The 551,245-nt window shown below is 40.2% G+C and overlaps 5 protein-coding genes, 1 long non-coding RNA gene and 2 pseudogenes across 13 annotated transcripts; 3 read left to right on the forward strand and 5 right to left on the reverse strand.

Moving 5' to 3' along the window:
• Positions 1-487: 487 nt before the first annotated feature.
• ATG5 (autophagy related 5) lies at positions 488-122,406 on the reverse strand. Of its 2 annotated transcripts, none has more exons than XM_025863308.2 (8): positions 122,143-122,406; positions 113,840-114,005; positions 105,446-105,573; positions 96,882-96,960; positions 77,321-77,483; positions 52,075-52,169; positions 17,748-17,865; positions 488-1,266 (listed from the first exon to the last, which is right to left on the reverse strand). In XM_025863308.2, the coding sequence occupies exons 2-8, from the start codon at positions 113,945-113,947 to the stop codon at positions 1,130-1,132; spliced, it is 828 nt and encodes a 275-aa protein (XP_025719093.1). In that variant the 5' UTR covers positions 113,948-114,005; positions 122,143-122,406; the 3' UTR covers positions 488-1,129. The 2 variants fall into 2 exon arrangements, with proteins under 2 accessions (XP_025719093.1, XP_025719102.1); XM_025863317.2 differs by having other exon boundaries at positions 122,138-122,406.
• LOC141372944 (cytochrome c oxidase subunit 1-like) lies at positions 92,518-95,376 on the reverse strand (annotated as a pseudogene).
• A 28,212-nt stretch (positions 122,407-150,618) lies between the features above and the next one.
• CRYBG1 (crystallin beta-gamma domain containing 1) lies at positions 150,619-352,632 on the forward strand. 2 transcript variants are annotated; one of them, XM_073893718.1, is made up of 22 exons: positions 150,619-150,806; positions 240,497-240,635; positions 302,965-304,550; positions 308,980-311,308; positions 313,253-313,300; positions 313,386-313,504; positions 315,146-315,311; positions 317,965-318,104; positions 324,556-324,682; positions 327,207-327,242; positions 328,018-328,172; positions 329,128-329,254; positions 329,345-329,490; positions 336,081-336,207; positions 336,412-336,444; positions 337,373-337,485; positions 339,027-339,156; positions 341,809-341,948; positions 343,644-343,767; positions 344,178-344,336; positions 345,958-346,120; positions 351,597-352,632. In XM_073893718.1, exons 1-22 carry the CDS (start codon positions 150,634-150,636, stop codon positions 351,638-351,640), a joined length of 6,324 nt encoding a protein of 2,107 aa, XP_073749819.1. In that variant the 5' UTR covers positions 150,619-150,633; the 3' UTR covers positions 351,641-352,632. The 2 variants fall into 2 exon arrangements, with proteins under 2 accessions (XP_073749819.1, XP_025719114.2); XM_025863329.2 differs by lacking the exon at positions 351,597-352,632 and adding an exon at positions 348,692-350,216.
• On the reverse strand, positions 264,635-265,966 carry LOC112814773 (methylmalonic aciduria and homocystinuria type D homolog, mitochondrial-like). The gene has a single exon (XM_025860466.2). The coding sequence runs from the start codon at positions 265,827-265,829 to the stop codon at positions 264,939-264,941; it is 891 nt and encodes a 296-aa protein (XP_025716251.1). The 5' UTR covers positions 265,830-265,966; the 3' UTR covers positions 264,635-264,938.
• Positions 346,794-394,955, reverse strand: RTN4IP1 (reticulon 4 interacting protein 1). Of its 2 annotated transcripts, XM_025863362.2 has the most exons (9): positions 394,176-394,955; positions 388,048-388,199; positions 387,207-387,275; positions 386,184-386,308; positions 374,013-374,061; positions 367,589-367,725; positions 363,304-363,487; positions 359,633-359,725; positions 346,794-351,650 (listed from the first exon to the last, which is right to left on the reverse strand). In XM_025863362.2, the coding sequence occupies exons 1-9, from the start codon at positions 394,456-394,458 to the stop codon at positions 351,543-351,545; spliced, it is 1,200 nt and encodes a 399-aa protein (XP_025719147.1). In that variant the 5' UTR covers positions 394,459-394,955; the 3' UTR covers positions 346,794-351,542. The 2 variants fall into 2 exon arrangements, with proteins under 2 accessions (XP_025719147.1, XP_073749824.1); XM_073893723.1 differs by lacking the exon at positions 387,207-387,275.
• Positions 394,954-427,156, forward strand: QRSL1 (glutaminyl-tRNA amidotransferase subunit QRSL1). 5 transcript variants are annotated; one of them, XM_025863350.2, is made up of 11 exons: positions 394,954-395,078; positions 402,723-402,882; positions 403,198-403,296; positions 404,318-404,414; positions 408,345-408,521; positions 411,596-411,771; positions 411,861-411,973; positions 413,928-414,120; positions 414,669-414,786; positions 421,284-421,489; positions 424,873-427,156. In XM_025863350.2, the coding sequence occupies exons 1-11, from the start codon at positions 395,055-395,057 to the stop codon at positions 425,001-425,003; spliced, it is 1,494 nt and encodes a 497-aa protein (XP_025719135.1). In that variant the 5' UTR covers positions 394,954-395,054; the 3' UTR covers positions 425,004-427,156. The 5 variants fall into 5 exon arrangements, with proteins under 5 accessions (XP_025719135.1, XP_025719128.1, XP_073749820.1 ...); XM_025863343.1 differs by lacking the exon at positions 424,873-427,156 and adding an exon at positions 424,000-424,577; XM_073893719.1 differs by lacking the exon at positions 424,873-427,156 and adding an exon at positions 423,980-424,149.
• An 81,237-nt stretch (positions 427,157-508,393) lies between these two features.
• Positions 508,394-508,996, forward strand: LOC141372895 (transcription factor BTF3 pseudogene; annotated as a pseudogene).
• A 19,097-nt stretch (positions 508,997-528,093) lies between these two features.
• On the reverse strand, positions 528,094-538,684 carry LOC141372896 (uncharacterized). Its single transcript, XR_012378417.1, has 4 exons — positions 538,540-538,684; positions 538,027-538,121; positions 530,812-531,195; positions 528,094-528,405 (listed from the first exon to the last, which is right to left on the reverse strand). It is a non-coding gene; the product is annotated as an uncharacterized lncRNA (long non-coding RNA).
• Positions 538,685-551,245: the final 12,561 nt, after the last annotated feature.

Raw genomic sequence — 551,245 nt, forward strand, 5'->3', positions numbered from 1 at the left:
TGGTAATAAAGTGCAGCAAAAATATCCTTATACTGAGTAAGAACTCCAGGAACCTCTGAATATTTTTGGTAAAGTTGAGGAAAAGCTACTACAGTCAGGAGATTGGTAATCTTTAGACTTCAAAGACTGGCTGCCTGGGGCCATAGTGAAATATCAGACTTGAAGCCAAAGAAAACCACTAGCTTAGAAAGGACTGGATTTTCCCAAAAAAGCAAAATTATCTTATACAGATGCTTAGCATACTATGATTTGACAGGTTTACAGTGATAAAACAGCAAAGATAAATGATAACATTCATACCTTTAGCTTGTAAAGAACACAGACTTAAAAATTGGCAGCAAGAAATTCTACGACAGCTCCTGAGACAAGTTATCCTACGTCCTCCATCTACTCCATGTCAATGACGACCCACCTGAATGGTAACACAGAGTAAAAACAGTGATCTAGTGTATGTGAGTCAGAAAGTACTGGAAAAGTGACAAAATCGTATGTTATTAAATGACAAAACATATTTAGAGGCTTTATTTAAAAATCTCTCACTGTTCATTATCAAAGTTACAAGATTGTTTGCATACCAATAGACAGACTGTAAACATAGGAAATTTTCATTAAGGAAAGATGGGTTTACTGTAATTGGATCTTTTACAAAAAATTGCTGCAAGTTATTGATAACAGAATTTCTCTTTTACTTTCTTAAGTCTAATTCTCTAGAAAATTAAACCAATGTTTCCACTCCCTCGAGCTCAAGTTCAATCATGGTCACCTTAGGAAATACCCCTGTTTATTTGTTAATCAGAAATACAAATCAAGTGGCACATATTTCCATTTTCTTCTTAGGCCAAAGGTTTCAGCTTCATTATATTTTACAAGAAAACAGAAGACTTGCAGTGGTCCTGTGAAGTCTTTCATGTCGCAGCTGAGGTTTAATGACGGCAGTGGAGGAAAGCAGTGGTGATGCAAAGTAAGACCAGCCCAAGTGCCCTTATCTGACATGGAATCATCTTCCTGTTTGGCTTGTAGTAGTGTTTCTGGTCAGGTTGCCTCCACCAAACCTGATTGAAGCAGAAGGGTGACATGCTCTGGTAAATCCTGTTTAAGGGTGATTCCGTTCAGGCACAGAGTTGATCCTTCAGTCTGTTGGTTGTGGGATGATACTAATATGAAGAAAATTATCTGGGTAGCTCAGATGTTCACTCAGCCACTGCAGAGGTGTTTCCAACATTGGCTCAATTCCATGAATCATCACTTGATTCTTTTTTTCTCCATCTATTCCAAGAAAGAAATCCAACAGTAATGAGGAAGGGTCAAGACAGAAGAAAAAATAATCTGTTGCCTTTTGAGAATCCTCCGTGAGGTAAATGGGTTTAACAGCTTTAACAGGTTAAACCTGGTCTGTCTCCTGAGCAGGAAATGTGGACATGGAGAAAGTTCAAATGTTGCAATATGTATCAGCCAAAACAGAAACCTGAGGGTTGCAATGAATTCTGATAAAAATTCTGTTGCCATATGTGAAAGTATTCATTCTTTCTTAATTACTGTGCTTACCTAAGATTGACGTTAATGAAACTATAGTGGAGAAAACAGCCCATTGTACCCACTGACCAAAATTTATTTTAGTTACACATTAAAAACTGTACTATATGGTTATTAAATATGACAGGTATATGAAGTAGGTCAACACATATTTAAAATATTTAAAATAGAAATATGACTAGAAATCATCAAAAATAAGATCAGTGTTTAGGAAGATGTTTAATGAAACAGATGGGAGCTGTAGGTTAATTTTCAATCAAGTTGTTCAAATATATATCAGAAAGTTTTAAGAGACACGGAGTTACAGTTCTAATGAGAAGGAACTAAGTCTGACTCAGGATTCCTGTTTTAGAGTCACGAAAACTGATTGATTTCTGTTAACACCCATTTGCTAATTAAAAGAGTGCTGCAATTCACATTTTTCTTTCAAATTCAAATTTTACTACAGATTTAAGGTGAATTGTATGTCTTTTATGATTCTGATATGATGTACTAACAATTTTTACAGTAAACAGCAGTTCCCTCTTAACCATTTCTTTGGTTGTTATAAGAAAACAAAGAAAGCAAAACCAAATTCCTTTTCTGAAAGCAAAACAGAACCTTCAAGAAACTTTGTGTCACTCCTCCAGCACACTTCTTGGTTTGTCTCTCTTAATCTCTCCAAAATACAATGTCTAAACTTCTCAGCTTCCTGGAGACAAGTAAGGAAACAGAGCTCATGGAACTGTACAAGAGGGAAATACCCTCCTTCCCCCCTTTCTTCTCTGTTCGTCCCTCGTGCTCTAATGCCCAGGCAAGATGGGCTGATGAGGTATGGTGAAAATGGCGTGGCTGGCACCTGAAACAAGAGACCCTTTTAAAGAAGTATTTAAACTCCCCCTTAGAGGCAGCACAAGTCCTGGGAGGTGACAGTCAATAGACTGACAATAAGAGAAGATACAGAGAATTGATAAAATGATGCCAAATATACAAAGCTAATAAACACACTCTCAATCCCAAACATGAGAAGTCCCAAAACAAATCCCTGAATCACTGCTGTACTTTAAAACCATTCTGGAAAAAGACATGGCCTCCTAATACTTCTCCCCTAAAAAAATGCTTTCAGGTTTTGATTTTTCTGACAATCTTTGTTGTATCTACACATACTTTTTACACAGCTGCGATCACAGTGCTAATACAATGACTAATTTTCATAATGATGGGAATCATCTATAAATAAAAGATTAAGCAATATACAGAAGACTATAGAAAGCATGGTATTCGTACTCTGAGAATATTTTAAATTGTTGGTATTCAAATGGGTGAACCCTCAGCTATCTGGAATGATTCATTCTTTGTTAAGTTCTAGATTGCCAAGGTTTCACTGCATTAAATCTTTCTTAGAATATTTGAAAACACTTCCGGTATAGTTCTCTTCATATTCTTATGTATATTTCTTTGAAATATTTTAATATTCTCAGAATCTTCCTCCTACTTAGCACTGAGTCAAAAAATGAAAGAGCAGTGGTATAAGAGTTCCTTATCTGTAAAATTTTTCCTTAAGCCAGAGCTACCTTTGGATACTCTGAAATAGAGTATAAGAAACAAGTCTCAACTCAAGATCCAAAATATTGTTCCTAAAGCAATATTTAAATGTGAGAGCAAATACAGTATGGCATACAATCCACTCATACATAGTGTGTTTGAAAGTCAAAAGACCAACGCTGTTACAAAAGGATCGATGGGAGTCTGAGTTGTACAATATAAGGTGGAGAACATAAGCACTATTCAAATACCTTGTAAAACAAACCTAACAAATCATGTTATCAGAGACCTGAACAGGCAGCACTGATTCTCTGGTTTAAATTGGGGCCACTTCTAATATGTAACATAAAAGTGTCACTAAACTCAGATGACTATGGAAATGCATCTAGGACTGTCATATTCCCCAACACAACAGTTTAAGATCTTAAATATATATTTTGTCACTGCCTACATTTATCCAAATACTTCACTGTGTATATTTATCTTTCTTGTTTTCAAACTTGCCCCATTAACACAACTGCCACCAGAGGAATACTTAGAATGGAATAGCAGTTCCCTTGAACTCTAAGTTTCCCTCTTATCCATCACTATATCCCCAGTGCCTAGCATGGTGCCCAACACCTAGTAATCAGTCAATGTTTTTAGAGCTTGGATAATCTTGTTGCTGGTAGAAAACACCACCAGAAGACATGACCAAACTGTGCAGAGAAGAGTTTCTGATGGCTGGCACTACTAAGTAGAAGAGCTCTACCTATAAAGACTGTTTTGGTTATTAAAATAGTAAAAAGTCAAAATGTTTCCAGATAAGCCAAGAAGTATATATGCTATCACCTGAACTCATGCTACCATAAAGAACAACAGAGCATGACTAGACATTTTGGTGACAACAGAACAGAATGAAGCAGTGAAGAACTGGCAAGATGTTTCTTGTTTTCCTAAGAGTAGAAAGGAAACACTTGATGATATTGTTAAAGTAAATCATGTTTTTGGTAAATATGTTTTTGTGTTTCAGAATGGGAATCTAGAATTTAATACTTGGGAATTAGAAATATATCACTACAAATCAAATGACTCAGGAGAAGAATGTTATACCAAACCTCACCCACTTAGATTTTTTTAAAAAGGTAGCATGATGCTTTAAAAGTAGGCAAACATTTGAGACAGTAATCAAGTGAACTAGTTCTATATGAAATTCTCTCATACAGAGCACTTTTGGGGAGTAACTCTGATTTTGATATAATTTCAAACTCCTGGAAAAGTTGCAAGAGTAGTACAAGGAATTCCCCTTCACCCAGATTGATCAACGGCTTACATTTTGCCCCATTTGTCTTATCATTCTCTATGTATACAATTATTTTCTGAATCATATGAGAGTAAATTAGAAATATTGAGCCCTTTCCCCCTAAATGTTAGTGTGTACTTGCTAATAATATTCTTTTACATAACATAGTACAGTCATCAAAATAAAAAAATTAACCGATATAATACTACTGTGTAACCATTTCAAATTTTATCAACTATCCCAATTATTTCTCTCACCTAGCTAGGATCCAGTCCAGGAATCACACATGCATTTAATAGTAGATAGTTTTTGCTTTTCTTAACCTTGACAACTTTGAAAAGCACATGTCATTATTTTGTAAAATGTCCACGTAGCAATTTTTAAACCTAATTATTTTAATTCATCTTGTAAATATAAGGATCATCATTCATAAATACTTTGGGTTTATAAATTAAGGAAAGCACAGAAAAATAAAATCAGAGACACTATTGTCATTAGGTAGAGGAGGAATTCAACTTACTCTAAGAGTTAGATATTAAATCCAAGAAAATCATGTATCAACGCAAAGAATATAATAAAATTTCACTTCTGGGGCACCTTGGTGGCTCAATCATTAAGTGTCTGCCTTTGGCTCAGGTCATGATCCCAGGGTCCTGGGATCGTGCCCCACATTGGGCTCCCCGCTCAGCGGGAAGCCTGCTTCTCCCTCTCCCACTCCCCCTGCTTGTGTTCCCTTTCTCGCTTGTCTCTCTCTCTGTCAAATAAATAAATAAAATCTAAAAAAAAAATTCATTTCTTATATTTATCTTACTTATAAATCTAAGGATTCTAAAAGAAGATAAAAATGTAAATATATCACATAATTTTGTATTATCACCAACAGCCTAACAAAAACAAACCCAATTCTTAACTAGCATCTACTTTAAAGTGAACATTTTTAGAGCTGTGTGACATTTTAAGAAAAATATATTCAGACAGGTGCTGGTTGTATGATTAGAACGGTAAAGAATTACATATGGAAGTAAAAAGAAAATCTGCATTAGCCACACAAATCATTAATGAAAATTATGAACTTAAAACAATGGTAACTTATGTATATATACAAAATGATGCCTATATATAGGTGTGTGTATATACAAAATATACACTATGACTATAATGATATACATAATATAAATGAGACATGAGGGCACCTGGGAGGCTCAGTCGGTTGAGCATCCAACTCTTGATTTTGGCTCAGGTCATGATCTCAGAGTCGTGAGACTGAGCCTCGGGTGTCAAGCTCCATGCTGGGGGTGTGGAGCCTCCTTGGGATTCTCTCTCTCCCCCCACCCCCTGTCAAAATAAATGAAATTTAAAAAATAAAAAGATTAAAAAATAATAAAAAGATTTAAAATATATATATAAATGAGCCAGAAAGGAACAAGGGCCAATTCTGCACTGTTGGTTAACAAGGTGCTACTGGAAGATGAATTGGGAGGCAGGCAAACTGAATTCCCCTTCTGGTAATGAAGGACTCTTGAGTAGGCCTCAGATCTCTTTCAGGGTGTCTCCTTATATATAAAATGAAGAAGTCTGTGTAGATCCATGGTTTGCAAATCTGACTGATGATCAGAATCATTTGGGAAATTTAAAAAAATACATAAGCTGGGCCCCTCTCCAAACCTTCTGAATCAAACTCTGGGATAAATGTTCCCTTAAATAAATCTTATGATAATAAGGGTGTAGAATTTGCCCTTAAATAAAATCTTATGCAGAAACCCGGTATATAATACAGGGGAGGGTGGGGCAGCTTTGGCTGATGTAGGATTGCGCATCTCCCAAATCCTGCTGCTTGCTGACTTACAACCCATGGTTAATTCCTGATACGACTCCATGGGTCAGTTTGTAAACCATGCTCTAGAATAGAGGATCACTAACATGTCTTACAGTTCTAGTATGAGTCTTTTATGCTTAAACAGCAAAATATTTCAGAGTTCAAACTAGCATAATTCACTAGTTTTGAATTCTTAGGCAAATCATTTAATCTTCTGAGTCTCAGCTTCCTCCTCTCATAGTGTGGATAAAGAATTCCAATCTCCAGGGTTGCATGGAGATTGAGATATCCAAGTAGAGCACTTAGCACATAGCCTAACACAAGGCTTGGACCCAGTAGGAACCCAGTGAAATTACTGACTTTCTTCCCCACTCCTCCCTCCTGCTCACTCCCCTAAAACACAAGAGTGTTGAAAATCTTACAGAGTAAGTAAAGACAAAAGACTAGTTTTTAAAAGATCATGGTTTAGTAACAAAAAGTAAACACTCATTGTAACTCTTTTCCTGTAATACGAAGTTATGGGAATAAGGTAATTCTTTCAGTACTAAGAGGTATCAAAAGATATATAAAAACCATGGATTCAATTACATGATTAGCACGCAAAGGGCTGTGAGAATTTGGCCTAATGTTAATATACACTCTGAATTATTCAGTCCATTATGCAGTCCCATACATTTTATGATGTGCTAAAAAAAAAAAAAAAGAAAGATTACAACAAAAACCCGAACACTCAATTATTATGCAAACAACAGAATGAATGACAGTTTAAAAAATTCCTTAAGCACTGTAAACCCTCTGAATTAAATTAGTAGTGCTCTCAACATGTATATTTAGTAAAGCATATCACTGACAAATCAAATGAGCCCTACTGTGTTACTGTTATGTTATTTAATAGACTTCAGGTAACATTTTTATTTTTTAAGAGGCAAAAATTCAGGTGGGGGGAAAAAACTTTACAAAAAAATCTGTTATATATCTAAAAATATATCATTATTTGAGAAATGACAATATGAGAGGAATCTCTGCCTTTTAGAGATTTCTATTAGCAATGGCTCAAATCTTCCCCATCTCGATCTGCATTTTAGTCCTTATATTTTGGTCAATTTTCTGTAAGGAGTATGACCTAAATGTCTTTAAAAATAGGTTAGCTGAGATTCTAGAGAGATCCATGGGTTTCATTTTTACTTTTAACTAGTATACTAAATATGTATATCTCCTTGAATTTAAAGGAAGCTAAAGAAATGGATGTTATATCCTCAAAGGTAAATGCTTTAATCAGAAAATTTCAGTTTAATTTTCTTAGCTCCTACTTGTGAACATGGAATAGTAGAAATCTAAGGCTAAATGCTGTAACCATTATGTTTAGCTTCGTGGTTTCACATTTGTATTTTATAATTCAGCAAAAAACAACTTGATTTATCTTGGAATGTGTGATGCTGAAGATAAAACTTTGGAAAAATACTTAATACTTCTGAAAAAGTTTTAAACAAATGAAGAGATGAGCTTTTGGATTACCACTAGTCTGAACAATTGTGTTCTGTCTGACAAATTCTTTAACCTCTGATATGTTCATTAGTAAACGCCAACTAATTGAACCCATCGACATGAAAAACCACAGGCAGAAATCTGAAGTGCATACATCATGCTGAAGGATTTTGACTCAGCCTCAGCAGTAATAGTCAGTGAGGTCAGGTCAAAGAGGGTTAAACCAAGCCAGGATATAGCCAAAGGAATACATCAAACGCTGATTTTAAAAGGGCAATTAATCTTAGACAGAAATGCTTCCTGGGGAATGAGATCTCAATCTTAAGAGCACACTACATGATGTAGTAGTAAAAATGAACATATACAAGCTTACAGAGCTTTTATCCTATGATCACAAACAGAAGGAGAGTGCTGTTTATCAGAGAAATATAAACCCATTTAAAAATACTTACATTAACTTCTTCCGGATCTATACTCACTTAGCAGTACAGGTCTTAATGAACATATAATATCACAGTTAATATATGCCACATATCTCCTTCCATGTGTAATTTTTATATTTTATATATTTTAAAAATTATTTCTGCCCCAAACAGTCCCAGAACATTCTTAACAAGATTTTCAAAACATGTCCATGTTAATTTTTTCATGGACTTCTGCTTATAATCCATAAACCAAACTTTAAACAAAAATAAATTTGCTAGATAATTAAAAGAAAAGTGCATTAACTTAAGAGACTGTTAAGACCATCTTAAACTGATTAAAAGCCTCCTGGTAATTAGATAAAAATTTGATAAAAGTTAGAAATTTAAACTTATTCTTTTAAACTCAAAAAACAAAACAAAACTTTGAAAATATAGGTTCAAATGTTTTTGATCTGCTTTCATAAAATGACCCAGTATAATTCTAGTTGAGTGTAACAGGGACCATTAATATTTGTCAAGTATGAATTACAAGATAGTTCATTGTTTTATTTAAAATGTAAGCAATAATTACACTGTTTATATATGGTTCAAGTAAGGTCTCACAAGACTGTTTTAATGAAGAGATGACTAGCTTTTAATCACCTGCATGTGTTATTGTTATGGGAATTTTATTTTCTAGTGTTAAAGATGAAATTGTGCAAGTGTCTACACCCACTTTTTAAAAAGTCAGGTTAATTCATTTAACTTCTTGAGATTTAGATAAAGAACAATAATTGAGAGGAAATCAGAGGCATCTTCTTTTTTTTTTTTTTTTAAAGATTTTATCTATTTATTTGACAGAGAGAGAGAGACACAGCGAGAGAGGGAACACGAGCAGGGGAGCAGGAGAGGGAGAAGCAGGCTGCCCGCCGAGCAGGGAGCCCGATGTGGGGCTCAATCCCAGGACCCTGGGATCGTGACCTGAGCCGAAGGCAGACGCTTAACGGCTGAGCCACCCAGGCGCCCCCAGAGGCATCTTCTGACAGGTACAGTAATCTCATCTCCACTCAGGGAGAATAAGGAAAATTAAGTTTATTATTTCTTTGACTTCAGAAAAGATATATGTAATGGACTAAGTCATTAACAGATTCTGTATCACCAAGATGCGTCCATACTGTCCATGTGGTGGGAAAAGCACAAAGATGGAGGGAGAGTAAAACAGTCAAGGCAAAGAATTTCCCTCATTTCAGTTTAGAATTTGATGGCAGAAAAGAAACTGTACCTATCAAGCTTAAATTGAGCCTAACAAATTGCTTCTGTCCAAACTTGAGTACAGATTTTTGCCCACGAGGGCTGTATTTAAAAGAGCTTCTTGAACTCCCATTGTGAATGCACTACGTCACTCTTTCACATAAAATCTGCATCCAGTGAGGGAGAGAGAACAATGAAGAGCAGGGAATGTCAGGACAAGACTGAAGGGGCTAGTGACCAGTGACCCAGGCCCACAGACGAGACCAGACTCACAGTATCTCAGCAGAGCTATGAATGAGTCTTCAATGATTACTTGTGATTCGCTGAAACTTCGAATAAATGTGGGAACTACTGCTTAGGGTCTTCAATGAAAAACTTTCACCAACAGCAACACTTTCAGACCCCCTTACCTTTAGATTTTTACATTAAATATATTTTAACAAGTGCATGATAATTGAGCTGGCTGCAATGAATAAGTAGATGCCCTAGCTTCTTTCTTGCCAGAGCCAGATTTCGAGCATATTCTAATCATTTATTAAAAAAAAAAAAGTAAAAATCAGTGGCAGAGAACTCTTGCCATAATCTGATATATAAGCAGTTACAATGTCAGTTTACATTTAAAGTTCATCATAAATTTATACCTTCTGTGCATACATCAAATATCAAGTACCTGTCTTTGCAGAATGGGATTATCAAGAAACAAGAAAAAACTGCTTCTAACTCTACTTTGTAAATTTCTTATGCGTACAGTTATTTGGAAAAAGAAATTTAAAAAACTGCAGGAAAAAGATGTTAACTGTAAAACCCTGGAAAAATATGATTATGAAATCTCACTTCAACAAATTCATTGTTTAAGCCCTATAACCATCCTATGAGGCTGGTAGCAGGATCTATCATCCGTATTTTACAAAATAAGAAACCTGGATCCATTAAAAAAAAAAGAAAGAAAGAAAAAACAAACAACTAAATGACCTTCCAAATCAGTGTGAAGGTAAAAGGGATATTACAATGAAAACAAATTCTAAATGAGTGAAAAAAGAAGTACTGAAATTGTAAAACCTATTATTCTTACTCCTAAACCCTCGTTCTGATGAAGTTTGGGGGTTTGTAGGTTTTAGGTTTCTGTGGCATGAATTTGAGAACTGAAATACCACCTCTTTTGGAGGGGGTCAACATCAGCATGCCGACGGAAGTGACTACTGCTGGCTCAAGCCTCAAATCACAAGGTATCAATCAACCAGCTTTAATTCTAACACTCAAAGGGTCTGCCTCATATGAATAACATGAGATTTTGATGTTTCTTTTCTCTAACTGCTCTATATCTGAAAAAAATTATAACATCAAACAGTGAATTCAGTTTATAAACATCCTAATCTTAGGTTACAGAGCAAAGGAGAAAAAACGGTGAATGCACCATCTTCCTTTACTTTTTGTAAAAAACTATTTTGCTGTTTCTCATAAAAATAAAGCAATATAACTTTTTAAAGATTTTATTTATTTGAGAGAGAGTATGAGCAGGGGGAGTGGCAGAGGGAGAGGGAGAAGCAGACTCCCCACTCAGCAGGGAGTCGGAAGTGGGGGTCTGATCCCAGGACCTGGGGATCATGATTGAGCCAAAGGCAGACACTTAACCTTAACCGACTAAGCCACCCAGACACCCCTAAAGCAATATAATTTTTAAGTTAGACTACCTAAATGGGGTATAATTACCCCTAACCCTAGTTGTTAACATTATCTTCCAATGTACTAACCAAGCAAACAGTCAATCACTTAGCTCCTCAGTGCTTTTCCCACATTTCTGATGTCACTGAAAATTTTCTTCACATTTATGGGAAAGAAGCAGAAAAATGTGGCTAGTCCCTCAGTAAACAGAGTAGGGAAATTTTAGACGAGCATTTTTGACCAGGTATTACCTCTAGCAACCAGCCCCAGGTAGCTGGTGAAGGATTCTACTTCTGTGGTGCTCCTGCAGTATATCTGACCTGGTCTCTCCTTCTCATCTAATTTCTGCTCATCTTTTAAGACAGCTCAGTCTTCGCTACCTCATCCAGAATAGATAAGAGCAATTCCAGGTGCTTCCTAATATTCTTTGCATATCTCCATTCCTGCACACACCACACCTGGGCAGCTTTCTGCCCATTCCAACTGTACCAAAGTTTCATAAAGGCAGGAACTACATCTCATACCTCTTACTGTCTCCAGTGCCAGAAGTCAGTATGACGTAAAGGAAATGACTGACAAAGAATAAAATCCACAACATCAAATGGAAACCAAAAGTTAAATGGTAGTCGGGAAGGGTCTCAAGGAGTAAATAAATTCCCAGGAAGCAGAGCAGAGATGGAAATGCAAAGAGCAAAGCGGTTACAGGATTGTACTTGTTGGTAAGAGAGATGCCGGGAAACTTCACTGATTTGCCACAGAATGTAAGCCTTTCCCTACACATACACTCTGTCTGTACAATAGCATATATGAATTCAGGTTTGAACCAGCCCAACTGTGACAGAGGACTGATCACCTGGAACCCTGATATAAACTTATCAAAGTGAAAATGGATATTTTTATTCTCGTAAGCCTAACTTCCTAGGTTCTTATATATTACATTAGAAAACTGGGGAATAAAATACGATTGGGCAAAAGCTTATCGCTGTTCTGTATTCTCTAAAGTAAAAGAATAAAAGCTATGTTTTAAAATTTCTGTTATTACTTTTTTGTAAGTTGTTTTTAATGAACAAAGCAAGAAGTATTTCACTTCAGGTCTGGTACAGAAGCTTAGCTCTGAGTCATTTTAACTACAGCTGACACCACAAAAAAAATTTACCTGAGCTCACCTTGGTTATTTCCTGTTACCTCTAATTTGGCTAACTCCTCTAGCCACTTACAAAACAAAACAAAAAAAGGAACACACAAAGCAGCTCATCATTAGTTACCCCACGAGAACAATGACCTAAGCACATCTTCATAAATATCAGTACATTCTACTTTCATAGGATGAAATAAGGCAAAATTCCTTCATGCATGAATCACTTGTTGTAAGGAGTAGTAGACAATGGTGCCCCATAACATTTATGAAGTACTTTCTCTTTTTATCATGTGCTGACAGCCACTTCTTATCCACACACACCCAATCTTAAAGTCTTTCGCTTTCAACTTAAGTCGGGCGCAGGTGTTTCAAAATGCTTCACATTTGACAATACCACAGGTGTACTGAACCAGACGGTAAACAGTTCTTTACTGAAAAAGTGACTTGATGTTTTGGATACCCCCACAGATCCTGAAATGACAGTTATTTTCCAATATGAGGTTACAAAAGGAAGAGGCAAATAAAAGTTTTTCCAAAGATAAGATACTGGTGTTAGAAATGTGGCCTCCTCTGGTATGAAAGGTCCTATCAAAAGTACCTCAAAAGTATAGGTGCTATTTCTATCATTTCAACGAAGCATGTGTATAGTATGTGTGTACTCTAATCAATGTAAGCATGTGACAGCTGGGAAAAGTCTGTCACAAAGATATCCACTGATAGCATCTGAAATTGCCTAAAAGGCAGATCTGTGGATTACAGTTGTGAGTGGCTACCTCACTGGCCCTGTTCAAAAAAAATGTAAGGGAAATCACACTGTGCAGGTTGGGCAGGCTACACAGTTAGGACAGCTCAAGAGCCTTTAAAAGAATAAAATGCTTCACACATTTGTGTGCCATTACTGTGCAGGACCACGCTAATCTTGTATGTAGAGTTGTGATCTGGGTGTAGGAATGGCAAACGAGCACAAACGTACATTCTGACAGAGTGCGCCAGCTCAAAGCACATGACTGCTTTTCATTTTCATGTCTGAATGTCATAGCCACCATTTTATAAGTTCAACAAGAAAGTGGCCAGAATTACATACAGAAACAAACAAAAGAACAAAATGGACAAAACAACAGTAGAAGTTCAGGTTCCTAAGATCATACCAGTAAATACTATAGGAGAGAACAGCATGAAGGCAAGATCAGGTACTAAAACATAAATCATAGAATAAAGAGTTAGGAAAAAGCAAACATTTCAGAATGTTATTTTAAAGTAAACAAAAAAGTTAAAAGGTTGAAAAAGTGAAAATGAAAACAAATGGAAGCACGCTATAGCAAAAAAACCCCACTAAACCAGGAGATGGAGATTTGAGTTCTAAACCTAGTTCTGCAACTAAGAAGCTTAGCTAGACCTTAGCTACTCATCTAAGAAATCAAGAGACTGAACTAAATTAACTTTAAGGCTTTATAATTAAAGATTCTTTAAAGATGTCAAATACAAAATTAACACCCAACCAATTTCTTCCTGTTCTCTAGTAAATTTCCCTTCATCACTGTGTCTTTGTTAATTTTGCTGCTGTCTGGGGCATACATCATTACAGAACAGTCTTCTTCCAAGGGTTTGAGTTTCTTTGTGATGTTCTCACTCAGTAGGCAAGGACCTTTTTTTTTTTTAAAGATTTTATTTATTTGATAGAGAAAGAGAGAGAGAGCACACAAAAGCAGGGGGAGCAGCAGACAGAGGGGGGAGGAGAAGCAGGCTGCCTGCTCCCAATGCAGGGCTTGATCCCAGGACCCCAGGACCAAGAACTGAGCTGAAGGCAGACACTTAACGACTGAGCCACTGAGGCACCCCAGGCAAGGATCTTATAAAGAAGTAAATTTTAAATGACATAAAGTTTTTCAAAGTAGACTGTCAAAAAATATCTAAGAAAAGAACAGTAAAGGGGCATCTGGGTGGCTCAGTCAGTTAACTGTCTTGACTCTTGATTTCAGGTCAAGTCATGATCTCCTGGGTCCTGCGTCAGGCTCCATGCTGGGTGTGGGGCCTGCTTAAGATTCTCTCTCCCTCTGCCTCTCCCTGCTTCACTCTCTAAAAAGAAAGAACAGTAAGGTAGCCATTTCAATATAAACTTAAATTTCAATTGCTTTTTTTTTTTAACTGAAGTAGAGTTAACATATGAGTTTCAGGTGTACAACACAGTGATTCAACATTTATGTACATTATGAAATGATCACCACCGTAAGTCTAGGTACCATCTGTCACCATATAATTTCAATTACTCTTAGTTGATAAAAGTATTCTAAAAAAGAATGAAAAATACAGTACAGAGAAATGAGTAACTGAAAGCCAATGCTTGCAGATGGGACAGGTATGAAGTATATAAGTCCCATTTCTGTTAACAATAAAAATGATTAATACCTTAATTATATTTCAAATGGAAAAACTAATTTATATTCCCAAATCCTCAAGAATGTGGCAAAACAGACATTAAACAGATTTAAAAAGAAAACAAAAAACCAATCCTTATAGCATAGAGAAAATCAAATGGAATGGTAAGATTATTCCTGAATCAATAAAAGTTACTGGGAGTTTCTCAGTGAAAATTTCTGTAACCTTAGTTCAAAAATAAAAGTTTACTTAAAGAGCTCTATAAGGAGATACAAGAAAATGGCAATACTGGTTGTCCCTGGAGAGGGAAACTGAATTAGGGTTTGGTAGATATAGGTAGGATGAGAGACTTTTCAATAAATTCCTTTATGTACTTTCTGATTTTGAAACTAAATAAACATTTTTATATTATTTAACTGAAGATAATACATAAAAAACTTTAATAGGGCCTCATGAAAATGAAATACTTTTACTTTTCAAAAGAAAATTAAGACATGTCATAGACTAGTAGAAAATAATTGCAAATCATATGTCTGATAAAGACTTGTATCCTGGGATGCCTGGCTGGCTCAGTCGAAAGAGCAAGTGAATTTTAATCTCAGGGTTGTGAGTTCGAGCTTCATGCTGGGTACAGAGATTACTTAAATAAATAAGACTTAAAAAGAAAAAAATACTTGTATCCAGAATTGACAAATAACTCTCAAAACTCAGTAGTAAGATGAAAACTCCATGAAAAAATGAGAAAGGCATCTGAACAGACATTTCACCAAATATATCCACAAATAATAATAAGCACATGAAAATATACCAACATGTTTAGTCATTAAGGAAATAAAAAATAAAACCAAGAGATACCACTAGACAACCACTAGGAAGGCTATAATAAAACAAAAAATATGTTGCCAAGGATGCAAAGCTGGTAGGACAGTAAAATGATGCAGCCACTTGGCCAAAATTTAGCAGTTTCTTGAAAAATTAAACACAAACCTACCATATGACCTAGCAATTCCATTCCCGGGAATCTACTCAAGAAAAATGTAAACGTATGTCCACACAAAAACCTGTATGCAAATGTTCACAGCAGCATTATACATAAAAGTGAAAAGCTGAAACAATCCAAATACCCATCAGTCAGTGAATGAATAAACAAAATATGATATATATACCCAACCAAATACTATTCAGTAATAAAAAGGAACAAACTACTGACACATGCTACAATATGGATGAAACCCAAAAACATTACACTAAGTGAAAAGAACCAGTTGCAATTTCATACGATTGCATTTATGCAAGACACCCAGAAGGAGTACATTACGGGGACAGCAAGCAGACCAGCAGTTGTCTACAACTGGCAGTAGGGGCAGAGATGAGCTGCAAACAAGCACAAGGGAATTTCTGAAGTGATAGAAACGTTTTAAAACTATATTATGGTGATAGCTGCACAACTTACAAATTTATTAAAACTAAAAACTGAAGTGCAAAAAACTATTTAACTGAAATTCTTACTGAAAACTAAAATTACACAGCAATAAATATAGTATTCTAATCAACTTAATACTAACTGTGCCAGATTCAACAATCCTAAATAGTGTTTCAGGTAATGACACAAGGGAAGAATTCAGTACGTGAAATACTGAGTAAACATTTTTACCCTAGCACAAGAGATATGAGGATGTGTAAGACACCATCAAAACCCTTGCCTATGGAGTGTAGTAGAGCACGTGATGACAAATGATACAGTAAGACCGTACACAGTGATATTTATAACCTCCTAAACCAATGAAACTTTTTAATTTCAACAATTTTGAGTAGCAGTCAATGATCTTTTTCATCAATCCCTTATGGTACTGGTTCTGATGGTATCTTAGATGCCCCCCTTCACTCCTCCTATTGAGCATTTGTGCACTTTAGAAGAGCTAGATACAGGAATGTCAAGAAAGGCAAAGCAAATCTGATTAAGGGAAATAGTTATAGTCATAGACCAAATGACCTATTTTGAGTTCCATATTCTTTGTTTAGTGATTTAGGCTGAAATATCAACATTCCCCTAGTCTCACTTTGTTTCCAATTGTGGCTATTAGGCAAACTATTTCTTTAGACACTAACATGCTTCTTGAACTGTGTGATATAGTTAATTAGTTAGGTAAGTAATAATACAATTACCCCAACTTAGAATATGTTAATAAGAAACATACCATTATCTACTGAAGTTATATTGTTATAATAATATTATTTATTATGCCTTACCTCTTTCTATAAAGGACAAAGTAGCAAGTTTAAAAATTTCTCTACATAATAAATACAAGTCTGTACAACATGTTAACAAATATAGTAGCATTCCACTGAAATTTCCCTAATAGCTTGGTAACCAACAGAACTATGATTGCAAGTCATTCAGTAACAAGGTGATCAAATTATGGTACATTGATATGAAGGACCATAGTGCTGCTATTTAAAAAACAGCTTTAAAGAATTCTTAATGACTAAACCTATGCTCATGTTGTTAGGTGAAAGATGCAGCAGGACATACAATTTTATAAACACATATACAACCCTCTCAAACAGTCAAGTGTCCAAATGCATGTGTGTGTCAATTGTGTTCTCTATGAGTTAGGGGACGATAGCATTTTTCTTCTTTTATTGTTTTTCCATTTTCTTTGTCTTCCTTATATTGCAATTAGGAAAATAGAATCCAGCTATTTTTATATTTTTCCTTTGCCTACAGGAAATTTACTTTAACCTAAGCTACAAAATGAGGACTATGAAATAGGATAAGTTCTTAATTGCACATATGAAATGTCAATGCCTAAGCGAGCAATGCTGAAACATTAGGAAGTGGCAGAAAATTCAAATAAAATATTTATCCGTTATTCAGTATTTTGAACTTTAAAATATTAACCAAAGGGAAGAAAATTTTTTAACCATCTCTTATTCCTTTAGAATGAGGAGACACAATGCAAAATGTAAAATAGTATTTACCAGAACTGAACCCACAAACGAAAGACCCAGGACACCAGAGATATGGTTAAGAGAGTAATTAAAAAGCAGTATTATTTTATTTTGCCAAAGAGAGTCAATTCCTTAGTGTCAATAATTTATAAAATAATAAATTAAATATTAAGTGTTTGTTTCAAAAGATTGTTCCCTACGAGATAATGAAAATATTTTCCTCAAGTAACCAGTAAATGTTATTTATAAATGCAGAATGCTTATGTTATACCTCAGTAACAAAGAGAAATGAAAGAAATGTTTTCATGTTGCTGACTATATTACCTTCAGGAGCAATTGCAGAAGGACAAACTTCTTTGAGGAGATCGCCTAGTGTATGCAATTGTCCATCTGCAGCCACAGGACGAAAAAGCTTCTGAATGAAAGGTCGTTCGGTTGTTGTCTATTTGAAAAATGAAAAAAGAATTCAAACAATTAAGTCTTTGTTGCTGTGAATTACAAATCAATAGATCAGAAATTTAAAGCTGGCATGAGACGCCTTCTGATACAGTGTAATCAGAAGCATACAATATCACAAATGTGGTAATATTACCAAAAATGCTTAACATAAAATCAAGTAAATCTAATCACGAGGAAGCAATCAGACAAATCCAAAACGTGTGACACTAAAGACAACCGGCCAAAAAAGAAAAGGAGAGAAAAGAAAACACAAGACAACTGGCTTCAACTCTTCAGATAAGTCAAAGGCAGAACAAAACAATACAAAAAGATTAAAAAGGATTGGTGAGATAGAACAACTAAATACAAAAATAAATCTTGACTGAATACTGGGTTGGAGGGGAAAATCAGCTATAAAAGACATTTTTAGAATAACTGAGGAAATGCAGAATGAACATTAGATAATATTACCGAATTAACATCAAATTCTTAATGGTTTTAAGGACAATATCCTTTAAGAAATTCACGCTTACATATTTAGGGATGAGGAGTATGCTGTCTGAAACATACCTTCAAATGGTTGAGAGAGAGTGCGCACAAGCGCACATGAGCACAAATGTGGGAAAATATTAACTACTGGATAATCTAGGTGAACGGTATACAGTCTTAGTTGTTTTATTATTTTAATTTTTCTATACATTTGAAAATTTTTAAGAATTTTTTTCTCATAGAGAACTGATGGTTGCTAGAGGGGAGGAAAGTGGGGGAATGGAAAAAGTGGGTGAAGGGGACTGGGAAATACAGCCTTCCAGTTATGGAATTAATAAGTCACAAGGATAAAAGGTACAGCATAGGGAGTATAGTCAATAGTACTGTAATAGCGTTGTGTGGGGACAAATGGTAACTACATTTGTGGTGAGCATAGCATAATGTATAGAGCTGTCAAATCATTACGTTGTGCACCTGAAATTAATGTTAATGGTATATTATCAATTATACTTCCATTTAAAAAATTAAAAAGAAAAATCAGACTCCAAAAAATTTTCAAAATACCAGATATGGCATTTCCCCTGACAACTGTTATTAGCACTATGTCATAATTTACTCCTAATAATTTCAATGTATTGCCCACTTTTAAAATTCAGATTTATAGGAGCATGACGGCAATGAGGAAAGCCTCAGGACACACAGTGCAGAGGCCCTGGAATCGGCCAGCGTACGAATAGCACTATCATTTATGCACTCTATGATTCCGCATCCAGTTTCTTTGGAAAATTGGGACATTCTGTATCTCTTAAGTTTGTTGTGGAAAAGAGTGAAGAACTATGCCAAGCACACAGAAAGACAGAGACATACAGAGAGAGAGAATGAATACGCTAATGTTAAGGATAATAAACACCCTGCCTCCAACTGTTATTTTATCTTAAGATGTTAAGTTTTCAGAAATATTTTAAGTTTCCAGGGATGAAAAATCATAAAAACATACAAGAAGAGAACAATGCCTTATATTTTATAAGTAAATATATTTTATAAGTAAATATATTTACATATAGTATTTACATATAGCATTTAAAAAAATTTACATATTTTTAATATATTTTCATATAGTGCTTTATGAGAAAATGATTTCAAATACCTAACCATTAGGGACAAGTTCGCTTGTTTTTTAATTACAGAGTGTAGCTCAATTTCTTCAATGTAACTATTACAGATTTGGTATAAAAAATCTGTTTTTAAGTATGGACATAAACTAAAATAAAAGAAAAACAGACATGATACAAGACAGTGAGCTACCTTTCCCAGCTTTTTTTTTTTTTTTTCTTTTTAAGTAGGCCCACAATGGAGCACCCACACTGGAGCCTAACACCAGGCTCAAACTCATGACCCTGAGCTGAGACCAAGACCTGAACCGAGATCAAGAGTTGGACGCTTAAACGACTGAGCCACCCAGGCACTCCTACCTTTCCCAGCTTTATGCTGTGTATTGAGTGGATACATAAATAAATGTTAAAAATTGTATTCCAGTAATAGTTAAGTATCTGTGGTAAGTACGTAAAAAAGCCTTAATACTTGATAAAATCTTGACTTAATACGCATTGAATATAAAGCAATTCATTTCACTAATTGAACTCTTTATGGATTTTTTTTTTAAAAAGTATGACTGATAACCTTCAATTTAGGAAGTTCATACCTTTTACACAAGATGAAACTAAGAACGATGTGATGCACAATCAAGGATTAACTATGTGAAGATAATAAGGGTTAGGGGAGTTCAGAGAAGAAATAAATGAATAGAGGACTATAGTAATAATTTAAAATAGCCACCACCCACTTAGGGCTTTCTATCTTCCAGGCAATGAAGAGGCTTTTAAGACTTTTTAGCAAAGGAAGTGACGTGATGAAAGAGGCTTTTTCTGAAGGCTAATGGAAAGCAGCACTGCATACGATGACTTGGTTAAGAGGTACCATCAGGAAGACGGGTGAGGGGCTGTCTGAATAATGCAAGCCTATGTGATGACAACTGGGGCTGGGTCAGAGGAAAAGGAGGGTCAGGACCATACCCCCAATTAAAAAAATAAAGTTAAAATGTATCATCCGTAGTCTGATCTGAAAACACTAAGATTTTCAACAAAGTCAGAAAAACTTTTCAGATTTATTCACCCCCTACTTAGTGACAAAACTGTGAGGTGAAGGCTATAATAATACATACTAAACAACCTGAAAACAACAGGCTAAAAAGGCCCCAAGTGGGCTTAGTTAGATATTAAAAAAGAGAAAGTTCCTCCACTCCCATTCCTAGAAAAATGGCCTATAATTTCCCTGTAGCTCTCTTTTATCTACTCTCCCAAATCTGAGTAGTAATAATAAAGGTATAACTTCAACAACCTTTATGACGATGTTATTTGCTTGGGTGAAGGAGAAAAGGCCATGTACTACTAATATATTCTAAGTGAGTTCTGTAGAATAGTAACCAAGAAAACTCTCATTAAAGTGCTGCTTCTCATGTAACAAAAACCTTATTGTAAAAGAAAAATTACCCAAAATACCTCAATCAAAAATGTAATAGGCATCTTCTATTTAATATTTATCAGACCTTTATATTCTTATTCTTTAAAATTTAGTATTCTAGAAAAGAGCAGTTAAGTGTCTGAGTAAGTTACACCAAAGATTATGAAAACTACTCAATTTTGGGAGTTACTGCCCCTTAAAACAAAAGCCCTTCACATATAGATCATGCCTTCAAGTACCGTACAGAGGTTTGGAAGGGCAATGGGAATGAAGGGTAGATTCATACAAATTTCTTGGCAGATCTCGTTAAACCTAAGCTGAAGTTCAGCAGAGAAGATTAAATTATGCTGGAAGTATCTAAAAGCAATCTTCATCTTGAATATAGCAAGAATTTTAAAGATAGAAAAAACTCCACAAACATGAATTCTGCAAACTTTGATTTAGTATACATGAAACTGGACAATGCTAACACTATCCATGTAATCTGAATCTTAGCCTGACAGACAAGAAAGCTGCTCTAACAGTAATAAAATACAATATTTACTTAATCTAGCCATTTATTTGTAAATATGCAAACTATTTTCAGTGACTTCCAAGCAGTATTGCTCTCATAAGAAATATGACTTCAAAAAGTCATCTTTGAAACTGCCCTTATTACTTTAACACATATGTTACTCATTTCTTAAATATACCAAATAGAATATAAAATTGGGGTGCTACTGGCTGGCTGCCCCTCCTCCTCTACTCATGTACCTCCACCAATGAAACAATAACTTTTCCTATATGGGAACGTTATGTGGTTGATTTGCCTTGGAGATACACCGAACAGAGGCAAAGGAATCAAATTTATAAAAATGATAAATTTGTAGAAGTTTACTGAATCTTATATATTTTCTTAAAGTGGACAATTCAAGAGTTACACTCAAATTCTTAGGATGTGTGTTACAACTATAGTGTAAACTGTAGGCTAATCATATTACTAATCTTGTATCTAAGAAACAAGAGAAAGAGAAAAGGTTTATTTCCAACATGGCCAAGCAGGTTAACCAAACAGGTTAACATTAAAACTGATAAAACAAGAAATGCTGACTTATTATGTTAGGCTGAAAGATAAGATAATGTATGGACGTTAAGAGTAACAGGCACAATGGATATATCATTAAGACCAAGGTTGATTTTTATGAGTTACATAAAGTACATACTGCAACAAAAACGCAAGGCAATTGTTGAAGAGTACAGGCTTTGGAGACAGAAAGAACTGGCTTTAAGTCCAGGTTCTGTCATTTATTATAGAACCAGTGGCACAGTTACCTAACTTTCCTGAGCCTCAGGAATAATTATATGTATGTACACATATATGCATGGCATAAATGGACCTAATATCTACATTGTAGAGTTTTTGAAGTAATAAAATATAAACATAGTGCAATCATGGTACATATTATTACCTAAATACACATCCTAAAACATGTCAACAGTTTTAGTTTTATCCCAATTTAGCAAACTTAAGTTTATTCAAATCTTATTTTCTCTTAAGTTCACTTGTCTGGATGCTAAATCAGGAAATTTAGCTTAAAGGAAATATTGATACACTGGACCGCATGAAAATAATAATAAAAAAAAAACCCTTTTGTTCTGTAAAAGATCCTATGAAGATGATGAAAAGACAAGCCACAGACTGGGAGAGAATATCTGTAACCACATTTCCAAAAAAGTTCTTATATCTAGAACACATAAAGAACTCTAAAATGCAACAGTAAAAAAAAGCAAAGAATTCAATTAGAAAATGGGCAAAAGACAGACATTTCACAAAGAGGATATATAGATGGCCAAAAAAGCACATGAAAAGATGTTTGACACATCATTAGCCATTAAGGAAATGCAAATTGCAATACCCCAATGCATTACTACACACCTACAAGAATGTCTAAAATAAAATGCTGGTGAGCTTGTGGAGACACTAGATCACTCCTACATTGCTGGTGAAAATGTAAAATGGCAAAGGCCCCTCTGGAAAAGAGTATGGTAGTTTCTTACAAAACTAAACATGTATCTACCATGTGACTCAGCAATTGTACACCTGAGTATTCCCAGAGAAATGCAAACTTATGTCCTCAAAAAGCTCATACATAAATGTTCATAGCAACTTTACTTGTAATACCCCCAAACTGGAAACAATCCAATATCCTTCAGAAGGTGAATGGTTAAACTACCTATGGTATATCTGTACCATGGAATTCTACTCAGCAATAATAATAATAATAATAATAATAAGAGTAATATCCTATTAATATATGGAATTAACTTGTATGGAACTCGAGGGAGTTGTGCTGCATGGAAAGAGCCAATGTCAAGCATACATACTGTATGATTCCATTTACATAACATTAGTAAAATAATAAAATTTTAGAAATGAGAACAAATTGGTGACTGTCAGAGGTTAGGGAGAGGAAGAAGTGAAGTAGGTGGCTGCGGCTATAAAAGGGTAGCCCAGGGGCGCCTGGGTGGCTCAGTCGTTAAGCATCTCCCTTCGGCTCGGGTCATGATCCCAGAGTCCTGGGATTGAGCCCCATATTGGGCCCCCTGCTCAGTGGGGAGCCTGCTTCTGCTCCTCCGCCACACCCCCACCCATATGCACGCGCGCGTGTGCATGCCGTCTTAAATAAATAAAATCTTTAAAAAAAAAAAAAGGGTAGCCCGAGGAATGTTTGTGTTGGAACAAAATTAATGAAATATGAAAAAGGTTTGTGGGTTGTATCAATGTCAGTTTCCTGGTTATGATATCATACTATATATAGTTATACAAGATGTCAAGAATGGAGGAAACTGGGTGAAGGGTACAAATATCTTTCTGTATTATTTCTTAAAATTGCACGTGAAGATTATACATGTTAAAATGATGTAAAACATTTAGAACAAAGCCTAGCACATAGTAAACGCTCAGTAAGTGCTGTTAATGTTCTCATTAAATGTGACTTGACACTCAACAGAAATTTACTAAACACAAATATGTATTTTGTATTGAGTCATAATACAAAACATGCAGGATTATAAGATACACTAATCTCACAGCCATTCTGTCACTACATAGCATTACCAATAATTTTATTGTTTTGGCCATATATATTGTATCAACATATAATATGAATTAGAAATGTCGGTTTTATCAAAAATGACAATTTACAGCTAGAGGGGTACATATCTGGCTCACTGACCATGGAGTGAGACCATGGAGTCAATGATCATAAAGAGGAGGAAGAATCCCATCAGACAGTAAAAGGAGATTCTATTCACTGAAACAAAGTGAGATTAAAAGTTATGAAAGAGAAAAACAAAAATTCAGCAAGGATACAACCTAAAAGATGCTCAGTAGGTGCATGATGATTCACTGGGTTGTGAACCTTAAAAATGGCCTTAATTAAAAGGCAGGAAGGCGGGGAGGAATATAGGGTTGGGGGTCTCCCACTGAAACAGCGGGCAGAACCTGATGACAAGAGACCTGGTTGTTATACAAGTTGGAAGAATCAAGGGCACCTGCATGGCTCAGTCGGTTAAGTGTCTGACTCTTGATTTTGGCTCAGGTTGTGATCTCAGGGTCCTGAGACTGAGCCCTGTGTTGGGCTCCTCGCTCAGTGGGACATCTGCTCGAGATTCTCTTTCCCTCTCCCTCTGCCCCTTCCCCCACTCATGCTCTCTCTCTCTCTCTCTAAAATAAATAATCTTAAAAAAAAAAAGTGCTTGGACAGAATCATCCTAGAAGTAGTATCCAGGTTCAGGATCTCCAACCACTGACCTCAATCACTGTAAACTGATCATTTGCTCCAGTGAGCCTTAGATGGGTATTCTTAAACAAGTATTTTATTTATACTTTATATATGTTGCATTTTCCCAGGTGTAACAACAAGTTTCTATGTCATCAGTTACTTTGTGTGTATACTTTGTAAGTTCTCTGAAATAGAATGGTTAATGATTCACTACATTTATAATTTATTTGATTTATAAGAGTTCTATAAGTATAGCAGAGGGTTTCATGTGTTAGATTTGTAGGTATTTTTTAAAAGTCAGCTATACTGAACTATAACAAATTAGCAAAGTCTATGTGTTGATTAATAAAGAATGTAATCTGATTTGTTTCATTAGCTATATATGTAGTTCTATGTCTTACAGAAGAACTGAATCTGAAGGATAAATTAGACAAATAGAAGTAAAACAGATTGCTCTCATTTATATATAAAAATTACTATATTTATAACCAGCATAAATTAAACTGAGAGACATTATAAAAACTAGATTTTACAATTTACAACTCTAACATAATGCAAATAACTCTAAGTATGTCATCCACGCACAAAAGCTACCTCCAATATCAAAAAGCTCACCAACAAAATCAGTGTACCTTCATTTGACATACAATTTTAAAATATGAACTAAATTTAATAATTTGAAAAGCTTTACATGATAAGTAGTGAAAGTTTCATTGTTACCAACGTGGTAACAATGATGAAGACCAATATAACTTTTCTTACAGATCCTGAGGTAAAACAACAACAAAAAACCAAATCCACAATATAATACTTCACAGATTCACACAAGTCACTGATACTCCATTAACAGTAGTGACAGGCATTACAAAGATATAAAGATAAATAAATAACGATGAAAAATACTGTATTTCCTGCCTATGTTTAAAAAAAAGAATGCTTATAACAAAAGCATGTATATAGTGACAAGAAAAACTATTAACACATATGCAGTTTGAATAAAATTATCACAATAGCAGTACCCATGTACAGGACCTCTGACTAATGACATTTACTGAGTACTTACTAGGGCATTGCTGTCGGTAGGAACAAAGTGAATAAAGTACACAGTGTTAAATGATAACAGAAATATGTACAAAGTGCTACGAGAGAAAATTTAAAAGCCTGAGCACAAAATTTAACTGCACTTTTTGGGCAGCTAGAGCAAAAACAAAAATAAAAACGAAAACGAAAACGCTATAACTGGTTCTTTGATTTCCATCTTCTAAGAGTGGAAGATATATACCAGCATGTACAAAGGAAAATATGCTAAATATGGTAGAATGTAAGGTATGAAAACAGTAGGGAGTTTCAAAAGAGGATGAAAACAAAGGAGGGAATATAAAAGGTTCTGAAGCTTCCAATTTGAAATACATATATATATTTTTTAAGATTTTATTTATTTGACAGAGAAAGACACAGTGAGAGACGGAACACAAGCAGGGGGAGAGGGAGAGGGAGAAGCAGGCTTCCCGCCAAGCAGGGAGCCCGATGCGGGGCTGGATCCCAGGACCCTGGGATCATGACCTGAGCCGAAGGCAGACGCTTAACGACTGAGCCACCCAGGCGCCCCTGAAATACATAATATTTTTTTAAAGAGAGAAAGCGATAAAGCTATTTCAGGCAGAGTGCAGCATCAATCCTTTCTTTCACATGTCCCCTCCTCACTAAAGGATTCAGAGAGCAGCTGCCGTATATTGATACCTGTGAGAAATGAGTGAATGGGGGGACAAAAGTGGGCTAAGAGCTTAGCATCTAGAGCTTGGAATTCCAAAGGTAGTGAAAATAACAAAGCCTTGGTGGAGTACCAACTCACAACATGACTGATTGTATACCTTGGGCAAATCACATCAACCTTTGCGAGTCTGTTTCTGAATTTGAAAAATGGCAATAATATGTATCTTTGAATGACTGCCGTGATAATTAAATAAGATGAGATAACATAAAACACCTACTGCAACAGGTGCTTAACAAGAATTGATTTTCATTCCTCCCTTTTAAACCACTGGTAACTGTGGAACCAACGAAAGGTAACATTAGTCCTCACAGAATCAGTAAGAGAGAAAATGAAAAATAATTGGTATTCAAGCATCAGTTCCCTTTGAAGTCTTGTTAATTAGAATAAATATGTGGCAGAAAGAAAAAGAAAACAGGGGTTTACACAGGATATGCTGCCAGATATTACCAACAATGACACATGATACGTGCTTCAAACTGTCACATGCATATTTGGCCTAAGATATATTCATGCATGTCAAATTTTGTATCACAAGCTTTACAAAAGAAGCCTCATATTAAAATTAGCTTAAGAATATACACAATTATAATACCTCATTAAGTAAAAAGAACAGACCATTTTCAAGTGAATGCTTTTAGACCTTTACAGTAAACAGTCCTTTTGGTGGTGGGAAGTAGGGTGGGGGGTGGGGGCAAGGAGAGGAGCTGGCTTGGGGGGCATGGGGGAGAATTCTGTGCTACTTAATCAGACTACTTTTATCCTCTATGTAGGGACGTAGAAGACTTGAAAATAAGCACTTTCTGTAGTTAGGATACCAGAGTCTGAAGTCCACTTTTAATATTCCCAACAACACTAAAAAATAATAATTAACATTTGAAAAGCTGTCATTATTACAGTCAGGGACACTTACTCCTCAAAGCAGTAGTATCTTAACTGAGACTATGATTAAATGAAAGCACTCATCAGAATTATATCCATACATCTGGTTTGAAGTTTGTGTTTTGTGTTATTTAAATTGTTATATTTATTATAATTCTGTCTAGACGATGCCAAGTATATTTTGTCACATAAATGGTTAAGGCAAATTTTCTTCAAATATAAGCAACAGTTTGTGTCTTCCTCATATCCATTCACTGAATAAAGTATGTTACAGGGAAGCACTATTTCCCTCTTACTCAAGATTGAGATCAATTTAATGCTACGTAAGAGTCGATTTATTTATTTATTTTTAAAGATTTTATTTATTTGACAGAGAGAGACACAGCGAGAGAGGGAACACAAGCAGGGGGGAGCGGGAGAGGGAGAAGCAGGCTTCCTGCCAAGCAAGGAGCCCAATGCAGGGCTCATTCCCAGGACCCTGGGATCATGACCTGAGCCAAAGGCAGACTCTTAACAACTGAGCCACCCAGGCACCCCTAAGAGTTGATTTATAAAATAAGTTATGGCTTTTAAATTTTTTATATGAAATTATCAGTAGAGTGGCCAAATGAGAAGCTTCCTTCATGAAAGTGCTAGGATTGATGTTTTTAGTAATAATTATCTTACTTCTAAGGTTTCTTCCAAAAGATTTCAAAACATACCAAGGGAATCATAGTTTAAATTTCATGATCTATAAGAGCTTTAAAATATCTTTGCTAATTTTATCCAAAGCCACACTAAAAAGGTGCATACAAGAGTGATGCAATTAATAAACTGTTTTCTACTGAAGAATAAAAGGGCACTTTTGTATACAGACTATTTCTATCTTTATGGTATACATAAAATAATTAGGCAGCACTCTTAATTTGTGTAAAGAAAGAAATCAAAGTAGCAAGAAAAAACGTCTGAGTAAAAGAGGTTGTACTGACCACAGAACTGAAATTCTGTTCTCTTGATGCTCAGTCAAGTATCTCATCCATCAGAAAAGTGCTTCTAACACTGGGGTAGAAGCTAGTGAAGCTCTACAAAGATCCTTAGTCCTCTTAGCATGGTCTGTGGGTTTTACCATGACTGCTAAATAAAATTTATAATAAAATGTGGGACGTGGATAACTATGTTTCTGACACAAATAATTTTAAAAATTCATCTCACTGAAGTATCATCAAAAGTAGTTTTCGTAGGAGTGCCTGGCTGGCTCAGTCAGTACAGCATATGACTCTTGATCTTGGGGTCATGAATTCAAGCCCCACAATGGGTACAGAGTTTACTTAAAAAGAAAAAAAAGCAGATTTCATAAATTCTGGTGATTTTCTTTTTAGAAGTAGCAAATGAAAACAAGTGACAAATATTTCACACATCTCCCTACTGAAGTAATCTGGTGATTAACAAATTCAAAAAACATAGCACTTGACTACTCTGACGAATAAATGAAAAAAAGCAATGTAGTAAAGCTATAAAACTCTTAGAAGAAAACACAGGAGGAAATCTTTATGGCCTTGAATTATGCAATAGTTTCTTAGATAGGACAACCCAACAGCACAAATGACCAAAGGAAAAGTAAGCTAGCCTTCATCAAAATGAAAAATCTCCGGGCGCCTGGGTGGCTCAGTCGTTAAGCGTCTGCCTTCGGCTCAGGTCATGATCCCAGGGTCCTGGGATCGAGTCCCACATGGGGCTCCCTGCTCAGCAGGAACCCTGCTTCTCCCTCTCCCACTCCCCCTGCTTGTGTTCCTGCTCTCGCTGTCTCTCTCTGTCAAATAAGTAAATAAAATCTTTAAAAAAAAAAAATGAAAAATCTCCATACTTCAAAGACATCATCAAGAAAATGAAAAGAAAACCACAGTATGGGAGAAAATATCTGCAAATCATGTATCTGATAAAGGATTCATAACCAGAATAAAGAAAGAAACTCTTGGAATCAATAGCAAAAAGACAACCGATTAAAAAATGAGCAAAGAATTTGAAGGTATTTCTCCTAAGATGACATACAAATGACCAGTAAGCTCATGAAAAGATGTTTAACATCATTAGTAATTAGGGAAGTGCAAATCAAAACCAAAAATATATATCCCTTCATACCCGTTAAGGCAGTTATACTTAAAATGATAGAAAATAACTGGTGTTGGCAAGGATGTGGACACACACAAATGGGAACCACTGAACGTTGTTGGTGAGAACGTAAAATGGTTCAGATGCTTTGGAAAACAGTCCGGCAGTTCCTCAAAAGATTAAACACAGAATTACCACATAACCCAGCAATTCTACTCCTAAGTATCTACCCAAGAGAAATGAAAATATATTGTCCACACAAAAACTTGTACATTAATGTTCATAGCAGCAGTTATTCATAAAGCCAAAAGGCAGAAACAATCCAAATGTCTATCAATTGGTGAATGGATAAACAAAATACAATTTTTTTCAGGCAATGCAATATTAGTTGGCCATAAAAAGGAATGTACTGAAGCATTCGACAACACTGATGAACCATGGAAATATAATGCAAGTAAAAGAAGCCAGACACAAAAAGCCATATATTGTAAGATTCCATTTACACAAAATGTTCAGAACAGGCAAACAGAGACAGAAAGTAGTTCAGTGGTTGCCATGAGCTGGAGAAAAGGAAGAATGAGGAGTGATGCTAAGTGGTATAGGGTTTCTTTTTGGGATGATAAAAATGTTCTAGAATTATATAGTAGTGATGGTTGCACCAACTCTCTGAATATTCTAAAAATAAATGAATAGTACACTTTAAAAGGGGAAAGATGGTATCAAACTTATACCTCAATAAAGCTGTTATGAAAAAGAAAATAACGTAAAAAGACCTCATATGGATTGTGAGAGGAATCCTTCTGGGGTGAAGCCCAGATTCATCATAGTTTGATTTACAAGTATTTACAAGTATTCATCATACCATATGTTTATTTCATGATTTTTAAAAAAATGGTAATTATATTTCCTCTCAAAATTAAAAAAAATTTTTAAAGGAGGTCAGGAGCCCCCAGACGATAAGGATCAGAGAAATATTCCCACCCTCATTAATTAAAAAAAAAATTACAGGTTTTTCTTTAAAAAGCTGTAGAGCAATGGCAATTTTAAAGTTGTCCATGGAAATTTAAATAACTTTGCCTTAAATGTTCACCAAAACTCATTTAAAATTTATGTTCTGATACTTAAAGCCAAAAGGTTCTGAAATATAAAAATGCTAGTTAAAAGGGGGTAAAGTTTACTGAAATAGATACAGAATTTAGTAATAAGGGGTTATATAAAATAGAAGTAGTCTATCTTACCACAGTGTCTGGATCATAAAAAATGTCCTTACTGATAAACTGCTACCCAGATTGTAGACTCATATGTCTACTGTTTCTGAGCTTTTTCAGAAACCTCTCTACCAGTCAGGGTAGCAAAGGAACTGCTCATCTTCCTTCGTCCTTCCTTACTAGCTTGGAACCCCTGATTGCCATCCACACTGCTATGACCTGAATGTGGGGGAGGGACTCTGCAGTAAGAAGGAACTCTTCCTCTTGCAAATTCTTGACTTAGAATCTAGAATGGTGGGGCACCTGGGTGGCTCAGTTGGTTGAGCATGGGACTCTTGGTTTCGGCCTGGGTCATGATCTCAGGGTCAAAAGATAGGACTCTGTGCTCAGTGGGGAGTCAGCTTGGGATTCTTTCCCTCTTCCTCCCCCACCTCCCCTGCATACAAGCCCCCATCTCCCCCAAAAATGTGAAATTCTGGGAATATAAAATGTATAGAGAACTGTCTATAGAATCCAAAGTAGGCTGATGTATTCCAAGAGTATTTTATTTCAAGATAGTAAATAATCCAATACCCCCAATTCAGCAAGTAAAATTACAGGTTTCTTTTTCATAATGGGAGTTTTAAAACAGCACAAACATTTATTTAGTACATTGAAGTGGTGATTTTTAAACAGGGTTCTAAGAGGCTCATACACATCAAAGATGAATTCTTGTGTAATTTAGGTGAGTTTATCTGAGACATGGAAAGGAGACTGTGGTGAGGGGAGGCAAGAGGCATTCTGCTTCAAGGAATTCACTAGCAAAAGAGAATATGCTGTGGGTAACAGCTACAATCACTGTACTTAACTCTGAAGCCCTCTGAGGAACCAGGTCTTAAAAAATGATAAACTTGGCTGGCCTCATGAATATGTATTAGCCAAACTACAAAATGAATGAGAGCACGATATTCCAACTTAAAAATACAGTGCTTTATTTATGTAGTTTTATTTCCTCTTCCAAAAGCATCATCATTATTCCCCAGAATTATAAATTATAATTAAAGGAAACCCTCCTTATTACACAGAATATGGATTTCAATAATATTTAATATGGGCAATGTTAAAACACTCCACAGTAACAAAACTATTCATTGGTATATGATATGACTTAGGAAGTCATGGAAGTCAAAAAATTTGTAAACTTTACAGTGATATGTTAGGGGGAAAAGCAAATTTGTTAGTTCTACTCCATTAAGGATTCCTCAGGCAATGCAGAAACTGAGTTCAAGTTATACTTTGATGTGTACACCCTTTTGAAAGCTACTCTGCCCTGTTTTATACGAAGCATCCGTAGCTAAGATGAACACCTAGGGAAGAGTATGGATGCTGCATTACATAAGCAGACGTCAGAACTGACCCAAGCTGATTCTAAGTTACTTTAAACATGGACAGAGTCAGAAATTAGCTGTGGCTTACTTCTTAGAAGTAAGAGATAATTACCCTCATTGTGATGAAAAGGATTTTCAACAGAAGCTAATAGAGGTATTCTTCCTATAGCAAAGCTCTGCTTTTAAAAATAAACTTCAAAACTTTAATTAAAATGGGAAATGCTTTACTACACGTAAAACACTTCTCAGTTTAGTGAGGCAGAGAAAAGGAAGGACTCTGTAAAGGAGGAAAGGTGGGACAGAAAGGTGAAGAACAAGAAAAGGGAAGGAGGAGAAGGGAAGGAGGAGAAGAAAAGGGAAAGGAAGAGCAGAAGGACAGAGGAACCTACCGAAACGTATTTCTCTCAAATTTTAAACTAGCAGGAGAAATTCTTTCCTTTAATACACATGAAAAGTTCCTCTTATATATGCTTTGAAAAATCCAGACAAATAAAATGTTAAGAATCTTATTACATTAGATTTCTGAGTCTTCAGTTTTGAAAGCATGCTATTTCTTAATTAATATGTTAACTGTCTACACTGCAAATGGAATTTCCATTAACAACGATGTTTTAAAGACAAGTTTAATATAGCGTAAAACATGGTTAAATTAAGTTCAATAATAAGTAACATATATTGGGCGCCCGGGTGGCTCAGTTGGTTAAGTGACTGCCTTCGGCTCAGGTCATGATCCTGGAAGTCCCGGGATCGAGTCCCGCATCAGGCTCCCTGCTCAGTGGGGCGTCTGCTTCTCCCTCTGACCCTTCCCCCTCTCATGTGCTCTCTCTCTCTCAAATAAATAAATAAAATCTTTAAAAAAAAAAAGGTAACATATATTAGTGTGACTTCTCAAAGTTTTATGCACATTAACTTAGCCATGTCTCTAATATACAAATCACTTAATAATCATGTGAAATCCTCAGCTTTTTAATTCATATCCTTTCACAACTACTACAATTTTAATTTATGTTGTGTACAAAATTGTGTCACAACATATGCATGTAGATAGGTGACTTTTTAAAACGATTTTGTTTATTTGAAAGAGACAGAGAACGAGCAGGGGAGGGGCAGAGAGAGAGAGAGGGAGAATCAGACTTCCCGCTGAGCAGGGAGCCCGATGAGGGACTCAATCCCAGGACCCTGGGATCATGACCTGAGCAAGAGAGATGCTTAACCAACTGAGCCACTCAGGCGTCCCAACAGGTGACTTTCATGAAAAGATCACAGCCAAGGTATATCTATGGCTTATCAAATATGGTTTCTAAATGTAGACTCAATTCTGTTGAGCTCATGATCAGCTATATCATTCCAGTATAGAGACCTTTCCCTCCTACCTGCTCCCTGCAAATACACTCAAACAGTGGCTTGCTGAACAAGCACTTAATTTCCTTTAAATTTTTAGCCTTTTTAGAAGCAGACCTGTGAAAGATACATCCTGTTTAAGACAAGATATATTTTATAAAATGCCTCCAAAGCATCAAAGTAAGATAATACATACAACTGATTGTTTATACTTGATCATATTTCTTAACTGAGAATTAACATTTCAATTTATCACAATCAATCCTGTAAAAGAAGTAACTTGCCTAAGGATTTAAGGAGTTTCAAATATGTATACATCAATATCTATATCTATATGTAATATCTATATAATCAATACACATACCAATATACCTATATAGGTTTTTCTGAATGTATATTATCTCCTTAGTACTTACTACTATAAACAATATGCATGGATAACAAAGATTATATAACCCCCAATAAAACCTTGAAAATTAAAAACAAAACAAAAGAAAAGTAAATATGACCCAACAACTAAGATATATACCTCATCAAAGACTATGATACCACGAAATGAAATGTCAAACAAAATTTGCCAGGCCCAGGGCAGACATAAAGAAGAGGAGCTTAGTCTTGCATTTTTCCTCACTGGTTTTTCCTTCTAATATTCCTAAGTATTCATCCTATTTGTTACCTACTTGAAATTATTAGTAAGTAGTTATTTTAAAAGTATGAATAATTAAACCAAAAGCAACTGTCATATTTACCCAAAAGAAGGAACCACTACTAAGAATCAAAGCCTAGTAATTCTGTTCTTAAGAGACAGGTGTTGTGTGTTCTGGCATGTTATATGAAAATCATTTATGAGAAGAACAGAAAAAAAAATCAGAAGGTAGTTTTCACTATTGGAATAGATACGTGATTAAGCAAATTTTTTTACACTGTAGAATTATCAACAGCTTAAATGACCACCCTACGGGGCATCATTTCTGGATGCTGGCATTCTCTGAGATGGAAGGAAAAGAGACTGAATGAAAAATGTGATAGTCACACAAAGAAACCAATTTGGGTCGCTGATCTTTTTCAAATACTAAGTTAAATGAACATTATTTGGGACTAAGTTCAGGCTTGCAACTGCCAAGACCCTCTTAGGTCAGCAGTAATTTGGGACGCTAAAACCCATGTCAGGGCAAGTTAGGGAAAGATGGGAAGACAAGTCAATCATTAAAGCAGCAGTAAGACTCTGGCTGACCATCCTAAAGTATAGGTAATGTCTGGCATCTATTACCAAGGTTGACAATTTCTCCAAGAAACTCAAACATTAACTGTAATCTGAGGTGCCTTAATAAATACAAAATAATAATCAAGGAGTTGACTTGATATAAAAGTATTTTCTTAAAAGAGTTATGTATGAAAATCATAGCTTGTGATATAAATACTACTGAACTTAGGTATGAAAAAGCTCTATTTTCATTTTAGCCAATAATTGTAACTTTTTAAGCCATCTCACATTTAACCCAAGCTTTTGTCAAATTTCAAACTTACCAACTGGCCAAATTTCAAACTCACTAAACTAACTTATTTTTACTAAATCTACTTACATTCTTAAAGAGGTATTAAGGACAGGTGAAATTATCAAAAGCAGAGAACAAGTTATATACCAGAAAGTGACAATAAGGCTAATTTTTATAACATTATCATAAAAACACTAAGCATTGTATTACAACCAAAAATTTCTTTGTGGAAGAAGCTAAAAAAATCATTTTTAGGGGAATAATTAAGACCATCTTATCGCAATCCATCTCTCTTTTAAAATGATGTATTTAATATTTTGGCTTTTAAAATTATCCATACTACTACACGCTTAAGCATGGAGAATAAAGTTCATTCTATTCCTAAATTTGAGAGTTCAGGTTTTAATAAATTTCACTAATTTCACTAAAAATTGCTTAATTAGTAATTAGAAAAAGAACATTCTATAAATAAAAGAGAAGGAAGACCACACAATTTTAGCTATCTGTTTCAATCACTTCACACTAAAGGATGTTTTTACTTTCTGTCCATGCATTTTTCTCTTTTAGAAGAAAAAAAGGACTAAAGGCAGGAAACAACCAAAAGGGTGGAGTAATAAGCAGCCTGATGTGCGTAAAAACTGGAAAACAGTCTCAAATGGAAAGTTACAGCAGAACAGAGTAAGAAAATAAAAGAAATGAATTTAACATTTATCACAGGGAACAGTGATTAAGAGTCTGGGCTCTGGAGCCGGGCTACCTGAATTCAAATCCCAGCTCTTCCACTTACTGAGTGACCTGGAGCAAGTTTCAGTAACCCAGCTTTATCTCAGTTACCTCATCTACACAACAGGGACAGCACCAGCACATACCCCAGAGGACTGCAGTAAGAACTCAATGAATTAAAAAGGTAAAATATTTAAAATAGTATCTGGCACATAGTACTCAGGAGATGTCAGCTATTACTGTTATTTGTCTACAGTTTAATTACCACCAATATTTTTTAATCTTGAAAGTATTAAATGAAACAATGACCTAGCTCAGTGCAACAAATTAATATTTAGAAAATGCTGACTTTACTTACTAATAACTTTAGTAGCTTGGGATAACAACAATTTTGCATATCTTAATTTCTCTAGCAGTAAATTAGGGACATTTGCTACCAGATTATCTGTGTAAAAAATTAATAAATAAAGTAAAATTTTAAAAAGCTCAAATAAATACCATTTGCTCTCTCATCCAATGCTTTAAAAATAAAACAGCAAACCATGTGCATCAAAAAGTTCCCATTCCTATAAATGACAATTGTTTTAAAATATATCCACCAAATAAGCTTATAATTTATAGTTGCTTTCATTTTTCAAAAATCACATTGGAAGCAATTTAAGTCTAAGATGATCTGAAGAGTAGTAGCTAGCTTATTTAGCAAGGGCAATCAAAACTTGCTGTGTTGGGCTGCCCCCTACAGGCCTCAATTCACCAATTTCTTTTAAAAGGTGTGTAAGTAGAGAATATCATTTGAGTTTTAACATTAAGAATATTAATACTAAAGGAAAGTATTATGTCTCCATTCATTTATTCATTCATTAATTCTAGCAGGAAACAGTTTCTGAGAAACATCTGTAAAGATACAGTGAGAAATTAAACAATTCCTTGTCCTTCAAGAATTCAAAGGTTACTGCTTACAGAGAAACTACATAGATTTCGAGGGATCCACAGTGAAGTATTGCAAAATGACTTAAGAAATGTCTATGTTATATCACAATGCTGTGTACAGAAAAAGAACTAGGTTCTTAACCATTAAATTTAGATACATGGATTTTGTAGAAATTTGGGGAAGAAAGTAAAGACTGAAGAGTTTTCTAAAGTTTATTTTTTAAACTCCTATCTCTGCCATCAAATATCCATTTGAACTTTGGGTAAGAGTTTTGCGCAAGCTGTCTTATTTCTAAAATTAGAGGTTTGAATTAGATGATTCCTAAGCCTTCTGTTGGCTCTAATATTCTGTAATTGCATTTGTCATAATAGTAGAAGGAAAAAAAATTTTTTAGAAGGATGTTTTAAAACAAAGTTGAGAGAAAGAAAAAATAATTTCTATATGATACGAAGGGTTGAAACACATATAGAGAAATCAAGAAAGACTTCTTGGGGGCGCCTGGGTGGCTCAGTTGGTTAGGCGACTGCCTTCAGCTCAGGTCATGATCCTGGAGTCCCGGGATCAAGTCCCGCATCGGGCTCCCTGCTCGGCAGGGAGTCTGCTTCTCCCTCTGACCCTCTCCCCTCTCATGCTCTCTCTCTCTCTTTCTCTCTCTCAAAATAAATAAATAAATAAAATCTTTTAAAAAAAAGAGAGAGAAAGAAAGACTTCTTGGGGGAGATGACATTGAATTGAGTTTAGAAGCACTCTGGGAATAAGGCCAATTCCCAGGACGAGCGAACAGAGTAAGAAAATAAAACATCAAGCATGTTTTGAGGAACAACATGTGATACTATTTGGTTGGAGTTTAGCTATGTTTTACGAAAATCAAAGTAACAGGAACTAGAAGTTAGTGAAAATGGCCAGAAGGTAATAAATGCAAATGGTTCTGGTACATTACAATGTACAATTCTAGAAATGGATCAAAAGTGATTCCAAGGTATTGAGTCTAGGACCTTGAATGAAAGTGGTAAAAAAAGAGGGAACTGAAACAAAAAGAGGTTATATGAGTATTCGGTAGTGAGGAGAAACAGACTTTGGGGGCCACGTAGAGCCTCACAGAGAAGATCATGCTAAGACCAGAAATACACTGATAAATGGAATGAGATATTTGTCAGGTATGTCACACCAATCATAAAAATAAGAGAACACGGGAGGCATGGCAAGCCATCATCATTGCTGATAATTCACAGCAAAACTAATGACTTACACCAATAACATAATAACAGCAAATAATATGCAAATTACTATGTATCAAGAATACTGTATTAAAAGTAATACATTTAATCTTCACAACAACTCTGAGATTGTTATCCCTATTTTACAGATAATAAAACTGAGGTCCAGAGATGTGAGATGAACTCCCCAAATCACACAGCTGAGATATAAACTTAATAAAACTGCCTAACTGAAAATTCTCCATCTTAATGTTACAGATTCAATTCTTTCAAAGTTATTTATCAGAAAATCTATGTGGGAAATTGCCGAAATAATAAAAAATGTACATCTTTACAAAAAATAATCTATCATTTATAGCAATATTCATGCTCAAGCAATATACTGGGTTAAAATTTTTTATTTAGAAATAATTAGGAAGAATAGATCTCTTTTAAAAAATAAACCTTAGAAAACTCTTCAGTCTTTACTCTCTTCCCCAAATTACTTTCCCAAATTTCTACAAAATCTACCTATCTAAATTTAATGGTTATGAAAGGGCACCTGGGTGGCTCAGTCAGTTAAGTGTCTGACTCTTGATTTTGGCTCAGGTCATGATCTCAGGGGAGCAAGCCCCACGTGGGGCTCCGGGATCTGTGCTCAGCGCAGAGACTGCTTCCTCTCCCTCTCCCTCTGCCACACCCCGCCCTCTCTCTAAAAAAAAAAAAAAAAAAAAAAAAAAAATCATTAAAAAAATCATTATGAAGTGGTCATGTCCACAATAATGGTAGAATAAGGATCTCAAATATCATCTTCTCCATAAAAGTAACAAGAACACTGACAAAAACTGTCAAAAATCCGAACAGATCTCTAACAAATAAGAGAATGAATTAGTAATTTTAAAATCTTCCCACAAAGAAACACACAGGACATATGGCTTCAAGGGTGATTTCCACCAATTATTTAAAGATTTAACACCAATCCTTCAAAATCTCTTCCAAAAACTTGAAGAGGGAACACTTCCAAACTCATTCTATGAGGCCAGTATTACCCTGACATCAAAACCAAAGACATTACAATGTAAGAATACTAGAGACTAATAATCCTTATGAATATAAAATTCTCAACAAAATTCTCTATATTCTAAGAATATAGAATTCTCTACAAAATTCTCAACAAAAACTAGCAAACCAAATCCAGTTACATATGTTATATACCATGACCAAATGGGATTTATCTCAGGAATATGAGGGTGGTTCAACAAAGAAACTAGATATAGAAAAAATATTTGACAAAAATCCAACCCTTTAATGATAAAAATACTCAACAAAACAGGAAAAGTAGGGAACTCAATCTTTTAAAGGGCACCTAAGAGAAACTTACAGGCTAACATCATACTGCAAGTGAAAGACTGTAAGCTTTCCCCAAGATCAAGAATAAGACAAGGATGTTCAGTTTTGCCATTTCTATTTTGACACTATACTGGGAATTCTAGTCAGGGAAATCAGGCAAGAAAAATAAAGAGCTTTCAAATTGGAAAGGAAGAAGTAAAACTATCTCTTTTTGTAGTGACATGATCTCCTAACAAAGAACATTCTAAGGAATCAGAAAAAACTATTATAGGTAATAAACAAGTTCAATGAGGCTGCAGGATATAAGATCAATATACAAAAGTCAATATTATTGGGGCGCCTGAGTGGCTCAGTCAGTTAAGCATCCAACTCTTAATTTTGGCTCAGGTCATGATCTCATGGTAGTGGGACTGAGCCCCGTGTCGGGCTCCCCGCTTGGCAGGGAGTCTGCTTGTCCCTCTCCCTCTGCTCCTTCCCCAACTTGAACTCTTTCTCTCAAATAAATGCATAAATAAAATCTTCAAAAAAATCACTATTTTACATACACTAACAACGAATAATCTAAAAATGATAAAAAAACAACTGGATCAAAAGATACCTAAGGAATAAATTTAACAAAAGAAGTATGAAATTTATATACTGTAAACTACAAAACCTTGTTGAAACAAACTGAAGACCTAAATAAATGGAAAGAAGTCCTGTGTTCAAGGATTGAGAGATTTAATATTGTTTTTAAGACAGCAATACCCCACAAATTGATCTACATATTCACTACAATTCCTACCAAAGTCCCACATTCCTTTCTTGCAGAAAATGATGAGCTGATCCTAGAATTCATACGGAAATGTAAAAGATCCAGGACGGCCAAAATAATTTTGAAAAACTGAACAAAGAGGACTCATGTTTCTCAATTTCAAAACTTACTACACAACTACAGAATTCAAGACAGCGTGGTAATGGCACAGATTAGATAATCAGTGGAACAGAAAGGAGTCTACATATAAAAAACCATACATTTGTGGACAATTCATTTTCAACAAGAGTGCCAAGATAATCCAACGAGGGAAAGAGAATTCTTTTCAACAAATCATGCTGGAAGAACCAGAACATCCATGTACAAAAGAATGAAGTTGGACCCCTTATCCCATACTATGTACCAACATTAATTCAAAATGGATCAAAGATCTAAATGAAGGAACTAAAACTATAACACTTTAGAAGAAAACATAGGAAGAAATCTTCTTGAAGATTTCTACAGGAAATCACCTTGTATTAGGCAATGGTTTCTTAGATATACAACATAAAAGCATCAGAAACCAAAGAAAAAATGAACTGGATTTCATCAAAATTAAAACCTTTTGTGTTTCAAAATACTGCCAAGAAAGTAAAAAGACAATCCACAGAATGGAAGAAAATACCTGTAAAGCACATATCTAGTAAAGGTCTAGTATCCAGAATATATAAAGAACTCTAATAAATCAACAATGAAAAAACAACCTAATTTAAAAATGAGCCAAGGATTATTAATTCTATTTTATTATGTTATGTTAGTGACCATATATTACATCATTAGTTTTTGACGTAGTGTTCCATGATTGTTTGCGTGTAACACCCAGTGCTCCATGCAGTACGTGCCCTCTTTAATACCCATCACCAGGCTAACCTATCCCCCCACCCCCCTCCCCTCTAGAACCCTCAGTTTGTTTCTCAGAGTCCATAGTCTCATGGTTCGTCTCCCCCTCCGATTCCCCCCACTTCATTTTTCCCTTCCTACTATCTTTTTTTTTTAACTATAACGTATTATTTGTTTCAGAGGTACAGGTCTGCGATTCATCAGTCTTATACAATTCACAATGCTCACCATAGCACATACTTTCCCCAGTGTCCATCACCCAGCTACCCCCTCCCTCCCACCCCCCACCACTCCAGCAAACCTCAGTTTGTTTCCTGAGATTAAGAGTCTTTCATGGTTTGTCTCCCTCTCTGGTTTCATTTTGTTTCATTTTTTTCCTCCCTTCCCCTATGATCCTCTGTACTGTTTCTTAAATTCCTCCTATCAGTGAGATCATATGATACTTGTCTTTCTCTGACTTATTTCGCTTAGCATAATACCCTCTAGTTCCAGCCACGCTGTTGCAAATGGCAAGATTTCATTGTTTCTGATGGCTGCATAATATTCCATTGTATATACATATCACATCAATTTTTACTTTCTTCCTTTTCTTGCTTCTTTCTGTTTGCCCTGTAGCCCCCTTCTCCCATCATGTAGTAGTGCAGAGGGTTAACCCACAGTTCATTTTTGACAATCTCAGCAATCCTGTCAGCCTCTGGGAGGCTGTGGTTTGAGAACCAGCTGAAGAAGCTGTGGTTGGTGTCCTGGTTCCTGTGCCTACGGGCCTGGGGTTCCTGGCCCCGGTGCCAGCAGATTGGAGTGGAGTGAGACACCAGCCGGCCGGAGCAGTTGTGCTGGAACTCCTTGACAATCACCATGTTGTGAAGTAGGGGTTTGTCTGGAAGTACAGCTTCATCTTGTAGCCCATGGAGATATGTCTGAGATCCTGTACCTGGAGATTGGTCAAGTAACGGAAAATGTCTTCATCGCGTCGGTTGGCTCTTTCCATAGTTCGGCTATTATGGACATTGCTGCTATAAACATTGGGTGCATATACCCCTTCAGATCACTACATTTGTATCTCTGGGGTAAATACAAATGCTGGGCTGTAGGGTAGCTCTATTTTCAACTTTTTGAGGAAGCTCCATACCGTTTTCCAGGGTGGCTGCACCAGCTTGCATTCCCAAAAAAGTACAGGAGGGTTCCCCTTTCTCCGCATCCTTGCCAACATCTGTTGCTTCCTGACTTATTTTAGCCGTTCTGACTGGTGTGAGGTGGTATCTCATTGTGGTTTTGATTTATATTTCCCTGATGCCGAGTGATGTTGAGCACTTTTTCATGCGTCTGTTGGCCATTTGGATGTCTTCTTTGGAGAAATGTCTGTTCATGTCTTCTGCCCATTTCTTGGTTGGATGATTTGTTCTTTGGGTGTTGAGGTTGATAAGTTCTTTATAGATTTTTGGATATGAGCCCTTTATCTGATATGTCATTTGCAAATATCTTCTCCCATTCTGTCGGTTGTCTTTTGGTTTTGTTGACTGTTTTTGCTGTGCAAAAGCTTTTTATCTTGATGAAGTCCCAATAGTTCATTTTTGCCTTTAGAGACGTGTCTAGCAAGAATTTGCTGCGGCCAAGGTCAGAGAGGTTACTGTCTGTGTTCTCCTTTAGGATTTTGACGGATTCCTGTCTCACATTTAGGTCTTTCATCCATTTTGAGTCTATCCATTTCTAATTTAAAAATCTAAAAGGAAATTCATTTGATCTGATAAAGGCTATGTATCATTCTAAATGATGAAATATATTTTTTAAAGATTTTATTTATTTGGGAGAGAGAGACAGTGAGAGAGAGCACAAGCGGGTAAGAGAGGGAGAAGCAGGCTCTCCGCAAGCAGGGAGCCCGATGCGAGGCTTGATCCCAGGACCCAGGGATCATGACTTGAGCCGAAGGTGGACACTTAATCGACTAAACCACCCAGGCCCCTCCAAATGATGAAATATTAAAACCATATCAATGAATACCAGAAACCAAGCAGAAATGTCTGCTAGGACCATTATTGTTCAATAGTGTCTTAGCAATTTCAATACTAGCAATACAATGAATCAAGAAAAACAAATGGTTGATAGAAAACAATGGGAAGAGGTGTTTTTTGTTTTTGCTTTTTTTGGCTGATGCCATAAAACAATATGTAGAAATGGAAATGAAAGAAAGAAAGGTAACACCTACAAAACACCTAAAATAAAAAGAAAAGTACAGGGCCTATTTGAAGACTTAAAAAACATAAGGTTAATTCTACCAAAATTAAAAATAGAAATTTAATGTATTTCCACTTATAAATGAACAAGAGGCTATGAGGAGTTGATAAAATTATTTTAAAAGTCATGTGAAAAAAATTAATGACAAAATAAACATGAAAAGTATTAAAAAAAAAAAGGTAAGGGGTGAATTTCCCCATCAGGTATCAGAGGACTAAGTAAAATCAAATAAAAATAATATGGACTTAAGAATAAACAAATATACCAATGGAACAAAATAGGGAATCTAAAAATAGATCCCAGGAGTCAAAATATTTTAATGTAAAGCAGAGGTGGCATTTTTATCTAGTAGGAAAAGGACAGTTTATATCAGGAGTCAATACACTATGGCCTGCAAGCCAAATTGTGCCCTTCCCCTGCTTTTGTAAATAAAGTTTTACTGGAACACAGCCATGTCCATCATCTGCAAATTGTCTGTGGCTGCTTTCAAGCTACAGAGTTATACAGGTGCAACAGAGACCATCAGGCCTGCAAAGTAGAAAATATTTACTATCTGGCTCTTGAAAATTTACCAGACCCTAGTTTATTTAATAAATGATCTTATTACAATAAGCCAGCAGATGGAAGGGAAAAAAGATGCACCTCTATATTTCACACAGTACATAAAAATAAATTCTAGATGAATTAAAGATATACATATATAAAAAAACATCTATCTTACAAGAGAAGCTAGGTCAGATAATGATGTACACAACCTGCAGATGTATAGGGAGGGGCTACTTAACAAAAAAATACATGTACTACTAATTTAAAAAAAGATATGACTGGCTATCTTTCATCTAAAAATATTATCAAAAACAAACAAAAACCAAAAAACAAAACAGTGAGTGCTGGTGATGATATAGAGAAATTAGAACTCTTGTGCACTATTAGTAGAAATGTAAAATGGAGCAGCTGCTATGGAAAACAGTATCCTGTTTGGATGGCAGCTCCTCAAAACTTAAAAAACAGAAGTAACCATATGATCCAGCAATTCCACTTCTGAGTATATACCCAAAAGTAAAGAAAGCAGAGTCTCAAAGAGACCGGTACACCTATTGTGATGGTAAATTTTCTGTGTCAATTTGGTTGGGCTGTGGTGCCCAGATAAATACAGTTAAATATATATTATAAATTACTCAGTATTTCTTTTTGAAATGACTGAAAAACAAAATTAAAGGCAATAATATTCAGTTTACCACCCATTATGTCCCTGTTCTTTTTCTCTGGCCTCTTCTGCTATATGTTACTGCAAGATATCAACTAAAATGGAAAACATTGGAAGAAAAGAATCTCAATTTCTCACCCAAACTGCCACAACCCTGGAGGAGGAGGAACCCTAACAAACACCACCATGATGTGCCACACATTTCTATTGTTCTCACTTTTCAAAATTCATAAATCAGCATTTCTGAAAACAATCTAAAATTCTGACTCCTTTTTCAGTCTAGGAAGTGCCAAGTTAATCTCTGACATCATTTAACTGATAAACAACTTCCAAAAACAACTAAGAATCATGTTAACTTTCTTAGAAAACAAGTACTATTTATCAGCTTCAAACTAAAACTAATACCGTTAGGTTGTTTCTAAGAGGATTCTCTGAATTTATTTATAACCTCTAGACTAACATACAGAACAAAGTAGATGATTAAGTAATCTTTATTGAATAAATACGAACGGACATTCAGATTATTAAAAATCTTAAGAGGATAAAAAGAAAACTTAATATGGTCTAACCCTTTCATTTGCAACCTTATTTTCCCCCAACTCTGGGCTCAAGACTTACTATGTCCCCTCTGCCTACAAAGCTCTTCTCATCACTCTTTGCCTTCCTTAATTCCACCCATCCATCAACTCTTCAAGAGACATTACACTTCATCAACAAAGCCTTCTTTGCCCTCCCAAACTAGATCAAATTCTCCTTAGAGGATTTAGGCTTCTGTTGTATTATATACCTCTGCTTCACAGCACCAATCATTCATTCTGGTGATTTTACATTTGTTTGTATACTTACCTGATTAGTTTCTTTCCACCTTTGAACTACAAGCTCTATATAAAGGGTGATGTATAATATTAATCAACATTTGTATCTCCCATACATAGCACAGAGCATGGGATGCAAATATCTATGAGTCAATGAACTAGTTGAATGAATGAATGAATAAAATAAACTTTTCTTCCACGAAGTATACTGGCAGCATAACATTTATGAATCCATTGCTTCTTGAAAGACACAATAAAATGGGTCCAATTTTCACTCTACAACCTAAATACCAATGCCTGAGGACTTCACTGTCACTTTACAAATCTTTTTAACAGATATCCTCATTAACCACCATCTGTTTACATGTGCTATTCTAAATAACATTTAGGTTACATTTCTGAAACACTCTCTGCCATCAACCTCATCTCTAGAATACCAGCTAATATGAAGCACCTGGATTTCAGGAACACAGACCCGAAACCCATACACCAAACTAAACTGTTATGTAAATGACAGAAATGACACATTTTGGTCTATAATTGATCTCTAGACTACTTTTGTACCTATTTTACTTGTACCACTAAAAAGTCTGTCACTAGATTATAGTCATTTTGAGCCCATACAAACTACAGATGAAAAACAACTGAAGTTTTCCAACAATCTGAACACAAGGCAGCCTTTAGAGAGTCTTGCCAGTTAGAGGTCTTCTAGGTTTCTGTCAATTTATTTGGTCAAGGTGGACTTCACTTGATAAGTATGTCCTGAAAATTCTGTAAACTTAATTATACTTTTTAAGTCTCACCTAGGTCTGATTTCTGGTTCTTTCATATTTCATTTGTGTGCTCCTGAGTCAATAACTTAAAATCCCTCAGCTTCAGCCTCCTCACAGGTAAAATCAGACAATGATCCCTACTTCATATCATGGTTCCGAGGCTTCAAAAGATGTAGTGGGCCTGACTCAAGGATGCTCAGTGCCCCTTCCTTTTCATACCCCTTGCTACACAGGAATTTTATTATGATTCTGCAAAGAAAAATATTTTAGTAAAAGTGGTGTCTTTCATTTATCTTAACAGACCTAGATTTTCAGGTTCTGCTTAAATTTATTATTAATTTAAGGTCTCAAATAGCACAGAGATTTATATCTAGTATGTTCAAGAAATGAAAGGTTCAGATTCATCAAAATATTGCATAAGTAAAAGCTACACTGAATGGAATATCTTAACCATACAAACGAATCTGCTATAAAGGAGTCAGCAACAGAAACCATGTGCATTACCCTTTAGACCATATAATTATAAGAAAACAAAGCAGAGCCCATCTTTCTTTGGTCAAGACATGAATGAAGATTCAAAAATACAAAACAGAGAAATGGAAAAAGCCAAGAATGGCAAAAGAAAGGAAATAGGCAAAAACTAAAACTCCTAAATTTTTATATTCACTTATATACCTTACTCCTAAAATTTTAATCAAATTCAAGTAAGAACCTAGCTGGAAAGGCATAAAGCTAACAGGAAAGTTGGCTCCTCCTGTTTGAGGAAAAACTACCAACTTCTTGGCACAGGAAAGATCAGGCAGCAAGCTCTTTCCTAACAGAGTCCCCACCTGGCAGACATGTTTTGTCAAGCACATTTTAAGAATTCTCTAGCTTCCCACTTTCAATCTAATTATAGAACTTCATAAAACCATTTTTTCTCTCTCACACACACATTCTCTTCCTTTTCCCTCCCCCCTCACATTCTCTCTCTAAATCCTTCTCTGTTGTGATACCACAATGAGAGGTATGAATACATCTGACAATTTTTCCCTGAACATAATGATAAATATTAAAGAACACCTCCACTCTGTACATCTGTACATCTGCACCATGATTCTAACAATAATAACCCCTACACAATAAGTAACGATAGTATAATATACTTTCCCTATAGGAGCTTAAAATATTCACAGTATAAAAACCATAGTAAAGTATATATGCCAGAACCTGCCTATCCAAGTAAGTACTAGGAGGTATATAGTTCAGAAAAGTTTTGAAATTCCTCTTTGGGGAATGTCTTTAGAGTTTGTGTTATATTTTATTGCACAAATAAGCTATTTTGCTAGGATCCGGGAATGCATTATAGTACTTTACTATGGAACTCATGGTACAACAGAATAGCTCCAAATCAACTACTGATGACAGATGGAATGATTTAATGAATTAACAAATACTCACAAATGCCTATTACATGTCAGGCTCTTTTCTAGACCCTGGACAGACAGCATGAACAAAACAATTACCCTGTCTTCATGAAAAAGATAAACCACCTTCATTTTTAGAAGTGATTAAAAGTCATAAAGCACTGTAAAGGAAATGTTTGTTGTAAAAACAATACATTTGCTCTGAAGTCAGGAGTTTAAAAAAATAAGAGTGTCACCGATAGAATTATATAAACCTGTAATATGGCTTCTTTGAAGAAAAACTTTAACCAGATATATGAATTCACTCAGTCATGCCCCTTTCATTTTATGGATGAGGAAACAAAGGCCCAGCCAGTCTGAGTAACCTGCTGTGGATGCACAGCTTGTCAGTGTCAGACCTCCCACAGAGTTGTGGAGGCCCTCCCTTCTAGTTCAGTGCTCTTTCTAGGAAACACAACTTTTTTTTCAAGGACAAGTGCTTTAGCCTTTATGTCTCCAACATTTTCCAACCTTCTGAGCTCAATGAAGTTTACATGTAGTCACAAACTGTTGAACTAGGAAACAGAAGCAGAAAAAGGTCAAAACAATTTTCTACTAAGTGAATAAAACAAAATTGTGACATTGACACTATCGTGCACTGCTTTTTCAACCCTTCCAACACTTCTAGCTCTTTTTCACTTTCTCCTGCTCTTCTCCCTTCATTTTAATTTTATTTTTTTCAAGATTTATTTATTTGAGAGAGAGAAAAAGAGAACACACATGCATGGTGGGGGGGGGGAGAGGGAGAGAGAGAATCCAGAGCAGACTCCCTGCTGAGAATGGAGCCCAAGAAACAGGGCTGGATCCCAGGACCCTGGGATCACGACCTGAGCTAAAATCAAGAGTCAAGACGCTTAACCGACTGAGCCACCCAGGTGCCCCTTGGTTAATTTTAAAAGTGTTTTGTTTTCTTAACTACTACAGTAGCACTATCCTTTAAAGTCACCATACATTTAAATCCAAGGAAAACTGCTAGCTTTTTCAGTTTGGGATTATTTTTTTTGTTTTATTTTATTATGTTATGTTAGTCACCATACAATACATCATTAGTTTTTGATGTCGTGATCCACGATCCATTGTTTTTGTATATCAGCCAGTGCTCCATGCAGTACGTGCCCTCCTTGATACCCATCACCGGGCTAACCCATCCCCCCAACCCCTCAGTTTGGGATTATTTAACTATAAAGTCTATTTTTAAGCTTTAACATTATATGATCTTCGGTGACTTTTTTTTTTTGGATCTTTGGTTTTTCATACCCTATTAATTTAATACTTCAAATTAAGTAATTATGAAGTACTCACAGTATATGAAAGACTGTGCTAAATCCCACTAGATTTTTTTTTCTTTAATACAGCCTTGCCTTAAAAGATACCACTAGCATTTTGAGGGTATTATTGCATTCTGGATGCAGGCTATATCAAGACCTATCTAACTTGGGCAAAGTGCCTGCATCGGTCTAGATTGAAAGGGTGACTTTCAAACTGTCAAGCCCCAGGAGGAGTGGGGTCAAGCCAGCTGAGCCAATCCCGCTTGTCCGCACCCAACCTCCCCCTCTAAGCTTGGCCCTAAAGTGGGCTGCTGCTTAAAAACCATTTCTGAGGGGCGCCTGGCTGGCTCAGTCAGTAGAACATGCAACTCTTGACCTCAAGGTCACGAGTTCAAGCGTCACAATGGGCATAGAGCTTACTTAGAAAAAAATTTTTTTTTTATTTTTAAAATCCACTCAGAAAACTTAAGGACTACTCTGAAATTCTATAACCTGTTATTGTTTTTAATATGTACTTCAACCACCAATATCCACATCAGTGATGGTGAAGAAGTAGACTCTCTCTACGGGGTTTATGGACTACATGAAGAATCCTACTCACTGTAGGTATTATACTTAGTCCATAAAACCTGGCTCCATTTTGGCTTTTCTCTATGGAATAACTAAAAGCATACCACTAGTGAATCTAGCTCTGTAAAAGTTTCTCTTACAGAATGCCTAGGTGGTCAGTACAGAGGCATCTAATGTGAGATATTTCTTCTCTCATACAACTAGGCTTCCTGCCATCTTTCTTTCTCACATCATTTTATGCAACTATAGGAACCATTCTATTTGCCCACTGTCAAAAAGAACAGTTTTCCAAAACTGTTGCACCCCTCTTTTCAGCAGATGGCTTTATTACTCGCTACAAGGAAAGACTGATGCTTTCCCACATGAGTAGCAACAATTTTTCCCCTCCTATTCCTTAACAGTTCTCTGCAAACCTCTCGTCTGTTGGGTTAACCTTCACTGTTAATCCCGATCCCCAAATGCTTTGCTCCACCAGTTACCTTCCTTCTTATTTGATAAACACATTCTTCCAAAAAAAATCCTAAAAGTCTTTTCAGTCCTAGCCTTCCCATGCCTGAGGAAGTTTAGCTTTCCCTAATAAACTAGCAGGTTTTCTCCTTATGTATAATGAAAAAAAAAATGTTACCACATTTCTTCTCCCTTGCTCTGGCTACAAGAATACTTGGGGTCAAATCTGCAGGTCAATTTTAATAAATCTGAGTATCTCACTCATTCACAGCTTATGTAATTTCATGCTGAGTTTCCGTTTTTTATTTTCAGTAGTTTTGATTTTAAATTCTTTTCTATTTTGTGATTATAAATTCTTGTAAATTACATCAGATGTTTCATGATATGTAGCTCTGACTTTAAATTTTGTTTTCTCATTATTTGTGTTAATTGCCTCAGATTCTTCATAATACAAGACTATGTATAAATAAATCAGCTGTGGTATTTCCAAACCCACTGCATAATATCTGTGATTAACAAAGACTTGTGGAATTAAAAAAAGGAAGCAGAGAAGTGTGGCTAATTAGATCATCTGGTCTTATTCCAACAGGAATTTTTCTCATTTTATTTCTATTGTACATATTATGAATCCATGATTTAAAAACAATCTAGGGGTGCCTGTGTGGCTCAGTCAGTTAAGTATCTGTCTTCAGCTCGGGTCACGATCCTGGAGTTTCAGGATCGAGCCCCGCGTCTGGCTCCCTGCTCAGCAGGGAGTCTGCTTCTCCCTCTGCCCCTCACCCCGCTCGTGCTCTCTTTCTCTCTCTCTCTAAAATATATATATATATATATACATATATATATGTATATATATATATATAAAATCTTAAAAATAGTCTACCATTATGTTAATGAAATCAATAAAAAGATACCTTATTTAAATCAGAAACACTTTTCATTCTTTGAGTATACTGGGATTTTTGTTTACTTACTTTTAATTAAACAGTTTTCCTCTTTAATACAGTTATACGATTGATGCCTCTATAAAAGATTTAAAAAATTGGGGCCCCTGGGTGGCTCAGTCGTTAAGCGGCTGCCTTTGGCTCAGGTCATGATCCCAGGGTCCCGGGATCAAGTCCCACGTGGGGCTCCCTGCTCAGCAGGGAGCCTGCTTCTCCCTCTCCCTCTACCTGCCACTCTGCCTACTTGTGCTCTCTCTCTGTTGAATAAATAAATAAAATCTTTAAAAAAAAAGATTTAAAAAAAATTACTATAGAGTCACTATGAGTAAAGACTGTGGGACACTGAAAATGGCTACAAGGGGAACTTATGACACCATCTCTCTGAGTTTGAATGGAAGTTCTGCTTGATTAGAGCCCATGCCTGTAATATTATGTTTCCAATTTCTATTCTCAACTGCTTTTTCTCTGGAGATAGTTGGTAACTTACTTTCTGGAATACCATTCACTCAACAAATATTTACAAAGTATTTGCTATATGCAAAGCACCTAGAAATTTTATTTTATTTTAAGATTTTATTTATTTATTTGACAGAGAGAGACACAGCTAGAGAGGGAACACAAGCAGGGGGAGTGGGAGAGGGAGAAGCAGGCTTCCCGCGGAGCAGGGAGCCTGATGCGGGGCTCGATCCCAGGACCCTGGGATCATGATCTGTGCCAAAGGTAGACACTTAACGACTGAGCCACCCAGGCACCCTGCACCTAGAAATTTTAAAGTACTCTACAGAAACAGGAGTTTCTTCACCCGCATAAAAGTGTGCTATAAGGAGATTCTACTTACCTATTTTGTTGTACAACACTAAAGACTCACCATTTAAAACAAATACATCAATTCCCCTCATTTGTGGTAGCTACGTTTTACAAAGTCACTGCAAACACTGAATTAGCAAATGCTGAGCCACTGTTCCTGGAGCAAATATAGGGTTGGGTTACTGTGTGTTTCTGGTCACAAAATGTTCTTCAACCGACCAATACATAACCTTGTTTTATGTGTGTTTCTTTCTCTTTTAATTTATTTATTATGAGAAAGAGAGAGATAGCGCACACATGGGGGGGTGCAGAGGGTGAGGGAGAGAGAGAATCTTAAGCAGGCTCCACGCTCAGCACGAAGCAGGACCAGGGCTTGATCTCACAACCCTGAGATCATGACCTGAGCCAATCAAGAGTCAGATGTTCAAGCGACAGAGTGACCCAGGTGTCCCATATGTGCATTTCTTTTTAAAGATGGCACTTCAGCACTACTCTTGGGAACCATTTTAAACAACAAAATCATCAATAAAAAGCACAAAAATGTAAAAAGCATAGCACTAAACAGGGAAAAGAAACTTGTTTATAGCAGGAAAACAGAAACAAGAAGGTACGGCATTGCTGAATATGGGTGAATCAAATTTTCTGTAGCTTTGCATATGTCCATGAGAGCGCTGCTGAGTACTGACTCTGGCTTACAAATAAATTTTAGAAAGCAAGCAAATCTGCAAATAAAGAATCCGCAAATAATGAGGATCAACTGAATATGAGTCAAATATTTCAGTGTAGTCTCTGACTTGTTTATCACCAAAAGATAAGCTCTGGAAAGAAAGCCCTGACAAATACCCTTCAGTTACTATGCAAATTTAAAGAGTTTTGGACTATACTACTTCAAGAAGTAAGATGTCTGAGGCATTCACAAGTTGGTATTGTTAAAAATGTTACTTCCTACCTGATATATTCTAAAAGGGATATAACGAAATCCATTTTCTTCTGCAGGATATTCCATGAGTTTCCGGTTGATGGCCCAAAACTGGTCAAATCTGTCTGTAATGATAAATTATTTGTTATTAAAAATGAACATTATAATTTAAAACCTCACATGAAGAAATGAAAGTTGTTAAACATCCTCTTAGAAGTTTCTGGAAAAGCATCATTTATATATATTTTATTTTTTCAAGATTTTATTCACTTATTTGACAGAGAGACACAGCGAGAGAGGGAACACAAGCAGGGAGTGGGAGAGGGAGAAGCAGGGAGTGGGAGAGGGAGAAGCAGGCTTCCCACCGAACAGGGAGCCCGATGTGGGGTTCGATCCCAGGACCCTGGGATCATGACCTGAGCCGAAGGCAGATGCTTAATGACTGAGCCACCCAGGTGCCCCTTATATATTATTTTTTTAAACTTATCTTTCCATAACTAAACATAAAGCAAAATATAAAATAAATTTTTCTACATTATTGCTTCCTCTTCCTAGATATTTGCATAGACATTTCATCTCATAAGAGAAACCCTGAACAGATGACTACTTGTGTCATCAGGGCAAAAAATCAAATAGGGCTGAATGTCTAGATTCCCTATCCTATTGCTACTGTCTAAATCTTAACCAGAACTTATTTAAAGAAACAAAATCAAAACACCAAACACAATAAACATTAAACAGTAAAAAAGACAAAATTACAGGAAAGGGTTTGAAGGAAATGTGGAACTGACACTTAAGCATTAACTGTTGATTGCAGCTTAATCTCAGTGATTAAATAACTCCTTTTTAAGTTTTTCAGGCTCAATTTAAAAAAAACCACTTTATTCAGATATAATTCACATATCATAAAATTCACCCTTTTACTTTTTAAATTCACCCTTTTAAAGTGTACAACTCAGTGTTTTTTAGCATATTCAGAGCTGAACAACCACTGGCAGCATCTAGTATCAGAACATTTTCATCCTCCCAAAAAGAAACCCATACCCATTAATAGTTACCCACCTTTTCCTCTCTTCCTAACCCCCTAGAAATCACTAATCTTTATTCCAGACATTTTGTATAAATGGAATATGGTATGTGACTTTTGTATCTGCTTTTTTTCCCCCCAGCTTGTTTTCAAGGTCCATTCAAGTTGTAGCATGTCTCAGATTTCATTCATTTTTATGGACAAATAATATTTCATTGTATGGAGATAAATTTTTTCGTTTTGTTTACCCATTCATCAGTTCATGGAAATTTGGGTTGTTTCTACTTTTTGGCCATTATGAATAATGCTACTATAAACATTCACATATAAGCTTTTGTACTGGATGTGTATCTTCAATTTTCTTGGGTATAAACCTAGGAGTGGAAATACTGATTTATATGGTATCTGTTCAACTGCCATATGGTAACTATGTTTTCAGAAACTGCCAAACTGTTTTCCAAAGAGGCTGCATCACTTTACATTCCCACCAGCAATGTATGAAAGGTTCCAATTTGTCCACATCCATGTCTACGCTTGTTATTGCATATCTTTTTTTTTTTTTTTAAGATTTACTTATTTAAGAAAGAGCATGCACAAGTGGGGGCCGTGGTGGGGAGGAAAAGAGAAAGAGAGGGGGAGAATCCTCAAGCAGACTCCCCACCAAGCGCAGAGATCAACATGAGGCTTGACCCCAGGACCCCAAGATCAGGACCTGAGCCAAAAATCAAGAGTCGGCGGCTTCACTGACTGTGCCACCCAAGTGTCTCCCCACCCTTTTATTAGAGTCACACTAGTGGGTCTGAAATGTTATCTCCTTATTTTTTTTTTTTAAAGACATATTTATTTGAGAGACAGCGAGCAAGCACACAAGAGTGGGGCTAGGGGCAGAGAATCTCCAGCAGACTCTGCGCTGAACATGAAGCCCCAGGAGAGGCTCAACTCAAGACCCTGAGATCATGACCTGAGCCGAAATCAAAAGTAGTTGGATGCCCAACTGACTGAACCACCCACGCACCTCTCTCCTTATGGTTTTGACTTATATTCCTCTAATGAGTAATTATGCTGAACATCTTTTCATTTGTTTACTGACCATTTATATATTTATTTTGGAGAAATGTCTATCAAATTCTTTGTCCCCTTTCTAAGTGGATTGTCTTTTTTACTGTTGAGTTGTGAGATTTTTTTTTTTTAATGTATTCTGGCTATAAGCCTCTTACTGATAAATCTAGGCAAATATTTTTTCCTATTCTGTTGTTTTTTAAGTAACTCCTTTTTGACTTACCCAGAATCCTACCTTAAAATTACTTTTTACACTCAGAAATTTATCTCAGAGTCAAATCTCTGTAAAGCACATGAATAGCACCAGAATTTCAGATCAGCTTGGTATTAAAGCACATTCTCCACTATTAGACTCGTCTCAATCCAAATTATAGCCAATGTGTTGATACAGTTTAGGTCACTATAATTATATAAAAGAACAAAGTTTAATTGTTTTTTTTTCTTCTATCCCTGTCCTAGAAGACTGTGACAGTCTCTAGGCCTTCTCTATTCTCATTTTCAACTTCAATCTGGAAGTTCATACTGTATCAACAACTGGTAGGATAGGTAACTCAGAATCCAGGTAGTCTAATGTAATTTCACAGATGACAATGAAGGCCTAGGTTGTTATGAGTTTCATGAAGAAGTAAGACCAGACTCTCAGTCTTCTGATTCAAAGCCCACAACCGTTTCAACAGTTGCAACCACAAAACTTCATCTTAATGCTAAGAGTAGCTCCTTTAACCACAGTCCTTTCATATATGAATCGAATATTCTTTCAATGCTTTTTAAAAAGTATCTATCATCAACTATCAAGCAAGAGTGTGACAGCTAAATAAAAATGATTCTTCATGATAACCTGAAATTTTACTCACTGCCTCATCATCAAATCTCTAGCACCTACCAAAGTTCATGCATAACATATGCTCTTAAAGCAAAGAACAAACAAGAAAATACTACATATATAACCTCTTTGTGAAAACATTTTGGGTTCCAATCCTAGGTATGCAACTAAATAGCTAGGTGACTAGAAACAAATCAATTGAAAACTAATTCACTTATAGATGAAATAAAGAAGTTCAATTAAATAGTTTCTAATACCTGTTCCAAAAACAAAACTTTATAATTATCTAAGACACCCTCTTTTATTAAAATAGCATTTGCTAAAAACCACAAGCAAACCTTTATTACAAGAGAAATCTAGATAGTTTTTAACAGAGTACTTTTTAATAAACAACAGTGGTTCTTAACTAGGAGAGACTTGTGCTCACCGGTAGGTCTGGAGACATTTTTGGCTGTCACAACTGTTTATGTGATACTAGTATCTTGTGAGCAGAGGCCAGGGGTGCTGCTAAACATACTACAATGCACAGGACAGTTCCCCACAACCAAGAATTATCTGACCCAAAACGTCAGTGAGAAGGAAAGCAAACACAAACAATAAAAAGTACAGAAAGGCAATTAGTCAAAAGTTTTTACATATCTATATGGCAAAAAAAAAATAAACTGGAAAAAGGAACATTATTGTGCCCATTATCATTTAATGACTCTAAGCTTCAAAATGATCCTTTAACATGTCCTGCCCTAACAGACACAACTGATGCATTCCTTTTCTTTCTGTGCAGGTGCCCACACGCGTGAGTGGGGGGACGGGGGGGAGCAGAGGGAGAGAAAGATCTTAAGTAGGCTCCATCAACGCAGGGCTCAATCTCATGACCCTGACATCATGACCTGAGCCAAAACCAAGAGTCAGATGCTTAACCAACTGAGCCACTGAGGTGCCCCTGAAGCATTTCTATTCTTACAACCACATTAAATTTTCTCAGTAGAGGGCTAAAAGGACACTGCAAGGAGAAAGAGCTTCCTGCTTGCATAGGCACACTGAAGACCCCTAGACCCTGTCAGTCCCTGATTTCCTCAGGAGGCCCACAGGGTGGCTTACTTGCCACTTCCCATACAACTGCCACTCCCTCTGCATGCCCAGACCACTTGTTGCTAGTGGCCTGCACTCCAGTTGTCCTGACTGCCCAGTGACTGCAGACCAGCTCCAGTCTGGGTAGAAGAGTGAATTTCTCTACTAATCCAGTGGATTGAACTATATCTCCTCCCACAAGTTCTAAATCCAGTCTTGGCTAGAGGATTCTTATAAGTGTGACTTTCCTCCCTTCGCCCTAGAGTACCATATGCAGTTTTCTTATATCTTATAGTCACTCTTTCATCAGAGTTAATAATTCTTCATATGGAATTTACCCTGTTTAACCTTCTGTGTGATTTCTACCTCCTGACTAGACCCAATATGATACAACTATGTTTAAAAGACATAATAAAAGATATGTATTAATTAATAGTAGCTTTCACTCTTCTTATAAAACTGTTATGTTCTCATATAAAATAGGTATTTCCTCAATAATACTAAAGACATTCCAGCCAAGAATAATCTAGCTTTTATAAGTCAATGTTATTAACAAGAAAGACACAAGTAGAAGGAGGAAAGCAGTCCTGAGATTGAGTGTATAACCAATCCACTCTTTCACACTGAATTCTGTAATATCAGTATTTCTTCTAACCCCTAGTCAATAACTAAAATAAAATTAGAGTTAGGATGCATTACTACCTTCCTACATATTGATGAATCAAGAACATACTGACTTGTTACCAAGCAATACTTTGAATATAACTATGCTATTAGTTATTATAATTAAGTCATAAAAATTATTTATCAGTCATAAAGGCAACCTACAAGTAAAAGAAGCATAATGGTCTTTAGCTGTTCATTTTTTAAACTATAATTATAAGTAAATATACATCAATTTCAAGAACTTTCACATTAACTTAGTTCTAAATCTAAAACAAAACAACTAAGTAGGAGAAAATTAAAACTATTGGTCACTTAGTTTATTCAAAGAACTGGAGAAGGGAAGATAACTTACATCCTTCTTGCCAGAGCTATTAACAATATGACTAATAATTTGGTTTCTGTTTTTTAAACTTAGCTTATTCATTTAGGAAGGCTACAAAATTAAGAATCACACAACTGAAGGACTGCCTTATAGAAAGTGAATCTATTTTTGTAATAAAGATATTAAAAATAGAATTCCTCAAGATCCTGGTGGTCACCAACTTCTCTCTCTCATTGCTGAATTAAGCTTCTATATTGGTCTTAGAAATTTTTAAAAATTCGGGAAAAAAACATTTTTAAAAATCAGAATCTCCCGAAGAAGCTTTTAAAGTTTTCTTTGTTCCTCACATGGAAAAAACTGCAAGAAAAAAGCAGCAATTTTAAACAATGTATCTGTTCTTTCACTTAAGCTTTATGAGTGGCAAACTCAAGGCAAAATAAATTTTAACATTCTAATGTCACAAACAATACATGTGTCTAAAAGCTCCCCAGGAGACATGGAGGACATCTAAGGGACTACAGGGACTGCTATTTAGCTTCAGTTCGGCAATGTGGCATTGCTGTCTGGGACCCTCAAACTATAGGAAAGGAGGCAGCCTCCACATGCATGCTCTACCCACTTCCTAGTCTTTCAACATCTGTGATGTAAAAAAAAACATATTTACAGCATCCCAAATCAGTGTCAGCACATAAAACATAGACTTTAAGCTTTTCTTTGAAGAGAAAAGCAAATAGTTGAAAATCACAGCTTCAGAAAATTTTGCATTTATCAACAGTATTATTCGAATCAGTACTACAATTGACCTTGTAATATATATAGTGTTTTGACCAGAGGCTTTCAAAATACGTAACAGAAAGTATATAAACCTATTTGAATTAATTTCTTCATATGTAATATGTAAACATCTTTGTAAAGCAAAACAAACAAAAAAAAATGAGTAACTTGGTAGGTTGCCATACACAGGTGCGTTAAATAGGCGACCTGTATCTTCAAACTCATTTGCCTTCTAAGTCAAGTCAAATTAAGAGAATCCTAGGTTAACAGGGTGTTTAGCTGAACCATGGCAGGGAGCATTCTCTCTGTGGCAACACATCCACTGGTGCTTGGATGCTGCTCAACAAACTACACCCACGTGTTTCTATGAGCCCTTCTCTTTGAGGTTTAAAGTTACTGAGCTATATCAGTGGGGGAGGCCCTAACCAAAGCAAAGAAGCCTTGGGAAAGCTTCAGGGCCCCTGAGAATTCATCATGAAGGTAGAAGAAGGCAAGACCAGAGGGCTGGCTGAGAGGAGTGCTACTCCTGAAGAAGGCTCATCCCAAACATAAACATTCATCTTGGCAGGAGGATTGTCCTCTGGGGAATTTGTTGTTTGAATGAATCAAAAGAGTAATAAAACCTGGATCTCAGGAAAATTTCAATGTGGGCTACCAATTGTCTCATAATAAACTGAGCGATGACATTTACTCCTTTGCCCTACAATAGAAGTGCTACCATCTGGAAAACCAACATTAAGGAAAGTAATCAATATAAATACATATTTAGGGTATAATTTATTCTCTCTGTATTCACTGCCACAACTTTTCAAAAGCACTGTCAGCTTTCACGGAACCACTGAGACAACCTAATTGGACTCTGTCCTTCCACTTGTATCCCTGCTCAGAACATTCAGAATGGTCTTATAAAACGTAAATCAAATTGTATCATTAATGAGTGATTTTCCACACATGTTTCTAATGGGCCCTAAGGAATAATGCTCTGTGATGTACTTTAACAATATGGTTTTAGAAGTACTAGAATCATTACTTAAAAATCCACTGCACTCACTTCCTTATTGCCTGCAACGGGGGAGGACTGCTCCCTGCCCGAACTGCATATGAACAACCAAAATGTCTTTCCCTCTCACCGTCTGGAAACGCAGGTGCTTCTGAAGTCCTCTGAGATCTCACTGCCCATCAATCTGTTTACTTCCTAAGCTCCAAGTCATATGATTTTTCGTTTCTGTCCCTAGAAAACACCAAACTTGTTCCCATATCATAGCTTGGAATCCTCACTTTTCTTATCTTCACAAAGCTGCTGCTTTCTGATCATTCAAGTCCCAATAGAAGTAGCACCACATCCTCAGAGAAGATCCCATCAATTCAAAGTGAGGCATTGTTCTATTTTCTATCTAGACATTTTTGAAATTGAATTTTGAAATTACCCAACTCACGTGTCTAATTATTTCTTGTCGCTCTCCCCCAACTAAATATAGTTCCATGAGGGCAAGGCCTTTGTCTTCAGTCCTAGAAAGTTCCTGGCACAAAGTAGATGCTCAATCAATGTTTAAGCGACTAAATAACGATATGACTGACTGGTTTAGGGAAATGCAGAACAAAAAGAAGGAATTCCAAACGTAGCATGGTATGGTGGGAAAAACAGACACTCTGGAGCCACACTGCCTTGGTCTGCTTCCTAGCTTTGCCATTTAATAGCCGCCGGAGTTTGAGCAATAGACTTTTAAACTTTGTGTCCCAATTTCCTATAAATGGAACTGCCTGTAAAATGAAGATATTAATAGTACATATTCATAAAGTCATTGGAAGAAATAAATTAGTTAATACATGCAAAATACAACAGTGTCTGGCACAAAGTAAGAATTACATAAGTGATCTCAGGCTGCCTCAGAGTCAACAAAAGAAGACACTGAGCTTCCAGATTCAGCAACAAGGTAGTGAACTGTCAAAACCAGTATGGGAAAGTGGTTCTGCCAAAACCTCATCATCACAAGACTGCTGGAGCGTTCAGTCTGGCTCAGGGCCAGAGAGCTTGCACCACTCACATCAAATTCTGTGTGAATGCTGCCTCCTGGAGTTATGCAACTGAGTGGCCTTTGTTAACCAGGTGGGAAGACTGAGAGCCATAATACAATCCAGCATCCCCTTCTGCTTCCTCCAGCCATTTCAATTACCATATAAACCCTATCTTCTCATGCTGTGGAAACAATATAGTTACATTTACCTTCCATCAATTTCGATTGCATTAATCTCCAGAAATGGGGAAATGAAATGGTGAAATGGTGGTGGGGGCAGGAATGGTGGCAAGAACACCTAGGTCAACATCTGAGGCCTCAAGTCTTGGCAGGCTCATCTGAGTTCTACCTCTACTATCTTTAAGATCTAATAACAATTCCTTCTCAACCCCTCCCTCTCCTAACATGTCTTAAAATATTACAAGAGAGGGGATAAGCATGGTGGGAAAAAAAAAATGAGGTTTCTTGTTGATCTGGGAAGATGAGAGGCTCAAAACTGTTATACTTTACAACACAGGTCTATAAACAGAGCCAGTAAAAACTGGTTACTTCATAAATGGTTTAAAAAACATTGCTGGAAACTTAAAGAAAACTAATCTTACCTGGAATTTGAAAAAGCAGACTGTAAATTTTAATTTCAACATCACAATAAACCATAACTGCAAGTTATAACATCTCTAATGTATTCCAACAGTCAATCCCAGTAATTGACTTTATTTTTATGTAGACAGAATTCAATAACTGTATCCCAGCCAATTAAGAAAAGTTTATTTCAAATTGGGCCAGTAATTACATAAAAGGGCCTCAAAATTAAAAAATGTCACGATGCTAAAAAAACAACTATTCTATGTGCTCATGTTAAAATTAAAAAAAAAGAGAGAATGATCTTCAATTATAATTAAGTCTTCATTTAATCTAAAAGACAATCTTTAAAGTAGCTTGTTTCCCAAATAGAGATTTACAGAGCTGTAGCACCGTGGTAGACCAAGACTAATTAACTAAATGCTTCCCTGTGTAAATCACCTATAGATTTATAACCAGTAATCTGATTTATTACCTTTCAAAGCTACTATAAATTGAGAAAATGTTTTTCCTCTTAAGACTAAATTACAGTTTATTACTTTCCTAAAAGTCAGAGGGCCAGAAACAAATTCAACAAGTAATCAAGCTCATTTGCACTTCAGAGAGCCCACCAGAATTCTAAGACAAAAACAAAAATCTATTTTAATTTTTGAAAGAAAAAAAAAGATAGTCCATTACAGTCACTGTATCTTTGCAATGTTTACTATGCAGGATATTCTGTCTTTATTCTAATACAAACCTTGCATGCTTTTGATGAGAAAATCCCATTAATACTGACAAATAACAAAAGCTTTAGAAACGGGGCAGGGGGGAGGATGGGGGAGGCACCAGTGGTCAGGAGACACCATGTGCAGTGCAACATTCCTCAGCTTTAGCTGCTCACTTGGATCACCTGAAGAGTTTACAAAAAGACAAACGTCAGGGACCCACTCCAGACCAATTACTTCAGATGCCCTGGCAACTGTACTTTTTAAGAAACTTCCAGATGATTCTAATATGTAGCCAGAGTTAATAACCCCCATATGTAATGGAAAACACAACCATTTTTTTTTTAAAGATTTAACTTATTTATTTGACAGAATGAGACACAGCGAGAGAGGGAACACAAGCAGGAGTAGTGGGAGAGAGAGAAGCAGGCTTCCGCCGAGCAGGGAGCCCCATGCGGGGCTCGATCCCAGGACCCTGGGATCATGACCTGAGCCGAAGGCAGATGCTTAACGACTGAGCCACCCAGGCGCCCCAAACACAACCATTTTAAAATCAGAGATCTAAGTTCAAATCCTTGTCCCATCTTTTACTAGCTCTGTGAGCTCACTTCCTTGTTTTCAAAGTTGATAATGTTTAATTCATGTGATAAATTACTGAGACAACACATATAAAAATATCCAGGCCTAGGACATCACAAGACTTTAGTAAATGTAATATAATTCCTGATAAATTCTCTTCTATTTCAAATCCATCTAACCTCTCCATGGTAAGTACATGAAAAATATCTCCCTTTAAAAAAGTTCCCCATTGCAAATGGTTCATACTATGAATCTCCAGTTTAATTTTAGGGAAGGAAGAGGAAAGAAAGGGTAAAACAGTTGACAGAAGGAATGGTGTGCTCAAGCAACTTTTTACTTTGTAGGATCTGCATAGAGTTAAATCTATCAAACTATCTGCTCCGTTTTATGTACCTAATTAAGTACTGGGAGCTGTAGAGAATTTTAAATTAAAACAAAATAAAACAAGTACACAATAGGTTCTTTCCTTCACTTAATATGTAGCTGGAGAAGCCAGACTGACATACATAAAATTATCACAATTTCTAATCGGTATGATTTGTCTTTTATCTTGCACTGGCAGTGAGTGCTTAATGGTTCAAGGCCTCTCCACCCCACCCCCATCTCTTCAAATGGCAGATAACCAAGTGATAGATGCTTAAGTAAAAAGCATGTTAGAAGTAAGGCTGGTAACGAAGTGGTATTAAACAAATACACTGAAGTGAAGCTAGAGTGAAAAGTTGTGGGTTCTGATTATAGTAAAACCTCGGAGCTGGGTTTTATTAGTAATAACATATTTGTACAGAATTTAGCTATTTTTAAAACCCTATATGGGTTTCATATTGTTTGATTTTCACAGCAACTTACTGGATAGTTATCCTCATTTTACACAGGAGGAAACAGAGGTTCAAAGCAGGTAAATTATTTACCTGACATCATCGGGCCAGTTGTATCAGGGATACAATACCATAATACCATATTATGGGAAACTTTCAATTTTATTTCTATGAATAAAAACACTGCTTGCTTGGTAAAACTCCAAGTCAGTTCAATAACCTATAATTAACAGGAATCTGGGAAACTAATAATGAATGGAACGTTCATATTTTCAAAACTCCAGAGTTCTGGACTTCAAAATTCACGGTAGTGTCAGGTATAATAGTTTAACAAATCTTGTCTCCTTTCACAGTTGCAGATGACGAAACTGAACACTTAGCAGTGGGTACTGCAAAAACAAATACTATTTGCCTCAGCACGTTCATCTAAGGCACAATTTTTCAATGAGAACAAGGAGAGATGCACTGTGATAACCAATGGAAAACATCACTTAGGAACTACCTCCCAAAAGAAGACAACAATGATGACTGAAACTGGAAAATTCAATCATAGTTCAATTTTTAGCTAAAAGGATTATTCAGGTGGCATTTACTGCAAAATTAATTTATTTAAACTCATTACCAAAACAAGGTTGATTCTTAAAATTATATACATACCTCAAAAAATAGGGCCCACCCAACATTTTATGTATTACATTTTATTATTTCCTATAATGAGTTTATTTTGGACTAAATAGTATTATTTTAAATGTATTCAGTAGCTTTTAGAGATAAGTGATATACACAATGTATCCTACAAGGCAAAAAAAATTTAATCAGAATTTCTAAGAATCCTAAGGGTCAAACTGAGAATATTACTAATACCTGAAATTATTCTACCAGTGTTTCTCAACTTACTGATTTATAAATCAAGTATCTAAATCCCACAGAGTATTCTTTTTAGTGTAATAACACCTAAAATAAGTTATTATAAACATATTGGTAACAAAATTTCTAAATGTAAAGCCTTTCCCTTTAACTCAATAAGGCTATGGAATGGTCTTCTTTCTCTTCCTACTTCCTAGATATTAGATTTCCACTGACTGTCCTCTCTTCCATCCCTTCCTTTTATTTTCAGTGGACAAATATCAATACTTTTTATCTTGTAAAAAATATGTAAAAGATGCTTTCATAGAGTTTTACAATCCTACATAAAAGTAATTTCACCTTCAAATACCTGGAAAGTCAATGCAGGTTAATACCATAATACCTGTAGGAAAAAAACCCAGGTAGTATATTTAAAACCAAGAAGCTAGCTTAAGAAAAAGAGCCACAAAATCTTGGACGTTTAGCTTTCAGTGTGGCTTATAGTAATTTAAAATGAAGTCTTTTTGCCTAAATCTTTTGTGAAATTAACTGCAATTAAAAATGCTGTTGGGGATATTTTATTGATATCTCCACTGGGAAAGAAAAAAGAAACGATATCAAAAAAAGGATAGCTTGGATCCTAAAGGGACCCTGTGGCAAGTAATGCTTCTTAGGTAGAAAGCCACTTTGAAGATAATAATCAAGACGTGACTGAACACACTGCATCTTAGATGAAAAAATTTATTTTGCACTCGGTTTTTTATAAGCGATTTCTTTTCTAGTTTTGGGTTAAAATCTTGCAACTCTCTGAATGCTAATCAAAACACTGGCATAGTTTAATAGTATTTAAATGTGATTTTCACATAGAAGAATTTCTGAATCTTTTACAGTTTCTAAAGTGATAAAAGAGAAGAGACATGCCATGAATAATAAGAAATTAGCACTGCTATAGAGCCATACTCACTTCTTTGGTTCAAGAAAGGACTAAATCATTAATGCACAGAATTCTGACATCCAAAACTCATTACCACAGCCACTAATCAAAACTGGTCTGCACAGGCAGAGACGGAGTAAACAGAATGTCATAGGGATGGGGGTAGGAGTGTGGGGGAGAAGGGGCTTCAAACTCTGAAATCTTCAATAAAATAATTTCTAGGTCTTTGTTAAAAAGTGCATGAAAGAGGTATCTGGGAATAGGTAACACATTGGACGGCATTAATTACAAATTGTTCAACTAAAATGTAAATATCTGGCCATTCAGACCCTAAAAAGATAATGAAGGAATGGGTTGGAGACTAGGTCAAATTAAATGAGAGGTAAGAGAAAGGGAAAAAAGTGCTAAGATATGCAGAACTACAAGTGCCTCACAGAGAGCTGGAGAGGGAGACGGAAGGAAGCAAAAGAGGGAAAAGGAAAAATATAGAAGACACATGTTACTTGAAAAATGTAAGCACAGTTAGTCTCACTGAAATGACAGCATGCTATTGATTCATTCGTCATTTAATAGTCACTACAGCAAATATAAAATAATTGCCATCCAGAAATAATTATGGCTAAGTGCTACAATAAGAAGTTCACATGGCTAGGTTTCCAGATAAGAAGGGTTAGCTGGTTAAAATAACTCTAATTCATTTATATGCCAAACCCCTTTTGTTCCAAATACACCCTAAATGAGTCCCTGTAACAATCGAACATCCAAGCTCAAGGGTTGTGCCGGCGAAACAGATGAGAATCTTCCTAAATGGGCTGGCCCAGCCGACAGACCTTCAAACATATGTTGCAAGGCTGCTCTGATGACAACGATAATTCATGTAAAGTGCCAAGCACAGAAACTGGGTATCCAATTAGTGGTCACTGCTACTCTAGAGGAGAAGCTGTATTATCCATTAACTCTATTATCACTTCTCTCTAGAGCAGTGGTTCTCAAATGGGTCAATTTTGTCCCTGGGGGGATATTTTGCAATGTCTGAGATATTTTTTAATGTCTTGATAGAGAGTGCGGAGCAGTGTGCTACTGGCATCTACTGAGTGGATAGAAAGACCAGGAATGCTGCCAAACACCCCACAATGCATAAGGTAGCTCCCTCCCTGCCACTGCCCCAACACCAAAGAATTATCCACTCCAAAATATCTATACTGCTAAGGTTGAGAAATCCCGCTCCAGAAAACTAAAGTTTTCAAAATTTAGTGCATCACAATTACTTGGAGGGCTTGTGGAACGAACCATAGGTTGCTCAGACCTTTTGCTGGGACCCCAGAGTTTCTGATTCAATTGGTCTAGGGTACATTTCTAATCAGTACCTAGGTCATGCTGATACTTCTGACCCAACTGTCTACACTTTGAGAACTAGTACTCTTAAGAAAAGTGATGAGGAGCTAATGGACAAAACAAAACAAAAATATTAGGAAAGTGGGCGCCTGGGTGGCTCAGTTGGTTAAGCGACTGCCTTCGGCTCAGGTCATGATCCCGGAGTCCCAGGATCGAGTCCCACATCGGGCTCCCTGCTCAGTAAGGGAGCCTGCTTCTCCCTCTGACCCTCCCCCCTCTCATGTACTCTCTCTCTCTCTCATTCTCTCTCTCTCAAATAAATAAATAAATAAATCTTTAAAAAAAAATATTAGGAAAGTAAGTACTTCTGGGGTTTTCTGTTCTCTTAAATCATGACTTTCTTAAGTTTCCAAAACAAAATATTTACTTAAAAACAAATTAAGTTAAACTACATATGCATATATACCTGCGTGTGTGTAATTTTCATTTTTTAAGAGGAATTGTGCTATAAATTTAAATAGTAATGACAGGCCATGACTCCAACAGTGAAAATCATTTATGAGACAGATGTTTGTTTGCATTTCCTCTATATAGTGGAAGAAAAGCTTCTTTTAAAAAAAAAAGACTTTATTTATTTTTTGACAGAGAGACAGTGAGAGAGGGAACACAAGCAGGGGAGTGGGAGAGAGAGAAGCAGGCTTCCCGCTGAGCAGGGAGCCCAATGCGGGGCTCAACCCCAGGACCCTGGGACCATGACCTGAGCTGAAGGCAGACACGGAACGACTGAGCCACCCAGGCACCCCTGGAAGAAAGGCTTCTTAAACCTTCCCACACCTACCTTATAGGAAAAAAATGACAGTATGTTAAGAGGTGTAAATTTTAAGAAAGTTTTTTAACTGGATCAAATATAAATACAAGATATGATAAAGCAGTCATTTTACTGTAGATGGTTTGAAATTAAAAGGACATTACAAACTAAATCTTTGTGTTCCTGTAACGCTAAAAATTCACTGAAAGCATTTTCAATTATTAACCAACCTAGTTATACAGATTTATACATATATCAACTGTATCTCATATGCAAAATATATTCCTACCACTGGTGAACTCTGGGGTATACAACCATTCACTGTTATTAATGGACTTTTTCCAATAAACTTATGTTAGGATAATGTGTAGCATATTATGAAATAACTGTCTAAATGTTTTCACCAAGTTTTACTAACCATGATGTTCACTGCCAAGTCTACCCAAAGACTGTAAGAGGCTATGATCCAAATTATTACCAAATTTACTTATTCATTTAAATCATGTAATTTCATGAGGTCTTTCTGCAGAAGTCTAACAAAGTATCTGTATAACTTTATATTAAAACGCAAATACATAAACTTTTCAGATTTCCATCATTATTTTTAATTACAGAAAGCAGAACACGGAGACTGATTTAAAAGATGTAATATAATAGAGTAAAATGCCTGTCTGTTCCACAGTAAAACTTAATTGAATGCTCAAGCAGGTTACAAATTTGCTTTAAGCAACTTTCTCACAAAGCTGTAGATTCTTGAATGCCACACACACACAGCTTTATACTGAACTTATTCACCTTCCCGTATTGCAGGCAAAATAATGGAAATGACTAACTCAGCTGTGTGCAGAAAGGAAAGCACAAAATGGCTAGCGGATATAAAGAACTGCCAAACATTAGGAATATATGGAATTGCTCCATATTTCACTGCCTTACATCACTGGGAACATTAACTGTCATATCCTTAAGGATGAAATAATGAAGACAGTACTTATGAAAGTAAACGAGTATGAAATTAGAAGCTGCAGCTTTCAAATTTATTAAGCCATCTCCATCTACTGACACACACTCGCAATACTTAACTCTAGCAATACCTAACGCAATATATCTCTACATCAACGTCTCAGAGACATCTCAAACTTTCAGCCTCAAAGTTGACCTTCTCAACAGCTTTGTTCCCCAACCCAAACCTATTCTCCATCTAGTTATTTCATATCACAGTATAAAGCACCACTATCTATCTAACTGTCCCTTTTTTTCACCCTAACCTTATAGTCAATCTAGTGATAGATTCTGTCCATTCTACCTCCAGAACAAATCCCAAATTTAATGACTTTTCTCCATCTCTAACCACTGTCCCCCTAGAGGCCACCATCATCTTACACCTGGACCTACTGCTATAGCCTCTTCACTTCTAATCTTGGCTCCTTCTTCACATATTTTTGCATCTTATTGCTCTCCTGCTTAAAAGTTCTCCAAAGGCTTCCCACTGCACCTAACATCTGAATTATTTTCGTTGGCCTATACAAGGCCCTACATCATCTAGCTCCTTCCTATCTCTCCAATCTCATCTCATGTCACCCTTCCCTCTTGGTCACTATTTTCCACAGTGGCCTTCTTTCGGTTCCCTAAAACATACCAAACTCTTTGTTGCCTCATGTCCTTGAAACACGTTATTCCCTGAAATGGTTGGTTCTCTCTCATCCTTAAGATTTCAGGTTAAATATTATCTCTTCAAAGAGGTCTTCCCTAACCACCTTAATATAAATAGGTCCAATCTCTCCTTCTATCTATTCTTAACACTTTTTGTTTATTGCTTTCAGAATAGTGTAAAATCAACTGCCAAAAGGATGCTTTGTGTCCCAGGAGACTTATGGAAAGAACTAGATATAAAAAAAAGTGTCATTTTTGCTACACAGAATGTTTAAAAAAAAAAAAAGCGAAACTATAAAGTAGAGGGAAAATACGACAAGAAGACTAGAGAAGGGGTATCCCAGGAAGAAAAAAACCTTACATTATCTGTAACTTCAAAAAGCTGTAATAGGGTTAGATTCTTCAAAACTGCCTAGCATTCTCCCACTTCAGGGCTTTACCCTTGCTGTTCCCCTCCTAGGAAGGTATTAACCCTAGATAAATGCATAGTGCTGTTTTGGATCTTTATTTAATGTCACAAAATCAGTGAGACCCTCCGTGACCATTCTATTTAAAATAGTAATGCCCTATCCCAATACAGCTCTTTCTCATCTTTCCCTGCTTTACTTTTCTCCCATAGCACTTACTACCATATGACACATTAAAAATATTTTACATGTATATACATATATATACACAGATAAGAAACACACACACACACACACACACACACACCTTATCTATTCTCCCCCACAATTTTGGTTGTATAAGGGTAGGAATTTCAGTCTGTTCTGTTCACTGCTTTATCTCCAGCATAGACTCCGTAACACTAACTGAATGAATTCAATGAATTAACATTAAAATGATACCCATAAAACATGGACCAAGTTATAGCAGGAATGTGACAGTTAATATTACGGGTCAACTTGGCTGGCAATGGAGTGCCCAGATTAATTATTTCTGGGTGTGACTTTGAGAGTGTTTCCAGATGAAATTAGTAATTGAATAGGTGAACTTTCAGTAGACTGCCCACCTTGATGTGGGTGGGCATCGCCTAATCAGTTGAGGACCTGAACAGAACAAATGGAAGGGGAAGAAGGAATTCACTCTTTTCCTGCCCCACTGATTGAGCTGAGATAACTCATTTCATCTTCTCATGCCACTGGACTGGGATTTATACTACTAGCTCCCCTGGTTCTCAGGACTTCTAACTCAGATTGAATCACATGACTGGCTTTCTTGGGGGATTTCCAGCTTGTAGAGGGCAAATCATGGGACTTCTAAGATTCCATAATCATATGAGCCAATTCCCCATAATAAATCTCCTTTTATGTATATATTCTTAAAATTGGTTCTATTTCTCTGGAGAACCCTAATACAAGGAACATGTAAAGAGTAGCAGGAAGGCCAACACCAAGCCTAAGACGAGGCTTATAATAGTAAGGAAAACAAAACGAGCTTCATAAACTACGTGTGGCAAGGAAAGAACACATGGAAAAAATTATTGGGGAAGACAGTATCATATTAAGAGACAGAGAAAAAGCTCAACTATTGGACTTCTGTTTAGCTTCCATCTTCTCTAACACAGAATGATCTTCAAAGAAGAAAAGTGAAAAAATGTAGCAGAAGTGACAACAGTGCCTCTATAGGCTCAGAAATAATAGCAGCTACTCTGCTTTTGTAGTATGCTGCTTTAAGTTAATGCAAGTCTTCAGATAAAAGGGAATTACTTCAGAAGACATTAAAAGAACTAAAAGGATTACAAAACACCAATAATCTTATGAAACAATGGCAAATAGGAGAGGTGCTTGAGGTCAGGAGACAGGAAAACGTTTCAACTTAAAAATATGAGTGTATGTTATCAACTAGTAAGCCTGATGTCAATCCCAAGCAAAATTTTATGTTTTTCACCATTCAGAAAGTAAAACAGTATTATCAGAAATCAGCAGACATTTTAAAATATGTATGGCATCAAAGTGACCTACAATTCCTTTTGTAACAGTATTAAGGAGGGGTGCCTGGCTGGCTCAGTTGGTGGAGGGTAAGACTCTTGATCCTCTCTTGATCTTGGGGTTGTGGGTTCAAGCCCCACCCACGTTGGGTGCAGAGATTACTTAAAAATAAAATCTTAAAAAAAAATTTTTTTTAAGATTTTATTTATTTGACAGAGAGAGACAGTGAGAGAGGGAACACAAGTAGCGGGAGTGAGAGAGGGAGAAGCAGACTTCCCGCTGAGCAGGGAGCCCGATGCCAGGCTCGATCCCAGGACCCTGGGATCATGACCTGAGCTGAAGGCAGGCGCTTAATGACTGAGCCACCCAGGTGCCCTTAAAAAATTTTTTTATTTGTATTAAGGGACTGGGCATTAAAAAGTGATATCGTAAATGTAACAATACAGCACAGATCTACTTCTGGATAGTATGTGTAAGCTGCAAAAGAGTAGTTAGGCGCACTCAATAGTTTCCGCAACATCTGGGAATCAACTTTGACAGTTCTCATCTATTACCTGTCACAATCAACCAAATACTCAGTCTTAACAGTTCTATATCTCAAATATAAGCCACCACTTATAAACAATTGCCATGCCTCACCTAACCACTGGAATGGACTCCTAGTGCTCTTTTAATTCCATGTTTGCTCTCTTCGAATTCATTAACCATACTGCATCCAAAGAGATGCCTTTAAAAAGAAAATCTGATTCTGTCATATTCTTGCTTAAAATCTTTCAATGGTCCCCTATCTATCCCACCTCAATTCCTGGGGATTAAGTTCAATATCATTAAAATAGCCTTTAAAGCCCGGAATACACAGGGTCTCACTCTAATTTGCACTGCCAGGCCTAATTCGGACCATTTGCTACTTTCCACTCAATCTTGATCACCATGTTCTTGTCAAAATGGTTTCCTCTAAGCTCTCAGCTTTTTTTTTTTTTAAGATTTTATTTATTCATTTGAGACACAGAGATACAGAGAGAGAGCATGAGCAGGGGGAGAGGCAGAGGGAGAGGGAGAAAGAGGTCCCCGCTGAGCAAGGAGCCCAATGCGGGGCTGGGATCATGACCTGAGCCGAAGGCAGAACTTAACCATCTAAGCCACCCAGCTGCCCTGCTCTCAGCTTTTTTCTGCTTTTCTGCCTAACCCAGGTCATTCCCTGTGCCTGGAACACTTTCATCACGACCACCCTGCTCTCTATTCCTTCCTCCTTCCTCTACAACTCAAGCTATAAATGTAATAATTATTTAGAGGCTGTTTAATGTCTGGCTCCCCTAGATACAGAGCTGAGTCTTAAAGTCTCTTCTCTCTCTGTTTTAGTACTCTTTCTATGACACCACACATTTCTGGTAAGTTACCTTCCACCTAAGTCCTGCTTCAAAGGGACAGGGAGAGGGAGAGAGAAAAAGGGAGAGGGAAGAAGAGAAAATGGAAAAGGAAAGAGAGGGGGAGGGAAGGGGAAGGGAGAAAGAGGAAGCAGGGGAAGAGAGAAATTATCATCCGTAATTCTTCTTCCAAGAAGTCCTTCAGAATCCGTTGAAAACATCTAATCATCAGAATGAGGTATATGGGATGAATGCAAGTCTCGGGAAGTCTTACCACATTCAGTTTATAAGGAACTCCAGCTTACAGAGGAAAGTGATTTGCCAGACCACACAACTGATATGAGATAAATATCAGGTCCTTCTCAGACCAACAGATTGTCAGTGCAATACTTAATCTACTATATGTACCTGATAAAAACAAAGCAATGCAATTATAACCCAACTGTCTCTATCATAGAAGCCTCCAAAGAGCTAAAAACCATTGCAATTGTCTTTTACATCACCTAGCAAACAAAAGTATTTTCAAAATATTATGACTTGTTATAGAAATCACCCTTCACTACTCACTTTCCTCTTAAAAACCAGTTTTAGGTTAAAACCAAATAACTGACTGATGTAAATTTTCAACAAATTTGGCAGTCAAAACTTAGATTTATTTGAAGGACTATGGAATTTACTTAATGCTATCTTTTCTTTTTTAGTATACTCAAAAAACCAAGGCTGAAAACTAAGTCATATATTATGTTAAAAATATTTTTTAGAGATTTATTCAAATCTCTAGCTTATAAGAAAAACAGCTTGACATTTAATAGAAAAGAGCCTGCACATGTAGTGACAACAGCCTCATAAATAATAAACATGTTACTTTCTTTTCTTTTTTGTGGTCATTAACTTTTTTTCACAGGGAGGTTAAATACTTTTATATCTAAAATGAAAACCCATAAAAAACACTGAAAGGCACAGTGTGTCTTAAATGAGTTTTCTTGGTTTCAAAAGTTTTTCTTATTTCTCTTTCACACAGATCTGAAAAATTAAAATTAGCATTTGAAAGTATTCAAAAACTGTTTAAAATCGTTGTTTAGTTGTTATGAGCTACAGGTGCAGTTCTGAATGAAATAAATTTACCATCTGCTATGCCTCAAGTTTGACCAGTTTACAAACCAAAAGGTGAAATATCTTTGTCTTTACAAATTAATAGGACCTTCTTTTGGATTTTCGTAAATAAATTCAAACAAAACACTTCCTCTATTTTATAGCAGTATTAAACTATGTATAAAAGCCTGTTAATATTATTCCCTTACAGTATTAAAAAGGAATAAAATAGTCATTCAGTTAGTATTCATTTTAGCTGCTCTATGCCTAAGACTGGACTAGGTGCCAGGGATTCAAAAATGTATAATACACTCTATGTGGTGCCTGGGTGACTCAGTCATTAAGCGTCTGCCTTTGGCTCAGGTCATGATCCCAGGGTCCTGGGATAGAGCCCCGCATCGGGCCCCCTGCTCGGCAGGAAGCCTGCTTCTCCCTCTCCCACTCCCCCTGCTTGTGTTCCTGCTCTCGCTGTCTCTGTCAAATAAATAAATAAAATCTTTAAAAAAAATTTTTTTTAATTTTTTAAAAAACCAAAAATGTACAATACACTCTAACCAGGAAAAATTATATTCTAGCAGAATTACATAAACCATAACTACACCAGTGTGTGATAAAATATGAGAGCAAAATGCATATAAATGGACAAGGAGGCATGACAGCATGAAAACATGGATAATTCTGCCTCCATGCCACCATAAGCTCCATGAAGACAGGGTGCATGTCTGTTTTGTCACTGCTGGATGATCACTAACTCCTAGCAGAGTGTCAGGTTCATGTTAGATGGTCTACAAATATTTGTTGGCTAAAAAAAATTTTAAAAAGAAGGCTTCACAGAGCAGTTAACAACAGAGATGAGCATTAAAACCTAAGTAAGACCTAGACAAAAAGAAAGAAAGGGCATTTTAGGAGCACCTGGGTGGCTCAGTCGTTAAGCGTCTGCCTTCGGCTCAGGTCATGATCCCGGGGTCCTGGGATCGAGTCCCGCATCGGGCTCCCCGCTCGGCGGGAAGCCTGCTTCTCCCTCTCCCACTCCCCCTGCTTGTGTTCCTGCTTTTGCTGTGTCTCTCTCTGTCAAATAAATAAAATCTTAAAAAAAAAAAAAAGGCATTTTAATTAGAAGGAAGTACTACACCCACCTTTCACCAATTTACTTTAATGTAGGTAACATTCAGCCTTTTATCCCAAAATATATTTTCTCAAGATTTTATTTATTTATTTTTGTGGGCGTGTGTGTGAGAATATATGAGCGAGTGCACGAGTGAGCGGGGAGCAAGAGGAAAAGCACAGTCCCCACGGAGCAGGGAGCCCGACGCGGGACTCAATCCCAGGACTCTGGGATCATGGCCTCAGCCGAAGGCAGACGCTTAAAACCAACTGAGCCACCCAGGCGCCCCCAAAATATATTTTCTACCAACATTTACCTAGCTAAAAATTTCCTAAATGGGTATTTTAGTTTTTTAAAAGCAGAATAAATAAACTACCAATGTCTCCAGTAGCCACAGGATACTATACAGGAGATTTTGAGTGTAAGCTCAATCATTACCAATACAAGCAAGACCAAACATAATCAGCTAAAAAAAAAAAAATCTATAGCTAAAAATAAAAATTGAATAAAGTACATTTTATCCACATACCATTTTAAGTCAGATTTAATGAAACTCAGTTTGAAAATTTAAAAAAATTTTTTAATGTAATAAAATTTAACTTAGCAATGCTAACTTTAAAACAGTTATATATCCAAGAAAGAACAGGAAGTAGGACAAAAATAGGAAAAAAGGAATATTACGCCAAAAAATAGCAATGAAGGCAGTTATTAGATTAAGTCCGATACGTTAAGTTATACCCAGTTCTGAATGTGACATTTTAAGTCATGCATTAGGTCAATGATAAATACGAGCTGTTGGTCTGGTCAACCTTCTATGAGCTGCCAAATGTTTTCTAAAAGGGTCAGAGAGAGTAAATATTCTAGGCTGTGGGCCACATGATCTCTAGCAGAACTATTTAACTCAGCTGTTGTAGCATGAAAGCAGTCCCAGACAATACACAAATAAATGGGTGTGAAAGGGTTCTAATAAATTATTTACAGAAACAGGTGGCTGGCCCATGACCACAGTTTGCCAACCCCTGTTCTAGGGTCTCAAAGTGACTTCTCAACAATTCTTTTTATCGAGATAGCTTTACCTCCTTTCACACACTTTCACATAAGCTGTATTAGTGTTTCGTTTAAGCCTCCACCTATAAAAGAACATAACAGATACTCTCTTGTTTCACATATAAAGGAACTGAAGCTCAAAGGGATTGAGTGAGTTGCCCTATGGAGCTGCTAGGAGAGCTGAGACTAAACAACTTTTTTTCCCCCAAGATTTATTTATTTATTTGAGAGAGAGAGAGAGAGCATGAGCAAGAAGGGCAGAGGGAGAGGGAGAGAGAATCTCAAGATCACAACCTGAGCTGAAACCAAGTCAGATGCTTAACCGACTGCGCCACCCAGGTGTCCCTAAACAACTCTTAACTACCACCCACCACGCCCAAGCCTCCAATGCCCCAAGTGAAATATTTTAATCATTTTTAGAATCCTCTGCTGAATCCCAGAGCTCCCTGTAGCAGACTCACCACATTCACAATAGATTTCAAGAATACCTACTTAAATACCCATTAAAATTATTTCCTTCAATTCTGAAGCCAAATTATTCTCAGATCCCTGCTTTCTTGCTAAGATTTGGCCTTCTTCCATTTAGGTTATCTTCTTATTCACAAGTCTCCTAAAATTTCAGTTCATCTTCAAACAGCCAGCAAGAAAAAGGAAAAAGTACACCTTCTTAAAGGGTCGTAAACTCTTTTAATTATTTAATAGGAATTTGTATACTCAGTAAGGTAGAAGAAGCAAGAGGCCTGCCTTTACAGAGCTTGCAATCTAACCAGACATACAAATATAAAACTAAGGAGCAACTCCATGTAATTCAAATCTAAGAGACTTAAAAGAAATGAGAAAATTTAGAGTACAGTGTCATAAAATATGTACCTTTTACATTACTGAAGTCTCAAATAATGCCGTTTTGCATAATGAAACTTTAACAAATACTAACTAACCACAAACACCTCTTTGATATGGTAATAATATAGTCCAAAAGATAAAGATGCATCATTTTTTAAAATTATGTTGTTGTTTTTTTTCTGGGAGGGTTTGGGGGAGAAGGTGGGTCTTCTACTTTATTCTAGTTATTGCCGTGAAAGTTCAGCTTATATTGGACTAATTTTTTATCCAAAAACAACTACAAAAGATGGATAAAACATAAGCAGTCCTTGCTTTATACAGTTGTACAGGACTGGAAAAGTGATCATGAAACCACACAAAGTGATCTTAATAACCAATGGTGTGATCTTTAAAAATTGTCCCAACATTAAAAACTGTTATAAATGTATAAGAAAATGAATAAAGTAAATAAAACTAATGTATTTAGTACACTGTAATTTAAAACATTAGAAATGCTGAGAATGCAAGCGCTTTATTTATTGCTCTGTAAAAACTTTAAGTACGGTTTCAATCGTGCTTGCTTTCATGATACATACCCTACAAGGAAGCATCTTTCCTAAACCTTGCCGAACTGTCATATTCTTTTCTAAGTCAGGATCAACTTCCAAACATGTTAAAATTTGCACTTCCGATGTCATGAAATATCTCTGAGAGATCCTTTAATGCTAAGTTTTTTGCCAGCATCACTTTTTCTGGGATAAATTCATCCTTTTTGTTACAACCGCCTACCTCATTTATGTGGAAAAGTTCACCTTCATTAAGTTCCCATGGCTGCATATCTAGTCTCTCAAAAGGCGGCAGTGTCAACATTCCCACAGTCAGTTGTTTCTTCTATAATTCCATTATTCCAGTAAAATGCCGCTGTCAGCATTATTACTTTTTGTTTCTTTGCCATACTTTCATCTTTCTTGGCCAATTCCCTCTTTCAATTATGTACTTTTATAAAATGTTATGTGGACTTATCACTGAAGACAAGGAGGCAATACAACCACATGCTTTGCTGTCTGTGGGTAAACTAAATAACAGATGAGTAATGATGATTAACTGATAGACACTGAAAGAAGTGATGTGACTGGTCTTTAATCATGATGCATATCTGTTGTTAAATGACTCATGGACTAAAGAGCTAGCAATACAGTTTGTACTTTATGTAATTTCAGTTAATATACGGTAGCAAGTGAAATTTGAACCATACTGTTAAGGACCTGGTATTATTTAACTAAAGCATGTTACCTGAAATTCATGCATACCGGACCCATGTAAAACAATGGCTACCTGTATTAAGACAACTGTGTTGAAGGCATTGAAAGACAATCAATGCAGGCAAGATTAAGGAGCTATGATCTCTAAAAGATGGAGAATACAGAGGTGAGCTGCAGATTCCTCTCAGCTTTTCCCTTGAGTGTATCTTCTAAATCCCAGCCAGGAGAGACAGGATCCAAGTACAAAGCAAGTCTTACTATTCTGAGAAAGCAGGGGTTGGAGTTTGTGCCCTACCCAAGGGGAGGTACTTTGGTACACACACAAGGTACTCAGCTGTAATTCCAGAAAGATCATGACTAAGCAATAAGGGCACTTTCTCCAGAAGCTAAACACAGGAAGTTTATACCGTCTGATGTTCTGGGCAAAGCAACTCTAATGCTAAAAAACCCATAAAGAGAAGGATGTTGGAAGAGTACAATATAAGGGATGATTAAAGGCAGCTTCTTTGCAAAATTTTGTGTGTAGAGGCTGGAATTTAAACTTGTACCACCAATTCCAAGATGTACCAATTACTCACAGGATTATAGTTATTTCATACTTTATAAAGTGGTGACTAGTCAGAAGTTAAACTGTTATATTTACCATTTTGTAATCCCATCCAGAGCTGCTTATGATCTTTTTTCTGCATTTCATTGATTACTTGACTTTTATGCTTTAATGCATCAGCTTCTTTCACACAAGACATAAAATGAGCTTCAATTGCATCCTTAGATGGACAGTGCAGAAGGTCCTTTTCTGGAAAACTCTACCAAAGGGAAAAAAATACACACATAAAACAGGTACACATATTAGAAAATTAGCTTCTTAAAGAACTGTATCTCCCCCAATTATCCAATATTTTTAGCAAACCATCTGTTAACTTCCCAGTAAAGAGGTTAAAGTACAATTCCAAATAGTTTTTAAATTTGAAGTTAAAAATCTTTTTTTTTAAGATTTTATTTATTTATTTGAGAGAGAGAGAATGAGAGAGAGAGAGCGCACATGAGAGGGGGGAGGGTCAGAGGGAGAAGCAGACTCGTGATCTGCAGGATCATGACCTGAGCTGAAGGCAGTCGCTTAACCAACTGAGCCACCCAGGCATCCCTGAAGTTAAAAATCTTTAGCTACCTGGCATATTTTGTACTTTTTCCAAATAATCCTTACATAATATGATATGTATTTAAAACAACATAAAAGAAAAAAAACGAAGGATATGAAAGAGTAATAACTTTAAAAATAGCTTTTTGACTTGGCCATTTAGCGCTGACAAGAATGTGGAAGAGAACTGACATACACCGCTAGTAAGGATGTTAAAACAGGACAACCACTTTGGAAAACAGTTTGATAGTTTTTTTAAAAAAGGTAAACATATACCTACCATCAGATCCAGTCATTCTACAACTAGGTAATTACCTAAGAGAAACAAAAACATCTATCCACACAAAGACTTGTGTGTGAATATCCACTGTGGCTTTATCTGTAACAGCCAAAAACCAGGAAACATCCTAAATGTCAACAGGTAAATGAATACATAAATTGTAGTATAAACTTATCAAAGTGTACGTTTTAATATGTATAGTTTCCTGTAACAGCTTAATAAAGCTGTTAAAACATAGCTTTTAAGGTCAAATAGCTAAATTTACATCTTATACCTACACTGAATCTTTTAGGCAGTTGAGACAACGATCACTGGACAGATAAGCAGTTATGTAAATGAGATGACTAATGCAATTTTCCCTGAAAAAAGATAGTAAGAGCCAACACTAACTGAACACTCATTGCGTGACAGACATTGCACTAATGCTTTTTATATGGACAATGTAATTTCATCTTCCTAACAATCCTTAAGGTAAAAGCATTGTTATTGCTATTTCACAGATAAGACAATTAATTAACTAATTAATTAAAAAGCTCAGAGAGCAGATAGAGTCCTATGTGGTCAAGCTAGGATTATTCTGACTCAAGAGTCCCACTCTTAACTACTACGCAATACCATTTCCTCCATAAGACCTAAATACTTAAGATAATTATATTCGAACACTATTTTACCAAAAAGTCACGGTTCTGTAAGTCCTTTGGTAAAAACTGAGACAAATAATATGGCAGAAAAAAGCACTTAGTTATAGCCTATTTGGACACTATTAACAGACAACACTAAATTACCCAAGTAATGGAAAGCTCCAGAATGGCTAGGAAACTTAAGTACATGCCGTCCTACCAAAAGAAAAGGCACTTGATTACCTACTGCTATTTCCTAAAGTATATTTTGTAGATGCAAATAATCAGTCATACCTCCTGTTTTAATAGAGTCTGATCTCATAGATGTGCTGAGTAAAAAGGTAAGCCACTATTTAACTACCCACTGGTCACAGCTGCTGGGGGGGAGGGGGAGAAGAGCTGAGACAATCAAATTGGGTACAAAGGGATTCTAAATTCATGGTGCTCTTGAACTAAAAATCCATAAAGAAGGAAGGTAGATGTTTTCAGACATAGGCACACAAGGGTAAAGAATATGAGAAAATATAAAGTCTGTAAAACTGAAAAGGCAAAAGGAGAGTATGAGAGAGAGAAAGGCAAAACTAAAAGATGGGAGAAGATATGGATGGCAGAGAGAGGGTTCCTGCCTTAATCAACTTTACAATACAAAAGTTGTATTTGCTTTGCTTAGCTAGATTGAAGGGATTTGTCCTGACTTCCTGACCAGGATAAACAATAACATGTATATCATATCAACTCTATTATATTCAAATGGGTTAGCGTTATAATTATTATTTCTATTTAGGAAAACTTTAACTTGGTTATACTTAATCTCTAAATTTAGAATGGCTTTTCTAGATATTGTACAGTTCTCTATGTTGCTAATTTAATTGTCCATTTTGGTTATGTGTGAGTAGCAAAAAATATGAAAGTTCATATTCCAAAGAAAATATTATTTTCATGTAGTTTGAATTTATGACCTATTTAAGCTTATGTACTGTTTGAATTTCTTAAACTGTATACAATCTGATTATGAAAAAAAGGAGTTAGGGTGTCTCAAAACAGTGGTTTGAGAAATCAGGGGGGAAAAGCCCACCATTTTCTCGTGTTGCTTCAGCACAGGTTGCTATTCCCCTCAATGACTCCTATAATCAGAGAAGGTACCGAAGTCTTGCTTTTCCCAGATTTCCACTGTTTTGCAGGCTTCTAAACTTGACCAGTGGGGACACCCATAATTGATAGCTGACAATTACAAACAACTAGTCTTAATTGCAAATGAGGGGTCTATCAAGAGAGTACACATATTTGTATACATACGCTTCAACAGAATATTCTACCTCTCTATCTAGGAGGAAAGTGAACTATTTAATGAAATGAACTCAAAGGAAATATGAGAGCAGTAACTGAAAGAGGAAATATCTATGTAGGCAGGCACAGCAACTGAATTAATCGTGGCAATGAATAAAGTGACAGATGTCTCAGTCAAAGCCCCCTCAGCTCCTACTTATGAGATGTTCCTCCTTCCATGATTAGGTTGGGGTGGGGGTAGGAAATCTTTTTTCAAAAGCTTCACAGTAAGATTCCAGAAAGACTTTTGATTCATTACATTTCTAGTATCTTCTTACATACATTAGCAGTTGTATTTAAGTGCATATCTTTTCAGTACAAATTTCTGCAAATAAAGGTAGCGAGTTTGACACCATGTTTATTTGCTTTCATGAATCTTCCAAGTCAGAATGCCTGATAAACTAATCTAACTTCACTTTTACAGAAGTAATCTGGAAAGTACCATTTACTTAGATATTATTACCAGTGTCCTTTAATGAAAATATTAATCCAGACAGTCTGATTAGAGATAAATGAACAGTACTACACTGAAACTACTTACAAGTGGAAAAAAAAAAAGCCTTTCAATTTATTGATAATATTGCAAGCTTGGCACCAAAAGCAAAGACAACAAAAGCAAAAAAGCAAAAAAACAAACCAAGTAGGACAACAACAAACTAAAAAGTTTGTGCAAGCAAAGAAAACCATTAACAAAGTGAAAAAGCAACCTACCATAGAGGAGAAAATACTTGCAAATCATGTATCTAGTAAAGGGGTAATATCCAAAATATATAATGAACTCATACAAGTAATAAACAAAAACCAAACCTCCAATTAAAAAAATAGGCAGAAGATCTGAACAGAGATTTTTTTCCAAAGAAGACATACATATGACAAACAAGCACATGATGCTCAACATCACTCATCCTCAGAGAAATGCAAATCAAAACCACACTGAGATATCACTTCACACCTATTAGAATGGCTATTATCAAAAGGTAAGAAATAACAAATGTTGATGAGGATGTAGAGAAAAAGGAACCCTTTGTACTGATGGAATATAAACTGATGCAGCCACTATGGAAAACAGATTGGAGGTTTCTCAAAAACTTAAAACATTAAATAACATATAATCCAGCAATTCCACTTCTACATATTCATCCAAAGAAAAAATCACTATCTCAGAAAGATATATGCACTCCCATGTTCATTGCACCATTATTTACAGTAGCCAGGACATGGAGACAACCTGTCCACTGATGGATGAATGGATAAAGAAGATGCAGTATATGTATAGAATGAAGTATTATTCAGCCATCAAAAAGGACAAGATCTCAACATCTGTGACAACATGGATGGACCCTGAGGCATTATCTAAGTGAAATAAGTCAGAATGATCTCACTTATATGTGGAATCTAAAAGGGGTAAAAATAAAGCTCATAGATATAGAGAATAAACTGATAGTTGGCTGGGGGTAGAGAGTAGGGCAAAAAGGATGAAGGCGATCAAAAGGTATAAACTTCCAGTTATGAAATAAATACGTCATGTGGATGTAACGTACAGCTTGATGACTATAGTTAATAATACCATACTGCGTATTTGAAAGTTGCCAAGAGTAAATCTTAAAAATTCTCATGACAAGAAAAAAAACGTTGTAACTATGGATGGTGATGTTAACTAGTGATCTTTTTGCAATATATACAAATATCAAATTGTTACATTGCACACTTAAAATATAATGCTGTATGTCAATTATACCTCAAAATAATACTGCAAGTCCTATAAAGAGAGCAAAACAAAAATTTCCCATATATCCATTAAGAATCTAATATCCCATTAAAAAATGCAGGAGTTGCTAATATAGTGTTATGGACTCAATGTCTGTGTCCCTCTAACATTTTCATGTTAAAGCCCTAATCCTCAGTGTGGCTGTATTTGGAGATGGACCCTTAAGGAATCAACTAAGGTTAAATGAGTTCATATGGGTGGGACCCTGATCCAAACAGGATTAGTGTCCTTATAAGAAAAGACAGCTGAGCGCTCACTCTCTCTGTCTCTCTCCACACAAAGGAGAAAAGGACATATAAAGACACAAAGAGAAGGCAACCATCTGCACACCAGGAAGACAACCCTCACCAGAAACTGAACCCTGCTGGACCCTGACCTTGGGTTTTCCAGCCTTGTGAACTGTGAGAAAATAAATTTCTCTTGTTTTTAAGCCATCCAGTCTGTGATATTTTGTTATGGCAAAATAAACAAATTAACATACAGAGCAATGTTATTTTATTTGATTGTTGAGTCACCACCTCTAATAGCAGACTCAGCATTCTGACAGGGAAAATACAAGGCCATAGTTTAAAGGCTTACTTTTATAAAATCTTAAAATTTCTTTCCAAGATCACTTTCGTGTGTGTGCATGTGGGTGGGGATGGAAAGGGAGGAGATTTTTCAAATATATCACCTAAGATATAATTTTCAGGATGAGAGAAGAATATGCCATGAAAGTTAATGGAATCAATGCTAAAATCAGCATAAAAATTTGTTAAATTTTCTTGATTCTCTTAAATCTTTTTTTTTTTTAAGATTTTATGTTTAAGTAATCTCCACACCCAAAATGGGGCTCAAATTCACAACTCCAACATCAAGAGTTGCACAACTCCAAGAGCCAGCCCCAATTTTCTTAAATCTTCTAATTTTACCAAGATCCACTCTACAAAGTTACATTCAACCAATCATTTGCTTCCCTCCTGGTACAATCTAAGGAATATCTCCCATCCTGTTTGCTAGATCCCATTTTGTGCATCTCTGAAACCCAGGTTCAATTAATTATTCCTATTTCTTTCTACAATTATCTGTAACCATGTTCTTTCTAATTACTGTTTCTCATCAGCTGTTCCTAAAAATAAAACGAGCACCCGAAGAAAAACAAAAAAACTTCCTTCAATCTCAACTTCCTTCTGGCTCCAGTCCTCTCTCTTCTCCCCTTCAGAGCCAGCCTTTAAGGTGACCAAGCCGGAAGTCACCTCTTACCCACGCAATCTGTCTGCTACCCTCACCACTCTTATAAACTGCTGTCTTGAAGGTCAACAATGATACTTTCAGTCTTTGCTTTAAGTCCTCACCAAGCATCTAACACCTTTAAATATACTCCTTGAAGCAGTCATCCTCGTCTGTGACACCACATTTATTTTTCTCTTCTTTTCTCATTCTCATTTGCAAAAGCCTATTCTGGTGCCATTCCTTAAAGGTTCTGGTTGGTTTGTTTGTTTTTTAAGATTTTATTTATTTGACGGGAGGAGGGGGGAGGAGGAACAGAGGGTGAGGGACAGAATCTCCAGCAGACTCCATGCAAGGGCGAGCCTGACATAGGGCTTGATCTCACAACCCTGAGATCACAATCTGAGCTGAAACCAAGAGTCGGATGCTTAACTGACTGAGCCACCCAGGCGCCCCAAATGTTGGTATTTTTCAAATTTCTAGTCTAGCACCTCCTTGCTTTTTTTCATTCCACATACTCACCGTCATAAGCTTACCTACTTCCACATCATTTACAGACTAATAAGTCTCAATATCTGTCTCCAGCCAAAATCCTTCTCATGACTAGGACCCATACATTCATTAATCTAGAAGATATGGTATTAGGCATAAGAAACCTCAACAAATCCCAAAGTAAAGAAGTAAGTTTCCCCCCCTTGACTCCTCCTCCCCATCTCCTACATTCAAATTCAAGCAAGTTCTATTGAGTCCACATCCTAAATAGATCTGAATCCATTCACGTTCAACATTCCCAGCTGCTTTCCTAGTACAAACTAACAACTATCTGACATTTCTGAAAAACCTTACAGCTGGGTCCCTTGCCCCAAATCTTAACCCCTTTAATTCATTTTTCACATTTGGAGTCACAGGGATCTTCCTAAAATGCAAATCAGATCTTCTCACTCAGCTGCTCTGCTATTTTATAATAAAACCAAACTTCATCCAAAGTCTTCAAGATTCTACATGACTTACATCTTCTGCTAACCTCTTCATCATAATCTCCTGCTCCCACTTCACATATTCCATTTTCTTTCCCTCGTCCCACACACATTCTCTGCTCCAACGATCTTGATTATCTGTCACCTGCTCAAACATTCTTTCAGCCATACTCTCTCATTTCTGTGCCTCTGCACAAAATACCTCCTTTGTCTAGAGCACTCCTTCTCTTTGCCTATCACTTGACTACTTACACAACTACCCCAAAATATCCTCCTCCATCTTCAGGTTCAGTTTCGACATCACTTCCTCCAGGAAATTTCTTACTTCCCAAGTGTAGGTTAAGTTCACAAAGTTCATATACTTGACTCTATAATATCATTTATATTCTTAGGTCATACTACTCTTACACTCCACAAGGCAGAGACCATGACTGTTCTCACCTGTGCTTTCTCAATAAACTTTCACTGAGATACAATTCACACAGTGAAATGCAGAAATTTTAAGTGTACAGTTAAATAAATCAATACCACGTTAAGTGTCAGCCCAAACAAGATATAAAATATTACCATCACATCCAAAAAGTTCTTTGGTGCCCTTTACAATCAGTTCCCTCATTTTGACCCACCCAGCTGATCTGATTTGTATCACAATATTAGTTTTGCCTGTAATATAATCACAAATAGAATCATATAGTACTGTGTAATCTAGCATCTTTTACTTATTAGCATAATGCTTTTGAAATTCATCTATGTTACTGCATGTATAAATAGTTCCCTTTTGCTGCTCAGTACTATATACCATTGGATTGATAAACCAGTCTGTTCACCCAAAAACATCTTAGTAGACATTAAGATGTGCTAACATACACATATTATATGAATATATATTTATGAATAGTGTGTATACACACACACACACACACACATTTATGTATATATTTAAACTGTTCAAGTTTTTTGGATTTGTTCCAAAGGAAATCATATATTAGGGAACAGTTTGAGCAATGTGAATTTCATATTTACTTTTGTAAATGCTGTCCACAAGAAATACTAAATGAACATAGAAATCGCACCCAGCTAAACTGAGCCACAAAATACACAAAACACACACCTCAGCAATAGACCTGCTACCTCAATTCATGTTATAAGCTATACTCACCCACATTCGATGCCACAATTTTGTCTGATTTAGTAACTTTCCTTTCACCACAATAACTGACAAGCTGCAATCCCTTCCAATCCTCATCTCTACAAGCAAACTTACAGTCTTTTCAAAATAAAGCTCCAAACTTATTGTAGTATTTCTGTATTTAACCATTTAACCTATGTAAAACTGTGCTTTTATTAGGTTCCTATCTTTTTTGTCACTAATAAAGTTTTTGATTTTGTGCCCTTAATGCATTTTCCCCGTAAGTCCTGTGATTTTTAACAGCACCTTGTTATTTAGGAATATCTATTTTGCACTAGAGCAAAACTACCCATAGAAGTGGTAGGAAGAGACATCTTTGCCTTTTTCCTGATCTTAGGGTGAAATATTCAATAAACCACCATTTAGCATGATTTTAGCTGTAGACTTTTCATATTTACTCTGTCAAGTCGAGGAGATTCTCTTCTATTCCTAAGTTTGCTAAGAGTTTTGGAGACAAATGGGTACTGAATTCTGTCAAAAGCTTTTCTGGTAAGGACCTATGTGATTGTGATTTTTTTCTACTTTTTTCTGTAAATGTGCTGAATTACATCAATTCATTGATATGTGAAAGTTGAATCACCCTTATATTCCTGGGACAATCTCAACCCGGTTGTGGTGTACTACCCTTTATTGAAGATTCAATTTGTTAGTATTTTCTTGAGAGTATCTGCATTTATGTTCATGAGGGATATTGGGCTGTATTTTTTCTTCCTTTAATATCCATTACACGTTCTTGTATCAGTTACTCTGGCCTCTTAAACAAACTGGGAATATTCCCTCCTCTTCTATTTTCTGAAAAAAGTCTGTGAAGATTAGTACTATTTATTCCTTACATATTTGATAGAATTCACCAATGAAACTTGGTGAATTTCACTTTGTGAGGAATTTTTAATTACAAATCCAACTTCTTCATACATTTACAGACTATTCATATCTATTTATTGTGTCAGTTTTACTAAACGGTATTTTCGCTGAGTATGTCCATTTGTCAAATTTGCAGGCATAAAGTTGTTCATTTTATTTCCTACTATCCTTTTAATGGCTGTGGGATCCGTAGTAATACCCCATTTTTTGTTCCTGATATCAGTAAGTTGTATTTTCCTACTACAGAAAGTTTTTAAATCCCTCTAAGCACAGCTTTATGTGAGGCCCACAAAATTTAATTCTCTTGTGTTTCCATTATCATTTAGTTTGAAATATTTTTAAACTTCCCTTGTGATTTCTTCTTTGACCCACAGTTAACTGAGGATTCAGGACCCCATCCTTTAGACAAATGTGGTCATACATTTTATTTATACAGACACTATAAACCCTTCTTTAAAATTATATTATTCTTCCTTTTAATAGTCATTTGCTTTAAAAAAAAAGTTAAAGGGGGTAATCTCTTATATTTATCATTTATTTACCATTTCTAGCGTTCTTCACTCCTGTCTGTAGCTTCTTTCAGTGTTTAAGGTATCACTGCATTGTATTTTGATCTCTCATAAGACAGCAGCCATCATTCATCATCACTTATTGTTCTCTTTGATGTCATGTTTCTTTCTTTGTATAGATTTTCTATATTGGCTTTCACCAGTCTGATTATGATATGCCTGTGGGTTTTACTATATATTAACTTGCTTTGAATTTCCTGAGCTTCTTCAACACACAGACTGTTTTCTCCCCCAAATATGAAAAATTATTAACCATTATTTCTTTTAACTTGAGATATAATTCAGACACAATTCACTTAAATTTACCATTTAAAAAAGTACATTTCAGTAGTTTTTAGTATATTCACAAGGTATACTAGAATCACCACTATCAAATTACATAACTCCAGAAAAAAACCTCATATTTATAAGCAGTCACACTAATTTACTTTCTGTCTATAGATTTTGCATATTCTGGACATTTCATATAAATGAGTCACAGTATGCATACAATATGCAGCCTTTTGTGTCTTCCTTCTTTTACATATCATGACATTTCAAGGTTCATCTATGCTATAGCATGTTATCAGTACTTCATTCCTTTTCATGGCCAAATTATATTATTGACCCTCAAACAAGTGGTTAGGGGTGCCAACCCACATCTCTCCCCATGCAGTTTAAAATCTGCATATAACTTTTGACTCCCCCCAAATTTAACTACTAATAACCTGTTGACTGGAAGCCTTACCAATAACATAAGCAATCGATCACATATTTTGTATGTTATATGTCTTATACACTGTATTTTATAACAGAGTAAGCTACAGAATAGAAGATATTAAGGAAAAGAAAATATTACAGTACTGTACTGTATTTATAAAAAAAAATCCGTATATAAGTGGACCCACGCAGTTCAAATCCATGTTGTTCAAGGGCCAACTATATTCTGTTATATGAATATACATTTTCTTTATCCATTGCTCTGTCGATGAGCACTGGGGGTTGCTTCCACTTTTTGGCTATTATGACTAATGTTGCTATGAATATCCCAGTACAAGTTTTTAGGTGGACACGTGTCTTCAATTCTCTGGGGTATGCAACTATGACTGGAATTGGTGGGTCATACAGCAAGTCTATGTTTAACTGAGGAATTGCCAGACTGTTCTCCAAAGCAGTGCCTCATTTTACATTTCTAATAGTAACATGTAACATAGGAGAGTACCAACTAATCCACACTCTAACACCTGTTATTATCCAACTTTCTGATTATAGCTATCTTAGCGGGTTGAAGGGCTAACTCAATGGAGTTTACCAACTATTCTGAGCATCATTTCATATGCTTGCTGGCCATTTATATATCTACTTTGGAGAAATGTCTACTCAAATACTTTGCCCACTTTTTCTTTTTTTTTTTACCTTGCCCATTTTTAATTGGGTTATTTACCTTTTTATTACTGAATTCTAGGAGTTCTTTATATATTCTGGATACTGGACTCTTCTTAGATGTATGATTATACAAATATTTTCTCTTATGGGTTGTCTTTTCACTCCCTTCAAAGCACAAGTTTTTCATTTTGATCAAGTCCAATTTACCTGTTTTTCTTTTTCTTTGGTTATTTGTGCTTTAAGTGTTATACCTAAGAAATCACTGCCTAATCCAACATCACAAAACTCATTTTTTTCCTAAGAGTTTTAAAATTTTAGTTTTTACATTTAGGTGTCTGATCCATTTCTACTTATTTTTTTATAGAGGTCACTTTCATTCTTTTACATGTGGGTATCCAGTTGTCATAGCACGATCCAGTTGTCATAGCACGATTCTTTCCCTCACTGAACTGTCTTGGCACCCATATAGAAAATCAACTGCCCAAATATGTATGTGTTTTTATCTTGATTCTCACTTCTACTCCATTGATTTATGTCTGTCCTTATGCCAATATCACGGAGTTTGGGTTACTGTAGCTGTGAAACCAAAAAATGGGAGTCTAATCATTATTTTTTAAAAACATTTTTCTGAATCATCCCCTCTTTCCTCTCCTTCTAGGACTCTTAAGTACATGAATTTAAGACTGCTTGACATTATCCTAGAGGCCATCAGGACTGTCCCCATCCACCACCAGCATCAATTTTCTTCTCTCAATTCTTCGTATTGGATAATTTCTACGGATCTGACTTCAAGTTCACAGAATCTTTCTTGTGCCATCTCCAATTCACCATTAAGCCTATCCAGTGAATTTTTCATTTCAGATATTCTTCTTCTTAGTTCTACAATTTTGTAATCTTATTTTAAGTCACTGATTTAATAGTTGCTTTAATTCATTTTTCCTAATTCCAAATGTGGGTTATCTCCAGGTCAGTTTCTATCAACAGCATTTTTTCCCTTTGATATGGTTCAAGTTTTCCTGCTTATCTGCATGTATAGTAAATATTGGTTGTATGCTGGACGTTGTAAATATGGTGTGAGGATTCTAGATTACACTGTCTTTCTTGATGAGTTTTGTTCTGCCTAGTTCCTCTCCTTGATCCCAAGAAGGCCTAATTTTAGGCTTTATTAGAGCAGATCCAGAGCAATCCTTACTCTTAAATAGGAGTTGACAAATGTTTTCTGTAAAAGGCTCAGTAGGCCAGATTTAGCACAGACGATAATTTACTAATCCTGCTCTGAGATATAATTCTTAATCCTATAGCACGGTCTTTCTGGTCTCAGATAAATGTTTAGTATGTTAACTAGGTCTGTCTCTACCATGGATGGACTAGAATCCAACATCTCCAGGTATAATGTGGCTTGTCCCACTCTAACATGCATTCTCTTATCTGACCTTAAGGAGTATTGCCTATGAATGTGCAGCCCAATTCTCAGTAAAGGACTTTTGGGAAACTCATACTTATGCTTTTCTGAAATGCTGCCTAGCAAATTCCAGCTGCTTCAGTAGCCCAGAACTCCAATCTCTGCATCCTTAACTCAGCAGGACTTCCCTGCTCTGCTTGAGTTCCACTCCCCACAACACAGTCAGGAAACTGCCCTGAAACACAGAGATGGGCTAAATGTGGTGCTCACCTTGTTTGTTCTCTTTCTCTCTAATGTCCAGTGCCTGAAAAGAGCTCTACTTCATATATTTTGTCCAGTTTTATAGCTGTTTATGGCTGGAGGAAAAATCCAATCCAATTACTCTGTCATAGCTGAAAAGCAGATGTTAACCTCAATAAATATTTGATGAATAAATTAATGACTAAACAAACCATATTTCATAAAGTTTTAAGTATGCATGACCCTCCATCCTCTCCACCTCCTTCACACCTTTCTATAATCCCTTCCCATGGGCTATAGGCAGGATCTTGATTTGCATTTAACCAAAAGAATACAGCAAAGGCTATGGGATCTTACTCCTGTGATTAAGTGACACTATATAAAACTCCAATCTTGCCAAAAGACTAGCTCTAGAGACTTTTTGTTGACTGAATGAAATAAGCTGCCATACTGGGAAAGTCCACATGGCAAGGAACTTCATGCAGTCTTTAGGTGCTGCATGCAGTCTCTAGTTGACAGTCAACAGAAGAAAGGGCCTTCAGTCCTACAATCACAAGGAAATGAATTCTGCCAGCAATATAAGTGAGCTCAGAAGATTCTCAGTCTCCAGGCAAGAATGTATCTCAGCCAACACCACAATTACAGTGAGGCCCTAAGCAGAAGATCCACAGAAATTGTGAGATAATAAATTTGTGTTATTTTAAGTTGTTACATTTGTGGTGATCTGTTACCCAGAAACAGAAAACTAATATAATACACTACTGATAGATACTACAAAACAACTACCAATATTTAGAGCTGGCAAGTACATGCAGCAGAAGCATGGGAATGACCATGAAGTGCACTCAAGAACAAGGAAAGCTACCTCAGACCTATGTCTTCAACACATAGTAAAAAAAGCAGAAATATAGTAAATTACCTCAGGAAGACACAGTGGCTCTTGGCCTAGCAAGAAAGAACAAGACCATCAGAAAAGGGGTGTGGGCGGTTATACAAATATATTTAAAGAACAGTCAGAACCAGTGGTAGTGCCTTCCAAACACTGTAGGAAAGACAGAGAATACCTTGGTCCAAAACCTAATTCTGTCTAGTCACAATCATTCAGCAGTGTTTTGCACAGAAGCACTTACCTTAATGCTGACCCTCTTTTATCTAGCAAATGTGAGCTCTACCACTAATAATCACTATCAAAATTTAAAATTAAAATCTATGCTCTTATCAAAACCAAAATACACCAATTTAGCACCATGTTATCAGGAGAGAAAGAAAGAAAAACACCAAGGTATAGTATTGTTGACTTTGTTTACTCATTAAACTTTACTTAGAATATGTAGTAGAACTCGGCATTTTAAAGAACCAACTATGTTCACCTGATGCTACTAAATTTTTGAATCACGTAACAAACTTCTCTTTTTAAAAATTCCACACACTGTAAGCAACTTTTTGATTATAATGCAGCTTTGTAAGCCGCATACCCATAGGAATAATGTAAATATTAGAGGAAAAAAACAGAGAAAGAAAAAGTCAAAATAGCAAAATGTTAGCAACTGGCAAATCCAGGTGAAAGGTATGTGGATGTTCACTAGACAACTCTCAACTTTTCAAATACAGATTTAAATTTTTTAAAATAAAAAAGTGAAAAACTTTTCTGAATCATCCCCTTGATAATTTTCTCAGTAAACTAATGAAGTTTAGGGATCATAAATGTTCTTGAAGCGAATTAGAAAAGACTGAAGAAGTTACCATTTTCACTTGTTTTGGTAAATGGACAAAGCAAAGTAAATATCCAAACCTACGTTTTAAAGCAGTAAACACTTTACAATTATGTAATGTTTCTCTCTCAGAATTTCAAAAATAATATAAAAATTTCTAAAAACATTATTTTCTGAATCATCCTTTCAACCTTTTGGTTCTTTACACAATATTAACTTTTAAATCTGCACTGTTTTCCAAACTCTTTATTATTTAACACGTGGCCTGCTGAACCAATAACATTGCATTACCTGTGAACTTGTTAAAAATACAGAATCTCAACAGCCAAACTATGAAAGCAGCCCATGTGTCCATCGATAGATGAATGGATAAAGAAAAAATTACATATATATATACATACATATATATATATATATAATGAAATATTATTTAACCATAAAAAAGAATGAAATCTTGCCATTGGCAACAACATGGATAGAGCTAGAGAGTATAACACTAAGCAAAATAAGCCAGAGAAAAACAAATACCATATGATTTCACTGATATGTGGAATTTAAGAAACCAAACAAGCAAAGGAAAAGAAAGAGACAAACCAAGAAACAGACTGTTAGCTACAGAGTACAAACAGATGGTTACCAGAGCTGAGAAGGCTGGGGGGATGGGGAAAATATAGAGGACAGGTATTAAAGAGTACACTTATCATGATGAAAATCATAAATATTTATATATTCATAGCTTCAGGATCACTGATGACCCACAGTCTTTATAGTGAGGGAAGGATTATTAATTTCATCTATTATATAATGAAATTGTAGTGATGGTAAAACAAGATTAGGTAGTGGCTAGTAGAATAGTTCAACCTGTTTCTACCTCTTGTATATCTCTTGTACTTGTGTGTTAGGTGAGCTGTTAACATTAATGAAATCATGTAAATCACTAAGGAGCTAATGAACAATCATTACTGTATGATCATGGAGTGTAAAAGTTCTTCCACAATAGGTGATGTTGCATCTTGGAAACCTAGCTGGAATGGATATGTCACCAAGATATAAAGTGTTTGGACCTATAATTTCACTTTGACAAAGTTATATAATTTTTACTAATACCTCACTAATTGAGAAAGACATAGTAGTTGATACTGGCTTGGCACCAGCTGGAGTAGGTTTGATTCCTTCCCTTCTTATTTTACATTTATGTAAGAAGATTCTTCAAATGTATGATATGGGGGGGGCATCCATGTAGTCATTTGAGACAAGTAGTTGTTAATTCTACTATTGTTATTTGTGGCTTAGGTGCAAATTCCTCTCAAATTATGAAAATAATATTACTGCTATTAATGAAATGAATGAACCTATGGTGGATGAGATGGTATTTCATGTTGTATACACATCTGCATAATCAGAATCAGCTGGTGGCATTCTTGAAAAGTCAAGAAAGTGTGACGGGAAGAAAGTTATGTTAACACCTTTGTGTTTGTGAAATGAATTTTTGCTCAGGTTGAGTTAAATGTATAGCCTGAAAAAAATGGGAGCCGGTGAACAAATTCTCCTATACTGGTAAATAATGCTTCTATCAATAAGATATAATGAAATTATGCTACTACATAATATGCATCATGGAAACAAAGCCCAAGGATCAATTAGCTAGAAGTTAAGTCCTGTCAGGCCTCCTACTGTAAATAAGAAAATAAAACACAAGGCTCAGAGTATGGCTGGCGATCATTTAATATTTCCTCCATGGAGGGTTGTTGGTCAACTAAATACTTTTACTCTTATGGGAATGGCAATCATTATGGCAGCTGATATAAAACATGCTCATTGTCGACATCTATGCCAACTGTGAATGTATGATGAACTTGTGCAATAAAGTCTAAAAAACCAATGGAAAAAAATAAAAATAAATTTAAAAAATAAAAATACAGAACCTCTGCCCTCAGCTCAAACCTACGGAATCAGAGTCAAAATCTGTACCTTAACAAGACACAAAGGTAATTTGTATGCACACTAAAGTTTGAAGAACACCGCTTGAGACATTAAAATTCATTTACTATAAACATTATATATCTATTCAAATGATAAGCAGCAAAGTCCGTTAAAAATTAGAGAAAATATCTGAAAGCTATTTAACAGGTATTCTTCCCCAAGAATTCAGTCTGAACCATAAAATGATCAAATGTGTGTGCGTGGCAGAAGCAGAGAGGGGTCTCTTGGAGAGTTTATTATTGCATAAAACCTAATCAAATCAACCAATACCTTTGAAAGCAACTGTAAAACAAATAAATTCCAAGCTGTCTGGTTAAAATACAGATATCATCTGACATACTCAATATCATAAAAGATAAAATACATACTGACACATCAACTGACATAAAGTCGTTACTTGATAAACTCAATCTGCTGATAAACTATTATCTAGAAACTAAAGACAAAACAAAACCCTGCTTCCTCACTCTAAAAGCATTTGCTTTTCCCAGTGCAAATGTCTTACTCAGTTTCATTATAATCAATCAAAAGTCATAAAGTAGTACAACAGAAATGGGCCTAAATTAATCAGTATAAGCCATCAATTAAACACTTGGGGATAACCTTTGAGGAAAGCTAAGTCTTATAACCCTAAATAAAGGGAACTTAGTATACAGAAAGAAATCTGGGCAATAATTTTCCCCCATTATGGGCCAGGGGCAGAAAGTGTAAGAACAGCTGATAGAAATACACTGGTGGCTTGAGCAAATTTAACACCCCCTCTATAATACCCTTATTAGCTCTAAGATTCTGCTTTCTATTTGATTTCTCTAATAAACTTCCCATCTGGGAAGAAAATGGTGACCTACCAAAGACCTCAAAGAGTGATTCATTTAAAAATACCAAGAATATACCCATTACATGTAACACAAAAATAATATTTTCTGTGAAAAATAACTATTTTCTAGAACAACAATAAAACCTTAGGGAGAATACTGACACCGTTTTACAGTTTTGCAAATATCTTTAATGTTTGGCTTTGTGGAAAACAGATTAATTATTTGCTTCTACATTCAATGCTCTATAATGTTGTTTTGGTTGACTTATACAAGAAGTCATGGGGCTTATAAAATATAAATATATAAATTATAAAATATAAAATATAATATAAAATATAAAATTATAAAATATACAGGCTTATAAAAATATGTGCTGGAAAAAGGAGTAGCATTTTAACAGACTTCGGATTTGTGGATAATCCTTTTTGATACTACACGAGATTCAGTAAGTATAGTTTATAACATTAATGTAGAATCTGAAAGCTTATCAACAAACATTTTGATCTCTGTTACATAAAAATCCCTAATTTGACCTTGCATTTTGAATAGTTCTTTTTCACATGCATTATTTTGTAACATCATGCACTGACCATTTGGAAAATATTTGTTTACTGAATGAATGCAGATCTTCTTTAAACATTGACATATTTCATTACATAAAATTTCTTAAAAATTAGATCTGTTAAAATGACAAAAAATCTCAACAGAAAACTGTTTTAAGAATAATAAAGCTGTCAAGGTCATGGTAGCAGATATGTCTTCCAAAATTCTAATTTTTGTTTAAAAGTTCACATTTTATCAACTGGCAACAAATACTGTTGTCCTTACAGTGAGAGATTCACTTCATTTATTTTAAGAAACTGTCTTACAAATATCTAAGTCTGATAACCACACTTTATCATTCTTTCAAATAAAAAAATGGTGTTTTATGAAAAAAGTGGCTTGTTGAGCTTGCTCTCAAACAAGGGCATAAGTGCTTTTCCTTAAAAACACCATCATATTTGACATACAGAAGTGCTTTGTATGTACTCTCCATTTCAACACACAGATTAAAAAAACATGTACTTAAGAGTTAGGATTAATAATAATCGATAATTTGTACTGCTTCATCCAGAACAGTCTTAAGTGAAACTGATACTCTTTCTACTGCAAGTGTGTGGCAGTGAAGAATACAATAACCACCTGCAAAGTGTGGTACACTGCCCTGCTTTGTGCTGTGGTGCCCGCAGTTTTACCCATCATCTCTTTTGCAGATCAGTACAAATGTAAACACAGAGGAAAGGGCAAATAGCATCTTAATATTATTATGGAAACAGATTTGACCTCATGGATTCTTTCCAAGATCTTTGGGTACACCTATGGGTCCACAGACTGCTTTGAGAACCACTACACTAAAACAATCAAAATAATTCTAAGCCTTTCCTACCATTATTACATTGCACTGACTCACTCAGTCAGTAATTACAGAGGGCTTGGTATGTAGTGCCAGGTAGGTACCGTAAAGTGTCTCAGTGTTTGAGTGTCTTTGTGTCATTCACTCATGTATCCCAAGCATCTAGAATAGTGCCTGGCTGGCACACAGCAGGCTTCTGGTATTTGTTGAATAAATACATAAATGGGTAGCTATGATATATTTTAACCTAGATTCCAAAGTCTTAGAGTGCATCCCTCACACACAAATAATCTAATTACGGGAATTATTTTTCAACATAATGGGGAAGACTAATGTGCTAGGCAATACAGAACCTCTACGTTCATTATGGAGTAGTTTTATCTTTATACCATTCTAAACAAATTATTATATATACAGGCAGTCTTTGCTTTGCATGGTATCATGGTAACTTAAAGTCATGCATATCAGAACCATATCCTCACTCTGGTTCTGTGGTAACTAGTACTGTGCAAAGCATATTAGTGCAAATGAGAGGAAAATAAATGCCAATGACCCATACACTCAATTTTAGTAAAATGGAAAGGAAAGCATCTTAGGAAGAATGGGTGAGCAGCCTTTGGGCAATGACTCCGAATGAGTGCCCCTTACAGGAAAGCAAATTAGATACCTAAAATGACTTTTCAAACTGCTAACATGCTTCCCCTCGCACAGTCCAACGCCCTTTGAGAATTACTGCCTAGTGATCAACTAAAAGAAGTATTACAATCCTTCAATGGTATTTGTGAATTGCTTGGGGAGCAGGGGTTGAAGAATCAAGGTGGTTAAGGGGAAAGACCACTTTATAAAATATTAAGACAAAATTAAGTTACAATAAATCTGGACTGGTCTTAAAAACTACAGGAATTAAAACTTCTCAAAACACACTCAGATCAAGTCTTTGTGGAGTTCTGTCTCCAAACACTTCTCACAATTCAATCAAAATAACCTAGAGGTACTCAACAGCATTAAGTTGTAGCCCTCTCTACTCCCATGCCCACATCTAAACTCAGGATTTTGTTCTTCCTGTTTGAGATTTTTTTAATGAATATAAATATTCCAAAATATTACAAATTTTAAACAGTGTATTCAGCTCCAACAAATAGGCATTCATACATTAAATGTTTAAATGGCTCTGCCAAGAGTTAGCAATAAATAGAAAGATATATGGATGAACACTAGTGGCAGCTTAGCCACTAAAAAATGTCATGGGAGAAGCAATAAACAACTTCACTTAAAAAAAAAAAATTCTAGTCTAAGCCTACTTGCTAAATACCACAAGTGGGAGAAATGGGAAATGCTATTTAAACTATACCTTAAAATGTACTGTGATGTTCCAAGGAAGAGCTGAACTTGATGCAAGAAGATCAAACAGCAAACCAATTGGATAATGCCTAAAAATGAAAGAGTACGTTTTAAGAAAGATTATTTTAAAGTTATAACTACAACTCCAAAATAAATTTCAGCACATACTGTAACATCAAATATCAGGGGGCTTTAACCACAACTCACAGAATGATAACACTTTACACAGTTACTTGCCCAAGCTAATATGGTATAGTTTCCAGGTATCAGTTTTCTTCTAAGCATTTCATTCACTGAAGCCTCAAAATACATAATGGGATTGTGCTAAAGCATCTTTTATCAGCCATGACCACTGTTATATCACAGTAATGCAGTATCTGATTATCATCCCAGTATTCACATTGGACAGTTTATTAAAGCTTATTTAAATATATTTTTTTATTTTTAAAACTTAAAATATTAGAAAATTTTAAGAACTAAGAAAAGCACCTTTAAAAAGCATGCAATCATCTATTTTGTGGTTTTTACTATTAACGCTATAGAAAGTGAGTCTTTATACATGTGCATACATATGTAAATATAGATTAGGCTTATCCTTTACAAAACACTATAACCTGCTTTTTCCATATAACATGTCGACATTTTCCAAAGTCACTGAATATTTTTCTGCAACCTCAGACTAAAGCTTTTTACAAAAACAAATTTTGGACTTCCTAATTTCCAAATATAACCATTACTTACAGTGAAGCAAATTATTTAGCAATAATACAAACCTTGCAGATTTCAACAAACAAATCTTATTTTTTAAATCATCCTTTTAAAGAATCTAAAGTGGCTTCAATAATGAAAGAGAATTAAACAATACTTCCAACAAAGGCAAAAAGAGGACTACTTGCTGTCATGTACAGTCCTGTTCTTTATATGTTAGTGATTTATTCCTAGATTTAGAAGCTGAAAAATTTGGAAATACATCTAATTCCCCTCAAAATGAATGACCCAAAACACTACCTAACAAAGATTCAAATATTGACTAATGTTAGTTATGTTTGTTTACATCTACATAATACAATTGGTGAAAAGTCATCAATCACTACAGATCATGTTATTTAGAAACAATTTAGAATGAATGCCTTGCTACTAAAATAAAAGTGGGTAGTTTTAGTCGTATATGTGTTGTATCTCTTAATAACCCTTAAACTTCTCTATTTGAAAGTCAGCATCTAACACGAATCTTTCATAACCAAATATGAATATTGAAGGAAATTTTGGACTATCTAAATAATAGAATGTTTCCTTCAGAAACATTTCAGACCCAGAAAAAAACCCTGGTCTGTCAAAAACTAAAATAAAAATAATTTGAGGAACAAAATACTGCATTACAGAAAAGTTATAGATTCTATCCAATTCTGATCCTTCCCTCTGAACTTCTTAAAATTGTACAAGCTCTAAATAATGCCTTGTATTTTTACAAAACAGACCTTAGTTAGTCCTCATTCTATTCCAGGAATTCTACTTCATCATTCTAGGAGTTATTTCATCATTATTTATCAATTATTCTCAACTGTGCTTAAAAAAAAAAAGACTAAAATAGTAACAATTTGGAAGAATAATGGCATGCCTAGAAGGATGATACAATAATCCATCCTTCCATTTTCTCATTGTTTCACCTAGAATATTATATCATATTTCAAGGAAGTATAAAATAAGGATGCACACCCCATCTTTGGAGTCTGCTTTTATCTATCATTAATACAGCTGAAAATTCAAAAAGTCTAATTTTCCATGCATAATGGGAAAGAGAGGAAAATTGACAAGGGAAAATGTTACACAATTATTACATAAATCAGAAGGTTTTTACAGAGAAAGCAGTACTTTGGACTTTAATGACAGTGGCAAAATTGATCATTTAAGTGAAATCTCAGACTATGGGTCATTAGATGATATTCTAGGTGAATTTTACAGAATTCAAAAACTAATGAATGAACAATATATTTCTAAAAACATGGCATTCTTAATCCACTTAGTCATTCAACGGCAAGAATTTCATCATACAATATTTTATGACAAGAACCGAACCATTTTGTTAAAAAGATGTGTGATAGTATTTTTTCAACTTTTATGCCATTTGTGCACTGCAATTTACCTGAGAGTAAGTGAGCAAGAGCTAAAGGCAGATTTGCACCAAAGACAACTAGAAGGAATTATATGATGTAGAAATGAACAAGTATTGACTGATCATTCTAATTGGTGTTTACTAATGGAAACAAGTATTTTACAACAAAATCATGATCTGTCAAAGGTTTAAAAATTTCTTTAACCATTGCTGTTAAGCACAAGAAGCGCCAAAAGTCACAATAAGCTAGAACCTCATAGAGGTCTATTTGAATGTATGACAACTAATGAGTAGTTAGTTGCATTCGGAAGACATGGCCCATTTCTGGTGTCTATACCCTCAAAACCAGGAAAATATGGAGCATAAATCTGAATTTGCTGTATCTAAATGCTTTTTAAAATTTCTAATAAAGTTGTCATACATTCTTTTATTTTTCTCTAAGTTATTTATAAAATAACTTACATATATATATTTTTAAAGTTCACTGGTCTCAGATGGTAAATGATGACTCTTTTTCCCAATATACTAAAGATTAGGATGAAATTTAAATATTATGGTTGCTAATACTTACCTTTAATTATAAATGTATGTAAAGTATCAACATAAAAGCATTCTAAATATAACTAATAATTACCCTGTAATAATCTTTAAAAATAAAACTGCAGCAGAGAGAGCTATTTACTTCCTTCTATTATCAAAGTCTACATGTATAGCTTATATGTGGCTCAATGCAGATGTTTATGTCTGAATGATTTTGATGCAAGGATACTAACTCCAAACAAATATACTATCTGAATTAACTGGTTCCAAGACTGCTTATTTCTGATGAGTCTATTAATATGCAAGAAAATCTGTAACAGAAAACAACTGGCAAGAATTAAAGGGACTGAATTTCTCTTACACTATAATCTAATTTACATCAAGGGTTTCAAAAGTACTAATTTGTATAACTCCTCTAAACAGATATTCTACATAGTTTTGTCAGGAGGCTCCTAACCCACAACACAGAAACCACATAAGCCATAACTGTAAGTAAATCATAATGTAACCATTTATCTGTTATGTTGCTACTCCAGCCAATCTAACCTAAATTTAATAGAAAAGGAAGTGGTGAGGATATGAACCTGGAATAAATCCCAGAAGAGGGCCCAACTAGTAAAGGTTCAATCTACACTGCCCGATAAAAATTAACTGTACCAGAATAGTGTTAGGTCTATTTTCACACTTTACTCATTTTCTTTCTCTTCCTTACATTGCTCTAGTCTTTTCTAAATTCAATTCTCAAAATGAGTAATATTTTCATTTTTCTTTGCATAAGGTGTTTCTTCTTCACCCTTTCATTACTGCTAAAATACATACACACATACTGGCCACGTAGAGCAATAACGGATATGTTCCTAAGTCAGCCAAGGGTGCTCTCAGTAGTCTAAACATCTGCAGTCAGATAGCAAACAGTATTCTAACATCAGCATTGAAAGAAAGCTTCCCCATACACTAGAGAGACAAACGTCCTACTCCATTTCACTGAAATACATGCATCCTATTCATAAGTCTACTAGTGATTCACTGGAAACAGGATTATATTTCATTGAGTGAAAAAGGGTACAAATTGGGGCACCTGGGTAGCTCAGTCAGTTAAGCACTGGACTCTTGATCTCAGCTCAGGTTTTGATCTCAGGGTTACAAGTTCAAGCCCCATGTTAAAAAAAAAAGGGGGGGGAGGGGGTGCAACTCAATGTACACCAAAGTAATTTAAGGTTTACAATCAATTTTGCCTTGCTTTACCTATGGAACTAACACAAACAACTGTAAAATTAGTACTGTTTCACAGCTTTCTAACCCTATTCTTAGGCATGAAAAAGTACAAAAACAGCCAAGGGGATACTACCTGTCTCAAATGCTAAGTAAATCACGTTGCAAAATTCAAGTTTACAGAATTTATAAAATTTTAGAAATTCACCTTAGAAAAAAAAGAATCTGTAAGAGAAAAGAGCCTGCACAGTATTTATAATTAAGAGGTTATTTCATTAAAATTTATTAAGATTTTATTTATTTATTTAGTTATTTATTTGAGAGAGAGAGAGAGAAACAGCATGAGAGGGGAGAGGGTCAGAGGGAGAAGCAGGCTCCCGGCTGAGCCAGGAGCCTGGTGTGGGACTCAATCCCAGGACTCTGGGATCATGACCTGAAGCGAAGGCAGTCGCTTAACCAACTGAGCCACCCAGGCGCCCTGAAATTTAATTTTGAAACCAGATAGATACAGTATTAAATCCTGGGTCATGCTGTTATGTCTATGTTTAAGATCAACATCAGTGCTTGCTGTTTTTTTTTTTAATTCAAAAGGTAGTTTCAACTTCCTACTTTCAACAATCAGTCCTGAAAATAAGTCAGTTTACACAAAATAATAACATTCTATTAGAGACACTTGCTTTTATAATTGACAAAAAGAAAAGCTTTTTCTAAAATTTATACTGAAGGCCTAAGATCTAATCAATATTAGGGTATACAAACAAAGTGTTCTTTAGAAGAACCAGGAACTGTTCTCTCAAAATAATTCTAATATAAAAGTAACAAATACAAACTTTAAACACTTGATTTACAGTAAAAAGAACCTTCACCTTTTAAAATGCAATGTTAGAGCACCCTCTGCTGACTAATCAACTCAAATCACTCTTAACAAAAAAAAAAAAAAAGAAAGAAATCCTTGCATTTGAGTTAGATCAGCCCTTTTTGCCAAGCAATTTTTAAAACTTAAGGACACAAAGGACTGTAGAGGATAAAATGGTAATCAAATAAAGCCTCCTCAGATTCTCTCTACAAATCAATAATATATTTAGTATTCATTATGTGTATACCACTGTTCTTAAATATCTTCCTATTCTAATATGGATAAATAACATAAGCAATTTAGAGAACCTACAGAATTGAAGAAAACAACAACTAACAAATAGAGTATCAGCAGATATGGTGGAAAGAGCCCTGAGCTGAGACTCAAAATCTGGTCCTACTCACTCATTTGAACAAGTTATTTTATTTAATTTGGCCTCATTTTCTCAATAAAAGAAGGAATTAATTTAGATTCATTCACCCACTGAACATTTACTTAGCACCTCTTATGTACTACTGCTTAAAGTACAAAAGCCCATGCTCAAGTATCTCATGTAGATATTTAAACAATTATAATAATAAATACGAACAGCAGGAGTTACAGAGTAAGAAGTAGTATCAATTTATGCTCTTTCTACCTTCTTTTATGAATTATCTAAACTGGTGTTTGATTTCCTTTCTCACTTGAATTTATTTAAAACTCCAAAGAATCAAGTATAAGAAAGATGTTATCACCCTACTCAAATAAATGCTCCTCTACTCTTTAAGACACCTGCATGGTCTCGAAAGTCCAAGTCCTATAAAACTTCAGTGGTAGCTGCTTCCCTACAATGATTATCCTATCATATGAAGTCCACTGCTCAATGCCGTATGGCTACTGATAGTCTATGACTCCTTTAACACAGGAAGAGGACTTCTTTAACGTAGGAGAAAACTGCTATAGTTGGAAGCAAAAAAAGGAAAGATTAAGACTTAGCCCAGAGGTCCTGGATTATATTCATGCCTCTGGAAGCTATTCCTTCCTCAAATGTATGGAGTACCTAACAATATGGTAATTAGTCCCCCCTTATATAAGGGGGATATGTTCCAAGACTGCCCTAAGGATGCCTGAAACCACAGATAGTACCAAAGTCTACATATACTACACTGTCTCCTATACATAAAGACCTATGATAAAGTTTCATTTATAAATTAGGCACAGTAAGAGATTAAGAACAATAACTTATAATAGAACAATTATAACAAAAAGATAAAAAAGTTACGTGAATGTGGTCTCTCTTTCTCAAAATATCTTACTGTACTACACTCACCCTTCTTGTGCCTTCTTGTGATAGTGTGAGATGATAAAATGCCTATGTGATGAGATGAAGTGAGGTGAACAACATAAGCACTGTGAATCGGTGTTAGGCTACTACTGCCAACCCTCTGACAATATGTCAGAGAAGGATCACCTGCTTCCAGACTGTGGCTGACTGAGGGTAAATGAAACTACAAAAAGCAAAACCACAGATAAAGGGGGACTACTGTACCAAAGGAAAAGTTTTATCAAAGCCATTAAACACAATGAGCTTATAGCAAGACATAACTATGAAAGTGACATCATGCATAAAAAGTTAACACCCCAAAACCTAAAGCGAAGATACGTGAATACAATTACTTTCACATAAGCGCTCTAAAAAGAAAAATAATTTTAATTTTTTGCTCTTTAATAAAAGATTCTCAGAAGAGATAATACTGACAAAGTAAGAACCCATGATATATTTAAGCCAAAATCATTACTCTGTGGTAACAGAGAGAAATAGGTCCAAACATTATTTACCGATATATAATACAAACTTACAGAATACAAGTCATGTCAAATACAAAACAACCCACCATACAGGATGGATTAAAACAGCATCTGAAGAATGAGGACTGAGCACTCATTTACTTATAAAAGTTAAATTGAGGTTTCCCATCTTTTCCAGAGTTTCTCAATTGGGGGTGGTTTTGTACCCCTCCATCCCAGGACATCTGGCAGCATTTTTTATAAGCACAACTAGAGGGAATGCTACTACCTCTAGTAGGCAGAGGCCAAGGCTGCTGCTTAAAGTCCTACAATGTAGGTCTGGGTGGCTCAGTCGTCAAGCGTCTGCCTTCAGCTCAGGTCATGATCCCAGGGTCCTGGGATCGAGCCCCACATCGGGCTCCCTGCTCGGCGGAAGGCCTGCTTCTCCCTCTCCCTCTGCCCCTGCTTGTGTTCCTGCTCTCGCTCTCTCTCTCTCTGTCAAATAAATAAATAAAATCTTTAAAAAAAAAAAAAAAGTCCTACAATGTACAGGGTAACCCTCCCACAACAAAGAATTACCTAGGTCAAATGTCAATAAAGCCCTTTAAGAAGCCCTACTTTACACTGATAAAATGGAAAAGCCTAGTGTCAGTCACATGAATTCTTAACAATGTGTATATAATACACATAGAGCAATACAATTTCAATATCCAACTATAACACAGACAAGACTGTCAAGAATATAGATATATCCTATTGCTACTCACCCACAATCTCTCCCCCTCCTTCCTTTCCCTCTACTCTCCTGATCCTTGCTCCTCTTATACTTCTTTTAAGCCACCTTCCCATTCCAAAACCTCCCATTCTTCTGAGAAATAAAAAGAAACAGAAAACATTGACTTATCTATGCTGCCTGAGGTCTAGAACTATTCAAGAGTTATAAGTCTGATATATGTGATCATGAAGCTTGTCAATACTGTTTTTATTTAAAAATGAATGCTATAAAGAACTCTGTCATCCTTTCCCAGAACTGCCTCAAAAGGTTGGAGATGTGACCTATAACTCAATACAAAGTCCCCTTGTTTCCAAAATCAATACAAAATATCACTTTGTGTATTTCTAAACTGTTATGAAAATCTACTCAATTGTGGGAATTCATCAACATGAGGTGAGTTCCAAGAGTTCACTCCTTATTTCTAAGTAATGCTTATATTCAAGTCAGCTGCACTTATTAAACATCTATTAGCTTCCTTTTTTATGAGCCTCTTTTAAAACTCTTCATTATAATACTCCAGATTTAGAAAGCAAGCCCACCTCTAACCTACTTATATTGTTCATATTTAAGTCTTGACTTTTTCATTCAACTACATTCACATAGCAGCATTTCGACACCTACATTCCAGCATACCTTGAACCATTTTTTATATTCTTCTCTGTAATTTCTCCAGTTTCATTAAATATTTTTGGAAGCACAATTTTCAAAACTCTCAGTAACAGAGGAAATACAAAAATACATCATCTGTACATGGATAAGCCCACATTTAGGATTTATTTTCAATATGTTTCTTGAGAATGATATAATATCAAAATTATTTTTCACATAAAAAGGAAATCAATATATTTTAAATACTAAGCCAAGGCTAGATAAAATATGTGCATATGGCACTATATGTGGAAATCAGTTTGAAAGATGCCATTTTAGGTAATTATGTGTATATAAAGATCTGTTACAAAAATTTTGGAGATAGAAACAAAATTGCATAGTGTCACAGAGTGACTTATTCATTAGGGAGTCTTAAATATGTCTGGAAAAAAAAACCCATAACCAAATACACTATTATTATGCCACTGAAAAATCTATTGTTGAAAATATATACAAATTTGTCCAGTCTCTCATGCATCCAAAAGAAGGCAGAAATATCTTCAATAAAATATTTAAACAATAGTTTAAAATTCACTGTATTATATGAACTAGACTAGTGATTTATTTCTTTATATAACTTTTTAAAAATTGCCTCAGGGCACTATACCTTCATAAAGCTAGCATATATACTCAATGCTTAATAATGCAGAAAAATTCACTCACCATTTCAGTGGTGTGCCTTCATATTCAAACCATATCTCACTAATGTCTTCTTGTCTCATAACCTTCTGAAAGTGCTTTTTCACTTTGTCAGTTACCAACGTCAAATAACTTACTCTTGGCAAAAGCAACTGAAATGAAAATTTGTAAAACCGTATTTATTTACTATTTTTTCAAAAAAATATATACTAAATAGGTCTTTGAATTTTAAGGAAAAACAGCCATGTTCTTTGCATTATTTTGAGTATTCCACACAAAGTCAACTGCTTTTTATAGCAAAAAAGGGCTAAAGGTTAAGACGTTTTAAATTTCTTATGAGGTCATTACTTTAAGTAGGGCTTATAGCATAAGTACCTAGAATAAACAACACAATCTACATACAATCTTTCTGTAATACTTTTCTCCAAATAAAAATACAAATGTAATCAGATGTCATGCTATTTAGGATACTTATTACTTCTATCAAATTCAACTTAAAAACCAGTATAATTCACCTGAATTAATTAAACTGTTCTGAGAAAATAATCGACTCAGTCCTAAGATACATCTTATCAATCAGGACTTCTCAATTGGTCCATCATGTTTTGACAATCTACTATGTATTCGCTTAATCGCAATGAAGAACACCAAGACAAAGATATAATCTGTCCCCTTCCATATGAGGCTAAAAAAAAGGTAAAAAAAATTCATAAAAAGTACTTACAAAAATACTTCACTGCAGCAACAGAAAAGACTTTAAAGATCAAACAGAAATTTTCATTTGATGAACAATAGGGGCCCACTACAATACAACGAATAAAAGGATGGCACAATGAGAAACAGTATTTGAGGAATATTCTAGTAGTGGTAGATATAAAGAACGTAAGATTATAAACTGGAAATCTGTTAAGGAAATATTACATGAAGGGATGGGCATGAAGGAATGGAAAAATGAGAAAGGTTTGGAAATCAGTCAGAACAGATTCTGGTTATTACTAATCAAGAAATTGAAGGAAAGAAGTTAAAGATGACTGACTATTGAGCCACACATTTAAATCTTTAAAGGGCAATAAGGCACAAGTTTAAGGTATGATGCTGGTAGATTGGTGATCTGCCACTGTTCAGGAACTCCCTCAATCCTGTCTTTATGAAGCCTGGGCCTACTTGGACTTTGGAGAGAAAAGTCGGGGAGGGAATGATGGGCTAGGTAAAGCCTCAACTGGCATAGTTATGAAGGTCATCATTGTTTCTCCCCCACCAAAGATATCCAGAAAGAAAACATAAGACAGCATTTAAGAAAACTGGTTAGAATTTTATAAAGAACACATATGAGTGGATAAAAGGAGGAAAGTGGCAAAAATTCATGTTTTCCCGGAGATACTCTAGCCATTTCTTGCTTTTCTAAGCTTCTGTCTTTTGCTGGTAAAACTGTTTTATTACTCTGAGGTGCTTTTGAGAGGCTAATTATGCATCATTTTCAGGCTGTTTATTCAAAATTATTATGTCTTTTGGTCAGCAAATCAAGTAGAATTACGGGGCTGGGGAATACATACAAAGAGAAATATTCTGGATAAAGGAACTAACTGAAGATCAAGTAACAGGCCCCAAACTAGGCAAGAGAACATGACGGTGGTCCTGGGGACAACAGGGTACAGGGGGTGGGAGGTAGCTGGCATGCTCCAGTGTGGAACAGAACATACTTACTAATACTAGAAACAAGCTTTTGAATAGCAATGTGGATTCAATGTAACATAAGTTCCTCTTTTATAAGGAAACAAGCAGAATGTGGATTAGGGAAGAAGAGAAAAGGGAAACTAATACAGTGTATAAGAAAAAGCACTAGTTGATTCACAGGCAATATTATCACCTCTAGTTTACATGCAGTTTAAATGACTTGCCAAAATCATATTCTATTAAATAAATGGCAAAGAAATGATTCATTAAAATCAGAAATGACAGAATCAAATATACATGTAACATGGACATCTCTAAGAAATTAAAACAGCATGATTAGTCAACCATTTTTTTAAAATAAATAAGTACAGAGTTGACCCTTGAACAACGTGGTAATTAGGGGTGCTAACCCCCACACAGTTCAAAATCTTCACGTATAACTTTTGACTCCCCAAAAACCTAACTACTAAAAGTCTACTGTTGACTAGAAGCCTTACCAATAACATAAACAGTCAATTAACAGATATTTTGTATGTTATATGTATTTTATACTGTAGTCTTACAATAAAGTAAGATAAAGAAAATGTTATTAAGAAAATCATAAGGAGGGGCGCCTAGGGGATCAGTTGTTAAGCGGCTGCCTTTGGCTCGGGTCATGATCCAAGGGTCCTGGGATCGAGCCCCACATTGGGCTCCATGCTCAGTGGGAAGCCTGCTTCTCCCTCTCCCACTCCCCTTGCTTGTGTTCCCTCTCTCGCTGTGTCTCTCTCTGTCAAATAATAAAATCTTAAAAAAAAAAAAAAAAAGAAAATCGTAAGAAAATACATTTTCAGTACTAAACTGTAAAAAAAAAAAAAAAAAATCAGCATATAAGTGGACCCACACAATTCAAACCTGTGTTGAGTCAACTGTAATCTATTAGTCTAGTAAATTCTATACTAGTAGGTCCAGAACTTTTAACTTAAAATGTCTGCTGGGCATTAAATAGGATTCTATTCTATAGAGCGTATTAACCTACTAACCTATAGAGATAATAAAAAAAGAGGACAGACACAGCAGGACTGACAAGCATGGGTATCAGCTACTGATTTTGGGGTGTTATACTACATGCGTAGGGTTCAAAGTTGCTGAAAAGTCCACAAATGATTTTCACGAAATAAAAACTTCTTCACAATAAGGAATGAGGAACATTAAAATGTCAGCTCCATTAAGATGGGGATTTTTGTTGGTTTTGTTCACTGCTACATTCCAAATGCTCAAAATAGTGTCTGAATGAATGACAGATCCCAAAGATTAAGTGACCAAAAGCCAAAAATGATAATTAATAAAAGCACAGAATCTACACTGAAATGTACTTGAAATCTTCTGTTCTAAATTAGCCTGTTGAAGTAATTTGTAAATAAGATAAATATCTACAGTAGCATTAAGAAGTAACACTAAGATTTGAGAATGACTATATTATAGATAAACTTATCTAATAAATAAGTAAAAATGAAAAAAAAAATAAGAGTAAAACGACCTCATCCTGTCTTCCATATCCAGATAGTACCACTCACTGATTTTCTTAGGTGTATCTCATTGGTTTACTTTCTTTAATTATGGTAAAATATATCTAGCATAAAATTTGCCATTTTTAAGTGTATACTTCATTGACATTAAATACATTCACACTGTTGTACAACCATCACCACTACCCATCTTTGGAATTTTTCATCATCCCAAGTTCAAATTCTGTACCAATTAATCAGTAACTCCTCCAATTCTTCTCCTCCACAGGCCTTTGGACTATTCTAGGTACCTCACACAAGTGGAATCATGAAATACTTGTCCTTTTGTGTCTGGCTTATTTCACTTCCATTAATGTCTTTGAGGTTAAGTTCTTTTAATATGAAAAGGGTTAAACCCCTCTGGGGAAACTTGTCAGCTACATGGAATCTTTTGTTCTCTCATTCTTGATTTAGCACTATCAAGTATTCGGTGAGTACTACACACACGATTTTTTTTTTCTATACAGCTTGTAAGGAATACATGTTTTATACAGCTGTATAGATTACTTATGGTTCTGAAAAATGTAGCTGTAATATTTGTTTATACCGAATCCTAATTTTTCCAACTATTTTCAATTCTAAAATTAGGGATTTCTTCACCTAGAACAAAAATAGAATTAAAATATACTAGAATTCTGTTCCATTTCAATGTGTGAGGCATCACACCAGGCAATGAAGATAGAGCACTGAATGAGATAAGAGTTCTTGCTCTCACAGAGCTAACAGGCTAGAAAGATAGTAAAAACAAAATTACAAATGTGATGAGTACAAGGAGAAAGTAAAGAATGTTACAAGAGCAAGTAGCAAAGGAATTTAACCTCATCTAAGGGCTTAGGGAAAGCCTGGACAGGAAGTCTATGGTAAGGCAACAGCCAGGAGGTAAAGAGGAATGAACCAAACATGGGTGTTGTGGATGTCGGGTTGTGAGCAGGGATGGGAGATCCTGCTGCTCATTCCAGACAGAGGAAACTGCAAGACAGCATGGAATGAATACAGAAACAAAGACTGGCACAAGGAGGAACCATAAGAAGTTGAAAATGAGAGGAATGAAGAGGGTTGAGGCAGAATAGTACTGAAGAAGCAAGGGATCAGATCATGGAGAACACTATAAACTACACGAAGGATTCTAAAGATGATGAAAGGCTACTAAAGGTTTTAAGGAGGCAGGTGACAGGATCAGGTATGTGTTTTGAAAAGATGACTCCAACCACAAACTGAAAATGGAAAGAGGGCAAGAATGAAACCAGGGAAATTACTTAGTACTATGAAATCCCATCAGTTTTTAAATGGTGGTCTAAACTAGGCTATAGCAATGGGTATGGAAGAACTGGGTAAGTTTCAAAGATATTTGAGATATAAAATCAGATGGACTAAGTTACTGACTGAATGCCTGGGATATGGGAGAAGGAAGCAACAAGGACGAGTTCTTTCTTAATTACTGGTAAGAGTCATTAATTAACTGGGTCTACTTGCAAAAACAGGAAGGGATTACAGCAGATGACCAGTCTATCTGGAGGTAACAATGATGTGTCCAGTTTCAAAACACTCAGTGTGATATCCAGCAGGAAGACACATAGGTCTGGGGTTCAGGAGAAAAATCTTGGGAGTTGTCAAAATAAATACAAAGAGTTTTATCTCAACAAAGAGATAAAAATGGATGATAACTCCAGGGGAAAGTGAAGGGGGGGGCAAAGCCCCAAGGAATGCCAACATTGAGGAACAAGCAAAAGGAAAGAGATCTGGCAAAGGAGACCAAAACCCCCCCTCAGAAAGGTAGAAGCAAAACCAGAATTATGAGGCATCGCAGAGCAAGAGCGAACACTGCCACAAAATGGAGAAAATAGCCAACAACAACATCAAAACACCACTGAGAGATCAAGCAAATGAAAATTCAAAAACAGACTCAAGGTTTGACCAAAAAAAAGATGTCATTGGTGACTTCAGCAAAAACAGCTCTGTGGCAGTAGTGTGTAACTGTGATTCCAGTAAAGTAAGTGGGAAGTGGGAAGGAGATAACGAGCAGAGACAACCTTTTTTATAAGTCTGGCCATGAAGGGAAAGCAAGAGGGTGAAGAAGAGATGGGGTCAACAGATGATTGTTTTAGGGTAGGAAGGCTTAAAATAATATAAATGCTGCAAAAAAGGAGCTGGTAGGCAGAAGCTGAAAGTAAAAGAAAGAGAGAAGGCAGGGGTGGAGGTAGGAGAATATCAGAAACCACCAGCTTCCTGAGGAAAACCGTGGATGGGATCCAGAGCACAGAGAGAAGGTTGGGCCTTGCCAAGGAGGAAGGACACCTCTTCCATTAAAACAAGAGAGAAGTCAGTATGTGTGAGTGCAGATATGTTTAGAAGACTTGGTGGCAGAAGGTTAAGGAAACAGAAAGCAGGAAGTAAGGTTACCTGTTAAGAATGAAAAATAAGGTCAGGGCTCAAAGAAATACTCTTAGAGAAGAAGAACAGAGACACTTGACTAAGGAAACATAAAAGGACTGCAGTGTAATGTTTAGGGTCCACTCAGATTTATGATCATGTGCATGACTGAGTGATTTCTTCTTGTAACAAGTCACAAAGTATGAATGTAAATTAGTATGTTTTTACATTAGATAATCTAAATGAAAGGCAACAGTTTAAATGAATGTAAGAAAAACAACAGAAACTGAAAGACTGCCTAGTTTCTAACAATTTTTCTTCCTAATATTCCCTGCAGAGTAAGATATAATGCTCTGACATAGATATGGGATGTAGGCTGAAAGGAGATTTATGCGGAGGCAATCAAATGCAGAAATAAACAGGAATATATTTAACATTAATATTCTTTTCCATTGGAAACAGACTCTTTGAATAATTTAATTTATAAATTTGGTATGAGTAAATATTTTTAAATCTAGTTTCTAAGAAATAAGGAATAAGTGCTATAAAAAGTAAACTACAGGGGCGCCTGGCTGGCTTAATCAGTAGAGCTTGTGACTCTTGATCTCAGGGTCATGAGTTCAAGCCCCACGTTGGGTGTAGAGATTATTTGAAAATAAAATCTTTAAAAAAAAAAAAAAGCAAACTACATTTTCATTCACCTATCCTTTCTACACATCCACCTGAACATGACTGGACTTTGCAGGCCATGGTGATAATCCTGTTAATCACCTCACTTGAGCTTTGAGAATGTCTGGAAAAGAGGTTTACTGGCGCCTAGGCTCTGATATTTTTACCTCATTTCATCCAGAATCTTTACAATATTATTATTATAAACTGTGTAATTTACAACCAAGACACACGTAAACTAAAACCAGATTGGCACTACCATTCTCACCTATAATTCTAAGACTAACCACTGCTGTTTATGTTTATTTTCTTCCTGCATGTAGTAACTTATACTTATGTACTTATGTATGTGAAGAGCAAAATCTAGGTGATGCCACATGGTTTTAAACTGTAGTTTTTGTTTAATATTTATTATATGCCTGTCACCTGATATTTTTCCAAAAACATAATCATAATTACTGTAAGAGTTTCTTTTGGGTGAAAAATGAGGGAAAAATATTATTTTAAAAAAATTATCAATTAGACAAAATAACTTTCTTCGTTCTATAGATATCCCCAATACTTGCTGCCATTTTCAATTCAATTAGAGACAGCTAGAAAACAACTTACACTCCACTCTCACAACAATCTTTTTATATTTAACAAATTCATACATAAAGAAGGAAAAAAAGAAGTAAAGAAGGCTCTTTACTTGGATTAACTGCAGGAAGCTGTCAAACATCATATTCTGACTTAAAAGTAAACAGACTTAAATTACATATTTCTCATATCTGCCACTTTGACCAACTAGACACATACATTCCTTTGTTTAGATACGATCAGAAAGGCACCAGAGGTTAAAAGTTTTAATTAAAATAACAGAAACTAGTTTGGAAACAAAACATAAGTGATATCCTAACACATATTACAGAAGAAGCAAAAAACAAAAAAAACAAAAACATCTACCAAGTGAAATTCTTCTAAAAATAAACTGTGACCACATTTTGTTTTTAACTATGGAAATTTTTCTAAAGGCAGAAAAGAAAACTGCTGAGATTTCCCAAAGTTAAAACGACTCAAAAGTATATATTCAGTTATGATAACCTGAGTATTAGTAACAAAAGACTGTCCAATTTCTCTGAAATTATTTTCAGTAAGAAAACCCAAAGAGACCATTTAAAACAAAATCTCAACATGAATGTATGAGGCTTTCATGCACTGAGTGTCTACCACTTGCATGACCTATGCCAGATGCTGAGGATACACAGAGTAAAATGAAACTGTTCCTGTACCCAAAAAGTGAGTGTATGGGGCTCCTTAAGTAGCTTCCTCCACCAGTCTGACTTCTCATGGCTGGAGCAGGCTGAGGAGCAGTGCTACCCCTCAAACAGACAAGGGAGAAAGCAAAGGGCAAGCTTTATTAAAGTGAAACAAGAAAGTCCAACACCACAAATAAATTTCCACTTCTCCAGATATTCCTAGGTAAACAATATTATGTGTACCTGAGACAAAACTAAAATAATGACAACTGAGAATGTCTTTGTCTATTAGGACCTATTCAGTAAAAAGGCAGGATACTACTATTTCTGACTGACAGATGCTTAAGTTTGGGTTATATATGCACTTAGAAAAGGAAAAAAAGCAGGCTAAAATCAGAAGATATTTGATACTGTTTTCTAAAACAGATGACACTAATTCAAACCTACAAGTTTACATACAGCAATTTGTTATATTTTGTATACTACATATCAGTTTATCAACATATGAAAACACACACATTCATATGTTCATTGAGCTATAAAAACAATTTGGTAAATAGTTGCTTGGAACCACTTACCTACAGAAGAATCAAATCTGAGCCTATCATTTTCAAAATTGCTCCTATAGCACATAACTTATAATTCCATTATCACATATTATATATGTATGTATTCATGAGAAAAAGAAAGTCAAGACAGTCCCATAATCAACATGTCAACAGTTTTTTCCCTCTGGGTGGTAGGATTAGAGGTAATTTTTATTTCCTTCCTTTTACTGATCTGTGTTTTCTAATTTTTTTCTGTAATAACAAGTATTAATTGTATATAAAATGTTGGGTAACAGCCTCCAGGTTCTTAGACCTTCATTTACAAAAACGGACAAAGTCAGATATTCCATTTTTCATCATCAACATACTTACATAATATGGTTCTGCCTCCCGTTCAGTTATCTCATCCTGATACAGGGTGAAACAAGTTGGAATTCGTCCAAACCACACATCTCGAAGCACATCTTTGTCATCTGTCATTCTTCCAATGGTTAAAGCAGTGCATATAGGCTAAATTCTTTTTTCACCCAAAGCCAAACTGAAAATAAAATGAAGAGCATTAGTCAGATCCTTGCAAGGATAAATGAACACGCTCTAAAACAAAGAAAGATTATATGAAAAATGAATGCCACAACAATCATTCATTTCAAAAAAATGTGTGATCAGCATTCTTTAGAATGAATGAAAAATCAGTACAATAAATTCTAAATGCAGAGCTATTATTTATTTAAAAGGATCATACAAGTAAGTAATTCAAAATTACGTGTGCTAACTTAACTTATGCAACTAATAACCCACAGCCAAAGTGAAGCTATATTTGTATCATTCTCTCAAGCCCCAGGAGAGTCTATTGCTCATCTAAAGGGAAGTCTTCCTATATCCTTATGGTCCCTTAGAGGCCAACTCCAAACTATCATACCCACAATTACACCTGCCCCATCTAATCCATTCAACCTCTCCTACTCCATCTAGATAGTTTGCTCTTGCTTGAAAAAAAAAAATGCACACACACACACACACACATCCTGGTGTACAGACTTTGTATAGACCTATTTCCATCCTAAATTTCTAAATTTCATCCTGTCCATGGTTTGATTCCACCAATATTTCCAATCTTATTTACTATACTTCTTTTAATAAACCCTCTAGCAAAACTGGCAATTTAAATACCTTGCTCTCTGTCCTACCATCCCCCGTGACTAATATGCTCATCTCTCACCTGTTCAAATCCTACCCACTCTGCAAACCCAGCTCCCAATCCTCTGCCACCATGAGTAGTAGTAAATGCTTCTACTCTGAACTTAAAATATTCTCTATACCACAAATTTGGCACTAAATCTGCAAACTGAAATATTCTGGGTATAACAGAAGAATATGGCTTTTGGCCTCTGCAATATCCAATTGTCTTCCAGCACTAATATTCCACAACTAGGTAACAATGCAATATACAGTATGAGTAAATGCAGAAATAAACACTGTCAGTACCTGGATACTAAGATTCAATATCCTTCTACTCATATATTTCTTTATGTATATATATTTTTTCTTTATAGGCTAGCATATCCTATGAAAACATTTTAAATAACCATATCAGTTTAGCCAAATACCAATTACTAACACTGAATTATTCAAAGAGCTTTTCTCTCTTTTCTCATCCACTGACCAATGCCAAGTGCATCAGGACTGCCATTAATTAGCCAAAGATTAAAAAAAAAAACAAATAGAGTTCTGAATTTTGTATCACTATACTTAAATGCACCTTGGAGGTCAACTGGATGCAATAGGATCTACAGGTAAATAAACTGAAAGAGATGAAAAAATCTGTCCAACACTACAAGAGCACTAAGTAACAGTGAAACCAGGATAAACATTACAAGACCACTAAAGTAACAGTGAAACCAGGATAACAAATCTGGTCACTGAGTTACTGAACTGAGTCTAGTGCTCTTTATAGCATATTACAGTGTTTTAATTTTTATTAAAGCATATCCATAAAAGTCACCATTTTAAGCAAATGATACAAACAGTCACACTTCATATAATTCCACCCTGATACACTTCAAATTCAAACAACACATTGAGTTTCTCTGCAGTGAATTCCCAAGTTTACATATCACACAAAATTAACTCACTGAAAATAGAAAAGACCTCACTACTTACAGATTACATTAATACTGTTCTTTATGAATAAATTTACTGATGACAGGAAATAATGAAATCTAAGTTATGGCAAATAAGTAAACCTAAAGTTGAATCCAATACAGAGGTGGTAAGCAGTGGTTTCTGTAATTATAATACACCCAATTAACCATTAGCTACAACTAAGATTCCTCTGTCGCTCACAAAGAAAAAAAACTTGAGGCAAAGAGCTCCTTTCCTAAGAGATTTTAAGAACATTGAAATACAATGTTAAAGCTGAAAGTCACTATCAATATTGTCACACTGGATAATTTTTCTGCCTCAGAAAAAAATAGGTAGACAATATAATTCAAAAGAAAATTAAAAATTAAAGTGGGTATGGCCACATTTTAAAATAAAGTCCATTTCTACAAGTTCTTTCCTTCTCTCCAACCACTGTCCTCTCAAGAAGGAATAATCATCCGATTTGTCAGAGTCCAGGACACTAATTGAGCCTTGTTTATTAACAAGCAGGGGTTACCCTAAATAAAAATATCACGGATTTGGGTATGGCTCCATTCTCTCCCCTCTACTCTGCCAGATGACAATACCTGACTCCCATGCTATTTCTTTCCATGGCATTTTCTTCTGCTTCTTCCTTTCACGTGTCAGAAACAGTAAGAAGTGTCCAATGTCTTCCTTTTCTCTTTGTTTCTGGGAGTCTCTCCCCAACAGTGATAGAAGTATGGACTTATCTTTTACTGGTTTTATACCTAAAATCCCACTGCAGAACTTTGGTAAACTGGGCTGGAACTTAAGACTTTACTGAAGTTCGAAGGTAGGATTTTAGGTACAAAACTGGTGAAAGATAAATCAGTACCTTATTACCCATATACCACCGTTTCTTATGTATACATTCCTTGCAGGGAAGATCTGACTGAACCAAGGCAGCTGAAGGCGTCATGTGGTAGTCAATACAAATTTTACAAAACAGCAGAAATTCCTAAACAGATTTATGAAAACTTCAAACAAGGCTACTAATTGAGTCAAAATACACAGACCCAAATTTATAGCATCATAAAATGTTAGTTTTTCAATATTAATAAATATTCACATATAATGAATTATGTAAGAAAGCATGCAAATGCACTTAACTCAAAAATGTGCCAAAAAACTGATACATGGATAAAACTAAAAGATGTATTAAATTATCTTTTTTAAAACAGAAGCAGAAAAACAAAATTTAACTCCTGAGAGGCACTACAATGTGGGGGTTCAAAATACAGAATATGGAGCCAGACTGCCTGGATTCAAAACCTAGTTTTATCACTCTGTGACCTCAAGTAAGTCAATTAACTTCTCATATCTTAGTTTTCTCATCTGTAAAATGTGAATAACAGCACTACCCCATAAAATAGATAAAATTAATACATGTAAAGCACTTAGGGCAATGCCTATAATATAGTATTATAAAGTGTCTACTATAATTTACAGAACCAATAAGCATGTCTCAAAATTGAACACTGGGAGACGTCTGGGCGGCACAGTCAGTTGGGCATCCGACTCTTGGTTTTGGCTCAATCCTGATCTCAGGGTCCTAAGACTGAGTGCCACATCCAGCTCCTCACTCAGGGCAGAGTCTGCTTGATATTCTCTCTCCCTCTCCCGCTGCCCTTCCCACTCACGCTCTCTCTCTCTCTCTCTCATAAATAAATCTTTAAAAAAAAAACTGAACACTGCTATTAACACTCAATATAAAGTCAATCAATATTTGATCATTTGCTATGCCCAGCTGTGTGGCAGAGGCTGAGGATATTCAAGATGATGATGGTAGTGACAATAACAACTTTTTAAAAACCTCAGGCATTGTCCAGAAGATATTATCTCCCAATCTACTAAACATACCATAAACTTTCATATCTTTTCCATGGCTTTGCTCATGCTGGTGGTTCCTTACCCTAAAGCAGCCTTGCCTACCTTGTCTTCTGACTTAAAACATCCTTTAGGACCCAGCTCAAGATAGCCTTTCTTTTATGCATACCTCAGGTGAAACCTTTCTTTTCTCACTGCACTTCTACTTTTACAACACTTATAAACTTACAGTAAAGATTTTTTTATCTCTGATTTCAGATCTCATATTTTTTCATTTATGTCATACGGTTGCCAGCATCCCTTCCAACTCCAAAATGTCCATGGTTATAATTAAATGCTATTTTATGAAAGCTTTCATAAGGGAGGAGGGTGGAAAGGAAGAAGAAAAATATTACTATCCCCTATAGTGTTCAGAGGGGAATTTAAAAGATATGGAACTTGAAGAATGTGTAGAATATAAAAGAATGAGTATATGCAGAATGGGTAGAATATTCACTAGGTAAAATATGGAATAAAGACAACAAATATTCCAAGCAGGGCAAAATAGCATCAATAAAGGCAGAAAGTGTGCAGGAGCATGTGCGTGTCAATTTTTTAGGAAACTGAGTTGGGAAAAGTAGCAGATAATGAAAGAGCTGATATTGTGACATGTTTTAATATCACCTGGGATCCCGGCCAAGTCACTTTACTACAATGTCCTTACCTATGAAATTCATCAGGCTGTTCTGGCAAAAAAAAAAATCTATAGAATATTTGACATGGTACTGGACACGTAGTAAGTGCTGAGAAATAAAAGCAATTATTATTTCTTTACTGTCAAATCTGTAAATGTAAAGTGAGAACTAGATCATGAAGCATACCAAACAGAAGACTGTGCGTTCTCAATTTCATCCAACAAGCCTACAAAGCCTGTAAGGTTTTCTAACAGTGAGATTAAAACTACCTAGTAGCAGTGCACAAAAGGAGATCCCAAGTCAGAGAGAGGGTAGCCAGGAAGCAATTTCAACACTAAGGCATATAATAATGAGTGCCTGACCTAGACTGGTAGCAGTGGATAGATGAGAGACAGATATGAGGTCTTTCCAAGGAAGAATGAACAGAAGTTAATGGAAAACTGGCTGAGGGATAAAGAACAAGAACAGGGAAGATTTAAATGCCGACAGCAGGCAATACAGACAGAAGGTTAAGGGGTTTTGAAATCAGACTGACATGGGTTTAAACCCAGACTTCCACCTGTGAGCTGTGTCCTAGTATCCTGACATCTTTGAACCTTGTATTTGTGAACTGAAGATAATTCTAATTTCACAAGGCTGTTGGGTGTTTGGCACCTGGTGACCACTCAATAAATGATATATGTATTTAATACATGATTTCCTCACGCCTCCATGACCTGTCTCCTTAAACACCCGTGTCCTCTTATTTTTGGCCAATTCTTAATCCTCTTTTAAGAGTCAGCTTAACATCAGCTTCTTGGGAAGCTTTCCACTAAGCAATCTCCAATCTAATTACTTCTATAAGATTGCATGTTATAACCATGTATTGCAGTTATGTTTATCTTATCTGTCTCTTGCCCATCCCCACAATGAACTGAGTTCACTGACAGCCGAAGCAGAATCGTATTTACTTTGTATCCTCAGTATTAGCATAATTAGCACTTAGCAGGCTCTGTAATTTTTGTTAAACAATTGGAAAAATGTATAAAATATATATACTGAAAAGTTATACTAGCTACTTAAGAAACTTTTCTGCCTAAACTCTTCTCCAAATCAGTATAATCACACTTTAAATTCAGCAAATTTCATTATTTTGCAAGAATATTTTCCCCTCTCACAGATACACTACACTTTCATCACCATGCGTCCAATTAGAAGGCAATATTTTTCAAGCACAGACATCACAACCCATGATGCAGTCTACTAGAAGTAAGCTCGTGGAAGACAGGGCTATTTCCTGACTGCTGCATTCTCTTCAACTAATTCAAGGCCTGGAACAACGCAAGTTCCCAGCCAATAACATTTAGCAAACAGCACAGGAAGTATAATAAAAATATAATGCACAATTACTAGTCTCTTTCACACTACAAACCAAGAAAGACTAACCTATTACTTGAAGCTATTCTGCTGACAAAATCCCCAACTACCTAGAAATTACTTAAAATATCAAATAACTACTGGGAGTAAATTTGAAAACATTTAAAAATACTCTATGCTGGCTGGTCTCCTTTTAAATTCATGAACACTAACCTCAAAAGTAGGCCCTGAGTACTGGCCAACGTTCCTACATTTCCGGAGTCCATTTATTCTCCCACTGTCCTAGATCATCATTTCGTGTCTCCTCTCTCCTCTAATTTTCGCATCTCCTTCCTCACTCTCTCACAGCTAATGAACTAGCGTTCTATTTCCTTCTATCCTGTTACTAAGGATGAGTGGTTATCAACAGGGGGTTTAATGAACAGCCCAACCCCCATCCTGGAGGAATAGCTCCTCAATCTCTCCAACCTCCTGCCAATCTTGAAGTGCACCAGGACTCAGTCCTTGAACCACACCTTTGGAGATCTCTCACGGCTTTTAAATATTATTTACACATTAACAATTCCCACATTTATATCTTCAGCCCAAACTTCTCTTCTTAGCTCCAATTTCATAGATACTATGCAATATTGACATTTCATTTGAAAATCCAGCATGTGCAAACAGAAAATGATTTCAGACCTTCCTCCCTCATCTCCCTATTATTCTGTGGTCTTCCCCAAATCATAAAGTGGTAACTGTTCTCTAGTTGCTAAGCCATAAATCTTGGAGTCATCCTTGACCCTTCATACCTACTGCTTTAGCTTAGACACAAGTCCAGAATCTGGCCATTTCTCACCATCATCACTATTATCACACTGATCCACGTCACCTTGACTGGATCAAGGCCTGGATAAATGGCCTACTAAGTGGTCTCATTATTTCTGCCCTTGCTAGAGACAAACATAGCAATCAGAAAGATCCTTCTAAACACCAGTCAGATCAGTTTACTCCTTTACTCAAACCCTACCATCTCATTCAAAGTAAAAACTAAAGTCCTTACAAAGTCCTATAAGGCTGTATATGACCCGCCGCATTCTGACCTGATTATCTACTTCTCCTCCTTTTTGCTCACTCAGCTCCAGCCAAACTAGCTGGTACGCTCCTGTCTCAGGGACTTTGTGGTAGATCTAATGGCTCATTCCACTACATCCACATGAAATCCTTCTTTATCACTTTTAGGTCTCTACTCAAATATCATCTTTTCTAAAGCCACCACTGCAATTTCCTATGCAGGCCACTGACATTCCTTGTTACCCTTCACGACTTTATTCTTTCTCTCTATCACCTTTCACTACCTGACATATTTTTAAATTAATTTTTTAAATCTTTTTTTTTTAAAAAGATCTTATTTATTCATTTGACAGAGAGAGACACAGCGAGAGAGGGAACACAAGCAGGGGGAGTGAGAGAGGGAGAAGCAGGCTTCCCACTGAGCAGGGAGCCCGAGGCAGGGCTCGATTCCAGGACCCTGGGATCATGACCTGAGCCACCCAGGCGCTCCTTAAATTAATTTTTATATTAATGTCTTCCCCTCCCACCCTCAAAGTGAACTACATGATGGCAAGAATTTTTACTGTTTTGTTCACTATTTTTATATTTACTTTTTGTTCAGTGCCTGGCACATAACAGGCACTCAATATTTGTTAAATAAAGCAAACCTACACTTGAGTATGTACATTATTCTAAATAGTCATAGTCATATGGTACCATTCTGCTCATTTCCCCCAGTTTTAACCAGCATATCTCTGAAGATCAGAGCACATACTCAAATCTAGCATAAAACTCTAAAATTCCCCTCAACTACCCTCAGCCCAATATCTTTAACTTTCAAATTTAAAATTTAACCAACAAATCCATGTATGGAAATCACAAACAATTAAGTTCAAATGCAAGTACCAAGGCTCAAAAGACTTTGAGATTTATCACGTGGATTCTGGAAGGCCTTGGAAGTTCAGAGATGTCTGATAGTCTCTTGAGTTCTGATTGTTGCTGAAGACATGCTGTGCCTCACCACCCCTGAGGAAAATCTAGAACCAATCCAATTTCCCTACGTTCCTCCAGTTTCAGGTATGATTTGAAAATAATCCAAAGTATAAAGGATGTGAAACTTCTTTGCCAACAGAAAATGACTTCGTTAGCACTAAATATTATTATTAAAATGAGAATGAATGCCGTAGAGAAAAGAAATTGGAGGAAACACCCACTAAATTCGGACAGAACCGAACTGCCTGTGAAATAATTACAATTTAAATAACTGTTCCACGAAAAATGCACGTCTTGAACTAAACTCTAGAGCCTGCGATAAGACGCTAGGCTTCCTACTTTAGTACGGAACTGACATACTCCCGGAGAGAGATCACACAGGGTCCATACACCCTCCGGCCTGCCCAAGGTCCTCGGCGGAGGCGTCTGGCCAACTCCACCTCCCCTGGAGGAACCACCTTCACCCGCCACCGCCGCCCGGGGGAGCGCTCCTCTAGCCGGCCACTCGCCCCTCCCTCTTACCACACCTACCTGGCACCTCCCCAACTCTTCTCCTCCAGGCATTTCCCCACACTAGGAAAACGGGGAGACGGAGATACACATACACATACACAGTCGCACACACCCTACCAGAAACGCCAGCTCCTTCTCCGGCTTCCCGCACCGGTGAAGACACTCGGATCCCGGGCTCTAGCAGGGCGGAGGGGCAGGGTGCTCGTCCCGCAGAGACGCGCGAGCCCTGAATCCCGAGAGCCCGCGCAGCCGCAGAAGTCAGCGGCGCGGAGGTCGGAGCCGAGCCCTGCTGCACTTCCGCCCTCCGGTATCCTGCCAATACAACCCGCAGCGCCGCGGGGCCTTGGAAGCCCACAGCAAGTCCAGTCACCCTCGGCGCTCGGAGATGACGTCACGGGAACCCACGTGGTCCGCACTCCACCCTCCGCTTTCCGTCCAACCCCGCGAGGAGGCCCGAGCCGCGCTGGAGCATGCGCAGACAGAGCGGAGCGCATGACTAGGTGGTCAAACCCCTGGCAAGTTTACAGCTAATACCCTTTTAGAGGAGTCTCGCGCCTTTGGCGTTGTCGTTGGTGTTCGGGAAGGCTAATGTAAGCTCTGTCAGAGTAGAGAGTTTTTAAAAATACTGAGACGCTGCCCCATAGAGCTTGACCGCAGCCTCTCTTACCTGGCTTCACAGAATCATAATAATAAAATACTGGTTTTCAAAGTGTTTTCTTTTCTCATTTGATCTTCTCAACTTTGTCAGACCCACAGCAGGGATTAATAGCCGTATTTAACAGAAGAAGACTACACATGAGTAGTGAAGCCCTCTCATTCAACCAATAGGGCATACATACCTTTATGTTTGTGAAAATAAGAGCAATTAAAAAACTTACTCCTAAAGAGTGTTTGAATTTGATCTATCCATAAGTCTTACCTGGACATTTAACATCTTTCTCTTAATTATGCATGACATACAACATAATTCCATACGTGCTAGGTAAATACTGTGCGGAGACTCAAAATAGGTTCCTGATCATTGGAAAATTTAGATAAATCCTAGTAGTAGCTACAGGATTCTCTTAAAAAGACGAATCTTCTTGGAGATCGACTAGTCCAATGATTTTCAAATGATGAGTCACAACCCATTGGTGGCTTATCAAATCAAGTTAATGGATCATGACTGTCATTTTTTTTTAAACGAAATAAAGTAAAAAATATTGGCATCCTTCACATGTTAAGGATAAATATTGTTTCCTGAAATTTCTACTTCAGAATGCATGTGGATAGGAATGTGAAATATATTTCTTGGTATGAATAGCAGTCCAAAAAGTTTGAAAGCCATAGTCTGGTCCACTCCACCTACTCAGTATCCCCAATAGTCGGCCATTAGCCTCTGTAAAAAAGCTCTTGGAATTAAGATGCCCCACTGTAGGAACCAGACTAACATCCTCTTGGACGAATTGACCATGATGACCACTCTGTGACTTGAAGCCTTCTTGAGCACATCCTCCACACATACATTCTTTCTTTTTGTTTAACCATACTATACTCCTCAGCCTCTAGGGTTATAAAAGCAGGTCTTACAAGAGGTGGGGTCTTGCAGCCACCCAAGACACACTTCTGCCAGTAAGTCCCCTTAATAAATCATTTCTCATCAAGCTGGACTTATGGCCTTTTCCTTTGGGCTTATGACTCCTTCAGCCTTTGGAGGTCATTTGCCTATACCTGCCTTTCACAGAACACCTACCTTCCCCATGGTAGCCAAAACTATATGGAATTCACTTGGAAATACATCCAAAATGTTAGATGCTTTTATGGGTGGATAGAGGAATGGGTAGATAGATAAATATGTGATAATGCATAAAATGTTAATAATAGAATCTAGGTGGTAGTATACAGGCATTCACTATAAGATTCTTTCAACTTTGCTATATGTTTGAAAAATAAAATAATAATAATAAAATGTCGGGGGAAAACTATGGAGAACCTAATAGGAAGAAAGTTATTACATCGAGCTAAAATCCAGCTTCCTGTAACTTTTAAGAATTGACCCTATTTTCTTTCCTTCTCCCCTTGTCCTTTCCCAACCTTGTGACTATGATGTACAATAGAAATATCTAACCCCTATTCTAATAGACGGCACTTGAGATATGAAAAAATAGCTCTCATGCTCCATAACTCACTTGGGGCTAACGACTGTCAGTTCTTTCAACCATTCTTCACATGACATACCTCTCCTCTGGATATGGTCCAGTTATCAGTGTCCCTATTAAATAGTTGTACTCTTTCTCATCTCATGATTATGCTCCTTGAGCAAAAATTTGGAAATAAGAGGGGTTCTATATTCGTTCTCTGTCATTTCCATTTGTCAAGATTATGTCTTATCTCTCAGTGGCCCTATATCTTTCAAATTTTTGTTCTATGAAGATAACTTTTAAAGAGGTCTTTTTGACCTTACCATTTCCCCCAAGCCTCAACTCGTTCCGGGTTACTCTCAGGCAGCCATTTGAATTATGTGAACTTGCATATAAAGTCCTCTAAAATTCTGGATTCAAAGGAGAGACTCCAGACAAGTCTCTGATAATAACATGCTTTCTTTTCTTCTCATCATTAATAGTCTGCACTTATAAAGCCTGGTTTTTATTTTTGCATGCCTCACAAGTTGTAAGACTCAAAGCTGTGGGATCACAACTTTCTTTGCTCTAAATTTACTTAACTTTGCTTTCCTAAACTCTTAAGGTGTCTCTACTATCCCCGTGAACTCTACCATGACATTACTTCCTGACCCAAAGGTCCCGTCTACTGACTTCTGTCTCCAACCTGCTAGTTTCAGAGGATGAATTAGTTACGCCAAATATAATTCTTCCACTTCAGCTCTGACTGTGCTCCAACCATGTAACCTGTCTCCCCAAATGCCCTCACTTCTGGTTTCTTTCTTCAGTCGATGGACATACTCAAGTGTGCTCTCATCCTATTAAAATCCGTCATCACTCTTTACTTAAATTATTAGGATAGCCTCCAACAGGTCTCCCTGACTCCAGCCTTGCTCCATCTATATTTGACCTTGATTTCAACCAGAGTGGATTATAGTCACCCCCACTTATCCACAGAGGATACATTTCGAGACTCCCCACTGTGGATGCCTGGAACCACAGATAGTACCAAACCCATATATGCGCTATATTTTTTCCTACACATACATACCTATGATAAAGTTTCATTTACAAATTAGGCACAGTGAGAGATTAATAACAATAACTAATAAGAAAATAGAACAATTATAACAATATACTATAATAAAAGTTTTGTGAATGTGGTCTCTCTCAAAATATTGTAGTGCACTCACCCATCTGGTAAGGATGTGAAATGATGGAACGCCCACGTGATGCGATGAAGTGAGGTGAATGACACAGGCGATGCGCTGAATTATTAGGATCTGTTGACCTTCTGACAATATATTGGAAGGAGAATCATCTGCTTCCAGACCTCAACTGACCGCTAGTAACCGAAACTGCAAAAAGTGAAACCACGGATAAGGGAGCACTACCTTATGCATGCACTCTAACCATGTCACTCTGATACTTAGAACCTTTTGGTGATTCCTTCTGGGCAAATCGCCAGTTTCTTTGTGTGATCAATTGGTTCCTTCCCTCCTTTCCCAGTTCTCCTTGTTTTGCACTTCAAACTCTAATAGCGTCAAACACTTTGCAGTTCTGTGCACCCAGGCTATGTCAGGCCTCTGTGCTTTTGATCCCTCTCCTGCTGCCTGAAATTCTACCCTTCACCAGACACTTCTTCCCTAAACATTATCCCCCATGTCCCTTCTACCCCATTTGGCATACGCCACTCATCACCCAAGATTTAGTTCAGGTGTTAGAAAGTTTTCCCAGATCCACCCAATTTGTGTTAGGTGCTCCTCATAGTTTCCTCAGTCTTTTTTTGAATCCTCAGTGCCAGCGCAATGCTGGGCATTCAGTAAATGTGTGTTGAAATAAACTAAGCTGAACATGAGTTTTCTTCCATGATTCCTATCACTCTCTCCTTAGGAACTAAATTCTTCCTCATAGCTTGGAGTTTAAGCAGAGAGCAGTGATTTCTGTTATTACTTTACCGATTTCAAAATTAACAGCAATGAAAGTTGAAAGTGATCAAGGTAAACAGTAAGGGTCTCCACCACTACCGCATCCTATCTCGGGCCTGTTTGCCTATCTGTGTGGGGAACACGTCGTTGCTGCATGCTCTCTAGTGTATCCCCAGAACACAGCCATATTTCTGTTCTTCTGTTTTTCTATCCTTACTCAAATGACTCCTCTCAAAGGATGCTAGAATGAAAACTCCTAGAAAGCAGGAATGAGTTCTTACCTGTGAAAGCCTGCAAACCAGTTCCAGGGGCTGGAACTGGATGACTGGGATGATGCTGGAATGTGCTCTCACCTACTTTGGCATACACACCATAACAGTAGGTATGTGCTAAGTTAAGCTTCAATTCTAATTGCCCAAACTGAGAGTTCCATGCTCCAGAGGTGGTCAGGTACCAATATCAGAAAGACCATACTCCAGAAGCAGCTATCACAAGGACGTCTGTTAGCACTGTGTTGATCCACACCACATGGTTTCATAGCATAGTGAATGTCAGAGATGGGTTTTTATTTTTGACTTGCTCAAAAGTATGATAAGTGTCAGAAATTTAGAAATGGGATCTCATTTATGAAATTAGCAGTACTTAAAATAGGTAGACTGACTAAAATATTTTAGAGATTCTTGCCAGTCTTGCATGAACAGAGTGTAGAAATCCATGAAGCCTGCAGCTTGATCCCTAACTTTTCTTATGTCTTCTATAAAAGTTCTAGAATTCAGCCTCTGGAATAGTGTATCATATCTGCCTTAAGAGAACATTTCTTGCAAGGGGATATGAGAGCATCTTCAAAGGGCAGAGAGTTGGGGTATCATCAGTCTTGTAGAGAAGATTATATGAACTGTTTTGTTTAATAAATGTCTGCATGTACATAGAAATTTGGTCTAAGACTGGCTTCCATTATAATCTCACATCCGGATTATGGGAAAGTAATTAATCCTTATCCATCTCAGTTTCTTTAGTGGCTATGGTTATCTATGGAGAAAACCTAAGAGTTATACATGATCAAATTAGTCTTGGTCAGTTAACAAGAGTGGCAGATATATTCTCTTTGTCCCTTAAAATGTTTTTAAAACTTAAAAAAAATTAATGGTAACAGTTTTCACAAAGCAATTTGGATTTCTGGAATCTGATAATTGCTTGAAAGTTGGGAGATATATATATATATATATATCCATACCACATGGTTTGATAGCATAGTGAATGTCAGAAATGGGTTTTTATTTTTGATATATATATATATATTTATCTATATATATCTGTATATGCTTTTTTTCCTCTCATGCAGTGGAAGAATATTTGGGGGATCCAAATATTATTTCAAGACTTCCAGTGATCAACAATCATAGGAATTCCATTTGTATCTACTTAATTGGCTTTCTAAAATCTATCCAGGAGCTGGATAGATAGACGCTTATAACTTTAATGATAGCCTTTCATGCACTGTGTTAAGTCTCCATTCATTCAACTATTTCTTAAGCCTACATTGTTATATGCTTGGTAAAATGAAAATTACTCTTAAGCAACATCAAAGGAACCCCCAAATTTAAATACCTGCATGAATATGTATTTTAAGATCACAATTTGAGACAGTTTTCTTATGAGTACCATGTCAACTATAAGTACTATATATAATTCTATCACCACAACAGATAAAATGTAGGTTTCTATTGAAAATACTGTGTTATAAGACTATATGATTCTGATTACTCAAAACACTCTACCTACTTGTCTATATAGATGGAGTCTGCAAGAGTGAATTAAAGCAATATGCCAAATAATCTTTGGAGAATATATGTGTACATTCATAATTCTTACATATTAGTGCTCTAATTTTTCATCCCATAAACTAGTATTATCCTTAAAAAATCTCTGAGTTAGATTACTTGTCTCTTCCCATATGAAACATTTTTTTAAAGATTTATTTATTTATTTGAGAGAGGGAGCAGCCGGGAGGGGCAGAGAGAGAGGGAGAGAGAAATTCCAAGCAGACTCTGTGTGGAGCGTGGAACCCCACATGGTGTTCCATCTCAAGACTCTGAGATCACAACCTGAGCCAAAACCAAGAGTCGATGGCCCAGTTGACTGTGCCACCCAAGCGCCCCCCCCATATGAAACAATTTGTATAAAAAGTTCTTATTAATAACTGGGACAAATAAATCAAGCAGTTTTTTAACTTTGAGTTTTCAACGAGTACAGAAGGAAAAATAGTCTGGGAAGTGTATAACTTAAGGGAAAGTAAAAAAAAAAAGGCACAGTCTGATTCTTGAAACAGTAAAATCCTTGCAATAACACATTGTTGTCACCAGGTGTCACAATCAACCTGATGTAAAGCTCAGAGCTCCTTAGCCTCCAGGGCCAGTCAAGGGCAATGCCCTCAATGATGTTACAGTGTTTCTCAATAGGAAACTTCTGGTTAGCTCAAGAGATCTTGTGAAATCCTAAAAACATTCTCACAACAAACTTATTTTCATTTGAAAAAAAAAAAAACACCACCTTCTAAACCTTGTCAGTGCTAACGAGATCTCTTTCATGTCTGTTCCCTCTCCTTCATACTCTATTTGTTCTTGGATCATAAGCTAGTGTAGACTAGCACAGTCACAGACGAAAGCTCTCAAATCCTATATCCTACATCTATTGCCTGTGTGGCCACAGACAAAATATTTAACCAGCACTAGCTGCATAATTTGCAATGTCCAGTGCAAAATGAAAATGAGGTCCCCTTGTTTAAAAAAAAGAATTATAGGGGCGCCTGGGTGGCTCAGTCGGTTGAGCATCTGCCTTCAGCTCAGGTCATGATCCCAGGGTCCTGGGATCGAGTCCCTCATCGTGCTCCCTGCTCAGCGGGAAGCTTGCTTCTCCCTCTTTCGCTCCCCTTGCTTATGACCTCTCTCTCTGTCATATAAATAAATAAAATCTTAAAAAAAAAGAATTAAAAGGTAGCAACAGCAGGTGGTTAAACCAAGGAATGTGCAGTTGCAGAGGTCACACGATCAAGAACCTGGCTCTTAGCTCTTATGTAATCTCTCCAACCTTCCACTTCTCCATTTTCCTTGCGGTGAAATGAGGGTAATGATAGCACCCGCCCCAGATTGATTGTGAAGATTAAGTAGGATGATGTACATAAAACATTTACTACAGTGCTTGGCACATAGTGAGCTCTCAATAGATGGGAGCTGCTGTTTTTGTGTCCTTCGTCAGACTTCGTGCCTCCCTTCCTCCTTGGCCAGTCCATTTCACAATCTGCTGCCAGAGCCATCTTCTTCAGCACCATTCTAATTATGCCCCTGCCTGTTTTTTACAAAAAAAACAAATCCTTGCTGCCGTCAGATTTTTCTCAGTCTAACCCTAATCCAGCTTTCCAGCTTCATCACCTCTCTGGCTCCCTGGTCTCTCTCTGACCTCCCTGTGCCTTTGCTTACCCAACTTTAAAGAGTAGCTAACATATCTTTTTTAATTAATTGACTTTGTTTTTTAGAGGAGTTTTAGGTTCATAGCAAAACTGGACAGGAAATCCAGAGAGTTCCTATATATGTATATATTACCTGTCTACACGCACACACACACACACACACACAATCTGTTCCTTACGGATGGATAGCCTGCACTCCAATGATACATTTGTTATAACAGATGAACCCACATTGACACGTCATTCTCACCTAAAGCCCATAGTTCACATTATGGGGTTGTTTATCCTATAGTTTTGGCCAAATTTATAATTACATATGTCTACCATTACAGTGTCATACAGAGTGGTTTCACTGTCCTAAAAATACTCTGTGCTCCACCTATTCACCCTCCTGCCTCCCTTTTCCCTGGCAACCACTGGGCCTTTTGTCTCCATAATTTTTCCTTTTCCAGAATGTCATATAGTTGAAATCATAAAGCATGTAGCCTTTTCAGATTGGCTTCTTTCATTTAATAATATGCAGTTAAGTTTCCTTTGAGTCTTTTCAGGTGCAGTGTTTTTTAAAATAAAATTTTAAATGTAAGTCCCATTTAACTACACAGAGCTGAATATTCAGATGATTTCTCCTTTTTACTTTAAAATGTACTTAAAACTTAAAACAGATATATCAACAACTATTGTGCTGGGGACCTTTCTGTGGGATCATTTGCCCACATACATTAATTGTGAGATTTGCCATCCCAGAAATGGTATGTTCCTAAAGACTCTCTGAATTTTAGGGACAAGCAGTATGGTTTAAAATACCTAAGGTCTTTTTTTTTTTTAAATGAAGGTATTCAGGTTTACCTCAAGAAAAAAAGTTTGTTGTGGATTAAGTGCTGAATTTTTTTTGAGCAGCTCATTTTATAAATCATTACATTTTTTTAAAGATCTTTTATTAATTGGGACACCTGGGTGGCTCAGTCATTAAGCGTCTGCCTTCGGCTCTGGTCATGGGGATTGAGTCCCACATCAGGCTCCTTGCTCCGTAGGGTGTCTGCTTCTCCCTCTGCCTGCCGCCCCCACTGCTTGTGTTCTCTCTCTCTCTCTCTGACATATAAATAAAATCTTTTTAAAAAGATTTTTATTAATTTATTTGACAGAGAGAGCAGGAGCGGGGGGAGGTGCAGGCAGAGGCAGAGGGAGAAGCAGGCTTCCCGCTGAGCAGGGAACCCAATGTAGGGCTCGATCCCAGGACCCTGGGATCATGACCGGAGCTGAAGGCAGACACTTAACAAACTGAGCCACCCAGATGCCCCCTATAATCATTAACTTTTGGCATTCACCTCCCAAATCTGATGGCACAGCCAGCCTATACCTTCCTCCTTTATCTTTCTCTGTTGGCCATATCACTACCACACACAAGCCATCATTTACTTCTCATGTTTTTCTAAATCTAAAACGGAAATATTCTCTATCCTTCAGAGTTTCTAAGATCCATCTATTACCTTGGGATTTAAAGACTGGCATGGTTTAAGAGTCTGAAAGAGAAGAGAAAAGCACAGGTATTTCGGGAAAGGAATAAAGAATGATCAAAACCAGGGACAAACCAATCATGTCATGCTGGGGTGTTGTGAGCCTATTTTATCCTGCAAATGTAAGACACTGTATGACAGGAAGTTAAAAACATCAGCACGTATCCACTATTTGGTTAGTTAGTTGAGACAAATTGAGCATACTATGAGCTGGGCACAATTCTATAACATTTTTCTAATATTCTAACCAGAGTCTCAAGGCTCATACAATTTGGAGGTTCCCTTTGAAAGCACACATACTCATGAATAATTTACAGATACAAAATCAGATGACTTCCGAAAGGGCTCATGCAAGTGCAGGACTCTGAAAGTTTAGCTTCACAGTAAATCATCTCTGTGTCTAAATATTGAGAGACTACAGTTCAGAAGTAGCCTTCAGGGAACTTGACACTTGCCCTGTCTCAGGAATCCAAGACTGCTTCTGGCTCACGATCTAAACTTCTCCTTAGAAAAACTGTTCATCTCGGTTGGATTGCCATTAGAGCAAAGGGCAAAGTTAAACAGGAATCTCTCATGTTCTGTCTGCCACACATTTCCATATACCCTTGATGCATCCTTATTCTATTTGCAGCCTTATCCTAGGCAGATCTTCTAACATTCTTTTCATCCACTAACCATAACACGAAATTTCTATATTCCTGAAAGACAGATTCAAATAAAGTATCATTTTCTCTCCTCCACCAACGCTTTCCCAGCAATTTATAGAATGATTAGTGTTCTCACAGGACAATGTGTTCATTCATTTAGTAGGCTTTTATGTGCACAGCTGTGCAAAGTACTCAGGATACTAAGATGCATCAGAAATAATCTCTTCCCTCAAAGAACTCCCATTCCAGTGTGGCTGAGAACTGAAAGTAAACAAATGGCCACAACAGTCCCTAACAGGCTGTAACAGAACTATTTACAACTGTCACTGGGACCTAGCTTCAAGAACAAACCAGTAGCAACGTATAAAAGGAATCTTGGAGTATAAATAGGATACAACAGGGACACAAGGGAGGAAAGGACTTTAAAGCCAGGGTCTCATCACCAAAAAGTCCAAGGTTCAAATTCAGGGGTTTGAAAAATTTGTATGGGAAAATAATTACATCTTAATTTTCACTAACCTCCTCCCTTTGAAATTTAGAATTGCCTTCAATTATAAATACAGGCCACAAACTGGAGTAGTATTAGCAATACTTGTAACTTGTTACTGATGGAAACATATAGTCAACTGACACTGCAGTTGACTCGTATTCTCGTTCACATGTATCACTGCTTCACAATTACAGTTTTAGATCCACTGTAAGACTGTATTATTTATTGCATTAATAAAGAAACATACTATAAACAAACTTGCATTTTGGATATTTGGATAATTTTACATGAATATAATCGGGTCTCTTTGTAATAATACATATGTTTGTGCATTTATTTTTATTTATTTTTTTAAGATCTTTTATTTATTTATTTGACAGAGACACGATGAGAGAGGGAACACAAGCAGGGGGAGTGGGAGAGGGAGAAGCAGGCCTCCTGCCAAGCAGGGAGCCCGATGCGGGTCTCGATCCCAGGACCCTGGGACCATGACCTGAGCCGAAGGCAGACGCTTAACGACTGAGCCACCCAGGCACCCCTGTTTGTGCGTTTAAAAACATTTTTTCTGAGAAAGATTCCATAGACTTCACCAGACTAAGGGATTTACTGCAAAAATAAGAATAAATAAATAAGGTTGAGAACCCATGTTCTAAGCAAAGGAAACAGAATATGCAGCAAGTGTAAATGAGGAGGACTTGTTCAAGAATTCTATCACCAGTGCTGTCTTTTCTTCCTCCTGATTCTAAATTCTTTCTACTTCTCTCCTCTTACTCACGTATTGACACTACCCTGGCTTCGGGCCCCCTATCTGGCCCTCCTCCAATCCATTTCCCACACTTCCGCCAGAATGTTCTATATCAAATGCTACAGGGAAGGAAAAATTCTTCCTCTGCCCTTTCAGGTCTTCCAGGGGGACTAAAATTTACATGAGGAAAATTAACAGAAGAAAAAACCCAAAGTCTTATTATGTAGGCACTGAGGCTCAATAAAATGAAATTGAGACCCAAAGAAATGACCAAGCGGGCAGTTTTCCCACTTTTTAGACAAAGAGGCAACAAACTCATGAGGAACTGACGGGATAAAGAAAACAGGTGTTTGGGAGTTTCAGTTAGTAAGAATTCTAACTAGAGTTTGGGCTGAGGTCATAGATTAGCAAAAAAGTAACAAGGTTTGTTTCTGTAGCTTTCTCCACTTTAAAGCTCCTATCTCTGGTGATAAGGGTATCTTTTTACTTCTTAGTACAGAGAGCAAATACTTTATATGGAAGATTTCCTGCTTTTGAGGCCGAGCAGAGGAGAATCTGAGTGTCCTTGCACTGGTTGCCTCCCAAGTAACTTCAATTCAAAATAATCAATATGCTCTTGTGGCACATTTTGGGTGGCCTGCCGTTGGCCCCTACCATGTTAATATTGTGCCACTGCTATTCAGGTTGAAGGGGATAAAGAGAGTCCAACCTGCTTGACCTTTATCTTTTGTCTTTCTACAGTCCCCAAGGCAACGTGAAACCAGTAGGATCCCTGAGACAGGTCTGAAAACCCCTGGCCTGAAAGAATAGTTCAATACCTCTCCATCTTCATCTCCTACTGTTAAGGTCCTGGGCTCTGTCCTCCAGCCTCACTGAAACACTTTCCACTCTTCAAAAACGTACTTCCCTCTTTTGTCTCTGGGGCTACAAGCAAGCTATTTCCTCTGCCTGGGACTCTACTCACTGCTCCTTTTTCCTGGTTAATTCTGACTTATTTGTTAGGTGTCTCGTCTTCTGGGAAGTCCTGTCTACTCCCCCAGGAATGGCTGGAGTACACGCCCTATGTGCTGCCCCAACATTCTGTGTTTACCTTCATTTTATCATTAAATGTTAATAGGCTTTTCACTGGTCTGTGTTTCACAAAATACTTCACTCTCTTCTCTGGTTGGCGCTGAGCCTTTATTTGCTGTTCAATTCCGCACAAGTGCCTGACAGGGAGTGGACTTTCGGAGGCCCACTATTTACTGGTGAGATGGATAAGTGAATGAAGCCAAAATTGTTGTGGGAGGTTTATCGGGAGAAGACTTGGAAACCAAGATGAGGAATTTGGATTTTATCCTCTGGACCAGGATTTTTCAAATTGTAAGTTATGATCTATTGGTAGATTATGAGGTCAATTTAGTGGTCTGCAGTACTTGTTTTGTGTGGAGTAGATTTTATAGAACAGAATACAATAGCATAAAGTAGAAGATATCAGAGTGCATCACAAGTAACAAGGGTAAATTTTTCTCATGAAACTTCTACTGCAGATATGCGTATTATGCATATACATGCCTCTCCTATATAAGTATGTGTGCATTCTGCTGTGATGTAGTTTCTTTCTTCCCGTGGGTCACCTCAGGAGGGTTCTCAAGCTGCTGCTGTAACCTCGGGGGAGCCATTGAAGGATCTCAATTAAGGACGTGATATGATCAGAGTTGTGGTTTTGGAAGCTTCCTCAGACCATAACATGAAAGATATTTTGACAGAGATGACTCTAGAGGTAATGGGATCAAATGAAAAGCTACTACAGTCAACTAAGAAATGATAAAGATAGCAGCGGTGGGCTGGGAAGGAGAAATAGTTACTGATTAGATGGAGAGTGTGGAGGGGGGGTTTAGTTAATGTTCATGCCAAGATGGCATACAAAACGGAGCTGGCCTGTGAAGAATCCTTGTGGAAATTTCTGGTAACATCTAAAGCAATCTAGAGTTTGAGAGAGAAGTCCAGACTGAAGGCGTTTTCTTAGGGAATCATTTATCACTTGTGTTAGTCTGGATCCTCCCAGAAGCAGATACCAATATGGTATTAAACTTACAAAGACGTCATTAGGAGAATCCTTGTGATAGAAAATGGGGAGGGGCACTAGGAGGGGCTGGGAGAGCCATCAGTCAGCTAGTGCAGCCCAAGGAAGGTGCAGCAAGGAATGTTGAAGAATCCTCAAGCCAGTCATCTATCAGAGAAGCAGGTGTCTCCCAGGATTAGGACTGCCGTAGAGCCTGGGCCATGCTCCTTCATTGGCCTTGGCCACGAGCAGCATGTGGGAAACGTGGATTTCTGAGTCCACCCTGGGCCCTTGGTCAACCGTTTTCCCTCACACCTAAAGGTTTTGAGGGGTATTCTTCTGGCCACTGCACTTTATTGAACAGATACTGTTGTTTAATGCATATACATCAGTATAAATACAAGTCCAATTTTGTAAACCGCCCTTCTCAATCAAGAAGTTCTGGGGCTGCCTGCATGGCTCAGTCGGTTAAGCATCCAACTCTTGGCTTTGGCTCAGGTCATGATCTCATGGGTCATGAGATCAAGCCCTGAGTTGGCTCTGTGTTCAGCGGGTAGTATGCTTGAGAGTCTCTCCCTCTCCCACTGTCTCTCCCCCCCTACTCGCGGATACTCTCTCTCTCTCTCTCAAATAAATATATAAATCTTGAAAAAAAAATTACGAATGGCAGTCAGTAACTTTGCCTCTCCTGGTGATGATTTCAGACCCCTCCTCCTTCCTTTTAGATTTCTCTTTCATTCCTGGCACTCATTTACTGGATATATAGGAATTAACAGTTAAACCTGTTCATCATGAATTCCTCCTGCTTTGCTTTTGGTTGACATTGTTTTGTGAGCGAATACTTTCTCCTCTACTTATCTTTGGGCAACTCTCTTCTGCTACTACTCCTTGCCCACATATTTCTAGACTAGGTCAAATTCCTATCCTGTCCTTCTGCATTGAGGCATAATCTTCTCCTTTGGGTATGGAGTCGTCGGGGGAAGAAGGGAAGACTAAGGAGAGGCACGGCATGATGTTAAGAATCCCAGGCCCGTTGAAACCCTAACCCCCAGGACCCGGGAATGTAACATTATTTGGAGATAAGGTCTTTAGAGGAATGATTAAGTTAAAATGAGTTCTTGAGGGTGAGCCTTAATCCACTATGACTGATATCCTTATGAGTAGAGAAGGTGAGGACACAGACACACAGATGACACGTGAGGACACAGGAAGAAGGCAGCTAGGAGAGGCCTCAGATGGAACTGACCTGCTGACACCTTGATCTTGAAAAAAACCAACAAATGAAAAAACAAAAACTGGAAATCCCAGCCCTACCACCAATTAGCAGTGTAACCAAAGGCAAGTTATTTAACTTTCCCAAGCTTCAGTCCTCTCACCTGCAAAACAGGGATAACAATAAGGATAACAAATAATCCTACCCGATAGGATTGCTGTAAGAAGTAAGTGGGTTATAGATACAGCACATGTAACACATAGCACAGTGCCTGGCATATGGTAAGCACTCAATAAAGATTAACTATAATGATTATTATTAATAATCTCATTGCTTTTACCTCCCTGCTATTAGATTCTCTCACCTGCTTTTTTAAAAACGTTTTCTATTTTTTAAGTAATCTCTACACCCAATGTGGGGCTCAAACTCATAACTCTGAGATCAAGAGTTGTACGCTCCGCCCACTGAGCCAGGCGGGTGCCCTTCTCTCACCTGTTTTCATGTCAATTAATTAATTAATTAAAGCTTTCCTAAAATAGTTCCTATTCACCAAATCTCACATAGAATAGCTACCATTTTGGGGGCAACCATTTAGGGTGATTTTATTGTCTGTGTAACTTGCAGATGGCAGAAAACTCAACCAAGACAGAAATATATTGTTTTTCACGTTAGAAATCTAGAGGTAAGTAGCTAGGGCTGGAGTAGTGGTCCATGATGGCATCATTGTTCCAGGATGCTCCTTTCTTCCTGCCCTACCATCCTTTGGGCCATAAGATGGATTTGGCTTCTTTGGCACAACATCCACATCCAAGGAAATGAACAGGATGGAATCCTGAGACTTTTTCCTCTTAAAGATTTACTATTTCATTTAAGAAGGCGAACCCACCCCAGGGGCATCCACCTATATCCCACTGGCCAAATGGTGTCAAATGGATACTCCCAGCTGGAAGAGAGACTGGAATATCAAGTATTTTTAGTTGGGTACATTTCTCACCTCAGATATGAGCAGGTTAATGTTTTAAAGAAGGGGAAATGGATATTGGGGTGGACAACTAGCCATGTCTGCTACATGACCTCACTTATTTTTACTTTTTTAAAAAAAGATTTATTTATTTATTTATTTATTTATTTAGTGTGAGGGGGAGGGGCAAAGGAAGAGGGAGAGAGAGAAGCTCAAGTGGACTCCACCCTGAGTGCAGAGCCCAGCGCAGGGCTTGATCGCATGAGTCTGAGATCATGACCTGAGTTGAAATCAAGTCAGATGCTTAACTGACTGAGCCACCCGGGTGCCCCGTCACTTAGTTCTACTTTTTAAAATGACAATCTAGGGTGCCTGGCTGGCTCAGTCAGAGGAGCGTGTGACTCTCGATCTTGGGGTCATGAGTTCGAGCCCGATGTTGGGGGCAGAGATTACTTAAAAATAAAATCTTAAAAAAATGACCATCTGTTTCAGATCTGATACTATGAACTTGAATCTAGAATTCAATAATTTAGGTAATGGATACATTATAGCCAATGTTAATTCAGTAGGAGGAACATCAATGACACTGACCTTTGCATTGAATTGACTGATACATTTAGTCAGAACAATTAGCTCACATTGATATGGATTGCTCTGGATACTAAATATAAAAACTCATGGGCTAACTTGTCTCATGTATAAATTACCCACAACTATCAAGTTAAGCAGTATTTAAATCTGGTTCCTTAAACATTTAAACTACTTTTATTATGCTATTACCACAGTGTATAAAATTATAATCCATGTTCTGAGTAGGGAAACAAACCTACACAGCCCACTGCTTATGTATTATCTACAGTTCACTCACCTGCTTCAAATCCTTTTTCAGAACATGGCAAATATGAATTAAAAATCCAGAAATATATAGTTCATACAAGTTAGTAAGCATTACAAATGGGAAGAATTATTATTTTCATTTCTTCATATAATAATTAAGTCCTCTCTTGCAACGTCCTTACTCATCTGAAAGAATTATGTAATGATCTCAATTTACTATGGAAGGGCAGTGCTTAACCTTTGTGGTATGTAGATCTATCATGTCTTAGTTGCAGGATGGCACCTCATCCAAGCAATTTGGATGTTTCAATAAATAAGGTATTTAGGTTATTTAGGCCATGCTAGGAAGAAAGGAGGAGTAATAGTGGACTAAGGTGCAGCCAAGGAATAGGACAAAATAAAATGTATTTGTTTTATTCATTAGATTAGTAAGCTAATGATAAAATAATAATTAAAAACTTATATCAAAGCAGCAACTTCTTTATTTTGTCCTCAAATCATTGAATATTTATTAGTCTTCTGTGTTAAGCTATGCGTTAAACTCCTAAAGGATATTTGGGTTCCCACAAAGCACTTAACAGTGCCCTAGCCATGCTTATGGATTGACTGAGGATGCATATATTAAAAAGCCCAGTGTTAACTCCCAATTTCCAGTAAATTCTCTTTATAGTCAAAATGAATAATCTGAATTAAGGCCACTAGCTTAAAGGTATAACTAAAAAGTTGGGTGACCTTTTCAAACATCATGGAATATAAAATATGTTGTCCTTCCTCAAAGTTGAAACTCCGGAAGGCAACATATTTGTTGAACAATAATGAAATTACTCAGAACATCAACAAGACTCTTTTCCAATTACCTTTAAACCCAGTTAAAGAAATGCACAAGGAAAACACTTCACATTACTTTATAAAGAAGTATTTTTACAGCTAATTTTTATACCCCCCTCCCCCCAAAAAACCCCAAACTATTTGGATCATCTACTTTATTCACCATTTTTTGGCTTTAGATCACTCTTGTCTGTGTTTTTTTTTTTTTTAAAGAACTGTCCTTTAAGAATAAATTTGCTGTCATCAAATGTACTGAAACAAACATGACATGATCATTCCAATACATTAAAACTCCATATTGAGAACTTCTAAACTATGTACTCAGGCTTTATTTATGTAGTGAGGACCGTCTATAATTAACTAACAAACTACGCTCTCTAGGCATTCTTAAGTTTGTTCAAGCATTAATATTAATAATATATACTAATGAAGGGGAGAATTTTCAGCATGTGTCTCCTAGGACTCAAAGTTGGCTAATGGCAGTGACGTTTGTAATAATAGTATTACCAGACTCCATAGAGGTTTGATTGAATGTAGACTGCAGAATAACTAAATTTTGTGACTACAAGCAAACATATAAGTACAAAGACACGTGCTGAATACAGATATATAATTAGCTCAAAGAAACATATTTGGCTTTACATTGTGCAATGGAAATATTGGTCTACTCCTAGTGTTAAAAGCTTCCTTGGTAAAATATAAAAGGTTTAAAGGCAATTGCAAAAGAGTGTTGTTGATGCTCTGAGTAATTACACTATTGTTTGACAAGTGTGCAGCCTTCTGGAGTTTCAACTTTGAGGAAGGACAATGTATTTTATAGTCCATGTTTCAAGGATTGTTAGCTTATGTATTTCTAAAACAGACTAGGTTTTAGTGGTTAACTAATTAATTCGTTGTTTCCTACAGCTTGAGGTTGACTTCATGGAAGAGTGATAAAGTGGATCTGACCCTCTGGCTGGCCTCTGGCTTCCGCTGCTTTTTCAGTTCTGCAACTTCTGGTAGCAAGGGTTTTGGAAATCAGGAAGACCAGAGCAGAACCAGGGTCTAGCTATAGCTATCATCGTGTCAGAACGCTAAATAAAACCATAATGCAGATAATCATTTTATCTGTGAAACTTGATGGTAAGCTACATGAGGACAAGAACGATCTGGGTCTGATATGTCAGGCAGGCACCAACTCCCAAATTTTATCCTAGGATATTTCTAGATACAAGTGACTAATGGGAGTCCTCAGTTGTGAAGTAAAGTTAAAACTCAGACACAACGAGTATTTATGACCATATTAATGAACTCAAAACGTATTTAGTCTTGTGTAAAAAGAAAGCGTAATTTGACATAAAATTTATCTTGCAATTCATTTATTGTATTCTTAGTATATTTTAAAGGTTCACATTAATTTCCTCTTCTTGTCACAGCTCTATGGTCATTTCATTGTGTAACAAAATGGAAAATACAATGCTGAACAAATGGAGTACCACAAATTTATAATGGCATGCTGAGTACTTGAACCATGAGATTTAGAGTCAGGCAGACCTTGGATGGAATCCAAGCTCTGCCACCTACTGTGTAACCCTGCCTAAATTACTCAATTGCACTTAGCTTCAGTTTTTCGTCCCCCCCAAAATAAGAATGGTAAATATGAATGCCTAAAAAAGTAGTTAGGAGGATTAAATAATATGTGTAAAAGGGACATAACAGGATTTTTAGGGCAAGGGAACTATTCTACATCATGATCATGACAGTAGTTACACAACTATGTGCAGTTGTTAAAATTCATACAACTATACACAAAAAGGTATGACTTTTACTAAACATCAAGTATGCTTCAATAAATCTGACTTTAAAAAATAAAATAATAAAATTTTAAAATGCATGTATTCAGCACAGTGTTTGACAATGAGGAAGTGCATAGTAAATGTTTGTTCTATGGGGCTATGTCAAAATTATGAAAAATTAATTCCTCCATTGTCACAGAAATAAGTTATCTCCATAGTTACTAGGTTTTTACATCTTGGTGTACTGAACTGGAGATCAAATCCAATATTCCCTGTATTCCTCTTCTGCTTTGTAAATGTCAAAGGAAATTACAAAAGGAATGGTGAAATTGAACAATTGAATATTTTCAATTAACAAGGATCTTGTACACTCCCACTAAGAGCCTTCGATGGCATGCAGAGAAACATAAAAGAGATACAGGTGTTTCCCCAGCTTGAACACTTGATATATTCCCCAAATATTTTTGGGGGAAATATGTATGTGGCAAGGACTTGCTAGATTCTGGGAATACATTTGGCGTTAGAAGGAAACTCTACCCCTGTGAAACAGTCTCAGGGGAAAAATGGACTTTAACCCAAGAATTACCCAAATAAATACCAAGTCACAGAAATAAATGTAAAAGGACACCTGACTTGGAAACATTCGTTCACACAGAAGAATAGCTGGTTGAAATTCAGCAGAGATGAAGAGTAAACCAAGAGTTTTCTTTCTGTGGTACAAGGAATGCGACGGGAACATGAAAGGTGTAATCCAAGGGCCAGGGAACTTCTTTCTGAGAGGGCTTCAGAACATGTGTTCTATGGACAACTGGAGATATTTAATATGGGCTTATATTAGATGACAGTATTATATCAATGAAATTTTCTAAGTGTGGTAATTATATTGTGGTTATGTAGAAGATTATCCCTGTACCTGGGAGACACACGTTGAAGTATTTATGGGTGAAGTACCTTGATGTCGGCATACTATTTTCAAATAATTCAACAAAGCTAATGTTGAATTACAGATAAGAGAAACAGAGAGAAAATAAAAGTGGTAAATTTTGAATAATTGGGGAGCCAGAATGAAAGGTATATGGGTGTCCATTGTATTTTTCTCTCTCCTTCCTTCCCCCGCCTTCTGTATGCTTCCATTTCCCATCTCTGCTTCCATTTCCCATCTCTGTTCCTTTGTGCTATTTTTGTCCTATCTTTTACTTTTAAATATGTCATAAACTTCTTAGCACATCATTATGATTTTTACTCTAAACAGTCAACTTTCTTTTAAAATTTTTTTAAGTGAGAAAAAAGGCTTTTGTAAGGTACCTATACATTTATCATTTCCAGTATTTTTTCATTCTTTCATACAGATCCAAGTTCTGTCTGGTATCATTTTCCTTCAGCTGAAGAACTTCTTTTAATATTTTTCTTTTTCATAGTGCAGGTCTATGGGTGATGCATTCTCTGAGTTTGTTTCTCTAAATGTATCTTCACTTTCAAAATATATTTTCACGGGATAAAAAATCCTAGGTGGACTTTCTTTTTCTTTCTGCACTTTAAAGACATTCTGTTGTCTTCTGACTTGCCTGGCCGTCTGCAAACAAATTGTATTCACTTCTATCTCTATTCCCCATGCACAATGTATTGTGTTTTTGTTACTGTTGTTTTCTTGACTGCATTTAAATATTCCTATTTATCCCTGGTTTTCAGAAAATTTATTATGATGTGGCTTTCTTTGTGCTTATTCCATTTGAGATTCTCTCAGCGTCCTGGATCTGTGGATTTATAATTCATTAAATTTGGGAAAATGTTGCCATTGTTTCTTCAGATTTTTTTCTCCATTTCCCCCCACCTCACCCCTCTCTTCTAGAACTCCAGTTACACCTTCACAGACCACTTGGTATCGCCCCACAGTTCACCAAGGCTTTTTTTTCCTCCTCCTTCCTCTCTACCTCCTTTTCTCCCTTCCATCCTTCCTTCCTTCTTTTATCTTTCATTTATACAGAAACTATCTGGAGAGTTTCTATTGCTATCTCTTCAGGTTCTCTGATTAGTTCCTCTGTGGCGAATCATCTGCTGTTAATCACATCCAGTGGGTTTTTTGTTGTTGTTGTTTATTTTTTTCATTTTAGATATGCATTTTTTTTTATTCTTGTCTAGATTTTCCTTTTCTTTCATTGTGTTCATGTTTTCCTTTAAATCCTTGGGCGTATTTGTAATAATTGTTTCAAGTCCTTGTCTATTACATCCATCATCTCTGTCATTTCTGGATGAGTTTCTATTGACTGAATTTCCCCCCACTTATTTACCTATTTCTTTATCTGTCTAGTAATTTTTACTGCATATGGAGCACTGTAAATCGCAAATTTAGCAAATTTAGCACTAAATTTGTTTTAATTGAAGTATAGTTGTCATACAATATTATATTAGTTTCAGGTGTACAACGTAGTGATTTGACAATTATATATATTACAAAGTGCTCGCCAAGATAAGTGTAGTTAACATCTATCACCATACAAAGTTATTACAAAATTATTGGCTGTATTCCCTATACTGTACTTTTCATCCCCATGATTTATTTATTTTATAACTTGATTCCATCACCTACTTTGTCCATCCCCCCTTCCCTTTCTCCTCTGGCAACCCTCAGTTTGTTTTCTGTATTTATGAATCTGTTTCTGTTTTGCTTGCTTGTTTGTTTTTTAAAATTGTTTTGTTTTTTAAATTCCACATATAAGTGAAATCATATGGTCATTTGTCTTTCTCTGACTTATTTCACTTAGCATAATACCTTCTAGGTCCAGCCATGTTCTCATGAATAACAAGATTTCATTCCTTTTTATGAGTAAGTAATAGTCCAGTGTGTATATATATGGCACATATTCTTTATCCATTCATCTATCAGTGGAAACTTGGGTTGCTTCCATATCTTGGCCATTGTAAATAGTGCTCCAATAAACATACAGGTGTATATATCTTTTTAAATTAGCGTTTTCATTTTCTTCAGGTAAATACCCAAAAGTGGAATTGCTGGACTCTATGGTATTTGTATTTTTAATTTTTTGAGGAATTTCTGTATTTTTTCCATAGTGGCTACACCAATCTACATTCCCACCAACACAGTGCATGAAGTTTCCCTTTTCTGTTGATTGCTAAATTTTGTTTTCCTCCTCCAAAGAGTTTCAGGTTGTTTTTCTGGGCTGTGGCTAAGTTACTTATGGATCAGTCTTCCTGCAAAGAGTGTTGGGCTTTGTCCTGTTAAGTTATTTGTGGATCAGTGTGATGCTTTTAGGCTTGTTTTTAAGCTTCTTTTTTTAAGAGTGGATTTTCAGTAGACTTTGCTTTGAGTGAGGTTAGCCCTTCTACTAAGGTGTAGCTCTTCTACCAGCTCTGTTGAATACCTGGGTATTCAATGCGGACTCATTACTCTGGCTGGTTGGAATTTGAGCATCTCCCAGTCTTGTGTGAGCTCTGGAAATCATTCAGCTGACCGGTTGTTACTTGCTTTTTGCCCGCTTTGTGGAGTTTCATCTTGTACATGCACAGTTTGATATTCAGCAACAAATTCAAGGGATTCCCGAAGCATATTTCTTGATTTTTTTTTTTTCTGTGCAGCACCTTCTACAATTCTCTGCTCCAAAAAAACCCAGCCACTTTAGCCTCCTTAAAATTCAACCTCTGCCCCTCAACTAAGTAAAACTGTTTGCACCTCTTAGGAATACCACCTTCTGATGCCTTCCAGAAAGCGCCTCCATGCAGAAAGCAAGGGCAATTGTAATGCTTACTTCATTTGTTTTCCTCTTCTCGTAGATCATAGTCCTGCCCTAGCCATTGCCCCAGTATCTGTGAACAATTTTTTTTTTCATTTATTTTGTTCTGGTGCCTAGTTGTTCATGGTGAAGGGTCAGTTCTGTTCAAGTTACTCCATTGTGGTCAGAAGCAGAATTTCCTTCATTGTTCCATTTTGAGACTCTTCTGTCTTTTTGACATTTTTCAAAGTAAAACATTTTGGTGGGGAGGGGGGGAGCACGTAGCCAAGGATGGAGGATCCCAATAGCTGAAATTCTCAGTTGGGTGGTTTTGGTATCTAGACCTTGGCTGACCCCCATGTCTGAAGGTTCCAGGCCACAGGAAGAGACCCCAAGTTCAAAAGGGACTGAAAGTAAACTCAGATCCTCCAGGATCTCAGTTTCTCTAGTCACTCAGTCCTTCTGGAACTGAGTGATGGGGAGAAGGCAAGAAGAATTGGTTCCTGGCTTTACTGCATCCCTGTTATACCACATGATAGTAACCGTTTTACAAACATAGAAACAGCTTTACAAATGGTGGTGGCAGGTTCTCAGGCAAGCCCACCAAGTCAGCACTATTAACAGGAGAATTATGGTCTATGGCCTTGCATTGCAAATAAGGTATTTGGGCTCCATCATATGTCAAATTAACTCCTGTGGGCTAGTCTATGAAGTGGCCCTCTAAATAAATCTGTTTCTGAGACAATGTGTTCCAAATTTCAAAGAATTAACTTACAAAGTATAGCTAATTTGTACTTGGAGATTTCAAGAATATGACTTGACCTAAATAGCAGTTGAAGAGAGCAGATTTTAATCCTCTAGTATCTGAATCACTTTCTATTATCTATTTCTGCCTAACAAACTGCCTCAAAATTTAGTGGCTTAATTGAACACTATCTTTCTAATATAGTACAAGTGTACTATAAAGATGGTTGTGCTGTTAAGGCCAGTTTGAGGATTTCCTGTTCCATCTATTTAAATGATTTTTAAGTAGATTTTAATTCATGTAATTCAGGTAAACACTTTGCAACTGCTTTGGGCTAAGGTGCATTTTCTTATTAAGTAGTTTGAATACAATTGAATTTTTATGTAGTAGTTCAGGATTTTCCCCTTGCTTCCATTCATTGTGCATCTCTGAGGTTAAAATAGCATGGTGTTTGCAACTGAGTTGGCTGTTTATTGACTTAATGCCAGATCACTGGTTTTTGTTTGTTTTTTCTGTTTTTTTGGATTTTCTCCAACAAATATTTTGGGACCAAAAAACTAATGGCTTAAAACAACACCATTTAGTTGGCTCATGATTCTGCTGGGCAGTTCTGGTCTGGGACAACCTCCACTGATCTCTGCTAGACTCTCATCTGTCAGGGACCAGTTGGTGATTTAACTGGGGGCTGGCTAGTCCCAGATGGTCTCGCTCACATTTGTGTTGGTTATCTATCTGTTGACTGGGGCTGATGGGAGTCACTTGGCCACATATCTCTCATCATCTAGCAGGCTACTTTAGGCACGTTCATACGGCAGGAAGATTCCAAGAGAAGCAAGGAGGAAAGCCCAGTGTGCAAGCTCTTTTCAAGTACTGCTTGCATTACTTGTGCTAATGTTTCATTTGCCAAAGTAAGTCACGGCCAACACAGATTTAGGGAGTGAGAAAATAGACTCTGCTTCTTTATGGAAAGAGTGGAGAATTGTGGGCGTTTTTACAATCTACCATAATGTCAACTTAAATTCAGACAGAAAGTGTAACAAACAGCCAGAGAAAGAAAAAAAGTCACTTTAGGTTAGAGGAGTTGGCCCCTTGGAGGATGAGGAGAGATTGGAAGTGGACTTCAGATTGCTGGATGGAGGGAGAGGAGGGCAAAGGGCATTATAAGAGAGAGGACTCTACCTCTGTCTATCTATTAAAACCTTAAAGATAGAAATCACATGACCTTGCCAAGGGGCTACACTCTGTGCCAGATATCCTCCTACCTCTTAATGTTAGCATTACTCAAAGTTTTGTCCTTGCTCCTCCTTTATTCTTATCCTACACATTTGCCTTGGGTGATCTTATTCAATTTCATGGCATCAACTCCCACCTATTCAATGATGTGTAGCTCTGACCTATGACCTCCATAACCGTATTTTTCAATGAATTCTTAGAAATCGCTGCTTATACAGCCTCCAAGTACTTTAGCCTCAGTATGTTCAAAGCCAAATTTATTTTCATGACCTAGTCTTTCTCCTGTTTTGCTGTTTTTAGTTACTGGTTTCACCTCCATCCTTTTACCTAACCTGGAAACCTAATTTCACAGTCATCCTTGATGGCTCCTCCTTCCTCATTCACCACAAGTCCTAGTGATTCCATTTCCTACGTGTATTTTGTATCCATACCCTCCTCTAGACTCCTACCCATTGCTTTGGCCTGGGCTCCCATTGCTCTCCCCTGACCTCTGGCAGCGACCTCTTAATGGGTCTACCTCAAATAGCTTCACCCTACTAGTTTCTCCCTACTCCACTCCATTCAGGATACACTCTATAAAACCCAAGTTTGTTTATTTCACTCCACTACTTAAAACTGTAATCTCAGTCCCTGTTGCCTACAAAGCTAATTCCTTAAAAGCATGGCTTACGAAGCATTTAGCAATCTGGCCCCACCTGATTTTACCATCATCATTTCCTGCCGCTCTGCCCTACCCCGTCCTTCTCTCTAGCCTCACTTAGCTTCTCACTATTCCCCACCAACAATGCATGCATGCCCTTTCACAATCCTGGGACTTGGCCCATGTTGTTTACTCTTCCTGGATTACCAGCCCTCTCTTCTCCATCTGGCAAATTCTTATTCATCAGCACAGCTCATAAACCCGTCACCTCCTTGCTGATGACTTCCCGGAGCCATACAGAGTTAGTCACTTCTGTGTTCTCGCAGCCTTTTGCTCTTTCCTTTGGCAGTGGCCATCTTTCATGCTTTTGGGGGCCTAGATTATTTTATGTGCTATGGGGTGTGCTATGTTTGGCAAGTTTTTAGCCACATGAATTCCATCTCTCTGAAGTAAAACCCAGAAAACTTATTATTTCCCTTGCAGCTAGGAAGCTGTTAAATGATCCAGGCTCCCCCCATCAGATGTGCCTTCATAAAACTCTTCCTTTAGAAGGGAGCCGTATGTGTGTAAGTGGGGTGAGGTGGGGGGCTGATCTTCTATCAAGAGTAACTAGAACAGGCCTTTGATTCTTGGGGTGACAGTAGCAGGATTGCCTGTGTGAAGCCCCTCATGTGGAGAGGTGAGAATGGTATTGCCAGACCAGCTCTCTGGGGTGGTTGGGCATGTTTAGGTTTCAGAGTCTGGGTCTCTGGCTCTGTGGGATATTCTATGAGCCACCTAAATGCTGTGATAAATTAATTTACTGCTCAAACAAGTCTAAGTAGATCTGTTTTTGCAATGACTGAAAACCAGCGTACCACCTTGGTTAGAACACTTATCGAGTTTTATTGGACAAGTTGTAAATTATTTAACCAAGTTGTATTTAGGTGCCTGTTTCCCTCATTAGATTCATCACAAGTGCTCTATGTTATGCTTTTATGCATAGCTCTGATTTCTTATATAATTCATCTAAAAATATATATTGAGTGCCATGCACTGTGCTAGTCATTGGGGATATAATTGTCAAAAAGACACATGTGATCTTTGCAGTTACAAAGTGTGCAGTCTAAAATATCTATGCCTGAAAGAGTCTAGGTATTCAATGAAGTTAGTATACCAATTTATTTAATTATTTCAATTAATGAACAATTTATGTCTTAAAAATATAAAAATAAATGAGAAATGTCCTTAAGTTTCTCTCGGGCTAATATGGGACACAGGTATGTAAATAAATAACACCCATGCCATGTGAACAGTGTGGTAACTGAAATATGTTCCAGATTCACTGGTGGCTCAAAGGTGGGGGCGGCTTGAGGAATTCTGCTCGGAGGAGTCAAAATGAAAGAATGAATTTCCAAACTTGTAAATATTTGAGTAAATGTGCATAAAACTTCCTCTTTCCCTTTCCCCCCTTCCCCCTTTGTTTCTCTTCTCCTTTCTTCCGCTTCCCTTCTCTTCCCCATTCCTTGCTATTCCCCTTACCCTTTAAGGGTCAACTCAAGGGCCATTTTTGTAGTAAATCTTTACTAACTGCTCCTCTTCCTCCCTCCCAAACTCCCAAGCTGAGGTAGTAATGTTCCCAAACTCCCCTAATGCTTTGCACATTCCTCTACTAATTCTCTTCCCTTTTGATGTATATCACCAACGTATCTGTCAGTCACGCCCAACCCCTGCCAAGTCAGGGCTGGGCACATAATCAGCATACAACAAATTCAACAGATGTTTCTTGAGGAAAACATAAATTAAAATTGCAGTAAAAAAATAAAATTGTAATGAGATACCACTATATACATCCTCATCAGAATGGCCAAAATAAAAAGGATTGATAATGTCAAGTATTGGTAACAATGTAGAAAAATTGGAGATTTCAAACATAGCTGACACAACCATTTTGGGAAATTACTTGGCAAAATTTACTGAAGCTGAACATATGTATACGCTATTACCCAGAGATTGAAGTCTTGGGTATATATCCAAAAGAAATAAATGCTTATGTCTAAGAAAGTTCGTATCAGCTTGGTTCATAACAAACAACCTAAATGCCCAACCACAGATGGGATAAATTAACTGTGGTGTATTCATATCACAGAATAGAACACAATATTTTTTATTCAAAACGAAAAACTGCTACATGCAACAAGATGGATGATTCTTATAGACTAAGATTGAGCAAAAGAAACTGGATACAAGAAAAGTACATATTGTGAATCCACTTATATGAACTTCCATAAGAGGCAAATTTAATCTCTGGTGATAAAGTTCAGACTAATGGTTTATCTTTTACCGAAGGGAGGGTAAGGCACTAGAAGGGGACAGAAGAGAGACTTCTGAAGTTTGGGAAATACTCTGTATTTTATAATGGTATATTTAAAAGCCACACACAGAAGGATTTTCTGGGACAATGTTAACTGCCCTTCATTAAAACCATTTTATACCCCCAAGTGCATAAATGTTTAAATATGTAAACATTTGAGTTATATACTTATGATCTGTGCATTTGATTTACTGTATGTAGGTTATACCTGATAACAATATAAATATTTAAAAATTAAATAAAAATAAAAGTTCCTTAAATGAATGAGTGAATGAGTTGGGTCTTTAAAGAGAAAAGAAGGTATTACAGTGTAAGAGGGACTTGAACTGCATTTAATTTTTAAGCAGCAGTGCTTGGCTCTTGAGCTCTTTATACTCTAATAATGCCCCAAATAATTGCTCCTGTGCTTCCTTTGCTTTAAATATTAGTTGCCTTTGCTATTTAATCACAACTGTGAGGTTAAGGAAAGAAAGTCATTAACAGTAAAGCAGATAATGAGAACCTCGTGGGACTGGCACTTAATTCATGGTGAGGGATCTATTAAGCCCTTTGGGAACAGGGGAATATGCCTAAATCTCTTCTGGTTTTTATCCTTATGCACTTTATGAGATGCAAATACAAATTAATTATTTAGACTCTTGAAGGGAGAGGAGAGGAGTTGGCACGCGTGTTTACAAAAAGGAACGGAAGCCACCCAGCGTGTGACATTGCCCAAGCCACCCAAAGGCCAGAGTGGAATAATCCTAATTGCCGGGTTGCCCCGCCACGGGATGCGCCTCTCCCATCCTTCTTCAGGCGGGGCTCCTGGGTAAGTCACTCATTCTGCCAGCCTGACACAGGCCAACAAGTGGCCAACAACTCCGCAGGCGACGGATGGCACCTTCACCTGAGGCGCTGTCGAAATCCGACCCAGCTCTGGCTCCCAGCCCGGAGGCGGCGGTGCAGCGTCAGGAGACGCAGTTCCGAGGGCGTCCAGAAGGCGTCGCTGCCCCGCGGCCGCCGCACGTACCCAGACCCGGGCCCGGGGGCGTGTCGGCTCTACCTGCGGCGCCGGGCGCGCACGCCTCACCTGGGCTCGCGCCTGGTGCCTCCCTCGCCGCGTGGGGGCGCTGCGCCACGGCCAGGCAGTCGCCTGCGCCCAGAGGGCTCGAGCTCCTCTGCTGCTCGCGCTCCGGCTCTGTCCTCGTCCTCTAACCCTCCGCCGTCCCCCGCACCCGCGACGAGGGGGCGGGGTCCGACGGCGCGCTGGAAAGGCGGGCGAGCTGGCGCCCAGGTATGTTCTTCCACAAGGGCCGGGCGGCGGCGGAGGAGGCGGACAAGAAGATGCCACTGTCGCCGCCACCTCAGGGCGACCACGCGGAGTCCAGTCCGTCCAGGACCCCCAAGAAACACACCCCTTTCCACATCTGGCGCTCCAAGAAGAAGCAGCAGCCTCTGCCGTCTGACTGTGGGGTGTTCGTTCCGCACCCGCCCCCGGAGCCCCTCTGCGAGGCCAGGTAAGCTCCTCGCCCGAGCCCTCGAGTCTCCCCTTCCCTCCCCTCATCTATCCCCAGCTCTGCTGACCCCGAATCCTCTCCACCGTCCGCGGTCCGCCGCGCTCGACCGCACTCGGAGGAGGGGAAGGGCCCAGGGCGCGTTTCCCCCCGCGCAGGAGTGTTACCAGGGTCCAGAGGGCACAGACTTGGCCCCTGCGGGTTCCTCGTGGTCTCGGGTTCCTTGTGGCATCTGGCTCAGGCCAAGCACCAGCGAGAGGAACGTGTGCCCACCCATGTGGCTTTTACTTTGACTGGCAAAGACTTTAGGCAAAAGTTGTATCTACACCAACCTGCTAAGGAGAGCAGGAGGGTAGTGAAGGATTATTGCCATAATGAATGATAGGAACGCTACCTTGGAATTATACAGTACTTTGGACAATGGTGCCTTTATTGTGAAGATCTCCACTCTTACAGATCTCCACTGACCTCACAGGATCCGCAAGGAGGGGGAAGTGGCAGGGATGGTTACCCCCATTTTACGGGGGGAGAACCTGAAACCAAAAGGTGAATGGCTTGTCCCCATTGGAACCAGTGTCAGAACTAGGCAACACTAGGCAGCCCCTAGTTATTAAGAATGTGATTGCCATTGTGCTTTTTAAATTTTTATCAAAACTTCGTATTACTCAGTTATACTAGCTGAACAGATACATTCATTGAACAATAATCAGTTTAAAGTACCCATCTATTTATGTGGTTTGGAAGTATAAAATATTTTTAATGAAAGGGAGTTGGCAATATCCAGTAATTCCTGCTGTACGTATTTTTAAAATACACCCTTATGAACTCTGAGGCCCAGAATAAAATAGTGGAAAATTTGCATTTTAGATATATTTTCCTTTTATTTCTAAAAGAGTCTTAATTCTGCAATATATTTGCATTTACTTAGTAAAATTTTATTGGGCATCTTCACTAAGTGTTGGGATATAAAAAACAATGAACATGGTCTCTGTAATCAAAGAATTCTTAGTTTCCCGTGGAGACCAAAAAGTAAAGAGCGGGATGAATCCTACAGTAGATGTTAGCCCAGAGGTGGGGATCCAGGAAGGCTTCCTGGAGGAGGAAGGCTGAAGTAGTTTAGTCAGAAAAGGGGAGGAGCAATGACTTCCAGGTTGAGATTGCACTATGAGCATCACCAACACTGGGAAGAGCATGGCACTTCCTGAGAAACACAAGTGGTTCAGGATGGTCCGAGTATGTTTGAGGGGATGGAAGAGGAATGCTACGAAAGAAGGCATTTTTTTTCTCATATTTTTATCATCCATGGTAATAATTGGTCATAATAGAACATACTTTTATCTATTCAAAGACTTAACTGTGCTTAATCACCAATTGAAATTTCCTTTTTAAAAAAGATTTATCCATTTATTTTATTATTTATTTTCCATTTATTTTAGAGAGAGAGAGGGAGAGAGCATGAGTGGGGGAAAGGGTAGAGGGACAGGGAGAGAAGCAGACTCCCCAATGAGTGTGGAACCCGCCCTCACGGGGCTCCATTCCCACCACCCCAAGACGTATTGACGCTTAACTGACTGAGACACCCAGGTGTCCCCAATTGAAATTTCTTTTAAAAAATGTTACTTAATAATGATGTACTCTTCACTGAAGTATTTTTCCTATTACCTCTGTAAATATTTTAAACACTTCCTTGATGGGTTTTTTTTTTTATCCGACATACCCCCATCATTTCCTGTCTATCAAAACGTAATCATACACAGTTATAGACAATGTATTCAAATCCAAGTAAATTTTAGACTAAAACTTAAAATAGGAACTTTTGCTTCTCTCCTCAAGTATCTTGTATTTTTGTTCAGTCTTGAAGCACTCTTCTTTCCTTCGGAACCGTGATGAACTTTGTACTAACAAGTGTTCTGAAAACTAAGCATACTGGTCTGTCTTTGGGATGTTTTCCTAGTTAGATCATCTTCCTAAATATTTTGTTTACTTCTGAGACAGCGTACCTGTTTCTAGTCTAAAGAGCGTGGCTAAAGCACAGTTAGGTTTCTGGTCCACCTTGACCAGTGTGGCTCTCTTGAACCGTCTGACTGTGTCCATTCACTTCTGTCCGGGACTTGAGGTGGTGGAAGGAGGCAAGATGTGCCGCGCTCGCTGTGGTCTTTGTCTCTGTGTGAGGAGCGGACCCGTCGGGTGGCCACATGTTTTTGCTGGGCATATACCATTAATACTATGGGGTTTTAGAGCAAACAAAAGATGAATTTATATCCTGGCTGTGTGACCTTGGGCAAGTTACTTCACCTTTCTGAGTCTCCGTTTCTTCATTTCAAAAATGGGGAAAACAGTAATATTGACTCTGTAGAGCTGTTGTATCAAATGATAGTTTATTGCTTTAAATGTAAAACTTTTATCAGACTTCTGGGCACAAAGTAGAAACCCAGTAAATGTAAAATCATCGTCATTATCATCATCATCATTGTAAATGCCAAGATCTAATGGAAGAAATAGAAAGAAATAGGGTTGGATGGGGGGGGGGATGCTTCTCTTCCTGGAAGAGCTTACCACTCCAATGATGGTTTAAAGTTTACTGAGGTCAGATTTCTGTATTCTGCAAATATTTGCAGCTTTCAGTGTAGATGTTCTAAAAATCAATGAGGGTCATTTTCTTTCCTTATGTAAAATAATTTGAACACTGGCTGCCTCTCTTCCTAAAATTCACCCTTACGATTTTTTTCAGCTTGGTCTTGGTAAACGTGTTAATATGTTATTTTTCATAGAAAGAGAGCTGTTGCCCTCCTCGGCAGCCAGTCTCCTGTGTAGTCCATTAATCTCTTGCCACCAGGGGGCCCAGGGGAGAGGACACAGTTTGGGCATTGGGAGCTGTGGCCTGACTTGCCTTAGTAGCCAATAGTGGCAATTATTTATGATGTTTTGAATTATACTCCATTTTTTATTTTTTATTTTTTTAAAGATTTTATTTATTTATTTGACAGAAAGAGACACAGTGAGAGAGGGAACACAAGCAGGGGCAGAGGGAGAGGGAGAAGCAGGCTTCCCGCCAAGCAGGGAGCCTGATGCGGGGCTCGATCATGACCTGAGCCAAAGGCAGACGCTTAACCGACTGAGCCACCCAGGCGCCCCATACTCCATTTTTTAAACAGTTTATTCAGAGGAGAGATTCTCTATCTGGGTTTAAATCCCTGTTCATCTACTTACCGTAACAGCCATGTCATCCTGGGCAAGTTATTAACCTTTTGTGCTTCAGTTTTCTCATCCATAAAAGGGGCATAATAAGAGTTGTTACAAAAATAAACAAGTTAACGCACGTCGAATGCTCAGAACAGTGACTGGCATATTGTCAGTGCTAGTAAGTGGGAGGTTGTTTCCCTTTTTTCTCACTAGTATCTTGCCTACACCTCCTTTTTAGTAGTAATTTTATGTGTTTATTTTCTGCTATATGATGGAAATGGTGCTTCCTTTTATATATTCCCTTATGGAGCTCTTAACTAAAGGTCAGTGCAGTGAAGTGAAAATGATTACCCTCAAACTAAACTGAATCCCAAACCTAGAAAGCAAGCATTAGTGTTCTCTGCCAGAGAGCCAAACCCAAGTGGTGGGGAGCCTTGTAATACTCGGAAAATCTGCAGACCTCATTTCCTTTGGTGGAAAAATGCAGCCAGTGCCGGAGGGCAGAGTATCCTCACTGGGTGGGCAGAGACCTACCTTCAAGTCAGGGTTTGCAGGCTCAAGTTTCTGCCCTGTACACAGTCCTGTTTTTCTGTACTGCAGTGGACCTTTCCCTTCTCTCAAAGGAAAAGAACTTACTCCCTGTGTATATCACTAGAATGTTGTGAGGATAAACTTTTTCCTTCAGAAAAAGAACAGTTGTTTAAAATGTTATTTGAAAGCATTCTGGATCTGTAGAGTGTTAGTCTTTATGACTTAAAATTGGTTCTAGTTTTCAGTCTTGTGTGGCTGGTTTAGTGTTTAGGACTCTGAACAGGTTGAATTATTTTCTAACATAAAGGACATAGCTAGATAAGTCTAGTTTGGTTTTATCTAATGTTACATCTAAGCCGGTTAACACTGGGTTATTTTTCTTACTTATCTTTTGTCAAAGGCAAGAGTTTGAAATTTTAGGTTTTATTTCACCACTGATAAACCGGGAATTTAAACTTGAGCTCTGTCGTTTACTAGCCATGAGCTTCTTGGGAGGTTACTTCAGTTTAATGATCTGACACCCACCTCTAAGCATTGTTTTTGAGACTTATATATTTAAAACAACCAGCATCGTGCCTGGAAGAGAACAGATGCCCAATAAATAGGAGTTCTGACATCAGGCCGCAGTGAAAAAGGCACAGACGGTGGTGTTGGACACACTCAGTTTCAAATCTGCCTCCACCATTTGATCCAAGTTTCCTTAAGCCTTGACTTCCTCCCCCCCCGTAGAAGGGAGACGCGGCACTCCCCTCACGGGGCTCTAGGAGGATTAGATGTCACACGCAAAACACATGGTGCCGAGCCTCGCCCAAAGCCGGTGCTGGAGAGATGAAAGGTGAGGGAGGCAGGAGGGACAGGGACCGTGACACCTGCGGTTCCTGTCTTCATAGCAGTGGTGACGGCTTGAATAGATACACTTTTACATTGTAAGTGGAGTCAAGCCACTTCAGGAGCCCAGAAGTTGTAACCAGGTCTGTCAAGCCCTGAAATACCTTAGAGTATCTGGATGTGCCTGTTCATCTATTGAAGGGTGGCCCTTTATGCATTCAGTGACTTAAAAGTCTTAATATGTAGGACTGAGGAAGCGGAAGTTCAGCTTTCTACTTGAAGCTAGAGGAGTTTCTTCTGAAGTGATTTTGGAGTCTGAGTTCGGTGTAGGCTATTCTTTGCTGCTTCTCTCTGTCATTGTATCACTACTCACCCCCTCTTTCTACACTTTCGGTCATGATCTTCTTAGTCCATATGCAAGTGATGTACACGCTCTTGGAGACGTTTAGAACTTCTGGGCTTGGGTTCGCTTCTTTTTTCTTCTTCTTTTTAAAAAAGATTTATCTATTCATTTGGGAGAGAGAGAGAGTGCACACACGAGGGGGGGGGGGGGGGGGAGGGGAGGGGCAAAGGGAGAGGGAGAGAGAGTCCCTAGCAGACTCTGGGCTGAGCACAGAGCCCAATGCGGGGCTTGATCTCACAGCCCCAAGATCACAACCCGAGGGCACCCAGGTGCCCCTTCTTTTTTCTTCTTTAGCTTTTAATTATAAATTTTATTTGTAAGGATGAGACAGTAAATCACAGCTTTACTATTTGCCTATGATTAAAGCAATGCAGCAAAGATATTAGATATTGAAATTCACTTTCTAACTCCCAATATTCATTCAAAATGTCCATCTTACTATGAATATTGAAAAGACTTACCTGTCTTAAAGTTTGAGTTCACCTAGTGGGTCAGTTGTGTTTCAGGAATGTCCATGCAGAAAAAAATTATTTATTAAAAAAAATTGTTTCTGGTAAGACCATTTGAATCTTAAATTGTATATTTCTGTTTATCTTGAAAACTTTATCAAATAATTGCTTAATCTATATTTCATGTTGTACTTACTGTACAGAAGATTTTAGAGATCTAGTTCATGAAAAGCAATGCAATCTGACCTGTAGAATCATTTTTCTAGGATTAATAATAGATTATTCTATGGCACAAATTCCTTTCTGGATGTTCTTATTGAAATGTTTATCAGTCCAATTCTAGAGAAGTTTCTTATGATCAACAAACAGAGAGCCCTTATTCTGTATTAGGCACTGGGAAATAGAACAATAAAATCAGAGATGATCCCCGCTCCTAAGGAATTTGCACACTAGTGGAGTGTGGAGCATACAGCTGAAAATGAAGAAAGTAGCATATGATGCATGAAGTGCAGAAATAGAAGACTTGATGAAATGTATTGAGGTCAGAAGAAGGATTATCTTGAGGAAGCAGAAGTTTTTTTGTGATGAAGAAGTTTTACTCATATTGAATAATTAATGAGAAATTTTGTTCTCTGATATGAAGATGATCAAAGGTTCCAAACCTTCTTGAGGTTATAATCATCTTAAATTATATCCAGTGCCCATGGAAACTTTTATCTTTGCAGTAGCATTTAAGTCAAAGAGAATCATGTATTTGGGATTATGCCTAAATAATTTTCTGCTGTTCCTTAAAGTATCTAGAGCCTGAGACCGTAATATTTCAGCTCTTCTGTCATATTTTGACACCTATGAAGAAAGACTGGGCTTGGAATGTGACATACTCATTTGAAAACCTTAGCTGAAATTCTAAGTAAACATGATGTTGACATTCTAAAATTATAGACTGAAAATAAGTGGTTCTTAACATTCTTTAAATAGATTTACAAATCCAGAGAGCTAACTTGATGTCTACTCAATCTTTGTCAGAGATTCTGGAGTCTCTTTCAAGGAGAGTCCAGCATTGCCTATCTTCTCAAAGCAAGGTGTTCTTCCTTAAAAACAACTTATCTTTATTTTCATACCAAATTGCCAGGCACATCCCACAGGTCTCTTTGCATGCATTCACTTCAGAAAAATGAATTCTCAGCTTTTACCTAGAATAGATTTGAAATGTGAATTCAATACCTTGTTCCAAAGCAAGTTTTCAAGACAAAGTATGTATGAATGTCTGATATTTGTGGGATTTGGTAAGAAAAACAAGTCAGTTGGGTTTCATTAGCTCATTTGTAGTTCCCTTAAAATATAGCTGCATTGGGTTGACTCAAATGGCTCATCAAAATCCCTCTAAGGATTCAGATTTATGAGAAATCTTCATTCTAGAGAATGAGCACTTGCTTAGTGCTGTCTTTACAGCACTGAGCATCTCCTGGATGGGCATGTTCAGTGGAAATGAAGCAGTGACAGAGACCCTTCATCACAAGGGAGCATTTTGACAAAGTGCCATGAGACCCCAAGGACATACAAGTGACTCAGAGAATCCAAAGTCCATTGTGGTGTCCCCAGTTTCTCTCATCAACAAGTTATAGACAAGATGAGCGCAGGCTAAACCTGTAGCTAACTCAGAAAAATGAAACACAGAGTTAACAAGTGCCTTTTGTTTTTTACCTTCCCATGATGGCAGTTAAACAAGTAAAAGTAAGTCGCTGTTAAGCTTGGCAAAATATTCTGTGGTAAAGAAAGTTGGCGGTTGTCCGTATTTATTATTGTCATGTACCATTTCAAACCACCAATCCTAACTGAGTCTCATTTATTAGAAATTAGGGTTATGGTATCCTGAAATTAATATCAACAGCTTGTATAAGAGATTTGGCCAACAGGTACATAAAGACACCACATGTAATACACCTATTTTTTTTCAAATTAGTTAATAAGGAGTGGCATAAGCTCCCAATAGTTCTTTGGGTTCTCTAGTTGGATAGTTCTTTATCTTGTGATTGGGGTCAAGAGACAAAATAACATATGCTAAATAAGATAAGGAATGAGAGGAAGCATTTAGTTTATAATAATAACTTCAGACCACGTCTGTGAAAACATTATCTTCCATTAAGATTTGACGGAAAGATGCAGTTTATTTAATATACACAGTATATATCAGACACTGTTCTAAGCGCTTTACAAATATTAACTCACTGCAATTAATTCATAACATCCCTTGGAGGTAGGTACGTACTATTATTATTCCCATTTTGAGAAAAAATGAGGCACACTGGGGTATGGTAATTTAGCCAATGTTACAGAGCTCATAAGGTCGGGGCTGGGATTCTCTACCTTGTGGTCTTGAGTCTTGCAGTTAATCACTACAAATTGAAATCCCTGTGGTTAATGCTGCCTTCTTTATATTCCCACAATGAGTATATTTAGGTCTTCAGTTTCACAATGAGAAATTATAACATATATAGGAAATCAAGTTAATTTTTGGTACTAGACAATTTTTGTGTTAAGTAGTGGAGAGAAAAATATGTAAATTCATAGAAATATAAATACATTAAAATTTTAGAAGAAAAAACTATTTTAAAGAGAAATTCTAAAGTGTATGTAATGCAAAAGTAATGTGTCTAGATCCTGTATTTGGGGCTTCTGCCCAACCTTTGTCAGGAAACAACATAACCAAGATGTAGGCCTAGTTTGTATACCCTCCTTCCTCTCCCAAAGTCTTGGCACAGGCAGTCAAATGGAAGACGGGTGGCCCTCAGACTTTGCAGTTGCTACCCAGGCTCAGTGGGGATATCAGAATTCTTCAAGCAGAGCTGCTAGGAGCAGTTCTAACTTTAGGTCTCTAGAAGTCCTGCTGCTTGAATCATTTGGTTTTAGTTCCTGATTTATCATTGACGAGTCCCTGACATTGAATATATGTTTTACCTTATGTTGGCTTTACACTTCAAGAATTATAAACTATTGCTGATTTTTTAGCCCACTTGAGGCTCATAATGGCTCTATGCAATAAGCCCATGCCCTCATTTTATAGGTGAGGAGACTGAAGTTCCAAGAATGCCATGCGGATGAAGGAAGTGGGACTAAAACAGGTTTTCTGATTTCAGAGCAGCTGTTCTTTTTGGTTCTCTTGGATTATAGACTGTGCCTCCCTGCTCCTGGCCTAGACCCACCTTTGACAGGAGCCCAGCTGATTCATCTAACTTCCTGGTGACTATTCTCCCGGAAATCTTCCCCCCGTTTCATAAGCCAACAACTATGAGATTGTCTGATCGCAAGATTGAGTTACTAGCTATTTAGCCACTGTATACACTATAGTCTGGTTACTGACATATTGAATGCTTTCAGAGTTTCTGCTATAACTAGTATTTTATCTACTACCCCCCCAAAAAAAACCAAAACCAAAAAACAAAAACCAAAAACACCCCACTAAAAATAACTGAATTCATGTTTTCAAAAATTTTTTTAGATTTTATTTAATTTTATTTAAATTCAATTAATTAACATACAGTGTATTATTAGTTTCAGAGATCAAAAAATTGTTAAACTTGCACAGCCATATTTTATAATGACAAAATGTCAATTTGAAATTATAGGGTCTATCCATATTGTACTCATGCAAGAACTCCCTTTACAGGGCTTGAAGTAATGCTGCTGCTATGACATGTAATGTACTTTATTTATAACTTGTCATTTAAATATTTTGATAATACTGACAGATTCATAAATATCCTATGAAAGTATAGCTTGATTATTTTTGCATCTGCTGTTTGGAAAAGATATGACAGTCTACGGCCATACCACCCTGAACACGCCTGATCTCGTCTGAGAAAGACATGACAGTCGAAGCAAACTGTTGACATTCATGTGGAAATACAGTACCTCCTTTATCATGACTCCCATGTGCAAACCTAAGAACTGGCCTGGCCCTTTTCAAGCCTGTGCAGTGGAGGCTCCCCCAGGCATCACCAGCCCTTCTTGGCTCTACCACCTTGCAGATGTTGGCTTGCTCTTCCACTGTGTAGCTCCCACGAACTAAGAGGTTGTTATTGTCTGCAAAACAAGACAATGTAGTTGCTTCAAAGGTGGGATTACAAAACTCTTCTCTTTTAATATTAGCTCCCCAAAACAATTTTGTCTGGAAGAGATTTGATTATTGATTAGGAGTCCTTCATTGGAGCATATCTTGGATTGAAACAAGAGGCATTTGTATTCCTATATGTGTCAGTAAACATGTTTAAACAAGCTAGTCACTAGATTTTGGATTTTTTCAAGATAAAAGTAAAGTATGACTGAATATCTGGCATTTGCTCAATTTTTTACTTTTACCAATTGGGATTTTGTGATTGTCCTAATTTCACCATGTGAGAAGTTTCAAGTACTTTGAAATCTTAGTAGCCGGTACATTGCTGGCAATTAATTGTACACTTCCTTGTTATTTCACTTTTATTAAAAGCTTTTTTTTATACCCATAAGGGGACAACAAGCCCCAGATCTAGGTGATAACTGCCGAAGATGCATTAAGGCTTTGGGTCCTTCATCATCATGTGGTTTCTTCCTTCAGAAAAGCCCCTCAGGAATTTATGCATCAACTTCCTTGCTCAGGACAGGTTTCCTGGTTGCTTTTCTCTGTATGAAAACAGACCCTGATTACAAACCCACAAATTTACAAAGCTTGATGTTAAACAAAGAGGAGTACCAATTTTTATCTTAGTGTCACTCAGTAAATGATCAACAAACAGCAAAAGTGACAGCCAATTGGGTTTAGGCATGTTTTGTTTTTCAGGGGCAAAGAGGAGGGCATGTTTTCTGAGGAAAGTGGATCTGGCATGGGGGAATGGGCAAGGAGAATTCTTTTCAGCCTCCTAATTCCCCACCTCTCCTGTCAGTTGAGTAAACACAAGAAAACCTTTGTCAAGAATAAAAAGGACAAAGGGCACTAATGAACTGAGTACCTATTATGTGACAGTTACTTTCATATTCAGTGCATCTCATTTAATCTTCATAATAGCTCTGCTTGGTAGGTAATTTTTCTCCCATATTTACAACTGAGAAAACTGAGTCTGATAGTGTTCGTAAATGCCAGAGCAGTATTTGAAACCAGGTCTTTCCAATTCCAAAGCTGGTAATATTTTCTCCAAACCATGAGAAAACTAAGGCTTCCTGAATGAGTAGTTGATAGAGGGTGTGTGTGTGTGTGTGTGTGTGTGTGTGTGTGTGTGTGGGTGCGTGCGTGCGTGCGTATGGTAGGTAGTTAGCTAAAGAATGGAAGTATCCAATACAAATGTAGTTATCCACTTGCTCTCAGAGCTATCATCCTTTCAAAAACCAGGAAAGAAGGGCGCCTGGGTGGCTCAGTCAGTTAAAGGTCTGACACTTGATTTCAGCTCAGGTCATGATCTGAGGGTTGTGAGACGGAGCCCTGCCTCAGGCTCTGCACCGCTGAGCATGGAGTCTGCTTAGGATTCTATCTCTTCCTCTCCCTCTGCCCCTCCCCCCCCACTCTCTCTCTTGCACATACACACATACACACACTCTCTCTCTCAAAACAAAAACAAACAAACAAACAAACAAAAACAGGAAAGAAGCATTCTCCTTGAAATGCTTGCCCCACTGTAGAGAAGGGGAGTATCCGAGAATGAAGAATTCATATGTGTTGGGAAGTCAGTGGGCACCCTTGTTTTCCTGGGAACTCTTGACTTGAGATAATTCTGCCAAGAATCAGTGACTCAATCCCTGAAGTGTTAACTAAACTTGTTGCTCCTGATTTCCAATCTATTCTACAAGCCAGAGTTTTACTACCTGTTGCTGGCATGATTCACAGAGTATGTAAAGAAATCTAAGGCGAAAATGTTGAGGGGGCGCCTGGGTGGTTCAGTCGTTAAGTGTCTGTCTTCGGCTCAGGTCATGATCCCAGGGTCCTGGGATCGAGCCCCAAGTCAGGCTCCCTGCTCCGTGAGAAGCCTACTTCTCCCTCTCCCACTCCCCCTGCTTGTGTTCCTGCTCTCTTTATCTCTCTCTGTCAAATAAATAAAATCTTGTTAAAAAAAAATGTTGAGGATTTTTTCACTCTTCATAGAAGTTAATCACAGCCCTAAAAGAGGGAAGAAATTGCTGGTGACCCAAACTCCAAATTTATAGGAGATACTGTTGGCTTGAAAGACGTAGATCTACAAAGTTTGAAGTAAAAGGATTATGAAAATCCTTTAAATACCCTTTGTCTTTTAGGAAATAGTAAGTTTGTTGTTAGTGCCCATTTCTCTGAAAATTGAATATTATTTTAACTTTTATGTATTTGAGGGATCTAAAAAATTATATTTAAGAAAGCTCATTAATTTCTATGAGTATTATTAAATGCACAGAATTAACTCACAGTAGGTCATAAAAGAGGGTAAGTTTCTTTTCCATTTTGCTAGACTAAAAACATGCTCTGGCATAAATTATGATAGTCATGAGTACTGCTCAATTTCTAGAGTACAGCTGAAAATTGACTACTTTATCTTAAACCACAGTTCTGCTTATTGTAGGCTTTCTCTAATTTTAAAAACAATTATTCAGTGATAATGGCAATTGAAACATCAGGTTTGCTTCTTTCATTCATGACTCAGGTAACATAGCAGATGTTACCTCTCTCAAAAGCAGTCTTGATGTATGTCTTTAGCGACTGTTTTTCAACCTCAGGAAGGTAAGTAAATGTGAGTGTGAAACTGCACCAATGTAATTAATTTATTAAACAAACACTCTGGACACCTGCTGTGTGGGAGGCCGTGTGGTGTGGCCTGGCAAACCAGTTCAGGCTCTCTTGTTGGGAACTGAGTCCCACTTTCCTGTCTTTTAGAGAAGCTGCAATGTTCACCATTAAAATAATAAAAAGTTTCCACACTTACTGTTATAATAAGAAAGAAGAGAAAATATTCAAAGAGGTACAAGAAGGAGGCTGAGAGATACAGGGGGCTCAACCTCACAGGGGTTGGAGAATTTATAATCCTTCACAGCTCTCAATACTATCACGGATACACTGGCTAGGGTATGTAAAATCTCTATGTTGATGGTTATATTTATATTTGTACACACACACACATTCTAACACTAAAGTACTTTATTTATACAGATGGCCTCCTATTCACAATGAATGGTTCACTTATGATTTTCTGACTTATGATTTTTCAGTTTTACTATGGTGTGAAAGTAATGTGCATTCAGTAGGAACTGTATTTCAGATTTTGAATTTGGATCTTTTCTGGGCTAGCAGTATGCGGTGTGATATCAGCATCTCTCATGATGCTGGGCAGCTGTAGTCCCCCAGTCAGCCACGTGCTCACAACCCATACACTTACAACCATTCCAGACACATAGAGCCATTCTGTTTTTCACTTTCAGCACAGTATTCCATAAATTACATGACACATTCAAAACTTGATTATAAAATAGGCTTTCTATTGTTAGATGATTTTGGTTAACGTAAGTGTTCTGAGCATGTTTAAGGTAGTCTAGGCTAAGTCGTGATGTTCGGTAGGTTAGGTTTATTAAATGCATTTCTGATACGATATTTTCAACTCATGATGGGTTTATCAGGATGTGGCCCCATCATAAACTGAGGAAGATCTGAATCTGTATTCTGTGCTAGATGACCTACTTGTTAAAGTAAGCATGTGTTTACAACATCAGCAAAGCAGGGATGAGAGAGAGAAAAAATCCAAAATATGCCTGGGGATTAATGCCATTTCAAGATATTTAAATTTTGTTTTAAGATTTAGAATTGTTCTTATTTTAAATGATATATGGGGGGAGACATAATCTTTTTAGTGGTTAGAGTGATTATTATACAGATCTCTCTATATATCTCTATATACCTTGTTTAAACAGCTGCTGGGGGAAATGAGAAAGTATGATATGAAATATGGAAAGTAATAAAGAAACGTGCCCAATTTATTATCGTGTTCCTCACATGAGTTGGATTTCAGGCCCCAAAGTACCACTTTACCTTCCCTGAAGAGGTTTGATTCGTTGATGCCACTTTTATTTTTATTTTATTTTTTTAAATTTTTAAAGATTTATTTATTTTAGAGAGAGAGAGAGAGAGTGCGCGAGTGGGGGTGGGGTGGGTAGGAAGAGGCAGAGGGAGAGAAAGAATCTCCAGCAGACTCCCCACTGAGTGAGGGGCCCAGCATGGGGCTGGATCCCACAACCCTGAGATCACGACCTGAGCCAAAATCAAGAGTCAGACGCTTAACCAACTGAGCCACCCAGGCTCCCCTGATGCCACTTTTAAAATGTCCTGTCCAGTTCTAAGGAAGTGCTCAGAACAGTGAACATTCTGAGGCACTGTTCTTTTATAACTGACATTCTCATTTTATTGATTGATGTAGTAGTCTACAACTGCCTTAGCTATTTTGGCAGCTTTAACATATAGTTATAATAATCCATAATCTCACTATCTGTGAATAACATTATTAACATTCTGTTCTTTTTCTGTGCATATTTTCATACAAATTAGCCCTAAAGATGATATCACAAAGACAGCAATTTAGATGCCTTTTGTCTCCTGCTTTAGTTTTCACTTAGCATTATCATTAGCATTTTCTCACCTCATTAAAGTATGTAAAATGCCCCTCTTAATGGACATTTAGGTTCTTCCTGATTTTTCACTATTATAAATACTACTTCAGTGAACAGCCTGTGGGCAACCTCAGCCTCTTGATATTCTCTATCTGCCCTTTCAGATCCACTCTTCACCCTCCTCTGTGCTCCTTTGAACTGTACTTAGAAACTGCATGAACCATGCTCTCTTGCCGTCTGGTTTCCAATTTGGTTCAGGCAATGGGAGGCCTTAGAGAAGAGGACAGGAGCAGGAGTTTACATGGGAGTGTGGTGGAGGTTTCCTTCTGCCATTGAAGGCTACAGCCTCTGATGGGTGGACTTCTACAGCTCAGATCTTGCCAGTTCCAACCTCTTGCCTCTGCATTCAGGGGTGGTAGGCTTCCTGCTGTTGAGAGCCCAGACTGCTCCATTATTCCTACTGATGTCCCCTCGCCTGCCCACATCTTGTAAACTGTCAATTCTTTAAACACTTCTGGGTCATCTCTTTGGTGTGTGCCGTCTGTTTCCTGCTGGGATTCTGACTGACTGACATCATCTAAATCTAAGGGGTATGCTCTTTGTATTTTATTTTGTGTTTGAGTTTTTATACTGCAGGAGTTTAAAGACCATTCAGTATTGGGTAGGGGAGTTAAGTTAGGTCAGGTCTGAGCTGGTATTAGTGAATAATGGCCATAGATTGGATTAAAGTACTCTCATAGAGATATACATAAATTTCTGTTGGGAACAGAGGGAAGGGAGCAATAAACTCTTTCCGTGCAGCTGTGCAAGACACCTGTACTTCAAAGATAAGGAGGATACCTTAGCTGCCAAACGTTTACAGTTTGGTTTCATTTGAATATTATTGGTTCAATTGTTTCATTGCTCTTTTCATTGTGGCGAACCCCTTGTCCTGTTCTTGGCAGTTTGCATATTCGTATGTACAATCCTCAATATCCATTTATATATATTCCTCACTTACACATTTGCTGAGAACCTCTTCCTTATAGAAAGCACGATCAGGATTTTGTGAGCTGAATGGATACTACCATGTTTGGGGCATTCCTCCATATGTGAGTGATAACTTTTCCTTAGTATTTAAATGAAAAATAAAAATCATATAGCAAATACTTAACTTCATTCACTTCTGCTTCAGTTCCAGATATCAAAGTCTATAATTTTCCAGAATAAATGCCAAAGCAGTCAAAGCAACTAGGGGTTGTTAACACTTCACAGGTCATTTAAATCAAATGATAATGTTTTCTACGTTTACTAGGTCATCACTGACAGGATCTCTGACTGATAGAGTATTGAGGCTTATCCAAGGACTCACTGGATTGCTTAAAAGGCCTAGCCCTTGTTTTGTTTTTAAGTAAATTTTATCTATCTTTGGAAATGTTTTTGTTGATCTGATATTCAGATTATATTTTATGCTCTTAAAAATGTGAATTATTATGAGTGTATTCTACTGCAGGTATAAAATGAGGATAATTCACTTAAAATTCAACATATAAAATTCTCACCATTTACCAATGACCAGTGATAGCAGAAAAGAAAAAAACAAAAACCTATTGGCAATAGAAATGAGAGAGCTTGGGTTTTAATTCTGGATTTCTCAGTTACAAATTAGGTGACTTTGGGCAAATCATCAAGCTCTTTGTGTCTCAGGGTACTGATCAACAAAATGGGGATGATACCAACCTGCCTGGCCCCCTACCAAGCTGTTGAGAGGCTCCTTTGAAACAATGTGAAAGAGCAGTGAGAACCATGAGTCTATAGGTAGTGTGAGCTCCATCACCCCTTGACTCATCTCTGGCTCTCACTGCTTCTTTTCTGAAAGCCTGGTACATACTTTTCTCTCTTCCAGTGCTCTTTTCAGAAGTGAGTAGCTACATGGCAATATTTGCTTTTCCCCATCTTTTCTCCACCTTAATCTCCTCTCTGTGTATTCCTCCTTATCTCCAGAGTTCTGGTCGGAAGCTGGTCTGGGGCCTCCTCATCCATGTCCCTGCACAAAGCAATGGTTGAAGAGGGGGACTCTGTGGGTCTTGTTGCTGCTGGTCTGCATCACTCCCTCTTTCTTGGCTTTCTCCCCCACGTGCCTGAGTTCTCTGCTACGTTAAATGCCTGTGGGAATTGTTTAGCTGGATAGACACACCCATATTTCCTCCCCGCCACTGCCACCAGGTTGCCTTCCTCTTACAGATGCAACTTATTTCACAGAAGAAGCTCATGTGGGTTTCCCAGAGAATTCAGGGAGGTAGTTAGGTTTGATTGTCTCCATTTTGCAGGTTAAGCAATTGAGGCATTAGGTTGTTTAATGAGAGTCAGGACAATATCCCAGGACTCCCGAATTTTAGCCAATGCTCTTTCTGTTATAATGCCACAATACAGAATAGATAGAAATCGAAAAAAAAATGTTTTGTAGCTTTCCTGGTTTATTGCAATGTCCTTTCTTCTTCTTCCCTTTTTAAAATTTAACTTAGGTAATGTTAATGACATAAAATGACACTGAAGTAGAAGAGGAAATTGAGAAATATTTGATTAGTAGAGTAAGATACTGATACATTCTAGTTAAAGATCACACTACTATGAATATTAAAATTTGAATGTAACATTTCTAAGAAAATTCTATATGTAGAAAACAGTGGATTTTTGCTAGTGACAAATGGCCATCTGTTGAATTCCCAAATTTGACTCTTACCTATTTTAAGTTTTTTTGAAAGACAGTTGTCTCTAGGGCATTTCAATGTTTGGAGCATGATAACCAAAGATACTGTCCTGACTTGTACGACTTTGGTGGAGCAAAACCCCAGTATTTGTTACCCACCAGACACCTTTCCCATCAGAGCTACTCATGTTCAGGTCCTAACATGCACACACCTTTCAGTTTTATTTCTGAGGTGGAAATTTGAGTAGCATTGAACACAATGTATTTAGGAAATTTAAATATTGAACAATTTAAAAATATCTCTAGAGTAATTTCCTGTTGGAACTTGTGATTTGAAAAGGTCTCTGATTAAATTCTCAAGAGATTCTGGTGCCCCAAAGCCAAGGCTTGGGCATGGGACAGGAACCCTGACTAGCTGCAATCTAAGCTCCCTGAGGCATCAAAGCTTGATGATGGATCAGAGGGCTGAGGGACTAGCCACCTGTCTTCATGGTTTATTAACACAGAGAGGAGCATGTGAGCAGGTGATGTAGCTGTTTCTCTTGTAGCCTCATAACCTTTGGGATTTTTGTACCAATAATGTAGATGACTTCAGAAAAGAATGTTGATAATAATCATTTGGGGGAAGAACTAAACCAGAAATCTGAAGACTTGAATGTCTACTTATTATCTGTGTTAACTCAGTAAAATCACTTGACCTCCCTGGGGCTTAGATTCCTCATTTATAGTAGGAGGGGCGAATTTGGACTTCAATCATAAGATTTGTTCTTGTTGAAGTCCTCCAAATCACAAATTTGAGTTTATAAATTTTCTAGCAAAGTTGGTTAAGATGTAAGTACAATAAACAGTAATGTCTAATGCATATGGAAACTGAATTAGTTCTAATGCTAAGTAGTTCTTTCCACCCTTTTCAATGGGAGTGTCTATTGGTGAAAAGTAGAAAGGCATCAAAGTCATGAGGTAGGTTGGCAAAGTTAGAGTTTTTAAACCCCCTCTTAGTAGAAATCTTGTACCACTTGAACAATTGCAAAAGAGAAAAGAAGAAAACTGTAGGAGTTATTTAGTTTAGACATGTAACCCGAAGACATAGACATATAAATGCTGTTTTGAGGAATCTCTTAAGATAAATACATGTGTCTTTATGTTTGATCATCATATTACTAATTCAGCTTAGGATCATAAAATTTAAACTGAAATATGTGCAGACACTCCTATTTTCCTAATGAGGAAAATTTAGGGGGAAAAAAAGATGTAGAAAAGGATGTCTGCCTTCTATGTAGTCATAATGTAGCTTTGATTTAATAAAATAGCATACTGGTTTCTTTACGGGTTTGAAACAGTGTCTTCAGCCATGAGCTTGTGGCCAAAATATCTAAATTCTCCTTGTTCAGCCATTTTCTGATTGTGTTACCTTAGGTGAATCATTTCACCTCTTTGGAACTCAGTTCCCCTCAAATATGAAAAATGAACCAGTGGAAGGGTGAAATGATATTTATTAGTCTCTTTCCAGATTTTATATTCTATTTGACTAGAGATTCTAACTTGCTACTGGGGAGGTTGAAGGACATTAACAAATGTTATATCCAGTAGTTATGCATCAGCTAATCCTAAATGTTAAAAACCACATCCAGTGTGGGGCACCAGGCTGGCTCAGTCAGTAGAACATGCAACTCTTGATCTCAGGGTTGTGAGTTCAAGCCCCATGTTGGGGGTAAAGCTGACTTTAAAAAACAAACAAACAAAGCACATCCAGTGAAAGACTGTTTTGGGAGATGACACCCCATGAGACAGTGTCTTAGGTGGGCTGTCCCAGAAGCAGACTCTATGACAAGAATTCAAGTACAGATGGAATTCAGGAAATACTTATAGGGAGTGAGGAAGGGGAAGCAGGGAAGGGAAGGGAATCCAGCCAGTAAAGGGGCTAATTCTCATGCCAGTTTCCACTGTGATCAAATGGAGATTAGTCCCCATGGGAAATTCTGAACATCACTGTAGGAGTCAGAGCTATGCCATCCCTTGGGGAGAGGAATAGGGGTAGTGTTAGAACTCTTAGTTCTGTCAGTCATGGGTTGAGGGCTGCTCCTCTAGGCTACTGTTGCCCTGGCATTTCCTGCCTCAACGATGTAGGTTCCTCCTGGCCAGAAAGCCCCCCATGGTTGGAAGTTCAGCAGTCCTAGGCTGCAGTGTCCTGAGTGGGGGTGGGCATTGTAGTGCTTGTATGATCTGACTACAGCATACAGCGGAGCAGTACATCCAAACTACTGCACCGTGGTGCACCGACTAAAGGTACATATACATTCACTTTGAGAAGGCAACACCACTAAGGGACCCTGAAGCAGTGCCCTGGAAAGCCAGGAGAAGTCTTCAGCTGCAGCAACTTGCTGTCTATCTCTAAACACAGTGGCATATAGCAGCCAGGGAGGGGCAGGCTCCGGAGTGCCTAATGGCCTTAGCTCTGGGAGGCAGGCCATGGACATTGCAAAAAGGCATGTTGACAGTCCATGTGCAGTGAGTGTAGTCAAAATTGCAGGCTTAATTGCTGGCCACATCTAGGGCATAGCACTTTAAAAGGAGTAGCATCCATGAGGACTTTTGTGTTTGTGATGCAAAGGTGACACTCTAGGAGGATTATGATTGTATTTTGTAGAAACTCTTCTTTTTACAGAGAAAACAAATTCTCTGATATGTTTTAAAAACATGTTAGCAGATGCAGAATTTTCTATCAGTGTCTCTGTAGAATCAGACCAGCTGTCAACGACATCCTTGACATATTTAAAATGTCTGAGATTTGAAATAGAATGTTTGGTGTGAGCACCGAAGTTTTGTTCTTTCAGGATCACCCAAGGTTTTGTGCAAACTCTGTTTCTAGGTGAAGTTGGCTTCTAAGGATCAATCTGTCTATGTATTGCTATTTATACAGTGTAAAGTATGTATTAGAAATATAACTTTACGTTTAATATTTTATAATTTAGACTTTATTTTTAATATTTATGCCACAATTAAAAGCTTAGTGTTTAGAAATGGTTGTTGTACTGCTGGTATACGGAAGCTAGCAGAAGACTTTTGATAATCTGAATGCTTGTGATTATTATTAAAAAGGTGTTATTAACAATATTATACAATATTAACAATAATATGACCTGGTGAATCATTGTTCTTGAGTTGGCCACATTGCAAAAGACAATTATGGTTAAGGCACCATGACTATATTGCTATTAAGTAATCCACTTACTACCAAATTATTGATATCCAGGGAGGCTAATGGGAAATCCTGCAATCATTTTCTTTTGCCTCCATGTCCATGAAAGGCAGATGGACTCTTTTTGGGGAAAGGATGTTGAAAATTCAACTTGACCTAATCATGGAACAAAAATTTTGTGGACCTTTAAAAGAAGAGGTCTAGTGTTTCTCAAAATGTGTTGCTTAGATATCCTAATCAAAATCACCTGGAGAAAAAAACAGATTCCTCTCCCAACCTACAGAAATGGAAATTTGGTAGGTTTTGAGTAGGACCTAGAAATCTGTATTTTAACCAACCTCTTTTTAAAGTCATTAATTGAGAACCACAGGTATAGCCCTGGGGATTAGGATTCAGAAATCTCAAGAGGGTCTTCCCAAAGGCATCTAGCCACCTGGTGGCCAAGCTGGGGTGAAACGCAGGTCTCTTGAGTTTAAAGTTCTTTTCTTTACATTGTATTTATAATTTCTGTAAATATTTGAACCCCATATCCCAAATGTATCCTTTGCATAAGTAATGATAAGTAATCATTTACTACAGAACCAAATATAGCCGATGTGTAAAGTCTTGAACCTTTGTTTACGTAAATATGTAAATGAAATTTGTATGGACTAGAATAATAAGAATAGTTTTGGAAGGCTGAGCATTACGTCCTAAAAAAATACATGCAACACAGCAGATGAAAAGTTCTGGTATGAATGGACTTCTAACAAGTCTCTGATATAAATGTATCTTACAATTTGTCACACATATTTTTCCTCTGATCACTTCTTCATTTCCACATCTATTGCTCCTATCTAGCAAGTTCGCCACAGATAACTTCCTCCTGCAGTTCTTCATATTCAGACTCCTACGTGTTCCAACCAGTGAAGCCACTGCTTAGAGCCAGGTAGTTGGATGACTGCCTGAGCTAGTGAGTTGACATGATTAGTACTTGGGACTTAGTAAAGCCATAATTGTGGTTCTCGTTTCTGCTTGTGGCCAGTCAGCTTTACATGAAGTAAAAAAGGTATTTCCTTGTTCATCAACAGCACTTCTAACAAGGCAGGTCTTCCTGAAGACATGCAGTCCTGGCCATGCAGGAACCAGGTGAGAGCCAGTGGGTAGCTCAGCTCAGCACACACATCACCTCTAGGAGGAGGCAACCTACAGAGCACTTTGTCTAAGAAGGGAAATAGCAGTTTAAACTCTGACCTGAAACAAGTCTGCAGAGACTCTTCTGTGACCCACTGGCCCTTCAGGAGCTGCCACAGGACACCGGGGCCCTCCTTAGAGAAGACAGTGAGGACAGGGTTGACTTTGACCTTGATTAAAGTAAAAATAGAATTTGGAAACAGTTCTATTTTTGTCTCCTCTCTTCCCTTTCCTTCTTATCCTTGTAACTGTATCTTAATCCAGCAAGGATTTTAGGGGGCTTGCCAGGGGATATAAGATATGCCAAAGTAGTGCAATTTGCAAATATAGTAAAACAACCAAGAAAAAACAAAGTTGGAACCCAAGAAATGAGAGATAAGGCTAAACCTGCTGATCATAATGACCTACCTACTAGTATGACTGCATCTCAAATCTGGCACTAACTTTTCTAATGCTCTCAGTAAAATAAGAAATGGTCTCAATTACTCAGTTCAGTCTTTAAGATAATCAGAGACCTATCAGGAGGGTTATAATGTTTCTTTGTACTCAGATCAGAATTTTCTCTGGGGCACCTTTATAAAGAGAACTCTATGATCTAAGGAACAATGTTTGACAATTTCTTAAAATAGACTAAACAACAAATTTCTTGGGGGTGTTTTTTTATAGCTCCTAATATTGACCTGGGATATAATTTAGTTAAGGCTATTCTTCAGGGGGCCAGAACGATGCAATCTAGAAATTGAATGCAAGTTAATAAAATGGCAATATGAAGTTGTAGGGATTTAAAGTACTTGTTGAACTGTCAAAATTTCCACAAACAGTGAGATTAATTATCATTGGAATTGCAAAGATCTTTGAACTGTAAATGGAAAAAAATGTTTTGATGTAAATACGAGGGAGAAGTGAAGAAGGAAAAAAGGCTGAGGAAGACAAACTCGTAACCTGCTTCTCATGGGGAAGAGAGATGGGAGAGGTTCCCCTTCCTTCATGGGGCCTGGAGCATAGGATGGCTGTACCATCCCCATTGTAACAGCTGACTCCTACAGGTGCCCTCCCTCCTCTCCTGCCTGGCCCTCATTATTAGCAACCCCTTCTACTCTGAAAAGATCCTTGTTTGGATGATAAGTTCTAAGGTCACCCCACCATGAACCTCACTCTTCACTGTGACTGCTTTTCCTAAGTTTAAACTCAAGCTCTTGTTGCCATGTTGGTAGAATGGTAAATTACATGCACTTCTTTCCTGCATATATTGAAAAACTTCCCTAGAAGTCTGAAAATCACTTTGTGGATATTCTTTCTATCTCCATCTTTGCACCTCCAAATATTTCTGGGTCCTGAACTATCTTGGGGTTAATGCAAGAGCGTTGTGTCTTCCTGCCCTGCACTTAAATGTAAAGAAGGAAGGGGAGATTGAGATTTTTCCACCTGCCCCTTCCCTCCAGCCCAGCCCAGGACCTAAGTATTCTTCATGAACTTTGGGTGATTGTTTAATTGAATTGCTTCCCTCTAGGTCTATTATTAGCCATTCAGGAGCAAAGGCTCTTATGGTTTAAAACTATGTTGAATATATAATTTTATATGTATTTATTTATAGGTATTAATCTTATATGTATTTATTTATAGGTATGAAAAAGTTTCATTTTGAGCACTAGCCTCTTAAAAAGGGGGAATATACTTTAATTCTATAGTAGAATAGTCATTTGTGGTGTCAACCATCAGTGTGCAGAGAAAAGTACCATCTGATATATGGCCTTGTGAATTATGCTTTTCACTCTATAGTTCAGACTGGCAAGTTTATTTCTCAAGTAATTTCTTTTTATGTATTCTCCTGACAATCAGAATAAGATGCTACCATATAAGAAACAGTATTTGGTTATAGGCGACTTGTAAAAATACTAGCTTTATACCATAGAGGTGGCTAGTTAAGAGAAAAAATCAGTGCTCTTGACCTGACAGTTTTACCCATTTTTAAAAACACAGAATTCTTTATTATGATAGCTAGGAATATTTAGTACTACTAAACTTTTTTTTTAAAGATTTTATTTATTTATTTGACAGAGAGAGACACAGTGAGAGAAGGAACACAAGCATGGGGAGTGGGAGAGGGAGGAGCAGGCTTCCTGCCGAGCAAGGAGCCTGATGTGGGGCTCGATCCCAGGACCCCAGGATCATGACCTGAGCCGAAGGCAGACGCTTAACGACTGAGCCACCCAGGCGCCCCAGTACTACTAAACTTTTAAGAAAGAAAATACCTAAGCTGAAAAGTAAACACTGGCATAAAATTGGTACCGATTTCATCAATTTCTAAATTGCCAGAGTTTAGTTTGTGTTTCTGCTCACCTATTTATCCTGGCTTAGTACTGAAGTTGCACTTGGAAATGAAATTCCTTTCCCCAAGTCTTCCTTCATAGTTTCATCTGTAACTTTTATAATTTAAAAAATCTTTTCCATTTTTTAGGTAAAAATTTACTTTTTGCTGTACGATTCATATGTGTTTGATTACTATGGAAGGAAAAATAGCCTCATAGGCTTACTGGCTATTTGTGTTTCTTCTTTTGTGGAATGTCCATTGCCCATTTTAATATTGGTGTGTTTGTGTTTTCTTATTGATTTGTTAGAGTTCTGGAATAAAATTAAAGTGGGCAGAGGGTGTTAATTGGCAATATGCTTTTTCTTAGGAAGGTAAATTGCTTCAAAATTTAAAGCATTCTGGTAGAAGAGAAATTTCATTTTTTTAAGTTTGTCTCCTGAAGTCATATTTTAGAAAATAGTAATTATTTACCTCTGTTTCAGAAGTATGAGTTTTCTTTCTTCTTCTTCTGATTTTTAGATTTATTTATTTATTTGAGAGAGCTAGCACGCAGGGAGGGGCAGAGGGAGAGGGACAGAAGCAGGCTTCCCACTGAACGTGAAGCCAGATGCGGTACGAGATCTCACAAACCTGAGATAACGACCTGAGCCAAAATCAAGAGCCCAGCGCTTAACTGACTGAGCTTAAGGTGCCCCAGAAGTGAGTTTTCTCTCTTGAGCAGGAATTTGAAGCAAGTTTATGCAACATATGTTAGCTGGATATTTTTTGTGTGTGAAAGAGATGGTTGAGACTTTTCTGACATTTACTTTTCGAATATATATAACAAAAGCATCTTTTATCCCTTTTATATTTTTACATAATTGTCTAGTCTAGTTAACTCCTATAATGAGAGGTAAGTTTCTGTTGTATTGTGATATTTTGGCTTTTTTCAGCTGCTATTACTTGTCATTAATGTTAATATTGACTATTTTATAATAGCTATGAAAATAATTTAGGTGCTCATTCTTTTGTCAGAAGATACATTTTTGAGTAAACCTTTGAGCAAATTGTTATTTTATGTCTGCAGTTGATTTAAATTGAAATTAATCCTTGGGTCTAGGTAAATAGTTTAATTAATTTTATCCATGAAGCTGGTTATTATTCAAGGACAAATAGCATTAAGATGAATCACCTATAAGATAGACCTGTAAAGAAAATATGTTCTGCTCACACCTAACAAAGAACAAATGTTCTACTGTTTGGAAATGCTAGGTTTTGGGGACTTGGTAACACACCAGAAAATATTATTATATTAGTATTATAGAAATTATCATAGGTTCTTTGGTGCCTCCTTATTAAATCACAGTCTGATCTTCTCTCCTTTCCCCCTGCACCCCTTGTCTGTCCTCCTTCACCTCCCTTTCTTCTTTCCTTCTGTCCTTTCTAATGGTGGTATAGCTTACACAGAGCAGAGTACAAAAATAGTAGGTACACAGCTCAATTATTTTTTATATATGTATACACGCATGTGACCGTAACCCAGATAATACAGAATACTGTCACCCCAGAAAGCTTTCTTGTCACTGTCCTTATCACCTCCCCATCATAAAAATAACTACTATTCTGACCTATGTTTCATTATGGGCTAATGTTATTGTTTATATCTTCCCATCATTGGAATCATATGGTATATATCTGGCTTCTTTCACACAATATTATGTCTGTGAGAGTCATCCATATTTTGCTAAGCAGTAATTTGTTGTGTAATATTCTATTATACAACTGTGTCATAGTTTATTTTATTCATTCTATTGTCACCGGTCCTTTGGATTGTTTCCAGTTTCTCACTATTATGAATAAAGTTTCTATGAATATCATTTTGGTGAACATAAATATGTACTCATTTCTGTTGGGTATACACAAAATTTGAATTGCTGGGACATATGGCAAACATATGCGTCATTTAGTGGATACTTCCAAATTATTTTCCAAAGTGACTGTGCCCATTTATACTCCCATCAGCAGTGTTACAAGTCCAGTTGCTCATCAGTCCTTCTAAATTTAGTAATTCTTGTGTGCCCTGGTGGTTAATAGTGTATCTCATTGTGGTTTGAATTTATCTCTCCCTAATAACTAGTGATGTTGAACACCTTTTCATAAACTTATTGGCTATTTGATACCCCTTTTTGGTGAAGTGACTGTTTAAATATTTTACCCATTTTAGAAAATGGTCTTTCTTCTTTACAAATTATTGATTTATACACATTCTTATATATATATATTCTTTATAATATAAAGAATGCACATGTGTATGTACAAATATGATATAAATATATATGTGATTTCTCAGTTTGTAGCTTCTCTATTCTCTTGATAGTGTCTTTTATTTTTTTAATTTTTTAAAAGATTTATTTATTTATTTGAGAGAAAGAGCGTGCAGGGGTGGGGGGGAGAGGGGCATAGGGAGAGAATCTCAAGCAGACTCCCCGCTGAGCATGGACTGCCCCCCGCACCCCCCCTGACATGGGGCTTGATCTTACGACCCATGAGATCATGACCTTAGCTGAAATCAGGAGTCGGATGCCTAACTGCTTAACTGATTGAGCCACTTAGGCACTCCTTGATAGTATCTTTTAAACTACAGAATTTCTCAATTTTAAAAAGGTCTAATAATTTATCAATCTTTTCTTCTATAGTTCTTTTATGTTCCTCTTTTGGAAATCTTTGCCCATGATGTAATAGACATTTAATAAATAAATATATATATTTTTTAGAGAGAGAGAGAGCATGTGTGGGGGGGCAGCAGGGCAGAAGGAGGGAGAGAGATAATCTTAAGTAGGCTCCATGCCCAGCGTGGAGCCTGACGTGGGGCTGGATCCCACAACTCTGAGATCATGACTTGAGCTGAAATCAAGAGTCAGACGCTTAACCAACTGAGCCACCCAGGTGCCCCAGACATTTAATAAATATTTAATAGATGAATGAGCTATGGGAACGTGTTGTCCACACTTTACAAGTAGTATTTCACAGTGCCATTTAGTTCTGTCTGTAGTGTGGTAGCTATGTTATGTATATTTTCTCTCCAGTCTTCCTTCATGGAAGGAAACTAAGTTCTGTAATGTACTGATTGCCATTTCCCTCCAACTCCATGCCACTGCTGTATGGGAATGTCTCTTGCCTGTGTCAGAAGGTTGGAAAACTGACAAGTCTGGGTAAAGTGCTGTGTGTTAACGTGCAGCTGAAAAAGAGCCAGTGCTTCTTTCTGCAACATTGATGAGTCACCGCTGTCTACCTGGCTCCTGACTGAGCAGTCAGTACCTTCCACATGTAAGCACTCCGTACTTGGGTGTCTCCTGAAAATGTCACCTTTCCTCTCTTTTTTTATCCAGACTTTTCCAGAAACACCTCTACTAGGAACTTCTGTCCAATCTCTGCTGAAATGTTAGAGATAATGGAGGTTTCCCACACATTATTGTCGAGAACTCAAAATAAAGGACTCCATGGTCAGATGAGCTAGGACTAACAATACCCCAGCTCTGTGGTCTGGGAGAACCAACAAGATGAAAACAATGAGATGTGGGGGAACTGGTTGTAAGCTGCAAACCAGAAAGGATCCTGTTTTATTCATTGCTCCAATCCCCAGTGCTGAGGGTGACAAGATCACCTAAGCCAGCCCAGTTTTGAGAGTGAGGAGCTGTTTGTACAATTTTGCCCGTACAACAGGCATAAACTGTACTCGCAGGCAAAGGGGGATGTATATGGTCATCCGACCCCTACCCAGTCTATCAGAGGAGCTCAGTGAGGAGTTCCAAGAGGAGGGGGAGGAAGAGAATACAGATGAGCTGAGGACATTTTCCCAAAGTCACCCTCTCATTTGTTTAAAACTTCATGTTTGCCTTTGAATTTCTGCTCACATCTGCTGCTCTTGACTTTTTCACTAGTCTCCCCAACACTTCTTTAAGATAAAAGAGCCTCACATCCTAATCTTGCTTCTTTTTCCATTTAAAAAATACAGACCTTTATCTGTTGTTTTCATCATTCCAGTTTTACCTCAATTCCCCCCTGGCCTGATTGATAATTAAGAAATCTAAAAAGAGATCTTCCAGTCATGTGTGATAGTGTAAAGGAAAGCATGAGAATTATAAACACAAAATTCAGTACCTCTGGAGATGGAGGGAGAGAGGGGGACACAATCAGGGATGGGACACAAGGGAGCTTCAAATATTTGGGTAAAATTCTATTAAGCTGAGTTGGTAAGAAGACAGGTGTTGGTTTTACTATGATATTATAAAGTGCACATGGACATAATGTTGCCTATTGCATGTATGATATGCTTCATAATATTAATAAGTAAGCAAAAATTAAAAAAAAAATACTTTTGCATGGGTGACTGCCCGAGGCTGACTTAGATTCAAATGCTGGCTCACTATTCAGATGCTGTGACTTTGGGCAAATGATTAAGCTTGTGTGTGCTTACGCTTCCTCATGTGTGAAATGAGGATGGAAGCAAAGACCGCACAAGACAGTGTGTGTAAGAGTCTCCATTGCAGCACCTTTCCAGGGGGGGGTTAGCCCCACACAGCACTTGTCTTTCCTCATTGCTTTCCTGCTATCCAGCCATCACTCACTCTCTTTTCTCTATCTTCAGATACAAAATATTCTTTTTAAAATTTTTCTCTCCCATTGCCCTCTGTTTCTAGTTGAAGATAAACTTTGGAGAATGGGGAAGAAATTGGAGGTTTTGCCCCCAATTTTAAAATTTATAAAGACATCCCCCCAGTAAAAGATCCTGTTATTTTCACCTCTGTCTCTAGCTTCTTCAACAATCTTTTTATATCACCCTTCTCAGAAACAAAACAAAACAAACGCCATTATATTTCATGCAATGAACAAACAACAGAGTTTTTACTGGGGAGGGGGGAGACTTTCCCAGGAAACCCAGGCCCCTCAAAAGAAAAATTTTTAGAATATGAATTTTGCACCTTTGTGCCCAATTATTCTGGAAGATAACCATTTATATTTATGAATCATCAGAGCCTGGGAGAATTGGCGAAAAATCAGCTGGCAAAAATCTCTTTTAGGCTATAATTGATATGAAATTAACAAAATGATGCAGCGCAGTTAAGATAGATCTGGACTGTATTTCTCAAATGAACATTGAAGACAGAGTTACCCATAACTCCTTGCTACTCAAAGTGTAGTCTGCGGGTCAGCAGCTTGAACATCTGTTTGAAAATGCAGGGTCTTGGGCTTCACACAGCCTTCCTACTCAGAACCATACACCAAGTAATTTCTATTGGCACATATTTTCATGGCACAGTTGGTAGAATTGGTAGCTACCATTACAGCAGATGAGGCACGTCCCTTGGTACTTTCTCCCAATAGTCTGCTTTCTGTGGAAGTTTTCTCAAGTGCTGATTAGCTCACCTGTGAAGTTGATACTCCCCAAGCTTGACTGTGATTTTGATGACGGTGGAAATGAGGAAGGGGAGGAGCAGATGATGAGTCTCTGTGCACTGTCATCCACAGACTGCATGCCAGCTGCCTCCAATCTGGACAGCGGGCATGGTTCTCTTCACTCCTGCTTTGGAAAATCCAAGGAGGAAGTGAAGGACAGTTTTCCCCTCTTCACCATGGGACTAGAAGGGGAGGGAGCCCTGACTCATTTTAAAATCAAATTTTATTCTAAAGTCAGTTGAATGCATACACAAAAATGTGTACATGTTCATGGCGTTATTTATAATTGCGAAAAAGTGGAAAAACCCCCAATGTCCATCAACTGATGCATGGGTAAATAAAAGGTGATATATCCACACAATAGAATATTATTACTCGGTTGTAAGAAGGAATGAAGCACCAATACATGCTGCCGCAGAATGAACCCTGAAAATATGCTAAGTGAAAGAAAACCACGTATTTTATAATTCCATTTATGTGAAATGTCCAGACTAGGCAAATCTATAGAGGTAGAAAGCGGGTTAGTGGTTGCTTAGGGCTGAGGGGAAAGGGAACAGGAGTAACTGCTAATGGGGATGGAGTTCCCTTGGGGAGTAGTGAAAATGTTTGAAAATTGACTGTGGTGATGGTCGTACAACTCGGTGAATATACCCAACCCATTAAATTATAACACTTTAAAAAGGTGAATTGTACTATATGGGAATTACATCTCATTAGAACTATTAGAAAAGATCAATTTAAAAAATTCTATTTTTGGGCACCTGGGTGGCTCAGTCATTAAGCGGCTGCTTTCGGCTCAGGTCATGACCCCAGGGTCCTGGGATCAAGCCCGGAATCGGGCTCCCTGCTCAGCGGGGAACCTGCTTCCTCCCTCTGACCCGCCTCCGGCCCCTCCCACCCCCGCTTGTGCTCTCTCTCACTCACTCTCTCTCAAATAAATGAATAAAATCTTAAAAAAAAAAAAAAGAATTCTATTTTTGAATTCCATGTTGTGATCATCAAGTGACTGCCATTTTGGCCACATGAAGTGAGGGAAGAGTGAAAAGAAATAAATACACAATGGTTTTGATGGCTGATAGAAACTATGCTGACGCCAACAGACAGATCCCCCTGGGTTCTGCCAGGATACTGCCCTGCTTCATTCTTGCATGCCAGATTCCCAGCATTAGAGGCAGGCCCGCTGACTAGACCACAAAGGTGGTTTCCAGAAACTCACTATTACAATGTGTGTGTCTATGTTTCCTGAGAAGAAAACGAAAGCAAAGGAGCTAAGCTTTCGGGAAACCCTGAGCAGCTGTGAGTGTTCAGGCTGGTTCGTCGTACTAGCTCATCACCAGCCTAGAAGGCACAGGGAGGAACCCTGATGGAATGGGATTTCGTCCGGGCACATTTATGTGGCCTTGGGAGCTATGAGGGGGAATGGGAATGCCTCAGGAGCTGGAACACACCTGGGTCCTCACCTGTTTGTTTGGTGTATCATTCTTTCCTTTACTCCTCAAGCCTGCTGCTCCCCTTCACGTACATGAAATAGTAAAAGAGGAAACCTACCTCCTTCTCCTGAAAAAGGCAATGCCATGAAAATGGGGATCTACTGTTCCTTGATAGAATATTTTTCATTGTCTAACCTCTCTCATCTCAGGATAACACAAGGCAAAGAATCGGAAATACACGGGGAAAGGGCACGGGACAAAGAAGAAAGGGCCTAGGGAGACCAGATGGAAGGAATGGTATCTTGAAATATTGAAATTAGATCACGCACAATGCACTGGTAAGGTTACTTTTCCCCCTGTAAGACAAAGTAGAAAGATGAATGTAAAGGGATAATGTCAGTGAGAGCTTCCACAAATAAGTCACCATTGTGCCAAAGGGCAGCTCTGCTAAGGCCCATCGGGATTGTTAGTAATTTGAAAGAGCAATAAATTAAGTGCAGCTTGTTTTTGTGTTGTTTTGTTGTTGCTCACCAGAAATGTGTCCTTCTCTTTTAGCATACAGGCATTATTTGAATGCTATCCCAATGTCTCTCGAGCTATGCTAAATGAGTCTAACACACACACACACACACACACATATTTATGTTGTGCATTTAGTGGTTGGAATAATTGTGTAACAATCTGCTTCATCGCTCTTGGGATTCCTATTATATCAATTCTTAGATACTTCACAGGTGGTATTTTATATACAAAAGAAAGAAAAAGATTTTGCTGGTACTATATAGCAAGGATTTCATAGACTTGAGAATGTTCAAACTCTAACATGTTTTTGTTTCTACAGTTTCATCTTTGTCCATTTTATTAACTGAAGAGAATTATTGTGCCTCACATTCATAATGATTATCCTGAATTAATTTTTTAAGGTTTTATTTATTCATTTATTTAAGTAATCTCTGTACCCAACATGGGCCTCGAACTCATGACCCCAAGAACAAGAGTCACATGTTCTTCTGACTGAGCCAGCCAGGTGCCCCTGGTTATCCTGAGTTATTGAGAAAAGGCTAAATTATCCTTTTTGAGAAGGCAGTAAAAGTTTATAGAACACTTTCTTTTAAAAGAAAGATTTTCTTTTAAAATATTTACAGTATAGGGCACCTGGATGGCTCAGTTGGTTAAGTGTCCGACTCTTGGTTTTGGCTCAGGTCACGATCTCATGGGTTATGAGATGGAGCTCCTTGCTGGGCCCACACTCAGCAGGAAGCCTGCTTGAGATTCTCTCCCTCTCTCTCTCCCTTTGCCCCTCCTCCCACTCAAGTACCCTCTCTCTCTCTAAAAATAAATAAATCTTTAAAAAAATTTACAATATAAAATAAAATATTGACAGTATAAAATATTTTAATACTTACAGAACTAAAAACCTGTTTTTTTTTAAGTTTTTATTCAAATTCCAGTTGGTTAACATAGTATAATATTAGTTGCAGGTGTACAATATAGAGATTCAACACTTCCATACAACAACTGGTGTTCATCACAAGTATACTCCTTAATCCCCATCACCTATTTCCCCCACCCCCCTGCCACCTCCCTCTAGTAACCATCAGTTTGTTCTCAGTAGTTAAGTCTGTTTTTTGGTTGTCTCTCTCTCTCTCTTTTTTTTCTTTTGCTTATATGTTTCATTTCTTAAATTCCACATATGAGTGAAATCCTATGGTATTTGTCTTTCTCTGACAGATTTATTTCACTTAGCATAATACGTTCTAGGTCCATCCATGTTGTTGCAAATGGCAAGATTTCATTCTTTTTTATGACTGAATTATATTCCATTTTTTATAGGTACCACATCTTCCTTATCCATTCTTCAACTGTTGAACACTTGAGGTTTTTCCATAATATGGCTATTGTAGATAATGCTGCTATAAACATAGGGGTGTATGTATCCCCTTGAATTAGTATTTTTGTATCCTTTGGGTAAATACCTGGTAGTGCAATTGCTGGGTCATAGGGTAGTTCTATTTTTAACTTTCTGAGAGTGGCTGCACCAGTTTGCATTCCCACCAACAGTGCAAGAGGCCTTCCCCTTTCTCTACAACCTTGTCAACACCTGTTGTTTCTTGTGTTGTTGATTTTAGCCATTCTAACAGGTTACCTGTTTTTTAAAAATTGTTTTAAAAAGAGCTATGCAGAATAATTCTAGCCCTGAAAACTCTGACTAGCTGAGGTTTCTATAGTATTTATGAAAACTGAGTATTGTAATTGACATTCCTTTATATGCTGAGCACTAGTGGACAATAGGTACCCCATCCCTCCATTTTTTTTTTTTAATCATTGACTAGCTTGCTTATGTTTACTGCTAGGACTTCTATCATACTATATAGTAATTTAGTGACTGAATTTTTTGTTTAAGCCACATCTACAATTTTTAGGTTTCAGAGCAGCAAAGTCTCTATACTAAAATCTTGTTTGTTCACAGGTATTGTTTTAGTTCTAGAATACGCTGATAGTTTCTAAATTGTCGATGTTGGGCCAGCTCCTCAGAGTTCTGAGAGGGAGACCAGCAGAGCTGTGGTCATTTGTCTAGAAGGCAAGGCCTGGTGACACGGAATGATGCTGCCTGGGGAGTGCAGGAAAAATGGCTGAAGTGCTCTCTAAAGCCCCTTGAATCAGGGCAGGTAGAACCCACCTGTGGGCATCTGTGCAGCCTTATCATTAGGATATTATAACACTAACACACCAGTGAGTAAGCAGATGCTGTCCAGAGCCCTCTGGGTGTTCCTCCTGCACCCCACTCCCTTGACCTTCCCTGAATTGGCACAGCAGGGGGACCTCCAGTGCCTGAGCCCTGCAAGGATTGGCAGGAATTACATGGTGCTCAGTCCTTAACTGGGCTAAATGTTTTGACTATTACCACTACTCTCAGACCTAAAGATTTATCGTTCTCTGTTGACTACCTACTTATTCCATTTGTGTATAATAAAGCTGTATCTCTTTACATTGCTTCTCCTTTCCCTCTTTTTTGTCTTTTCTTGCCTGACGGATATTTGATTACTGATGTATAGTACTTTTTTCAGAAATTGAATAGAAGGGTAGCTGGTCAATATTGGGTTTTAGAACTACCTGGAATAGTCTCTAATCCATACAAATAAAATTTATCCAGGCCACAAAGCCTTAGATACACTGATTCAGCTTCCCTGACACCATATTTTGTTGGCATCTCTGAACACAGCTTGTTAATAAGTGTCTTATTAGGTTAAACATGGTTTAACCTTCTCTTTGTCCTCTTTACTGTCATGTTTTCTGCAGATTCTGAAGGAAAGTTTCCCATTTCTTTCTACCTTATGCATATAAAACAGTGTTTCATGGGGTTTTGTTACCCATTAAGCGTTTACTAAATATCTATGTTTTCTGTGTCATGTCCATTTTCATTTATCACAGATAATTGAAAACGTTTTTTTCTTTCAAACTTCCAAACTTCCTTTATGTACTTATAAGATTGTCTTAAAGTTGTTATCAAGGGATTTTTTGAGAAGCTAAATTCTAGGAAAACTGAACGTCAGAGCGCGGCATTGTTAAGCACCCTATCTAGCAAAAAGAAATAAACTGATTTTAAGTTATTTCCAAAATTTAAGCTTGTTTTTGAAAGCAAAGCAGTTTCTAAACAAGTTAAGTTTGTTTCATAATAGTGCATCCAAATGAACCATGTAATTTTCTATGGTTCGTCTCCCCCTCCAATTTACTCCCCTTCATTCTTCCCCTCCTGCTATCTTCTTGTTTTTTTTTCTTAGCATATATTGCATTATTTAAAACACAGAGTATCTTAATAGCAACAGTGTGTTACATACACACAGCAAGAATTGATACCAATCACATTTTGAAGTGTTCTTTCTGAAAATATTTACACTTCAAAGAAAAAAGTGCAGAAGCACTTGAGATCTAAGACCTTAAATATAGCTCAGTGTATACCTGATAATTTATAAAGAGCAATTGAGGAAAAAGGAATTATCTATATCAACTTCTGAAAGGGTAAACCTAAAAAGTTTCTGTCCTTGAATTATTCTTGCTATAGATATTAAAAAATTATTACTTATTATTATATCATAGTTTTAAGAGAGCTTTAAATATGGGATCTCCTTTGAAATTATGGGTATGTTGTGAAGTTCCAAAGAGTCCTAATACACATCCATGTCTTTCTTTAGAACTGTTATTTATTTATTTATTTTGAAGAGAGAGAGGGAGAGAGCCCAGCACAGAACCTGACTCAGGGCTTGATCTAATGACCCTGAGATCATGACCTGAGCCGAAATCAAGAGTCGGATGCTTAACCGACTGAGTCACCCAGATGCCCCAATACAGATATGTTTTAAGACTGCCCCCATCCAGTCCTTTTCCCTTCCTCTTTTTCTAGCTGTTACTATTAAAGTGAAATCAGTGTGTATCCTTTCCACTCATGTTTTAATGCTTTTATTGCATGAGTATGTGCCTATTAGTGGTATATATTATTGTTTTAAATTTTTTAAGTTTACAGAAATAGTATATTGCTTTTATCTATCCTTTTACAACCTGCTTTTTAAAATACTCAATATTATAGTTTTTGAGATTTATCTCTGATGATATAAGAAGGTCTGGTCCCTTTAACTACAATAGAGATTTACATTTTATGCAATACCATACTTTATTAATCCAATCCCTTATTAATGGACATTTCGTTTTTTCAGTTTTTCTAATTTTTCACCATGTGAAAATACCACCCTATTTGGGTGTGAATACTGAATGAACTCATAAATTCAGTGGGAAGTAAAGAGCATATCACAATCCTTCTGTATTTAAACATCAAGTAATTACAATATTATCATCTGTGTGTGTTTGACTTAACCAACTTCTAGCAAAGGAGAATTCTACAACTTTGCCAGAATATGCAATTTCAGTTCCAGCATTTCAAGAGAGACCCGTTTATCCTCTTTCACAAGTTTAACACCCAAGTCAGGAAAACCAGCACCTAAAATCTCCAGCATGCCACTCCTTGGCATGGGTCAGTGGAAAGGTCAAGTTTAAGAGGTTGCCTCTTGACCAAATGTGCAAACAAAGTGGCAGTGAGCACCCTTGTCTAGACTTGCTGGGTAATAGAATATGTGAATTTTTAACCTTACCAGAAAGTATGAAATTCTTCTCCAATGTAGATTTTTCAAAAGGTATGAGTTCCCACCTTTCACATCCTCACCAACATTTGGTATTATCCATCCAACTCTTAAATTTTTGCTCATCTGATGGATGCAAAATGTTATCAGAAGATAGTTGTTGGGTTTTTTATTTAAAATTTTTTACTTGGGAATATTTTCAAACTTATGGAAAAGTGGAAAAATAGTACAAAGGACTTTCAGATACCCTTTATCCAGATTCACCAATTGTTAACATTTTGCCTTTTATTTATCTTTCTCTCTGTATATATTTTTCTGAATCACTTCAGATTAAGCTGTGTGCAGTATGTGCCCTTATGCCCAAATAGTTCAATGTCTATATTCTAAGAATAAGAACATCTCTTATATTAATCAAGTATAATGATCCACTTTAGGAAAATGAACTGGACTTTTATCTAATCTACCACCCATAATTTTTTCCACTGACTAATCATGTCCTTTATATCATTTTTCTCCCCCGTCCAGGATCCATTCCAAGACCATGTGTAACATTTGTGGTCACATCTTTAGTCTCCTTTAATCTTGATCAGTTCCTCAGCCTTTCTTTATTTTAAAGAATACAGTCGTCATGTTTTAATAGAATGTTCTTCATTTTGAGTTTTAATGTACTTTAATCTATATTTTCCTGATGAGTAGTAATGTTGAGATCTTTTACTATGTGTATGGGTTATATAAACTTCCTCTTCTGTGAATTAATTATTTTTTGCCCATTTTTCTTGTGTTGTCCTTATGAAGTTCTTTCCATATTCTGAATACTAATCCTTTACTTGTTATATGTACTATAAATAGCTCTTCTCCAACTGTGCCATTTTTGTTGTTATTGCTTAACTTTTTTTTGAATTGTTTTTTTATTAACTTTTTAATGATTATGTAATGTAGAAGTTTAAAATTTTTTGTTAAAGTATAATTAACATACAGTGTTATATTAATTTCTGATGTACAACATAATGATTCAACAATTCTATACACTTCTCAGGATTCACTGAAGTTTACATTTTTTTAAAGATTTATTTATTTTAGAGAGAGGGAGTGAGTGGGGGAGGGGCAGAGAGAGAGGGAAAGAATCTCAAGCAGACTCCCTGCTGAGCACGGAGCCCATCACAGGGCTCCATCCCAGGACCCTGAGATCATGATCTGAGCCAAAATCAAGAGTTGGGCACATAACCAACTGAGCCATCCAGGCACCCCTGAAATTTACATTTTCAAATGTAATAACATTTATCAATATCTCCCTGTGACGTTTCTTTTTAGTCTTCCGCAAAATTGCATGGGCTATTTTTGGCCTTTTCCTCTTCCATTATAAATTTAGGATCAACCTTGTAAATTTGTTGAAAAGATCTAATGGCATCTCTATTAGAAAAGTAGTGGATTTATAGACTAATTGGGAGGAAAATTGACCTCTTTATGATGTGAATTATTTTCGTCCATAATTATATCTCTTCATTATCTTAGGTCTTGACTCATGTCCTTTAGGAAAGAATATAATTTTACTCTTGAAGAACCTGACCATTTTTCTTTGAATACCATGGTATGTTTAGTTTTTTGTTGTTGTGAATAGGATTTGATTTTTTTACATTTTCTAATTATAATTTTTGGTATATAGAAATACTACTGATTGTTATACATTGATCTTAATGTAGCAACCTTGATAAACTCTCTTATTTCTAATAGTTTGTAGATTGCCTTGGATTTTCTTAGATAATCATCTAGTCTATACATAATGATAATTGTGTTTCTTTCATTCTAGTGTTTATACTACATTTCTTGTTCGTATCTTTTGCACTGGCTAGAAACTCCAGTTCACTGATATATAGATACAGTGACAGAAGGTATGATTGTCTTTTTCTTAGCTTTAAAGAGACTGTTTCTAACATTCCACTATTATTTAATGCTCACTGTATGCCTTTTGTAGATACTCTTATTTAGGAAAGAACTCCAACCCCATCAAGAATTACAAAAATTAATAAGACTGCAAAAGAGACACATGCCAGCTGATTGTCTTGCCATAATTCTATGGATGCCAGAAGTAGATAATGACACTCAGTGGATCAGAACAAGACAGTTTATTATTCACAGCAGAGCAGACAGCATGAGCATATGGTAACACCAGCTCTCTTGACCCTAAGTCCCATGGTGTGATGTGGTGGCCCAGTGTGCCACAACTAGGGGATCCAAGGCTAGGGGCTCAGCACCTGTCATATCAAGCAATAAGCAAGGCAGTCCTCCTCCCTGGCAGGATGAGTGGTTACACCATAGTCATGTTATAATTGCCTTGACCTATTTAATTGTCTATGTAACTAGCTACAGAAATGGCTCAAGGGCAGGCTAGTTAAAGCCTTCAGAGTTGACATACTCTGAAAGGACACTTGGATGCTTGGAAAGATGCTTGGAACCCATGGCAGACTGCCTCTCCCAACAAGAATCTCTTTATTTGGTTTGCTAGAGGATTTTGACATGAATGGCTATTGAATTTTATCAAGGGATTTTTCTGTATATACTGAGGAAACCATGTAGTTTTTCTCCATTGTTACCCTCCTATGTTATATTAACAATAATATTAATTGTCTAATGTTAAATCAGATTCCTGGGATAACTTCTTCTTGGTGAAGATATATATATTTTTACACATTGAACAATTCATTTTGCTAATATTTTATTTAGCATTTTTGTAACTATACCTTTAGTTGAGATCAGCCCATAGTTTTCTTTTACTTTATAACCCATTTCTGCTCTGGATATCAAGGATATGTGAGAATCATAAAGTTAATTGGTGCGCTTTCCTTCTTTCTCCATTCTTTGGAACAGTTTATAGAAGAGGGGTTATATGATGAAGGTTACCTAAAACTTTAGTAAAGGTTACTTAATGTAAAAATATTAGGGCCTAGTAACTTCTGAGTAGTCTTTGGAGTACTGTTTAAATTTCCTTAACTTACTAGGACTTTAATCAGTGTGTCTGTTTCATCTTGAGTGAATTTTGGTAATTTATATATTTTTAGAACATTTTCCACTCTCTTGAAATTTCCAAATGTATTGGTGTAATATTTTTCATGGTTTAAAAACCCATTTCTGTTTGTGTAGCTAGGTTTTGTCTTTATTCCTAATGTTTTTAGTTTTCTTTTTCCTCTCAACTATTTCTTTGTTTTCTATTTCCTTGATATTTGACTTATCTTTATAGTCACTTTCGTCCCATTTGTTTGAGTTTATGCTATTCTTTTTCTAGCTTCTTGAGTGAACGCTTAGTTAATTAATTTTTGGTCTTTCATTTTTTTTCTAATATATACATTTAAAGCCATAAATTATCTTTAGCTTTATACCTTTAATTTGTTATATAGTATTTTCATTGTTGTTCAGTTGTGTTTTACAATTTCAGTTGTGATATCTTCTGGAACCCATGAGTAATATAGAGGTGAGATTATAAATTTTCAAAGATATAGCATTTTGTTTTGTTTTGTTTTCTCTAAGTAGTGGTTTTGCTTTTGCTCTCCCTGCAGGAATCTTATCTATTCAAGACTAATTTTTATATTAGTTCCTTAGCTTGTGATTATTGCATTACAAAGGTACTGTAATTTCAGACCCCGTATCTGTACAGATCATAGGCTTTGGTATTTTGTTTTTCATGGGGGGCTTTTGTCTCTATCCTGAGCCCTGGACTCATGGCAAGCTTCCTTGTTACTTCCCTGGGCCACTGGAGACTGTTACTACTTCCATTTTCATGGAGGAGGTATCCTATCCATGAATACAGCTTTATGACAGGGTCTCATTTCCAGCTCTCTGCCGTGCATGGTCCCACGGCTATGTCTCTTGTCTCCTCAGAGTCATTAAAGCCCTATTCTCTGGATATTATAGCTTATTTCTGGATCTGCTATCCACTAGATGCCAGGATGCCAGCATGGACATTTACTGCTTTTGGTTTGAGTTCTTCCTTTATTTCTGATCTCAAGGCACTTCTTTTTCTTTCTTTTGTGCTCTTTTGAATTTTAATCTATTAAATTTTATCTCACATTTCTATGAGTTTATAGTGAAAAGGTGTCAATCTTTGATTAGCCCCCCAGCATCCTTTCCAAACAGAATTTTGACCCCTCTTCAGTGCAAGCATTGAATGAATGAACTAGATTTAGTGGAAAGCAACAGCACATCACAATTCTTCCATATTTAAACATCAAGTTAGCTACAGTATTATCATCTATGTGTATGACTTCACCACCTCTAGCAAAGGAAGTTTCTGTAACTTCTGTGGGAATATATAATTTCATTTCTAGCATCTCTACCAGAACATTTATCCTCTTTGACAACTTTAGTACCAGAGTCAGAAAAACCAGCACCTAAAATCTCTGATATACTACTCTTAGCATGGGTGAGTGGAAAGGTCAGGTTTAATGGTATTGCCTCTTGACCACATGTGCAGATTGTGGACTTACTAATACCCTGTTCTGCCAGAAAAACAAGACTGCAGACAAACGCCCACTATTTGAACACTGACATTTTTGACTGATTGCATCATGGTATGCAAAGGTATCCACACTAAAGTTGCTGTGGTATTACGTGAAGTCAAAGCATTTAAAAGCTATGTTTTTCCAAATGACTTTTATCTTGATTCATTTAAATATGCGTGTGACTATAGATTCAAAGAAGACTTGGAATCAGTGGTTTAGAAATCGCCTCAAATAAGACAAACATCAAATTAGAGTTTAGGAGCTCTAAGTGTTTGGGTACTTTAAATGAGCTCAATTCAATTATGCAACATAATCCTTTTATAATGTTCAGCTTTGAGTTCCTGATCTCTGATAAAGGAGAGGGTGTGACCAAAACACAGAGTTCAGGAGTTAGGGCATTATGCCCAGACCCATGGCTTGGGGTCAGTGGAAGGCTACAGCCATACCTGCCCCTATGAAATCAGTGGGGTGTATCACCACTAAGTCCTTGACCACCACTAATCTCTGTAGCTGGAACATTTTTCTGACAGAGAATTAACTAGAGATAAACTGTGATGGTCATCTACTCCCTGTATAATTCCGGGAAACCCTATGTTTTTAACCCTTTTCTGACGTAAACATGGGAATTTGAGCCACTGTATCTCTGTGTCAATCTCTGAAGCCTATAGGTATTGACCATATCTATATCAAATTTATATGGCCCCACATTTTCTAGCATTTAGCATCATCATGAGAAGTACGTATCTGGCAGTTTATCAGTAAGTGCCAAAATTCTAAGTCTCATTAAACTATCATACACAATTGTTTTTCATTTTCTTCTCCAGGAAGTTTTGAAGTACAATGCATAGCTAGAACCTTTACCCATCTTCTCTACTTTTAAAGGTTGTCAGGCATGTGAAAGTGAGAAAACAGTATAACAACAATAACAATCCAACAAACCAACAACCAGTGGATTCAGAAGCCATTTCAGCAGTTGATGGCAAAAATCTATCTCCTATAAAATATACAGGAAGTACATTCTTTTGAATACTGAAATGTCACTAAACATTCAAAAACTCTGTTGAGTGGCTTTTTTTCTGGCCTCTAAGCTGTCCTGAACTCTTACTCATTCATTTTCCTAGCCTACTTCTCAATTGGAGAAGCTGGAATGCTATGTCAGAGTGCTACTTCTTCCATGAAATATCTTCCTGGTTTTCTCAAGGCAAAAGTGACCCCTTCCTTCTTGTTTCATGTTTTTTGAATCCCTCTGTCACAAATCCTATCATGCTTTTTTGCATGTGTCTGTTTACATGCCTGGTTCTGGCAGAGTATAAGCTTCTTAAAGACTAGTGCCACCCATTTTCCCTCGCACCTAGCATGATATGTAGCACATTGGACATATCCCATAAAGATTTACTGAATGAATAAATGAAGAGTAGGAGTTCATCTTAGTGTTTTCTCACCTGGGTTCTATTACAAACTATGGTTCACCTTTCATTAAACCTTCTCAGTGAGGAAGTTTTCCCTGAGAAGCAGTTTATTTTGCACAGTATAGAAGTATAGAAGTATACAGTATAGAAGCATCCAACAAGTATATATGCATACATAAAATACCCAATTTCATTCCAAGTGGAGTCTCTGCATTTAAAAAAATAATCAAAGAAGTCTGATGAGTCACCTTAGCACTTCCTGTGAAAATCTCTTCACCTCAGAAAAGCCTTTTGGTCAGCACTTTGACAATTTTGTGTGTAGAAAATCCTGACATGAGTCAGTAGATCAAACATTGTAGTCAATTTTCATAATCTGCTTAAAGGGAATTTCAGTTTTTTGCCCTTTGTCTAAGTTGCAACTTGTCACATGCTTTAGTTTGCCCTTCTAATTTTCTAGACCAAAAAAGAACTCATCACTATCTTACAACCTGTTTGGTGCTCTTGTTGCATATCAATCATTAAATATCAATAACTTAAAAAATTAAGTTCTTGTCTTTGTTAGAAAGTTTTGAACTTGCTGAGAGCACCGGCTTGAATAACTTTTTAGATGTAAAATATAGACATGGGAAAAATTTTAAAGACCATCTGGGCCCAAGGAAGTAAGCTTTAAGTATTCTCTTATGGCTTAGAGGGAATTTTCTGTGTGATAAATTCAGCTTGGGTTTTCCAGGTCTGTCCTTTAAGATGCAATATTAATTAAATATGTACCTGCACATTATAACAACAGATGTTACCAGATCTTACTTGAGGCAATGCCCTTTTTCTTTCATTTTTTATTTTAGTGTAATTGTGCCTGTGTTTTCTCCATCTCTTATTTTCTTTACTGGGTCCTAGCAATGGATGGGGAAATACTCCAGAATAGGAATAGAAACAGGTGCAGCAGGAGAAGCTTGATCACAAGTGAGGGCAGAATATTTTTAGGTAGTCATGGAAAGATTTGCCTTGGTGTTGGAAGAAAGTGAATGACTTAGCAGAGCCCTTTAAAAGTAGTCTCTATAAATATGCAATAAATATGGAACACAGAATAAACACTGGTAAGTGTCAGGCAGAACCAGAAGTGGATATAGAAAAATGAATATGCTACAATTCCTGCCTTTGTGGACCTCATAATCTAGTGGGATAGATAGACAGACACTGAGCAACTATCTGCAATGCCATGTGAAAATTATAATACCTGTAGTGTTTATGAGTACACAGGGGGACATGATCAGTTTTTTGAGGGAAAGTCAAGGGTTTCACAAGGGAAACATGTGAGCTAAATCTCTACTGGGTAGAGAAGGGTGATGGGAAGAGCATTTGAAGCAGAGAAAACAATGTGACCAGCGTAAATGCGTGGTGTTCTGGGAGCTACCTTTCTTGCTAGCTAATTGAGATATGGATCCGTGGCCTACCAGGCACTGCCTTTCCTCCTCCAAGCTCCTAGATCATCTAATGACCCTCTGGTTGTAATTAGGTTTCAGGTAAAAAAGGGGTGTGAAGGATCCTTTTTTCTTTATATTAAATGTAAAATTGTAAGGATCCTCTAACCTCTTTTCCACCTACAGAGCAAATAATAGAGCTGGCTTCATTTGTAACAAGTGACCCTGGTAAATGCTTTGGACTTGACCTGTATTTTATATGTGCTATCTACTATGAAGAGAATTTAGCCTCCAGTTTGCTTTCCTTTAATAGGAAATTAGGTTCTGAGAATTTTTCAGTCCTATTTTCTATCACTAATGATATCATTATTCTCTTGTCTTCTGAATAAGTCTTTGAAACTCACTCAGGATCTTTCAGTGAATGGTGGGGACATGTTAGGGAAGGTGACTCTGGTGCCCTTGATCTGGGGCCTGAGGAAGAAGTGATCTCTAGCTCAACAGTATGTGGGATGGGGGTGGGGGAGGAGGGGGAGAAGACTGGGAGCCCTGTGATGACCACACCCACGGTAGCAAGGAGCAGGCTGCATCCAAGTCCTGGCATGTAAGCTCTGTGAGGGCGGGGAAGTGCTCTGTGCTCTCTCATGCGCCTAGAACATTGTCTGACACGTGACAGGTTCTGAGCCGAAAAATGTTGAAAGAGGAATTGAAAAGATCCCATTTTGCTGGGGCATGGGGAGCAAGGGACTGCATGGAACAAAGTGATTCTGAGAGCTGTTAGGACCCGTAGCTCGCCTTGAAGATAGTGGGCTTTGTCCCTGGTAGTGGGACACCATTAAAGGATTTTAAGCTTGTTGAATCACTATGTTGTATACCTAAATCTTACATTGTATGTCAACTATACTTCAATAATAAAACTTAAAAAAAAACAGCTAACAAAAGGATTTTATTTGATTTGATTTGTTTTGGAGATTTTATTTATTTGAGAGAGCAAGAGAGAACAAGCAGGGGGAGTGGCAGAGGGAGATGGAGAAGCAGGCTCCTTGTAGGATGCAGAGCTCCATCCCAGGACCCTGAGATCATGACCCAAGCCAAAGGCAGATGCCCAACCGACTGAGCCACCCAGGCACCCCCCCCAAAAAAAAGGATTTTTAGCAAGGGGATGACATGACAGGATTTGCTCTACTGCGTAGAGCAGAGCTTTCCAACTCTTTGATCATGACCGACAGTGAGAAACACATTTTGCGTTGTAGCCTAATAAAACACACATACACACACACACACAAATAATTTTTTGTGAACAGTGCTTAACCTTATCAAGTGTAATGTGATACATTATTTTCTGTTCATTTTTTAAAAAGTAGTGGTCAAAAATCAGTATAACTCATGGGTCATAAGTACAGTTTGAAAAACTCTCCTGTGGGGAATGGATACTCTGATGATGAAGGTTACGGGCATAAAATTAAAGAAACAGAAAACAACTTCAGGTAATCTAAAAAAGGTCACAACATGCGAGCTTAAAAACAACATGCAAAACGGAAATCTGGAGAGAGGCTAGTTCCTGGGGAAGTTATAACAGAGTGTCAAATGTGGGAGGGAGTTCAGAAGTTACAGAATCCCAGATGAAAAGCATCAAAGTCAAGTCAGCCTGCTTCAGGGCACGTGAGGTCCTACTGGAGGACTAGTGCCAGGATTTCTCCCCCACCTGTGATCTTTCCATGATTCCCTTCACCCTCCCCATCAGGACTTCTCACGGGTGTGAGGTACTGTGATGTCATCCCCAGATTATAAGTCTGGAAGCCTTGAGGGGGTTCTGTGACTTGCGGCGAGGTGAGATGCCTGTGGGGAGAACAGTGCAGGGCCGGACTACAGGCCTCTTTATGTCTGGTCTGGAGATCTCCCTATCACACCAGTGCTCCACACATATGCAGGAAGGAGGAAGCCGACTTACAAAGTGACAGGCAGCATTTTGACAGGCATACGTCTCCCTGCAGGACTGGAAGAGTTCTGCTGCTAATACTATCTAATCAGTCTGGATTAAAATTTTAAATTGAGGTGTATGAATGGCCTCCTTGAAATGTAGGAGCATCATGGTTCATCTATTTCAGAAAAAGAAAGATTACATCTGAACATCCAAATCTTAGTCGCATCATATCTTCATTGATATCTTGGCTCAAAAAGTGGGAGAGCAAATCAGGAAACATATTCATCATAAAAATGCTTATTGGTGAAAACCCCTGGGAGATTGATCTTAATCGTAAGAATCAGGAAGATGAAAGATAAAATGTGGTTAATAAATAATATATATAAATTAGAAAGCATTTGTGGATGTGGATGTGAAATAATAAAATCAGTTTGAAATACATTTTCTACTGTGTTTCTAGAGCAAATTGACTTTTGGAACTGTCACAGGGCACTTTGGGCCATAACAAAATATTCCACTACTATTGACCTACTTTGGGGAATTGTTTCTGAAATGAGCTTGTCTGCAGCACAGGTTGATTTCCATGGGAGTCCTGTGTGTGCCCGGCCGTGGCAGTGAACCCAAGAGGCAGTGTCGCATTTGCCTACAGGCTTCCTTAGGACTCAATAATTTTGATGTTAGTGTAGTTTCTTCACACAGAGCTCCTGCCACCACATATCTGTATCTACACAGGCTTAGGGTCTTCAGGTATAAATTGGTTTTGAATGATTTTTTTCACCCTAAGTTTTCTTCACATCTTGTCTCCAGGTAAAATTCTTCTAGTCCTTGTTCACAGATGAGCCAGTTTTCAGCACTTGCACCTGCGTGGGCTCAGTTAAACTTCCTCACTGTGAGCACAGGGGCCTTCATACCCACCCTGGTGCCGGCATTAAAGATTCAGTTGTAAAGAGAGTATTTTGGCCCTAATACCCCCCCTTCCCCTACACCAGGCAGCTTCATACTGCTTAGGCTGATGGTTTGAGTTTCCTCTTCCTTTTAGATACCTTAAAATTCTCTCTCTTTTGAGAATAATTATGTATGTTAAATAATTTATTATAGTTTATCCAGACTTTCTATGTATTTAGAATAGGAGGAGAGTGGCTTCTTAATCATCTCAACTAAAGTCCTATTACTTTACAATTTGATTTTGTTAGAAAAAAAAAGGGTGATACTAGATTATTGTTTTTTTTATTTTATTATGTTATGTTAATCACCATATATTACATCATTAGTTTTTGTTGTAGTGTTCCATGATTCATTGTTTGCGTATAACACCCAGTGCTCCATTCAGTACGTGCCCTCCTTAATACCCATCACCAGCCTACCCCATCCCCCCACCCCCCTCCCCTCTAGAACCCTCAGTTTGTTTCTTAGAGTCCATAGTCTCTCATGGTTAGTCTTAGATTATTGTTTTATCCCACATGTTTATGGATCACTGTGGATTGTTACCAAAGGGTGTGTTGGTCCTTTTTGCTAGGTTATAGTGTCGAGAATAGTTTGCTACTGACAGGAACTAAGGAACTTACACCCTGTTCTTATGATTAGGGATATCTGTGTTTGTTTACATTGGCCTAACATAAGTTGGGAAATGTTAGAGCAAAGAAAATAAGACAAACGTTATTATCCCCTATTTTCACCTTCAACTCTGAACCTGATGAGGCTCCAAACTTCAGTGCTTCTTGTGTGTGGCAGAGTTCTTACCAGTGGACACGTGAAGCCAGCAAAGCTGAAGAAGTGCCTTATATCTGTCCACCTAAGGATATTTTGGACCTTTTGTATCACTCATGACTTTTTCAGTTGTAAGTACAGTAATCCAGCTCAAATTCTAAAAAACAAAACAAAACCAAAAAGAACTTTACTGATTCACACACTTGAAAAGCCCAAGGTTGCTCTGGCCATAAGAATGGCTGGGTCCAGAGGCTGAAGTCATACACCCTCACCCGGCTCTGTTTTCCTCTGTGAGGGCAACATTCACAGGTAACTATGCTCCCACTCTCTGCCATGAAGTGGCCCCCCTTTGGCCTTGGGCTTACATCACCTACCAGCGAAAAGAGAACCCCTGTTGTCCACTTGTTCCAACAAAAGGTTTGGGCTTGTGTCTCACTGACCAGGTTTGGGTTATGCATCCATGCTTGTGAAGTCAGTATGTTCCATCCTCCTGGTGGTCATGCCTGTGATGAGGGCTGGGCTCTGGGTCGGTCCCAGCAGAGCCACACAGTCAGAGTGGGGTAGGGGTGATTCCCCCAAGAGTCATTAATGTGCCATAACTGGGAGAAAAAAAAAAAGAAAGAAAGAAGCAGATGAAATTCTGGGCCAGCAAAAATAAAACAGATGCCCACTATAGACGGAGCAGATCTTCTTCATGGAAAGAACAAGAATTGTTAAAGGATTCAACTTGATCAAAACTTAGCTTCACTCCATCACAAGAGCCCTATTTTTAAGCATTGTGAAAGTTCATATGGCAAAAGAAAGAAGCCACACTCAATCAGAAAGACCGTGGTGACGCTGTGTGGTCATAAGATTTACAGGCTGGGTTGGGGTTTGTTGCAGAGAAAGAAAACTATACCCAAGTCTCTGTCATATTAACTCCAGAATTGCTGGTATTTCCTCTAATTTTTAAAAGCAGATTTGGGAGAAATTGGCAATTATCTCATTTCCTTTAGCATCCAACTGAATGAAATTGTTGCTATCTCTTAGTACAACCAGCTCCTGGTTTTCTTCCATCCTGAGTGTATTCTTTCACCTGATAAGAATCTGTTTTGTGAGCTCCTTTTGGATACTTCAAAGAGTTACATTGTCTTTGAAATAGGGAAACGTGACTTTTCTATACAACACTTCAAATGGAAGTGAATCTTGACCTCCTGTGCTTCAGTGGAACTCCTTCAAGTCTTATCAACATACCTAGTTTTCGCTCCTTTGTTGAGAAAAAAACTCTGCAAACCATGATGGATCCCTGATATCTACACTGGCATGGATTGCCACCATGGGCCTGGCCAAAGACAGGCTTTTTGCTACCACTATTTGCTCTTCCAGAAACAGACCCAGAATGGCCTCATCTTTGAGAAGTTTTTCCCCAGAACTGAGAGCAGAATATCAAGTCTTTCTCTACTACACAGAAGGCCACTGGCTCTGGAAGCCAAGTTTGAAGTGCTTAATTGACTTTCTTCAAAGTTCCACTTTCTTTTGAGAGAAATATAAGGAAAAGTCCACTCTCAGAGCAAGTTGACTGGGAGCAGTAAATGTTTGGCTTGGCTTAACTTGATGTGTATCAATCATGCGAACCTTGTTATTCAAAACCCTGCAGGCAATGTTAAGGATGCTGTGAGTGGAGCAGAGAGAAATATGGTTGAGATTAGCTACCAGTTCCAAGCTGCCTCTCTGGAAGAAGAACTTGGAGGCACGCAATGATATGTACTTTCCAGGATTGGACATGGATTTGAGGCAGGCTTTCACTTTCTCTGCAGGCAAAGATCACCTAGAAACACTACTGAATTCTTAAAGAGTACTTTTCAACCCACATGATTTACACATCGAAAGTGGATTTATAATCTCTTCCTTTATAATAGAAGGAACATCAGTGACAGAGACCTGGCCAAAGCTGACCTCATCAACTGGAGAACTAAAGAAAGAATGCAAATCCATTCAACTGGCTGATTTTTGAAGAAACCCTGATCTTTTTCCACATAAATTTGCCTTTAATTTGGGAAAGTGAGAGATAAGAGCTCTGATTCTACCTCTTCCTCCAACCTGTATGAATCCAGGTTTTCTGCTGTGATTACCATTAATACGCAAACCCAAAACTGATAGAATGTCAAAGACCATCTCATGCTTTCAAGTCAAATAACATCAAGCTTCTCATTAAGATGTTTGTTTATACATTTTAGATGTATTTAATTGCTTTCAGGAAATAGCCTTTACTTTTTTGCATAAAAAGCAGATGACATAATTCTGCATAAAAAATTTTTAAAAATCTGTTTATATATGAGCACTCTCCAGGGCTCTTTCTCCAGCTCTGCCCTCAAGGGTTGGGGGGAGGGATTGAAGGAAGAGGGGCAAAAATCCTTCTATTTTGCTTTCCATTTGACTGTCCTCTCTTAGCCTTTATATATGGCAGGCATTCAGATGCTGGCTGTTTCTCCCTTGGGGTGTTTTGTGGATTGCTTGGGGACCCCAACAGGTGTTTTGACTCTGCATCATTCCCTGATATAGACAATGACGTGGTTCCTCTCTTAGGATCCCTTCTCTGATCTCTGCCCAGAGTTTACCCCATGGCCTTTTATTGCCAAGTTCTCCTTGCCAGAACAGGCAGGCCTCCCATGCTCCCTTCCTTGTCCTCACTGTTAGAGGGACTCCAGTTCCTCAGTTTTCAGAGTTCTCCCCACAAGAAGCCAGCAGTGCCCTCTGGGTCCATGCACCTGTCCTAACTGCAGGGCATACTGGCCAGACCCTCCCAAGAATACTTCTCCCATAGACCCATGGCAGCTCCAGGGCCCACATTCCATAGCGCAATAAACATTTATCAGAGGAGGAAGTACTGTTTTTCCTTCTTGCAAGGCACTCCTAATTTCTGATTTTGGTTTTCTTGGGGCTTCGCTTACTTGGTTTGCTGCAGTAGTGGGAAGAAGCCCTGTCTCCCCCACCCCCGATGAGGGACTGGAAGGACACCCAAGCATAAGCTTTATCTTGGTGGTATCCTTCAGTCTCCACTCAGATTTCTAGTCTTGTTTTGTATAAGCCTGAGGTAAAAGACGGGGGTTGATAGTTGCTAGACTGGTTCTGCTGTGTTTTAGTAAGTCTGGCTCAGGTTTTTCTGATACCTTTCTTCAGAATGTGTTGCCTATTGTTCTCAAATGTGGGACTTCAACTGGAATTTTGAGAAAAGGAGGAAAATTGTAAATATTTGAATAAATGAATGTTTATCTCAGAGTGATTTAGAAAATCAAAAAGCTTCAACCATCAAGTAAGTCCTTCAATCAAGGATTTATGAAACTAATTATGGTATTCATTAAACACATGATTTTGTGGACACAGAAGATACTCATGATACACTTAAATAAATTAAAAAGAACTATATGTATAGTCTGATCTCAATTTGGTTAAAAAACATGTTTGTGTGTGTGTGTGTATGTGTATATGCATGTGAACTGAAAAATCTTTATAATGGTTATCTCTCAGTGTGGCATTATGGGGACTTCCATTTCCAACTTATTTCTGTGTTTCTTTTTTTTTTTTCTTTCAGCTTTATTGATATAATTGACATACAGCATTGTATAAGTTTGAGGTCTACAGCATAATGACTTACAACATTGTGAAATGATTTCCCCAATAAATTTAGTTAACATCCAGCATCTCATATAGATACTAAAGGAAAAAAAAAGTGTTTTTTCCTTGTGATGAGAACTTTTAGGATCTACTCTCTTAGCAACTTTCAAATATGCCTTAGAGTAGTGTTAACTACCGCAACTGCTATTGTGTTGTAGGTTACATCTCCAGTACTTATTTATCTCATAACTGGAAGCTTGTACCTTTTGACCACCTGCTTCCAAGTCCCCCTCCTCCCCTCTCCCACCCCCTTGCCTCCAGTAACCACAAATCTGATCTCTTTTTCTATGAGTTTCGTTTTTTCTCTGTTTTTAGATTCCATATATACTGTGTTTCTTGAATTGTTTTATATTAAGTATGTTTTACTTTAACAGAGAAAAAAGCAATAACGAAATTTACATTTTAAAAAAATGATTAAAAAATTTTTTAACATAAAAAAATATTTTAAGAAAGGGCTGCAAGCTGGCCACTGAGACGTTGAAGTGTGAGGAAGAGAATGCTGCAACAGAGTGGGAACTGGGGCGAGTTAGGAGAGGCGTCTGGGTGTAAAACACTCCACTCGCTCTCGGGGTCATGCAAGTGGCCTCCAAGTGGCTGCCTTCTCTCAGTCTGCGCACAGATGCCTCTCTTGCCTCACCGTGGTTCTAGCCCTGAATGTTGGAAAGAAATCCCAAAGAACAAAATGTGGGAGGTATTGCTCTATCCCTCAGACCAGCACATAGGGGCATGTACGGCTCCTGAAGTCTCATTTCTGCAAAGATAATCAAAGGCTCTTAGCCTCTTTCTGCTGTTTTATCTTCCATCAGTGATGGAGGGATGAAGTGGAGGTCTTATCAGTTCTTTACCATTAACAACTCAAATTCAGTTCTAAATTCCTTTCCCAAATCCACTTTTGTTTCATCCTGCACAGCCTCACTTCCAGTGGATGGCTATTTTTCCAACCTGTTAACTGCCATGGGGACCAGATGTTGGCGATGGGCTGGGTCCTTGATGATGGCTTCAGTGGACATTTATTACATGTATACAATAAGCATAGGACTATGAAAGCAATAAAGAACTATGAGAATTAGCATTAGCTCTTCCAAGGTTTAAAGTGACAAGATGGTCACACTGGAAATTTCAGCACAGAAATGTTACTCAGCTAGCTCAAAAGATGGCTTTCAGCAAGCTCAACTCTGACTTATTACCAACAATCCCAAGGCAGGAAAAAAATTCTCTGAGCAGTAAATATAGCTGTTTTGAAGTTTCTAGTCCTTTTTTCTGTACAGGATGCTAAAGCCATCCTTAAAGACAGACCATATCATTTTAGTGTTGTGTCTCCAAAGACGCTGATCTAAAAAACTTTGCTCTCTGATTTGCCCTTTACTTCTAAGTCTAACAGATCAGAAACCTTTAACATCAGCTCATAACAAGAGATGAGACCATACAGACATCTTCCCAGCCAGCTCAGACTGAATAGTGTAATAATTTTGTACATTTCAATATGATTCCAAATACTAAAGGAAAAGGTGAATTACATTCAGCATATTTTGAGGGCAAAGAAGCATGTACTTCATCTGGCAAAAATTAGTCAAAATAGTTTTTTTTTTAAGATTTTATTTATTTATTTGACAGAGAGAGAGACAGTGAGAAAGGGAACACAAGCAGAGGGAATGGGAGAGGGAGAAGCAGGCTTCCCGCTGAGCAGGGAGCCCAATGCGGGGCTTGATCCCAGGACCCTGGGACCATGACCTCAGCTGAAGGTAGACGCTTAATGACTGAGCCACCCAGGCACCCCCAAAACGGTTATGTTTTTGATAAGCGTCCATTTTCTAGTACTTTCGCTTATGGGGAAAGCCTCCTTTGCTGATAATGCCAAGTACCAGAGGGGTTAGGGTGAGAGTAGGACATGCCAACAGAGCAGCAAGGAGTTAGAACCACAGACGTGCAAAAAGGGGCGATTTCTGAGGAGGCTTCCTGGAGTTGTGGGAAGGCTTCAAAAGCGGAGAGAGTCCACAGAGCCAGGAAAGCAGGAGTAAAGTGGGCTGGGAGGCCAGGGAAGGTGAGCAGAGAGATGATTGTGGCTACTCAGGCCTCAGGGTATAAGATCTCCGATCTGGGAGGCAACAATGCCGCTGTGGAAACAAAGACTTGTATATCAGCATGCCAATGGAGGGAGAATGGTTACAAGTTAGTAGTTGACTGGATATAGGTAATGGGAGCGTAGAGGGGTAGAAAATGATTTCAGGGTTTCAAGCTTGAGCAATGAAATTCCCCTTGCCATGTCCTGAATGGAGCCAGATGTAAAATCATTTTTGGCAGTGGTGGAGATGGGGTGGTGGAAGCCAAACTTCGTGATCCGCGATGAGTTCAAGACGGCCGACGCCCACACCTGTGTTCCGCAGTAGGCTGGCCCCTGATTGCCATTAGGACCACTGGAGCTAAGGCGGAGAGGGGAGGGCCGCTAGCCTTCCTGAGGGGCCCTCTGCAGCAGAGGGCTAACCACAGGATGGCATTTGGACTCTACCTCAGATGTGATTCAACGGCTTGTGCTATTTGTCTATGGACTTGGATCTCAAAATTTCCTTGGTTTGGGGTTCTACTTTCACCTTGACACCCTAGATTCAGCTTTCTTTCAGTATTCTGGGCCTTGATGTCAGTTTATGTTGTTTTCTGATATTTCCTTATTAGAACTAGTAACTCCCTCCGGTATTTCCACTGCAGCCTCTACATACATACTTCCGCTGTGGCCCCACAGCCCTTTCTGCACTTAGTCTCCTTTAGCCTTTTTTTTTTTTTTTTAAAGATTTTATTTATTTATTTGAGAGAGAGAGAGAACGAGAGATAGAAAGCACGAGAGGGAAGAGGGTCAGAGGGAGAAGCAGACTCCCTGCTGAGCAGGAAGCCCGATGTGGGACTCGATCCCGGGACTCCAGGATCATGACCTGAGCCGAAGGCAGTCGCTTAACCAACTGAGCCACTCAGGCGCCCCTCCTTTAGCCTTTTGATGGTGCGCTTCTGAGGACAGGAACCATGGTTTTGAATCTCTAGTGTCCAGTCTACTTCCTGGCAGCAGAAGATTTCAGTAAATGTTTGTCACATGACAGAATGGCTGAATGGCATCTGACTTAAGTGTATACCCTGTTCCCGTGTTCACTGTTCATCTCTCCATACCCACTTCTCAGAGGGGGTCCTGCAGGGCAACTCGGGACAGGGAGAAGGCAAAGCATATCAGTGAGTGGAGAATGAATAAGAGGAAGCCAGAGGGCCTTGAGGAACTCATTTTGGAGGTGGGAAGTAGAAGCGGGGCGAGAGCCTGAAAATCAGAGTTTATCAGCAGAAGAGGCCTGGGAGCTGGACCCACAGGAAAGAATCTTGAGGATGAAGTCAAAAAGTGCAGTGAATTCAGGAAGAATAAAGACTGAGCAAAGACATTGAATCTAATGATTAAGAGCTCATTGGAAACACTTGGGAGTTGGATAGAGTGATAGGGCCCAAAGTTGACTAGTAAGAGGCTAGAGTGTGAATAGGTCTGAGGAAATGAGGCAATAAGTATAAATGATGCATTTTACAAGTTTGGTGATGAAAGGAAGACAAGGAGGACTTTGAAGTGTATTAGTCAGGTTCTTCTGCTTTTGGTAGGGAAGGAAAATACAACCCAAGAAGACTGCTGACTGACACATTTTTAATCCCATTCTTTTTAATTAAATTTCTTCCTCTTAAAAATATCATGTTCTTGGGGTGCCTGGGTGGCTCAGTCAGTTAAGCGTCCGACTCTTGATTTCAGCTCAGGTCATGCTCTCAGGGTTGTAAGATCAAGCCCCACATTGGACTCTGCCCTGAGCATGGAGCCTGCTCAAGATTCTCTCCCTCCCTCACCTTCTGCCCCTCCTATTCCCTCTCTATAAATAAATTAATTAATTAACTAATTAAAACATGTTCTTATTTGTCAAATTGTATAAATGCAGGAAGGTGAAAAGAAAAAAAATTTTTCAGGGATAATCATTGAATCATTCTCAGCATTTTGGTAGGTTTTATTTTCCAGCTGTGTCCCCTATGCATATTGTGTCTTATATTTTTGAAAAAATATTGGAATGATTCTGTATGTACATGTGTGCGTATATGTTTTGCATATATGTATAAATTACAATGCTCTTCATTTTTAAAAATTTTCTTATTGTTATGTTAATAACCATACATTACATCATTAGTTTTTGATGTAGTGTTCCATGATTCATTGTTTGTGTATAACACCCAGTGCTCCATGCATAGCATGCCCTCTTTAATACCCATCACCAGGCTAACCCATCCTCCCAACCCCCTCCCCTCTAGAACCGTAAGTTTGTTTTTCAGAGTCCATTGTCTCTCATGGTTCATCTCCCCCTCCGATTACCCCCCCTTCATTCTTCCCCTCCTGCTATCTTCTTCTTTTTTTTTTTTTTTAACATATATTGCATTATTTATTTCAGAGGTACAGGTCTGTGATTCAACAGTCTTGTACAATTCACAGTGCTCACCATAGCACATACCCTCCCCAGTGTCTATCACCCAGCCACCCCATCCCTCCCACCCCCCCAGCAACCCTCAATTTGTTTCCTGAGATTAAGAATTCCTCATATCAGTGAGATCATATGATACATGTCTTTCTCTGATTGACTTATTTCACTCAGCATAACACTCTCTAGTTCCATCCATGTCATTGCAAATGGCAAGATCTCATTCCTTTTGATGGCTGCATAATATTCCATTGTGTATATATCTATCTATCTATATATATATATATACATATATATATATACCACCTCTTCTTTATCCATTCATCTGTTGATGGACATCTTGGCTCTTTCCACAGTTTGGCTATTGTGGACATTGTTGCTATAAACATCGGGGTACACGTACCCCTTCGGATCCCTACATTTGTATCTTTGGGGTAAATATCCAGTAGTGCAATTGCTGGATCATATGGTAGCTCTATTTTCAACTTTTTGAGGAACCTCCATACTGTTTTCCAGAGTGGCTGCACCAGCTTGCATTCCCACCAACAGCGTAGGAGGGTTCCCCTTTCTCCACATCCCCGCCAACATTTATCGTTTCCTGACTTGTTAATTTTAGCCATTCTGACTGGTGTGAGGTGGTATCTCCCTGAGGTTTTGATTTGGATTTCCCTGATGCCGAGCGATGTCGAGCACTTTTTCATGTGTCTGTTGGCCATTTGGATGTCTTCTTTGGAAAAATGTGTGTTCATGTCTTCTGCCCGTTTCTTGATTGGATTATTTGTTCTTTGGGTGTTGAGTTTGATAAGTTCTTTATAGATTTTAAGTTCTTTATCTGATATGTCACTTACAAATATCTTCTCCCATTCTGTCTGTTGTCTTTTGGTTTTGTTGACTGTTTCTTTTGCTGTGCAAAAGCTTTTTATCTTGATGAAGTCCCAATAGTTCATTTTCACCCTTGCGTCCCTTGCCTTTGGCGATGTTTCTACGAAGAAGTTGCTGCAGCTGAGGTCGAAGAGGTTGCTGCCTGTGTTCTCCTTTAGGATTTTGATGGACTCTTGTCTCACATTTAGGTCTTTCAACCATTTTGAGTCTATTTTTGTGAGTGGTGTAGGAAATGGTCCAGTTTTATTCTTCTGCATGTGGCTGTCCAATTTTCCCAACACCATTTGTTGAAGAGACTGTCTTTTTTCCATTGGGCATTCTTTCCTGCTTTGTCAAAGATGAGTTGACCATAGAGTTGAGGGTCCAGTTGAGGCTCTCTATTCTGTTCCATTGATCTATGTGTCTGTTTTTGTGCCAGTACCATACTGTCTTGTTGATGACAGCTTTGTAATAGAGCTGGAAGTCCGGAATTGTGATGCCACCAACTCTGCTTTTCTTTTTCAACATTCCTCTGGCTATTCCTCTGGGGTCTTTTCTGGTTCCATACAAATTTTAGGATTATTTGTTCCATTTCTTTGAAAAAAGTGGATGGTATTTTGCTGGGGATTGCATTGAATGTGTAGATTGCTCTAGGTAGCATTGACATCTTCACAATGTTTGTTCTTCCAGTCCATGAGCATGGAACGTTTTTCCATTTCTTTGTGTCTTCCTCAATTTCTTCTGTCTTGTTGTTGGTGTATAGAAATGCAACTGATTTCTGTGCATTGATTTTATATCCTGCCACTATACTGAATTCCTGTATGAGTTCTAGCAGTTTTGGAGTGGAGTCTTTTGGGTTTTCCACATAAAGTATCATATCATCTGCAAACAGTGAGAGTTTGACTTCTTCTTTGCCGATTCGGATGGCTTTTATTTCTTTTTGTTGTCTGATTGCTGTGGCTAGGACTTCTAATACTATGTTGAATAGCAGTGGTGATAGTGGACATTCCTGCCACATTCCTGACCTTAGGGGGAAAGCTCTCAGTTTTTCCCCATTGAGAATGATATTCGCTGTAGGTTTTTCATAGATGGCTTTTATGATATTGAGGTAGGTACCCTCTCTCCCTATATTCTGAAGAGTTTTGATCAAGAAAGAATGCTGTACTTTGTCAAATGCTTTTTCTGCATCTATTGAGAGGATCATATGATTCTTGTTCTTTCTTTTGTTAATGTATTGTATCACATTGATTGATTTTGCGGATGTTGAACCAACCTTGCAGCCCAGGAATAAATCCCACTTCATCGTGTTGAATAATCCTTTTAATGTACTGTTGGATCCTATTGGCTAGTATTTTGGTGAGAATTTTTGCATCCATGTTCATCAAGGATATTGGTCTGTAATTATCCTTTTTGAGGGGTCTTTGTCTGGTTTTGGGATCAAGGTAATGTTGGCCTCATAAAAAGAGTTTGGAAGTTTTCCTTCCATTTCTATTTTTTGGAACAGTTTCAGAAGAATAGATATTAATTCTTCTATAAATGTTTGGTAGAATTCCCCTGGGGAGCCATCTGGCCCTGGGCTTTTGTTTGTTAGGAGATTTTTGATGACTGCTTCAATTTCCTTAGTGGTTATGGGTCTGTTCAGGTTTTCTATTTCTTCCTGGTTCAGTTTTGGTAGTTGATACATCTCTAGGAATGCATCCATTTCTTCCAGACTATCTAATTTGCTGGCATATAGTTGCTCATAATATGTTCTTATAATTGTTTGTATTTCTTTGGTGTTGGTTGTGATCACTCCTCTTTCATTCATGATTTTGTTGATTTGGGTCATTTCTCTTTTCTTTTTGATAAGTCTGGCCAGGGGTTTATCAATCTTGTTAATTCTTTCAAAGAACCAGCTCCTAGTTTCATTGATCTGTTCTACTGTTCTTTGGGTTTCTATTTCATTGATTTCTGCTCTGATCTTTATTATTTCTCTTCTCCTGCTGGGTTTAGGCTTTATTTGCTGTTTTTTCTCTAGCTCCTTTAGGTGTAGGTTTAGGTTGTGTATTTGAAACCTTTCTTGTTTCTTGAGAAAGGCTTGTATTGCTGTATACTTTCCTCTTAGGACTGCCTTTGCTGCATCCCAAAGATTTTGAACAGTTGTGTTTTCATTTTCATTGGTTTCCATGAATTTTTTTAATTCTTCCTTAATTTCCTGGTTGACCCATTCATTCTTTAGTAGGATGCTCTTTAGCCTCCATATATTTGAGTTCTTTCCAACTTTCCTCTTGTGATTGAGTTCTAGTTTCAAAGCATGGTGGTCTGAAAATATGCAGGGAATGATCCCAATCTTTTGGTACCGGTTGAGACCTGATTTGTGACCTAGGATGTGATCTATTCTGGAGAATGTTCCATGGGCACTAGAGAAGAATGTGTATTCTGTTGCTTTGGGATGGAATGTTCTGAATACGTCTGTGAAGTCCATTTGGTCCAGTGTGTCATTTAAAGTCTTTATTTCCTTGTTGATCTTTTGCTTAGATGATCTGTCCTTTTCAGTGAAGGGGATGTTAAAGTCCCCCACTATTATTGTATTGTTGTCAATGTGTTTCTTTGCTTTTGTTATTAATTGGCTTATATAATTGGCTGCTCCCATGTTAGGGGCATAGATATTTACAATTGTTAGATCTTCTTGTTGGATAGACACTTTAAGTAGGATATATTGTCCTTCCTCATTTCTTATTACAGTCTTTGGTTTAAAATCTAATTTGTCCGATATAAGGATTGCCACCCCAGCTTTCTTTTGGTGTCCATTAGCATGGTAAATGGTTTTCCACCCCCTCACTTTCAATGTGGGGGTGTCTTTGGGTCTAAAATGAGTCTCTTGCAGACAGCATATCGATGGTTCTTGTTTTTTAATCCAATCTGATAGCCTGTGTCTTTTGATTGGGGCATTTAGCCCATTTACATTCAGGGTAACTATTGAAAGATATGAATTTAGTGCCATTGTATTGCCTGTAAGGTGACTGTTACTGTGTGTTGTCTCTGTTCCTTTCTGGTCTATGTTGCTTTTAGGCTCTCTTAGCTTAGAGGACCCCTTCCATTATTTCTTGTCGGGCTGGTTTCGGGCTTGCAAATTCCTTTAGTTTTTGTTTGTCCTGGAAGCTTTTTATCTCTCCTTCAATTTTCAATGAGAGCCTAGCTGGATATAGTATTCTTGGCTGCATATTTTTCTCGTTTAGTACTCTGAAGATATCATGCCGGTCCTTTCTGGTCTGCCAGGTCTCTGTGGATAGGTCTATTGCCAATCTAATGTTTCTACCATTGTAGGTTACAGACCTCTTGTCCCGAGCGGCTTTCAGGATTTTCTCTTTGTCTCTGAGACTCGTAAGTTTTACTATTAGATGTCGGGGTGTTGACCTATTTTTATTGATTTTGAGAGGGGTTCTCTGTGCCTCCTGGATTTTGATGCCTGTTTCCTTCCCCAAATTAGGGAAGTTCTCTGCTATAATTTGCTCCAATATACCTTCTGCCCCTCTCTCTCTCTTTCTTCTTTTTCTGGGATCCCAGTTATTCTAATGTTTTGTCTTATGTTATCACTTATCTCTCGAATTCTGCCCTCGTGATCCAGTAGTTGTTTATCTCTCTTTTTCTCAGCTTCTTTATTTTCCATCATTTGGTCTTCTATATCACTGATTCTCTCTTCTGCCTCATTTATCCTAGCAGTTAGTGCCCCCATTTTTGATTGCACCTCATTAATAGCCTTTTTGATTTCAACTTGGTTAGATTTTAGTTCTTTCATTTCTCGAGAAAGGGTTTCTCTAATAACTTCCATGCTTTTTTCAAGCCCAGCTAGTATCTTTAAAATCATGATTCTGAACTCTAGGTCTGACATTGTACTAATGTCCGTATTGAGTAGGTCCCAGGCAGTCGGTACTACCTCTTGTTCTTTTTGTTGAGGTGATTTTTTCCATCTTGTCATTTTGTCCAGAGGAGACTAGATGAATGAGAGAACAAAATGCTAACAGGGTTGCTCTCCATTTTTCACTTAAAATATATTATGAAAATTTTCCACATGATTATTTCTCAAAAGAAAAGTTAACAGCAAATTATTTCATTTTGTGCAGAACAGACATATGACAGTTGCCTGGCAATGAAATATACTGGTCAACTTCCGTTTGAATTGATTGGCTGTCTGTTTTAATTAGTGAGTGTCTAACTGGTTGTTAAATAATTTGAATATTATCCCTGACTGTATGAGTAAATTATGTCTACTTGTATATGATGAAATATAATAGCTTAACCAAATCCAAATTTAAAAAAAAAATCATAGAACTTTGCTTATTTCAGTATGATACCCGTTTCTCTTATTTCAAACTGTGATATGACTTGAGAAAATTGATATCTCATATTTCATATATTTTTTTAAAGATTTTATTTATTTGACAGAGAGAGACACAGGGAGAGAGGGAACACAAGCAGGGGGAGTGGGAGAGGGAGAAGCAGGCCTCCCGCTGAACAGGGAGCCCAATGCGGGGCTTGATCCCAGGACCCTGGGATCATGACCTGAGCCGAAGGCAGATGCTTAACGAGTGAGCCACTGAGGCACCCCTCGTATTTCATATTTTTAAGAAGTTAGGTAGATTTTATATAAATATCTTCATGGCTTGGCCCTTAATTAGGTGTCCTATCAACATTATTTTTATTAGTGTTTCAAACTGTATTTTTCTGAATTCAAAATTGTAGTAGCCTTTTAAAAATAATTCTCCTGGGGCACCTGGGTGGCTCAGTTGGTTAAACGTCTGCCTTTGGCTCAGGTCATGATACCAGAGTCCTGGGATAGAGCTCTGCATTGGGCTCCCTGCTCAGCAGGGAGTCTGCTTCTCCCTCTGCCCCTCACCCCACTCTCATGCTGTCTCTCACTCTCTCTCAAATAAATAAAATCTTAAATAAATAAGTAAATAATAAAAATAATTCTTCTGTTTCCAGATAATCATGCTCCTTGGGGTGCCTGGGTGGTTCAGTAGGTTAAGTGTCCAACTATTGATTTTGGCTCAGGTCATGATCTCAGGGTGATGAGATCCAGCCCCACTTCAGAGCCCACTTAAGATTCCTTCTTGCTCTTCTGATGTATTCCACTTCTTTCCTACCTTGCCCTCCTTTTTAAAATAATATAGAAGTTTGGAATTCCCTTAGAAGCACAATTCCTTATTAAAAGGATATGTTAACTATTATTTGGGAAACATGGGCAAATAAAATTCTTCAGATGGCAAGAATTTTGTAGCTAGATTTTTGTTTTGTTTTGTTTCAATCCTCCTTCTACCCCTGTAATGGGACAATTCATGCATGTCTTCATTTACTGTCTATTCCATAATGTTTGTTATAGAAACTTCAGATGATAAAAGATGGCCTCAAGTAGTTCTTTTCAAGTAATTGGACCAAATCAACAGCTAGATAAGGAAGTGATAATACTATCAACAAGCACAGGAATTAGGTGCCTAAAACTAATGCCACTCACAATATTCCCCGTTTCAGGAGCTTCATTTCACAAAGTGATGTCGCAGTGGTAAGGGAGGTGAAGAGCAGGTGCTTTTGAAAGGCCTTCAGAAGTGGATGGTGGCTAGCATACTCTAGAGTGAGTTGTTCCTGTAACTAAGCTCAAAACAAACTTTTGGAGGCTACTAGACCCCCACCTGGTGCAGTTCTTGGTGTGTGAAAGAATGCTCTGAACTGCCCCCAAGACCTTCCCCTGTAGTCTCTGCAACTTGGGTGCATCATCAGGAAAATGCCCCCAAACTCTCTCTGGGGTGCCCCTCAGAGCATATCCTGGATTTCCCCCGAGGACATTACCTTTCCCGAATGCCTCTTGGGTATTGGATATCTGCTCTCTCTCAGTTCTACCTCTCACTGGGGGAGGAGGTGTTCTCCTGCTCTCTTTGCTCTTTCCACACCATCGCTCTGCCTGCTTCCTCAGCCCCATGGAGGCACACGCCCCTCCTTGCCAGTCCTCCTGCTTGCCCCCACTCAGCCGGTGCAGATCCAAACACCTGGGTCATCTTCTCCTTTGCTGGCACTATTCCCAGCATGGCTCTGGGCGACTTCAGTATCTATGTGGATGGCTCATCCCGGCACCATGTCTCTCAATTTGCTGTCCTTGTCACCTCCATCATGCTCCCTGTCACTCCCTAGGCCTTGTTATTACCAGCAATTTCACCACCTCCAAAACCTCAGTTTATCCCACACCCTGACCTTCAGCTTCAACCCCCTTCTACCATCCCACCTCACTCCCTCCAGTGTAGAGTTTTGGTCTATTATAATCACTCCTTTGCCTACAACCCCAGACACTTTCCTCTAGGCCCATTATATTTACCTGAGAAAGCCCCAATGCTGACAAAATGCAGTTCCCTAACTAAATACGTTTTCTAACTGAGAGCAACTGGAGAAAAATTCACAGCTGTGCTGATTGCTTTCAGTTCATGAGGACATATGCTGCATAGGCCCTGGCGCTGACCCAGCAAGCCTGTTCCTTCCATCCTTCGTTCTCCTGTATCATCGCCACTGCCCAGATCTTCAAACCCCACTCCCCCTCAGCTGGTAACCTTGCTTCTCATTTGAAGAAAGGAGAACCAGTCACGGAGAAATCCCACACCCTCCTACCACCAATTTATCTTCATTTGTACCCATATCCTTAACTTTTCTCCTATTACTATGGATGTCATACTCCTGTCTAAAGCAAGCCTTCCCCCTGGGCTCTTAATCCCATCCCTTCTTAGGGGGATTTTCAAGGATTTTTGCTCCAGGACCCACTTCTCTCCCTCTCTCTATTGCATCATTCCTATCTGCATGCAAACATACTATAATACTGTCTATCTTAAAAATACATACACTTTCTGTAACCCTATATCCCCTCTCATTTCTCTGATCCCCTTCAACAGAAAGACCCCATAAAAGAGTTTATATTTGCTGTCTCTACTTCCTTTTCTCCCATTTTCTTTCCCCTGAAGCCCACTCCAATCAGACTCCTCTGAAACACTGTGAGGCTCTTGGTCTCCAAGAGGTACCTAATTAATACCACACGATTTTCTTGCATGGATTCTGTACAGATTAGGAGATCTCAGGCCTCCCCCCTTGGGCAGAGAGCCTCCCCTTGCAGAAGTGGAGAATACTTGCTCCCTGTAAGCAACCAGCTCCCAAGAGGAGGAGGAATGAACCAAGCATGCCCAGTTAATTCTGCCCCAATTAGAGAGGTCACTCTCTCCACAGAGGTGGAGTGAGGAAAGGAGTGCAGAGGCACCAGGAGTCCCACTAACTGAATTCCTTCCACATGGGACGAAACATCAGATTTAGGGGCTACCATGCTGCCAAATTCAACAATCAAATTGTAGACCTCCTTTGACTCAAATTATCAGCATCCTTTTGCACAACTCCAGGCTTCCTTCCTATTTTCATTGGACTCTTGGGACACTAAACTCTCCTCATTTTTCTTCTTTCTTCATAGAACCTCTTTTCGCCTCTTTAGCTGGTTACTCCCCCTCTTCCCAATGTTGGAGGTTACTCTTCCTCTTCTAAATGTTGGAGGGCCTGAAGGCTCAACACTTGGATCCCTTTTCCCTCCCTGCATTCACTTTCTAGGTGTGCTATCTGGTCTCACATCTTCAAAGCATGTGTATGCCGATGACTCCCACATTTATGTCTCTAACATCCGCCTCCCTCCTGCATCCCAAGCTTGTATGTCCAACAGCCTCCTCAGCATCTTCACATGAATGTCTATTGTGCCATTGTAACATAGCAGGTACAAACCTACCTCTTGATTAGCTACCCCCCCCAAAACCTGCTCCTTCCCTAGTGTGCCCCTAATAACCCCATAATTCTTCTTCCTACTTTGGGTTTAATTTGTTCTTCTTTTTCTAGTTCCTTAAGGTGTAAAGTTGTTTATTTGTGATTTCTTTTTCTTAATGTAAGCATTTATTGCTATAAACTTACATCTTAGAACTGCTCTTGCTGTGTCCCATAACTTTTGGTATGTTTTGTTTCCATTTTTGTTAGTCTCAAGATAATGTTTGGTTTCCCTTTTGATTTCTTCTTTGACCCATTGATTATTTAGGAGTGTGTTGTTCAATTCACACTTGTGAATTTTTCTGTTTTCCTCCTGTTATTGATTTCTAGTTTCATACCAGTGTGGACAGAGAAGATACTTTGTATTATTTCAACCTTCTCACATTTGCTGAAGCTTGTTTTGTGACCTAAAATGTTCTATCCTAGAGGATGTTCTGTTTACACTTAAAAAGAATGTGTATTCTGAGAAAGACAAATATCATTATGATTTCACTTATATGTGGAATTTAAGAAACAAAACAGATGAACATAGGGGAAGGGGAGGAAAAATAAAATAAAATGAAAACAGAAGAAGACAAACCATAAGAGACTCTAGGAAACAAACTGAGGGTTGCTGGAGGGGAGGGGGTTGGGAGGATGGGGTAACTGGGTGATGAGCATTAAGGAGGACACTTGATATAATGAGCAGTGGATGTTCTATGCAACTGATGAATCACTAAATTCTACCTCTGAAACTAATACAGTATATGTTAGCTGAATTGAATTTAAATAATTTCTTTTTTTAAAAAAGAATGTGTATTCTGCTACTGTTAGGTGGAATGTTCTACATCTGTCTGTTAGGTCCATTTGGTCTAAGATATAGTTCAAGTCCAGTGTTTCTTTATTGGTTTTCTGTCTGGATGATCTATCCATTGTTGGAAGTGGGACACTAAAGTCCCTATTACTGTATTTTTGTATATTTCTCCCTTCAGATCTATTAGTATTTGCTTAATATATTTAGGTACTCTGATGTCATCACTTTATCTTCTTACTCCACTTCATTTTCTTTGTGGAATTTATCAATACTTGGGGTAATAATTGATATCAGCTGGTTTTTGTGCTTCTCCTATGCCTCTCATTCAAAACATAAGCTTCCTGAGAATATTTTATTCATTGTAGTAAGTCACTCAAAATTATTTTTGTAGAATGAATTAATGAGTATTGAATGGGGAACATATATTATAAATTGATCAGGTCTGAAAATTAAATGTCTACACTATTCTGGTTTTTGATGTGCCTGTTTAAACAAACAACATGACATATGATAATATTACAGTGTATTGTCTTTGGAAAGCTGAAAGTAGAACACTCATGTAATATATAGTGCAATGTTCTTATAAGATAGGAGACCTTATAATAATTAAAATTTGTAATAAGCTTTGCAGTTTACAAAGTGCTTTCACAAATACCATCTCATGTAAATCTTACAACAACTCTGTAGCATGTCATATCATTATCCTTATTTTACAGGTCAGTAATTTAAATATCCATCAGATTAAGTGTCTTGCTCAAGGTGATACAGTTAGATGTGGCAGAGATGGCATTTTAATTAAGGTCCTCTGATACCAAATCAGATTTTCCTTTTACTCTAAGGATGTAAGGTCACACAAATGTTTGGCATAAAGCAAGCCTATCAGCCCTTCAGTTCATTATCTTTCCCACACATCAAGCATCATCCTAAATTCTTGTGCAATCTGGCAAAGCTGAGAGGCTATGAAGATTCTTTGTGGAAGTAACAGATCAGGTGTTTTGAGGTATTGTGGCTTCTCCAACTTTTTATCAGATAAACAAGAGTATCCTTTTCCTTGATCTTTTGAAAAAGGAAGTTGCTTATTGAGGCGCTAGAAGCAGCCCAGCCTAGCCATTCACTCGGATTTAGAACAACTCTTTTAGGGGAGTTTCACCGTGTTTTAGACTTTGAAGTAGAAACCCGTTTTGTAGAGCTGTCAGAGTTGATAACCTGGAAAATTAACACTTTGACAAAATTATGTTCCCTTCCTTTTCTTCCATGTTCTGGCTCTGGGTGCAATATATCACCATCTACAGCCTTGCTAATCGAGGGTATTCAGTATGTGCCCTCTCTGAATAATAAAAGGACGGCCTGTATTTGTATGGGGGAGAGTATGTGTGTTTGAAAGAAGGGAAAAACAGATGGGGATGGGAAGGGCCAGCTAAACTAGAGAGAAAATCAAATGCCAGAAATCACAGGAGGCCTGGCCAGGATAAATCGACCGAATCAGAGAATTGTGCCTCAGTTCTCCCTTTTATATAACAAACAACCTTGTAGGAAATATAAGATAACCTAACAAAAGGATGGATGTCCATACTGTATATGAGAACTTTTCCTATATCCTACCAGAATTATATAGCATGAATCTGACCAAATCCCATAGTTGTAATGCAAAAGGATGCTAAACTGCATGCAAAATACTTTGAGTCACTTATTTAAGACAAAATATGGTTTTATTTTTAGCTGTTATTACTGTGGGACACATTCCTTCTGAACATAAAAGTATCCAAATAATGAAATTATTTTACAGTTAAAGGTGGAGGCTATTGAGTACATTAAGTAGTTAAATAATTTTCGAGTCAGGCTGGCCGGGTTCAGAGCCCAGCCCCACAACTTCCCAGCTGTGTAACTTTTGGCAAATTGCTCAATCTCTTTGAGACTCAGTTTCCTCATCTATATAAAATGCAGTAATAACACCTTTCCCACAGGTTTATTGTAAGGACTAAATGAGAAAATAGATGTAAAACACTTAGCACAGTGCTTGGGATATAGCAATCACCCAATGAAAAATAGTTATTGCTATTAAACTACAATTATTTCAAGTGCTTAGTACTGCTGGGTTGATTCTCTATTTGTCTTCTCCTGCTGCTCTATTCATTTAAAATAAGATAAAAATCACTATATATATAATAAATGTTTATAATATATTCTATAACATATATATTACTGTTTAAAAAAAAACAACCCTCCCTGAATCTATCATTTCTAAAATGTATCTATTCAAATTTCAGTCTTCACCTAATAAATTTTTTGAACAACTGAGCTTTCTGTGGATGATTACTGTAAGAAATCACAAACCATACCATTTTTTTAAAAAATAGATTTGAACAGAAGGCTATGTGATATTAGCTTGTTTCAGTTATTGATTGTTGCATAACAGCTATTCTGGCCTAAACAATCATGTTCTTGCTCCTGATGACTGGAATTTGGACAGGACATGTAGGATCAGCTTGTCTCCACTCTGGGATATCTACTGAAGCTGAACCTTCTAAGGCGGCTTCTTCAGTCACATGCCCAATAGCTCAGCAAAAACAGCTGAGCGCTGGCAGGAACAGTTCTCCTGGGGCCTATGTCCAGGGTGTCAGTTCTTGCTGTTGGTCAGGTTCCAAGGTCATCACCTGCATCCCCTCCCCAGGTGGCCTCTCCCCCAGGGAAGCTGCCCCTCTTATGAGGCAGCTCAAAAGGAGAAAAGAACCCCACCCCTGGATGTGAGGAACAGCATGTGGTCCCATGAGAAGAGAAATTGCTGGGGCTACCTTTGGAGACTAGTTCCTAAAGCCTCCTAAGAATGTGTGCATCCAGCCCTCGGCCAGTTAGTCTCCTGATCTCTGCTGTGGAATAAACCTCCCCCGAATGGCCTACAAACCTTCTGCAGTGACATATAAACACATTCCTGGGTGGACACTAATCTTTAATTCAATCCAGATACTTTCTCCACAGTCTTTTTAAACTGAAAATACACAGATTCCAAACCATCTTGGAAATTACATCTGAGGCAGACTCTAAAAGGAGGGGATTATAGACCCAGATGGGCAAACAAATTGCCCATTTTGGTCAAAGAAATACAACAACCTGATAAAGGGCATTGAGTTCTATTTTATGGACTTTATCTTCCCACCTGTTGGGTGGGCATATTACACCAAGATATATGCAGAAAGGGCCACACTGCTTTGCAGTTTGTTATATTTTTGGTTTTGAGCACGTGACATATTTTGTCATGGGGCTTGTCCTGTGAAGGTGCCCAGACTTACTTGGAATGTTTCTATAGTCTGCAGCACCCACTGTACTGAGGCTTGGCTGGGTCCCTGGGCATTCCGTCAGGGCCCAGAGCTGCTGTCGCTACACTCTGGACTCACGGAACCGGATGTTTTCAGTGGGCACACATGACATGATAAATTTGCCACCCACAGGGTTGTACGGACATGGAAGGGTTTCTTTACCTTGTTCGCTGGGGCATCAATTACATCACAAGTGCCCTGGTTTATAGGCAACATTGCTATAAATACTGATTATGTTCTTTTTTTTATGTTATATTAATCACCATACATTACATCATTAGTTTTTGATGTAGTGTTCCATGATTCATTGTTCGCGTATAACACCCAATGCTCCATTCAATACGTGCCCTCTTTAATACCCATCACCAGGCTAACCCATCCCCCCTCCCTTCTAGAACCCTCAGTTTGTTTCTCAGAGTCCATAGTCTCATGGTTCATCTCCCCCTCCGATTTCCCCCTCTTCATTTTTCCCTTCCTACTATCTTTTTTTTTTTAACATATAAAGTACTATTTGTTTCAGAGGTACAGGTCTGTGATTCATCAGTCTTACACAATTCAGACTGCTCACCATAGCACATACCCTCCCCAGTGTCTATCACCCAGCCACCCCATCCCTCCCACCCCCCACCATTCCAGCAACACTCAGTTTGTTTCCTGAGATTAAGAATTCCTCATATCAGTGAGATCATATTATACATGTCTTTCTCTGATTGCTTATTTCGTGTAGCATAATACCCTCCAGTTCCATCCATGTCGTTGCAAATGGCAAAATTTCAGGGGTTTTTTGATGGCTGCATAACATTCCATTGTATATATATATACTACATCTTCTTTATCCATTTATCTGTTGATGGGCATCTTGGCTCTTTTCGCAGTTTGGATATTGTGGACATTGCTGCTATAAACATCGGGGTGCACGTACCACTTCAGATCACTACATTGGTATCTTTGGGGTAAATACCCAGTAATGCAATTGCTGGGTCATACGGTAGCTCTCTTTTCAACTTTTGAGGAACCTCCATATTGTTTTCTAGAGTGGCTGCACCAGCTTGCATTCCCACTAACAGTGTAGGAGGGTTCCCCTTTCTCTGCATCCTCGCCAACATCTGTTGTTTCCTGACTTAATTTTAGCCATTCTGACTGGTGTGAGGTGGTATCTCATTGAGGTTTTGATTTGGATTTTCCTGATGCCGAGTGATGTTGAGCACTTTTTCATGTGTCTGTTGGCCATTTGGATGTCTTCTTTGGAATAGTGTCTGTTCATGTCTTCTGCCCATTTCTTGATTGGATTATTTGTTCTTTGGGTGTTGAGTTTGATGAGTTCTTTATAGATTTTGGATACTAGCCCTTTATCTGATATGTCATTTGCAAATATCTTCTTCCATTCTGTTGGTTGTCTTTTGGTTTTGTTCACTGTTTCCTTTGCTGTGCAAAAGCTTTTTATCTTGATGAAGTCCCAATAGTTCATTTTTGCCCTTGTTTCCCTTGCCTTTGGAGATGTTTCTAGGAAGAAGTTGCTGTGGCTAAGGTTGAAGAGGTTGCTGCCTTTGTTTTCCTCTAGGATTTTGATGGATTCCTGTCTCACATTGGGGTCTTTCATCCATTTTGAGTCTATTTTTGTGTGTGGTGTAAGGAAATGGTCCAGTTTCATTCTTCTGCATGTGGCTGTCCAATTTTCCCAACACCATTTGTTGAAGAGACTGTCTTTTTTCCATTGGACGTTCTTTCCTGCTTTGTTGAAGATGAGTTGACCATAGAGTTGAGGGTCCATTTTGGGCTCTCTATTCTGTTCCATTGATCTGTGTGTCTGTTTTTGTGCCAGTACCATACTGTCTTGATGATGACAGCTTTGTAATAGAGCTGAAAGTCTGGAATTGTGATGCCGCCAACTTTGCTTTTCTTTCTGAACATTCCTCTGGCTACTTGGGGTCTTTTCTGGTTCCATACAAATTTTAGGATTATTTGTTCCATTTCTTTGAAAAATGTTGATGGTATTTTGATAGGGATTGCATTAAATGTGTAGATTGCTCTAGGTAGCATTGACATTTTCACAATATTTGTTCTTCCAATCCATGAGCATGGAACGTTTTTCCATTTCTTTGTGTCTTCCTCAATTTCTTTCATGAGTATTTTATAGTTTTCTGAGTACAGATCCTTTGCCTCTTTGGTTAGATTTATTCCTAGGTATCTTATGGTTTTGGGTGCAATTGTAAATGGGATCGACTCCTTAATTTCTCTTTCTTCTGTCTTGTTGTTGGTGTATAGAAATGCCACTGATTTCTGTGCATTGATTTTATATCCTGCCACTTTACTGAATTCCTGTATGAGTTCTAGCAGTTCTGGGGTGGAGCCTTTTGGGTTTTCCGTGTAAAGTATCATATCATCTGCAAAGAATGAGAGTTTGACTTCTTTGCCGATTCGGATGGCTTTTATTTCTTTTTGTTGGCTGATTGCTGTGGCTAGGACTTCTAGTACATCCCTGCTGTGTTCCTGACCTTAGGAGGAAGCTCTTAGTTTTCCCCATTGAGAATGATATTCGCTGTGGGTTTTTCATAGATGGCTTTTATAATACTGAAGTATGTACCTTCTATCCCTACACTCTGAAGAGTTTTAATCAAGAAAGGACTCTGTACTTCGTCAAATGCTTTTTCTGCATCTATTGAGAGGATCATATGGTTCTTGTTCTTTCTTTTATTAATTTATTGTATCATATTGATTGATTTGTGGATGTTGAACCAACCTTGCAGCCCAGGAATAAATCCCACTTGGTCGTAGTGAATAATCCTTTTAATGTACTGTTGGATCCTATTGGCTAGTATTTTGGTGAGAATTTTTGCATCCGTGTTCATCAGGGATATTGGTCTGTAATTCTCCTATTTGATGGGGTCTTTGTCTGATTTTGGGATCAAGGTAATGCTGGCCTCATAAAATGAGTTTGGAAGTTTTCCTTCCATTTCTATTTTTTGGAACAGTTTCAAAAGAATAGGTATTAATTCTTCTTTAAATGTTTAGTGGAATTCCCCTGGGAAGCCATCTTGCCCTGGGCTCTTTGTTGGTAGATTTTTGATAACTGCTTCAATTTCCTTAGTGGTTATGGGTCTGTTCAAGTTTTCTATTTCTTTCTGGTTCAGTTTTGGTAGTTTATACATCTCTAGGAATGCATCCATTTCTTCCAGATTATCTAATTTGGGGCATATAGTTGCTCATAATATGTTCTTATAATTGTTTGTATGGTTTGGTGTTGGTTGTGATCTCACCCCTTTCATTCATGATTTGATTTATTTGAGTCCTTTCTCTTTTCTTTTTGATAAGTCTGGCCAGGGGTTTATCAGTCTTATTAATTCTTTCAAAGAACCAGCTCCTTGTTTCGTTGATCTGTTCTACTGTTCTTTTGGTTTCTATTTCATTGATTTCTGCTCTGATCTTTGCTATTTCTCTTCTCCTGCTGGGTTTAGGTTTTATTTGCTCTTCTTTCTCCAGCTCCTTTAGGCGTAGGTTTAGGTTGTGTATTTGAGACCTTTCTTGTTTCTTGAGAAAGGCTTGTATTGCTATATACTTTCCTCTTAGGACTGCTTTTGCTGCATTCCAAAGATTTTGAACAGTTTTGCTTTCATTTTCATTTGTTTCCATGAATTTTTTAAAATTCTTCTTTAATTCCCTGGTTGACCCATTCATTCTTTAGTAGGATGCTCTTTAGCCTCCATATATTTGAGTTCTTTCCAACTTTCCTCTTGTGATTGAGTTCTAGTTTCAAAGCATGGTGGTCTGAAAATATGCAGGGAATGATCCCAGTCTTTTGGTACTGATTGAGACCTGATTTGTGACCTAGGATGTGATCTATTCTGGAGAATGTTCCATGGGCACTAGAGAAGAATGTGTATTCTGTTGCTTTGGGATGGAATGTTCTGAATATGTCTGTGAAGTCCATTAGGTCCAGTGTGTCATTTAAAGTCTTTATTTCCTTGTTGATCTTTTGCTTAGATGATCTGTCCATTTCAGTCAGGGGGGTGTGTTAAAGTCCCCCACTATTATTGTATTGTTGTCAATGTGTTTCTTTGCTTTTGTTATTAATTGGCTTATATAATTGGCTGCTCCCATGTTAGGGGCATAGAAATTTACAATTGTTAGATCTTCTTGTTGGATAGGCCCTTTAAGTAGGATATAGTGCCCTTCCTCATCTCTTATTATAGTCTTTGGTTTAAAATCTAATTTGTCTGATATAAGGATTGCCACCCCAGCTTTCATTAGCATGGTAAATGGTTTTCCACCCCCTCACTTTCAATGTGGGGGTGTCTTTGGGTCTAAAATGAGTTTCTTGCAGACAGCATATCGATGGTTCTTGTTTTTTAATCCAATCTGATAGCCTGTGTCTTTTGATTGGGGCATTTAGCCCATTTACATTCAGGGTAACTATTGAAAGATATGAATTTAGTGCCATTGTATTGCCTGTAAGGTGACTGTTACTGTATGTTGTCTCTGTTCCTTTCTGGTCAGTGTTACTTTTAGGCTCTCTCCTTGCTTAGAGGACCCTTTTCAATATTTCTTGTAGAACTGGTTTCGTGTTTGCAAATTCTTTTAGTTTTTGTTTGTCCTGGAAGCTTTTTATCTCTCCTATTTTCAATGACAGCCTAGCTGGATATAGTATTCTTGGCTTCATATTTTTCTTGTTTAGTACTCTGAAGATATCATGCCAGTCCTTTCTGGTCTGCCAGGTCTCTGTGGATATGTCTGTTGCCAACCTAATGTTTCCACCATTGTAGGTTACAGACCTCTTGTCCCGAGCTGCTTTCAGGATTTTCTCTTTGTCTCTGAGACTTGTAAGTTTTACTATTAGATGTCAGGGTGTTGACCTATTTTTATTGATTTTGAGAGGGGTTCTCTGTGCCTCCTGGATTTTGATGACTGTTTCCTTCCCCAAATTAGGGAAGTTCTCTGCTATAATTTGCTCCAATATACCTTCTGCCCCCCTCTCTCTCTCTTTCTTCTTCTTCTGGGATCCCAATTATTCTAATAGTGTTTTGTCTTATGTTATCACTTATCTCTTGAATTCTGCCCTCGTGATCCAGTAGTTGTTTATCTCTCTTTTTCTCAGCTTCTTTATTCTCCATCATTTGGTCTTGTTTATCACTAATTCTCTCTTCTGCCTCATTTATCCTAGTAGTTAGTGCCCCCATTTTTTATTGCCCCTCATTAATAGCCTTTTTGATTTCAACTTGGTTAGATTTTAGCTCTTTTATTTCTCCAGAAAGGGTTGCTCTAGTATCCTCCGTGCCTTCTTCAAGCCCAGCTAGTATCTTTATAATCATCATTCTGAACTCTAGTTCTGACATCTTACTAATGTCCATATTGATTAGGTCCCTGGCAGTCGATACTGCCTCTTGTTCTTTTTTTTTTGAGGTGATTTTTCTGTCTTGTAATTTTGTCCAGAGGAGAATAGATGAATGAGAGAACAAAATGCTAACAGGGTAACAACGACCCCAGAAAAATATACACTAAACTAATCAGAAGAGACTGAAACTGGGGGGAAAGAAATGGAAAGAAAGAAAAGAGAAAAAGAAAGGAAAAAAAAATATGATCAAATATGATCAGGCTGGTGAACAGATCAGTGCCACACACTAGATTTTGGGCATATTTTGGTCGGTTAGAAGAAACTGCCTCCCAAAATTTTAAAGAAAGAAAAACTTAGATATGTACAAAAATAAGGGTAAATATGATGAAGGGATGGAGTATGACTGTAAAGATGAAAATTACAAAAGATTTTATAAAAGGAACTGATAAGATAAGAAGTTAGTTGAAAAAAGAAAGAGAAATTAAAAAAAAACAAAAATAAAAAAAGAAGAGGGAAAGAATGTGATCAGGCAGGAGACTAGAACAAAGCCATACACTAGAGATTTATGGTATATTTTGGTCTGTTAGAAGAAAGTGTATCCCAAAATTTTAAAGAGAGAACAACATATATATACCAAAAATAGGGTTAACTACAATGAAGGGATAGAATATGACTCTAAAAATGAAAAATAAAAAAGATTTTTTAAAAAGGGATTGATAAGATGTTGGTTGATAAAGGGAAAAAAATTCAAAAAAAATAGAAAAAAAAATAAGAAAATTTTAAAAATTAACTTTGAAAGACTAACAAATCATGGGGAAAAAGCCATGAATTCTCTCTCCTCTTTGCAGAAATAAGAGGACTCTTACTTTAAACTTACAAGTCAAGTTTGCTGTGAGGATTAAAGATACACATCAGAAGCACTACTTTTCAAATGACAATACGTGACACAAATGTAAAGATTGTTGCTACCGTTCACCTCTCTGGTAAAAGTAGCAAGGAGACTCAAAGCTGTCTGGAAGCCTAAACTGGTCTGAGAAGCTTGAGCTCTGGTTCCCCAACACTTCAGGAGTTTTGTTGTTGACAAGTTCTGGGGGTTTTTAGTCCTCCTGGTGTAAAGGTTGTGTTGTTTCCTGGTACCCACACATGATCTCAGTCATTTCAATCTTTGACTACTGTCACTATGGCCACAGAGTGGAATGCTCAAGAGCAGCTTTTAGGGCTGACAGTTTTTATAGTGTAGAGAAAAGTCTCTGATTTGTTTGATAGTTATATTGTGTCCTGAGCTAGATCTAATTCATAGTCCATTTCAAGCACAGATGGCTTTTAAAAACTAGAAACAGCAATATGTAAGTAGTGGCAGAGGTAAGCATATTCATTTTCTATTGCTGTGTAATAAAATACCCCCAAATTCAGGGGGCTTAAAACAATCAATGTTTATCATTCTCAGTTTAAGCAGGTCAGGAATTCAGGGGCAGCTTAGCTGGGTGGCTCTAGCTCAGGGTCTCTGTTAGGTGGCAGTCAAGCTGTTGACCAGGGCTGCAGTCAGAAAAAGGGTTGACTGGGGCTAGAAGAGCCATTTTCAAACTTACTCTTGTGGCTGTTGTCAGGAGGCCTTGGGTCCTCCCTGGTGACTGGTAGAATTTCATTGCCATGTGGACCTCTCTACAGGATGACACCAAAGATGGCTTTCCCCAGAGCAAGTGATGAGAGAGAGACAGAAAGACAGAGAAGCCACAGAGTTATGACCTAGTCTTGGAAGTGAGATATCATTTGTGTGTGAGAGGCAAATATACAAAGGTGTATATACCAGTATATACAAGGAGGAGAGGATAATGGGAAATGTCCTAGAGGATGTTCTCTTCATCCTTGCCTACTGCTTTATTTCTTTAAAATAAGATAAAAAGGGGTGCCTGGGTGGCTCAGTTGGTTAAGTGTCTGCCTTCGGCTCAGGTCATGATCCGAGGGTCCTGGGATTGAGTTCCATGGCAGGCTATCTGCTCAGCGGGGAGTCTGCTTCTCCCTTTCCCTCTGCTCTTCCCCCCCGCTTATGCTGGCTCTCTCTCTTTCAAATAAATAAATAAACTCTTTAAAAAATAAATAATTAAGATAAATAGAAAATATATATATTTTAGTAGTCAAGAAAATTAAATAAACCAAACAATTATTCAGATTTAGACCTATATAAGGTTATGGGTGAATTTTTCCTGTCTTTGAATTTATCCAGACTTGGGTAAACCTGAGCTTCTGTTATAATTATCTGATGATATCTATTAGAGTTTTAGGAGTGCTTATTATTTTTCTATGATAGTTATAAAAGTACAAAAAGAAGACACCCTGCCAGGGGCGCCTGGGTGGCTCATTCGGTTGGACGTCTGCCTTCGGCTCAGGTCATGATCCTCAGGATCCTGGGATCCAGCACCATGTCAGGCTCCCTGCTCAGTGGGGAGTCCGCTTCTCCCTCTCCCTCTCTCTCTGTCTCTCCCTTCCTGTCATGCTTTCTTTCTCAAATGAATAAATAAAATCTTGAAAAAAAAAGACACCCTGCCAAACAAGCCTGTAGGAATTTATAATCCTCAAAATAGGGGTCAGCAAATTTTGTCTGTAAAGGGCAGATAGGTAAGTATTTTAGGTACTGCCAACCATCCAGTCTCTGTTGCAGCTGTTTAGTTCTGCCATTGTAGCACTAAAGCAGCCATAGAGACTTGCATATTACAGTTACAATGTGGTTGTTCCAATAAAACTTTATTTATAAAAACAAGTTGTGGGGCCAGATTTGGCCTAGAGGCTGTAGCTAGTTAACCCCCGATCTAAAAAGAAAACTATAGAATACTAAATCAGAAGCTTTTATCTAGAATCAGTGTAAAAGATAAAAGATTTACTTTTCTCTACCAGTTTCATTTTATGGGTTTACTGATTTGTTCTATAAAATGTATATAGGGGGCGCCTGGGTGGCTCAGTTGGTTAAGCGGCTCAGGTCATGATCCCGGAGTCCCGGGATCGAGTCCCACATCGGGCTCCCTGCTCGGCAGGGAGTCTGCTCCTCCCTCTGACCCTGTTCCCTCTCGTGCTATCTCTCATTCTCTCTCTCTCAAATAAATAAATAAAATCTTTAAAAAAAAATAAAAAAAAATAAAATGTGTATAGGTAATAAAAAGGAGCTACAGGAGGTATAAAAAGATACAGAACACTGAATAATGAAACAGAGAATGGAATCAGGATACCCTTTAGTTATTTGCACCCTATCCCCCTGTTGAAGTGGAATACATGATTTTGAAATCATGCTGAGTAGAAACAAGACAAAATCATCCTCTTGTCAACTTCTGTGCTCTCCCATCCCCCACCCCAATCTAGCTGCCGCTCCTGCAAAATTACCTTTCAATGATTGCTGTTTAATTCTCTGACAGACGTCAAAACAGATGTTGATTGCCTTAAACAGAGTGAAGTTCCCTGCAAGTATTTTTTTTCCTTGAAAATTTTTAAATTTTTAAAACAAGTGGTATCTTGGAAAACATCCAAGAAAAAATTGTGACTCTCATGAGATAATTGACAATAACCTGGGGTGTTCCAAAATCTAGGTTGGGAATTATTGGCCTAAGGAATTGGGAAAATTCTGTGCACAGGTAAAATCTGTGCATTAATATTTTATCAGATTAGGTTAAAAGGTCTGTTCCATCCTCTGGGTTTTACCTTCTGCTACTGCCACTCAAAATCCTTATTATTTAGACTTCCCTGAGGAGCCTATTAGGAGTTTTACAACTTTTTTGTTAATTTTTTTTCATTATAAGAAAATGTATAACAGTTTAGTGGAAAATACAGAAAAGAATATAAATTATTCATAATCCAACTAGCCAGAAATGACCACTATTAAGATTTTATCTATTTCCGGGCACCTGGGTGGCTCAGTTGGTTGAGCGACTGCCTTCAGCTCGGGTCATGATTCTGGAGTCCCGGGATCGAGTCCCGCATCGGGCTCCCTGCTCAGCGGGGAGTCTGCTTCTCCCTCTGACCCTCTTCCCTCTCGTGCTATCTCTCATTCTCTCTCTCTCTCTCTCTCTCTCTCAAATAAATAAATAAATAAATAAAAAGATTTTATCTATTTCCTTTCCATATGTTCTTGGATATTTAACATAGTTGATAAACAATTTCTTACCCTACTTTTCTTTTCTTTTCTTTTTTAAAGATTTTTTTTATTTTGGGACACCTGGGTGGCTCAGTCATTGGGCGTCTGCCTTTGGCTCAGGTCATGATCCTGGGGTCCTGGGATCGAGCCCCACATCGGGCTCCCTGCTCAGCGGGAAGCCTGCTTCTCCCTCTCTCACTCCCCCTGCTTGTGTTCCCTCTCTCACTCTCTCTCTGTCAAATAAATAAATAAAATCTTTAAAAAATAAAAAAAACACTTAAAAAAAGATTTTATTTATTTGAGAGTGAGGGAGAGAGAGAGAGAGAGAGCATGAGCTGGGGGAGAGGCAGATGGAGAGAGAGAAGCAGATTCTCCGCTGAGCAGAGAGTCTGACACGGGGCTGGATCCCAGGACCCTGAGATCATGACCTGAGCCAAAGGCAGACACTTAACCAACTGAGCCACCTAGGCACCCCTATCCTACTTTTCAACTTGCCATTACATCACAGGCTTTACTCAATGACCTAAAGGATAAATGGCACTCCATAATATGGATGTTCCATATCTTAGTAAATCATTACCCGAATTAGTTGAGTTGCTTGAAAATTTGTTATCATAAATAACATTGCCATAAACATCTTTGTAAATAACTCTTTGAAGATCTCTTTGATTATTTCCCTGTAAACATTTTGTAGGGGTAGAATCACAGGGTGTAGGTATGTTAACATTTTTAAGTCTCTTGATAAGTACTAATAAATTGCTTACTAAAAGACTATGGCAATTAATACATCCCCCAGTAGCATGTAAAGGCATTGGGCATTATTAATTTTAAAATTGTATCTATTGTTACTTTAATTTGCATATTTTGGTTACTAATGAAGTTGGGAAAATATATTCATTAGCCTTTGCTTTCTTCCTTTAAAAATTATTGATTTTCCTTGCCCATTTTACTGGGTTTGCTAATATTTTTCTTATATATTTCTATGGTTTCTTTATCCAGTATGGCTCTTAAGCAATTGTTGGATGTTTTTGTTGAAATTATTTTCTTGGCTTGTTATTGCCTTTTATTTAAAACAAAGTATGAAAAATTAAAAATTTTGCCTGGTAAAATTACCAGTATTTTTCTTTTTTATTTCATCCATTGCTTTTAATCTTAAGAAATTGTTTCCCATCCTATTTTATCTTCTACCATGCCTTATTAGGCCTTCTAACTTCTTAGTGATTCGAGGTTTTTCCATTTAATTCTTTCAGCCCCCTGGAATTAACTTTGATATAACTTTGCTAGGATCTAAAGGAATGCATGGTATAGAAACAAACAGTTCTCTTTAACTCAGAGGTTCCTCTTTAGGTCTCCCGTTGTTCTTGGCTTTACTTCAGGGTTTCTTATTGCCTGAGGCGGCATTTTTCATCTTAGGACTTTTGGTGTCTTTGGAGTGCCCTGGGTGGCAAAGTGCATGCATTCTTTCATTTCTCTTTCTTCCCTCCACAAAGCTTAGTAATACTAGCAACTCCACTCAGACTAGCCTGGGCCCATACCTCCTAGGAGGAGGCTGGCACATGCTGGGTTTCATTTAAAAGATACTCAGAAGGCTCACTTCCCTAGAACTGTCTTCTCCTCTGAATTTTTATTGATGCTAGATATACCTGCTCTTTCTTCTCTTTGCATTAAACACTGCCCTCTCCCAGAAGACTTTTTGAAAAACGTGCATTCACCTCAGCAGAGTAGCGGAGTGTATTAGTCTCCTGTGGCGGCCATACCAAGCACCACCACGCTGTGGCTGGAAACAGAAATGTATTCTCTCACGGTTCTGGAGGCTGGAAGTCCATCCTCCCTCTGACGGCTCCAGGGAACATCCTTCCCTGCCTCTTCCTAGCTTCTGGTTGCTGCCAGCAATCCTTTTGTTTGTTGGCTGGCAGCTGTGTCCCTCCAGTCCTTGCCTCCCCCGTCCCATAGCCTTCTTCCTTCTGTATCTGCGTGTGTCTGAGTCTTTGTGTTCCTCTCCTAAAAGGACACCAGTCATTGGATTAGAGCCCACCTGAATCCAGGATAACTTCATCTGAATTTAACTGTTTACATCGGCAAAGACCCTATTTCAAATAAGGTTACATTCTAAGGCTCTAGGGAGACATGAATGTTGAGGGGACATTATTCATCCCAGTACACATAGTAAGTGAATAGTTCTCTCCCATTATTTAGTTTTATTAGATCAGTTTTCTGTTTAACAGTTGATATGGAACCACAAGAAAACCCTGGGATTAGTAGTGAGGAGGCAAAGGGAGAAAACAGAGAGAGTCAGGGTGGGGGAGGTGTATGGAAACAATGTCAGATCCCACCCCTGTGCCTACCACTGGTCCTATAACTAGATAAATAGTAAATCCATATGTGTTTTGCTTTCTCAGGAACTTGTTTGCATTTGAAGTGGAGAATCCAAGTATTTAGTTAAGTTGATCAGTATCTTCCTTTTCTATCAGTAACACATATAAACTAGTTGATGGTTAAGGGAAAGGATAAAATGAGTAATCAGTAATTGGGGTGGGGGGGTGGCGACTGGGTGGCTCAGTCAGTTAAGTTTCTGACTTCTGCTCAGGTCATGATCTCAGGGTCCTGGGATCCAGCCCCACATCAAGCTCCCTGCTCAGCTGGGAATCAGGTTCTCCCTCTGCCCTTTCCCCTGCTGTGCTTGCACTCTCTCTCTCTCGAATAAATAAATAAAATCATTGAAAAAAATGAGTAATCCTTTGGAATGATTCAGGTGATGATTCGATGTCAAATCTTTTTGGTTTTCAAAAAATATATAAATTAATGGCAATTGCAATTATATTATTTTCTCGTATTTGAGATACAATGACATGAGTTGTAACTGCTAAATTTGGGAGGGAGAGAAAATACTTCACTTTGACTATTTCCTAAATAGAGGGAAACCCTAAGATTCTATTATTTTAAAGGGAAGAAAGGATGACAGATTGGGGAATTAATTTTGCTAATAACATCATTTTGATTCTTTTTAGTAAAAAGCAATTGTAGAAGCTGGGAAAATGCCAGTAGCGTTTCTCTTCCATTATAAATAATATGGCAAATAAAAAATCTTAATGAAATTTATGTATCTACTGTTTAATTTTATGAATTGCTCATTTTTGAAGAATGTGTGATATGTCCCGCTATTATCTGCTTTATAAAACACAAGTTTCTTTCCTTTTTGAAATATTAGCAATATTTAAAATGTTTTTATTAAAAGAAGTATGAAAATATTTTTAAAGTAAGAAAATGAATATAGTTGTTCTTTCTTTCTGTTAACTTGTGCCTGATATCCACAAATATTGTGAGAGTTCCTACCTTCATCTTGAGTGCAGAAGTAAAGATCTCCTGGGTACACACAGCTTGTTGTTGAATCACATATCCTCATTCTACATGATAAGATGACTCTCCCTACTTTAAAATTCTGTTAAACAAAGTAAATACTTTCTTGGAGTAGAATATTTTGTGGTTTAGTGACTCAGCTCTTTTTCAGTACTAGAAGCTTGGGTCCTCAATCAGTCAGTGCCACAAGAAAAAACTTTTTTATGTCATCCCTGATCAAAAACAAAAAGGTGGGGGGAGGGAGTGCCTGGCTGGCACAGTCAGTTGAGCATCGAACTCTTGGTTTCGAGTTGGGTGGTAATCTCTGGGTCATGGGATCGAGCCTGGCGTCAGGCCCTGCACTGGGCGCGGAGCCTGCTTGAGATTCTCTCTCTCCCTCCCTCTGCCCCTCCCACTCATGCTTTCTCTCGCTCTCTCTCAAATAAATAAATCTTAAAAAGGGGGGGGTATTTATTTTGTACCCACTCAGTAACTGAGTACAGTTTATAGGCCTAGAAGATGATATGGTTCTTAACTCCTAAAAAGCCCATAACTAAAATGAGAAAATAATGTATGTTCACAGAAAACCTGATGTGAACACTTAACAAAGAATGCTAGGTTGCACCTTACTTGACTGGTTTGACCTATAAAAATGTTACGTCATAGCATTCAGCCTAAAAGTTCACAACCAGTTACTGTCACTCACCTGAAGTTTGAACGTCCTTTAGTCCTTTGCTTATGAAGAGCTGTTGTGCCCAGAGGCCTGTCCTGAGCCAAGGAAGTGTGGGGCCAGCAGCGTTTCCCTAGAAGAACTGGACGTTTATGCACATGCGGTGCTGCCTCTTTTCTTCTGCCTTCTCCTGTTTGTCCTTGGCTGGCTACATTACTTCCACATGTGGGAATTTTCTTTCCTCCTAAGCATACCCTCACTTTATTTGGAATACTTCCCTCTTTTCCTCTCTCTTTCCGCTGTTGGCCAAAGGAAACTCCCTTCTCCCTCGCTTCCCTTCCTTCCTTTTTCTCTTTGCATTCTTTGTGTCTCTTTCCATTCTACTGTGAGTCGTGATCTCGTAGTTGGTGGGTGTAAGGCCCGAGAGCAAAGCTAGTAATACATCCATATGAGGAAAAGGGAAAAGTACAGATTTTGTTGTGAAACAGTAATAGTCTAGATCTGGTAACAATAAAAGCCCTATTAAGTCACTTTATAATCCCTGAAAAATTCTCTAACCATTAACTCTTTTTCATTGAATGTGTTTTTTCTCAATAATCCATATCCCAAAAAGAAAATAATCTGTACTTGAGAGAAAGAAATACTATTTCTTCTTTTTTTAAGGTTTTATTTATTTATTTGAGAGAGAGAGAGAGAGAGAGCATGAGCAGGGGGAGGGGCAGAGGGAGAAGCAGACTTCCCGCTGAGCATGGAACCTGATGGAGGGCTCCATCCCAGGACCCCGGGATCATGACCTGAGCCGAAGGCAGATGCTTAACCGACTGAGCCACCCAGGCGCCCCAAGAAATACTATTTCTAAGGCTGTTTTATTGCTTTCTTGTTTTTTAAACCAATTCGTATTAGCAATCTTTTTCTTTCTTTTCTTTTCTTTTTTCTTTTTTGCTATGGTATACTGTTTTAGCTACATGAAATTGACTTTTCATGTAGCTTATCTGGGAGTTAAACTACCATTTATAATATTGTACTTACAAGATAATAAGTCAGTTACCTTAAAAAAAAGTTTTGGAACACAACCCGTTGGTCAGTTGGGATTTCCTTTAGTATAAACTGGATACCTCAGGGGGCAAGAAACCCAAGATTCGTTATAATCAGAAGTGTACTAGAGGAAATGAAGTTTGAAATTAGACTTAGTAGAATTTGAGAGCCTGAGATTGCCAAGATGACAGGGGAAAGAATGAATAGGAAACCTGAGCAAAGAATAAATAATGAAACCAGTTGTGCCTCAGGGAAGAGCAAACAAATCTCTCTGACCACAACTGAGGGAAGGATGGGGTTGGAGTGGCCGTGGAGTACCCCTTAGCGGGGAATTTGGAGCTTGTTACTGGCATCTCTGTAAGGACAAATTTATTAAGCTAGATGGAGAGTAGTGATAACTTCTTACACCATAGAGGAATTCAATTCATGGGCGCCAAGAGTATACCTACCAGTCTGTTCTCAGATTCAGCTTCTCATTGTCGTCAGTCAGCAAATCTGTATTCCTGATGTGTCTGTAATATGTTTTGCATTATTACTTCTTGTTAGAAATGATTTTTAATTAGAGTTTTCTTTTGCAACATTATCACAAGTTAAAGATAATAATTGAACTCATCATTAACTAAATGATGACAATTCTAGTCACCACCAAAGGACATATCTAAGAGGCCTTAAGCAACTCTGTTCTCTTATAGTTTACCTATGTGGTGCAGGTGGATGGGGGAAGCCAAAGATGTAATTCAGACAATTATGTACTAATTACTAATCATTTTACATTAATCATTGAACATCTGCCAGGTATTTGGAAATTGAGGAAGTCAAAAATGATGAGTTTGACAGCTGAAATTGGAAACTAATGTAAAAACTAACATCTGTAAGAGTTATCTTGAAAAAGTAAAAAAAAGAAAGACTATTCTTATATTTTAAAATAATTTCTTTAGTTTTCATACTATCATCAAAGGGCATTACTATAAGTACCATATTGTGTGTGAAAATGTTTTATATGTCTTACAAGTAACATTTAAAGACTCAGTCCTCACTTTTAGGTTTATAAGATTTATAGAACACTCTATAGTAAGACTATATTAAGTAGAGCCTTTAAATCTCTGAATAGCTGTGAGGATTTTGAGAGTATCTGATTTGTAAGAAAAGTAGGTATTTGTGAGTTCAGGAAATACAGTAAATGCTGAAACTTTTTGATACAAGGAAAAATTACAATTTATCTTGAAACTCTTTGCTTCTAAAGTTGCTATAGTGTAATAACACTTGCAGTAATGCAATTATTATCAAAGCTCAAGTTTGGTGAAGATAATTCTTTGAGTGCCTGGAAGGGCTAACTTAGGCAGACAAGTGTGGTGCCAGGTTCTTTAGGGACCCTAGAGTTTCATACATTCTTACTAATTGTGGTTGGCACCAGAGTCATTTTGGATTATTGAGCTAAGGTGTGGCAAAGGTAAACAAAGGAAGCAGATGATACACAGTAAAGTTGCTATAAAGTCAACTTCAAAGTGTGTGACATCACCATAGACTTCTGGAAAATAACAGATGGACCAGCCTAGCTGCGACTATCGTGGTTAGGAAGAGGTGCTTTTGAACCAGAGCTTTATACTGACATTATTTGAAATAGTCATCAACAGCATAAGCTCTACAAGCAGCTGCTGTAGACATGAGTCAAATCATTTTTGCAGAAAGGGCTTTGTATTCACTCACCCAGTAAACCCTAACTGAACATCTGTGATGTGACAGATGTGGTTATATGCCACGGCAAAAACAGAGAATCATACACATGAGCTCCGTAAGGAGCTTACTCTCTGAGATAAAAGAACCCACTCTGTGAGAGAAAGAGCCATCAATGATTATAACGAGAGTACAATATAGCAAAACTGCCTGTAATGTAGGGTGTGTAAGGGAGCTTAGTTTGAAAGGTAGACTGGGTCCAGAAGATGGAAGAGCTTGAATGCTGGACTTTTTATTCTATACCCAGTGCCCAACCGTTAATGGCTTTCAAATAAGAGAATACATTAGAGAGATCAATCTGTCTGTAATGTTAGAGCAGGTTGGAGGATGCAGAAGAGACTAGGTAGGAGAGGATAGCTGGAAAACTCTCTAAACTGAAAACATAATGAAGTTGGACTAGGATAATGGTCAAATGAATGGACAAGGGTTTCACATACTTATACCCCATCACTTCTTCCTCCAAAGGATTTACAGTGTATATCCAATTAACAATGTAAAGGTAAAGATCAGGAAACTAAAAGAATAATAATGTGATAAGACCAGAAAGACAATGACTTAACAGAATTATACATTCACAAAGTTCTGTATGATTACTAAAATTGATTTGCGGTCAGATACATCATCCCCACTGTCTGAAAGACAGTAGGTGAGGAAAAGAAAAGCTTTTTTTGGCACTTAAAAATGAGAGAAGTTTCTCTTTTCAGGCCCCATAGAGAGACTATTAAGTGAGATGGTGACTAACACCCTTCTCAGCTTCCCTGCAATGTGTACAACAAAGAGTTCTTATGTGGCTGCATCTTTAGTGTGTCTCAAAGCAAGCTCAGGTGTGGTGACAAAGGGCCCCTTGACCAGTGGTCAGAGGTGGGGTGATGGGAGCAGGAGAGCCCAGGGATGACTCCCCAGTGTTGCCCATGGTGATTTAGGATTGGTTTCTACACTTGTATCTATAATCATATTCTGCCAGGCTTCTTGCTCCTTGCCTGCCCCATGGTAATACAATCACCACTAGCTTTACTTTGTGTTGCAAAGGATAGCAATTTTAAAAACTCTCTCTTGCATTATTAATTTGTTATTTATGAGCTTAGGAAGGTCATTAGACAGTCTTTCTTTGGGGATTAGATATACCATCAAAAGAAAAGCTACATTTGCTCTTCTCTGCCATTAGGTTATAGGAACTTGAATAGCCTTAAAAGGAAAATACCAGCAATCAAGAAAATTTCTTTTATATTTTAACAATGAAATTGTCCAACTTGTATGTTATAAAGAGAAATTGAAAAAAAAAATACCACGATCTTTGGTTCCTCTAAGTGAGTGAGTGTGCAATCGTGCATAGAACATGAGTCTCCTACTGAACCTGAGCCTTTCCTTGAGACACAGACCTCGGTTTGTCAGTTCTCCTGGGGTTTGGGACAGTTATTCCCCAGGTTGTTTTGGTCCCCTGTCCTCTTTGCTCTTGCCCAGAATGAGATCCTTCCTTCCTCTGGGATCGCCAGTAATGAAGCCAAACTTTGTTGAGCCCAGTCTGGTTCTAGGTGGGCTTCATAGTTTCTTGATCATGGAGAGTGATCCCAGATGACCAAAATTTACAATTATTGGTTCTGAGGGAGTTTGATTAAATTTCACAGACTCTGTAATACCCAAAGCTTAGATTTCACAAAATGGAATTATTATGGCAAATGTCCCCAGGCTTTGCTGGAGAGAAGATGATCTGCATTCCAGTGGTCAGATATGAGGGGAACTTGGACATTCTGCCCCACATAGCACATTGGGAGATGGTCCCAAACCTTCAAGCTGCCATTTAAAACATTGAGGGGCCCAGTGAGTGTTACTTTTTATAGAAACACTAAAAAAAAAAAGGATGAGTAGACTGATGATCTTGTGCAACCAGTAGATGGCAGAGTTTCTGCATTAAAAGCTATACCGTTTGCTGGTGCTCAGTACTTCTATTAATGTCAGAGTATTCTTTGTGTAGCCAAAACTCCTAGGATGTTTTGGATTTTTAAAACTTGAATGAATATAGAAAGTTATATTTATATCTCCATCCAACTGTGATCATGAAACTCATCTGCAGAGAATTTGAAATTAGTCTCTAAACGGGGAGTCAGGTGGGTTCTGTACTCCCATCTCTGCCATTCTTGTTTCTATATCATTTAATAGTTGAGCCTGATAAATATGCTAGCTCAAAGTGACATCTGTATGATACCTAGTAAGCTGTTATGCAGGAAATGTTAACTGACATACATATGCATAATTAAAATAACTGGTACTTACTGAGCACCTACTATGTGCCAGTACTAAGCAAATGAATATTAGCTAATTTTTATGAGCATGAGCTAATTTAATTCTCATGACAGTCTAGTTATTATCCCTATTTTGCAGATGAGGGAGCTGAGGCTTAGAGAAGTTATGTAACTCACCAAGTTCACATAGCTAATGGCTAGGCTGGTATGACTTGAAATCTGTGTGTATACCACAGAGATATTCCATCTCCTATTTGGCTGAGAAAATTAGAAGACTGAATATGACATTGCTTCTGAAAGAAAAATCCATTCTGTAAATCTAAAATCCTTGGTTTCCAAGGTAAATAAATGTGGTTTTTTGTTTGTTTGTTTTCTGGTGATAGGACAGATTTACAGGGCCTTACGGGTGACACTGTCATTATTTGCCTCTGGGTGAGCCTTGGCATAGACGTCAGACTTCTGGCTCCATGCACATGGCTAATCAGCAGGCCCCCCAGTTGTGTCAGCCTCATGGCTTCTCGGAGCCATTGTCTCTTCAAATCTGCAACGAGGACTGCACCAGGTAATCTCGAGGGCCTTTTCAAGTCTAGAATGTTCTGGTGGTGTGTGTCCATAATCTGAGTTGCTCAGGAAATGGTAGCTCTCTACCATTTAGAGGTTGCCGCAAAAAAACACTACCCATACTATTAGCCTGTAGTGAATTAAAAGTTTCCTCTCTTTCTTCATGGCCAGGAAACTTATGTAGCTGTACAACCACTGCCTTGATTCAGAAGAATTTCTGGCGTTTTAAGCGCTCATGAGGAAAAAACTCAATGCAGCTGGAAGCCCCTTCAGAAACTTTGAAACCCCCGTTCCAAGCCTTATCAGAACACACGAGGAATTCTTTGAGTAGACAGTAGACGGCAGTGCAGCATCAATTTGCACCCTGCAGTTAAACCTAAACCTTTACTTTGGCGTCACATTTTATTATTTTACATGTACGTTATCTCTGAAGCAAGAATTATTAGATAAAGAGGGGCGCCTGGCTGGCTCAGTCAGTAGAGCATGCAAGCCTAGTTTAAAAAAAAAAAAAAGAAGAAGAAAAAACTATCAGATAAAGAAACTCCTTGAACTTGCTTTATATTGGACTACATGTATTAAAATGCTTGAGGAACAACTTGATGAAGTAGACCGAATTAGGAAAACCTGAAACAGATTTATGGGAAGCAAATGAGGCTTACGCTTTAAGGGCCACTCCCAAGGCTTTAGGAGAGGTCCTAATGTTATAAAGTTTGAAGAAGTAAGATATCTTGTTTTCTTTTTCTTAAAGAGGCCCCCCAAATGATATAAGCCTCAAGCCACACAGAGCGTGGATTTGTCTGGAAAGCCTTTTTTGGCTTTTAACTTAGGAAAGGGTAGACAATCTTGCCATTATTAATTTCCTACCAAATTAATCTCCAGGGAAAACGGCAATCTGGTTTTTAAAACCAAGCCAAATAAAAAAAGGAAACAGAGTAACTGGATGAGCCGCAAATATTGCGCTTATTTATGAGTCTGAGTAAAGTGAAGGAGTTAACACTGAACCTCTTTCATTTCTGGCAACATATCTGTGCTAAAATAAGGAAAGTACAGGTTATAATTAGCAAATCAATAAATTATTCTCTGCTAAAACTCCAGACCAGTATGGCAGTGTTTGGGGCATCTTATTATCTTATTTTGTCTTTTTTTTTTTTTAACCCAAAGGATATTGTCCTTAATAAGAGATCAGTAGTGACTATTCACAAAGAAAACTGTACTTCCATTTACAAATCTTAACTTTCTCACCGGGGAGCCCAGCTCATCCTTTCTTATGACTACCTGTAGTCTACTCCAGAGTTAAACTAAAATTTACCCTTTGGAAAAGCAAAATTAGCCAAGTTTCCAACTGGCCTTTCCCTTTACAAACACCACTTACTAAGGTTGGCTCATAGGCAGGGAGATTTATCTTGCCTCGCTCTGTGTATAACTGTTATTCAGAATAATAGTGCCCCCTTAAAGGGCCCCTATGTCCACTAGGCCTTAATACCCTTGAGAGCAGAGGGTGGGTTTGTTCATCTCGTGTACCTTGACATATGACACACACACAGAGATGTAAAAATGCTTGCTGAAAGAATGAAGCTAGATGTTGTTAAAAAGTGACCACATGGCCTAGGGACCCTCCAGCATGATTCTGGGTCTATTATTTTTGTGTAATATTCTGTGAAGATTGGTTTCAGCAGACAAACTTGTATAATAAGTTTGCTGTGAGTACAAGTTCCGTGGCTGACACTCTGGAGAGGACCTAGAAACGCTCGTGGGGTGGCCTGAGCATCTGGGGTTGGGTGAGAAGCTGTCCTAAAGTTGAGCTCTGCTTGTGAAGCCCTCCCAGCCCACACATCCCATGGACTTCTTTATCTCCCCAACCCAGTCCTGGAGCCAAGTTTGAAATAATGGCGCCTGTGACCAGGTGCACAGCCATACTGCCTGTATCTGAGTCAGGAGGAGAGAGAAGTCAGCCAACACGTCATCAGCCTCCTCCTCTCGAAGGAAGATGAGAGGCTATTGGCTGTACTACGAACACTCAGAATTTCCTGTCTCAGAATTATGGACGAAGCAAGCACCATTCCTGGACTATTTATAGTAGTCCTCCCTTCCTCTGGCCACTGAGAAACTAAACCTACCTTCTATTTCTTCTGTGAATTATTAAAGTCTTGGATTTTTAGTTCTCTTTACACTTCATTAGTATTCTTCACTCAAAGACCTTATCCTGCTCCAGTATCTTTATTCCAGCCTTAATTATACAATTAAGAAATGTATCAATGCTTATATCTGCTCAATTGAAGATAACAGAGAACACCCAACTCAAAATGGCATAAGGAATAGAACATTCATTATGTACCATAACAAGAATTCTAGAGCTAGGGCAGGTCTAGGATTGGTTAATCCAATTGCTCAACAATGTATTTGAAGACTCAGGCTCTCATATTTCTGTCTGCTTTCTGCTCCATCTGTTCTCCTTGGCTAATGCCACCCATAGTTCCAAGGTGGCTGTCACAGTCATCATATGCAGTCAGGACACTGGCCTACAGGGAAGAACTAGTTTTTTCTGTAAACCTTCTTTTAAGAGAAAGACCTTCCACTGATGCCTTCAGCAGACTCCCTCACATCTCATTGGCCAGACTTGCACCAGATAACTCAGACAAAGTATAAACCATTTAGAGGGTCAGACAGACATAAATCAATGGGGTAATATCAGCAAGAGAGATGTATGGACATATGCCTAAGTCAGTTACTGGCAAGGGGAACAGGACTCCAGGAACAGACTAATCACAATGGACTACTAAGCCAGAAGTGGCTTCCTCTGAGGCACATGGAGGGTGGCTATCTGAACAAAATCAGGGTTACTAGTGAAGAAAAAGTACATGTGGAGTTGGGGTGGGAGGGGAGAAGTGTCTGGGAGTTTGAATAAAGGAAATGGTTTTGGGTAGGAAACCACCAGGGTTGACTAGAACACTCTGCCTTCATTGGTTTCCATTTCTTTTAACTCTAATAAATATTAATCCTGGGAATGATTCCTTTTCCCTGGCATAGCCTAGATCTTTCTCCTAATGGATTTAGTTCCTACTTTATTTGCAATGTTCAGGAAATGTACAAATATCTTTTCTTTTCTTAAGAGTGATGACAGTAGAGCAACCAAGAAATCGTAAAATGAAATTGGATTGCCCAAACCTATCTATAAGTGCTATTTATCTACCTATCTAGCTCTGATTTGTTTTCTGCATAGGGTTTAAAAGAATTCTGTTGGCCACATGGCGAAGTCCTCATGGTTTATTACTAAGTGTGTATGAGAGTACCAAATTATCTAGAACCCTGGTAGGTTTTGAAGAATGATCTTGGCTAATTGGAAATAACAGACAGAAATGTGCCTTTGGGTTTCTCGAGTTTCCAGAGTTCTTGATAGGTTATTGACATAACTATGTTTCCATTCTTTTTTTTTTTTTTTATGTTTCCATTCTTTACAGAGCTTTAGAGGTAGTGGATGGAGGCCATGTGGCTCCAGAGTGCCAGAGATTTGCAGTGCATGGTGGGGAATTCCAGCTCCTTCACACCACAGCTGAGGTGCCTGGCCCTTTACCTCTGGAACCTGTAATGTTTAAAAAGGTAATGCTTCATTTCCAATATTTGGCTCCCAGGAATAAACACTTTAGTGAACTAAAACATGGTAAAATAACCCTTGCCTGATTGAAAAACATACTTAAAACGAATGTAAATTGTAAAAAGGGCATTATATATCAAAGCACCATGATAAATAATGAGTCTCAAGGGATGATCGTGAATCTTTGCTCTATGCTGCCTTCAGATGTTCTTCCTCATTGTCATGAGTGCCTTTTGCCTGCCTTTTTTCTTTTTGCACAGACTGTGTTTCAACTCAAAGACATACAAAGTATATGGACATCAGTATTTGGAATGCCCATAAAAAGCATTTATACCACTTCCTACTGCAAGGATTTTAGAGATGGTGTTATATCAACAGTTACTTCTTAATATCTAGATGTTTGCATGGAAAGTTCTGACTCAATTGTATTGCCTTAAAAAGAAAAAGAGCTTTCCCCAATGTGGGAGATAGAGAAGTGTATGTATGTTAACCGCATTCAATCACTCATAAAAGGATATTACTCACATAATTGTCTGGGGCAAAAAAGCACAATGGTGTTGTTAGTCATAGTGTGAGAGCTGGTGGAGCCGCCAGGCTTTGAAGGTTGTACAATACATTTCTTGTTACAACCCACTTCTGTAAGATCAGTGAGTGTTAGTAGTGAAAGATATTTTGTTGTAAGAGAAATCCTCCCCCCACTAAAAAGAAATTTGCTTTAGTAATCCTGTATACTAAAAGTTAATTATTAGTGCAAGATGAAAAGTTTTGGAGATGGGATGCACAACAGTGTGAATATACTTAATGGTACTGAACTGTATATTTAAAATGATTAAGGTGGTAAATTTTATCTTATGTGTATTTTACCACAATTTAGAATAAAAAAATTTAAAAATTACTTAGTGATGAAAGCAGTAAAAAAAAAGACAGGATGAGATTGTTAGTTCATATTTTATATTTTATTAGAACATGATAAAAGAAGGTAGGGAGGGGCTTCTGGGTGGCTCAGTGGGTTAAGCGCCTGCCTTCGGTTCAGGTCTTTGACCCCAGGGTCCTGGGATCAAGTCCTGTGGTGGGCTCTCCTCTCAGTGGGAAGTCTGCTTCTCCCTCTGCCTTTGCCCCTCCCCCAGGCTCATGCTCACTCTCTCTTTCTGTCTCTCAAATAAATAAATGAAATCTTTAAAAAAAAAAAGTAGGTAGGGAAATGCAATAGAGAAGCTTGCAACTCCAAACAGCATAATATCAGAGTATCTGAAGTATAAAATTAACAAAACATTAAAATAAAAAAATCAAATTTAAATTTTAAAAATTAAATAAACCTAGCTTACTGTATATTATACTTATCTTCAAACTGGTTTCACATTTTGTCCTTTCTTTATAAGAAATAGTTTAAAACTGTAAACAAAACCTAATAAATCTAGTCACTGGTCCTAGCTAGAGTTTCAGGTTGTTTCCTACATTTGTCCTTTAATAACTCAAAATAAAAATAATGTGTACGTATCATGCCATTAACTGTCCGGTGATGTTTCCTCAAGTCCAGGAAACAATAGGCCGCAGCATTCGGAGCTGGGGCACAAGACAGATCCCCTCAGAGGGATGGCCCTTCTCCCGTGGTCCACGGCCCAAAGACAGTCCTGTCTTCTTCACAGTGCTGATATACCATCTGAACATGGTCTCTTGGCCCTTCCTTGCTCTCCTGGACTATGGTCAGGGAGCCCTGAGCACGGGGCAGCCCACAGGGAGAGACCCCAAGGCCAACCCAGAGTGCTCAGTACTGTGAGGGTGGGCAGGGACAAGGAGGCTTGCAGCTCGAGACAGGTGAACTGGGGACCCAGTGTAGCAGGGAGCCAGAGCAGAGAGAGAAGGGCAAGAAGGTAAAGAAGGAGGCAAAAGCAGACTGTCGGTCTGGCTACACCGTCTCCGAGTGTCACCTGAGATGGGCTCAGCCAGGCACCACCTGAAACTCTCTACTTGGCTTACACATTCCCACTGAGAGGTGGCCAAATACCCACAACAGGAAAGACCGCCTCCAAGATCCCCTTCTGGGTCTGCCTGTTGTCTGTCTCTCTCTCTCTCTGGCCCTCTCCCTCCATCTCCCTACCCTCTCTTCCCCTCCACCATCTCTCTTTCTTACTCCTGCTCTCTCTGGGCTCTGGCTCTCTTGATCTTTCTCATCGGCATAGTCTAGGAGGCCTGAAAGAAAGGGAGAAGCAGGAGAACAGGCTTTCTCTTCCCTGCTGATGTGTTCTCAACTTTGTCTCTCAAGATCATGGCTGAGAGGAGTTGGTGGATCATTCTCAAAAGTGCAAGACATCCCCCCGCACTGGCCTGGCCACTATCATTGGGAAACAAAAGTTAACTCCACTTAGATTCTGGGTGGTTCGTACCTACTAGGAGTGCCTGTGTGCCAGGCACTTCCCATACTTTCCAAAGTACCCTTCTCTTAGTCTGCTCTGCAACGAGCCTGCTCACTTCCTTGGGGAATCAGCACATTTATTAGGCCGGTGAATCAGGACCACCCTTGGTCTCTTTCCCAGGCAAAAGGCCATAAATTCTTCTTAAGATTCCTGAGTTGATCTAGCCTTCTTGGTTATCTGTATTTATTCAAACAAGTGTTTAAATTTTCATTTGCATTAAAGTTAAGCAATTTGCCTTTCCCCAAACAACCAGTATTTATTCATTCTCTATATTTGTTCTGTACATTTTGTTATTGCATTTGTTTATTTAACATGCTGTTAAAATTCCTTAGACATTCCTTAAAGATGACAATACTATATCGAATCCTTCAATCAAAATGAGAAGTCATTTACTATACCTGCTTGTGTAAACGGAAATATGGATTTAAAATTACAAAGATAGTATTGCCTCTCAAACGCATATATACATCAAGTAGAGAAAAAAAGCATAACAAAAATCCAAATAGAATATTACTAGAATTCAAATCTTAGATGGGAAAAATCACCAGGGATTTTATATTTATTTGTACAAAACAATCTTTCCTTTCAATGGCCACATAAAATCCTTAGTCCATTTTACAGCAGAAGATATGTTTATGTAAAATGTTTATTTCTAACACACTACTTTTTCATATTAGAGAAAAGCATAAAAAAGTGGTATCACTTTTGGTGGTATGAAAACATGTATTCTGTATACAAGTGACAGTTTTGTTGAGGAATTCTTTCTTTGCATATAAGAGAGGATTAACATTGTAGATTATTATGTGTTTTGTTATATTTATGTACTTATTATGTTATATTTTCTGCTTAACTTTATTTCATTAGTGAAAATGTCTTAATTCCACTACATGGAGGTATTTCTGGGACATGAAGGAACACTCTTTATTAATTAAAGCATTTTTAAAAAAGAATAGAACAAGATGCTGAGCAATGTATTGTTAATTAAAATCAGTGTCTTCAAAGAAGGCAATTACCTTAATGAGAATTTCTGTGATTTCTAGTACAAAAATCATTTAATCCTTTTTCAATTGTAGTCACTTATTTTGATCTAGAAAATTTTATGTGACTATAATGATTATAGGTTAAAATTTTAATCATTCTGAAGCCAAGTTCAAACAAGTAAAATGGAATAAACAGGTATGGCAATTATTTGATTAATTCAAGCAAAAAACTATTTTGCTTTAACCATTTAGATTCTTTCATTCTTGATGACCTGGATAAAGCCTCTATTTCCCATTATCCATATGTGTGTGTGCATATGTACTTTTTAAAAGATAAAATAAGCCCCTGCCCCCCTCAAAACAAAAAAAGGGTAACTATAATTGATAGAAGAGAAGAAGTCTCGCCAAATCAGTATTGTTCCTTCAGAAGTCGCTTGTACAGATGTCAACTCTTGTCAGTGTTTCTCTGCCCCATCATTCAGGAAACATCCATGAATCTCTAATCTCACCCTTTGAGATTGGGATGCTCCCAAATCACTGAAACAGACAGGTGGCTGCTTCGGTCTCAGCTATCCCAGAGATGGTTCTACCACAATCACTTTTGACAGCTTTCTTATTGCCTAATCCATCTTATAATTGTTAAAGTGGAGCATCTTCCAGTTTCCAGCCTGGTTATTCTAGTTTAGTCAAGAAGTATAACAATCCAATTTAACAAGCATTGGTTGAGGTAGAAAAGAAGAAAAAACTGTTTTCTAACACTCATTTTCCATGGTGGTTGATGACTTTGAGAGGGGATGCCCCATTTCCCTGCCCACCCCATGATTTCTCCTCTCTCTCTTTCCAGCCACTCCACATGGGTCCACCGATTTTGCTCTGAATGCTCAGTCCCCAGCTTTACTTCATTTCTTAGGCCAGACCAAGTTCAAAATATGAAGGACTTAAGAGGCCTCAGACTTGTTCACTCCACCCCCACGCTGCTTCATCCCACAGAACATCATATGATGTCTTGTCCACTGTTGGCTTGGCCTAGGACATAGTACATGAACGTTGATCACTGAGCTCTCACATTTTGTCTCAAGGCACCCAGGCTGCTAATCTCACCAAGGACAGTTCTAAAATCATCATGCAAAAAGTAGGACCTTCCAAATCCTGAAGTCTAACCTCTCCAACCCTCACCCCGAGACTGAGGTTACTGAGGTTAGACCAAGTTTAGACCATCCCAATAGTGACTTACTTAAAGGACTTATGAGTATCATCCATCCATTCCAACACTACATTTCACCTTCCTATTGGCACTTTACCTCAAAACACCTGTGCCATCGGGTGTTGTGAATAGAGACTGCTGAGCCCTTGGGCCTTCCTTGTCCCAAATGCCTGCTTTTTTTTTTTTTTTTTTTTGACAGAGAGGGACACAGCAAGAGAGGGAACACAAGTAGGGGGAATGGGAGAGGGAGAAGCAGGCTTCCCGCCGAGCAGGGAGCCCGATGCGGGACTCGATCCCAGGACCCTGGGATCATGACCTGAGCCAAAGGCAGACGCTTAATGACTGAGCCACCCAGGTGCCCCCCAAATGTCTGCTTTCATCACCAGTCAGATCTCACTATCCTTCCACCCCACCTCACCCTGGGACCTGTCCTATCCATGCAGGTTGGTCTACTGCCGAGCTTCAATCGCTCACCCTTATCAGACCAACTGCCTGGCAAGAGTCTCTCTGTATTCTACCTGTACTGATCTAAAAGTCTAGATATACTGTTAGAAAACAAAATTAAAGATAGAGAACAATGTGTATGGCATGTTTCATTTTGTGCAAAAGTCAGGGGATTAGAATAAATGTTTTTGCTTGTAGGTTAATTAAGAAAATATAGAAGAATATGGGGCGCCTGGGTGGCTTAGTCAGTTGAGCGTTTGCCTTCAGCTCAGATCATGATCCCAGGGTCCTGGGATCGAGCCCCACTTTGGGCTCCCTGCTCAGCGGGAAGCCTGCTTCTCCTTCTCCCTCTGTTCTGCTTCCCCCCTCAACTTGTGCTCGTTCTCGCTCTCTCTCTCAAATAAATAAATTAAAAATCTTCAAAAAATATAGAAGGATACATTCAAAACTAATTACCTGTGATAGGGGTGGGGAGAATGGTAGGTAGGGGACATGGGCGGGAGAGACTTTTTGCTGTATACTTTCTCATATTTTGAATTTTGAGCTATGTGAAGGTATTGCATATTCAAAAAATTTTTTAAATAGAGGAATGAATAGGTATGATTTCAGTTATATTGTGATTAAAGTTAAATTAAAATGGCTTAGGTATGCATATGCAATTTTTATGATTCTCTGATTTGTTGTAATCTATACCAGTCCTGATTGCGTTGTCTGAGGGGCTACTGTTCCCAGGTGTCCTTAGTGGGCCATTCTACTGCCTTTGCAGATATTTCTTCCCATGCCTACAGTCTTGCCATGTTTTGTCTACTCGTCCTTTAGGGTCTTGCTCAAACAGCTATTCCTTTGTGACGTCTGCCTCAGAAAAGTTGTTTATTTTTTTATTTTCCTCCTTGTGCTGCCATTTACCTTGGATGTACCCCAAACTCAGCACTTACCATACCATACTAATTTACAAGGCACCTTCCTTACTGGACGAGGAGACCCCGAGGGTCAGACTGCATTCATGTGGCTGGAACATTAGCTATACATTTTGCATGAATGAAATGCTGTATATTCACCATAAAAAAATAATAGAAAACAATGTTATTGCCAACGTGCAGCATTTCGGTTCTAGTACAAATTTCATTTTTATTTAGGCTTTCAAAAGTAGAGCAGGACTGCTCACCAAATACACGTATACATATGTACATAAATAAGCCGTGTGTGGACAGCAGAAAGAGAATGTGGCCATTTGCAGAGCGTGCCTCCACCTTCTCCTCTGCCACTTGTGCTGGGGAGTTGCAGACATCAAGGGAGAGTTGGTGGCACAGGAGGCACTTCTTTGCCTCTGGAAAAGCCTGGTATTACTGGGTGCGGCTAGAGCTGCCTTTCCTACATAGGTTCCAGAGCTTGGGCATTCTATAGGCTGGAGAATGTTGCTTTAATACCCTAAGTATGGCTTTACAAACAGCAGGATATGGTATACCAGCTGTTTTTCTCATCAAAGCTGAATGTCTGGCCTTATAAGAAAAAGATTGATTGCTTATGTATAGCTGGCTTTGGAAAAATCAGGCTATCTCTATCAGTCTATGATACCACGCATTTGAAGGTATCGTGGTCACCAGGATGCAGCAGGAAATCAGTGAGTGGTTTGTTTTTCTTTCACCCCAAATACATGTGCTGTCTTCCTTTGATGTAATGACTGAGGGTGCTGTTTATTTACATATATAAAAATAAACATAAATATATATTAGCCAGTCCATTTCCTGTATTAATCCAAACTAGAAGGCTTTAACTGTGGTAGGGTTTCCAGGTTTTGTTTTGTTTTTTAAGTGTGATAATATGTTTATTATTTTTTTCTAAATATCATATCTGCTTGTTGCAAAAACTTTCCAATATTCTGAAACATACAAAATAAAGACTTAAATTGTCTCATCACCTTTGAAGTTAACTAGTTTGGTGTGTATCCTTTCAGAATTTTTTCTTATGCGTTTATGTAAATAGAGTTAGTCCATTTGTACTTTTCCTACCAAAAGGGATCATAGACTTCATACAATTCTCCAACTTGTTTTTTTACTTATCAATTTTTAGGATCATCTTTCCAAGTTAGTATCTATAAATATGCCTCTTGAATTGCTGTGGAGTATTTCATATATATGATCTAATAGGGGTACTGTTGTATAGTTTCCCAATCTTTATTTATGGACATTTAAGTTATTGCCACTTTTTTTTTTAAGTAAACTCTACCCCCAGTGTGGCGCTCAAACTCACGATCCTGAGATCAAGAGTTACCTGTTCTACTGAGTAAGCCAGCCAGGCACCCCAACGTCCCCCCTTTTTCTTCTGTCAACAGTACTGTCTCTCTGAGATTTTTTGGTCGGTATTTCTGTGGGATAAATTCCCTAGAAACAGAATTATTGAATGGAAAGCACACTTATTTTTAAATGTTATAGATACTATCAAATTGCCCATAAAAACTTTTATCAACCTAAGCTCCCAACCAAAGTGAATGAATGTGCCTATTTTTCTACCACTTTATAAATGTTGTATATAATCAGTCTTTCTTCTTTTGCCAACCTTTGGTAGCTCATTGTTTAAATTTGCAGTTCTTCAATTAAAAAAGAGATTGAACTCTTTTTTTTTGCTTATTGGCCATTTATATTCCTTCGGTGAATTACCTTTTCATGTTCTTTGCTTATTTTTGTATTGGATTGTTTGTCTTGCTGAAGATATTTTGACAAAGTAATAATCATTGGTATTCAGAATTGATAAAAATTGTGTTCTTGTATGGGACATTTTAATCATTGTGTATCCTTCTTCTTCTTTTTAAATAATACCGTGTTCTGTTATCCAATTAGAGTTTAAGTTTGTTGTGTTTGTGGGGGTGGGGGTTTTGTGTGGGAGGAGCTCTTAAGTCGTGGAAAACCTGAAATGTTTCCCTGCCCTTACTGGAGGGGGGGTTATAAGGACTGGGACTTCTGAAAGGTTTTCTGGTCACGCATGCAACGGAGTTCAATGAAGATCTCAGAAGAGTAACTGAAATGCTCTTTCCTCTCCTTCATTCCAGTTCCACTTCTGCATTTCTTTCGGTCCCTTTGTTCAAATAAATTTCTTGCACTTGCTATTAAAAATATTTACAATAGTCTTAGACTCCAAGCATCAAGGACTGAAAACATTTAAATTAAAGTCTTTGGGATTCTGTTTTCAGCTCTAGTCAAGACAGATCCATTTCCTTCAGGAATACTGGCTGGTGATCATCCTGATCAGCATGCCCAGCTTGCTGCAAGGAAATCACTAATGATTGTAAAGCCTGGGGCATATACAAAGCTCTGTGTAAGTAGTAATTACTGTTATTGGTCTCTGACATCCTCAAATTTTAAGCTGAATTCCTACCAGCTAATGCAGTAGAGGGGGAAATTAAAGCTCTTGTGACATCATCCCCATAATAAAGAGGAGTCACTGGCCAGTGATGCTCATTTGTTTAGGTGAGGACATCGAGAGAGGATCATATCTTCATTTTGGCTGAAGAGATGAAAAATTGGGAGTTTGTGTTCTTTTGAACTGATGAAGAGTTTTTTCCTAATCATAGCAGGTCAGAAATCCCTCATTGGGGATCCCTTCTTTTGCTAAGAACAGAGGCCTGGCTGGCTGCACTCTGACAACACTTGGGCCAGGTGGAACCAGATGTGGCTGCATCTGTAGCCCTGGACTCCACTTCCCCACTCCACTTCTTCTGCAATACTTATTACCCTCTCCTGAGGAAAATCTGAAGAACGGTCCCGTCCAGAACCTTGATGGGGGGTCGGACCTGCTGTGGCTGTGGCTGTGGCAGGTGCCATGCGTGTGCCAGTAATCGGAGCAGGAGTGTTGAGTATCGGAATAGGTGTCCTGACTACCGAAACAGACGTGAAAACTCTAGAAACAGGGTCTATGACCGGGATCTTGAGGTAAGTCTTTGCCGAGGGAATCCTGAGTCACTGATTTGTCCAGCGTCTCTTTTATAATGTTTGAGTATGAGGTTTGTGATTGTGAGTCAGTATCTATTACTGTTATGCAGGGCTAATGCCATTCTAGTCTCATATCTTTGCAAGTATCCTGGGCACTATTTATTAATATATTCACCTAGATACTTTTTATTTTTCTGAGGGTTGAACAGCAATTGGTTCGAGCTTAACCAGCGAAGTAAATGCCTGTGAATGTAGCCTCTGCTGGGTACGGTGCTTGGAGACTTAGTCCTCTCTACTCTAGCCTTTTTAGAACTTCAGTGCTGGAAGAGAACCAAGCTACCTTGTCTTCTCTCAAAAGCTGCTTTCCTCTGGGTTGGGCTCATTTACCGTATGCCAAGCTCTTATTTGAATCAGATATTAATAAATCACATAAACGTGCTTTAAGAAGTGGAATGATTAGCTTAAGATTCAGATCAACAGCTCAGAATTGCTTTTTATGTACCTGATTTGACAGGAGATGTCTTAAGGTTGAAAGGTGAATCAAGGTCAACCCTGATCTTACTCATTATCCCCAGTTCCTGTTTATAAAAGCCAGTATGTTGTTTTAGTAGTAAATCTTTTGTGCTACTTTGTAAAATGTGGGGTGGCCATCCCCACCAACCTGAGCTCTCCTTTGATGCTTATTTATCCCTCTCTTCTTCACCTATAATATTATATATTTGCTTTGTTCTCACATGATAGCTTTGAAGCTTTTGGAATGGAATGTGCAGAATGTGTAGGTCAGACTAGTTTTTGTTATGTGCTCTAAGTAAAGCATGCCCTGTACACTTCTGATCTATTGTTTTTCTTCAGAGTACTGATTACAGTATAACCCATAATTTAATGAAATAGGTAATAGATTTAAATATATATGTGTGTATGCGTTTGTATGATATATATACATATATATGTTTGTGTATTACATATACTTTTGAAGAACGTCTAATGCTGAAGTGACAGTTGAAAGTAGAGTAAAACATTTGAAGTTGGCAGTTCACTGACCACATCGGTCAGGTGGACCCTAGGAGCTGTTTATTTCAAGACGAGTGGGGAGGGACTAGTGTATTAATTATTCTGTGTTTATTCCCATGACTATTGATTTTACTGTCATTTCTTCTTAGCAAAACTTTCATTTCTCTCTGCCATTGCACCTGATGACTTTCTCTTTTGGAAGCGTCAGTCAAATACCATGTATAGAGAGATCAAAAATTCACTATGCGTAGATTTGTGTCCCTTGTTAATTACTGATTCATTATCAGCTCCCAGGGGATATTTTTAATGACTTCTAACTAGCAACATGGAAGAAAATGTTCAGAAGAACATGGGGAAAAATAAAGATTTGAGACTGGAGGACAGACAACACTAACTTAAATGCTTAGAGCATTTGGGTACCATGTGGTTCTGAGAGATCTCTGTGATTATGACAAATGCAGCTTTAAAAAAATTAATCTCTCCAAGGCAACCTGCATCATCTCAGTAAACAATGGACCATCTAAACTAATTCCCTGCTGACTTTGAATGAAGATCTTAGAAACCTGAACATGCTATTGACCAAGATGGTCCAAATAAGAACCCTAAATAATGAGGAATTTTTCACCCATCTGATTTTGTTTCATTAGAATCTTAAAATGAAGAATGGCTAACTTAGAAAATGAGGGAAGTAGAGACGGTTTTTGGCATGGATGTTAAAACTCCTCATTTTAAGCATCTCCCTCTTTGTGATAATATCATTCAAACCAGCAGAGAGGACTTTGCCCTTGGATTCCCTCATAACTTTTGCCTAAAATAGCTAGGCAGAATATCAAAATACTTCTAGGAAGTATTAACTTCTATGGGTTTAGCAATTAAGTGAAGCTCCACCAAAAGGTAAATGTTAATTCCAAATATTGATTTTTTTCCAGGTAGTTTATAAAATGACAATATGTATTATAATAACGACAAATGCCCTTTAAAAACCCCTCTTTGATTTTCTATTTTAAACCTGTAATAGTCCAAACTGGCTATAGTAATCTATTAAGTTATCTGTGAATGCAAAAAATTATGCCTGATCAACACCTATCCATCTCTAAAACTGATTAAATAGTATCTCATTTGCGAAGTTTTCCTGCATTCTCAGCTGATATTATCTTACATCTCTCATGTTCTCATGGAATTCTGTACCATCGCATATAATTTCTCCATATTATTATTCAGAAGCCTATCTCTTCATTACTAGCATTCTCTAAGGCAGGATATTCCCCATCTCCTTTGCACCTCATGCAGTACCTGGAATATAGAAGACACTCAATACATGGAGATGCAATGACCAGAAAATTGAACTAGACAGCACTGAATGTAGCTGAAAGACCAGAGCTCTGATGTCAGTCTTCTTTAGGCCAGCTGCATTAGCTTTGGTAGGTTATTTATCCTTCCCGGGCACCAGCTTTTATATTTGCAAATTAGGAGATGGGAGCTGGTTTAGATCGTGCTCTGTGGAGCCCTAGGGAATCCACTGAGGTGCCTCAGAGGCTGCAACAGGGAGAAAGGGATGGTTGGAAAGGTGGATGGGAGAGGAGCTCAGGCTTGCAAGCTTCATGCTGTGTCCTCTCTCAGGGAAGCTCACTTCCATCTGTTTTCTACATATGGCTGAATCCCTGTTACAATTTCTTTTGCATAAAATGTCTTACTGCTGAAAAAAAATCATGATAACAACTTGACTAGATTACATATAATGTTCTTCCATCTCTAGTATCTATCATTTTATGTAACAATTTTATTAACTCATCTCATTATCATATTGCCTTTTAAAAGAAATTTTACATCACATTGCTCTCATTAACTCCTTATTAAATGCACCCCCCATACAGGTCTTTTCTGCTCTGTATTTTACCCAGCCAACTTGTCTGTTACATCTTGTAGTTATGTTTTAAACCTGAAATAAGCTGATTGTCCCTACTGAATTTTCTTTAGTTTGCAGACTCACTCTTAAATTTAATGAATTGATTTGAATTTTATTTCAATCTATACGAGCAAAACAGCAACCGTGAATATCTCCTTCTGGTCATTTAAAAATTCATTGAATAAAATGATATCCAAGTTGGAATTGAGGGGGGGGCAGTCGTTAAAGAAATTGATAGTTTGACCTTCCTGTGTTGCTAGCTGATATTGCAATGAGTTGTCTTCTCTGCCTTCATTTTTCTAAGTAAGCTCTATGCCCAGCATGAGGCTTGCACTCATGACCCTGAGATCAAGAGTTGCATGCTCTACCAACTGAGCCAGCCAGGCACCCCTCTACTTAATTTAAAAAAATTATTTGAGATAGCAAATATTTTCAAGTTTGTGAGTAAATATTCATTGACGGTCATCCAAAGTACTAAATGGAGCATCACGTATTTTCACAGCATAAATAGTAATGAAGGAATTAGTAGGTAGATTATAGGAGAAAGGGAAACAAGCACTAGAAGGTCAAAGTATACAAAATAATGAAAGAGATTCAATACCCATGTACTCAGCATTCATTCAAAGCTCACTAAAAGTCTCTAGGGCTTCTGCAATTTTAATGCTAACATTCTGCCAGTGGCTTAAGCTTTGTTCCTTTGGCACATGTGCTATTTATTTATTCATTTCATGATTGTTAATGAGGTACCTTGGGAGTTTCTCCTTTCAGTGAAAATGGAAGGGAATGAAAAGGGAATTGTTGGGAGTACCCTGACTAACTCAGTCACACAAATTGCCAACAGCTTACCCTAAAACAAGCCTAAAAGGAATGACAAATTTTATTTAAGACTAAAAAATTAAAAAACAGTATATCAGTTACATTTGACACCATGTTGTTCTATCTTACAATTAAGAAAGGAATCAGCATCAGGGTGGTAGTTGAATTCATGGGAAGATAAATCAAAATACCATATGTTTGGTTAGAGAGAATGGTACAGAGAGAAACCTTAGGAAGTTGAACTTTCTTCAGGAATAAATGTGGGGTACGGCCCAATCTTTAAATACAGACAGAGAAAGTGTTGTAAGTTCTTGAGCAGAGAAGCATTCATGATGAATGAAATATTTCAGAGGTAGTGTCATTGATATTCTTGGTGTGATGGAAAGCTGGGGTTTAGGGAAATAAAAAACTGTGATCACAGATGGGGACTAGAATTTCAGAAACTGCCCAAAAGGCTGTTAAAACAGTATGGGCTTGTATTAAAGTAGAGGCTGTTGAATGGGCTGAGGTCAAGAAATTCAATGATAGATTATATGTAGGAGCAAAAGTGGATGGAATAAAAAAGATTCTAAGGTTTTTAGTTTAGGAGGCTTTAAAAAAATGATGTTTCTGGTGGCAAGTGAAATTCTTCAGAAAGGAAGACTGCTTGCAAGAAAAATCAATTTGTTCTTTTTAGAAAATGTTGACTTTGAAGTAATAACTTGAAAACCAGGTAGAAAGTTTTAGAGTAACAGAAAAAGCAGTACAGAGAAATAGACCTGAGATAGCATCAGAACAAATTAGAAGCTGAAAACTTTCCAAGTTTTCTTTTCTTTTCTTTCTTTCTTTCTTTCTTTCTTTCTTTCTTTCTTTCTTTCTTTCTTTCTTTTTCTTTCTTTCTTTCTTTCTTTCTCCCTTCCTCCTTTCCTTTCTTTTGTAAATTAACATCAAAACTCATTTGGCAGCAAAATCTCACCTGAACTCTTATGAGACAATTTTTTGTCTTTAATTATCCCACTTAGCATGAATTGTCATACATTTTTGCTGCAGATATTAATGCATTATGGTATATATGCATATTATCTTTCAAAAAAATCTGAAGATTTTTGCTTTTAAAATAGTTCCAGCCCCAATAGTCTTTGCATAAGGGACTGTACACCTGTAGTAAATTTAGAGAAAGAATGCCAGTGAGGGACTTGACAGAATCCTACATAACTGAGAGTTGTCTGTAAATGTTGAATAAATGATGAGAGATTTAGTGAATGTTTAAACTTAAAAAGAGAAACATAAAGTTCACACAAGGAGCAAGTAAAAGAGGGAAGTCAGGAGGTAGGTAAGTTGAAGCAAATAAAGAATTTGGCAAAAAGAAGGATATGGTTGAATCTGTACGGTTCTTGAAGGTTACGGGAGTAGAGAGATGTGGGCACTGGGAACTGGAGAGGAAGGCTGAGGTTCATTTACAGGTTGAAGGAGAAGCACAGACCTGAAGGGGAAATGTTAGAGACTGCCAAAAGGTAGCAGCACAGAGGGCGGAACTGCCCATGCAGATCAGATGAACTAGGCTCTAGTGTTAGAAGCAGAGAAGAGAGGGGCTCCTGCCTTCAGCTCAGGTCATGATCCTGAGGTCCTGGGATTGGGCTCCCTGCTCCGTGGGAAGCCTGCTTCTCCCTCTCCCACTCCCCCTGCTTGTGTTCCCTCCCTCGCTGTCTCTCTCTCTCTCTGTCAAATAAATAAATAAAATCTTAAAAAAAAAAAGCAGAGAAGAGGACAAAGGAGAAGAGATAATACTAAAAATGCTTCAGAATGAGGGAATCATTTTGGAGGTGCAAACTGGTTAAGACACAGATCTTCAGACAGGTGGAGGGGAGAAGCTTCCTAGGGGAGCAGGGATACATCTTCCCAAACCAAGGATGTATCCAAATGTGAAGTTGACACAAAAAGAAATTCACACTGAGTAGCTTTACTTTTCTTTGTAGAGAAACAAATAAAGTCACTACCCCAAAAATGAGTCTAGGGAAGAACTGATGATTGAGAGCAGGGTGGTTTTGGAGTGTGGAGAAGAGTTAGGAACAGCACCTGACAAAAGTATGGCAGGAAGTCAACAGGGAACCCGTGACTATGGAAAGGGCCAGAGTGAGTTAAACACCGTAACTCTACAATCCACACATTCACAAAGAACTGTCGGGCCACAGTTGTCTTGTGCAATGCAGTCTGAAATTTCCCAAGCCACAAAAATGGAATATCTTTTAACTCTCCCAGTAGAGAGTTTTAAAGGCATGAATCAGATCCTACTACTTCTTTGCTTCTTTGCGACTCTCTGATGGCTTCTCATCACACTTAGAAATCTCCAGTTTTCATGGGGCCTTTCGTGAGCCGCGTCCCACCCCCGCCCAACTCAAACTCTCCTCCTTGCTGTGCCCAGCCACATTGGAGCAGTTACTTGTGCAGGACTCTTTCTTGCCTTGAGATTTTGACTCTCCCTGTTTGTTTGGCCTGGAACACACTTCCCCTCAGTCCTCACCGGACTGATTCCTTCTTGTCCTTTACATCTTCGCTTAAATGTTACATCTGCAGAGAGCCCATTCAGTTATGATCACCCCAACCTACATGAATTCTCTGCATAGGGCATATTACTATGTATTTTCCCACTGTTTCTTTGCTTGTTGATTGTCTTTCTCCCTCAAAATGTAAACTCTGTGAAACAAAGATTTTTGTCTCTTGTTCACCGCTGCATCCCCATTCCTAGCACAACGGCTGGTATAGATGAGGTGCTCGATAAATGAAGAATGAATGAATAAATTTTTCTCTGTACCTTTTTCAACTTAATTTCCTTAGTTATTTTATTTCACAATGTCTGCTTAATACTTAGTAGGTATTCTGCAGTCTGATTTTCTTAATTTGATTTGCTTTATTGATTTCAGTTTGACACAGGCAGTACAGCACACACACTGTTTCTCTTTTCTACAGTTCTGTCACCATGGGGGTTATCATGCTTGTGTTGTTTCCTAGGCGGCCGAGTTCCAAACCCATTTTGTCCCCTTGTGATACAACCTTCTCACTTACTGCCCCAATGAATGGCATTAAAAGGAAAAAGATCTTTCTTTGTAGCTGTTTCATGTACAGAAAGTCAATATTTTTTGTCAGGAACCAGTTTGGTAGCAAACAGCTTTGGCAACTCTGTGTCAAGGCCCCCAGAGTCTACCCCCACAAGGACAGAAAGCCCTGGCCTGTGCTGGGAAGGGGTGTGGGTGCAGCCCCTCTGCCAAGCACTCAGGCTGCCAGGCCAATCCTGGACTTCTCCACAGTGACAGGGAGCTTCCCATTGGTCCCCAAGATGTTGGTGTAGCCTCTCCTCTCCAGTCTGTCCAGCAACAGCCCAGTAAACACAACGTTCTGTAACTACACCCAGAGAAACCGAACCAACTGCTAGCTGGCCAGAGGTAAGGAGTTAAATAAGAAATAGAAATAACATAATTCTGCACTATTACAAAGATGAATCTAGGAACAGGAAACCAAAAAGCAAGTATATCCTCATAAAAATGAAATTGGGTGGATCTACTTAGACCACCTTTCTCAAACGGATTGATGCAGCTTTGCTAGGCTCTCACACAGTATAATTAATATGTGTCACTCCTAAAGGGACATATTACCTGCCTGTACCATGAAGCCTCTTTATATTTAGCACTGGGCAATCATTAATTAGCTCGTGCACGAGTCCCTGAGTTGGTGTCATTATCTCTGCTTTGCAAACAAGGAAGAGCAAGGGTGTTGGTGCCTAGACTCCAAACAGTGTATTGTGGAGCTCAATAAAGAATATTGGAGGGGTGCCTGGGTGGCTCAGTTGGTTAAGCATCTGACTTCGGCTCAGGTACCTCGGGATCCTGGGATGGAAACCATGCTTCAGGCTCCATGCCCAGCAGGGAGTCTGCTGGGCCCTTTCCCTCTCCCTCCCCTGACTTATGCTCTCTCTTTCTCAAATAAATAAATTAAATCTTTTAAAAAAATAGTCTTGGAATTTCTCATTCTCAGACTGAACTTAGGTTTCCTGCAGTGTGGCATCCATGCTCTATATTATTGAAGACAGCCAAATGGAAATGCCCCAGATACATCTGGTTCTTGCAGTATTTTGGCTCCGCCCCTGTGGTTTTCCACATGAAAGGACACTGCCCTCTGCTTAGCATCCTTGGAAGCTGGATGCAAGGGACTAGCAAGAAAGAGGGGGTATGGCATGGTGACATGGAAGGGAAATGTATCACATGATTTCTGGTCTTTAGAGAGAAGTTACCTAAACTAAGCTTCTTGAGGATGTTCTTGAAATCTGAAAGATATGTTGGTCATCAGGGAGCTAGGCTAATCTAATACAACTTGGCCTCCCCTTACAGAAGGCTTCTGGTAAATCCTGTAAGCAAAGTGCAGACAAATCTTATCCTTAAAGGAAGCACCCCAGCACCAGAATGACAGAACATCAATGTGTGGGTCTTCTTTGCAGGCAGTTCATAGGTGCTTGCCTTGACTGCTGAGAGGGTAATGCTAGCCTGGCTTCTGCTTTCATACTTCTACAGGAGCATATCTATTTTAGTCTTCTCTATAAATTATTCAAAGGAGCCCAGAAGCTTTTCTGCACCAGATCAGTAAAGAAGTACTTAGGGGTTAATTTCTGGAACATCACACCCCAACAAGAGTCCTCTTAGGGGAGTGCGGGGCACAATCTCCTGAATGCAAGTTACTCTCCCAAGAAGTGGACAGCGCTAACAGCCTGGTGACACGAGGGTTGTATGGGGTGTGGCTCAGCTGGAAGTGAGGAGGCAGCCCCTGGGCTATTTCAGTTCTCCAAGCCTCCCACTCCCAAAACATGTTTTATCCCTATTGTGCTCTCCTTATGCCAGGTACTCAAAAAAGAAAAAGAGTCCTGTTTATTTGGAGGCCATAGACAAAAAGGACAGAAACAAAAATAGACAATAGGTATTAAGACAGATAAAAAAGATAGAATCTTTCACCCCCTATTTCTGATCTTTGGTCTAATTTAGGGAGAGAAATTTAATAGTAAGTATCAAAACATTCTTTTTTAATTAAGTAAGCTTTATGCCCAACATGGGGCTTGAACTCATGACCCCAAGATCAAGAGTCCCATACTCTACCAACTGAGCCAGCCAGGTGCCCCAAAACATTTCTTCCAACAGATTGGGCTGCCCAATAAAAAGCTCACTGATTCGGGATATTTTAAAGCAAACATATTTACTCTGAACAGTATGCATTATCAATATGACTTTAGCTTCTCTTTTGTAGGGAGAGAAAAATAACATAATATTCCATGAACATTTTTGTGAACATAAGCAGATACCTGCTTTACATTTTTAATCAGAAATGGAGTTTGAAAAAAAAATATTTCATGTAATACTTTTCCTTCACAGAATTATTAGGGTAAGAGTAGATTTTGTTGAATTTTTGTTTCTTTTTAAGTTAAATCTGAGACTCTCATGAACACTAAATGTATGTTTTTGTGGAAATATAAATTACTTAAATATTTTGGGGAACTGGATGTTTAGAGCTGAGTTCCAACACTTAGCTATATGGAACCTTGGAGAATGAGTTGTTCTAGGTAGCTGACTTGTATAGATGACTTAGTGTCTATCTTTGTAGGTTAGAAACTTAAAAATTTTTACTGATTTGAATAAAAACTAAAGATATGTTTACTTATTTTTGTTTTCTTCTTAAGCAAAATATGCTAAATGTTATATAGCTTTTTCTTGATAAAGCATGATTATTATGGATAACAGCTTTTTTATGGAAATACAGTAATGTTCTCAGAGCTTATTGAAGTGTGTTCTATCTGCGATTGTAGTAAATTATCATTTCTGTGTTATTTTATATAGTGTTTTTTGAGAAGTTCCCTTCTTGTTACCTGTAATTTCTTACTTTTGTCACTGTGTACTTTAAAAAATCTTTTAAAATGTTTAAAGTGTTTCAATTAGTTATGTGTTTGGAAATTAGCTAGCAATGCTCATGAAAATGTTGTATAAAGGAAGAATAAATGGGTTTGGAGCGAAGCCAAAAGTGCCTTCTCCAACCTTGACTATTCTTATAAACAAAGAATACGTTATGCAAATTTAAAAACATACTCAAAAGTAGAGAGAATAGCATAATGGATCACCACGCCCTCCCACTTCCATTTACAGTTTCAGTGATTACCATCCTCTGGACAATCTTGTTCCCTCTATACCTCCCCTATTCTCCATCCCCACAGCTGGAATAAAAGCCATTTCCAACATCAGTATGAATCCCAACATCATGTTTAGCTTAATATAAATACAGATGGTTACATATAGAAATATTTAGATGTATTTGTATATATGCCAGTTAGTATACATATTTATTTCTTTGCTTTGTCAGCTCAGAGGGCCTAGAATCAATGATTCCCCAGTAGCAACAAGCACACCTAGAAGCCAGATCTTGGTTTCTAATACCATTCTCCAATAGAATGTACCAGGACTCATTAGAAAAATGGCTGATTGTAGGACTGAAGCCCAACATATACAAGATGAGCCTGGAGTATCTTGTAGTACCAGAATGTAAAAAAGTGCCACACACACCCACAAAGATATGTCAAAAGGACGTAGGAGCCAGCTGAAAGAGCTCCCAGTAGCCAAAGCTGGAACAATTAGAACAACAAAATAAGTAAATATTGCATTAGAACTCAAAGTATAGAATAAATATCTTTGAGTCCACATTCAAGGATATTAGATAGAAATAGATGATTGGGGGCGCCTGAGTGGCTCATTGTCTGCCTTCGGCTCAGGTCAGGGTCCCAGGGTCCTGGAATCGATCTCCCACATCAGGCTCCTTGCTCAGTAGGGTGCCTCCTTCTCCCTCTGCCTGCCACTTCCCTTGCTTGTGCTCTCTCTCTCTCTGTCAAATAAATAAATAAAATCTTTTTAAAAGAAGAAAGAAATGATTGACTAAATAAGTAAATGAGAGAGAAGAGATGAATCTCCCATGTAGAAGGTTGGTTTTATCCTCGTGGTGTCACTTAACACTTTTCTTCATCCCCACTACTTACCAGTAAATAATAAACCAATAATTAGAACTTGATTCAGTTAATTTTGCAGGAATATTTCACAGGTGATGCTTTATACATACTATTGAGTTGTATCACAAATGGTCTCTCTTTTTCCATGATGTAGACATTGGCATCATCATCCTGATGGATCCTTTGCAACGACTTTTGCTGAACAGTCTTAGCAGCCGTTGATGACTATCGCCTAGATCCATTAACTTGTTTCATTCACATTTATTGGCGGGGATCTTTCTAAAACAGCTTTCCCACATCAACTATTTTCTTATTCTGAAAAACAGTTCATAAGAAAGGTAGGAAAAATGCTTGATTTTTGCTTTTTAGAAACTTCCAAATGTGGCCAATTAGTTGTCTGTTGTCTGTGCTGTGATTGCAACTATGTAGGGAAAATAAAAAGTGAAGGACCCTGACTTATTAGGCTTATAAAACACGGGTGGACTTTTTATCTTTAAAAGTGTATATTTGTAATGTTATTAAGCAAGTCAATTCCAGAAGAGGGAAGTAGCAGAAGAGAATTCCATTTCCAGCAAGGGTGATTGTCACTGGCAGATTTAAGGCACAAACAAGACAGAAGAAAAAAAGAAAAAGCCAGGTGATACATACAGCAGAAGTGAATAAAAAAGAAGAGGGGAAACCAGAAAGAGGGAGGGGGTGAACACTGGAGAGAGTATCATTAACAAATATTCTGCACTCTGGTAATGTTTAATTGCTGACCTAGACAATCTCTATTTTGCCATCTCTTTCTTGAATTCCTTATGTAACCTGAAGGCTAACTCTAAATGAGCAGAATAAAATTGAATCCTCTTTCTTGACTTTTTTCTTTTACTTATATGATACATAAGATGATCTTCTAGACATGTAATTTCAAAACATGTGCTGGTCTGTTGTAATCTTTGTGCACCAACCATGAAATGGATTTGTCCTATATAAACTGAGATAAACATGTATTTGCTTATTCACTGAGAAATCCAATTCATGAGGAGTTTACATATGATTATATATTTACATATGATTATATCTTTATAAGAAGAGATTAGAAAAGAGAATATGATTACATTTGCCAAACTACACCATGACTCAAAAGCTAATTTGAAGGATTAGAAAAAGCAGAAGGAACTGTCTTGCTGTTCATTAAGTAATATACCTGTGGTCATTTTTTAAAAAATGATATGTTCATATATTATCAGTTGTGACTGTTACACCTTTGCCAATGAATTTTTTAAAGATATTTTATTTGAGAGAGAGAGAGTGCACACAAGCAGCGGGAGCAGCCGAGGGAGAGGGAGAAGCAGACTCCTTGCTGAGCAGGGAGCCCGATGCGGGGCTCGATCCCAGGATCCTGGAATCATGACCTGAGCCGAAGGCAGACGCTTAACTGACTGAGCCGCCCAGGCCCCTGAGCTCCTCTGTTCTTCTGTTCTTAATTCTCTTAACCTATCAATAAATGCTCTAACAGCTCATCTTTGAATTGACCCATGAATTATAGGCAAAAGGCTCTATCTAAAGATATATTCCATAGCTTTTACGTTTTTAGATGAGTATATAAAATTGCCCCAAATGTTCAGCTCTTCAAGGAGAATAGTGGGGGAGAAGGCAGAAAATGGAAAAGCGATTGACTGAAATCAGCTATGGATACTTAGTTCTTTATGTGTTTAAGGCATAGAGGAAATGTTTTTAGTCTAAAAAAATGTTCCCTGTTCTAAAGGAGCTTATAAACTGGATGGAAAGGCAAGAGAAGTGTGCATGGAAAAATTAAAATAGAACAACAAATATGAAATCAGTGTTACCAGTAATAAATGCTTTCAGAGAAGGATTTCAGGAAGCTTGGGTCGGCAGGGAGGCCTCCAGGCTGGGCCTTGCCTTGTGACTCAGAATTGAATTGGCACAGGCAGATGAGGTGATATCCTGGGAGAGAAAAGCCATGTGGGCAAAGGCACAGACACAGATAAGCACCACGTATGTTTGGGAAACTGGGGACATATAATTGGGTCAGAGCAGATGGTTTGTGGAGGTACATTAAGGCAGATGGATTTGATAGATTTAGAGTGCTGTTTAGGGCTCTGGAAGTTGGGGCTTTCCCCTGAAGACAGTAGATAGTCACTGAAGGTTTTTGAGATACAGATAATGAGATGAAAGCTGTCATTTGGGAAGAATGGACAAATGACTGTGTTCAGATGGACTGGCAGAGAGGGGACGAGAGGTAGGCAGACCATGGAGGTCCTGGGCTCGTGAACCAGAGAAGAGGCCAAGGAGCTGGCATTTTGAAAAGAGGCATGTTTTCTTTCACAGAACTTAAAACATTTCCTGATGGTTTTCAGAGATATCACCAACACTTTCCACTGGGAACAAGTGATTGGTGCTGGGATATAATGGAATAGTACAAAATGAGTACCCATGTACGTAGGATACTCCCCCCACTCATATTTCATGTCCTTCTCATGTTTTCTTATGTTTACCCATCCGCTTCTCTAAATGAAGAAAGGGCAAGCACCACCTAACTTGTGTTCGAAGTAGATTAAGGATATTCCCAAAATTCAGCCATTGAAATATAATTATGTAAACCTTGTTTGGACAGAGTATAGGAAAGTGTCTTTAACCCCAAGTAATGAGAACATATTACTTTTTTTATATAAAAATGTCACAGGGCACCTCAGTGGCTGTTGGTTAAGCGTCTAACTTAGGCTCAGGTCATGATCTCAGGGTCATGGAATGGAGCCTCATGGCGGGCTCAGTGGGGGAATCTGCTTGGGATTCTCTCTCCCTTTCCCTCTGCCCTCCCCCTGCTCACTCTCTCTTGTTCTCTCTCTCTCAAATAAATAAAATCTTTAAAAAATAAAAAAATTTTTTAAATGTCACATGGGGTTGGGCAATCAGCATGGTACAGTGGAGAAAGACATTGGACCCTGGGAAGTTTATGAGCTTGGTCTCATGATGTTCCTTCCACCGAATGGCTCTAGGCCTTGGGGCAATTCATTTGTCCTTCATGGACAGCCTCACTTAAGGAGATTAAATTCTATAAATTCCAAGGCCTTTTTCAACTCTAATGTTCTATAATTATGTAAGTTAGATGTAACACCAAAAGAACATTTCATCAAATGCATTTCTAATGCACTTTGAGTTGGACTCTCTGTTTGAGTTTCCTGGTGGCTATGACACCAGCGAATGACTCAGCTATGGATTTATCTATAATTAATTTGTGGGAAACTTGAAGTGGAGATTTTTTTAAAAATGCTGATTGTGTATCAAAGTTATTAGATCATTCAGTATGTGAAATTATATTCCCCCCACCACACTGAATCACTATTAAAAATGGGTTAGCTTATAGATGTAGTAAATGGATATGATTCCTTCTGTGAACTTTTCAGGGACTGCCCATGCAGGACAAGAAGTGAGGACAGTTCCCTATGTAGTACCACAAACACCTTTGTAAAGCTGAGAGACAGTGTGGTGAACTGATAAAAGCATACATTCTGGGGGCACCTGGGTGGCTCGGTTGGTTAAATGTCCAACTCTTGATTTTGGCTCAAGTCATAATCTCAGGGTAATGAGATTGACTCCCGCATCAGGATCCATGCCCAGCGGGGACTCTGCTTGAGATTCTCTCTCTCTTTCTCCCTCTACCCCTTCCCCTGTCCCCCCATGCTCTCTCCCTTTCTCTGAAATAAATCAATAAATCTTAAAAAAAAAAAGCATACATTCTGGCATCAGTTCAATTTGGGTTCAAATCCAAACTCTGCCACTTCATAGCTGTATGACCTTGGACTAGTTACTAAATAGCTTTGTGCTTCAGTTTACCCATCTGTCTCATTGGGTTATGGGCATGAAGGGAGGTTGTTACATGTAAAGTATTTAAATTCCACTCACCACAAGTAAATTTGGTGAAGTAGTATTATTATATTTGGTAAAGTATTATTATAATTATCATTATTAGGCAAGGCAATATTTTATTTATTTTTTAAGATTTTATTTATTTCAGAGAGAGAGAGTGCATGAGCTGGGGGGAAGGGACGAGGCAGAGGGCGGAAACAGACTCCCTGCTGAGCAGGGAGCCCGACACAGGGCTGGACACAGGGCTCAATCCCAGGACCCCAGGATCATGACCTGAGCAGAAGGCAGACACTTAACTGACTGAGCCACTCAGGCACCCCAATATTTTATTTTTTATTTTTATTTTTCTCTAGTCAAAAACCTCTACTTTTTTTTTTAAAGAATTGTATTTTAAAAATATTGCAGTGAAAAAACACAGATCCAAATGTGCGATTTTAGAGAAAAATAAAACAGGTTTTTCCAATAAAGGGAAGAAATAATGAAATCATGTCCTGGTTACACGTTAACTACCACATTCTATACAATGTGGATGTGATCAACATGTATTCAATGATAGTATGAATAAACGTTTGAGATTTAAAAATCACATACCATTTGCCAATGCTGTAAACCCATAAATGTCGAAATAAATACCTAAAAATAAGTAAATTTTAAAAACTGAAGCTTCTGTTTATAGATCAACCCAAATGGTACGTATAAATAGTACAGCCAATAATTTGACATTACTGTTAGTTTCCACCTAATTTCTTCATAATATGGCTGTCTGGTGTTGCATTAGTGAAGATACTTCCTACAACCACATGTGTACCCCAGAGCCTATGACGAATCACTTTACAGCAGCCAAGATCATCCACAGAGAATCCTAAATGTCGATAGCGTTCATCTGTTTCAAAAAGAGTGTTGTTTGTATATGGTCCAAAAAATGCCAAACCAGTTGATGGGTCAATAAAGTCAGCCCAATAGCCTTCAGCTCGAAGAGCATAGCAAATTTCCTTAGTACCATTAATGAACTTTTCTAAAAGCATTTCTCTTTCATTTTCTACCTCTTCGCTCCAAACAGTCATATCATTCTTAGTTTTCTGTGTTATAGTCAGAATCATTAGTTTGTTGGTAGCTCCTTCTGGAAGCAGTGACTCAAAATCTCTTCGCAGTGATTCTGGACATGTCTGGATGGCACACTCTACTTTGGCATTTTCAAAGTAAGTTTCCGCACTGCTGATTTCTTGTTCAACAGGTGCATTACTACCCTGAAATTCATTCACATGCTGTGCCATCACAAACTCGTGTCTTTCACTTGATAAAGGTTCTGCTAGAACATCAGGTAAAGTTTTATGAACCTGGCTTTTCTTCTGTGATGTGGTCCCATTGAGATGACAGTCAAAACCTATGTTCCCAGGAAGCTGGAATCTCTGATCCTGAGGTCCAAATGGTCCCATAGTTTCATCAGGCCATACTGTTCGAGAGCGTATATCTGGAGGTGCAGGGGCCACATGAGACTCATCAGAACCTGAAGATCCTGCAGCTGAAAAGGCTTTGGGATTGACAACCCTTTTAACTAAAGAGCAAAGTCCCGGGAGATAGGAAACCAGTCTGGCTCTATTACGGAGCACAGTGGCCATTTCCAGCGGGGAGGGCAGATGCAAAATATCTTTCCTTTCGTAAAGTCATTCCGAGTGCTGTGGCACCAAGAAGACGGGCGAATTTGGAAGGGCTAAAACGGGCGGGAACCATCCATACCAGCCCCGCCGCCGTCTCGAGCGATCCCAGATGCTCACTTTCTCCTTTTTTTCTTAATCATGACAAGTGTGCTCTTTAATCCTAATCATCCTTTTCAGCCGTCCCCCTCACCACCTGCCCTGTGGCAACCATCAGTTTGCTCTCTGTAGTTAAGAGTCTGTTCCTTGGTTTCTCTCTCTCCCCTTTGCTTGTTTGTTTTGTTTCTTAAATTCCACATATGTGTGAGATAATATGATACTTGTCTTTCCCTGAACGACTTATTTCACTTTGCATTATACTCTCTAGCTCCGTCCATGTTGTTGCAAATGGTATTATTTCATTCTTTTTTGTGCTGAGTAATCTTCTATTGTGTATATATACCACATATTCTTTATCCATTCATCTATCGATGGACACTTGGACTGTTTCCCTAATTTGGCTATTTTTTTTTATAAGGGACACATTTTATAGACAAGGACACATTTGAACATAAACTGCTAGAAAAGATATACGATGCAAATAAGGAAGCTGGTGTGGTTATGTTAATACCAGATAATGTAGATGTCAAGACAAGAAGGATTACCAGAAATATAGAGGAGCATTATCATTATAAACAGATTTATTCATCAAGACAAAAAAATCCTACTGAGCATCTAATAATAGATCCTCAACATACTTGAAGCAAAAATAATAGAAATAAAGAGAGAAATGTTGGACATTTTAACTCCACTCTCTTGGTAATTTACAGAACAAGTTAGACAAAAATGTGAGTAGGGATATAGAAGACTTTAATAATACTGTTAGTCACCCTAACTTAATTGTAGTGTTTTATAGAAAATGCTACATCCAATTAATTTGGCTGTTGTTGATGCTGCTGCTATAAACATTGGGGTGCATGTATCCTTTTGATTTAGTGTTTTTGTATTCTTGGAGTAAATACCCAGTAGTACAATTACTGGATTTAAGGGTGGCTCTATTTTTAATTTTTTGAGGAAACTTCACACTGTCTTCCACAGTGGCCTGGTTTGCATTCCCACCAACAGTGTGAGAGGGTTCCTTTTTCTCCACATCCTCACCAACACTTATTGTTTCTTGAGTTTTTGATTTTAGCCATTCTGACAGGTGTGAGATGATATCTCATTGTCATTCTGATTTGCATTTCCCTGATGATGAGTGATGTTAAGCGTTATTCCATGTGTCTGTTGGCCTCCTGTATGCCTTCTTTGGAGAAATGTCTGTTCATGTCTTCTTCCCAATTTTTATTTGGATTGTTTGTTTTATGGGTGTTGAATTCTATCAGTTCTTTATATATTTTGAATACTAACCCTTTATTGGATATGTCATTTGCAAATCTTCCCCCATTCAGTAGGTTGCCTTTTAGTTTTGTTGTTTCCTTTGCTGTGCAGAAACTTTTTATTTTGATGTAGTTCCAACAGTTTATATTTCCTTTTGTTTCCTTTGCCTCTGGAGGCACATCTAGAAAAATGTTGTTAGGACTAATGTCAGAGAAATTACTGCCTGTGCTCTCTTTGAGGATTTTTTATGGTTTTAGGTCTCATATTTAGGTCTTTAATCTATTTTGAGTTCATTTCTGTGTATGGTGAAAGAAAGTGGTCCAGATTCATTCTTTTGCATAGAGCTGTCCAGTTTAGTTTTCCCAAGACCATTTGTTTAAGAGACTGTCTTTTCCCCATTTGATATCCCTTCCTCCTTTTTTGAAGATTAATTGATCATATAATTGTGACTTTATTTCTGGATTTTCTATTCTATTGATCTATGTGTCTATTTTTATGCCAGTACATACTGGCATTCATTTAAAATGTGTTTACTCGGAAAAAAAATAATAAATAACATGTGTTTACTGGGGGAAAGTTCTTCTGTAATTCAAGGAACTAAAATTCCAAGTTCAGCTGAGGCAATGAGTCAGGGTTTCAAAGACTAGTCCTATTTAGCCTACTTTGTTTTAGGTAACCAAATGAGGTGGTCTTCAACTCATTGTTAGTGAGTTACCTCAGGTTATCTCAGATTAAACTTCATTTATTTGAGTTTTAGAAAATTTAGAAAATTCCTAGCAAAAAAAAAACCTCTTTGTCACCCGCGTTGATCTGAGCTGCAACCAAATAATCAGAAAAGAAAAGAAGAAGGAGGGATGTGGACAATGGGTCTTTTGTGGCCCCATCCTTCCCTCTGACTCTTACTCCTTTGGTGAATGGTTTTCTGCCCAAGTTCTATGGAAGTTTCTCTCTGTTCGGCAGCTGAAAAGGAACCATTTTTTATGTGGCTCATCAGAAATGGGTGCGAAGGTTTTTTTTTTTTTTTTTTTTTTCTACCTGAAGGATCTCAAGCCATGAAAAGGTCTTTTCATTCTCCCTTCAGTTGATTCAGAGCAGGCACTGGACCGTTTGGAAGGGTGTGCCAGGGCACCAGTTCTTTCCCCTTAGGGCAAGAGAAACTCCACAGAGTTCCTGTCCCGTACAAAGGAGGAGGGCATAGCAATTTTCCCTGGCAGGGAGTCTGCCAGCAGCACAAGGGTGGCTAGGCCTGTGGCGCCAAGCTGGGATGTGGCTGTCCACTGTGTGAGGCAAACTGTTGAAGGACATGGATGGTTTCCACTCCTGCTCCCACAGGTCTAGAAGATTTCAGATACCTCTTTATATGCTGGCCTCCCAGGCTAGATCTGCGCACCGTGAAAGGGTGCCTCAGTAATGAGGATGCACAAGAATGAAAAAGAAGATGAGTGTGTATGTGTTTTCCTTTATGTGAAGAAGATTAGATCTAGCTTATCTCTCCTTCTAAGCCGAAATTCCAATTATGTTTGAAACCAAATAAAGCCAGTTGAATCTGTGGTTTTGTCTGAGGCTGATGACAGCTACAATCTCGAGACTGATGGACACGTTGAATTGTAAAATCTTGTGCTAAAGTAATTGCCATGTGAGACAATTCCTCAACGTTTGGGTAGTGCCTCTCTGGAGTCTAAGGACCGTTCAGCATTTGGCAGAGTACAAATCAATGGCCACATCAAATGTATTTTCTACCCCAAACCTACCATTTCTATAGGACACATGTAACCTCCACATACCTTCTACTTTGAATACTGAATCACATTTTTCCTTTAGAACCTCTTGTGGCTGAGGAGAGCATGTCTTTGCCAGCTGTTTATCGGGGGGCTTTTTCTAATCAGTATGTGCCCCCAATTAGACATCAACACATGACAAGAGAAACTCTGCCTGGCAATACTTGATGTTCAATAAATGTTTGAATGACTGAATGAACACAATTATTCTGGGCTTTAACATCAAGAGCATATACTTGAATTGAAAATCATTTCCACCCATTAAACATGCGTATACTTCACGGTGTGTTTTTGTTTTGTTTTGTTTTGTTTTAAGATTTTATTTATTTGACAGAGAGAGACACAGCAAGAGAGGGAACACAAGCAGGGGGAGTAGAAGAGGGAGAAGCAGGCTTCCCGCTGAGCAGGGAGGCCAATGTGGGGCTCGATCCCAGGATCCTGGGATCATGACCTGAGCCGAAGGCAGACGCCTGATGACTGAGCCACTCAGGCGCCCCCTTCATGGTGTTTTATACCACGTTCACTCTCTTCTTCCCCTTTTCAAAAAGCAAGAAGGCAGCATAGAAATTGCTATAACACGTTGTACAGATTTTACTTTGTTCTATGTGGATCTTATACTTTCTGCCCTTATAAGTTAGAAAGTATTTCTTTCAATCATTGGTGCATTTCTCACGTCCAGATCACCCCCTCCAGCTGGCCCCCCAACTCAGTGCAACTTCCTATATTTTGAGTAGGGCTGCTTATCCAAGTGACATTTGGGTGTAACTCAGTATATGGAAGGGGAAAACAATCTTACTCTTTGTCACCACTGTCCCTTCAAACACATTCCATGGACTATTTTTTTTTTCACCCCTTGGATTTCTCATTCACTCTTAGAAAATAAAAATAAACTTTTTTTCAGTGATTAAGAAGTGTAGCCCAAGGTAGTAACTAAAACTCTAAATTGCATTCACGTGAACAGTCCCCCCCTTGCCCAGCCCTTGGGTGGGTTTTAGGTGGGCAGCCTCCAGGTAGGGAGAGGCACAGTCATTTCGGTTCTCTTCCTCCCCATCCCCAGTTTTGCCCACACTACTCACTCTTTGTGGGTTAGGCCCAGGGGGAGTGGGGATTTGGGGGGGGGGAAGGGAACTTATATTAAAGGTGTTCTTTGGATTAAGTGTATATTTATAGCTGCTTCTTTCTCACCAACTTTTGTGGTTTTCTCTGGGACTCTTCTGTTGGACATCTATCTTACTGTGATTCCCAGGATGGCCAATGCCTTGGCCTGACTATTTATAAATTGACCCTCAGCCCTCGGGCCTTGAGTCTACCCCACACCGGCCCTATTAGAGTCCATTGTCCCTCCTCCACACCCTCCTCCTTCTTGGGCAGTGTCTCTTAAAACTTTCTGGTCAGCTTTCTCCAGCAGGGCCTACATCTGTTCCATGGAAAATTCTTTCAATTCTTTGGCCCTCATCATCAGATCACCAGAGTATCAATGCTCCCCTCTTTCCCTTTGCCTCAGGCCAATACTCCTAGCCCCTTGCCTTTAGACTTCTCAAGCATGACTCAGACATTTGTCCTCTGTGTCCCCCAGCCTCCAAAGGACACACCAAAACTACATTTGTCCTCCTAAAGTTCTCTCACGAGGCTTGAGGGCAAGGGAAGCACCTGTGGTCTCTCTTCCATGGGGGAGAGTGAGGGTGGGGAAGAAACATCAGCCTTCTCCAAGTGTAATCTCTTTTACTGCTTCTTTAACTTCCAAGATTTTTATACTGGCTTGGAAGCATCATCACCCTCTGCAAGTCCTGGCCTAGATGGTCTAGCGCCTCGCTCTGGAAGGTGGAGGAACTCGTATTTCTCATATTTGCAGGCTTAGCTGAAACTGAGCAGAAAGCATTCCATTTTAACATCCTGTTACATATGTCTAGTTAGATATTTTTACAACCCTTGCTCATTATCTTCTACTGTTTTGATTTGGAGAAATTTCGTAAAACAGTGATAGCAAATTCTTATGTAGTATAGCATTTATTACATGCCAGGCACGGCTCTAATCCAGGCATTGTTTGGTCTTTTTTTTTCCCTTCCATTTTTTTAGCAATATTCACATCTTTATTGAGAGGTATAAAATATATTGATCATCACTGTTGTTATTTTCATTGGGAAATGGAAGAATTCGGAAGCATAAAGACTTATATTTGACTTTTTTTTTTTTTCAAGAAACTCTACCATCAAATTACTCATATCCAGGCCTCTGTAGGTTCGGATTTTCTTCCCACTGGATTGGAGTGGTAGGAATCCCAGTTGATGAAACATATTTATTTTCCAAAAAAATCAGCATAGTCAAGTTTCTTAGTCTAAGTTTCTTAAGGATTTCTGGATTTTGGATTCTGTTCTTAAGGAGGTCAGGATCTTCCTGAGGCTTGGGTCCTCAAATATTCTCCTACTCAGGGGGTGCCTGGGTGGCTCAGTGGGTTAAGCATCCAACCCTTGATCTCAGTTCAGGTCTTGATCTCAGGGTATTGAGTTCAAGCCCCACACTGGGCTCCACACTGGGTGTGGAGCCTACTTAAAAAAAAATTCTTCTAGTCATCAAAAGTGGAATCCTTTATTTTCTGATTTCTGATTCCAACAATAGTTTATCCATTTTCAGGTATTATTTTTTCCAATTTAGGATTAATTAGATTACCAGTTTCTTCTGAAAGGCTGTAACTCAGGAATCACCAGATGGAACAAGGCAAGGTCTGGGGAAAGAGCACAGAGCTTCCATGCCCTCCCTGAGCATGCCATTCTCCCAGTCCCCTGCGTGTTCACCAACCCAGAAGCTCTCTTTAATCTTTATAACAACTCTCTGAGGTAGACACAATTATTATTCCTATATTTCCAGATAAGAACACTGAGAAAGAGAGGTCTTTCAGCTGGCTCAAAGTCACTCACTATCAAGTGTCAGAGCTGGGATTTGAACCCATGGAGCAAAGCTACATGTGTGCTCCTGACCACTGTGTCCTGCAACCTCACGTGCTACGGTCATGGCAGGGGCATCCCCTCTGGAGTCAGGCCGACCTGCTTTGAATTTCAGCCAGCTCTACCTGCCATGTGACTTTATCTCTGTTTTATCTGTTTTTCTTATCTCTAGTTTCTTCCTCTGAAAATGAGGGTAATGCATTTGGCCTTTTGCATTCATGTGGCTTGCATCCTCTGGGATTTGGCGCTTTCTCTTCCTTCTCTACTCTCCTTTTTCCGTGATGTTAGCTGAAGACAGAGTCTCTTCTCCCCAGGTGTTCCAAATCCTATATGATCCAACCAACTTGAAGATATTAAGCCCTGCTTGAACTTAGCCAGCAACCTGAAGTGGCATTTCTGCTTTAGTTAACGTGGTCTTCTCTGTAAGGAAGCAGAGAAGGTCCTGCAAAGATATTTATATATTTCTGGTCAAATGCAGGTCTTGATTTAAGTTTCTCAGTGGTATCTCGTTCTTCAAAGTACTCCTGCAGCATTTGCACGAGCATGAGAGCTTTGGGGAAAGATTTCAGCAGGATACGTAATTCTGCCTGTAGCCTGGCTGTAAGCAAGACTGTGCAAAGGGGCACCCTGTGGTGCAGGGACCTTAGCATAGGGGGTGCTGTGGTGTAGTGTGTGGAGAAAAATCTACATTTTCACCTTTTGTCTTCTTTAGCATGTAAAAGTGGCACCAAGAGTTTTGGTATCAAATAGACCTGAATTCCAACCCCATTTACATCACTTAATAACTTTGCAAGACTGGTCAATTAATTGAGCCTTGCTGAGCCTCAGTTTTCTCACCTATAAAATGGGACAATAATATTTACCCCCCCCCCTTAGGGTGGTTGTGGGCATTAAATATGATCAGGGCTCCAGAGAAATTAAGAGAGGCCTAGATCACTTCCATTTTAGAAACTCCTAATACATTAAAGCAACAACAACAACAATAAAAATGAACAAATATCAAAAATAGGTATTAAAGATAATATGTTCTAAATGTTTACTTTTAACAAATTAATATTCTTAGCACACCACAAATATAATTATGTAATTTACAAGATAAGGACCTGTACTAAAAAATGTCAGTCTGTATTTCACAAGATGTAGTTTTTGTAGTTTTTTTAAGATGTAGTTTTATAAAAGACAAAAATTCCTGCCGGTGTCTCAATGTACCTGAGTCTTTAACATCACCTAGAAATATAGTACAAGTTTGTATCTTGAAGCCCGTCAGGAATGAGACACCTGGGCTGCATGCTGTCCACCGGCTCCTGGTGGGAGGCCTTGGACTTTGCTATTATATAGCTCCTGGTTCATAGGAGGCACCCATGGACCTTAATTCCCATCCTCGCCTCTTTCCATTCCCCTTTCTACAACTGCCATGAGAACAACAGTGAAAAGGACTCCCATGGGACTTTAATTGATTTGGCCTTAGCATTGTTCCAGAGCCCCGTAACATTTCTTCTTGCAACTTCAGATTTCTATTATCTTTATTAAGGTTCCTTGGGACGATGAAATAAAGACTCTAGAAATAGTCTCACTTTATAATTGCTCATCGTCATTTTAAAAAAATTGAGAAATAATCCACATACTAGAAAATTCATACTTTTAAAGTATATCGTGGTTCTGTAGTTTTTAGCGTATTTCCAAGTTTGTACAACCATAGCTGCTAATTCCACAACATTTTCATCATTGCAAAAAGGAACTCCATAGTCACTCTCCGTACCTTCTTTCCCCCAGTCCCTGGCAACCATCAATCTACTTTCTGTCCCCTGTGGACTTGCCCATTCTGGACATACGATATAAATTGAATCATATACTATGTGTCTGGCTTCTTTCACTTTGCATAATGTTCTCAAGATTCTTCCATGTTGTAACATGTATCAGTACATCATTCCCTTTTATTACCAAATAACATTCTCATATGGATATGCCATGCTTTATTTATCCATTTATCAGTCCATGTACATTTGGTTTGTTTCCATTTTTTGGATATTATGAATAGTGCTGCTTTGAACACTGGTGTGCAAGTTTTTGTGTGGATGTGTGTTTTTGATTCTCTTAGGTGTATACCAAAGAGTGAAATTGCTGGGTCATATGTTTAACATTTTGAGAAACTACCAAACTGCTTTCTAGAGTGGCTGCAATTTTACAATCCCATCAACAGTGTACTAGGGTTCTAATTTTTCCATATCTTCACCAATGCTTACTGTCATCATTTTGATTATAACCATTGTAGTGGTGTGAAGTGACATCTCCTTGTAGTTTTGATTTGCATTTCCCTAATGACTAACAATGTTCAGCATCTTTTCATGTGCTTATTGGCTATTTTTATATCTTCTTTGAATATACAAATGTTTGGCTATTTGTATAGCTTCTTTGGATATACAAATGTCTATTCAAGTGTTTTGTTCATTTTTAAATTGGGTTATTTGTATTTTTATTATTAAGTTATAAAAGTTCTGGATATTAGACCCCCGTCAGCTCTATGATTTGCAAATATTTTCTCGCATTCTGTGGGAGTTATCTTTTCACTTTCTTGATTGTGTTCTTAGAAGCACAAACATTTTTGATGAAGTCTGATTTATCTTTTAAAAAAAATTTTTGGTTTCTGGTGCTGTACATGTTATGAGAAACCGTTGCCAAATTCACAATTACAAAGATTTATACCTATGTTTTCTGAGACGTCTGTAGGTTTTGCTTTTACATTTAGGTTTTTGATCCATTTTCAGTTGTATTTTGTGTATGGAGTGAGGTAGGGGTCATCACCCTTCTTTTTCTTTTTTTGCTAGAAATACAGTCTGTGTTCCCAGTGGCATGATGCCAAAGAAGACATAATTGCAGAACTGATGACCAGGACTTAAGGGAAATATAAAGCTCATAAGGCCTGAGGTTCACTGGTTCTGATTAGGTACAGTATGACAGGGGAAGGTGGTGCAGGCCATAGGAAGCCTAGCTGATTGTTTCACAATCCTAGCTGTGACCAAGCTAGGATTGCTCACTGCAGCCTGGAGTTATCAAGACAATTTGGGTATCAAAAGAAATGTGGCTGCTACAACGGGAGTGAAAGCTCAGCTTAGAAGAACTCTGTCACTCTGACAAACTAAATTATGAAGGGAATAATTAGCAAAACTTACCAGCTGGTAATTCCACTCACACCAGCCAGTAGAATTAAATCATGACTCGTCTGTCTACAATACACCAGGCTGGTGTCCATGGTGATGAGGCCTCCAACACTTCCTTTCTCTAATCTCATCTGCATCTCCTTAGGGAACAGCAAGAGGCAGAGGCACAGCTTACTCTTGCCCCTATAGACTCCTTTGCCCTCCCCACTGGAGACCCTCCATCTGCCCCTCCTGGTCACTCTCCACTCCTCTCTACCCTGCTCTGTGTCTGGCTTTGGCCTTCTGGCTTCCCATTGGGTTCAATCAAAGGGAGTCCAGACCGCTTTCTTGCACCATACACAAAAACAAATTCAAAATGGATGAAAGACCTAAATGTGACATAGGAAACCATTAAAATCCTAGAGGAGAACACAAGCAGTAACCTCTTTTACATCAGCCATAGCAACCTCTTTTACATCAGCCGTAGCAACTAGATGCATCACCCGGTATCTGCTCCCTCCTTGCCCTTCAGGCCTGTTACTAGCCCTGGAATAGGGCATTCCTCTTGGGGGCTCTCTTCACCCCATTGCACACCTTTGTCCTTTTATTAAACTCATCAAATCATCCCACTTTTCCTATACTTCCCTTCTTGCAGACCTGACTCATACCCCTTCTTTCCCAGTCAGGCATTTATGTGTCGAACGGGCCAGACTTTAAGCCTTTTACTTTAGAACAAATCTGTGAAGTGCGTTTATTCACTCAGCAAATGTCTTTGAAGTACCTATTATGTATGTAGGTTGCCTATTATGAGCCAGCTCTTTAGGCACTGGGGGTTTAGGGTGACTGAAATTATAAAATCCCTGCTTTGAGGAGCTTACATGCTGACAGGGGGAGAGACAATAATCAAATAGATATACATTATACTGATAGCTAGTGATAGACGCTGGGCAAAAAAACACAGGCCATGGGAGTAGAAATGATGGTAGGGGGTGCTATTTTAGGTAGTATGCATGGTCACAGAAAGCCTCTCTGAAAAGGCTTGAATTAATGAAGAATGCCTGTGTGGCTAGCTGGGAGAAGGGCGTTCCAGAAGACCAGCATGCACAAAGATCCTTTGTGCAGGATTGTGGAGTGGTAAAGAGACCACAGGGCTGGAGGGAAGTGAATGAGGCAGAGACTAGGCAGAGGCAGGCAGAGGCCAGATCTTGCAGGGCCTTGGGAGTGTTGAATTTGTTTCTCAACATAATGGAAGCCATTGGAGGACTTTAGGGGTGGGGGTAGTGACATGGTATAACAGTTATTTAAAAGAATCAACCATTCAGTGTGACAGGGAAAAAGGGTCCCTAGATAGCACTGTCAGATGACAAAAATAGTACAATTTAATAACAAGTTTGATTTCCTTTATTCAAGAGAAAACAGTCCACAGACTGGGGGAGTACAGTGCCTCACAAGCACTGGAGCACTCTTCCCAGGGGATTTTGGACAAGAGCAAGTTGTATAGAGTGAGTTATACAGAGGGGCAACACAGAAACAGGGCATGATTGGATAGGAAGGTGGGATTTCCCTATAAGGCCAGCAGGTCCTGTTTTCCCGGGTAAGATCAGTTAGTTAAAGATGAGTTGGAGGATTGTGACTGGTGCATGTTAGCTTTCCTTGACAGGTGTTTTCCTGTAAATGCAGGCCGTCTTAGGTTTAGATTTGTGATGTGGGCTGCCTCTATTTTGTGGGTCCCCATATACAAATAACCTTTATCAGCAACTATCCGTGCGTCTTTCTGTGTGGACTCAGCCACATCCCCTATTATGGTCCAGGAGGCTGAGAATCTGATCTATACAATGAATATGACATGGTATCTATGGCATGGGTGCATACCAAGAGAGAAGGTGGCTGGAGACCCCCCAAGAGATAGCAAAAAAATTACATTGGGAGTAGAGGTGGAGATTAAAAAAAGGAAGTTGATAAGAGAAAGATAAGCAATAAGGGTGTGAGAGAAGGTAAGAGGGAACCCAGAGAAACAGAGTGGTTCGTGGTAAAGTGAGGTGGTGCAAGCTGACAGAAAGAGAGGTGGTTAAGAACATGTGATTCAGAACCCAGCATCCCTGGATTTGAAACTGGGCACTGTTGATTAGTTCCATGCCCTTGGACAAGTTATCTAGCCTCACTGAACTTGTTTCCTCATTGGAAAATGGGGACCATAACAAGTACTTCTTCAGATTCAGTAAGATTATGTATATAAAGTACTTAACAAATTGTAGGGGGCATAGTTAACCTTATGGTCAAAGCTCATAAAAATATAACACAAATATCTGCTATCTAGTGTCTCTCAAGACTTCTAACCATAGGAGGGCACCTGTTCTTTAACATTCACAGAAAAGATGGGAGCTCTATTCCACATGCTAGGCAAAGCCTATATCCTCCCTGCCCTTCCCCATCATTCGGGCCCTGATCCTTCTCTGGTGACCACTCTCTTTCACCATTCCTCCCATGGTTCCTCATGCAATAAGTCAGCCTATTCGTGGAACCCAGGCCCCTTCTTGATTTCCCCAAAGCACCATGACCTCATGCAGTTACCTACAGCAAACTTTCACTAAGGGCTTGGCACAGTACAGCAAACAATTAAAAATCACATAATGGTCACCGATGTTGATAAAATTTCCTCAGCCATTCCACATACTGGGAATGTCTCACTGGCCTTTTTCCCTTAAGTCCCAACCTCTCGCTATTTCTAGAGGCCAGTCTTGAGTCCTCCAAATTCCCATTATTTTTTTAATGAAGATCTGTACTTCCTACTCTGAGCCTATTTTTTGATATGTAAATATTTTTAAATTTCTCTGCTAAGCCAAGGGTTATCATATTTTAGATATCTCTCCACTAAAATGCACATACTCTGAAATTATTATCTTCTTTTTTACATAATCAGATTTTTAGGTAAGAGTCTCTTAGACGAAGGAGAGCAGTACAGATGTATGGATTGTGCTGCTGCATGCCACCCCTCCACTCCCTGCAGAAATGGAAACAGTTAGTGTTTTGTTGTAAAGAGTGGAAATTTTCTAGTAGCAAACAGATCACCTGGGATGTTCTAGCAGAAAACAGCCCTAGTGTTTACCGAATAGAAGAAGCAGGCAACAGGGAGATAACAGTATCAACATCTGGAAAGAGGGGTGGGAGAAGGAAGCAAAGAGTCTGTACTGAGAGAGTAGTCCCACTTTTCAACCCAGAAGGAGAGCCCAACACTTGCTACCTTTGTTAACATGCAAACGTGCTTCTCTTGATCCCTTTGTTAAGGAGGAAGAAATTTTCCTCTGTCCAAGGTTCTCCTAGCTGAACAAAGAATGAAACTTATGTGAGACAGATTAACAGGAGAAAATCAAATTTAATTTTGTACGTACAAAGAATCTACACAGACATGAAATTCCAAAGATACTCAGGCAAAATGAGGCATGTATGTCATTTTGAACTAAGAGAAGGGGTACGGGTTTGGGACTTCAAAGGGAAGGAATGCAATTCACAGGAAGATGAAAAAGAGTAAATGTTTTTTTTAAAAGATTTATCTATTTATTTGAGAGAGAGAGAGAGAGAATGTGTGTGTGTGTGTGTGTGTGTGTGTGTGTGTGTGTGTGTCTGCATGCTTGCGCATGCCCACCTGAATGGGGGGCAGTGAGGAGCAAAGGGAGAGGGAGAGAGAAAATCTCAAGCAGACTCCCCACTGAGCGCAGAACCCCAAGTGGGGCTTGATCTCATGACCCTGAGCTGAAACCAGGAGTCAGACACTTAACTGACTGAGCCACCCAGGTGCTCTAAGAGTAAATGGTTAATAGACAAATGTTTGCTGGGCCACACAGAAACAATGGGATATAGAGAGGAATTTTAAAAAACAGACTTTGACCCTACTCCCCCGGTTCATATTAAAATGTAGTTATTTATGTGATTGCTCTCTTCCTGGATCAGATCCTCTATCTATATTTTCTTTAAGTAGTTCAGGGGAGGTCAAAGTTTCATCCTGAGACTTTTGGGCCTTAATTGTTTTCAGCTCAAAATAATCTACATGCCACTGTGGCCTGTCTTGGGAAGCCTTGCCATTAGCCTCCACACCTTCATTGACTACCTACTGACCACTAAATAAAGTCCCAGGCAGCCCCTATGGGAACCCTGTGTCTCAGCCAGAGAGTTCCACTGGCACTTCCCAAAATAGACATTGCACTTTTCCGTTTGTGCTTTGCTCATGCTCTTCCTTTTGCCTGGGATGTTGTTCCACCCCATTTATACCTAACAAAACTATTCAAACCCTAGCTTGTGCCACCACTTTCACAAAGCCTTCCCTGATTGCTCTCTCCCTGCCCATGAAGGTGGGGAATGAAGATTGCTAACTCTTTATTGCTACAACTAATACAAATACATGCTACTTTATTTTGTCCTCACTTAAGTGCCTATGTTATGGTCCCCAGTGGATTAAAATTCCTCAAATGCACAAATCCTTACACTTTTTTTCAAATCCATGGCAAAATGTACCTCAGCACTTAGTGCATGAAAAGTGGCCAATAAATACTTATTGAATATTGAATTAGTTTTCTATTGCTACATAACAAATTATTAAAAACTTAACAGCTGAAAGCAATATACATTTTGTTATCTCAGTTTCCAGGGGTGAGTAGTCTGGACAAGCCTTAGCTGAGTTTTCAGCTCAGAGTCTGACAACCTACAATCAAGGTGTCACCTGGGGCTGCAGGTTCTTCTGAGGCTCAGGGTCTTCTTCCAAGCTCCTGTGGCTGTTGGGAGAATCCATTTCCTTGCAGAGGCAGAATTCATAGGCAGCTTGCTCTTTTAAGGCCAACAGGAGAGGGTCTTTGATGCTTCAGGTTTCTGACCTCTAAATGCTCTTTTGAAGGGCTCACCTGATTGGGTCAACTAAAGTCAACTCATTAGGGAACTTAATTATATCTACAGAATCTCTTTACCTTTACTTCATAATATAGGTGACATCCTATATGATGGAGTGACATCCGTCATATTCACAGGTCCTGCCCATGCTCAGAGGGATTACATAGGGAGTGTACACCATGGGTGGGAATTTGGGGAATCATCTTAGATTCTTTCTACCACAAGTATTTTTAAGGCAATGATCTTTTTTTTTATATTATGTTAATCACCATACATTACATCATTAGTTTTTGATGTAGTGTTCCATGATTCATTGTTTGTGTGTAACACCCAGTGCTCCATGCTAAGGCAATGATCTTAATAGAGTATTTTTTTATTTGATTGTGTCACAAGACACCAAATTTCTTCAAAATGGTAGGGAAAACTTTAATTACTATTTTAGACTTAAAGATCTTTATGGAATGTCTATGATAGAAGACAATTCCCCCATCATTTGGGGGGGGCACATGTACATGGAAACAATAATTATTTTGAATCATTTTAGTTTGGTTGTAGTTTGTGTTGTTCAGAGTTGGTTACAGTTCATGTTGTTCAATCTGGAAAGGAAATTACTCTAAAGTGACAGAGCTGAATTTCTTAAGAGCTGGGCAAACAGAATATATGTCTGCCTAAAAAATACATAGATCGAGGAACATGTAAAAGACTGTGGGAAGATTCTGTCTGTTGTGGAGAGACTAATTGCTCCAGCAGGGCACAATAAGCCAAGTGCAGGTGAGTCCTTAGTCTAATGAGCTCACATTATAGTGTCATTTTCCTCCCAGAACCATACCCAGCTTTCAAGTTCAAATATATCCACAAAGTTGCATTTCTTAGTACAGCCAGGAGACTCCCTAGTTCATCCTGGCGTGAGTGGAGGAAACTAGCTGTTTTCCCATAAGGATGTGAGTTTGGGGGTAGAGGGCAACAACTGTGACATGACGATCTTTAAATCAGATTTGTGCCTGGCCTGAGGTTTACTAAAGGAATAAGGACATAAAGAAAAATCTATAGTTCAGTTCATGAGGGGAACATCTCACCAGTGGGATTATGAAAGAGGAACTAGTCAAAATGGAATGCAATGGATTGGGAGATTAATAAAAAAAAAGAGAAAAAAGAGGATGGCAATTTAAAGATGTGTCGGGGAGGAAAACCTTACTCTGCCTTTCAAGATCCTTCTAGCTGCAATTAGAATCAACTTGACATGAGACAGATTAATAGGAGAAAATCAAATTTAATAGTGTACATATGAGGAATCCACAACATGAAATCCAAAGATAGTGAGTCAATGACATGCTTATATGAGCTAAGGAGAGGGGCAGGGTCTGGGGAGACAATTGGGAGAAAGGCTATTAGCAGGAAGGTTTCACCTTTTTTGGAAATATTTGAAAAACAAAGGTTACCCTATTATGCAGATAAATTTCTTAGGTAAAGGGAAGTCTCTGTTAATAGCTCTCTTCCCACTACAGGCTCTCCTTTCCAAAATAAATTTAGGCAATTGAGAACCAAGAAGGAAGCTTTTCCTGAATCTTCTGGGTTTTGATTACTTTTAACTCAAAATAATGTTCATGTCAAAATGGCTCATCTTGGGGCAGTCTGCCAGTGGCCCCTACAGGTGATTTTTTTGGGAAGAGTAAACAAGTGTTTTTTAAAGATTTATTTATTTATTTGAGAGAGAGAAAAATTTTAAAGTTGAAATATTGAATTTTTGCCCTGGGAACATTTGTTGGGCCATGTGTTGGGTCATATTTATTCATATACACATTGTCTGTGACTAGTAGCTGAAATATGTTTATATGAATTTTTTCCAATGTGATGTGGAGGGGCAGGGCCAACAAATTTGTGGAGGGAAATCAGGCATTGGCAATTTTGCTTTCTTTTGTACCGGGCCCCACCTCTGTGCTCTGCAGAGACCCAGTCATAATGTTAGGTGCAGGAATTTTTGTACCCTATTCCTGCCTTTGTGCTCTAGAATACAGATTCACACAGGCAGGGAAAGAATGAGCATGTGGGGAAAATCCCCAAAACTGTAATTACCCCTGGGGAATTTGGCTGAGGGAAGAGGAGGGGGAAGATGTGCCAAATTCTGATGCCTTTCCCCACACCCCGTGAAAAGTCCTGTTGCTAGTGCTGAGCACTGGGCCAATTTTCAACTTGTACTTTAAAAAAGTGTGTACTGGGGCGCCTGGGTGGCTTAGTTGGTTAAGCGTCTTCCTTTGGCTCGGGTCATGATCCCGGGGTCCTGAAATCAAGCCACGCTTGGAGGGGAGCCTGCCTCTCCTTCTCCCTCTGCCTGCCACTCCCCCGGCTTGTGCTCTCTCTCTCTGTCAAATAAATAAATGAATTCTTTAAATAAATAAATAATAAAAATTAAAAAAGTGTGTACTAATGAGGGGCGCCTGGGTGGCTCAGTCCGTTGAGTGTCCAACTCTTGATTTCAGCTCAAGTCATGATCTTAGGGTCCTGATCTGAATCGGGCTCTGTGCTCAACGGGGAGTCTGCTTAAGGCTTCTCTCTCTCCCTCTCCCCCCCTTTTCTTCTCCCTTTGCCCCTCGCCCTGCTCTCTCTCTCAAATAAATAAAAAAGTCTTTAAAAATGTGTACTAATGAAATAGTACAATGCGTCAAGTGAGGCTGGAAAGTAAATAAAACTGGCAGCTCTCCCCCTCATCTCTGTGTGATGTTAATTTAATGACATCTCTTCTTGCAAGAGGATTTCATTGGTTTGTTTAAAAACAAAACTACAGGTTTGCTATTTTTATTTCATTCATTATGGTAATCACAAGGCATAACCTTTTTTCAAACAAAATGATGAAATACCCACAAGTCATGGCAGAGTGGTTATTACTTGTTTATGCACAAACTCCTCACTACAAAGGTGGCTCTGCATGAGCCACTGTGGAGAGGCTGCATGCCGGGCGCTGACTCCTGATCAAAAACCATAAAATGCTGATGGTGGCTGAAGACAGACAAATGTGTCTTTTGTCTGTTTTACAGGGAGTAATAGCACTTACTGCCCTATAATAAGGCCAATGATGCCAATTATAAACTGTCACTTACATTTTTCTTACCAATTGTGATCTAATATGTGATGGATTTAGGGTTCAGGTAGAATATAAATGTATAGCTTTGAGAATGAAAATGGGTTCTTGGCCTACTCAACCTGGTTGGTGGACATTTCCACTTGGAAATACTAATTGACCCCTAGCCCTCGCCCTCCGTTGGGGCTCTCCAGTGGTTTCCTAGGCCTCGAGACTGCATCATGGAGTCCTTTGGCTTCATCTGTCACGTTCAGGGGCTACTTTACTTCAGTCCTTTCTTCTCTTTCCTCTCTTTCCACAATTGGTGGTCACTTCAGCCCTGTAGCACATAGCACTGCTGACTCTGGGTCTGCATCCAGTTGGGCCCCCCAAAAGCTGTCCTGCTCATCTTCCTCCAACACTGCTTTGGATCATGTCAGGTCCTTGCTCAGAAACCTGTGAAGATCTCCTATTTCCCACAACATCACACCTACCCTTCCTGACTTGCCTTTCAAGCCCTCCTCAGACTAGATTAATCTGACTTACTCCATGTTCCACTTGCTTATTCCACTGACTGTCAATCATGCTGAGCCCCCTGTGCCCATTGTCACCTCCCTGCCTTTCTTCAGTCTGTTCACCTTGCCTGGAATGCCATTCCTCGATCCTTGCCTCCTTAAACTATGTCCTTCCTGCACTTTTCTGGTACACCTTACTGATGTCTTCCTCTTTGAACTCTTCAAGCCTTACAAATGTCTCTTCTATGCATTATAACATTTAATTATATGGCTGCCTTCACATCGGTTTTATAGACAAGTCTGTAAGCTTCTAGAAGTCAAAATAAGCCTTATATTCCCTATCCTTCACATAGTTGAGTACATGGTAGGTACTATATTGAAGACGTTGTTTCATAGTTTTTCTGTCCAGGTTGAATCAAGTAGAATAATTCTTATTTTCAGCTTACGTTGTCAAGTACATGTACAGCCATAGTACCAGATAAATGTTTTTAATATAAACGATTGCTACAGAGAGGATTAATATTAGATGATAAGGTTTTTATCTGCTACCAGCCATAATTCTTCTTTAGAAAGATGGAAAAGATCGGGACACCTGAGTGGCTCAGTCAGTTAAGCACTGGACTCTTGATTTCAGCTCTGGTCATGAGATGGAGCCATGCCTCAAGCTCCACATGGGGCTTTTCTTTCTTCCTTTCTGTCTTATTTGTTTGTTTGCTGCCCCAAACATTTTTATATTTTTAAGGGATGGTTTAGATAAAAAATGTTTTAATTCTTGGGAGAATTTAACTCTCAATCTATTCAAAATTTACCTTTTTACATTGACAACTATACAGGAAATTATAGCTGAATTTAGACTAAGAGAAAGAGAATTGTTCTTGCCCTCTGCCCCTCCCCCAATTCGCACGTACGCACTCTCTCTCTCTCTCTAAAAAAAAAAAAAAAAAAAGACAGAAAGGAAGAAAGAAAAAGCCCAGAGCTGGGATACATGACTTATAAGTATTATTCAGTATAACACTACTTATACACAGGCCATTCATAATGGTAACTGTCATCACGTGCCCACTGCATCCTATATGTACCGCTAAACAATATTGCCTTGCACTGTCTTCCTTCCTTCCCTTTTCCTCAAACTGTGAGTTTCTTGATGGCAGAGACTATGTCTTTTAAATCCTGAATCTGCAGAAACTGACAAAGAGCTGGTAGTCAATAAAGTCAATAAATGCTTGTTGAATGAATAAATGAATTATAAGAGCCCTCACGTAACCATGAGTGTGACATTGTTTAAATACAGTTACGGTTACCAAACAATTTATGATCTATAAACATATAAATGTTTATGAAAAGACTCAATGGTCATTTGGTAACCATAACTGTGTTTAAACAATGTCACACTCATGGTTTTATATATATATATATAAGTTTTAATTTATTTATTCATTTTAAGTAATCTCTATACCCAATGTGGGGCTCGAACTTACAACCCCAAGATCAAATGTTGCATACTCTTCTGACTGAGCCAGCCAGGTGCCCCAAACATTTTTATATTTTTAAGTGATAATTTAGATTAAAATTTTTTTTTAAATTCTTGGGGGAATTTAACTCTCAATCTATTCAAAATTTATCTTTTTACATAGACAATTATACAGGAAATTATAGCTGAGTTTAGACTAAGAGAAATAATTATTCTTGCCAAGCCTAAAGACATTTGTAATATATTTTAAAAATAGGTGTGGCTACCCACTTCTTACAACGTTTCTTAAGAGTAGCACTCTTACTCAAAAGCAAAAAAAAAAAAAAAAAAAAATCATGGACAAAGGACTTGAATAGACATTTCTCCAGAGAAGAGGTACAAATGGCCAACAAGCATATGAAAAGATGCTCAATAGCACTTGTCATTAGAGAAATGCAAGTCAAAACCACAGAGAGATACCACCTCACCCACGTTAGGATGACCCCTATCAAAAAAGCCAAAAAATAACAGGTGTTAGTGAAGATGTGGACTTGTGCACTGTTGGTGGGAGTATAAAATGGTGCAGCTGCTGTGGAAAATGGAGGTTCCTTAAAAAATTAAAAATTTTAAATTAAAAAAATAAATTACATGAAATTAAAAATATGATCCAGAAATCCCGCTTCTGGGCATATATATCCAGGAGAATGGAAGGCAGGAACTTGAAGAGAGATTGGCACACTCATGTTCATTGCCGCATTATTCACAATAGCCAAGAGGTAAAAGGAATGCACATGTTCATTAATAGATGAATGGATAAAGAAAACGTGGCACATACATATAGTGGACTAATATTCACCTTTAAAAAGAAGGAAATTATGTCATATGCTACAACATGGGCATCATGAGGATGAGCCAAGTAAGATAAGTCGGTCACAATAAGACAAATACTTTAAGTTTCCACTGATATATGAGGTATCCAAAGTAGTCTAACTCATAGAGGCAGAAAGGAGAATACCAGTTTCCAGGGGCTAGGGGGAGGGGAACTGGGGAGCTGTTCAACAGGTATAGAGTTCCAATTTTGCAAGATGAAAAAGTTCCAGAGATCTGTGGCACAACAATGTAAATGTACTTAACACTACTGAACTGTACACTTGAAAATGGTTAAGATGGTCATTTTTATGATATGTGCTTTTAACCATAATTTAAAATAAGATTTAAAAATATTAAAAAGACTAGCACCTCACACACATACACACCATTATCAGTACATGCTTGCACATTGACCTGAGCCAGTAGACGCTTAATGTTTCCGGTACTGATGGCCATGATGAAAAATATAAGAGAGCATTTTTTTTTCTGATTTATAGCACCTAGTAATAAAGACTTAAGTGGTCTAATAGTAGCGTGTCTACTGTTCCATTGAAGGATGGAACTTGTTACCAAGTACTGAAAACTTGTGCTCAGACTCATACAAACTAGAAACCATTGGAGCCAATGTTATGGTAACTTATAATTATTGAATTATATGTACTGATGAATATCAGTACATATAGGTGTCACTATTCAGGTTTTAATAAAATGGACATAATTTTGGCCCTATTATGTTGCATGCTTACATTTTTTTGTAATGTTACATGGGATAGGGCTTATGGGATATAATTTATATCTTTTTTAAAAAGCATAGGTAAATAAAAGCTGGAATTAACATAAGACATAACAAAAACCCAGCGTTAGAGAAAATGGACTTTGTTCACCAGCGGCAAAAAACCAAAACTGAGGTATCGTTCTCTCTCTATCTGCTTCCTGTCTCCTGCAGTCAGGTTTTCCACATAACTTAATGCACACAGGGTTACTTTCCCCAAACTACCTACTACTTCTTCTGTTGTCTTTTCAGCAGTGTGGGTTCAGTGTCACACCCAAAAAAGGGCGCACCTCTTTAACCCTTTCAACTCTTGAATCAAACACACCCTTATTAAATATGCTTTTCACGTAAACAGTCAGCATCTGTCATTCAGCTCTGGGTCTGGGAGACAGCGGCCGGGCCCGAAGGTGAGCTGGTGAGAGTTATCCAGGGTAGACTGGGTGGAGGAGGACTAGACCAAGCTCTCCTGAGAAGGAAGAAGATTGACATTGGGTATGCCAGCACAACGACATTTCATTTCCCACATCCTCTTCATGGTTCCATAGAAAGCAAAACAGAAGCAACATCATGGTAAGAAACTAACTGAAGTTTTGTTATCTCTTCATGGACTAAGAATTTGTTTTTAATTTGTATAGCATTGTTATTAATGACATCAATTAACTTCACAATGTGTTTATTGTCTAGAGCTGGCAAATTTTCTGGGTTCAAAAATCTTAAGCCATTGTGAGTAGAAGGGATATAATGGGAGGCTGAGTATTTCAGAGGCTTTGGCTTGAAGTTGAAATGAAAATGCCTCGTATGTGATCTGCTGAGTCTGCCTTTTCCTAGGTTCTTGAATATATCACAGGTCATCATTGACAAGCTACTCTCGTTAAATATATTTGAGTTAGTTCCATCAGCCAATTTTATAGAGCTGTTGTTAACTCAGTTAATCTGTTCTTTCCCCTGAGTTCAACACATCCTTTTTCCCCCCGCCCCTTTCCCAAATTTCAAAGGGAAACTGATGTCCAGCCCTTCGGAAGAAACTGGTTGGGAAACATTACACTGAGAGTAAGGATTGATTTTTATTTTTCTTCATGGCAGAAGATGGTAGAACTCTATTACACATTCTTTTAAAATGTAGGTTACCTTTCAAATGCGTTCTTCAGTGGGTGTCGGCTCCTCTCTTACCAGCCTGTCCCCATAACAAGCTATTATGTATTGCACATACTTTCCCCAAACGAGATTTTATTAGGACACAGAAATTTATGGGACAGACTTGGCTTCTTACAACCTGTCACTCGAGAAATACTATGGCTTTAAATAAGTTATGAGAAAAAAGCAATCTTGTAAACTTTTAAGAAAAAGAAGTTTATGTAATGTCTATTAGACTTTGCTTCACTAGTTTGATCATGGAGGCATAAATATGAAGCCCTGAGTAAGTGTTGGACATTATTGCTGTTTTCTTTGTTAATATTTCACACTGGCCCCTATCTTTGGATAGGCCAGACACAATGGCTTAATAACTATACTGACAAATGTCTTTACGCTAAGATATGAGTTTCTAATCTTCCTCTTGAAATCTTAACAGAATAAGTACCTGTGTTTTGTAAGAAATACTTTTCAAAAATGATTTGCCAGATTAAAAAAAATTAAACTTCTTGGCTTAAGGGCAATATGACTATGAGCCTTCCAGAAGCATTTTAAGTTGAGTAAGTGAAATTTCTGATATTTTGGTCAACCACCTTATTAAGATAATTGTAAATATCTAAAAATGTACTAAGCAGATGAATTTAAGCATAGCCTACGTACCTTGGTAAGGAAGCCTTGGGGTGGGGTGGGAGAGAGCTGGGAGAGGAGGGTTATTGGCCGGGCTGATGATCCTGAAGGTTGTTTCTCCCTTGAGTTTCTCTGATATGAGATAAAGGTGCATGGGAGACACTGCAGGTCCTAATGGTGTCCTGGCTAGTGAGACCACATTTTAATTTGAATTCAAATGTTGAAATGGGCAGGAACCTGCTGCCTGTGTCTCCAGGCATAATGAGGATTAGGGCAGTGCTCAACCTAGGTGCACAGACTTGTCCTCCTCAAGCCTGTACAGGAGTAGTGTTTGCAAAACGCAATCCAAACGTGCAAGCCAAGGCAGAGAGAAGGCATCCGAGGCTCACGCTGCCTGCCAGAAACAGAGTGGTGAGAGGTGATGAAATGCTTTATTTTTCAAACTGAAGGAACAGCACCTTTCTCATGGACTTCCCATGCCCAGCATCCACACAGTCCCAGTCCCGCAAGACCAGGGCTAGTAGAGGGAGTGAGGAACAAGAGCAAATTCTGTGGGACCAGAAATCAGGGGGATCTTTCTGAGGGTAGAAAAGGAGTGGAAGGACCAGAAGATCCAGAGAATAGAACAAGATAGTAGATGCTGAATGAAAATCCATCCCTTGATAGGCCCTGGTGAGTTAAAGTATGAACTCCTCCCCAACTTGGTAGTTCTGATGTTGTTTTCTGGGCTCCCCTGGGGCTGCCCATCCAGCCCCTCCTCCTGGGTCTTCACTGTCCACTCCCGGGCCTTCACCTGCTCCTCCTCCCCACCTTCCTTAGCAGCACACTTTGCTGCTCAGCTCTTTCTAAAGTGACCTTCCTGGTTTCTCCCAGATCTTGTTTAGGGATGTGTGTGTGTGTGTGTGAGAGAGAGAGAGAGTGAGAGAGAGTGAGAGTGTGTGTCAAATGCAGCCAAAAGGAACAGAGTAGGAAATGGAAGGAGAGAAATGGCACAAACATCATCAAGCATCTTCTGGTCCCACAAGCTCCGTGTGACCTTGAACAAACCACTTTCCACACCACAGTTTTCTTAAATGCAAAATGAGGATGACAGCTACCACCTCACCAGACTGTTATGAGGTACCTGGGTCATGGTAGGTTCTTAAGAAATGTTAGCTGAAATAAATCACAAAGAAGGAACAATAAAAGAGTAAGTATATAAGATGTGTTCAGTGCCATTTAGAAAGCAAGAAATGCATGTTTACCTAGTTATTGTAAAATATAGCACACATCAGAAAAATGTATAAAATATAAATGTAGAGTATAATGAATAATTATAAAACAAGCATCTATAAAACCAAGCGCAGGTCAGGAAGTAGCACATTGCTGCCCTGTCTTAAGTCTCCTGTGGGCCTCTCTGGTCATCCCTCCCTCCTCCCTCACCACCAGGGCCAGTACAAGGGTGAGGGGAGTGGGGCACTTGCCTCAGGAGCAAAGTTTAAGGGGTGCCAAGAAACTCAGCCGTCAAGGGGTGCCTGGATGGTTCAGTCAGTTAAACGTCTGACTCTTAGTTTCAGCTCAGGTCGTGATCTCAAGATTGTGGGATCGAGCCCCTCATCAGGTTCTGTGCTCAGTGTGGAGTCTGCTTGGGATTCTCTCTCTCCCTCTCCCTCTGCCCCTCCCCCACTCTCTCTCAAATAAAAATAAATCTTTAAAAATACTACATTCAAGGGGTGCCTGGGTGGCTCAGTCGTTAAGCGTCTGCCTCCGGCTCAGGTCATGATCCCAGGGTCCTGGGATCGAGTCCCACATCGGGCTCCCTGCTCAGCGGCAAGCCTGCTTCTCCCTCTCCCACTCCCCCTGCTTGTGTTCCTGCTCTCGCTGTCTCTCTCTGTCAAATAAATAAAATCTTTAAAAAAAAATACTACATTCAAGTAATATTTGAATGTAATATTTTATTACAATATTTTGAATTTATTGAAAATATTTGAACTTACTGAAAAATAAGTTAATATAAAAAAATCTATGATGAATAAAATATCAAAATTTTACATATAGGATCTCTACCATAAGCAGTAACCACTAATTTAACTGTTATAAGCATCACATCTCCACTTTTCGGTATACATCTATGAATATATCGCAAGAAAATGCAAACCAGTTTTCCTATTCTTGACTTTCATATAAATGGAATTATATACTGTGTTCTCATTTGTGTCTGGGTTCTTATGATCAACTTCTATTTATAAAATTCAACCACTGGTCGTGTGCAACTATGTTCGCTCATTTATATTGCTGCAGAGTATTCTATCGTATGAATGCACCACAATTAACTTACTCATTTTACTCTTGATGGGGTCTGGGTCTGTTTCTGTTGGGGGCTATTACAAGCAATGCTGCTGTGAACATTCTTGTGCACTTCTTCTGAACAATGTTCATGAGCTTCTGGAGGACAGCAGTTCTCAAAGTGAGGTCTGGGGATCTTTGGGGGTTCCCGAGATCTTCTGGGGATGACTGTAATGTCAAAACTATTTTCATAAGAATGCTGAGATATTATTTGCCCATCACTATCATGCTATCATGAGTGTAGAGTGGAGATCCAGAAGCAACATGATGTGGAAGGATGTCTTGTTCTGCTGGCTAATAGAAGGTGTCCTGACTATTATTGGGCTTTATGACTCAGCTTTAATTTCTGACCAGATACATGTTGATAGATATAACCTATATAAACAAAAGCTCTTGGGGTCCTTAAGTTTTAGGAGGGTCAAGGGGTTCTGAAGCCAAAATTCTGGGAATTGCTGCTCTAGGGAGTGTACTGAAGAGAGGAATTGCTTGCTCATAGGACGTACCTCTCTTCAAATCTATCAGATAATGCTGCAGTGTTTTCCAAAGTAGTAGGGCCCATTTACATTCCACGCACCAGTGTAGAAGAGTTCTATCTCTCCACAGCCTCTCTTATATTTGGAATTATCATTCTTTGTAATAATTTTCCAATCTGATGGGTGTGTAAAGGTATCTCATTGTGGTTTTTCTTTTTCGTTCCCTTGATTACTAATTAGGAACGTATCCTACAGAAATAATTAAGAATATGTGTAGAGAAAGCAATAGATATGCTTTCTGCACACTGCAGTGCACTGAAAATAACATAAATAACCAACTAGGAATTGTAGTACATTAACAGGATGGAATTCAATGTAACCATTAAAAATATTACTTTAGGGGTGCCTGGGTGGCTCAGTCGTTAAGCGTCTGCCTTTGGCTCAGGTCATGATCCCAGGGTCCTGGGATCGAGCCCCACATCGGGCTCCTTGCTCAGCGGGAAGCCTGCTTCTCCCTCTCCCACTCCCCCTGCTTGTGTTCTTGCTCTTGCTATCTCTCTCTCTGTCAAATAAATAAAATCTTTTTAAAAAATTACTTCAGAAGTATATTTATTGGCATGAATTCAGTGAAGAACGATATACCAAAAAGCTTATCTCAAACGGTATTTAATGCCCTGAAAAAGAACCGGGAAGACAAAAATAATAATAGTGGTATCTTGGGAAGGAAAAATTAAGGCTACTTTATATTTTCTGCATTGTTCTTGTTTGTATATTCTGACTTTCAAATATGAATATGTATTTCTTTTTATTTTTTTAATTTTTAAGTTTTCTTTTTCCATCCATCTCTTCCCCAGAGACTGTGCTAGGTGTTTTACAAACATTTCAGTTAATCCTCAAAAAATCCAGAGGATGAGTATTTCAGAAACTGGATTTGGGGAAGAATCATTTGAGAAGGGGACTGAGGCTAAGACAGGCCTTTGCTCTCGTCTGATGCTCTTCACTGAGGACTTAAGGAACAATTCATTGCCCCCAAACTACTTACCATTCTACTACGCACTGTGGTCTGGCTCTTGCTTGTTGGTAGGTGGGTGAGTAAGGGATTTCTGGAAAATATGGTTGATGTGTTCATTTGACAGATATTTGAGTGCCTAAGCATACCATGCCTTGAGAAAGGGTTAGGGACACAGTGGTAAGCAAAATTACATTCTTGTACTCATGCAGCTTATGTTCCATAAAAAAAGATGACAAAGCATCAGTACAAAGCACAGTTCAAGTAATGATGAGTGCTATGAAGGAAAAGAAAGGAAGATAAGGTTATAGAAAGTGAGGTTCTATTTCACACAACATGACCCAACAGTGTCCACTCTACCTAGTTGCATATCTTCTTTCATACACTATGATCTGGGGGGAGAAAAGCTTAAAAAAAAGAAAGGGTAGACTTCTGTTTGTTTTCTTTATTCTGGTCATGACCCATCAAAGGTGAGCACTCATAAGCAGTGAATGACATGCCACGTTCTGCAGACATGCTAACTCTTATAGGAACTGCATCTGATATGGCTGTTCTCATCTCCAACTCAGCAACTGAAAATCATAAAGTAATCTTACTATTTACTTAGTTTTTGTAATTTAAACTTGGGCCATGAAACATCAGCAAAATATCAGACCATCAATTATGCCAGCCACCACTGTCTTAGGACAATTTGTGCTTTCCACAGCACGTTCATGTATATCATTTCAGGTGAATTTCTCAATAATCCTGTATGACAGATGAGGAATATTTTGAAAGGATGAATGATTTGATCCCTACATAGTAATATTCCTGAGTTCTTTTCATGAAAGCATGCACTCTGCTTCTTAGTTTGGAATGTATTGCCAGGAAGTCAATAATTCTCACTAGAAATTATGGAAAACAGAAATTTGGGGGAAAATATATATTAATTGGAAAGATGAAGATTGTTCCATTTTGTTTCTAGAAATAACTCCATTATTTCCTGCCATGCTTTTCAATGTGGTTAAATTAACCTTAAGTCTCAAGGTCACTAGAAGTCTCAGAGACAGCCTAGGGTCCATAGTGCTGTGTTGGAGAGGCTTTTCAGTGTGGTTAAATTAACCTTAAGTCTCAAGGTCACTAGAAGTCTCAGAGACAGCCTAGGGTCCATAGTGCTGTGTTGGAGAGGCTTTTCAATGTGGTTAAATTAACCTTAAGTCTCAAGGTCACTAGAAGTCTCAGAGACGGCCTAGGGTCCATAGTGCTGTGTCGTAGAACTGCCACCTCCAGGTTCCTTCTCTCTTCCTGGCCTCCCTCACCTTACCGTGGACTTGACTGCTAGCTGTGCCCAGTGGGGGGAGCCAGGCATGCTGCGACAGACCTCTCCAGGGCTGCTTCCCGCTCTCCTTCCCAATTTATTCCTTATCTCCCTCATCATGTCATTTATATATGGATGACCTAACTGGAAGTTATCCCCTGGGATTGTAGTACTTGGATTCTGAGACCCAATGATAGTTTTCTTGTGTTTAAAGGACTTATTTTTTTAATTGAGGTAAAATTGTATAAGTTTCAGGTGTACATTATAATTCGCTATTTGTATACACTACAAAGTTATACCTACTGTAACTCCAGTTACTGCACGTCGCCATAGAGTTGTGACCTTTCACTCAGTTAGCTCACCCTCACCCCTTCTCCTCTGGTAACCACCAGCCTGTTCTCTGTGTTGAAGTCCTTATTCTTGATCTTTGACATGAGCAATTGTGCAAGTCATTCTTTTAAATTGCATAAAGAACATGTTTTTTTGGTTCTGGGTCAATAGAACCAATTTGACTACTTCACAGTGAGCATATTTCCATTTTCCAGTCTGGCTAAGCTTCTTCACCCCAGTTTAGGAAATAACTAGTTGGTGATTTGATTATGCTAAATGAGATAGACATACAGTCCAGGAGGTACTAAGAAATACTGTGCTATAAATTTCAAATTCTTCAGTCTCCTCTTAATTACACATTATGCATAGGGGAAAAAATTCACCAAATTAGGATTCAATATCTCTACCATGAAGCAAATACTCCAGCGTGGTAGTTATCTTAACCTTTGGGAGAAAAAGAAAAAGTTGGTCAAACTCTGTTCAATTTACACATAGAGAAACATTGTGAGTTACTTGTTACCCATAATCAGGCATGCGGTATCAGTGAGGATCCCAGCACAGGGAACAGAGCACCCGGGGAATTGAGGAAAATAATGAGGGACTATTTACAAACTGTGGGAAAGGTGTTAAGGAAACCAAGAGAAGCGAAAGAAGCTTAAGCTTTCCAGTTCTTTGCTCACCTGGCCTCTTCCAAAATCCTGTCCCTAAATCGTAATCCAGAATTTGGGGTTCTTTTTCTTAAAGAAATCTCTCAAAATTCGTCCTGCCCCACAGAACCTGGTACTACCCCAAGCAAAGGATAGTGAATCACTCCCCGGCGGGCACCAGTTGAGACCATTCCTTCCCATCCTAAGCCTGAAGGGGAAAGAGGGGGAAGCAGTCACTGGGAACTGGAGAGAAGTATGGCTGCTGGGAAGGCTGACAGACAGAAGCCATGGTCAACCCTGCTCACACCCAGCCCAGAGCACAATGAGGAGAAGGGGGTGGGTGGAAAACACCTGACCTCACCCCAGTACCCCCGTTGATTTCCCATCAGTGCCTTCCACTGGCTGAACCAAACCAAAGCCAAAGGGTAAGGGAGTCAGTTTCTATATTCCATCATGGTCAAGGGCTTGGGGCACAGAGAAGGGTGAGGAAGGATGAGCAAACAAAAATACCCACTGTTTACAGAGTTCCCTGATTCTAAAGACAGCATGCCATAATAAGTGAGAGCTTACCTGCTGTTGACTCTATCATGTCCATTTTTGTATTGCAAAGCCTAGGACTAAGCATGTCCCACAGGCGTGACCTACTATTTGGATGCAGTCAGACATTATAAAAGTGGTGTATAAATCATATTCTAGTAAATAAAATCTTATTTTTCTATGATGTATGATAACCTCAAATGGGAAAAATTACTGAACTTTTAGAAAGCCTGACTTGTGTATTAGGAACATTACTTAGACTCCTTGGGTTATGGTTTGCTTCTTTAAGGTAAGGAGAAAATTCTGGTACAAAGCAGACTCTCAATAATGAGTGGAATGAATGAATTAAATGATCCCACAATTTAAACACTCTATGATTTTATCTTCCATTCTGATTGATCAAGTGTCTGTGGCTTTAAATAATTCGGTTTCACTCCGCTTCTGTCAAACAGTGAATGTCCTAAGGTCAAATCTTAACTGGAACTGGGAGTCTACTTTTCAAAAGAAACTCTTTGCTTCTTCGTTATACCCTTTGGAGGAGCAAAAAATACTTTTGGAATAATGAACACTTAACTATTTCATGAATGATGGCTTTCATATTCAATAATGCCTCTGTTTCAGGGCACTGTTAAACTTGAAAGTTAGAACAAGCCAGGCTGTCACTTCATTGACCCAGTAATATACCCATGATTTTATACAACAGGGTGTGATCATTGTGTGGCTTGAAGCATGAGAAAAAAACAAATAGGGGCACCTGGGTGTCTCAGTCGGTTGAGTGTCCGACTCATGATTTTGGCTCAGGTCATGATCTCAGGGTCTCGAGATCAAGTCCTGAGTCAGGCTCCGTGCTCAGCAGAAGTCTGCTGGAGACTGTCTCTCTCTGTCCCTCCCCCCACTTGTGTGCACGTTCTTTCTCTCTCTCTCTCAAATAAATAAATAAATCTTAAAAAGAAAAGAAAAGAAAAAAGACCAAACATATTGTGGTGGTAAGTAGAGAAGTACATATCACCTGAAGTTGAAGGGACAGAGAAGAGATTTTAAAAAAAGGGGGGGGGACAAGAATGAGCCATAGAAATAGGGTGGGGTGGGCATTGGGAGTGCTGACAAGTACTGGAAACAGTGCAGGGCAAAGTAAGCATCCCTCTTGAGAGACAGGGGAGCCATGACCGCGGAGAGAGGCTCGGAAGGCCTAATGTAAAGTATCATTGATTGCACCGTATGAAGTCAGACCGAAGATCAAAAATGGTTGAATGCAGTAATTTCACATGTCTTTTGGCAAAAGGCCTGCTTGTTACTAAACATGTTACAGTCTGTGGGTCGTTTAGTGCAACCTTAGTCTTCAATCATTGTACCAGCCCTGGAAGAAAGCATTATAACAGCACAAATGGAATAACCGAGGTCCATAGTTCTGTCTCCAGAATCATCATATTTAGTATACTCTGAGGGAAGGAAACTGTATAACACATAAGAGAAAAATATTTATTTAAAAAGTTAAAATGAAAAGTCTGAGTGCTCAATAGGTCAAAGTTTATTTATGTGAATATTTCTTCTTTTACCTTTTGTATATTTGTGTGTGTGTGTGTGTGTGTGCACGTGTTTTTTTGGGGGTGGGCCATATTTAGCACAAACAATACTGAAAAGAAAAAAAAACACAAAATGGAAAGAGAGAGAGAAGAGTAGGTAATTTGAAATGCCTATTCCAATCTAGGTCTGTACCATCAGGGATCCATCTCTAGATCCTCCCTTAAATGTACCTTCGTCTGTCTGAGGTTCTGGGGCTGGGATGATTTATCTGCTGCACGCATACCATGGAAAAACGTGATTTTGATTTTCATTCTAAAAGTCTTTAGTATGAACATCCTGGAAGTTGTAAGAAAAGGGTAGTACCTCCTCATGAAAGTCTTTCTTGCTTTTTGTGTGTTTCTCTTTCTTGCATCCCAACTCTCTACATCAGATTGTTCCTCCGACTTTGACTATTTCTCCTTTTTCTCCCCCTCTCCTTCCCCACTCTCCCTCTTTATTCTTTCATCGTCACATGTTTTGAAAGTATTTCTTGCTTATCGAATGGAACTTGCTAAACTTTGTTTTTACTTTTTAAAATTGAAGGGTAGGGCATCTGGCTGGCTCAGTGGGTGGAGTGTGCAACTCTTGATCTCAGGTCGTGAGTTCAAGCCTCATGTTAGGCATGGAGCCTACTTAAAAAAAAAAAAGTTGAAAGGTTTTTGAAAGTTGAAGTACTTAAATCCCTTTATTTTTTAAGCCACACAACTAAAATGATTTTTTTAAAAAACCTATGCATAAAAAAAGTTCTCCCCAATGCAAACACATATACACCTGTTGAGAACCTAAGGTGTTATCAAAGTAATATGCCATCCTATCATTTACAATAATGTGCATTAGACTCATTCCTCATCATGGCTGAACTGAAGGAGCTACTTTAATTAAAGGCATCTTTTTTTTTTTTTTAAGAAATCATAGTGAGTGCTTAGGGAATCACAAGTGTTGCAAAAAAAGTTACTTTTGTACATCAATGTGCCCGCTTTAGTAGGAGGCACATGTGAGTACATGTAAAAAGATCTTTTTTTTTTAAGATTTTATTTATTTGAGACAGAGAGAATGAGAGAGAGAGAGCGAGAGAGCACATGAGAGGGGGGAGGGTCAGAGGGAGAAGCAGACTCCCTGCCGAGCAGGGAGCCTGATGCGGGACTCAATCCAGGGACTCCAGGATCATGACCTGAGCCGAAGGCAGTTGCTTAACCAACTGAGCCACTCAGGCGCCGCATGTAAAAATATCTTGACCTGCTTTCTCGAGTCAGGTTTGGGCTGGTAGCCAGCAGGAACCCTGAAGAAATGGAAGTTTGTGTGCAAGGAGCCACACTGCCCTGCAGCATCCTCACATGGGCAGAATAGAGCTGCAGATTCTTGACCACACTAAGTCTTGGGCAAAAAAGATTTCCATTCTGTTTTGGTTTTGGGTAGACCTAATCATGTTTCTACTTATCTCCAAGAGTGTTGGTAACTCCCTTTGGGAAGGGAGAAGGGATGTTACTAATTCCAGTAGCAGCAAATACTTTATGTCCACTGCTAGCTCTAAGTCCCTGTGCTAAGTGTTGGGAATGCAGACAGGACATTTTTCCTGCTCTTAAGGGGCTTATATTCCACTTATAATCCCCAAAAGGTGGGAAACACATGAAGGACTTATTTTTAAACAGTATGTTAATTACATTTTCATTTAATATGCTCAACATATTTTTCTTCAACCTCCAAATCTGATTTCAGGTGAAGTACTTCTAAATTTAAAGCAACGACTCCAATAGGCAATCAGGTGGTTGGGGGTGGGCGAGGGGGATCGCGGGGGAGTTAAGCACACTATTTTGCTTGTATGTCCAGACATTTTCGTATGTTAGCAATTTGTAGTGTATTAACAATTTATCCTGTATTTCCTGGCCTTTTGCTCCCCCCTAGTTGAGAGGATTGCCGAGATCTCTGAAATTACACTAAATTACTCTGAAATTTACTCAGCGGCCGCTGCGGATAGCAGGCGCTGCTGCATAAGGTCGGGAATCAAGCACAGCTCTGCAGCCCGTGCTCCGCTGGAGTATGGGCTCGTCCTCCATGCTTACACACGCCCCTAACGAGCCACATTTCATATTAACCAACAAGAGCACTAAAACAAGTCCTAGCACACGACCTATGGACCATCTCTGAAGTAGAGCTGTTGTGACCTGCACTCTTCCCCATTGGGCGGGAGTGACCGAGGATTCCAAGTGCAAATTCTGCACAGTGAGGTAGGCCGGCTGCCTTAAATAAGGCGGGCAGAGAGTACACCGGAAAGAGTTAACTGCAAAGGCGGTCTTAGGTTGCAGGGCTCTGCTGTAGTCTGAACACCCAGCCCAAGAACGCTCAGGACCCTGACCCAGCAGGGAGGAGAGCCTGGGGAGGAGCCTAGGAGAGCAGGAAGAAGGGTGATTGGCCCTCATGGCCTCCTAGCAAACCACTCCCCTTCCTGACAGATTGTGGTGGAGGTTGAGTGAGTAGGTGCTGAGTCCCATCCTACCTTTAGCACTCCAGGTGCAAAGGCTCCTACTTAAGAAGATCCCTACTCTGTACTTGCAGGCCATCTGGTTTTTCATTGTCCATCTGCCATGCTCATTCTTCCTCTATGAACACTGGAAAGGAAAAATTCCTGGCTGAAAAGAAATCTACGTCCTGTGTTAAGAAGGGGTGTTTCTCAAAGACATGACTCTGAACTTTACTTCGGATGAACTCTGCTCAGAGTGCCTTGCGTAGAGATATGCTGGAGATGCCCAGAGACCTGTCTCCTGGGGGAAGGCTGCATTCCCCTGTAAATGAGGACCTAGCTCTTAAAATGACTCGAGGCTCCCATTAACTAAGAACTCTGAAATGGGCACCTGATCCAGATGGATTGTTTCTCATGGGAAAGTTTTATTTTTGAACCAACTTTATTAAGATATAACTTATATATAAAAATTGTACCCATGTTAAGTATACAGTTTGATGAGTTTTGAAAGGTACGTACATGTGTGAACTATCACCACAATTAAGATATAGAACATTACCTTTACCCCCAAGTTCCCTTGTGCCTCTTTCCAATCACACTGCACCCATCCACCCCCTCCTTACCCTCAGGCAATCACTGATCTACTTTCTATGATTATATATTAGATTTGCATTGTCTGGAATAGCATATCAATGGAACCATGCTGAATGTAACATTTTGAGTCTGGTTTCTTCCACTTAGCATAACATTTTTAAGATTTATCCGTGTCATTACATGCTTCAGATGTTTGGCCCTTTTTATTGAGTAGTATTCTGTTGTATGGATGTACCAAATTTGTTTCACCATTCACCATTGATGGGTATTTACGCTGTTTCCAGTTTTTGGCAATTATTAATGAAACTGCTGTGAACATTCATGTATAAACAGACAACGCTCTACAATTCTAGGAAATTCAATACACAAAACAGCAGCCTGGCAGGTGATAAACTGGCTGCCCTTCTGAGGGCAGGAGGAGTCAAGTAGTTGATGAGGCCGAGTTACAAAAAGCAACCGGTTTTGTAAAAAGCAGCTATAGCCAAAAATGAAAGAAAAAAAAAAATGCCTGCACTGAGGCAGAGAGGACTGCTGATCAGGCACCTTTCAACCCCATGGGAAAAATGGATTGCAACATGATTGGCTGGACAGAGTCATACATACACTTAATGGTTTTCCTTTGACACAGGCTAAAATTGAACCAACAAGACTCAACCGTTTCTTCCTGGGTACTTCTTTAGAATATGTTTGAAGGCCTGTCCACGCAGCAGAGACAAAGTGCTCCATCTCCAGAGTTAGAAAGACTACTGGTGGGGCGCCTGGGTGGCTCAGGTCATGATCCCAGGGTCCGGGGATCGAGCCCCTCATCGGGATCCCTGCTCAGTGGGGAGTCTGCTTCTCCCTCTCCTCCCCACTCGTTCTCTCTCTCTCAAATAAATAAAAATTTTAAAAAATCTTTTAAAAAGACTACTGGCTGGTGGAACCTTGGGCAGGGGTAAGAAACCTTGGCAAATGGGCATCAGAAGAGTACCTACCTCAAGGGCTCTTAGGATGATTAGATAGGATTCCATGTAAATCTCTTTGCAAATGTCTAGCGCCTAAGAAGGGCTCAGTGAGCATAAACTATGTTTAAAAATCATGTAATACCTTTGACTTAGAGTAAGAATCCAAATATATTCCTTAGGTAGTTGGAATGTTTATTTTTCTTCTTAAATCACACCGTGAATTCTTCCTATATTATTTATATAACCATTGTGGGATTGAATTATTAATCAAAATCTGACTAGAGTTTAGAAGTGTATCAGTTCAGTCACAAAAGCTCCCAGTGGCTGCAGCACGGGCCCATCTCCTCATGCAGCAGCTAGCTAGTTCCAAAGCTCCCGCTAGGTGCTTCTCAAAGCAACAGAATCACTCAGGGCTTGTCAGTAAATGTGGTTCATGAGCACTTCCTCAGGAGCCGATTCTGGGGGTGGATGGCCTGCATACAACCTCTTCCTCTGGGCTGACTCTGTCTCGGGGTGCCCTCTGCACCTCCCCGTCCTCTGAAAGGAGTCGCCGTGGTGGAGCTGAAGGAGCACGTGTTGGAAGCTGAGGACTTGGGCTTGATCCTGACTTTATTGTCTTACCCCCGCCCCCCTTCGTCTCTTTGCGTCGGAGCCAGGCTGTCGCAGAATTACATGTTACACTGCCTGCCGGAGCTGTCTCAATAAATGCTTGTTGACCATGTTTATTTCCGTGGTTTATCTTACAGTCTTTCCTATTTCCCACCACTTCCAAAGTCCACTGGCGGCATATAACTCAAAGGAAATGGAGCTGCTTTGAACAGTGATTCAGAAATCTCTCTGTAAACAGTCAATATTGTAAAAACTGCCCTGAATGTTCGCCTTCCAGGAAAGTTGGGGCTCAAGCTAGCTCCCAGGTTTTAAGTGGAAGAGGTAATTCTTGGGTTATTGTAGCCACACGTGTGGTCCTGGTTTCAGTGGGTTCGTCACGCCGAGCACGCCGCCTTCCCTTAGGAGCCTACCCTTTCCTAGGACGGCCTCCTCCTCTTCCTGCCTGCCCCGGGCCCTCACCTACCCCCTCTCCAGGCAAACCGCGGGGCGCCGCAGCGCCCACTGGCAGGTTTGCTTTTATTGATTAGTTCAGAGCCGCCTCCGCGTCCGGCGCGGGCACCAGGTGCGGGCCGTTTGGCTCCAGGCTATGTAGGAGGTGCACGTTTTTCCGTTCCCCGAATCCGTGCGGAACGACGCGGGCGGCCCGGTCCCCTTCCCACGGGTGGGTCGGCTTCCTGGGCTCGCGCCTGAAGCCCTGCGGGGCGGTGAGGGACGGGCCTCCGGCTGAGGTCGGCGTGGGCAGAGCCAGGTGCGCTCGGGTCTCTCGGCGCCCCCCCCCCCCCCCCCCCCCCCCCCGGCCGGAGAGGCTGGTATGCGACCGTGGTCGCCCTCCACCTTCGCCCTCCTTCCTCCAGGTACTCCCCGTATTTGCACTCCTAGGAGCTCCCCGCGGGGGAAAGGCCTCTCGGGTGAGCTCCAGAGCGGCCGCATCGCTTTGGGGGGACCAGCGGGCGTTTGAATGCCCGCGTACTTCTCCCATTGGAGAAGTGCGGGCCCGGACCGCCGGGAACCACTAGCCTGGCTACCCGCCGGCCCAGGTGCTCGAATCCTGGTTTTCTAAAGAGTTTTCATTTGCAGTTGTGTTACACCCCAGGTGGCTTCTTCCTGTTCTAGACAAGAGTGCTAGAACTTTTTACTCATTTTCCTTTCTTCTTATAAAAAGAAAGGGCGGTGTTTCAAAACAAAAAACCCTCTCCTTTAAGATACTTTAGGGGCTCCTGTGTGGCTCAGTTGGTTGAGCATCTGACTTCGGCCCAGGTCGGGAGCTGCCGTCCTGCCTGGGGTCAGCCCAGCGTGGAGGCTCCCTGCTCAGCGGAGAGTCTGCTTGTCCCTCTCCCTCTGCCCCTGTCCCCCCACCCCGGCTCTTGCCCTCTCTCTTAAATAAATAAAATCTTTAAGATACTTTAGTGTGTTTACTGCTGCCCTGTAGTCACGCATGGCTGTTTTGAAATTGCATCTTTATTGAGGAAGAAGGTAAAAAGGCAAAAGCTAGAGAGACCTGGGGATTCTTTATTTTGAATATATGATTATTTGGACCGCCCGAATTCTCCTTTAAAACACAAGAATTATAGTTAAAGGAACTGTTATTCCAAGTAGCGCCTAACATAGATGCGGCTTAAGAAAAATTTGAAAATCTGAGTTTATTTTGTTGGAATAAATGTAACAAAAACACAACTCTAATTTTCAGTTAGACTGGTTTCTTACCATTGTGGCTTGTAGTTCTGCAATGTACTTACTACTAAGGAGGGGGAAAACCAGATTCTCATAGTTTCTCTCTCCCCCAACCCCTTTTGTTTTCCAGTCCAGAGCACAACCACCAGAAGAAAACAAAAGGAAGCCAGTTTTGGGAAAACTTGGCAATCTGTTCACGGCTGGAAGGAGAAGGACCAGCAGAAACGGGTTAGAGGGTCCCGCCAGCTCCGATGCCAAATCAGTGTCTCCCAAAGATGTAACCTCTTCCAAACTCCCGGAAAGAGAGAATAAGAGTAAACCCCAGGGCAGCCAACCAAAGCAGAAAGACACGTGCGAGGAGGGTTCCCCGCAGGAGCAGCCCCGGGAGTCGGAGGAGCACGCCGAGACCCGCGTGCGGGTAGCCCCCCGCGACGCCGAGCTGTCACCTTCCACGAGCAGCCGTGCGGCGGCTGTGCAGCAGTGCCAGGAGAGTGAGTCACTCCAATTAGAACCTCTGGAGGCAGAGGGAGAGTCTTTCCCAGGTGCCACCACCGCTGCCAAGCAGCTGCATTCCTCACTTGAGAATTCCTCCAGGCAAGGGAACGCAGAGACGCCGGCTGGCAGTCCGGGGGAGGACGCTTCCCCCGGCGCTGGCTGCGAGCGGGAGACAGCCCAGGGTGCGAGGGGTGTGCTGGGGTCGCCCACCGGGGAGCGGCCTGCGGGGGGGCGAGGCGAGGCCGCTGACAGAGCCCCCAGTGTGTGTGCCGGGGCAGGCTCTCTGGAGCCCCCTGAGGACGCGTCCGCTCCGCCAGGTGACCCCCGGGCCGAGGGCGAGGGGAACTGTTCCGACTCGGCGCAGGCAGACGGCAAAGCCGGGCCCCGAGGGCGACAGGGCCGGCCCGGCGAGCGCGCCCACCCCGCCACCGTGTTAACTTTGGACATCTACTTGAGCAAGACTGAGGTGGCACAGGTGGACGAGCCGGGCGCGACTACCCCGGGCGCAGAAGACTGCGGCGATTCTAACGATATGGAGAAAAGGTCGGGCGGCCGCAGGTCGGGCAGGCGGAGAAGGTCGCAGAAATCCACCGACTCCCCCGGGGCGGACACGCCGCTGCCCGAGAGCGCGGGCGACGACGACGCGGTGTTCGACTACGAGGTGGCGCCAAACGCGGCCACGGAGAACGGCTCTGCGGAAAAGAAAGTGAAATCTCCGAGGGCGGCCCCCGACGGGGGCGTTGCCTCCGCTGCGGGCGCGGAGTCCAAGTCCAGCCCCGGTTCCAGGGGGCCGCTCCGCGGGGAGTCCGACCGGGGCAAACAGCCGCCGCCGTCCTCGTCCCCCACCAAGAGGAGGGGCAAGAGCCGCGTCCCCGAGGCCGCGCCCACCTCGCCTGCCGGCGGCCCTCGGGCTCCCGCCAAGGAGTTCCCCCCAAAGAGGGCGCCAGCGCCCGATCCCGTCGCCAAGGGCACCGCGGGGGACAACGGGGAGGAGGCGGCCCGGGTCGTCCCCCGCGAGCTCACCGTCAAGAGCAGCTCGCTGCTGCCAGAGATCAAGCCCGAGCACAAGAGGGGCCTGTTCCCCAACCACTTCGACAGCCGGGGAGAAGGTAGTCGAAGCAAAGAGCTGGGCAGATCGACCGGTGGCTCCGACTTGGACGGCTTGAAGCCCAGGCACCATTTCGGTGCGGGCAGGTCGACAGTGACCACTAAAGTGACCCTGTAAGTAGCCGCGGACCGGGGCCTGGTGGAGCTGTGGGTGTCCGCAGACGTTCTGGGTGGTGTTTCCGGGAGGCTCCGGGGTCTTTGCATTTGTGGCAGAACTATCTGTGCGCCGAGTTTTCCCCTCTGTGTTGAAACAGAGATAGTGAAGGGCCAATTAACACAGTTTAAGAAGATGACACTTCGGGAGGATAGCCGGGTTGTTAATTACTGTTCTGATAGAATGTTTAAGTTGAATGAATGTAAAAATCTCTTGAGGCTCAATGTTTACATCAACAATTGAAAGAAGACCGCTTGGCCTGACATGAGCTAATCCTTTATTCAAAATGTACAGCAGCATTCCTGGATAGGGCATTCTTGAAACACCTATGCAGTGGATCTGGAAACATGGATCAAAAACTCTTAGGTTCAGTATGACCCAGTAGTAGCTTTGACATGTGTGGGTTTAAGAGAATTCATAGAACTTTTTCTGGAATTTAGTGCAGCTTAAAATTTCTAATTCCCCTCCTTAGAATGTTCAGGGGGTTAGTGGCATTTTTGCCCCCAGGTTAAAGAGTAATTCTTAGTTATTGAAATAAAGAAAGAATAGTGTTCTTACTGGGGGACTTTGTTAAATCAAAGGACACATTGGAAGGATCAAGCTCAACAACAGACTGATTACCTGCTATTAAGTTCATTGATTCCCCCCCCCCAAATATTTATTGAGTGCCTTCTGTGCATGGTATTGTGCCAGGAACTATGAGGAAAAACTCAGACTATGACTCAGTATATTGCTCCTGAGAAGTTTATGGCCCACTCTGGCATGCAAGATGCAGATAAATAACTGTATGAGGTGGTGGCTGAGGGAACTGCTGAGTGGGTTATCTGCTGTAAAGTCTGGGGAAGTGCAAAGCAGGAGAAATCACTTGTTGGCTTTTTGGAGATGGGCTAGTGCCTTGAGGCTAACTTGAGGTTTGTATAGGTGGATGGGGTAGGGAGGGTTTGCTCTAAAACTCAAGATCCTCTCCCCTTCCCACACTCTCACTTCCTCACCTCCCAGCTAGCGCCTGTGAAAAATGAATATCTAACTGCCTGAGTTTTTCCCACATTTGCACATTTATTAAAAGAGCCGGTATTTTCACAGCATTTTGATTCTGAAACCGAATGGTTTTCATTCTATTTGAATTCTTGAGTAAGTAAGCTTTAGAGTAGGAGGTCTGTTTGGTAAACACTTGAGGGAGAACCTACTTAATGAGTAATGTGTGCTACCTCCCCAGTTGCCAACCTGGAGACCTTTGATAAAGCCAGCTATTTATTCTGTAACAGCTGTGTCAGAGAAGTAACCGGAGTAAATGATGCCCATTATTTGTAGAAGGCCCAGTGTGACTGAATATTCAAACCTCCTAAGTGTGAGCTTAGAGAAATGTTGCTGTGGAGCTGTGTAAGGATGCCTTACCTGCCTTCCAATTGCAGAAGGCCAGTGGAAAAACCAGAAATGTTACAAGGAGTAGGGTAAACAAACCTGGGAAACGTTCTTATAATGAACTCTTCATGTGCTGTTTTCGGTACAAGCACTAAATCAAACGTTTTCTCTGTGCCGATTATTTTCTACCAAAAAAATTTCCCTTTACAAGGCATTTGGCTTGTGTTTTCCACAGGGTCTCATGCTTGGTGAATTGGCAAACTATTGAAATGGGAAATTAATTCCTTCTAGTTTTTTTCTGTTTAATGGATTTTTCCCCCAGTTTTTTTCCTCTGATTGTATTTCAAGAAGAAATGTTATTCAGATTATTTTTAAAAACAATTTGCGTCTGATGTTTTAGTTAAAATTATTTTATATTCCCTGAAAAAGGACATACAGCAAGTTTCTTGATCCTGTTAGAAAAATTACATCTTCAATTCTGTACCAAGTATTGAATGTTGAGATTCTTAACAATGGTATATTTAGAATAAGGAAAATTTTCCTCTCCTAGCCATGGCTTTTTAAGACACCAGATTATTTTCCCCTCTCACATTATAATAAAGGTATTAAGGTATTAAACATGAATTATAGAAGCCTTCCTTTTAATCAGTTTGAGCTAGGTTAATTGTAGTGACTCTTAGTCGCAGAACTTAATAACACAGAAAGTTTGGTAGTAAAATATATTTTGATCTTGGTGTAAATCTTTAATGTGCAGATGTGGTTCCTGTCCTTAAGGTAGCTTGTTGGCTAACCTTTGGTGTTTTCCATTTACATAGTAAGATATACTTTGATGTTTGACTGTTCCTTGAGCTGATTAGTGAGAATTTTTAAAAATGTATATGTACTGGTATGTGAACATCCTTCATTAGCTGATGGCATTTGTAAGCTCTCCATTTCTACTCCACTGGTTTTGGAATTTAATCTTCAAGGTAGTGTGTGTAAATTAATTTTCTTTTTAAATTTAAGCTGTGCACCCACCATGAGGGAGCCTAGCTATCTTATGGAGATACTGGAGAAAGCAATGCCTAAGAGAAATTCATGAGAGAATATCAAATTTAGTATTTAAATCAAATTCCTAAAAATAAAAATCTAAATTCCTAATGCCATATTTGGGAAGGACTTCTCAAGTCTTTTCAGTCTTCTCATTTTATCCAGAGGGATAAGGTGTCTCACCCAAAGTCCTATTGCCTGTTCCTTCAAAAGGTTCCTCTTTCTTGAAGGTCAATGAATCCTTGTGGAGGCAGCATGAGATTTCTGTGTGTCTCTACTTTTCATTATCAAGGTGGCCTCCAAAGTATGATTGCTTCAGATCTCATGCTAATTCATTGACTTCTTGAATAGGTAAAGCTGGAAAGAACCAGATTTGGCCCCTGAGGTCTGGGGATGTAGGAGCGTAGAGTGGTCAGGAGCATTTCCTCTGAGACCAGAACACCTGGTTTCAAACCCTGGCCCTGTCACTCACTGGCATATGACTTTTGGCAAATTACCTGCCTTTTCTAGGCTTCAACTTCCTCCTCTTAAAAGAGAACGTATAAAATAGTACATTAGGCAAGCAGAGTGTTTGTCAAGTGTGTGTCAATCAGTGATTGTTAGTGGTTATTATCTCTTCATTTCAGAAACCACTAGGCCCATGGTTCAGACATTTTTTTGTGTTTAGCTTTGGAGCCCATTCTTCTAGGAAAACTTATATAAAAGTGATATATGAAACAGATAAGTAGAAGTGCTTCTGGTTGAAAGGAGGGGGGCTGGCCCCAGCTCCGGCCCTCCAGCTCTATTGTCCGCACTGTAACTGTTGAAGAGAACCCCCAGAATCCCTTCAGCCATTCCTTGGGGAAGATGGGGGTGGGGAGAGGACCAGTTCTGTTCTAAACTATCTAGTTTGTCTTTTCCAGGTAGAGAAGGTAGCGAGTCCAGTGAGTTAACTTGACCAAGCTCACATAGATAATCAGTGTAAGAGCCAGGACCAGGGCTGGTGAATGTCATAGAGAGAACATTTTGTTTCTCAGAAAGAGAACAGTGCATACCTTCAAAGATTTATGATTTCCACTAGGGAGTAATAACCAAGAAACATTATAGTTTCTAGAGTAAGGGGAGACTCCCTTTGCCTCCAAAAAGGTGACAAAACTAACAATTGAGTTAGTTTTTTTAACTAACAATTGAGTTAGTTAATTTACTGATAAGTAAGTTATGGTACATCCATATGATGAAAATTTATGCAGACATTAGGAAAACTTCAAATTTTTTAGTAACTTGAAAATGAAAAATGTGAAATATAAGAGTAATCTTTTTTTTTAAAGACAAGATCTGAAACTCTATGAACAGAATAATTCCAATTCTGTTAAAAATATTTTGGTATGTATACACGAAGACTATACTAAAATGTTAACAGGGAAATTGTTTGAGTGGTAGGAGTATGAGTGATTTTTCATTTTTATATCTTCCAAATGTTCTGTAGTGAACACACTTATATAATCAGAGTAAAGTTATATGAAGGAAGATGAAGGGGATAAAATATCCAAAGAGGTAAATAATAGATAAATATTTTTGTAATCTAGCCCTTTGAAATAATGTTTAAAAATAAAATAAAAACACACAATTGATGTTTGGGGAAATCATTTACATACTTAAAATAAGGGAGTACATTAAATATATAAATTCAATCTAATGTTCTTCAAGCCCTAAGATGTCTTCTGACTCTAGCGTTGAGCACTGTGCTCACATATTAGATACTTGATAAACTTGCTAACCTCCCACCTCTTGACTTTCTTAGCTATAAAATTTTCTCATCTATCATACAGAAGCAAAGCATCCACTAAAAATAGTTGATAGTGTATTTAGGATTGTTTTTAAAATAGTCTCATAAAAAAACAAATGTTACTTACCAGAAAGATGTTGGCTTTTCATAATAATAAATGTTTTATAATAAATTGGTATGTTCACTTTTTAAAACTAGGTCAATAACTTTATCTTACTGCTTTATTTGTGCAGCCCGGCCAAGCCCAAACATGTGGAACTAAATCTTAAAACTCCTAAGAATCCTGACGGTTTGGGAAATGAGCATAATCCATTTAGCCAGCCAGTTCATAAAGGAAACACTGCCAACAAAATCTCCTTATTTGAAAACAAACGGGCCAACAGTAGCCCAAGATATGCTGACATTCGAGGCACAAGGAACACTCCTACCTGTAATAAAACCTTTGTCGGGAGGGCGAAGCTGAATTTAGCCAAAAAAGCCAAAGAGATGGAGCAATCTGAAAAGAAAGTAATGCCAAATAGTCACCAGAATGGTATGCTGGTGAAGGAAACCTCGCCAGAATCCAAAGTTATGGAGGAGGAGATCCCACCAGCAGCCGGGAGCCCCAGTGCAGGAGGGATGGAGGCTGAGCCTACCGAGGGTCCAGCTCTTGGTTCTCTGCTTAACCAGGGTGATAGAGCAGAAATGCAAACAGATGCTGGCTGCCCTTCCGAAGCAGTGGTTACTGCTCTGATTCCTGTGAAGGACCACAAGCCCTTAGGAGAGGATGACTCAAAGGCTGCAGACAGCAAAAGACTTGCACTCGAAAATATGACTGATCCAGCACAGGACGTTCCCGCCATTCTTGATACCAAAGATTCCCCTCCAACAGCCGGACCAAAGCCACAGGATACATTTTCTGACTCACAGCCCCCATCTGAGTCACCCAACGGGCCTTCTCTCTCACAGCCCACACCCAAAGACACACATGTTCAAGCTCCCAGAAGCAATGTTCCATGCACTGATCTAGAAGTGTCAGAAAATCATCATGAATGTGTTCTGCCTGTGTCACATAAAAATGAGGAGAAAGGACCACCCTCCAAACCCACAGGAGGAGGAGAAGGAGGAGCAGCGAGCCCTCCTCCTCTGTCCACAGAGCACAGCCCAGAAGTTGTGGGAATGGAGCGTCCATCCAAGGTCCTGGTCCAGGTCCGGTCCTTCATGCTCCCTGTGGAGAGCACCCAAGATGTGGGCTCCCAGGTCATTTCTGAGAGCTCTGAAGTTAGAGAAGCACCGTTGCCAAGCTGTCACAACCATGACCTTGAAGTGGTTTCTGTTGCAAGCTGTGCTCCCCAGAAAGAGGAAGGGCTGGGCAATGAGAGCCCCTCATCCAAGCACATTCATTGCGAAGAGGAACATGCAGCAAAATCTGACCCACAAGTCATGCCACCAGAATCTGAGAAAGCTTTGCCTATACAGGCTCAAAGTCAGGGCGATAGAAAACCCCTGAAGGCTGACCCTGGCAGCAGAGATCATTTAGAAACTCCTCAAAGTCCAGACGAAAATGTTGTGAATGGGCAGGCCAGCCCCGCCAGTCTTTTGAACATCTCTGCAGGTAGTGATGACAGTGTATTTGATTCTTCTTCAGATATGGAAAAATTCACCGAAATTATCAAAAAGATGGACAGCACCATCTGTGTGCCTCAGAAGAAAAAGAAGGCCAGGGTGCCCAACTCACCTGCCCCTCCTTTTGTCATGCCTCCGATTCATGAGGACAATTTAGAAAAGGTGTTAGATCCCAATGTGTTTACCTTTGGTTTGGGGAAGAAGAAGGAAAGCCAGCCAGAAATGTCACCAGCTTTACATCTGATGCAGAACCTTTACACAAAATCCAACCTGAGGCCCAAACGCACATCCACCGAGCAGAGTATCCTGTTCAAGTCCTTGTACACTCACACTAATGGGAAAGACGAACCTTCGACGGTTGCGGAGACAAATGACAAAGAGAACAAAGATGTACCCAATGGCGGAGTCAAGAGATCCAGGCTAGAAAAAAGTGCACTCTTTTCCAGCATGCTGCCTTCTTTACCGCAAGACAAAATCTTTTCTCCCTCTGTGACATCAGTCAGTACCATGACCACATCTTTCAGCACTCCTCAGAACACTTCTCTTTCTCGGGCTTCGGCATTACCGCCCAGGGCTGAGAGTGCCCCGCCCTGCGGTGCAGACAAAGAGCAGCCAAACCTTCCACCGAGCAACGTAAAGGTCTTCAACTTCGACTCAACAAATGCGTCTCCTTTGGGTTTGAAAAGTGCAAGCTACATGGAGAAATACCTGCCCAAAGAGGAAACCAAAGAAGACCTGGATTCACGAAGCAACCTACACTTGCCAGAAACGAAATTTTCTGAATTTTCTAAACTGAAGAACGGTGATGATCTGGAAAAGGCTAATCGTGTTGAGAGTGTTCTTAAGCCGAACTTGCTGAACTATGGAAATAGCGACACGGACTTCATGGGTCTTTTCAAATCCAGCCGGTTTGACCCAAACATGTCTTTTTCTGCAATGTCATTATCAGATACAACCGTAAGTAGCAACATATTACCATTTATTGGGGGTATTTATAAAATGAGAGGAGAGAGGGGTGATGAGCAATTCATGTTCTTTCAAATGGCTGTGCGTGTGAATGATAGTTGTCTATTCATTTATCACATTGAAAACCTACTATGTGTATAAAGGACTGCTAGGGGCCAAGGAGAAAACTACTAAGATTTCTGTCTTCAAGGTATTGGTACTTTAGTGAGGAAACTAAGCTATACATATTTTAAGGCTTATGAATATATATGTTGTATTCTGAAAGGTGTAGGTAAGGTACCTTGAGAGTTCAGAGACAGACAAGTTTTTTTTTCTTACCTAGTTCTGTGTAAAAATGCTCAATGCTCTGCTTAGAATTTTGAAGATCTGTAAAGCTGCTTCATTTATTCAGAAAAGCCCCACCAAGAAATTTTATTCCTAACCCTTCTCTTGTGATGTAAGATTCACTCTTACATTAGATGTAGCATTAGATAATTATCCCATGCAATTCAGGAAGTCATTTCTCTTTACTTGGAAGTTTCATCAGGGAAACAGTTTTTCCTACCAAGCTGTTGGGGCAGAAAGAATTTTGGTCTACATGGGATCTTTCCTTTAATATTGCAGAAAGGGCAGCAAAATATGATTTTGAGGAACCGTTATGATTTCTCCATCTTCTTTTATCCGAATTCCAGAAGTTTTTTTTTTTTTTTTTTTTTTTTACTGAGTTTTTGGTGTGAGTTGTGTGTCTTTCTGTTACCAAGCGTGACACTCAAATGGAGAGAGGACAGTGAATGAGGAAGGCAGAATATAAGTTCTAGAAGGCAGCTCTGCTAGCCCCAAAACAGGAGGGGGCCTCTGCATTCCTGCTGCCCACACTGTGAGCTAGGCTGTCTGGCCAGTGTAGACCATTCTGCAGCACAGCATAATCCACCAGAAGATACCATGCCCTGTTCCTCATTTGAACGGGTACTGCAGCCTGTTTCCGTTTGTTGCGTGGGCTTTGGCTCAAGCCTAGCATAGAATATCATTTTGGAAGCTCTTTCAAAACATATGTTTGTGTGCCCATCAGAAGTTCAGATCCCCCTTTTCAAAAATGTTCAAACTTTTGGGTCTCAGGACACCTTTATATTTAAAAATTATTGAGGGCCCCAAAGAGCTTTTGTTCACATGAGTAATGCCAACTGGAATTGATTATATTAGAAGCTAACAGTAAGAAAAATTTAGAGCATGAGAACACACGAGCACACCTTCCATTAATCATCAGAGCAGTGGTGTCATCACATGTCCTGGACCCTCTGGAAAATTCTACTGCACTCTTGTGAGAGAGTGAAAGAGAGAAGGAGACTGAAAAGGGAAAATACCTTCTTCTTCTTACGAGAAGCATTTTGACCTCATTGACTTCCTGAAAGGTTCTTGGGGATCTTCCAGGGGCCCCAGGACCACACTTTGAGAACCACTGCTGTAAACAAACAAAACCGAATCAGCCCGTAGCACTCAGAAATCAGAAGATTTTTAGGTATTTCTCTCAAACACAAAATTTCCACTGGTCTACTTCCCATTCATTACAGCCTTCTTTTCTCTTTTTAATAAGTCTTAGATCACTTCTTTTATTCCAGAGCAGTCTGATGAGTCTGACAACAGAATATATAGTTTCCCTGTGGAATCCCTTGAAAAATCAAGCCAAGTGGAGTAAAAAGGGGAAACAAAGTGTTTCATACTTTCTCTAAGTCTTTTTTATGGTTAAAAATGCACATTTAGAGGAGAAAAGCCTCTCAATTTAATAGTGCAGACTCAAAGGGAGCTTTAATATAGCTTTGGCACAGATGACGGTGGATTGTTTCAAAATTGATGAATTATGAGGCAAATAAATATGATCTTAACTGATCATGGGCAGAGAAACTCTGCAGGATGTTACACAAAGTTTAATTTGTTGTGTTTTTGTTCATCTGATTACAGACACTTAGAGGAAGTCTTACAAATAAAATCAATCCCCGACCTGGAAAGGTAAGATGATGTTCTGTTTCTAGCCTAGATTTTATTTTGGTCTGATACCATTCAACCATTTGCTGCCACTTCCATTTTCTTGTAGGTAGTGATCTACAGGGACTCGGATGTCTCTGATGAGTGCATTGAAGTTTTCAGTGACATTGAGGATTGCAGCTCTTGGAGCCTCTCTCCGGTGGTAATCGTCAAGGTCGTCAGAGGATGGTAAGAATGGTGCTCTCTGTTCCTGATTTTTAGAGGGTTTGTGTTTTATGTTTTTAGTTACCTTTTTGGTCTTCAGTACTTATTTAAAATTATGCCTTTAGTAATATAAAGGGCAGAAAATACTAGTCTTAGGGGTATTACAGGAAATTCATATCTAAGAAATTACGTTTTTTAACCACATTTCTGCTTTATAGAGGTGATGCCTGTTTATGCTAGAAAAGTCAGGCACGTGCAGCAGTACAACTTTCTTTTTCCCATATACCCCCACATCACACTGGCTGGGAGTACCGAACATTGGAGTCCTCACTAACACTTCTGCTTTATGAATTTTCAGTGAGGTTGGGAAGAATTGTGCTAGTCATGTTGGTAGATTTTTAAATGTTCTATAAGAAAAGACATTGTGAATGACTAACCTAAAATTTATTTTCCAACTTTTCAGCAACTGATGGTTTTGATTAAAGAAAGTGGTGAAAAAAATATTTACCAGCTTGACAGCTTCTAGGAAATACACAGGAAGTTGAATTAAGAAAAGCCATTTTTAATAAATCACTTATCTGGCAAAAGGACTTATCTTTGATACCAATCTTGTTTGAAATAAAGAAGATTGGGCTTTAGACATTTGTGGTTTAAAAAAACTAGTAAGGTTTGCTTTTTTTTTCATTTGATTATATATGCAGCATCTTTCCTGTTAGGTTTTAGATATTTTAATGTTTTTCTATGTATTCAACACATTCATCACAAAAATATAATTAGCTTTTGTTCTTAAATTTGAAGACCGAAAATAACACTAAAAACCAATATTGTATAAATTTTGTTTTTAATATAATAGTGCTCTTTATTTTTTTTAAGATTTTACTTATTTATCAGAGAAAGAGAGGGAGAGGGAGAAGCAGACTCCCCGCTGAGCAGGGAGCCTGATGTGGGGCTCAATCCCAGGACCCTGAGATCATGACCTGAGCCAAAAGCAGATGCTTAACCGACTAGGCCACCCAGGCACCCAGTGCTCTTTTTTTTTTTTTTTTCCAGCTTTTGTTGGCTTCTCTCTTAAAAGCATAAGCATCTAAGAGCAGCACTGTCATATATTGATATGAAATTTTCTTTAGTGTTTGGTTGTTTGTTGTTGGGAAGGATATCTTTAAAATGCTCTCCATTAACATGCATATGGTACTTTGTATCAATATATCCATTGATATAGTTCTAGAATATAAGTAAAATCCCTCTAGAATTGTTTTCTACACGTATAAGGAGAAAAAAGAATTCTAGGAAAAGTCCATTTATCTGATGTATTACCATTTATAACTGTTTGCCAACTGACCGTTCTACAGAATGTTAGTGACTCTACGATGTTTATATTGATACCAAAAGTTCTTTAAGATCCTGATACGGTTTTTGGATTTTCAGAGGCTTAATTATGCCCAGTAAATTTAGTTTTAGAGAGAGCTTATACATTTTAATTACTAGAGAATTGGCCAGTATATATATGATAATTGGCCACAATATGTGAGAGAGAAAGAGAAGAGCAGGGGAGAAGGAGAGGGAAGCAGAGGACGGGGTGGGGGGAGGCTATTGGCTAGAATATTCGAGTCATCAAAACCTCTCTCACCAACACCAGCTAATAGTTTCGCTGTGTTTTACTCTTAGTTGGATTTTCTATGAGAAACCAAATTTTGAAGGACACTCCATCCCCTTAGAAGAAGGAGAATTGGAACTCTCTGGTCTCTGGGGTATAGAAGATGTTTTGGAAAGAAGTGAGGAGGCAGAGTCTGCTAAGCCCATGGTGATTGGTTCAATCAGACATGTGGTCCAGGTACGTTATGGGAAAATCAGAATCCATTGATTCATTCAGCAAGTATTTATTGAATGCCAGGGATGATTCTTTCTTTGAGAGAAAAGTTCATTTTATGAAATAAGTGATTGGGAAAAATACTTGATTGGTGCTCTATGAATATATTTTCTATAACTTAAGTGTTCGTACACTTGAATTAGAAAAGAAACATTCTAACTGATTAGTCATTTTTTTCATAAAAAATCTTGAAGGTTAATTTCTCACTCCTGTCCCCCATCCGTTCTCCAAAGTGTATTTTACTTAATAACCTGATTTGGATGAATTCTATATGAACAGATTTTTCTTTTACTTTGTTTTTTGGTTGCTGTGTGAGTTCTGATTACCTTGAGTGGCTTATAGGAATTCTATTTTGGAAAAATAATCCCAAAATAATCCAGTTGAAAGTTCAACTCTGGGGTTTCAAGTAGGTTTAAGAACAGTAAGTAGTTGAGGTCACTTTAGGGACTGGCTAAAATGTCTTGGTTCCTTATTTGTTGATGAGGAAGTTGTCTTTCTGTGTGGCTGTTGAGATTTGATGATTCTTTACCTTTAAAAACCTAGGCAATGGTATCTTCTGAGTGGAAGATTAAAACCCCATTTGTGTAACAGAGTTGGGCGTTTTCATGAATAGGAAGATAAGGAGTGTTGTGAAATGAGAATGAGTGAGAATGAGTAACAGTTTTTGGCAGAGGAAAATGCCACTTGATTCTTAAGTCAACATTTCTGAGTGACTTCAGTGATCACTGGTATTCTAAATGATTTATCTTTTAATAGTTTTAAGTACATAATACGATAAATCTTACAGAAGACATGAGGATCCCTGTTTAAAAATGTCATAGTCAGTGGGATAATTCACCTGCACTTTCTATTTATGGCTCGACTAATATTGGTAATAAAGCCGTATTTAAACATATAATCCCAATCCACCATCATGAGATATCCTCTCTTAATTTTTCTGAATTCTCTGCTGTCTTGACCATATTCCAGTCTGCTTTTTCTGTAGTTGTAATCATGATAATCATGATAATCTCAGGGTTGTGAGTTCAAGCCCCACCTTGGGCTCCACCACTTAAGGAAAAAACAGAACAAGACCGAACAAACAAAACAAAAAACTGAAGCCCTCAATCCTTTTTCTCTCTCCATACCTGTTTCCCTGAAGATCACACTCCCTTTGGTCAACATCTCTCGCTGATGTGTAACTGTGTCAGATTCTGACGGGTGGGGATTTAGAGGCACTCAGGGATGGTAGGGTAAGGGAAGTGCAGCATGTTGGTAAAGAGGGGCCTCCTGTTTCGCCTGATAATAGCCAACTTAATGCAATTCATGCTCTTCATGCTACTACATGGTTTGGGGTTTCCAAGAAATGATGTACCATCATTTATTTTACCTTCTTTCCGTGGAACTTAAGGTTGTTTCTAGATTTGTTACTGTTTTAAATAATGCAGGATGAGCATTTTTGTGCATTTAATTGTTTATAACTTGCTGATTTATTGGGATGAATTTTTCTGAATGGTGTCATGTTAAAGGATAGGGGTACATCCATGGTCCTGATATATTATGATTTATTTTTTTTTACAGATTATGTTTATGGTTACTTGAAACATGAATATAAATCACAACATATTGAAGAGGTCACCTTTTTAGTTTATTAAATCTGTTCCTTTTGGTAATGGTTAAGAGAGCCTCGCCTGAACCTACCCAAGTGTCATTTCTTCTGTATCTCAATTCACAGAGCTCAGCAAGAGAACACCAAGTTCAGTACTTATTTAAAATTATTTAAAATTTAAAATAAAAACACCAAGTGTTCGAATAGCACTTAGGCACTCAACCAGCAGAGACCTTTGAAGTGTTTGATGGGCAGGATGTGCAGGGCATGGTACACGGACCATAGTACAGAGATTTGTAAATCACCGTAAATGTGTACCATTGCTTTCACAACTTAGACCAAACCAACATAGCGGTTTGGTCCACAGTCAAAGAGAGTTACCACAGGGAGTTTATAGGCATAAAACAGCAGTTGAGGAAGGCCCCAAATGCAGCCCCTCTATGGACTAGAGAACCTCTGGACTTGCATGGTCATGTCCGAGTAAAGCAACTAACACTCCAATCACCAAGGAAAGCCAAGCAGTTATTTCAGTGAGGATGAGAGAAATAAATATGTTCCAGAACTCTAATGAAATACATTTCTGGGGCGCCTGGGTGGCTCAGTCGTTAAGCGTCTGCCTTCGGCTCAGGTCATGATCCCAGGGTCCTGGGATCGAGCCCCACATCGGGCTCCCTGCTCCGCGGGAAGCCTGCTTCTCCCTCTCCCACTCTCCCTGCTTGTGTTTCCTCTCGCACTGTGTCTCTCTGTCAAATAAATAGATAAAATCTTTAAAAAAAATACATTTCTGGGGATTTTTGCTTGAATGTAACACAGAGCTAGATGGCTAAAGCAACATGGCTGCCCCGTAAGACCACGTATTATTAAGTCATGGCTGAAAACGGGGAAGGGATAGACTGCAGGTGCTCTGTGAAATGTATGTGTATTCAAAATTTATTTTAATTATTTGAAAAAAAGGATAATGAGCTTATTGTAAAGTTAAGTACATGGTGTAATTATTAAATATGTGTGATTTTTTTTTTTTTTCTCCAGGATTACAGAGTTAGTCAGATTGACTTATATACTGAACCGGAAGGGTTAGGACTCCTAAATTCTTACTTTGATGACACTGAAGAGATGCAGGGGTTTGGTATAATGCAGAAGACTTGTTCCATTAAAGTACATTGGGGCACGTAAGTATTTTGTTTCAAATACAATTTTTTTTAAAAGATCTATTTATTTGAGAGACTGAGAGCCAGCACACAAAGGGAGATGGAGTGGGAGAGGGAGAAGCAGGCTCCCCACTGAGCAGGGAGCCCGATGCGGGGCTCCATCCCAGGGCCCCTGGATTATGACCTGAACCAATGGCAGACGCCCAGCCAACTGAAGCCACCCAGATGCCCCTCAAATACAATTTTAATGAAGCTTTTTTGTGAGTGTCCTACTGGAAAGACTTAAGACACTCTGACGAGATCGGGCGCGTTCAGGGTGGTATGGCCGTAGACGACTTAAGACACTCTGATCTGTTGTCCTATTAAGTAGCTATTGACTGAAAGGGTTTTTTTTGTTGTTGTTATAAGGCCCATAAAATTCTGATTCTTTTGTACATGTGTTCCTATGATTCAGCTCTCTTATAAACAATAACAATTTCTTGGGGGAAGTGTCCGGGAGGAAAAAAACTGCATGTTTAATGTTGGGATTTCCTTATCACAGAGGAACCTGATTCATTCTGAGCTGAGTAACAGCTTTTACCTTCATGGTAATTCAAAGCATGTGTTCCTGATATCTCAGGAGGGACGGAGGCCAGCACACGTGGTACTTTCCTTCCTTGAACATTTTCACACAATGCTGTCTAGAGCCCCTAGGACATTGGTTTCACAAATCACAGGAAACTGCAGGAGTATTTTGAAGGAAGTGGGAATATCTCAGATGAGGGGGCATCAGGACAGAAAGTGCAGGTGCCAGTCCTGAGTACGGTAGTCTCCGAAGGGGGTGCACGGCCTGGGGCGGCGAGACGCTGCCACTGAGGTACAAGGAGAACACGCTGAAGCTGCTTTCGGTTTCATTTAAAATCTCCTCCTTTCACAATTTTTATTTTTGTGTATGTTTTCTGTTAAATTCATAATATATTATGTGCTAGTGTGTATCCTTTATAGTTATTCATATATTCAGAGAAGACTCAAAAGTTTTTGTCAATGGGGTATGCATAAGACAATACCTGTGTAATGTGTATACTACAAGAAACCTGCATTAGAGAGAGGAACCGTGGTAGTGGCATCTTAGGATGGTCAGGAAAGGTCTCTGGTGACATTTTAAGCAGAGACCTGGAGGAAGCGAGGGAGTCAGCCCTAGGGGTGCCTGAGGGGGGAAGGGTAGGGGCCGAGTCCCAGACAGGAAGCAATTGCAAAGCCCTGCTGGGCGGGTTTGGGAAACTGCCAGGAGGTCAAGGTGGCTGGAGCAGAGTGAGCTAGGAGAACAGTGATAGGACAGAGGCCTCACGGTAGGCCTTGGGAGGGATTTTAGACTCCTCCAAGTGACATGGGTGATCTCGGGAGGATTTTGATCTAACCTGTGCTTTGGAAAGCTCACTCTCGCTACTATGTAGAAAACAGACTGTAAAGAGGCAAGAGTGGAAACTGAGAAACCAGTTAGGAGGCAATCGTGATTATATAGGCAAGAGGCTTCAGTGGTTCAGACAGTGCTGGTGAGAAGTGGTCCGATTCTGGATGCATCTTCCTGGTAGAACTGTCAACGTTTGCCAACAGACCGTATGTGAGGTGGGAGGGGCTGAGAAATACCCAGGGTTTGGGACCCCAGCATTTATTGGGATGGAGGAAACAGGAGTTCAGTTTTAGAGAGGGGATGTTGGACATGCCAACTGTACATTCAAGTGACAGTACCGGAGACTGAGTGGGTACGGGGGACCGGAGCGCGACATAGAAATTCAGGAGTGGGCCGCATGGAGAAGGTCTTTAAATCCTGAGCTGGACAGATCTCAAAGGGAGGGAAGCCATCTGAGCCCTGGGCATGTTTATATTTGGTGGTTGGGAAGGAAAGGAGGAATCTAAACAGAGATAAGGGCTTCATCTCCTGCTGCCTTTAATTGATTTTCCACATCAAAGAGATCTGTATATCTTATTCCTCAAAGTATGAATGTTAAATTGAGAAGGACCACTTTCCTTAGAAAAGAACGAGATCGGTATCTGCTGTAATATGTTAATCTCAGCGTCTGGAAGGTTTCATGACTCAGGCTTGGGCTCTGTCGAAGCGTAATGAGCTACACCTAAGTAACGTCTCTTATCTTTGCAGTGAGCTTGACTCCTCTCACAGGGGCCGGTCACAAACCTGCCATAGTGTCCAGTTTTTGATGGTCGTTCATTTCTGTTGCCTTTAGGATAATAGAAAGCTGCTTTGGATGTCAGTTCAAAGTTGGGGTCCTTGAACTTGGTTGGTTTGTTTTGGGAAAAGGTCATTAGTACTTTTATAGCTCTCCAAGGGGAGTCTTGATGGGTTGGGAGAATTCAACTGATAGTAAATACTGAGCTCATTTTGCTTCTGTTGACACACTGATCTCCTGAACCAGTAGTAGAGAAGTCTTTGCTGTGTGAGGGACTTCCTTAGATTCCATTAGGAGATTTATTCCAGGGCCTACTTACTGTGGGTTAAACTGCTCTACACATACACAAAAGAAGGGCATTGCTTTGTCAAATTCTTATTTGGGAAAATGAGAAATTTCTAAAATTTCCTTTCAGATTGTATTGAGTATAATTTGTTTTTAAGCTTTTGTTTTAATACCTGGCTAATACTATACCCATCTTCCCAGAAGTGAGGGTATACCTTGGGGAGGAGGGGGATAAATTTCTAATAAAACCAAAGAATTTTAAGAACTTTAAAGGGAGCATAAAGAGCATGTGTTCCAATACCATTGTTTAACTAAGGAAGACTGGCTTTAGTCATTTTCTCAGGGTTAGGATTAGTTGTTAGCAGAACAGATACTCGAATGCTGATGTTCTGAAGTCAAGGGACAGTTTTTAATAGCCAAATATTCTTTGATCAATTTTATTGTGAAATACTTGATAGATACAGAAGAAGATAGATATGTGTGAATTATGAAGCCTGGTACTAAGACAGATCCCTGTGTGATCCCTGACTCAGGACCTCACCATTACCAGCACTACCACCCTGGGCCCATTCCCCTGACTCCTCCGCTCTCTAGAATTTTGTGTTTTCCTTACCCCCTTACGTTACAGTTTTGTCCCTGCAAGATTTTAGGTCAGCTGTCCTAAAGAATATGCCACAGTCTGGTTTTGTCTCTGAGTATTTCCTCATATCATTTCACCTGTCCCTGTATTGCCCCAATTTTCTGTATTGAACGGGTTAGGTCTAGAGGCATGATCAGATGCAGCTTTGGAAAGGACCCTTCATATGGGTAGTGCTACACAGTCACATTGCATCACAGAAGGTGGCATGTGCTAACCAACTTCCCTATGAACCACACTGAGTTTGGTTGCTTTGTTAAATTGGTGCCTCCTGCATGCGCTGTGATGAGCATTGGGTGTCATCCGCAACTGATGAATCACTGAACACTAGATCTGAAACTAATGATGTACTTACTGTATGTTGGCAAATTGAATTTAAACTTAAAAAAAATTTTTTAAAAATTGGTGCCTCCTACAACTCTCCACTGTAAAGGGACATTTTTCCCTTTGAGATTCATAGCTCATCCTCTTTAAAATAACCTCAAATCGGCATATTCCTATTTAATCACTTGAGTATCCGGTTGGTTTCTATAAATAGCCAACACTCATATGTAGCCGTGTCTGGAGAAAAAGACTGAGGATCCAGCTGGAAATACTGTGGGGTTTTTTTGGTCTGTTTAAGAACAAGTGAACAAGAGAAGACCAATTTTTCTTGTGTGGCTAAAAGGTATTTCTGAAAGAATAATTACAAAATGTTTTTAATCAATATATAGATAACCATTATAAATATACAAATGAATGTTGTTGAAATAATATTTTTTAACATTTACTTTTTTTTTAATTTTTTATTGTTATGTTAATCACCATATATTACATCATTAGTTTTTGGTGCAGTGTTCCATGATTCATTGTTTGTGCATAACACCCAGTGCTCCATGCAGAACGTGCCCTCCTCAATACCCATCACCAGGATAACCCATCCCCCTCCCCTCCTCCCCTCTAGAACCCTCAGTTTAACATTTACTTTTTTTAAAAAAGCTCACACTTTATAGTTATACTATTTATTCATAATGTAGGTAAAAGCTCATTACCTAAGTACATGGGAAAATAGGAGTACCTTTAGAAACTGAAATAACACTACCTGAGGATAGTTTCCCCCTCTCCTGCTGGCCTCATGAATAATGTATCTTGCTGGAATAGAACTTAGGAAAAATGAATCATGCTCTGTGTGTGAGTTTTCAGATTCCAAAGTCCACCCAACATTGATAAGTGTGGGTTTGAGTTTCCTTCCTGCTCATCAAGGACACCGTCTTTCCCAGTGTGTCTGTTTGTGTTCAGTCTTTTGACAAATTCCCCTTTACCCCAGATTACCTCCCTTCTATAAATGTTATGTGACTAAATCACATGCTTCGAGAAAAGTGAAGTATTTAGTATCAGATGAATAAATGCCCTCAACTCGGACTGTAGAAGGGAAGACCCCCCGAATGGGGTCCTGTGCTCAGCAATACCTCAGATTCTCCCAAGCATCTGCTTATGAGCCGTCTGCTGAGCTTATAAAAAGTTCCACCCATTCACTTGTGAGGAGTCAGACCCCACGGTCCTTGGCTCGGTAGCCTAATAGCACCATTTCTGACAAAATGCCATTACTTAGTGTGCCTGCGAGAACTTTGAGCTCTAAGAAATATGTAACACATCCCTGCCTCTCGTGCCTCAAACCCAAGGAGGTTTAAAGGACCCCACGTGGGTCTTAGCCTCCGTTTTCTTGTGGTTTAGGGCATTGTAGTGCTATATTTTAAAAGATAAGCCTTTTCCCCCCTTAATTTTTTATTGAAGTGTATATGTAATAATATTTGTACAAAAAAAGTGCACAACAAATCATAAGTGTATAACTGAGTGAATTTTCAAAGTGTAAACATCATCTAGATCAAGAAATAGAAGACAGCCAGTATCTCAGAAGTCCCCTTACCTGTGCTTCCTCCTGCCATCCTCTTACCCCTAATATATTACCCTGACTTCTAACAATGTGGATTAATTCGTTTTGATTGCCCACACATACACCACTCAGTCTGTCAACATGTGTGTGTGTGTGTGTGTGTGTGTGTGTGTGTGTGTGTGTGTTGACAGATCTTCAGTACGATTTTGATTGTAAATCCCTGTGTAGTTAGTGAGTCTAGAGAAACTGCTGATTTATCCAAGGGAATCTTTAACAAAACCCATTACCCAAAATGTGCCTTGGGCCAAAATTGGGAACAAGAAGAAGTCAAAGAGGGAGAATCGGGCCCATTTTGCTGATAAAAGATTTTATTTATGACCACTCTCTTCTTGGCACGATGTTCTGGGGATAATGGAATTCCCCAGCTAAGACTCTTTAGCCAGGCTAACAAGGAATTGGAGAGGATAAGTGATCACCAAAAATTCTATATTTGTGTATAAAGGGGGTGTTTTAATACCTCCCTTCTGTAAACGTCCCATCTCCACAACCTCCCCTTCCCAGAACTCTCCCAGGAACTATGAAAGTGACAAAACTGTGCACAGTGTTTAGAAGCAGTTCTAACAGGCATGATTTTCTGGTTTTGGGGTTTCTAGCACATGGAGGGAGGGTGGGGGGGCTGGTTCTCTGACCGCAGCGGAAGTGACAGCTGACAAGCCTGATAAAAGGGCGTGGTACTGAAAAGCCATAAAAATCAGATCCAAGAAGTCAAAAAGCTTTTGGGCCTGGGAACAAGCAGCCTTCTAGACCTCCAAAGCCCCCAGGACACCACTGTGCGTTGTCATGCTCACAGTGATGATCTTGAGTTGTTGTAAAAAGCGTAAATTATGTGTTCTTTCTGGAATGAGAAAAATTGTTACCAAAAAATGGTTAGGAGGCTGGCTCTGCAGTCAGCTTGGATCAGCCCTGCATCTGGTACTTGCAGCTGTGTGGCCCTGGGCAATTTACTTGACCTCATCTGTAAAATGAGGACAATAGTGTCCCTTCCTCATAACACTGTTGCATGGATCGAATTCCAGGTGGCATTCCTTGTAAGCTCTAGGTAGTTGTTTCCTGTTACTAGTTTGGGGCACGTAGGTGGAACATTTGGTTCTTTGGTTACAAGTGAGATGTTGCCTTTGAAAACAAAGCTTGCGTTTCCTAGCTAGGGCCTCTGAATACATACAGTGCTACAAAATGACTACTTCTCTTGAAGTGATAGTGACATTAAGGCTTTGAAGCAATTCATAATATAAATTAAAGTAAGTGGACAAACCCACAAGGAGACAAGTTAAAGATCAAGAAGAGGAGCATATAATGGCATAGTCCTCGTGGAGTCCAGGGTTGCTCTAATACCTGAATGTAGCCGTACATGGCCCAGACACACATCACCCCTCCTTTCCTTTCTCACTGGGGTCCCGTGTGCCACGGAAATAAATGAGGAGTCCTGTCTTTTCTTCCTTGGTGCTTATTTAGGTGGCTGATTTATGAAGAACCTGGATTTCAGGGTGTTCCTTTTGTCCTGGAACCTGGTGAATACCCCGACTTGTCCTTCTGGGATACAAAAGAAGCGTACATTGGATCCATGAGGCCTCTGAAAATGGTAAAAAAGAAACCTAACAAAATGTTCTTGGAGTCTGATTCTTTGTCAGCTTGACATTGATAGTTCACAGGCTGTGACTTCGAAGCAATAAAACAGAATTTTAAGAAAACACAGATCTGTGGTAGATGGAACCTCTTGCTAGACAGAAATAATAGGATAACTTGCTGGATGCTCTAGATGGAAAAATGGATAAGCCCATGTCATCTGCCTCTGAGGCATTCTCAGCCTTGCTGAGCCACACGTGTGTGCGCAGAGCTGCAGCCCAGGGCAGGTCTAAGAAACGAAGACAGTGAAGAGCTAAACCCTTGTGGAAAAACAGAAAGGACAGATGAAGTCCACCTTAGAGGTGATGTGACCGAGGAGAGAGATGATTAGGAGAGCTCCGTGTTAATCGAGTTGGGTCTTAAAAACCACACAGGGCCATGTTAGATGGAGATGTCAGGGAATGCTCTGCCTGAGCCCGGGTGGAGCTGGGGAAGGGCAGGGCGGGTGGGCACCAGCCCAGTTGTGGCGACCAGAGGCTAGGGTGTGGGGGGCAGCTTGGGGGGCTGGATGTGTGACTATTGTCCCCCCAGCATCTGCCTTAGAGAGGAGCCTGTGCTTCCTCCCCCTACCCCATCTCTTGTCGTGTTCCTTCTGTCTCTTCTGCTGAACTCTAAGCCTTGGGAGGATCCAGGCCGCCCCTGTCTTCTCCCCCACGTGGAGCACGGTGTGTGCTACGTGGTAGGAGGTGCTCACTAACGACCCGTGGCACCAGGGAGGCTCCTGTGACAAACATGTTTCTGAAATCGCACTTTGTGGTTGTTTTCTAGAGTCAGTTTGAAACAAATTAGAAAGTCATGGAGATAATTTTTAATCTTAATTTTCCCTCTCCTGCCAAAGCCTGTGGTTTAACTACCTCCATGTTTGCTGATCTTCATGCAAAACTCGTTTGCATTATAAATGACTTTTTCATTACAAATGATTTGTTTCTAAAATTTACTTTCAAAGAACAAAGTTTAGTTTTGTGAATATATGAAAGAATTGTCCCAGGTTTTGAAGGCTGTTTCAAATAATTTACAAAACTGGGAAGTTTATGGCATTGGAAACGGATACTTTTGAAAGGGTGCTTAGTACACTTGCTGTCCTCCCCCCGTCCCCCGCATCCACAGAGGATACCTTCCAAGACCCTCAGTGGGTGCCCGAAATCATGGATGGCGCCAAACCCTCTATATACTATTGTCTTTTTCCTATATATATATATATATATATATATGATAAAATTTAATTTATAAATTATATATTATCTATTTTACAAATTAGGCACAGTAAGACTTAAATAGTAACTAATAAAATAAAACAAGTATAACAATATACTGTAGTTAAAGTCCTGTGAATGTGGTCCCTCCCTCTCAGAATATCTTATTGTACTATAATCGCCCTTCTTGTGATGGAGTGAAATGATAAACTGCCTGCCTGATGAGGCGAAGTGAGGTGGGCGACGTAGGTGTTGTGATGCAGCCTTGGGCTACCCCTGACCTTCTTCGGACAGTATTTCAGGAGGAGGATCCTCTGCTTCCAGACTGTGATTGACCGTGGCTAACAAACTAGAAAGTGAAATGCAGATAAGGGGGGGCTACTGCATTTGGTTGTTTCAACTCTGGTTTGTTGATAAAATCAGCAACATTCCTTTATAATTACAGTTCATTTGGTGCATCTGAGCACCTTTGGCTGCACTTAAAAAACAAAAAACTGTTCTATATCAGTGTAAAATCTTCTGACTTTTCCGCTGCTGATTTTAACTCTTACCCCATTTATTATTTCCGTGTAGTAATACCTTTTTCTGTGGCTTCTTTTTAGTGAGTTTTTTGGTGATCTACAAAAACTTTATTATGAAAGTATAACAACCCCCACAGACCCATCCTTTGGGCTAGTTTAAATTCTATCCAACAGCTCACGGAATTATTTCGAGTCCTCCAGACCACATTGTGAACTTGTGTGAACTCAACAGTTTTGTAAGCCACGGGTTGCAAAACCCAGTGCCTCCAGGGGCCAGGCAGCAAACAGACATGAGTGAGGGTGGCAGGGAGTTGAACTAAGAGCGTAGTGGAGACAGGCCAACCCCGCGCAAGTCCCGGCTGGAGCGTGAGCCCAGTGGAGAGGTAGTCAGTGCACAAGGGAAAGGCTGCTGCCTCTGAGATCTGTGTCCAGAAACATCCGATCTTGTGGCTGCTCTTGAAGGGAAATGAAAGGAATGCATTTTTGTGAGACATTTTCTGAATTAAAAAAAAAAAAACCCTCAGCTTATTGGGTTAAAAAACTTAACCTACCATGCAGATTCAGCTTATAGACCACCTCTGCTCTACACAGTCTTCCTCGTTCTTCCTCTGTATCATTGTAACTTCAGCACTGTTGCGGCCTCACTTAAATGAGAGGCACGCACACTGGGACGTTCGATCGCTGACCATCAGCTGCGAAGGGTCATATAAAATGGTAATCTATCCACAAAGAGCCGTATTTCTGACTATATTATTTTTCTTTTCAGGGTGGACGTAAAGTTGAATTCCCTACAGATCCAAAGGTAAAAATGTTTATTTTTTAAAATTTTATTCCTATTCCATCCCCCTGAAGATAATGTGGTTTTACACATCAACCTCCATGAAACATAATTGCAGCTAAAGGAAGTCGTCCAACTGATACATGCCATCCCTTAGACTGGAAGATGATGCTAATGGCACTAATAATCCCTCTCAGTACGTGTAACCATGGCTTAAAATGTTCATCGTTGTATTCAGTTTGTAATTTGTGGTTGTATTTACTAATTGTGGGGCCTGTTGCTGCTTGCCAGTCAGCCAGGAAAAACTGAGTTCTCAAGACAAGATCTTCCTTTCTCCTATTTCTACTTTGCACATTTATGTTTCTTTTTTTTTTTTAAGTAGGCTCCACGCCCAACGTGGGGCTTGAACTCATGACCCTGAGGTCAAGAGTTGCATGCTCCTGCCAATGAATCCAGTCAGGTGCCCCTGTATTTCATTTTTAAAGCAACTTAGGATCCTCTGGTTCCTTAGTTTGTCCGAAGCAAAATTCTAACTATCAGTTCTAGACATTGAACAAAAAACAATTTTTTTAAACCAATTATTTATAAACTTCTTTTGAACCTGGCTTTGGGCTGTACCACATTAGGATAAAAATTCTGAGTTTTAAAATTATAAAATACTACTATTTAGTTAATTTAAAAAATAAGATCAGGAAGTTTTGTGTTCTAGGACTTAGTGATATTAAATGATTGATTTAACATTTGGCTATTGAGATATTTAACTTCTTAAAATTAGTCATCTATCTCATTTCTATTGTAGGTAGTTATTTATGAAAAGCCTTTCTTTGAAGGAAAATGTATGGAACTAGAAACAGAAATGTGTAGTTTTATTGCTGAAGCAGGTGAAACAGAAGAAACAACAGATGACAGTTTGCCATTTATGTCCGTGGGCTCGATGAAAGTTCTGAGAGGAATGTAAGTAGGTGGGAGTAACCTGGGGGGGGTGTCTTTTTTATCCCTTTAGTAAAGTAATAGACACATTTCCCCTACTCCCACCACCACCACCAAAAACCCATTCCAGATAGAACGGTAGAATGAATTTCAAACATGTTCTCAGCCAGAGTGAATTTCAAACATATTCTCTAGACCTGGATTTGACACAGCAGATCAAGGAGCTGGTTTGGGGCCAGTCAGCTGAGCAAGGCTAATAAATTGGCCCACACTGATCAAATCTACATCTTGTTTATTAATATTATGCTCCAAACTATTGAACTATTAGTTTGCTTTCTATTTTTTATGACATTTTACACTTTATAGATCTTACATATTTCCTTTAGAAGTATGCACAGAAAATGGTCTTGTAAATAGGCAAAAATATTTTAATTACTCATTGAAGAAAGTTTATCCAGTTTTATTTGCTGAAGTTTTTTTTTTAAGATTTATTTGAGAGAGAGAGAAAGAGAGCATGTGAGTGGGGGGAGGGGCAGAGGGAGAGAGAGAGAGAGAAAGAGAGAGAAAGAATCTCTAGCAGACTCCCCACGGAGCACGGAGCTCAATGCAGGGCTTGATCCCCAAACTCTGGGGTCATGACCTGAATCAAAATCAAGAGTCAGATGCTTAACTGAGCCACGCAGGTGCTCCTGCTGAAGTTCTTTTGAGTCCATTCTTATTAAACACTCTCTCTCTCTCTCTCTCCCCCTCCCTCCCCCCCCCTCTCCCCCCCCCACTCCCTTACAGAATGTTGATGTATATTTCTTAGGTTGTTCCTTAGGGGTCCATTCTATGGTCTCTTAAATTTTAGAGAAGGATTCCAGTAGTCATAGTGCATGAGTCTGTGTCTAGCTTTATAACTATTAGTATTTGTTAATGAAACTGATAAATACATGGGGAAAATTTTAGCACTGATGAAAACATGTTCTTTCTGTTGCAGTTGGGTTGCTTATGAGAAGCCTGGATTTACAGGTCATCAATATTTGCTTGAGGAAGGAGAATACAAGGACTGGAAAGATTGGGGGGGTTACAACGGAGAGCTTCAGTCTTTACGACCTATACTAGGTGTAAGTTAAAGAAAGGCTAATAGATAATACTTGATCTTTTTTGAATAATAAGTAAGTAGCCTTTGAATTTTGAATTTTTTTCCTTAATAGGATTTTTCAAATGCTCACATGATAATGTACAGTGAAAAAAACTTTGGATCCAAAGGTTCCAGTATTGACGTATTAGGAATTGTTGCTAACTTAAAGGAGACTGGATATGGATTGAAGACACAGTCTATTAATGTACTGAGTGGAGTGTAAGTAAAATGACCCAGTCGGGATTTTAAACACTTTTACGTTGGGTTGTATTAAATTGAAAGTATCTCTGACACAGAGTAGGCACTCAATAAATAAACATATCAATAACTAAACATTAAATCAGACATTTAATATGTTCTGCCACAATATTTTCGTAACTGCTTTTTAAAATCTTTCTCATGTAATCTTTTTTTTCATGTGTAATGCAACATTGAAATAGACTTTTGGGTTTCATGATTGAAACCTACAGATCCACTTCTCTTATCATTCTGCATGGAAAGATCTCCTGGATTTCTTATGATGGGAATCAAATAAAAAATAATGATCTAACACTAGAAAACTGAGGTTGAGATAAAGTCCCATTCATTTTCCTATAGTCCTTGCAGGGGAGGAAGAATTTCTTATACCCATCAAGATTCTTCTAGCTGGTCTAAGAATTAAATTGGCATAAGATAGATTAACAAGAGAAAAAAACCCACCAAAGTTAATTACATCCTCATGGAGGTCCAATCATGAAATTGAGACCCAAAGAAATAACCAGGGTAGGCAGTTTTTATATATTTTAGACAGAGAGACAATACATTTGTTAGGAATTGACAGGATGAAATTTGTTTGGAAGCTTCAGTTAGTAAGGAATTCTAAACAGAATTTGGGCTGATGTAATAAATTAGTAAAAAGTAACAAGGTTTGTTTATACAGCCTTCTCGGCTCTAAATTCCCTATCTCTGGTGATGAAGGTGTGTCTCTACCTCCTGGTACAGGGAGGGTACCATTCGCATGGGAGATTTATTTCCTGTTTTCAGAGAGGCAGAGGAGGTTCTGAGAGTCCTTTGTGCACAGGCTGTTTCTTAAGTAACTTTACTTTGAAATAATCGATATGCCATTATGGTCCTTTTTGGGGTAGCCTGCCCTGAGCCCCTACTTCCTACATCTGCTCCATTTTATTTCTTCATTATTATTTTGACATAAAAATTAATGTTTCAATGTACCTGGAGTTAGCAATTGAATGCTTTATTAATGCTAATGTAAGCTTTTATTGAAAGATGATCAGTCAAGATTCTTTGGGATGCACATAACTGCAAGCCAACCTAAACTGATGAAAGTGATAAAAATGGAATTTATCAGACTACATAACTTAAAAGTCCTGGAAAACATTTTTGCTTTAGTCATGGCTGGATGTCGGGTTTAGACACTGTCATTAGAACTTGCTCTCTGTCTCTTGACTGGGCTTGTTTCCTATTCTGGCTTTGTTTTAGGCAGGCCACTTCCAACTGGTGGAAGTTCTTTTTGTTCTTCTCACTGTGTCCGGTGGAAAGAGCTTCTCTTTCCCACAACAGTTCCAGGTTTGACTTTGATTCTCTCAGCTTGGGTCATGTGTACCTGCCTGAACCAATCTCTGTAGTCAAGGAGGTGACAGTGTCTGCGTGATGTGCCCAGTCCCAGAGCAGGGTGGGGTCAGTCCCACAGAGCCACTTATATATGATTGGGGTGAGTGGTTCCCCAGGAACGTTAGAAAGAATGGGGACAGATCCTGGATGGACAAAACACGTGTCTATTAAAAGAAGTTATATAATTATTCTTATCGAGGTTGATATCAGTTATAATTTGTTATAAGTGAGAGTATTCTTAAATAATTATATGAAATTATATGACATGGCTTCTGTCGAAAGTGTTTGATATTAGGTTTTTTTATGTCATGAGTAACATAGGCTATTTGGATCATTCTAACCTTAATTCTATCGTATTTCGTGGAGCCTCCCATAGGATCCCTGGATAGCTGAGATGTGTCTATAATGTAATATGCTTTTACTATTAGTCACATTTGCCAAAACCTTGTGTAGGTTGTTACTGTGGCACCATCTTGGCAGGGTGACATCCGGGACTTCTGGGTCTTCATTTTTAGCAGGAGATGCCTCTACTGTGTTGTGCTATGGCACCCTAGCATTTTACAGTCTGCCATAGACAAAAGGTATGGTATGGCAGAAGTCATGTGAAATGTTGCCGTGGCTCTATAGTATTTTGGATTGCCTTTAAAGTTAATTACTTAGAAGGAAAATAGTGACCAGTTCAGTCTGGAAAAACAGTTTTACATTTTGGTACTCACCAGGTGTGTTGGTTCCATTAGTCAGAGTCCAGTCATGCTTTCTAGCAGAGGAAGCAAAGGGATGCTGGGTAAGATTCCCTTGGGGCATTTATGTCGCTTGTGCTGTTAGTACAGGTAGAATTGTGCCCAGAGCCAGTCTTTTATTTTTTTTTTAACCCAGCCTTTGTTTACTTGAAATTAATGTTACTTTTATAGGTTTCTATTTTTAGTCATTTCTAGTTGTATTTCCTGGCTTAGGCTTTTTTTCTGGTGATAGCAGTTGAGTTGTGGTACTGGGGGAAGTTGAAGGGAGGTATGCACACATCACCGCCCCCCACACCACTTCCTTTTAAATTCTGTGGTTGTGGAAGGGCTTCGGTATTTACCAGGGCCAGGTGCTTCCTCAGAGTTCATTCAGTTGGTTATTTGACAGATATTGATTGAGGTCTGTTACGTGCGAAGCACTATATCATGTCTTCACAGAAGTTACAGTATTCATATAAAACATAAATCATTGCTACAAAAGGCCTAGAGATTAAGTGCTTCGGGAATCTACTGAGCAGAAAGAGATTAATTTCCAGTTTGTACACAGGGAAGAATGTGGCCGAAGAGGTGGCACTGGACCTGGGCCTTGTGAGGTTGATAGGTTGAGGTGTGCCAACACAAGGGAGGAAGACTAGCCTGTTTGTTTTTAATAGTTTCAAGGAAAAATGATTTTAATGACTCTATTCTTCTTGGTAAATAAGAATTTTAGTTTAGTTCTTCATTTCTCAATATGGAAACTGAAAACTTTTCAGAAAACATTTTTGAGATTCCTGTTCTGGATGTCTCCCAAGAGGTTCACTATCACACGGGTAATAAATTCCTTGGGTGGTAAACTCATTTTTACCTCAGACCAGCCTTCAGGAAGGCTGCCCATGAATCCAACCATGGAGGTGTTGGGAACTGCATTCAATTTCTTACTGCAACATCAGAAGAAACTCCCTCTCACAGCTCTACTAAGCAATTTCAAGTTCTGTGCTATGCTCTTGTTCACATGGTGGAAACTGGGCTAGCTTTTTTTTTTTTTTCTTAAAGATTTTATTTATTTGACAGAGAGAGACACAGCTAGAGAGGGAACATAAGCTCGGAGAGGGAGAGAGGGAGAAGCAGGCCTCCCGCCGAGCAAGGAGCCCGATGCGGGGCTCGAACCCAGGACACTGGGATCATGACCCGAGCCGAAGGCAGACGCTTAACGACTGAGCCACCCAGGCGCCCCAGGGCTAGCTTTTTTAAAATTAAGAACAAAAGGAAATATTTCTAGAGTCCAGCTAAAAAAATTAAAGTGCCATCGTTTTAATTTCTTTTTCCTTTTCTCTTCCACGGAAGGGCCAGTTTGCCTGGCCCCGTGAGTTCTGAGCAGTGGCCCCACCAGGCTGGGACCGGCCAGTACTCGTACTTGCTCTCTCCCTACCACCCCCTCCAACCTTAGAAACAGGCAAGTGTTGATTCACGTGTACAGAATATGTTGAAACAAGGACAGTGAGGAATTTTCTTCTCATGGGTCTCAAGTGTAAGTTATAGATATACCGGAGAATCTCAGATCTCTGAGTTTTGGGGTTTTATTTTTACCCTCATATTCGTGGGTGATTCATCTGGGGCTGCATCTCAGAAGGAAAACGACCCTACTCTCAATTCAAGTAACATCTTAATAAGTGGTTTGTTTGCTTCAACCTCCATGAATTAGATACGTTAGTGTGGTGGTGGGTGTGTCCTTACAAGTGATTTATTTTAGTTTTATAGGGAAATAGAGTATTCTCACTTGTTTTATTAAAAAAAAAAAAAAGTGCCAGGTGAAGCTTCCTCCAGTGCTCACTCCGTTGCCTCCTCTCCCGTGGTCCGTCTCTCCCCATTCACAGCCTTTTTCCCTCCAAACCTTGAAGTCAGTCAAGCAAAAAGGCCTTTTAACCTGCTCTCTTTTAACTTGTTACAGATGCAGAGCCTGCCAGGAATACTTTTTTTGTGAAACGGCTTTACCTCTTTTTCTTTATTTCTTCTTCTTTCTTCTTTCTTCTTCTTCCCCCTCCCCCTCCTCCTCCCCCTCCTCCCCTTCCTTCTTCTTTCTTCTTCTTGTCCGGTTTTTGTAAAGTAGATATTCTTGCTATGCAGATGTTCCTCCCCAGATGTTCCTCCCCACATAAATTCCATGCTCTCCCTTGGCTGTCACCTTTCTTCATAAGCCCAAGGCTGCACACTGCAGCTCCCAGGCGCTGTATAAGCTCACGCAACGTCAGCACTGGGATCCTGGGCAACCCCCTTACCTATGAATGAAAAGAGGATCTTTCACAAAGGTTAAGTGACCCCTTCAAAGTTACCTGGAAGTTAATGTCATGACCATAGCTGGGACTAGGTCTCCTAATTCCTGACCTCACAATGTTAAAGAACAGGCTCTAAAAATAGCTGATGAGGTTCTGAAGTGAGGCGGCAGCCTTTCATGCAGTAGACTGGCTGGGCTTCCAGACGGCCAGAAGTGAGCGTGCAGGATGCTCGCTGTCCTGAGCTACTTGACACTGGAGATTTCTGCCATGGTCGTCTTCTCCTTGATGGCTCTTCATTTCCTAATGACTGCCTTTGGGTTTTTGTCTAAAGTCAAGCCCTTCTGACAGTAAAATCATAATCTGTTCTAGCTATAAAGTGTGCAGACTGTTTTAAGTATGGCTTAATGGAAGAGTAAATGAAAGGAGACTTTTGACAGGGCACATGGCAGCTCAGGTCATGATGCAGCGTGGGGAGCCTTGGGAGACCCAGTGGGGGCTCAGCCGTCCTTGGCCACCAACTAATCAATTGTGTCACCCTGGACAAGTCATTTCCCATTCAGGACAAACATCAACAAATAATTCCATGTGCTGCTTCTCAGCCATCTGTAAATTCAAGGGCAAGGATCACTGTTTCCATCCTTGCACGCCTACTGCCCTCTAGTTCCTGACACATGATAAATGACCAATCGATGTTTGTTGAAAGAATCAATGAATTAACTTTTCTGTGTCTTTAGCTTTTCCTTTCTGTAAAATGGGAAAACCTGTAGCTCCCTAGATTGAATGTAGTCATAGATGTGAAAGCATTTTGGAAAGTTTTGAGTATATATACAGGCATTTAGGTATTATTCCTTTCAGCCGCAAGTCAATCAGGAGGAGACGCTGAGTTATCTTGAATATAACAGAACTGAAAAACTTTCAAAGACTGACATTGGCTAGGAAGTATCATCAGTAAGTTGGTTTTGTTGATTATCCTCTGAGTGTAGATCACTTGAAAGGTGACAAAAGAAAACATCCCAGAAGAGATTTTAGTATTTCTGAGTGTTTGTGCCATGTTGCTTACTCTACATAGTCATGTCATGTCGGAAATCCTGTTCCAAATAAAATTTTAATTACTTGGCTGTATTTTTTGTTTGGTTGGTTTTTAGTGCTAAATTTGGAGCAATCTTTTATTATACCAATGGACATAGATCCATTAAGGATATGGAGAATTTTGTTTTACAATCAACTTGGTCAAAATCCTAACTATTTGCATAAGAAACAAAACTTATAACCCAAATAATTCTTGAACTGTTGTGATGACCTTGCAAAAAGGAGAGCAATATATTTATAAAGATGCCCAGCTCTTGAAATTTGACCGATGTGTTATACATTAAGATGATTACATAGAACGTCAAGGTAGCATAATTATTAATCATCCTTATTGTTTCAAATAATATTTAAATTCCAGGGCAGTTCACTACTTCCCTGGGTTTGAATTTCCTGCACACAGCGTGAGAGTTCTTATCTCTCTGTGTATATCTGCCAACCTGAAGAATGTGTTTTTCACCCAAGGAGTAAAATTACTGTTATTTGTAAAAGAGGTATCATACTTCTGTTCTGCCTCTGACCCTTTCCTCCCTTCCAGCCTTATCCCCTCCCCCATTCACAATGTCTCCTTTTCTCCAGTAATGCCCAATATCTTACAGTTTCCCAATACACCCGAGTCTGTCACATCTCTGCACCTTAGTACATGCTGTTCTCCCCAGCTATATTTTTTTTAAAGCATTTCTTCTGTCAACTTTTTTTTTCACTGTGGTTTGTTGTATAATAGAGACATAGTTTCTTGTAATCTTTCTGGAAAAATATTGTTGATAACAAAAACTCTTGCTTGCTTACTAAGAGAACTTTACAGGTACTCTTGGAAGTCCAGATTGTTTCCTTAAAATAGAATTAGAAAGAAATACAAATATCCCCATTGGAGCTTTCTCAGGGAATAGGATTTGATAAGTGAGAACACCAAAAGGTTCAGGTAAAGATAGTCTTTCACTTGTCACTTTGATTTGTCATACAGACAAATCTCCCAAAAGACTGAGAATCAGAAAAATCAAGATTACTGATTATTAAAACAAATGGGAGTTTCTTATGATACATATTTACCTAAGTGAGTTTGATAGTTTTATTATACATGTAAACTATGAATTATAACAAGTCAGTGTTTTTGTTTCTTTAGATGGGTAGCTTATGAGAATCCTGACTTCACAGGAGAACAATATATACTGGATAAAGGCTTCTATACCAGTTTTGAGGACTGGGGAGGCAAAAATTGTAAGATCTCTTCTGTTCAACCCATATGTTTGGTAAGGAGTTATACTTTTATATGAGAATATTTAACTGACTTCTGGATTTCCTTAATGTGTACTTCCAGTTCATGAGATACGTAACACTACAAAAACTATTCTGAGATTATTTTTAACAGTAATTGCTAATGATCTGGAAGAAAAAACTTTTTCGAGATGTCTGCTCTACTCATTTCCTTCTCTCTTCCCTTTAAAAATTTTTAGGATTCGTTCACTGGCCCAAGGAAACGAAATCAGGTAACTTAAAAAATAATCTATTTTTTATAATTAGGGGCTTCCACTGAAAAGCTGATCTTATGTGTAAAATGTGAAACATTTGGGACATTTTGTTTTACCCAGTTTTATAACTGAAAGCTTAATTGTATCTTAAAATTAGATTTAGGTTTCCTTTATAAATGCTTGATAGCACATACCCACATCTAAATATTTCTTATAAAATGCTCTTATTATATAAAGTTGAATTTGATATCATTGTACTGGATCAATTTACATTAACACACTAAAATTCATATCTCAAACAATACATATAGTTATGATAAACAGTAAAATGAATTTTTGTATTTGCTGCGTCTGCATTAGACAAACATTTTATATGGTCTATTTTATATGGTCTCTCATTCAAGCCTTTGAATGCTGACTGTCTGCATCAACTGAAGTGTCACCTTGGTTATTTAGGCTTTTTAATGGAAGTGTTCAGAGTTCAGACAGCCCTAATTACAGAGGCGAAAACACCACTGTAGCCTCCTTTATGGCACACACACAGGATTCTAATAAGTCAGCAAGTATCTTCCATTGAGAGGGAGGAAAACTATACTATGTTTCCAAAATATAGTTTCTTGTAAATGTTAGAACTGATGAACAATTACTTTTGGCCACAATAAAGCTTTAAAATGCCTCACAGCTTGTTGCAACACGGTGTTCTATAGAAACCGGCCTCTATTGTTGGATTGTCCTTTGATGTCTCTGAATTAAATAAGCATGAATGGGGCAGCCAAAGTATTTCTAATTGGTCATTAATGTAGAAGTAGAAAATTAAAGGATTTATAAAATTCATAGCAGTTTATTGTAACAAGAGTTAATAGGTCATATTTGCATCATTTCAAAGGCTGAAGGAGTTAATGTTTTAGGAAAATAATTCAACGTATTTCTGTTTACTTTTTCAAAGATTCGGTTGTTTTCGGAACCACAGTTTCAAGGTCGCAGTCAAGGTTTTGAAGAAACAACAAGTCAAATTGATGATTCGTTTTCTACCAAGTCTTGCAGAGTTTTAGGGGGCAGGTAAGTCAAACGGGGAACTGGCAGCGCCTGATTGCTGGGAGAGGTTAGAACTCACGTATCAGCAAGTGCTCAGTGACCCCCGGTGCCTGGTGTTCTGCGAAATCACCAAATACTACAAGCCCGTCTTGGTACGACACTGTACCTCGAAGCATCTGAGCGCCGGACACCAGAGCACATGGGATCACCACGTCGCTGTACGATGTGATTCGGACCAGCTTCTCTGCTCTCTAGCCTGTCCTGTCACCCGCAGCAGGACCCTAGATAATCTCTAAGGTGCCTCCCAAGGCACATTTTTTTTTTATAGGTAGATCAGCGTAAGATAGGCATTTTGCATGTCAGGCAGCGCATGGCTGGAGTGGGGCTGGTCTGTATGGGATCAGGGAGCACACTGCCCTAGAGCTGGGGAGAGAGAAGGTGGGATCAGGTCGTGAAGGCTCCCCCGAGCATATGAGTTTAGATGGATGCCGTAAAAACACAAGAAGGGAAAGGCAATGGGCTCAAAATGCCATGCTAAAAACAGTTTTACAAAAAAAGCTTTCGAAGGAGGGGAGCCCAAAGTCAGGGAATGTTGGTCCGGAAACCCTTGGAGCCACCTGTGCAGCTGATGAGGAATTACATCTAATAATAACAATAATCATAATGGTGCCTTTAGTCATATAGTTCTCTATATGACTCTCTATGGTCTCAACAGCATGATTTTATCATTTAGCCTTGTGCAGGGGAGCCTGCACTGGCTTTGCATTCGAGCGCACAGATTTACAGTCAAATCCCACAGCGCATCAGCACACACCTCCGTCTCTGTCCCGGTTCCCCGTTACCCCCTGCCCTGCTGCACTTAGTAGGACCAGATATGTACTTTTGTTGTCCACTTCTCGTCTGTCTCCGCTCACTGGAGTGTGAACTTCACCATAGCAGGGACTTCGTTTTGTCCTCGCTTCTGTCCCCAGCAACGGAAAAGCACCTGACACACAATTAGCCCCCAGTAAGCATTTGTTAGATGAAAAGAATGAACAAAAAACTCACCTCTTCTGGGGAAGCTGGTAAATCACCACATTACTAATAATGCTGAGGCCCACAGGGGCTAAATGACTTGTCTAAGTCACTGTGGTATTTTGACTCATGGCCCAGCATGGAGGTGCTGGAAATGAGGATAAAGGAGAGAAATTCGGGGAGGAAACCCCCAGACCCAGGCAGTTGTCTAGCTGTGCCGGCTGCAGGATTATTCAGACAGGGCTCAGGGGCTGGAGAATGGTGGCTCCCATGAGAGGAGCAAGGAATACTGGAAGGGGCACAGGGAAAAACATGAATATTTTGATGGAGAAAAAAAAAATTTTTTCCCAAATGCAAACGAACAGCTGACTTCTTATGAATATTAATTTGCAACAAGATGGAAAGCAGTAAGTAGGTCTAGGTGTTTTTGAAGAAAGCACAGATAGCCATACACATTGCGCTTTAGAGCAGGCTACCCCTCAAAATCAGACTTCTTGAATAGGAATATCCAAATTACATATTGTACATATATGTGGTTTTTCCTGTTGTAGCTGGGTTGCATATGATGGAGAAAATTTCTCTGGTAATCAGTATGTGTTGGAAGAAGGCCACTATCCTTGTCTCTCTGCAATGGGATGCCTGCCTGGAGCAACTTTCAAGTCTCTTCGTTTTATAGATGTTGTAAGTATGTCAGTGTGAATACAATGTGACAGAGATGTGGGGCTCACGTAGCTGATGGAGACCAGCAGGTAGGCTTCCTCAGGACTTAAGTCAGAGGCAGAGAAAACAGTTGCCGTAGAACTTTCCATCCTGTAACTTTTTGGTCTCTTTTTAGATCTTTTTAAGATTTTCTTTATTTGAGGGAGAGTGAGAGAAGCAGAGGGAGAAGCAGACTCCCCGCTGAGCAGGGAGCCCGATGCGGAACTCGATCCCAGGACCCTGGGATCATGACCTGAGCCAAAGGCAGACGCTTAACCGACTGAGCCACCCAGGCGCCCCTCTTTTTAGATCTGGTTTGGTTTGCTGTTTCCTCAGACTCCAGGTGTAGAGTGTTGAGTCAGCTGTGGTACAGCAGTCATCAGGGGTTAGTTCAAGGCGCCTTTCCTGTCTTGTTTTTTTCCATTGCATACCTGATCCCTATTTCTATTCCTCTCTCCTTTACAGGCACCCATTCTAATGTGTTTGGGATACAGCTTGGATATTACGTTTTTTTAAAAATCTACATATTGATTGGCTTTTAGTTTATATATGGTATGATGCCATAGTTCTCATCATTGTAAACAACCCAATACTCACATTAAAAAAATTTTAAGAGCTCTCCATTATGCTGAACGTACACCCAGTTCATTGATTCTAATTGGTGCAAGTATTCATCACCATACTTTACTTAATCCTCACACACACACACACACACACACACACACACACATACATATCCCTATTGACTTGTGTGAGAGTCTCCTAGGGGTGTGTATTTAAAAAGTGCATTTGCTGGATTTCACATGCACGAATATGCAGTTTCTCTAAGTATGGCCAAATTCCACTACTTGAGATCCTTGCTAGCAGAGCATGTGGGTTCCTGTTTTCTACATCATTGCCATTGCTGGGTATTCTCTCACTTTTGTCAGTTTGAAGAAACTGGGCAGAAAGTATTATCTCGTTGTGATATGTTTCACTATTAGTGAGACCTGGTTCTCATACACTAATTAGTCATTTGGGTTTTCTGTTCAGTGAACTGCCTGTTTTACAGCCTTTGCCAAGCTCTTGTTTAGTTTCTTGTTATCTTTTGTTGTTGTTACTGAGTTGCAGAAAGTCCTCGTGGTTTTTCAATCTGGCACTCTGTTGTTTTAGAGACTTGCGGTCACGTCTTCTCCTGGTTTATCACAGTATGTTGCTAGTTCAGATGATCGTGTCCCCTTTCTGAACAGAAACCTTTAATTTTGATGTAGCCAAAGCGATATTCAGTAAAACAAAACATCAAGATAATGTTCAGATGTCCAAGTCTGGGTGTGTCTGTAGCTTTTTTGTAGCTGATCTCTCCTACAAAACTTTAAACATACGTCGCTGGTGACTTGCGTTTTAAAAGTAGCGAGAACATACATGAGGTGGCTTGATCTCCTCCCTGCCTGCCTGTTCAAATAACGGAAATGTTGACCTTTCTTGAGATGTGAAAATAGTAGCAGAGAAACACGGGATGAGGCATACGATTCATTAGCTTATAAACAAAATATCTAAAACTTTAATATTTAACCTGCCTAGAATTCTAAAAGCTACCTCCAAATGTATACTTAAAAAACAACAAAACAAACCCACCCCAGTGGTCAGGTTTTCAGACACCTTCCTTCAACTAGCCCTTGGCACACATGCTCAGGCCACTTTTGGTACTCATGTCGTTTCCTTATATGTTTTATATAACCTCATTCCTGCACCATACAAACCACCTCTACAGCCTCATCTGCTCTGTTTACTGCTCCACAGAAATCTTTGTACACGTCAGGGCACATCCACATAAATGAGGCGGTAAGTTGCCACACCCTCACCACAAAACTTTAAGCAGGGAGGGGATTTTTGATGTATTATTTATGATCTTAGGATTATCATTAGAGCGTAGACTGGGGTCAGGAGGGTCTGTAATTTGAAAAACAAGCACGAGCTGCCAGCTTTTTATTTTCTGCACATGGATGGACCTCTGTGCTCTGGTCCGGTTTGAAATGAACGAGGGCTCGAAAGTGGGGCTTGCACCTTGGTTTTTTTGTTTTCTTTTTCTCTCTCCTTCTAACAATTATTCCTACAGGAAAGCTTGGGAGCACGAGTACACAGAATCTGTTGTCTTACTGACAATTAAAACAAAAAAGACATTTGAAAAATGCTTACAAGGGGAAGGCTCCTTGATTAGGTAATTACCACTGTTCCACTAGACCCCAGACCGCCACCATCCTTAGACCCTTACCATTTACTTACATACATGGCTCCCCAGCCCCTCCTTATCCCCAATAAGAAAATTGCAAAATTGAAAATAAATTACAAGTGTTGATTCAAATACCCCTTCCTTTGTGCCTAGGATATGTGTTCCCCCCCGCCCCCCCGCCCCCCCCGCTTTAAAACACCATTATATTTGTCTACCTTTCTATGCAGTAGAAAACCTTGCTGCCCCTCTGTCCTTCCTCTCTTTAGCTGTGGAGTACAGGAACACCCAGACCTCCAGGGAAAGAGACTTTAGGACAGGCTAAGCCTGGTCAGATCTTGTGATTTGTCCTTAACAAGATTATTTCTGTATGAGTTCAAATTATCATCAAAGCTGAGTAACAGAACACTATTTTTGTTCCTCAACAGGAATTTTCTGAACCAACAATTATTCTTTTTGAAAGAGAAGACTTCAAAGGAAAAAAGATTGAACTTAATGCAGAAGTAGTTAATCTCCGATCCCTAGGATTCAACACACAGATACGGTCTGTTCAAGTGATTGGTGGCATGTGAGTGAGTTACCTACTTTTTATTCAGTAAAATATTCGATTTTTAAAATTAGGTTTGATCCTATTTCTTTCTTGCGTAAGCTACCTTAAGCAAACTGAAACATAACCTGTTATCCCCTTATTTCCTGTAAGGGTTAATAATTATGCACCTTCATAGCACAGTTTTCCCACTGGGAAAAGCCATGTGTGAGGTAGTTTTCATCTCTTCATCCAGATTTTTAATTTACTTAAGAAACGGACTTTGTCTTTAGCTCCTCTCAAGTTCCTAGGGGAATCCTTTGCAAACCAGTGCTCAGTAAATATATTGATCACTTTTTTAGCAGGTAAGAAAGGGAGCTGATTTTTCTTATCCCTTTGAAAGGCCAAGTCCTTGGGCTTTGGAGTAAGGGTCAGGATTTTCCTTTACCTAGGAATGATTAGCAGATGCTGTGCACGATGATTAAAAATCAATGTGGAAAGATTTTTCTCAACTTTGAATAATTTTGAAATTAAGATACAGAAATGAAGGACTACCCATGTAGTAAGCATTTTTAAGAAATTATTTTTCTTTCCCTCCTAAAAACAATAGGCAGGCCTACAGTTATTAACAAAACAATTATGGATTACTATGGTGGTAGAATTATGGGTGATTCCCTCCCCCAAAAGGTTTTAATATTTTGTTTTTATGATAAAATGGCTAAGATGATAACATTTTAGAATTCCGGGATTAAAAGTAGAGAACATTCTTCATTGATGTCATGCATCAGCCAGAGAGAAAAGTTGCTGGGTTGCCTGCATGCCAGTGTGTACTAGAACCCATACTTTTTCAGGTGTGGGTAACAGCATCTTCGGGCAGAGAGACCAGAGTATCTTTAGCAGTTTTCTGGATTGAGGAAGATTACACTTGTTTTAAATAAACATTTATTGAGTTATTTTTATTTAACCCTTATATAATACATAGCATGTGTCACACACTAAGAACTTTACAAATAGTAACTATTTAAATAAAAAATTATTACAACTGGGGGCACCTGGGTGGCTCAGCCGTTAAGTGTCTGCCTTTAGCTCAAGTCATGATCCCAGGGTCCTGGGATCGAGCCCTGCGTCGGGCTCCCTGCTCAGCAGGAAGACTGCTTCTCCCTCTCCCACTCCCCCTGCTTGTGTTCTCTGTCAAATAAATAAAATCTTAAAAAAAAAAAAAAAAAGATTATTACAACTGGGGGCGCCTGGGTGGCTCAGTTGGTTAAGTGTCTGCCTTCAACTCAGGTCATGATCCCAGGGTCCTAGGATAGAGCCCCGCGTCGGGCTCCCTGCTTCTACCTCTCCCTATGCCTGCATCCCCTTTTGAGTGCTCTCTCTCAAATAAATAAAATCTTTAAAAAAAAAATTACAACTGAAAATGTTTTACAAAAGCCTCACAGGAAGTATGGGGCAGCCTTGTGGAAAGGACCATATTTCATGGCCTTATTGGAAGGAAAAACTTAACCTGTTTCTATTCAGGAATGGATCTTTTTGGCATAAATACTCAGGTACCAAGAATTTCCTACTTGTCAAGAAATGGGTGCTTTAAGTGTTTTAGATAAGGTAGTTTCCTTTTCTCCCCCCATGTATATTTAAGGTATAAAACTTGGTGTAAAAATGGGAAGCACTGTAAAAATAACAGTGGCCGACTGTCAAATGGATACTGCCACTTACTATGGTTTTCTTTTTCCCCAGATGGGTTACTTATGAATATGGCAATTACAGGGGCCGGCAGTTCCTCCTGTCCCCAGCGGAGGTCCCGAATTGGTATGAGTTCAGTGGCTGTCGACAAATAGGTTCTCTACGACCTTTTGTTCAGGTATTTGTTTTCCCCTCTACAGGTTTTCAGTACTCTTCTCTGAAATCTTTTTCTTTTTTTGTAAATGTAACTCAGCTTTTTAGTTTCAGTTTTAAGTATAAAATTGGTCTTTCCCCACCCCCTGAATTTTTGGATTTGGGCTCTGTTTCTGGTGCTTAGGGGTCGTGATGGCTTTCGGAAATGTTACCACACCAACATCCAGCCTGTGGGCTCTCCCCAGGCTCCCTGCCCCAGGCACTTGGAAATTTTGACAAACTCTCCTCCTTGAGAAGATCCTAAAGCCTCTGAGGGATATAGCAATGATCCCTATTCCAGCCTCACCTCTGATTCTGCCCCTGCTGTCAATGTTTATTCTGTGCCCCCAATAGTACTCCCTATATATGACTACTGCCGGCATCTTTGTCTTCCAGAAACGTATTTATTTCAGACTTCGAAACAAAGCAACGGGGTTATTCATGTCCACCAATGGAAACCTAGAGGATCTGAAGCTACTTAGAATACAGGTCATGGAAGATGTCGGTGCTGATGATCAGATCTGGATTTATCAAGAAGGATGCATCAAATGCAGGGTGAGCTTTTAGGATTAGATAAGGGTTTGTAATAGCCTCTTTCTTCAAGTAGATGCTATTTCACACTTCCTGGAGCACTTTCAGAACTAAATTAGAAGGTTTTCCATGAAAATATTTTTTAGCTGATAGAACCAATCTAGGAACTTAAAACGGGAGGTAAACCTAGCACTGATCCAGGATGGAATATTTACATCCATACCTGATTTTTATGTACTAATAGAAGGAAGTGTCTGTGTTATTTTCCCCCTTTTCTTTAATCTACTTATTATGGTTTATTTCAAGAAGCCCCAGCACTGTAAATGCAAATCATTCTTGGTTTATTTTGGAGGACCCCGCAGACTAGGGCGAAGACATATGACCCTGTGTACAACACAGTCCACTGCCTAATTGTCATACCTTGTAAAATGGAAAATGGTCTCCCTGTTGCATCATTCCTGCCATATAAGACATGGTAAAGCTGAATGTAGTGTAAGACTTCATTAGAGAAGCTCACGCTTCTGTTGTAGATAGTCTTTTTAACTCCTTCTTGATTTTATGGGCTTGACTATTTGCTCCAGATTTTTTTCTTAAACCTTGGTGCCCATGAGTCAGCGGAAGGCATACAGCCCTGCAGAAGGGAGCACAACCTATTAATTGGGTCTGTTGTGCTTGAGGGAGAATCATCCTTTCAGTAAGCGGAAGTACTGTTTAGACAGGCGTAGAAGAAATAGCATGAGAAGCGGAAGGGGCTGGACTGTAGAAGCATAAAAAAAGCCAACTTCTGTCTTTGAATTAAACACTTCAAGAAAACAGTGCCTTTCTGCAATTACTTCTAATAAACATTTTAGTAATGTTAACTGTGAATTCAGTAGGTCAATGAGAAACAGTGTCCCAGATTATCACTCTTTTTATCTACTATACACTTTTCATAAGCATTTTCTGTAGCAGGATGTATTACGTGAACACATCACGTGATCATGTTACCATACCAACATCCAGCCTGTGGGCTCTCGTGAACATATGACTACACAGCTTATATATAGGGGGTAGATTCACTTCAGAAAAGGCCCCTTAAAATCTTTGCATTAATTCACACTCCACTGCATTTGTATTTTATCCTTTCTCTTTTTATAGTTGCATAGCATGCCTTTTTGGAACTTTCTATTAGACATTTCTCATGAAGGAAAGACAAGAGAGTAGGTGGAATTTCAAGTTTTAAAATAATAAAATGCCTTTTAAGCTATTTCACTGTTACGACAGCCTTTCAAATTAGTGATGCAGTCACATTCCAGAAGAGTCAGGCTGAGCAGAGATGGTTAGGTCAGGGGAGATACAGCAATAGACCCCCGCCTCTGATCACGGTCATTTCGGAAAGGGAGAACTAATGTTCTAAGGTTTACCTGACTCACGAAGGGCAGAAATCTTACAACGGACAAGAATGGAGAACTTTCCAGCACTCGTGTCTCCTGAAATGAAGGTGTAAGTATTTGTTGCTTGATCCCAGTTCCTCTGGCTAAAGCCTCCTGTGGGGTAAATGAAGCGGACAACAAAGACAACTTTAAAAGTCAATTTGTGCCAAGAACTGGTCATGATCCTTGAACGTGTCTCCATCTCTCAGCTGCCTTGTCTCTCCCATAAGCAGATAGCAGAAGACTGCTGCCTGACGATCGTGGGGAGCCTCGTGACCTCTGGCTCTAAACTGGGCCTCGCCCTCGACCAGAACGCCGACAGTCAGTTCTGGAGCATGAAGCCAGACGGCAGGATCTACAGCAAGCTGAAACCGAATTTAGTTTTAGATGTCAAAGGTAAGAATCATTTATTTTCTCTGTTATGTCTCTACTTAACTAAAAATGTATTTTTCACTTGTGAAAATGCGCATACTCTTAATAGTAAGCGATCCCTTGCTGTGGACCAGCCACTGCGAACACTCCACATGCATTCTAGCTCACGGGCTCTTCCCAGCAACCCTAGCAGCCCCAGGTTACCCCCTCCTCCCTGGTCCCATTTTATAGCCGCAAGAGTAAGGCTCAGAGGGGTTGATCAGAGTCCTAGACTCGTAAGTGCTCAGGTGGAATCTGGACCTAGGCTGACTTCAAACCATTTATTTTATTACAATAGACTAAAAACCACAAAAGGCCCTGATCTCAGTGAGTATAGCTGAGGATTCTCATGCATGTGCATGTATCACCTTACTGAACTAGAGCTCCTTGGTCTAACAAGACAGAGTTTCAAAACCAAAGAAATGTGACTAAATTGGAAACATTGTTTTTTTTTTAAGATTTTATTTATTTGACAGAAACACAGCCAGAGAGGGAACACACGCAGAGAGAGTAGGAGAGGGAGAAGCAGGCTCCCCGCTGAGCAGGGAGCCGGATGTGGGGCTCGATCCCAGGACCCTGGGATCCCGACCTGAGCCGAAGGCAGACACTTAACGACTGAGCCACCCAGGCGCCCCAAAACATTGCTTTAAAAAAAAACAAAACAAAACATGGATTCATGTTTCTTACGTGATCAGTTTTCTGTGTCAAGGTTAGAGGTCCCTGTAATCCTTATGAGCTAGTCATACTGGGTACCAAAGTGGGGAGGGAAATACTACCTTGGCTTCAGAGTTTACAATGTAGAAGCTCCAAGCATACAGGACTTTTTCCCATTTGCTACACTGGCACTTGACGAGGAGTAAGGGTACCTGGCTTCAAGTCCTGACTGGCAAGAACTGTGGGACTCTAGAAGCTTCCTCCATAGGGCTTTGCTTTAAAGCTCCAAGGTCCCTTCCTAAAATGCATTCTAAGTACTTCCAATGCTTCCTGAGTAAGGACATGGTTCTATAGGTTTATGAACTCTCAGTATAGACTAGGTAGGGGAACTGTACTAGTCACTGGCCTTGTTAAACTGAATTTCACTTTCTCAGAATGTGGGAGAATGATGCCACCTCGTGGACATGAGGGAGTAGGTGCAAGGGAAATACAAATCCCTCTCGGCTACACTTAATAGAGACTTCGGATTTTCCTCAGCTACAGCTGTTGAACCATTTGTTACCTGCTGACCTTGCCCCAAGATTTATCAGACCAAGGGGCTTTCTTGTAACTTACCTCCTGGTGTCTGGGGAGGGAGGTGTTTTTTTGGTAGAAGTCATGTATCATTTCAGACCCCGTACATTATGACAGCAATGGAAGCAGATTCCTCCTCGCTTTAAAAACATCAAAAGTTTGGGATGATCTCCGTTCTCTCCAGAGGCAGAAGAATGAAATCAGATGATTTCTCAAGGACTTTCTAGTCTTCATGATTCTAATTAAGATTATGGTATCTTAACATTCTTTTTGTGTATACATCATAATCCTAAAGAATAAAGACAACACTGTAATCCTAATACACCCCCAAATCTCAATGGAGTAGAGTATGTGTGTCTCAGTGGAGACAGTGGGATTTGCTGGTGGTGGTAACTTTTTTCCCATGACACACTTATAGGCTCAGGGCACCTTGCTCTGGTATTCTATCCTATACCTAGATGTGTAGAAGCTCTAGATCATCAGTGATGATAAACTGATTTCTTATAAATGCTTAAAAAAATAAGAACATTTAATTCTTCTTGGCTTGAGGATGCAGTAGGATTTCAATACCAGTCACACTGCCTCATATCTAGAGGAACAGATTTTTATTTCGATGGAGTCCCTGTGATATAACCTTGGTGCAGAGGCTTATGCTAAGAAAGGATAAGGTATTTGAAACCGTTATTTATTCCACACTGAAAAAAAAAATCAGGTAACACTTTGATGCTTCTCCATCAAAAGAACACGCCATGTTTTTTTAGCACCCATGTATCTAAATGTCTAGTAGGCACCCTTGGAAAATATTTTTACATTCTGGTGAAAGTTTAAATTATGCTAATTTTAAAAGTACAGTTAAACTCAGGATCAAGTGCTGTGAATTTTTATATACCAAGTGCATTCCCAGGAGTGGGTGTGCTGCCCAGTCCACGTATCTGGGTGTCTTTCAAACCTCCCCTTTGCCCTAATACAGCCATTTGTCATTGTTCATGCAAAACCTGTTCCAGATGCCAACCCTTCCACTACTTTCCACGATCACTGAATATATTTCAGTCGCTCTGTTCCTTTTCCCTTCTTTAGATTCTTCCACCTCCCCACTCCTCGCCCCCTAATTTCAGACACCTAAAGAGTGAGTGCTTTCTAGCTCTTAAGTCTTGAGGAGGAAAAGGAGCCCTGGGAGGTAAGGACATCCTGTATGGAGCTGTTGGTGCCCACAGGATGGGATCTGAACACAACCGAGAGCTGAGTCATCCTCTCAGCCCAGGCCTTTCCTCTCTGCTTTGCCTCCTACAGGCACATTTCCTTTTATTATTTTCCTTTTCTTTCTTTCAGGGGGAACACAGTATGACCAAAATCACATTATCCTCAACACCGTCAGCAAAGAGAAGTTAACACAAGTGTGGGAAGCCATGGTCCTGTAAACCTGAAGAACGCGGGAGGAATGCTCCTGGAGGTCTTCCAGCTGCTTAAAAACAAAAATGGACAGAGCCCTGAGTAAAGGGGACCTGCTCCTTCTGCAGGAGCTCTAGGTCCTCCTCTGAATGACCCTGCCGTGACCAGGACTATGGTCTCCTCTTTTCAAAAGACTATAATAGTTTTAAACCAACCATTTGTCCTTCTTTCATTTCCTGCCTTCCTTTCAGTAGCTGCTTAACAGGTTGCCTCATTAGCAGCTTTTGGGTGTTAAAAAAAAATGTATCAAGACTATGGACATTTTAAATTATTTCCAAAGATAGTGACAGGAGAGAACAGGAACAGACTTCGAGTAGACTTTGTGGGCCTACCAATGCCTTACACTTTACAGGGATGGATAAAAGCTCAAGGGTTAGCATCTGAGAAGTAATATATCAGGCCAATAATTTTGGTTCTTTGGTTTTCTGGGATCGTTAATTATGCTCTATAGTAAAGTGGGGAAAGGCTTACTGAATCAGACATTTTAAGGAACCAAATACACAAAATACTTTGTTAGTATTGAACATTAGTAAGTGTACAGGATTTCACGTCACGTCCGCTAACACGAGCAGGATCTGGATGATTTTAACCCACTTGTGGGCGGCCCTGAAATGTCACGAACGAGTGTTGCTTAACACTTTTCTTGCGGATGCCAGACCTAGTTTATCAGTCCATCCTCCCTCCTCTACTATTCGTTCTGAAGCAATGGCCTATGAGCCTTTGCTAAGCTCAGGCCTGTCCCCTCAGGTGCTAACCTCCTACCCAGCCGCACTGGCGTGAGGCCTGCCCGGAGCCGCCTCTGGTCTCCGGACCACGGCCCCCGGGGCCACACGGACTCGGGCGGCAGACATGAGAGATGGGGCAGGCAGTGGGGGATGACGGGCAACTCTCCAGAGCGTGAAGGAAAGGAGGCCTGGAGCAATGCTTGTTCAAATGGTAGGACTCGGGAGGCCCTAAAATGCAGCATTTCAGTGAAAAAGGTTACGAGTTTAACTGCTGACAATATACTGGCCCACATGGTGCTATCCAACCAGTGCCTTCTGCTAGACCTTCTTTGCATATACTCTTCCTCTTTTTGTCCTTATTTCATTATCCTTAATAGTGGTGCTGTCATTCCAGGAAGAACAAATCTTGTTTCCTTTTCATCTGTTGCAGTGTTTTTCCAATGTTAAAATGTGGTCTCCTCTCTGGAGTCTTGGGTAGGCAGTTGTGGTCAGGAGCTTAGCTTCAGTTTTAAAGTAACGTTTGCACATGTCCCACAGCTGCCAACAGGTCTGTCCTGTTCTGAGATGTATAGCTGGGACTTGAGGCCTTTGTGCAGATCACTAGTGTGCGGGGGTCAGACTTTCTGCAATCGCCGGTGTTGAATTTCTCTCCTGAATAAACTTGTTTCTGGTTAACTGTACGGATGAGGGCTGAGCGCGTCCTTGCCGTGGCCGTTACGACACGTCACAGCGAGGCAGCCGGCTGACGGATGAGCAAGAGGCAGGTTTCAGGGCTTTCCAGACTCAGTGGTGAAAGGGCCCGCTCCACTTTCCAAGAGAGGACCTGCGGGTAAGTGAGGTCCTCCCTCAAAAGTTCTGCCCCCTCACTGTACCACGTGGGAGCCCACCAGGAAAAGAGCAGAGACTGTTCAGACGGAAGTCAAGAGTGGCTGGGACTGCTGAGAATAACGTTTTCTCTCTTCCGAAATATTTGTACTGGTGAGACCAGCAATTCCAGAGAAGCTCTCATCTAACACATTACCAAGAGTGTCTGACAGGAAGAAGCCGAGTGGCACGTTACTAAACAAGTCTACGTCCAAAGCTAAAAGCCAGTAGCTGAGGTGAGGTAATGAGGAAAACACCAGGAAAGAAACACTTACCTTGAGTGAAGGTCCCAGACAGATTCAAAAACTGCAGTGGGCTTACTGGTGAGATAACTAAGTGCAGGCATTTAAGGTGAGACACTGGAGAAGGGTTGCCATTTCCACGGAAAAGTCCTCAGAGAAGCACGTTTCGATTGCTGAAAGAGGCCTAGCCCTTATGCAAAATGTAAGGGTTTTAAAAAGTTAGAAACTTGAGCGTCCCCTTTCATTGTCTTGAGTCAACAACCAAATCACCAGCCAGATTTTGTATGTGACCCTAAGGAGAGGTTGAGAACTCTGAGGGTGGTTAGGACCACAGCAGAGCAGAGGAAACCATGCCCAGCTGGAATCATCCAGGAGCACTGTTTGCAAGAAGGAAGTAGCTTGAAGGAAGCTCTTCACGCTGCCATCCAGCCACATGCCACAAGTTTTAGCAGCTCACAGGAATAGAGTCTGAGCTACTGGAACAGAAGAGGACACAACAACGGGAAAATCTGGCATGAACAAACAGCCTGAAGAAAGCTCTGCAGTCTCCCCTGTGCAATTTCTAGAGCAGGCCAAGCGCGACGATTTGCATGGCCTGTCTTACTTGTGTGTCCCCTCGGCTTGGCTCAGAGGACCTCTCGGCAAACAGGAACGCAGGGGTGTCGGGCAGGGTACCAGACAGCTCTGTGGGTGGGGTGACGTGCAGACGGTGGCGGGGGGGGGCTATAAAATGAATCTGTGCTCAGTTCAGAAGACAAATTACTGGCAAAAAGGTGTCTGTTTTTCCACACTTGGATCATGGAACTTATCATCTAATCTGGAAAGCAACGGTTACAAAAACGTCCGGGCCGAGAGGCCCTCACCAAATAAGACAGCCAACAATCACCACACAGTGTTTATTTAAATGACATTAATCACGGTCTTTCCTCTCGCATGTCCTCTTTCTACCTTCAGGAAGGCTTCTGGAACTTGAGAGAAAGGAAACGTTTTTTCAATAACTGGCTGAATCTGTAAAACACGAGAAGAAATTGACTGGTGAGGAGGAAAGATGCAGGTTTTCAAGGCGGATCCGTTCCCTCCAGGCCAGCCTCGGGGTTCTGTCGTGTACATGGAGGGGAGGTGCTGACCGCCACCCTGCGCCTCTGCGCCCGCTCCCGTCTCTGCTCCCGCCTCACTGCACGCCGGTGAGGCGGCCCATCCGACCGGCCGTGGCTCAAGTCTGTCTTCCGTGCTGCTCGCGTCACTCTCCTGCGCACAGCCCCTCCACAGCTCCCAGGCCAGGCAGTCCAACCTTGGTCCTCATGCCGACACTGCGCTTTACCAAAACGGCCCACTTACCACTGCCTGAACGTGCCGTGTGTGCCGCTCTGCCAACCACCACCCTTCCAGGCCAGTTCTCACACTACCCCGCCTGAGCTCTCTCGGGACCGCTAGGGACCTGGCTGGCCCTCTGCACAGACGGCCTGCTCCAGCGGCACACACGTCTCAGCCACCCTGTCGTGTACAGTAAACACCAAAGGGGGCATCCCGAGGCTTTGCCAGATGGACCTCTGTGCCCCACCCCACCCCCATAGGCAGTGGACAGACTAAGGACAGATTCTTTTTTAGAGTTTGAGTACCTGTGGTCCAGGCCGCCTCTTTTGGCCCACACCCCAACACTCAGCATAACCTGGGCACAGAGGACGGGAACTTAACAGAGGTCACTTGGGTGAAAAATAGTAAGATAACTAGGAAGAAAAAGTCTTATGTGGGCTCTCTGGGTTTCAGGAGAACCTGTCCCAGGGGGAAGCTGTCCTGGGAGGGTTTGCTAACCAGCCGAGCAGCTGGTTAGAATTTAACAAGACAGCCACCTCGGCCAGCTCATAAATGCTGGAATGCTGTGGTTCTTGTTCCTACATCATCAGTGCTGCCTTTTGAACGTAGGTCCCAGTTAGCAGCACCCTCTCTCCCTATGCAAAAATCCAACTGAACTCCTCCTTTTCAAAACTACAGGTGAACATCTAACTGCCCCCTGGGTATTTCAGTGGCCTGCCTCCCACAGCTCCACGGATAGGGAGAAGTTGTCAGAAGGCCTAAGCCCATGCCTACATTTCACGACCCTTCTCCTTTCACAAGAGACAGGTGTGTTCTTGGGCGGTTCAGAGGCCCCCGGTGTACCCTCCTCTTGTGTGAATTTCACAGCCCCATCACCAGAAGAGCGTCTCCGACTCCAAAAGTTCCCTTCTCCAGAGAGTTCAAAATTCTCTACCCACAAATCCTGGTAAGCTCCAAGGAAAAGTAACAGCCAGCACGCACTGTCCTATGTGCCAGGCCCTCTCCTGAGTGCTCGATGTATTTCACCTCATTTCATCCCTGGGAGCGAGGTACTATTACTACTTCCATTTACAGAAAAGGAAATCAAGACCCCGAGTTAAAGAAGTGGCCCAATTTCACACAACCGCTCAGTGGTAAGGCAGGACCCAGTCTGGTACCAGAGTGTGCTCTCCCCACTCCCTGCAAGCCTGTCAGGCTGCTCTCTACATCCAATCCCAAGATCTCAAGAGGAGGAAAGGCAGCCAAGGCTTGTAATGATTTCTCGCACTGTGCATCTCGGCTGGCCTGCCCTGTGCTGAGACCATAGCAGCGGAGGACCCAGTCTCCAGGCCCTGTGTCCAGGCCCCCAAGACAGCAGGTGTGGCCCCCACTCCCATCTGCACCTGCAGACGACATCATTGATTAGTAACCACGGTCCTCCCCCCACAACCCCCAGCAAGCTAAGCATGTCCTTGGAATCTTCTTCCACACGGCAGCCACTATGAACAGATCTGAGCTGACTTGTCAAATGAAACCTATCTGCCTTCTCTGGTAAATAAAAATGGAATGCACTAAAGTTGTTTCCTGCACGTCCCGCAGGAAACTTCCTGAACCCATCACTCTCTTGAAAGCCCCTGGGGCATTGCTTTTTGGATGCTAATTACCTAAAAAGGAATCACCTGAATGCATGCTTCAAAAAAATGCAGAGTCCTCAGTCTCTACTTAGAACCACCGAATCAGAATCTCTAGGCACTGGGGTGGAGACCACGCATGTTCAGGAAGCCTTCCAAGTGGGTTTACTGCACACTGCCGGGGGAATCACTGCGGCCCTTGCCTTAATCTTAGGGCCCCTGACTTGTAGCAGACACATTCGTTCATCCCGCAAGGACTGACCAGCTGTCTGCCTTCTAAGTGCTGGGCACTGACCCCAGAGCAGATACACACCACAGGCCCCGGGATGGGGGTGCGGGGGGGGGGGGCGGTAAACCAAGGAAAGAAAGGAGTCAATCACATCTACTTCTCACTGAGCTCTGAACACGGGTAACAGAAGTACCCCAGCCCCGGTGTTACCAGAGGGTCAGGGAGGGGGAGCCGGGAAGCCACAGGCCCCTCTCGAGAATGAGCTACCCAGGCTCGCCCAGCTATGTCCACGCTACAACTCTGACCGGAGCCACGGATCCCGAGCTGATGACACAGCCGGCCTGCGGTGACCGCACACTTTAATCTGGCTGGTCAGGCCTATTGTGGCGGATAACCCCAGAGGGCTGACTGGGCCAGAATGAGTCATTCAGCTCTTCCCAGAAGTGACAATGAAAAAAAAGGCTTTCGATTAACAAGCAGGCAGATGCCACTGCTGGCTGAATAGGTGACAGCAAATGGAGATTAACTGGATAATGAAGCAGAGCCTCACACGGGGCCTAGAATGCTTGTTTGTTACGGACGAAGAGAGCAGAGTGAAAATCCAGCGAGGGGAGAGAAAGGCTGCTCACAGTGAGGTGGGCACATTTATGTGATGACACTGCTCGAGGCCAGCGGGCACAGGGAGCCCCGGTATAAAGAGGGCGGGCTCTGCACGGCACCGGCACTCGTTCCCGTCTGGGACCCAATTCGGGCTCTCCTGGCGGTGCCTCACCTGCGTAGACAAAGGCCGTGTAACGTCAGGCCCCAGGGCTTGGCGCCTGCTGCCCGACATCCCTTTTGTGAGGACACAGGGACCATGGGCACGACTTCCCTGGGCGGCCGCGGGGCAAGGGAAGAGAAGCCCTCCGCGGGAGAGCTGACGGAGGGAGCACACCAGCCTTGCAGGCAGAACAGTAGGCAGAGAGGTTCTCCCTCAAGCCCCACGTGCCGGTGTGAAGGACACAACGGCAGAGCTTCACAGGGCCCTCCGCACCTGCGCGAGCCGCCCAGGCGCGAGTGGCTAAGCGCTCGGTGCTCCGCGCAGGGTGAGAGCGTCTAGCAGGACAGCCGGAGCTAGGGGCCGGGACGCCCGACTGCACTGCTGCGGGGCGGGGGTGCAGTCTGGGACGGAAGCGCGGGTCACGGTCTGTCCCCCTCTTCCCTAGACCCTCTACCTCTGCCCCTCCCAGGGACCCAGGGCCAGGGCGGCAGGGACGCAGCTGCGGCACTACCTCTGGGACAGACAGGCCCCCGACCTCTGAGACAGGGGCAGTATTCCCAGGCACAAGGGGGCTTCGACTAAGGAGCTAGGAAGAAGACAAAGGGAAGAAGTGGGCTTTGCTTTGATTTGCTATTTCTGGAACTTTCTGGCCCCAGAAAATTCAAAGCTGGAAGAGGTGGTAAGAAGGGGTGGGGGAAGGGTAATGGAGGCTACACTCCAAGGGAGGAAATGTACCCATTCTGGAAGGCATCCGGGACTTGTCCCTAAGCCCCCCCTGAAAAAGGCACTCCTTCCAGCCAGAAAGTGAGAGGAGAAACTCGGCCTACCTTTCCCCACAGACCCAAGCAGCTGGCAAGATAGGCTCCTCTCGGAGTCCTAGGCCTTCCAACCCTGATCATCATTTCCTCCTTGCTATGGAGGAAAAAAAGCCAGTTGCAAAGAAGGAGCTCAAAGTTTTAAAACGTAATTCATTGCTAAAGGCAGGTCCCAGATCTCAAGAAGGGCCTGGGAAACTGCCTGCCTCAGAACTTATACGTTTCTCTAAAGCTGCAGAGTCCGGTATGGTGACCTCTAGTTGCATGTGGCCATTTCCATTAATCAAAGGTAAACAAAATGGAAAATTCAGTCCCTCAGTTGGACTAGCCACATTTCACGTGTTCAATTGCCACATGTGGCCACTGGCTACCATACTGGGCAGTGTAGACAGAGAACACTTCAAGTACTGCACAAAGTTCTAGTGGACATCACTGCTCAGAAGGTAACTCAGCGGAGCCAGCCCATCTTTCCCCCTACTAGGCAAAGCCCATGGGCCCTCAGTAAGTGTTTTAAATTAAATTCAAAAAAGTTACATAGGAACTATTCTGATGCTGGCTAAAATAAACAAAGAAACTGAGGTCATCTCTATCATCACTCAACCAAGAAGCTTGGCTGGTCACCTAGGATCTGCACACAAATCTGTGAATGTTAAGAACATGACATCAAAGGACTTTCATAATTACATAAAGAATATATGTGTACAGATAAACATACCTGAAAAGAGGAAAGGGTAGAAGGAAAAATCTCTCCCATACTTGAACCCCAGCCACCTAGTTCTCCTCCAGGACAACCAATATTTCAAGTTTTTTTCATCTTTTGAGATACTTTATGCATTGTGGGAGGCAGAAGAATGGCTCCCAGAGATGTCCACACTCTAATGCCCCAAACCTGTGAAGATGGTAATTTACAGAGCAAAAAGGGCTTCACGGACATTATTAAGTTCAGGCTCTTGAGACGGGCAGGGTTATCCGGATGGGCCCAATGTAATCCCAAGGGTCATTAGAAGAGGGAGGCGGGACAGTTAGTTGGAGGGAGACAGGATGATGGCAGCTGAGGTCAAAGCAATTCAAGACTGAACCAAGAAATACAGGGGGTCTCTGGGAGCTGGGGAAGGCCAGGGAACAGGTTCTCCCCTACAGCCCGCCCCCAGCAGCAGCACAGGCCTGCTGACCATTTTAGACTTCGGGCCTCCAGAACCAGAAGATACTAAGTTTGTGTGGTTTCAAGCCACACTTATGGCAATTTGTTCCAGAACCAATAGGAAACGAATACATGCATATACAAGCAAATATGCACATGTATTTTCCCTCGAAGCATAGTCATTCTTATCAGTAGCTGACTACAGTCTAAAAAATCTGCCTTCCCACCTCCTCTCAGGCCTGAGAGACACTGAAAGATACAGGAAGATTTTGTAGATAGACTTCAAATCCCACCTATCTAAATGTTTAGATGGCTATTTAAGCAAGCAGAAAACAATGAAGGTTGTATGTATTCCTGCCTCAATCTTAAAGACAGAAATGGTGGTCGAAGGAACTATCCTAGAGGTCAAGAGACTTGAGCCCTTGAACATGTCACTTAATGTCATGGGGCCTCTGTCTCTCCAAGGAGACAGAAAGGCAGGATGGGGGTGCGGGGAGGTGAGTAAACTAGACATGTGCTATGTTTTCCTGTTTCTAATCTTTGAGTATGCTAACCCAAAATTTGCTATATATTATGAAAATAAGAAATTTTTATTGTGCTTAGGAAAAAAAAATGCAAAAATAACTGTAGGCATAAGGCACAATTTCGGTAGCAGGCCACTACACTCAGTGTGATAATTACACATCATTCTTTTCCATCAGCCTGTTGATACACAGAACATCTCTGGGATACCCCAGAAACTGGTAACAATGGTTGTGCCTGACAAGGACAAGCTTGATGACTGAGGGACAGGAGTCAAACGAAGATTTCAGGAAATAACTTTTCCTACCTTTTGGATTTTGAACCTTGTAAATGTATTATGAATTCAAAAACTTAAAGTATTTCAGAAGAGTAGGTTCTTTTGGTTCGTGGTTTCACACTTTCAAGAAATAACTATAGCCCCTCTATCAGATACCTGTTAGATTCACCAAGCACTCAGCCAAAGCTTAGAAGAAACTCAGTGTCCTCGTCCAATTTAATCATCTCTACTAGCCACACACCAGAGAAGTAGGTGTGCTGTTACCTGCTGTAACTCCCCAGCATGGGCAGGCACCCTCCTGCACCCACAAGGAGGCAGGACGAGCATAAAGACAGCTGGCCTTATCACGGCGCCCAGTGTCACACACCAACTTCCACAATCCCAGAGTCCTTCATGTCAGAAAAGACTCCCGGGCCCAAATAACGCTGGTTAGGCCAAAAGAATATTTCCTCACTCACCCTCATCTGAGGACACATCAAGGGCATCTTTATTCCTACCTTGTCCCCCTTTAGCAATTCTACCGGTCATCTGCCAAACTTAATAGTTACATATACACAAGTCTTCTCTCTTCTCTGTTGCATAAATAGTAATTTCCAGAGAGTCACAATATTTTGAATACAAAAGAGCAACGGTAAGCACGTGGACAGCCTAGAGCCGATACTGGGATCAGCACAACTGTACAGTATGCTTTTGGAGAATGGGGACCTCTCTAATGACGGGGCTCCAATCACATGAAAGAGCACGTAAAACTATGGGCCACGTTATTTAACGATAGTTCACTTCCTTCTTCCTGGAACTAAAATACGCATCCTACGGGAGGTGAGAAGAACCCGATAAAGAGGCACTTACAGACAGTCACACTAAGGCCGAGACTGTCTACCCAGTACTCATTAAGACTTCGAAGTCTAAGAAAAGGCACGCAAACTTGAAACCACAAGATTTGGGAAATGGTAGCAGGCCATTTTCTATCATATATTTCCATGGCTGTAATAGAATTAAAAAAAAACAACAACACACAAACTAAAACGCATAAAAAGCAGCCAGTAGGTCCTAAAGACATTCCTTCCCAAAATCAGAGTGGAAATATGAAATGGGCCGGCAACGGGCAGGTGCCAGCACGAGAAAGCCCATCTCAAGGGGCTCTTTCCAAGTGGCCCAGCATGGATCATGCAGTGGCAAAGCTGGCCCTACACCATCCCTTTTCCCCCGCCCACCGTAAAATGACACAGATGAGACAACTTAAGCTAAAGTCCCAGATCAGCCTCCAGCACTACGGATGCAGCTGAATGACGGAGAGGGAAAAGCACTGGACTGGGAGTCAGGAAGCACGCATCCTGGTCCTACTAATGCAAACTTCAACATGTCCCTTTCTCTCTCTGAGCCTGTTTTCGCCTCTGTAAAATGAAAATCATTTTATCTACGACCTCATGCAATCCTCTAGGGCATATAAGGGTCTCTACCCTATAATTTCATATAGTCTCTTAACAAAATCATAAATATCAGCACCAGAATAGGAATCTTCCTTCCAGGTTATTCTTCCAGAGGCAGAATGTCAGGGCTGTTAAGACCATGTAAAAACCATAATAAAGAGTGGTCTGAAAGGCCTTTTGACACCCAAAAAGGGATGATCCAACTACAAGCAGCAGTCCTTTCGCCACAGAGTCCTTGCAGGATGGACCTGAGCCATTAGAAACATCGACCAGTTGTCCCCACCGACGTCTCACCCACTAACCCTCTCAAACATACCATTATCTGCCCTCCAATTGTGTTACACTAGCTGGGGACAGGAGACCTGGGGACTGGAGTCCTGGCCCGGTCCTGTTAAGAGTTGAGATTCCACAGTATTTGTTCACCGGGCTCATTTGGCAATCTGCTTCCCTCCAGAGCAGCCTTGGACTCTAGATGCTCCAGAGCAGTTCTCCTGTAAATTCACAAGTGTGTCCTGACCTCTGTGCAGAGATTACCTTTGCAGTGCCTTCTTTTCAGGATCATTATCAAAATATTAGCAGCCTAGCTGTAAATGCCAGCTCTGCTAGCTGTCTCAAGTGTGTTTGAGAAAATCACATAACCTCTCTGGGCCTGCCCCTTCACCTATAGACTAAGGGGGCTGAACCAGATGGTGTCGGCTCTTATTCAGATGTAGCAGTCTAGGTCTAGGACTCCCATGGAGACAGAACCAAACTACAGCACCTAAACTTGGCCGTGGAAAGTAGCATGGGTACTGACCACACCTGCCCCCAGAGAGCTCCCACTGACTAGGCTTGGTGGGTGGGTGGCCAAGGTTCCCGGGGATGCTCCAGCAATCCAAGGGGCTGCACGTACCTTTCCCTCATCCACCAGTTTCGCAATGTCATCTAGATACACACCACTGGCCATGAAAAAGGCCCAGCGATAATGGACTCCTTGCCAGAAATGCTAAAAAGAAGAAAAGAAAACACATCAAATACAGGAAAAGATAAAATCTCACTGAATACAAATTGAGGGGAAAGTATTTTTTGGACGATTAAGACAGACAAACTGATTTCCTATCCATTATGAATCAATGAGCTATATGCCCAACACCTCAGCACAGTGACCGACAGAGAGCGGATGTTCCATAAATGTTTCATAAATTAATGAATGAAAAAAGATATATCCATGTGAACTCAGGCTTTTTTACCAAATTGTGAATGACAAGCAAGTAAGTACAGGAAAGCTTAAATGATAGTCTAAATAGTCTTACACATTCAATTTCTTCCCTAGGAGAAATTAGAGGCTGAGACCTCCAGGCTTTCTCTCCTAGAGTTTAAATGAAGCTCAGAGGCACCAGAGAAGAGTTTTTAAACCTAATTCAAGAATGCTTAGGGGGCAGTAAGGCACCAAAATATGATCTTAGACAAGAAATCCAATTACAGATTTTTTTTTTCCTGGAATAGAGTCGCTTTAAGGGCAAAACAAAGTGTAAAGTTCCTTATGCATCATGGGTGGGTCTTCCCCCTACAGTTATAACAAGTCCCAAGCCACCAAATCTATTATGGGACAATACAGCCCCAGATAAAAATAAGCAAAAATCTTCTACCAAGAGGGTTCATGACCACTTTACCGCCATACCCACTTTCAATTGTTAGTCTTCCTGTCAAAGATAGGGTAGGCCATTGTAAAAGAACGACTTAACTGACATTCTCTATGATACATACCTCAATGACCTGCCCAACTAAACTTCATCAGATGGGAGCTATCCAGAGGTAGCATGGGATTAGCCAGTACCACATGGCCTCCCTCCCTGTACCTTCCTGTCTCACAATCCCTCAGCATGCTTGTCAAGTGCATAAAGTGGTCAAGTGCAATGGAACTCCCCTGCTACTCTAGCTCAGGCACTTAATAGCTGTGTTATTTAGGTCAAGCTACCTCTTTCAGCCATTTTCCTGGCCTAAAGAATGGTGATACCACTACCTTGCTCACAGGCTTATTGGAAGGGTCAAATGAGAAAGAATGCAAAGTGCCTGATAACACAAAGTATCATCCGTATAAATATTTATATGTATTATTCAATAGATACTTATCTAGTGCTGAAGGCAAACTTAAATACTGAGGAAAGGCTGGGGCAATACCAAACCGGAGTTTCGGACAAAACCATGCTGCTTTCTGGGCAGAGCTTTGCAAAGGTTGTACCGGGAATGGCTTCCCGGTTTGGATGAGTGACCTGTAATTTCTTATCTAACCTGGAACAACTGTGGGAGTTAGAGGAGTCATCGTTAACAATTAATCGGGACCACAGCCGCAAACAGAGCCCATCTCACCCTAGAATACGTGTGAGGAGGTTGAGGGCCCTCAGCCCACAGGGTAGCAACGCAGAGCCTGGGCCGGTGTAAGTCTCCAGGTAATTTGCTCTTGGCCCAGAACAGCCTCAACATCTATTCAAACACGAACAATTTTCTATGGGTGTCATAGCAGGAAAGAGGTTGCGGAGCACTCCTCTGGGCAAATGAAGTTAAAAAAACAAAAGGAAAAAAAAAAAGTACCATCTGAAGGCACTGAGGCGTCCCAGGCTGACAGCAGGCCTGGTTAACTACAATCACAAAAGACCTGTCCGTGTACTTCTCCCCACGGCCGGGCCTCAGACAATTAAAACATTCTGGTAACTGTTTAGGGTTTTAAAGAAAAGAACAGCAATGGTCAAAAATCCCATGTCTGTAATTCTTTACAGCATGTTGCCGTGTAAAGTGAAACTTCTTGGTCGGCAACAGGAGAATTTTTATACTCTGCTCTAAGGGGCCTGTGTATTTTTTCCAGGCCATTACAGGACAAAGTAAACCAAAGCAGGCAGGAGTCTGGAGCATTACAATGAGGCTTTAACTGTGCACATTCTCAGAAAGACATCAGAAACTACTTAAAAGGTTTTCACATGGGATTACCACTATCCTCTTTCAAGTAGGAAAGAGAAGATGCCTGTTTTAGTCTCAGAGGACTACTCAGAAGGTTAACTTGTAAGAGGTCTCACTGAAGTACAAACTGTGAAATCATAAAGAAAAGTTAAATTTATATTTTGAAGCACTTGGAAAGCCTGGGTTTTCTGAAAAGAGAAAGAAGAGACAAAGGACAGCTAAGATTCTTTTCTCCACACCAAAGTGCCCTGTGGACACCGTTTCCGGTTGCCGCCTGAATCAGATGAAAATGAAGAACCTCGAGTACAGGCCCTGGTTTGTTCACCTCTAGTAACATGCACACTTCCTAAGAATGGAGCAGTGGTCTCCACTGTCACGGCCTCTTGAATTCCATGAATTTCACCCTCAAAAAGGCCCCAAAGAGAATTTCTAGAAGCAGCAGCAGCTAATCACTGAGCCATTCATTCCATATGTACGGGTCAGTGTTGGTCAGCCTGGCATAATGACTCACAACCTTTTTACCCACTGAAGACTCTTTTACTGTCTTTTGCCTGAATCTGAAGTATTTTGTCTAATTAAAAAAATAGAATTTATCTCTTTTTTTTTTTTGGCCTATCACTTACACCATTTCAACGTTAATACAGATTTCAAGCCAGTGATCTGAGTTACCAAGAGTGAATAACATGAAACGATCTAAGCCTGTCCCCACCGTGAGGACAACAGGCTCTGCAGTTAGGCAGGTGGAGAGCGCACGCTCAGGCTCTGCCGTCAGCCCCGCGACTGCGGCTGTTGTGCGCTCGTCCCCAAGGCCCACCACAGGCCGCCCTTGTTGGGCTGAGTGATGCAGCTCCTTAGGGCTCTGGTAACAGTGGCCCCAGGTAGCAGAGTCAGGCAGACTAATGGAGTCTCAGAAACACCCAGAATACCATCAACAGCTAGAGCAGCTGACTCACATGGGATGCGCCATGCTAGGACAAGTTGATATCATTCTAGAAAAAGCATGATGGTTCTATTTGCCTCTGTGGTCTTACTAAAGTAAGAACACAATTTCCTTCAGGTTTTCGAAATTCAAAAAAATGCCCATGGACCTCTACAGGTCTGAAGGCCCCGGTCTAGAAATCACCGGTGTATCCCAACGCAGCTACCATGAAAACAACCAGCTCCAGCCTGTCTTAATAAAGCTTCTGCCCTCACTACAAGAGCTTGTATGTGTTAAGGCTGGTGAAACAGAGAGAAAACCATCAGGTGTAGGCAAGAAGGAAGATGGAATCAAGAAAGGTAATTGCTAATAATAAAGCTGAACATTTAATAAGTTTTATGTACTAGGCATTGTACCAAATTCTTTACATGGATTATCTCATTTAATCCTTACAACACACAGTAAGGAAGATACCCTATTAGTTTCATCTTAGAGGTCAAGACATTGGGGCTTAGTGACATTAAGTAAGTTGCAAGTTACACGGCTATTAAGTGGAGACCAGAACTTGAATCTGGTCAGTGTGTGAAGGCAGAGTCCTGCAGCCACTGTGCCATGCTGCCTCCAAGACAAAAGAAACTGGCTAGGTGGGAACCAAATTCCAGAAGCAGGAGGCACCTGCTTTCTCTCACCCACCATGACTTCCTCCCTACCTTCAGTGCCTTAGAACCCACGGTGACTCCTGTCTGCAGCATGCCGTCCGCGATGCCCAGTCGGTCCATGTTCAGGAGAAAAGGGGTCACCAAAGTCACATATGTGGCTCCTGACCATTTCTTAAGAAAATTTAGAGCCCATGTTTCAGTGGATCCACCAACATTATCAAGAATGAAATCAAACCTAGACAGAAAAAAAAAAATCAAATCAAAACATCCTTGTCCATCTTTACATAAGGCTCCAATTCCCCTTCCTTCCCGTCGACAGTCAGCGATCGGGTTTGTTTCAACGACCGCTCACTAACCACGCAGCACCGTGCCATCCAGCAGAGGGGTGCTTGCTTTGACCAAGGGGAAAAAGGGCACTCCCACTCACCCACGCTGGCTTTTCTCCAAAATACGTCAAATGTGACTCATTTTTTGGTCATAAAATCGTATCATTTTTCTAATACTTTAAGAATGACTTAAGTGGTTCTCAACCGAGGGCAATTTTGGTCCCCAGGGGACATACTAGGCAATGTTTGGAGACATTCTTAGTTGTCACAATTGGGAGAGGTGTTGGGAAAGGACTACTGGCATCTGGAGGCCAGGGATGATGTTTATACACAGAATGCACAAAACAGCCCCTCACAACAAAAAACTATCCAGTCCAAAATGTCCATATCGTTCAAAAACCAAGCTTGCCAAGGTTGAGACACCCTGACCTCAGCTTTATGGAAAACTGCAAAGCTATCTATCCAATACAAGTCGAAGTATTCTTTAGTGCACTTGAATACTTGAAAGAAAAGTATAAAAGCTTTTCACCCATACAATGATTTGCTTTTATTCCCTCCATAACCAGAACTGCTTGTAGAAGCATCCTCTTCATCTGGAATTTACTCCTACTTTTTGGCTTCACAGACAGCATCAGGACAACGTATAGAGAAATCAACAATCTGCTCTCAGTCTTCAATTCTGCTCTAACATGCCCTCAAAACCCAGTCCTATGAACTGAGGAACTAAGACACACAACTCCTTAAATCCGATCTAAACCTGCTGTAATCACTGCATTCCACTTATAAGGGATAAAACCCAAGAATGCTTTTAAATATTTTTGTAAACAAATATCTATTTAGAAAATGCATGCTTAGGGAGCCTGGGTGGCTCAGTCGGTTGTCTCAGGTCATGATCCCAGGGTCCTGGGATGGAGCCCTGAGTTGGGCTCTCTGCTCAGCGGGAAGCCTGCATCTCCCTCTGCCCCTCTCCCCACTCCCCCTGCTTGTGGGCATGTGCTCTCTCTCAAATGGCAAAGAAAGGAAAAAGGAAAAAGGGGGGGGAGGGAGGAGAGGGGAGAGGAAAGGAAGAAAGAAAGAAAAAGAAAGAAAATGCGTGCTTATCAGTTAAGCAAGTTAATAAATGAATTCTGTTTCGGTAAATCCTTTTTCCCTTCTAAATTCATCAAACATCAAAACTTCTAAAATCAGCTTTGGCCAAATTTGTGGATCTTGAGCCTGCGTTTCACGGAACAAAACTGCAGAAGGACAAATAAAAACTGAAGGAAAGGAGAATGACCTTACTGGATGACTACTCTTCTCATTAGAAAAGTACAGAAAATTATTTTTATCCGTTTAAGTTTCTATTTCATTCCCAAGTTTTGAATAAACAAACACGATGATACTTAATTTAAATAAAACTTACAGGCGGCCTGGTATTCTAGAACAGGCACTGCCTGAAAGAGAAGACAGGCTGTAGACTCAGCTCTTCCACTAATGCTTAAGTGGCATGACCGTGAGCTTGCAAAAACTCCTGAGTCTTCTGCCCCTTACTTTCTCAACGATAACATGACCAAGTTGGACCGAAGGATTTCAAAGCCCTTTCCTGCAGTAATATTCTAAGATTCAAATCTAAAAAGCTGCTATTGGAAAGGAGAAGTAAATGTATTCTCGGTGGATTCAGAGGCCAAACCCCAGGCAAAGGTTACAAAGATCAACTGTAACTGAAGTGGTCAAAAATAAATAAATAAAAGTAACAGCCTGGCGTCTGCAGCTAGAGAGATTCCCCTAACAGGAAAGAGTGAGCAAAAGCTGCAAGACCACGGCGAGAGAGGCAGAGGGGCAAACTGTAGCATATTTCTGGGGGCCAGCCTGAGTATGTTTCAGCTTTCCATCGGTCAGGGTCTCTGTTCTCTGGTGACAAATTCCAGACACGCATAAAACTTAAGGTAGATAGAGAGGAATGGGTTGGCCTCGGCCTCAGTCTCATGCTGCTATTCCTAGCAGCAGCAGAAGACAGGAGATGAACTGAAACTCCACTATCTAGAAGCCAGCTGTCACAGGCCCAGAAAGATGGGGTCCTGATGCACAGGCAGGAAATAGCTGACGACATTTCTGCAAGGGACAATGGGATTCCTCAATCCCTTCGGGTTCCTGCCACGGGGGTTTTATATTTGCTGTTATCTTGACCCGAACAAGTGCTCTTCTCCTAGATTCCCTCAATCATGCATTAAACAAATTTTTATCGAGCACCTACCATATGTTACTACACTGTTCCAGGTGGAGGGATACAGCAGGGAACCGAAAGAAAAAAAAAATCCCATTCTCCCGGCTTGCTCTGCAAACCTTTTGCTCCAGTGCCCCAGAGGCCTTCTTAAACCAGCCCCCCCTTTTTAAAGATTTTATTTATTTATTTGTGTGTGTGTGTGTGTGTGTGTGTGTGTGTGTGTGTGTGTGTGAGAGAGAGAGAGAGAGAGAGAGAGGCAGGCAGAGGGAGAGGGAGAAGCAGGCTCCCCGCTGAGCAAGCAGCCCGATGCGGGGCTCGATCCAGGACCCTGGGATCATGACCCAAGCCAAAGGCAGACACTTAACTGGTTGAGGCAACCAGGCGTCCCTTAAACCCCCCTTTTAAAACATCCTCCCCCCATTTTTTTTACTCTTTTCCCTATATCAGTGTTCTTGAGAGCACTTATCACTGACACACCCCTGACTAGAATGGAAGCCCCATGGAAGGAGCAGGGAGGTTGGGGGGCGGGGGGGTTCTGTCTTGTTCAGCAGCATAGCTGCATGGTATGTTTGTAACCCTGCCTGGCAGGGCGAGTGCGGCAGAGTTGAAGGAATAGGGATTTGCCAGCTCCTTGGGGCTGCACTGCCATAGCACTGTTGGGAGTGGGTACTGCTGGCTAAGAAAGGCTAGGTAGTGTCCAATGGGGGCTCCCCTCTGTTTTCGTTTTTTTTTAAACCCATGAAAATACAATCAACCCATTAATAGGTTCTAACTGCACAATACCAGTTATACACAGATTTTTTTTCAATACACACAACACATACTGTAAATATATTTTCCTTATGATTCTCTTAGTAACATTTTTTCTCTAGTTTATTCTAAAAATGCAGAATATATATAACATACAAAATATGTGTTAATGGACTGATTATGTTATTGGTAAGGCTTCTGGTCAACAGTAGACTATTTAGTAATTAAGTGTTGGGAAAGTCAAAAGTTATAGGCAGATTTTCGCCTACATGGTGGTGCCATGTAGGGTTAGGTGCCCCTAACCCCCACGCTGTTCAGGGGTCAAGTGTATACTTCTACTCAAAGTGGGCAAGAATAACTGGCTTCTGAAAACGAACAGAAAAAGGGAAAAACCTTTGAAAAAGCAGCAAAACATCTTTCCAAACACTCCTCAGTTGTGTTCTCAGCTGCAGTTCTGTCTTGGCTGGATGAAGACCAGATTAATAAGCACCCTCTCTATTTCTGCCCAAAGCACAGTAAGAAGCAACAGGGTCTGAATGAATCACTGAGTCTGCTCCTGTTTGGTACATGAAACCAAACCACAGCCTGGCATTCGGATTCACTGAGAACATCCGCAGTGTTCTGATTACCAATATTTCTACTGACTTTGTTTCTCTGATGCCCTTGTTAAGCCCAAACACTGAAAGCATAAGTTTAGTGCTAATCAAGTATTTTCATCCACTGCTCTATTTGTTCCTGTGGTGACAGAGGCCATCAAATAGACCTCACCTTCCAATTTTGTCTTCAGATCTCTTACAAATCAACAATAAGTTAACTTAAAAATTAACAAAAGACCATGCAAGCAAAATATTTTCCTCAGTACATACCATATCATGTCACTGTGCTGGATGAACATCTGAATTCAAACAGAAACCACCCCAAATGACTCTTTATGGGGTATTTTTATAGATTCTTTTTTAAGTTTCCAAAGTGATTACAAAGTCATCAAACCATTCAGACCTGCACGATCAATTGTCCTTTTCCCACCTCCCAATGTGAACAATGTCCTAATACATACGGTTTTAAAGATTTCAGCTGCTCTTCCACATTTCCAGATTTGTAATCAATTACATCATCTGCCCCGAGCTTTCTTACAAGTTCACTGGCATCCTGAGAGCAAACTGCTGTCACATTAGCACCCCATGCTTTCATTACCTGTCCAAAAAAAAAAAAAAAAAAAGAGGGGGAAAGTAGAAAAACCCACTGCGTGTTTTAAAAATAGTTGGCACCCATGTGTACATTTGTCAGACTCTTCTGGAGAGAACTCCAAGTGCTTCGTCTTAACAAGAACTCCAGGAAGCCACCTGTCAGAGAGCTAGTAAAAATGATTAAACTTTGATTCACCAAGAATAAAAATAGGAGGTCTTTTAAGTCTCTCTTTACACAATAAGCTCCTCTTCTAGCCCTTCACTTTCTTATAATTTATTTGTGAAGAATCCAGGCCATGTGACCCACACAGTCTCCCAGAGTCTGGGATTTCTGACCGCACACTCAGGGGGCAATTCCACAGGCTTCTTGTCCAGTGATTTCTGTTTCAATCTCCTTACCAGACTACAGATAGTGTGTAGCAAAATCGCAGGAGGCACATAATGTCTGGTCATTGCTCTTAAGATCTTAGCAGCTGTTTTAATGGTGGTTGCAAAACAGTGATATTCTAATTCTTTTTTTCATTTGTAGTTGAAATACTTTTATAAAGAAACACCTCTCCTCATATATTATTTTGCTTATTCAGGTGTACAATCCATATAGGAAAGGCAAGATGAATAACTGTTTCCCCTTTACCAGTTTATAAAATAAATTGGTTCCCTATCATTTTCCAAAAGTGACTTTTTTTAGGTTTTTACTTGTCAGAGAGAGAGAGAGCGCGCACACATTCATGAGTAGGGGGAGGGACATAGGGAGAAGGTAGCAGACTCCACGCTGAGCAAAGAGCCCAATGTGGGACTCGATCCCAGGATCCTGGGATCATGACCTGAGCCAAAGGCAGATGCTTGACTGAGCGACCCAGGCGTCCCCAAAAGTGACCATTTCTTAAAAAAAAATATATGAACTCATGGATTTAAATGTATTTGAAGGTTTTTAATCCATTGTATTACTATTATTGAAGCTCAGATTGTCACATCTTTGAGAGTTTCTTCAAGTTGGCTCCTAAGTCTCCTTGATACGACTCAAGTAGTCTTTGAGGTTTTCTTGCTATTTAATATGTTCTCGGCTCATTCTTGTACATTTTGTGCCCTAGATCTAGAATCTGCCATTTCTCCAAGAAGTCCCACCTTCTTTTAGTGATGAATTATCCATCAAGATATAGCTTTACATACACAAAGTATCTCTTGAGTTCATATCGATACTTCCAATTCGAATTTAAGACTACAAAGCTTTTACTTAACTTCTTTCCTGCTACCTCTGTATCTCCTTCCTTCCACACCTAAAATCCTGGCTGTCAGAGATACAGGGGGTGACAGAATTAAAATATGCTATAAATATCCATCTGTTTTATTGTATATAACAATATATATATTGTATATATATTGTATATAACACACAGAATAGCCTCTGAATACTAACATTATTAGTATTAATACTACAGAGCTGATTAATGAAAGCATTAGAATTTTAACTATGCTCTCCCAGTTTTCCCCCGCTTTTAATAAATAGTTGTGCTGTATTTACCTTGTCAGAGGATCTGGCTGTTACGCATTGTACTCTCTTTCTAAGCCCTTGGTTTTAGTTCTACAGATAAATTTACACTTAACATTTACCACCAGCCCTTAATGGGATGTCTCTCCAGTCATTCTGGTTGTCAGAAGCTCATGCTCTCGTACATTTCTCAGAAAAGGATAAGAACATATTCCCCGAGTTCTTACAAGTTATTAGCAGTTCGTACGTGACCTTATACATGACGGCCAGTTTTGCTGTATATAAAATTAGTATAGTCTTAGTATACTCTTGGTGGAGTGTCTTAAATATGTTACTCCATTTTCCCCCTGGCCTTACAGCACTGCTGTCAAAGAGTCTGATGTTAATCTAATTTTACTTCTAAGTCACACAATTTTTTTTTAAGTGTCCCAAGGATTTTTTTCTTTTTTTCAAGTAGGCTCCATGCCCAGTGTGGAGCCCAACATGGGGCTCGATCTCACGACCCTGAGATCAAAACCTGAGCTGAGATCACTCAACCGACTGAGCCACCCAGGAGCCCCTTTTTCTTTTTCTTTGAAAGCTGGTAATTTTACTAACTAGGGTTTTCCTTGATATTGCTCAATCTAGGTCCATGTTCTTAGATAAGCACTGTGGTCATCTAATATGTAGTTTCAAATCTTTTAATTTCAAGAAAATAGGGAATTTTCTTGAATTATAGATTTTAGTATTTGTTCTGTTCCCTTGTTTTGGTTTTCCTCTTCAGAGCCTCTTACTACCTATATATCAATCTTCTTTCCTGACTTCAATATCTGGTATTTCCTCTTGAATCTGTTTTTCTTGGTTTCTTTTGTAATTTAAAATTTTTCCTATTTATACATCCTACTACTATTTAGGGCAGCATTATGTGTTCTGTTTATTTGCTATTGAATTCCTTCTAGTTTAGTCTTCATTGCTAAATAATTTTTTTTGTTTACTTTAACATTTTTTTGAGTATTCCCAATTCAGTTTTATTTTGTTTTGTTTTTCATGTCTTGTATACTTTTAATTTTTAAACTTATTTTGAAATTGTAGGTACACTTGGGGATGCCTGACTGGCACAGTCAGTAAAGCATGTGACTCTTCATCTCAGGGTTGTGAGTTCAAAACCCATATTGGGTGTGGAGATGACTTAAAAAAAATTAGAAATTATAAGTTACATTTGATCTGTCTTAGTGGGCATGTTTTCTGATATGTTATCATCTGTAGATATGTTATTCTACTCTTTATTCTCATAATAACTTTGTATGAGATCTAACCTTGATACTTGTCTATTACTATTTTATTTTATTAAAATGTTTTTGTTAAAATATAACCCACAGATAAGTGCATGGAATATAAACCTATTACAAAGCAAACAGTATTATAAGCATCACTCTAGATTAAAAGCTAGAACACGCGCCATATTCCTGAGCATCCTTACTTTCCCCTTCCTAATCAAAGCTCCCTCACTCCTTTAGAAGTAACACCACCATCCGGACCATTACATGACCCTTTTTGCCGCCACCTCACTCCTTTAAAAAAAAAAAAAATGTTTACTCGCTAGGTAGGCATCCTTAAACACTATTCTTTAGTTTCACCTGTTCTTGAATGTCATTAAATGGAATCATATAGTCTGACTTCTTTCACTAATATTCTGCCCATGAGATTCATGTACCTTATTGTGTGCAACTAGTTTGTTTTCATGACTATATAATATGACAGTGTAAGAATATAACACAATTTATTTGTCCATTTCATTGCTGATGAACATTTGAGTTGTTTCCACTGGCAGATGACATCTCTAATCTGGTACATATCTTTTGGCAAACATGCATGTTAACTGTGCAAATAATTATAGGGTATATTCATAAAAGTAGAACTGTTGGGTTGCCACAGGGCAATTCCTATTCAGATTTAGTAGACGGTACCACATGATTTCCTAAGTGCTTGTACCAATTTACACTCTAACCAACAGGATATGGTATTTTTCTTTTCCTCCCACCCTCCCTCCTTTTATTTTCCATTTAGTCATTCATTAACCTACATTTGCTCAGTATCTGGACTAGGCCCTGGGTGTCTTAGTCTGGGCCGCACTAACAAAATACCAGATTGGGTAGCTTATAAACAAAAATCTATTTCTCACAGTTCTAGAGGCTGGAAATCTGAGATCAAGGCATCAGCATGGTCACATTCTGTTGACAGCCTTCTTCCTGATTCATAGCCAGTGCTTTCTGTGTCCTCAATATGGTGGAAAGGCTATGGAGCTCTGCTGGACCTCTTTTATAAGGGCATTAATGTCATTCATGAAGGCAGAGCCCTCATGACCTAATCATCTCCCAAAGGCCCTCCTCCCTCCTATCACCACATTGAGGATTAGGACTTCAACACAGGAATTTAGGAGGGATACAAACATTTAGACCATAGCAGTATCTAATGATGAACTGAAAAGACGTCAAGATGTGTGTGCATCCCCTAGGAGTCCTCTCCCACTTCCCCTAATTTAGTTAGCAGGTAGATGGAAAACTCCAGCACTATCTGGGTCCTCAAAGGATCCGAGATGGGGTCTGGGTGGGAGATCATAGCACCCAAAGTCTCCCTCCTGGAGAGTGATGTGGCAGAGCCTCTGAGTATGCTCACTAGGCCCATATTGCAGAAAGGGCCTCTCCCTGCATATCAAGGAGGCTTAATCAAGCCCCCTCCCCCAGAAGTCAGTTAAAAAACATTCAACCATAATGGGAACCACCACTAGTGCCATCCCGTTTCTGGAAGCTAAGGGCACTGTTTTGTTTTCTTGTTTGAGGTAAAATTCATATAAAAACTTAAAATTCAACATTTCATCAATTTTAAAGTGTACAATTCATTATGTACATCACAATGTTGTGCAACCACCACCACCGTCTAATTCTAGAATGTTTTCTTCACCTCAAAAATAAACCCCATGCCCATTAAGCATCATTCCCCCTTTCTTTCTCCCCCAGCTCCTGGCAATCACCAATCTGCTTTCCATCTCTGTGGATTTGCTTCTTCCAGACAGGATGTAAATGGAATCATACAAAATGTGACTTTTGTGTCTGGATTCTTTCACTTAGCATGTTTTGAAGGTTTCTCAATGTTGTATCACGCACCAGAACTTCATTCTTTTTCATGGCTGAATAAGATTTCACTAATGCACAAACCACATTTTGTTCATTCATCAGTTGACAGACATTAGGGTTGCTTGCACTCTTTGGCTACCAGGAATACAGACACTGCTATGAGTATCTGTGTACCAGTTTTTGTCTGAACATGCTTTCATTTCTCTTAGGTATATACCTACGAACGAACGGGATTGCCCAGTCATACGGTAATCCTATGTTTAGCATTTTCAGGAACTGCCAGACTGTCTTCCATAGCAGCTGCAGCATTTTACATTCCCACTAGTGTGGATGAGCGGTTCAGTTTCTCTACATCCTGGTCAACATTGTTATTTTCCATTTTCTTTCTTTCTTTTTGTTTTTTTAATAGCCATCCTGGTAGGTGTGAAGTGACATCTCACTAAGGTTTCGATTTGCATTTCTTTAATGAATAATGATGCTGAATATCTTTCTGTGGGCTTATTGGCCATTTGTATATTTTCTCTGAAAAAAAGTCTATTCAAGTCCCTTGCTAAATTTTTAATTGGGTTGTCGTGTGTTAAGTTGTAAGAATTCTTACATTTTCTGGATGTTATTAGAGAAATGATTTGCAAAGATTTGCTCCCTGTGTGTCATCTTTTTCCTTTTTTTAAAAAATATTTTATTACCTTTTTCCTTTCTTGATGGTGTCTTTTGATGCACAGAAGCTTTTAATTTTGATGAAGTCCAATTTATCTTTTTACTTCTGTTGCTTGTGCTTTTGATGTCATACCTAAAAATCTGTTGCCAAATCCAAGGTCATGAAGATTTACTCATTTTCTTCTAGAAGTTTGATAGTTTTAGCTCTTATATTTAGGTCTTTGACCCAGGTTTAGTTTTCACATAGAATGTGAGGTAGGGGTCCAACGTCATTCTTTTGCATAGAGATACCTAGTTGTTTCAGCACCATTAATTAAATTAAAAAGATTATTCTTTTCCCTATTTAATGGTCTTGCCATCCTAGTCAAAAAAAAAAAATCAACTGGCCATAGGTGTATGGTTTTATTTCTGGATGCTCACTTCTATTTCATTGATCTATATGTTCATCTTTATGCCAGTATCACAGTGTTTTGATTACTGTAGTTTTATATTATGTTTTAAGATCGAGAAATATGCATCCTCCAACTTTGTTCTTTTTAAAGACTGTTTGTCAACTGGGGGTCTCCTGCAATTCCATATGCATTTTAGGATCAGCTTGTTCACTTATGCAAAAAAGGCAATTGTCATTTTGATAGGATTACACTGAATCTGTAGATCACATTGGGGGAATAGTGCCATCTTTACAGTATTTTGGCCACTGCATTTCTATATACATTTTAGAATCAGCTTATTCATTTCTACCAAATTGCAAATTGCCATCTCCCTGCACTGTCCCCAGCCTTCCTCTCTAAAAGCTTTCCTACATTTGCTAAAGAGGATATCCACAAACTAACTCATATATTAAACCACTGGAAAGGTTAATGCTTCCTTCTATGTTAGGAAGTTTCCTTCTTAGAAGTGTAAGCTGAAATTACAATGAATTTACTGAACCTAGCTTTCTCTCAGCTTTTAAGAAAAAATAATTTCTAATATGTGAATTTATAAATTCATGGAAATACTCTTTCTAGTCAGAAGATTTTTAAAAAGCTGTCTTACCTGTATAGCAAAAGTACCAACTCCACCTGAAGCACCCAAGATTAAAACACTGCAATGCAAAAGAAACTACAATTAATGAAAATATTAGGTCAACATAACTGGATAAATAAGAGGTTTTCAACATGAGCTGGCTCAAAGATAAATAATCCCAAAAGCAAATAATCATTCATCTTCCTAAGATTATATTACACAAGGATTTTCATCTTAGGTTCACCAAGAATCTATAAATGCTTAAACATTCTATGAACTCTTTACCAAGAATACCAAATACCAAAAATACCAACATATTGCTTTTTTTTTTTTTTTTTTTAAAGTCACGCAGACGGTTCTTGGTAACATCTGCCTTACAATTTTTCCAGGCTAAAATTACCATAGCTTTCTCTATAGGAGGGAGCTTTGGGATCTTTTTTAGTGTGTTACAGTAGATTCAGTAGCTCTCTAAGAAAAATCACATTCCCGACCACATTCCTGCCAAAGTGGAATAAATGTCTTTTGTTCAGACATGTCCCGACAAGCTCATCAACTTTCATAAATGGAAATCAATCTTATCCTCAATTTGGCTTCCTGTTAAAGCAGATGAATCTGTCCTATCAGCACAAACAACCTTGGGCTCCAGGTTTTTACTACGTCTGCTTCCTGTGGCCTTCTTGTCCCTCTAGACCAAGGGTGTTCAGCTTGGAGTTTACAGATGAGTTGGGGTGTGGTGCATAGGGGTGTGAACCCTCTGAAATTGTGAACTGACTCTGATAAGATGCAAAATTTGGTGGGATTCTGCAGGCATGCGCTGGGGAGGAGAGGGATCTAGACTGATTTTCCCAAAAAAGTATGTGACCCAAAAGACAATCACTAGTCAAGAATCAATGTTTTACGTATTCTTACATTTTCTTCTTGAATGAAGCTAGAGCACCAGAGAATTGCGTATTTGAACTGTTCAGTTTCAGGGCCCTAGAAAATCGTTTGTATTGAACTGCACTTTGGTGTTATGCTACCCACCCAGAATGGGGGACATTATTAAAAGTGTTTGATGTTTGGGGCGCCTGGGTGGCTCAGTTGGTTGAGCGACTGCCTTCGGCTCGGGTCATGATCCTGGAGTCCTGGGATCCAGTCCCGCGTCGGGCTCCCTGCTCGGCGGGGAGTCTGCTTCTCCCTCTGACCCTCTTCCCTCTCGTGCTCTCTGTCTCTCATTCTTTCTCTCTCAAATAAATAAATAAAATATTAAAAAAAAAAAAAAAGTGTTTGATGTTTGATACCACATTAGCTAAGGAGATACTGTTGAGAGAATTCTTCATTTGCTTTTTAAGTATGCACAGAAAAACTTTTCTAAAGACTACATGGTGGGAGTAGCTGAGCTTCTATTTATCTGTTACTGCAAACTTCATAGCTGCTGGCTGTGGGTCCCCCTCTCCCCCCTTCCCTCCCTCTCTGCCCCCATCTCCACAGGTCTGTACCTCAGTCACTCTACTCCAGCCACACTGGCCTCCCCTGATGCTCCCAGAACGTGCGAGACAAGTCTTCCATGTCAGGGCCTTTTCAGAGGGACGTCCTTTGTCTGATTTGCTGTTCCTCACATATCCTCAAGGCTCTCTCCCTCACTCTGTCTGCACTCTCCACCTTACCTTCAGTTCCATTTTTATTGCCACTGATACCGTCTAACAGCCTATATCATTTTACTGTTTTGGGTGTTTGGAATCCATGCCTCTCCCACTGCCCTTAACACGCCAGTCTTGGGTTCCCATCAGCTCAGTCCCAACCCAAAATGACTTCCTCTCTCTCAGCTCCAGTTTCGCCAAATATGTGGGTCCCTCTTTGATTTAGTGGCTAGAAAGTGCAGAGAATTTTGCCACCTATCGCTAGCAAGTGAAGAGAACCTCGGGACATGCATTCGGTCTACAATCTTAACCCTCATTTCATTTTGTGTTCTTCTCTCTTACCCCAATCACACAGAAGGCTGGTTTTCACCCTTTAGATCTTAAAAATTACTACTAAAATTTCTGAGCCAGCCATTCCCTTTGAAATTAATACCACTAAATGTAATTAAAACAAGTCTCCTTGTAAACTGTGTTCCTTCCAGAAAAATTACTTTTAATTTTTGAAGAATTATAAATTGCACAGAATGGAAAAAAATTTAAAGATGAACTCCTCTAAAATCCTTCAATTCATACTCTAATAGCTTGAGTACTTCCTAAGTGGGGCGGTAGAGGGTAGAAAGCATTAAAATTGCCTCCCAGGGGGCATCTGGGTGGCTCAGTCAGTTAAGCATCTGCCTTCGGCTCAGGTCATGATCTCAGGGTCCTGGGATCGAGCCCTGCATCGGGCTCCACACTGAGCGGAGAGTCTACTGCTCCCTCTGCCCCTCCCCTTGTTCATGTTCTCTCTCTCTGCCTCCCTCCCTCCTCCCCCCTCCCTCAAATAAACAAAATCTTAAAAAAAATTTTTTTAATTCATCCAGGAAATATTCTACTCTTATTCTGGCCCATTCCTATTTATAGAAATGTAACAAGTCAAACACTCATTTAAATCCTTCACAATCTAATCTTTATCTCAACTCTGATGTCTCACCACTTTCTGAAAAGAACTCTCCATCTCAGTCACCCCGGCCCCCTCGCTCTTATGCCCAAGTCTTGTGCACATCGGCCCATTCCTCAGGCCCTCAGATGCCTTCGCTGCCTGCTGGATGTCTCCAGCCCTTGAAGCCAAGTCCCAGCTTTCCTGCACAACACGCCTAAGAGCACGCCAAACCGGGTATCAATGCCACACGTTTGGCATTTGCCACGTTGTTAACTCTCATGCGTACACTTGCGTCCCAAGCTATTCTGGAAGGCTTCGAGGGCAGAAACCTTAGGCCCAGGACTAGGCACACTACCCTGGATGTAGCAGATAGCTGATGTTTCTTGACTTTAACAGTCATCCGAATCAGCATCGTATCCTGCAACCAAGACAACAACTGCTACTAGCTCAAGTGAGGGAATCAGCCGGCTATTTGGGAGCCTCATTAAAATTTCCTCCAATGAAGAAACACTTGAAATTCATGTCTCCTTCTCCCCCTGGGAAGGCTGGATGAAGAGGATACCAAATATAATGGCTGCTTAAGGATCCAACTGCCAGATACATCTCCAACCTTATTGTTGTCAGTTCTTCACTTCCCCATAACTCTTGATCCAAAGCAGTCTTATTCCTCCAAATAAAAAAGCAAAAATGTTTCACAGCAGTGCTTGGCAGAAGGAATGGTTCTACAACAGTAGCTTCAGTTCCTGATGGCGCCACTTGATGGCGCCCCCAAGTGCAAAAGGGGCAAGGAGCAGGCCCACTGAAGTACCGCATACAGTCAGTCGGCTTGTAAAGACCTGGAGACGCGTTCTTCTCTGGTCCTGCAAACTCCGTGTTTTGTGCAGATTCAACCAGGGCCTGCACTCGTCTTCAAAGAAATTCCCCAAAAAAGGACAGCAGGCAAAATGAATTTTCAAGCCAGCAGTAGATGGGTTAGTCCTACATGGTCTGAAGTCCTGTGGCTGAACTAACTATTCTTGTACTCTTCAAAGCACTTCCAATACAAAGGGAAAATAGCGGCTGTTGCTTACCCCCAGTGGCCCTTCACTGAAGTGCTATACAGCAGAAATGCTTTCTACCCAGCTTGCTATAATGGTCACACTGTATATTCAAGCCAAATTGAAGCAGAAGTCTATTTGCTAGAGTGAAGAATATTGCTTATTGTATAGAGCAAGTGCCCAGGAAATACTCTACTTGGAAAAAAAAAAAAAAATCACTGTAATTCAAAATTGCCAAGCTTTTTAATCACGTTCCTCCCTTACTTCCTAAGTTCACATGTGGAGCTCTTTTTGAAATCAGTGGGGTTTGGACTGTAGCAGATATAAAAAATACGGGATAAAGTGTGAATAATTATTACACTGCTTATGCATTTTGAAGCCTTACAGTTTGATTTTCTCTGTCCCTTCTGCCCAATTTCTCAATTCTGCCTAAACATACATTAAGGTACTAACTCAGTGGTGGCTTCTCTTCCATGACTGAGTCACTTTTTACTTAGTATTTGGGCACCTAAGTCCCTCTACAATCACACTGTCAGTATTCCAGCTGTAAGAGGCAAGGCATCAACACCCTGACTGCCTTGCAAAAAAAAAAAAAAAAAAATTATATATATATATATGAAACCTACTACCAAACAGCCTGAGATCCAGAAGTGAGAAATAATCTTTCAAATGTCTATATCCTGGCCTAGCCCCAGAAAGCAGAATGCCAGGGCTGGATATCTAGATACCTGGGTTCTAGTCCCAACTCTCTCACTAACTGAATCTGCAGACCTCATACTCATCTCCTATGAAATGAGGATCACCCTAGGAGTCAGTAAAAAAGAAAACTTAGCATTTTCAATCTTATTTAAGTTATATATACTTTCCCTGTCTTTCTAACATAGAAGTATATGACCTTCATGATTCCCCCCAGACCATGTACTTGTGGGAGGAAAAAAGCCACAATGCATGGAAGGGGCGCCTGGGGGGGCTCAGTCGGTTAAGCATCTGCCTTCAGCTCAGGTCATGATCTCAGGTCCTGGGATCGAACCCTGAGTCTGCTCCCTGCTCAGCAGGGAGTCTGCTTCTCCCTCTCCCTCTGTTTCTCCCCCAACTTGTGCACTCTCTCTCAAATAAAAATCTTAAAAAAAAAAAAAAAGTCCTAATAGCTCAGAAACAAAGATGAGTTAAATATGGCTAACTCTTCCATAAGTAGAAACAAATGGTCTTTAAAAACTAAGGATGATACTGAAAATATGTAATTTCATTTTTTAATTTCTCATACTACTTTTAAATTTGGAAAAAAAAAGGGGGGGTGAAAGATAGCAAAATATAATATGCTAAGTTTACTCCCTAAAGTTGAGTGAGATACTTAATCTGAACAAGTAGAAGAGAACTACAAAACAAATCAACCACACTCAGCCGAGATAGACTGGATTTGTGTGTCCCCTTTTAAGCCTCTGTAATTCATGTAGACATTCCCCAATTTGCAGAAGAGTTCATGTGTGAATTAGTTGTTTGGAACTTTAAACACATTTTCCCATGAAAACAAAGCTATTTATATATGTTGGCTCAGTGCCCAGGGTAGCCATTTACTAAGGTTTAGTTAACCCATAATGGACCAAGAACCTCATACACAGTATAACAATGATGCTGTGAGAAACAAAATTCAGAATTTTAACCAGGAGTACTGGGAACACATCTCCCTGACCAGGACAAACAGTGGGAACCATACCAAATCACCGGTTCCTTCAATGTGGTGTAGAACAGAGAGAAGAAAGGAAGACAGAAGGAAGGAATGTTTATGATGGCAATTACAGGAGGGAAAAGAGAGAGAAGGAGCATAGTCAGATTTACCATGGAGCTGACAGGGTTCAGGACACACCACCCCAAAATATGGCACCTTGGCGTACTGAATATTCTAAGCTAAAGGAAGTTAAACAGCATGTACAGGAAGGACTCCCTGACCGTCTTCCCTGAAGCAGGTCATAAGACCCACAGGTGAGAAGTGTGCTCCTATACCTAGAGGACAGGGACATCCGTATCTCCAAGACAGAAGGGTACAGCCAGGAATCCGAATGAACAGGCCTTGCTAAATTTCCCAGTTGACTATGTTTAGCTCATACCTTCTGATCACTTTTTTTTTTTTTTGGAAGACTCTTCACTCTTCATCAAACAGCATAAAAACACTCAGGCTTAACCACTTCTTTAGATCCTCCTTTCCTTATGAGGGTCTCCCATCACATAAAATTCGTATTAAGGGAGTGCCTGGGTGGCTCAGTCGTTAAGCATCTGCCTTCGGCTCAGGTCATGATCCCAGGGTCCTGGGATTGAGCCCCGTATCAGGCTCCCTGCTCCGCAGGAAGCCTGCTTCTCCCTCTCCCACTCCCCCTGCTTGTGTTCCCTCTCTCGCCGTGTCTCTGTCAAATAAATAAATAAAATCTTTAAAAAAAAAACCTCGTATTAACTAAATTTCTGTGCCTTTGCCTTTTTAATCTTTTGTTACAGGCGATCCAGGCAAGAACTTAGAAGAGTACAGGAAAACCATATTTTCCTTCCAATGAAGCGTAAGCTCCAACCCCTTTACTTACACAAGACCCTGAGAGGAGCCCTAGCAAAATACTTGCGTGAACATAGATTTTTGTAAAATTTGCAAAAGATATGCTAATGAAGGATGGCAGAATATGCTGCCCCAAAATATACCACTTTGGCACAAGGATTATTTTAAGCTGAAGGCAGCTAAGAAGCAGATACAAGAAAGCACTCTGCCCTTCCCCTGTAGCCTAAAGCAGGCCATAAATTGATAAAGGTGTACCTCCTCTCCTAGCTACCAGGAAGGACAAAGGTTAATCCCCAGAGATAACATTAGACCCTTATCAGTGGAAAGGACACCAACTTCAATCTGTGTAACAAATTTTACCATGCATTTCCTGGTAACCTCTTCACAACTGGCCTTCCCTACCTGTTTCTCCTCTTTTGTCTTTAGCCAAAGATGGTATTTTAGCCTGAACTCTATGCTACCCATATGAGTGCATTTTCCCCAGGTATCTCATATACCTGATGTATACATGTTAATAAACTTGTTTGTTTTTCTCGTTAATCTTTTATTACAGAGGTCTTGGAGAATTCAGAAAGGTAGAGGAAAAATGATTTTTCCTTCTCTCTTAACCACAATCAGTAAAATTTCTGTCTCTTTCCATTTCTACACCCTCCATTATGCTTCCCCTCACAACAAGTAACATCAGATTTGGTAGGAGGGAAGCGGAGTTGGAAATACAAATGGTTTGGGTTTAGTGGATAATACTGATGGGGTTCATAGTCCTTTCTCAGTAGAGTTAAGTTATTGCAGACTGTCCTGGCTTAAGAATGCCTTCCAGGAATATTCCTACTTGCCACTAACTTGACACAACAGAGCATCAAGAAATTATTGTCTTATTAGGTAAGACTAAGTATTATGGTACCTAGCACTAGATTATACAGGAAGTGAAGGAGGAAAATGGTTAAGCAAGGTTTGAGATATACAGAACCAGAAGCTCGTCTGTAGAAAATTCTTCCAATTATGAGGCCTGTAAAAACTTACAATATGCCACTAATAAAGTTAATTCGTAGATCAGGACCCACAAAATGGAGGCCACCCCAGTGGCCTGGCCCACACCATAAATCTAAACCCAAGTTGGTCTGCACTTACAAAGAATGCATCACTGTCAAGGAAACCTAACACCAATCACAATCCTCCAGCTCAGCTTTAGCTAGTTTGCCTTACCCTAGAAAACCCGCCCTGCTAGCCTTAAGAGGAAATCACTGCCCTCCTAGGCAATCATACCATTTCCATGCTGCCTCTTCTAATGCCCTATAAAACTCACTCTTGTTCCAACTCCCTCAGGAAGAGTGTTTCATGCCTGTGAGGCACTGTGCTCCACAATCTATGCGTGCTTTTCCCTCAAGTAAAGGATAAATATGTGGTATTATTTTTGACATTTGACACCACCACAGGGAAGACCTCAACCACAAACTAGTAAATGAGGGTTGTCAATTAAAATGCAGAAGTATTTTAGGCCTATTCACTGCAGAAGAAAACCTGAAATTCCTTGAAATCTTACAGCCCCCATATTCAAGGAACTTGGAAGACATTCCCCTCCCCCCACCCCACCCCCGCCCGGTTTGCCAGCCCTCCTAAATTTTACGGGACATGAACAAGGACTCGCACCGTGGAGGGGAAGGCAGCAGAGTTTGGAAACGGTGTCAGGTTTTGGCTGAAGGGAAATGCCAGTTAGCAGACGTTAACAATCCAGAGGAGGAGTCGGCGTGGCAGGCAGGCAGTCTTGTCTTGCACCAGTGGAGTTTAAAATACAAAGGGGATGTCTAACTGAAACTCAGCAGAGAGGCTAGGGTAAGAAACAGATCTGCAAACTACCATAATAGGAACAGAAGCTGGGAGCAGGTGAGAGACCTCTGGGAGACAGAGAGCCGTGATGGAGTGGACACGGGGGGAATGCAACAGTGAAGGGCTGGAGAAAGAGAGAGTCCTCTAAAAATTACAAGAAGTGGTCAAAAAGGCAGAAAAACTAAAGGAGGCTGGTATCCTGAAACCATGGTAAAAGTGAGTCTTAAGTAAGTGGTCAGCAGTGCCATCCATACACTTCAGAGAGGTGAAATGCTAAGAACTGAAAAAGATCACAGGGTTGGCCACTTAGTCAGCTGATGGGGCGGGGGGACGACACGGCACGGCCGCGGCTCACTGGCAAGGCTGGAGGCTAAGTTACAGCGCCCCGAAGAAAAGAGGGCTTTTGAGCTTCACAAGAGAGTACCCGAGTCACCCAGAAAGCTCATCTGTAAACCACAAAGTGCCAGGAAAGAGTTTCCTACTATTCCTTTAACTGAGCCCTCCTGGGGCCCCAGCAAAATCGGTCCAGAAGCGGAGGCAAGACTCATTTGCATCACACTGGCCAGAGTCTCCACCCTCACTCTCTTCCCCCCAGCCATGCGATTTTCTTCCAGCAAGTAAACTGCTGAGGTTTCTTTCTTCTTCCCCTTACCCTTCTAACCATAAGTCAAGTGCAAATGAAAACCTGAAGTCCACAGGGGCGGTGGGAACAGAGAGTGCGGGGAAACAGGTTGGTGGTGGGGTACAGAACAGGCAGAAGGCATCTGAAGGAATGAAGCTGTATTATAATTACCATGTAAGCACAGAGGTTGGGGGAGGGCGGTAAACCCAATAGTTTAAGTTGGAGACTGTCTAATCTTTAACAGAATTAATCAGACACCCAATTTATAATTACGTGACAAAATTTTACTGTCATAAAGGCTAACCTCAAATAAGAAACAGTAAAAAGCATTTCTAAATTCACTGCATTGAGTTTCAAGTATACACAATTTAAAAGTGAAATTTATTTTGTGGAAGAGGAATGTTTCAATTTCTAACACTTTCTAATACTTCTGTCAAACAGAATAAAGTACAACTTTCCCAGTAAAAGATGAATTTCAGGTAGATCATGAAATATTCAAGATGTACCATGAGACTACCAATAAATATAACCATCAGACTAAACTGCTTTCAAAAAATATCTGGCGTAACCACTTTTTAAAACATCTCTACCATCTTGAGAGCCCTATGTTATCTATGTTTTCCAACTTAATAAATCTGAAAGAAACTATGGATGGGCTGGCAAGAAAAAAAATCATTGCATCTGACATTTTCTAGTGATATCCAAGTGTGGGCAAAAATGATCTATTATGTGACATCAATATTAAACTATCACCTTGGTTAACGGATGCTCAGTTATTGCAGGAATACAATTATATAACAAAAAGGGAAAAAGGAAACACATTGAACCCTTACCTTAGAAAGCTTTGTTTTAATTTGAAAAAGCTGTTTGTTATAAAGAAATCCTATAAAATCTTCCACAGTGCTGATGGGTGTTGTTTTTTTTTTTTAAATTAGTTAGAAAAATAGACTATTAGCCCTTGTTAACACTGACCTGCTTTATTGCAGACTAAAACATGCCTTAATGTCAACAGCTGATAGAGAATAATTATGTCTTAGAGAAACCAAAACACGCTCCACCATTCACCATGAATAGTCAAACTGAAAAAAGCCACTTTGGACACTGGAACCTCTGAGTTTATGTATAATAAAATCCCACTTTAGTCATAATTTCTTTTTTTTTCGTGGTAGTCATAATTTCTTCATGCAAAATTTTTTTATAGTAGTTTAAGGTGCTCACACCTCTCATTTGATTCCCACAAATAAGGAACTGGGAAAGGTAGACTATTATTATCACTCATGTGTAATAACCTCAGGAATCAGATTTCCTAGAGCACCGCGGGCCAAAGCTCTCACTTCCACTTGGAACAAAGGCATCCTACAGGTCAGGTGAGAATGCAGGAGCCTCAGGATCGGAGCTAGTGAGGCTCTTTACAATGGATTTCACTCCAGTTTGGTTAATATGTGGCTAAATCAATGAACACCCCCAACTCAATACATCATGTAATCACCTTATAGAGTAGAAGCTTTCCACTTTTCAAAGCTCCCCTAACAACCGCCACTGTCTTCCATGCAGCACCCTGGAGGAAACTGCACGGAGACCAGAAATGGCACGCCCAGGTCACCTGATGAGTCAGCAGCAGAGCAGAGAATAGGACCGCGGGTTCTATTTCCCCAGGTCTAAGCATTTATTGCTTAAACAGAAGATAACACAGTACCAAAGAATTACCCACAAAGCCAACAGTAAAATGGGGGCACAGATTCATGAATCTGAGAAAAGACAACTAGGGTGATTTCCAAATTGTTTTCTTCTAGGTACTAAAAACAAATATGCCTGGAGAGCCCTGACTGACAAAAGGAATGACATTTCTCTAACCATAGCACATGGATGGTCATGCAGGCATGAAAAGTCTAATTTTTTTTTAAAGATTTTATTTATTTATTTGACAGAGAGACACAGCCAGAGAGGGAACACAACAGGGGGAGTGGGAGAGGGAGAAGCAGGCTTCCCGCGGAGCAGGGAGCCTGATGTGGGGCTCGATCCCAGGACCCTGGGACCATGACCTGAGCCAAAGGCAGACGCTTAACAACTAAGCCACCCAGGAGCCCCGAAAAGTCTAATGTTTTTAAGGAAAAACACAATAAAGCATCATTGTCAATGCAGAGCCTACAATATAATAAAGGCCTAAAACCCTGAATTTTGCAAGGTTATTAACGAAGACAGACCATTAGAAAAAGCTATGTGGCCAGACTAATTTAAACAAAGTAGTTGACCTAAACCGTAACTTCAAAAGCTTAAAAAATAAACAGGGTTGACCTTTAGAATAAATATTTGCCTTGAATTCTACAATAAAGGGTAACAGCTCATTAGATGAATCATCTTCACACTGCTTTCAGAAATACAGCTATTAAGCTTTCATTAAATTCAAGCCTTTATAGCCCAACACATTAAATGTAAAGTGTAAGGTTTCACAACAGTATAGTTATTTGACCTGTGCTAATTCATAGTAATCAAAAAACTCGTTTTATTAAAAGTTGACCTATAGATCTCTCTCCTTTATCACAATCATTAAGGGGTTCTTAGTACCTCGCCAAAAAATAAAATCAGTTTTCCCTATCATGCCAACTTTCTAAAACACGAAGAATACAGTCTCACCGTTAATAAGAGTAGCCACCGTTGATTGAGTGCTTCCATGGGCCACAGCCTGTGCCACTAGTTTTACTCGTGTTTTCTCATTTAACCCTTAAAACTCACAGAAGAGAAGTGACTGAGGTGGGCCCCCCAGCTAGAGAGCAGCAGAATCTGGATATGGACTCAAGCATACCTAAGACATTCCCACTCCCTGTGCTGTTGCTAACTCAAACAGTAAAGACCTTGAAGCACAAGAATTGACCTAAAGGATGCCAAGCATTAAGCCTAAGAGGACTCCAGAATATTCATCAGTGTTTTGCAGTCCCTTTATATCTGGTCTTCACAGAAATCTGCAAGTCAGAGAGCAAATCCTAGCAGAGGTAGGGGAAAAAAAAAAAAAAGAAAAAACACCTGTACCTTGACATCATTCCTTAGAAAATGTATAAAGTGATGCTTAAACCTTTTCAAGAATCTAATCAAAGCTATGGATCTTCTTTGTAGAAATTTACATAAAACTTTGCATTATTTTACGAAGTTCAGACTCACGAAGTTCAGACTCCTGAAGTTCACCTACATGTTTCCATTTAAAAATTCCCATTTGCTTGGGCTAAGAATCAACACAATGAGGTTAAGCAAGTACAAACTGGGGGCATCTGGATGGCTCAGTTGGTTAAGCATCCAACTCTTGGTTTCGGCTCAGGTCATGATCTCCAGGGTGTGAGATCGAGCCCCACGTCAGGCTCCGTGCTCAGTGTACAATCTGCTTGAAGATGCTCTCTCCCCCTCTTCCTCTGGTCCCCCCTCCACCAGCTCAGGCACTCTAAAATAAATAAATCTTTAAAAAGAAAAAAAAGAAGTACAAACTGACACAAATAAGAGTTTTTTTGGAGACTGTTTTAAATGTTACCACAACTCTGCTCATGCAAGTGATCTGATGTGAATTTTAATACCCTTCTCACAAATCTGCTGCAAAGAAAGACCTTACAACAGAAGGAAAGAAGGGACGTTTAGATGACACAGTTGATACTTACTGTTTTCCTGTGCAATTCTTGTCATTCAGGCCGCCAACCTTGTTTATGGCAGACCAGGCTGTGAGAGCCACATAGGGCAGAGAGGCAGCTTGAGTATGAGTGAGTGATTTAGGCTTGAGAGAGACCTAAATTTGAAGACAACAGTTAAAAATAAGCAATGACGTGCAAACCTATGAACACAATTAAGTATATTTATCTGCATAGGAATCCAACTACTTTCAGAGATATGTCTGTAACATTCTGCCAGGTTCACTGTTTACTGCATACCCTATTCCAGGATTAGTCCTAAGGAATATTCTCCTAATGACTCAACCTGCCTCACAGAGGTTCAGTAATGTTTTATAGGCTACATTATCAGATAAAGCTGCTTAATTCTTCATAAAGAGACCACATTCGATAATCCCATTAGTTCTGACTACACCCAGAAATAAATCCAAGTAAACCTTGAGCCCTCATAAACTCATTCTAATTTGTTTTTGAGATCAGCTGCTTCCTTTACTCCCATTTAGTGGAAGATAATCTTTCCAGATTTTCTCTAATCTCAATAATACCCCTTTTTCCCTTCCTGCCCTCCCCTCTATAGCCAATTTCCTCAATGTTAACCCCTTTCTCTCTATTCAAATTGTCAGGCCACCTGACTGTATTTGATCAGACTGTTTTTAAAGTTATTTGAAAAAGCCTGATACTCCCATGCTTCTGTTGATGATTAACCGGTATGCTCCATTTGGTATATTTGGTTTCAACTGCTTATTCTGGGTAAAACTGAGAAACACCGCAGGGTTTCTAGATCTCACTCCAAATCCCTGCTCCGTGAGACAAAGAGCCGCTTTGGCAGGCAGTGTTACTAAAGGACATCAAATACTTTTTTTACTCTTTCAAAAGTTCCTATTCTCTATCTTAGTTCTTTCAAAACTACCCATAAAACACAAACCTGATGTGAAAAGCAACCAGTTATTTCAGAGATATTTGTCAGTCTTTGTTTATACTTTCTAATGGCATTTCAGCATGGAGTTGGGGAGTTACCTCATTCCCACTGACTACAACAAACTCTGACAGGGTGCCTTGTTTCCAGGGAGGAACTGCAGCCCAGACCTGAAACACACAGCTTCATTAGAAACATTTTCTGACCAAAGTTCGGCATGAGGGCTTTCCCCGATAGACCCCACCCTGTGAAAAAGCACAAGTCAGCAACCCATCAAGTGAGAGTTATTTTCACCTAACATAAATGTAGTACTTAGTATGATTCTGAGTTTATCAAGTCAAACCACACTGGAAGCAGATGCTAATAAATCCTACCGTATTTAAGGACCACTTAGAGTACCAGTAAGAGCACAGTGTCTGGGGCTTGAATACTGGCCCTAGCACTTCCTTTACGGCTGGGCTTCCTCATCTTGTAAACTGCGCCTAAGTGTACTTACTTCATTAAGGATTAAATGGGTTATTTTATGAAAAGCAACTAGAACAGTGTTAACTATTATTATGAGCTCAACTTTAATTTCTTGGTATAAAAGTTCAAAGTGACAAGTGACAGGTGATTATACCAAACTTTAGCTATTTTAAAACCATCTAACCTAAAAGGTAGAAATTGTCATTTAAAGACTTCAAGGAGAAAAAAAAAAGTTGTCCCAATCCTACATATTTTAAAGTCTTCCAGTTCTTAAGCACTGGATTTAGAAAGCTCAAGTACAGTCAAGCTCTTTTGGAATTGTTTGTGAAAAAATGTAACAACAGAACCAAGAAAATGAGGGTTCCACTCAAAGCTCAGTCAGTATACTTGAAGAAAAAAAAAAAAGGTCAAGGATACAGAAATACTTCCAAAAGAAGCAAAATGAAATCCACATATTTAGAAAAAGAGTTAACTCACCTCATCTCCCGGCTTGAAGTACCTCACATCGAGTCCACATTCCATCACCACACCAGAGACATCCCGACCCAGAGTCAGGGGAAATTCTTCTCCTTTGGTTTTAATATGTAAAGGATCACGTTTCATATTTAAGGCCGTAGCTCCATAACCACCTGTGAAATACAATTTATCGGTTTCCTCCAAAAGAATAAAATTCTTTAAAAACCACTAGTTACACGCCAGATTCTAGATCCTCAAGATGCAGATTATAAAATAATCAACCTCACAATTTTTTTCATCATAACACTCGAAAGCACAAAAACAAGGAATGTTGTTCTTTCCAAAGAAAATTACTTGGAAAGTTATAACCACTCGTTCATCTAAAGCTACAATTGCTCAAACGGCCTGCAGAACTTTTGGTATTTCCTTTTATATAGTTTTACTTTATTCTTTGAAGATGGTTTCCTTTATTAATTCATGAACTTGTTAAATAACAAAATCATTTGGTGCCAAGTCTAGTGAAGAAGATAAATGCTTGAGAGGGAGACAAACCATAAGAGACTCTTAATCTCAAGAAAGAAACTGAGGGTTGCTGGAGTGGAGGGGGGTGGGAGGGATGGGGTGGCTGGGTGATGGACACTGGGGAGGGTATGTGCTATGGTGAGCGCTGTGAAGTGTGTAAGACTGATGAATCACAGACCTGTACCTCTGAAACAAATAGTACATTATACGTTAATCTAAAAAAATAAAAAAGATAAATGTTAAAGCTGTTTGAAGTTAATAGTATCAAATACTGTATCCATGTCTAACCTTGGTCTAGGAATAATGTTCCCCACATCCCAAAAATGCTTCCAGAGCATCTCTGAAGTAAGTGTATAGATTCATGAGTGGGGGGGAAAAATTCGACTACCTCGATACTGATGGATAATAAAGCAGTTTATTTGACTTATATCTTTATTTTTTAAATATTTACATAAATATCAGCTAAAAAGAGCTGAAAACATTCTAATCCAACTTTTGTTTCAAATAGATTGGCTATCTACAATAACCTAAAGTAGTTTATTACAAGCTTCAACATATAAAATGACTTTTCTAAGACACAAAATTATGTTATAGCCTCTTCCACTTGAGATTTCTCTGAGAACAGAGGAACGAGCTAGGTGGGGCTCTCCAAGATAAGCACTCTTTCCACCTTTCTTGTCATGTGCCACAATTTATGCTCCGAAATCACTAACCCACTCCGTGAGTTTCCCCTTTCCCCCCACCCACCCTCAGAGGTGGCACATCAGATCTTAAGGCTGAGGAGAAACCAGCAAAGGAGACTGAGGAGGCCTGACCAGCGCAGACGGGTGCTGAAGGCCATGGGAACAGGGTCATTTCAAGAAGTCAAATGCTGGGGCGCCTGGGTGGCTCAGTCCGTGGCTCTTGGTTTCCACTCACATCCTGATCTCAGTGTGAGATCGAGCCCGCCCTGGGCTCTGTACTCAGCAGGGAGTCCGCGTGAGATTCTCTCCCCTTCTCCCTCTGCCCTCTACGCCTGCTCATGGACTCTCTAAAAATAAATGAACCTTAAAAAAAAAAAAAAAGTCAAACGCTGAGAGGTAAAACAGTTTTTCAGATAAAGTCAAAAGATGCCATACATTTTTTAAAAAACCAAACCAAACAGCTGATCCAGCAACACAGAGGTCTTCGGTGACCGTGATGGCAGTTGCTATGGCCTGGACTGCTCGAAAGAGAACGGGGAAGGGAGGAACTGGAGACCCCAGACCGTTCAACTTTCTCAAGTAGATTCTCCCTATGAAGGGGAGCACGGAAATGAAACAGTGACTGGAGGGGCACAGGTGAGAGGGAGACAGGATTTTTGAGTGTTTTTTTTTCCTCTTCTTTAAGAGGGGAGAAACAACAGCAAGTCTGAGTGCTAATCAGAATGATCCCGTAGAAAGGGAAAGACTGATGATACAGAAAAAGAATTTCTGAAACAGTGCTCCTCAGTTGATGAAAGGGGATGGGATCAGGAACCCACATGGAAGGTTGGCCTTAGACAGGAACAAGGAAGTTAATCCATATAGCAGGAGGAAAAGGTAGACGATACAGGGGGAGAGGACAGGTGGGGGGCTTGCAGTTGTTTTTCTAATAAAAAAAAAAAAAAACCAAGACACATGGGAGAGAGTGTTTAAAAAGTTGGGATAGTCCCAGAAAAATCTAAGCTGATGGCCATCATGCCAATATTACATATTTGCCATCTGGCTAGTTAGGAGTACACCCCCCATCAGGGGAAAAAACAACTTCACATGTAATACTCACAGAAGTCACGTTTCACTTTTCCTGTCTTACATTCCTTTTCCGTAACTAAAACACAATTAAACAATTACTCACTGAAATTCCTATGCGGTGTGAGCAACAAAAGCGGGTATTTAGCCATGTCAGAGTGTAGCTGTGGCTTCAGAGCTACAAAGAAAAGGCTTCAGGGCGCCTGGGTGGCTCAGATGGTTAAGCGGCTGCCTTCGGCTCAGCTCATGATCCCAGGGTCCTGGGATCGAGTCCCGCATCGGGCTCCCTGCTCCATGGGAGCCTGCTTCTCCCTCTGCCTCTCTCTCCCTGTCTCTCATAAATAAATAAAAAAATTTAAAAAAAAAAAAAAAAAGAAAAGGCTTCAGTCCTTTCTGAGGTACAGCGCCTGCAGGACAAGGTTGCTCAAGTTTTTTTTTTTAAGATTTTATTTATTTGAGATAAAGAGCATGAGAGGGAAGAGGGTCAGAGGGAGAAGCAGACTCCCTGCTGAGCAGGGAGCCCAGTGTGGGACTCGATCCCGGGACTCCAGGATCATGACCTGAGCCGAAGGCAGTCGCTTAACCAACTGAGCCACCCAGGCGCCCCAAGGTTGCTCAAGTTTTGTTGGTCAACTGAGTAGCCCTGCCTCACTCACCTTTGGTACTAGCCCAACAAGCCGCAAATCCAGAACGCAGCTGGTAGTGAGCGAGAACCTGGTTGGGGACACAAATAATTGGGGGCCCTTAGGAGCTTCATCCCATTGTTAGAGGTTGCCAGTTTAACTGACTCAGAGTTGGGATGATTTAGAAAATCCTAAGGTCATCAATTTCAGACTTTAATCCCATCTAAAAAAAAAAAATCAATGATTGTTGGTATGATGCTGTTGGCTATATATTTTTTTCTATTTTAAGATTATTCATTTATTTAGCCATTTACATGATTTATGATTTTATGTCCAATAACAGTGGCTATATCCAGAAAAACAGACTGGCTTCATAGGTCCTTGCATTCTTGCTAAGGGAAATAACGGCTTCCTACAGTTTATAAACTTCTACTCATTATTTTATTTCTGCAAGCTACCAATTCAGGCATCTCCTGCAACAACAATCACATTCTCAAAAAAACAAAACAACCCATGAGCAGGAAATATAACCTACAAATAATATTACTGGATTAAGTTATAAAAAACTAGTAAGAGGTCTCAAAAATACCATATAAAAGTAAAACGTGTCACAATATTACATTGTTAAATAGCAGCCAAGAAAGTCGAGATCCAGGCACCCTACTGAAATTAAAATGTACACAACAAATTGTGTATATGCATTCAAAGAAATTAAAAGTTAATAGATCTAAAAGACAAAATGTACAAATTACTCAAGGTTAGAACACCACTAACTTTAGTTTGCAATCTTAAGTTAGAATGAAAATAAAAAATGACGCAAAAATAAAGACTGAATGACAACTACATATGTGAAGTGCTGAAACAGGTAGTGGTTGGTAGAACATGGGATCTACCTCCAAAGGATTTACAGTCCAAGATGAAAAAACATACTGATCATTGGGTATAAACCCACCACTTAAAGACATAGCCTATAAAAAATAAATTATCTTCATACCCAATGTAAATGAATAAAGTAAAAGCACTATAGCCAACAAGCAGTAGCACCTCTTACTTCAGAGCAAATAAAAATACAAATGTGGATTTCATGGGACAATCATAGTTAAGACATTTCAATTCATCCTTAATAGGAGCTTTCTAGCTATAAGCACTTTAAGAGTCCAAGTCTTTCCTCAAACCCCTGCCCCACAAAGACGTGTGTAATAGCTATTCCTCACACTGCCTAGATTGGCACGGTCCAACAGAAATATAATGCAAGCCACATATGTCATTTTAAGTTTCCCTAGTAGCTACTAAAAAATAATATTAATCTTAATATTTTATTTAACATATTCAAAATAGAATCAGGTCAATGTGTAATCAATATAAATTAATGATATTTTACATTCCTTTTTTCTTACTGTTTGAAATCCAGTGTGTATTTTATACTAACATCTCATTTCAAACTAGCCACATTTCAGTGGCTTGACACTCACCTGTGACTAGTGGCTACTATATTGGACAGCCCAGGTCCAGATATAGTCACTAAGTTAAAAATAGCAACATTAAAAATTGGAGTCAAAAGACCTACAGACCAAGGGGTGCCTGGCTGGCTCAGTTGGTAGAGCGTGCAACCCTTGATCTCAGGGTTGTGAGTTAAGCCCTGTGTTGGGTGTAGAGATCACTTAAAAATAAAATCTTAAAAAATAAACAAACCTGAAAACCGAGACGCTGGACTTTTTTTCCCTAATCCAGCAGTTCTGCAAGCATTTACATCCCCAAGATCTTTTTGAGGAGCCTAAGAGGTTGTTTTTTTTTGTTTGTTTGTTTGTTTGTTTTAAGATTCTATTTACTTGAAAGTGAGAAAGAGTTAGAAGCAGAGAGCACAAAGGGAGAGGGAGAGGCAGACTCTCCCGAGCAGGGAGCCGGATGTAGGGCTCCATCCCAGGACCATGAGATCATGTCCCGAGCCGCAATCAAGAGCTGGCCGCCTAACCAGCTGAGCCACCCAGGCGTCCCTTTATATCATTTTATATTTCTAACCTGATTTAATTTTGTAATGTTACCAAAGGACTTTACTGCATTTTTAAATGAATAAAAATTTTAAATTTGCTCTTCTGATTGCTAATAAGGTAAATACTGATAGCTATAACTCACACAAACAAAAGCCCATTGTAATTATCAAGAGGGTAAAGAGATCTTAAGACCAAAACACTTGAGAACTGACACCCTAATCATCACACAGCTCCTGGAAAATAGGAGGAAAAATGCAAAAAATTTCAGTCTTAACACTTTCAAACTTCTCCACGAATTTTGCAAAGTGATTCATTCTATCATTAATTCTAATTTTGTAACTGGTTCATATAAACCAAGAAATTTAATTAATCACACATAGTTCACATACCGTAACTATTACAAGGCAATCTGATAAGAACTCTAAGTTACATATAGGCCTTCAAAACACAGACCTACAGTTTAATTTAACTGCATATGGCAGCTTATTTATAACACGGAAGTTAACTAACCAATCATCCCAAGATTTTTAATTTTTTCAGAAGACATAGGTGAGGAATATTTGTCATTTTTTTCCCAAAGTTAAATTCACAAGTAGTAATCAGTCTTTTCAGCACTGTACTAATTGCATGGTGTATATATTCTTAAGGACTATAGTGCTCTCCAAGCTTTGTCAATATTCCCCAGCAGAAATTAAGATAGTAACATTCCCATTTAGGATGAAGCATACAGGAAAGGGTATTTTAACTGCAGAGGCAAAATTCAACAGCAGAAATGAGGAAAGTACTGTGAGCATATCATATGGGGCACCTGCCCTGCTTTGCCCACTGCACCAGTAAAGATGTGAATAGTGGGAGAGCAAAGAATTATTATAAAAACGCAAATTCCACTGATGTGAAAACATAATCATACCTCCAAAACCTGCAACAGCCCTCAGAATACCACCAAGTTCCCAGGAGAATAGAACAAAAAGTAAGCTGTGGAACCCAAATTAACTCAAATTCCAATTTACATTTTAAGGAAGAATGGAAACATTTCAAAAGGTATATTTGCTTATATTTTGCAAAAGACTAAAGTATACCATGAACATTGCAATTTCAAAAACTTGGCAAATAATATCCGAGATACTGTCAAATACCTAAGCTATTCCTTCGTGTTAACCAAATAACTGTAGTCAAATAACAAGTGAATTTTTAAAACTGATCCCTGATGAAATTCTGAATTTAAAAAAAAGAAAGGTAAGGAGGAATGTCTTTCGAAAACTTACTTCTCATATTAACATCTATAGGATTTACACTTGCAGCGTGAACTTTGATAACAACTTCATTTGGATAGTGTATGACAGGTATCATCATGTTCTGAGTAAATCGAAGCACGTCATTCTTCCCGTATCTATCTATCACCCAGGCGGGCATGACAGTGCTCCTTGAAGAGGTAGTACTAATCTTTCCAACTAAAAGTCTTTGTACGGCGTGGCTTCTCCAGAAGCAAACCGCAGTACATGCATTTCTTCCAAGTACACACGTCTTCAGAAATTCCATCGTAAACATCAGTTGAACTGCGTGCCCTAATTAAAATGCATTTAAATGGGATGGAACTCCAACCCCTGAATCAAACACACTGGCCGATCTGTGAATTCAAAAATGAAGTCAGCCTAACCAATGCAGCAAATGAAGGAAGAAGAATATGGAATTATTCTGCTCTTCCCATCTGAAAAGCCCCAATTAACGTTCCAGTCAATATTCTGTTCATTCTCCTCCTTCCTCACATCCCCTCCCCTTTGAAAGGCAAAAACAAAACCCCTAGAATCCAGCCCTGTCCCGGGAGCCCCCAGCAGGATAAGCTAACTCCGCTCGAGACCCAGACGCCACAGAGAATCAGAGGCTCCCCGATTCCCTCCGAGACCCTAGCCCGAGTCTCCTTACGACCCGCTCTCCTTCGTCGCAGGAGTTGCTTTGCGGCGCCAACCAATCGCGTGCAAAGATCATTTCCCCGAGCTGCAATTCGACCAATCTAAGTACTCGGTGTTGAAAGGTGCAGTGACGATCAAAGATGGCTGCGCCCATGTGATCCCGGCGCGGGTGTTGACCTCTCTTATTCCTCCTTGTCACCTGGGCCTTGCGGTGGCAGGCTGGGCACAAGGACCATGCTGGGCCGGACCCTCCGAGAAGTGAGTGGAACTGACTGCTGAGGGCCCAGGGAGGTCAGAAAGATTCGCGGATTCCGTGGACAAGGAGCCCCCGGGTCTGACCCGCATCTTGGTCAGCCTCGCCGTCTCCTTTCCTGGATCTGGGTGGGTGCTTCAGACCTTTGGGGCCTTCAGCTCTACTCCCTGTACCCATTCTGGAGTTAGGACTTCAGCAAGGGAGACTTAGGCAGCGCGGAGCTGTACGGTGGAAGTATACACCGGCTTCTCAATTAGACGTTGCTAAGGCTTGGGTCAGACCCCTGATGGATGGCCTCTCAGAGTGGGCTCCGCCAGTCCACTTTCAGTCTCCTTCTGTCCCCGACGCTCATCTGACGCAGTCCTCGCTAAGAGGCTCAGCAGACCTGTACTTTGCAAAATACAAACGAGTAATTTTTAGTTCCCCAGCCCCACCCCCGCCTGGACATATTCTCTGGACTTATCTACGACTAAGATACTAATGATTCTCTCACCGGTGTCTTCCTGTCCTAGACATCATTTTTAAACTCTAGGCTAATATTTGTAAGTTCCCTCTGGACATCTCTTCCAAATGCCCCATAACCACCTCCACTTAATTTAGCCGAAGTTGACTTCAGCATTGTAATAGGACCACTTCTTATCTTTCAATCTCCACCTTAAAAAACAAAAACCTGATTTCTGAATTCTTAATATTCTCTTTTTAATGGCACAACTCTTATCCCAGTTGCCCTTATATTCTTTCTCATCTGTCATATCCAATAAATCAGTAAGCCCTGTTAATTCATACCTCCAAATTTATGTCTGGAAGTTGTTTTCTTCACTTACTCTCTGCTGTTAAGGCTTCAGTTCATGTCTCCTCGCTTTCTGGCCCATATCTCTCAACCTTGAGAACTGTCTGCAGGCCCACTCTTATAAGAATCACATCAGGTTCTTGTTAAAACCACAGCTCTGTCCCACTTTGGTAGCTCTGTGATTTGAGGACCAGAGGATATGGTTTAACCAAAGCTCCAGGTGATTCTGCTGACAAGTAGGGGTTGAGGACCTAGCCTGCCTTCCATCTTCCTGTTGTATCTTCACCTGGGAAATCTTCCACCCCCCCACCCTCCATATGGTAGCCTTTTAGAAAGCTATAAATTATCATAACTTAAAATTGACAGGCATTTAATAATAAATAGTCCTTTCCCAAAATACATTAGTATTTTACCATCCTAATATGGTTTCTGGCCTCTACTACATATTTCTGTACAGTAAATTCCTCTACTAAAGAATCCAATTTGTTCTTAAAAAAAAAACCACCAAAAACTAGTTTTAAAATGAAATACAACCTATAAAAATACAGTATTTCCTTTCTCTGCCCTTTCCCCCTTCAGCACCCCCTCTTTTGTGCCACCTCTTTCTGGTGTTGTTGAATGAGCCCCTGTGAGGAAACAACTTTTGCCTCCAGGGGGAAATAAAACAGGAGAGCTGACCTAAGGTACACAAGAGGTTGCCTGAACAGGATTACTTTCACTTAATTACTTCTTTAACAAATATTTGTTGATGCCTACTGTGCACAAAACATTATTTGGTAGTCATTTTCCCAGCCCAAAAAATACCTTCTCTCCGCTTTATATTTTTTCTCATATCATTGTTCATCCCAAGTTCTACCAATTAGAGATTATTTTAGTGCATGTTCTTTTAAGTATATAAAGATGCCTTGCAGGGTCGAATGATTTATTCACCCATTGTTGTGAGTTACAGTAGTTTAATAAAATTTCTCTCCATCACATACTAGTTGATAGAATCAATTGAAAAAAGGGAAAATTTGCTGCGGAGGAAATTTGGTAGAAGAGCTGGAAACTAGAGTTTTGAGGCAATGCTGGGGACCTAAGTGAGGCTTAGAGTAACAGAGGGGGCCTGGAAGGAAGCACTAAAAGGAGGTAACATGCCAAATGGGAGGTAAAAGTCCTATTTCTCAAGTTTTATGCAGGTACATTCAGGAAAGAGGAGGAATCTCACTTTCACCTTCCTCTTTTGTGGTATCTTCCCAGTGTTTCTAGGAGCCACACATCAGGCTAATATTAATCCTAAAGTTATTAATTATATATTGAATAGGCTGGTTGGGGGTCTACCTAAGAACACTTAATTATTGTTCTATGGGAAAACAGTTTCCAAATTTTAAATAACTCAGGTGTTCATTCATTCAACTAACGTTTAGTGAGCACCTCTGTGTTCCAGACATGGAATTAACGTTGAAGACAATCAGAAGTTCCTGCCCTCATGAAGCCTGCATTTTTGTGGGGGAACAGGCATTAAAGAAGTTTTTTTTTTTTTTAGTAAATAATATAATCACAGGTAGTATAAGTACTATGAAGAAAGATTAAGCAGGCCACAGTGTGAGAACTAGCGGGGGGAGCCAGATGTGTTGGAGGGGTCAGGAAAGGTTTCTCTGACTATTATTAAGAGATCTAAAGGATATGAAGGGGAAGCTAGGGGAAGGCCTGGGAGAATAGTATTCCAGGCAGAGGGAACAGTAAGTGCAAAGGGTCTGAAGCAAGAGCAAGCTTGACACATTCAGGAGTTGCAAGGCGGCCAGCATGCCTAGAGAAGTGTGAATGAAGAGGAGAAGAGTGGGATATGAGGTTAGAGAGATAAACAGGAGCCAGATCATGGAAAACTTTAGGCTGTGCTGAGTGTGGATTTTATTCTAAGTGTAATGAGAAGCCTCTGGAAATTTGTGAGTATGTGGATATGATTTGATTTAAAATTTAATATATTTTTTAAAGATTTTATTTATTTATTTGCGAGAGAGAGAATGGGAGATAGAGAGCACGAGAGGGAAGAGGGTCAGAGGGAGAAGCAGACTCCCCGCCGAGCAGGGAGCCCGATGTGGGACTCGATCCCGGGACTCCGGATCATGACCTGAGCCGAAGGCAGTTGCTTAACCAACTGAGCCACCCAGGCGCCCTTGATTTAAAATTTAAAAAGCTCCTTCAGGTTATTCCTAAAGATATGGTCTGTAGGAAAGCAAGCGAGGAAGCAGGAAAATCAGTTAGAAGGCAAGAGATGATGGCAGCATAGATGCGGTGGCCATAAAGATAATGTGAAATGGGATTGTTTTTTAAGTTAGGGCTTGCTGATGGATTGGATACAGACTTTGAGGGAAAGAGAAGAATGAAGGAGGATGGTTAGATTTTTGACCTGGGGAGTTGGGAAAGTGGTAACATCAAGATGGGGAAGAGGTTTTTTCCCCCATTTTTTTTAATTGAGGTATAATTGACATAGAACATTATATTAGTTGCAGGTGTACAACATGATTTGGTATTTGTATACACTGCAAAATGATCACAATAAGTCTAGTTTTTCCTGATCACCATATAGTTACATAATGTACAATATTATTGGCTCTAATCACCATGTTGTACATTATATCCCCATGACATTTATTTTATGACTGGAAATTTGTATCTCTTGTACCTTCTCCCATTTGCCCATCCCCTAACCTCCCTCCCTACTGGCATCCACCAGTCTGTTCTCTGCATCTATGAGTTTTGTTTTGTTTTTTAGATTCCACATGTAAGTGAAATCATAACGGTATTTGTCTTTTTCTGACTTGTTCCACTTAGCATAATACTCTCAGGGTCCATCCATGTTGTCACAAATGGCAAGATTTCATTTTTTTTATGGCTAATATTCCACTGTATATATACCACATCTCCTTTATCCATGCATCCATCAATGGACAGGTTGTTTCCACATTTTGGCTACTGTGAATAATGTTGTAATGAACATAAGGGTGCATGTATCTTTTCGAATTAGTGTTTTCATTTCTTCTACTAAATACCCAGAATCGGAATTGCTGGATCATATGATAGTTCTGTTTTTAGTTTTTTGAGGACCCCCATACAGGAAGGACTCTTAGGAAGCATATTTGGAAGGAGGAAAGTTATCAAGACTTCTGTTCTGGGCATGTTAATTTGGAGATGTCTGCTGGCTATCCAGGTGAAGAAGTCAATTAAGCAGGTGGCTGTCTAGGAGTTGGGAGATCAGAAAAGCAGCTAGGTATGAGGATTGTAAAGTGGCCAGAGTATAGAAGATAATAAAAGTGTGTTGCCAGATAAGAACACCCAGGGAGCTGAGTACGAAAATAGAAGGCCTAAAACTTTCCAACATTCAGTCAGCAATAGGAAGCAGAGCCAGCAAAAGAGACGTGAAGGAATGGTCAGTAAGGCAAGAGGAACACCAGGTCTTGGTGTCCTGAAACACAAGTGAAAAAGCTTCAAGAGAGTGTTCTCTTAAGTTGAATGCTGCTGAAAAGTACTTGTAAGATGAGGACTGAGCATTGACTGCTGGATTTAGGAATGTGAGGTTGCTAGTGATCCTGATGCAATTCCTTGAAACATTGGAGACTAAAGCATGAATGGAGTGTGTTAACAGGTTCCAGTCAACTGGACACTCAGGCCCCCAGGGCTCTCCTATACCTTCAGCATTTATCAAAACAATTCTTTTTAAAAGGTGGTTCTTTTCCTAAGTGAACTTCTGATGCTCTCTGTAAAGTTAAGAGTATAGTGGTCCAGAGCATGGGGTTTGGAAACAAGAACAGGCCTTGGTTGAATCCCAGCAGCTCGGCTACTTTCTAGCTTTGTGACCCCAAGCAGGAACATTAGTTTTTTATCTGTAAAAAGAAAATAAGAATATCAGCCCCTCATAGTGGATATAAAGATTAAATGAAATAGAAAACATCGGTGGGTGGGGGATGGGTGAAATAGATGATGGGGATTAAGGAGGGCACTTGCTGTGATGAGCACCGGGTGTTGTATGGACGTGTGGAATCATTATATGGTACACCTAAAAATTAACAGAACACTGCTAACTATACTGGAATTAAAATAAAATTTTAAAAATCTTGAAAAGAAAGAAATATAAAGCATCTAGGATAATGCCTAGAACTAAGTGCTATTATTGACATTAATTTTGTTATACGGACAAATTTACTAAATTATATGTATTTACAATGATCTCTTCCCCTAGTTTCTAAGAAGAGTGTCTCCTGAGGAAGATTTCTTAATTTTTCTAAGAAGGCATATTATTTTTCTCTTGCTGCCTAACAAATTAATATAAACTTTTTGGCTTAAGATAATCCTATTATCATCTTACAGTTTCGTGGGTCAGGAGTCCAGAAATGGAGTAGCTGGGTTCTCTGCTCACAGGAGTCTCAGAAGGCTGAAATCAAGGGGTCAGCCAAGGCTGTGGTTTCATCTGAAGCTCAGGGTCCTCTTTCAACCTCATTGGTTGTTGGAAGACTCTGTTTCTTTGCAGTTGTAGGACTGAGGTCCCCATGTTTTTCTTGACCATGTGGATGGTTGAGCAAATGAGCTGAGTGGACAGGAGGTGTGGGATAACTAAAATTGGGGTTTCGGAGGTTATAGAGATACTGGTAATGATGTAGTCTGAGCTGAGTTGGTAACTGGGGCAAGGTGAAGGAAAAGTTTGCCTGAAATGAGGTCAAGAACCGAGAGGCTGGGTGTCAGTGTACGTTACTTGAAGTCTGAAGTCAACCAGAATAACAGCAGGAGCAACTGTAAAGATTAAAGGGAGCTAAGTGCAAAAATCTTCAATGAATGAAAAGGAGTGCTCGGGAGACGGTGGATTCACACCCCAAGGAGAGTGATATAAGCTCCTCTAAGGCCTGTACTTCAGCTGAGCTGGGATTTTTGAACGAAGAGGGAAGAGGGGGGCATTGAGGAATGAGGAGGATGCCTGCCTGTACATTCTCCCTGACTCTGGTCCATGGTGGGTAGAAGCTAAAGCAGTCTTCTCTTGAGAAAGCTGCAGGAAAAGCAGGGGTCTCAAGGAAAAGCCTACTTTCCATTAGAGAAAAGTCAGGGAGAATGAATTTGGTTTAAAAAAAAACTCTTACAGTTGATTTCATCTTATATTCCGCTATGCCACCTTCAGTTTTGCCCCAGGGAAGCTGCACTGTTCTATTTCACACTCCTTATGCTCAGGCCATTCGAGCTAGTTACCGTCTTTGTTTTCATTTCCCTTCTCCAATTCTCTTACTGACTTTCTCAAATCTGGATTTCCTAAGAATGGTCCTAATGAAGATCAGCACCATTTAAAATGAGTGCTCCTGGACAATCTCATTTCTTGCCCTTGTAACCACAACTGTAACTCATTTCCCTTGTATTCTTACACCAGCTGGCAAGTCAGGAATGCCTGAGGATAGTAGGCATTAGGAGACTTGAGGGGAGGCAAAGAAAGACAGGCATAATTTTCTTCATTACCAGTTTGGCCATGGCATAGCCCAGCTGCTCTGCCCCTCCCAGGGCCCCTCCCCCTGCCCTGCCCCTCCTTGGGTCCCTCCCCCAGCTGTCCCTTGGCGACTCTTTCCTCCTCTTATGCATCAGCCTGAGGGGACCTCTCCGTGGCCTGTTGCCAGTGCTTTAAGCTCCCCTAAAACTCTCAGCCCTAAGAATACCGTGCTTTGATGATTTAATCAACAGCTGAGAGCAGATGATTTGCAGATTTTCTCCTCAAATGCAAGCTCCTGTTGCTTGGTGGATGTAGGACACCTGAAGATGCAGTCAGCTCAGAGGACAGACTGAGCTTGCTCTAGCGCAGAGAGAGATAGTGAAAGAGCACGTGTTATGACCTTCCCCTTACCCTGTACTGCTGTGTGGCTTCACAGACAAATCACTAACCTCTCTGAGCTTCAGTTTCTGCATCTGTAAAATGAGGTTAATAAGATATAACTTACATGGTTGTGTTAAGGTGAAGGGAGGTAGTAATGCACGTAAAGCAATAGTATCCGGCTCTTGGTAAATACTCAATAAACATTACTCCACCCATCCACCTTCTCCCCAAGCCCCCATCTCATCCAACTCTGTTCAGATAATCTGCAAAGCTTTGGTGTCATCTTTGATTTATTGTTCATTGCTTTTATTTAATTAGTAAGTACTTACTATTACTTCCTCCAGGAAGTATTAAATAGTCATCACTTCAGGCTTCACTTACTATAAACATATAGATTCTGGTCACTTGTAATGCAGTTTATCTTAACACTTTGTTTACTAGCCTTTCTAATGCATCCAAGACAGGATTGTGGGGAAGTTTGGTTTTAGTTTGCTTTTGAACCCATATTTTATAAGCATTTCTCTCAATTTGTAGTGGCTCTTACTCGAATTCTGCAGTAAAACATAAAGATCTCACTTCGAGTCATAAGGTCCTGCAGGGCCTTGTCCAATCTGTTGCTCTCACTCTGTAGCGCCTGCGTTCCCGCCTTGCCGCACCCATGCCCACCCACGCCAAGCCTCCCCCCACCACCCCTACTCAAGGTGATGGGTGCATTACCCTCATTCACTATACTCCCAAGGTATAGAGTTCTCTTGGTTTTGAATCCAAGCTTCACTTCAACATTTTACACTTCACCACTCTATCTGCCCACTCAGTATAATACTTGTATCTTCTGCAGCCTCAGTAAAAGGTTTTTATTTTATTTTATTATGTTATGTTAATCACCATACATTACATCATTAGTTTTTGATGATTCATTGTTTGCGTATAACACGCAGTGCTCCATGCAGTACGTGCCCTCTTTAATACCCATCACCAGACTAACCTATCCCCCCCACCCCTCAGTAAAACATTTTTGAATTGTATATATTACAGGTTTCTACAGCACTGAAACAAGGCCACATTACTCCAACAGAGCTCTGTCAAAAATGTCTCTCCCTTATCAAGAAGACCAAATTTCTAAATGCTTACATTACTGTATCAGAAGAGGTGGCCTTAAAGCAAGCTGAAGAATCGGAAAAAAGATACAAGAAAGGTAAATTACTGTGAATTATACTTAATTGGCATATCCCTAGAGAAAGAATTTAATTGGATGTAGCAGTCTCCATTTGTCAAGTGAGGCTTTTTAACATAAAACATAGCCTTATTTAAAGAACTTACCATGAGGTACAATAAAAATAAGGCTAATGGGCATGTGATGCTTTCTAATGCCCAACTGTAATAATTTCTAACATCAACTTGATTTATGAAGAAGTATCTTTACCAAAAACTAATAGTTATTGTAATAACTAGTATTAATGTGTCTTTATATTCTGGATATAGCTCCTATTCTTTTGGCTTTTTAACGCAGGTCACTCACTTGGGGATTTAGATGGAATTCCCGTTGCAGTAAAAGACAACTTTAGCACGTCCAGCATTGAGACAACATGTGCATCAAACATGCTGAAAGGTAAAGTTTAGTTGACCAGAGCATTAATAGTTTTATGAAACTATTTTTTCAACTTAAAGATAAGATACTAAAGCACCAAAGTATTCTCAGACAAATTATATCTGCAAAAGAAGTACTTAGGCTGGAATATTTTTACTATTGGTTCTTTCGGAATTCAAAATTATCCCTTAGAGGTAGGCCAGCTTAATGGATGTATCCTATTTAAGATGTTTTAGAAATCCTACTTGGGGAGATTTACTAACTGACCACCACACACACACGCAGTGCCCTCTGACTCCCACTCATTGATACCACGGGACTAGGGAGGAAGGGGCTGTCATCACCCCTCTCGTGAGGGTGGTCTGAGGATTCGCTTTTATTGTCTAGCTGTTTTTTGTTTCCCAACTCCTCCATCTCTTATATCACTATATTTATCTGAGTTTATAGTGATGCTTAGTTTTATTCTTTACAGTTTAGTAGGTCAAAAGGAAACCTGTTTCTCAAGATTTCTGGATCCTAGAAGGAAAAAGACATGGCAAAATCTTGTTCAGAGTGCTACACACTAAAAGAAAGTCTATGAGAAATATGGCCCAGTTTCCTCTGATAGGTAGATTGTTGATAATTGTCATGGAGTACACACTAGATGAAATTTCAGTTGAGAATAAAGATCTATTTCTGACTGGAAATAGATAAAAAATTACTATGGGATATAGCATTTCAAGTACAATGAGCAAAATAATGATATGCTATTAGTTTCAAATGAATTGGGTACATCTCTATCATTCGGTATTGTGTAGTAGTAACTGTTAGTTTTTAGATGATAAAAATAGTGAATATACCATTGCCTTTGGAAAACGGAGCAATTAGCAGTAGAAAGATTAAAATTAACTAGTTTTTGGAAGAAAGTACTACCTGCTACTCAAATTAGGAATAATTAATACATGCCAATATGAATAGCTTAGTTGTAGTTTAAAATCTTGTTTCTTGCATGTGACTTACGTGTTCACTGTTTTCTCTCCTACAATAAAAATAATTTTTTCAGGTTATGTACCACCTTACAATGCTACAGTTGTTCAGAAGTTGTTGGATAAGGGAGCTGTCCTGATGGGAAAAACAAATTTAGATGAGTTTGCAATGGGGTAAGTAAAATTAAAATTTTCTTCTCTTGTATTTCTTTCATCTTTGTCTTTAATTTCATTAAATGTAGGTACCCAAAAGCCCTGAGGTGATTTCTTGAGGACTCTAATGCCAGTTTCTCAGTCCCTCTGTGGAATTATGTTTTACTGTTTAATGCATATATGGTCAGATCTCATTTTGGTTTTAGTCTGCGTTGCCCTGATGACTAATGATGTTAAACATCATGTGTTTATTTTGCTACCCATGTTTCTTCTTTGGTGAAGTATTTATTCAAATCTTTTGCCCTTTTTTTTTTTTAATTGGGCTGTTTGTCCTACTGAGTTCTAAGAGTTCTTTTATATATTCTGGATTCAGGTCCATTGTTAGATAGGTAATTTGCAAATAATTTCTCCAAGTCTCTGGCTTGTCTTTTTGTTCTCTGAACTTTCCTTTCAAAGAGTGAAAGTTCCTAATTTTGATGAAGTCCACTTCATCTTTTTTTTTTATGATTAATGCATTTTGTATCTTAACTAAGAAATTTTTACCTGACACACAGTCACAAAAATTTTTCTCCTAGAAGTCTTAAAGTTTTTACCTTTAGATTCATGATCCATTTGAGTTAATTTTCTTATATGTGGTGTGAATAAAGCCAAGGTTCATTTATTTGCACAGGTGTCCAATAGTTCTGGCCCTATTTGTTAAAAAAAAAAGATTATCCTTTCCTCATTAAATTACCTTGGTTCCTTTGTCAAAAATCAGTTGGAGCATATATACATATATAGATCTGTTTCTGGATTCTGTTCTGTTGATCCCTCTACTTACTTTGATATGCTATCTTGATTTTAAGATTTTATTTATTTACTTGAGAGAGCAAGAGAGAGTGAGAGAGCACGAGTGGGCTGGGGGAAGGGCAGAAGAAGAGGGAAAAGCAGGCTCCCCACTGAGGAGGGAGCCTGACGTGGGGCTCGATCCCAGGACCCCGGGCCAAAGGCAGACGCTTAACCTACTGAGCCACCCAGGTGCCCCAGTTCCTGTAGCTTTATAGTAAGCCTTGAAATTAGGTAGTGAGAGTCCATTAACAGTTTTTCTTTTTCAAAATTATTTTACATATGCTAGGTCCTTTGCATTTCCATAGAAGTTTTAGAATCAGCTTGCTGATTTCCACAAAGAAGCTTGATAAGACTTTATGATTGTGAATTTATAGATCAAGTTGGGGAGATTTGACATCTTAATATGTATCTTATGATCCATGAACACTTTATATCTATCCATTTATTTAGATTTTAATTTTTCTCAGCAGTATTTTTATGATTTTTTGCATATAAACCTTGTATGTAATTTATTTGATTTATTCCCAAGTATTTCAACTTTTTTTTTTAGATTTTATTTATTTATTTGAGAGAGAGAGAGAGCATGAGTTGGTGGGAGGGGCAGAGAAAGGGAGAAGCAGACTCCCTGCTGAGCAGGGAACCTGATGACGCAGGGTTCCATCCCCTCCATCCACCCTGAGATCATGACCTGAGCCAAAGGCAGATGCTTAACTGACTGAGCCACCCAGGCACCCCCCCAGGTATTTCAGTTTTTTAATGATAAATGGTATTTTTTGTAATGTCTAATTGTTTGTTAGTATATAGAAATATAATTGATTTTTCTATATTGACCTCGTATCCCATGACCTTGCTAAGCTCTCTTTTTAGTTCTAGTTGATCTTTGTAGATTCTTTGATATATTGTATGTAGATGATCGTGTAGCCTACAAATAGAGGCAGTTTTATTTCTTCTTATTTCTCTTTCTTATTGTGTTGGTTAGGCCTTTAGTACAACACTGAGTAGAAGTAGTAAGAGCAGATATCCTTGCCTTGTTCCTGATTTGGGAGAGAAAGCATTCAGTGTGTCACCAAAAGTGCTTTCTATTTTCCCTTTTATAATACTTGTCACATTTGTAATATTTGCTTGGTTTGTGCTCCCTGTTTCATAGAAGCAGAATCTTTGACTCTCTTATTTACAGTGGTATCTCTTGGCACTCAGCAAATAAATGTTGAATGAATTAATCCAAGAGAGTAAACTTGAACATTGGTTATTAGGACATTGCCTTGAACAGCTGATCAAAATGAACATAATCAGTGAGAGTAAGTGGACATCGTGTAATACTAGATGTGATTCCCTAAGGACACACCATCATCTATGCAGTATTCCAGCTGAAAATGTTAAACCTGAAACTAATAACAAGGAAATAAAAGATAAGTCTGAAATGAGAAACATTCTATTAAAATATGAATATCATAAAAAATGAAGAAAGGCTATGAAAATATTCCCTAAGAGGGAAGAAGAGCCTAAGGAAAAGTATAACTTAAAACTTATAGAAGAAAATGTAGGAGAAAATCTTTCTGACCTTGAGTTAGGCAAAGATTTTTTAAATGAGACACATGAAGTACAATCCATAAAATAAAAAACTGATAGATTGGACTTCACTAGAATTAACTTCTCTACTTTAAAATACACTACTAAAAAATAAAAAACAAGCCACAGCCTGGGAGAAAATCTTTGCAAAACATATATCTGAGAAAGAACTGGCATCCAGTATATATAGAACCTTACCCAACTCAAAAATAAGAAAACAGCCCGATTAAAAAAAAAAAATGGATAAAATATGTAGGCAGACATTTCATCAAAGAAGATATATAGTTGGCACTAAACACATGAAAAAAAGCTGAGCATGGTTAGTCATTCAGGAAATGCAAATTAAAACCACAAGGAGATACATACACCTGTTAGAATGGCTTAAAAATGACAGTATCAAGTGCTGACAAGGATGCAGAGCAATTGAGTATCTCATACAGTGTTGGTAGGAAATGCAAAATGGTATAGCCGTTTTGGAAAATAGTTTGCCAGTTTCTTATAAAGTTAAACATCATATGATCCAACATTCTCAGTCCTACATATTTACCCAAGAGATGAAGACTCATATTTACACAAAAGCAATGGCTAGGGTCTTTCAGTACAATATTTATTGTGGCTTTATTCATAATTACCAAAAACTGGAAATAACTCAATGTCCATTGGCTGGTAAATGATTTAAAATGTACAAAAAGAGGCTAAAGAGATGATGATAACTAAAGGCAATACCTGACTTGAGACTGTACTGGTGGGGGTAAAATGCTGTAAAGGACATTATTGGATCAGCTGACCAAACTGGATTACATACAGTGGATTAGATAAAAATATTGTATGGATGTTAAGTCTACTGAGATTGATAACCTTACTGTGACTGCATAAGGGAAGACCCTTACTGTTAGGAAATGCACACTGGATACATACTAAAATATTTAGGAGTAAAGGGCCTTGATAAACCTAATTTACCCTTACGTGGTTCAGAAACAAAAAGTATTTGTATATGTTACAGACACACATAAAGCACACAAATGGTAAAACAAATTGGGTGATTTGTTAATAATAGGTGAATCTGGGTAAAGGGTATAAAGTCCTTTTCATATTATTTTGATTTTTCCAATTTACCTGTAAGATTGAAATTATTTCAGAACTTTTAAAATAAGTTATTATTTAACTTACGCTTGTCTTAAAACATCCGGTTAATAGAGGGAATCCTTCTGAGGACTTCTTGTTAACTCTTTGAGTGTTTATGACACTCTTCAACTGCAAGACCTTGATTTACAAGGGAAATCATAAGCTGAACTGGATGATCAACTGGGGTAAAAATCCCCTTTTCTTAACAGACTAGTTTTCTCTACTTTCTCCCACATGCTCTTACTTCCCATCCTCCACCTCCTCAACCATCTAATTAATGAAGACTACATCTAAGCAGGCTTCTTGGCTTTTCCCAATTCAAGTTCCAGTGGATTATACAGTGTTAGGAGCAAATAATATAATCAGGAGGTGAAATTCTCATATAAAATGGAAGTTTTGTTAAAGATATCTTGCTTCACTTCATCTCAGATCTGGAAGCACAGATGGTGTATTTGGACCAGTTAAAAACCCCTGGAGTTATTCAAAACAATATAGAGAAAAGAGGAAGCAGAAGGCCCATGGTGAGAATGAGGATTCAAATTGGCTTATAACTGGAGGAAGCTCAGGAGGGAGTGCGGCGGCGGTAGCGGCGTTCACATGCTTTGCGTAAGGTGCTTTTTTCTGTTTGTACTGTAAAGCCCAACCAAATACAAATAGTCATAAACCATCCTCAGAATCCAACAACAGAGTAGTTCATACGTGCTATTTTTATTTCTTTTCAGTGAGTTATTTGTGCTCGATGGTATATAAAAATTGTATCTTATGAATATGCTCAACTGTACAGTATATGTAATGTGTATTTTATACATTTAACTTTAATATTTAAACTCTTCCTCTGTAGTATCTGGTTTTCTTAAAAAACATGATTTTATGGATCTTGCAGAATAAACCAGTTAGTGTAATTGAATTTCATTTTTAAAATAATTTATTTGGGTGTCTGCTGACCGATGATACAAATATTTAGGGACTAAGATACCATGGCTTTAGTTGAGTGCTGCTGAGCTACTAATTATGGTTTATCCTTCAGCTAAATCAGGCTTTTGTCTAAAAAAGGGGGGGGGGAGAAAAAATGTTCCTGATAGGTATCAGTAGGATATTTAAAATAGTGTTTTCATAAATCTGCAACTAAAAATGTGTATCAAGGAGTAAAGTTTTCTTCACGTTTTTTAGGAGTTGTTCAACTGTTCTATTTTTGTATTTGGGAAGAATCCATCCATCATGCTTTATGTTTTAAGTCCCATTTGTAAAGCATTTCTTAACCACCTAAAGAAGAGTAAATAAATACCACTGTTATTTACTTTCTCAGTTTCAGTATAAAATTGAGTGTGTTTCTTTAGTAGTACTGTATGTACTTTATTTCTCCTTAATTATCCGCTAAAACTAAGCTCTGTCACAGACATTGCAACCAAAAAATTATTTATGTTTTTTAGAGCTATGGAGATTTAGATTCTTGAGGGTTTTTTTTTGTTTTTTTTTTTTTTTAGTTTCTCTGAAATCTTATTTACAAGTAAAACCATTTCATTTCCTCTCTGTGGAATTTTATAACATTGCATTAATATTAATGAGAGTTCCAACAAGTTAGGACTGCAAGATTAGGTGCTTTTTCTCCTCTCATCATGCTACTTAATGTTCATCTTTCTGAATGTGCTCAGAGAAGATATGGCATTTTGACACATAATTCCTATGGAAATGTAGGTTTTACTTTTATACAGCCGTCAGTGAATCCTAATAAGAAAATGTGTCCTTTTAGAAATTGTGAAAGCAACAGCCTGATTTCGTAGCTTACGCGGACTTGGTAAGAAAGACAATCTAATTTGCATTTTCTGTAGAGCTCAAGGGCCATATGACTGGTAGGAGCCTTGTTCAGTCCAAAGCTTTATTCTGGGTATAGTCAAGAGAAGCACAGACCCAAAGTAACTTCAGATTGAATGGGTCCCAAATTATCAGGTGTTCTGCTTTGTCCCCCCCCCCTTTTGATTTGCTTCTTCTATAATAGTTTTAAAAACAGGAAGGTTGTTGGAGTATTATGTACCCACTAAAAGGAATAAGTGAGAGGGCTTTGTAGTGTCGGAAAGATATCAAAGATACACTGTTATGTGGAAAATAAGTTGCAGAATACTACATACAGTATGACCTTCTTCCTGTTAAAAGTAATAATTACATACGTATATATGTTAGTTGCATGGAAGTGTCTGGATGAGTATATCAAAACTGATAATGGGATTGTTAGGGAGGCAATGATTGATTATAAGAGAAATTTCACTTTATACACCATATACTTACACAATATTTTAAATTTTATAGTTGGCACATACACTTTTCTAATCAGAAAAACCTTTTTTCTCTGAAATAGTTAAAGTTTAAACAAATTTTTAATTATGGTAAAATCTACATAACCTAAAACTTACCATCTTAACCATTTTTAAGTGTACAGTTCAGTGTTAAATACATTCACATTGTTGTGCAACCAATCTCCAGAACTTGGTTCATTTGCAGAACTGAAACTTGGTACCCTTTAAACAACAGCTTCCCATTTGCCTGTCCCCCCAACCCCTGGCAATCACTCTTTTACTTTCTGTCTCTATGAACTTGAAGACTCTAGGGTACCTAGAGTGAAAATTATTATTGAGTATTTGTGCTTTTATAACTGACCTATTTCACTTAACAAAATGTCCTCAAGATTAGTTTTTGGTTTTGTTTTTAATAAGAAAAACATACTCTATAGGTAACTGAGCAAAGAAATGAGCACTTCATAGTTGGGTAATGCAAATACAAATAAATGTGAAAAATTATTCAAAAATGCACATTAACAAAGCTTTTTGGTTATTCAGATAACCAACGTTTAAGAACTGCTAGTACTCAGTGATGATAATAAAACATAAGGCCAAATGTGATTGACTGCAGTTGGAAATATAAATTGGCAGAGCCTCTCTGACAAGTCATTTGACAATACAGATTAAGAACTTAGAATAACAGGCAGACCCTATGGCTCATTAACTCTACTTCTTGGAAGCCAGCCTAAAAAATAATCAGACATATGGGCAAAGATTTATGTTTACAGGTGTTTATTACAAAGTAGTTTATTATGTAGTTATTATCCTTCTTGGCAACAACATAAATGTTTAAATAAATTAAAGTACATTTCTATCCATGATTCTAAATGAGGTAGTGGAAGGTTCTGTGTATGAATTTCTGGGAGAAGTGTGTTTAGTTTATAAAAGCATACTGTAAAACTACCATTAAAGGAAGGTATAAGGTATCTGTATGTATACTGATAGGAGAACAGGCTTTAAAATCCTGGGAATCACTAATTGATATGATGGAATACTATACATATTTTAAATTTTCAGTGATTTTAATGAGCTAGCAAAAGGCTCATGATAAGAAAAAAAGAGATGGGAACTTACAATTACAGAATGACCTGAGCCATGAAAGAAAACTGCATTTTAAAAAAGTCTTGAAGTTAATAGGCCAAAATGTTAACAGTGTTTGCCGCAGGCGGTAGAATATTTTGTTACCTCTTTACACTTTTTCTGTATTTTAGGAGTTCTCTGAGACAAGCATGTCTTACTTTTGTATAACCGGGGGAAATAAAATTTAAAAGTATACACTTAAAAATAGATTCCAGATATAATGGCAGATATGTCATTCTCCTAAAGAAAATTCCATTTAAATTCCAGGGCTTTAGGATCAGACACAGGAGGATCGACCAGAAATCCAGCTGCCCACTGTGGGGTTGTTGGTTTCAAACCAAGCTATGGCTTAGTTTCTCGTCATGGCCTCATTCCGCTGGTGAATTCAATGGATGTGCCAGGAATCTTAACCAGATGTGTGGATGATGCAGCAATTGTGTTAGGTATTTATATGGTTCCATAGAGTTTCAAAACATTGTAAGTTTCACTGTAAAACAATATGTCTGTCATTCCTGAGTATTTTTCTTTACAGGTATGCTGGCTGGGCATGACCCCAAAGATTCTACCACAATACAGGATCCTGTTAAACCATTTACACTTCCCACTTCTGCAGATGTGAACAAACTATGTATAGGAATTCCAAAGGTAACTCTTCCCTTTTATTACTTTACAGAAATACTGTCAAGTCAACCACAGAGCAACAGACTTGGGAGACAAACTGGTTGGGTTTGAACCCTGCTCTGCCACTTTTATTAGCTATGCAGCCTGAGCACATGACTTATTCTAAGCTCAATTTCCCAGTCTACAACATGGGGATAATAACAGTGTTGATCTCAGAGTAGTAAGGTTTAAATTTGGCAGTCATCGTGGGGATATAATATACAACATGGTGACTGTAGTTAATAATACCGTACTGCATATTTGAAAGTTACTAAGAGAGTAGTTCTTAAAGTTCTTATCACAAGGGGAAAAAACTGTCACTGTGTTTTGTGATGGATATTAACTTGGACTTATTGTGGTAATCATTTCTTAATATATACAAATATTGAATCATATGTTGAAACGATCATAATGTTGTATGTCAGTTATACCTCAGTAAAAAAAAATCAGTCATGTTAAGCAGGAGTCTGTAAACATTTTCTGTAAAGGGTCAGATGGTAAATATTTTAGACTTTGTGGGCCATACGGTCTTTACTGTCACTATTTAACTCCGCCACTGTTGTGTGAAAGCAGCCAGGGACCATATGTAAATGAAAGAGTGTGGCTGTGCTCTAGTAAAACTTCATTTTCAAAAATAACTGGCAAGTTATATCTGGCTGGTAGGCCATAATCTGCTAACCCCGCATGTAAACAACATAGCCCAGAGCCATACCTTGCATAGTAAAGGCTTAATACACATTACCATCTTTACTACCATTATTAGTATTACTACTACATTTATTACAGTAGCACTTGAGTAATTCATATGTGAAAGTAAATATGTTAAATTACTGACCTTTAAAAAGCTTTTTTAAAGATTTTATTTATTTGAGAGAGAGAGAGAATGAGAGAGAGAGAGCACGAGAGGGAAGAGGGTCAGAGGGAGAAGCAGACTCCCTGCTGAGCAGGGAGCCCGATGCGAGACTCGATCCCGGGACTCCAGGATCATGACCTGAGCCGAAGGCAGTCGCTTAACCAACTGAGCCACCCAGGCGCCCAAAGCTTTTTAAATTTTAAACTTAGCAGTAATTTTTCGGATAATTTTTTGTTGTGGGACACTGTCCTATGCGTTGTAAGACGTTTAGCAGCATCACTGGCCTTTTCCCTCAGAAGTAGCGCCCCCACCACAGCACAACCCCACAAACAAAAATGTCTGCAGACATTACCAAATGTCCCCTGGTTGAAAGAAAGAGATAAAATTGCCCCCATTTGAGAGAGAGATATTTTCTTTATAATTTTCAGTTAATAGCTGGGCCTTCCTTTAAGGATTTAGAGAAAGCACAGGTTGTGGGAAGAGACCAGTTTAGAATCCGAGATCCTCTACTTACCTGCTGTGTAACTTCAGGAAAGTTACTGAACTTGTCCAGTCTCAGTATTTTTCATTAATAAAATGAGGGATGATAATACCTACATCATGGGATTGTTAAAAGCATTAAGGGAGGGGGTACCTGGGTGGCTCAGTTGGTTAAGCATCTAACTCTTGATCTCAGCCCAGGTCTTGATCTTGAGTTCAAGCCCCATGTTGGGCTCCAGCGTGGAGCCCACTTGAAAAAAAAAAAAAATGTTCAGTCTGAGACTCCTTATCCAAAAGTTTCTGCAAAAGCATTAAGTGAGAGGACCTTTGAAAAGCATCTAGCAGAGTACCTGATAATGAACATTTAACAAATATGGGTTCTCTGGCCATTTCTCTCATCTTTAATATTGTTATATCCAGCTTATAAATAATTAGTACAGTGCTTGTCATGCCATCAACACTCTAAAATTAGTTCAGTTTTTCTAGTTACCTACTAGCAATTTAATCAGATTTTCTAATGTATTGCCAAAGGTCCTAAAGTACATATTTTTATAAAACCATCTATACAGATGTTCTAATTTCTGTATCTTGGCTTTTTCCAATAAGGAATATCTTGCACCAGAATTATCAAGTGAAGTGCGATCTTTTTGGTCCAAAGCTGCTAACCTCTTTGAGTCTGAGGGGGCCAAAGTAATCGAAGTGTCCCTGCCTCACACCAGTTACTCAATTGTCTGCTACCATGTATTGTGTACATCGGAAGTGGCATCAAATATGGCAAGATTTGATGGGCTAGAATATGGTAAGATGGCTGTGTTTGGGATTTGTAAGGTAGTTGTCTCCAACATTTGGAAGTTTTACTTATTCATGATAAAAAAAATTATCCCCGGAGTTAATGTTGATGATTTAGACAAGTAAACCAGCGAGTCCTCTTACCTTTGTCATTTAGCCTTCTGCATACACTGTTCATCATAAATATCTCTGTATGTTCGGCTCCCCTCTCTGAACTGTGAATATTTTACAGGAATAGGGTCTTATCTTCGTATTCTCGGTCTATCAAATGTGGTGCCTGGCACATGGTAGGAGTTCAGTAGATATTTGGATGGATGGAGGGAGGAGGGTAGGAGGGATGGATGGATGAATGGATGGAGGGATGGATGGATAGATGAGGAGGTGAACAAATGAAGTTTCCCTATTGGTTATTTTCTCCTCTCTCCTTGCTTCTTGGCAGATAAAGAAGAGGAGCCACTTAAGGACAGTCTCCCACAATTTTAGTATTGGTCAGAAATGTGAATCTACACTTGCTTTTCAGCCAGAACTTTACTTCCTTTTCAAATTTTTTGTTTTTAGGTCATAGGTGTGACATCAACGTGTCTACTGAAGCCATGTATGCTGCAACCAGGCGGGAAGGGTTTAATGATGTGGTGAGAGGAAGAATTCTCTCAGGAAATTTTTTCTTATTAAAAGAGTAAGTAGTGGGGCGCCTGGGTGGCTCAGTCGGTTAAGCGTCTGCCTTCGGCTCAGATCATGATCCCGGGGTCCTGGGATGGAGCCCTACATCGGGCTCCCTGCTCGGCGGAAGCCTGCTTCTCCCTCTCCCACTCCCCCTGCTTGTGCTCTCGCTGTCTCTCAAGTAAATAAATGCAATCTTAAAAAAATAAAAGAGTAAGTAATTAGGAATTTTCTCCATTCTTGAACACTCAAGAGTACATTAGTAGCATGTCTGCCAGGTCTTATAAGTTGAGATATTTGCTAAAGAAGCAAAATCCTTATGATTTGAATTAGAAATTATAATTAAAAGCCTATTTATAGTACTTTTAGTTTCTGGTTATTCAAATGCAAAAAAACATTCACACTCTAGCTAAATGATTAGTACAAAACTAAGTAGGAAGCCCTGAAGAATTTTAACCTCATTAAATGTCCCCTATTTTTGCCATGTTGGCTTATTGTTGTTAGAGACTTAAGCAGGAAATTACATTGGTGTATCTTGAAAAATTTAGCAAATTAACTTAGTCTTCCCCTACATTATGTATCTGTTTGCTCCAAGAAAGAATTCTAAATTACTAGGGCTCCTACTTAGATTGTCTTCAATATAAATTTATTCATCTTGCGAATAGGATTCATCTTGCATACCACCAAGTCTGTCTAAGAGGACAGGAGAAGTGTGAAAAGGCAAGAATGATTGTTGTAATGAAAAACTCCTGCAGTTTTTTTACATTCCCTCAAGGACAGAAAGCATTTTGCTCATCTGTGTATCCCTTCAGGGCAGATATTTAGGATTACTTTTTCCAAAAATATTATTTGAACAACCATGATGAAAAACAGCATGGAGGTTCCTCAAAAAATTAAAAATAGAACTACCATATATGATCCAGCAATCCTACTTCTGAGTATATATCCAAAGGAAATGAAATCATTATCTCAGAGCATTATTCACAATAGCTAAGACATGAAAACAACCTAAGTATCCAATGGTGGTTGCCTGAGTCTGTGGGCTAGGGGAAATAGGGAGATATTGGTCAAAGGGTACAAACTTGTAGTGATAAGATGAATAAGTTCTGGGGGTGCCTGGGTGGCTCAGTCAGTTAAGCATCTGCTTTCAGCTCAGGTCATGATCTCAGAGTCCTGGGATTGAGCCCCACAGAGCCTCCTTCTCCCTCTGCCCCTCACCCCACTCATGTTCTCTCTCTCCCTCTCTCAAATAAATAAATAAAATCTTAAAAAAAAAAGATTATTAAGTTCAGGGGATATAATATACAGCATAGTTACTATAATTAAGAGTACTGTGTTATATACTTGAAAATGGCTAAGAGAGTACATCTTAAATGTTCTCACTACACACACACACACAATTGTAATTATATAAGGTGACAAATGTGTTAATTAACCCTATTGTGGTAATCATCTCACAATATATACATCTATCCAATTATATTGTACACCTTAAAATTACACAATTTTATATGTCAATTGTATCTTGGTAAAGCTTGAAAACAAAAAGCCTAAAAATACTTGATTATGTTCCATAGTAAAACTCTTTTCCTGCAAACAAAACTGGTATTACCTCACACTTGTGAGAATTGCTAAAATCAAAAACACAAGAAACAACAGGTTGGTGAGGATGTGGACAAAAAGAAACCCTCCTGCACTGTTGGAATGCAAACTGGTGCAGCCACTGTGGAAAACAGTATGGAGGTTCCTCAAAAAGTTAAAAATAAGACTATCCAGGGGCACCTGGGTGGCTCAGTCAGTTAAGCGTCTGCCTTCAGCTCAGGTCATGATCCCAGGGTCCTGGGATCGAGCCCCGCATCGGGCTCACTGCTCCACGGGAAGCCTGCTTCTCCCTCTCCCACTCCCCCTGCTTGTGTTCCCTCTCTCGCTGTGTCTCTCTCTGTCAAATAAATAAAATCTTAAAAAAAAAAATAGGATTATCCAGCAGTCACACTACTGGGTATTTACCCAAAGAATACAAAAACACTAATTCAAAAGGATACATGCATCCCTATATTTGTAGCAGCGTTATTTACAGTCGCCAAGATATGGAAGCAGCTCAAGGGTCCATCAGTTGATGAATGGATAAGGAAGATGTGGTGTATATATACACAATGGAATATTATTCAGCCATAAAAAAGAATGAAATCCTGCCATTTGCAATGACATGAATGGAGCTAGAGAGTATTATGCTGTGTGAAAGAAGTCAGTCAGAGAAAGACAAATACCATATGATTTCACTTGTGGAATTTAAGAAACAAATGAGCAAGGGGTGGGGCAGGGGGAGAGAGAGGCAAACCAAGAAACAGCCTCTTAACTATAGAGAACAAACTGATAGTTACCAGAGGGGAGGTAGTTGGAGGGATGGGTTAAATAGGTGATGAGGACTAAGGAGTGCACTTATGATGAGCACCTGAGCACCAGGTGATGTATGGAATTGTTGAATCACTATATTGTACACTGTATGGTAATTAACTGGAATTAAAATAAAAACTTTAAAAAAATAAAACTCTTCTATTTTGACCAGATGATTGTAATGATTTTCAAGTAGGAAAAGAAAATGGAATGTTGCTGAGAGGTTTTCTAAGCAAAGACTTTCATTAAGTGGAAAATGTTGCATTTGCCTAATATAACTGATCAGAATCAAATTGTGTATCTCAGGACACAAGTTGATAGATTATCTAGGTCACTGTAACAGCATATAAAGAAACTGAAGGAGAGGGGTCCGAAAGCTTCTCTATGGTCACCGGTTGAGGGTATTGACAAAAGGAAGTGAGAATTTCTGCTGGCCTCCCTATCTCTGAGTCAGGGAACTTAAGTCAGCTTTTTTGTTTTGAGGGGTTTTGTTTGCTTGTTCATTTGTTTTGTGAAGGGAGGACAGACATGAGTGATAGGAAAAATGGAATTTGGGTATACTTTTTTTTTTTTTTTAGTCTTAAGTCAATTTATGTGCCAGGAACTATAACAACTCCTAACATTTTTTTTCTTCATGTGGTACCTCAGTTTACAATTTTGTCATTCTTCTACTACCTTTTGTTCAAAAAACAAATTAATTGAATTAGGAATCCACAGTTTATTTTTAATGAACATAATTATTTTCATTTGAGCCACATTTAAATCTGATTTTTACTGTTTGTCTTCAATTTGTCCTATCTGTTCTTTCTTTTAACCTCTTTTCGTGCCGCCTTTTATTTTTTCTTTAAATAATAACTTTTCTCTTAAAGAGATTTAAAACAAGAAAAAAAGTCATTTATATTTGTCCAGATATTTGCTATTTCTGGTGCTTTTTATTCCTTTGGATAGATCCAAATATCCATCTGGTATAATTTTCTTTCTCCCTAAAAAACTTTAATATTTCTTGTAGTACAATCCTGCTGGCAATGAATTCTTTCAGCTTTTGTTTATATGTAAAAGTCTTTATTTTACCTTTAATTTTGATATTTTCTCTGGGCATCAAATTCTAGATTGATGGTTTTTCTTTCAATGCCTTAAAGATCTTGTTCTGTTGCCTCCTGACTTGCATAGTTTCTGAGAAGTCTATTGTCATTCTTGTCTTTGTTCCTCTGTGTATAACATGTCTTCCCCCCCCCCCGCCCCCAGCTGATTTTAAGACTTTATCATTGGTTTTCAGGAATTTGACTGTGATGTGTCTTGGTGTGGTTTTCTGCATATTTCTTCTTGCTTAGGGGTTTGTTGAGCTTCTTGGATCTGTGGGTTTATCATTTTAATCATATTGCCTAAAGTAGAGTTAAATTAGCCTAGATGAAAGGCCATTTTAGACTCATCCTTGCAAAGCTTTTTAAGAAGGAAGCCTTGTAAGGATCCAACAGATTCTAAGTAACTTAACTGCATCTCAGAACAAAGCCCAGTACCGTTTAAAGGAATGCAACAAAAATGCAGCAAATGACAATGTAAAAGTTGCCATGCCCATTTTAATCAAATTTGGAAAAGTTTTGGCCACTGTTTCTTTAAAATATTTTTTCTGACCTCCCACTTCTGGGACTCCATTCATACGTACGTTAATCTGCTTGATGTTGTCCCACAGCGCACTGATGGCTCCATCCTGGTGTTTGTTTTTTGTTTTTGTTTTGTTTTTCCTTTTTTAGTCTTTTTCTCTGTGCTTCCTTTTGGATAGTTTCTATTACTATCTTCAGAATCACTGATCTGCTGTATCACCTGCTGTCAGTCGCATCCAATGTCATTTTTATTTCCTATTTTGTATTTTTCATTCCTAGAACTTCCAAGTAGGTCTTCTTATCTCTTCAATTTCTTCATGATACCATGTTTTCTTCTACTTTCTTGAACACATGGAACATATTTACAGGAGTAAATACATGTTTTAATGTTCTTATCTGCTAATTCCCACATTTCTGTTGTTTCTGGATCTCTTTATATTGATTGCTTTTTACCCCCTAGTTATGGGTTATATTTTCTGCTTTTTTGCATGGCTGGGCGTGGCAACTTTTACATTGTCGTTAGCTGCATTTTTGTTGTATTCCTTTAAATGGTGCTGGGCTTTATTCTGGGATGCAGTTAAGTTACTTAGAATCTGTTGGATCCTTTCGAGGCTTCCTTTTTATTTTATTTTTTTAGGATTTTATTTATTTGACAGAGAGAGAGAGCACGCAAGCAGAAGGAGAAGCAGGCTCCCCGCTGAGCAAGGAGCCCCATGTGGGGCTTGATCCCAACTGAACCACCCAGGCGCCCCCCAAGGCTTCCTTTTTAAAAAGCTTTGCAAGGATGAGTCTAAAATGGCCATTTGTCTAGGCTAATTTAACTCTACTTTAGGCAATACCCTTGAGGAATTCTGCCGGATGCCTCATGTGTTATGAAGACTTTCCCGCTTTGGCCGTTAGGAACACACACTATTTCTAGCCCTGTATCAGCTCTTGCAGTTGTTTGACTTTTCAGTGATCCTTTCCCCAGCCTTGAGAATGTCCTCTCCCTACGTGCACACGTCAGTACTCAGCCAAAGACTTGAGGGATCACTCTGCAGATCTCTTGAGCTCTCTCTGTGTGCTATTTTCTCCTCTCTGGTACTCAGCAAGCAAATTCCACGTGTCTTTGCCTCCCTGCACTTCCAGTCCCCGTCTCTAACTTCCTGAAAACTCTGTTTAGGTTCCTCCTGTCTGGGCTGAGGCCTGGAAACTGCCTCCAGGCATTACGCTGGGGAAATTAAAGGGCTCACTTATTTCCTTCCCTTCTCTCAGAACTCTCTCTCTCTTGAATGCCTGTTGTAATAGCTGAAAATGGTTGCTTTATTTTGCCTAGCTTTCTGGGCAAAATAAAGCAGGGAAAATTACTATGGGTAAATACTAGGGTATGTTACTATTTACTATAGTAGGGTAAATTCCATCCTTCTATCATTAATGGAAGCAAAAGTTGTGTTTTTGAACCATATTTAAAGTAGGAAGAAATTTAATAGAAAACAAATTTTTGCTTGTGTTTGAATAAAATTGAGGTTTGGGAAATGCTGTTAATGGCATTATTTAAGCCATCAAGTGTTATTGTTGTATAAATTATAGGTGATACCTGCATTTCTCTCTCTGTCGACCCTGTGGTCAAATGATAGTAAAGATATTTAATATTTCTATAGGATTCTTTTAGAGTAAAAAAAAAAGCACATTTTTATCTTTATTATATTTGGTCCTCAGTAAGACTGGAGTAGTTACATCCATTTTTACAGGTGAGGAAACTGAAGTTTAAAACAGTACTTTTGCCAGCCTTTGTATCCACTTCAGGAGGATCTAAAGAGTGCCTTTTTCCCTTTCTTTGCATCATTGACTTGGAATCACTTTTGTAAGTGGCTAATTCCTTAATCTCTTCAGAAAAGTAAGCCTCTTTCCTTGAATTTCACATTTCCATTCTTGGGGTATGCCTATCCATAAAATATAAAATTGCAAACACTGTATACTTTCTCCAGTTTCTGTTTCCAGAGCCTGTTTCCTAGTGTCTAATTATGATGGCGTATTAGAATTTTGCAAAACTTCAGAATCCTTATAATAATGAGTTATCATTATATTACAGATGAAGTAAGACATTATAATAGAAGAAGGATTAGAATAAGCCTCCAAAGACCTAAGTTCTAGTCTTCCCTTTACCACTGCCCGTCTTTGTAACCTTTGCAAAGTCATTTAATTACTATGCACTTGATTTTTTTTCACCTGAAAATAAATGTTCTGGTTTAATGATACCCCTGGATGTGGATGATACCCACTTATTTAATGATATCACTATTTTGTGATTACATGTGTAGAATTGTATCTAGCAGGGAATTTTAATTAAACTCCTGATACACAAATTTTTAGAAATAACAGCACAGTTGAACAAAAATCATTTATATGTGTTGTTAGGAATCTTAGTGCTGCCTGCTTATAAAGGTCAAGAATCCAGTCATTCTTTCACAAGCTTTGCGTGTGAAAATTGATTCAAAAAAATTAAAAAATCCTTAAAATATCATCTGTTTTTCCACAGAAACTATGAGAATTATTTCATTAAGGCACAGAAAGTGAGACGACTCATTGCTAATGATTTTGTGAATGTTTTTAACTCCGGAGTGGATGTCTTGCTGACTCCCACCACCTTGAGTGAGGCGGTACCATACCTGGAGTTCATTAAAGAAGACAACAGGACACGAAGCGCCCAGGATGATATTTTTACACAGGCTGTAAATATGGCAGGTGAGGATCCCTTGGGAATGTTCTGAATTTCTTCAAATTTTTAGATAGGCACCCTGGTCTTCAACTTAGGTTCTAGCTAGATTGTTCCCTGAAGGCAACAGCTTGTCCTTCTGGAATGTTAGGAATGTGTGTACGTGTGTGCGTGTGGTATGTGCACATGCTTAGGCATGCGTGCACTTGCAGTCACCATGCACATGCATACTCAGAGTCATTCTACTAATAACGTAATTTTAACTTTTATTTTGGAAATTTTCAAACCTACCGAAAAGTTGAAAGAATGGTATAATGAATACCGATACACGTTTGCCTGGATTCATTCATTATGCCTAATCTGCTTTCTCCTTTCTCTCTCTCTGTATACACACACACACACGCACACTTTTTTTTAGCTGAATAATTTGAAAGTTTCAACATCATGATACTTCACCCCTAAATACTTTAGCATAAATCTTCTAAAAATGGTGACATTCTCCCACATAACCACAATTCTGTTATCACACCTAGGAAAACTAACAAATATAATAATATTCCAAATATAGTCCATACTTAAATTTTCTCAATTTTACCAAAAATGTCTTTTATAAAATTGTTTTTCCCCATAGATATATTACATTTGTTTATGATCTTTTTAAAATTTAGAACAATATCTCAGTTTTCTGCTTTGGGTTCTTGGTTTTTGTTTTTTTGTTTTTTTTGGAACATATCAGACTTTTATAATTTGTTTCAATCATCAAACAAAATGTAGAAAACTCAAGAGGTAAAGGAAAGCTTGTTGTATTTCCCCGTACTTTTGTTTACTGTGTTCATTTCTTCCTGGTATATGAAGATTCTTTGTTTTATCATATCCTTTCTGTTTAAATTCCTTTAGCAATTCTTTTAGGGTAGGTCAGCTGTTAACCAATTCTTTTAACTTTCTAAGAATGCTTGATTTCCTTTCATGTTTAAAGGTTATGTTCACTGGATACAAGATTTGTGCTTGACGTTTCTTTTCTCTAGCACTTAAAAAATGTTATGCCACTTTCTTCTGGCCTGCATAGTTTCTGATTAGAAATCCCCCACCTTTTAAAATTTTTGTTTTAATTGACATTGACTTTTTTGAAGAGCCTAGTGCACTTGCCCTATAGGATGTCCCATCCATAATCTGGATTTCTTAGATTGCTTCCTTATGACTGGGTTGGGTCAAACATTTTGGCAGAAATACTACATGGTCTTCACGTCAGGAAACAGTTAATGTCAGTTTGTTCCACTTTCAGAGACTAAGTTGATTCCTTAGCTAAGGAAGTAAGTGCCCGGTGTTTTCCGTGTAAAAGTATATTTTTCCTTTTATCAATTATAACCAATTGGTGAGGTGAGACTTTGAGATTGTGTGAATATCCTGTTCCCCAAAAATCTTGAACCCAGTTTATGTCTATTGATGATCCTTGCCTGAATTATTTCCTGGAGAATTACAAAATGCTGATTTTTCTGTCATTCTTTCTACATATATTAGCTAGCAGTCTTCTTTAAAGACAGCTTTGCTTTTTTAAAAACTCAGTGTATTATAAACAATTACTGTCATTATTGGTTTTGATGCTCAAATTGGCCAACAAGAGCCCTTTCAAGTTACATGTAACCTTTAGACCTATCCCCATTAATTTCTAAAAACTTACTTACTTTATGGCATAACAAGATATCCCAGGATCTTGTGCTTTCTTTGCCCCAAACCTGGAATTAAAACTGAGTTACTATTTCTTATCTATCAAATTGGCAAACATTCAAAAGCTCAGCAATATATTCAGATGGTAATGCTGTAGTGAAAAAGCATTTTGCTGATGGGAGTTCAAAATAGTACAACTTTTTTTGGAGAGGAATTTGGCAAATATCTAGTTACATATGCATTTATCTTTTGATGAAGCAATCTGTATTCATCTGAGAGACTTTCAAAAATACCAAAAAACATGGGGCACCTGGGTGGCTCAGTCAGTTAAGCATCCGACTCCTGATTTTGGCTCAGGTCATGATCTCGGGTGGTGTGATCGAGCCCTGCATCATTGGGCTCCACGCTCAGTGGGGAGTCTGCTTGAGATTTTCTCCCTCTTCCCCTCCCCCTGCTCTCTCTCTCTCTCAAATAAATAAATAAATCTTAAAAAAAAAAAAGAATACCAAAAAACATGTACACAAGGTAATTCACCCAAGCATGGTGTGAAATAGCTCAATACTAAAAACTACCTAAATGCCCAACACCCAACCATAGAAGAATGAGTGAACAAATTATGGTACAAACCACATAATGGAGTGCTGTGCAGCTATAAAAAAGGAATGAAGAAAGTCTCTGTGAGTTGATACACAGTGATTTCCAAGATATATTGTTAAGTGAGCAAAGGAAGGTACAAAAGCATGCTTATCGTATGTTTTTTGTCATTTTTTAAACCTTATCTGTCTTGTACCTACTAGCACTGGAAAGCAGACTAAGTCTCCCCTTCTTAGAATGGAAAATTAATCAGCTAATAGGGTTTCTTTCTTGTCTTCAGGATTGCCAGCAGTGAGTGTCCCTGTAGCCCTCTCAAACCAAGGTTTGCCAATAGGACTTCAGTTTATTGGACGTGCATTTTGTGACCAGCAGCTTCTTAAAATTGCCAAGTGGTTTGAAAAACAAGTACAGTTTCCTGTTATTCAACTTCAAGAACTAATGGATGATTGTTCATCAGACTTTGAAATTGAAAAGTTATCTTCTGTTTCTCTGAAACAGTAGTGATAAATATAGCATGCAAATTAAAATAACTTGAAGATTTTATATTCAAGAGAAGTTGGATGATCTTGCTAAAGGCCTGTAATTTGGTTCAGTGTCAACACAATCATTCCTTAGAATCACTTTTTAAAAACTCCTGTGATACAGGTAATTATACGTCATCTGTCAGCATTTATGAAGTATCCACTAAGTATAGAGTACAGGATTTTTATATTAACACAGACACGTGTTCCTGGAAAATGATGCATTCTGCAAAAATGTTCATTAATAAGACCTTAGAGTAAAGGTAAACTTAGGGATAAGCCTCTCAGAAGTTGTACATCTTTGTAACCAAAGTGCTAATAAAAGCTATAATTTGTACCTCCAGAGAGAACCTCAACAGCCACGCAGATAGGCAATTCACACGTACTGGAGGCTGCCTCGGGGGATGTTAAAAATGCACAAAAACAATAAAATGGGAATATTTGCTTCTGAGTGCTGAACAAAGGAGGTAGAAAAGGAGCTCTGAGCACTGGAGGAAGTGCAACCTGTTGGGCCCCAGAGTCATTCAAGACTGGGGGTATGCCTCTCTGGGGAAGAGCCCAGGTGCAGACGCTCTTGATTTCTCTAAAAATAGAGCTGCAATGACTGAAAACTTTCTCCTGTTTTGCTAAAGGTGAAAATTTGACTTCTGCCATCCCAGAACCCCATGCAAAGGAACCAGAACAACTCCATGTGACTTCATTTTCCTATTTACCAATGACAAATGAACTCGCTGGTATCATAGAAACATTTGTTGTAACCTAAGAGACCATATTGGACTTGAAACTTGGGAGGCAGTGGAGCATGATTTTAGTGAGAAAGTTTCAAGATACAAGTATATTCAAATGAAAAACTGGTAGGTAATTTGGTGAGGATGCCAAAGATAGGAGGCCCATAGCCTCCTCCCTTACCCCAGATTCTCTATTCCTTATGGTTTCCTTACCCCCTTAGCTTTCTTTACAAGTGCTCTCTGTTTGTGTCCCTTGAGCCCAAAGAGACATTAATACGAATCTGTATTCAATTTGAAAGAAAATTTTACGAAAATCATAGATTTACCTAACACTCTAAAGTTTCATCATTGGATTTGTCTTTGCCAGAATACCATTGTCATCTCGTGTTGATCAGGTTCTAATTTGGCACTTACATGTTACTGATAAGAATATGGAAGCTGAATTATTATTTAATACATTCACTTTGTTTAGTAAGGAAACAGTCTTTTCTAAATATGAAGTACCTGAGGGAAAAAAATCTAAGTGGCAGAACCTTCTGCAGAGCCACTGGAATGTTGCATGGTAGGAAGTTAGCCTGCCTGTTACTTTCTCATTAATAGTTTTCTCTCCTCCCAGGATCCTTCCACTCCCAAATGGTCTGACAAGCTTTATATAAAATCTTTCTCTGCCAGGCCCACTAGTTTTCTTATAAATCATGACTCTGAATCTGTGCATGAGGAAGAAATTCACAAGAGAGAATTGCATTTTTTTTTATGACAAGGGAAAACCATCTTCATTGAAGGAGCTAATATGATGTAAAAAGCAAAGAATAAATCTTTGCCCCAGTCTTTTTTTAATGTGTGTATAATTTGAAGTGAATTTTTTCCAAAGGATATTTGTCATTTCTCTTATTCCTGTATCTCTGCTTGAGCTGCACTGATGATTTGAATCTGGAAATAGGGAAGTGAAACATTGACTGTTCTCGCATAATACCCAACTAGCATGAAATAATACCTAATTTGTTTCTCTTTCTTCTCCGTCTTTACCCTAAGTCTAGTAGATCTAATTTTACCAAATCATTGTCTGGGAATTTAAGTGGGAAATGGTTTCTGTACCTCTGCTAATTAAGTCCTGAAACTGTTAGCAATTCTGAAAGGCGAAGGTGGGTGAAAGTGTAACATGAGTTCCCTGATAAGACACAGCAAAACAAAAAGAAGTTAGATTCAACCACAAAAGCATCAGTAGAGTGAAAGAATGTGATGAGATCACAAAACCTGGCACCCCAACACCACCTAGAGCCCAGGGAGCATGTGGGAAAGTCAGTGTTCCGTGTTGGCCCCCAGCATTACCAAGAAAATCGATTGAAACCAGGGAGGCAGAATGTTCTCTTCGGCTCTTTGCTACCAGGTCACCAGGAACACAGAGGACCTTGAGCTGGCTAGAAAAGAGCCTGGTACCAAAAAGGAGCTTCTAAAAATGACAAGGAACAGTGACTCCTATTAGGAAATCACCTCTACCTTCTAACGTAGACAAGAAATACCTTTGGGATTTTATTTTTTATGTATTTATTTTTAAAGATTTTATCCATTTATTTGAGAGAGAGAGAATGAGCAAGAAAGAGCCAGCATGAGCGGTGGGGAGGCACAGAGGGAAAAAAAGCAGACTCCCCACTGAGCAGGAAGCCCAACAGCTTGATCCCAGGACCCCAGGATCACAACCTGAGCCGAAGGCAGACACCCAACCAACTGAGCCACCCAGGTGGCTCCCTTTAGGATTTTAGACTGAAGGACTGTGAAGAGAACCATTACCGGGCACCAGCAGGTAGAGCTCAGGGATGCTGCAAACTGTGTCATACCCTGCTCCAGTCAAGGAAATGGAACAAGCTAATGGAATTTTCACAATAGCTTCTATTGAGAGAAGATCAACAGTTAAGATCAAGTAGTTAATGAAAATTCATTAACTACTTTTGATCTCCCTTTCCTCAAGCATCTGATTATCTATACCAAGGTTAAATGTTCATTGACTGTGCAAGCCTGGGGTAAGATGTGTTCTAGAAGCACCAGAGGACAGTTTAGAGTAGAAGGTCTTGCTCAGTTATTTCGTGACTTAAGCAGTGTGTACACTAGAACATAAACCTGAAGTTTTAATAAAGGCAAATAATATGAGAAAAACCCAGCCAACATTAAATAAAATTATTAGAGGATTTCAGAGGGTTTTTTTTTTCATTTCTTTTTCTTTACACCTCAATGGAATATAAATCCAGAAGGATTTTAGGCAATTTATTAAAAACATATTATTATGATGGTATAAAAGTACATAGTTGAGGAAATCAGTAAAGTGATAAAAGTAACAAGAGAGGACAAAACCAGGAATAAAGTTTTAAAATAAAAAGGCTTCTCAAGGTATTTATGTAGATACTTAAACCTGTGTAGTATGACACAGTGGGAAATTTTCCAGTAGCTTACCTAGTGAGTAAGGCCACCAGATTTAAAAATCAAATAAACTTGGGTTTGAGCCCTATTTTTGCCATTTACAAGCTGTGTAACCTGTCCGAGCTTCAGTATCCTGACTGAATAAAGAGATAATATTTACTCCAAGGGATGGTTGGGAGGATTAAATTTAAATGATGTGCTGAAAGCACCTAGCATGATGCCTGCTAGACCAAGCACTTAATAATTTGTAGCTGTAAGTAAATGCATACAATTATAAACTTAAGTCATTTTCCTATACAGTTGACCCTTGAACAACACAGGTTTGAACTGCATGGGTTCACTTACATGTGAATTTTTTTATAAGTACAGTACCGTAAATGTATTTTCTCTTCCTTATGGTTTTCTTAATAAAATTTTCTCTAGCTTACTTTATTGTTAAGAATACAGCATATAATGCATATAACTGCCCAATGCTCTGGCTTCCCCTGAGGATAAGGTTTAAAATATCAGAAAGAACTGATGGCCTGCCTATTTCTAAAGCAATTTCCATGAGCTTTTTTTTTTTATAAAGAATTGGATAATACAGCATTCAAAGACCTGAAGGTCTTCCAAAGGCCAATCAAATGAAGAGCAAGACCAACATGCTCTCTTAAGAATGAAGCCTCCCAACTTCCCTAATTTGGGGAAGGAAACAGGCATCAAAGTCCAGGAGGCACAGACAACCCCCCTCAAAATCAATAAAAATAGGTCAACACCCCAACATCTAATAGTAAAACTTACAAGTCTCAGAAACAAAGACAAAATCCTGAAAGCAGCTCGGGACAAGAGGTCTAACCTACAACAGTAGAAACATTAGATTGGCAGCAGACATATCCACAGAGACCTGGCAGGCCAGAAAGGACTGGCATGATATATTCAGGGCACTAAACGAGAAAAATAATGATACCCAGGTAGGCTGCCATTGAAAATAGAAGGAGAGATAAAAAGCTTCCAGGACAAACAAAAACTAAAAGAATTTGAAAAACACCAAACAAGCCCTATAAGAAATATTGAAAGGGGTCCTCTAAGCAAAGAGAGAGCCTAAAAGTAACATAGACCTGAAAGGAACAGAGACAATATACAGTAACAGTCACCTGACAGGCAATACAATGGTACTAAATTCTTCAATAGTTACCCTGAATGTAAATGGGCTAAATTCCCCAATCATAAGACACAGGGTATCAGATTGGTTAAAAAAAAAAAAAAAACAGGACCCACTGATATGCTGTCTGCAAGAGACTCATTTTAGACCCAAAGACACCTCCAGATTTAAAGTTGGGTGTGGGGGGGGTAGAAAACCATTTACCATGCTAATGGACACCAAAAGAAAGCTGGGGTGGCAATCCTTATATCAGACAAATTAGATTTTAAGCCAAAGACTATAATAAGAGATGAGGAAGGACACTACATCATACTTAAAGGGTCTATCCAACAAGAAGATCTAACAATTGTAAATATTTATGACCCTAACATGGGAGCAGCCAAATATATAAGCCAATTAATAACAAAATCAAAGTAACACATCGACAATAATACAAAAATAGTAGGGGATTTTAATACCCCCCTCACTGAACTGGACAGATCATCTAAGCAAAAGATTAACAAGGAAATAAAGGCTTTAAATGACACACTGGACCAGATGGACTTAACAGATATATTCAGAACATTCCATCCCAAAGCAACAGAATACACATTCTTCTCTGGTGCACATGGAACATTCTCCAGAATAGATCACATCCTAGGTCACAAATCAGGTCTCAACTGGTACCAAAAGATTGGGATCATTTTCTGCATATTTTCGGAACACAATGCTTTGAAACTTGAACTCAATCACAAGAGGAAAGTTGGAAAGAACTCAAAAACATGGGGGCTAAAGAGCATCCTACTAAAGAATGAATGGGTCAACCGGGAAATTAAAGAAGAACTAAAAAAATACATGGAAACAAATGAAAATGAAAACACAACTGTTCAAAATATTTGGGATGCAGCAAAGACGGTCCTAAGAGGATAGTATATAGCAATACAAGTCTTTCTCAAGAAACAAGAAAGGTCTCAAATACACAACCTAACCCTACACCTAAAGGAGCTGGAGAAAGAACAGCAAATAAAGCCTAAACCCAGCATGAGAAGAGAAATAATAACGATCAGAGCAGAGATCAATGAAATAGAAACCAAAAGAACAGTAGAACAGATCAACGAAATGGAGCTGGTTCTTTGAAAGAATTAAGATTGATAAACCCCTGGCCAGACGTATCAAAAAGAAAAGAGAAAGGACCCAAATAAATAAAATCATGAATGAAAGAGGAGAGATCACAACCAACACTAAAGAAATAACAAACAATTATAAGAACATATTATGAGCATCTATATGCCAGCAAATTAGACAACCTGGAAGAAATGGATGCATTCCTAGAGAAGTATAAACTACCAAAACTGAACCAGGAAGAAATAGAAAACCTGAACAGACCCATAACCACTAAGGAAATTGAAGCAGTCATCAAAAATCTCCCAACAAACAAGAGCCCAGGGCCAGACGGTTTCCCAGGGGAATTCTACCAAACATTTAAAGAAGAATTAATACCTATTCTTCTGAAACTGTTCCCAAAAAATAGAAATGGAAGGAAAACTTCCAAACTCATTTTATGAGGCCAGCATTACCTTGATCCCCAAACCAGACAAAGACCCCATCAAAAAGGAGAATTACAGACCAACATCCCTGATGAACATGGATGCAAAAATTCTCACCGAAATACTAGCCAATAGGATCCAACAGTACATTAAAAGGATTATTCACCATGACAAAGTGGGATTTATTCCTGGGCTACAAAGTTGGTTCAACATGCACAAATCAATCAATGTGATACAATACATTTATAAAAGAAGAACAAGAACCATATGATCCTCTAGATGCAGAAAAAGCATTTGACAAAGTACAGCATCCTTTCTTGATCAAAACTCTTCAGAGTGTAGGGATAGAGGGTACATACCTCAATATCATAAAAGCCATCTATAAAAAACCCACAGCGAATATCATACTCAATGGGGAAAAACCGAGAGCTTTCCCCCTAAGGTCAGGAACATGGCAGGGATGTCCATCACCACTGCTATTCAACATAGTATTAGAAGTCCTAGCCACAGCAATCAGACAACAAAAAGAAGTAAAAGGCATATGAATCGGCAAAGAAGAAGTCAAACTCTCACTCTTTGCAGATAATATGATACTTTATGTGGAAAACCCAAAAGACTCCACCATAAAACTGCTAGAACTCATACAGGAAGTCAATAAAGTGGCAGGATATAAAATCAATGCACAGAAGTCAGTTGCATTTCTATACATCAACAACAAGACAGAAGAAAGAGAAATTAAGGAGTCGATCCCATTTACAATTGCACCCAAAACCATAAGATACCTGGGAATAAATCTAACCAAAGAGGCAAAGAATCTGTACTCAGAAAACTACAGAATACTCATGAAAGAAAGTGAGGAAGACACAAAGAAATGGAAAAACGTTCCATGCTCATGGATTTGAAGAACAAATACTGTGAAAATGTCTATGCTACCTAGAGCAATCTACATATTTAACGCAATACCTATCAAAATACCATCAACCTTTTTCAAAGAAATGGAACAAATAATCCTAAAATTTGTATGGAACCAGAAAAGACCCCGAATAGCCACAGAAATATTGAAAAAGGAAAGCAAAGCTGGTGGCATCACAATTCTGGACTTCCAGCTCTATTACAAAGCTATAATCATCAGGAGAGTATGGTACTGGCACAAAAACAGACACATAGATCAATGGAACAGAATAGAGAGCCCAGAAATGGACCCTCAACTCTATGGTCAACTAATCTTCGACAAAGCAGGAAAGAATGTCCAATGGAAAAAAGACAGTCTCTTCCACAAATGGTGTTGGGAAAATTGGACAGCCACATGCAGAAGAATGAAACTGGACCATTTCCTTACACCACACACAAAAATAGACTCAGAATGGAAGAAAGACCTCAATGTGAGATAGGAGTCCATCAAAATCCTTGAGGAGAACACAGGCAGCAACCTCTTCAACCTCAGCCGCAGCAACTTCTTCCTGGACACATTGCCAAAGGCAAGGGAAGCAAAGGAAAAAATGAACTATTGGGACTTCATCAAGATAAAAAGCTTTTGTAGAGCAAAGGAAACAACAAAACCAAAAGACAGTCGACAGAATGGGAGAAGATATTTGCAAATGACATATCAGATAAAGGGTTAGTATCCAAAATCTATAAAGAACTTATCAAACTCAACACCCAAAGAACAAATAATCCAATCAAGAAATGGGCAGAAGACATGAACAGACATTTTTCCAAAGAAGACATCCAAATGGCCAACAGACACATGAAAAAGTGCTCAACATAACTCAGCATCGGGGAAATCCAAATCAAAACATCAATGAGATACCACCTCACACCAGTCAGAATGGCCAATATTAACAAGTCAGGAAAGGACAGATGTTGGCAAGGATGCAGAGGAAGGGGAGCCCTCCTACAGTGTTGGTGGGAATGCAAGCTGGTGCAGCCACTCTGGAAAACAGTATGAGGTTCCTCAAAAAGTTGAAAATAGAGTTGCCCTATGACCCAGCAATTGCACTACTGGGTATTTACCCCAAAGATACAAATGTAGGGATCTGAAGGGATATGTGCACCCCAATGTTTATAGCAGCAATGTCCACAATAGCCAAACTATGAAAAGAGCCTAGATGTCCATCAACAGATGAATGGATAAAGAAGAGGTGGTATATATATACAATGGAATATTAGGCAGCTATCAAAAAAAGAAAAGAAATTTTGCCATTTGCAACAATGTGGATGGAACTAGAGGGTATTATGCCAAGTGAAGTAAGTCCATCAGAGAAAGATAAATATCATATGATCTCACTGATATGTGGGATTTGAGAAACAAGGCAGAGGATCCTAGGGGACGGGAGGGAAAAATGAAACAAGACGAAACCAGAGAGGGAGACAAACCATAAGAGACTCTTATGTTTCTCAGGAAACAAACTGAGGGTTGCTAGAGTGGAAGGGGGTGGGAGGGTTGGTGTGGCTGGGTGATGGGCATTGGGGACGGTATGTGCTATGGTGAGCGCTGTGAATTATGTAAGACTGATGAATCACAGACCTGTAACCCTGAAGCAAATAGTACCTTATATGTTAAAAAAAAAAAAAAAGAATTACTGTGTCCCCCCCCCCAAAAAAGAAGAATGCAACCTCCCAAAATATGGCTATCCCATATGCCTGGGGGGGAGGGTGGGAATGATTTTGACAGAGCCAAGTTCTTCCTCATAAAACTCCATTCCGTTCCAATATATAGATAAATACACAGATAACTGAAGCCCAAAATTACATCTTCACTGCAATTATTTTAACATAGGAAAATTTTAAGGTCGATGTTACCAATGACCTGCTAGTATAGCCATCGGGGAAATAAAAGTTAATAAAATACCCATAGAGCATCTAATGGTAACTATTTTCCAAGATAAATTTTTTTGCAAAATGGACCTGTAGAATAACATGATAGAATTGGTGTCAGATATCTGCCAAGATGGTAATTGACAATTTTAGCAGAGTTCATTTAGCAGGACCAGTTGTCTATAGAGGCCAATCATAGTATAGAATCCTTATTTCTCTGATTTCTGTGATAGGGGTGAGGGATGTATGCATCTAAATCATCCCAAACTGGTTTCAAGTCATTAACATACAAACTCAAAGGAAGCAAGGCTGGAATTCAGAGTTTTAAGACTTAAAATAACAAAGTAAATTCTAATACAGTATTCTCAGAACCATCTTATAGCATGCATGTAAAAATACAGAGAGCATCAAATTACATGCAAATTATTTTTCTTAGCTATACCAGTCTATTTCTTCACGGAAATGGCAGGTAATTGGTGCAGAATTAAGGTGGTGCTAATGGGAAAAGAAGTGAGATATCATAAAGTGAAAATCAGAATTTAGAGCTTAACTGGATTAGAGGGTATGAGAGAAAGAAGAGAAAGAAACATGATTTTTATCCTGAGAAATGCTCACAACTAGAAGAATGATGCCATTCTTATTAAAAACAAGGGGAAGTAACATGATTTGTAGGGGCTGAAGTTGAATTCCATAATCAAGTGGAAATACCTAATGTTGGGAGAAGAGGAAAGTAAGATGGAGTTTGGGGAGTCAAAAGGATAATAAATAGTCAAATCTTTATATTGAGTCTCTTCTTCCCCCATGTTTTATGATGAAAATTTTCAAATGTAAAGCACATACACCACCTATATTCTGCCATTGCAATTTTACTATATTTCCTTTATCACATATCTGTCCCTCTATTATCTCTATTCATCCATTAATCTACCTTATTTTTAAAATATATATCTCAAAGCACATTTTGCCCTAAATATTTACGCATACCTAACATTGACTTGAGTTCAATATTTGTTTATGGATTTTTTTAATGTAAAACTTATATACAATGAAATGCACAAATCTTACCTATACGTTCCTTGAGTTTTGACAAATACATATACCTGTGTAACCCAACCTTATCAACACAGAGACCACAGTACTATAATTTCTGTCACCCCAGAAAATTATCTCATGTCCTCCATCAGTCCCTGCTCCCACCCCTCCAGAGCCAACCATTCTTCAGACTTTTCCCCAACACAATTTAGTTTTGTTTATTCTAGAATTTCATATGAATGTAATCTGCATTGGGTTACTTAAAAGATTATTAGGGGAATGCAAGATCTCAGCTTTTGAATCTGATTTGAACAGATTTTAAGAGGTTTGCATTTTTAAGTAACAAAGGTAATGTATGTTCTCTGTGGTGGGGGCAAGAAAAAACAGAAAAACACAAAAAAAGAATAAAAATCACTTGTTACCTCACCATCTAGACACATGTATATGTAAATACAGATGTAGATGTATGTATTTTATTAACAAAATTGGTGTCCTTTCACACAGCTGTGTAGCCATCACCACTAGGTTCCAGAACTTTTTCATCAACCCCACGTCCATAAGCAGTCCTATCCCATTCCACTCTCTTTTTAGCTCTTGGCAACTACTAATTTATTTTCTGTCTCTATGAATTTGTCTTCTCTGGACATTTTGTATCGATGCAATCATATAGTATGTGACCTTTTGTGTCTGGCTTCTTTTACTTAGCAAAATGTTTTCAAGGTTTATGAATGTATCAATATCTTATTGCTTTTTAGGCCTAAATAATATTCCAATTTGTAGACATATCACATTTTGTCTATTTACTCATCAGTTGATGGACTTTTGGATTATGTTCATTTTGGGAATGAAAAATGTTGCTATAAACATTCATATACAAGTATTTGTGTGAACGTATTTTCATTTTGCTTGAATATATACCCTAGAACTAATGGGTCATACGGTAACTCTGTATTTAATTTTTTTTTCTGTATCTAACTTTTTGAGGAACTGTCAAACTGTTTTCCAGAGTGGCTGCATATTCCCACCAGCAATATACAAGGGTTCTAATTTGCATCCTTGACAACACTTGGTATTGTCTATCTTTCTTATTATAGCCATCCCAGTGAATGTGAAGCGATATCTCACTGTAGTTTTGATTTGCATTTCTCTACTGACTAATGATATTGAGTATCTTTTCATGTGCTTACTTTATATATAGAAGTTTTTTGGAGAAATGTCTATTCATATCTTATGCTCATTTTAAAATTGGGTTTTCTTTTTATTGCTGAATTTGAGGGTTTTTTAAATTATTTTGGATAGACATCCCTTATCAGACATATGATTTGTCAATAACTTTTCCCATTCTGTAAGTTACCTTTTCTTGTTCTTGATGGTTTTCTTGTAAGCAGTAAAGTTTTTTATTTTGATAAAGTCTAATTTATCTATTTTTGCTTTTGTGGTTTTTGCCTTTGGTGTCATTTGTCAAATGTCTCTAATATATTTTAGTAAATGGTATGAAGAAGGCATCTAACTTAAAAAAAATTCCAATTAACTCAGTGCCTGTTCATACTATTATTATAGTCTAAAAGTTTATATATAGTTTGGTCTGGTTTTGGCTCGTTGTCAGAGCTTTGTTAGTTTTTCTCAAGGCGACCCCCAGAGTAGCCTGAGTGTAGCATTCAAAAAATAGTGAGACCTACAGTTTTGCTTCTGCCCACTTTTGTATAGCCAGGTATTTCACACTCTAAGGCATTTATTAAATGTTTATTGAATTGAACCTAAATGAGTTGAAGTGAATTGAATTAGAAAATGGTTTGAGGAAGGAGAAGTATGAACAATCATGGCATAGCCAACACTGTGTCCCAGCACTGTTCACACTGTTTTTCCATTTCTGCTGAGGTCATCTCTGCTCTTGCCAAAACTGCTCTTTCAACACTTTTTTTTAATGAAGTTTTTATTTAAATTCCAGTTAGCCAACATGCAGTGCAATATTAGCTTCCAGTGCACAACTAAGTGATTCAACACCTTCTCAATACAATGTGGCAATCGCTAATGTTGTTTGCCACATATTTCCAGTTCTCTCTACTCACAGACCCTCCTGTGGTGAAGTGTACTCATGTGCCTAATTCCAGTCAATGCACTGTGGGTGGAAGTATCATGTGTTTGGGCCAGAGTTTGCTAGGTGGGCACTCTCCAGACTTCTCTTGTCTCTCCAGCAAGGTTCAAAATGGTGGCTGCTCTATCAGCTTGAGTCCCTGAGTGACTAAGATTAGTAGAATTCTTCTGTCAACCCAGTGGATGAGTAGCATCCACTGGGTTGAGCAAAAAATAAAACTTTTTAAAACTTTTGTTGTTTTAAGCCATTAAAATTGGGGGAAGAAATTTCATGAAGCAGGGCTCCTGAGTGGCTCAGTTGGTTAAGCGACTGCCTTCGGCTCAGGTCATGATCCTGGAGTCCCGAGATCGAGTCCCGCATCGGGCTCCCTGCTCAGCGAGGGGTCTGCTTCTCCCTCTAACCCTCCCCGCTCTCATGTGCTCTCTCTCTCTCTCTCTCTCATTCTCACTCTCTCAAAATACATAAATAAATCTTTAAAAAAAAAAAAAAGTTCACGAAGCATAACAGCCTCTCTCAACAAATGCCCCAGTCACTGTCCTCCTACTCTTGAGTCACTGGTCTACTTTTTTGAATGGAAGCTAAAGAACTTCATGTAGCGCATGAAGAAATTGGGCCTGAAGTGATTTCACATTTTTGTCCTCATTCACTCTTCTCAGATGTATAACAGCTTCAACTATATTTTAGGGTAAGCCCACCATTTGTATATAGAAGCTGAGTGTTCCAGAACTGTTCCAGTCCAAAAAATGAAATGCCTGGTAAATTAGCATTTCCATAAAAAAGTAAAAGAAACATTAATGTAGTTATATTAAATAGGTTATAATTTACAGAGGAAAGGGGCACCTGGGTGGCTCAGATGGTTAAGCGTCTGCCTTCGGCTCAGGTCATGATCCCAGGGTCCTGGGATGGAGCCCACATCGGGCTCCCTGCTCAGCGGGAAGCCTGCTTTTCCCTCTCCCACTCCCCCTGCTGTGTTCCCTCTCTCGCTGTGTCTCTGTCAAATAAATAAATAAAATCTTTAAGAAAAAAAAAATAATTTACAGAGGAAAAAAACCTAGTTTTCAGTGACGGCAAAACGTTCAACATGGCGCAGAAAGATCACTATTAAGAAATGTGAGATTAACTCACCAAATTTGATACATATTTACCATTTTTCAATCTATTCCATGGCCTTTTATGCTTCTATTTAGCGGACATTTACAAAACTCTTAATGTTGATGTTGTGCCCATTATCCAAATGCATTAAACAGTGAGATCTCAGCAAAATATAAAGTGGTATAAACTATAAGCATTAGTATAAACAAAATGGATGTATATAACTTGATAAATTGATCATTTGGCAACTTGCTGTCTTGACCTAGAGCTTATATAATACTGGAGCTTTTATAAACATAATCCAGGTAATATAATCATAATCCAGAAAGAAGTAGTATTTTTGTATCAAAGAGTTTCAACATACTTCCCCCCCCCACCCCCGTGACAGTGATTAATTTGAATTTCAACATTTCTAGAAGAAACAATTTAACTAAGAGTTTCAAAGGGAATTTAAACTTATTCCATTGGCTCTATATGGGACATAAAAGCCTTGGTATAGGAGCACTTCCACTGGGAAAGGATTATACATTTTGAAGCTTAATGAACTGCTAGTATGAAATAATTACTAGCAAAGAAACTAGGACTGCTACAGAATTAACTTGAAATTGGAATTAACTTTGGAATTAGTCTAACAGCTAAATTGTATTGCCACCATTACAGGCAGGCAACTTAAGCATTAGTCGAAAATAATATTTTTATTTTTATCATGCATTATTTTTATGAAAACCCTCACACTTTCCAAACACAAATGAAGTTTCAAAATATGCTTGATCAATAGGTTATATACATATTGGAGCAAATGCCTATAGCATTTTTAATAAGTCAAAAGAAAAACAATATTAAAATATTTACTTTATAGATAAGTTACTGTCTCAGTCTGAAATCTGAATCTCTCCGTCTTTTTTAATTGAAATATAGTTGACACACAATGTTACATTAGCTTCAGGTGTATAACACAGCCATTCAACAAGTTTATATGTTAGGCTATGCTCACCACAAGTGGAGCTTTGGTCGGCTACCATGCAACCTATTTCAATACCACTGACTATATTCCCTGTGCTGTACCTTTCATCCCCGTGACTTATTCATTTCATAACTGGAAGCCTGTATCTCCTATTCTCATTCACTCATTTGGCCCATCCTCCACCCCCCTCCCCTCTGGAACCATCATTTGTTCTCTGAATTTATGGGTCTGTTTCTGCTTTTAGTTTATTTTGTTTTTTAGATTCCACATATAAGTGAACTCATATGGTATCTTTGTCTGACTTATTTCACTTAGCATAATGCCTTCTAAGTTGATCCATGTTGTTGCAAATGGCAAGATCTCATTTTTTTTATGGCCAAGTAATATTCCTCTGTGTGGTGTGTGTGTGTGTGTGTGTCTATATACCACATCTTTATCCATTCATTTATGGATGGACACTTAGGTTGCTTCCATATCCTGGCTACTGTAAATAATGCTGCAGGAAACATACGGGTACATATATTTTTTTAGAATTTGTGTTTTCATTTTCTTTGGGTAAATACCCAGTAGTGGGATTATTGGATTGTCCAATATTTCCATTTTTAATTTTTTTTTAAAGGTTTTATTTGTTTATTTGAGACAGAGAGAGAGAGAGAGAGCACAAGCGGGGAGGAGGTTTGGAGGGAGAGGGAGAATCAGACTCCTGACTGAGCAGGGAGCCCAATGCGGGACTCGATCCCAGGACCCTGAGATCATGACCTGAACCAAAGGCAGTTGCTTAACTGAGTGAGCCACCCAGGTGCCCCCCCATTTTTAATATCTTTTTTTTTAAAGATTTTATTTATCCATTCTACAGGGAGAGACACAGCGAGAGAGGGAACACAAACAGGGGAGTGGGAGAGGGAGAAGCAGGCTCCCCACTGAGCAGGGAGCCTGATGTGGGGCTCGATCCCAGGACCCTGGGATCATGACCTGAGCCGAAGGCAGATGCTTAACGACTGAGCCACCCAGGCGCCCCCCCACATTTTTAATATCTTGAGGAACCTCCATACTGTTTTCCACAGTGGCTGTACCAACTTACATTCCCACCAACAGTGTATGAGTCTTCCTTTTCCTGCACAGCCTCACCAACACTTGTTATTTCTTGTGTTTTTTATTGTAGCCATTCTAACTAGTGTGAATTGATCTCTCATTGTAGTTTTGATTTGCGTTAGTGATGATGAGTGATGTTGAGCATCTTTTCATGTGTCTGCCATCTGGATGTTTCTTGGGATCCTCTTCCACCTCTCATCTGATTAATTCCAACTCATTCTTTAAGACGTGGCCTAGGCATGCTCTTTCCAAAAGTCTTCTCTTGCTTATATGCACACACACACACACACACACACGTAAGGTACTTTCACGCCATTGTGCCAGTCAAAACTCTTGCATATCTATATCATGAGTTTTATTATACTGTATGATACTTCCCTATGAGATAGTACTATCACCACACTACAAATTCTTGAAGGTAACAAATATTTCTCAATTATTTTGTGTTCTGCAATATCTAATATTTAGAAGACAATATTTGTTGAAGTAATTAATTAACATCATGAAGTTGTCAGTGTACCACTGTTTCCAGAAATCTAAAAGACAAAAATAAGTAAAGTTGTATTAACTGGAAGGAAAGAGTTAAAATGATCACTTTCAGATTATATAATTGCATTCCTTGAAAGACCCAAGAGAATCAACTGAGAAATAATTCTAAATAATAGAAGAACTGGGTGCAGCCAACATGGAAAATGATATGGCAATTCCTCAAAAAATTAAAAATAGAAATACCACACAATCCAGCAATCCCACTACTGGGTATTTACCCGAAGAAAAAGAAAACTCTAATTTGAAGAGATATATGCAGCTCTGTGTTTATTGCAGCATTATTTACAATAGCCAAGATATGGAAGCAACCCAAGTGTCTACTGATAGATGAATGGATAACGATGAAGTATATACAGACAATGGACTGTTACAAATGATGGTTTCCAGAGGGGAGGAAAGAAGGGGGATGGGCAAAATGAGTGAATGGGAGTGGGAGATACAGACTTCCATTCATGGAATGGGTAAATCGCAGGGGTGAAAGGTGCTGCACAGGGAACATAGTCAGTGGCATTGTACTAGCGTTATATGCTGACAGACGGCAGCCACACTTGTGGTGAGGATGGCGTAACATAGAAACTTATTGAATTATTATGTCAGACACCTGAAATTAATGTTAACCAATATGTGTAAACTGTACCTCAATTAAAAAAAAGAAGAATGAAAGAATTGAGTAAGGTGGCTCAGTACAAAATTAGTGTTCAGAAATCAATAATCTTTCTACATACAAACAGGAATCTGCTAGAACTGCACTGTCCAACACAGTAGCCACGAGCCACATGTAACTACTTAAGTTTTAATTAAAATTAAAGAAAACTAAAAATTTGGCTTCTTAGAGACATTAGCCATGCCCCAAGTCCTCAACAGTCGCTTGAAGTTTTGGGGGAGATAGACAATCTGTAACTTTTTTCCACAGGTCACATGAAAAAATAAACAAGCAATAAAGGTCAGGGAAACTCTGAAAAAATAATAACAAGAGGAACAGCCCCAGAGTGATATAAATAAAACAGAATAGAAATTCCAGAAGCTTACTCAAATACCTACAAAATTTTTGTATGTGATAAAGGTGGAATTTCAAATCAATGGTAAACAAGAATTATTCAATAGATCATATTAGGACTTGATAACTACCCAGAAAAAAACAAATTTGTATCCCTACTTCACCCCTTACTCCAAAATAATTTGCAAGCATAGTAAAAATGTAAACATAAAGAAAGCTATATTACAGCATTGTTCATAATAGCAAAATATCGGAAACAACCTGATAATACTATTTAAGCATTAGAAAAGAAAATTTGTAGCTCGATTATGTTCTGATATGGATTGCAGAAGGAGTATGTGTGTAAGAAGCATGTAGTAAGGTACCATTTGTGTAGACTTTCATGTGTAGAGAGCATCTCTGGAAGGGGGAACACAAGAAACTGGTTTCCTCTGGAGAGGTAAACTAGTAGCTCTAGGACAGGGGTGAGAAGAGACTGTTTTCACTGATGCCTCTTTTGTACTACTGAATTTTTTTTTAAGATTTTATTTATTTATTTGTCAGAGAGAGGGAGAGAGTGAGCACAAACAGGGGGAATGGCAGACAGACGGAGAAGCAGGCTCCCTGCTGAGCAAAGAGCCCAACCCCCAACCCAGGACTTGATCCCAGGACCGTGGGATCATGACCTGAGCCAAAGGCAGATGCTTAACTAACTGAGCCACCCAGGCGTCCCCTGAATTTTTTTACAATATATATGAATCAACTATTTTAAAAATAAATTTATTGTAAAAACCCAAACCTAAATTTACAAAAATATTGCATCTCCCCTACCTTCCACCCCCGTCCCAAATTTAATTTTTTATGTAAGAGCTGCAAAAGGTCTATGGGCAGTAATATCAGGCTTCAGTGCAGTAAACTCTTGTCTAGAAGGTTCAAACTTAGCAAGCTGCTCAATAAGTGTTTAGTAAGCAATGAGGACCTGCTATCAATGCACTTAGTAAGTACTTGTTCAGATGGAATTTTATGTTATTTAAAGAAGGCTTTTTAAAAGGGGGTACTTTGGATTACAGCAAAAGTGAAGAGCCAAAGTAGTCGGTAGTCATTCCACAATGTACAAATATAAATGGACTGAATGATGAGAAGTGGAATGAGTTCAGAGAAACCTAAGTAGAAGAGTGCTCTATAGAGTGGAACTAAGATCTTTTCCAGTCCCTCCCCAGCACTCTGGCATGCACACCGCTGTATGCAACTCCAAGGCTACCCTTGGGAACCTCCTCCACCTACCCAAACACTTCCACCTCACTTTAAAGTGTCTAAACTTACACCCAGCGATCTTTAACACAAATTATATCTCACTTGCCAATAGGAATGGAATTGTCTAATTCCACCATTTGCTTTTTGACAGTTCAGACAGTTTAGATCTCTTAAAAGGCACAGTGAGTTTTTCTGGGTATTGACATGATGTTCTTCAAGCCTGAAGAAATTATTCTAGAACAAGTTTATCTGTCAAAGACTACCCTAGAAAACCCTGGGTAGAAAAAAATTCTGCCATGTGACACAATTTAATATTTAACAATTTCTTTTTATTAGCAGTTTCTTTTAATTCAAGATAATCGACTGAAACAAAGTAAATCTATTTATAATTACATTTATTGTCCAGTACTTATATGCAGATTTCATTGGTAAAACACAGCTCCTCTGGAGCCTCAATTACTTCATCCATTAAATAGGGATAATATTATCTGCTCTACTAACACTGGATGTTTACTATAAGAACTGAAGATGTGAAAGCAATTTGAAAGATGTCAAATAATTTTCAATTGCCCGTTATCTTTCTTTGTTAAGAAAGAGGCAACCAATTCCTTCTAAATATATCAGATTTAATCTGCCACAAAATTTGCCCAGTGTTGAGCTCTGAATTAGTGATTTAGCTTTCTGTGCAGCAAAATGAAAATTTATAGGTTAGATGCAAAAATGCTTTTATCATTAAAAAATTATTGAAAACATTTTTAGAAATATAAACATTATCCTGGTGGGTAGAGAAAGCGGCGTCTTTAAGAAGGGGAAGATAGGAATACCTGAGTAAATTACACAATTTGCACAGCTGATTTCATAGATTTTTTTTAACTTTTTAAACAACATTTGAGGTCTAATCTATTAGCTTCCAAACATGCAAAGAGAAGATTTTCTTTTTGACATTCCTCAATCTCACACGTGTGCAAAACCACACACAATTCTTTTCTCACTTATAGCACAAATTCTAGTTAGATCAAAAGTCAATGTTTACGCGATTACAAGCTGCGAAGGATGCTGTGATGAGCCACCTTCTTCAGGATGGAAGAACTTCGCCTCCAACTGCTGGACGTGCTGTTGGCAAGCACCTCTCCACTGGTGGCCTGCTTTGGAATTGGTTCACCTTCCGAGAGCTGCCTTTCCCACTGTCACGACCCCTTGCCAGAGTAGCTGCCACTCAATGACTGTTCAACATGGTAGTAAAAGGCCCTCCCTGCAACTTGGGAAAATTCTCAAGGGCCATGGCTTTCGAGCTCCTTATGGAGTCAGCTGAGGTCTCCGTCATGGCCGGATTCTCCCTCTGTGCCATCCTGCTTCCTTCCTTTTCTTCCTTCCCACAGGTGTTGATCCCAAGAGTACTCCCTCGTACTCGCCTTCCAAGGAACCCAACCTGTGACAGTTGATACCAGGAACCGTCTGAGAAAGCAGATGCTAAGATGGGATTGGGGAGCTGGATCACCTGCCATCGGGTTGGCGGAAGGGGGAGCACCCAGAGCACCAGGGAACAATGCAGGTGTGAAACTCACTGGTGGTGGCCAAGGCCCTAGCTGCGGCGCTCTATCAGACATTTGAGCAATATGGGGAAAACAGCAACTAGAAGGACACTAATGGTGGCTTTTCCTAAACTCAATGATTGGTCTGGAAAAAGATAATGAAAGACGAAGAGTGACTGATGGACTTTAAAAAGTATAGAAGTGTGAAAGCCAAAGTCCTCCTTGGTGGCATATAAAGAATCACTTTTCTCCTGCAGCAGAGACACCGAGAAAGCTGAAGAGGAGGCTCGGGATTTAATCATAAGGGTCGCAGAGCTCCAAAAAGTTAAGCTATTACTCTAGGCAGTTGGGCTATGCCAAGGTCAGGGCTCCGGCTGAAGAGGAGCCTGACAGTTGGATGGGGACATCTGCGCCTGCAGAACTGGTCCTCTCCTCCCTCTCCTGGGCAAGACAACCCGAGAAGGCCATTCCCCTAGGAAACAGCATGTGCCCCCTCCGATCTGCCCCAACCTTTTTGCCTGACCCCTAGGCCAATAACTAAACATAAGTTGTAAGGTCCCTGGGCCGAGGAGGAAAGCAGTGCACCCCACCGGAGCTGTGGGACCTAGTCCATGGGAAGGGGCAGGAGCTAGGAGAGAAGCCATGGGCCAGGATTCAGAGGCGCTGAACCCAAACAGGCACTACGGTCCTTTGGAGAAGAAGTGCTTATTTGGAGCACTGTCCTGGAATGTAGGACTCGACACTCTGACAAGAACCCCAGGAGATGGTGCAGGCATGCTGTTAGGATGGTCCCAATGAGCAAGGAAGAAGCAGTGATCCTCATTAAGTGAGGGTGAAATGCCGGGATTACCCCGGTAGATGGTAGGAGAGGTAAACGGCCCAGAAATGTGGGTATGCAAGGGTGGATATACTATCTAAGGCCTCGAGGACTGTGCTCCATGGGACGGTCCAGAGGCCACATGATTCATCAAAGCAATACGGAATGTGCTGGGGAGAGGGGCACCAACAGCTCCAAGAGTTCAGTGCTGGCTCTCCTCTGTGGACCAGGGCTGAAGCTCTGTCTTCACACACCTGGGCTCACTGACAGAAATGAGAATGACGGGACAACCCCCCCCTTTCCTCCATTATCCCTCCAACCCCCCACCCCCGAAAGAGGCCACTTGGTAGCACTTAACCATAAGTCAGGTGGATGCAATTATTGTAATGAACGATAGGTTTGGTGCAGCAGTGAAGTGGCCTGACCTACACAGAGGCATGGAGATGGTTAATAAATACAGTGTCCCTAGGGGCAAGCACATGAGTAGTGCCCCCCCCACAAAGGGACTAGTTAACCTGTACAAGCAAAAGAAACCAAGAGGATGGAGGGTGAAGGCAGTCATCCCAGTGAAAAGTCAGGATATCCTGCCCATTTTCCAGAACCTAGCTAGTTTTGGGACCCAGAACCCATCAACTGAAAGAGGCTAGGTAGCCAGAAAGACACAAGTATTCACAGTAATGATTTTCTGGTCCTTCCCCAAAGGATCCAGGGCCATTTACTTGGATAACTCTACACTGAGGAAAGGGGAAGATCCAAACATGATGAGGACTGTTGGACCCAGAGCCTGGGAATAGCATTACGGTATCCTGTTAGAGTAGGGCCAAGGCCAATGTCACAGATGTGTGTGTGACCTGTGCAGTCACACAGGATTTCACATTTAGAAGATTCTAACTGTGGTTGAATTCCTGGTTTAATGCCCAGATGGTGCCCTTTTAAAATTCTTAACACTTTTTTGAACAAGGGGCCCTGTACTTTTAGTTTGTGCTGGGTGGCACCTGGGGATGTAGGAGGGTCCTGGTAATAAATGGAATTCTGGCTTGGGTGTGGCTTATAGTGCATCTGCTGGCTCTGCACACCCATCTGTAGTATTTCCTGGTCTCTCAATGTATACTTGGGATACATATGCTCAGCAATTGACACAACCCCACACTGCCCCCTTGGCCTGTGGGATAAGAGTTACCAGAGTGAGGACAGCCAAATGGAGAGCTCTGAAACTGCCACTCTCCTACAAACACACACACACACACACACACACCCAAGATTATAAATCAAAAGCAATATTGCATCACAGAGGGTCTAGCAGAAATCAGTGTCACTCTTAAAAACTTAGAAGAATGCAAAGGTAGTAAGTGGACCTCATAATATTTCCATTTAATTCACCAGTCCATCTTTTGCAAAAAAACAAAAACAATTTTAAGGGAAACAGTGGACTATTTAAACAAGAAATAGCCCTGAGTACAGCTACTCTGCCAGATGTGGTATCTTTGCTAGACCCCATATAAATGTTGTCAACTGTCCAAAAGATCCCTCTTTTTCTTTTAAGGTCTAGACTCCTAATGGAACCATACACTGAATTTTTTTTAAAGATTTATTTATTTTAGAGAGAGAGAGTGAGAGAGAGAGCATGAGTGGGAGGGGCAGAGGGAGAGGAACAGAGAATCTCAAGCAGACTCTGTGCTGAGTGCAGAGCCTGACATGGGGCTCAATCTCATGGCCCTGAGGTTATGATCTGAGCTGAAACCCACCCAGCAAAGGGCCTGTACTCTTAAGACTGCCGATAACTTGAGGGGCACCTGGGTGGCTCAGTCAATTGGGCTGTCAACTCTTTTTGGCTCAGGTCATGATCTCCGGGTCATGGGATGTTGCTCCACATCTAGCCCAATAGAGAATAGGTATTTAGAATCCAAGATCTGGGAAGGGAAGCTTCACATATGATGTTCTTGACATTTTTAGATGCTCCCCACAATATTTGTTTTCTCTAAGTTCCTTCTTTTTTTTTTTCTTTCACACTGGAAGTTTTCTTAAAATGCTTAGCCTTAAAATTAAGAAGTCAGGAAACAACAGATGTTGGCGGGGATGCGGAGAAAGGGGAACCCTCCTACACTGTTGGTGGGAATGCAAGCTGGTGCAACTACTCTGGAAAACAGTATGGAGGTTCCTCAAACAGCTGAAAATAGAGCTACCATACAATCCAGCAATTGCACTACTGGGTATTTACCACAAAGATGCAAATGTAGGGATCCGAAGGGGTACGTGCACCCCGATGTTTATAGCAGCAATGTCCACAATAGCCTAACTGTGGAAAGAGCCAAGATGTCCATCGACAGATGAATGGATAAAGAAGAGGTGGTATATATATACCATGGAATATTATGCAGCCATCAAAAGGAATGAGATCTTGCCATTTGCAACGACGTGGATGGAACTGGAGGGTGTTATGCTGAGTGAAATAAGTCAATCAGAGAAAGACAGGTATCATATGACCTCACTGATATGAGGAATTCTTACTCTCAGGAAACAAACTGAGGGTTGCTGGAGTGGTGGGGGTGTGGGAGGGATGGGGTGGCTGGGTGATAGGCATTGGGGAGGGTATGTGCTATGGTGAGCGCTGTGAATTGTGCAAGACTGTTGAATCACAGATCTGTACTTCTGAAACAAATAATGCAACATATGTTAAGAAAAAAGAAAAAGAAGAAGATAGCAGGAGGGGAAGAATGAAGGGGAGTAAGTCAGAGGGGGAGACGAACCATGAGAGACTATGGACTCTGAAAAACAAACTGAGGGTTCTAGAGGGAAGGGGGGTGGGGGGATGGGTTAGCCTGGTGACGGGTATTAAAGAGGGCACATTCTGCGTGGGGCACTGGGTGTTATGCACAAACAATGAATCATGGAACACTACATCAAAAACTAATGATGTAATGTATGGTGATTAACATAACAATAAAAAATTATCCCAGTTTAAAAAAAAAAGTGCTTAGCCTTCCTTGGCTGTCTGTTTCAGGTGAGCAAGGCCCTCACCGAGGCACATCACCAAACATGATTAGAAGCGATGGGAGTGGGGGTTGCGGGGAGATAACTGACTGATAGACTTGAGTTTAGGGTTTACTGTGGTCTGGCCAGGTCAATTCACTAAATCTGAATAAGAACAGATGCTTTTTTCTTTTTGTGGCTTGATTAGTTTTTCATCAGATGAACCCTCCAGTCTCCTACCTGGAAAACACATACCTAGATGCCAGTGTTCTTTGAGCTGAGTTGAGCAAGGGGCTAGAATTCCACTGACTTTATTAAATTTTTACATAATGCCCACAATTCAGTATGGAACCTTCATCCTCAACTGTGCCTGATGTCTCTGAGCCTGGAGTTTCCCAGACTCAGCCTCTTCAAAGAAGGACTCTCTAGCAGAAGGGATATAGATCGGCTAATCTACCTCTTACACAGATGGTCAGCCAATCCTGTTTTCTGCCTGCTACCTCTAGGTCCTGAGCCTTTTGGGTGTTCTCTGGCCAGAATAAGCCTGCTTTTGGACTTTCCCTAGAGTTACTTTTAGATTTCTCTCATTCCCTAAATCAGTGGTTGTCAACGGGGGCAATTTTGTTCCCAGTGGGCATGTGACAATAAGTGGAAACATTTTTGGTCATCACAACTGGGGGGGGACACTCCTGGAATCTAGTGGGTAGAGGCCAGGGACGCTGCTAAATATCCTCCGATGCATAGGAACAGCTCCCCACAACAAAATATTGCCTGGTCCCCAGTGTCAACAGCACTGAGGTTGAAAAACCCTGCCCTAAATCATTTAGTTCAAATACTGCCAGCTCCTAGTTTTTTGGTGCTACTTCATTTTTTTTTCCTGTCCTTCTCTTTGTTTTTGTGCCTTTTAAAAATTCTTTGCTGTCATTTAAAAGTTATCTCCAGCAGGAGTGATAGTAAACATAATTGCTTAATTGGCACATTTAACTGGAACTCAGTTAGTGGAATTTGAATTTATATTTGTTGAAAATATTTCGATTTCTGTCTCAAGTGTTGACACAGACGAATGTTCAGTGTTAAGAAGAATGTGTCACCCAAAATGTGAAACAGAATGCACGTGGAATCAGCTAGGAATGGACTTTGGGTCTCAGGGAACATTCCTTATAGTTTTTCTGAAGGTAAGCAGTTGGTTGTTTGTTTTGTTTTGTTTTTAATAAAGAAATGAATAAATAAAAGCTGCAGTCAACCATAACTTCACATTATCAGTTGAAATGTATAAATACTTTTTAATCTTCACAGAGGTTGACCAGAATTTTTGTGAAGGACATTTAGCGTGCCCTGCCACTTCATACGTTATTATTTCAAACTTACAATGCTTTTCTAGGAGTTATTGACATTTCTCATCAATAGTTCAGGGCAGTCAAGTTTGCTTACACTGAAGCTAGATTACATAGGACTTACTGCATTTACTCTGAATCTTAAGACAGGAGCCCAGGAAGCCAGCATTAACGATAATTTTAAGGAACTAAGTCTAAACATACAGGATGGAGATTCTGGTTTGTTCTCAGAGACTGTTCTCACAATAGGGATGAACCCACCCTTCTCTAAAAACTCTGCGTGTCAACAGAAGCTTTTGGGCATATTAGTGTATTTTGGTCTTTTATTCTGCATCCTGTTTAAAGGCATATCATTTGCATGAAGTCCCTGAGCCATTAATAAACCTATTTACTTATTTACATAGAATCAAAACTGGTTTTGCAGAGTCTGATTAGAAATGCTCTGGACTAGAAAACAACTTTAAAAACACATAGTTTTATCATTGTTACTTTTCCAGTAGACTTTGGGAAATTAAGATAAAGGAAGGAAAAATTCTCTGTTGAAAAAGGTAAAAAACTCAAAAACTGTAGTAACAAGAATGAATTTTGCACACCTCTGCAAGGTAAGTTTGGTTGAGTTTTTGTAGAATTAAATATACAAAATATAAGTTAAACTGAGTTAAGGAGCAGTTTGTAAACTTATTCTCTATTTTTTCTAACCATAATTTAGGCTTTTTCTTGTTTTTAGTCAAGATTATTTTTTAAAGACTTAATTAAAATTGCCCTTTATAAAAGTTAAGTTTTTGGTTGAAAATCATACACATACTCCCGTGACATTTCTGAATGTGTCCTTTTCCATGAAAAACCTCCACAGTTCTCAAAAACACAAGAGAAATATCTCAGTAAGTAAATCCTGTAAATTTGTACATTCAATATTAAATAATTTCTCCAATTATATAAATAATTCTATTTGTTATTATTTGAAAAGAAAGGTATTTAGGTGGCCTGAAAAGGAACCGTAAGACTCAGTCATCACAGTGTTTATTAGAGACAAAATGATTCTGAAATAAATTATTTTAGTAGTTCTTAACAAGAAAGTAAAGGCAAAAACTGTATCATTTCTCTCTGATTCCATTTTCCATTCTCATGCAGAAAGAAAGTAAAAACAACAGCATTTCAAATCAAAAATATCGGTCAGCTGAGATTGATCAGTTTTTAATCAGGAAATGTCTTCCTTTTGAAAAACAAGAAAGTCTAGCTGTAGCCTGAAAGTGAAATATGGAGCCGCCATATTGCACCACCACCAAAACTCTATCTTCCAGGGCTAGGCCAAAGTCATCCCTTCCAGTCACTCCCATCTGAGACACACACAGTTCATTAAATCCTAACCCAATGGCATCGGTGAGCAAAGCCTGCCTTCCGGGTTCTGCATGTCGGGAAGAGGGGCCTTTCTGCTGGAGGTCATCCTGGGAAGAACTCCTGAGCAGGGAGGCCACGGCACTAAGTGGGCAGCATCACATGACAACCTGCTTCGGCCTCTCCTGTGTTCATGGCTCTGGCTTCTAATACTACACAAGACACCTCTCAAGACAAAAGACTAGAAATGTTATGCGTTCCAAGATTTGTGGAGAAACTGTAGTTAGCAAGCCAACTGCTTGCCCTACACGCAAATGAAAATACTGTAATGCAACCTCCCATGGGGGTTCCCCAGAAGTAAGCCTACAGGACTTGCGGGAAGATGGTTAGTCATTCAGTCATTGTGTTCTTGCACTGTCCTCCACCCACCGCCCGCCCCTGTCAATGAAATCTCATTTCTTTTACTCTAACAGGCAGAACAAGGGAAGAGTCAAGTGATCTCAAGGGAGACAGACATTCCAAGGACCCTTGGAATGCCATCCATAGTCACACCATGCCTCTTGGAGCTCCCCACACAATCCCCTCACCTGGGTAGAGCCTAGTCCTATTTCAGTAATCCTAGGAACTGGCAGAAAGAGTAGGTGAGGGGGAGAAAGGATGTCATTATTCATCCAACACAAAGTATTTAGCAAACCTCTGTAGGGGAAGCAAAATTTTTCCTCTACCCTCTTACAGTCTCTGGCTGGGCCTGAGTATTAAGTCGGTCGAAGGCAGAGTAACAGGAGAAAAGCATGCAATTTGATATTTTCACATGTACATAGCAGCCTTCACAGGAAAATGAAGACCCAAAAAGCAATTAGGCCCAAGTGCTTATATACTAGGTTGAATGAAAAGTAATAGTTGTGAAAAAGTAACTAAAATGCGTGGAGAGACTAAAGGAAGACAAAGAGTTATTTTAACAAGGTCTGTTGGAACAGATTTCTCTCAGCCTCAACTCCCCATCTCTGGTGATAAGAATATTCCCTACCTCCTGGTATAGGGAGGGCGTTTTTCGGAAAGAGAGTTCAGCACACCCTTCCTGCCTATGCTCTTTTCCAAGTGCCCTTAACTCCAAAATAATCCTCATGCCAAAATGGTATATTTTAGGGTGGCATCTTCCACTACTCTTCACCTCCACAAGCAAATAAGGTGCTGTTAACTGAACTGTGTTCCCTCCCACCCCCGAATTCATATGGTCTACCTTAGAATCCGACTTCGGAGACATTGTCATCTAATTAAGGTTAAATGCCATCATGTGGGTGGGCCCTAATCCAATATAACTGGTGTCCTTACAAAAAGGAGAGATACCAGGCGAGCACACACAGAGTCGTGACCATGTGAGGACACAGCCAGAGGGCAGCCATCTGCAAACCGGGGAGAGATGCCACAGAAGGAGCCACCCCTGCCAGCCCCTTGATCTGAGACCTCCGGCCTCCAGCACTGTGAGAAAAGACATTTCTGTTGTTTAAGCAACTCAGTCTGTGGTATTTTGTTATGACAGCCCAAGCAGATTAATATACAAGGCGAAAGAATATCACATAAAGCATTTCCCCGAAGAAGGATCCAGCCTTTCCCCTTGATAAATCCCCTTAGTTCAGCAATCTTACACAGCACAAGAAGATATATCTAGAGAAGTTCAGTAACTGCTGAATGATTAAACTCAGAGCCTGGCTATTTACAATCAATGCTGTCTTCCAAAAGGTTACATCTTAAAGGTTCTTGTCTGATACGTGTGTGTTCTCCCGCCCAGTTCTCTGATAATACTCTCCTGAGTCATTCCGCAGCTCCCTAATTGGTTTCTGTTTTCCAAGTGCCAGTTTTCTGATGAAAGCTGTTTACAGCCTCACCACTTTGCGCAGAGGAGGGGGCGGGAGGGAGACTGACTGTTGACACAAGCTGTTTCTAAGAAACTCATCTCTTGTTTTCCCTTGGTACAGTCTGTGATGGGAGAAGAATCCAAAGGGACAAACTTAGGAAACAAAATAGAAAATTCCAAGCTGGGTGTGATTCCTTGCAGGGTGATATACATGCATCATTCAGCACCTGGCGCTTGAGCTCCTACTCTGCGCCGTGTTCTGTGCCAAGCCCTGAGGGCTGAGCCAAGAGTGAGTTAACATTCTAGTTCAGTGTGATGTCTTAATTAATGAACCCGGAGGCTGATGCTGCTTTCAAGTGAAGCTGTGTACATTTCTTAAAAATCTCATATTCTGAAGGTACCATGGAGAACACTGGAGAGAAGAATGAAGGAAGGAAGGGGTCTAATCTCTGGAGAGCTTGGTGGCAAGTGCAGGATGAAGAGGCAGAGGTGGTGGCAGATGGGGGGGGGTAAGGAAGAGGCAACCTCTGTGAATGGAAGGGGCCCTGACCTTCTCTCAGCTGTAACCTCAGGGCAGGCCCCAGCTCCCTACAGATGCTGATGCCTCCTCTGTGGCACAAAGCCTTGCTGTTCATGGGCTCCACTGGCCCTCTAGAGAGGAGAGGAATCCAGAAGGCAGGCCTGAGCTCTCCGGTTCTGGGGCAGGAGAGGGAGACACTGATGAATAGATTGCAAGCCCCACCTGAGCAACCACAGTGAAGGCCTCTGCAGTCCGCCCTCTACTAACCTCAGACTTTCCCCGTAGTGACCCCACCCCACCCCCAACTGTGGGGACAGAAAGCAGATCCCCAAACAATACCCAGGGTCGACCAAACCAAAAGCTGGTTCTTTGGGAAAATGTCCAGATCTACCCACATGGAAAATAATCAGCCCACAGAAAATTAAAGGTTTTACTGCTTTAGGAAGCAGAGAAATAGATGGGAAAATTGAGAGGAAAAAATGCTAATGGTAAGTGATGAAGAGTGACCATGGAAATAAACTTATTAGAGGTCTGACCCGGAGCCTTTGTCACTGTTGGATTCTGCCAGTGTGCGTGCCAGTTTGAAAGCCTGATATGAGTTCAATGGATTTGACCGGGTGCTGGAAGGAAGAGATTACTCAAATTGCCCCAAAGATGACAGCCTCCAGGGATCCTTGTGGGGTAGAGGGCCTGTTCTGTTACTTCCTGGTTTGAACCTTTGAACGCTGAAATTCTTGTCAGTCTCTTTCATCTGTGGCCCCAGAGAAGCAAGCTTCCTGATATTCATGCCCTTTTAAATCCCCTCCCCTTGAAGCTAAGCTGGTCCTGTGACCGCTTGGACTGATACAATATGGTGGAAATGACGTTCTGGGACTTTCGAGCCCAGGTACTAAGAAGGTCTGGAAGCTTCTGCTTTTGCATTTTGGGGAAGCTGGCCACACTATAAGGAGTCTAACCACTTTGAGCCCATCATGATGAGAGGAAACCCAGGCTAGCCACATGAAGAGGCCACATGGAAAGGGGATGCCCGGCGAGCCCCAGCTGATGTGCCAGGCATATAAACAAGGAGGCCATCTTGGATGGTCCAGCCATGTGGAGCCATGTGGAGCAGAGATGAGCCGTTTCTGCCAAGCCCTGCCCAAATTGCAGAATTATGAGTAAATAAATAATTGTTGTTGTTTAAATCACTAAGTCTTGGGGTGGTTTGTTACAGTCACTGAAAACCAAAACATCTCTCTTCACCAAGTCATTTATTTCAGTCACTTCCTTTTAAGACCTAGGTCAAGTCATCTGCTCTGGAAACTTACCTGACAAACTCAAGGCAGTGTTTAAGTCACCTTATTTTAGAACTTGATATAGTGTTTAGATTATATAGTCCTATGCCTGCTCTTGGTCGGTTTTATAAATTCACTTCTCCTGAAAATTAATCATGATAATGGCTAATGTTGAGCATCAAGGACCAGGCTCTATGGTTGGGAATAATATTATCCCCATTTTACAGATGAGGAAACTGAGACACAGAGGTTAAATAACTTGCCCAGAGGTGGTTCTGTAAAGGCATGCTTCCAAATTTGCTTGTCATTTTCTAGCTTGGGGTCATGCACTCGGAGATTTAAATGCTGAAAAGGAAGCTGATGTGGAGAGAAGAGCATTGCACCTACATTCCAGGCAAGAGGAAGCAAGAAGGAAAGACATTAGACTGAGACACAGAAACTGTAGTACATGGTATGAGGCCAACACAGTCCTATAGACTCGGGGATACTGGCTGGGCCAGTTTTGTGATATGTGGGTTTATGGTGTGTATAAGGGAAAAATAAGCCAGGAAGCCATCAAAAACCAGAAAAAGCACCACTTTGATTTTGGAGGGTTCCCAAACCCAGTTGCACAAGGGGTGATTCTGCTTTGATTAGAATGCACACAAGATGGGCGGCTGTTTTTTGTTTTTGTTTTTGCAACAAGCGTTCTCTTATTTGAACTAACCTGGATGGGTGTCTGCTCTCTGTAATGAAAAGATCTCTGGCTAAGGCCCCCTCTAAAAGACCACATCTAAATGACCAAAGGACATGGCCATAAAATAAGACATTTTAAAATATATTTATTGGCTCTGCAAATTTTCTCCTCAGTGAAACATAGGTTTCCTGACAATTTTGTATTAGGAGAGAAATGAAAGACCATGCCAGGAAACATGAAGTTCTCAGGAAGTAATTTGGTTATAAACATATTTCCTTAATAAGATACTATTGGATTCTAACTCTCATTACCTTTTGACAAGAACAGTAAGACACTGGTTATTTAGTAAACAATTTATGAAGCTTTCTCAAATGTTCACAGCCCAGGAGGGTACATAGCAGATGTGAGCATCCATCCTCATTGTACTGATGGGGCTGAACTCTAAGGATTGGAGAATGTCTGAGATCCCAAGGGCAGGAAGTAAGAAGCTGGCTTGGTCTCCCGGCTCCTGGTCCAGTGCTCTTGTACCACCATGCACTATTCCATGCTGCCCTTTTCACTCACATAGGCATCAAGGAGACGTCTTTCTGACCACACAGATCTCCAGGGTCCATTAGAGCCTCTCCAGAGCGAAGTGTTTTGTAGAGGTCGCTATTATATCATGGTCAGTTAGGGAGCTCTTCAAATATAATGCTTATCATAAAGTCATTTGCTTGCAGATGTTTCCTTCTATGACCAAATGTTTCAGGGCTCTGAGGAACATTCTGGTCGTACACTATTTTATTGAACTATTTCTATCAATATTACAAAGATCACTTGAACTCCCATTCTTGCAACAAAGGTGACCAGATAATCAGACATTTTGGCATGGCTGACAATGGCACGGCATTCAAATGGGACAGCAGGGTCATCTTTATTCACTTCCCGTGGACATTCCGGAACATTAATTTGTAAGCTCACACCTGCCTTCTGCTCATAAAGTGGCAAGGTCAAGTGTGCCCCTTATGTGGCCACCACCCCCTCACAAAACCAAGAGGCCTATTCAATTTCTGTATCCCTCGGAAATGTTTTCCACTCTAAATTGCTATGGGAGAACTTGGACTCTTGGTTAAGCTCCAACAGAAATTTAAATGTGAGAAAATTTCAAGAGGATTTCATAAAAAGGAATGAGCCAGAATGGCAGTTCAAGTGGCGCACTGACCTTCTGAGTTTAATGCGGGAAGGTCATATGCCATTTTGCTGTGGTTTTTCCAACTCTGCTTTCCAGTCAGGGACACCATCCTTCCAACTCCCCTTTAGTAGCCCTGTGGCTGGACCCTACACAACTCAGGCAAATGCCAAAGAGCTGCTGGACCTGCCAGGCCTGCCAGCCTGCACTCTTGAGGTTCTCTTGTATTTATTTTATTTTATTTTATTTTAAAGATTTATTTATTCGCTTGAGAGAGAGAGAGCGCGCACGAATGTCAGCAGGGCAAGGGGCAGAGGGAGAGGGAGAGAAGCAGACTCTCTGCTGAGCGCAGAGGGCTGTTGCAGGACTCAATCTCATGACCCTGAGATCACGACCTGAGCCAAAACCAAGAGTCAGACGCTCAACCAACTGAGCCACCCAAGTGCCCCCACCCTAGAGGTTCTGTTGCTGCCTGGCCCTCTCTCTCTCTCTACTGAACGTGTGCAAGGAGTGGCTCAGAAGCACATAGGTTTGCATCTCATAAGGACAGAACGGTCCACTGTCCGTTGAACTTGCTCCTTGGGAGAGAACAGGGAAGACAGTCACACCGGACAGTCCATGACACCACATGATGGTAGCTCACTTCTCAGCCCATTTCTCTGCTTTGTCTTTTTATGTTTTGATCACAAATTGAAGGTAGGGTATTGTCAAGACATAAAGGTACACTTTCTCCTTGGGGACTATTGTCAACAACAACCTAGAAAGTCTTTAGATCTGATTTGTGCAAATTTGGGAGAATCACCCACAATTTAGTATGTTTGTTTGAATCAAAAAAAAGCCTTCCTGGAAGGATCCAATCTGATTTATATTTACTTTTAAATAGGTGTAATGAATTATCAATCAAGACAGTCCCTTGGACTCAGCATTTCTGTGCTTTAATCTCAAGACATAGGTTAACATCAAGATTTTCTTTTGCCGCCAAAGTAAATTCTTCAAAGTGAGTCCATGCTCTCATTTGTCTAACTCTCCCCGTGGGCCTCTGGGCTCCCACGAATTCACCTTGACACTGAAAGCCAGGAACAGTGGTGAATAAACACCAGGCCTCTGTCTCCAGCATTAAGTGCATTTCCTAATTCTGCCCCAAACCCTTTGCCAATAGACTGGACCCTTAGGGAACGGAGACTTTTCTTTTGTTCTCTTAAGACTCCATCGACAACTCTTTTAATGGATCTCAGGATCGTGAGTTTGAGCCCCACACTGGGTGTGGAGCCTACTTAAAAAATAAAAAAATATAAAAATAGCCCACTTCAGAACACTCTTGTCATTCACCGTCTCATCCCCAAACAAGCTTCTGAAAGTCAGATGACAAAAAAAGAGAAAATCACAAACCTGCTCACATACAGATTAATATAACTCTTTTTAGAGCTATGAAGGAAGGTACAGCCTCTGGACCTACGATGTGAAAGGGGCTGTGCTAGGTCCATTTTTGTTGTGTTTTTTTAAATCTTGGCACAGTTGACATTTGGGTCAGATACTTCTTGGTTGTGGGGGCTGCCCTGTGCCACGTAAATGTTAAGCAGCATCCCTGCCTTCCACCACTATTGGCCCGTAGCATCTCACACACACCTCAGTATGACAACCAAAAATATCTCCAGGCATTGAAAATGCCCCCTGAAGGGGCGCCTGGGTGGCTCAGTTGGTTGGACGACTGCCTTCGGCTCAGGTCATGATCCTGGAGTCCTGGGATCGAGCCCCACATCGGGCTCCCTGCTCAGCGAGGAGTCTGCTTCTCCTTCTGACCCTCCTCCCTCTCATGCTCTCTGTCTCTCATTCTCTCTCTCACAAATAAAATCTTAAAAAAAAAAAAGAAAAGAAAATGCCCCCTTAAGGGCACATCGCTTGCCACTGAAATCTGCTGTGCTTGGTATATGGAGGAAAAGGCCTATGGGACTTCTCTTACATGGCTTTCCTGGAACTCTGCCAAAGACTGAACCCTGGTTTACTTGCACTAACTCTATTCATGTAGAGTTTCATAATAAAATGTACTGAGTATTCCCCATATGACACATCTTTTAGTAAGTGCTTACCACACATTACTTCCTCAAATCCTGACAAGCCTGAATGTAAGCCCAATTATGAATAATCCCTATTTATAAGAGGAGACTTGGACCAGTGAAGTGACTTGCCCAAGGTCCCACAGCAGCTCAGTGGCACAGATCCCTCCTGACCACCATGCTCTGCTGGCTTGTTTCATGCAGACTGTAACATTGATAGGTTAGGATTCATCATGTTGGCAAACTCAAAACAGATTTGGTGGGGATAATGGTTTCTGAAAACTCTTGAAGTCTGTATGAGTCTGTTTCCTTTCATTTCATATGTTTTTATAAACACCAGGGGTGCAATAATCGTTTGAACAGTTAAATTGAGTTAGCACAGTAAAATCCACTTTTTTTCAGCCTTGAAATTACAGTGACTCATTCGCCATTCTGACTGAACTACAGCCCCTCCCTGCCCCCGCTGCCACCTCGCTCCTCTCCTACAGGTCCTCAGGCCCCATCACCAGCACTTCTATTCTTCTTTTAATTTTCCAAACGAGATTGTATTTTATACTTAAGATACTACTCCAAGGGACAATAATGGGGGAACTCCACAGCCAAAACGCTCAGAAAAAAAAAAAAAATCAAGTGAATAAAAAAGGGAAGAAAGAGAGGGAGAAAGGGAAAGTGAGTATACAAATATTTTCCAGACCCCTCGATATTAAAGCTTGAAAAACCACAATGCTTTGCAAAATATCACGTTCAATTGTTAGTTTAAAAAAAAAAAAAGTTGGAAGCACCCTGGGTGCACTAAAGGGTAGGGAAGAGGTGTTGGCTGGCCTCAAGAACAACACCCAAGGGGTCAGGGGTAAGACCTTGAGGCTTGGGCTTTTCTGATATGGGTAGAAAGTATGAAAGAATCTTTTTTTTTTTAATCAATAATCTTTCTCACTTTTCTCAGGGCACCAGGGGACCTTTTGGGTCCGCTGTCCCTCAGAGGATAAGCCCTGCTTGGTGTCATGGAGTGACACTAAGACACTAATTGTGAGGTGAAGGGAACAAAGAGCCTGTGTAGGCGATGCTACCACCTCGTGATTACCTGGGAGCCTCCCGACATGCTGCAGCTGGATCCATACCGTTCCCTTCTCTGCGCTCACCTGGGATCTCAATTAGAACAAATATTGGGAATAGCTGTGGATTGTTTACGGAACAAGATTAAAATATGAATCGCATTTAAAATTTGAAAGCACTGTTTTAAAAACAGTTTTAATCACGCCTTTCAAAAAAAAAACCTGTTCTTTTCTGAAAGCGGGGGGGGGGGGGCAAATTGCCACCTTTGGGAGATGAATAAAATCAATTCAGTAAGCTGCGAACAGCACTTTCTTAAAAAAGCACCTGACTCCGATGGCAGGTCTCGTTCGAAGCTGTGCAGTGTGAGAGCACCTCCAGTAAAGGAAACCTCGAATCCTCCTGTCTGGAGGGAGGCAGCCTCTGCAGGTCACTGTCACAGCCAGGTTTAGATGCTAGCTAGAAGAGGTTTAATAGCCATTTCAAGAACTCGCTAATCCAGTGGTGACCAAGTCTTTCCCTACCGATCTAACAAAATCTGCTCATAAACAGTCACACTTAGCCCATAATCTTCTTCTCCACCATAGGTGCAGAGAGACAAATGGCCTTAGAGCAGATTTTTCTGATGTGGGTTCTTTGAAAAAAGTCTACTTACAGTCAAATATTGGACAAACGCTCTATCCTGAGGTCCTCTCCTAAATTCCCAGTGCATATGAGCCTACACAAGAATAAAGGTTAACCGCTGCTTACCCTGATATATCCCACACGTTATTTGATCTTGGGGCCCTTTATTAAACAACTTCTACGAACAGTCCCGAGACCCTAGACCAAGCCCGTAGCCTGGCGGCTACCCTCTTTGGCTGCACTCCGCTTACTGCAGCCTAGCGTTGCGAGTGTAGTCACGCCTGCGCCCACAGCAGGTCCTCAGCTCGTTCCTGATGAAGATGGAAAGGACTGTTTGCGAAATTACCTACTGGAAATTCAGGGGCTCTTAGTGGTGGGGACCCAGTCATGATGACCGCACTTCAGCTTTCGTTGAGAGGAGGATTTTCTACTCTAAGCTGACTTCTACCATTACTGTTTATGGACTTGAATTGAATCTAGTTGTTGGTCACTTGATCCTGGTGGGCGAAGTCAGTTTATTGGCTTCAAGATGATTTTATATTCCTTTCCGTCTTTCTTCACTGGGCTGCTGCTGTGCTATGAAGCGTGACCGAAGCACCTGCCTGTGTGCGCAGTGCTGTGAACTCAGCCATTCGGGCGCTTGCTTTTATGTTCACATATGAGACAAGCCACCCTGGCCAAGGCGTGTGGCCTCTCCCTGGAGTTTATTCATGGACTGGATTTATATACTGCTGCACAATCATCAACACTGCAGCCTATCCGTTAGAAACAGGTGTCAAGAGAGGAAATGTTTCATATTTTCCGTGTGGTGTGGACTCTATCAGACAGGTTTTTTTTTTTTTAAGATTTTATTCATTTATTTGTCAAAGAGAGAGAGAGAGCACAAGCAGAGGGAGCGGCAGGCAGAGGGAGAAGCAGACTCCCCACTAAGAAGCCCAATATGGGACTCGATCCCAGGACCCCAGGATCATGACCTGAGCCGAAGGCAGACGCTTAACCACTGAGCCACCCAGGCACCTGTCAGACAGGGTTTCCAATAAAATGGAGTCTGTTGATAGTTAAATCAGGCCAAGGTTCTTCCTTTTGCCTCAGGAGGGTGTCTGCTTGCTGGCTTGTGGCCAGCTTCTCTTTGACCCCATATCTTTGGTGCCACCATGCCCCTACTCCTGGGTGACAACCTACTTCTGGTTCCCTCCAGTGTCAGCTGGTTTGGGCTATATGGAAGCGACTCTTTTCTTTTCTTTTTTTTAAGATTTTATTTATTTGAGAGAGAGAGGGAGAGACAGGAGACCGGATGCCAGGCAGACGCCTGACTGAGCCACACAGGCGCCCCGAAAGCTACTCTTTTTAACGAACCCTTCCTTATCATTTCAGAAACCCTGCTTCCCAGCAACCATGCTCGCTGACTGTGGTAGTTGTTTTCTGCCCCCAGAAGAGTCCAGGTGACACACCCACCCACTTAGAGACACCGTTGCCAGGAGACTTGGGGGACAACTACCCCCAGGGCCGAAGTGGGAGGTGCCACCCCCTACTCCCATCTTCTCTTTGTTTTAATTTCTATTTGGTTTCTTCCCTCACAATTAAATAAGCCGAAAGTGAATTTTTTTTCAAGATTTTATTTATTTGAGAGAGATAGCATGAGTGGGAGGAAGGGGGACAAGCAGACTCCCCACTGAGTGGGGAGCCCAATGAGGGGCTTCATCCCAGGACCCCAAGACTGTGACCTGAGCCGAAGTCAGATGCTTAACCAACTAAGCCACCCAGGCGCCCCGGATGTGAATACTTTCTTAGTTAATAGACTCTAATCATTATGTTACCAAATTCTGCACATCCCTGCAAAGTAAGGCTTGGCTCTCTGAAGATTTCATTTGTTCATTTTACCACTAAGAATGGACTGTTAACTATGTACCAGACAGTTCTAGACTCTAAGGAAACAATAGTGACATAAGCCCTGCCCTGTACTTCCATGCTAATGAGAGAAGCAGATAATAAACAAAACAAAACAAAACAAAACATAGAATTTTAGTGATAAGTGCTCAAGAGAGAAAGCAAAGCCTGAAGGTGGGAATGGAAGTTTGGGGGCTAGGGTGGGGGTGGAGATTCTAGGGGGGGGGGGCTGGGGAAGGCTGTTTTGACAAGATGGTATTTGTGGAAAAACCGAGGGGAGGGGAGGGGGGGGGGGGGGGGGGGTGCACATTCTAGGCCAAGGGTCCAGCCGGTGCCAAGTTGCCGGGAGGGGATATGCCTGGCAAGGTCTGGAGGGAGCCAGAGGGCTGCCATGAGGTTGGAATGTCTATGACGTGCCTGGCATATAGATAGCACTTAAATGGTAGCTCTAACGATGGCAGTCACTCATCAGATGCTTGTGGTTTGATGAATGTAAACAGGTGCAATGGTTATCTGGCCGACTAGGCCCAAGTCTCTTGCCCGGCCTCAAGAAGAGTGTTTAATTACAGCCCTGCAGACCTCAAGAAGTGTGGCCCCGCATGCATCCCACCCACATCCCTAGCTTTTCTCCTTCTGGAGAGTCATAAGACCATTGCCCCCAGCAAAAAAGATGTTGCTGAGCAGACTTCCCTTACAGACCACAGTCCAGTCATTCTCAGAGTGTCCCCCAAGCAGCTGCAGCTGCACCAGGAAGAGGTTAGAAATGCCAGCTCCCTAGATGCACCCAGATCTACTCAATGGGACGCTCTGGGACAGGACTGGGTTGTTGGTGTTTCACAGGCCCTCCAGGTAATTCTGCCGCATGCCGGAGTTTTAGAGCCTCGGCCAGAGCTCCTGCTCAGAAAGTCTCACAGGTGGAGAAGGCTTCACGGGGTCACTCCAGTCACTTCCTTTGCACTCCATGGAACCACCTTCTCAGGCAGTTTGTTCTTGTCACTGTTATTTCCATTTCCTGAGATGCCCGTGGCTCCCTAGGCCTGGGGCTCTCCAGGCCTCAAGAGCTAGCCCATCTGCTCCCTAGACTGATGTCACCAAATTCTGAATCAAAATGGCTCCAGCCAAACTCTGAAGGCTACCCAGAGGACGTCCCCTGCCCTGGTTAGTTCCTCCAGCACTGACCGTTCTGAGGACTATTTCAAGTTTTGTTATTATGGAATTAAAAAAAAACAACCAACAAAACCTTTGAAACCAAGACAGGCCAGCTTCAGATTTGCGGACAAGACTCAGCACTTAAATCTCCCCCCATCCCAGGAAGATGTTATCTTGCTGTTTGCTGACAATCAGATAAAGCGGGAATGCTCCAGGAACCAAGGTCACTTCCAGAAAGTTTTCCGGCACTGAATGGCAACATGACCCAAATTTCCATAGGAAATGGGGTGGTGGACTTGGAGGGACAACCCTATTAGTCCTCTAGTGTAATGACACTGGGATGGGTGGGCTGGGGGAGGAAGAGGAAGAAGGAGGTCTTCGAAACTTCGATTCAGTTGCTTCTCAGTTTGAACCCTCTGGTACCTTCTGTTTGGCCTAAGCTGCCGTTCCCAAAGTTAATCCAAAACAGAACTACCTGGGGCTCTTTTTCAAAGTGTAGTCTCTGGGGACCCTAAAACAAGTGCTTCTAATGCAGGGGGTCCTTCACATTTTGAAGGCTACAGATTAAATGAAGACATTTAATCTACAGATATTAAATGTCTTAACTTCACAGGAAAAGAGGTTCTTTATGATTTGGGAGCTGTTATGCTCAAGAACATTCTCTTCTCATTTTCTTTTTGCCATTTAGGATAATATTTCTTTTATCTTTGTAGTCTTTAATATACCTTATCATTTTTATAAACTGTCATTTTTTATTTCTAATTTTCTTAGAAACTTTTGAGGAATGTCTGCTAAATTTTATCAAAATGATTTTTATTGATAGGATCATGTGAAAAAATTCAGTTTGTTCATATATTGTGGTGATAGATTTTTCTGATATTGACTCCTAGAATTCTGGTATTGAATTTCTGATATTAAATTCCTAGAATAAATCCTGCATGGTCAAGAATGCTGTTCTTTGAATGTATTACTAGATTCTAGGTAAAATAAAATTTGTCACGTTTTTAAAACTTTACCTTTATTTTTATGAAGGTCCATAGTTTTAAAGAGCCAAATAGTTATATAACACTTATAATACAAATACAAAATATACATTATAATACAAAATAGTAGTCCACACCTTTGCCCTTACCACCTCTCAATTCCCACTATCTAGAAAACACCACTTAACAACTTTTATATATATTCCTTCTGGTATTTGCTTTTCTATTTCTAAATGGCATGCTTCTACAGCTATTGTTATTTCAGTTTTTGATTATCATGTAGAGACTCCTGACTACTATATTATAGTATCTGGCTTCTTTACCCTCACACATCACACAGATGTGTACACACACATCTGCCCAGACGCATGCTCACACATACAAGCACACTCTTCTCCATACCATGTAGTTATATTATAATTTTGTTGATTAATATTGCATTTATACTATTTGACTATGTAAATAATATTCCCAACTAAGTTATGAAATGAACTATAATTAAATTTCCTTCTTGCACAACTCGTTTTTTTCTAGAGTTAATAAGTTTCTCACTTTAATTTTGTGTCTAAATTACTAATTCACACTCAAACTCTGACAGAATTAAAATCTCATCTCAATACTTCCAAATATCAGATATTCTATAAAATTTATCTTTTTCAAATAGCCCATCTGGAGCCTTCTGTCCTGCTCCAATGAGGCCTGATCATTCTCTAAGTGTGCTGTAGAGCTGTCATCCTGAAGTCCCCCTTTTTCATTGTCTCGGGGATTTCCGGCCTCTCTTTCCTGGGGCCCTTATCTTGTTTCTTGGTTAGCTCTCCCATTTTGATGGAGCACATGCTCCAATAGCTTTCTAAGGAGGGGTACTTGGAAGTTAAGTGTTTTAAGATCTTGAAGGTTCTAGGAAAATTTTTATTCTGCCTCCAGATTTGATGGTCTGTTTAGCTGGGTATAGAATTCTAGACTGAAAATCAGTTTTCTCTGAGAATTCCGAAGGCATTGTTCCACTGTGTTCCACAGAGAAATTTTGCCATTCTCATTCCTGATCCTCTGTATATGGCTCATTCCCTGTTTTGTCATCGGTGCTATGCAAGTTTGTAATGATATGCTTTGTCAGGGACTTTCTGTCCTCTGTACTTGGATCTGAGTAGACTCTCAGTCAGTTCTGGGAAATTTCTTTGATAATGTGTTTTCTCTGTTCTCCTTTTTGGAACTCCTTATCATTCAAATATTAGAGTTCCCCAACAATTCCTTGAATTTTATCCTCTCTCTCACTTTACCTATCTATCCATCTCTCTCTCATAATATTTTCTTGGAGATTTCACCAACTTTGTCTTCCAGGTTGGGCTACTAGATAAAATACAGGATACCCAGGTAAATGTTAATTTCAGACTAAGTATTGCATGGGACATATTTACACTAAACACTTATTTGCTGTTTATCTGAAATTCAAATTAAACTGGGGTTCTATTTTTTTTGTTAAATTTGACAACACTACTTTCAACTCTGCTCTTGAATTGTTCCTTCCAGCTATCCTGTTTTTAATCTCCAAGACCTCTTTCAATTGTTCTCTCAGTATTCCCCTTTTTAAAAAAAAAATATCTTTTATTTATTTGAGAGAGAGAGATAGTGAGAGCAAGAACACAAGCAGGGGGAGTGGGAGGAGAAGCAGACTTCCTGTGGAGCAGGGAGCCGGATGCGGGGCTCAATCCCAGGACCCTGGGATCATGACCTGAGCCAAAGGCAGACACTTAATGACTGAGCCACCCAGGAGCCCCCAGTATTCCCTTTTAACCACTTCTTTTGTTTCTTGAATATGATATCTTCTCTTTTCTCTCTGGAGATGTTGAGAGCTCTTTTAAGTTTCCTTCTTTTTTCTTTATTTCCAAATTTCATTTATAATTTTTTTGGCTTCTGCCTTTCATGTTAGATTTTCTTACGTGTCTGGTAATCCTTGGTTGTCTGCTCATATTTAAGAGTGATGCACTAACTGAAACAGAATTCAGAGGATGTGGGTGGAATCTGTTGATTGGTGGGCTTCCCTCCAGCATTGTCTGCTTCACTGAGGGGTTCTAACTGTATCTTTAGGTCTTCTCTCCTGCGCAGGTCAGGTCCCCAAAGAGGAAACCTCTAATTCCCGTACTGGGAGGGATAAGCATAGATACTACCATTCTGGGAGGTGAGGGATGAAAGAAGACGAGGGCCTAGGGATCCCAACTTTCTGTAACTAATCCTCCTCCCAATTCCCATTTTCAGGGTGGTATCCTTGCCTCAGTGAGCCTGATGTCCTCGAGTCCAGAACCCCTCTGGCTCAAACTCTCAGGGAGTTTCCTGCCAGGAGGCAGTAGAGTGCCACTCAGCCTGTGTAAGGCAAGAGAGGTGACCTGGGAGCCTAACTGTTTCTTATGTAGCTTTTTAAATTTGTATTTTTTTTTTCTGAAAACAAGATACCATTATCCTCACCAGTATGCATTGTTTCTCCACAGAAATGCTTCAGCTCCCTCCTGATGCTCCCTCACTCCAATAAAATGAGAGCTTTAGAATCCTTTTTCTTTCCCTTCTCCCTTCTGTAGGCCTTTGGAATCTTCTTTATTTCTCCCTCTCTTTCCACCAACAGTTGCCATTTTTTCATCCAAGCTCCTATCCCCCCCACCCCCCACCCAGACACTCCTCTCCCAGCTTCATGTTGCTGGGAATGTGTTTTGCTTTTTCTGATTATCCTCTCTCTGGCTCCCGGCCCTGTTTAAATGGTGTGGTATTTTTCTGCATGGGCTTTTTAGGCCTTAGGGTATGGTGGTTTCTATGTCCCAAGTTGTGGGACACGAACAGATGGCAGAAGGTGGAGAAATCTCAGTCCCCACAGGCTGAATTATAGAAACTGCCAGCACTCTGCTAGGCACCTGCGGGAAACCCCCATCCCTGGAGATTTCCCACACTGCCCCAACTGAAGGGGAGAGGCCTCAGTCCCCATTCAACTCCTCCATGGCCTCTTAGGAGTAGGAAAACCCGGGGCAGTCACACTGGGCCTATGATGAATTTAGCCCTAACAACCCAAGTCTTCCCAGGACTTACTGCCCTCCATTCTTTACAGCCTTTGACATTATTCTCTAGGACCTGCCCAGCCCACTCAAAGAAAGAACCTCACAATTCTCTCTGCTTGGAATGCACCTAAGCAGAAGGCCTCACTTGCACCCAGCCACCCATGGAAGTTAGCAGCTGTTTGGCTCTAGAGAGGAAGAAATTTGGGGCTTAGGGGTGGGAAAGATGGAAATTACATCTGGGTTGTCATATTCCCAGAACCCCCTTTAGGCTCCCATAAATTCTTTCCAAGGCCATTAATCACACAGGGGGAGCCTGGATTAAAAGAGCAGAGGTGGAATGAACAGTGATAGTCCTGGTTCAGCACCTGAATACAGGCTCATCCCATTCCTGAACTTCAGGCTGGTACACAAGGGAGACAAATGCCAACTCTTGTGGTCCGACACCATGGTTTTAGCATCAACTGTATTCAGAGATAAGAGAGTTACTGCAGTTTCAGTATGAAAAAAGGCAATCAAAATGACTCAGATTAAGTCTTTCCTAAACCTGCTTTATCTGATAAGATATCCCACCTGCAACAAGGAATCACTGCCAGTCTCCCCTCAGGAAGTTTAAAGATCAGGCTGGTTCTGGGAAGGAAGATTGAGTGGGCATATTATTAACCTAAATGGAGTTAGGTTTCTGTTTCAATAAAGATTCCCATTAAAGCTGAAAGCAATACAGTTACAGCAGTACAGCCATAACCACCCACTGCCTGGAGGCAGAGGTGCTTAAATTACACCTGGCTGTGCACCCCATTATCACTCTGCAAAAGGCAGTAACCTGAGGTGGACCTTTGTGGTCACAGTGTCCTTCAGGTGATGGCCTCAAAGGAATCCTAGCTTGGATGCAATCAATACATTAAACATACGTTACTCATGTATCAGCACATAATAAGAGGCTAACGATGATTAATCAAATAATTATGATAGGCTCTTTTCATCCCAGAATATTTGACTTATTGAATATTTTTGCTTTTGTATTTAGTTGCAATGGAAAGGTATGACAGCTGTATTTCATTCAAACCATGTCCAGCTAGAAAGGGTTGAAGTCAGCATCTTTGTCTTCCTTGGGCAGCCATCACCCGGGCCTGCCACGCGGCGGCAAGCAGCAATTCAGGAGTCGCTTTCTCGTTTACCTATTTCCAGTCTGATGGAAATTTCAATTCTCCTCTTTTAAAAGACTTAGGAAGGAGGTCACACAATGGTAGCCAGTGGGCTGCATCCAGCCCTCACATGTGTTTTGTATGAGCAGCAGGGTTTAAAAAAAAATAAAATGAACTCACAGTCAGCCTTTAAAATCAGAAAATTTAACATAAAAGTCTGAACTTCTAGCTTTTCTTGGAAAAAAGATTGGCCAGCATGGGCCCTGCCAACTGGCAGGGCTGTGTGGAGACTGCCCTTTTCTGATGGGGCAAGTGCTCTCCTGTTGGCCCCGGGCCCAATACTTTCTTATGTTATATCTAGCAACTTCTCTCATTTTCATCACCTGCTTGGCTGCTGATGTAGGAGTACAATTCAGTAGGAATAGCCACCAGAGGCCATGGTTCTTATCCCCACTGCACTGGGAAACCCTAGGAGCCTTTCTACATATAAGGGAACAAGGAACTGGTAACAGAGAAGTGATATGGCTTGCCTGAGGGCGTTAGTCCAGTGTTCTTTCCTGCACCTGTGATGAAGACCCTAAATACAAGGCACAGACAAAAGCGCTTCTGTTGTTCAAAGGCAAGGAAGGGTACCAGGAGCTGAAGGGGCAGGTGGCAGGATGCCTATTAATCAGGGCGCATCCTTGGGCTACCAGAGGTGTCTAAAGGACAACTCCCTTTTTAGATGTGTCTAAAGGATAAACTCCCTTTTTGTTTCCTCAATAGACAAAGGATGTTAATCATTCCACTTCTCAGTTCCTCCATGCCTGTTACTTTGGATCCAGACAAGAAGTTCTAAGAATCCCTCAGAGGCTCCAGCCTAACTGGCTTAGAAAACCTTCTGTCCAGATCAGAGTGCCAATGGGAGTGACACTTCTTGGATCCTGGACCCCACTATTTAGTGGAGAAATCGTTCTGATAAATTCAGAGATAATAAGGTCCCAGGGGCCTTCCTGTTGATTTGAATCCGCTCAACCCCTAGCTGATGAAAACAATGAAAACAGATTTAGAGGACATAGGAATCACCCGAGGATCATGTTAAAATGTGAATTCTGATTCAAAAGGTCTGGGGAGGGGCCAGAGACTCTGCCTTTCTAACAAATTCCTAGGTGAGGCCAATGCTGCTGGTCCAAGGACCACACTTTCAGTAGAGAGGGGTTATAAAACACCTCCTATCACTGCTCATGGCCGTTTCTTGCTTTTCTTTCTAGGGATCTCGCCTGGTTTCTCCACCTTAGCCTTCTTTTCCTCTTTCCACCCATCCTTCTTCTTAGGCAACTCATTATTCCTACCAGGTATCTCTACCAACTTTCAAACCTCCTCCATCCAAGGACAAAGAAACTCCTGCCCTTTTTTCCTCAGACATGCACCTCCCTCCCTCCTCTGCTCCACCGTGCCAGAAAAATAAAGGTCACCATTTACTGACAATTGTGTGCCAAGCACCGTCCCAAGTGTGTTATCCATAGTATTTCGTTCTCATGACAACCCGACAAAGCATGTATTATTGTCATTTCAGAAATGAGAAAATTAAGACTTGTACAGTTAAAGAAACTTTGTCCTCAACTAGGAAATAATGAGTTGAGATTAGAATTTGGATCTAATGCCAAAGTCTACAACCTTTATACTACATTACGCTCAAATAAGGGGAAATGGTCTAGAAGTCAACTGGTAGAAGTGGGAAAAAGGAATGAAGTTATCACTCCACGTTATGCATCCTATACAGTCCTCTGAACACTTATTAAGCAGATGCCCTAAGCGACAGCTTGACATATTAATAATAAGAGATGTTTTAGGAATGCCCGGATTAGCTGGGGTGGGACAGGATTCCAAATAGCAGAGTGGTAATATTAAAACCAAAATTGCCAATATGCCCAAATTTTCAATGTATTTAATGGGCCCATAACTGTATACATAGAACCTATTACCAAAAAAGAGATTCCTATCAATAACCAATCACTCAACTACATGGAGTCTAAGGAATGGTGCCAAGCCTTCTATCAGTCCGCATAAGGTCCTCCTCGGATACATGGCCAGTTCCCTTTCTCTCTAGTTTCCCTATTTATTGTTATATTGCTGTTACTGTTCTCTGCCCTGCCCTCAAGATCCCACCTAAGCATCGTAGCTTCCAACCTGGGAGCCTGTACCTGATCTTAAAAGCTCTGTATCTTTCAGATTCCTCAAACTGCAGCATCCAAAAGACAAACAAATCCTGCTTGCATTGGCTATCTCCATCCCCTGACTTTTATTAGGTGTTACTCTCCCCTCTCCCTGAAATCTCCTCTTAATTCCTTCCAAAGATCCCACAAGGTATGTGGAGAGGGAAAAAAGGCAAGGGGTAAAGACCAGAAAAATTGCATCTTGATACAAAAAAAAAAAAAAAAATTAAAGATCTATATTCACTCAATGGAGGAGAGTCAGAATTTAAAAATATGGAGTGGCCAGGGAAACTGGGGACAGTATGGTGTGGGGGAAGGAGCCCTGGAGCAGTAGTCATGAGATTTGGCTTCTAAATCTATCTTTGCCACTAACCCAGCTATACAACCTTGGATAAGCAGCATCATTTTTCTTGACACCAGCTTCTTTTTCTTTAAAGTGAGGGGATTGGGGCGCCTGGCTGGCTCAGCTGGTAGAGTATGTGACTCTTGACCTCAGGGTCTTAAGTTCAAGCCCTCTGTTAGGCATGGAGCCTACTTAAAAATAATAAAATAAAACAAAAATAAAGTGAGAGGATTCAATTGAATGATTACTAAAATTCCTTTGATCTCTATTTTTCAGTATCTTTCCTAGTACCCAAAGCAAAATGAACCAGAACATTTTTGTGAAATAATGTTGCATCTAAGCAGAAGTTCAAACACAAACGAGGTTGAGCTACACATAAAAACAAGAAGGTAAAGAAACAATGTTTAATAATGATAAATATTAATGATAAAATAAAAGCTCAATAAATTAAAGACAAAATGGCTGATTCCATAGTTTTTCTTTTTAAAAAGATCTTAAATTCTCTACTAAGTGGCCACCCACTATCCATAATTATCAGTTACTTGTAAAATATGTAATTGGGACAGGCATATTCTATTCTACAGTATATTGCCATTTTAAAAATTGTTTTCCAATAAAAGCATTGAATTATAAAGTCAACCACCAACATTTTTACTCTAAACAATGGTAGGTAGATCAGAAATAAAATTAGGTCAACATGAATAATTTCCTTCCTGGCAGGTTATGGAATTTAATGTACATGGTATTTTCCATCTTTGAGGTTAACATGTAATTATGTTTACTTTATGCCAACTCTTCTGCCCTCAAATGTTTCAAGCTGAAAAAGAGAAAAACAAAGTTGGCCTCTAGCTGCCTCTCCCTACATACACTTACCAGGGCAGAAGGCACACTTGCTGGGGTACAAGCCCCCACTGGACTCTTGTGTGTTTTGGGAAAGGCCCCTCCCCCAATAAAATAAGGGCAAAGATAATCTCTCTGTGTTTTCCAGTCATCTGGATCAGTAAAAATATATCAATCCTTCTGTGCACTCATCACCTTGCTTAGGCCCATAACCAAGAGTACCCTCCTGCATCTGGCCCTTAGAAACCTGATCTCTCCTAAAGTGTCTTTACTTCTGGGAATCACCCTTCGTCACCCCAAACCATTTGTGTAGAAGGATGCCTCAGCTACTTTAGTCAGGGGGTGCTTTGGCAGGAGGAACGTTTTCTGTGATGATGCTGTAGTTTGAAAATTCATCTCATTATCTTCCTTCTGTAGCCCCATCCTGGCCTCAGGTACCAATGGCCTCTATGCCAAAAATGTAATTTTTTATAATACGTAATTATAAAATTTTATGCATTTTATAAAAATGTAATTTAATATAATATTTTGATTCTTTGCACTGGACTCCCCAGGCCTGACTTTCACTTACCATTGAGAGAATCCTCCTTTATTCAATAATAGTTATTACCTTGGAAAACTCAAGTAAGTCCTACCATTTTATGTCCACTGTATTCCAAGATGAAAGAAATAAAAGGCACCAATAAGTCTGAAAGTCAGAATCTTAAAGTGGACCAATGGACAAGTTTGAGAGAAAATCTTAACCTCTTGTTATCCTCTATTAGCCACTTTTTATCTTCATCAAGAACAATTGTAAAATATGGCTGAAGATGTGGGCTACAAATTGACCAGCCAATTTAACCATTCAGTAATTATTCATTTCCTGTGGTAAATTCTGGTAACCACCTGGGGTGAGAGGAGGGTGGAGCCTCTACAACCCCTTCTTCTACCACCTTACCCCCAGGCAGTTTGTTATGATGAAAGCTAGTCTTAGGCCAATTTCTGCCACACATGCAAACCTTCATTAGCAAGCAGACACAAACCCCATCATCGAACCCTTCTTTTAATCTTGGTCAAGTCCCCACACTCAGATACCGACAGGTATTTTACAAGAAAAGGAGGCAGACAGCCCAATATTCTGACAGCAGCTAAGTTGGGCTCCTGGTAGGATCATGCAGCAGAGCCTGCCCTGCCCCCTGCCTCTTCCACGCCATGCAGTGGAAGGAGGCAGGACAAGATGGATTATTTCTGGACCCGGAGCACTACCCCATTGTGTAAGGCTCATGGGCTTGCTGGAAAAGTACACTATTTCCATGCAAGGATAAAGAGACCTAATACAGTTTTCTATCTAAGCTCAGAGCTTGGAGATTATTCATTTAGTCACTAACAGAGACTCTTATATCACTTATGCTAACTGACACACCCTCTGGAATAGATTTCTATAACAATATTTATAATGCTTACATAACCACTTCTAGATGGTAGCTTCCTGATTGCTTTCCTTCACGCGCTATCCATGACTCCCAGAGTGAATATTAGGGTTAATTTACACATATGTGCATCATTGTGTTTATAATGAATTATTTTAAATTAGCAAAGAGACAACTTTCTGACATATCCTACCAGCAAATTTGACATCTAAAACCCCTCCACCACTGCCATCCATCATGTTGCTGGAGAAATTATGGAAATATGCAAATGAAATAATACCATTCTTTTTGAGTTTGCATCCCAGCTCCCTGTCCAGCCATTACAGAAAAGGTATTTGAATAGAGCACAGAGAATGGAAGGCACAAGGGAAAAGGTGAGGGAAGAAATGACCAGGGAACCTAGGAAACGGTTTTAGCTTAATTTAGTTGTTTTAGCAACGTTTGCTCCCCAAAATGGAGACAGATGGGACAGGGGAAGGGGTAGGAGAGAGATGAGGGAGGGGTGCTCTTCTCCACAGGCATCTTCTCTGCAAATAAGCCCAAACTACATCCTAGAGGAGGGATTCCCTTTCTGAGCTTTGTAAGGTAGACACTGGGCTTGTTAACTGTGGCTTATGGAGCTGCCACTCAGGTACAGAACAGAGTGAAAGGGGACATTGAGCGGATACTTCCCTTGCCTATTCATCAAACGAGCAAACCGAGTTCTTTACTAGAGTCATTTATCTTTGCAGACAACTTAGACCATTGTTCCCTGGGCAGGACAATGACTCACTTGATAAGTAGAACTATAAGTATAAAGCAGTTATAACATGCCTCACCTCCTTCTACTCACCTTTGACATTTGCTTTGGATGCTAAGTTAATAGATTAAAAGAACAGCAGAGTTTCATTTGGCAAAACGTTTAGGAACATGTTCAGTACTATTCCCTATTATTTTACTTAATTATCAGTTATCAGTATTGAGCTTCTATCAATGAGTAGCAAGTAGTGGAATGGGAAGAACACCAAACCAGAAAAAGAGAGACCTGGGTTCTTGCCCCAGCTCTACCACTCACTAAACGTGTGGCAGCCCAGTGTCTTCTCTGAAGGGAGACCAGACCTCTATGGTCTCTTCTAGGATACAGCGTTCATTCCTTCGACAGTTATTTATTGAGCAACCCCCACACTTGAAGCACTGTTCTAGGCTATATCTAGAGGACACAATAGAGAATAAAAAAGACAAAGTTCTTAACTTATGGGACCTACATTTTAGTGGGGGACAAGGAAGAATAAATAAATAAGAGAATGTGACACAATAGGTCACTCTATGTGAACCTGTTATGGAGGGAAATGAAATGGAGTAAGAAGAACAGGGTGTTGTTTTATGTCAAGGAGTAAGGGAAAGCCTCACTAGTAAGGGGGCATTGAAGCAGAGACCAGATGGAGCTGAGGGAATAAACCATATGTTTATGATGGTGAGGAGTTTTCTAGCAGAGGCAACAGCAAGTGCAAAGCTCCTGAGGAGGGAAGGTTCTCATCACAATCAAGGAACAGCAAGGTGGCCAGTGTTGCTGGAGCAGACTGAAGAGAGGAGAATGGTGGGGGATGGGTCAGGCGGGTTTGGGTTAGGGGCCGTGTAGGGCTTATAGGCATGCTGGGTCTTTGGCCTGTACTCTGGGGAACTTGGGCAATCACTGGGAGATTTTTGACTTGCGAACTGCCATATTCTAACTTATACTGAAATAGGATCTCTCTAGCTGCTGAGGTCAAAGTCTAGAAACAGGCCAGAGATGATTGGTGGCTTGGACCAGGTTGATAGCTGTAGAAGTGGTAAAAAGTGGTCAGGTTCTGCATATAGCTTAAGGAGAGAACCAAGAGTGTTATAAGAGAAAGAGAAGAATCAAAAACAGCTCCAGGAGGGCGCCTGGGTGGCTCAGTTGGTTAAGCGACTGCCTTCGGCTCAGGTCATGATCCTGGAGTCCTAGGATCAAGTCCCGCATCGGGCTCCCTGCTCAGCAGGGAGTCTGCTTCTCCCTCTGATCCTCATGCTCTCTCTATATATATCTCATTCTCTCTCTCAAATAAATAAATAAAATCTTTAAAAAAAAAAAAAACAGCTCCAGGATTTTTGTAGTTGGAAGAATGCTGTATTTTTCCTATTTGTTACTGGTGGTGTGGAAGAGTAGAAGTTTAGCTTGGGACATGTTAAGGACAAGATGCCTATTAGCTATTCAAGAGGAAATATTAAGTAGCCCATTGTATACATCAGTTTGAAATTCAAGAGAGATTTAGGACAGAGATATATAGGAGGCCCTGGAAGTGTCTTGCCAAAATCTATTTGGCACACTTTGGCAGTCACCTTCTGCTTGGTAAATAGTTCCCATACCTGCTATGGCAGACAGACTCCTAAAGCAGCCCCCTCCCTCGATTCCTACTTCTTGGTGTTCTCACTCCTGTAAACGTGGACCTGTGACTTGAATAGAATAGGGCAAAGGTGGCAGAATAAATATGATTATGTGTACATGATTACGCAGTTTCATAAAACTGCAGTGCCCATCTTGCTAAAGCCTTTTTTCCCCTGTGAAAAAGTAGGTGGTCATGTTGGGCAATCCCAAGTAGTAAATAACTGTGGCATCTTCTAGGAACTGAGGCTGGCCTCTGAGCAGCAGCCAACCCAAAACTGAAGCTCTCAGTTCCACAACCACAAGAAACTAGATGCTGCCAAAAAGCGTGTGAGTAGGGAAGTTGATGGTGAGCATTTCCTGGTTGTAGAACTGTTCTTGGCTTGTGCGTGGAGCAGGGCAGAATTACTGGGGAGTTAATGTCTCCAGGAACAATCTTGAACCAGTGAGTAATAGGAGTTGGTGAACAAAGAGCCCAGCTTCCTCAGCCCCGGGTGGGACAAATCTGGAATGTGTAGTCAAGTCCAAGAACAAACAGACCAAAGGAACAGAAGGGAGAGAGTCCAGAAACAAATGCACACTTGAATGACACCTGATTGTGACAAAGATGGCCCTGAAGATTAGGGAAAAAATGGTCATTTCAATAATGCTGCTGGGTCAGTAAGATATTCATATGGAAAAGAGCAAAACTTGACCCCTGTGTCACACCATACTCCAAAATCAATTCCAAGTGGATTGCCGATCTAAATTTTAAAGGTAAAACAACAAATATTCTATTTGCTAATATAAGAGGATAATTTTACATCCTTGGGGGTAGGCAAAGATTTCTAAATCAGGAATTATAAAGCACAAACTACAAAAAATTTTTTAAAAATGATTGACAAATGGACAACCTAAAATTAGGAATGTCTGTTCATCCGGACACCATTAAGAAAACAACCACAGAGAGGGGAAAAATTATTTGTAATACATGTAACAAAGAGCTTGTATCCAAGCTATATAAAGACCTACAGATCAGTAAGTAAAAACTGACAACACAATAGAAAAATGGGCAAAACACTTGAGCAAGCGCTTCAGGAAAGAGGAAATACCCGAAAATATGTGAAAGGGAGTTTAACCTCATCAGTCATCAGGGAAGCATAAATGAGATATTACTATACCCACCAAAAGGCTAAAGTTTAAAAAGATGTAAAATAGTGAATATTAGGGACAATATGGAACAACAGGTACAATTACTTTAGAAAATTGTTTGGCAATATCTACCAAAGCCGAATAGATACATACACCGTGACTCAGCAATTTTACTCCAAGGTATATATGCCAGAGAAACTAGTGCACTTGGTCACCAAGAAGGTATACAAGAAGGTTCCTAGTAGGATTATTTGCAATAGCCAAAAAATGAAAATAACTCACATGGCCATCAACAGTAGAATGAATAAAGTGGTTCTATTCACACAATAGAACACTGTTCAGCACTGAAAATGAAGAAATGACACGAGCCATTGATGAATCCCACAAGTACAGTGCCGAACAAAAGAAGCCTTTAGGGGAGAGGATGAGGAGTGGAACAAAGAATGTCAACTCTAAGGAATTTTCTTCATTTTATGTAAAATGATGTCTGAAACGGGCACCCGGGTGGCTCACTCAGTTAAGCGCCTCTTGGTTTTGGCTCAGGTCATCAGGGTCCTGAGGAGCTCTGCATCAGGCTCCCTGCTCAGCGGGGAGTCTGCTTCTCCCTCTGCCTCATCCCACCCCCCCAGCTTGTGCTTACACGTGTGCTCACTCTCTTGTTCTCTCTCACGTGCGTGCTCTCTCTCACAAAAATAAATAAAATCTTTAAAAAAAAAAAAGACGCTGTCTCCCTCTGCCCTTTGCACCCCCCTACGCTTGTGCTTGCTCTAATAAATAAATCTTAAAAAAAAAATGTTTGAAACGAAAGTGAAAATTTCCAGCATTTCAAAATTCTGTGAAATGGGAACACAGATGGCTTATTACATTATTCTTTGCACTTTCTAGAATTTAAAAAATATTTACCCTCCTCAAAAACCAAAAACAAGGCAATCTGTGGTGCATGAGCAGAGATGGTAAGGACGTCTATACTAAGGTCTGTTTTTCCTCTCTGCTAATGCCCTTATTTTTTTAGACCACACAGTTTAATAACTAATTATTCATTATTTTGCCTCACTGGCCAATTGCTTCACACACACTATTTTTGCAACTCAAACTAGATTGCAAATTCAGGTCACAGACTCAGTTACATTTCTCCAATATTCCCCTGTGGTTCTTTGTATCAAGAAAGGTACATCTTGAAATAATCAATAAACACCTGAGTGATTTATGGATTGACTGGCAGAAGTAAATTTGGTAATCTCAGGCAAGACAGTTACTTAATTTCTATGCCACATTTCCCCCTTTCGTATGAATTCTTTCCTGTGTACCTGTATATTCATTCCTATATTTCCCTTAGGCTTTACTTTAATAGGCATCAATAAATATTTGTTGAACAAATATATTAATTTTAGGGAGAGTCCACACACAAACTCACATACTTCCCCCATCTGGCAAATGCAAGAAAATTTGTTTTCTTTTTGTCTCCTTTCCTGGAATCTGAGTATAGGCTTGATGAGCAAAACCACTGACAGTCATAAGTCCACATTATAAAATCACCACATCAGGTCCTCAGTGAATATCTTCCTCTTCGACAGCAGATGGGAGCCACTCACTCAAAGAAAAGTGAAATCACTTTTCCCAAGAACACACAATCAGACAAAGAAAGTATGTTGTGATTCTGCTAAACTCACTTCGAAATTGGCTCAATGCAACTATCTTCTAATAAGTGCTAGGGCTCTCCAGCCTTTCAAGATGACCACTCCTCCTTCTGACTCAAGCCTCCAAGACCTGTTCTGCACCCAGTCTGACACTTTCCATACTCTGGAAGCCACCAGATTTCCAGTCTCCTACAAGTTCTGGCAGAATTTTATTACAAAACACATACACATAGGGGCACCTGAGCGGCCCAGTCGGTTAAGTGTCTGCCTTCAGCTCAGGTCATGATCCAGGAGTCCTGGGATAGAGTCCGAAGTAGGGCTCCCTGCTCAGTGGGGAGTCAGCTTCTCCCTCTGCCCCTCCCCCTGCTCGTGCTCTCTCTCTGTCTCTCAAATAAATAAATTTTAAAATATATATACATACATTATATGTTAATTAATTGAATTTAAATAATAAAAATAAAAATAATATATACATATCTACACACACACACGAATGTCAATGAGCTGACAAAACCAAGGCTTGGGGCCTAACAAATCCCGTTCCCCTCAACTGTCAGAACTACAGCATCTTCACAAACCTTAGATTCCCAAGAACCCACTCTGTTTGCTTGGAACGTCTGGCTCCCAGGCTGACCCTTCAGCTTCCGTGGCCCCAGCTAACTCAGGTTCCTGTAGCCCTTACCTGTTGCTGGCTTCAGGTTTAAGGTGGCAGCTCACACTCAACCCGCTTCCTCACCTGTAGAGTCCTTGGAGGTTGGGAGAGGGCCTAGAAGACCGCCCAAGTGACTTCTGGTAAAACTGACTGGACCCAGCGTCCCCCTCGACTCTCACATTTCACGGCCCACGCCTCAAGTTCATGGTCGTTACCTAGGCTCCACGACCGTGTTGGCCACCCTCAAAGCGGTACACCGCAGCCCAGGCTCTCCCAGGCCCTTCCAGCACTCCCCCGCCGTTCCAGATTCCCCCTGCAGTTCTGCTTCTGCTTCTCGGCCTCTCCCACCTTAACCAGCTTCACCTGCCCCTGCTCAGGCCCTTCGTGCCGCTGGCCCACAGGCTCACCTGATGCAAGAAACTTTAAGGGCCCTCTGCTTACCCTGGCAAAATGACAATATAGTCATAGAAATAACACTTTCAGGTGTTGTTAGTCCATTACACTTTAGCACGAAAGAAGAAAACTGACACTAAATTCTGATAGGAGTAATTGAGCCCTTGGAGTCTGAGACAGGACAACTGTGAGGTACCAGAAAAGGGAGACTTGAAGACATCAAAAAATAAAAATAGCTCTTTTTCAATTTTGCCTAAAGCTTCAGAATGTTGATAGGCAAAATAATAAAGTTTAAACAACTGAATTTACTCTCATCATTTGTATGGGCTCACAGCAGTGATCTGAAAAGCAGCTAGTCATTCATCACTGAAGCTCTTTCCCATCTGCAGGTTTCTGGTTGTTTCTACATACTTAGTCTTGACTTTCTTGGAACGTTTATCCTGCACCTACATGACTGCCATAATGGTGCCTGGCCCTGTTCCCCTCCCTGTTAAGCCTTTTAGGGCTGGAGCTGGGAGCCACCAGGCAGAAAGATAGGGTCAGAGAGCCCTTGAGGTTGTAAGCCAAACCTCTGCCAAATCCCTGGGGAAACTTGCAAGGGAGGTTGTGGCAACAGCCGGGCATTTGTCAGCCCCTTGCTGCTTTCACCTGCACGACCAGCCCCCTCTCCTCCATGCCCCCCCGCCGACTGCTGGCAGGCGCTTCAGCTCAGCCCCTGGGCCCAGTTTCAGGCACGGTCTGGATGGGGCAAGGGGGTCCAGAGCCTAGAGAAGTAAAAACCTATCTTGACACCAGGAGCTTCAACAATTTGGATAAGAAACACAAAGATTACAATGTCTTTGAAACTGGTATGTGATTGGGAAACTCACTTATAAAAAAGATGTCCCTAAGAACATGGATTCTGTGGCTCCCCTCACACTTTGAAGGATCCAAGGACAATAAATACCAGTTAATCAAGAACATATTATCCATATTCCTGCCAAAAATTGTGTAACTTGAATCTAATCACAAAGAAACAGGCAAATCCAAATTGAAGGATGTTCCACAATACAACTGGCTTGGAATCCTCAAAAATGTCATTGTTATGAAAGACAATAATAATAATAATAATAAGACTGGGTAACTGTTCTAGATTAAAGAAGAGAGATGTGACAACTAAATGCCATGTGTGACCATTGACTGGATCCTGGCTCAAGAAAAAGAAAAGATACAAAGGACATTATTAAGATGATTGGGGAGATTGGAACTTGAACCATATATTAAATAATAGCATTTCATCAATGCTAACCTTTCTGAGTTAACACTGTACTGATTGTACCACTATGTTACATAGGAGTGTATGGAGCACGGATCTCTTAGGAGATAGACACTGAAGAAAACAGGAGTTTAGTCTTACGGGGCTAAACTTGTTTCCTTTTCCTGCAAAGGAGGGACTATGATACCCACTGCGTAGGGTGGAGGCGAGGATGAAATGTGAGGATAGTGTGTGCAAGCTAGAGGTGTGTGGCCCTCTCCCTGGGACCCTTGCTGTCGACAAATAGAGGACAAGCAGAGAGGGCTTCCTTTTCAGTCTTATTTTGTGCTTCGCCTCCTCCCCCGGGGTTTCTAGGCACCCCTGCTCTACTTTTCTAGCTGGAAGCTGGCCTTTGAAAGTATGTGGAGCTGGACTCTGGACTTGGCCTGGAGGGCCTTAAATCCCCATCCACACCAGTATGACAGGGGGATATTGGTTTAGGCCCTAAGGAAACCTCTTTCTCCCTGCCTCCCTGAAATGAGATTTTTTTACCTTTTCTTCACATCCTCCTGTTTCTACATCTATAATCCTAAACACTGGACTTCTGTTCAACGGTAACTCATTTTGCTCTGGGGAAATTTATAAGGGCTTTGAGCCCGCAGCTCAGATTAAGGAAAACTAGAATGTTTGTGGACTTTGCTGATTTTGCTGATATTATAAAAGACAACCAGACCCTTCCACCCCACTTCTCTCAGATGGCTCTTAGAGGCAAGGGCAAGTCAGCAAGCATTGACTGAGCCTCTGCTGGATGACTAAGGCTGTACCAGTACTATCGGGTACAAGGAAATGGATGGCAAATTGCCCTCAAAGAGCTTACAGGAGGAGGAGATCTAATTTACAGAAACAATAAAACATGAAGCATCGCTCGTGGGGAGAGCAATTACTTTAAAATCCTGCCTTGAATAGAATCATTTCCTAAAATAATTGGCGCTGCTATGTGAGTCTTGATGGAAAAAAGCCAAAGCCACCTTGAGTCATGGGGAATGCCATCATAGTCATTTTTTTTACCAGTCTTGTGCCACGGACCCTTTAGCAGTCTGGTTAAGCCTGTGGACCCCTCACAGAATAGGGTTTCTTCAGAATAATACTTTAAAATGCAAAATATACTCACAAATATATATATGATTATGTACTGTATATCAGTTTTGTTGAATAAAACAAAATAGTTTTAAAAACAGGGGCACCTGGGTGGCTCAGTCGGTTAAGCATCTGCCTTCGGCTCAGGTTGTGATCCTGGAATCAAGCCCCACAGCAGGAGGCTCCCTGCTCAGCAGGGAGTCTGCTTCTCCCTCTCCCTCTGCCCCTCCCCCTGCTCATGCACTCCCACCCTCTCTCCCTCTCTCTCAAGTAAATAAATAAAATCTTTTAAAAATAGTTTTAAAAAACAAATTTGTAATGTAATTAATATGTGCTTCTTAGTTATTGCATTCAAGCTCTAGCAATGGGTCTAATAACTACCAAAATTTTGAAGTAGTGATGAGCATTAATGATATTTGAGATCAGACCTAACTTGCCCATTAGTCACTGTAGGCACAGCGCCTAAGGGCTCACAGGGGCCCTAAAAATGTTTTCATTTTTTAAAGGCCAAAGAAAATATAAATTTTAAGCCAAAGAAAATGTTTTAATATATATTTATACATTTGTCTTTATACTGATGCAGCAACCAAATACAATTTTCGTGGAGCAAGGTACCCACAAAGGCAAAGGTGCCTAGGGCCTAAGAAAACCATTATGCAGCCCTGTTGAAGATATCTCCAACAACCAAAATGTAATATGAACATATCCACGATTTCTATGAGGACCAAGTCATAGGTTCTATGAATATTGCTGAGGCTTGTTGCCTACATTCCTAATTGAAGGAAATATTGCAGTTAAGCATGCAGTTTTCATGGACCCTTGAATTCTATCCACGGGCCCCCTGGGGATCTGTGTCCCTCAGGTTAAGAACGCCTAGGTCACTTAGGAAGCTGTTGGCTGTCGTTACCCAAAAACTCTGACTCAGGGAGGCTTAAACAATAAGGAAGTACATTATCTCACCCAATGGTAAGTGCAGAGATAGAGCAGGGTTGGAATCTCAGTACAGGAGTTTTCCTTCTTTCCACTCAGCCATTCTCAGTGTATTTGGTAGTTTCCCACCTAAGCGCAAGATGGCGATCAGTGGAAGCAACAAAACATGGCAATGCCCATTAGTGAAGGAAGGGGAAAGCTTCTTAAGGATGAGGAAACTTTTCAGAGGTGTCTGGGCAGAACTCTTCCCCTACAACTCATTGTCCACCCCAACTAGTCGTGGTCAAGGGGAAGAGACCACAATGATTGACTTAGCCAGTTAGAACTTACCTTGAGCTGGGGGCAGGTCACCATCCTCTGAGCGGGGGACAGCTGGACACCTAAACAGGTCTGAGGTCTTATTTGCCAGGGAGCAGGAAAACATGGATATGGGAAGGCCACCAGTATGGTCAGCTGTGAAAGGGCTGGGTCCAAATCTGAATCTTGATGTATTCAGACAGGTAGAGAAAGAGGGAGGTGGTTAGGGAAAGCTGTATAAACAAGAATGCAAAATGGAATGCAAAAATAGAAACAAGCTTGGGGTCTGGTGTCCCAGGGGATCAGTAAGATTACAGGCTGGGATAGAATATATGACAGAAGTTCACAGGAGTGGGAGACAAAATTGAAGAGACCGCTCCTTATGGAGAGTCTTGAAGACCAAAGAGAGTTCTAACTAAATCCAAAGGCTGTAGACAGTTACTATGGGTTCCTCAGCAGTGAAATGGTGAGTAGAGAGCAATGTTTTAAGAAAAGCCCACCTAAGTTGAGCCAGCAATTTTAATGTTTTTAAAAGTTCAAATTCGATTTTAATTTTATTCTTTTTTGCAAGCCTGGGACACAGAACCTGGAGATGAAGCCATTTCTCTTTAAATGTGGTATTGCCAAGTGAAGCTGGCCAGCCAGAGAATGCAACCTGTGATACAGAAGAAACCAGTACATGTGTTCTAGATTGTTCCTGTGGAATGTGGAGGCCACTTGAAATTGGCTAAATCAATGCCAGGGTTTTTTCCCTTTCAGGGAATTTGAGTTTCCTATTGGCTAGAAAAATTGTTTGTCGACTCCTAAGTATAGCACCATCCCTGCAGGACGAGCTGGAAAGGAGCCTCACTCTGTTCTCCCTCTCACTTGTCTGCTTCCCCTCCATTTGCCCCCAGCAGAAGCCTTTGCCCTCTGAGCAGCTCAGAGAGAGTCGAGACCCACGTTGGTGCAGCACTGGTTGTACCTCCTGCCAGAAGGCTCCTGCCTCAGCCTTGGCTCTCTTGTCCACCTGGGACTTAGTTCATGGTCGAATTCAGCACATCCTGAGACCCTCCGGGGGTGGGGATAGCCCAGGGCAGGAAAAAAAAAAATTTTGAAGGTAGTTCTGCCCAAGGAATTTACTCCACAGAGCAGATTAATTTCATACTGGAAAAATCCATATGCTTAGCAATGATCTAGACTGGGAGAAAAGTACTAGTAAAATCAATTGCCACATAAAATAGAATTTAAGAACAGAGCACAGAGAAAAGAAAACTGGGGGACACCTGGGTGGCTCAGTCGGTGAAGCGGCTGCCTTCGGCCCGGGTCATGATCCCAGGGTCCTGGGATCGAGTCCCACATCGGGCTCCTTGCTCAGCAGGGAGCCTGCTTCTCCCTCTCTCTCCCTCTGCTTGTGCTCTCTCTGTCAAATAAATAAAATCTTAAAAAAAAAAAAAAAGAAATCTGGGAGTTTAACTTCAGCTATTCTAAACCAGTATTTGCTCAAAATGATCTCCAATCTGTATGTTCTGCCTGAACCTGGGTTGGCAGCTCCAGACCTGTCTTTCAACCCTGACCTTCAGTGGCTCCTACTTGCCTTCCATAAGCCTGTGGTGTGGGGGTCCAAGCTCTTTGTAAGCTAGCCTCACTGAAACTCCCTACTCCCACCCCACACACCAACCACACAGGGCAGATCCCTTGCAGTTTCCCCGAAGGCCCCATGTTCTCTTGGGCCTCTGAGACCTCACACATACGGTTCCTCCTGCCTGGAGTACGTTCAGTTCAGCTTCCCTGCCTGGCCCACTCCGGATCGTCCTCTAGAACACAGTTCACGGTCTGTATCTTTATGACATTCCCGGCCACCACGCACAGTGAGGGGCTTGTCTACGCCTTGCCGTAGTCCTCACGGGCGGTGTCTGACATCGTATTGATCTGTTTTCTCATCTTTCCCACACTAGATTGAGTCGGGATCTGGGATCTGGGATCTTTCAGATCCCCTGTACCCCTGGCTCAGGTCCTTCTTATCTCTTCCAGGGACATGGGCAGGCACCTTCATAGTAGGTCTTGCTGCTTCAAAACCCCTCCCCTCTCTTCCCTGCCTCCAGAGTCGTGTCTCTAAAACATGTAATTCCCCCCTTTCCTCTCTTCAAAAATCTTCTATCGCTCCTCACTGGCCATCAACTCTGTGGCCCACAATCATTCAAGGCCCTTGCCAATCAGACCCCAAATTTCTCTTCCACGGTCTTCTTCCACCATTTCAAGCCATATCGACCATGCTACTACAGTCAGGGGTTCCTCAAAGGGCTCACAAATGTTTCTCCTCTACCTTGGATCATGGGGTTTCCTCCTCCATACCTGGCAGGCAAATCCTAGGTGTAATGTTACCAGTTAATTCCCTCAGCTCCTAAGCCAGAACTGATCCCTTCTCTAGGGTCTGGTAAAAATCCCATTCCGCTCAACTGCTCTATCTTTGCAGGCGGCACTCCTGACTGGAAGCCTCAGCTGCACCAGCAGGTGGCAGCTGGAATTTGTTGAGTTGTCTTTGACCTTGTGCTCTGAGCCAGAGGTAAGCCTAGAGAGCTGAAGCAGCAATGGCTACCCCCCAACTCATTTCTCTCTCTCACACACACACACACACACACACACACACACATTGACTCACAACACACCATGATGGCCCTTTAAAAGGGGTGAGCAATCTGTCCTAAGCATCGGCCAACCCCTCCATTCCTCCATGTCACTGGGCCTCAGTCCTGAACCCCATCTAGTATGCCCAGCAGTGCCTCCTCCCATGCTCTGTCACAAACCCTATCAGCCCCAGGGCATGCATCCACTGCAGGCAGCCTTCACAAATGCTCCTTTCTATAGTGGTGTCTTCGTCCACTTGTACTGCTATAACAAAGTACCATAGACTGGGTGGCGTATAAACAGCAGAATTTTATTGCTCCTGGTTCTAGAGGCTGGAAGTCCAAGATCAAGGTGCCCACATGGTCAGATTCTAGTGAGAGCCCTCTTCTGGGTTGCATTGTATCCTCACGTGTCAGAAGGGGCAAGGAAGCTTTCTCAGGCCTCTTTTATAAGGGCACTAATCCCATTCATGAGAGCTTCATCCTTATGATCTAATCACCTGCCAGAGGCCTCACAGTAGTGATCTCTAGATCTAGCTCCATGGACGAGAGGCTCCTGTTTCTCTAGCTTCTTCCTTTTCTCTGGGTACCTTGCTTCACAGAAGAGCCCAGCGTTTCCAGCTTCTACTGCCCTTCCAAAAATGCTGGCTGGAGCAGATGAACCCAGCACACCGCCCAGGGCCATGTCCTGGACCCTCAGTCTGCAGAATCAAACAAGTCCCAGCATACCCCAGGGGCTCTCATGAAGCCTCTTCTTCTAAGCACTCTCCTTAGTAGGAAGGCATTTCCAAAAATAAATAAGCTGGGAAGTATTGCAAAATCTTACCTCTCTATAAGTACAGCTGACTGTTCCTGCCATGCCAGGGGCATGGGGACTTCCTGACTCTCTCTCTGGGCTCACCTGCATGTTTATACCCCCGGCCCCCAGCCATAGTGATAGGAGACTACTGGAGCTAGTTTAGGGATCTGGATCTCCATCATTGGAAGATCACATTTTTTTTTTTTTAAAGTTTAGGTGGATGTCTTACTATTAAAGAGAATGCTGAGCTAATATCACCCATTATTTACCCCAGGGAGCCCAATAGGTGTGGTAACCAAACTGGCCTAGAAGCTTTCAACTCCCCACTCTGCACACGTTGCAGTGAACTTCCTCATGTTCAGAGACAAGTTTCATGGAGAGGCTGATAAAGCCTAAACTTGGAGGGTCTCACTTGCCAAGGGCCTTTCCAAAGCTCCGTAGCCAATTTTATATTCATGATTTGTATTCCTCTTCTTAGCTAGGTTTCCCCGGATTATATAAACTTCAAGTCCCACAAATCCTGGATTGACCCCAGTTTTTACACGTCCCTTTAATGGGCATGTGTGAGAATTTCTAAAGACCTACGTCATAAGCAGAATTGCTGGGCCATTAGGTATCCATACTTAATTTGATTAGCTAGTGCCAGATAATTCTCCAACCTGGGCTCCTACCAGCCTCAAGAGGAATCTCTATGCCCACATCGCTGCCAGCACTTGGCATTATCCAGCTTTCTAACTTTGCCAAGCTAATAGCTGTAAACCTTACAACTTAACACACCCTAAGAATGTAAGGTGATTTCTTTCATTGCTTTAATTTGCATTTCTCTGATTACTAATAAGCAGTTTCTTTCCTATCCTTTGAAAGCTTTGCGGTTTCCTCTTTTGTAAGTTATCTGTTTATGTATCTAATCCCTTTTTCTTTTGGCCTACTCTCTTTTCTTATTGAATCACAGGAGTTCTTTGTATATTTTAGATGCCTTTCCTTTGTCACTTTTAGACACTGTAAATCTCTTCTCCCCATCAGTCATCTGTCTCTTAAATTCAGCTCAGTTGTGGTGTCACTTGTTAAAAGAAACCCTTAATTTTTATGTAATCAGATCTATCATTTTGCTTTGTGGTTTGCACTTCTAAAGTCTGGTTTAAGATATTTTTATCCATCTATTGGAAACCTTTGTATGTGGGGTTAGATGGGGATCCAACTTTTTCTGCATTCTTTCTCTGCTTGTTTCCCCACCACCATCTACTAAATAATCCATCCTCCACCTGTTGATCTGTGGCACCAACTCTATGTTAGATGAAGTTCCCAGGTAAACATAGGGCTACCTGTGAGCTCTCCATTCCACTCCACTGGCACATTAAAAACAACTTTGTAAGTCCCTCAATATCTGCTAGGCCATTTCCCCCTCTTTATTCTTCTGTTTCAAGATTGATTTTGCTACCTGTGGAACTTATTTTTCCCTATACATTTTAGAATAAGTATAACAAGTCCCCCAAAAAATAATTACAACTAGAATTCTGATTGAGATTCCACTGAATTTATACATTAATTTTAAGATATTTGACATTTTTATAATTTAAGTCATGTAGTCCAAGACCTACTATGTCTGAGGTGAAAGAATTGTGAGGAGAAATTAAAATAGATATGAATAAATGTCTTTGAGGGCCTGTAACTCTGTCCTCACCATGGGCCTCCTTACTTGAGCCTGGGGAGGTGGGGCAATAAAAACTCCATGTTGGTCAAGGACAGAGCAGGAATAGAGGGAGCTGTGCTTTGCTTCCCTGCATGGGGCCGGGAGCTCAGCAAGCAGAGAAGAGCTGCCTCAGTCTGGCATGGCACCAGCAACGACTGAGCAAGGGGCCAAGGGAGTGTCTCAAAAACGCCTAGTCCCTAACAAGGGGATGAGAAAGCAGCCAGGTGTGCCCAACTGACCAAGCATTACAAGCTTGCAGAGCCAAGGGAAATGGAGACTGGCATCAAGAGAATGCAAATACGTGGGCCTCCTGACTGGAGACCAGGGTGGGATTTGGGGCATGAATGGTAGATGCCAGCCCACGACTGTGAGGACAAGATGTGACAGCTTCTGGGTAAGTAGATGCCAGTGGAGCGTGGAGGACAGTGGTGAGCCAGAAACTCCTCTCTACAATGCCTACGTGCTGCACCACCCTCTCTCCTTCTGCACAGGAATTGAGATGGCCTCCAGGGAGAAGGGGGAGGGGCGGCGAGGGTCCAGAAATGGACTGTTTAGAGGAATATGAATTTTAAAGCAAAAGTTACGTTGAATAGGGGTGCCTGGGTGGCTCAGTCGTTAAGCGTCTGCCTTCGGCTCAGGTCATGATCCCGGGGTCCTGGGATCCAGCCCCACGTCCGGCTCCCTGCTCAGTGGGGAGTCTGCTTCTCCTGTGCTCTCGCTCTCGCTCTCTCTCTCTCAAATAAACAAATACAATCTTAAAAAAAGTTATCTTGAATTTACAAGTACAATTCTATGGAAATAAATACTTGCCTTTTTGAATTTTTTAACACCTAAGATGTTTAAGTGTGGTGGTTCTATAAAGTTCATACCCATTCTACAACTTTTAGTTTCTGCAGACTGAATTTCAGCAGTAGAAAAAAACCTGGGAAGAAGGGGCTGGGAGAATTAAATAAATACAACATAACCACAGTAAGGCGGATAAAGAAATTGAAGCGTATAGAAAGCAAAGCTTTGCGGCGCCTGGGTGGCTCAGTCATTAAGCATCTGCCTTCGGCTCAGGTCATGATCCCAGGATCCTGGGATCGAGCCCCGCATCGGGCTCCCTGCTCCGCGGGAAGCCTCCTTCTCCCTCTCCCACTCCCCCTGCTTGTGTTCCCTCTCTCGCTGTCTCTCTCTCTGTGTGTGTGTCAAATAAATAAATACAATCTTTAAAAAAAAAAAAGAAAGCAAAGCTTTTCTTCTCGTCGAAGTAAATTAATGGCAGACAAGTGCATGACTTCCAGTGCTCACTCCTGCTCGGAATGTCAACAAGTACCTTGAGGGGATTCCGGAACAATCCACCGTGGCGGTGCTCACGAGCGTTCTTCGGTCTAGGAGGCTGAACTGCGGAATGGGGAGCTTTTCTGTGAGGCCTCCTATCTCTAGGGTGATGTCACTGCCCCCACAGGAAGCCAGCACACTAGGGCTGGGGGGTTTCCAGCAGCTGCTGGGTGACATCTCCCCACACCCCCCTACCCCACCTCACCCCCACCCCCCATCTCAGACAGAATGTGCAACCGCTAGCGGGGAGGGGGTGGTCAGGTATCCTGCAGCTGGTCTGAGAAGCCCTCCTTGTCCTGGCAAGACAGGGGTGTGGCTCGTAAACCTTCTTCCGGGTCTGTGAACAGCAGTGTTCTCTAAGGCCGGGCAGACGCCGCCGCTCCGAAGCGAGCCCGGGGTTCAGCGCTGGCACTGGAGAGCCCAGCGTGGGGTCGGCTGCGCCCTCTGGGACATCTAGCGCAGCGGGTGAGGCGCCCTTCTCCCCTTCCCCGCCCCAGCTCTAGGAAACCTGAAGGAGGGGACGGAGGCTGCTTCTCTGGGGAGAGCCTCATCCCAGGAGAGCTTTGGGCCTCAGCCACCGTCTCTGCTGTCCCTACTGAGGGGACCCAGTCCCGCCATGGCCACTCGTTGTAGGCCCAGATGGGTATCTCTTCTGAGCCCAGAGAGCTGAATCTGCTGGACACCAGCCAGCCTCCCCCACACTCCCTTCAAACAGGGTCTCCGGAATTTCGACTCCTTGGCCCTCATGACTCTGGGTGCTTGTCACAGAGCCTGCTCCAGGCCTTTCTCTCTAGGTCTCTCCCTTGACTACTGTTGCTCTGACGCCCCTGAACCATGAGAGGCCTGATGTTTCTATAGGAGGCTCACGTCTTCCCAGGACTCAGCTTCGGTGGGGGGCGCAAATCTTTCCACGCTGGGCGCCCCCCCCCAACCACCACATTTATCTGAGGCATCTATTCCATACCCTGAGCCCCCAGCACTCAAGTGGGGCGGGAAGCAGGGACCTCTAGCCTGCAGCCACATTTTTATCCTGTTTTGGTACAACCTTCTCGGTAAAGATAGCTCTTAACATTTCTAGATGGCTGAAAATAAATCAAAAGAAGATTAATATTTTGGGACACCCAAAATTATATAAAATTCAAATTGCAGTGACCATAAATAAACTTTTATTGGAAGACAGTGGCACTCGCTCATTTACATATTGTCTCTGGGGGCTTTTGCGCTCTAACAGTGGATTTGAGTCGTTGAGAGAGAGACGGTAAGGCCCACAAAACCTAAAATATTTACCACCTGGCCTTGACAGTAAACATTTGCTGACCCTGGTCTAGCACGAGCCTCCCTCTCCGCCCGGCTCCTGACGCCCAGCCACGGCCCGCTGTGTGTAGTGAAAGAAGCTACTGAGGCTCTCAAGCAGGAGGAACTTCCACCGCTAGACCGCCAGCCGCCAGTGAGGGCTATGGCTGTCCCCATTGTGTAAGGGGGTCACTACATGGTCCTCCTCTGGTAAATAATTTTCAATAGCTCCAAGGTAAAAATGTCCCTTCAGAACCAAACTGATGTGTATAAATACCTTTGGAAGAAAAACTTACTCCTTTCCTATAATAGATTAACTTTTCTTTGCAGTGGCAGAAGCGTGAATTGATTAATAACTTCCAAACAGGAAGATGATCTCAAACCAGTTCTGGTTAATTTTTAGATGAATTGATTAGAACCACAAACTTGGGTACTAAAAATATTGACGGTCCAAAATCAAAATGATTAATTCCTCTGTGTGTGTGTGTCTGTGTGTGTGGGTTGATCAGTTCAACAAACTGGATTGAGAACAGGAGTGGAGAATTTGCCTTCTCAAGGGAGATTTTTGAATCTGATGAAGGATTTATATTTTTTAAAAATTAGTGGTGTGTCTAGACTCTCATGGCATAGGAAAGGCTTAAGAGGTGGGATGCTAGGAAATGTGGCCCCATCCTTTGTTCAACTTTGAGAGCCAAACTGAAGACATTGCAACATAAGACAGCGATTGCATGAACCTGACTGTTCATTCGGGCTTTCAAAAGTTCTTTTATTCAGTCTTCATTTACTGAGAGCCCATTGCTTACCATGTGTTGTGCTGGGGTGCAAAGCTACAGAGATACATCGCCCCAACTTTGCACACACTGAGGATACAGTAAAGCTGGACGGTTTTCTTGGCGGTAAGGAGGAGATTCGGGCAGGCTAGCTCAGGAGGGGGATTTTGGGGTAAAAATGTGGAGCATTAAGATAGCCAGGAGCAGGAATGGAAGGGGGCAGGCTCACAGCATCGCAGAACTGGGGCTGGGAAGCTACTCCAGTTGCGGGAAACTCTGGGGCTCCATGGCAGGAGTTGAAGTTCACGCCCATTGACCTAGCTCAATTTCCTCTGAGATGCTTCTTTCCCTTGGCTTGAAACTCTTCTCTCCACCACTTTTGCTTGCCCATAGTGCTAATATTTTGTACTCTGGGCTCACTGTGATCCCACTGTGGCCTCACTCTTGTTGTTTCTAAGCATCCTACTGGGTCTTTTTTTCTTGACATTTTTCTATTTAAATTTCCAAGAAAGAAATGGGGACTAACCCAGGTTTTCTGTGTGTGCGCCAGGTTATGAAATGAGTTGCTGACCAGGCTTTTGATCGGCCACGTGTTGGTTAGGGGTCCCCCCGGGACCAATCAGTTCTAGGAGTGGGGTCCTATGAGGCAAAGCATAACCACTTAAAACGGCTCCTTTGGGTTTCCCTTAGCAGGGTGAGTGGGAATGACAGATAATGTGAATAACTTGCTTCCCGTGGAGAGAGACACATATAAAATTAACCCCACGATGTGATAACACTGTGAGGCAAATACACTGGGCAAGCTTGGCACCACACATTGTGGGAAGAGAAAAGAACCTGTGACCAGGTAGAATTAGGGCTAGGGGAACCTCCTGCCCACAGGGTTCATTCTCCCAGGGGTGGCCAGGGGGAAAAAATACCCAGAGGAGTTAGCAGCTTCAGGCTGGGCACTGTATCCAGAGAAGTTCATGACAGCCAGTGAGGCGGGTTGGTGTGGTTCTGGGCAATGGGTCTGCTGAGAACCAGTGATCCCTTGTACCCTGCTTGGGGTAGATTCTAATTCTACAGGGAGGAGCAACAAGAGCGAGGCAGGATCCGCATGTTGTCCAAAGTTCAGAGCAGACACCCGAGATAGAGTTTCACTCTACAGAATGTGTGTGCGTGTGTGCGTTTGTAGGGGAGAACATTGGTACAGCTCTGGGAAACTTATCAGTCACAATAACACAAAGGGTCAGTGTGGCACAAATAACTTCCGACCTCCCCCTGTGACATTGATTAGGCTCCTGACCTTTCTGGAGTGGGTCAGCCGTGCAGGGCACCCACATCCAAAGCTGAGAGGCTGGAGAAGGTGGGAGCCAAGAAGAGTTTGCGAGGAATCAGGGCAGCCATTACGGTGACTTTTCAAGAACGGGAGGAAGGTGGGGAAAACTTCCTTGGTCAGTAGAACCCAAAGGTTCAGGGGCCAACCTGATAACTTCCCCTTGGACCCACAATTACCTACATAGCCAAGGCAGTCTTAAGAGAACCCAGAAGGTAAATTATACTGTTACCTTCAGTATAACAGGCTGAGGTCCACCTGGGGAAGCTGGCTAGTAGACCAAATCTCCCGGAGGGTTAGTAAGAACACAGGAGGAGGAAAGCCCTGTGGGGCTAGACTACTCTTCATTTTCCAAGAGCAGGGCCTCATGGGCCTTTTTAATAGCTTTTTATTTAAAAGTCTGAGTGGCTTCTGCTGCTCCCATTGGTTCATCTTGACAAAACTATTTCAGGTGGTTGCCCCAAGTGCTTTAACCATCTTAATCTGGAGCCAACAGCAGAAGTTTGGCTAATTAGCAAAATGATGATAGCAATGACTTCTGTTGGCAAAATTAGCAATCTCTTAATTAACATAAGGGCGGTTAGAGCGGGGCTTTTGCTGTTGAACCTAATGGTATTCAAGACAGGTGGATTGGGTAAAACATTGGCGGCTCTCTTTACTCTTATGATCGCAGAATATAACATTCTAGCCAGCTTTTTACTGGTCACCTTTCAGAAATCAGAGGCGTGATTAGGAACTTGTCCTGTGTTCAGCCATGAGTTCAAACAATTCTGGATGCCTGATGTTAACTAAATCTGGTCTTTAGAATATTGTCCTGTCACTGTCAAGAGAATCTTTCATGTGAAGGGTGGACATAGCACCTAAAAGTTCAGAGGGCAATGTTTTGGGGTCTTCTAACTAATAAATATGTACGTGTGACAGCATTTGGTCTGAGACCTGCTTTCGTTATCATACCGTAGTGGGGCTGTGAGGAGATAGAGACAATCCGATCCCGCCAAGTTCTCGGCCAGGAAGAGGCAGCCTCGGTGGTACAGAAATGGGATATCATTGAACCCAGGCAGCACTCATTCCTTCATTCATCCATTTGGCAAATATTTCTGCTATAACTTCTATTTGCCGGGCACGTGTTCCACACAGAGGGTACAATGTTGCATGAGGCAGACATGGTGGCCTCCCTTGAGAAGCTTCCAGTCCAGGAGGCAAGTGACCAAACAAGTCAATAACAGTCAGTGGTGAGTATCATGGCAGGGGAAGAGTACAAAGGCCTAGGGATATGGAGCAGACAGAATATACAAGTCTGGCTGGTTAATGCAATACCTTCTTTTTTCTGGAAGAATTCAAGTGCCAGAACTGACCCCACAGGCAACTGGTCAAATGCCTGAGGGCACGGGTGTGGCCTGACCCTGTTACAGAGTTTGCAGCTCAAGGACATTTTTGAGATCCTGTGGTTCTCCTCCTCCCATCGGTTTGGGGTCACATGGACACCTGGCCCCCTCCTATTTTTATCCCAGAGGGCAGTAAGGTTCAAACTCATATGATGCAGTTGGCAGATTTCATCCCCAGAGACTGCAGCACAAAAAGGCTCAATGACTTGCCCAAGGACATTTATGAGTCAACAGTAGAAATGGGAACAAAACTCAGTCACCTGACACTGGGGCCAGCTCCCCTTCCCTAACAGGGACAATAATCTTCTGAAGTATCGAATAGCATTGGCCTTCTGATGAGTGAGCAAGCTGAGGAGCAAATCATGAGAAAAACGAGTGTTGAATTTCCTTTGACATAACCCCTTCGGAAAATACAGCAGCAGATGCAAGAAGAATGTGACTTATGTTATAAATGAAAGCAGAAATCTTTTAAAATAGCCTTGGACAGCAGATAAACAACCATGGGGCCTGGCTCTGAGTGTCAGCCCAAAGGAGAGCAGAGAAAAAAGAAGCAAATGTATGAGATGCCCGAGTTCTCAGGCAGGCAGGAGGATTGCTCGTGATTCACGGTCTTTATGCAGGTGACTGAGTGGTCCTTTTCATTCCCTTGGTTAGGGGGCTAAGGGTGAGGTACTTTTTAAGCACAGATCACTTAAGGGTAGTCCCACTTGAGACTTTGATAAGCTGACTAATGACATATGCCCGATGAAATCAAGGTTGCCTGAACTCTTGTTGGGATGAGAGGAAACAGTATCTGCATTTGGGAGCCGTGGATCTGTGATTCACTTCTGTCTGTGGCAAGGAAAGGAACCCAGGACAAGCCTGGCCTGCAGGCTATGGATCTCCGGCTCACTCACACCAAACCTCTAGGGGAACGGCCAAAGAATGGGCTTTTACATATTTTTTCAGATTTTATTTTTAAGAAATCTCTACAGCTAGCATGGGGCTTGAACCCACAACTCCAAGATCAAGAGTCAGCAGGCTCCACCGACAGAGCCAGCCAGGTGCCCCTGTGCTCTTACATTTTAGATCGTGAGTTCTGTGAAAGGAAGGAATTGCTCACAGAATTCCATACTAATTCTCTCTCGGCTGGAATTTCTATGAGCTTCTTAAAAGATCAAGGCTTCCCTTGGCCTCAAACAGGGACAAAATGGTTTTCCCTCCATCCAGCTCTGGCCCGCACCAGCATAGTGCGGGGTCTGTTTCCAGCCCCCAGCACCTAGAGTTAGGTTCCTCCCATCTTCCTTTAACAAAGCAAAGCAAAACAAAACAAACAACAAAATTGAAATGAGTTTCCTTAATATCTCTCAGTCTGAAAAAGGAAAGGAGTTTGGAAAAGAAAAGGTTTTCCTTCGACCGTTTAATCCACTTGTAGATTCTATTTATTGAAATGTGTCTATGGGCTTCATTTTATTGATGCCACCAAATATAATCTACCGGCATCATGTCGTTGAACAGGTAACATCCAGGCTCCCGGGGGATTTAGGATTAGAAAGCTTAGGTCTGAGCGGTCCTCGTGTGCTCACTTCACTCCATTTCTCTTTCTCCACCTAAAAGATACCCCAGTGCTGATGATGGGTTGTACTGGGAAAGAGGAGAGGAGAAAAGCTCACTGAAAGTTACTTTCCAGTTTTCCCCAGTTTTTCCAAGGTTTATTATGTGGGAACAAATCTCCCGACACCCAACTACACAAAAAGCAAATCCTATTAGTATGAAAAAAAGTTCTGCTTGACAGGATAAATCCTTTAGTTGTCAGTAGGTCAATTCTATGGAAGAACCCAGAAGCTAGTTCACAGAGAGTAGAGAAGAGTGGGCTCGGTGTGGATCTCTGAGCTCTAGGCTCAGAGCTCTGAGTGCTGACATCATCTTCCTGGATGCCCCCAAACGAGATGCATCCAAAGCAGAGCACACTGTCTCCTCTCCCTACCCCTCTACCCCTGCCCCCCCCCTGCAGTGTTCTCTGTCTCAGTGAACGCCACCGTCTTCCTCACAGGCACCCGATCCGAAACCGAGGAATTCTCCTTAATGCCTTTCTCACTCACTCTCTCCACTTCCAATGAGTCACTCAGTCCCTTTATTTCCGCCTCCCAGATCGCTCCCATATTTATCTACTTCTCTCCGTTCCCACCACCTGCCACTTCCCTAGCCCCGTTTGCCAGCACCTCTCATCTGGATCGCTGCACCAGCCTCTTATTCAGGTCCCTGCCTCCTGCCTGGCCCTCCATATTTCCTACACGCAGGGAGAGCGATCCTTCTAACATGCAAATCGGATGCCCTTGCTTTCTTGCTTAACACCATGGTCCCCCATTGCTTACAAGGCTTATTAAGGACCTTCTTTGTGTGAATGGATTTCTCTCTTCAAATTCTTGACTTGCCCCCCTTAACCCCTTCACACTCCATCCCAAAGCTATGGAAACATTTAGGTCCCAGACAAACTTGCGTTGCAGGCTCTCTCTTTCTGGCCTTGCTGTATACTGTTCCCACAGCTTGGAACACTCCTTACTCTCATTCCTGTTCACCTGATTCACTGTTATTAGTCCTTCAGACCTCAGCTTCGAAGTCTCCTCACATCACTTATGCGTTCCAACAGCACGGTCTACGTGTCCCATGTCAAAGCTCTTGCCTCACTCACTGGGAATGCAAATGCCTATTTATTTTTTAAACTGTATTCTCTACTAAAAGGTATGTCCCTTATTTGACCTTCTAGTAAAAGGCACAAGCAAAATGACAGAAAGCTTATCATTGGTTTGGCTGGGGCTTGGGGGTTGGAGAGGAGGAGAGAATTGACTGCAAACAGCCAAACCAACTTTTGGGGTACTGGAAATGTCCCATATCTTGATTGTGATTGTCAAAATGGATCAAACTATACACATAAAATGGGCAAATTTCTTGTATAGAAATTATACCTCGATAAAGCACGCTTTAAGAAAAGTAAGCGTATACTCCTTGAGGGCAGATTTGTCTCATAAATCTACCTGACTCATAGTAAGTGCCTACAATAACTAATTGGTAAACGGATGGATGAACGAATGAGTGTTCTTCCCTTCCTCTATTTTATACAATTGGCATAAAATTTTTAAAAAATCCATGTGTTTATAACAAGGGTTAAGTTATGACCTATGTTGGCATCCCATAAATGGGATTCAAATTTCCTTCAATAAAACATGCAAACCTAAGACCAGTGCATGTCCTTTGGAAAAAATGGTTTCAGGATGAGACCAGGGGAAGGAGTAAGCATCACAGTGACATGAGACAGCTGTTTGGCCTATCCTAGGTATGGAGCAGGTGAGAAATAAAAGCTTCCAGGGGATGGCTGGTGGCAGTCCTGAGGCCTGTCTGCCCGGAAGCTGCCTTTCTGGAGCCCAGGCTAATCTGGGCTCTTGGTGCACTGTGTTCTAAAGGCACTGATGAGGGGTCCCTGGGTGGCTCAGTTGGTTAAGCGTCTGCCTTCGGGTCAGGTCATGATCCCAGGGTCCTGGGATCGAGCCCCGTGTCTGGCTCCCTGCTCAGCGGGAAGCCGGCTTCTCCCTCTCTCTCTTCTGCTCCCCCCTGCTTGTGCTCTCTTGCTGTCTCTCTCTCTCTCTCTGTCAAATAAATAAATAAAATCTTTAAAAAAATAATAAAGGTGCTGGTGATACTCCCTTCCGTTCTTTAGCTTCATGCTCCATCTTCATTCCCAAACACCAGGTGGCTCAGGAGAAATGGGACGGGAGCTCCTGCCCAGACCCACAGAAGTACCTGCACACTGATGCCGAGAGATGGAAACAAGCACCTGTCTTGGCCTGAGACAACTCGGACCGGAGGTACAGATTGTACTTGGTGAACAGTGACCCAGACCCGGGGCTAACCCTTGTTCAGCTGTCCAGTGTTAGGGGCCCTTTCTGTTCACGGAAGCCCACACGTACGTGTCTGTGGAATGAAAGACTAGTTAAAATTATCTTACTCGTCACTTCTCTTTCAGATGAGGAAACTGAGAGCAGAGGGATGAGTGAGTTGGCCGCACTGAGACGGGACAGTGGGGGTCGGCTCCCAGCAGCCTCTTGCCTCCCGGAGCACTGCGGTGGGCACTGCCGCTCCTTACAACCCAGCAGTGATTAGCCCAGTTTGCTCTGTCGGCTTTGGAGAGAACACCTGGTGAATCTAAACCATGAATCTTGGGATTTAGATTTGCTCTCAGATGTTATCATTGACTGAACAGAAAGAGCAAAAAGACAAAAAGAAAGGGACTCGTTTTCTTTCTTTTTTTTTTTTAAGATTTTATTTATTTATTTGACAGAGAGAGACACAGTGAGAGAAAGGGAACACAAGCAGGGGGAGTGGGAGAGGGAGAAGCAGGGCTCCACGCGGGGCTCGATCCCAGGACCCTGGGATCATGACCTGAGCCAAAGGCAGACGCTTAACGACTGAGCCACCCAGGCGCCCCAAAAGGGACTCGTTTTCTGAATATCACACAGCTCATTTGGCTGAAAGATGCAAGACCCCCCCCCACCTCTCTTCTAATTTACTGCCTCCCTTGGAAAGTGCCTGCTTCTCCCACCTGTCGAAGCACCCACAAAATAGATCAAGTCTGCTCTCTGCGGGGCTCGGCCCCACCTCTTTTCCTCTTGCACACCTGGTGGAGGCTGTTGAGTGAATAAACAGACAACCTCATTTGTAAGTAGGTGGCTTGGAATCCAGAATACATTTTCCAAAGGAAACCATGTCATGAGAGGGTTTGGGTTTCCTGGGCCTGCCCACGAAGCTGAACTAATCTATCACACGACTGACTGCAAGACCATATATTTTCAGTAGGAAATAAGGGAGAAAAGAAGTACAGTTACCATATTAGTCATAAAATAAACAACCAAAAAAAAAAAAAAAAGAACAAGAAAAGCCTGCTGGGGCAGACCTTACCCACACACAACCCAGCTCCGCTCGGAAGATGAAGGGGGCCTGTCTCTCTCTTAGATGAGTGATTATGCCTCGAAATTAGTGACTTCCTCTGCTAACAGCCAAGTCTCTGACAGCTGTGCAGATCAGCCAGGCAGACATTACTTTCATCTTTAATAAACGGCACTCTGAAGTCAGTGGCTGGTCTCCATGGCAACCAGATCAAGTTTTCCACTGATGTCGGGGACAGAAAGGAAGAAGGAATAGATGGCTTCGGCTGAGGGGCCGAGGAAGGCAGGGTGTGGGACACAGTGCACTGCCCCTCATTTCCTACAGGTCTCAGCTCCCCACCCAGGAGAACGGAGAGTAACTGCCTCTCCTTTTACTACGCACAGAGGAAGAGGAGTCCTGATCAGTGATACGAAAAAAAAATCTGGAAGAGGACTGGGCTGGACAGCGTAGCACACACCAAGGCCCGAGCTGCCAAGGAGCTAAATGCAATTGGATCCAACCTATCCTTGTTTACTGTGTGTGCCTGGCCCTCTGCTGTGGGGGTTATTTACAGGAGGAGATCACCAAGCGAGGAGAGGTACCAGCGAACATCATGGTGACGGGGGGCAGGGGGCAGGCCAGGTGGCAGAAGACGCACAGCCCTTGCCTCCCAGGTGCTGCCCACCACACCTTCCAACCAAAGGCTCAGCCACTCTTGGGCTCTGGTCGGGGCGACTAGCCGCTGGTCAGGCAGGAATCATAGTTCACTGCTGCGGCATCCACTGCGACTTTAACACCCGGGACCCACAGCACTGCCGCCTTCTCTGAGCTCTCCCTGGTGGGTCAGCTTGGTCTGCAGGACAGGGATCTGACGCACTTGTCCAATCCAGGCGGGGGCCCCGACACCCGGCCTTGCTCATGCTTGCCTCTTCCCTCAGGCACCTGAATCACAGTTCCGTGTCCCCAGCTGGATGCCTGCTCTAAGTGAACTGACCACCGGCAACCACCCTGACGAGGCTACACTTAATTTCAGCTCTCGTCCACTGCTAGAGCTGTCTGCTTCTGTGCCCCAGCAGACATCTGGACCCTCTGGGCTACTGATTGATGTTTGCGGGAACTCAGCCCGTCCGCTGGGCGCCCCTGAAGACTGGACCCCCCCCCCTCATGTCACCATCCCAAGGCCTGTCAGCTTCTGGTCCCAAGTTCTTCCCTCTCCCCACAAACCATGGCCACTGCCAAAATACCAGAAAGCCTTATTTCTGAGCCTGAATGGACATAATAGAGGTGGTGTTTGAGATGGGTCTCGAAGGGTAGCCAGGATTTAGACAGAAGAGAGGGCTTTCTCTGTCAGAACCAGGGTCCTCAATGAGAGTCATAGGTAATGGGGTACTCCTTTTATTCAAATCTCAGTTAGGTGACACCAGCTTCCTGCCCCGAGTCAACAGGGAAGGGTGCAGGTAGTCCTGGTTGGAGGAATCGAGTCCTTTCTGGGCTCCTGTGGCATGGAGAGGTATTCTCTCACAGTGTTCTCCTGGAGTTGGGTTGTGAAAATACAATTAGTACCCTCCTAGGGTTCTTAAAGTGCAACAAGACAGCCAGATGCCAGGAATAGGATTACAGCAGTACCCCCTTATCCAGGGGAGATACATTCCAGGACCCCCAGTGGATGCCCAAAACTGCGGATAGGACCAAACCCCATCTACACTGTTTTTCTCTATACATACCCACCTATGATAAAGTTTAATTTATAAGTTAGGCCCAGTAAGAGATTAACACTCACTGATAGTAAAATAGGACGATTATAACAATATCCTGTAATAAAAGTTATGTGCATATGGTCTCTCTCTCAGAATATCTTATTGTACCCTTCTTCTTGTGGTAGATGATAAAATGCCTACCTGACGAGATGAAGTGAGGTGAGAGGTATGGACATTGTGACGTAGCATTAGGCTACCACTGACCTCTGACAATGTGTCAGAAGGAGGATCCTCTGCTTCCCAACCTCTGTTGACTGCACGGAACTGAAACTGTGGAAAGCGAACCCACAGATAAGGGGTTTGTGAATACGCATTTGTGAATACACAGAGTAGATGAGGCTGAGGAGCAAGCGAGGACAAGTCATGAGAGACTCTAGCAGGCAACATTAAGGAGCTTGGACTTTTAAAGGAGATAATGTTGAGCTATTAAATCATTTTACGCTGGGGAATGATGTGATCAGATGAAGTTATAAGAAAACCACTGTGCTGTTGTAGGCACGGTGGAGGGGGTGGAAAGCTTGGGAAGTGCAAGGGTGGAGACGGAGTGCCCTCACTGTACCCAGTTGTTCCAGATGGCCAAGGGGACTCACAGGCTGCAGGGGCCAAGCAGGGAGTGGCCTCCTTCACTGGCACTGTCTCTGTTTTCATTTCACTTTCTGCTGGGTTCCCTTTGTCTCCCCTCGCCCCTGCTGTGTCTCCCGTCTCTTTTCCATGGGTGCTGCCCACACGCGCGCTCTCCTGTGCTTTTCCATTTTCACCCCTCACTTCTTCATCCTCTATCCTGGCCTTTCTATTTCCTGCTTTCTGTTCTCTTCTCAACGCGGAGGGAAAGCTGCCCACAACAACTCCCCTCCCTCAGTTTTGGAGGAAATGACCAGCCCCAGGAGACAAACTCCTCTTATCTGCTGGAAACAAGTAGGCTGATTTTTCCATCCAAGGATCGGAACACCAAAGGCTATTGGCCACAGCAGTGGATCAGCAGAAATGTCTATTAGGAGTTTATTGCTTGTTTCTACCCATTCAGTGTGGAATACTCTGGGAGATTCTCTTGACCCTCCCTTGACCTGAAATACCTCCTCTACTGATGCCTGAAAGCCCACCATTAAGCCAGTCATTCCTTTGTGTTAATTATTACTTTCTCCCAATGGTTTTTCCTTTGAACATAAAAATACTCCTGGAAGGGGAAACACATTAGCTTCCTATTGCCTTGATATAAACAAAGCATGGAGGGGAAAAATACAAAAGGTTTTCAAGCCATTCTCAACATCATATATGGGATTGGGATTTAAATCTGATTTGACTTGCGTGCAGAGTTAACAAAATATATTTAAATTATAGAACTGTTGCTATTTAAATTATATAACATAATCATATGCTTATTTTCTCTTTTCTTTTTATCTTTTTTATTGAAGTGTAACATGCACACAATAAAGTGTACAAATCTTAAGTGTACAGCTTAATGAATTTTTACATACGTATATACCCATGTACCTACCACAGAGATTAAATAAATCCCAGTACTTCAGAAGGCTCCCTGTGCCTCTTCCTAGTCAATATTCCCCCAAAGGTAACCACTGCTCTTATTACCATAAATTATTTCTTCCTGTTCTCAAGCTTCATATAAATGGAGTCATGTGGATTCTGGCTGCTTCGGCTCAGTATAAGTTTTTTTGAGATCCACATATGTTGTCGCCTGTATGAGTCATTCTTTTCTATTGGTGCTCTACTGTATGAATATACTACAATTTCTTTATCCATTTTTCTGTTGATGGACAATTGGATTGTTTCCAGTTTCTGGGTATTATGAATAAAGGTGCCATGAACACTCTTGTACGAGTTTTTTGTGAACACTAATTTTTTCTTGAATATCAACCTAGAGGTGAAATGCTGGGTCAAAGAGTAGGTATGTATTTAACTTTATTAGAAACTGTCAAACATATTTCCCAAGCGATTGTACCATTTTACACATCCAACAAAAAAATGTGTTCGAATTGTAGTTGCTCCACATCCTTGCAAACACTGGGTTTGGTCAGTCTTTTTAATTTTAGCTATTCTGGTAAAGGAACATTGGCAATATGTTTGCCTGAGAGAGACGGATTCCTGAGCAGGCAGTCCTGGGCAGGAGAATGGAGACCTCACATTAATGACAGCTGTGGGAGAGAAGTTCCGATGCATTTTGTTTGTATGTTTGTTTTGATAACGAGAAACTGGAAGGGCTAGAAAACTACAGGAATATTTTCTATCAGTACACTAAAAGAAAGCCAGTCCTGTGGGCTGTCACCGGTGGAGAAAAGAGCTGGTTTAAGCCAATTCTAGGAGAACATTCCAGACAGGGCAGACTTAAAGACAACACTGCGGGCCCATGTGTGATGGTACGTCAGGAAGGGATCTTATACCAGGATTCTTGGTTATAAGCAACAGAAACCAGTTTGAGCTAAGGGAATCAAATGGGAATGTACTGAAAAATATCAGGGTACTCACTAATCCATAGAAGAGTCAAGGGCCAGGCCTAGAGATGGGCAGGAACTGAGGAGAAGCTAGAAGGTCAGGAACAGGCAATTCAGTCTATTTCAGTGTGGTTCCTGAGGTCCTTGTGTCACTTGTTCAAGGCTCAAAGTTCCAGAAGATTCTATCTGATTGGCTGAACTTAGACCAAATGTTCACCCTCAGAGCTGGTCTCTACAAGATCTTCCCCGGTGGGGAGCAGGTTCCTGGATTTATACCCCACTAAGACTGCATACACGTGGAGGAGGTTATTTTCTAAAAGAAATCAGATGCCATCAGCAAGGTGGAATGGATGTTAAGTAGCCAAAGAAACGCCACATGTTCACTATCATCCTGGCTTCAACAGCATTACATTCACACTATCATGTTAATAATAGAGGAGATGAAAGAAAACTGGCCTAAGCCTATTGTATTGGGTAAGCAAGGTAAAGAAATTTGGCAGGACTATAAAACCTAGCTGAGTGTTAATCTGCTTTCAAGTGGATTTGAATAAGAAGAGATCATGTGACTCAAAGTTCCCTAATTTGTCATTTTCAGCCAGTCGGAGTCACTCCCCTCAAAGTGCCATCAAACCTGAGGGGGCCCTGGGTAGGGTGTGGGGACTGTAGAAGCTAAGGAAAGAAGATCCCAGCAGAGAAATGGTACTCCTTCCTGGGTCCTCCATCCCTCGGGCTCTGCAGCTTAGTGCCTGGGGCCTGTGAGCTTCTGGGGGAGGGGGGTGGTTAAGAAATTATGTGAGATTTGGGGGGGAAAGTCACAGACTCCAAAATACCTAAAGAAAATTGCAAATTTTACAATTTTAAATGCTCAGTTAGCCTTCAGGCTCATTTACCTCCTCTTTGATGATGGTCCTACCGCCAGCTCACGGTTGCCTGGGACTTTAGCCCATTGTTCATTGTTCCAAACTACAAAGGCACCAGCAAGAGAGAGTCAGGGGGAGCAGGAGCAGGTGAGGTGGCTTCTCCACAATGGGTAGCCACATCTTGATCTGCATCTGAAGTGAAGAATCAAAGTCAGTTCTAGAAAGAAAAAAAAAAAGACCAAAGCCCTCACCTCCAGTTCAGAGCCTAGTTTCTGGATTCCTTCTGGATTCCTCCAATTTTCAATGGAATTAATTCACTGTAGCTTTATATCTAGGAAAGACTCTGAAAACCTTCAAGTTACCTGAAATTGGGCCAGAGGTCCTCTTGAGCCTGGACTTTTGAAGCATGCATTTTCCTACAGTGGAAAGAACACTGATCTGGGTGTGTGAAGACCCCCCAGTGTTGTCCACTTGTGTTGGGAACTCACTCCACGACTTCAGGCAAGTCACACCCTTTATTCTTCTCTTTACTTTTCTGGAACACAAAAAGAGTTAACTAAACGAGCACTGAAGCTTGTTCAAGTCCCATGATCATCTTAAGCAGATTCCTAAATAAAGAAAGGACCTGTGTTAGCCTTGCTGATACATCTGCCCTCGTGGGCCACAGCAGACCAAATGATATAATAAAAGCATCTCTGTTCCCCCAAACCATGCTCAATCTCCAATTTATGCAGCCTGTGATTAGTAGAACCTATTTTGCTGTAATCAAGTGGGGTAGTTCTAGGAAAGAATTATACCGAATTTCACTAAATGTGCCTTCATTTGGTTAACCAGACCACTAGGACTGACATACTGTACCGATTACATAATGTGAGTACCTTCAACATCCTTCCATTTTGGTGAATTGGCTTTTTAGCCATCAGTGTAGAGCCCAATATAATTTATTTTCTTTGTGGTAGTGTCAAACATGTCTAAATTAGTTAAACTACTTTAATATGAGGTTGCTTTAAGGATCAAAAATTCTTAACCACTCCTTCCAAGGAAACATCAACCCACAACATGTGGACTGAATCTCCATTTTCATTTACTTTGTCTCATTTTGGGTTCTTCCGAATGGCTTCATTTTTCTTGTTGCTAAACCAACCTAAATTTTGGATCTGACTAAACACTCCTACATTTGTGCTAATCTTTTGACCAAATACTTTCCTTCATATTTTGCACCCCACCACTAGGCAACATAATTGTGATCAATTACAAATTGCTGGGTGGTGAGCTCTTCATTGTGTCCATAGCAAGATAAATTACTTCCTTGCCTAAACAACCTCTCCTGGAATAATATTCTTGACCTCCTCCCATTCTCTGTCCTTCTCTGAGGAGGCCATGCTGCTGATACTCGTGAATGTAATTTGAGCAGTTTGAAAAATGTGCAAACACATTATTAGCAACATGTTTAAACAGCACCTTCCCCTTAGGTGTTCATAATCCTTTAAAGTCATGATATAATTACTCCTCCGGCATCACTTTAAAATGTACACAGCACAGCAAGAATTATATTTGTCAAGAAACACGACAGTTATGAATAGATAAAAAATAATTTCCCATGTCTCACACAACACTTTTATTTATTTATGGGATTTGTGTATTCCTTGCCTCTTTCAAAAAGGACTTGAGGCTACCCTCTGAGAGGAACAGAAGGATATAGAAAGGGGAGTAATCTGCAGTGGAATAGGACACTGAGGGGAGGGTTGGGAAGGGGAAGAGTATCCTGGGAAGAGTTATGGGGAAGAAATGCAGAGACTCAAAGTAAGAAGGAAGCTGGAAAGGGGATGCTTTGGAGGTTTCCCAGTGGAGACAGGAATAAAATATTGCTTCGGGTTTGCTATTTGGGATGGGGTATTTATCATTTGTCAGGGAGGTGGTGGCTCATACCAGAGGCTTCCACTTGGTCCTTCCACCAACATGGCGATTCTACCAGCTACTGAGTGTATCTCCTGGAACTGTATCTTCCAGGATGGAGCATTATATTGGTCTGTGGTCTCACTGGATCCCTCGTCAGGTGAATTCAAGTCAAGGCTCTATCATCTGATTTCCATAGCCCCGACTCAGCCCCATATCTGGTCTAGGGATCAGCATAAGCTCAAAAATCTGGATAGTTTTCTTTCCCCGGTACCCAGTCACCCTAAAAAAGTGGTCACTGGTCCCACTAGGCTTGGGTGAAGTTGCAGCATCCCTTCTAAAAGGGTTCTGGGTCTGTGAACTGGCTTAGGTCAGGGAAATGGATAAAAGGCCATGTGTTCCCACTATGGTAATGCAACTTAGATCTTTGCCCGGCAAAACTAGACGTTTTCTCCCTGTGTATGTGAAGAAGTGACTTAGTAAACTGCCCTTCCAGCTCATTTCTAGGAATCTAGTGATCAATTTGCCATTGCCACAGATCCCTGCAAATGGAACACTCTATCTCTCCATCCCTGTGGTTTATTAAGGTAATGGCATTGACCTCGTCTCTCACAGTCCCACTGAGACCAGGGAAACCCATTCCATTATGGTATCAGCACTGCCACCTCTGACCTTCAGAGAGACACCTCAGAGCTCTTCAAGGATTCTGATGCCTCCCTTACCAATGATTTTTCTACTGCCTTGGTGAAATGCTCTTCACATCCTCACAGAGCATTTGGTTAGGCGACAGTTGAATGTGTTGGAGTAATTGATTCATTCCAACATTCCCATTTCCCTGAGCCTCTAGATGCCTTCCACTCTTATAGCCTTGCTACTCAAAGTGTAATTCACAGACTAACAACATCTTCACATCACCTGGGAGCACATTAAAATCTCATTCCTGTCCTAGACCTGCCAAATCAGAATCTGCGTCTTAACAAGGTTCCCAGGTGATTCATAAGCACATTAAATTTTGCTTTACAGCAGTGGTTCCCAAACTTTAATGTGCGTCAAATTCATTTTCGAAAGCACAAATTCCCAGGGCTCAGCTCTGATTTCTGATTCTATAAATCTGGGGTGAGATTCAAGAACTGCCATTTCTAACATGTTCCCAGTTGACAATGATGGTCCCAGGTGACATGGTCACTATTCTGTATCAACCACATTTCTATATTATGCCAGAGAATTTACAGAATTTCAACCTACATAATGGTAGGCCATCATAGACTTTAGATGACTCCACAATCTTCAAAATCACTACCTTCGACAGAACAAATGAGTGCCACAGCATCTTGATCTTCCAATGGCTTGTCCTTCACTTACTCTTCATCCCATGCCATGACCACTGATGATTTGAATGACTGAGATACTACTACATGCATAGATTATCAGTGTCTATTTCCATCTTTTGAACCTCCCCATCCCCCAGGTTGAAGGTTATCCCTTCAACTCATCATACGTGATCAACCCAATCCCAGAATCCAATTATGAAGATCTATTTCCTGATCCAACTTTTAGTATCAATTACCATATCAGTCAGACTACCAGTAAGAAATAGATTGTGTGCTCAAATTAGGATAATTTAAAGTGGGAATTATTTACAGTGGTGTAGATGGGGTGTAGGGAAATCACAAGAGAGAAGGCAAAACCCAGTAGCTAGCAGCAGCTAAGCGTTACTGCCCTAGACTTGAGGAAGAGTGTCATATGGAAAAGGCCCGGTAAGAGAAGCACTGATCTTCAGTCAAGGAACTCAGACAGCCTGTAACAACCTCACAGAAGGAGCTAAAAGAATAAATACCTTGACTTCACTCTATCCTGTTTCCAGTCTCTTGCCAGGGATCCTCAGTAGCCAAACCCAATTGGAAGCCACAGGCAAGGAAGGCAGTGGAGATAGTCAACCAAGTCAATGAAGAGTGGATATGGAGGGGAAAATATAAGACATCTAGCATGGTGGGAAAGGCCATTGGTTTAGTTCTAAACAACTGTGCTTGTGGCATCTAAGCAGAGGTATTAAGCAGGTAGTTGAGTGGCTCTGGGTATTGGAGAAAAGTCTGAGCAGTTGTACAAATTTGAGAGCTCTCAGCATAGAGGCAAGGCCATGAAAGCGAGTAAGATGACTTGGGCAGAGTGTAGAGTGAGAAAAGAAGAGAATCTAAGGTTGAACCTGAGTAGTTCCAACATTTAAAGGTCAAGCAGAAGAGGGAAATACGACAGAGGAACAGAGGAAATACAGGCAGAGAGGTGAGAGAAAAACCAGAAGAGTGTAGGAGCCTGGATACCAAGAAAACTGGTATTTTTCCCCAAAAGAAGGAAGGGTCAACTTTGTTAAAATCCACTGAAAGTTCACATAAATATGAAGCCTGAGGAGTGTCCATGAGATTTAGAGGCATGAAGGTCACTAGATACTTTGATAAAAATAGTTTTAATAGAGAAGTAGGGGAGGAAACCACTGGAGGAGGCTAATGAGTAAGTAAGTAAGGCTAATGGGTAACTATGCACAGTTTGGGTGAGAATGGGAAGAGAGGAAAAGAGTAGAGCCACAAAGAAAATCTGGGGTCCAGAAATGGGATTTTTTTTTTTTTTTAGAATAGGCGTGACTAGAACATGTTTAGATGCTGATGAAAAGAATATATTAGAGTGGAACAAATCAACAATAGAAAGGAGGGATAATTGGTAACATACCTTTTCTGAGAAGGTTGAAATCCACAGCATGGGGGAGAGGGTTGATCTTTCTAGGAGGAGGGACATAACTTCCATTTTGTCAGAAGGAGAGAACAAAGGATGAATACAGGTGCAGGCTGGTTTTAGGTGCAGCTGGCAGGAAGTGAAGGCTTCTATTTCCTTTGTGAAGTCGGAGCAAAGACATCGGCTAGGACTGAGGGATAAAATGGGGACTCAAGGCTTCGAGAAGAAAATCTGAAACGGTTATTTCAGAGAATGAAGGATGAGTGGACAAGAGGATGATGGGGGCGCCTGGGTGGCTCAGTCGGTTGGGCGGCTGCCATCGAGTCCTGGGATCGAGCCCCGCGTCGGGCTCCCTGATCAATCGGCTTCTCCCTCTCCCTCTGCTCCCTGTTCGTGCTCTCTCTCCATCTCAAATAAATTAATGAAATCTTATTTTTAAATTATCTTTAAGTTTTGGGCTCCTGGGTGGCTCAGTCGGTTAAGCGACAGCCTTTGGCTCAGGTCATGATCCCGGAGTCCCGGGATCGAGTCCCGCATCGGGCTCCCTGCTCGGCGGGGGGTCTGCTTCTCCCTCGGACCCTCTTCCCTCTCGTGCTCTCTGTCTCTCATTCTCTCTCTCTCTCTCAAATAAATAAATAAAATCTTTAAAAAAAAAAAGGATGATGGGGTTCCCTGGGGGGTGGGGGTGGGGAGGTGGTTTGAAAGTCAAAGGAGGTGAGCTGCCATCTTGCGTCCCCGCGTGTGTGCACCTAATCTCAGCTGGTCCGCCCGAGACCCCCTGAGCGCCAACCCTATTCCCCCACGCGGTCCCATTTCCGCTCCAACAAGATGAAAGAAACTGTCATGAACCAGGAGAAACTTGCCAAACTGCAAGCACAAGTGCGCATTGGTGGGAAAGAAACTGCTCGCCGAAAGAAGAAGGTGGTTCATAGAACGGCTACAGCAGATGATAAAAAACTTCAGTTCTCCTTAAAGAAGTTAGGGGTAAACAATATCTCTGGTACTGAAGAAGTGAATATGTTCACAAACCAAGGAACAGTGATCCATTTTAACAACCCCAAAGTTCAGGCATCACTGGCAGCGAACACTTTCACCATTACAGGCCATGCTGAGACAAAGCAGCTGACAGAAATGCTACCCAGTATCTTAAACCAACTTGGTGCAGACAGTCTGACTAGTTTAAGAAGACTGGCTGAAGCTCTGCCCAATCTGTGGATGGAAAAGCATCACTTGCTACCGGAGAGGATGATGATGATGAAGTTCCAGATCTTGTGGAGAATTTTGATGAAGCTTCCAAGAATGAAGCAAACTGAATTGAGTCAACTTCTGAAGAACATAAAACTTGAAGAAGTTACCGGGAGCTGCTATTTTATATTATGACTGCTTTGTAAAATTTTGTTCATGGATCTGATGAAATCTAGATCTCTAATATTTTTAAGCCCAAGCCCCTTGGACATTGCAGCTCTTTTCAGCTTTTGCTTATACACAATTCATTCTTTGCAGCTATTTAAGCTGAAGAAGCCTGGGAATAAAGTTTGAAACAAGGTTAATAAAGTTCTTTGCCTAGGAAAAAAAAAGAAAGTCAAAGGAGGTGATGACAGAGAAGACCCTGCTATGCTGGGGGATTTTTCTCCAATTGTGCTTTGCTGCCTAGGAGGAGATGTGAAGGTGTATTGTTGAGATCTTCCAGGACTGACTTTTTTTTCCAGGCGAGTATGAGGAAAAGACAAAATAGCCCAGTAAGTTTAGGGTAATAGCAAGATAGTGACTGACAGAGTGGACCGTGGAATCTAACATGGCTTCAAAGGGAAACAAAGTGTAGGTTGGTGGGTAATGAAAAGGAGAGGGGCCGAAGCCCTAAGGGCCTCAGTAAAATGAGGCATAGAAGAGGTGAATAAGTAGGCTAGACTACAGTTCGAGGGGGTTGTAGTCAGGGTGGGAGATCTGAAAGATGAGAGGGTCCAGGAGAAATAGGTGCTGGAGGTAGTAGAAAAGGCTCAGGAATTGAGAGGCCAGAGTATTTACTAGGTCATCGGTGGATATAGTAACATCTCCTAGGAGTATGGCGGGGCTGGGGTGTGATGGAATATTGTGAGCTAGGAGGTACAGTCCTTGGGGAATGAGACGGAGTATCCTGGAGTCCAGTGGGTAACAACAACACCAGAACTTCAGAGGAGCAGCCATTTTACAATAATGTTTGGATGCTGCACCAGCGAATGAGGAACAGGTTACAGCCACCCCTCCTCTTAGGTGTGTAGGGTGTGGAAGAATAATTAAAAGAGCTACAAGAGAAGCCATACTCTGTGGGTAGAGATGGGTCTCAATTCAGGCAAGGCGATGGAGGTTCTCCATGAGGCTGAGGTACCAAGAGCCCTGATGAGAGCAGAGGCAGCAGAAGGGACGAGATGAAGAGGGGAGGCTGCGACTTGAGCATGTTTGGCTCACAGCTTGTGAAAAAGCTGTCATTAGAAAGATTTCATTCATATTTATCTATTTATTTATTGAGAGAGAGTGGGGGGCGGGTAGAGAAGCAGAGGGAGGGGGGAGGGAGAGCATCTGAAGCAGGTTCCACGCTCAGTGCAGAGCCTGACATGGGGCTCGGTCTCAGGACCCTGAGATCATGACCTGAGCTGAAATCAAGACTCAGATGCCTCACCAACTGAGCCACCCAGGTGCCCCTGTCATTAGAAAGATTTCAAAATCAGTGTCTGTGTTCAGAAAGCATTATTCCTGCTTCTCAAAGACATGCACACACGTCTAATTGTCCTTCATTTTCAGTGGTGATCCTCTGTGTGTGGGGTCCGGCTCTGAAGAACAACGCCTAACCAGCAGTATTTTCTCCATGCTCAGGATTGTCCTTGGGCTTGTTTGGTTCCAGCTGCTGTTGGCTTAGCCTGGCATGATTTCTTCCTTTGTGTCCTTATCTCCCAGTTGGCGAAACACCATGGTTGCAGAAGAATCCTCCCACAAAGGATGACTTTAGGCCAGTGTTCTCTGGATGGTCTTCTATGTCTGCCTCCCACCACATCTTTCGGTCTGGGCCTTGAACTTGTCCTCCAGTGATTCCTCTGTGCTGTTCTTCCCCAGCTTCACTTCTGCTCCAGTATCCACCCTCTGCCTTTACCCATCCTCAGAGCAACGGATGGGGTATCGGACAGCAGGTGTCTCCAAGATCACACAGTGTAACAGATATCTATTATTAATACGAGAGGACATGGAACTCAATCTTCCCAATTTTTTAGTGGCACCTTTGGATGGCTAAGCAATTCTTCAGGCATCATTAAGTAAAACGAAAGTCAGTATGTAAACAGTAGAACTGAATCTGCCGATTTTCCCTTCCACCTTCCCATCATGATTTTCTTCCTAATTCTTAGAGTGAAAGGTGTGACCTCATCTTGACACACATCACAAGTGTGTTTATTGTTTTTCTCAATCCCTGTGATTTAGAGTCATGCACCATAGTGGATAGGCCAGCTTAGAAGGCAAATCCCCTTACATGTGAAAAACACACTTAGCAAACTTGTTTCTCTATGCAACAGAATGAGAATAATCACATGAGAGCCTATTGCCATTTGGATAGCTTCAACCAAAACTCCTCACATGATTTTCAGTTCAGTGTTCTCTCTTCCGTTTTGTTTTGTTATTACCGTTTTGGATTTTGTTGTTGCTGTTGTGAGAGCCCTCAGTATTTTCTGGATAGTGCTGTGCATGGATTGGCTCTATTATTGTCACTATGATTATTACCATCTATCACCCAAAATGCTTATAAACAGTCTCCAACAGCATGCCCTTGCTGCCTATCAGACTCCATCTTGAGGTGCTGGAGAAATGTCTGACACTAGAGAAAGCCCCATGGTGCGGGCCATCACACAGAGTTTCAATCAGTTAGCTCATCAGCTTGTTCTTTAGTAACACAAACAAAAATGTAATTTACTGTTGCTAAGGGCAATTTACTTCTAAATTCTCGAGATCTGTAACTCCAGAACCTCCCTGATATTAGAGGCCCCTCTTAGGAGCCTGACTAGAAACTCAGCCTTAAAGGTACCCTCCACATATCTGTTCTAAAATCTTACTGCTAGAGTTGAAGATAAACACATTTTTCCTTAAAGGTACAACTGAAGCTGGCCAAGTTAGACTTAAGTAAGGGACTTATATTTTTTGCTTGAGGGAAGAGTTTTCTTGCTTTTGCTTTCTCCCTCTGGATATGAACAGGTTTACACACATAGCCCTATGCCCTAGCAGCCTTCTGTTTTGTTTTTGGTTTTTTTGTTGTTTTTTTTTTTGTTATGTTAGTCACCATACAGTACATGATCAGTTTCTGATGTAGTGTTCCATGATTCATTGTCTGCGTATAGCACCCAGGGCTTCATGCAGTACGTGCCCTCCTTAATACCCATCACTGGCCTAGCAGCCTTCTTAAAACCCAAAGAGAACCAACCTTAAGATGAAACCTGCATGGAGAAGAGCAGAACAGGGAAGGAGAGACTGTGAGTCCTTGTTGACATTGTTGAGCTGCTGAATCCACCAGCCCTGGAGTCCACCCCACCTCCAGGATCTTGTGAGATAACAAATGTCCTTATATTTAACTCACATTGGTACAGTTTTTATTATTATTATTATTATTTGCCACAGAAAACATCCCAGGTGCCACAAGTTCTTGCAGGTGCCTGACCCATGGAACCAAAGAGGGCCCAGCAGGAAAATGTGAGTCATTGGGGGTAATTCCTGTCAATCTTTTCTTCATTCCACTCACTCAACCTGATTCCTAATATAGGGCTATTTGTGCTCTGGGTTACCTTTCCTGTGTTTCTTCCCCACCCCACCCCATTTTCTCTAGCTCTCAGAAAACACTATCATTCCATTTAAATATAACATGTCCTTCAAGCTGAATTTGAGCTAAAGTCAAATCAACCTAAATCCTTCAAACTATGTGGAGACTCCACCTCAGAGTGGCCTGAAAGAGGAATGTCAGATCATTCGGTAGGAAAAGTATACTCTGGAATTGTTTTCTGGAGTCAGCAAAAATGTGGGAAGAGACCTCTGGGATTTTGTCAGCATCAACGCCCCCTCTGAATATTGGTATCCTCACCCCAAGCCCCGTTTTATTTGTAGAAGTTCCCCTGTATTTTGTCAGTGAGTGGGTGAGGCTGGGTTTGGGGTCAAAGACATCTAAATGGCTGAAACTTGAGGTTTGCTGAGATTACTGTTTTTTATCAAATTGGAAACATTTCCAGCCAATATTTCTTAAATACATTTTCTACTTCATTCTGCTTCTCCTCTCTTTCTGGGACTCTACTTACAAGTATATTAGATTGCTTGATACTATCCCACAGGTTACTGAGACCCTGTTCTTTTTTCTTTTAATCTTCTTTTCCCCTCTCCATTTGGATAATATCCATTGACTTGTCTTCAAGGTCACTTTGAGTTTACTGATAATTTTATATTTTGTGTTCATTGTGCTATTAACTTCTAGCCAATGAGTTTTCAATTTCAGATATTGTTTTTTTTCAGTTCCAGGATTTCCATTTGGTTCTTTTTTAAAGTTTCCCTGTCCCTTCGAAAATTTCCTGTCTCTTCACCCACTATACCTGTATTGTTCAGTCAATTCTTTAACATTCTTATCATAACTATTAAGTCTTTGTTAATTCTAACACCTGGGTCATATGTGAGTCTGTGTTTCTATTGACTATTGTTTCTCTTCACTTTAGGTTACATTTTCCTATTTCTTTGGACATTTTTTAAATAATATACTGAGCTTTATAGATTCAGGAGACTTTGGACTCTGCTATCTTTCTTAGAAGAAAGTTGAGATTTGTTCTAGGAACAAGCAGTTAAATTAGTAGCACATTATTTTAATCCTATGGAGCCACACCATCTAATAAAACTTCTGTAATGCTAGAAATGTTCTATAATCTCTGAAGTCCAATATAATAGCCATTAACCACATGTAGCTATAAGCATTTGAAATGTGGCCATTGTGACTGGGGAACTGTATTTTAATGTTTTTAAAAGATGTATTTATTTTAGAGAGAGAGCATGCGTGGGGGGGCGTGGAGGGGCAGAGGGAGAGAGAGGCAGAGAAGCAGAGTCCCCGCTGAGTGGGGAGTCCAGATACAGGGCTTGATCCCAGGATCCCCAGATCATGACCTGAGCTGAAACCAAGAGTCAGAGCCTTAATCAACTGAGCCACCCAGTTGCCCCACGGGGAACTATATTTTAAACTTTTCTTAAGTTTAATTAGATTTCAAAGGCTGCATGTATCTAGAGGGTATTATATTGAATAATGTCACCGTGGAGACTTGGTTTTAGGCATTATTAGGGCAGGTCTCTTCTGGCTTTGCCTTTATTCCTAAGGGCATAGATTTTAGTACCACGAAATAGTCCTCACTCCCGAGGTGTGCCCTTCTGTGTTCCCAGTGGCAAGTTTTAAGAGTTTACCACACCTCTCTGACTTGGTGGGGATTGAACTCTGAGCTCCACTCCCCAACACAAGGCAACTGCTCTGTCTGCCTCCTGCCCTCCCCTGGGGTCCTCGTGCCTCCCCTGCCCATGCACAGATCAGGAGTAAGCCGAGGATTTGTGGGAAGTCTCCATATAGGTTTGAAAGCTCTCCCTCTGAGGCTCCCTCCTTTCTGGGATTTCCTCCTTCCCAATTTCAAACTGTTGTGGAAGCCCCAAACTCCAACTTCTGAGTCTTCAGCTCAGTAGGATTGCCACTTTCTTCCTAAGCTCGGTCTCCAAGCACAATAGGAAGTGCCTAGTGCTGTCAGAGGAAACACCTCATCAGTTTGAATCTCACCCAGTATGATTCCCTTCGTTCAAGGGTCCTATCTTCTCCAGAGATGGTTTTGGCTGCAGAACCAAACCATTTTGTTTGCTCTCCTGGGCCTTAAAACAAGTGTTGTTAAAACATTTTATTAGGGTCCAGAATTTATCATAGTCTTTGGCAGAAAGTTTAGTCAAAGACACTTTACTCTGCCATTGTCAGAAGTTGGAACTGACCTGAATGGCCAAAACTGGACATTAAAATCCTGAGTTCGGTGGGAAAGCTTGGTTATCCTTTCCTCGTACCACACTCTCCCATGTCTCTTTGCATCAGAAGGGGATCAATTTTGCTGAAGCAAGGCTGAAAACTGGAAATTCTCCTCAAGGAATCATACTTTGAAGCATTATCAATCATTCACAATTTAGAAGAGACAATCCTTTTCTGAAAGCAGGTTTTGACATGGGTTAGTGAGAAAGAATAAGAAGTTCCTAGCCATATCACTTGATGGCAAGTGACAGAAAACCTACCACAATTTTGACATAAGCAAAAGAACTTATAGACAAGCATAGGTTAAAATTCCATAGTAGGGCTAGTTCCAGGCAGAGCTGGATTTAGGACTCATAGAGTATCAACAGAACACAGGTTTTCTGCTTTCGTTTTTTGTTTTTGCTTTTTGTTTTTATTCCTAGCTTTAAGACCTGCCTCCTGCATTGTCAGAATTAATGTCCCAGCTTCCTGGGACTCAAGAGGACAGTAGCCCCTTCAGCCCTGCATCCTCTCAGGTATCTAGTATGGAGGAGAAAGGGGAGAGCCTAGTTCCCAGAAGTAGCCACGAAAATCACGCTTTCTCTTCCAGGTTCTGCCTGGGTCATGGTATCCATCTCTGGAACAATCACATGGCCACGAAATAGGATGAAATGATTGGCCCAAGCGTGCTCACCTGCTCCATCCCACAGTCAGAAGGGTGTCAGTTTGAGTAGCCCCTCATAGACTGAGAGTGGGAGAGGGGTAGCCTCCCCCATACATCTCGGGGACTAAGAGTGGGGAATGGAGCAGCCCCTCTGATAAATATCTGGCTTCTTATTCACTGGAAGGGCAAACACACACTGTTGTAGAAACAAGAGAGGCCCACCAAGATGGTTATTGGAAGAGACTGGAACCAGGGTACCTGTGGGGCTTTAAAAGGTTACAAGCTAGAGAGGTAGGGAGTCTGAAAGAGAAGAGCTGTCTCTTTTCCCACTTAGCCCTTGGGCTCAGGGCTGCTGGAAGCAGGGGCTGTGCTGTATCATTGCTTCACTTCATTGTTGGCATGCTTGGGGACCTGCAATGAGTGAAGTCCATGAAATGTAGATACCACAGCAGTATCTTAAAAAGGTATCAGGTGGAGAATGGCTTTTAATGCGGAATCCAGGCCTCCAGTTAGAGGCTTGTTCCACTTGCTAAATTTGGCATGGGTTAAATGCCCACTGACCTCTTGACCCTATAGCATTTCATCACTGTGATGAATGCTCAGGAGCAAATCCTCCTGTCCCCACCCTTTCTAATGGTACACAATCTCTACACCATTAGAGGTCTGAACTCTTTTTCCAGCTAGATTGCCAGGCCCGTCTTTCAATCTCATCCAGTAGTGAGGGAGCAATCCAAGGAAAAAAGAAGACAATCCCAAGCACAGCAATGCCTCCAAATGTTCACTGGGCTTGGACAGCGCCTGACCGGCATCCCTCAAGCTCCAAACCATCTAGCAGCCTTTGTTGGGGGGAGGTGAGACTTCCTTTTCGTCCAGAAAACTTGGAGGACCCCCAGATACCACTGGAAAATACCTTGGGATCTCTCAATCCATTCAATCTGCATCAGGTGCTCCTAAGCATCTCCTGACTTGAACCTGATCATTCTAAGATAGCCCCATAAAAGACTTCCCCCAGTAATTAAGAGAACTCTCCCTGATTTTCAAAAATGTATGCACTTTTCAGTACCTTACATTTTTCTACAATAAGCATACCTCACTTTTACCACAAAAAAAGTTAAAATAAATGTGGGTGTTCAAAGTTTAAAGATTCCCACCCAGCTGCCCTCCCTTAGACATTCCAGTGAGTGACTCGGAAGTCGCTGTTCACAGCATTTCAGGCTTTTACTGTCATTAAAGTTTTATGTAATAATAAAAAGAAAACGTACTTGTGACTAATTTTAAAATGCAACATGGCAGATGTTGCATGGAAGGAAGAATTCCCATCATCTCTTTTCATACCCACATTCCCTTTGTGATGAATTCCTAGCCTTTTCAGGTAATCAGAGCATCCCTTGCCTCTTGGATGAAACAGCTCACTTCCCTCAGTTTCACCTTCCTGGTGAGCTCGTTCTTTTGAAGGGTAGTGATATTCTGGTAGATTCTTCCTCCTTCCTGCTCTCCCTGCCCCCCCCTTTCTTCACTTTCTCAGTGTCCCACTGCACTGAAGACACCTGTCGCTGACCTCATTCTCAGCTTTGTTTGTTTCCCTGATAAGATTACTGACCAGGTGCTATAATCTTCGGTTTGCTGAGCAATTGCTTCGGTGCAGTTCCTGTGACCCACACTCTGGCCGGAGCCAACTTCATTATTCAGGACGGGCTGCAGGTCCAGTTACCAGCAGTGTCCACCTCTGAGGCCAGACAGAAACTCGTTTAGCCAGTTTCCTTCTTTCGCCGAGCTGTTCCAAGATTGACACACACAGATTGACAAAAACACCGAGAGTGTCTGTGTTCCCAGGAATGAATCCCACCAGAACAAGACCCGGTCGGCTGCCGAACTACGAACGAGTCTCGTTTCCTCTCCCCCGACTCTGCTTTCCTCTCCCCACACTCTGCCTTCCGCCCCGCCCCCACCTCCCTTCGCTGCAAAGCTAGGGACCGTCAAATTGTAATGCAGTGTGGAGCTGTTGATTAAAACAGCGTGTTATTTTCTGAATGTCAAACAACATATGACAATAAAGCAGGCGTAACATACCAGGAAAACAAACGCGGGCTGCTTCAGCACTGGATACAAACGCACAAATGGCTGCACTTTAAGAGCTTCCACGTTCCCAAGAAGTCTTGGAGCATTAAAATTGATGACCGTGATTAGGTTGCCTTTCGGAGCAGCAAAGAGCACATAACCGAATCCTCCGGGGCTTAGCCATTTTCAGCCCAGGCATATTAACTTGGCTTGCTGTGCGTCTGCTTTTGTGTACAGTATTTAACCACGAGGGCGGCGGGTCCCAAATTAAAACCATATTTTGTTAGCACCGCATGTTCCAGCCTTGACAGTATTTATCAAAGGGGAAGCTGCTGGATTTATTGAAAGAAATGAACTTCACCAGGGTCTGGCAGGCCCAGCCCTGGGAGGGAGTTGGGATTTGTTTTACCGTGCCCGTGGAGCGGAGCTGCGGCTGTTGGCTCCAGGCGGTTTCTTTGCTTTGGGCAGTGATCGCTATTGTGACCGTCCGGTGCCCGCCTCCCAGCAGCCTCACGGGACGTCATTCGCTCGGCGCCCATTTATTCTTCGAGGCCCGTTTGTGTTCCCTTCTTTTCTGTGCAGTCTCTGCTACCTAAACCCAAAGGGTATTTTTTCTCCCCTGCTCTCTTTAGCCTTGCTCCGGGCATCACCTGGGACTGTGGTGGAAACATAGGGTCCCAGGCCCCACCCCAGACACCCCGAATCTGCATTTTAGCAAAGATCGCCAGGGGACCCCAGTGCACACTGACGTTTGAGAAACACTGCTCTACCCCCGGGGTAACTCTTCTACCAGTGGCTCTCGCTGGAAATCAGGTTAGGTGTTTTGGAAACGTCTACAGGATTTTGGGGGCGTTGTCACAATGGCGGGTGCTGGGCGGGAAGACTACTGGCAACTATGGGCCGGGTGGGTCCTGGGCAGCCTGCGGTGGAGAGGACAGCCCCGGAGAAGGAAGACTAGGTTCCTATGTCACGTGGCTTTCTAAGGTGCTGCCAGGCAGCCGGGTAGATGAAAAACCTATTTTTCATGACCCGAGCCTAGAACCAAATTCTTCTTTACATAGAGACACCAAGTATTGCTTGCACAGTTTTAATATACACTGAGTTGTCTAGGGATTGAACTTCGGTGAAAATTCAGGGAAGACTGCCTTTGTTTTGTTTAGAACTTTGCCTTTGTTCACAGCTTTGGAAACACATTATCCAGGGCAATGCTGCTCACAGAATTTCAGTCTCCAGGACAATATCTATGTGTCAGTCTGCATTTGTAGCTATCCCAATAGCAGCGATTTTATATCTGACTACATCATTATGTTTATCGGTGTAAATGTGCCTGAGCCTTTATATATTAAAATACATATGATTTTATTACCATTTGCTCTTCTTTTATTTCTTTTTTATATCAGAGTTAAGAAATTCATTATACTGTTGTTGAGTCATTTATATTATTCATGGATTCTATTTCAGGAAAATAAAGGAACCACTTAAAACTATTTGTTACAAAAAGAACGTTGGGTCTGTTGGGGTTGGGAACCTTGGTTGTACGTTCTTCAATTCTTCCATTGGCCCTTATTACGTATTGTCTAGTAATCTTGGCTATATTTTTAAGAGACCATGCATAGTCTCCCCTACTAGATTACAAATATTCTTAGGGTAGGACTATGTTTTATGATCTTTGTCTTCTAATCACCACTTAATGCACCTGTTGAGCACCAGGTAATCGGTCACATGGCTATTCAGAGGACAGCCGCTCCCTGAATTCCTTTCCTCAAATATTACCGCCTTCCTACTGGGTGCTGAGCACTGGCAGCCTGGCTACAACTGCCATTAAGAAAGGGCTGAGGGGCACCTGGCTTGCTCAGGTGGTAGAGCGTGCAACTCTTGATCTCAGGGTTATAAGTTCGAGCCCCCCACGTTAGGGGTAGCAATTACTTAAAAATAAAATCTGGGGCACCTGGGTGACTCAGTTGGTTAAGTGTTGGACTCTTGGTTTCAGCTGAGGTCATGATCTCACAGGTGGTGAGATCAAGCCCCACGTCAGGCCCCGCACTCAGCAGGAATCTGCTTGAAGATTCTCTCCCTCTGCCCCTCCCCCCACTCATGTGCTCTTTCTTTCTCTCCCTCTAAAATAAATAAAGAAATCTTTAAAAAAATAAATAAAATAAAATCTGAAAGAGAGGGAGGAAGGAAGGCAGGAAGGAAAGAAGAAGGAAGGGGAGGAAGGAAGGAAGAAGGAAAGAAGGAAGGAAGAAGGGATGAGATGATGGGAATTTTCATGGAAGGAGGTTTTTCATAGGAAGGAGTTGGGGTTTTGGGCGCTAGAGAAGTCGGTGATTTTTCAGAAAGGGAAGCCAGGGGCTGAAATAAATGTGATCTTCTTCAAAACTTTGTCAAAAAGAGACTGCCACCATTAACCAAAAAACGGTCCCACCAAACTGTCTTCCTGGAAAACAGAAAACCCCCCATTTCCTCTGACTGCTCACTTCCTACACTCAGGTGAGAGGCCCTCGGGTGTCTTTCTCCCACCATCCTGCAAACAGTGCCCTAACATACTCCCAAGGGAGCATGTACGCATGGGACTTGGGGAGGATATGTGTTGTGACGAAAAATGCTGGGGGAGCCTGAGCTGACCCAGGGGGAGGGAGGGCGGGTCAGCAGGAAAACTGATGAGGACGCTAGAAAAAGAGGAAGGTGGGGTGTGGCCCAGAAGAAAAGTGACCACATGACACTAGACTTCTTTCCGCCATTGGACGGCAGCTCAGGCTCAACCAGTGGGCAACTCAACTTCTTCCTAATCTCCTGTCACTCACCTGAAGGTCACAACTGCCAGTCTGAGACACACAAACAAGGCTGCGGAAATTTGTCTTTCTGCCAGCAATGAAGACATTCTGTCTCCTCCCGCGAACTTGTGAGCCCCGTGACACACTCAAGGGAACCGTCTCCTCCCGCGAACTTGTGAGCCCTGTGACACACTCAAGGGAAGCTGGATGATCTTTTGGTCCGGCTGCTGTGCAGGCTGCATTTGCCTCTGGGCTTAGTGACTGAGCTGGTAAGATCTGGAACAATCTCTAAGAGCAGGGGACAAACTGGGCACGAGACAGAACATCAAAGCCGGGAAGAGCTTGCTCCAGCAACTTCCCTCTCAAGGTGCTTTCTTGTACCTCTTAATCACTTTTCCTGGAAAAGGAGGGAGCTGAAGAGAAGCACAGAGGTCACCCTGGAAAGGAGTTCCAGAATCAAATTATGTCTTACATCTATAAACCACACAATTCACGTCAGTACCAACTGACGCGCAGACACAAAAAGGAAAGCTCAATTAAACTAATGTGAGGGGGAAGGAAATTGTTCACTGAAGCCTGGAGGAGTACTGCCTGGCTGAGCAGGGCAGTCCAGACCTGTCACAAAGAGGTGGGCGGAAGGGCTCCTCTCCCATTGACCCAGGGCACATGGACATGGCTCCCTTCCTCGGGCCCCTCCAGGACACAGCTGCCCATCATGCCTTCAGAATGAACTCCATTTGTGCTGAAGGAGAACAGGGGAATGGTACTTTGGCTTAGAAGTCACCTTAACCGAGGAGAGCGAGGTAATCTAAGAATTCTGGTGCTAGAAGGGACTTTAGATCATCTCATTCACACTCATCGTCTTATAGGTAGGGAAATGGCGGCCTCGAAAGGAAAAGAGATTTGGGCAATCCCTGGTAAGTTCTCAGCGGAGCTGAGTCTAACATACAGCTGACTCCTAGGCCCACCTTCCTTCCTTCTCCCAGTCGCCTCCCCAGAGAACATGGTGGCTTTCCAGCTTGTTGCGGTTTTCTGAAAGCCCTTGAATTATCAGAACTCACATTCACCTACACTGATTTTCAGCCCCCTTGCTGGGGCTGGATGGGGCTACCATCCATGCCTCACCATGAGGCTCAAAGACCAGTGGGAAGGGGATTCTTGCCCGAGGTCCATGGTGGACTGGGAGAGACAGACCTTAGATTCAATGACTTCTACCACTCCCTAGAGAACTCCATTTTCAAGTTTGGGTGGGGGGATGGAAACTCTTAGGGGACCCAACTAGTCATTCAGCAGAAGCTAAGTCCAGCACGGGTGTAAGCAGTTGCAAACAGAACTCTTGGGCCATGGTTGGCTCTGCATCCAGAAGTTATGATCCAACCATAGAAAACAGCATTAACTTGAACACCGGGTGATTAAAATAAAAACTTAAAAAAAAAAGGAGAAAGAAAATAGTAGTAATCTGCCAGGGTTGTATACAGGTGATATGTCTCCACCCTGACAAGCTTGCTGCCAAGGGGAGCTGTTGCCATAAAAGCAAGTCTCAGCTCACGCCAAATGTCATCAAATGCAGGGAACATTGTTAGATAGTGGACAAAAGTAATCTTTAAAAAAACTCATTTGTGTGGGTGCCTAGGTGCCTCAGTTGGTTAAGCGACTGCCTTCGGCTCAGGTCATGATCCTGGAGTCCCGGGATCCAGTCCCACATCAGGCTCCCTGCTCAGCAGGGAGTCTGCTTTTCCCTCTGACCCTCCCCCTTCTCATGCTCTCTCTCTCTCTCATTCTCTCTCTCAAATAAATAAAATCTTTAAAAACAAAACAAAAAACAAACAAAAAAAAACTCATTTGTGGTTCTGAAGAGATTTCTCTCTTTTCTTCCTGCAACCTTTCCACCAACCCCCAACAAAAATCAGCAGAAACACCCAGGCAAGAGGAGCTGCTGTCTTGGGCCCTATCCTACCCTTAAGGTATACCTACTGGCCCTCCTTGGGGGGCACCCTTTCTCCCACAGAGTGATGAGTCACAGGGCCCAGGAAAGGTGTCCACCCAAAGCCCATACCTCACCTTCCAGACCATTCTTTGATACCCAGGCTCCCCAAATTCCCCGCCCAAGGGTCCTAAACCCATCTCCAGATCCTGCACAGGCCTCTCCTTGGGGTCTGAGTATTCATTCCGTAGGCCTAAGGGGACAGCTCTTCATAGAGAACTGGACATATGGGCTAGGGTGTCTTTAATGTGTGAAATAGAGCTGAGGTTGGGCAGAGAAAGGGAACTCCAGGGAGCAGGCAGAACTCTGAGGGGTCCAAGAATTCTGTATTCATACTTGGCATTCTGGGTCCCTCTGAAGTTACATATTTTCAAGGCAAGTGGATAGAACATATTCTATATTATAGTTTTTTAGCTGGATTTACAGCTTTTAAATATTTAGATACATGGTATGTGGTTCTCCATTTGCACTCTTGCCCCAGCCTCAAATTTTGGAGGCTTTTTGAAGCATACACAGAGACTGGGTTCCTTTGATTAGATGGTGGGGAGAGAGGGGAGAGAGGTCTTATCCTTTGAGACATCACACCAGTGGGCTCTAACCCTCAGCCTTATATTGATGGCATAATTATCAGACTTGCTGATATTAATTCTTTATTCATACAAGACAGTTTGTCCTATTATATTACTCCTAACCAAAACACATACCAAGAAATCTGCAGGTTCTACTAAATCAAGAATTATTATCACAGATCTGTACTTCTGAAACAAATAATGCAATATATGTTAAGAAAAAAAGAAGAAGAAGAAGAAGATAGCAGGAGGGGAAGAATGAGGGGGAGTAAGTCTGAGGGGGAGACGAACCATGAGAGACGATGGACTCTGAGAAACAAACTGAGGGTTTTAGAGGGGAGGGGGGTTGGGAGGGTTGGGTTAGCCTGGTGATGGGTATTAAAGAGGGCACGTACTGCATGCAGCACTGGGTGTTATGCACAAACAATGAATCATGGAACACAACATCAAAAACTAATGATGTGGGGAGGGGGGTGGGGGGATGGGTTAGCCTGGTGATGGGTATTGAGGAGGGCACGTTCTGCATGGAGCACTGGGTGTTGTGAACAAACAGTGAATCGTGGAACACTGCATCAAAAACTAATGATGTAATGTATGGTGATTAACATAACAATAAAAAATTTAAAAAACTAATGATGTAATGTATGGTGATTAACATAACAATAAAATTTAAAAAAAGAATTATTTCCAGTACTTTTTATGCAAATAAAGCACCCTAAATTGTTGACAGAGACTAGAAGGAATTTACTTGTTTTATCCATGAATTAAACCACCCCAAAGAGTTAGAGTAGATTAGGATTAATTTCTTCACACACACATTACATTACTCATGCTAGAGTATTAAAAAGTAAATGGCCACAAATACAGCATACCAGTCAGCCTCCCAGGGTTCCCAAATGTTCCTTAACTGGATACGCCTAGGATGGTACCGTGGGCAGCAAACCCTGGGGTGAGGAATTAGCCCAAGCCCAGGAGCCCAGAACAAAGGGCCTCCCTGGCTTTTATCTTCTCCCCTCTAGAAGGGCCATGCCAGCCCCCAGAGACAATTTATATCACTGTATCAGGCAATAATTTGACAAGAACATCCCCCAGGCCTATATCCAGTTTTGGGATTCTAAAATACATACTGCACAATATTTATGCAATCTCTCTTTTTTCTTTGCCAATGCTACATGTTAAGCAACTTCGCCTTGTCTGCTCTTATATTACAGGACCTAAGAATTTTCTATTCACATCCATTTAGGGGCTTTCCATGGGCCAGCCTGGCCATGATCCACCACATTCTTATTTTCCAACTCTTTGCTTAGGCTTCACATAAACTTGGGATACCCTAATAATTGTTTTTCAACATTCTTGAGAATTCATAGGAATGCAACATGAAGCCCAAAAGGCAGGATCAGAACTAAAAGCTATGACATTAAAAATCCCAGGGTGCTGGAGCGCCTGGGTGGTGCAGTTGGTTAAGTGTCCCACTCTTGATCTCAGTTCAGGTTTTGATCTCAGGGTCATGAGTTCAAGCCCCATGTTGGGCTCCACACTGGGTTTGGAGCCTACTTAGAAAAAAAAACCCAGGTTTCTATCCAAAATCCTCGAGGAAATCAATTAGAATTCCAGGTAAATTAATTGGAAGAAAACCTTTATCATGTAGCAATACACAGTAGCAGGTACAAATTTTAGTCTACAGATATGTACATTTTTCTTTATTTTTCTATAACACACCCAATTTCTATCTCAGCCTTCATTTCATCAGAAGCGTCAAAACTTTATCTCAACCAATTCAGGGTTATATCTTTGTTCTAATGCACTAAGGGGTGTGTGTGTGTGCATACATTTGAGGGCCTCTAGTATTCTCTTTTCTTTTTTCTTTCTTTTCTTTTCAAGGTATAATTGACATACAACATTATATTAGTTTCACATATACAATGTAATGATTGTATGTATTGCAAAATGATCACCTCAATTAGTCTAGTTAACCTCCATCAACACACATAGTTACAGGATTATTTTCTTGTGATGAGAACATTTTTTTAAGAATTTATTTATTTATTTATTTATTTATTTGAGAGAGAGAACACGAGCAGGAGAGGGGTAGAGGGAAAGGGAGAGGGAGAGGGAGAGAACCTCCATCAGACTCCGCATTGAGCACAGATTCCAACAGGGGATTTGGTCCCACAACCCTGAGATCATGATCTGAGCCAAAACCAAGAGTCAGACACTTAACCAACTGAGCCACGCAGGCACCCTATGATAAGAACTTTTAAGATCTTTTAGCAACTTTCGAATACGCAATACAGTATTATTAACTATAGTTGTCAAACTGTACATTACATCCCCAGGACCTATTTATTTTATACTTGGACGTCTGTACCACCTTCGGCCATTCCAACCACCACACACCTCTGGCAACCACCCGTCTATTCTCTGTATCTATGAATTTAGCCGTTATGTTCTTTTTTTATTCCACCTGTAAATGAGCTCATGTGCTATGTGTCTTTCTCTGTCTGATGTTCACTTAGCAAAATATGAGGGCCTCTAGTCTTCAGTCATCTGTCCACATTGACATCTGCTGAGGCACCATTGTCCATGCCCAGGGCAGCTGAGCTGGCCCTCACTTCCACCCACTCAGCCCTTTAAAAGCCAGCCACTCTTTTCTTTCCCTCTTGGCAGCATGGGAGTTGTTCTGTTGCTCCCAATCCATACTGTGGCCCGGAGAACTTTGTGTGGCTTTCTCTACAGCCCTACCTGCCCAGGCATACCTCAAATCCATTTCCCTATGGTCTTGCCACCTTCCTGGGGCTCTGCCCTAGAAGTAAAAAACAGGTCACCCTCTTTCTCTTCTCAAACTAATTGATGGATTCCATCAATGAGTTCCATGCCCATGCCCCTGGGACATAAAATCCCACCTGCAAGAATCCCTTAATGACTACACAGTTTTACTTACCCTCTAAGCCACCTCCTCCGCCAGAGAAACACAGGGTCTGGGGACAAGGACCTTCAAATGGAGCATCGTGTATTCCCAAATCTCTGGCATATATTGGGGTCCTTCCTTCACTGTCAGGGCTAAGACTTGAGAACCCCAAAACCAGTGAAACAGGCCTTTATATCTCTGTTCTCTGTTGAGCATCCTTCACTGAGGCAATGAGCACACACCAACCTGCTCAAAGCAGCAAGGAAAGGTGGGTGAGAGGGTTAGGAAAGAGTATTAGGAAGAGAAAGTTCAAAATTAATACCCAACCATAATAATAGCAGAATTTTAAGTGTTTCCATATTGCCCTTGACAGAATTCTCTTTCTAAAATACAAGTAGGATTATCTGACTGTTCTTTTTCCAACCCTTCAATGGCTCCTCACTGCCCACGCTGGCAGTGCAAGATCCTCTCCATCTAAGAAGTGAGGGGCCGGAATCATTGAACTATTTGTCTGGGAAATCTATCATTTGCATGTGCAGAGAAAGCAAATATTCGTGTGGAATATCCAACCCCTGAAACATCAGGGCCTGGGAAGAAAATGAACAATTTTCCAAACATCTCCAAGCCCTGATTCTGACCTCGACTTGAGCAAAACTTCTGACCTAATTTTGGAAGATCTTGTTTCATTTCTTAAATCAAATATCCTTATCCCTCTTGCACTGTGGCTGCTCTGGATCAACCCAACAAGAACAAGAGCAACATGAAAAATACCGTAAGAATAGTTCCCATATCGGCCTGCTCTCCTCCTTTCTCCCTGCCAGACCCTGGGTTCTCTTCTCCAAACCTCCTTCAAGAAGCCTTCCTCTGCATCTCTGACCTTATCCTAATCATACCATGGCTCATGTGAGTAACATAGGTCCTGTCTGTTACAGTTAAATGTGCTCATGTTGCTTTTTCCTGTCTTCTTTCTTTTATTACCCTATAAACTCTCATGGAGAAGGTCTGTACCCCACCCCCCAATCTAGGCCGCACTCTAAGCACTTAGCACAAAGATCTGCACAGAGAAAATTTAATTATTTTTGTCATTCGATTTCTGGGTCTCCACCCCAGCTCCTGGGTAATCATTTATCAGCAAACAAATTCGTTATCAGAAAAACAGCCAAGGTTTCCAGACTGGATCATTTGTATTTCCACTGCTGGAAAAAACAATACACACCTCTTGACTTGCAAAGAGGAATTTCAATAGAGGCCCGTGGTCACGGCGTCACGGGTAGGTCTTGCCTGAGAGTTTTGACGCTTGTAACTCTTTGACCTGGAAAGATGAATCGACTTGTATTTTGAACCCCTAGGTTCCTTTAGCCTAAAGGCATAAAAGTCAGACAATGCGATCGGCATAATACTGGCAACAACAACAAAATGCATATAGTCTCTGGCTGAGCAGCCACTGACATGATTCCTAAAAGCCAAGTACCACCTCACACCCTGCAGCATTCAGGATGGGCTCAGGGGTGGCTCAGAGGCTGTGCTTGCCTTGCCCGTCCCAGGCATGGCCCTATTCAGGGCCAGAGCTGCTTCTCTCGAGGTTTCCACTGATGCCCAGAGCCTGCCTCTTCCGCAGGAACTGCCCCACATCTGACCTCCAGGTCTAGGCCTGTGAGGCAGCTAAGAAAGGAGGAAGGGTCTTGCCCCTGGCTTCTTTTGGTTGCCTACTCCTAGGCGGGCAACTTCACAAGGCAGCCCAGACTGGGGAGCTTTTTGAGGGAGGGGACATTTTGTCACAGGGCCCTCATACCTGGTACCCTGCTCCTCCAGAGGATAAGATGTCCATCAGCTAGAGATAAAGCCAGCTCCGTGTCCTCCTGGAGCGCAGGAGGGGCCCCTGAGAGCCCTTTCCTCCCACTCCAGCATAGGCAGGCCCTCTGGAACAGGCATGCCATGAAACACTCGCTGGACACAGAGAACCAACGCGCCAGGAGTACCATCTCCAGGGGAGCAGAAGGGTAGGAACCAGGCGGCCTGACCACTACCCTGTCCTAGAGGAGGCAACCCAGAGGAAGGGGCCCTAGGAGAGGGTGCCACACCTCAGTATCAGGGGTGGGGGTGAGTAGGACCCCAGGAGGGTGCCAGACTTCAAGGGGCCATTCCAGCGTGGAGGCCGCACCTGGGCCAACCTCCTGCAGGTCGCCTTGCCCTTCTCTACCCCGCCTTGGGTGCATGTGCCCCACGTCCTCTCCGCCGGGCTGCTGAGCTCTTCCTTTTCCTCTGCCCGTTCTTGTTCGTAGAAAAGTCCCAGCCAACATCTCTGTGCACCTCCCACAAGAGAGCACCAAATCTCCTCCGTAACACTCTTCAGTGTTACATTCACTTTCAATTTTACTGTCAAAATTCTTTTCCCTGCCCTCATTGCCATTCCCTTCCCTCCCACCCCCTCCCAGCCTCTCCCCGGAGGAAACAACGAGCCCCATGAGCCACACATTCGAGCTGCCCTCGCCGACCCCTTCTCCAAGTGTCCAGGGACATGTGACCATCTGCGATCTCCTGTGGGGTCATCATCCGGTTCAAACACTTGACCAGCAGTCCGCAATAGCTGTGGCTTCCACTCTCCCCATTCATCCTGGGCAAGGGCAGACCTGGCTGGTTTCGGAGAGCCGAGATTCTTCCCTGCCATCCACAGTAAGAGAGGGCCAGGCACAGCAGAGGTAAAAGTTCCAGTGGACAGTCCTCATCTCCCTCTGGCCAAGAAGGGGTGCCCAGCGGGGACCCACTACCTAGCAGGAGAGAAAATAAGGCTGAATGTCCCCAGAAGTTATGAAGTCAAAGGAATAATACTAATGAGCAGGCGTTGAGCTCTGAGCCCCGTGCTAAGTGAATATGTTCACTGAATCACCACAATAATCCCGGATGTGAAATGCAATTCCCATCCTCCCAGGCTCAGAATGGCTCCATAATTTGTCCATGATCACACAGGCCAAAATGGAGAGGAGAATGGCTGCAGGCATCTCCCCTCCTGTAATTAGGTAGGATGGGCTCCAGGAACCGGAAGAAAAAAGCAGGACCTGCTTGGCATAATAAAAGATCTGCTGAACTGGCCGGAGAACTCCAAGGAAGAGGGCAGTTGTTAAAGAGAGAGGAGGCCACCCAGGGAAGAGAGAGCAGGGTATGATACTGACGATGACCTGTTAGAAACGGGTCTGGGGCTGACTTATTGGCATGTTCTTGTGCTGGGTAAGACAGAACCATACTTCCCTTCTGCTACCCCCAAACCTTCAGTAAGAGTCAGCCGAATGTGCTGACACCACCTACTGTAACACTAATGAACAGATGTAGGTGTTGCTTGGAGAACAAGAAAAGGGAGTAATGTCTGGCATGACAGGAAGCAGGGTAGAGAGAGGGCAGCCGCCATGACTGGCTGGACACTGGACCACTCAAGAATTTTTTTTTTAAAGATTTTATTTATTTATTTGAGAGAGAGAGAGAATGAGAGATAGAAAGCACGAGAGGGAAGAGGGTCAGAGGGAGAAGCAGACTCCTGGCCGAGCAGGAAGCCCGATGTGGGACTCGATCTCGGGACTCCAGGATCATGACCTGAGCCGAAGGCAGTCACTTAACCAACTGAGCCACCCAGGCGCCCCTGGACCACTCAAGAATTTGACCTGAGCAGTAACTGGAGGGATAGGGAGGCCACGCAAATGTAAATGCCCTGGGAATCTTTGAACGTGCTGGCAGGAAGCTTAATTCCCCCTGTAATTTGGGATGGAGGCTTGAGTCATTTGATGAGGACGTTAAAGAAAAAGTGCAATTCCCAGAAAGCTAAAGGATTTGGAAAGCCTCTGGTTTGCCTCGTGCAATTCTCCCCCTGGAGTAAATAGCTCATTTTCTCCAAGTCATTTAAGAGGTCTGGAAGCAAAAGCCAGGGGCCTGACACAGGGTGTGACTGGCCCTCTATGCTCCGACAGCTTCTCTTGAACGGAGAAATTCTACCTGCCTTCCAACTCCATCCATTTCTGCACAGATCTTGGTCAGAAAGTCTCCAGGTGGGATTTCCTATTCTGTCTTATTCCCCATGCCAGGGCAATCTAAACCTCTTTCCTGGAGAACAGCAGTGTTACAAGTCCTAACTCTGAAGTCAGGCAGCCTAATTGTATGACCTAAGCTTCACTGGGATTTGGTTTCCTTCTTTGTAAAATGGGTGATAATAATGCCTATTTCATAGGGCAGGTGTAAGGATTATGGGGGAAAAAAAGAAAAGAAAAAAGGTAAAGTATCCAGCTTGCAAGAAAAACTAACTGTATTACTTTTATGGTTTTGCCTCAGTTAAAAGGGACACAGATCGTTTTTCTTAAAATGTAGAAACTGAAGAAAAATTTCAAATTAAGTTACATTGTGCAACACATAAACATTACTAAAGTTATCACAAGAAAAGTATATGCATTTAACAGACTAGCAAATCCTAACAGGTTATTTTCTCTATTATATCATTTCAATATAGATTTACATTGTTAAGTAGTGTTCCCCAAAACTTTTATAACCTATTAATTAAGTACTTGGATACTCTCAAGACATAACTTAAGAAAATAACAAACTATAATCTAGCTGTCTGCATATTTTGACACACTATCATTACTTGGCATATTTTTAAATTAAAAACAATGCTTATTTTATTTCTAATCACAAAAGTCAGCCTGTTTATTGTAGAACATTTTAAAATAAAAAAATATAAAAGAGAAAATAAAAATTGCCTGTACTCCCACCATCTTGAGATATTATTAGCACTTTGATCTATCTCATCTTTTAAAAAAAATTACTCATCAAGGGGAGCCTGGGTGGCTCAGTCGTTAAGCGTCTGCCTTCGGCTCAGGTCATGATCTCAGGGTCCTGGGATCGAGCCCCACGTCAGGCTCCCTGCTCAGTGGGGAGCCCGCTTCTCCCTCTCCCTCTGCCGCCGCTCCCCCTGCTTGTGCTCGCTCTCTCTCTCTCTCACTGTCAAGTAAATAAATTTTTTTAATTACTCATCAAAATAAACACACTTTCACTGAATGTTATATAATGAAAATTTTCTATTTCGTTATAGCTTTAAAACGCAACGTCCATACTTGTATAATATTCCACAATACATCTATAACACAATTTACATAACTATTTTCACATCTATCTGTATATCTTTGAACACTTACAATTGAAGTATTTTTATTTTATGTACACAGAGCTGGCATTGTTTCTGCAGTAAGGTAATATCTTGGATGATCCATTCAAGGAAGTTCACTTCATCCAACTTCATGACGGGAACACTGGGGGCACATACTGATGCTGTATTTCCGGGTCAGACTGTGCCGGTTTGAGCAGATGTGGCAAAAAGGAGAACCTTGGCTGAATTTTTTTGGATGCTCCTGGTGACCCATCTTGCTTTCTCCAATGTAAGGAAGCAAAAGGCCATCCAGTTGTATATTTAGATTGCCTCTAATTGTTTCCAATTTTCATGTGGACAAACATCTCTCTCTATATAAATCTGTACGTGCTTTTCTGATTAGTTCCCATATTTCTTCAGATCTCCTAGCAACCTGTGGAGCAAAAAAGATCAATGAACAATTTTGCCCAAATGACAGCAGTTCAGCTTCTCCACCCCTCCCCCACACAAAGGAAAGAACTGGACAGTCTCTTCAAAGTCTCTACCAGTTTCTCTTGTTGCTGTTGTTGTTTATCTTACTTGGTGTGAATATTCATAAATTTTGCTGAAAAAAATATTAGTATGTTTGAATATAGGGTGCTGCCCCAGAGCCATTTAGAGATATTACATTGTATGTCATATATATATACCCTATGTCCTTACTAAAATTCCAAAATCTGACTCTCACAGTTTCGGCGAAAGCGATCATTCTCAATCCTGGATCAATTATGATGATCAGGTGAATGCTAAAAAACAAACAAACAAACAAACAAAAAAAAAAAACCAGTGATGTCCAGGCCCAGACCTACAGATTCTGATTCAATGATTTCCCCCAGTTTTGTTTTTTTAATGTGCTTTTTATTTTGAAATAACTATAGATTCATAGGAAGTTGCAAAAAGAGTTCAGAAAAGTCATGTGTCCCCTTAGTTTCTCTCACTGGTAACATCTTGTACAAAATCAATCGACACTGGTACAATCCACAGATTTCCCCAGTTTTACATCTACTCAGTGTGTGTGTGTGTGTGTGTGTGCGCAATTGTATCATGTGTAGATTCATGTAACGACCACTACAATCAAGATACAGAACTGTTCCATTACCACAAAGACCCTGTGCTACCCCATCTTCCTCACTGCCCCGTCCTTAGCCCCTGTCCCCACTTATTGTTGAGTCCCCAGGAAGTATCTCACAGAGAACTCTCAGACATGTTTTCGCACTCCCACCCGCTCGCTGCTGTCACTTCCTACAGAGCCAAGGAAGGCCTGGTGCTTCCCCTTCTGCTATCTCTGCCCCCAAGGTCTATGTGCTACTGCCCAGAAGGCAGCTTCCAGGAACCCCCCCAAGCCCACAGACCTTAGATATGCCAAATAGGACTGTGATCTGTGTCATTGACTCAGGATGCTAAGAAAGAGAGAGACTGCCTAGTCTCCAACTGCCTGCCACACTTGTCACCTGGGGTCCCAGAGCAGGTTTGTATCTGCCGGAAACACACGTCCCTACCAGATCTGACTGTTGTTCCCTTATCTTTGGAGGTCAGATCTAAGCCCTAGGGCTGGGCTGGGCAGACACTACCTTCCTCTTTTGCTCTCAACCTCTGTCCCCCCGGGGTGTGTGGGGGGGAGCTCTGTTCAAAGCTTCTCCCTCAGAGTTTTCAGTTACCATAGGTAAGTAGATGTCTAAGGGTTTGCTGCACACAAATTCATCAGATGCTACCAGGCCAAACTGCAGAATCCCAGTTCAGGCTTGGCTGGGAGCCCCACTCCTCTCAGGATAACTACAACAGCATTAAAAGAAACCGAAATTGCCAACTTGATTTCAGGGATGGTCATCACTTTAGTACCTCCACAGTCTCAGTCAAAAGAAAGCTTTTACTGAGTCTAGCTTTGGTCAACATGTTTGATTGTTTAAAGAGGCTAATTACCCTCTCAGTCCCCTCCCATCTAACATGAGATGTGTTCCTGGTAATTAATTTGTAGACCTCAGCATTTAAGTTACAGACTAGCAGAGGTGGGGTGTGACTTAGGTGGGAGAGGAACTGACATCACCCAAAGCAGACACAGGGACTCTGGAACCTTCTTGCAGGACAGGAGAGTATGTTTCAGGTAGTGGAAGAATAATTGCAAAAGCACAATGTTGCTATTGTGTGTATTCGGACATTAACGTAAGTAAAAGGAGGATGTGCGAGGAGCCTGAGGTGGCTCAGTAGGGTAAGCCCCAGACTTTTGATTTCAGCTCAGGTCATGAGGGTTTTGAGATTGAGCCCTGCCTGGGGCTCCACACTGAAAACGGAGCCTGCTTAAGATTCTCTCCCTTTCTCTCTGCCCCTGCCCCCGCTCTCTCATGCACGAGCTCTCTTTCTCTCTCTCTCTCTCTCAAAAAAAAAAAAAAAAAAAAAAAGAGTGTGTGAATGTTGAGTTGGGAAGGAATCAACCACAGTGGCTTTTATACCTTGTGACCTCAGCTAAACTGGAACTGTGTTTCTAAGAATTCCCTTCCCTGTATAGCTCCAGGTTAGGGTTGGCAACAAGAAGCGCTTTGCATCAGATGATTTGGAAGGAGGAAGTGAAAGAGTAGCTATCTTCTTACTTCCTGAAGGTGCCCGCAGCACACGAACATTGTTGCCGACTGCCGGCTTGGCTGGGGAGCGCAGAGCAGCACCCAAACCACAGCCTTCCAGCTCCTGCCAGGTCTCCGACCTCCTTTATCAGGTCCGCAGAGTCTCAGGCCAGGTGTGAGTGCACCTAGCTCCAGGGCAAGGAATGCCAATGAACTGCAGGATCTAGGCTGGAGTTGATGAGAGGTGCAGGTTCCAGTTTGTCCTTGTTCATACCCATTCCCAGCTGCTTCCCTTGCTGCCCCACAGCAACTTGAGGCTCAACCCTAGACACAGGGCCAGCCGCGCACAGAAATGGCCACCCCCAGCTCCTGCAAGTGCGAAGGGAGGCCCCGTGGACACTTCATTCTCTGTCACACACAGTGGTTCTGCATCTCTAATGGGACTCTGACGGATAGCGAATGATGTATTGATTACCTCTCAGAGATGCTATGACTGATTGTACTTGGAATTTGTGGATTGAACAGAAGATCAGATTTTAACTGTATATTGACTGGGTGGTGGAAAATGAGCAAGAAATAAAAATGCCCCATGGAGATGCATGGAAATATATGTTCTCTACTCTGAAAAACAAATCCTAGGTAACACGGGGGCCCTTCTACCCTGACACTCAAATATCCTGAGTGTTCTTCAAATAGGAAGCACCTTTACTAATGCTTAATTATTCATTTGACAAACTCTGTGTTGTTTGCCTCTCAGAGATGTCTGCCCACACACTATGCCCCAAATGGACTCAATCACATAGTAGCTATGATAAAACAAAACAACAAAAAAACAAACAAACAATTGCTCAGGTATTTTTCTTCCTCCCATCCTAGCCTTGACCCCAATCTTCTTTCACTTTAATTTCATCTCCCAAACTCCAAACTCTGGGTTCTGAGGCCCTGACTCAGATCCGTGCCTGGAATCTACTAAGTGTCATGTTCATCCATGTGCAGCCTGATATTTGGACCTCGGTCTTCCTATGGACTCTTGCTTGACTTGGTCCTTTAGGCCCCAGCACCCCCCAGGATCTTGGCAAGAGCTCACAGCTCCAGCTCCTTCCAAAGTCAGCTTCCACCTTTGACTACCTGGATGGTGCTTCCCAGTGAGGAGGAGGTGGTTGACATCCCAGCACCATAGTCAGGAGCCAACAACCCAGAGGGGGACATAAGCCACATATAAAAAGACAAAGTAAGCATCCAAGAAGCTTTGAGGAGAACACAGTCTCATCCATCCAACCCAAGGTAATCAGGTGAGTCCTCTTAGATTAGGTGACATTTGTAGGACTGGTAAACATTTAGCATAACCCTGGCTATATTTCAAGGTCCAGGAGATGAGCTGGGAAGGTAGGGAGGGGAAAATGCTTCAGACAATGGAGAAAACCAGACGACTGGAATATGAGATCTTGCAGAGATAAAAACAAACAAACAAACAAACAACAGTGAAGTGATTAAAATAGTGCAGAGAAAAAATTAGGACAGACAACCAAATTTCTATTTTCTATTCTAAAATGAACTAGGGAAACCATAATCACCAAATACAAGCCTCCTGTTTGTTAATCACTTAGAACTTGTCTTTCACACTTCTTGCTGGAGCAACAAACACCTGAAGAATGAAAAATAAATAAATAAAACCAGATGAACACAACATGTTAGTCGGTTGCCCCCAAATTAAGAGCACACCGTTTCCACAAGAATGAGAGAAAGGTCCCAGCTCTGCAGCTTTTGGCAGTTCTGGGAAGCACAGCACATCTTCTGGACTCGATGAGCACTCTTGACAGGTTAAGTTGGTAAACACTGCCCAAGAATGCATTTTTGAGGGGTACCTGAGTGACTCAGTTGGTTAAGTGGCTGCCTTTGGCTCAGATTGTGATCCCGGGGTCCTGGGTTCAAGTCCCGTGTCAGGCTCTCTGCTCAGCGGGGAGCCTGCTTCTCCCTTTCCCTCTGCCTGCTGCTCCCCCTGCTTGTGCTCTCTCTCTCTCTCCCCTTCTCTCTCTCTCCCTCCTTCCCTGTCAAATAAATAAAATCTTTAAAAAACAACAACAAAAGAATGTATTTTTTAACCTGATAAATAATATTAACAACTTCTCTAGTAAGACATACAGGGAAGAAAATGGCTGAATACATTTCTAGTATACATAAACACAGCACCACATCTTTCTGTCAGCTTATGGCAGTGGAGATCTCCCTGATTTAAAAGAAAAATTGTTTTTGAAAGAACCCCAGCAAAATCACCATTCCCTCTAAAAAATTATTTTGACTACATTTCTACAGGACAGGTATGGTCCTCATAGGATTCTCCAGATAAAAGGATAGAACAAATCTGAAATATTTGGAAGCTTATCTAACGGGTATTATTCTAGTCGATACATTTGGAGTAAGTTCCCCACTTGCTCCCTATATGTAAATCAACTCCAGCTAGGAAGCTTCTTATTCATGGTAATGAAACAGTTCCTCTCAGGTTCATCAGATTAATTAGAGATGAATTATGTCTAGACTTATTGTAGACCCGTCAAAAGACTGTCCTCCGCCACAGGAGAGCCAAATCATGACACTCGTGATCATAATATCATGCTTCTGAATCGACTGGAGCAAAGTCATGGAAAGCCCTGGGGCACCTGGGTGGCTCAGTCAGTTAAGCATCCAACTCTTGATCTCCACTGAGGTCTTGATCTCAGGGTAGTGAGATCAAGCCCCAAGTTAGGCATGGAGCTTCCTTAAGGAAAAAAAAAAAAAGTGATGGAAAGTCCTAAAAATGGAGGAGACATGGGAGTATTTTTCACATGTGACCAGTATAAAGCCAGGATCCACATGGTTCAGTCTAAAAGGGGTATGATGGTGAAAGAAGTACAGCCCAGCAGAAAAAAGGAATTTCAAAGACTCAAATTCTTTATTGGGAAACCATGAAGAGGAGGCGCGTACCTGGCGCAGAGCACCATTCCTGAGTTCTCCTTCCTTCTCCACCCACGTTACTCCAATCTGCTATTCTCAGGCATCTCTCTCCAAGCCAGCCTCACATTGCGTCTTTCCTCGCCTGACTTCCTCTCTTCTTTCTAACTCCTGATTATGTACATTCATACAACCCTTTTCCCAGTGATTAAAAAAGGAATAAAAACACTTCCTCTTTAGGAGGGGAAAGGAGGGAGGACACTGGGCAGACCATGGCAGCATTATTTTCGGCTATCTGGGAAAGAGGAGAGCTGCAGACATTCCCACATGATAATCTTTTTTCTATGGAGCACCCTCCCTGCCAGATAGAGATAAGAGAACTTAATTTATACTGAGACCAGGGGTAGGGAACCCAATTCTGAGACAGAAATGAATCCAGGACCACGCACACTGATAAAAACGTATCTTTCAACCATCTTTTTTTGGCTGAGAGATTAGGAGAGATTTTTATTTTTATTTTATTTTATTTATTTTTATTATGAGAAATTAAATATAAGATATAAAAGAGTTAATATAAGATAGTAAATAGCTTTGAAAATTAAGATAAGGCAACATAAAGCCAGACTTCATAAATGCAACAAATAAAAATAATATCCTGGTGTGTGTCCAATTATATTTCTTCATTTTAACAGTGTGAGTAATAGAGATTTAATGTGAGGTCAGTTGCAGGTGGGTCAGATGAAACAATGTTCTCCCTTGTGTAAAGGCTACACCCTAACTCCAGCATGAAAACACGGACAGTTCATCCCTCATAAACCCCAGGTACTCTGCCCTGCTCTTGGGGCCACACCAGTGTTCCAATATCTGTGAAGTCAGCTTTATCATTTTTAAAGAAAAATCATAAGTAAAATGTTGTTCTTATACAGGCACCATGGGGCGCCAGATGGGGACTGGGATGGGGCAGAACCCCATGAGGAATGAGCATGATGGGCTCGTCTGCTCAGCTTGGCAGGAGCATCAGAACTGGCTGAGGAGAGAGGCCTGGTCACAGACCAAGGGTTGGAACCCCAGGGCAAATTACTGGAAGCCAAAAAAGTGTGGCCAGAGAGAACAGCAGGACCCTCACAGCCTGACGTGGCATTTCCGGCGTGCACTCAGGCGGATTTTCTCATTTGTGCGGTGTTGACGTGATCTGAAGAGTGGGCCCAGGACCTGGGGTATGCGAGGGATGAACTGTATGGTGTTTTCCATGCTGCAGTTAGGGTGTAGCCTTTACATGAGGGAGAATATTGTTTCATCTGACCCGCCTGCAAATTATCGAACATTGTCTCTATTACTCACACTGTTCAAATGAAGAATATAATTGGATAATTTCATCTGTAAAGGCCTCCCTTACATAGAGTTCATACACCCCTCTGTGAACTGGGGAAGCCAGGGCAAGATGGGTAGAACTGTGGGAGTAAACACGACCTTCCCCACCACCTACCTCCCAGAACAATTCAGCACAGCACTAGGCTTCACAGGCCTACAAGCTCTGCCCCATGAATAAACTGACAGAGCTCACAGCCCATAGCCACAGACTTCATCCTCAAGCCAACAAGGACTTCATCCCGGAGGGATAGTGATGCTTCTGCTGATGATGACAATATATGTAAATAAATGTGGTTTTAGTCTGCTCGGAGATGCTATAACATATTATCATAGACTAGGTGGCTTAAACAATAGAAACATTTATTTCTCACAGTTCTGGAGGCGGAAGTTCAAGATCAAGGTGCAAGCATGGTCAAGTTCTGATAAGAACCCTCCTCCTGGATTCCAGCCACGTTGTCCCTGGGTCCTCAAATGGCAGAGAAAGAGAAAGAAGAAATCTCTCTTGTCTCTATCCTTATATAAGGGCACTGATTCCATTCATAAGGATTCCCAAAGGTCCCACCTCCTTAATACCATCACATTGGGGGTTAGAATTTCAACTAATGGACTTGGGGGGGACACAATCTTTCAGTCCATTACACACACACACACACACACACACACACACACACCCATACAGGCCGAGGACTCTAAAATCACACAGTGTAGCGGTCAGCAACCTTCTCCGGTCGCCTGCTTAGCTAAGCAGGGTTCTAGATTAAGAACAAGAGTTTTGGTTTTGTTTTTAATCACAGGACACTGTGCTTTGATAAAGAGGTTGCCATGGACTGAAGAAGACAGCCTCGTGATACTGCTAATTCCATAAATCTGAGAAAGCCACTTACCTGCTCAGACTTTCAGTTTCCCCATCTGAAAATCCACCTTGTAGGGTTTTCATGAATATTAAATGAATGAATAAATATATGAAAAGCAATTGGCCAGAAGCGGCACCAAGTGAGAGTAGAACTGAGAAAAATGATTTGCTTGGCTCCAACAGATGTTCTCCACAGGTGAAAACTCAGGTTAGTGAGAAAGGCAGCGGCTGGTTGATAAGAAGCAGCCCTCAGCTGCTTGCCGACAAAGTTTGATTTTGCAACCTCGGGCCCTTAGAAGCTTCTACAAGGGGACAGGCAGTCACAGGGCATCTCGGGAGTGTAGCCTGCAAGGATGCTTGTAGAACACTCAAAGCTTGTTAAAAAGTCCCAGGCTGATCTCTTCTCCTGGATTTCCCCACCCCACACCACTGAGCGATTACATTCCCAAGGGAAACAAAGAGGCAATTCTAAAGCACAACGGAGGTGCCCAACTATTCCAGTGGTTTTTGGGGAGCAGGGAGGCGGGGACGGGGTGTGCTTCCACGCGAGCGTGGCTGGAACTGATCGGAAACCGGACCGCGTGCACCGAGCAAGTTGAGAACGATTTGTCTCCAGCTTTGGTAAATAGTGACATCATCTTTTGGCATTTTAGATATTCTATTGTTTACTTTACAAAGACTTTTGCCATTCATTCCTTTTCTAGGTTTGATAAAACAGGCCTATTTCCAGCCTGTATTAATTGAAACTCTTGAGTCAAGGAGGCTTATGTAACCCATCGGAGAAAAACAATTTACAGCGTGATGGAAAGAGAGCCCCAGCCTGGAAGACGGCAGAACCAGGCTCCAGGTGGCCCATGCACGAGTGGGGACCAGAAGCAACCCCTGAACACGCTCCAGCTTCCACTTCCTACCTGTGAGACTAACTGAGCCATCTTGAAGGTTCCTTTCAGCCATGAGAACTACAGGACTTGGGGACACATGAACCCAACAGCTGATTCTACCCAGGGCTTGAAACAGTCACCTGCGGTTCCTCCTTCTTCAAAGGAAAGAGGATTAGCTGCCCTTTAAGACACAGGAATGCAGCACTTTGATTATTTTGGTGTCTGTTTTCACAGCCATTGAAGCTGAACCTTGCAGCCAGCCGGTGAGACCTGACTGGACCTCTCCTCTCTCGCTGGTAAAGAAGCAGGCCTGGCTGATACCCAACACCACAGAGGTGCCAGGCCCCCCACCAGACACCACTACAATTAAACGCCATCTTGTTGCTTACTGGGTGTGTGGCCTTGGTTAACCACAAAGCCGCCTGAACGCCCCATGGGCAGACCAGCTGGAAGGTGTTGCTTCCCGTCCAGCCCCTAACAGATAGGATTAGAAGAGTTACCTAAAATGTTAAGATGTTTCATTCCTAAAGCCCTGGCTGTCACCCAGAGGGACTCCAGGCAAGATGGCTGCACCCAGCTCCTTCACTCCTAGCCGAAACTGCAGTTACCTGGTGTCCTTGGGGCAGCATGGCGTGGAGAATGGGGAGTGAAACGAAAGCTTTTTTGGCAGTTAACTTAGGTTCTCTGAGCAGGTGGCAAAGGAAGAAAGCATTAGCTTTATTTAAAAGGGCAGCTGAAGTTCAGGGAGAAAAGAAAGTGTTGTTATTCTTAATTTTTCACACTCTCCCTGACCCCAGCCTCCATTCTGTAAATAGCCCAGGGTACCATTTGCTGCCAGCAGAAGTATATGGATACCTCTGGAAAGCTATGAATGATTTACAAGCCGGGTCAATAATTAAGTTGCTGGGGAATGAGTTCAATATATAACCAGTCTTAACTCTTTGAATTTCAGAAGACAGGCTCCTAGGACTGGCAAGAGAATAATGGTGGGAAAGAAAACACGGTTCACACAGATTTTAAATGCTCTGAGACAATAAAGTGTGTCAATCTGTTGTTTGAGAAAAGATGACAAGTACACAGTGTTTCCCATCTTGGTCTGTGATGATCTCCAGAACAAAGGAAACCTGGTTTATCGGTGAACGTACCCAAACCCACAGCTTCTGCTCCAGGTCTGCTCTGGAGTCAGTGGACCCTTTCCTTGGGGACCTCCTCAACGGAGCTTTGAATCGTGGTGGATCCAGATCATTCCTAAGGGAAAATCACCATGCATTCGTCTGGTGGAAGGGAGTTTGTTTTAGAGCAGCCTCTTTGTGCCTGGTCCACAGGGGGCACAACCCCAGTTGTGCCCTGGAGCCAAGAGGTCAAGGCTTAAAGCCCTGAGAGAGTCAGCATGTGCGTGCGCATAAATGTGGGCTAGAGAAGTTCAAAGAAGGAAGTCAGCCAGGCTTGGGACATCCTCCCAGGTGGGGCAGGGCTAGACGGGGCCTCAGATGATTGGAGGGGTGAGGGACAAGGCACTTCAGAGACAGACAATAGCTTCTTTCACACAATCATTTCGGCCACAGACCTATCCTGAGGCCTGTCTTCCATGAGCCAGACACAGGGCTAGACGCTGGGGATACACTCGTGAGAAGGAAGGAGAGTGCCTGTTATGGGCTAAGCTGTTTCCCCCCAAATTCAGATGTTGAAGCCCAGCCCCCAGTACCTCAGAATGTGACTATATGTGGAGATAGAGCCTTTAAAGAGGGGATTACATTAAAACGAGGCCACGGAGGCCATCTGACTGATGTCCTTAGAAGAAGAGGAAATGTGGACAGGAAGACAGCAGGGATGCGCGTGTACAGAGGCATGACCATGTGGGGGCACCGCGAGGAGGCGGCCATCTGCAAGGCAAGGAGAGAGGCTTCAGCAGAAGCCAAACCTACCAACACCTTGATCTTGGACTTCTAGTCTCCAGAACTGTAGGAAAATGCCTGTTATTTTAAGCCACCTGGTCTGTGGTGCTTTGTTAGGACAGCTCTAGCAGCCTAACACAGTGCCCCTGCCCTCACAGGGCCTGAGTGTGTTGAGGAAGACAGACAAGACACAGTTATGCAATCAAGACATTAGTGACAAGTGTGCCAGGCACCAGAAAGGAGAAGCACAAGGTGCTTTGGGAACACCGGAAGAAGGAAGCTGGGCAGAGGAGGCACCCCTGAGTCCCAAAGCCCAGCCTCAGGGGGCACAGAGCCAGGAGAGACCGGCCTGAGCCACCTGTGGAGTGATGGGAAATGTGGCTGACAAACCAGAGAATGCCAGATTGCACAGTCCTTGACATGTGCAGAAATACTCATGCTCCATCTCCAAAGCAGTATGGAGCCATTTTTGGTTTCTAAGGGGAGGAATGGCACCAGGAGAACAGTACTTTAGGGAGAATTTCCTTGCAAGCATGTGTTGATAGGGAGCAGGTCTCAAGCATGGAGAGCCGGGGGGTAGGGGTGGACGGTGCAGGGAGGAGGCTGAACCAAGGTGGGAGGCGGCGGCACAAATGTCGGAGAGAGACTGCGCATGGAAAGCATTCTGAAAAGTGACAGGTCTTAGTGATTGACAGGAAACTGTTTTCTAATCATCTTGTCCCTGTAGTGGTCCCTCGGCGATGCTGCTGACCTACAGAAAGGCCCTTCAGAGACCCGTCTCCAGGGTCAAGTGGTTGCCATGGCACCAAGTTTTGTGCAAGGGGCATAAAGACCAAATGGGGAGTTCATCTCATGCCTTCCGTCTCCATCCCTGTGTTGTTCACTACCGAGACCCACACAGCTTCTCAAATCTGCACAATGGGTATCATCAGCCCAGGGACGGGAAGACATTTGATTGCAGCTGGGAGACTCGGTAAGAAAGTAATACCTGGATATTAAGCTATTATGCATAAAGCCAGGGAGCAGATTTCTCTCTGAAGGCCTTCCAGCTTCTTGCTGCCTTTTCAGCTGGGGTGGGCAGAGAGGGGATGCGGGTAAAGAAATTATGAAGTAACCAAACTTCCCATACTTACCCCGCCGAAGGAATGGTCATGGCTGACGGACAGAAGTAGACCAGCAGCTGCTTAGATCTGCCGGCAAGGAAATGAAAATATGAAAAACACCAAGGTTAAAATTCCAGACTGCCTGCTGGCAGCCAAAGTCCATCGGCTTGCAGAAACTACCACATAGAGACCCGAGACTGTCAAGTGCTGGACGAAGCTGATCACTGGTGTTAAGAAGAGGGGCGCTGAGCCCACAGGCAGGAAATCAGGGTGCCACGAGCCAAACCTCACAACCACAAACAGTGGCCAAGGCCAGAGCTCACGATATATGAGGCACAGACCGGAGAATGTCGGCCTTCATTTGCCATCTGTCAGCAGCCCATGGTTAATTTGGAGAGCAAATTAGAGGCACTGCGCTCTGAGAGACCCACATTTGAAGTACTAGGTAAATGCTGATATTAGCACACATAGAATGAAACACGGGGCAAGAAAGTCCAGCAAAAAATCTTGGCAAGGCAGCTAACTCTAAATGCATTCTTGGGATACTGGAGGGGCGGGGGTGGGGGGGTATTTTTAAAGAGGAGACCATTTGAGTGAACTATTTTGTGCATGGCTGGCAGAGCTTATTATTTTATTATTATTATTAAAATCTCTTTTGGAACCATATGGCTTCAAGATGCTTCCTTTCACCCTGGCCAGAAAAAGCGGTCTATTTTATTTGTAATCAGTGTGGTCCGCTGCACGGGCACCTCCCAGGAGCCTGACGAGATTGGAGAGTCTCAGACCCCAACCCATGCCTACTGAACCAGAATATGCACATGAACAAGATTTCTGGAAGCTTGCGTGCACAGTAAAGTTTAAAACGCACAGCTTTAGAGCACATTAGGCAAAAACAAAAGCTGGGAAGGGTCAGGTAGCTAAGTGCTGGCTTGCTTTAAACAAGGAGTCATATTATAGCCAGCTCAGTGCCTACTCCCACTCACGGCGTAAGAGAACTAGCAACAGCCCCTGGGCCACAGCAAGATGGCGTAGGCAGTAACGGAAGACAGAGGAACAGGGCCTGGCTCCCGCTTCACCCCCGAAAGGACAATACAGGTGCCTCTTCTTCTAGGTATGGTCGCACATTCTCGTGTTTTGTCCGTAGAAGTCCAAGGCCCATATGATTATAGATGACGCAAAGGAAGCCTAAGCCACATAAAAGAAAACAAATTATTTTTCCAATTAACATAGGGTAATGATCATCTTCTAAAAATTATTCTTAGTGGTGTATGCCACGTAAGTCATTATCATCTTGCTTCCTTTTCCAAAGACCACCCAGGATCATTCCTCTGCTTTCAGTCTGGCTGAACAGTGACTGCTCATAGTACCTAGGACTTCCACCTGTAAGTGACTTGTACCAAACCAAGAAAGAGATGTTGTTCATTCAAAGGTCTGCTTAAGTCCTGGCTCTTCTGGTTACCCTGTGACCCTGGGCAAGTCCCTTTATTTTCAAAGTGGAGATTCGAGAAACTATAAAATGCCGAATGTTAATTATAATCAATTACTTACTCTTGAGGGGAAGCGCAGCAGCAGAGCTTAGCCTGGCCTAATAATAGCACCACCATGACCTCTGTGTGACAGACAAGGAGCCTCAAGCTTTGAGCTGTATGGCCCCACGTCCTTCGGCTAGAAAGTGGCAGAGCCCAGACTAGGAGATGCCAAGTCTGTCTCTCAAGAGCTCAGAAAATGGTTGCACCTGATACCAGCACCTCAACTCGAGGAAGGCATGCTCTCCCTCCCAGCCACTCCACCCTGTAACCGACGCCCCTGCACTTGAAGTTGGAACGACAAGTGAGGCAAATTTACAGAGGGTACTCATCAACAATTTACGTTAGGAGAATAATCAGGGTTCCCATAATTTATCTTACTACACTTTGACTGTGAAAGTCATTACTGATATTGTAAATTGGCACCTGTTCAATCTCCTCTCCCTTGCTTCTGAATCATTTGATTTTTCACCCCTGAAAAATCTAACCCTTCATTGTCAACAAGAAAAATCTCGAAATGAGATGGTAAAACAAACAACCCATTGACTCTCTGAACATAAAATAATGAACTTCCTCCTTCTCTCATCCCAGCCCTATTGCCTCATGTCCCCGCTCTTTTTAGTTTTTCTTTCTTTTTCTCTATCTCTCTCTCTCTCTCTCTCTCTTTTTTTTTTTTTAGTGCAAATGAAACTGACCTTCGGGCTCCCTCCCAGGCTAGTGAATAAGGATGCCCTTAGCTGGAGTGAAACAGAGAAGGTTGAAACTGAAAGAGTGAATATCTTCTGATTAGCTTTTAAGATCCTTAGCGGAGATGGGAGTATTGCTTGAGCAGCGACCACATTCCTGGAGAGAAGGAGGAAGGAGACTGGTGATAGTCCCAAGCGGTAACCCCACTGGCTTACTGGCTTCTTTTGTTTCTGTAAACTCACTCTTTGGCTTTAGTGACATCTGGGTGACCCTAGGAGCAAGATTTTGAGGTATGGTTTATGTGGCACTCAAACTCTCTGCACGTTGCATGCATTACCCTTAACTATTCATCACACACATTTCCTGGGAGAGAAACTTGCTATCCCCATTTCAGGAAGCACGAAATTGCTGCATGCACACACGTAGTCCCCATGACAATCCAGCGTGGCCCCTACTGTTATTATTCCCATTTTGCAGACGAGCTAACTGAGGTCTAGACAGATTTAGTACCTTTCCTAATACCATTCAATAAACGTTGGAACTGGAATCAAAGCCAAATCTGACTTCAGAGTCTGAGTTGTAACAGGAGGTAACATTTCTGTTTTATCTTAATTCCTTGTTTTACATCTACATTTCCACGATTGCAAGATAGCAGAGAGAAGCAAAAATCATCCCAACAAGAATGTTGTGTGGGTTCTTTTTTTTAAAAGATTTTATTTATTTATTTGAGAGAGAGAGAGCACAAGCGGAGGGGAAAGGCAGAGGGAGAGGGAGAAGCAGGCTCCCCACTGAGCAGGGAGTTGACGGGGGGGGGGGGGGGGGGCCCTGTGTGGGTTCTAAATAACCACTAGACTTCTTTTTTACCATCTGGCTGGCCAAGCAGCTGCCAAAACAGGTACCACCAGAATTAATATTCAACCAACTCCAGTTTCTGTCTGTCTTTTCTCAGAGGTGAACTACTTTGGAGTAATGAGGCAATTTTTCTTTGCTTTTTTTTTTTTTTAATCTCTCCCCAACAATGCCACATTGTAAGAAAGAAAAATTGGCAATTGCTGAATATTTATTGTGGGCTAGGTCAGCACACAGACTGCCACTCAATCCCTCCCAAACCTCATCAGACTTCGGTAACCAACCATACTACTCTTCCCTAGAAAGACCGAATAGCGTCTCAGGATCCTTCTCAACACCAAGCTTCAGACAAGTACTAGCCATCGATCGGAGTTGGTACACTGGGTGATACCTATCTGCTCCTCCTTGCCTAAGTGTGTGGCTGTGGCTGGGTACCTTCCCATGGAGCCTGTTATGGGAGCGTTTACTACCCAAGTTCAAGTTAGAAGTCACACAAGGAAAGCAAAAGTCATCATAACACAAAAATGTTCACTGAAAGAACTGACCACTCTTCAATTTTATACCTCCTCAGCCACCCCTCTCCTTTTCACACCAGCCAGTTCCACTGAGGTAACAATGTTGTGTTCTTTGCCGACTTTTTTGTAAGGGATACGTGCAGAAATGCAAAGAGATGGCAAATGTTGGGAAATACGAACTTTCTGTGAAGTGGGTGAAGGTGTCATTGGCAAGCTGCTCAAGTCAGACTCGTGAAGCCATATTAACAAATGAGAATCTGGGAAAGCTACACGAGCTAACAATTGACGAAGAGAAAATCGGAGGGTGATGACAGGATAGGGGCTTCAAAAGAGATCATTTAAATATCAAAGGACTGAGCTGAAACTCAGGGGAAAACTGATAAAGCCTTGGAATATTTTTGCGAAAAAATAAAAAGACCTTGTTTATGCATGTACTGTGAAAACCAAACACAAAGTGAAGGATTGTGCCATACCCCTGCACAAGTTTGTCAGGAAACAATTATGCCAAGAAAAAGAATCAGCACCCCAACAGTCGATCTCGAATTCATGATGACTTTTTTTGCAGGTAATTCTAGACAAAATGAATCAGATCCAGTCTCACCACTCATATTAAATTTGGAATTTAATACGGAGTTTGGAATTAACGGGGGGAGTTTTGTTGTTGTTGTTGTTGTTTTGTTAAAGGAGAAAACAAAAACCCCTCTTAGTCCAAACTTTTTTACGAATGAACTAAGGTCACAGAGTCAATGATTTGCTAAGGTCACAGAGCAACCAAGACATGGTCCCACGGACCCTGTGGATACGACTATTTCATTTTTTCTCAGTCATGTTCCTGACCTGAACCTAAATTCCTCAGTTTCCCAGACATGATAATAGAAGTCGTGAGACTGGGTCTAATTCGTTTTGTCTAGAATTACCTGCAAATAAAACTTCATCAGGAATTCAAAGAAAGGCACATGGCCCATCTCCTGCCCCATCACATTTTTATACCTGTCATATCTCCCAAGAGATAAGGTGTTTCTGGATGGTTCTTTCCAAAACTGGGTAAGGCAAGGAAGTGAAACTCAAACCCAGCCTTCTAGGTGAGGGCTTCTGGGCAGTATTTCAGTTAAGACCGTGGACACTGAGTCAGACAGAAGAGAATGTGGCTCCACAGAATGCAATAGCTGTGTGACCGTGGGCATGAACTAGCCTCTCTGAGATGATCTTATCTGCAAAGTGCAGATAACAATAGCCTCCTCACGGTGTGCTTGTGAGGTTTAAGTCAGTGAATGTGTGTAAAGTACCCAGAGTAAGTCAGATTCCTATCCCACCACGCTCGGGTGTCATTCCTCCAAGTCTTGGTCCAGAGCATGAGGGATGCCTCCTCCCCTACTCTCTTGCTGCCAGCCTGAGGCAGAACCGCGTTGCTGAAGCCAGGGAAGAAGTAAGCAGCCAAGGAGCATGGCCCAGCTCCCACTGACCCCACCACCCCCTAAGAGGCACCATGATGGGCAGTGGCTGAGCCCTTCTATCAACCACGCAGGAAGCTTTTCCTGGGCTCAGCTACTGTCTAGGCTGTAGAGTAGAATTTCTCAGAAGTCTTTGGCCCCAGATTCCATTTCTAAATGGCCTCTGCTCTAGAGCCAACCCCCACAGATACTGTCAGCAAGGTCTTGAGGGGAAGGCGGGGGCTGGGCTCCCAGGCCCCGTGGTCACATGCCTGCCTCCAAAGCCAGGAAATAAGGCGCCTGGGTGAAGCCACATTCCAAAGCTACTGTACACAGTCACACACCAGCACGACAGCCGAAGGTGGAGGTAGGTGAGGGGCCAAGAGGGCCCATTGTTCTCTGTCCTCGGCCAAGGGGAAGGGGAGACACCTGGCTATAGTATTTCACTGGGACACCAGCCTAGTCCTGGTGACAAGAGCCCTGGTGTGTGTGCTTGGTTTTGGCACCATCTATTAGTGTCTGTTCCATTCTTTGTAACAGTGGTTCTCAAAGTGTGGTCCAGGGACCCCTGGGGGTGGGCCTCATGAAGTCAGAACTATTTTCGTAAGAATACTAAAATGTTATTTATTCTTTTCACTCTTAATCTCTCAGCCGGTGTACAGAGGAGTTTTTCAGAGTTTTTACATGATTCTCTGATGTCATCAGTGTTCTGATGATGGAATGTGTTTATTTTCTCATGTTTTCAAAATTTCTCAGCTTCAGTTTCTAAGATGGTAAATATCAGTGAAGGGAACCTATGTACACGAAAACTCATGAGGATCAGCAATAACTTTTAAGAACATAATATCCAGGTCCCAGGTACAAACAAGTGGACAATGAAAAGAAAGTCTTCCCTTTCCACCCTGTTCCCCAGACCCCATGGTCCTCTCCCCAGAGGCTGGCGCGTCATCCTCTTCCTGTGGTCTCTTCCCCAGGTGGTCAAAGCACAAATACATGTGTGTCCCTGTGATCACACTAACAGCATGGCGCTGTACACCTGCTCTCATCTGTCTGGGGATGACTTCCCATCTGTGCAGGTCTATACTGCAATCGACTCAACCGGGCCCTTGTTGAAGGACACCTGGCTTGTCCCTTCCCTCTTCTGCAACTTACAGCGTTGCGATGACTGGGCCAAAGCAAATGTCCTCTCATCTGTAGGGCAGTCTCCGTCTACAACCCGCACGGCAACATTTATTTAGCCAACCTGCTATTGAAAATCAGTTAGGTGATTTTGTGTCACACACAGGGCTGTAACGAACATCCTTTTATATACATCTGTTAGCATCATGTCTTACAAAGAAATTGCTAGGTCAAAATGTATTTGAATTTTAAATTTTCACTGATAGTGTCAATTTTCCCACCAAAGAAGTTGCACTAACTGACCTGTTTCCCAATTGTGTCTGAGCGCTCTTTCCCTGCTGCCTCCCCTATGCTGTTTATTATAAAAAATTTCTGATCTGTGACGATCTAATAGGCAAAAAATATTATCTTGCTGTTATTTTAGTTAGCATTTAATTATTCATGTGCTCAGCCATTTTTCTTTGTTTATAAATCATTTGGATTTCTTTTGTCGGCTTCTAGCTGTCCTTTGCTCTTTTTTTTCTATAGAGTTGCAGATCCTTTTCTTACTGAGTGGTAAAACTTTAAAAAGACATTTAGTGGGGCACCCGGGTGGCTCAGTTGGTTAAGCGTCTGCCTCCGGCTCAGGTCATGATCCCGGGGTCCTGGGATGGAGCCCCGCATCGGGCTCCCTGCTCCATGGGAAGCCTGCTTCTCCCTCTCCCACTCCCCCTGCTTGTGTTCCCTCTCTCACTGTGTCTCTCTCTGTCAAATAAATAAATAAAATCTTAAAAAAAAAGACATTCAGTAAATTAGCTCTTTGCCTCTGACATATACATCTCAAATATTTTTCTAAGCCTTATTTGTATTTTAAATTTCTTTATGGTAATTCTTTGCTCTGCAGAAATTTAAATTATTTATGTAGTCAAACTTACTAGTCTTTCCTTTTATGGCTTCCAGGTTTTGTGTCTCAGCCTCGGAAATTCTGGCCCCGTGTAAGATTATTAAATTTTAAAATTCTTTCATGTTTATTTCCAACACTCTTACCATTTCACTTTCTCACACCTAAGTTTGTGATCCATCTGGAATGTATTTTGGTATAAGGCATAAGAAAGCAGCAATGCGTTTCTTTTTAACAGAATGGTTAGTTATTCAACCCAAGACCACTTATTGGATAAGCTATCTCTCCCTACTGACTTGAAGCAAGTTTTGATAGGAGCTGCTATAGCTCCCAAACAGCATCAATGGGGGGGGGGGGGCTAGAACTTGAGAAGTAGCACCTGCTGCAGCAGGGGACATGGCTCTGGACAGGAAGCCGCCCTCCTAGGCAGGGAATGTTCATGGTTAGCACTCTGTCTTCTGAGGGAGTGATGTCTCTGGGTGCCCAGTTGCCCTCTTTACCACCAGCCAAAGGTGGCTCCAGGCGCTCTATGGCAGCCAGAAATCAAACTCTTCATGAAAACATCATTTCAAAAATGAGCCCAGTGAGTGACATAGAAATAGCAATATATACAACCTCATTGACAATTTTCAAACAAAAACTTGGAATTTAGGAGGGTTGTAAGCAGAAGGGCAGCCGGATATACTCAAAGGTGCCCGGGGTAGAGAACTAGAGACCCGACCTCTCGTTCCAGCTGTGGGGCGGTTGACAAGACTTCACCCCTCCTCTGTGTCTTCCTCTTTCTCATTTATAAAATATGGAGATTATGCTAGAAAAACCCGAGTTTCCTTCAACACTAGCACTTAAGATTGCAGAACTCCCTTGGAGCCTCTTTCCAAGGTTTTTTCTTTTTTCTTTTTAAGTAACCTCTACACCCAACGTGGGGCTTGAACTCACAACCCCAAGATCAAGAGTCACACGCTCCATGAAGTGAGCCAGCCAGGTGCTCCCCTCAACCCCAAGGTTTTTTCTTGGTGAGATTCCCCTGAGCCCACATGCATGCTCAAGGATTCCTTGACTTCACTTCACCCTGGGGGCCACAGATCACAACTCTAGGATGAAGTTTCTCCTTTGTGTTGTTATTAGCCAAAAGGCTTTTCAAAAATTTCTCATGAGGGCGCCTGGGTGGCTCAGTTGGTTAAGCGACTGCCTTCAGCTCAGGTCATGATCCTGGAGTCCCGGGATCGAGTCCCGCATCAGGATCCCTGATCAGCAGGGAGTCTGCTTCTCCCTCTGACCCTCTTCCCTCTTGTGCTCTCTGTCTCTCATTCTCTCTCTCAAATAAATAAATAAAATCTTTAAAAAAAATTTCTCATGAAATGAGCAGTCTTCCACCTTCCTGGCGGGAAAGAAACAATAAATTAGGGCAACCACTCCAACCTTACCAACCTTCTCTTTTTAGCCAAAAGGCTAGACCCAAGAGACTCAAACATGCGTGGTCCTGGGAGATCATTTGACCCTTAGGAAAAAGGAAATACTAGTAAGTCTTAGTAAGGAGAAGAGGCCACTTCTGGAGGACATTCGATGCAGGCTGTGTGACCCAGCAAGGTTTCAGAATGTAGAAAGTTCAGGTTACAGTTGTTTCCATCCTGGAGCAACCCAATCAGGAAGTTCTCAAAGCAATCATTTCACAAGAAGTTTTGGAGATTCAGAGTGTGGGAAAGATCACTGCTTCTTTTTTTTTTTTTTTAAATAATTAGGATTGTTTTCTAGATGTCCAGAAATGCACATTTAGCACACAAGGCAGGCTGAAATCAGAAGCCTGGAGCTTTTCTTTCACAAGCCTCGCTAAGGGTTTATTTCAACAGTGGGC

Source organism: Callorhinus ursinus, unplaced genomic scaffold, assembly GCF_003265705.2.
Source record: "Callorhinus ursinus isolate GAN/ISIS: 27379988/994484 unplaced genomic scaffold, GSC_fseal_2.0 scaffold6, whole genome shotgun sequence".
In the NCBI taxonomy this organism is placed as follows: Eukaryota; Metazoa; Chordata; class Mammalia; order Carnivora; family Otariidae; genus Callorhinus; species Callorhinus ursinus.

Coding starts and splice junctions, on each gene's coding strand:
- ATG5 (XM_025863308.2), bottom strand. CDS start 113,947: ATGACAGATGACAAAGATGTGCTTCGAGATGTGTGGTTTGGACGAATT. Junction 96,961..105,445: donor GAAGGCACACCACTGAAATG/GTGAGTGAATTT, acceptor TTTCATTTTTAG/GCATTATCCAATTGGTTTGC. Junction 52,170..77,320: donor CTGGATGGGATTACAAAATG/GTAAATATAACA, acceptor TTATCATTACAG/ACAGATTTGACCAGTTTTGG.
- CRYBG1 (XM_025863329.2), top strand. CDS start 150,634: ATGCCACTGTCGCCGCCACCTCAGGGCGACCACGCGGAGTCCAGTCCG. Junction 337,486..339,026: donor TGCAGAGTTTTAGGGGGCAG/GTAAGTCAAACG, acceptor TTCCTGTTGTAG/CTGGGTTGCATATGATGGAG. Junction 339,157..341,808: donor CTCTTCGTTTTATAGATGTT/GTAAGTATGTCA, acceptor GTTCCTCAACAG/GAATTTTCTGAACCAACAAT.
- LOC112814773 (XM_025860466.2), bottom strand. CDS start 265,829: ATGGCCACTGTGCTCCGTAATAGAGCCAGACTGGTTTCCTATCTCCCG.
- RTN4IP1 (XM_025863362.2), bottom strand. CDS start 394,458: ATGTTTACGATGGAATTTCTGAAGACGTGTGTACTTGGAAGAAATGCA. Junction 367,726..374,012: donor TTGGTACTTTTGCTATACAG/GTAAGACAGCTT, acceptor TTTTTTGGACAG/GTAATGAAAGCATGGGGTGC. Junction 351,651..359,632: donor AACTGGTGGATGAGGGAAAG/GTACGTGCAGCC, acceptor CGTGTTTTACAG/ATTCAGCCAGTTATTGAAAA.
- QRSL1 (XM_025863343.1), top strand. CDS start 395,055: ATGCTGGGCCGGACCCTCCGAGAA. Junction 402,883..403,197: donor GGAAAAAAGATACAAGAAAG/GTAAATTACTGT, acceptor TTTTTAACGCAG/GTCACTCACTTGGGGATTTA. Junction 414,787..421,283: donor AATTTTTTCTTATTAAAAGA/GTAAGTAGTGGG, acceptor GTTTTTCCACAG/AAACTATGAGAATTATTTCA.